Source organism: Diorhabda sublineata, chromosome 1, assembly GCF_026230105.1.
Source record: "Diorhabda sublineata isolate icDioSubl1.1 chromosome 1, icDioSubl1.1, whole genome shotgun sequence".
Classification (NCBI taxonomy): Eukaryota; Metazoa; Arthropoda; class Insecta; order Coleoptera; family Chrysomelidae; genus Diorhabda; species Diorhabda sublineata.
In genome coordinates this window covers 41,605,754-42,182,469 of record NC_079474.1, presented here as the reverse complement: position 1 = coordinate 42,182,469, position 576,716 = coordinate 41,605,754, and the positions used below count along the sequence as shown (strand labels likewise).

Genomic DNA, 576,716 nt, shown 5'->3' with positions numbered 1-576,716 from the left:
AACTACGCCTTCCATGGATATTTCTATGTGAGTAAATTATGAAGATGATAAAACAAAATCGAAATTTAGCAACTGAAATTGTAGCTATTTTCCATTATTTCGTCTTTATTCCTTTTTAAAGACAGGAGCATGGTCATGAATCAAACTGGATTGCAGATTCGTCTTGAGAAAATCAAGTTACAAACTTTTGTTAGATGGAAAATACTTAAACTTGGTAAACTCCACACAAATAATAAGCTGATTTTTTCCATTCTTTTTACTAGTTTCACGTAGTTGATGAGTCAAATCTAACTATAGCCAACTACCAAAAAAGCCCATATTTCGGATCAATACTTGCAAATTATTCTAGAATCATATTCGATGAAGTTAATTCGAATCAGACGCGCAATTGATAATTCAATACAAATTTGTTGTCAAATGAGACAGATAATCGATACAATCTTTATGAAACTTACAAAAAAACGGCAGATAAAATACTAAAATGATAAAATACTATCATTTCTCTGTTTAATTTAAGATTATCGAAAGATTAAAGCTGTCAACTATGAGTGTTCGGTTGTCGATATAGAATTAAACATAAGAGACACTCTTGACATAACTGTACACTACCGTTAAATTTCACTTTATAATACAATCTTAAGAGACATTATTTAACATAATAGTTTTCTCCAATGAAAATTTGCTCATAGGTTGTAACCTAAAACTGTGCTATGTTCCTATATATGTTTATAATGCGGGGTGTTATATACACTGCGACCCAAAAGATCTATTGTGTCTTGTTCTCTTACTGTGGCATTGGGGATGCTCAATATATATGGGGCATGCCTCTAGCTGTTAAAGGTCATTTTCTATCCAATACGCCATCAACAATTACACTATCTGGCGTTCGTTTCGATAACCAAGTTATTGTCTTCAAAGACTCAAAGGTAAACAGTTTACCTTTGATAACTTGGTTATCGAAACGCGCGTCAGACAGTGTAATTGTGAGTGTTGGTGTAGTGGTAGTGTAAACAGTATGTCCATACAATAGTGTAAGGCTTTAGAGTTTCGTGTTGTCTGTTGCATTCTCTGCTATGACAATATTCGCAGATTGTTATGCTGATACATTCAATATTCCCTTGTATACGTCCTTTTCTAATATCCTGTAGTCGATTCCACAAAGGGGTTCATTTCATATAATGAAAGAGTACATACTTCGGAAAGTATCTACTATTTCATTTCCTTGTACTCCAGTGAGTCCCGGAACCATACGATGGTAACTTTATTTATTTTGCCTAGCTGATTTAACTTGCCCAATTATTCCCAAATCAGCATGGGTCTGCTGTTTAGCTATCGGTCAAGATGATAATTTTCTTTTTGCGATAAATTCTTTCTAACCCTGTACTGTTAAGATGATTGAAATATTGCAATTAATTTCCTTGTGACATTCTGTTGAGTTTTCTTGAACGCTTCAAATGAAGTAGTTGTTCTTGAATACTATATATTTAAAAAAAGTTTAACATTGTTAACTATATTTATAATTTACTGGGTTTTTTCCAGTTATCCTTTTATGCTACTATCTTAACGTTTATCAATTGTTAATCTATGTTAACATACATTTCCATCTTAATACCATTTAAACGATATTTATTTTAGATTATGTTTGAAAAACACCCCGTGTTGGTCTATTACAACAATCAACACCTTTTTGAGAAGAAAAGAGATTATTTGTATTCACATCTTAACCAAATACAGCACGCTTTCACTAAATTCTTTCAAAGATTCTTATTTATATGGCAAAGGCCCGACCAAACCTCTTTTTCTGTCAATAGCCTTATTTAGACTGTTCATTTATATATTACTCTTTCGACTAGTTTCCTTATCTTCCTATCCATTTATATTTCTTTTCTTTACAATTTAAGTTTTATCGCTGAATGGTTGAAATCGTTAAACTTTTAAATTATTATTTTCCATATAATTTCAAAAAGAAAATGGTGAAATTGTGAAAGATCGAGCAAACGACAAGCATCAATTGCAAGTTATAAAACTTGCACATTGCACTTAGTATTTTTCAAATTATTTTGGCTAGAAATTATTACAAACGGAAACCACATCAGTCGAAAGCAAATGTAAAACGCTAAAGCCCCTTTCACACCAAACGAATCTGGTTCAATCAGGTTTGATTCGAGGTCGCACTTGTCAGATTCCTCGTCCGGTCAGTCTTGAATCAACAACCATACGAGATGGACGTGGAGTTATTAATTTTAAAAGTTAAAGAAAATAGTGCGATTTATGACGCCAGTGATAAAAATCACAGCAACAGAAATCTCATATCTTCTGTGTGGAGGAAAATTGGCGAAGAATTAAACATTTCAGGTAAGAAGGATTTTTATAGATTCAGGTTGATTCAGCTGGTGTGAAAGAGTGGAGATGACGAATCAGATTCAACTTGATTCGGAGTGATCCAGATTGATTCGGATTCGCTTGGTGTGAAAGGGGCCTAAGGCCCGCTTTGAGCTACGAGGAAAGAATAATGGGCACCTCAGCATTTACTGAAAGAGTTTTTCAGTAATTAATGCTAAGTGGCGGGAGGACAGAAATAGAGCATCAATTAATTTAATAACCAATGAGCTCCTCAATTATTTTAATTTCTGTTATAATTATGGTGAAGCGGATAAAGTTTTTAAAAAAGATTGTGAATTAGTTGTGCGAAAATCTCTAGAAAATATGTAATTCAACCAATAAATAAACCTGAATATACTTAATTTCTTGTAAAAAAGTTGGCAACCGTAAACGAAGATCATCCATCGTTTTGGCTGTTGTTTTTTGTATCCCTATTTTTGTTATATAGCACGTATAATTTTGACATTTTGGTGTCTGTCCTTGTTTATGTTGTACGGGTCTTACCGCTATTTTATATACTCTCGCTCTACTTTTTGTTATAGTGAATTTGTTTTTTCTTAGACCTATTGTCACTTTATTGGTTTGTTTTGTTACAAAGGTAATTTTCGATTAATCATGGTTGACGATCAGTATCACGTTACGGATGGCATGTGGATAATTACTTAGAAAAATTGTAGTAGATACGAGTATCATAATAATTGCTTGATATTTATTCATAATAATACATCGATTAAGCTGATCTTATCAGTCAGTCCATTGGCTGTTTGATTAATCGGTGTTAATATAAAATGTTATGAACACACTTCATTTGAACTCTGAATACTTTTAAGGTACAGTTATACAAATACGAGGTCAATACACCATCGCAAATCTTGAGCTGTGTCAATTGTCAATTAGGTGTAGGCTAAAATAATTTAACAGGTCTGGTCTAGCCATAATGTCTTACGATAGGAGTAATATGTTAATAAAAACCATTTGGGATAAAAATTCTTGACGAATCCAAATTATATAATCACTGCTTTTGACTTTCCACTGGTCTTAAAAGGTTTCATTTTTAAATACGTAATTTTCTAACTTTGTTTTCGTATATTTATTCATAGAAATCCACATAAATGTCTCAGCCATTGTATTTTTCAATGCGTCTGGCGGTTGCTAATAACTAAAAAATGTGCTTACTATTTTTATTTTGTTTAATAAAATCAGGAATTTTTGTTGGGCAATCGTTATAGATGTCAAATGAAGCAAAACGTCTTAAAACTAATAATATTCTAGATAATAAGTATTAGAGTAAGATGTTTTTTATTTAATTAGAAAACATTTCAAGTACAGAAAATTTAAATGTTTTTGCCTGTTAAACATAATATAATGTCCTATATTGGAACTGCAGCACATCAGTATCAACATCTTTCAACTCAAACACAAGCTTTTTATGCGATGTCGATATCTGCCCTTGCCGATATTTATTTTCTCCACCCTTTAAAATGACTGAAATTTTTCCGCAAAAAAAAACAAAAGTATCCGCGCATGGCGTTAGCCTTAGTTTAATTCTAAATAAAAAACTTTTCACATTATTTTTTTTGTGTTGATTTGTTGTTGGTTTGTAAGTGAACCCTTTATCTTGCGACACAATTTCGATTCATATTTTGGGTATTTAGTTCCTTTCAAACTTAAAAAACTTACTTTAAGTCGATGCACTTTTTTCCAAATATTGCATTTCGATTAAAAAAGCTCATTTTAGCTGCAGTAATTAAATATAATTAGGACTATCATTGATATTAACTTGATATTAAGCCTTTCACTATTATCATATGTTAAGGATTACTTTCACTTTGATGCTAATTTAATTTATTTAACTGACGTATCGAAAGTTGGAAAAACTCATTTTATTTGGTGAGCTAGATATTTTCCAGAAACTTGGCTAATCTGAACACTAACTGGTTTACGCAAATAAACGATAACAAATATTTTTACAAAAATTTAGCGTTTTATATTTAATATTAACTTTGGTAACTTTATTTTCAATCTCTTGTCTATAGAAAGACCCCCTTATCCTGACCTCTCGGACGAGAAATATTAAAAATTATGTTCACTATAACATTTCAATATTCGTTGTATGGTTCATCCTGTAATGGTTTTCCTGGGGTCACGATTTTTATTATTGTTATTTTCAAATTAATATAATTACGTCGAATACTATATTCGATGATTATAAAATATATCGATAGAGAAAAAGCCAAAAACCATTCATCAAAATCCTAAAACCATTATTAGATAGTCTTCAAATTTATTTGAATGTTGATGAATCTGAGAAGATAAAATGAAAAATAAATTTGATGTCTATTCTCTCCATACTGTTCTAATGTTCTTAAGCAAGAAGTAACTGTAAAATATTCACAGTTAACTACTAGTTTTATCATATTATGGATTCCAAAAATTTCTTAGTTTCGTCACAAATATTCGATGTTTAATGAACAATATGTTAATTGAGTGATTTTAGTTGAAATATTTCGTGTAATGTGTGACCAAAAAGACGGAAACACATTTTTATGAAAACATATAACATTCTGTTTATCAAAAAAAAAGTTGGAGTCACTTATTTCATATCAGAAAACGTAGCTAAGTACTAAAGGAACCCATATGGTTAAGATTTCTTGATAACGAGTGATTTTTTTGCTGGTCTCTTTTTGGCAACACTGTTTTAGACAGATCACGCGTGAATCGTGACTATTGGTGCCTAGAATATCCAAAACTACTAAAAAATACAGTGATTATGGAGCGATATTTTTTTTGAAACTTATTTTCTAACAATCAAACATTGTTTCCGGATATTTTGTTTCAACATCAACCTTCATCGATCGATTACAGAATGATGGCCTCTTCAAGATGAGTCAAATTTGACTAATTAACTCTCTTATTTCAATAATCCGTTTATCTTTTTTGCGTAGTTGAAAATTCAAATTTAACGAAGGAAATTGATAAAAAATTTAAGATTAAGGTATTGTATATTCATGTTTGGCTTCATGATTAAATTTTAACTAAAAATAGCACAGCATCGTTAAAGTTAATTAATATCAAAATAATCCCAATGAAAAATATCCTCAACCAGACATTTGAAACTGTAGAATATATTCATACAAAAGTGAACAAAAGTTTAATTCTTTTGTGAGACAGTCTCATACATCGATCTGTAGAGCTGCTGAATGGGCTGAACGTTATAAAATGCAAGGAAAAGCTGCGATGATTCTAAATAGGAAATGAAGTAGTCGATGGAAATGACAAATTTGTTTGGTATAATTTATTATTACTACTCAAAAATTAAATATTTTAGATATTATTTCAAGTTGTTTTTCATAAAATAGCTACGTAACCAGATATTAAAGTAAAATTTATGGATAATAATCGGTCTTTTCCAAATAACTGGACACCGTTCCATTAAAGCAACGTAGAACGGTCAATTCTGAATAGTACACCAGCATTTGTTTGCCAGCTTTGTTCGAAAAATCGAAGAAGACGAATCATTCTTCACTACGAGAATACGTATATATTATATTATACATCAGTTCAAATAAAAACGTTTTTAAACAGTCAAAACATTGAACGGAAGGGTCATCCAGCAGATCAAAAATAAATTTCGAGATAAACGTTTTTCTACACATTAAGAAGCAGTTGATGCTTTCAAATTACATGTTTTGAAGGTACTTCAATCGGAATGGAAAAAATACTTCCACAATTGAGTCAAATGCATACAAAAGTGTATTGATCTTAATGGACAATATTTTGAAAAACAATACAGTTATATCCAAATACAAATATTTGTTTTTATTTCTATCTATATGATAAAATTTAAGTAGCAACCAACTAGCTGAAACAGAAATGGGCTAAACGCATCCGTCAGTTTAGTTTCAGGACCTGTTTTGTTGTTAGCTGTAGCTAAGTTACAGGAGCCATAGAATGCTTTCACTGAAATATGATATAATGTTATCAAGGTCAATATAAAGAGATTACAACAGGTGACCACTTCTGAATCCAATACAAAATTCGTTTACTTGAAGAACACAAAAATGGTCCTTTGAAGTTTTGTTTGTAGAATTTTGTAGCCACATTTCTTGAATTTGAAACAGTTCTGATAGTGAACTTTAATAGATTAATGTATATTTTCCTATGAACATATATGATGAATTGAATACGATTTGTATATTTAAATTAAACATTAGATGAATAAAATGAGGGGGTGATTTATATTGAAAAGTTCTAGCCTTCTTCACATACATTCCCTATTCTTATAAGCCCAATAAAAAAAAATTGCACAAAAATATTAAATATAATCTCACTTCACCTGCCGGTTGGTTTTTAAAGTCATCGATGAAACTGAGGGACCAATCCTAGTAACTTAACATGTTTTGATCCACGTTTAGTATTTTATTTAATATCTGACGGGATATGAGCAATTCTAACTACCAATACTCAAAAGAGATTCTCATCTAAGTCCCATCTAAGTCAATTGATGTAAACCATGTTTCCAGAAAAATGAAGATTTTCGTTTAAAAAATATGCAAACCCAAAAATAATATAAAACCAAGCGATGATAAAACGAAAGGCGTGAAATTCACGAATAAGTTTCCATTTTGCGTAACATTGAAGGCAAATATTTATAAAAACAGGTGTAGAGAACACAAATTGATAGAAAATAAATTTCGTGGGGTTTCGCTAAGTTTCTTCGTTCGTTAAATGATATACTATTTCCTTTCATTAGATCTAGATAATTAGAACTTGGATTCAAAACTCATTTTCACCTATATAATCTATGGGTAGTTTTCTTTCGAGGATTTTTTCCATTTTATCTAATGATTTTAAACATAACATTTATAATCATTCAGATGTTTTAATAGGTCCGTACAAAAAATGATAATGAATCAACTTCTCTATTAAATGAAATCGTTGGTTTCAAATACGCCAGTGACGTAATTCAAAGAATGGTACATTATACCAATACATTTACTAGGACCTTTTAATTACTTAATGAATATGAAAGTTTTTTAGTTCAATCAATTATCTAAAGTACATTTCTCTGTTATTTAGAAGGTGTCACTGACAAGGCATAATGTATTGAGTATATATTTGAATTATATAAACGGGGTGTTCCGCATAAGACACTCGACAAAGTAGAGGCTTTTATGAGAGCCAAAAATATGACGATTTGGGATAGTTTACCTTTATACCAAGTTGCATCCTTGAGTAGATATTGGGCCTCAAAGTTCAGCCAAAAAAATTTGAAAATAAACATTTTCTAATATTGGAAGAAGGGCTCGTCAAATAGGAAAGTTTTTCAGTGTTAATCGAGAATATTCTTTATAAAGGATGAAGAAAACTTATTTTGTTTGTATCATTCACAAAGTGATCATCTGTACAGCGAACTATTAGACCTAATTCATTCCATCCATATCATTCCCTAAAAGTGCAAGAGGAGTTACCTTTAGCGAGTGAAATTCTGTCGACTTATTTTATGTCGGAATGTTCACTTTCGAAAAAAAACTCAACTAAAAACTGGATAACTGGCGAAGCTTATTTGGAGCACAACCTCATTTTACTGTCAATGTAAGAAACGAAATTTCAATTAAAGGAGATCTAATATTCAGATGATTTATCAACAAAACTATATATATTTACAGTACTGTAGGTCTATGAGATCCATAACTTATTATCCTTTCTTTATCGATGTTCAATTGTTTTTACAATTTTCCTCTGCAGTTTACGATTACGGACTAGCTCGTGTCAACGTATCAATTATCTTACAACTCTACATCCAACCATTTTTTTGGCCTCCCTCTTCTTGTTCTAAGCAATTTTTGTTCTCCTTTTTCGTTTTTGGCAATTATATTTTCCAGCATCTCTTTCCTTTTCTCTCTATTCTGTTTACGAAAGCTAAATAATCTGTAAATACTTACAATTATCAAAAGAACGAAATGGGTCTAAACGTCATTTTTTACCTATTTCTTGGAACTTATTTTCTATCAGAAGAGACTCAAAATCAAGACGATTTATCATGAAAACATACAAAGAAGTGAAAAGTTGAAGATTAATTATGGCGATAAGAAAGCCCGTTATTTGTATCTTGCTATCTTGTACAATTTTTTACAACACTAGATTTCAAGCCGTTAATATTTTCTTTTTGTTTTAATTCTTAAGATATTCTATAAAATATACGTTTTATTTTTTTTATTGTGTCATAAGCCTGTTTAACATCTATAAATATGTAATTTTACATTTTGCTTAGGGCTTTTATCCATTATCGTCTTAATGGTAAATATCTGATCCGTTGTTGCTTTTTCCTGCCTGTTATTCTCTGACTATTTTTTATCGGTAATAGTTCAATCTGTTTTTCACACATTTGGCTAAAAGATGGTTCACCACACCCCTCCATGGTTGAACTTGTCCAGTTAATAAATACTAATAATAATAATTTGAACTGAATAACAATATAGTATAATAGAGGTTGTGTGATGTTTGTTTTTAATTTAATAAACACCAAGAGATATTGTAAATCATCAGCAACCCAAGGTTCTCTTCCGTCGAATCCTTGATAAAAACATTCTTTGGGCTTAGGAGCAAAAACTTGTCGCACTCAATTTTCATAATTCAAATTTCCCCCACATAAGAATTCGGCACTGGATTTGAATAAATAGCGATCCAGACTAAATGCTGTAATTTTCACAATATATGGTTTACATCAATCTGGATATTTTTCTTATTAAACCTTATACGAGGATATATTGAAAAATTCTTATCCTACTATAGAACCAAACAAATTTTCAATGTCAAAATACTTTATCACTCAACATATTCTCCTTTTAATTGGATACATTTATTACAGCGAACCTGCAACGTCTCTAGACCTTTCAAAAAAAAATGTTTCTTCTTGCTCTGCAAACCAGACCTCACAGCTTTTATTACCTCCTCGTTGAAAGAAAAGTTACGACTTTTTAAACTTTTTTTCAGTTGAGGAAAGAGATGGTAGTCGGAGGGAGCCAGATCTGGTGAATAAGGGGGGTGTTCTAGTAATTCAAACACTAAATCAAGAATTTTTTGCATGGCAACATGAGATTTGTGTGCAGGGGCATTGTCCTGCAAAAACACACCTTTGGATAGCTTCCCGCGTTTTTTCTCTTTAATAGAGTGGTCAGTCATGTCGAATAGTAATCTCTAGTTATTGTTCTAGCCTTATCCAAAAAATCAATAATGATTACTCCATCGCAATCCAAAAAAAACTGAAGCAAAAACTTTTCCAGCAGACTTTTGGACACGAAACTTGGGAGTGTCGCAATTCCATCGATTGTTGCTTTGTTTCTGGATCGTAGAAATGTACCCAAGTCTCATCCATATTAACAATTCGGTTTAAGAGGTCTACCTCGTTTTCAAATCGAGCATAGATCGAACGCGATACTTCTACCCTTGCACGCTTCTGGTCAACATTCAAACATTTGGGGATCCGTTTCGCATTTTCTCGTGTCCAAATTGACGTGAACAATATGATGAACGCGTTCGTATGAAATATTCAGTGCTTCAGACATTCGATTTAGCCCAATTCGACAGTCTGATAAAATCATGTCATGAACTGCATCGGGGACAACACAGAAACTGGCCTTTCCGATCGGTCATCATCTTCATCTTTTTTCTTTTAATTTATTGCGAAACTCTGGTTTACTTTTTTGACGTCAAACTTTACACTGACACTTCTACTAAGTTATTGTTCGTTGCGATGGTAACGCAATATTTTGTTTATTCATGGAACTGGTCTAGGCTAACTAGATATCAATACATCCTCGTATAATCGCGACAGCTGTCCATTATATACTCCGGTATTGATAGCTCGACTATCTGGAATGATTTCGAAGTACAATAAGCCTTCATAATTCCATCAGACACACAACAAGACTTTCCGCTAGATTTGACATCTCTGTGACGGGTTCTGGTAATTTTTCATCGTCTAACCACTGATTTTACATATTTGGGTTGTTCAGATAAATCCATTTTCCATAGCAAATAATAATGCGTCTAATAAAACGATCATCTTTCGACAGGACAAGAAGCTGTTTACACAGCTCCAATCGACGTTTTACTTGAATTATTCATATGGCACTAGTCGAGTACTTGAATAGATCTTACTTAATAATTTTCAATAACGATGTATGGTATCTTTAGAAGGTTCCAGAGGATCCGATAATCGGCGAGTGTTGGGACTAGGATGGTTTTCTGGTGCTGCCCTTCTAATCTCAATATCTCACGCAGATGGACAACCTGATCGCAAACGATCCTCAAGCATCAAATTTTCATAATTAAACTAAAACTGTGCCGTTATCTCATTAACTGTGTCTTCCCCTTCAATTTTACAAAACTTAACAATACACGAAGTTCATATTTATAGTACTACATACTATTTATTATAAACCGTACTGCGTCGTCAATAAACAAAAAGAGAATGATGAGAAAGAACTAAAATACTCTTCATAGAATTGGAGACTAGTCTTAACAAGGTACGAGATATTTAAATTAAGGCGTAGGAATTTTCACATATGAAAACCGACATTACTTATGAGTCATCCTCGGTAGTAAAATATAGTGAAGACCTCGATAAAGATGTAGAGTAGTGCTCCGTGATTTATATTTTTTTTGTATGGAAACCGTTTTCACAATCCATCTCATTTCAGCACGTAAGTCTATAAATTCAAGAAAAATTTGACACAAGATGACAAAACTTCAACAACAAACGTATTTTTTTTGGAAACTTTGTAGAATACTTAAAATTTATTACCACGAGTCGCTACTGCCCTTAGTTCATTTTTTAAAAGCTCACCTTTGCACATTACCTATTATCATTTTAACATAAATAAACGTTTTCTAAATTTAGTTTTTTATCATCTGTTGAATCAAAAAATATGAGAAAAAAAGTGCTTCTACTAGAAACTGTTCTTGGCACTTGTACATATGCAAATTAATAATAAGTTTCGTTTCTTAAAATTTTATATTGCTTTAAAAAGAAAATTTATTGAAATAAAAAAAAAGTGATTAAAATTTGAATGAAATATAACTGGTAGTTTATTTCTTCTGTTACATTAAATAGTAATTATCGGTAAATTTTGCAAATTTCTCATTAAAACTTTCCTTCTGAACATTGCCATACCCAATACCCGCGTCAACACAAGGTAATTGTATATTGGCTTGAGAGATTTCGAACTTTCGCTAAGAGAAATTGTAGAAACTCAAAATCACAACTTTATTTACATTTTGGTTCAAATGGTCAGATGAAAGGGTTCAACCACGTTGCTTTGAATATGGACATTCCCGGAGTACTATAGAAAAATTCCAACATTTTTAATGCAACGCAGTACAATCCTCACACAAGATGTAATAATTAAGGTTTTTTACAACTTGCTAAGCTGGACCGTTCTTGGAACGGTTTCTGTAAGCGTGTAAATGATATTTTCTGCGCAATTTCCGGCTATGCATGATTCTGGTAACACTACTTGCTATTGAATAAGTATCGAGAAGACCGTTCGGAGACGCTTCACAAACGAGAAGTCGGTTGGAACAACAAAACAGAATCGTTCGTATAACGGTAACACTTTCTATTGCGCAGAATCGTCGCCGTACCAAGAATGGTTTTTTGATGGGTTTGAGCAAAGCTGTTGTATCAATTGACGGTAACCTAAAGTATCTGTTCTTTAAGTTGATATTTCAACTTCAAGATATCTGTAATATCACTCCCGATAAGTAATTGGGTAGAACGGTATAAGATATATCGTAGCAGAGAAATATAAATGTTCTGGAAATGTTAACGTAGGGAAAATTAGAACTAATTATTATGTTTGTGGGAAGTGAGGAGGTGATAATGACTTCTTCTCAGGGAGAAACAAGGTTTTATTGTATAGAATTCTCTAGCAATACAGATTTCCACATAAACTTTAAAATAGGGAGTTATTTGTTAACTAGACGATTCATTAAATAAGATATCAATAGTATTTAGTTGTTTTAAGCTTAACGACTAACACAAAAATGTATTATTCAAAACTTTGTACGAGACTAAGCACCTAGAAAAGTTGCTAAAAAATGTGTCATAAAACAAATTATTTGACAAGAAAAATTGAATTCATAATAATCATCTCTACATCCGATACGGAAAATCCAGAGTTGAAGCCAGCCATAGTACGTCCAAGCGGTCGATCCAAAGCACGCTGGGAACAATGCAGGATATTGCACCGGTGGGGGTGAGGTACTGGAGACAAGTCGTGGAGGATAGGGAGAAGTGAAAAAGGATAGTGAAGGGAACGAGCAAGAAGCTATAACAGGTTGGAGAAACAAGAAAACTCTAAACGGAGTGATTCACTGCAAAAGATGAATCCCCTGAGCCCAAAACGGCAGCTACCATCCGCAATGTATGTAGACCACTAAATTTATAATAATCTTTACATATTTCGAACGTTCTTTATTTTTTATTTGGATGCGATTCTCACAACCATTTAAGCTATTTTTAAAAAAGGTTCTCAATTACTAAAAGTAACCCGGATTCAATCTCTGAACTTTCAGTCTACTTAGTTTTAGAACTGAACTCAATGATATTACAATTTCCAATAAAAATGTCATTTTTAATTACTATTAACAAGGTCAGGCATACAACGTTGCAGGCTCAAACGTAAGCGTTATGCGCCTTCTCCATAAAAAGCACTTTCGCGCGTCCCCTCCAAACAGTTCGTGCAATGAAAAGTTACCTACAAGCGTCTTCATGATAAAATTCAAAAAAATCATTTTTCCCTCTTCTTTTTTATAAAGTACAGCAAAAGCTGTATACCAATACCAATCTACGATCATTACCTACTCCATGTTTTATATCTTAAAGCATGATACCTAAAAGCGACGGTAGCTAATTAGTCTTTGAGAAAACTGAATAATGAAATATAATATAAATTATTGAATTATATAGTTTAGATAGTCACATAATTCACCACAGTTTTGGATCTTCTATTCTCTACCTACTCAGAAAATGACAAGGTTCTAATTTTCACTACCATATGTATTTGTTCAAAAATTCTATAATTCTAACAAATGCGATATTTCTTTTCCTTATTTTTATATATCTAAAGCCTCTCTTAATGTGGCAGGACTTTTTTTAAGTTCTATAAACCTCCAATATGATGACGTAGATATTTTTCAAGTAGCAACAGCATTCTAGTGGAAAAAAATGAGTAAAAAACTAGAAAAAAGTTGCCGTCAGTGTTGGAAACTCGTTGGAAAAAAGGATAATTTCAATGAATTTAACAACCTAATAATTTTATTACAGAAGTTTTTACGACTTACCTAAAAGAAATTTTTAATACGCTCAATTATTTTAATGCAATTTATTGAAGAAAATTAAGGTTTTTATTGCTACTGACTTGATTAATTCTAATATATTCGAATGAAATAAATTTAATTAAGCAACTCACCATCAATTCATCGTCCATTCTATAAAAAAAAGTCTAAAAATAACACAAAAAAAAATTGAAATTAACACCGAAATATAAAGAATTAAGTATATCACCGCATTAAAATTTCATTGAGCCACCGAACAGTGAAAAAAGTGGGGAAGAAACTCGGTAACAAGACACTTTAACGCACCGCAATCGGATGTCGCTGGTGAACTGAAAATATCATCGGTGGCATTGCAAAGACGAAACGTACACGAAATGAATCGAGAGTCGACGCTAGTGGCAATGAGTGGGGAAGAGGGCGAAAATGACGGGCAACGTCCAAACGATAATCGCTTTCAGAATTTCGGAATCATAGGCTGGTAAAACGACAAGAAAAGTAACGGACTTGAATGATTTATCAGTTTAGTACACATATTTTACATATAGTAGAGTACGAACAATTTGCATCATGTGATTTGGAATTATTACAGCAATAAAAGTGGTAGACGGTACCATGAAATCTGTTTTATTTTTTCGACATTGACAAGTTCATTGCAGCACAATGAACCGCCTGTTTTGAAAAGTATTTAATACTCAATTCGAAGTAGAATATGGCTCACATTAACTTGAAGAACAGACGGATTTTAGTGCATAAAAGAGAATCTTCTTTGAGCGGCGAACGCCGAGGTTCTTGCAACTGCTGCTGTTGTTGTCTGGCTGGTGCGTTGTCCTCTGCAGGGAAGTCCATCGACTGTGGTTGGTTATCGCCAGGTTGCTTTTGAGCTGCTACTGGTACTTGTTGACTTCTTAGGTGGATAGTCACGCCAATGTCGTTTCTTTGGAGAGATGTATACCTGTAACAAGTATTTTCATATATAAGGACACATGGTGTGGTCGCCTCACAAAATAACACAACTCATTAAGAAATCCCAGCAGCTCCTTCAATAAACTGTTGTTCTATAAAGCCCGATTCAGACTTTCGCGAGGCGCTCCCTAGAGGCTTTCGACACGTGTCCTGGTGAGCGGAGGCGTCAGAAGTGCTGGCCAATGGCCATACACATTCTCGATTTATGCTATATTCACGTCATCACGCTTTTCGACGTGCACCTGAATAATAGACACAGAATGGAAAGACATGTAGGCGAAGGGAGAAAAAAAGAGAAAAAAGAGGAGGCACCCGCACCGTGCACACTCTAGTTTTCATGTTCTCTCGTTTAGTCTCGTAGGGAGTGTGGATCTGGCATCATTTCCGCTCTAGATTCTTGCGAGGCGCCTCCTTATTCGCCTCGATTCCCTACTACTCCACTGCGAGTAGGTTTTTAGGTTCCAAGCCAAAGGATGTGAAGATTTGTATGTAGAATAAATTGAGAGCCGCTAGTAAGAGCTTCTCGAGTGTCTGGATCGGGCACTAGAGGCTGTCGGCAAGAGACGACATCTGGAGGCTAGCCATCCACACTTTCGATTTATTCACTTTTCCACTACGTTTTCTACAAAATGACCGTGATACAAGTGAGACTGCTCTAGCTATTTTGTGTGTCTATCAAAATTATAATGACTTGCATTTATAACAGCAAACTAAAAAAGAAGTTGAAGAAAAATCATTGTAGTTGAACCTACCTATAAGTAATTTTCTCCGTATTTGATCCCAGGCGTCATTCACTTTGTTCTTATCCTTGGTGAGTAGTGAACAAATCGTTACTCCACACCATCATGATCAGAAATTGAATGCGTGTCTACTAGACAGCAGTGAACAAAAAAGTGAGCAAAAATATAGTTGATTGTCTCCATTCGCCCCTTTGCACCCTTTGAGCGGACCGTCCTCACTCTCGCACTCGCGTTTCTTCATGGAGCGAGCATAAATAACTATTTTTTTATTTCTCATGCTTTTTTGTGTTCTTGAAGCAACGAGTTTCACAGTATGTATTTGGCTTTTCGCAATCAAAGTATCGCACCTATAGTTAATAGAGAATCAAAACAGATTTTTGGCCTGAGAACCACAAGATATGAATATAATTGCAATGAAAAAGCGGTACGTGTGCTCCATATGACAAAGGGCTAATGTGTGGCATTAAAGAGGTTCAACTTTCAGGGCGATTTTCAAAGTAGGACTTATACCACCCATTCGTACGAAAAAAAATAGTGGATTTAACTAGTTCATGTATTCTTAGTAACCCCGATAAGAGTCGCCAAAAAAATATGCGTTCAGATCCCAAAATAGTCTGCTTAATCTGCATTAAATAGAATATTTCGTTTGTTTTGATTGTTGATAGTGGTGCTTAGCTTTGCATTACCAAGTGAATGTGCTTTATATTGTTGATTATTTCTTTTTGTTCATGCGCTCAAAAGCCTTGGTGTTGGTCTCTTTAGAATACGGCGATAAACCCATATCTCAAACGCTTTAAAAGTTTGAGCAGATTTTCTGTGTTTTTTTTTCAATTTGACTAGAAACTTGCCATTGATAAGTTGCTTCTGTTTTTTGTCACACATGGTTTTCGGCACGAGATAAAATAGGTTTCAAATTGCTATTGCACAAATACTATAATAGTGACTGAAAGTTGTTTTGGGACGTGCATAGATAAGAATCTAGATACCCAACGCACCACTCGTTTTAAACCCCACCCGACAAGGGGCCCTGTAACTTTCATACAATGGTGATCTTCCATGTACAACCTGTAACTGAACACTTTTCCGGTTAATAATTATTTCATATGAGGCATATCTGAGGTTAAGTTCGAAAAATTTTTGACATTTTGGCAGTCGATTTAATAGCAGAATTATATCTTAATACATATTAATTAATTTCACTGTATTATAATTTCAAATTTGTTATGTAGTCATAACCAAAACCTTTCTTGACCTTAAGGCATCTTTAAACTCTAGTTATTTTGGACGATATTTCCATATTTTAACTGATTATAATGGTTATAATGATTCCATAAACAATGATAAGGCAGTTCAGAAGTCATTCCAATTTTATTGAATCGTTTCAAAAATAGAACCTTATCTATCTCAAAGGCAATAAACATGTTATTAATAATTGATAACTTTGTTAAAAGTTAAGAAATTTTACAATTAATATAAACATATAGGGATCGGGAATAAAATAACCTTTAAATTATGTTAAAAGCATTTTTTCAACAGTTTTATAGTTAAGGAGATATCTAGAAAATTTTAAAGAATAAACACATTTGAAAAAATATTTTTTGCTAGAGCATTAAAAATCTAAATGGAAGAAAAGCCATTTATACCTGCATATCAATAATGGAATAGCAATAGCACCGATATTGTTTTATATTTAAGGAATATAAAACAAGTTCATGATGGGACGAGATAAAATGAATGACAATCAGCTGGTGATACCAGTTTCTTCTTCTTTCTTCCATAATAGATCTATCGCATGTTCTTTCACCGATATCTTTTCACATCCCGGCTATAGGTAGTCACTCTACCTTTTTCGTGGTCGACCTCAATTCCGTGTTCCAGTTGGAGACTTATCCCCTGCTATTTTCACCAGTCTATCCTCCGTCATTCGACTTATATATTGTGCTGTGATACCCTATCATTAATGTTATCTATGACACATTATCGTCTGTTGTTTTTTTTTCTTTTTCGGTGTTGTTCTCAAGATTCGCCTGAGAATTTTTATTTCTATGATTCTTTCTGGCTTTGTTTATCTCATATAGGTCATTATAAGTGTTATTGTTTCTCTGTAAATTCGTGTCTTAGCTGTTTGTTTCGTCAAATTATGTTTTGAAGACATCCCGTAGCCTTATTCACTCTGGCTACTTATCCTCTTACCTCGTCTTCTACGTCTCTGTAACTCTCCAATTTTAAGTTACTTGAATTTCATTCTCTGTTGTATTACTTGACTTCCTAGTTTTAATTTGCATCTAATGGGCTGGCTCCTTTTATGTTGTCATGCATATGATTCTTCTTAGCTGAGATAGTCATATCATAGTGTTCTCTGGTGTGATTGAAGTTATTTAATAATCGTTGAAGTCATCGTCTTACACAGGATTTTGATTTTTCGTTACTCATTCCGTAATCGTTGCTTAGCCGTGCTTTTTTTTATAATGTTATCCATTATTATGAATAACATGGAACTAAGCAAGTCTACTTGTCTAATACCGCTGTTGACTGGTATGGGTTTTGTTTGTTCAGCATTAACACGTTGAGCTCCGGTGAGGTCCATAGGCCTGCAACTGCACTTTTCCCACAGCCTAGAGCGATCCTATGAACCGCACGACGTATTTTATTTCGAACCTCCTCCGCGGCCCAAGAGACCATATTTAAATGTGTTTCACAGTTTGGTTGAAACATCCTGGGTCCTTGAAACTTTATCTTACACATGGTGTATTTGTTTTTTTGGTTTTTTTCTCACCTTGTTACTTGACACCTTCTTTCTTTACTAGGCAATGGATTTTTTGGTTTTGGCGTCTCTTAATCAGCAACATTCATAATTTCTTTCAAAAGTAACTTCTTTGCTACATTGATTTGAGGATCAGTAATTGCTATATTCTTTTTTGTTATTCTTTTATAAAAAATATGGGTGTTTACCATTTTTGTACCAAATAGCAATAGCTCAATAGCAATTTTCCTGTATCACTTCAACGTCCTTACCGTTTAACTCCAAACACACAACAAACATAATTTTTAGCACTTTTTATTCGAAATAACTATTTTTACTATTTTTCCTTCCATATCCCATATATAAAAACACTAACAAAATTTTTGGGTCCTGGGTTAACGTTTTAATGCGAGTGTAAATTGGCTAAGTATATGTTTTCGATTATCCGAATTATACTGATAGGTGTGTCACTATGTAAAGTGCTTTTGTGAGATGATTGAAGCATAAGAATGATAGTAATACCAGTTTCAATTGATATAATTGTTTAAAGTTTCGATATTGAGAGCTTATTGGAATAAAGTTGGTTGTGGACAACCCCATTTTTATTTTGCACAGTAGAATCTGGTTCAAGATATTTCTGAGTTTTTGTAATTCCATATTTTTGGGGAAAACTTTATAAAGACAAAAATGATCAGAAATCATAGTGATCTGATACTTTTTTGGCAGTGTGTGTATATACACATTAACTACAAAACCACAAAATTCGTGTTGACTTCTGTAACCAATTATCACAAAAATGTCTCGTGATTTATTTTTGTACATATATCCTTTTATTTGTGGGTCTTTTGACAGTAAAGACTTTTGATATCTTGATTTTCCGATACTACTGCTATTTATTACAAATTCTTGGGAACAGATCTAATGAAGAAGTTCATGGTATTTCTATTTGTAACCGATATAAACGACAATTTTAAACAATAATACATCGTCATCAGAATTTCTAATAAATTGTTATTGTTTGAAGTAAAAGGCAAGAAATTTGAATTTATACTCCTATGGAAACAACGTAACATTCGCATGTTTTAAATTTAATTAAAATTGAAAAGCCCATAAATACAATGGACAAAAGTTCATTAGAATTCTTTAAAAACGAATGAATATTTGAAAGCATTTAACCCACGACCCGAATAAGCAAACTTTTCAAAATTAATGAATAATAATTCTATTGTAATTTTCGGGACTTATTGGATTGTTGGTAGGATCGTGAACATTTAAAATGTTACTTGAAATCGTTAAAATTTTCACTGCAGAATCCATTTTGTTTTTTATTGAGTCGTCTAAGTAACCCTCCGCAGCTGTGTTGGATTTCCACCCACCGTAATTCTTTAGTTGAATTATATCACCACCGGAATCCACTAATAGATACGCCGAAGAGCGTCGAAATGTATGTCGTGTATTTTTTTGGATTAAGTAAATATGTTGCGATAAGCGAGGGAATTCTTGAAAAGGTATTGATGTACCTACAGCTTGGGTTTTGTATTTTCCATATACCATATACTGCACAAAGAAATGATCTTTGACATTTGTGGGTCGTTGGTTTTAATATTTTTTATAAATGTTGACCAAGTTTAATCTATCAGATATTTCACCAATAACAGTAAATCGACGTCGAATATGAGTTTTCGTATCAGGTACTGTGATAATTGAAACATTTCCGGTATTATTAAAATCTTTACACTTTATTTTATATAATTCCTCCCTAAGCAGAACTCCTGCGGTTCCGAATATTAAAGCAACCATAAGATAATGATTGTCTGGAGCTTGCAACACAAACTTATTAATTTCTTCACGGCAAATGTTTTAGATTTTTTGGGTCTATAGCCAACTGATTTATTTTTCCAATATGCAATGAGTTACGAGTATTTACTGATGTCTACGTCCTTATCAACCATTAGGGTGCCTTTCAGTTTTGAATAAGTCGACCAAAGTGTTGAAGACTTCTACAGATTCAGTTTCAAAGTAAAACTCTTTTTGTAAAGCTGTTTATGCCTTTTTAGTACGCCACTCCATAAAAGAATCATATTCCTTTAAATAATAATGTCCCTGGATTTCTCAGGGAGAAGATTCATTGTCGCCGCAGTTGCCGATTCAAGAATATCTTCTGGTGTGTAGTTTAAACTTGAGAGCGTGACAAATGAACCGCTACGGTACTTTTTTTCACACTTTTTGACCGATTCAGAAATTACATTCTTTATGAATGCAAATGAATATTATAAAGGATGTAGAAAAATGAAATGAAATTGATAAGAAATTAAATCTCCAGTGTTTTGCATATGAACATAACGTGATTTTAATAACAAAGAAAAAAAGAAATAAAACGGTTATAAAAAACAACAAAAAGATGGTAAAATGTTCCTAAGAGTTGATATATGAACTTCATAACCTACAAGACAACGAAAGAATAGAAATATTCGAATAGGACAAAGTGAATTTTCAATAGAGAACTTCACTTTTTCCTCGGATGCCAAGAAGTGTTCCATTTTTCTTATCACTTCCATACGTTTGAAACGAAATAGAAAATGTATCACGTAATGAGAAATATCCGCCATTATAATGAAAAATAATTTCTTAGTGTTATTATGATACATACATTTGTGATTAGGTTATATATACAGATAAGGCAACGGTCTTCAGCCAATGGATTCTCAAAAGTTATAGACGCAATAAATGGAACACATATTAAATACAAAAATCACAGATATTGTATTTTGGTAGTTTTTGGGTTCTTTGTGTTGACAGATGATTAATCCGCTCCCAAAAACACGAACAAAATGCTGTTTTGCGACCTGCAATCCCAACAAAACTGGAATTATCTTCTCGTTCCCTTGCTATCGGAACTGGTTACCTCTATTTACAAAGTGTCTGAACTATCAATGAGCAAATTTAATTCTGTAAGTAAGTTTTGGATGAAATATCTGAAGGATCAAATCTAGGTTTAGTAAAATAGAAACTGTTGCTGTAAAACTATTTTAATCATACATGGAAATATCATGAATAACTTAAATAATTTAAAATCGAATAAAAAAACAAAACGGGAAAAAATAATTGAGATTGTGGAGAATGATAAATAATTAAAAAAAGAAAATTGCCTATTACAAGGCGGCTTAAGGGGTCGAGTGTATCGTCTCAGTAAAGTAATCGATAAGGGTAATTGGGCCTACACATTTATAATTTCTTTAAATCATTCTAGAACTGCTCACCATAACTTATTATTTATTCTTAAGGTTATTTTTTCAGACAAAAATATAATTAAGTACGTTTCATATTGCCGTCTCTCCCAAAAATTTCTATTTCTTAGTTATTATGTGTTGAATAAGCATTGTTTGTTACATTACATTAACAGGAGTAATGACATTAAATGATAGCTTTGAGCTTTGTCTTTAAAAATATTTTCTTAAATGTTTTGCAGGAAAATCAATTATCATTAAATGGTATTTAATGTTGCCATACAATCACCGAAGATTCTCAACGAAGAGAACATCCAAATCCGAAATCATTTCAATAATCAAGTTAATGAGATAGTAAATATCATGATAATTCCATATTGAGGAGTTTATATAAATGTTTGAGCACAAAAAAGCGTTTATTTGTAACCATGGATCTGGATTCAACACTACAAACTTAGATCAAAACGGCAGTCATCTGTTTGGACTGAACCATGCGAAGCCAGCTAAAGCCTTCAAGGCCACGGCATAGTATTTTGGGATATACAAGCCAAGGTATACAATGATTATTATTATACATTATTAGACTGGTTGAAGGAGGGAACCACTAAACTCTCTTTCGCCAAGACAATGCATTAATTATTTTTAAAGATTGAAATGAAACTATATAAAATAATAATATTTTATGCAAGGTGCTTCGTACTAAAAAAAATACATCGGTATTAGTAGTCTAGCAGTATAAAAGAGAAAAAAGTTGTATGAATAGTATCATTAACCTTGGATAAATTCAAATTTATTTTTACGACTGTTGATTAGAATTCTTATTAAATAAACGTAGGACTTTTAAAATTTCAAGACTATACTAGTTTGGTTGTATTCATAAATCTTAAACAGGAAATAGAAATGTTCAGTAATTAGATACTTTAGGAAATTTATTTAAATAAGTTTTATACATATTATTTCGAATTTTAAGAAATTTTCTAGATGTGAATTGTCGCAATACCTCATTGAGGTAGGTGCGTGCAAATGTGAAGGGGGCAGCTGAATTAATGAATGATCTGTATTCCTTGAAAAAAATAGAAATATAAAAATAGATTTTTGAGCCAGAGAAGCATTGGAAACGATGTTCGATTCTTCGAGTCATCAAAAACATCAACGGGAATTAGAAATAATGCTTAATTGTGTAATATGCAGTATAGTTTGAACGTTCTTTTCATTTAGCAAGTCTATTACCTACAGAGTTTTTTTCAAATTTGAGCTTCTCGTCCATATGGTTATCATTTGAAAGTTTTGGTGATTCATAAAGACCTTAATCTGAATTCTATTCATTCGTAATATATTTTTTAAGACAAATTTAGAAAGAAATGTAAATAACGGTTTCCCCTTGATATAGTAACTGCAAATTTGTTCGAAAACTTATTTATATCTGTTGGAAACAATGGAATTGAATAAATTTAAATACATAGTAGTTTTGTAAGCGTCAAATAAGTGTTTTAACAATTATTTGACGTACTGCTAATTTACATACGAGGTCTGGCTATTCAATAACGAAACTGGTTACGAAAAATTATTCAATATACTCCCCTCCCCCACACCTTTCCAGACGTTTTTTCCATTGATCGAAGTAGTGCTGTGAAGTCTCTTTTGGTGAGAGCCTTTAGCAGCTTTTTAGGGTCCCTTTCACAGCAGATCTTTTTCTAACGTTTCAAGGCAATCTGAGCAAACCCGTTGACGCAAGAGCTTTTGTTCAGGAGCCAGATTTTTGGGCACAACTTCGCACAGACTTTTGTCATGCGTAATTCCTCTTGTAAAATGGTTTCTTTATCGGCGTTTACAACCTCGGCAATCATCCGGATGCTCTTTCGACGATCTGCACGCACAACTTGGTTGATTTTGGTCACTGTTTCCGGTGATAAAACAGTGACAGCACGATCTGGGCGTTGGTCATCTTCAGTGCTCTCTCGGCGCTGACTAAAGCGCTAACACCACTCAAAAACAAGCGCACGAGATAGAGAATTGTCCCCATAGGTCTCTTGCAACAATTTATAGCACTCAGTCCGAGTTTTTTTCAATTTAACGAGATATTTGAGATTGATACGTTACTCCTGTTTTTATTCACACATGGTTTTCGACACGAGAAAAAAACACGTTCGTTTCAAACCGCTACTGCACAAATACTATAATAGTGGCGGAAACGTGTTTTGGGATATGCATAAACAAGATATCTAGATACACAACGCACTACTCGTTTTTTACCCCACCCGTCACGTTGTTTTATAGACAGACCTCGTAATTATTAAATATATAACTAACCAACATAATTCATTGATCAAATTAGTACTTATTAGTAAATTGTATCTTATCAGACAAACTCTTTATAGTTTCAAGTTTTGTATTTATGTACAGTGTGAATAAATTATTATAATTACAAATGACATTATTATCTTTGTACCTCATTTTTTATACTAGACAATGTACTAGTTTTTACTAAACCACTTTACATAGAAGATAACGATAAAGCTCGAGGCTTTATTCCTTTACTTGAACGTTTTGAATAATATTTACGAGTTTCCGAACTAAAAAGGAAATAAGACATTTTTTTTCATAATCGTTTTTATTTTTCAGCATAGTTTATTTTCAATCTTGACACTACATCCAGATCTGGCGAAGTGCAGAAGACTGCGTTGTCCTAATGCCCTCTATTTTTCTTTAAATACGATCTCTTTTTTGCATTTCCTCCCTTTACCATATCAAGCAATGATGCGTAATACTCCTAATACTTTACACAAGGCCATCGCTATACATCACGTCAGTTACTGGAGAATGTACGGTGCGCGTTCTTTAAACATTTTCAACTTCAAATGTGTGCACATCCGAAGAAAAATTCGTGAATGAATGGCCTCGTCTAAACAACAGGGTCCAGCCAACACTGGCTTGTCTGTTTTGTTGTTTCATCTTTTTGAAGACAATCGATGAACACAATCTTTTTATGGTCTCAAAAAACCGTCGTCATTACTTTTCTGACCTTTGGCTTATTTGGAAAAGTTTGCACAAAATAATATCGACTGTTTTTTCCGTTTCCGAGGTGTAGGAGTGGATCCAGGTTTCATTAGTCATGAATTCATGCAAATAATTCGAATCATTTGCTTACAAAACGTCATTAAGGAAAATATTTATTCGAATACTATGTTGGTACAAAGTAAGCTAATGTGGTCCTGAACACTAAAATAGCTTACACATGTATAATTGTCAATCAGGACATTGAAAATACATTCTTTTGATATGCTGATACCTTCCTCTATTCGTCTATTTTCATTTTGGGAACTTTTTCTTTGATAATGCTGGTTGTCGTAATTTTTAACCGTTAGTCAAGCTGGACAATTCAAATTCAACTGCCCGAAATTTTTCGATCGTAAATGATGGTGCTAGCATCAAAAAATGAAGGATGACAAGAAAAGAAATAGAAGACTCTAAAGCAAATCAAAAACTGTTCTACAAAACATACAATAATGAGTCAGAACATACAGGAAAAAATGTACAAATACGGGAAAAATGTACAAATACCGGAAAAAATGTACAAATTGATATAACGGAAGAATCAGTAATAAAAATTAGTCACGAAGAGATAGAACATACTATAACAGAATTTCAGTTATGATGAAAAATATGGGACAAAAAGGAAAAGAGTTTCATATTTTCACTCTCAAGAGACTGGCAGAAGGTATAATAATACCAATTTTCGAAATAAGTGTAATAAAAGACTGCAACAACTACTAAGAATAACATTAATATGTGCGGCGATGAAAATGATGGACAAAATATTAGAGAATTGGATCAACAGTAGAGGACACACTTAAAGAATCTCAAAATGGATTTAGAATGGCAGGACGAAAACAAGATCATGTATTTTTTAGTATGAAACAGATGACAGAAAAAGCAATGTAAGAAAAGAAGAAATCGTTCGTGGCCTTCTTAGACTTAGAGAAAGCTTGTGGTAGAGTACCAAGAGAGAAAATATGGAGGATATTGGAGTTAAGAGGAGAAAGAGGGATTAACCTAAAAATTATGAAGATAACACAGAATACTTATGAAAACAATGAGATTGTAGTCATAAGAAATAAGCAAATATCAAAATGCTACACTACAAATATGGGATTAAGACAAGGGGAAAGCTTAAATCCATCAATATTCATCATATTCATGGACTAGATCATCAAGAGATGCACTGTTTTAAAAATAATTAACATCAGTGAAGTAGCATCTGCAGACGATGTTATACTAATAGGAAAGAAGAAAAAAGAGTTACAAGAAAACATTGTGGTGTAGAAGTACGCAGTTATAAGTAGATATGAGTATGAGAATAAAGAAAAACAAGATAAAAGTAATGGTGAGGTAAATATAAGAATCGATACAGAAACACTGAAACAAGTTAAACACTACTAATAACTAGGAAAAATAATAGATGAAAACGGAATACAAGATGCAGATGTAAATAACAGAATTGCAAAAACAAATAAAGTATATTACGCCATGAACACTAAATTCATAAGTAAAAAAGAAGTTTCTAGAGACACCAAACTCAAAGCAATACATAGAAGACCAATTCTAACATTCGGATGTGTAGTATTGACAGAACGTCAAAAAAGTAAAATTTAGACGATAAAGAAGAAATGTTTAAGAAGAGTACAAGGATTGATAAAAAATGGTTAAAATAAAAAACATGAAAAGAACCTAAATATACAACCTACAGTAGACTGTAGAAAAAAGAAAATTACAATGCTGGGGACACTCACAACAGATGAATGAAGGACGACCTATTGAAAGAATAAGTTTTGAATATTGAATGAACGAGGAATGATAATACATATATAATAAGGTACTTTGTAATGGTTGTGTCGCTGTCTAGATAGGGCAGACATCACAATATTTAGAAAACAGACTAAAAGTTCATCGATACTATAAGAAAAATAAACTAATCACGAAATATCAAAAAAACTGCAGATCGAAACTTCATCTACATCCCTTGTAAGTAATTATCGTTTTTGTCAACTAAATCTAAGATATATGAACAATAAGAGAATATTAAATAGTTAATAATAAGTGTAAACAGCGGAATATAGCTCTCAACTTTTTTCTTAAGGCAAAAACCAGTTTTCTTGTTTCCACTTTGTAACGTTTTCTTCACCAATACTTCTATTTGATTATAAGCACACATTAATCACGAATATAAATTAGCAATCCTCTTGAAACGATAATTAAGTTTGTATGACAGTTTTCCTACATGGCGAGAGTGACATTGTTATGGAATATACATTAATGAATCATATTTTTTGATCTTCGATTAAAGCATGTATATGAAAAAGGCGACCAATCCATACATGGACTAGTATAGAATAAAAGCACCAGCTATTTAAAACGTTTAAGCTATAACTAAGAATGGGAACTATTTGACTCACAAAATTATATAAAATTTTATAGTATATAGAAATTTTAGCTTTCTTCTAGTTTTCTCTAGGAAGAAATTGCTTTTAATAATTTGCTCATATCTAAAAGCACGTAAACGCGAGTCACTCTCAAAAATGCTATAGCAATTTACTATCCCGTGTAAATATTTCATATCGTTCTTGATTCCGCTTAATTTTGTTTTTTGTGAAGACTTAAGCTGGAGATACAAAATAATTGAAATCAGAATAGAGCTTGTTGTTTATTATCGTCGATTTTAATATATTATATCAACAGTTAAAATAACAAAATAAACACGGCAATAAACACTCCTGACAACAAAATAGGGATGACTAATACATCTGGGCACGAGATTTTATGTAGTATAACTTAGCACGCAAGTCGTGACTTTATTATTTTCATAGAAAAATTAAATGGAATACTACAATAACAGTAATAAGTTAAAAGCATTCAATGAAGATATTCATTGTCTTTTGAAGAATGTTTTAATTTGTTCTTAATATTGTTACTCATCACCGCGTTTGAACCGGTCCTACTTGGGTAGAATAAAATTCTAAAATTCGGCGAAAGCGCCACCTTTAATGAAATATCCGGAATTCATTTTTATATTGTTTTCTTTTTAATAATTTCTAACAAGGTCTATTCATTTATTCTTCATTTTTCCAGAGCTTTTGATAATTATTTTTGGATATATAAGGAGTTTATGTAGCGCAGCTTATAATAAATAGTGGTAGTGAACAGAACGAATTAGCAAAGTAATCGAAGAATTATTTCAGTTAGTTAAGTGATAGTGATAAGTGAAATATATTATAAATTAATGTAGTGCATAGTGTTTAAATAAATTAAGAACGTAAGAGACAGTTCCTCAATTCTCCCCAAGAAAGAAATCGCATATATAAATTAGAAAAACATTACAATATTAATAAGTTTTTACTAAAAAATACTGATCTTATATAAATACGTATTCATCACGCAGCATAGTTATCTAAACTATCTAAACTGTTGATTTATCTAACGTTTGTCGCAATAGCTTTGGCACAAAATTTAGGAGTTTAAGAAATCATATATTATCAAAATGGCTTTATAAACAAACAATTGTTTCTGTTCTTGATATTAGTTAGATAAGTCCTCTTTTATGTCAGTTGTATTCAAAATTTTTCATAAGATGAAAATACGGAAAGGTATATATAATTTGCTTGGGAAGATCCGTAAGCCTGACATAGTTCGCATTTTTCGAAATCAAAATATTTTACTCAGAAGCATTCACCGTGCTACAGCCGAATGAGGAGTATGAATACAATGTCTGACCCTCTCAAAAAGTGGAAAATCAAGAATTTTAACTAATAAAAAGTAGAAAGACAGGTAAAAAAGCAAAAGATAGAGTAGCGCATGATTACCATACTTTAAAGAGTACTAGTAAACGGTAACTAGTAAATGTCAAAAAAAAAATTCTTTACAGTTGCCAATTCAGATATCAAAGGAAACGATGGTTTTCATTCAGACAATATTAAAGATAGAAGAATGCCCTAACAGTGTAATATATATGGAAAGAGCAAAATTCGCTGATAAAGTTCGGGACTGACGTACGATTTCGACAACAGAGACATCCAGGATACAATATGTGGGTTGAGTAAAGGAAGAATGTAGATTCTGCAAAATATATTAATAGCTGTTTCACTTAATTAACTGATTTAGTACGTTAATATCACGTTGTAGACGATATAATGTTTTGGCCGGACTTGCAACGGCGACTCAAAATTGGATACATCAAAATAACATACCTTTTGTACCACAACAAGATATCCCGTACCCGTCTAATTGAAGATTTTTGGACACTTTTATCTCGCGTATGATGTGTATGATAGAAGGTGGCTAGCCGAAAATTTTTCCAAAAACATGCGAAATAGATGTTGAAGTCTTCCAAGATCTAATGAGAGATGCACAAAATTAGGCCTGAGTGAGAAGTAAGGGCCACTTAATATTGTATTGGGACATGCGTTATTCAAAAATCAAGCAACGAAATATAATCTACATCTGAGAGAGCCACTAAAATTCCAATTTTATATATATATACGCCGTGGATCAATTCCTTCGTCATAGAAGTCTGCCGGCTGTGATCTCAGCCTATAAGTGACTCACACTCACAGAACCTCGTCGTCGTTTAAACGTTGTATTGCTACTAGCTCTCTATTCTTGGAAACAAGTGAAAATATTTGTAGGGAAAACTATTTGTGCGACGTTTGCTTGATGATTAAAAATTTTGGACGTTAACTTTTTGACCTGTTCATGTAAGGATGCTTTATTGTCAAAACAATATTTAAAATTGGTAAACAAGAGCTAGTAAATAACTCCAAAGCAAACAAACAAATAACTAAATGAATACACGAATAAAATAAAATCTAAATATGAAGTAAACACACACGAAAAATACATTAAATCACGATATCAAGTTTTTAAAAGTACATTTTCAAAAATTTTATATATAATATTCATTAAAACAAATTCAAAGATGTGATTACAGCAGATAATAAAATTAAATATACGGCGATCCAAAAATATGCAAAAATTTTATTAAAAATCAATATTAATATTTAACCATTGTAGAGAATGTTCAGAATTGATTATTAGAATATATGTCATTTACGTGAATATAATTCTTGGAATTGCAAGAAACGATGTTATAGATTTGATTTCAATAGGCAAGTGATTGTGCATTTTTTGCATTGTAAAATATTGAGCCCTTAATTAATTCTGTAGGCAAGCGGATTTAAATTTGAATAAGGAAGGAAGAGTCAATATTTATAATCTTTTAAAGAAGTTCCAGCAGTGAGATCTATAGTTTAATCTAAGTAAATATCTATTGTAGTTTGAAGATTAACAACGCCTGAATTTGCTCTGCTTTACTAGATATAGATATAGATAAAAACCATTTTGAAGTAAGCCTTCCAGAATTGTTTCTAATCAACATTGGGATAAATGCATAACTAGCCGAAAGCTGTAATTTGAAGAAGATTAATCCAAATTTTTTTTATTATCTTTTTACTTTTTTCAGAAGTTGCACTCTGTTAGAATGACAACATAAACTGTACTGTTCCCTATTTTAAAAATATCTTGTAGATTATTAACGTTAAATTGATATTAATAAATCATATTAATTATATTAACCTAGTTAATAGATAGCAGAAATCTAAAAACATTCTTTTTGGGATGAAATAAATTCAATATGATACCTTGAGAATATTTACTCTACCTACTGCTTACACTCTCTATAAGTCAAAATGTCCAATGCTCTCACAATTTATTCAGTATTGACAAATGTATATTAAATATCTCCAAGACATCTTACAAAGTCTAATCACTTAACTAGACTGTCATTCACTTTTAACATACTTTTTGATTTATTAAATAATCCAAGTAATTACCGGTATGTCTGGATTTAGAGAACTTTCTAGTTATATGAAAGTACATCAGTGAAGCCGTCGAGGATAATTTTCTGAAGGAAATATCCAACGACTATAACAATTAACAAAATATAAAATATATTCTTATATTCCCACTGAAAACCACGTAGACTTTATCTTATATGATGATTTACAGAACCAATGATGTGGAACAAATATTTTTTTATTCTTGTTTATCTTCTAAAAATTATTTTGGGTGAAGATTCACTGGTTCACTCATTTAACCCAGCCTGCACATCCAATTGTATATTGCTTACATTGTCAATTACCTCAATGCATTTAGATGCATTTAGATAAATCACGGGAATAGTTTGGTTAAACTTCAGTCACCAACTTATTCACAGTAGATAGGATTTCGGTTATTATAGATACTTGTTGATGATCTAATATATCATACAAATAATAGTTTATTGAAACGTCATATTTCTTATAATGATCATCATAGCGATTATTCGGCATGAAATAACTCAACTATATTAGAAAAATAAACAGGGAGAATTCTTTGTTAATAACAAAGTTTATGCTAGGCGCTTTTCCAATGCTATCAGTAGTTTAAGTAGGAAAGGAGCTCAGTGTCGAATGAATCAGTTTTATTTCCTTCATTAACTGAATAATTGTCCGTGGACAAGGGAATCGAACCTCATCATCAAAATGGAAAGCGATGAGCAAAATAGAATGACTCCAAGAGGTACATTATAACAGTATCAACTTCTATGGAAGAGACCAGATACCAGTTGGATTAATCGCAACACCAGACACTGGCAGTGGCCCACTTGGCTGCTGGAGTGATGTCGAAAGAGTCAAGCGATGACATAGCCGATCAAATAGGCAAAGTTGGACCAAGAAAGAAGAGACGAAGCTTCTCGGTGAAATACAATCCGACGATGGCAGAGGAACGAAAAGAAAAGAGTTAACGCCAGCTCATATGATCCGAAGGATCTACAGAAGCGTTTTCAGTTTTTTGTAGAATAACGAAAAAGATCCTAGAAGACCTTACCGAAAGAGAATGGAAACAGGAAAACAGCTGCCAACGACGAAAAAACCAAATCGACTTAGAAGGTAGAAAGCTAAAGAGGTCTACGCGGTTATTGTAAACAATTCAGGAAAGTCTAGCCAACTAAATTTTGCAGAAAATTCCGGTAAAAGACTCCGGTGAAAAGATCCAGTGAACAGGAGGAAAGAACCGCGAAAGAGGCTAAGCTTTCTGGTCAGAGCTTGATTGATCTGATCCGGATCGTAAGATGATAATGGAGAGGCGAAAAGAAAGGTCCAGCTAGCTATTGCCAGTTAAAAAGGTAACTACTTCAGCGACAATATAGTCTTTGACGGAATTCGCTAGGAGAGAGGATTCAATGTCTTTGGATGCTCCAACAGGAGATCTATGGGACGTAACCGGAAAGTAGCCAGATACTGCATCGAAGTTTATTATATTTCCAAAAAACCTAAAGAATTAACAAATCATAAGATTCCGAAATCTTCGTAACATAAATATATAAAAATCATGTGTACGGTTCATGAGATAATGTAGGCGTTCCATACTAAAAGCTCACTATGTATATAGTGTGTGGTATTACTCTTGATAAAGAAAATGTAAAAGAACCAATCTAATATTTTATTTCTATTCCGTATGTTCATTCTACTCACTACAACATTGTTAAATATGGATATGAATGGTTCAAACTATTTTTCATAATACACTTAAAATCAATGTAAATACATAACCTTTTTAGGTTTCAATGTCAATAATAATGAATGAGGGAAACCACAAGATTGACATTTAAATACAGTTGGGTACCACTTCGGTTTAAGTTGTTTGTTAACTTCTTTGACGCAAGTTAACAATCTAATTAAGTCTGCTGACTATACTGACGGAAGCGAATATTAAATTTGAATCTATATATACATACAAAATAGTATTGTAAGGCATTTATTTAATTTTTTTTATTCATATTTCTAAAGACATTGTAGCTGTTCATAAATGAACTATTTAATTATGTAATGGATCGTAGTAGCTTTCTTAATTGTCTCTCTCCCCTATTCTTTGGTCTTCGGCTATTCGCTATGTTATTATGTATTTAATATTCTCTAAATTGTTTTGATCTTAGTTGTTTCGACTAATTCAAAATATGATATTCTTTTATTTATGTTTACAATTTGATTCTTTGATACGGCAGTAATGCAATTACCTACATATCGGAAAAAGAATCGAATGCTTATATCAAGTTTTCTTAGGACAGATTCCTCAAGATCTTCCATTACCAATTGAAATGGAAGCTCCCATATAAGCACAACCATCAATTTGTTTGTATATTTCATTTTCATATTTGAAATATGTTGTTGTTAGTGTGAGTTCTATAGCTTTAATAAATTTGTTTTGACGTATTTCTGTATATTCTTTAATTTTCTCCCATTTTTTTCTTTGAAATTCCATGTGTTTTTGATAAATAATGGGGTAAGAAGAGTTTGAACACGGTCGAAGGGTAATGTCAGGCTTGTGGAGCTTTGGTAAACCATATATTTTAGGGGGTAAAGCATTGTGAATTTTCAATTTTTTTGTATCTGATGGCGAAATAAAAAGTTGTTCTTTCCGAGATCGAATTAGATCATTATTTTGAATGTTGATATGAATTCGTAGGGTCTTTTTTATTTTTTTTTAAGCTGTCTTATCATTTAATAATTTCATCATTTTATTATTATTATATTCTAATTTCATAATAATAGTTTTATTACATTTATCTCCTTTCAAAATTTTGATATTTCTGTTTTGATTGATAAATTCTTTGGTTTTAGTTATATTTTGAGGTTTGACATTTTGATAATAGTTGTGGCGCAAACAATAGATCATAAAATTTTGTGAAGCCATATATACGAGGTCTGGTTATTAAATAACGAGAATGCGTACCTAGAGGGTGCCCTAGACGGGTGGAGTGAATAACGAGTAGTTCTTTGGGTATCTAGATATCTTGTCTATGCACGTCCCAAAACACGTTTCCGTCTCTATTATAGTATTTGTGCAGTAGCTGAGAGAGCACTGAAGATGACCAGTGCCCAGGTCGCTCTGTTAGTGTTTCAACTTCGGAAACAGTGATCAAAATCATCAACCAAATTGTGCGTACAGATAGTCGAATGAGCATCCGTATGATTACCGAGGCTGTAAACGCCGATAAAGAAACGATTAGAAAAATTTTACACGACTAATTACACATGAAAAAACTCTGTGCGAAGTTGGTGCCAAAAAATCTGACTCCTGACCAAAAGCTTTTGCGTCAACGAATCTGCTCAGATTTCCTTGAAAGATTAGAAAGATTAGAAAAAGATCTGCTTTGAAAAGGACCCGATTTGAGTATATATGCAAGCGGTAAAACATAAAACGGCAGAGCTCCTAAAGGCACTCACCAAAGAAGACTTCCAGAACTGCTTCGGTCATTGGAAAAAACGTATGGAAAGATCTGTGGCGTATGTGGAGGAAAGTATATTGAAGGGGAGCATTCGAATGTAGAATAATTTTTATAATAAAACCTCGTAATGTTATTTTCATTATATATAATAACTGCTATTTTTTCCTTATACCCACCGGTCGCTAAACTAACAAAGCAGTCATAGATAACAGTAAAACAGTAAAATTAATTGGTAATCAGTCTTGTCTTATTATTTACATACCAACAGTTATTTCTGGAGGTTGTGAATTACAAATAGTCACAAGTAAACACTAACAAAGTCTACCGTAGTTGTACTTCAATTTATTATTTGTATTTTAATTTTCTAATTTAATCGTTGAATCACCAATTAACTAATTAACGTCTTTATACTCTTCATTCAATTTTCAAAAATGTCCTCAGCAACTTATTTGAAATTTGAAACTTCCAGTAACTCAACCGTGTTAATGGATTGCTCACTAAACTAATGTATGCTTCGGAACACCTCTAGAGTTGCATCTAATTAATCGAAAAAAAAAAAACGTCAAAGCTAAAGAAACATTATGTCCACAGAGAGCCAATGCAAATTCAATAGATTTAATAATTTTTAACAATATATACCTATTCTTCGTCACAATGTCATTATGCCTCTTTATATACATGTAGTATATACATTAATCCCCGCAGAGGAGCAATTCCTATATCAGGACCTAACCAAACCTTCCTCCTATGAAATAAAAATTTTCCAATTTTCTTTTCTATATATACATTAAGAATATGAGTAAGCCATTATAATAATACAATTATGAAGATGATTTTTGGAGTTTTCGTGTCCTTCGTGTCCTTCGTGTCTAAACTTAAGTGCTCTGGATTGCTCACCCCTATTACTGCTATCACAAGTAAGCAGGGAAAACCATAAATTCAATAATTCAAACAAGTTTTTCTATAATAATATTTAGTGAAAGTATTTAGTTTTTAATTCTATCTTTTCCCCCAAAATGTCTTGGTATTTATTACTTACTATAAAAAATATCACAAACTCTATCATAGTATATTGCTATTCAAAAAAAGTATTTTCTGTGTATCTAAGCCCCCATGCAACCAACATCTCCAGATAAATCACTCCAAAATTATAACTATTGCAACAAAGTGAATCAAGGTACTGTAAGGTCACATTTAAATATTTCTTTTGGAAAAGTAATGAGAAAAAAAATATAACAATAGCACAATTTTTAAGACACACAAGGCAAAATCCAATTTAATATCATAAGTTAGGAGAATTTCTGGAACTTTTTTGCATTTAAATTTGGTATATAAGTTTATTTACTAATTTAATTTCGTTTTCCACTTCACTGAGGCAGTGATTGGTCAATACCTCAAGATTTGCACATTCACATTTACATATATGTCATATATCTATATGGACAGCTTCTATTGAAAGCTTTTCCTAAGGAAGACAGAATGGCAACGATTTCTCTATCCTTCAAGGCTCCAGCTCGGTTCTGCGCATTCTTAAGCATGCGCAATATAGATAAAGTGTCTCGAACGAGAGAGAAAATGAATACTGTCGACACCGTAACGTTGGGACGTTTTTTCCAATATCAACTGTCCATTTAGAAGTATTACATAATATGTATATTTATTATATTTTATATATGTTTTTAAGGTTGATCATACTAACATCTCGTGAATATTGAGATAATAGAATATCAATGCACACATAAGTGAAGTCTAACTCTGAGTTTGGGTTGACTACACAATAGCATAGAACCATACGTTTAAAGCTATAATAAAAGCTATAATAAACAGATTTATTCTCTCTCTATCGTCAAAATAAATGTCATGACCCAACGAATATGTTTAAAATTCTTTGCTGGTTCAAATAAACTAATTGTTGATGTGTGGACTGTATTATTTATTAATAATATTAAAACATGTGTTAGTTGGGTTTTAATGGCGATATATCAACAACACATTTCTAATTAATACAAAAAAATAGAAAAAACTTTATGTTGGGCGGCGTTGCCACGTTTTCGACTTATTTTAACATAATAAAAAATTATTTTAAAGATTAATTTTAGCAGAATATTTTTTAATTCTTTTTTATTTTATGATCTCATTGGTGTTTTATCTGTCGACTGTGATAACGTGCCTTGTCCAACAACATTTCCTGTATGTTTAGAAGCATATTGATAAATATTTTCTATAATACATTTCACATTGGAAGATTCAAATATTATTTCTAATTCAACATTATTGAACTTTCTACCTAAAATTATTGCAGGTAAGTACTGGATGCAAAGAAATATCTTGAAACGTATTTTCAGGGTGCGAAACGATAACTATATATGAGGGTTGCATAAAATTATGCTTAATAGTTTTGAGATATGTGAAATCGAGTTAATTATACCGTCCTTCTGACATTCTTACACTCAAAAAAGTATTAGACAAATAAGACATCAAGATTATTAGAAATCTTTATTAGAAACAAGAAACAACGGTTAGATATGGACAAACGACATCAGAACCGGTGTGTATAGAAAAGGGAATACTACAAGGTTGTGTTTTGTTGCCAGTACTGTTTAATATGTACTCTGAGCACATATTTAACCAAGCAATAGGCGATGACGAGGATGGACTAAAAATTATCGGCAGGAAATTAAACAGCATACGTTATACCGACGATACGGTTATCATTACAAACAATTCAGTAGCCCTTCAACGTCTAATCAACAAAGTTGTAGAAGCGGAAGATCAACTGGGCATGAAACTTAATGTAACAAAAACAAAATTAATGGCCATAAGAAAACTTCAAAACCCACAAGTCGAAGTAAGATCACGTATAGAACAAGCTAGAGCCATATTTCTAAAGGTGAAAAACCTTATATGACGGTTAACCAGTGAAATATAAGCAAATTAATGCATGGCATCAGCTATAATAAAAATTTCTAAAATAGTTTATTATTAAGACAATTATCTGAAATAAAATAAAAAATTCAATAATAATTGGAATGTCACTCGTTACTACCTATTCAAATTTATGACACGATTCTACAGGCAAGTGAAAGATTTTTCAACATTTCAATTTGACATCCAAGACTACAATAATTTTGAATATTACAGATCGACAACGATCGTTGTATTGAAAAATTACTGTTTACAATTAGATCTAAACATGCTGCTTCGGAAACTCAAATAGTGTAAAAGATTTTGGTTAATCGTGTTGAGATTATGGATTAGGTAACGGTGTATTCATGAAAAAAAATTTAAATACATTCTCAATTGGAAGATTATTTTATTTTAATGTTGAGGATCGGAGAGAACTGACTACCTTCTACTTAAACTCAATATATTTTTGGTTTGTATTATTGATTTTATATTTAAAGTTACCTGGTTTGATGAACTTGAAAAACTTTTTTTCTTTATTTTAGGAAATACCGAAATATATATTTTTAACAAGATTAATAATGTGTAACCTAACCTAACCATTCGTTGATTTTTAATTTAATTAACTTCATTACATTTATGTAAATATGCAAACATTTTGTATATTCACAAATAATACTATCCTGCTACGATTCTGGAATATATCACAGGCCTTTGACAACCTCTTACATAACGATTTCCTTATCGTACAATCCAATTCACAAGATCGACATTTCCAAGTAGATTTCCTAAACTAAAACCTTGCATCCAATAACCTCAGGTTTGCCACCTAAAATCAATTCTGTATCTACTGTATTCAGATGATCTTCCCACTAATAACCAGAACAAGTTGCAGCATTTCGAGCACTGCACTTTGATGCCATTTCCATCCAGTTTAAGCAATGTTGCATCGAAGTAAATGAAGAAAAATCCGTCTTCATTACTTTCATACAGATAAAAGGCACATGCCAAACTATCACGTTTAATTGTTATTACAAAAAAAGCACGTCAAATACTTAGTGATGTGGTGTATAAAGCGATTCTGGAACCAATATGGTTTTATGGGATACAACTCTGGTGCGCAGCGTCAAAATACAACATCGAAATTCTAGAAAAGTTTCAGTCCAAAGTACTTCGTACTTTTGTAAACGCTCCTAATAATGTAAATAAGTAATGATTCAATTGTCCCCTTTAAATATTCCGTTTTATGCCAAATTGGCAGCAAGCGGATTGTCTAGATAGAAACAGATTTTAAATCTGTTGAGAGTTTTTGTATAGTTCGGTGTGTTCCAATAATTTCATAATAACGATATAAACAGTTGAGATAGTAAACATGATATAGATAATGGAAGCATTATTTCTGTGTCGAGTTACTAAGTACATACTTCAGGTTATTTTTACCCCTAATTCTATTCAGCGAATCCATTATGTAACAATATCTTAATTCCACTCTCAAGCATATTGATAAATTTATGAAGTATAAAATATCTTTATTCTATTTATCCTTCTACTTTACTTCTTAGACCTTTTTGCGTGATAAATCATTTTGATTTTTTAAGTCTATTTTGATATATAAATAATATTAATTGATGTCCCATCAAAAAACTGGAAAAATAGTTAAAAAAATCCAACTTAACAAGTTTTTTTACAATACTAAACTTTATAATTTTATTTAGTGTAAAATTCCTATTTAGTTAAAAGTTTGTATTTTATTTTTTAAGCTTTAAAATAGAGAAAACTACAATGACTTAGCTATGATTCTTGAGAAAATCAAAGAAGAACATCAATGCATGGTTTGTGGTGGTTTTGAAATAATAACAATGGTGTTGAGTCAACATTCAGGTAATGCAAAATTTTCTTGTTTTCTATGTTTGTGATTTAGTTGAGCCAGAGAGCATTGGAATATTATGAATTTTTAATTGATGATTACGTATGTCCTTGTAGTGTGTTTGACAGAATGAATGATTCTATACTACTATCTGAAAGCCCGGGACGGCTCATGTCCTATGTTTAACAATCCGTAACTTTTACAGATACATCCTGTACAATCTAAAGATATCCAAAATGAATTTTTCAATCGATTTTTTAACATAAAGGTATTGGTTATGCTAGTCCTTGCAGTGGAAAAACTACAATAAACTAATAAAAAATAAAACGCTGGCTGTTTTTGACAACTCAAAGACGTCAACTCTATATTTTTTATGTTAATTGTCAAAATTATCATAAAATGACTCGTGAACTTTTCACGATGATTCGATGAAAAATATTTAGGTATGATAAGGGAAAATTTTTATAGGAGGAATGTTTGTTGGAGTTGGCCCTGATATAGGATCTGCTCCTCTGCAGGACTGGGGTTGTGAAGATTACGTGGGGTTGTATTTGGAGAGAGTTGGAGAGGAGGAAAAGTGAACGACCATCGACCAGAAGATAACGAAAATAGAGCTCTAGTAAGTAAAAACGGTTCTTCTCGGTTTGGGAATTTTTAAGTGAGATATTTTTGTTTGTTTTTTGAAAATTTAATGTTTTTTTATTTTTTTTTAAATTTAAATGGTGGTGGGCGCCTGCTGCTACGGCTGCATTATTCCCTATCGTTGGCCATTTGGCTGGTGCACCAGTTCACCAGGTTACAGGGAAATCGCAGAAAACCTGCAACACCGACGACCTACGAAGTGATGAGAAAGGGTTTTACCTTATGGATATGGAAGAGTTGTCAAGAAAGTTGAGGTAGATTAGATATCAACCAGATGGGCGGATAGGGAAGTTTCCTCTTGTGCTTTGAGGCGAGGGACCGTCTATCCGTGAACCAGGGGGTAAGAAGGGCTTCTTTGGTAGCGCAGAATACACCAACACTCACAATTACACGGTCTAACTCGCGTTTCGATAAACAAATTATCGTATTCAGAGACTGAAGGTAAACTGTTTACTTTAGTTATCTGAGCGCATGTCAGACAGTGTAATTGTGAGTGTTGGTGTAAACAGTGTATTCAGTATGAGCATAGCCAACGGTTCCAGGAACTTAGCGCAAATGTCACGAAAAATACTTTTCATTGAAATTTTCACCTTTAAAGGGCATCTCTGAAAATTGTGAATAATTCGATTGCTCTTAAAAAAAAGACAAAAAGACAATGGCATACCGAAAGCCATCGATTTCTTTCAAGAAGACTTAATTCGCCGCTATCTTTATGGAATGTATGCGGAATAAAAAGTGCCAACATTACTGTCACTCTCAAGGAGACTGTTCCAGGAAACTGATGGTGAGATTAATTGTTTCACTACAACTTTGTGTGTCTGATTACGGCATCTATTATCATTTTACAGTATACCGAGCTCGATGCTTTCTCTTTCTATGAAATAGTGCCTAAGTAATTCATTTTCTTTTGTTCTGAAAACTTCCCTAAAATTGTGGATATTATCAAAAGCTATACTATTATCGTGGTTAGCAACATAAGATGTTGTATATTCTATTTTGATAATATTAGTAAAAATCTTGTAGATAGGTATTAATAGACTTACTGATTATAATGATAATGTTATTAACAACAGAAAAACAAATTATAAAAGTGAAGATAAAAGGAGACAAAGAGTCATTAATAAGTGCATAGCTATATGAATTCTGTACCTCGAACAATGTTATATGAGTGAACACGTATAGTAAAAGTAAGTACATCATTGTAAATTTATTCATAAATCAGCGAAACTGTTGTAGGAGGACTACATTTACACGATTTGATCGTCGATTGGCCTATCGAAATTAGAATTGCAAATTATTACACGTACCAAGTAATAAGTAATTTTTATTAATTATATTATCCAGTGCATAAAAACTATTAATCATTATTTCTTAAGAGATTACGTAATTGTAATTTAATTAGGTGCACTAGTTAATTAAGTTTTGCTCCCTGGGGTATTAGACAACGATGTTATTGCTTATTACAATGTCAATTTCGCAAAAATCATTTGCATTCGTTATGCTGTTTGACATAATAAATAGAAAGAAAAATAATTTTATTACTACAGCAAATTTCTTTAAGTGATCAATGAAATTTGTAATATGCCATTAAAATTCAGGGCAACGATAATCTTTAATAATAGACTGTGAGTGAAATGGAAGTTTAGAGGATATATTGATATCTACATAGTCTAGACCAGTTCCATGAATAAACAAAATATTACGTTACCATAGTAACGAACAATAACTTATTAGAAGTGTCAGTGTAAAGTTTGACGTCAAAAAAGTAAACGAGAGTTACGCAATAAATTAAAAGAAATAAGATGTCCACCGAAATTGTGAAAATCGAAAAATTGGAGTAACGAACCATCATCTAGTACCTGTATTTAAAATGGTTACGAGATAAGTAGATTTACGAAGATATGCTTAATACCGTTGGTGATCAATGTCCTTCGTATGCGACCGTGAAAAATTGGACTGCAATCTTGAAAAGAGGTAAATTCCTGTTTCAATCCCCGAAAATATCGATGAAGTTTATGACATGATTTTATCAGACCGTCGAATTGGGCTAAATCGAATGTCTGAAGCACTGAATATTTCGTACGAATGCGATCATTATATAGTTCACGTCAATTTGGACATGAGAAAAAATGCTGCAAAATGGATCCCCAAATGTTTGATTGATGACCAGAAGCGTGCAAGGGTAGAAGCATCGCGTTCAATCTGTGCTGGATTTGAAAATGATGTAGATTTGTTAAAGCGAATTGTTACTATGGATGAGACTTGGGTACACTTCTACGATCCAGAAACATAGCCACACTCGATGGAATGGCGACACTCTAGTTCTCCAAAACCTAAGAAGTTTCGTGTCCAAAAATCTGCTGGAAAAGTTCTTTCTTCAATTTTTTGGGATTGCCAAGTATTAATGATTGATTTTTTGGCTAAGAAATTAAAGAGAAAACACGCGGAAAGCTGTCCAAAAGTGTTTCGTTTTTGCAGGACAATGCCCCTGCACATAAATCTCATGTTGCGATTCAAAAAATTCTTTGGTAGAATGACAAAGCTGGTAGTTCACGGAAAAATACAAAAAAATATTTGGGGAGACATCTATCCATCAATCCGGTGATTTATTGATCGATAATATGGATAAAGTGTGACCCTTGACTCAAGATTCTTCAAAATAATTTCAGAAGAAGATGATCTCCAGTTGTTTCATTTTCGGTAGAATCTTTGATGTAGTTGATCATCATGAGTGGAGATATTTAAAATTAAGTAACTTGATATTTGGTTAGTCTTTGAAACATGTTGAGCTTGATTGCCTATTGTATCAAGATGTTCACTTAGTTACGTTATTCTTCTTCTTTTTTAAGTCAATCTTTATTTTTATGATTAAACAATACTCTGGAAATGTTTTTTTACTGTTCTGATGGTGTTTGAAAATAACACAAAAATATTCGATAGATTTGGATTGGTTAATAAGGAGGAAGGAAATTTACAGAGAAGATATAGAAAAGTATCAAGATTTGAAAAAAAATTGAAAATTGTAAAACAAACTTTTTATTAGAGAAAATATTCAAATAAACATCTTTTTGGAAGCAAAAATATAATTTCTTGGCTCGTTGCTTTCAATGCGTTTATTCAAATTTCATAAAATCTGTTAAAAGAAATGACTACGTAAAGACAGTGAATAAATCAAGTGTGATTTATGTAGCAGAAACTTATGACCTAAATGCTATTAATTTTCAGTTTTTTTGACATATCCACAATCTCCTTCTAAACGCTGTTACGGCATTTATAAATATTTACCATTCCGATATTGGTAACAATTTACGCGGTTCAATTGTCAGCACTGCTTTTTTTTAAAACTGGCTAATGCAGTATCGGTATCCTTATTTTCTTGAAACATATCACATATTTACGGAGAGCGTAAAATTAATGAAGTGCTTTTACGCGATGACGGGTTCCCGACCCTAATAATAAAAGGCAAGGCCTAAATTACTGTTTTTTATTGTAGGTTAATTTTGAAAAACTCAGTAATAAAAGTTAAAAACTACTCTAGTTCTATTAGAGACAGTTGGTACTTAACAATTAACCGTATTAAGAGTTGGTAATGTTGTCTGTAAGGCATTGTCAAACAGTTGTTTATAATTATGACACTGAGCTCAATTCTCCACATATTAAGACTTAAAAATTATTTTATAGGCGACAAAAAGAGCAAAAATATTCTTAATACTTCGTTTCAATGCAATATTCCACAAAGACATGGAAAAACTACAAGTTTCCCAAAATTTTATACGATTGGTGGAAATGATTATGCAAAATTCTAGAGCAAGGATTATAACAAAAAACGGACCATCTAAGGAATTTAAAATAAATGTTGGGGTAAGGCAAGGTGAAGGACTTTCAACGGTATTGCAGTTAAAGGCATAATAAGGGAATGTAATATCGATGGAAGTAACATTAATAAATCATTACAAATAATAGCATACAAGGATAATTTAACTTTAATAGGAAGTAACCGAAAAAGTCTTGAAAACACATTAGAAAACATTGTAAGAGAGGTAGGTAAAAGATAAAATAAATGGAAATTGAAATAAATAAGTACTCGGGAACAAGGAAAAGCAACAAAAATGACAAAAAGACAAAGACAAATTATAATGAACAGCAAAAGAATAAACAGAGCAACCAAATTTAGAGTCTACAAGACTGCGATAAAACCAGTAAACTAAATATGGTCAAAGAACCACTAAGGATATATGAGAGGAAAACAATTAAGAAAACTTATGGACCAGGAAATAATGAGTATAGAGGACTTATGAACTACAATTAAAGCAATACATTAAAGGAATGGAAAAAGCAGGGTACAAGTATAATTGCAGAATGGAGAACAAAAGAGAAAATATTGCTAGGTAAACCAAAAAATGTGATAAGCTGTAATTAAGTACTGATAAAATGTGATCACTCACAAAAATATGGAGTCAAAAGAGCTCAATCTGAGCGTTTACATTACATTTACTCGATCTTCATACTACTTTACAGCACTAGTAACGTTGTTCAAATGTGACCTCATATCTACGTTATGAAATGGGCAATTGCTTAACGTGTAAGACCTAGAAATGTGGATGAATCTATCAATTTTATTTTATTTATAAACGTCGCCCTCACAACAAATTACAAAGAGGAGTTACAGCTGCCAAAACTGAATTTATAGATATCTTACGTCGTAAGTTTTGACTGAAGTTGAGTTGTATAGTTTTTCAGCTGTTCAGTCGTCGTCAATTGTCTTATTCTGGATGTTTCGTCATCACAAGGGGTTTGCTGCGATCAGTTTGACTGCTAGTTACTTAGCAATCAAACTTCTGGTGGCCAATTTTGTTGGCGAAACGTCAGACAACCAGCTGAACAGCCGTATTTGGTTTGGAAAGTCCTTCATGAGCAACGGTATTTAGCTAGTAAAGCGAATTTAAAAGAGGACGTATATTGCATGTTCTTCGGTTACCGCTGGAAACATTGAGTGATATTATTTGAAGATTCAAAAACTTGTTAGATAAAATGTATCAACCTAAAAAAGAAATCAATTCACGGGACACCCTGTACTTATTTATTGAAACAATGGTTAACAAAATTTGCCTACCAGCCTGTTTGTTCTAAGCCTTCTGTGAATTATATATTTCCTTTACGAATAGAAGTTTAAGGTAAAAATGTTTCTTCGATGGCATACAACTTTCACAAAATGAATTTCTAGATTGAGATATTTGATCGTCAGTTATTTTTCAACTTGACACTTTGACGATGCTAATCGCCGCCATATTCTATATTTAGATATTTCAAGTAGGAAGGTCGAAGAATTCTCAGCAGGCCGATTTTAACCACGTTTACACGACATATAGGGAGGATATTAGTCATGGGACAACGTATATTGCATCATCCAACAAGTTAAATATAAAGTGAGAGTCACTGTTCTAGCATATGAATCTTTTCATTGACATGAAAGAGTTATTAATAACAACTAATATTACATACATTTTAATACATTCATTCACTTTTGTGTCTTTGTACATTTCACTTTTATAATTGAATGTTTTATCATATTACGGCACGTTTATTGTAATCGAAAAACGTCGCGAAACATTCCAATGAACTTAATTGTTCCACTGCATTCACATTCCACTTATTAGAATTAGATTCAATATGCCCTTTACAAAAAAAGAACATTTAATCCCCTTTTTTAGATCAAAATGATGGTCTTGCATATGTGGTTCTGGTCTTGCAGTGTTCAGTCTTGGTCTTGGCCTTGGTTTCATTAATGCTTTTCCAATAAATCAGGAGAACAATTTGAAAGAGGAAGTCGAAAAACAATGGCTTGTCAAACATGTACCAACTAGGTGGTCGTCATTAGATCTAACCCTTGAGAAGATTGTAAGCTTTTATCCTGCTCTTCTTTCGTATTTTCTCGCTTTTGCGCCCAAATTCCTTGAAGCAACTGATGGACTTAGAAGATTTGGAATAAGATCAACCAAAAGCATTTGATCACTCGAAACTGCTATATTTCTTCGTTGCTAATATATGCACCAGCATAGAAAAACCAAATATAAAACTGGAACAAGCGCTACTGAAATCTTTGTAACTATAAAACGTTTAAAAGAACAAATTATTGTTAGGAAAGAATAATTTTTTGGTTCCCATCTGAGAATGGAAAATTCAAGCAGATGTGGATGTTTTTCAAAATGCAACGACAATAACCCTTGAAAGAAAATATCTTATATATCCATGACAGAGGATATCTCTTTTAAAAGCATTTTAGAAGCTACCACTACACTGAGCATTGAGAAAAAAATATCCCTAGATTATCTGTTCCATAAAGGCCACTTGATATAATGCAATACAACGTGCAAGAAATTATAATAACGAATAATAACGAAGCTACGAAGCTAAGTATTACTAAAGTCAGCTGATCTATTAAGCCAAAAGTAACTAGATTGCAACTTGCATGCAATAAAAATGGCACAAAACCGATAATGTGAAGATCTTGCATGAAATAATCAGATGAACTTCATCTGCGCATGCTTTTGATCAAGAAATATTGCGTCTTGCATTCCATTGCATTGCGGCATTAACAATTCTATCGTAAAACCAGTTTTTCCTGAAGTTAGTAAGCGTTCAACTCTGGCAAAGTAAATTTGGATGTGCTAAAAACCGTATGCGTACTTAGTATCCTTGCTTCTAGCTCCGCTGAAACGTGGTTTTAATTAGAGCCGAATTTTGCTTAACTTCAAATTTAGATCTAGAGATTTTTGTATTCTGAGCCAAATAAGGGCTTGATAAATGCCATACCTAACCAAAAAAAAATATCAGTGGAAAAATTAGTGATTGATGAAGACTGAGGAAGATACTTTAGTGTCCCGGATTTCTGTCGCTCGCTCCTGACATCTCTGTGTTTAGCTTAAAGAAGAAGGATCTTAGTGGATCGTACAAGTGTAGTACAGCACAGCTCCATACTCCTCAGTTCATGTAAGATTTATTTTACAAACTGAAATGTTCGATGAGTTCTTGTTTCAACATTCATAAAACGTAATATTTAATTATTTCAAGATTCAAATACAGTAACAACTTAATTATTTCCTTACCAGATGTAGGTGGTAATCATTTCAAGATTACACGTTGTGGTTACCATATCAAACAATAAATCTTTTATTGTATCGTAAATATTTTAAATTCAATATTCGAAAAGAAAAATATCAACTTGTCTCTAATTTTTTACGTGTATAAAACTATATATAAACAGCTTTGTGATTATATTACATTATAATTACCGAAGCTCAATAAATATTAATCGTTCTTATAGTAATTGCAGTAAATCGTGAAAGTGATTTAATAAGCTGGGCATGGCGCCTTTTATAAATAACAACACAGTAATTGCACTGGACTAACAGTTTATCATTGACGGCCAAAGAGGGTTTTTGTTAATAATTGATCAATAACTATGACAGGAATTAATTGATTGAGAATAGTTAATGCATATTACGGAGGACAAGGACAATACCTTGAAAAAACTATCAAATAAAAAAAAGTGTCATTAGACTTGTGACACACACATCGTATTTTATCAAGAACGTACCGTATCCACTGTCATACGAATAAGCTGATATCACGTAAATACAGGGCAGGACATAAATGTTTACACTTTTGTAACCGATATAGCGTAGGAACCGAGCGGAGAAGACGTTGCGGCTGCGCTCGCGCAGTTCCTGGTTTAAAGACTTCGAAGCATCTCAAGAGTGTATAGCCAACAGGCTAACTCTTAACAAAAAGATAAGACCCAGAATCTCCCATAGAACCCACGCGAGAAACGAAAAAAGACAGGGGGTTGGTGGAATGTCCTTCTTCGCACCCATCCGGGTTTATCCGGGGTTGGATGCTTAGAGGGACAAGTTTGCTCACTGGCCACGGAACATGAGAAACGAAGAGACTGTGGCGCAAATAAACGAGAATGTGTGTGACGATCCAAGGTTGAATACGCGTTCAGATGCTTTGACGATACCCTGAAAAACTATACTGAATATATATACGAATACTGAAGTTGGACTTGAAAGACAACCTTTTAAGATATAATAAGTACAATTCGATAAGATGAAACGAAACATGGATGTGGTAAGATAGCTAAATCTGTCACACATCCAATAAGAGTTTATCCGTAGTAGAAGAAATGTTCCTAAACAAATTTTTAACCAGAACAATACGTTTAAAGCCCTATGTGTCGAAGAATTTCCGAAAATTAAAGGTCAGGCTTAAGAAATTCCAAAAGTGAAATTTCTGTTGGCACTTGTTCACAGGCCAGCCACTTTTGATCTTTTTTTTCTTCGTGTAATTTACAATCAAACACTGGTCAGGATACGCATGAAATTCATTTTAATAAGATCACCGGACAATGTTATAATTCTGTTTAAGCAACACAGATTATTCACCGAAGTAAACAGTACTGAACTACATGTGTATATCCTCGAATAAGGCAGTCCAAGTTTCTTGTCATGTTTTGTAATAAAAACCATCTCAGGTTTGTCAAAAAGGCTTTAGTAGCATCATTTAATTAACTGATGGTTTGTGGTGACATTTAGAAACTTCATTTGTAGTCACGTCCCACGTCACGCCTGGAGAATGTGAAGGATAAGTCAGTGAATTTTGTAGTAAATCTATTTAGAAAATGAATGAATTGGTCTTTATAAACTAATTCTGCACTATGTAATTGAACTTCAAGAGGTATGACAAAGGTCAGAAAACGATTTGAGCGACGACATTAATTTTTCACAAAGTTAGAATTTTCATACTGTAAAGCGAGAATTCTGGTAGAATATTCATTTTAGTGCCATAGTATCGAGGATGTAATTGTTGATATATCTAAATCACATACGAAAGTCCATCCAGCTTCTTCAAAATTCTTTTGTTCATTAACCTTTGAAATTACTTTATTATTTGGAGAAGGTTTATTAACACTTTTTTCACTAATTATCCGCTAATAATTAATTATTTGAGCTTTATTGTACAGTTCTAGACTAGTTAACTTGAGTAAGACATAGAGCATATAGAGACACCGGAAACTGTTTAATTTAATTTAACTTCTATATTACCGTATCAAGCCATGGATTAAATTCAAAATGTTCAAAACAAGGAAAATTTTAATATGAAACCGTTGATAGAATGTAAAAAGAATTTGGAATGGGATACTAAAAAATGGTAGTAATAATCACAATGTATTTATAGATAAATATTCACTATGGTGGAGATGAAGACTCTTGAAACGATTCTTCTAATCAAGTTTTTAAACATCAATTATTTGATATATTTGTGAAATACAGAAATTAACAATTACTTAGAAAATTTAACGAGGTTAATGAGCATGACTGTAAAAAGAATAAATTGCAAATTGTTTTATTCGAGGATGTCGCGTCTATTTTCTCGATAGAAGTCACTCAAAGTCAATGCTGAATAGCGGCTATCAATCAATCAATGTTTCACTGCCATTTGAGAGAAATAGTGAAGAAAGTCCATGATTTTTATTTTTAGTCTGAGAATCTCTTATATTTTTTTTTCAATCAATAAATCAAATCGATTTCGTACTTCATGATGCGTGAAAAATTTTGATCTCTAGAAATATTATATACTAGAAATACTCAACCAAACTATTCAATTTGTTGGATGAAACATCTACATTATGTAAAAGAGAATTTTAATTGTCTCAAATAACATTTTTACATCATTTGTAGACAAGAATAAAAATTAATGAAACCTTTTACGTCCCCTTGCTTGGTTTATTGCTCCACATTTTAATTGCAGCTTGATCTATTCAAATTTTGGTTAGTCTGAATAACAACTAATCTAGACCTTCAGATGGATAGTGTTCAACAAGCTGACTCAAATTGTTCCATAACCGTTCAATCGGTCCTAGCCTCCTAGCTACTTGTAGACATACATTATCATGCTATAATAGCTTATATTTTCTTTTAAATCTAACATATGGAATTATATGAGGTTCTAAAATGTCTGTTATACAACGGTTGGTAGTTATACGACCGCTATCGTTCACAGATTAATGTCACCACGAGACCCACCACCAAAGCTGACATAATCTGCATAAGATCATGAGTAAACAGATATAATCGTAAATAGTAACTTCAATTTTGATGTCCTCGTACAAACAGATGTTGTCTGCGATGGTTTAGATTAAAATAGTATCAGTTGTTGCTCTAAATTAAGTGATACTGCTTTCTTCACAATACTGTATCTCAACTTATGCAGTAATATATCGATAAACATATTATTGCTGTATTTGTAGTACCAACATTCTCAGTTAAAGTCTTCTTTAATTCGTGTCAGTCACTTCATAACTTGCTAATGCTGTGGAGATCGTAGATTGGGTCACGCTATAACGAACTTGTGGGATTCCCATTTACACACGTGCTTTTTCTACAGTTTATTCTTCATGTAAAAGATTTCTCATTTCACGTTGGATCACTCTTAATAATGTGAGAAATCAACATCAGTACCAATAAACAATAATACTACCTTACGGAATACACTGTTTAAAGCTACCACTATACCAATACTCAGACTTATTGTCTTCGAGAGCCAAGGGGGAAGAATTTATCTTGTCGCGGGTCAGATAGTTTAATTGTGATTGTTGTTGTAATGGTAGTATAAAAAGTGTGTTCAGTATGAATATCACCAAATGGTTCTAGAAGTTTCAACTTAAAAATTTAACATGTCAGTGAATTTGTGTTCACAACATACTTTCATCACTTTATTCAGAAGCTGTTTGATTTCAGTTAACATTCAAAAAGTTGTACAGTTACAAACCATTATTTCAAGTGATTGAAATTGAATATTTTTGTTCATTTTTCGGTACGGAGTAGTTATGAGTATATAAGGAGAGAGGAAATATTGAAAAAGGATTGAAATACAAAACAATAACCCGCTTTACATCTTAAGTTTTGTATATAATCAGGTACTACTGGCACAATCAACCTAAATAATAACAATTTACGAATACTAACAGGAGTTCTTTCGGCGCACTGTCTCCTCAACAAATACCTGAAAACACTAGACTAGCAGATAATTCGGTGTGCAGATTTTGTTGCGCAGAAGATAAAACCTCTATCCACATTTTCTCAAAGTGTGAAACACTCCAGAGCACTATACCTGGGAGCGTATCAAATATAAAGCGAAAATCTCTGGCAGCAGCAACCATACCACATTCTAGACTTTTTAAAAGGAGTGGAATTGATGGATTAGCTATAAATACAGGGTTTTCCAGTATCGCAGCAAGAAATAAGGACACAATAGATCCTTTGGGTCGCAGTTCTCAAATCCACACATACATACATACAATACTGGCACAAAATCTTGACTCTAGAACATAAGTCCAGAAAGATAATCAAAGGAAAAGGATTAAGGGTTAATATATTAAAAATAAAAGGACCTGAGCACAGTATGTCACTGAAAAACGTCAAATGCTGTAAAAAATACGAATATTTTACTATTAAGGACATAAATATACAGAACAAAAACATTTGAATGCTAACCACCATTTTATAGAACAGCTACCAACAGCAGCACCTAATACACAATAAAATCATGGAGGTGGAGCTGAGGAAAATATAGTGACATATTCTTGACGAAGCGACGCAGGCTGGTCAAGATTAGAAAGGATAACTGATAACCGCATATACTTTATAAGAATAAAGTAATTAAAATGGTAGGATGAAGTCCAACTAATTCTTCATTAAGATTCAGTGGAAAGACTAAAAATGGGAAGACCATGTTATAGAGAAGATAAGAGGATCTTTGGCGGAATATAAACATAAATATGAAATAAAACACTTGTCCCAACAATCCCTCAAAGAATATCTATCCTTTGACAATAACTATAATAATTCATATTTCTTACCAATATGTTTTAGTATATTATAATAACTCAGTTGTTTTTTCTCACTTGTATGACGATCCATTTTGTTTTTAATCTTGCTAGTTATATTGTAGAGTGATCTGCTAAAATGTGAAATAAAATTATAATTTCGGAAGGAGAAAATGTTTTGCAAAAATTACGAAACTCATAGATTTCATTCTTTTTGGTAGAATATTTATGTTTAGGTCTACAAGAAAGTTTCAGTAAACTCTTTTCGAATTGATTGATATGAAACTGTTATAATGCATATATGGAGGTATGAATTTTGGCACATGGAATACATTTAGGGAGTATATTTGGATTATATTTTAAACTGAATATTATTAACAATATCATCAAATATGTTGCAGTAATTTGACTAATGTCGTGTCTGATTATATTTATCTTGTCAAGTTATTAGTCTTTTCAGATACCTCCCATTTTATATAAAAAAAAGTTTGAAGGTGGCAAATCTGGCAACTTTGCTGACTGCTCTATATAACCTCGTTTACAGATATACCTTCTCGAAAAGCAACATTTAGCTTTGTTTGAAAGTAAAGGTACCTCAGTTCTTATTCCAAAAATAAATACCCTCCCATTTTTTGAAGAAAAGAGGTCAATGATTCTATCATTAATTATCCCTGACCAAATATTCAGTTTCTTTGCGTGTGTTCATTATCTAATATGAATTTTATCAACTAGTAATTTTGACTATTCATCTACTTCAATAGATTAATAAACCTCGGATCTTAGAAACAAGAATGTTGCAGACTTTCCCAAAATTGCATTCGGCGATAGGGATCATCCGCATTTGGTTCTTGATGTAGTTGAATTTAATGGGAATGTGTTTTATTATTAATGAAATGCGTTAATAAAATCTAGACTAATTAGTGCTGGCTTACTTTGATGAATATCCCACATATTTAATAAAATATCAAGTTTCACGTGGTCGGCAATTTTAGGACGGCCTACCAAGGATAAAAATTTCACCTAGATTGTCTTTAATTTACTATTAAAAAAGTTATTTCAGGGAACCAGGGATTATTTCGTTCAATGAACTCTAGCTTTCAATAGTGACATAGTGACTTTATTATAAAATTTACGACTGTCGTTTTTTATCCTTTTTATTATAACTAACATATGACAAAAAACTTGTTTGTGTACTGTTTTCGACGACACACATTTCCGTAAGTTATTCTTTTCGCTTATATTTTGAGTAAAATTACTTTAGAAATTCATGTAAATGTTTCACAATTATCTAGAATTTTTTAGGATTCAAATGAAATAATATAATTAATCAAATCGCTGAATAGATAATTAAAATCTTTCTCAAATATTATTTCACATGAATTTCATATTTCACACCAGCACCAATTACGTGTCTTAAGTAAATGTGAATTAGAACATGGGTGTTGTATAAAAATTCATCGGGTTCTAGTTTATTAAATAATTTAGCAGTTCACTGTATATTAATTCAAATAAATATTAGTTCAGTGATAGTTTGAAAGAAACTACTGATTTTTAACTTCTTAATGAATTCGACACTCAAACGTCGTCTCCATAAATTTAAGTGATTTACTATATGAAAGGGACAGAAAATAACATTTTCCACAATTATAAATGATTGAGGATCGTTTAAATTCACAGTTTGATAACACATTTGCATGACGTTGCATGTCTAGATGTAGATATAATAGTCAGATGGGAATTACACTCCATTAATTAGTGTTTCTAACGCCAATTATTTAGAGAAGCTAAATATTTAATATCTAAAAAACAACTCTAGTTATTTAGCGTTTTAATTAATAATTCGATTTTATTTATAAGACCACTTGATTTCTTGTAATTCTCTAGGACGTGAATATGGAATGAGCTAATGAGGAAATAACGAAATTTACAAATTATTTTCAAAATATCGAAAATTGTTTCAGTTCGGGAAGTGAATTTTTGTCGTCTTTTGAAACGTTAATGGATGAATCTATATTAAATCCTTGAATACCGTATTTAATTTTTCTCGTCATTTGATGTATTCATTGACCTCATTGCAGTACGTTTCTCTTAGACTTCTTCACTCTTTTTATATATCTACTTCTTTGATTAACTTTTTTTCGGTAGATCTTTTTCTGGTAGTTTTGTATATCGTCTGAAGTAGAGATCGACTATTTTCATGCTGCAATATGCCTGAAATATTTTCTGACACAATCACTACTTCAAATTTTTAAGTAATGTCTCTTGAAGTTGTGTATTTGAAGTAGGAACAAACATAACATTTTTCAGCTATTTCTGAACATCACGTTGTTGAAATTTGACATCTTCAGTAATGATTAACTGACGTGTTTCATAAAAAGTTGCATATTTCAGCTTATTATCTTTTTCATGTTCTTTTTTCTTTTAGTTTTCTTATTGGTATGTTATTGTCTCCAATTTCTCGACTAATTTCTTAGTAATACCTTTGATTTGTTTTATTCTTCAATTTTGCAAGGATATTAATTTATTTTCCGGTGATTGCTGAATAATCTCATTCCTTTTTACAACATCTACTGTTATTATTAGTTTGAGGTGTCTTATTTTCGGTAACAGTTTCCAGGAGACACTAGTACATATATAACATTTCTCAATTTCAATCATTTTTTTAGAAAAGTTTGTAACTAACTCTCGTCTTGAATGTTATGTTAATTAGTTTCATATATCAGAGGCTTTTCTAAAAATAGGCCGTTTATTTCTTCTGGAAATAAATCTTCGAATTCTTTCGTACATTTTGTATTTACCGTATCCACAATACCTTCTTCAATATCGTTTCCATTCATATCTTCATTAGTTACTATAGATTGATTCTGCCATGGAAATAACTGTCATAAATAAAAAGAAAGAAGAAGACCTTAAGATAATCGAAAGAAAAATACTGAGAACTATACTCATACCACATATTACAGGTGATTGAGAGAGTAGATTGAAAAAAAAAATAAAGAAATAGAAGAAGAACTGGGAGAAGGAAATGTAGTAAGATATGTAAAAGAACAAAGACTAAATTGGGCAGGACATGAAAAGGAAACCTGCAGAAATGATGAGGAGAATAACACAATGGATATCCGGTATAAACAAGAGGCAGGGGTAGACCAAGAAATGCCTAGAGAAACCAAATTGAAGAAGATATCAGAATCCCAGAAATAGTAGACTGGAAAGCTGACAAATGAAGCTAGAAACAACAAAAAAACAAGGGGAGTAATCCACCTAACCCCTATAAAGGGATATGTAGGCGCCCCAAGCGCTAGCTATAATCTAAGAGATTAAACGGCATGATGATGATGATAGATTGATTCAAAGTAACACACAATGGGAGATTGAGATATGGGGCTTCACTTTTCTATCTAGTATCCCAGTAGCGTGTAGTAATATAAGTGAGGCCCCTTTCCTTTCATTGACCCACCTAATAAATCTCATCAAACATTTTTGAAAACATAAATGCACGGCGAAGAAAGAGTGAGAGGCTGCCATGTCTTTATTAAGCATAAAACGGGAAGTTATGTCTGGTATTATCTGTTTCAGATGCAAGAAAAGTGGTATTCTCTTTTTTTAGTTTTGCCATTATACCAATATCAATAAAAATTTAATAATCCTTGGAAAGCATACACAAAAAACCAGCCTTCTGGTTCTATCTTCTACAGGATCATTCAATCACAAAACCGAATCCCAAATAAACAAAATAATTTTCAAAACTATGAAAAATATTTTAAATTTCTATCAAACTGCAGATTAAATGTGCGAAAAAGCTGATTTATTGATGATTGAAATTTCCATGGATAGTCATGGTTTCTGAGTGGCATTGCTTGTTCCGAAACAATAAAATGTGGAATTCAAAACCAGAATCGATTAATAAAAGATTTTGTATTAGGAAATTTATCTATTTGCAGAAGCAAAAGAGAAAAACTTTAATGGCAAGAACCTTGTGTAATGAACAAATGTACAAGCAGGCAATTTCTTGCAGTTTTTCTGGCTCTAGACTAAGCACAAAGATACCAATTTTAAAAATAAAACATTTAGCAAATACTCTTTTCTGTACTCTCTCTACAATATATTTTAAAAAATATCATAGAAAATCTGAAGACTACAATTTTTTTAAAATTTAATAATTGCTCCACACATCAAATATAAATATTGGTAAATACAATGTAATAAAAGAAAATACTAAAAGATAACATAGATACTGCTAGAAAATATCACTTGTTCCACGAATGTCAAATACATGTGAGTCAACCAACGACTAATATTCAAGGACCATGCCGATTACCTAATGGACAAGAGGACTATTGAGGGATTCATCGGAAGACGATTTAAACTGGAACTAAAGACCATGCTCCACTCCATCAGGATCATCCTTATTTTCATCATGTTGTACGCATCTACACCATGGGTATAGGTTCGCTATCCAGAACCATGGAAATAAGCTCCAAGCTCAGCAAAACATTAGCGTCATGCAAGCAATAAAGACCTCTTCGTAAGAAGAAATGGAGAGATAAACGAAGATGGAGACTACTAGGAAAACGTATATATAAGATTAATGAGTGTGGTTTCGATCAGAATTATTGTTCATTTTCTTACATAATATACATATTTTACATCTATTCAATATTTCAAATAAGAATAGCGATAGAAAAAGCAGGCAAGCGGAAACGTTTAACAATGAAGTATATGATAGGCGTTCCTGTAGTTCATTTTATTTGTTATACGATTTATTTGTATAATTGGTTATGCACTATTTCCTATTTTATTTATCGCATAGGAATGTGACAGATAAAAATCTTGCCATTTTAGTAACTGGCGTTTAGGCGAAAGCAAAATCAAAACAAATTACGTGTTGAAACGAGAAAAAAGTGACAGGTATAGATAAAGTCCCTCTAACATATTATTTAGTTATTATGAATAACTATGGGATTGTTTTGAATGCAGTGGCGGCTTGTATAATTGAAATAGACCCTAGTTTTGAGTTGATATGACGGTTGCAGCTTTTGAAGCAGTTGCTTCAAAAAGATAGTTTAAGTTGCATTCACCAAATACAATATTTTAATTTCGCATATAGGTAGAAGTAGAATTATAACTTGTCAGTGCTTTCTTTGTATAATCAAATAATCAAATTCATGTACTCGTAGAGACGACAGTCCCCCAATTAATATCAATAAACTCACTAACCGGCCCACTAATAATATTCAAGGCAAGATTGAAAAAACAATGATTCAAAGAATAATATAGTAATTAACCTAGACGCAATCTTTTCAGAAATACTTAAACTTCTTGGTAAAAGGGGCTTAATAGCACTACAATATATATGAGACAAAGCAAAAAAGCGAAGATCGCAGATTTATTAGCCTGATGAGTCATACACTACATATATATCCCTTTCAATGTGGAAGGGATATGAGAGACTCACAGTTTGGGTCTAAAAGGGATAAGGTACACGAGATATCTATGCTTCATTGACTACGAGAAGGCATTAGATAGTGTACGACACCGCAAACTAATGTAGTTCCTCAAAAAACTAGATATAGATCAGAAAAATTTTCGATATATTGGAAACTTATATTGGAACCACAAGTAAAAATAGACAAGGATATGTTCTGTCTCTACTCCTGTTTAATTTATATTCGAAGGCTCTGGAGGACCTGGAGATGAGAATAGGCTTGTTTCCACTAAGAATAAATAGGAAGGCTTTGAGTTTCTAATGATTAACCATGATAATTAGTAAATAAAAAAACAACTTTTCTACAGAAATAATAAAAGATCAATAATATTTTTGGAAAATAAAATCGACAAAATGAGGCGTTTAATCACGTGACATTAAACACCAATCAGAAAAGCGTGACGTCACACCTTTAATTATTGTTAAATTAATAAAGTTCGTTTTTAGTTTAATCTTGAAAGACAGGTATAATTTGCCATGGAATCAGGATTTAACAAAGTAAACTGCGGTAATTTGCCCAAAATTGACGACTTTATGCTTGACAAATTTTTTGTAATGAACACCTACTTTTGTTCATCGGAAGTGCGCAGTGCTAAAATTTATATGTAAGTATTATAGAATTTCAATAGCTTTAACTTAATTAAGTCATAAGATTTTCTATGTTATGTGTGGTATATTATGGTAGATTTTGCAAAATTCAAATTTGATACTTACATCAAAATGATCTTCATAGAAACAATTTGTGGAATTAGTTGATAAAGTAACGTATATGAATCATTTGTCTAACGTTTTTATCGTTGTTCTTTCACATTGGGGCACTATACAGTATTTAAAATTCGTGGAATTCATTATTTATTAAAAAACACAATTGACTGTGATTAGCAAACACAGCTGTTTCGCGAGGTGTGACGTCATTCTAAAAACTCAAAATACTGACGTAAAAAACCTATTTTTCTTAAAATAATATATTTTTGGGCTGAAAGTTTTAAACTAATTTCCAAATTCAATCAACTAGCCTATTATCATCATCATATTATCAGATATGCTGATGGCACGGTCTTCATCGCTGATAACTTGTCGAACCTACAAAAATTGATCAATAAAGTAGGAGAACAAAGCAAATCAATGATATAAATATAAACAAAATAAAAACAAAATATCTGGAAACCTCTATGTTTACGAAAATTCCAACATAATATTTAACGCGAGGCCCATTGAAAGAGTAAGTAAATTTAAGTAATTTAGCTTCAGAAGACTGGATATCCGACAAAGAAATAAAATTCCACATCAAACATGCCCGACAGGCATTTTTGAATCTTCGAAAAGTGTTTACCCGTTACGAATTTGACATTTTTTCTACGACTGAGATTCAATAAAATGCTACGTGTGGTCGGTGCTTGTTTACGGTATGGAAAGATGGATATTAAAGGATGGAATTTATAAATTAGAGGCTTTTGAAATGTGGATAAATCGCAGAATCCTTAAAGTACTCCATACAGCTAGACTAACAAATGAAGATGTGTTAACATACGAGAAATCTATAAAATTATTAAAAAGGGAAACTGGCACACTTATAGTATATGATTCTAAATACGAAATATCAATTCCTGCAACTGTTAATTGAGGGCAAGATTGAAGGCTGAAGAGGGATCGGAAGAAGAAAATGTCTTAACTGCGTAATGTCAGACAAAGGACAAGCCTACACTATACGCAATCACCAATGTACGCCGTAAGGAATAGAAAAATATCCATTACTGCGTTTGGAGGTGAGTTAGACTTCATAATTCAATGCCTTTACGTAATACGAGGGCACTGATAAAATTATTCATCATTGTTGAAAACCTATACTTTGCTCCTCCAAAAACTTGTTCACAAATACGCTTTCTTTTTAACTTTTGTCCACTATGATAAATAATTTCAAGATCCTTCTGTCGAAAAGCTTAGGAATGCAACAATAACAGCTATCACCTTTCAAAATGCGATACGGACAGAAAGAAACTATGAAATATCACTGTAAGCTAAGCTAATATCTGTAGGACTAAAAGATGCGAAGATCAATACGGCAAATGTGAACAAAATCGCAAGAGCTGTTGAATTATTCAAGGAGCTGAAAATTCAAACCAATTCAGAAGTTAGGTATCTTCCGATCTACACTAAAACTTGCTTTGGTATGCTCGGTTAGGACTCAAGGTAAATGACAAGAAGACACCCTCTATTTGGGTTATACATCGGGGAAGAAGTTAAAGTACTACTCAAATTATATGGTTTTATCTGAGGAAGCGAAATCAAAAACCAAATTCTACAACAAATAAAGTCCTCTCGGAGTAGTAGGGGACGTGCCTCTGTGTGCATGTTTTAATTTAAATTATGAAAAAATACCAGATATTACTTAATTTATGATTATTTGCCCATCTACCTCTTTCCAGTTCATTTAACTGAAGATTGAGTATCTACTTGAAATTAATTATAAACCAAAAGAAAACCAAGTGAATTGATTGAAACCTTATAACAAGAACAAAATGAAATCATCATTGACCACGTTACAGTTCGTTGTTTACCGTTTATACATCGAATAATTTCTCTGTAGTTTGTGCAATAAATGTAAGTCAACATGTTATTATGGTATTCTCTGTACTTACACCAAGAACAAGTGTTGCAAAATCGAAAAAATATTAAAAGTTTAGATTGAGAATATGAAATAGAGAACTAATAATCATACCTTCTGGTTCACATTTACAAGGGTAAACACTATATTTCATCTTCGCGAAATATAATTTTAGTTTTGTTGAGGTAGGTATAATGAGTGATTTTCAAAATGGATGATTGGAACATAATCGCTATGGGAAACACTATTCAACTTAACATTAGAATACAAAATGAGGAAAATTCATCAAGATAATTTAAGGTAGAGTGGTAGAAAAATAATCGCTTACGCTGATGATAAATCCCCGTAACCAAAAGAAAATCTAAAATGAAGACAACGTTAAACGAGAAAGTTACAGAGAAAAGCGGATTCGTTAAGAAATCAATGGAAACAAAACAAAAATAATGAGATTTGGAAAGCAATATCTTGGGGAAAAGGTTAAAGTTGGCGAATATGAATTTATGGAAGTAGAAAAGTTTAAGTACCTCGACATTATGAGCAATAATAGAGAAGAAGGGTTACTGAGATTGGAAAAAAATAATTATTAAAAATAGAGCTTTCAATGTTAACAGGAAACTATTGGAAAGTAAAAATACTGACAATACAAACGAAGATCAATATATATAAAACGATGATTAGACCAAACTTGTGATCGGTCTTCTGATAGTGGCACATAAAAAACCCCAAAAACGTAACCTTCTTTCGGGGAATCTATTTATTTTCAAAACAGAACAATAAGATGTAGAATCTTGTTCAAAATATCATCTTCTACGTATATATAGGTGCACAGTGGCTGTAAAGTCAAAACAATCCACATACCGAGTGTTAAGTTTCGAAAATATTTCCAAATCCCACAAGCGATATTTTGGTTATGGCCGAAGCGATCTGATTTCACGTCAATAGACTTGGGTGACACAGTAAAAGAATCTCCTATAAAATAGAAAAATCACTCTAACAAGAAATTATGAAGAAAAATTGAGAAGAATGAAAGAAACGATTATCAGAACTAGTCAAAATTAGTGAAAGGGAATGTAGGTTAAGAACGAACTAAAATATAACTGACGAACTCAACGAAGAAGATGTAAAAAAATCAAAGCTTAATGAGTTAAGTGCTTCGGGCATATATGGAGAGAAGAAAGAAAATATATAGCATAGATTATGATGCAATGAGGTTCCGGTGGCAGAAAAAGACGCGCAGGCCTACAAAAAATTACTAATAGAGGTGGAACATGACCTAAGCAGAGTAAGACTTAGAAACTGGCAGGAAAATATATGAAATATGAATTATGGGGACTGATTCAACCCTTACAAGTACATTATTGATGCGAAACCCCATCAAAAATGCTGAACCATTATTATTATAACTATAAAACAATTAACAATTGTGAATCTTCCTTAAACCAAGTACAAATCGTGAAATATCACAGAAATAATATTAAAGATAGAGATAGCAAGATATAGGAATTTGTTTAAGTGAGCTCTAACGGTTGATAGACAGGGAAAGAACGTCGATATACCACTCTGTATTTCTCTCTTCTCAATTTTGGTTGGATCTTAGAATTAACTCTATGCATAATATACGAGGATATATTGAAAAATACATTAATATCAGCGCACCTACAACGTCTCTGGACCTTTAAAAAAAATGTTTCTTCTTGCTCTGCAAACCAGATCTTCACAGCTTGTGCTCGTTACCTCCTCGTTGGAAAAAAATTTACGACCTTTTAAACTTATTTCAGTTGAGGACAAAGATGATAGTCGGACGGAGGCAAATCTGGTGAATAAGGGGGGTGTTTTAGCAATTCAAAACCTAAATCACGAATTTTTTCCATGGCAACATAAGATTTGTGTGCAGGGACGTTGTCCTGCAAAAACAAAACATCTTTGGATAGCTTTCCGCGTCGTTTTTCTTTAATTTTTTCCCGTAGAATGGTCAGTAATGTCGAATAGTAATCTCCAGTTTTTATTCTACCCTTATCCAAAAAATCAATCATGATTACTCCACGGCAATCCCAAAAAACTGAAGCATGAACTTTTCCAGCAGATTATTGAACACGAAACTTCTCAGGTCTTGGAGAACCAAAGAGTCGCTATTCCATCGATTGTTGCTATGTTTCTGGATCGGAGAAATGTACCCAAGTCTCATCCATAGTAACAATTCGGTTTAAGAAGTCTACATCGTTTTCAAATCGAGCACAGATCGAACGCGATGCTTCTACCCTTGCACGCTTCTGGTCAACATTCAAACATTTGGGGATCCATTTCGCAGCAACTTTTCTCATTATCAAATATTCAGTGCTTCAGATATCCGTTTTCGCCCAATTCGACGATCTGATAAAATGTCATGAACTGCATCGATATAATAATATAATAATAACGCAGAAACTGGCCTTCCCGATTTGTCATCATCTTCAATGGAAAATTTACCTCTCTTGAAACTTGCAGCCCAATTTTTCACGGTCGCATACGAAGAACATTGATCACCAAGGGTATTGAGCATATCTTCGTAAATCTGCTTACCTCTTAACCCTTTTAAATACAGGTACTTGATGATGACTCGATACTCCATCTTTTTTCTTTTGATTTATTGCGTAACTCTGGTTTACTTTTTTGACGTCAAACTTTACACTGACACTTCTAATAAGTTATTGTTCGTTGCTATGGTAACGCAATATTTTGTTTATTCATGGAACTGGTCTAGACTATGTAGATATCAATACATCCTCGTAACAATTAGAAACGACTAGGGGGAGATAGAGAAATGGTCTTTTTTCTCTTCCAATAGAACTCCACTTACTCGCTGCATCTTGTGGTAATATTTTATTTTCTCTATTCCTAGTTTATTGATGATGGTTTTATTAATATTCGGAATCTCCAATCAGAATAACTATTCTCTCATTAAGAAGAAGTATAGAATAAGAAATTTGCATAATTATTTGAGTATCAATTTGGAATTCAATTTAAAATTCCAATTTCGAATTTATTATTCTATTTCAATACAAACAGAAAATAATCATACAGTATTTGCTTTTATAATGTGTGCATTTGATATTTTATTTTCAAATATACATTTTATTTCTTATTCTTAGATTTTTGTTTGAGTATACATATATCAAATTTTATATAATATAAATATAAATGCTTATAAAGTCTTACATCAATCCGTTGGCAAACTGTTTTAAATCGCTTTCGAGTTATAAGTAAAAAAGAAAGGTAACGACTCAGAGGCGTTACATATATTCAATGATGAGTTATTCATATTATTTTCCAACATTTCCATTTCGAAGTCGATCTGCTGTTTTGTCAAAAATTTTTTCTCTCGTTGACTAATTTAAATTTTCATTCATTTGATTTGATTAATTAAGAAGAGATTCGAACTATAGAGAATCTGAAAATACTCAGTTTTATTTTGAAAGGTGACTAACAAAGATAAAGTTAATTATCTTTTTCCTTTGAAAAACACGGGCTTTATATTGACACTTAGTAGACTCTTACATTGCTTGTTTCATGATTTAAATTCTAGAACTTCAGTATCTATGGATTTGAATATTGTAATTGATTTTATAGGGATCTTTGCACCAAGCACCACTTTACGTCTTTATTGAAGTCTTTACTATAGTTTAAACTTTTGTCTTTAAAGAAAATTCGTAATACTTCAATTCTCAAAAATGTGCTGAACAACTTAGAGATTCAATACTTCTAGTAACTCCTTGTTGAAAGATTGTTGTCTAAACTAAGCTCCGGGACTCACTTACAGTTACATCTAATTCGTCATGTCCGCGAAGAACCACTTCAAAAGATCAATATAAATAAATACCAATACAATAAATACCAATTCTGAGTTTATTGTCTTCTTAGAGATTCTTCTTAGAATCCGTCGTCAAGGGCAATTGATACATTTTTAGTAATTGTTTCTTACGTCATTGGAAACAGTGCAAAAATGTGTTATTTGCAATATAGGGAGGAAAAAAATTATTAATAATGCGTTGTTTATATTCATGCAGTTAACAGATGAATCGTACACAATAAAAATAGAAGAAGATCTCTTTACGCCATAAGTGACACTATAACTCACTGCAATTTTCAAGTAATGAATTAATGCATTGTCACAATTCATTTTCGAACAAAACTTATTGTTAAAACATTGTTAATATTCATATTTCACGAACGTGCTCAAACTTATTGATTCAACTCTCGAGGATATTAGTTGAAATAGTTGCAGCGTAACTTCTGCTATACATATTTTTTATTACATCTCTTGTATTATTCTCCTACATAAATGAATACGATAGATGTAATGAGGATTAAGATTCTTATGAGTTTATAAATAGTGTCAGCACAAAAAATATATATAGGGGTTTAACCACATGAACCAAATAGCGACGCTCTCAAGTCCTAACGAGAGTTTGTTATACCGCTCTGATTAGACGTAATAACGTCGAAACTAGTTACAACCTCTCCTTGCAATTGCGAGCCATTGGGGATGTTAATATCGATAAAAAGGTCGATTGACATGACGCTCTTCAGAGGAGTTGTAATTCAATATCGTCGAGGCATTAGCCAGGAAAGTAGTTGTTTTCTCCTTTGAAGAACGGCAAAATACATTTCCGAAATATTGAAATTCGAAATTATTTCAGAGGTGAATAGAAGTAATATTTTATTTGATTTGTACCGTTAATCAGTATGAAACCACTGAGCTTTACTAATACTCCTGGCAGATTTAGCTTTTAGTAGTCTACCGTGACAGTTAATTTTGGTTCTCTGATTAATCTGATTACAGAAAACATTTCGAGGGAAAAAAAGAATGAACGAAACGATCAAAAAAAAAATAAAATGTTTTGCTTACATACCGATCGGTTCTGAGAAAATTAATAACTATCTATACAATTATGCGCCTTTATAAATACAAATGTACGCTTATGCAAATTAAAACTTCTGTGGTACCGTCTCGGACTACCACAAGCCACGTTACTAAGCTCCAGGGAGTGACTTCTAAGTAAATGATTCTGCTCAACGACGATGACGCCGAAAAGACTGTGGTAGGAAGAAATTGTTAATCAACGAATCGTTGATGAATCTCTCTACCAAAGGCGAAATTCACCAGGTGCGCTAATTGTATAGATTGGTTTATGGCGTGTTTGATATATTTGAAATAATTCCGCAAGGAATTTTCTTCTTCATGTATGTATAAGAAGATGATATGAGTTTTGGATGAAAGGTAAGTTAATTAGCACTAAAAACAAAACTTTGTTCCATTTGTTCCAGTAATTTAATGTAACTTTATCTACAACTATTACATAATCTATCTGACAATAATCTAACTGACAATTTTACGAAATTATTAAATAATAAATTTCACATCATCTATCTTTCCGATATCTTTCCTCATCCGAGCTCTAAGTTGTCACTCCATCTCTTTCGTGGTTGACCTCTACTTCTACTACATCTACACAGGATCTTTCCGATTTGAATTTCTGTAACAAGTTTCATTGTTCCATCCAGCAGATGTATTCTCCTGTAATTAACCGGTTCTTGTTTATCTCCTTTCTTCTCCTTATCGAGTGAATCCTGTACGGGAGATTTTCTATTTTCTAAAGTCTTTAGGGCTTGGTCGACTTCTTGAATGGCAATTGAATTCCGAAAATATTTACAACGACATGAGTAAGTCGATTACTATAGGCAAAAAAAGAAAATGTTTCTAAGACTGAACTTTAAACGGGTAATAATAATTTCTTTGGACATCTGCAACAATTTATTTAAGCGGGGTTGATCACATCAAAGCAGTGGAAAAACCAACCGCAGTTGCTGCATGTTACATCGATGATAACATAAATAACAAGTTAAAACGAGGAAAAAATTGTGAAATAATTAACAAGAATAACTGTATCATACATGTACAAGTACAACTCCCACAGGAACTACTACTTATAATATAACGGGTAAAGAAAACCCACCTATAATTTTTAATAACTATGTGGTTTGATAGTTCATCTATTGAGTAACCATTGAACTATTATTTTCAATGTTTCTGGAAGAAGAAGCTCATCTATTGAGTAACCATTGAACTATTATTTTCAATGTTTCTGGAAGAAGAAGCTGTTTGTAACTAGACTCAGAAGTTTCTATATTCTAAAAACATCTCAAAACATATAAAGCAGCCCACGGTAAGGTTAGTGAGTTGAATATTGAAGATACTTGGCAAACGATAGAAGGCAATCAAGTGGAAAAAAGTGATAGTTACGTAATTGTTGATTGTGTTGTAATTGATTGTGGTGTAATAAAGTATTTCTTGTCAAATTAAATTGTATAATTTTATGGACGAACTTTCACCTGGGAAACATGTATTCTAATCGCTAGTAATGTCTATTTTTCGTTCATTGCATATTATGCTATTAATTCATACCTAAGTTTCAAACCAAAACTGTGTGACTGCAGTAGTTGTATTTAAACATAATGACATAAAATATGACATGAAACGATTATATATAATTCGCCTATGAAAATCCACGTTTGGTAACTAAAAAGACTTATATACTCACAAAAGTATCTATTTGCATTAAACGAAAACTATATTTTGTATTGTAATGTTGATTTTGCGGATTAACACATTTTTGTAATATTTGTCGGGGAAAAAAAATTTCTAGGAGGATTATTTCCAGAAATAGTAATAGCGAATAACAACTGTGCAAATTTTCTCGTTGTAAGAATGCCGTTTTTTTTTCAACCACCGATAGGCTATAAATAAAAAACAAGTTCATATAAAACAATAATTTTAGTACCAAAAGATTGGTACACTTACGGTTATTTTTCGACATAATCACCGAAGAGATTGAGACATTTGGTCATATCTGTGGACAAGCTTTTCAACACCATCTTCAAAGAAAGTTGCCACCAATAAATTCAAATAGCCTTTGACTTTGGTTTGAAGGACCTCATTGGTTTGAAAGCCACGTCTTCAGTTCAGGAAAAAGATGAAAGCAGTAATGATGAATTTGCGGTTTTCTTTAACCATTCTATCAACTCGTTGAACCAGGTCATCTGAAACGACAGATTTGGGTCCTTGGCACCCTTCATCATTATGGCCATCAGTAGTTAATAGAATGAGAGTTCTAGAGCAGACGGACAGTAGCCATCGAGTTTTTGGTCTCATCCCTTTGAGGAAGTGGTAGAGCTTCTGGAGACTATTACTTTCCACCCAATCCAGAACATTTATCCGCCCTTACTCTAACAAATTTGTTCATGATTCTATGCGGTTGTTATATGAACTTTACGTCAAGACAAAATATTTTTATTCGTTGAATGAAAATTGCTGCACAATCGGAGATAAAAAAGGATTCTCGTTGCACTACTGGCTTTAAATACCAGTTCGTGCAGTAAAGAATCACTTTATATGCAAGTCGCCCTAAACGCTGAATAGTCTCGTAAATAACTGAAAGTTATGACGCAATTGGAATTGCGAAATAAAACAAAAACTTCAAATAAATATGTACCGTAAAGTAAATTCTGTAAATAATGATACTACGTTTAATTCACCTGTGCATTTTTGTTATATCTAGTTCAGTCAGCAATAATTAATCAACATAAACTGTAAAAGTAGATAATAAAGCTTCTTCAATAAACAAGCGTTACCCTGAAAGTTCCAACATAATGAAAATGCGGAGGTGTAATTATTGCTATTGAAGTTGGTTTGTAAACAGCATTAACATAAATAATATGTAAATGACAGAGATCTACAAAACAGCATACAACATGGCACGTTGTTCAACTACATAACACAACGCCTCAATAGCATAGGCCAGACAAGAAAGAAATATCAGAGTATATAATTTGATCCAAGATCTTAAACAAGTAAACTAAATGTAACAAACGAACAAAAAGAAATTACGTCCTTCTTTATTGTAAAATAATAGTAAAGTTTTTCGAGTGTAGTGGCATTATCTATTTGTTGGTACCTCTACTTTGAAGTTAAAATACTGATATTAAGATTACTATAATTAGAATTCCACATGATAATGTATGGATATAATTTTAAAAAAACTTGTCAATCAATGTTCATCTTTGGTATTGAGCAACTTTTCTGGCAAAAGGTTGCCCCGGCTTAATCCGAAGCCAGTCTCTGCGTTCATGTGCCCACCGAAGACGAGCGGCTATATGTTTGGGTACTCTTAATAATCTCCTTGATCGCAAATTTATTCCAGCAGTTTTGCGCCGTATTTTGATACTAGCAATGAATAACACTTTCTTCTAAAATGAATTCGTGCAGCTAAAATTATTATGATTCGATTCCGACGAACATAACACGTTAGATTGCGATCTTTTCTTGCATTAGTTATTATTCAATGCTGTTATGGTGGATCCACACGATACAGAATTTTGTTCGTACAGATATCTGTACAGACTATGAAGTCGGAGTAAAAAATTTTACACAAACATTTGGGTAGAATGTCTGTACAGACTTTTCATTATTTCAGACTTTCATTTTTCCCAAGTTACAGTCTTCTAAAAATTTAAAATTCTTAGCTACGATAAATACGCAGACTTACATGCATACTTCGACTTTTGGATCGCACCGACAATTGTCTGTACTGTCTAGTTAGCACAGACAAAATTCTATAGAATTTTATGGAAGTCTGTATCGTGTGTACGTACCATTAGTTTTCTGGTACGAACGATTGTTATTTTTAAATGGGGGTTTCTACAAATTTTGTTAACGACCCTTATGATCGTCAAAGTTATATCTCTGTTATTGTTTCCAAGGCTTCTCATAATTTGCCCAGTGGTTCGTTAAGCTTTTTTAAATCTACAAACAATAGTTGAACTAATTTAAGGATGCAATTTTTACAGAAATAGAAAGTCCACTGTTGTTTTGCCTGTTTCGAGTTTGTTTTGTGTGGTGAGTTTACTGTGTTTACAAATGAGAGGGTAAAGTCTGCCCGTTCCAGCTTGTTTTTCAGCTTAGTTTTCAATTTCTCTTGTATTCTGATTTTGAGTACTTTGTAGTATAATCTGCTTATCGGTGTCATTAGTGCAATACCTCTATAATTTCTACAATCTTCTTTGCTACCTTCTTATGAATAGGGGTAAGGTAGTCTCTTCCGAATTCCTAGAGAATTGCGTTAATTTTAGTGCATGTTACCTAGTCCGGGCAATTTCTTGTTCTTTAAATCACTGTATATTTACCTGAGATTTAATGTGAAAAAATACGATGTATTTGATCTGCTTGGATTGAATCCAATGTGCCTGGTCTATAGCAAACGCCCACGTGAATCGTTCCCCAATGAAAGTATAGCTATTTTTGTAACAAGTGACATACTTAAACCTGATAAATTTCAATTCAGAGACACCATAAAACGCAAATTTATAAAAGTGGACATTAAAAAAAATTTATCTTCTAACGCCAAGAAAAAAATACTTTTCTATATTTCTATATTCACCAGTATTTTGTGTTTACTCGCTCTGAAAATACATACAAGGGAAACTTCTAATGTACTCTCAACAGTACAAAATATAAAGTTATCCCAAATTCGACATACAAAAACGAATGAAATGAAAAATTTGCAAATATTGGTGATTTGATGAAAATTACGATGAAAATTACCATTTACGATTCATACAAACATAATGCTGATAGTCTACTAGTGTGCGAGATGGTGTGGAAACTCCTTAAAACGGAAGTGTTAAAAAACAATATCGCCGGTGTCGATCTTGTAAATTTAATTAGAAAAATTGACAATGAAAGTTCCTAAAAGTATTCTACAGTGGTAGAATAAATAATTACAGTAAGCGAAAATAACGAAATTTGAGATTTTTTGCTTGTTGATAGTGAAGATGAAATGTAAATTTCTTTGAAGTGCCTTGCAATTTTTGGTATTGAATAGTAGTCGACATCTAATTTATTGCATGGTCAAAAAGCCACAAAATAAATGATCATTATTTACGGTAAGTTGTTTAACAGGAGCCAAATAGCCGTATAATAAGACGGTTGCTATACAAAATAATGTACTACTTTTATAATAATAGCTTAGATAAATCATAATAAAAATAAAATTTTACGATAACAATATTCAACGGCACTCCAATACGTATCCAAATCGTAAATACACAATAGCAATTTATTTGGAAAGTGATTGTTAAGATTAATTTTTGAAGATATCGTAAATCAACAAGATGATTGTCAAGAATTATTATTCTTTAGAAAGGTTATAATATGGTAAATATAATATCGAAAATCGTTGCGTTCAACTTTAAATGCATTTTTAACGGTGTAAAACTTTCATTTCCTCGAGGAGGTATTGGGAATTTGTCATTTAAAAAGCAACAATACATCATTTCACATTGGTTCAATAAGAAAGTAAAAAGAAGCAAGAGCGTCGTGGAAACACGCTCTACTTTTTTTCCATTCAAGAAAACGCACAATTAACACCTTTCCACGCATAAATGGAGGATCTACAACCAATATTTGAAAATTTTTTGAAATTCCTTGTCGTTTTCATGATAAACGTTAAAAAAACGAAAAGTTACGATTTTTCCAAAAAAATTACTATTTGCCAATCCGACATTACAGCTATTGGGATCAAGATAAATCAAGAGCAAAATCTGTTACTTAGTTTGTTTATAAGTTCTCTGTTTTCTATAGTCATCTCAATGTTTATACTATTCTCAGCAAGATTATGACTCAAATTTTGCATTTCAAATAAAATTTGTTATTGGAATCTCTGGAAATATTACATAAGAATATTATATCCACGTTCTTAAAAACACGTACTTATGCATTCATAAACAATCATTTTTTTTTAGAATAAATAAAAAAGAAATGAAGAGGTGAATAATTATGTAAAATGAATGCCAACAATTTGAAATTGTAATATGTGAAATAAGAAAAAACTGGTCAAAGGGACAGAAGAATGCAACTACTTTTTCTAGTTTTCAACATTTTTATGTTAAACTAACGTAAAGAAAAATTGTATGGCGCTATAAAAAAATAATAATTCTGTCTTCTCAGTAATTTGTACGCCTCTGTACACGAATTCACGATATCAGACGATATTTTGTAAAATATTTCCATCCTATTTCTATATAACGATAAATCTATTTGTAAAGTGATAAGAGACTAAAACAAATATAAACATTTCTGATAGCAGAGGAACTTTCAACTTTTGTCCATTAACTTAATATTCAAATACAAGAAGGAATACGTTTAGAACAAAAAAAGATAAGTTTTATCAAGGGTAAAAGTCAGAAGTCTAAGACCTCATATACATCTTATCAGACTCTTTCGTCAATTTTGTTGGATGTAACATTAAAATGTTCACATTATGTAAGAATATATGTGGAGTATCACAAAAAAATTTATGTCTGACACCAAGATTCAATAATCTTTATCATTAATTACACGGTAAATTTCTTATCCAAACAAAAAGAAATATTATCATTTTGGATTTTTTTTGAGTATGTGTTTTTCTGTAATGAAATTCCACATATCCAAAACTTGATAATTAAATGATTTTGATCGTTGTCACACAAAAATACGGTATTCTTTTATCTGTAATTTGCGATTTTAATGTTTTTTTTTCACAAAAAAATCACCTTCTTGAGTACTTTGGGGTAATTTGTACAAATAATTATCAAATACATTTGATATTACTGAACTTCATGTCTATTTATTTTGTTAAATTTTGAAGAGAAAATTATGTTTTACTCTTTCACTCTTCTTTTATTTGCTTCAGTCCGTTCTTCATTTTTATGTGTTGCTTCAAGGTATTCGAATTCACAATCTTTCTACCAATCACATTCTGTCTCAGCACCATATACTTTGTTTTGTTTTGATTTATTCTTAGTCCATAATGCTCTTTCCATTATGTTTGGTTATAAAAGCTAAATTGTTTGCATATTAATTTATTTGCTGATTATAATAATAAATAAACGCCGTTGTTTATATCTTGCTACCTCTAAAATTTTTTCGTACACCAGATTAGAAACCACTGTCGATATTGGATTTCCCTTTTCAACCCTAAATTTCTTTGAAACAATGTCTTATTATTTAGTCGACTGTGTGAGGTATTTAATGTCATATTGACTAAATTCACAATTTTTTTCAGGATTCCTGGTAGGCAACATACATTTAATTTCCATCTACTATGTTTCTACTGTTTCAATCTACTACTCTATAATTTGTCACTTCTGTCTTCTCAAATATTTAACGTATTGTTCCATTTGTAAAAGGGCCCTTGTTTAAAATTGTTGGAGAAATCTGGGCCTATCGTCCACCTCGATGAATAAATTCCAACTAGTAGTTTTCAAGATTAGTACCTAACGTTTACCCAAATAAACAATTTTGTGATGTATCATTTTTTTACTTGGCTCTTAGTAATAATAGTTTTTACTAATTGATGTTTAAATATTTAATTTTGTAAATAATACGTTAAGATATCTTCCGTGTATATACTCACTATTAAAGAACTCAATTTTTTGTTCTTACCAACGTGAATGAAACGTAGCATGATGCGTTTTGTTGAAAATCATATGTAATTTACCCACCTCGCTATGCATTCCACATATTAATTAATACACATGAAATTGGATGAATTAGAGACTATAAAATGGCTATAAAACGTTTAAAACTTTACCGCTATACTGATAGATATAATATATTATTGTAGTACGAGGATTGCCCCAGAAGTACCTGGCCTAACAAAGAAAACACAAACATTTTGGAAAAAAATATATTTATTTTTCAATGTAATCTCCTTTTAGACCCATACAGCTTTCCCAGCGATGTTCAATAAGTTCGATACCCTTTTTATTTTTTTCAGTCTCGGAACGGAAAATAATCCGAGGGGGCTAAATCTGGCGAATGAGGTTACAATTCAAACTTTAATTCATTAATTTTGCCCATTACAAAAACGCATGTGTATGCTGGCGCATTGTCTTGCCGAAACAACACTTTCTTCTTAGCCCAATGTGGCCGTTTTTGCTTGATTTCTTCGCTCAAACGTTGCAATAAGTTCGCATAATAGTCGCCGTCGATAGTTTTATTTCTGTTGGCAAACACTCAATGGAAACATCTTCACGACGCTGTTTCTGTTCCATTGTGAGCAAACGCGGCACCCATCTTGCGCATAGCTTTCTCATGTCCAAATGTCTGCTAGCTCGCACACTTTCAGTTGACATATAGTATCGCTTTGTGGATGGTCCCACAAGTACCTGGCCTGATCTAGAGATAGCGGTAGTTGCTTGAAAAAAGCCCATTGTATTAGGAATCTTCTATACAGCATATAAGTTTAAAGACGCCACGTTGTTCGGTATTTGTTTAGCAGCCATTAATAATGAACTTGAAGACCTTAGCCCAACCAATATAAAAGCTGAACTAGATTCTACTCTTGGTGAGACTCCTCCTTCATTATAAACAGTAAAATATTAGGTAGCAGACTTTAAACGACTTGTGAAGACCAGCATCGCAGTAATTGACCAAATGAGGGGTCGACTCCAGAAATGTTGAAGAAAATCCACAAAACTGTACTGAACGATCGTCGACTGAAAGTGCACAAGCTAGCAGACGTAGTAGGTATTCAAAAAGTTCAATACACCGCATATTAACTGAAAATTTGGATATAAGAAAATTGTGCGCAAGATGGGTACTGCGTTTGGCGTCGTTTTTTTGAATGCGTGTGAGATAATTTTCTTGAAACAGGAAAAACTATCAACGGCAAGTATTATGCGAGCTTATTGTAATGTTTGAGCGAAAAAATCAACATCAACATCAACATAAACATGAACAAAAACATAGGGTTTTATGATTTTAGAAATATCAATGAACTTTCAAAAACGTAAAAGTTAGGCTTATTACTGACTCCTTTTTCCTTTTCTTTTGCAAGATTATGGTTGAATGAAACGTTTGTTTAATACTTTCAGCATTTGTAGTAGTACTGATTTGTAGATTTCGTTTTTGTAAGTTTTATTGCCTCTTGTTTCTTAAAGAATATTCTGTACAGGGTTGCATACGTAGATATTGTCTTATTTAACCCATTGGCAACCTCTCCAAACTCATCTCAAGACTTTGTCCCTCGATTTTTGGATATTTCATAATCCTCATTCTTTTTATTATTGCTGAGATATCTTTTTTTATCCATTTTTATTTCTTAATACTAATACGAAGACAATTATTTTAATTGATTTTCTGTGGACATATTAACACGGAATATGCTGAATACCTTGACAATTCCAATAATGATTAATCAAATTCGTACCAAAAGGAGATTACGTTGAAAAATAAATATATTTTTTGCAAAATTTTTGTGTTTTCTTTGTTGGGACAGGTACTTCTGGGACCATTCCTTTATGTATTTTTAAATACGAGTACACATGGTGGGGTCGCCACAAATTCAAATACAGGCAACAGTTAAGACTGAAAATATTCATATGAATCATAATAATAGTTGCAATGATCAGAAATTACAGTGATGGGATATTGTGTATTGTTGATTATTTTTCATTTTGTAATTCGGTTTACTAACAAAACGTCTTTTAATTTTTTTTATAACTATTATTTATTTTTATAATCACCTAAAGAAACAAATGTTTGTTCTTAGAACCTTCAATTGTGATTATCTTTTACAGAAGCACTGATATCATAAAAAACCTGAACGTGGTTAAACTTAAGTAGCCACAACCATAAAAATCATATATCATTATTTTGTGTGACGTACGAGTATATTTATGGACATAAATAATTTTTTTCTACGTCCGTTATAATATTCACGTTTTTTTTCATTCATTTGCATACATAAAGAATGTAATTTCTGAATCGGTCAAAAAGCAAGAAAAAAGTAGCGGTTCATTTTGTCACGCTTTTGCTTTTAAAAAAGTGCCTCAACGTGTCTTTTTTCAACGCAATTATAAAATTGTTTTATCAAAATAGTGGGGTGTGAACGTTTCTCATGTCAATTCGTTTCTCCGATAAACTGTCCCACTTTTATTTCTTGATATTCGTTTCGGAAAATCCGTTTCGGGTCTAATTAAAAGGAGTGTAGTATTATTATTTGTGATGGAGAATAATAGTGAAGAAAGTTTAAACTGCACACCAGAAGATGTTGGTTCAATAGGCAAAACTGCACGGACTATGAATCTTCTCCCTGAGAAATCCAGGGAACAGTATTTGAATGAATATAATTTTTTTATGGAGTGGCGTGGTAAAAAAAGAGTTTGACTAGTTTACTTTGAAACTAAATCCAAAATGTGGAAGTCTTCAAGACTTTGGTCGACTTATTCAAAAATGAAAGGCACCTAAATGGTAAATAACGACGTAAACATCAATAAATACTCGAAACTCATTGCATATTTGAAAAATAAATCAGTTGTCTATAGATACAAAAACTCATGTTCAACGTCGATTTACTGTTATTGGTGAAATATCTGACAATAGATTAAACTTGGTAAACATTTATAAAGAATATAAAAACCAATGACCCACAAATATCAAAACAGTTTATTCCTTTTTGCAGTATAGAAATGGAAAATGCAAAACCCAAGTTGTACATATCAATAACTTTTCAAAAATTCCCTCGCTTATCGCAACATATTTGAATTTACCAAATCCAAAAAACTACACTAGGCATATATTTCGACGCTCTTCAACTTCTCTATTAGTGGATTCGATGGTGATATAATTGAACTAAAGAATTACGGTGGGTGGAAATCCAACACAGCTGCGGAGGGTTAGTTTTGTCGAATTTTTTCAAGTCTACTAAATATTGTATAAAACTTGTGAGTAAAGTAACTTTTTTTCACTCGTAGGTCAAACCGTCCTACTCGTGAAAAAAATATATTGCTTTACTCACTTGTTTCATAATAACTATTTTTAAACTTGGAATTGTTGTCTCCTTTGACATGAAGATGGTAATATTTGAATCAATTACACGTTATATGAAATTTTAATTTATAAACGTGTAAATTTTTTAAAGATTATAAATCAAAATTATACTAGGTATAATAAATTGAAAATACCAAGAATTTTATGAATGTTTTAAATGATGATGAGATGTAGTTTATTTATCGACACGTACTAGATTTAATCAATGCTACTTGCATTATTATGTATCGTTAAATTAATTCGACACGTAATAAATTTTTTTTGATTACAGTCCTCATGATTCAGGCAAAGGAAAGTAATGCATATAGATTGAAGTGGCAACTAGAAATGAGAGATAACTTGATTTATAACTACGTAACAAAGTTGAAATTAGTGAAGTACCTACGTATGAAGCATAATAAGATTTTGTTAGAATCTCGAGAGATAGTGAATGACTGAAATGTAAGAGTTGTCGATAGGTCCGCAACTACTTAAGAAAGGCGAGACAAGACTCCAAAGTAGTCGGTTTCGGAAAATTTTGAACCTTTTGAATTAAAAAGTCGGTTCAAAAAAATTAAGCTTCAATCTTGATATAAAGGGTAATTCAAAAGAAGATGATACAAAACTGAAAAATATTTGGGGTTTACTCAGTGAACAATTTTTTGTCGCGTAAATGAGACCCCATTAAAAAAATTTGGACTGAGGACTTCCATTTCTTGTAAGGTTTCACAAAAATCCAGTCTCATCGGTACACAGTTAATTAGCACTGGTTAAATCGTTGTAATAGTGGATATTTGACGCTTGAAGATCGCTGAGTATAGGACTGCCTTGGACCTTCTAAAGATGCCTTAAATTATTAGGTATGATCTATAAATGTTTAAAGAGTTCCTTGCCGGAAGATAATTGTTTCATTGTTGAATGGACAATCCGAACATGAAAAATCAGTGGTTATACGAAGAATGATTATCAGAACCCGTCGAACAAAAAACTCGATTCGTGTGGAAAGTCTTTTGTATCTAGTGGAATAATGAAGGTTCATTGCAATTCTAGATGGTCGAACTATCAATATCGAGATATATAATATAGAACTGATGCAATTATCATATAAGCGGAATAAGGTCGAAAAACTTATTGTTGACGTATTGAGCTCGTAGTACATCCATCATCTAGTCCGGATCTTTCATTGTCTGATTACTATTCATTCAGATCCATGGCAAAATTTTTGCGTGGGAATAAATTTGAATCCAAAGGAGATACACGGTAACAATTTTGTGCATCTAAGCCCTATTTATTGTGAGTATTTGAAGCAAAAGGTACCAACCAAAGATATTTTGTATCTCACATCTTCTTACAGAAAATAGAGACCCAGACGATGAATTATCGTCAACCTTCGCTGCAGGAAATTTAGCTATCCGCGTACCTTTTCGAATGAATATGTGAATATAATCAAATAATAATCAAATAAGACAATAAAATTTTTTTTCGGCCAAATGACTGCGCAGGCCATAATGTGTGCTTTGTGCAATCACGGGCATGAAGTAATCCATTGTGTAGATTGGATATTAGGAATAAAAACAATAATTTACTAGTATGACATATAAAATGATGTGAAATTTTCAACTTGTTTTGAAATCAAAGTTTTTTTCAATTAATATATTGAACAGTTATATACTCATATAAACATTTGATTTAGAAAAGTTTTTTATAAATATAAAAAAATTATCATTTTCTTAACATTTTTATATAAAACATGATATCTGTTCATTGAAGTATACAGTGAGATTAAAAACTTTTAAATAAATTAGAGACAAACATGACAACTTGAAGATTGTTCGTTCTATTTGTTTAAATGGTTCAAAAAATTTGAATCAAAAATACTAGGGCAACGATTTGAAAAACGTTTTAACCTTAATTGATTGGCATTATTGAAAAATTGTTTATTATAAATGGGTAAAGGGGGAGTAAAAAATCGAATCTAAATAATGCTAAAAAATTGATAATTGATACTTGTGGATAATTAAGAACCCTACAAAAACAATTTGTTTTACATTGACGTCTCCGTTTCGAGACTGGTTGTGTACCCCGTCGAGCGAAGCCCTCGGAGCACATCTTCCTCTCTTTTGTGCACTTGGAGATTACAAATTAAGTCCCTGAAACACCTGCTCGTTATTTTCTTGCGTGATTACCAGTTTATTATACAAAACTTGAATTAAAATTAATATGCAGAATAATTAAATATCACATTTAAATTATGAGGTATAAATAGAAACAGAACGTTATCCAAGAGTTTAAATTATACAAATCGTTGGTTCTATATAAAATCTTATAGTATTTCTCCAACTTATAGACATGAACTACCGACTGTTCGTAGAAGATGTATGAGATAAAAAATTAATAATGTTGAAATGAATTGGCTTTTAGATAGAACTCAAACTGAGCCCAAGCCTTTCGCTTTAATAAGTGGGACATTCACAGAATAGATGTTCTGCTGGGTCTTTATCTTGGTCTCCAGTAATACTCCATGTGACATCTTATGAGACACAGTAAATCTCTTGTCTAAAATATGGAGTCGTTGCCCCTTTTTAGCTGTAATATTGTTTGCTTCCGCATTGCCTTGTGCTTTTTTATTCAGACCCATGCATTCTTTAACCTTTAGGACTTTAAAGGCCACTTGGTTCTATACAAAACCAAATTCACATTTAAATTATAGGGCATAAATCGAAATTTGCCGAAGGCTTTGGATTATAAAAATCATTCTGCATAAAATCTCATAGTATATATTCATCCGGAACTACCAAATTTTAAAAGAAGTTAGTAGGGATCAAAAAATTATTAGATATAAAAACCATGCGACGCGGAAGCCTTTTTTCGAAGTAGAAGCTTACGTTTTTATTTGTTTCTTCCACTTGAATATTTTCAAAGACATTCCAATTGCATCATGTATATAACGCCCTAAATATTAATGTTATGTTTCTTGTTTCCAACATTTTCCTTCAAACCTTATCAATTTAGGTTAAAATAAGGGAAAAGGAAAAAGTGCGTGCAAACAGTTATTTTGTGATACAATGAGATTATGGCCTCTACGCAAATATATCAGGGTCCAGAAGGGTGTTGTTGTCGTTTATATTGTAAGGGTTGTAACTACCACACCCTGTTCATCGATCGGGAAACGCCTTGTTCGGTAAGGGAGCGGCTTCACCTGCTAGGTACATCAAAAGCTCACTTTTTTTAATTAATTTTTCTCCTTCGTCAAGTATGAAGATTGAGTGTCTCATATTTCATTGGGTGGATGAATTACACTTAGGGTCGGATATAAATAAAAAGAAACAACGAAATTGTATTATAAACAGTCCAACAATTACTAAAGGAATATATTAAACGAAAAAAATTAGAATTGAAAGTACTTTCAAATATTTGCTCCGTGTAGTTTTCTTTTTGATGTATTGAAGTCTTTTTTTAAGCATATATAGTTTGTCCAGCTATGCTCTAATCTTTTTAACCCTTCCAATAGTTGGAAGGGTTAGTAGGAAAACAGCACAAGAGGACTAAATAGTGGACAAAAGAAATACAGGAAGTAATAAAGAAAAAAATACGAGAATGGAGAAAATATACACAATTCAAAGAAGATCAACACAGAGAAGAGTAGAAGGTAAAGAAAAAAAGTAAGTGAAACAGAAAGAAGAATTGTGAGAATAGCTGAACTGATATTGATAAAAAATTGATATATGATAGATATTGGAAGAATTGATAATTATGGCATAGCATAAAAGCATTGGGAGGGAGATAAAAGGAATTAAATATATAGAGAACAAACTTAGAACATGGAAATATAAAAACATTTACTCGAAGGAATTCAAGGAAGAAGCAGATCAAACATACATCATGGCTGAAGGAAGAAAGAAGGAAAATACAAAAGTGGAATAAATCAGCTATGAAGACGTCAAAGAGACAATCCGGAAAATCAAAATTAACAAAGCGAGAGAAACATATAAGATAGTTCTGGAAATGGTCAAATATCTGGGAGAAGAAGGCCAGACAGGAAGGTCAGAATTGACACCACAAGAATGGGAGGAGAATTTGCTAGTTCCAATCCACAAGAAAGAAGAACAAACAAATTGCAAAAACGTTACAAAAAAAATACTGCACTTAATGTTCATAGACCTGAGAGCAGAATCTGACTCAATCCAAAGAAACAACATGTGGAAGATATTAAATAAATTAGAAAACACAATCACAAGAAGTGAATATAAAAGAGTAAAAGGGAAAGTATGAATGGACAAAGATCAGAGGATTATGGAAAAATGGATAAAACCATGGGACAGAATGAATGAAATACATTTAGAAGGCTACTATATGCAGACGACATCTTAATAATAAAAGAAAATCACAGATAGATGATAGCAATAACACAAATTTTGATAGAAGAGGTAAAGAAACTGCTAATGGAAATTAACCTAGACAAATGCAAAACAATGATAAACAACAAAAAAAATGGCAACGCGTCACAGCAATATTTTGGAACAGTAAAAACAGATGACAGCAAAATAGGAACGGAGGTTACAAAAAGAATAAATAAAAGCAACAAATATATACTATGCATTGAATAAAACCATGTTGAATATACAATACAATAACAATTCCAACACTCACATATGGAAGTCAAACGTGACTAAATAACGATAAAATAGATAGTAAAGTAACCACAATAGAAATGAAGAAGAATCGAAAATGGAAAGAATGAGAAATGAGATTATAAGAAACAACTTACAACAAGAAACAATCAAAGAAAGAATAAAAAAGATAATTTAAACTGGATTAAGCATTAAACAAGACAAATTAAATAACAAATATTGAAAGCAAGAGCTATAAGAAGAAGGAGGAGGCACATACCAAGAGAAACATAATAAATAAGAAGAAATAACATTTGCCGTCTTTCTCCTCAAAATACGTGTTTACTTAAGCCATAAAGACCTCATCTGATTAAAATGTGAATGAAACTTTGAGGTTAAGAAACAGGAAAAAATCGCTGGAAGCCAGATCTAGTGAAAACAGTGGGAAATCAATCAATTTGATGTGCAATTCGTGAATTTAAGCACTTTTTCTTCTCTGTCTCTCTTTGAAGATAATCGCTGAACTCAGTCCCATAACTTTTCCGACCAGCTTTCCTGTTTTTTCGGAGCAGATTCGCCCTCTACAATCCACTGTTTCGGCAGTTTTTTCGGTACAGGAGTGTAGTGGGATTGTTTACACTGCGTCACAAGACTAGGCAAAGTTAATTCGAAATAGCTGTTGATTCAAAGTGAGCAAACGCTACACCCAACGCGCGAATAATTTACGCATGCATGATTCTTCGGTCAGTATATGGCAAAAAATTTGTTTTGACTTGCCTATAGCCTCTTCCAACTCTTTAACCCTAATCTGACGCTCGACCAGAACTATTTGGTGACCATTTTCGATAGTATCGCAGTTTTTGGCCTGAATGCTCGTCGTCAGTCAATCTGATACGGTCACATTTTAAGTCAGCCATCCAAAAATTTCACGGTCGTAAATGATCATGCAGAGTGTTCATACATTCAATTTAATCCAATTTCTCAGAACTAAGCGTCCAAAATGGCTGAAATTCTATTAATAATCTCTCAACTTACGCACAAATATATCCCTCAAATTATACCGTGACATCTTCAGGTTGAGGTGGGACTACGCTCGTATTTACTATAAAAAAATTGCATTGGTGAAATCAAACCTACAAGCGATGTATGAAACAAAACAATACATTGAATTTTATGGAATATTATAAATAATTGAGTTCCCTCTGCCACTGCGTTTACTAACGGTTGTATGTTCCGATAATGTTCATAAAAAATTTTGTGCAAACTCTCTAGATCCGTCCCTAGCTATCTGTAAATATGAACTATATAAATAGTACAAAATTCATTTACTGCCTTCACATTGTCTTGTTTTATTGCAACTCTCTAGTCATTTCACCTCTATTACACATTTATTTTCGGGATAACATTATTTTGTTACAAACCGTTTGACGAGGACATCTAACAAATATAAAGCGTACTAATACCATAACTGAGCTTTAATTGCACCAGCCTATATTATGAGGTAGTTGTCATACAGGAGCGGCGATCACTTAGTTAATATGCAGAATTGGGAATCGTGTGTCTGCTGTTAAGGTCAGTGACTGCGATGGAAGGTCGCGGAAGGTCAGAGGCGGACTGCCGTCGGTAATGTGCCTCGTGGACGGCATCGGCACGCCCATACACCAAAGTGACGATAACCATCGTTTCCACCAGGTCTACTTTCATGTCGCGTGGCGAAAATTATTGAATTTTTGTCAAGTGAATCAAATAAATGTGCAATTTCACTCATATACATGCTAATTTTTACAAATAAATGTGATTACGCAAGGAAATATCCGATTGTATAGGTTTAGATAAAAATGGAAATATTTTTAAGCAATTGACATTAATAACAAAGACGAATATAAATTAGCGCTTCCAATAAATCATAAAGTGAATGGACAATAAAGTGAAAAAAATAAATGATATAAGAATGAGATGAATGGCCCTGTAGGTAGACAAATATAAATTCTTTATGAGTAAATAACTGTGGATATTTTAGATATAAAATTTGTGTACCTGTCAGAATAAAATAAAATAAAAAAACATGAGAAATATGTGCATACTGAGTGTTCACAAGACGTTAGAATATAAAATACGACACATGCTTACCATTACTCACTTGTTTTTGCTAACTAGGGTAGTTTAATTTCAAGCTCTATGTATAAAAAAAACAACGCGTTGGTTTTCAACATATGTTGCACATTCTAACGTATTTAATTATACGTTGGAGGATAATGTACAATAGCGGAGTTTTGATATGGAAAGCAGGAACATTTAAATATAATTGAAGAGACTCAAATTTCAGAAACCCGAAAAAAAAACGCGATTTATCGCAAAATTACATGACAAAAAACCGTTGATTTGTTAATAAATATTACAAACGAAAAGATTCGTAAAATTATTATGTTTAAATTAGTACGGGATGAATTGAAACACATAGATTTTAATTTTAATAATACTGCAAAATTCCAGTGACGGTGGTTGTATTTAACTTGATCTTCATACCTAAGAATACCAATGCAAAAAAGAGCGTAGCCTTAAAAATTACCAAAGAATTTACAAAAATGCGAAAGAGATATTGAGCCACTCACAATTTGGGCTTAGACCAGGACACGAAGAGCAGTAGTCGCCAGGCAACTATTAGTTCTGAATTGCCATGAGCGCACAAAATTAATCAAATACGAGAAGGTAGTGTACGACACCACAAACTAATGCAGCTTCTCAAAAGACTAGACATAGATCAGAAGGACAATCGATGCATTGGAAACCTATATTTGAACCAAACAGTACATGAATAAATAGATATTAATCCGTCCCTGTTTAGTTTATTTTGGAGGCGATTTTTATAGTCTCTGGAGGACCTGGACATGGGAATTAAGGTTAATGGAGTGTGGATCAACGGTCTTAATCGCTGATAAGATTTGATCAATAAATAGGAGAACAAATCAAAACAATGGGTTTAAATATAAATAAAAAAAAAGAAAAAAATTTATGATCAAATCTAGAAACCACTATATAAACGAAAATTCCAACATTTAACGTGAGGCTCATAGAAATAGGAAATAAATTGAAGTATTTTTTTTTTATTTGGCAAGCATGTCGTTTCTACCATTGTGGTAATTAGCCACAGATATTATAAATATGTTATATTTGTGTTAATATGTTAATGTCGTTCAAATATTAAAAAGATTACTAGAACACCCCCCTTATTCACCAGATTTGGCTCCGTCCGACTATCATCTCTTTCCTCAACTGAAAAAAAGGTTGAAAGGTCGTAAATTTTCTTCCAACAAGGAGATAATAAAAGCTGTGGAGGTCTGGTTTGCAGAGCAAGAAGAAAGTCTAGAGACGTTGCAGGTTCGCTGTAATAAATGTATCTAATTAAGAGGAGAATATGTTGAGTAATAAAAATTATTGACATTGAACTTTTGTTTGGTTCCGTAGTAGGCTAAGAATTTTTTAATATATCCCCGTAATGCAGGGCAGAGTAGAGGGAAAGAAAGGCATCAGCATGAAAAAGAAATCCTGGCTCCGTAACATAAGAGAATGGACAAAATTCAGCGTCGGAAAATTGTTTCATGTTGCGAGGCACAGAGACGCATTTAAAAACCTAGTCGCCAACCTTCAATGAGAAGATGGAATGAGAAGAAAAAGAAAGTGTAATAATATTTATTAATATTAAAAAAAGTAACTTATTTTCATATTATGTTACAATAATGTCCCTTCATCTGGAGAAAAGGTGGTGAGGACTGTTAAAAATTTCAACTTTGTAATTCAATGGCAAAAATTTTTATAGCAAAATTCCGGTTCATATTTGAACTACCCTCGTATAATTACCTGTAGGATTTAATTATAATTTTGACAGATGACATCAGATCATGACGGAAATTAAAAAGTTAACTTTAGCGAAAGCTTGCTAACCACGTATTTAAAAACCACTGGAAAGATATTTTAATAATGAACTCACCGTTTGCTAATTATTATTTTTTTGTTCAGTTGCAGTCTGCAGTTCTAGGTACGAATCTTAAATCAGTAACATTTAGTTTATTTATGTGCGTATTTTTTGATAAAAATGAATCACGGTATAATCCAAGTATATAAAAAAAATTGAAGCGAAAAGTCGTTATATTCGAACTACAGCGAATAACAAAATTTCCGAAAATGTTAATTACTAATCTATGTAAATTGTCCGTGAGTACGAAATTAAAAAAATCATAAAATACAACCATAATAAAAAAATATATATATCCATAAAAGCTACGAAACTAATAAGAAGATTCTATAATGAGGCAGTGTGACTTTTTTAATTATAAAACCAAGTCAGACAGGTTCTCTCGAAATGAGCACTTTGCTGAAAAACCAGAAATATTATGTAGTTACTTCAAAGCAGAGATGGTCTCGCTATTTTTATATATTTTCATAGATAATGAGCTCGGATTTTCATTTGTAACAATAATTTTAATACTTATTTCACTCTCCTTTATTTCGAGTCGAATTTATATGATCAAACAAATTTTTTTCTCGCATTTTTTGTATAACAATCAAGCTCCTTTTTGGGTCTTGCTTGGTTTAATTTTCATATTCAAAATTGATATTTTTTAAGATTATTTGATCTTAGGGCTGCTACTAATGTTTTGAGAAAGTCAAATAAAACAAATATTTATAATTGGTTATGGCTTTATTGTTTTTCAAATTATTCTCCATTAAGATCAATACACTTTCGAACCAATTGTCGAAGCATTTTTCTTTCCGATTAAAAATATGTGATTTGAATGCTTTAACCGCTTCTTCACGTGTAGAAAAACGTTGTCTTCGCAGTTTATTTTTGATCTGCGAGAATAAGTGTGCCAAACAAGGGGACTGTACGGCGGATGACCCATCAATTCGATGTTTTAACTGTCCAAAAACATTTTTGTGGTGGAGAATGATTCTTATTCTGCGAACAACTTTTGTTGGATTTGTCTCGTCTTGAAAGACCCATACAGTCGATTGTTGTTTATTTTCGGGTTCATATGCATAGATCCATGATTCCTCCCCTGCTACGATCACATCAACATTTCTTTGAACCAATAGACACGAGTTTTTTTTAGGTGAGTAAATTATGCGGTATCCAACGCGAACAAATCGTTTTGACAACCAAATATTCATGCAATCTTGAAAGTATGCAAGTGGAACTAATGCCCAAGTGTGCCTCAAACTCGTGGTATGTCACATGACGATCTTGCAATATCAATTTATGCTCATCATCGATATATTACTGACACAACAGCCTATTTTGGACTATCTTCACGAAATGTTGGTTTAATCCCCGTCATAGAAAATCATCACACGAAAATGTTTGCGATTCAATTCAATTTTTTGAACAACTCAAATAGCATTGTAGCATCTTAACTGTTGTAGATTATTCCAACGATTTTTTGTGCCTATCTGTGTTTTCTGTGTCCTGTAGCCACAGAAGGGTTCAATTTTGGTAATTCTGTTTGCTATTAAAGTCCTCATGACAGATTATCTACCTTCCTCCAAACTTCAACTCATCATCATAATTTCTTTACAGAATCAACAAAATATATCTCAACGTATTATCTTATCAGTATACTAAGCATTATACGAGATGTGGCAATGAAGTTCAAATGAGATATAAGCAATAAAATGTTATTATGGTCCATTCAACTCTACTTAAAGATTCCCAAATTGTTCCTACGATTCAAATCATCCCAGTTAATTGCCTAAAGTTAAATCGTTTAGAATAACGGTCACAACTTCTTCTAATCCACCATGATGATTCTTATAGGGGGCAATATCAGGGTTATAGAGTGAGTATGTGATGGTCGGATTCCTTTTTTTGTCAAATATTTTTGCACAATCAATTAAAAACTTATTTTTTTCTAATTACGACAAAATCGTCCATCATTTTTCATATCAATGAGAATTTACCAGATTTTAACGAAATATTGAACGATAACACAGTGGTTTTGCAAGAACTGACGCACAGTCTCGAAGCAGAACAGCAGGTGAATCATCAGGACTATTTATTAAATTTTGAAGTTATTTAAAACTACTGATTTAGTAAAATAGGAAGTAATTAATTGCAAGCGAATCATATTTGAATTAGTATTGTCAAAATGAGAAGACGATGAGGTAATAGTTATCATTGTTTTTCATTATTTTTTACCTTTCGAATAAAATTTAATTATGAATTCTATAAATCTACACTAATATCAACTTATATTGGAAAATGCAGACTTGCCTTTTGGATAGCAGTTTAAATCAGTTTATCCGACTATTTGGAACTATTAAATGTAGAATTATACGCTAAATTTATGGACATACTGTTTATATTATTGAAAATAAAGTAGTTATATATCTATTTAAACACCACAGATATTTCTAGCAATTACTCAAGGACTTTTTCTTGGAATTTGATTAACCTGACTCTAAAAACTGTTTGTTAATATTGCAGATCCGCCCCTGATTAAAAATGTAGGTATAATTTTTTAAAGAGGTGTGTCATTCTAGTAACTGAAAGTAGCCGCCTTTGAATTCATATTGGTTTATATTTTATGTAACAACTTATGGTTTTCAAAACTTCAGTATATACGAACATACACAAAATTATTTGTGGGTGAATATACGTTATTTGAATTCCATTGGTCTATAGACAAATTTTATGTAAAATTTACCATATTATTGTTTTTCTATGCTATCTGGCCCACATAGTCTATTCACGGTATTGTGGTTTAATATATTTATAAATGTAAATACTTTAAATTCGAATGCATTTGTTTTTTTAATATATCATACCATTTTATAAACATCGAAGCATATTTCATCAAAATAAAGTGTAAAAATATTTATTAATATTAAAAAAGTAACTTATTTTCTTGTTATGTTACAATAATGTCACTTAATCTGGCGAAAATCAAAAAAGTAAACTTTTAATTAAAATCGTATGGTACGGTATGCTTTTGACCTTGAGCTAAAATGTCACCTAACGTTAACAGGAAGCTTTTTAGCTCTGTTCTAAGGCGATTTTAGCTAATATCACTAACTTCATCGTCTGTCTGCGGCGTTCGTCATTCACACGCGGCTTTTTATTTGCGGTATATTATAGTGCCTCTGATTTGGACTAATAACAATACTGCGCCGCGTTTCTCCCAGGATGTTCACGTGCTAATCACGCACTGTTCATCGTTTTGGTTTACTTCTTCGATAAATAGACTTTTTGAATTTCTATTAGAATATCTGAAATATCCATTGAGATAAAGTCATCAACAGTCTTGTCCTCAGGTTCTTGCATATATAAATATTCACAATCTTCTGCAAGTACCCTATTGAGATAATTATGTCTTATATGTTCAAATTGATTTGAAAAATTGGAAAAGTAGGGAAATGAATAAAACAAACAATACGATACATAAACTATTTATTATATATATGTGTGTGTATATATGTATATAAATAAATATTGTTTTAATTTTTGCAGTCGTACAAATAAAACATATTTAAAATTAGAATAGTGGTTAATCTAAAGTTTCGTAACCTCTATAGTCTTTTAAGCTATTTGGAAAACCATACAATCCATACACTGTAAAACCTGTAAATAATATTAAGACACGTACACAACATATTGTAATATCAACAAAAAAAGTTAATTTTAAATGAGTATAACATAATCTCGAGTTGTATTTAACATGCAACAAACAATTAAAATACAATGTATTTCCAAAGTAATCGACCATATAAGTAAGCGTGATAAATTTTATCATTATTCAGGTTTTTTAACTCTCTTCACTTATCAAGAAATATCAACAAGAAGTCGTTGTAATTTTTTCCTAATGATAATAATTACTTTGGAAAATCACTGTATAAATATTTTACACCGGTACATCAAATTAAAATATATAATACAAATATATTTGACACATTGTTAAATATATTTTTTGTATATTGTATAGTTCATCAATCGCCGATGTGGTATTTGAAACGTTTTAAAATATTTAGCGAACTTTTTGCCTTATGACACAAATATTTGGAGTAAACCATGTAAAATTGAATCCCGAATTATGTTTTACTTAATTAGAATCAATACTCAATACAAGGCGTCGTTTTTATCAAAATCTCCCCATACTACATTAGTCACTAGAGGCACTAGGGTAGTTTAGACACTGTTTAGGGTTCAAGGTTGAAATATTTTCTGAAAATTCGCGAATGTCTTAAAGGGATGGATAGTTGTTCCTTCGAATCGCTAACTCGCTGGTGGCACCATTGGTGAGCATAAAAACTGAAGATACATATGAAACTGGAACTGGAGGAGAACATTGTACTTATTTTTATAAATAATTTCAAAGAACCATTGAGAGAAAGCGACCTTATTAATGCTAGAAATGTTCAATAGAGTACGGAAGACGTTTGGAAAATGAGTTTGATACTACCAAAATTGGAGAGAACAAAAAATGCAATAATTATAGATCAATTTCCCTGTGATGTACACCGCTAAAATTTTTTTGAACAAAATTATATTTCAAAGAACATGGGAGAGAAAGCGAACTTATTACTGCCAAAGTAGGATGAAAACTGCAATAATTATAGATTAATATCCCTGTTATGTACACCGCTAAAGCTTATTGATCAAATAATCGAGAAGAGACTAAGAGCTAGAATACAACCAACTTTGAAAGAGACGCAAAGTGGATTTCGGCAGGACCACACAAGATCAATTGTTCACTATAAAATAAATCCTTTACAGAAAAAAGGCAAGATCCAAACATCGCATTCCAAGACGAGGAAAAAAATTTTAAATGAAGTTCCACGAAAGAGAAAGAAAATATGGAAGAACTTGCAAGAAATATTAGCAGCAAATTAACGAAATCCCTAAATGCCTGTAAGGAGTACGACAAGGAGGAGGATAATCATCTGATTCAACCATTTCACCAACACTAACAATTACACCAGTTCATATTGGATTCCGCATTTATATATTGGAATGCGCCTTAGCAGATGATGTAATGATCATGGCATAAAATATAAAAGATATACAAGAAAATTTAAGCAACTGGAACCAAATAGTACACTGAACACCACCACACAAACACTCACAATTACTCTATCTGACTCGTCAGACATTGTAATTGTGAGTGTAGGTGTATAGTAGTGTGAATAGTGTGTTCAGTATGAATATCACCAACGGTTCCAGAAATTCCAACATAGTTGGAACCAAATATTGACAGAAAACGAAATGAAAATGAACAAAAAAAGACATAGTTATGGTAGTGGCAAATGTATAAGAAAAAAATAGGATTAAAGAGGAACTTATAGAATAAGTTCGTAGCTCCCAATACCTAGGAATTATGTTGGAAGAAACAAGAAGAGAGGATTTAGAATTAAACATAGAATAGAGAAGCCGAACAATGTTTAGAATGCATTAAGCAAGGGGCTCATGAACAAAAAAAATAATCGTAAGAAACAAAGAATTGTGAATTTCAGGTATTGGCAGACAAGAGTAAGAGATGAAATACCTAGAGGTGTAAAAGGAGTAACAAGAAATGATAAGACTCGAGAGACTCTCATAAAAGAGAAGGGAGAAGATTTACAAGTTGAACTCATACAAGAATACATAGAAAGGACACAACTAGGATGGTGGGGCTAACTAAAAAGGATAGATAACACAGCGCCAGTTAAGAAAATTTGAGAAAGTGAAATACCAGGAAAAAGGAACAAAGGAAGATCACGAGCAACATGGGACAATATTTTAGGAGAAATCTGAAAAAAGAGGGGAAATTCATGGGTCGAAACGAAATTAAACATCTTGGAAAGTTCTTTTAAGTAATTAGTTAAATAAGAAAATTTACACCCCAATAGTAAAATGGAAACAGATTAGCTCTAGTCAAGTGGTGATAGTGATAGTGTTAGATGGTGTTTTCGATGATAAACATTATATTTTATTTCTATTACAATTAACTATTGAAGTGGTGATTTGTTGTGTGAAGTAGGCAGATTGAAACCACGGAATCGGATCACTTCTTGACAATGAACGAATAAATACCCTATCCCCATCCAAGTGGTAGCCGAAACGCGAGAATTCTCAAAATTCCAACGCGATCCAACCTAGATCTTTAGTTCATATATTAATTATATTTTAATTTCATTCATGTGGTGTCAAATATGTTCGTATCACTTACAAACGACTTCGAAATAAATATAATTGAATATGAAGAATTATGTACAGTACCAAAGCAAATACCATGAGCAAAAGTCAGGTATAAAGCAGACAGGAAACAATAAGATACCATTTTTAAAAGTTGGTCAAAAGGCAGTTTAAGCAAAAACAGATCCAGTATCTTTCAATACTGCTATTCTTGTATTTAAAATTTATCAAAACTTGATTGGATTGAAAGGATTCGTGCCTAGGTTATTCAAATATTCGTAAAAAGGAGAATACTCATAATAGGAAATTGTGTTTAATGAAAAACATTGCATTATAGTACTAGAAAAGATAAAAGCAACTAAAATTAAACGTAAATTTCCGTATATATTCAAAATTGACTGTATTGTAAATAAAAATTGGGTTAGACAAGATTTTTTTAAATAGTAACATATTTTTTTGCTTTCATAATACGTCCAAGAAGAAAATATAAAGTACATGTTGGACTTCCATATAACAATATATCTGAAATTTATTTTATAGGCTACATTTAATTAATAGTATTTCCAAAATATTTCGAGTAGTCAATACTATATGGGGTATCCAGAAACTATCATATAAAACTCAAATTACAGATACAAGGTTTAATTATATGTTCATTAGGGGGATGCGGAAGCAAAATATTAATCTACAAATAGAAAAAAAATTCTCACCAATTTGAGCACTTAATACTAACAATTTAAATATAAAGTTTCACCATTTAAAATGCATGTAAAAAATTTATTTTTGAAATTTCTAATAATTAGTCACTATCTACAATAATGCAAATCAGTTTGATGGACCTTGAGCAGAATTTTATGCTCTTCGAAATGGTTTTAGAGTTTTTTTGTAAACTCACACTAGTTCACCAATAGGAGTCGTTATAGCACAGTTTTTTAACAAAAAATTTAAATTTATAGTTTTGCCATTTAAAGTGCATGTAAAAAATTATTTTTTTCAAATTTCTAATACTTAGTCACTTTTTACAATAATGCAAATGGGTTTGATGGACCTTGTGGGGAATTTTGTGCTCTTCAAATTAGCTTTAAAGTTTAAAAACTGTGTTTTAACGACTCCTATTGATGAACCAGTGCGAGTTACAAAAAAAACTCGTAAAAACTTGAAAAAACCCATTTTTTTATATGCATTTTAAAATGGTGAAACGTTATATTTAAATAGTAATTATTTAAAATTGATATTAAGAGCTCAAACTTGGTGAAATTTTTTTTTTCTATATTTTACCTAAGCACCGAAAAAAATTTTCGGAAATTAATCACCCTAATGTCCATCTAACCTAATTTATTTTTATCAAAAAGTTCCGCCTAAAAGAGACAACGCCCTTTGAAGATGACGCTATATCTTGAAAAAAACTGTTACCCCCACAAATTTCAAACTTATCAACAATGAGATGGAGCTTCTTTAAGGGGGACTATTGAAAATAAATTCATTTAGATTTTGAGGAAACATAGGAAACACTGTCATTTAAATTATATGTTAAATTTAAATCAACTACCTGTTCTGTTTAACCCCGAGCGCCCTCCGACATTCGACCCTTTTCGGACCTTTTGTGTACCTTTTTAGTAATGTTACAGTGAAAAACAATTTTTTTTATCAACAATTTCAAATTATTATAACAATAAATAATGAATACTGATTACAAAAAAACAAGATAATAAGTTTTTGAATTACGAAAATTCGAGCACTTTGAGAATATTACTCATTTGATTATATTATTTTTTTACGATTATGCCTAGTAATACTCTACTCCGATTTTCGTCATTCAAAAACGTATTTTCTTGTTTTTTTAATCAACACTTATTATTTTACTGTAATAATTTAAAATTTTTAATCTAAATCTAAATCTTACGGTATCATCGCATCTAGTATCTATAATTTGTGCTTGACAAGTTTCTGGACACCCTGTATAATAAACTGACATAAAACGCTGACTCAAATTTTATCAAAAATGGTATATTATTGTAAGAAAAGCTAGACAATACTAGAAGCGTGAAGCATATGGGAAAATAGGCAAACATTTTTCAATGTTCCAATAGCCAGATGATGATGCCAAAAACCGGTTTTTTCAAAACTATAAAACCGTTATTAAATCCTACATAATTTCCCTCTTTCTTCTTGAAAATAATATCGGTAATATTTTCTACATTTTTTTTTTGATCAGATCATTTTTGGTATTTGAATCTTTTCGGTTTTGAGAACAACAAATTATACTTTAGATTGCTGTTTCGTACTTTCTTTGCGTCGTAAATTAATAGTATCGAAAATTTCACTCATTGCTTGCCTATGTTTCGCATGATCATCGATTTTATGATCCAAAGATTTAACTATTCTCGTTGGGCTATTCAATTCCTTGGGCGTATCCATCATTTTCATACTTCTAAAAACATTTTTCATTCTGTTCTGATGGGCCAAGTAAGCATCGTCCACTGTTTCTACAACAGGTACTATTTCATCAGTTTGTACTACCTCATTTGACGTAGGCCTAGAAATGGGCAATGGTATATCAGTTATCTCCTCCGACTTGTTATTACTAGAAATATTATTAGAAGAATTGACTAGCCTAGCGTTGATGTATAAACCCAATTTTTCTCGAGCGCTCTCCCTACTTATACTCTCTTCTATAACGTTTTCGTTTTTTCTTGGCTCAATCGGCGTCGCCGTGATGATTATGGGAGGAAGCGGTGCGTGATACTTCAAAAACGGAATATGATTCGGAAAATTTGTAGAAAGTTTATTGTTTAGCTGTTCCTTAAAACTTTTAGCTTTCTCTGATCTTAGTTTGAGATTTTCGTCGTCTGGTACATATTCGTTTTTTGTTTTATCGTTTTGCTTGCGCCAAGATTTCAGCGTTACACCTTTGATGGCACTTGAAGTAACTCTCTGCACTGGAGATTGAGGTTTTATAATGTCATTTGAAGTAGTTTCGTTCAATTGTCCTGGTACAAATAATGGGAAAGGTGGAGGAGGTGGAGTGACAGAAACTTTAACATTTTCTTCTTCGATTTTATCAACTGGTAGAGGCGATTGTGATGAAGAAGATGGAGGTACGAAAATGTTTTCCTCACTTTCATTGATAGTTTTAACAAGTAGAGGTGATTGTGGTGGGGTTAATTTTGGTGAAAGCGGGATAGGAGTATCAAAAACTTCTTCGACTTTGTTAATAAATAGAGGGGATTCCGGTGGGGTAGGTTGAGATGAAATAGAAGCAGAACTGTCATTAATTTCGCTTTCGGATTCTGCTGTTACTGATTTATATGATACAGGTGTGTCTGGAGGAGCTGGTGAGTCGATTGAACCTGATCTCTTCTTTTTCTTCTGTATCTCAACAGGCGGGGCTTCCTTTTGTACTTCTAAAGGCTCCAAGTGTTCATTTATATCATTTTGATAGTTTAAAATTGTAGGATCTTCAACGGATGTTGTTGTTGGGAAAGGAATTGCTGGGGTAGTGACGTTATTACAATGAACATCAGCAACAACACTTTCTTCGCGAGACATAGACACATTTACACTACAAACAGATGATTTACGAGTAGTTTCTAAATTATTAGAAACTTCGTCCAACATTTCATCGAGTTTTTGTAATTCATAATGTATTTCATTGACTTCCGTTTTGTCTTCGTTAATTTGTGGTGGAAGTGGTGCTGTCTTCTTTTTCGGATAGTTAAAAGTGTCATCAACAAACGCGACGTTGTTATAATAATTTACTTTTCCGTTTTGGTTTCGATCGTTGCCTGTTTCTATTGGTTTATGTTCGTCGATTGCCGATGCTTTTGGTTTTTGTTCATCGATTGGTTTTAGAGAAATATAGTAAATAGGAAGGCCTAAAGGAAATATCATCGAAAGTGTTTTCATGCATTTATTTACAGCATACGCGTTATTCAATTGCATTGTTCTTCATGCAAATGAACTGAATGAAGTGGACTAGCAAGAATTTAAAATGGCAAAGCTTGATCTACGCTATTAATGTTTTTTTCTAATTCAAAGATAAATACTACAAATTATCTTTTAATAAAAACAACGTATTTTCAGTACTATATTAGTAGTTATAAATACAAGGTAATTAGTTATTAAATATAAAAGGAGGATGTGATTAAAATACCATTCGGCTTGTTACGTTTTTTTTGTCAAACATTTTGAATATTTCTTTGTTCACGTATTGTGGTACAGTAGCCACTTCTGATTTATTTATTCTAACAATTGAGTTTTTGATAAAATTAATTGATCGACCTCTTCAAAAACTCAATTGTTAGAATAAATAAATAAATAAAGTGGCTACTGTACCAGAATACGTGAACAAAGAAATATTCAAAATGTTTGAAAAAAAAAACGTAACAAGCCGAATGGCATGTTACAAGCTAATAAGAAGTTTTTGTTGTTTTGAAAAGTCCTTCAATTCAGAATGTTCATTCATGTTAAGTCTATTTATCGAAGAAAAATAGTAAACCAAAACATATTCACACATAGAGCACATGATCAGTATTTAAAACGCCAAAGCCGAGCTTATAACAGGACCGCACTCTGAACTTGAGAAATAATTTGCTTAAAAGTTTGGAATAGATAAAAAGTGAACGGCCAAAATATGGAATACACTCAATTAAAAATAAGGTATTGATAATATCCGAATTTTCACTTTTTCTAATGATTATAGCATCTAAAACCGAGAATGCTTGCCTTGAAAATTGTATAGAAGAGTCCACCAGAACCAGGTAGTAAATTTTCCTATTTTCCTCACGAAATTTTTCAATTTTTTTAAGGTATTAGCCTTTTAACCTTTTAAAATCCGGTAATCCTTATCTTCATTAACTACTCTCAGAACTTTATCCACTGTAGGTAACTCATTTTGTAAGCATTCTTCTGATGGTGCTCCTGTCGAAATAATCAATCGGATTGTTAATTTTTTTCTTGATGGATTCTTTTTTGGGTCGGCCACCGAATGATTAGCTCTGTACTGTACTCACAAACGATTCGGTAGACACTTGGAAGAAGATACTCCAGAAATATTTACCCTTTTAGAAATAACGTCATCAACAGTCTTGTCATCATTTTCATGTAATTCATTTTTATAAATCTTCACCGTCATTTATTTTTCGTTAGCGTTAACTTGAAGCTCTGTTCTAAAGCTGTAGCTGTAGCTGATGTCAACAACTTCATCGTCTGTCTTCGTTACAGACATGTTATATTCATGCAACAGACAAATGTAAACAATCTGACTGCAGTACGATGCCGTCCCTGTACTACATCTGATTTAACAGCTTCTTCAGCGATGTTGCGCTCGCTCCTCCCACGCGGCTTTCTATTTGTGGTATATTACGATGCCTCTGATTTGTAATATAAATAAAGATACTGCACCGCGTTTTTTGACTGAGATATTCACGTGCTAATCACGCACTGATCATTTTTTTGATTTACTATTTTTCTTCGATTAATAGACTCCAATATAATTTTTTGAATCTTTATGAAAATATTTGAAATATCCATTAAATTAAAAGTAAATGAAGTATAACTGCTATCTATATATTCAATAATTCAATGGAAATATCATTTATAACAACTAACTTAGAAGAGTTCAAAATTATCCTTTTCGATTCCACTACGTGTTCACTTATTTAGTTCACTTCACAGTTTCAGTACGTTTCTTTTTATTTTGTTAGTTTTTTTGTATTGTACACATTTTTTTATATTTCTAAAAATTGTAAAGCCCACATTGTAGTTGAGTGCTCCTTTGAAATATTTTGCCCAATAAATATTATTTTTAACTGGTGCTTGTAAATAATTAATTTCAACTAACTTATTTAAACTGAGGTTAAAAACACCAGGTATTTGCAGCTTCTTTTCAAGCCAAAGAATTGTTGTTATCACAAAAAATATATTTTTAACAAAAAAATGCTGCTGCTTTGTATTCGTTAAGGAGGTATTCTGGTGTGGAAATTTGAAAATTTTTTTCATATTTGCAAAGCTTAGACACTTAAGAATATGTCCTTGGAAGACTTTTTAAAAATTCGACTTTGTTGAAAGGTTTGCATCCTATAAGCTTGTTACCAGTACTTTCAAGTCCTCGAAAGAGCAGTGCACAACCAGATGAGCTCGTTTTTACACGAAAATAATTTTCCCGTGCATAAGTCAGGGTTTCGTAGGGGGCACAGCAACTGCAATGTTAAATATATCACAGCATTGGATAAAGAGAAGGCTGTCATTTCCATCTACTTGGATTACTCCAAAGCATTTGATGTGTTGGATCATGATCTTTATACAAAACTGAAATATCTGGGATTTGAAGAAATATCTTGTAAATTTTTTGAATCTTCTTAACAGGAAGATGATAGAGAGTACGCACGAATCAGAATTCATTTGAGGATAGCGAAATAGTATTGGCTCACTTTTGTTCCTCGTATATGTCTTTGATATATGTGACAGTGTCTCACACTGTCACATTCATTCATATGCTGATGACACTCAGTTCCTACACTAATTTGATCCTGCAGACCCAGATGCAGCAGCTACATACCTAAATAGTATAAAATTTAATTTGGAGTATTTTTAAAAAAGGGTCAAAGAAATTGATATTTCATGTTTTTTTTAGCTAAGGTCAATGCGATAGCTATATCTTTACAGAAAAGAATTTTTCAAATGTTGTTGTTCCAAATCACTACAAGGGCTGGAACCATATCAACCAGAGAGTACCTTTTTTTTGTAGCCTCCACTTTACCGGCCTGTATAGAAATCAGAAGTCAATAAATACAATTTAAAGAAATAGATGTAAAATTGTTTTTCATTTTTTTCTTTAGTTTCAAAAATACCTTCTATACCAGAATACCCCCTGAACTCAAACAAAAATCGACAAAATGCTTGTACTTCAGAGGTAAATTAATAGTAGTGACAAGAATTTTTATTATTTCGCATTCAAATATTAAAATTGTACATACCGACTGCCATCCATACACCAAAACGAATCCATGTCAAGTAATCCAACATCAGCATTAAATATATATTAGCTAAAATACTGAGAGCAGGTATAAGAGGAACCACAGGAACCTAGAATAAAATTAGCTAAAGTTATATACAGTTGTGTCCTGCTAATTCGAACTAAATGGGACCGAATACTTGTTCGGTTTAGTCTAAATAATTAAAATAATCAGAAAGTATGCGATTTAACGTGTCCGTAGTATTATAATATTAACCACTAATACAAGAAAACCAGTTTTAATAGTCTATTTGCTAATACTAAAATAATATTACATGCACCAAGCATTACAAACAGCAAATTAGCTCACTGCGTCATTATTTATAGTTTTGTGACATGAGCGGTAAGACTACGCTTAATGCATATGTGACCAAGCTGGGCACGGACTGTACACATAACCGAGACCGAGGCAATATTTTCAACCACTATTATAGGAAATTAAGTTAATTTAAAAAATACATAAATACACAGATAAAAGTTACAATGACAATGCTTCGAGTCTCATTTCTATTATCATTCACCATATCAGTGTAACCTTCTTTATTAAGGCCATAATAAGCATACCGCTCTTCTCTATATTAGGACACGTCGACCATTTCAAAATAGAAAGAATCTGAAATGGTTATATTCGACTACAAATGATTACAAGTACAAATTACCTCCAGTAAACTGTAATAATATTCTTCGATGTGCCAGGGTTAACAGAAGACCAGCTACAGACACTCTGGGCCTTAAATCAAACCCTTAAGTCGACACTTTATAGTATTTGCTATTTATTGTTGATAGCGCTAAATAAAATCTTGGTGAAGAGAAGGAAACTTAAAAAATCTTTGCTTTGCATTTGATGTTACAATATTTGGTCCTTTACTTGTCTATAGCTCTGGACAATCATGCAACATCACGATTGTTATTGTCATTTAAAAAATTTATATATAGGTTGAGTTATATTAGTTATTAATTATACGATTCTATAAATTTTTAATATTTACTTTACGGTAAAATTTTCACTTACTTTAAAGCTCAAATCTCGATTTGATGTAGGTTGAATAGCTACGGAGATTATTAGAATGGTAGCTAATAAGATGACTATCGAGACTAATACTATTGCCCATGTTTTACCTTCAGCTATAGGATCTTTAAGATAAATTGCACATAGTCCCACAGCAACACAAGCAATGCCTGAAAAGTGAACGATTTTAATAAAGGGTGTCTAAAAACTCTACTACAAAAGACAAACTACAGATACTAAATGCATCTAATTCCACAGATTTCTTCCTAGATACGTTTCATTGTATCACAGTATTGAATTTTACAGTGTTATGTTAAAATTTTTGGATAAAGTTGAATTAGGTTAGATGAACATAAAATGATGCCTAAGACACCTTTGTTGTTAGTTGAAGTTACCAGACACCTGGTTTTTATTGATATAACTTAATATTTACCATCAACAAATTCGAGGAGACAAAGAATATTAAATATATTAAATTTTATTTATCAAGTGTTGTATTAACATTGGTGCTCAGATATTTAGTTTTAGTACCAAAAGTTTTAAGACTTGACAAGTAGTCGAGGTTGAAGTTTCCTTCATTTAAAATCGATTGCTCTGTCTGGATAGGTCAGTGCTACAGTTAAAAGTAACAATTATAATGTCATAGAAAATTTTATGAAGCTACATGGACAAGTGTAATATCTAAAAATAATTCTCTTACTTTTTAGTTTAGTTCTAGTTTACAAGAACTGTCTCAATCTAGAAAAACGTCAACTCCGCCATAGACGTTTTTAATTTCGTATAGATTTATTACTATCAATAAATTAGTAGTAAGAAAAGTTCTAAAACTGACGTTCGTTGATATTAGTGACAAATTACTGAAAGTTAATAATTTAAGATGTTAAAATACTAATGCTTATTATGATAATAGTATTATACTAAAAGATAAATGTCTAATTCATGATTATATAACGTTTAGAGCAATTCATTGAAACATACTTCAACTCTGAATGAGTATGAGTTTATTATTATACAACAAACCAAACAATCCAGACCAGTAAAAGATAACTGAGATGGTTCCTCCAGATACAATAAATGACGATAGAAATGGAAACGAGTATCTGAAACTAGTGCAATTAAGAAGTACACAAGACCAAAAATAGCATTGATGTGAAGGTAGCAACAAATAAGAGGAAGAGCCGGAAAAGAATACCAATATACTCAATTCCTATAAACAAACCAGTAAGTAAGTACAAAGAAAACAAACCTACTTGGAATTATGTAATTATTGTGATTTGCGCTAATATGTTTAACTTACAGTATAATGCGATATTAAATGCCACAATGTTCTGCGAAACTTTCGTCGGGTTTGAATGTCGTCCACAGTTAAAAATTTGTGCAATCACACTTGAATTACTTTTGTTTTCTTCAACAAGATAACTGTCATCATTATTTGTATTGTTAAAACTATTTTCAGTGTACCTAAAAAAACACTAACAATAACAAGATAATACTAAAAAGATGTCTGACAAACTCATAAGGCATTGGCCATAAAGGTATAATACGTATACAGTATGTTATAACTTAATGTTTCATCTGAAATGTATTTATAAGGCAATAGTATTACTATCATAAAACTTATTTTTCAATACTATATTAACTTATTGAGAAACGCATGTCTCTGTTTTACAGGCATTATACACAAAAATGGAGTTAACCATCACTCTCTGAAGATGATAACTTGGTCACGAAACTTGTGTCGAATTGTGAGTGTTGGTGCATTGGTAGTGTCAACAGTGCGTTTAGTATAAAGCATGCACTATCTATTGGACAAGGTGAAGGTATTTTCTAAAATACTAATATGTTTATACATTTTTCATCTATTTTTTTATCCATGTATGTCATTATTACATTGCCAATATCATTCAAACGGTCACGTTTTGTTTCAGATACACTAGTGTTCAGCTAGAAAAATGAAAATTAATGTGAAGATAAAATATGTGGAGATCCTGTAGTGCACCATCCTTCTGGAGCCTGATTTCAGAAACTATTCGATATTTTAGTACTTCTAATATAATAATATGGACCAATCCTTGCTTCCTTTAACATCTGAATAAATTTTATACGTTTTCTATGTCCTACATGTGGGCTGCAATAGAGTATTATAAAGTTTTGGATACATAGATATAATTTTTGTACACACATGTACATAAATTATAAAACCGTTAAGACTGCTTTAAACATAATGGTTCTGTAATAAAATATACATCATATTATTTTGTAGTCAGAATGTTTTTATATATAAGTGGTCATAGCAATGAAAATAACAAATTTTTAAATATTCTCCATAACCTTTCTTGTTACCTTTTAGTAAGTTCGAGGTGCGGTGAATTTGTTTTCAGTTTCTTCAAAGAAATTTTAAAAATTGGAGTAAAATTTAAAAAAACCGCTAGTGGAACAACATAAGCAATATACAAAACAGAAGTAACACAATATTTACTACTAGCAACATGCATATAATCATGCAAAAGTTTTAATGTTAAAATGAAAGCATTTGTCAAAATGTATATAAAAAAGAGAATTTTAGAGACCCATCTAACTAAAAAAATTATGAAAAAATGAAATACTCATCACAGTGATACGAAAAATTGAAGCTATTACATATCAACAAGTTTGAGAACATATTACTGGTGGTGTCGAAATTTGTAATAAGTGAAATAACATACTGATGACAAAAAAAGAATCTACTAAAAGCAAAGGTGTGTTACAGTTATTTTTATAGATGAAAGAAGTAGGAATGATATAAAACTTCCATGTCATTGGTTCAAACCAACACTGTAATGCTGAAAAAATCTTGATTAGATAATCAAGAATAATAAGGTAGAGTTTCTGGCTATACAGAAATGAGAGGAAATCGGAAAGCCAATACCCTCGCCAGTATAGAAGTAAAAATGTCGTTTACTGACCCGGAGCACTACTACAGTATAGGAACATGTTTCCCACTTCAAGTTCCTTTGCAACTTTGATATCGCTAGATACAATGTATTTGGAAGTAAAACCAAGCTACATCGCAATTAAAAGCATATATTGAAAATGATTCAAACAATCTGCAGGAGTGAAGGTCTAACTTCCTTGAAGCCATCCCATGTAGTAGAGTTTAATAGATCTCTTGAAATAGAATGCAAGCTGCAAATGTTCAATAAACAGTTAAGGTTACAGTGCAATGTAATTCCTAATATACATCTATTACTACAAAGCTACAAGCATATCAAAAAGGAGAGTGTATTGGAAGCATTTATTATGTAATGTGATGACCCATAAAAATGAAAGTGGTTATAGAAGAAAGTAAATCACATTCAATTTATAACAAACATAGAACATTAGTACAACTCGATCAGCAGTTGAACTTTAACTTAATTTTTGATATTTGATACTAATTAAATATATTCCTTGGAGTAATCAGGAATGTAATCAACAGTACATTCTTAGTATGAAATTAAATAAATTTCCTCTAGAGTGATAGGAGCAATTCAAAAGTTGTATGTGTGTATGTATGGATTTTGGAGTATCATATACACTGTGACCCAAAGGATCTATTCTGTCTCCCTTTCTTGCTGCAATATTGAAAACTCATTGTTTACAGCTGATCCGTTAAACCCACTGCTTTTAAAAAGTCTAGAATGTGGTATGGCTTTAACTACTAGAGATTTTCAGCTTCTATATCAAGCACTCTCAGGTGTAGTGCTCTGAAGTTCCTTAGTGTCTAACACTTTGAAATAATGTGGATAGAGATTTCGCGCGACAGTGTCTCCATAGGACTTCTGTTATAATTCAAAAATTACCTTTTCACTGGAGATGAAATTTAGTAACATTTAGTTTAGTAACATTGTGGAATATTCTTTAAAATAAATAAAAAGAAAAAACAACAAAAGTTCCTGAATGATTCTTCAGTGGAACCTTAGTTTGAACATAGATATATGAGAGTTTTGAGAAGAAGGGATAGTACGCGCAGAAAAGAGAAGAAACGAATGTGAAAAAATTTTTTCCCATAATGCAAAGTATGTTTAGTTAGTTAAAGGTTTTAAGAAACTTGTACTACTGATCGAGTTTATAAACAAAATGTTAATCAAGAAATACCACATATATGACAAACAACATACACTTACGGCGGCTCATTGTCGTCAGAATCTGTATTTACCCTTAAGGGTGTATATGCTGGTGTATTGTCCACTGAATATCTAATTAAAAATACATCAAATTTAAGCGATATTTCAAACACTACATAGAAAAATAAATCGAAAGGAATTGTTATACTCTACCTTAAAAGTAAAACACTAGCAGCTACTACAGTGTATGCCATCAATGTACCTATCGACATCATGTTAACTAACTGGCTCAATTCAAATAAGGCACCCATTGAACCTAAATAAACGGTAAGTTGAATAATTTAAAAAATTTAAATACAATATTTTTATACAACCACCCAATAGAATAAAACCACTCCTATCAAAAACAAAATAAAACCAAAAGCACAAGTAACTAACCCCATGTTTTTTTGGAATTTAAGTTCAAGTCACGTTAATTTTAATCATTTCCATATTTAGTGAATTTAAAATATTTAGTTTCAATATTTGTTTAAAAATCAGTGATAAACTACTCTCCAGTCACAATTAAATCTATAATCAATGAGTAATTGTTAGTTAATTTATTGAAAATATGTAGGACAAAACAACTAAGATATTTATGACAATCAAATCTCATTGATGTCTATTTTTTATTGTAAATTCAATGTCTTGAGTTATGAATACTAAATAGATTTTTTGTTTGTGATTTTTTCATAAATAATAACACAATGAATAACCGAATATGATGATTACCTGTTAATACTCCCGCCAGTATAGTACCAATCACAGGTGTATGGAATCTGCTGCTTACTGATCCGAGAAATCTAAATATCAAACCATCAGATGCCATTGCGTAAATGATCCTTGGAAGAGGAAACATAGCACCAAACAAACTACAAAAAAATAATAAAATATTAATTAGAACCAATGAAAAGGTATTAGTATTTTGCATTGATTCTTCTCAGACTAATGCTAACATATTGCAAATGTATTAGATATTTATCTTTGGTATTTGATTCAAATGTACGAGTTTTTTCTCTAATTCTTTGTTAAATTTACTTCAATTTTCGGTTATATTTATTTTTCCAGTTGATTACTTCAATATTTTCTAATCATGATTATCATTATATTAAAAAAATATTGATAATATACTTTGAACCAAAACCTTTCAGAATGTCTAATTTATTGATTATTAAGTCACTCTGTTGCTTTCCAATGTTATTTCCTAGCACTCGACATAAACTTATCAATAAATTTATAAAGTACCTTGAAAACAAGCCACAAATTCCTCCTATTGCAACAACCCATTTAGCCCAGTGCCAGCCAACATAATCAAAAGCGTAAGGGAGTGGAGCATTTTCATCCTAGAATAAATTTTGAATTTTTTTTTAAACAATCAGTAATAATAAATAAATCAACAAGGATGAAAGATGTTGAGCAATCATAAGGTTGTATAACTTCAGCTTGCCTTCCAATTATAGAATTCTAATGATCCCCTATGTCTTTACTGCCTTTAAGAAAATTAGATCTTCTACGGCTTTCGGTCCAAATCATTTTTTTATATATATCTAGTGATTCGTTTTAAACATAAATTCTAGACCAGCTAGACTAATCTCACCAAAGAAAGACTTCTGACATTTGTGTATGTTTCCTGTGATTCTTGTCTGACCATAACTCAGGATAGAGGATACTTTTTTTGTCGATTCATTGAGTACTGTTTTGAAAATAGATTTACTCTTCTTGAATTAAATAACAACAGTATCATAGTAAAAAAAGTGATTTGTAATTTGTCTAAATAATCTTTTGAAGAAAAAATCATATGATAGAGTCCTATAAATACTCTTGAATACTAAGTAATCTCTAAAAATCTGGTACTATTAAATTAAACCTACCTGAAGATAGTAAGGTACCATGAGGGTGAGTACTGTAGATATTCCAAAATATGCTAAAAATATGATTGCCAAAGAAAGTATGATGGAAATAGGAATTGCCTTCTTGGGATTTCTAACTTCCTCTCCTGTAGTGGCAATACAATCGAATCCGACAAAACCGTAAAAGCAAGTTGCTGCTCCTTTTATAGTACCATCTAAACCAAAAGGGAAAAAGCCTCCCGTTCCTACTATTGTGGAGTTTGTAGTATTGTCGGGGTGAAAGTGCCAATTTGCAACATTTGCTATAAAGAGTTCAAAAAATGTAAATTACAATTGAAACTTATGATATATGGCTTACCTTTAATTGATCCTAGTATAACAACAAATAATACTATGCCAATATTTAATGATGTCACTATATTGTTCACTAAGCTGCTCTCCTTTAATCCAAATGACATTGCAACTATAAAAAGAAAATATCATTAAAAGAGAAAGAATATGATCAATTTTTCTATAACAAAAAACACTTTCGACTGAACCAAAGTTGTCATTGATTTCTGAGAACTAAGTAATACTGACACGTTAACTGGTTAGGGTGCTTAGGCTGTAGCAACACCACCAGGAGGTAGGCATATTCTAGACGATGTATAACTTTTATTTTATTTCACTTCCTAATTCACTATTATTGATGATTTTATTTGCTATTACCTTAATATTATTCATTTATAAGTGAAAAAAATTATAAATTAATAAAAATAAAAAGAATTAATTTAACATTTGCAAAGAAGGCAATCTTTGTGTATTATTTTTGAATGTTTCCCACACATATGCTAAATACTTTCCACACGATTTTGTAGTGATGTGTTTTTTCTATTTGCACTGTTTACACGACCTTTTAGCCGCTTTTTATTTTTCTTCTTTGTGTATGAAACTATTGTCAAGTCTTTTTGGATGTCGAACTGGGAACTTCCTACAGCCTTTGAATTATTTGGCAAAAGTTCTGGAGGGATAACCGATTTATTTTTCCTCAAGGTGTCCAGGAATTGCGTTCAGCTAAGTCACTTGAATACCAATTTTCAGTACTACAAACAGCAGTTGACAACTTTCACATCAACGTTCACTGTTCATTGAACGACTGAGCTTTACTTTTACCCTTTTGTTGTAGAGGATGAACAGCAGTTAGAATAACTAGAACACAAAAACTCAGCAGGAATTTCCATTTCCTAATAATAACGAAAACACCTATCTGCCATTTCCCGGACAACATAGCACCTGGCAAAAGATTAAATCAAGAGGTTGGTGTTCCTTCAAATGGTGTACCACTATTTATTTTAGAGTTTCAGCTAAAATATAATTTCTTGGTTTAACACTGAGTGTCATAGACACAATGAGCCTTATTCATCACATCAATTTGGGTTAGATATACCTAATTTTTTTTTGGATTTCAAAAAGGTTGTGAGGGTAGTTATATTGATTAAAAGGAAGCCTGTTAAGGGACACAATGTGTGCAATTATCAGTTTGAATTTAATAACTTACTTGCCAAGATAATGGAGAGTCCAAATGCGAGAAAATCAAAATATTCAGACATAAAAGAAAGATGAATAGGTGCAATATCTTTAAAAGTTGTTTCCAATGTATTATTAAGTAGAGTGTCCAAATATAAGCTGATCCCTCTCGCTACACTGGCAGAACCTAAAAAAAATTGTAAATACCACAACAAATAATTATTATAAGAAAAATAAATTATTTTTTGAAATACAGCTAAAAGGATAACAGAAAATTGATTTTTTGTTCTAAAATAACTAAAGTCGTTGGAACAGTCGATCTCATAGAAGGAAAAGTTCTAGAACCATACCAATTTTTGAAAAAAGAATTAAGTCCATTAAACTGGAAATACATTAAAACTTTTGTGTTTCATAGAACATATGAGACTATTTATTTTCATGTTGAATATTAAGTAATACTAAGCAATCACATTTACTTGCAGCACCAAATTTGAAATTTTTGCATAATTTTATAAAAATTGAAAACCAAAACTGCAATAAATTTCAAAAAATTGAAATATCAATTGTTTTTAATGAATTTAAATAAATTATTTTTCAAGTTTTCATTTAAAATCTTCCATGCGAAACATAGGATATAAAGATGCAGTCAGGAATTGAAACTAAGTTCATAGAATAATTATATCATTATTTCTTCTATGAGATTGTTTTGCCCAGAAATTAACATGGTAATGAAACTATAAATAAACTGTTATTTAATACTGAACAGTTTATTTGAACAGAAAAAAAATTATTCAGGATTTGTTTATTCAAGTTGATATAATGATGCTGATTATGGCAACAGATAGCCAAGAAATATAACATTGGATAATAAAATCGAAGTGGAGTATCAAAGTAAAAATTTATATATAGTATATAAAATGTTGAGAATTTGCATTTTATTTTTTTCCAATTGATTTTGAAATTTGTAATATCTAGTATTTTAGTCAATTTTTATTAAACTAATCTCACAAATTTAAAAATAAAAGTGGTTTTTGTATAAATAAAAATGTGAAGATCCTCTCTCACAAAGAAATTCGAATATTTTTGAGTAACTATGTATATTATCATCTTTAAAAAATCTTGGAATATTTGATTACCAAACCTATTAAAAATACAAAAAAATAATTTAAATCCAAATCTTTGCTTGTAAAAGATAAGATAAATCAATTATATTGTTTTTCTTAAGATTTTTTTAAATGTATGTATCTATATTTACAATACAAAAATAAAAAATGATAAAAAATGCATGAATAGTATCAAAATGCTGAGATCATGGGAATTCCATTTACCTTGATGAACATGTATCTAGTAAGGTTAATGTTTATAACTTGATGATTATTAAACCAATCCATATCTTACTTCTAAATTAATAAGAAGACGAATAGATTGTATTGGATTGATGAGAGTAAATAGAAAGGAAGCTCCAACTGAAATAAAATCTAAAAAATTACAAAAAGGAAACCCCATTGCAATGTACAGAAGGAACCAAGTGATAATGAATATCTAGAAAATCTCAATGGTACATTAATTTTGTCCAGGAGTTTATTTCCTCAAGAAAAATTGTATGCAAGCTTGCCAATATTTCAGTAAATTCAACTATAATCAGTTTAACACTTCTTGTTCTGTAAATTATTATAAATTACATTAAAAATGTTATTACAAAAAATTAATATAATATATAATATATAATATTGTTAGAATTTTTCATAAACATATTGCTTTATGTGTAACATGAATATTACTTATATCACAAAATTAATAGAGATAAAAAATGTTCCTTATCTATTGTATGCTTTTCAATTCAACCACCAAATGCAATACGATATGGTTATCAAGTTTTATTATTTTATGTATATATGTTATGGAACATAGAATGTATGCTTATCAATTATCCCGTAACACTCACATACTGAAATTAGCAATGGAAAAATTGTGTAAAATAAAATGAAGTTGTCCAATTCTATACTTTTATCAACCATCAAAACCATAAAAATATATTGTTTGAATATATAAATCCAAATGAAACTAGCAAAAAAATTTAATAAATAAAGAAATTACTGAGGAACAAAAATCAGAACCAATAACTACCAATAAATGAAAAGAACCTAACCTAACCTAACCATTGGTAACTTTGAATTTACAAATAAATACATATACCTACAATCTAATACAGATTTTAGCCATATCAATATATTTCTGGTAGAACAAACTGAAATAAGTCTTATTTACTTTTTCCCTTCACCTAAAACCTCATAAACACTTAATAATCTTCATTAAACTTACCTATAATGTATTCCAGAATAAGATTCCATCCTATCACAAATGCTGCAAATTCTCCAATACAAACATAACTGTAAATATATGCAGATCCAGCTTTGGGCACCCTAGCTCCGAATTCTGCATAGCACAATCCTAAATATGAAAAAAACACAAAATATTGCTCATAATGTCATAAATAAAAATTTTAAATAATTTAATAATGTTTATTTTCTATTGTTGATAGTATATCAACTTCCTATAACTTTACTATATTTGTTAAAATTGAATAGATATTAATTTTAGAATACACACTAATTAATCATCTGATGTATATGAGATGATTCATTAATCAAATGATTAAATTCTCAAGATATCTTACCTGCAAAAACGGAAACTACTGCTGCTATAAAAAAAGATAATATAACTGAAGGACCAGCTGTATCTTTGGCTACTTTTCCTGCTAATACATAAACTCCTACACCCAAAGTACTGCCCACACCTAGCGCGGTTAAGTCAAAAGTGCCCAAAATTCTAGACAATCTAGTTTCTTCTATAGATACTGGATTTAGCGTTTTTTTTCTTGTTAATACTCCCCAAATTTTAGACATGTCAAATGTAAATGATGAAGCTTTTTTCACTATATCTCGCTTTCTACACTCACATCTCTATTTCAACTAAAATACAAACAATGAAATTATATAGATAAAAATTATTAATGAGATAACTCACTATGTAATTACTTTACGTGACAAATTCGCTTTGAATGAAATTCTGAATTACCTATAGGAATATGCGGTTTCTCTTCTATTCTTGATATATTTTAATTTTAAATATATTTGTACATTTACCTAATTTGAAAATTTCATTGCAGATTACTGCAAATACAATAAAACTACATTAACACGTAATAATCAATTTATCTTGATTAAACAAAGTAATGTCATTTCACTTATCTAAAATCTGACAATAACCATAACAATCAGCTGTGTAACTTCAATCCAATAGACTACTTTTCGACAACTATCAGATAGATCACATATTAGCATCACCTAAAGCGGGATTTACATTTACGAGTACTCGGATCCGAGTTATATTTGCGAGTTGAGTTCAATCGTTTACATTACGTCCGAGTAAATTCAAATCCTTTTGTGTTTAAAAATGGCTCCTTCAAGAAAAAAACGTGCCGCTGTAACTTTAGTATTGTTTATGGTGTTTAAAAAGAGGAAAGAATATGACAAAGTTAAACGAAATAGAACTAATTGGGTTAAACAACATTTACAAGAGCGCCACAGACTTGGAAATGAAGAAAAACTGCTAAAAGATTTGTTAACCCAAGACGGGAAAGATTTTAAGAATTTCATGCGGATGGACTACGAAACATTTTGTATGTTACATATAAAGGTAAGAGAATGATTGGGTATACATGACCTAGCAATTATTATTTATTTAATTTTAGGTTTCCCCCTATATAAAAAAACAGAATACATATTTACGAAGTGCTATAAGTTCTGAATTACGCCTTGCAATAACATTAAGATTTCTTGCAACTGAAGATTTCTTTTGTTAATGTCTCGGTATTCTTTACACTTCACATCCCATAAACAATCAAAAGATCGATAAATATCAATAAATTGTTCCATCTGTTCCGCCGAAAATTTAGTTTCCGCCATTTTAACTCTCAATAACCACGTTTACTTGGAGACAGGACTCGGTTTGCGCTCTACTTGATACTAACTCGTATCCAAGTGGGAACACTGTACAAGTAAACATTTACATTTCAGAGTTTGTCTCCAAGTAGGGTAACTCGGATCCGAGTACTCGTAAATGTAAATCCCGCTTAATTCAGAACAAGATTTTTATCATTTGATTCCGAACGATGCGTTCTTTTTTCGGTATAAATTTCAAATAAAAAATCAACTACAATTTTTTTTTATTTGTTTCACTTTAGTTTTGTGCTTAAATGTTTCTATAGATTTCCATATTTACATCTTATTATATCTCTTTTTTATAGACCTTTCTCAGTGGTGTAAAATTTAGAGGAACCTGTCAGCTAATCGCATTTGACCCACTGATATAATTATGTAAAAAAGATTTTATTATGATTGTGACCCGTTCCCCTTCTTTAATTTTCAAATGCAGGTGAACGAGATTCAGATTACCTTCCGAAAATTCATATCATGATCGATAGCCTCGATCATTGTTTCCGAAAAGCACCAGAATCGCGTAGTTCAAGTCGGTTTTTTTGTATTCAAAATTTATGCAAAAAAGTTTATTTTTCATTCGAATCCGTGAATGAAGATATAAACTTTTAGAAATTTCAAACATCTGCATATATAAACTGTTTAATCTAGTCATATAAGCTCCAAATTTTTAAACACATGATCTCGTATCTTGCGTCCTAAACGTAAAGTACTGTGCGCGATCAAATAAACGGATTTTCTAACCCAACTTTCACCTAATTTGACATTTTTAGTACACGTCAAAGAAAACTAAAAACACGTACTTGAATATTATTATTAAAGTTAAATTAACACATAAAAATTAAACCTGGCATCGTTTAAGATGAGACGAGCCCATGCTGGTAATTATTATGAACCTTTACCACAAAATTCAAATGAAATCGAAGACGAAAATGATCGTGTTACGAGTGAATTACAAGAAAAAATAGGTGTGTTAAAATCGCTGTCTATAGATATTGGAAATGAAGTTAAATACCAAGATAAACTACTTAGGGATATTGACGATGATATGGACAGAACTGGTGGATTCTTAGGAACGACGATGTCCAAAGTTTTAAAATTATCAAAAGGTTCTCATAACTATTATATACTGTATTTATTTGTATTCTCTATCGTAGTGTTTTTTATATTGTACCTCGTGTTAAAATTTAGGTAGGCAATATTAAATAATATTGTAATGAATGTATCATGTTGCATTAGAAGCAACATTTTTGAGATATAATTTAAGAACTATATAGGAGATTGGGCTGGGATTGAGATTTTTATATAAAAAATGTTATTCTAATGTATAATTAGTAAAAGTGAATTCTTATGTGAACAGTATCATCTTGTACTAACCAAGTTTAATATTTAAATGATTATTTTATATCAATTATGATGAATTTTTTAAAGTACAACATTTTTGTATTCTTTCTAAAAGATCTGAGTACTTTCAAGCGTTAATTAAAATTTGTACATATATGAAATTATGGAAAATGAATGTTTTATTTTATGATTAACCAAAATAGTTTATCTATTCACCTAAATATTATTACATCTTGTGCATTCTCTTTCTATATTGGCTAATGTTCATGTACATTTTGTTTATATAATAAAAAATGTCTTCAAATTCTTGGGAATCACAAAATTTGTAAATTACTGCACCATAGTGACCTTTATAGCATTTATAAAGTTTGAAATAATTTACTAGTTGATAATTAATTTTTTTAAAGATAATAAATATTTTTGTTGTTTTCTTTCTCTTTATATACTTCAGAATACTTTATGTTCACAAAAATTTACTAAATATATCAATTTTGTTTTAGTATATATTAGATTTATTTCTAATTAACTACGTAATTATTTATAAGATATCAGTCTTAACACCTTTTTAGTGAGTTATCTATCTAGAAAGTAAGTATTTACTAACAAAGCATTGAAGTCAAAATTATTGTTTGCGCAAAATATTATTATGACATTTTAGGGTTTGTAGTAAAAAGAACCCTTGAAATAATGATTAATATAGAAAGATTTCAATCACATTGAATGAAAAGTATATGAATATAGATGTGTCGTGTATATATCAGGATTAAATCATCAACCTTTCCATCCTTTGGATTATGGATATTGCTTTTAGCATTTTAAAATCCTTTTAGGTGGATTACTCTTTGTTTTCTTAATAGTTTATCGTTTATATGATTTTAGTTTGTGATTTCATTACAAATGTAATGAGTTACATATTTTGACCAGAACATTCAATGTTTAGTTAAAAAATATCAATGTAAGTGTGAAACTTTCATAGTGAAATATCTTCTATCCACTTTTAAAAAATGAGAAAATACTCCTTCTAAGTTATTGTATTTGAATATATTACCTGTTTAGATTACCAAAAAAACCAAGCAAGTAATCAAAAACAAATTCTAATAACACTAAATAATTAGATATATTTATAAGTTTAATTTAACATTATTGAACCCTCTATCACCATAATCAGACGGTTTGGTTCTATCAGATACACGAGGATAACCAGGATCTCCTTCATGGACAGCTACACTAGACTTTAATATTCTCATACCATTTTTACGAGTCCAATCATTTGTATTGTATTTTACATAGTAAGTCAAAGCATAAACACCTGCTAATCCCAATAAAATCTTGCCAGTGAAGTATCTAATTCTCCCTGCACGTTGTTCGCCGAGAACGGGTGCTAATGCTTTACCTAAAAGGAAATATACAATGTATTAAAAAATAAACCTCGACAAGATCAAAACAATGCATTTGTACCTAATTGATCTAAAGGCCATCTATAAAATCTTCTGATTGGGTTATGAGTAGCCGTATATATTTCAGGAACAACTCTTGGCTCCGAAGGAGCTAATATTTGATCTTTTAACCATTGTCTACGAAAGGCTCTTTCAGCATCTGTCATTCCAATTAAACGTTCTCTTTCATTAGTAAATCGTCCTGTTATGGACATGGGTTTAACACCCCCCGTAAAAGAGGATTTCCCCATATTTTTCTAGCTAGAAACAATGTATTCTATTAAAGTAAAATAATACTAATTACGTAATTTTTCTTATTTTTGATGGAAATGCAAGAGGTTATGTACAATATTATACCATTGACATTGACTGATGTCAAACTGTCTACTATCGAGTGCGTTTTTAAATAGTGGATTAATTTAGACATTATTTGAAATCTGTTTATTAAGAACTAGAAAAAATGTAGTTTATATTCACAAGATCCAGTTATATTGAATAAGGGCTTTTCGAAAACTATGAGTGGGTTAACCCGTTCATGATCTGAATGTACGGAAGCTAACCCGGATCACGTTCATTGTTGTTTGGAAACTAATCGAGTTAATTAGGTCGTCATGTGGTCGACCGGTGGGTAAATACGATCAGCTGACGAGTTGTTCTATTTGTTTATGGTTTTTTGAACTTTGAAAATTGTTTATTCCCCTTAAATGCTAGTCACTCGGGCAGCGACGAGGCGCACTCGCTCACCAGATTGGAACAAGCAAATCCACTAATGGGACTACAACCCTTTATTGGTGTTGCTCAATATCTCAATAATATGCTTGCAAGGATTTGCGGAGATGAATAGGAACACTTAGTATGAGACAAGCTAAGACACAGATAGAAGGGTCTACTGCTTTTCTTATACCGCTGATGCATGCAGGAGCCAAAAACAGAGTCCGCTTCATCCCCAGTACTCACACGTACAAGATTTAAACACTTGGGCAAACCTCTCAGTTTGCCTTGTGACGTATAAAAGACTCAAGCTAAAATGCCTGATTCGTTTTTCAAAAGACATCGGCCTTTAGTAATAAAAAGTATAGATACCTCTGATTAACAAATTTTGTTAACCAAAAACCAATATATGACTCTTAATTTCATATGTGAAAAAGGAGGTTTGAGTGACGATGTAGTCCATCACGAAATTGGATTTCGCTTTAGATGTGAATAAAACAATTTGTTTACTTTTTTATAACGACGCAACTTCCAAATAAAAAATCTCAATTCAACGAATTACTTGATATCTTGGACGAATATTCGTTCAAGCTTGATATTACGAATATTTACTTGTTTCCTTCCAGTTTGCTTTTTCGAGGTTGCATTGTATATTCTTGTTCAGCGTAATTTTCTCTATAGCATACAAAAATTTTAACGAAATCGGAGGGGTGCAACCTAATCTTTCCAAAAATATTAGTTATCAATGAAAAAATAGAACTAAATAAGTAATAACTGAATTTAAATTATAATAAAGGATTGCTGTTACAATATTCTAATAATTCATGATCATAGTACATTTTACATAGCATAGCAATTGTTAATATGTATAGATTTAGTATATTGTATATGTATTTCAATTTTTATTGCTACTTTCATTTCTGTAAAAATTTCAAAACTCACCTCCATGTAAAAAATATTTTAATTTTGTTAATCCAAATAGAAAATTTTTCAACGAAATATGCCACCGCTTCAAATCTGCTGGTTAATCCACTAGTGACTATAAGTCCTGATCCTTCTTAAGAATCAATGGGGGGCCCTTGATATAGTCCAGCCTCTGTTCCATGCCCCACCCAAGCCCTACAAAAATTCTTATTATTCCCCCTATGAAACATATACATAATTTCTAATATTAAAGAATTGAATTGTTCAGTTGATAAACTTGAACAAAACGAAACCATTTTAATAAAGATTTATATTAGAAGCAGAATTTTCCTTTACCCCTTGAACTTTAAAAGAAATGATAACATTAATTTATAAAATAGCCTAAATTAATTCGAATTATACGACTAATACACGCGTAGGTGAAAAGAAAAGCTCAAACTCAGTCGGCGTTGGTCACCTGACCCATGCCATTACCGCGCCAATTGTTTGATTCAATTGCTTTGAGGCTCCCCCACAAATTGAAGTACTTTGAAATGCCAACTGCATTGTGTAGAGATTTAAAAGCATCCGGGGGTGCCTGCCGTTAACTTGATGACCCCAAAAACCCTATTAATATTTTGGTCTAGTCAAACAAATTTTTATTTATTGGCCGCAATCATTTAATTTTTTACATTTTTCTTCCAACTGGAAACCAAAATCTAGAATTGCTTTTTCAAATTGCCTTCCCTTACTATCAAATTGCCCCCTGTAGGGCGTGCACCCCACATTGGGAATACGAATGTATCCACTTCAGTTAAAATAAGCAGAGGACAGATATGTAAATAAAATAACCGAAAACATTATTCACATTTTATTCTCAAAATAAAAAGTGTATAATTATAAAATTAAATCTATAGCCTAGAACCTCAATTTTTGGAAGAACCATTTGTTCTTTCCTTGTTTGTACCTTTCCTCAAATTTTACACGGGTTTGGAATCTAACTTTCTTCCTCTTCATGGGATCTTTGAGGTCCTTAGGTCCTACTTTTAAATCTGATGCCAAATCTACTGAGTACCTTGTAGGCATAAGGTGATTGTAATTCAAAACCTACAAAATATATAAGTATGCAATATATTTGATAAATACACATAAATATTTTTAATACCACACAAATTAACTTCAACTTTTCATTGTGCATGTTGTGGTGTTTGACACTTTGAAATCAAGACTTTAAAATCATCAAAAGGGGAATAGTACTCCATGGTCTGAATATTTAAATTGAAACAATTTAACGAAACTGTGTTCTACTTTTAAGGTAAGTAAATAATTTGTGTAGTCTGTATAGTAGAGAAAACAAGAATGGATCCAACATATAAATTATAAATAGTATGATACCAGTTGACATAGAGAAGTGATGACTTTGAAGAAATTATGTTGAAGACAAAACTGGCAACAATATGCAATGATGCATCACAGTAACCATGTCAAAATTTAAAGTATAATACATGATTACTTATGAACACAAAACTATTTTTTAATCAAAAATATCCAAAACAATTATTCTATTTTAAAAATTTGCAGTGTACCAATAATTTTTGTTTACTCTATAAAATTGGATCAAATTAAAAAAAATTGTTTAGTCTTACATGTTGCAAGATAAACTGTACTAAATGCAACAAAACCCTATGCAAAAAGAGTGCAATGAATAGTGTACTTTTAAACACTATAGACTATATGTTTATATTTAATCCTAACAAGACAAACTCTAAAAATTACCTTGATAAAGGGCTTGATTTTGGACCTCTTGTGCATTTTACCTTTGCCCATACGTTTGTGAATTTTTCTTGGGTATCTATCAATACCTGCAACTAGAGCATGTCCATACTGTTTATCAGAAGTACCATCGTCATATGTTTTTATAATTACGGCTTTTCTGCCTGCGTATCGGCCTCCAAGGACCAATACGACTTTACCAGATTTCATTATTTTACCCATTTTGGCCTAAAAATAATAAGAAAACTGTTTTAATATAACATAACCTCTAAAATACTTTTCAATTATTTGAACTGAAATTATCCCATTTTTTATAAAATAAGTAATAAGGAATATATAAGACATTTTTTATTAGCTTACTCAATACGAAAAACCAGTAAAAGTAGTGTATTTACATCAGATGCATGAAGATTTAAGAAAATATACTTACAGTGCTATGACAACTGCTGAAAAAGAATTTGGAAGATGTTTTGTTGCAATATTTTCTATTTTACCGACTGAAGTTAACTACTAGATCCTAATATACGTATAGTGCTGCTACTACTCAATAGATGTCCTATTATTTTCAGGCACATACTTTTTAAGAAAATTGAATTAAATTCGCTACGTTACAGCAGATGTCGCTAATTTTATTACTAATTATACTTATAAAGTTTTTAGAAATCTATATAGTTTCGTTTAAACTTTTATGTCTTCATTTTTTCTTTTTCTTTGTTGTAAAATAAAAGGGTTTATACTTAATACGAATTAAAAATTAAACCCTCTTTTATAAGTTTTCATTGATGCCGTATGTAGAAATTTTCTGAAACGAGTAATATTGTCCAAATTTGAGTAATATGTGGGCTACATTTTTTCGAATATATCTTAGATGGGCTCGGGATTCTTATAGTTGGAGGGCTTCCTATCTTTGAAACTGCCGATACTACAATAGCTATGCTTCTGCGTTTTGTTTGAATTAGATTTATTTATCAATTTATTTTTGGTTTAAGACATGATATTATATCTTGAGTTGTATTGGTTCGATTATTATTAATTAAACATTGGATACTCTAAGTATATTCTTCAATTAAGTCTAATTAAAAGAAAATATTAAATCAACAGGTAACTCTTTCAGTTATTTTTCAGAGGTAAAAATGATAGGGAAAGGTCACAATCGAATAAGGATCGGTCAAAAAAGGCCTATTCGTGCCACGAAAAAAGAAAGAAAAATAGAAATATGATGGTAAATGTACCGGACCTAACCTAACCTAACTTAACCGAATCGATAGCATCGACGTATTTCTCTATCCCGAAAGAGCAATAAAAACAATAGAAATAATGAAAAGCAATTTTATTCCACAAAAATTTAGTCACTTTCCTCATCCTCTTCCATTGGAGGTCGATCATTCTTTCCAGGATACAAAAATTTTATATCTAAAATGATTGCATCGATATTCTTCTTCTCGTGTGCCTCTAGTTGGATTCAATATTTTGGGTGTAGGCCCCTGTTTCATGTATGGAGGGTAGAGGTAAGGAGAATTATCTCTGTGACACAGAAAGTGTCCTTCAAATCCTTTACGTTAGGGAGGCGCTACTATAGCATGAGTTTAAAGAAAAATAATGACTTCGGCGTACTACTTGTGTTACTTTTTATTTTAGGTCCTCTCGGACAACTTTTCACCGAGAAAATTTCTCCCATTATGTGTCCATTATCTATTAAAGTTTTGTGATACTTGACACTTTATAATTACTTGCAAAAATTCTTACAAATTGACAATAATTAATTAACATTCAGCATCTCACAATAGCTTTTCTATGTTATGTTACAAAATTATTTTTTACTACGTGAATAGTTTAGATTTTGTATACCAATATTTAATTAACGACTCTAGTCATTTGAGTTATTAAATTTTCTAACACTGCATACTTCACTCTATCTAAAATAACTCATATGATATCTCGTCGGACAAGAGCGCAATTCTGGTCAAATTTTGAATTATAATTTACCCTCTACAAGCGGACAGTTTTTAAGCTAAGCTCCCATATGAGGTGGTCCTCATTACCTCTATCCTCCAAAGTTTTAGGGTCAACAAAGTGCTCTTGGTGGTTGGATATTTCTGCTCCTACTCACCTGCGCACGAGATGACCGCGATTTTCGACCTTGCGAGGTGGCAGGAATTTCAAAAATATCGACGTCACTTGTAAAATTTCATTGGCGTTTTCCTGGAAGTTCAGCCGAAATTTTTGCCACAACTAGCAATAGTAAATAAATGATATTATCTAATTATGTGAAAATGTGAAAAATTTCTAACCTAGAAATTTGTTTATTGCCCATATTTTTCCAGTTGAAGGATTAGAAATCACAACTTTATTTACTGAACTATATTAATTTATAAAAGAATGAATAAATTAATAATATTTGAACGACAAATGTACAAAGGTAGGTGGGGAGTACGAGAAATTTTAGCTAACTAAATGGTGGGTATTTTACAGTAAGAGCAGTACCGCAGTCCTATTGAGTGAAATTAACGGTAACTAATAACGACGCGAGTGATTGATGTTTTGCCTATTTTGGATTATAAAAAATTTGATAATTTTATGTTGTAGTCAGGCTCGAGGTAAGATAAAATAAAGGCAAATATTGCTTAATTATTTCGAAAAAAAAAGCTAATCCTTGGCATTGGGGTTTGTAAATAATTTACGCTCACATTATTGGGAGATTACTGTTGACTTTCTGTGAAAAACTGAAAAATGTTAAATTTGATTCTTTCACCGGCTTCAAGAAGTATTCATTCAAGATCCTATAGATCCACCTTTAAAAATTTTATCTACGTCAACAAATATTAAGTTAATAGAAGTAATTGATAATTGCTAAAAGTTTTTTCGATGTTTTTCGAGAAAATTTTCACTGATAATTTCTGGAACAAGTTTGCGGATACACTAAAACCAATAAACCACATAGGAGAGTTACAAACAATCTCACAAACAAACAAAGGAACCTGCATACAGGTAAAGCTTGTTAAAAAGTGAAATTATTATGATTAATAGTATTTTGCTGTGAAGTTGTAGACATGCTTATTCAAGCTGAGGACTCTCTTGAGCTTAACTATTAGTTACTGTTATATAACTCTTTCTTTTAAAAAATCTTATGTTTGATTTTTTATCAACACTCTGTATGCTTTGCAATAATTTCAAAAGTTAGTAAGTAGATACTTATATACATAAAAATTTCATACTTTTCATCGTTATCAGCAAAATCTTTAACATACCCAGACGCAGTGGTGGCACGCAGTAAAAAGTTTAGATTTTCGGCAATGTTGGTTATAGCTACAAATAAAATAATTTCTGGTATAAGCATCTTGAGTAAATTATGTAGCTTTTTCACCTAATTACATCAGTTTTTTTACAATAATATTTGGTAATAGCCCACCTTTCATTTTTAATTCTTTTCTTCGTATGAAATCTCTTGGTATTGATTAAGTTAAAAACAACTTCCATACTGCACAAAATCACACTCCACAAACATTATTTTATATTGTTATTTATTACAAATCGATCTACAGAGCTAGATAATTTGGTAAATTTACTTGAGACCCAACCCACTGTGTATTACACGTTGCGCTGGCCTGAATGCTTGTGAACCTTTAGGGTTAAACCACAATACAGTGTCTTAGACTGCCAAATACCTACGCATCTACGCGTCTAGTTTCTTTTCGTTAAATAATAGAAAAATTTCAAAAAATATAGAATGATAGCTGAGAGCAGTGACTGAATTTGAAGCTATTATTTTTCGATTCTAAATAGGTTTACGATTCAATATTAAGAACACCTATAACCAGCTCTAGCAAAGCCTTGAATACCTAAGATATTGATACGATTGGTGAAAATGACACTAAACAAAGCTGAAAACATAGTAGCCACAGAAGGAAGCTTATCCTAAAAAATTTCCTTAGGTTATTTTCATGGATAGTGGATTACGATCCCAAAAGGCAAGTGCAAGGCATATGCCTACGTGTCAACGAAGATACGACCAATTTTATGGAAATGGGTAACGACTTTTTAAGTGACAACCAATTAAAAATAACAACGGAGCGAAACGAATAGTTTTGATAGGGTACAAGAGTTTGAATACCCGGGAGCGACGGTAACAAGGGACGAAATTAAAGAATTCCACAAGAGATTGGGAAGAGGAAATAAAACAGTTTGAGTTTTAGGAAATCTATTAAGGTCCAAAGATATATCAAGAGTAGCGAAGCTAAGAATTTACAGGACAGTTGTACGACCTACGGTGTTATATGTTAGTGAATGTTGGGTCATGAATAAGAAAGAGGAAAACTGGCTAAATGCATGGGAGAAAGAAGTATTGAGAAAAAAATTAGAAGGATACGAGTGAGGCAACAACGAATGCAGAGATTAAAAGGATGTACGGTCAGGGAGAGATCTGCTGTGTAGTAAAAGCCAAAAGACTGCATTGGTTGGGGCATAGAGGCTTAACAAGTGGGGAAGGTGCATAAAGAAGAAGAGGACGTCCACTTAGAAAATGGCTGGATGCATATAAGGGAGACAGAAGCTAGGGATAGTGAATTAGCGCAATGCAGCCTTTAACAAAAGGAGTTGAGCTAAGCAGCAGAGAGACTTCAAGCCATGAGCCTATAAGGCCTGCTGTGCTGTTGTAGATTATTATTATTATTATATTTATGTATTTATATTTTCGAGCATAAGTTTTGAATGGTTTCGCACAGTGTCTGGCTCATCTGCTTTTGAAAACTGATCAATCTTTATGTTACCATAAAAATCTATAAAGGGATATACCTCCATCTTCATTATTATCGAGTTTATGATGTGGCAATAAATAATATCACAAATATAAATCATTAAGTCATAATCTAATGTCATATTTACAAGATCTAACAACACGAATTTAGAGAATTGAAGTGTATGATTCAGTAAAATGAATGTAATTTATTTTATCTGTTGTTATGTATCAGAAGTTTAGATCAGTAGTCAACTAAAGATTATTTAAAAACAGATAAGATATTTATTATTTTTTATTTAGATTTACTAAGCAACAGAATTTTATTTGTTATGTTAATAGATAGCCAAAATAAAAAAAAACTTAGTATCTTTGTTAGTAATTCAAAAAAGGTATTTAGGACCACCTGCTCTCTTGTAATATACTTATTTTTTATAAAACTACTTCCACTACTACTAAATTATTTAACTATCACACACACACACACACACACACACTTGCTTCCAGTAAAGTCACATTCAAGGAACGATCTTTTGGCTTTCTGTTACCAAAAATTAAAAAAAAAGGAATCTTGAATTAATTCTCTTTCATACGAGTTTTATGGTTGAATATCGTTTTGAAATAAAAAAACAGTGAACATTTTTTAGTAATTTTATTTTCTCATGAAAATTTGTACTTTATTTTCTTACTTTTCTGTATAAATTACACCAATATTAAGGTGTTTATCAAGTCCCATTTGCATTCAATTCGGCCATCAAACAATTATGCTACCTCTCTTGACTAGAGGCTCCCGAGACGAGTCTTTGCGAGCAGAGGCAACAAGAGCTCTAGCCATCCACACTCTTAATTTATTAAGTTACTGGATTTTTTCCTCAGATGCACTTTAAAAGTCGTTGTAAAGGATTTTTTTACTTATAGTAGTTGTAGTTGTTCCTACATATATTTAATTCTCTACTTGTTGGATCCCACGAGATATTCACTTAATTTTCATTCTCACAGCCTTAAAGCCTATAAATTCGCGTGGAAGTCATTGGGTACGGTAATTTTAGATTCTTTAATTTGAAAAGGATCACGCTGCGAAATCAAAGAGAGTTTGGAAGCTGTGTATGGTAACTCTTCTTCGATGGCGACCGTCAAAATTGCTTTAATTAATTTAAATGTGGTGGCACGTTCGTTTTTGATTAGTCATCTTCAGATGTCCCGAAGACGGCTACCGTGGAGGAAAACGTGACAAAAATCTACGATCTCGTATATGTAAATCACTCCTGACAACAAGCGCCATAACAACACATAAGAGTAGTATTTGAAGCTGTTTAAATGCAATCCTGAGGAGGCAATGAAACATGGATTCACTAATATGTACTTACGAGAGACCAAGAAATCGTCGAATCAGTGGACTTCCCCCACGATCCAAAGAAGGCGAAGACTGGTCTCTAGACCGGAAAATTGATCACATTTTATACAAAGATTTAGTGTAGCATCCTTACAAAATTCAGTTTGCGTCAGAATTGAATCCTCAAGATACTGGTCACACACAAACATCACATTTGCCTAAAGTGACCGAATGGGTTGCGATGTTAACGCGAGGAATTATAGGTACTTACTTTATCGAAGATGAAAGGGGACGCATAGTTACAGTGAATTCAGAGCGTTATGTGCAGATGTTAGACGATTTCTCCGTGTCTGGACTACAAAACTTTAATGGTTATAACCGACAAACATGGTTCTAGCAGGGCGGGGCAACTTCGCAAACATCCACGAGCTCGTAAAAATTTACCTGGCACACTGATCTTCCCTGGCCCAATTAAAAGGAAATATCACGAAATGGGAGCTATTTTCAAGAAATAAACTTCTTATTTTTGTTGTGTTTTTCAAACAGTCCCGATAATATGATATAATTTTGTTATTCTGACGTTTTTTTTGTAATTTTGTTACCCTCCCACACATTTAGGTTACGCTCAGACCGTCATATTAGGGAAATTGAGACTGTAATGAATCCCCCTTATCTTCATCGGACACGTTCGAGTATTTCAGAAGATCGATTTTTTCTACTAACCCAGAGTGTGCACCCACTAGATTAAGGACTCATACATATCAAATCTGTAATGTACCTTACCTATTATTAATCTGACGCGCTCGAGTAAATCCCAAAATCCCCTCTTGGGCCTCCCTACTAGGAGTACAATCACTTCGTTTTTCAATGACAATGACGGTAGAGTACCCACCGACCGACGGTTTGAATACTTAGCCTAGGTCAATAGTTTGAATTACTTATAATACAATCATGTCTAATAACATTAATTACAAGATTGAAACTTTGTGATTATGTTTTATATTGTAAACATACGAAGTGAAAGAGAAACAACCTGCAGTCATAATAGCTACCTCAATGCGGAACAAAAATGTTTGACCTTTAGCGTAAGAGACGTAATACGTGCGTCACAGATCGCCTAAAATATGTCTTCACTGGTTTGCAGTGTTGCCTGATTGTTAGAATAGTCGAGGAAAAAAGGCAATTTTGTAAATGTAAGGTTAGGTCATTTTGTGTTGCAAAATATTAACAACATGCAACGGGATTTGTGAAAAATAATCGTATATGAGATTCTATAGACCTCGAAACGAAGTCTATTAATGATAATTTTATTTGTGTATTACTAAATTGTATAAATTATTGTTTATTCATTCATTCATCATGTTTCAACTATAGCGTAATAAGTGATTTACTTTTTATATAATTACCTGTATTGTAATTGTAATGTGAAGTAGATATCCTTGATTGTACGAGGTGCTTCGTAAAATCATCTAATATATAAAATTTTCGTGTCGAGGTGTTTGTAATTGAAATCCTCAGAAACTGCTTGACCGATTCTCATGAAATTTTGTGTACGTATCGGGTAGGTATGAGAATCGAACATCTATTTTTCGTCCCCTAAATGTCAAGGGTAGTTCACCCCTATTTTTTTATTTTTTACATAAAATTTTTCAAAATTTCAACTCTACGATCAATCCCTATTTTTTATTTGTATAAGTATTAAAAAAAATCATATTACTCTCAATTTTTTACCCTTCTACGTTCAACCCTTATTTTTCCATCGATATTTTTACTTTTATTTTATCCACAGATCCGCAATAGGATTGCAAGATGGCAATCGAATATAATAATTATAGTACGATAAATTCTTATATATAATTTCAATGTCTTTTTTGTATCGATCATAGCAGTGACTGTTGTGCGTATCATTTTGATTTTTCTGTGCAGCTCTCATGTTAATTTTACTCTCATTCCAATTACATTCCAATTACATTCCAATGTAATAATTATTTATCAATAACTGAAAAATCAGTGTTTACTCACATGTAAATGTTTGAGTTTGAGCTTCCGCTGACAACGGCCATTATCGTACCTGTACATATTGTACTTAACATTTTTTGAAAATAGTTTTAAATCAAAACAAAAACGTGTACGTTTTTTATTATTGTAAAAGGTAAGTCAAATAATGAGCAAACGAATACAATATTAAATCAGTGTTTTTTGCAAATAAGTATATTAACTTGATTTATTTATAGGTTACATATACAGTCAGCAATGCCAGCAACACCTGCAAGATATAGAATCACAAGATGCACGAGATGAACAAAATCAACAGACAATTAGAACGAAGAGAAACGCGCAGATTCATAGTAAACATACGTAGAGGAATTGACAAATAATGCCAAGAAGTTCTTTGAACATTCACATCAGATTTATATCTTCGACTAGAATTCCAGTATGAGTCTGATGTAGATTATTAAGCTAATTTCAAAGTGGTTATTGGGCAACTATATGTAGCATAATCTCGCCCAATTGGTAGTTAAAATATGATTATTTTTGACATTTAGACAGCTTTCAAGTTTTGAAATATACTAGTTACTTTAATAAAGAATACTTTATTAACCTAAATAAAGCATACATAGTAAGATAGTAATTTTTATTGAACTAGAAAAATATTTCGTAGATATAATTTATATGTCAGAACAACGTTTGCCGGGTCAGCTAGTTATAAAGAATAAAATTTTAAAGCTTCTAATACCTTTAATCCCATACAGAAAATATATTTGCATTCGTCAGTGGCCATTATTTCATTTGGTTAGCGTCCTTTTAATGTGAGTGACCCTACTCGAAACGGGATATTATGAAATCAAAAACTTGTTTACAAACTCGACTTTCTTTTCGATTAATTTGATGCAATTAAACGTTTTTCGTAACGTTTTAATAACTTAATGTTTTTGGTATTTTTCCAATATATCAGTTGGAACAAGTTTTATGGTAGTACAAAGTGATTAACATATACTGGTTTGGGTTTTATTTGTATATACGAGCAATCTCTCAGTTAATCCAACTATGGATGTTTTTTGGTAATTGTATCGTTTAACCCTCACAGCTCCGATGACTTGAGATTTTTTAAGAGGTATAAGATTTAATTTTGGAAAAAACCACAAAAAATTCGAAAAAATTGATGAAATCGATAGAACGATCACTCTCTCCAACATATCGGCCGGTATTTCACGAATAAATGCTTCAATATTGGGTTCCAGTGCATTATTCTTTGCTGGTTTATCCCTGTAGACATTAGCCTTAGCAGGACCCCACAAGAAATAGTCCAAAGGTGTTAAATTACACGACTTAGGCGGCCAATTGACTAGCCCCAAACGTGAGATGAAGGCCGCTCTCAATTTGGCTATTGTTTCGCGTTTCCTGTGGTATGTAGCACCGTCTTGTTGAAACCACATGTCAGGCATGTCCAATTCTTCCATTTTGGGTGAAAAAATCGTCAATCATCACACGTTAGCGCTCGCCATTCAAAGTAACGTTGCGGCCATCGTCACTTTTGAAGAAGTATGGCCCGATGATGCCACCGGCCCATAATCCACACCAACCAGTGACTCTTTAGGGATGGATTGGTAGTTCTTGGCTGGTTTTCACTCGAGATGCGGCAATTTTGCTTGTTGACGTATCTATTTAACCAAAAATAAAAAAGTGGATCTCCCTCCAACTTTGCCAACGCCCATTCACTAAATGTTAGACGTTGTTGTGGGAGATCGTGTGGCTTCAATTCTTCCACCAGCCGTATTTTATGGGATTTTAACCCCAAATCCTTTCGCAAAATTTTCCACGTAGTATTAGTTATAACTAGTATATCAATTTTGCTTAATAATTCTATTTACGTTTTACGTTACGTTGATTTTGGAATAATGCAGATGACAATTCATGGTTTTTAAACCATTTATCCCTTTGTTTTGTATAATTTAATACCAAATGGTATATTTGGATTTATTACCACCAGCGACTTGGGAAGCATTTTCACCCGATAAATGCAAATATTATCATTTGTTTTACAAAGCCTACCTTAACTTTATCGAAGCAAACAAACAAACCAATCAACTTAAGTTGTCTTCTACCTCTATTTTTGATAAACATTAACCAGTTTGTAAATAAGATTAATTCAAAATAAAAAATTCTAAAAATAACCTCGTCCATTAAGTCATTTGTCAATAAATAAATAAAGAAACCAAAAATATTAAATGTATTACAAATGAAATTTTAATGTGCTACGAAACAAACTCACAAATATCATGTTTAAGAGAATCGGTTCGAGTTAATTTTTCTATTAGGAATTGCTCATTAGTAACTGGAGCAATTTTAACACAAAATGATAAGATTTAACCTAAAATAATTAATAAAATATTTTCCCTTGCTGAGATATAGAATGTGTTATTACAAATATTTTCTCACTCACTTTTTAGAAATATTGAGTGTACTAGTATATGGTGATGTATATGTTACCATTAAATATATAATACTAGTTATAACTAGTTATTTGTTATAACAAGGATTACTAAAATGACACTTGGAATTACAAAGGACATAATTTCTAAAATAAAAACATTTTTTGTTGATACACTGGGTTTTACACGTTTTTTGATTGCCTGATCAGTACCTAAACTTTGAGCTGTAACAACCACCCGGAGCGATATTTCTACATCCGGTACTTCTTCGATTTTAATTAATTTTTGTTCACAGACACTGAACCGAAATCGGGAATATAATTGTTTTATGCGGCCCTTTCTTGTACCCAATTGGAAAAATCATTCTTTTGGCTTCACTTTTTCCTCTGTCGACACTGCGATAAACCCCACAGAGGCTTCAGAATGAGTTTTATCCGATATTAATTTCATCTTTTTCGCTTGAATTTCTAAATATTTTTTAGATTTTTCTCTTTTTCTTTGGACATTAAGTACATTAAAACACAATTTGCCGATTTTCCGCTCAACTTGATCTTCAGAAACATAATCTTCCGAACATGATATACGGATAGACTCCATACATTTGAAGCAAACTATATCTTCACTGCATTCTCTTAAACAGACAACACATACTTTCGTAATGAGATTATTTAATACTGTTTGTTCAATTACTTTTACATTATCAGGTTGAAAGAAACATCCATTGCATTCAAAGTATTTTGAAATTGATTTACGTCGACCAACGAATTAAGTGCTTCCTTCGGAATGGCAGTTGTGGGCAGTCCAACTCTAGCTGGGCAACTAAACATAGCTTCGTATGAATAAATTTCAACCGGCTACTCCACGAAGTTGACTGGGTGTCTTGCATAATTCGTTAATATATTTTTTTCATACTGTACTGTGAAGTCGACTTTACAGTACTAATTTGAGTCCGAAAAATGGCACTTCACACCATTCAGTTACAGTATTGTTAAATTCTTCCAATCCCGTTTGAAATAATTAGAAATAAGAAATCAAATAACATCAGTAAACTAAACTTTAATTTTAATTTTTGAATGTTAACAGTAATGGTGCAACTTTTGTTACCAGAAACATTTATTGTAGGAATTACTTATTTATTTTCAATAATGTTGGAAGATGTGTGGTTGTGGTTTAACACTTGTACAAAAGTTTCACCCCCTTGTATCATTTGTGCAATTTTCTTTTTGCTCTCGACGGATTATTTCACATATTTTCCAGCCACTGATGAACTCTTCCATCCAAGGATAAGCAAGGATAATCGAAAAAAAATTAACATTTAAAATAAAATTTTGCACTGTAAACATGCTAAACCACTCTTTCGATATCTACAAGCAGCTCTACACCCTTTTTTACAATTACAAAATAACATTTGCAGTAGATTATCCGGTGCTGGTAATTGGTTCATCGTTATTAGAATAAACATGTTATTGAGATACTTCCACCCCCAATCACCAATATTTATGTCGTTTCCTAACCATATTTGGGATTGCAGGTACACTCTTTTCAGGTGTTCAAATGCCGCATCAGTTCTAGGTGGTAATGATAATAAAATAACACTTGTATTTTTAATTGTAGCTTTAATGAAGAAAACATTGTATCTCAATTTATTTAAGTCATTAATTTTTGCCGGAGCCCCATATAAAGTCAAAATACATGCTACATCTGCTTGAAATATATTATTGGAGTTTTCATTCACGTTTTTAAATATTGATGACAACTTACATGGGCATAAACGAATTTATTTTGCAGGTGAGGTAATAATCCATCCTGTTGTTCGCTCGAAGCAGCTCTCAAAGTGGTTACTCCCCTGTTTATTTTTGTAAGTTCCATGCATAAACAAAATATTGCGTTACCCTAGCAACGAACAATAACTTATTAGAAGTGTCAGTGTAAGGTTTGACGTCAAAAAAGTAAACCAGAGTTACGCAATAAATTAAAAGAAAAAATTTGTCCATCGAAATTGAGAAAGTCGAAAAATTGGAGTATCGAGCCATCATCAAGTACCTGCATTTAAAAGGGTTAAAAGGTAATCAGATTTACGAAGATGTGCTTAATATCCTTAGTAATCAATATCCATCGCATACGACCGTAAAAAATTCGACTGCAAGCTGCAAAAGATGTAAATTTTCCATTGAAGATGATGATCGATCGGAAAGGCCAGCTTCTATGTTAGTCCCCGATGCAGTTCATGACATGATTTTATCAGACTGTCGAATTGGGCTAAAACGAATGTCTGAAGCACTGAATATTTTATTCAAACGCGTTCATCATATAGTTCACGTCAATTTGGACATGAGAAAAGTTGCTGTGAAATGGATCCCCAAATGTTTGAATGTTGATCAAAAGCCTACAAGGGTAGAAGCATCGCCTTCGGTCTGTGCTCCATTTGAAAACGATGTAGACTTCTCAAACCGAATTGTTACTATGAATGAGACTTGGGCACATTTCTACGATCAAGAAACAAAGCAACAATCGATGAAATTGTGACACTCTGGTTCTCTAAGAGCTAAGAAGTTTCGTGTCCAAAAATCTGCTGGAAAAGTTCTTGCTTCATTTTTTTGGGATTGCCATGGAGTAATCATGATTGATTTTTTGGATAAGGGTAGAACAATAACTACTATTCGACATTACTGACCACTCTATGGGAAAAATTAAAGAGAAAAGACACGGAAAGCTATCCAAAGGTGTTTTGTTTTTTCAGGACAACGCCCCTGCCCATAAATCTCATGTTGCCATGCAAAAAACTCGTGATTTAGGGTTTGAATTACTAGAACACCCCCTTATTCGCCAGATTTTGCTCCGTCCCACTATAATCTCTTTCCTCAACTGAAAAAAGTTTGAAAGGTCATAAATTTCCTTCCAACGAAGAGGTAATAAAAGCTGTGGAGGTCTGGATTGTGTAGCAAGAAGAAACATTTTTTTGAAAGGTCTAATAAAATATTTTGACATTGAAATTTTGTTTAGTTCTATAGTAAGCTAAGAATTTTTCAATATATCCTCGTATACTTATCAGCCATGATACTGTTACATGGTTCATCCGTTTTTTGAAACGTATAATACAAAATTTAATGAGTTTCATTCATTTTTATAATTTTTTATTCTACTTGAATTGACCTTACAACATCTACCTATTATTCAATTCTTTAATATTAATTACTGTTTTTAATTCAATTACCTTATTACCACACGAGGAAATAAAAAGTCTTGAACAGAAATTTAACAGTAAAAGTTCGTCTCCAATAAAACAACATATACAGGACACGTGTCATTTATAAGTAAGCTATCCAGAAAATGTCCGTTTAGTTGCACGTTGCAGCTGCCGTCCTTTCAACCTACCCTCTCTCCTTCCCGTTCACGTTCTACTAGCTGTTCAAGGTCTCACGACCCTTCATAAACGCAAGTTGTATCTCCAAAAGATGATTTTCTATACCTACTAGAGTCAAATTCAACGTATATTTGAAAAAAATGCTGTTTGAAGTTAAATTATATGCTGAAATATTAATTCTTAATCTTTTTATTATTCAATAAAGAAAAAATTAAGAACACAAAAAGAATTTTGGTAAGCTTTGCACGTTATAGCACAAAAAAGAAAATGCCACCTCAACCAAAAAAAAAATCATTTTCATTGTATTGTTTTCAAGTACAATAAACGAGCAGAGAAACGGTAGCCCCCAAAAGTGACATAAGCAATAAAATGAGATTAGATATCGCATTAAGACAAAATGATACTATTTACGTTGAAAGTAACGAAGAATCAAGAGAATATTCTGAAAGGATTATCAGGACAATGGAGTACATTCTACTGCGATTATCTATGTGTGTGTGTGTGTGTCTTCTCACGTACTTACAAGAAAAGATAAAATTATAAGATATTATCAAGATATAATAGCGTAAACCATTCATCTTCTAATAATGCTTACTTATTACTGCTAGTGATACGTTCTAGTAAACGACATGAAAACATTGATTAATAATTGTTATTTATTTTAAAAAATGTGTAATTTGGTACATAATTCCGGAAATATCAATGCATTCAAACGTGGAAGTGAAGTTATATATTGGCTGTTTTGAAAAACAATAAATTTTTAATTGAAATCTAACTAATTATCTGCTCGTATGTTTAATATAAGATATAACAACAAGGTAAGTTATAAATTAAAACTCATTTTGAACGAAAAAAAAATACTTTGACCGAACCAAATTTAACTTTGTAGTAAAGTAATTTATATTACAAAATGATAATAATTTGGTTCTTAATTACATTACGCTAATATGGATTCTTACAGATAGAGCCCTTTTTAAAATAATGATAAGATAAGATAGAACTAAGCCAGGTCGTAAAGGCCTTGAATCTACCTCACTTTGACTATTGAACTATTGTGTACCCCAGACTGTTTACCAATCAGCTACCAATGACTGTCTGAGGACTATGCGGCTTACCTCTTCAGGCTACAAAAAGCTTGCATGTAAGTACCGTAATCTTTGTCTATGGATTACCTCTCACTCACAAAGGTGGTGTTCGGCGGTTTTTCTTGGCTCCTTACAGGATAAAAGCTGTGCTCTTCAGATTCTAGTTTATCAGACAATGTTTTGTGAGCATACCAGTAAAACTCTCCTTAGTTCATCTTTATTCAATGTTCAAGTGCCTTTTGAAACCAGTTGGTGGAATAGAAAGAAATTATTTTCGATTCTGGGATCTTATTCCATGTTTTTTATTTCTTCTATATGCAATGATTACTGCTTGAAGGTGTTGTCTCCATGTCATTCACTGATCGAAGGTCACCCCGAGATATAATATCTGACTTTAGGGTTAGTTCGATGTTGTTGATTATGAGGGTTTTTGGAAAGTATTTGTTCTTCCTAGTGAATGGAACTAGGGTTTTCTTTGACGGGTTTATGCTAAGATCTTCATTAACACACATCTCTGAAAGATTGTTAGGGCATATTATATTTGAACTCATACTACTTCATGCTTACCCGTTTATCGTCATATTATTATGGACTACTAATCATCATAATAGTGGCGATAGGCAGCCGCCTTGTGAGCATCCGTCTCCTTGGTTCGACTCCTCGTCTTACCAATGCATAATGGATGAAATGTCTTGGCTTATTGGAGAAGGCACTTTCAATAGCGCTATCTCTTTATACTCTATAGTTTTTTTCAGTTTTCTAATTAGAGTATGCAGGGCAAAGACAGTAGACTTACAGTTTTGGTATTATACAAATTGATTTCTATGTAGAGGATCATTTGTGAGTAGAATTAATAATTTTTTCCATCAATTTCAAAAGGAATGAAGAGAGGCTGATGAAACACGTCTGCCTGTCGAGTAAGTCTTGCACAAACTGTTCCAGGCAGAATATGTTGGACAGTTCGAAAGAGTATTTGCCATGGTAGTATCGGTAAGTAAGTTTTAAACCAACTCTGGATCACTTATAAGTTGAATTACTCTCTTCTGTATTGATTCGAGCATCCTCAAGGTATGCATGAGAGTCGAGCTCCAAATGTGCGAATCTTGGCCTTGTAGAGGACTCGAAGCTGCGGAGTATATAGCTTTTTGGTCTTGGAATAAAGTTTTTGTGAAGCTGCCTTTGCTAAATCCGCCACGTGAATATGCCAAGACATATTGCTTCCAACTTGAGCACACATCAAGCGAATTTACGGTGATGGTGATATTTTATGTCCTCATAGGATTAAGCCGCAGTGTCAGAGTTCTTTGTAAAGAAGCCTGGGTATTTACTGCATTAAACTCAATCACATTATTTCCACCCTACTCCAGAATGTTTTCAAGATCGGTATTGATGTTGGTAGTCTGTTGTTGCCTACGGATTTGGGTGTTTGCCAAGTTTATTGGGGCAGTTCATTTGATCGATAACACCAGTGTGCTATAGTCCGCGAAGCTATAGGTCGAGTTTGCAATTCTGTCGATGATACAATCAAACATTCATACAGCAACTGTGTAGCAAAACATGACGTTAACTGAAGCAAGCAATTTGAAAACACACAAATAAATAAAACCAATTTGTTCCATGTTTATTTTAATTGTTTCTATTTCAAAATCCGTCCTATTTTACTTAATTGGAATAATACAATTTATTTTTTCAAGTAGATTTGTCAAGTAATTAAAAAAAGTGTTTTAAAAAAAGTTATTTCCTCTAAAACAAGCTGTCAATTTTTTAATATACAATTTGTTTCGAAATATTACCTACTTATGAAAATGTAACTTTTTATATCCGCTTATCTGTCAATATTTATATTGATAGATGGTTATGCGTAACAAATTAATTATACCTTGATGATTCCATAAATATTTTAATTATTTTCAGTAGTTTTTAGAAATAAACGTGACTTAATTTCTCAAGTTTTATACTATGGTCTATTACTTCTTTTAGTAGACAGTTAAAATATTTTTAATACCTCTGGTATTTTCGTCGGAAATAACATTTGTATAAATATAACGAATATCGTCAATTTGGAATGTAATGTAATCCACAAATCAAATTTTAGTTTGTTTTTCATTTATTTATCTTGTCAAATTTTCAATAATTACCACCCATAAATCAGAATTTCCAAAATTATGTGGCATCTTACTACCTTTGACCACGAAATTATTTGGTAATTATTTGGATATTTTTTTTTTCATAATCTCATCTGTAAAAGCAGCATTCATTTGTGATTATCTAATTTTCACCTCACCACAATTATTACTACTTAAAAAACTAATAATATTTTGTGAATTTTTATTTAAAATAGAAACAAAAATGATTTTAAAATGTTTATTTATTTATTTATAAAAATATTACAATTATTATCTTCATCAATTTCGTCTTCTGTCTTTTGTAGAAGTCGTTGTAGGCGGATGCAATGGTGCCTTTTTTACTTAGTTCCAATAAATCTTGTAGTTTTTGATGTTCATCTTGGATATGCATTTGTAGTGGTAGAGGTACATTATCAATAGATTAATTCCGAAACCGTCGTCGCAATGTATTCAGTGATTGAAAGTTAGTCACTGAGCTTTTGCTGTTATACTGGAATCGTCCAAATTTTTGCCACTTTTTCCTTCCCTTATTTCCAGACGGACAATATTTACTACTGACATGTTTAAAATTCAAAAAATCTGTATGTACCACTTCAATTACCTTGCGATGCGGTTTCTGGATCTCAGGTGATCGGGCTTCCATGTATGATACGGCTACGTAATCTTATTACACATGGCTCTTGGCCTAGGAGACAAACCTCTTTCTATTTTCTATAAAGCTCTGGTTATAAAAGACCAATAAAAGGCCGAAAACTTGTGTAAGCTCAGGTAGATTTATGAAAAATTTATGTAATATTAAGATTATTCTATAATAATATTTAAAATGACCGTACTAAGTTCTTGGATTGAACACGCCAAAGCCCAAAAAGAATTTTAGCATCGTCGAAGAAGTTTAAAAAGACTATCGTCAGTAGTTAAGGTTCACAAGTTCAAAGCCGCCTTGATTGAACAGCAAGATTATCATTCATATTATTTTAAGTTAAGCTGTTAAATAATGTGTGATCGGTAAGATGAACGACCAGCTTAAAGGATGAAATCCCCTATTAACACGCCACGCCACCCCACGCCTCGTGTCGAATATGTGTGCATATGTTTTTCTATTTGATTCAATTGTCTGCGTACACACTCAGCCCACCACACGCCACCCCACGCCACGCCATCCCATGTGGGACGATTAAAAATTCTCAGATGTAACCGACGCATGTTAAGACGTGCGAAAGACCGTTTCTTGCCTTTGTATGCTATTCTATGGGAAAGTTTTATCGCTTTGGGTTTGTATTAAAGATTTACTGGAAAAGCACCATGATCCAAAATCTTTTTCTCTAGCTGTGCGAAACCACAATCAAAGCAACACGTTCTTCTAAAAACTCTAGGCCACTAGACGAACTACTAGTGCGCTCAATAACGTACTGAAAGCTATTGGAAATTGAAATTATATAATTAAATGAGCGTGTCGTTACAAATGTGTACACAACTATCCCTTCGATGTTTTCAAAAAACTGACAAAATACTGTCAACTCCCAACACGAGCGCCAACGTCTTTCAACGTACTTGTAAACATTTTCTCCAATGACGAAGGAGAATTTCTTGTGACAATATTATTTGAAATATTCGAATGTAGTAATTTTTAGTATGTATATTTATTAATTATTATCGTTACATTATTTGAATACAACTTGTTTGTCTTGTATAGCTTTTTAAAAATCTAGTTTTTCATCTGTTTCGTTATGCTACAGTACCAGGCACTTAATTTGCATTTAAAAATATTGATTTTTAAGAATTTATTACGTGCATACCCAATTTAATGGACATATTCAAATTTTAATGTTCCAGATAAATATATTTATCGACTATGAATTTTACATTTTATTTCGTGTCGAAATTGTTTTAAAATTATGAAATTGCTAAATATTGAGGCTATAAATGTTTCAGTTGTATTGTTTTGCATGCAATATTTCTTACAAAGATTTAGGTTGAGGTAAAACTACTTTTACACAGTATCTACCAAAACATCTTAATATCAACAATGTAGGTTTGTATGACAATCAAACGAAATCATCAATGATAAGCATGGAGTTTAACAATCAAAAATTGAAGTTGAATATTCCATTTTATTTTTTCATTGATTTCTACAAAGAACTTAAGAAGGATAACATTGGAACAAAGAAGAAAAAAAAAAGTTTGAAAGGATATATTACGTCAAACAAGTCCAAAATTGGTGATAGAAATTGTCATTCAAAGGAGGTTTAAAATTAGTTCATTATCTGACATTAACGTTATAATATTAATTAAATTAAAAGATGAGATTGTGTGATTAGAGGCTTCTTGATACTATCCCAGTAGAGAAAATAAATACCTTATACTGATGCTTATCATTCACCTACCATACGTGACAAATGATTACTCTTGATTACCAATATTTCGATTATAACATGTATTCGAACTCTTCTCTCAACAATTACAAACGATATTTGTGGAATTGTTAACGTACAAAATCAAATTTATTTTCTAAACCATTTTCCAAATCCATTTGTTAAAATTAATTGACGTTTAGATTTCGCGTTGTTTGTTTGAATGTAACGACAGTAATCATAAAATCAGCCAAATATTTGCTGAGCAAAGAGCATTATACCTCGCAGCAGCTTCTGATCCAAATTCGTTCATCTTTTGAGTATTGCTGACCTAGAGCTTGGCTCTTAAGCAAAGGTACCCGGAAAATGCTTGACTTAATGCAGTAAAGAATAATTCGACTTGTAAGTGAACCAGAGTTAACAAGAAGCTTGGACATAGAAAAAAGGTCGATGATCTGAATCGGGCTTACCGGATCGATTACTCGATTTTGTTTTACTGCTCATCTGAGCTGTACAAAATAATCCCACCTAGAACGGTATTGGCAAAATCTACTCCACAGGCAAACGTGTCCCATGAACAACGAGTTCGCCTGAAGATGCTCAGAACGTCAATTTATTCTTTTGGAAAAGTACAACAGAAAAGTTAGTTTTTCGCCGTAATATTTTAGTTTTTATTGCGTTTTAATTGAATAGGTTTCTAAGCCGCGCTCATGAACCATTGAGCTATCAAAGCTATTTTACATTTGTAACCGGACTGAGCGAAAAGCTCATAATTGATTACAAAAAGTCGTGTTGAATTCTGGAAAAGAAGTTAATGTAATTAAGAATACTATTATAAAATGAGAAATGTACAGAATAGATCATTTTATGCAAAAAAGCATAAGAGGTTAAAACCTATTACATTCGAGTAGCTCGAGTTGAGCCTGGAGATACCTGAGAATATTGATTTTGAAATTCTTTACGTTGTAGTGTTCGGGAAAGCCGTGTCTCGGTAGCTGATTCTATAGACTTCTTCTTTTTCGCGTGACGTGACTGTTATAGATCGTTAGCTCCCATGTTGACTATCATATTTTCTACTATATGGAATTGCTACGCTGTTGATTTCCAGGTCCATTGACGAATATTTTTTAACCACGATGTTATTCGCGGAACTATGCAACTCCTACTCAGGACTTTGCCATGCATTACTAAGTGAATATCTCACCTTATTAGGGCATGCATTACATGACAAGTATAGTAATTTACAGGGCTTTAGAGTGTTGTTTATTTCTAAAGTTTTGTTTTTGTTCTCAAGAGTCTTGGGACTTGTAATTCTGCGATCCAACTTATATACCGCGATAAACTAACTTTTCTGCCAGGCTTGCACTTTTTCAAAAGAATAAATTGACGTTCTGGACGAACTCGTTGTTCATGGGACACGTTTGCCTGTGGAGTAGATCTTACAAATACCGTTCTAGGTGGGATTATGTTGTAGAACTCATACATCGACTTTTTTTTATATCCAAGTTTCTTGTTAACTCAGGTTCACTTGAAGTCGAATTATTCTTTACTGTATTAAGTCGAGCATGCTCCGGGTACCTATATTTAAGAGCCGTGCTCTAGGTGAGCAAGATTCAAAGGATGAATTTGGGTCTTGTAGAGGATCAGAGCTGCTGCGAGGTATACAGCTTTTTGTTCGTTGTTCTTTGCTCCAAATTTTTGTAAATCTAACTTAGTTATTTCAGCCACACGACTTTGCCAGGACATATTGCTCTGTAGCTTAGCACCAAACAGGAGTATTTGAATGATGGGGATATTTTATGTCTGAATAGGACAGGTTTCATATGGAATTGATAAATTTGACTGATATTATCAAACATTTTACCAATTTTACAATTAAAAACGAGAAAATATGTGACGTTTCAAATCAATAGGTAGATTAAAAGTTAGTGAACATTTCATCTAGGCAGATAAACTAACAGAATATTATTTCTGGTATTCTATTTTGATGATTTCATGATTGCTATCGTTATAAAAACAAACAACGCGAAATCTAAACGTCAATTTTTAATTATTGATCTATGAAAAGCGGAATATTGGAATATTGAATGAAATACAAATACTGCAAAAATCTTATTTAAATCATCAACAATCTAATCAAAATTTTCAGAATTAGTGTTTATTGTTTGAAATGTTAATACTGCAATTTTTTAAATGATGTTTAAATTAAAAATGTGCGAAATATTTTTCTTTTATTCAACGTAACCAGTTGCCACAGTTACCGTTTCCATCCCACTTGTTGGATTTGATCCATTGTCATACCACTGTTTGACATAATAGTACGTCGAAACGTACATCTGCTACAAAAGTATTATACGAGTACTACCCACTTGATTTGTGTACTTACCCTTATCATACCTTAAGAAAACTCGATCTGTACTGACATTTCGTGGGCGCAATGATTAAACTTCACCAAATGCACATACATAACTAATCTCATCACTATTGGCAACTATAAGACGTCGAGCTTCCAGTGTCTTAGTCGAAAAGTAATAAGTAATATGTTTTCTTCTTCCTTAATATCTTGTAAGCATAATTCACATCTTCTGCAAGAACCTAAAATACCGCAAATGGATATCATCTTCAAAAATGAATACATAGGCCTCATTGGGCTACGTCATTCGTGCTAATTGCTCTATTTTGAGCACCATTGTACTCGAAAAATCGCGCGTGTTTCAAATATTTTAATATCCACTTATACTTTCATATACTATTTTCTTTCTTGATTACTTTACATAATTATCTTATCTGATTGCGCTATAATTGATTTAATTGTTTTAATTTTTTTTGTTGTTTTTTGTTTTTACACTAAATCGATTATTCCAAAAGTTTCCCACCGATCATGAAAATTGCAGAAATTCCCCATTTTTCTTACTCAGTTATGGTTTAAAGTTCATTTGAGTAAGTTGTTGTCAGTACCGAGCTGCCTTTTAATATTTGTATTTGAAAGACAATACTCCGCGGAGATCAAATATGGATTGAACAGTGTATTTATAGAACCTCCGAAACCTACGATCGTGAAATTTAGTATAGCACAATGGTACTTGATGAATTAAGATTAAAGTTTGACATAAAATCACTGCACAATTTGGTTGTTTTATTATATATGTAGATGAAACTTTGATTCACCACTACGCTTCGGTAATTTATGAAAAATGAAACATTACTTTTGAAAAGTTTCTACCAAACAAATGTGCAGATAAAATTGTTTTACGAATCACCATATTCTCCATATTTGAGGCCTAGCGTTTATTTGGTTTGAAATTCCGATTATTGAATAAGTTACACGTCTATTTTGTAGAGTAATACGAAAACTCTTATTTTGACGGGTTTTAAAAAGGTATACAAATATCTTGATTTAAAAGCGTGCACTGCTATTTAATAATTAGGTCGAAAACTTATAGAACAATCCTGGTACATGTCGTCATTTAGCAGACGGATATTTGAAGAGCCTGCAAGTGAATATCGACTTTCTTGTCCAAGTACCCTGTATATTTGGGATTATTTTAATCAATCACAATATTCCAGTAAACCATATAAACTTTTATTATCTAATCTAACGATGGATTAAACTATATTGTGTTGACTATAGGCGGAATCGTCGAATTCATACAAATACGACATTGGCCTACTTTTTATATTGTAACTGAATGAAACAAATACAACAAAGCAAATACATAATAACAGATATAGTGAACATTGAATTTCATATGAAGATTATCTTAAAAAATAAACAATAAGAGTAAAACTAATACTGAAAATATCCACACGCAATAAATAATATACTTTACATGGTATTTAGATGTTGTAAACAAAACTTCTTCAAAATTACTTGATTATTTTATTAAGCTTCGTTTTTCAACACAATAAATTAATAGTGTTAACTCTTCAAAATTCGAGGCGGACCACATACGATAGAATTAATATTTCCACAAGTTACAAGAAGGAAGTCACATACATCCTTAATGGAACTAAATTAATACTTTTCAATGAAGCAAAATATCTAGCAGTCATCCTGGATAAAACACTTAGCTGGAACTAGTAATGAAAATTTCAAAAAAAAATTTAATTTCCAAAGATATAACTGTCTGTGTTGACCCAGTTCCAAAAAGAGGTCCTTGCGGTGACAATCATAAGTCCTAAGATTCATTCAAACAAAAATTCTTCGATCAGGCCCGAGTTTATTATGTATTCTAAAAGCTGTATAAATTTCATTAAAATCTACTGAGCGGTTTTCGAGTTGTCACCAGTTCAAAAAACATAGTTTTGAGAAAAACGCGTTTAAAGTTTCACACTGGATTTACGTACAGAAATACGAATTATTAAATTACTTACACCGAGTCATCTATTCCTTAGCCATATAATAGTTCGTCTGCCATTGTGGAAGTTTCCAAAACATCAATTTGCTGTTGCCTACGAAGCATTCTGCCTTCCCGAGTGTTGTCGTTGGCGCGCTGATCTGCCACTTTCACACGTGCAGCATCCATTTTTTCAGCTACCTGCTCTCGAGCGCTTTGAAGTGCCCGAGCTCTCTTTGTTATTTGTCGAATAACTCAAAAACTAATTATCGGATCAACTTGAAATTTTCAGGGAATATTTTTAAGATATTACACTTAACGAAAATGCAAAAAAATTTGATTTTTTGAAAATTCGGACTATCCCTAACCCCATAATGGATATACCAGTCATCAAACCCATAATTACATGTGCTTATTTGTTGGTCGAAAACTGAGTAAACAACAGCTCCAAAAAAAAAAATAAACAAGATTCCAAGGCTAATCTGTCTATGTATTACAAAGGCAATGTCAACTTACCCCACTACAGCCTTAGAGGCGCTACTGAACCTGCCTCTTCTTCACCTCATAGTGAAGAAAGAGCCCACAAGCTAATCCAGACAGTAAAACTAAAGCCAAGAAATCTGATAGGATTCTAGATCTAATAAAGTTAGAAAGCCGTGACAATCCAATGGACCAAATGCATAGCATGTTGCACAAAGATACCCCATTCGAAGTTGTAATTAATGACCGTTATTTATGAATCAACAGAAATCTTTCGAAATCACTAAATGTATCTCTCTGGTACACAAACGGTTCGAAGCTAGCACAAAAACGTGGATTAGGAATTTATGGACCAGAATGCAAGTTATTCATACCTCTAGGAATATCACTCACCGTTTTTCAGGTAGAGCTGCTAGCAATAAACAAATGTGCTCAGGAGTGTTTGAATAAAAACCTCTCTAAAAAGCTCATACACATTCTCTCAAATATCCAAGCGACCTTTGAGGTTTTGAAAGCTAAACTAGTGTGGGAGTGTAAACAAACTTTATCGTCGTCATCGAACGATCCTTGACGATTCGGTTATTGCCAGCCGTTAATTCAGTTTGTTGTGTTTAGAACCTCATGCTGACAAAACTTGACTCAATGTTTCTAAGCCGGTATAATTGTATTCTGGATAATCTGCTACCTTTTGCTGTATTACTTCTAATGTTACAGCCCTGTTCTCGTTATATAAACTGTCCAACGTATAAAATCTTGAGTAGCTTAGTTTCAATTTACATGTTTTTCGATTCTGTGATTGATCCACAGAAACCCCTTTCGTGACTACTCGATAAATGGAAATTTTATTTACTCTAGTTACTTCATCAATTCTTATTATGATTGCTGAATATTGGAATGTATTTAAAATAACTTGCTGTGTTTGTCAGCCACGCCAATGCTTATCGCAGACTCTCTAGCAAGAATATTTCGAAGAAATTGTATACATACGGCTTCGGCCAGTAGAAATGCATTTACGTTTACGATTCGATGTTTTCATTGGAATATAATGGTAACGAGGAGTCCACAGGGACTGACGGTTTGTTATATGTTTACCGAATTTTATACGGGAAGTAAACATTATTTTTCATTTCTAAATTTGGTGTGACTGCCGTGCGTATTTGGAAATATTGATTGTTCATCGCATAAATGTCTTCTGTAATTGATATTGAAAGAACTATACCAGACAATATAATTCTTCATCTAAAACATATAATTCTGATTCAGTTGGCGTGCTTCACGTTTTTTTAACTGAAATTGAATTTTTGCAGTATTCCTTTGAAAGCAATGAAAAATAAATAATATTTTTGATCACTGTCTTTTATCAATATGAGAATTATATTATGTTTGTTCAGTATGTACCAATTAATCACAATTACCATTGTAAAATAATTTCTCTCTGATTTATTTCATTTTTATTGCACTTTACATACAAAGTTCCGATAAAATCTTCTTATCTTAACGATAGGATTTTGTTTCTTAATTCAATCGTAATTTAAACCTCTCGTCATTTTTTCTTGATTACCCGTGTGACTGAATACTCGAATACAGATATACTGAGAGGTAAGATTAAATTTGTATTGTTTTTAAGTTTTTCCAAGGCTTTTCTATGAAAAGTGCAACGTTAAATAGATTAAATTACTGTTATTTCGTCATTTTATCAAACATGATTGATAACAGAACTAGTGGAAATTATATCTAGTAGCATTAAATTAATATTCGTCAAAATAAAAATAAAAAAAAGTTTACAAACAACTAAGAAAATGTTTGTTCTTAGTTAAACAAAAAGTGAATAAGGATAAAATAACTGACCATAATTAATTTCACTGTCAATATTTATCTTTATTTTTTACTAGTTTTAAACTAAAATTGTCCTACAAAGCATCCTAATCCTTTAGAGTTGTTACAATAATTCTTTTCTTAAAGTGTTTTCTAGTTTTTTTTTAATACAATCATTTCATGTACGCTGTAAATGTATCTCGGCCAAGTACTCGGGCGATCTACTTCGATGCGACGAATACATATTAACATTTCTCTGTAAAATAATAAGATAAACATAAATAACTAAAGATCATTTATAAGGATGGAAGTGCAGCAGTCGAATTAAGGCAATATCTAACACTGTGCTGCAACCTGCAATGTTAATAAAAGTGGAATTACACTTTACTTTATGTTTCCTTCTAGCCTGAGCCAGATTCTACAATTTTCTCCTTCTATGGGAGATATAGTTATAGGTCGATCGAAAATCAAACAAAACAAATTGGAATGAAATAACTCGCCTGTCAGTCGACCGAGTACTCTGATTATGGCCCAATTACACCTACCGAAAGCTCGGCCGAGTAAGGAAGGATCCCCAGCACCAGTCGAACTCTCTTATGAGTATGAATGAGTGAATGTATTGGAATATCCCTGAAATTCGAGAGAATGTTGAGCTAGTTGCTGTATAGGTATTTTCTATGAAATTAAAGAGAGGTTTCGTGCTGTGTATCATATGTGATACCCAACGAGATGTGGGCAAGTCCAGATGTCAAAAATCAATGGAATAGTGGAAGCATTTGAAATGTTATGTTTTAATTTACTAGTAGATTCTGTCAGATAGCAGTATACGTGTATACGAATCTTCCTACTGTAAAAAGTTACCACATGGTTTTTAAAGTTCATCAGTGAATAACTATTGCGACGAAAACAAAAAACTTAGAATCTAATGCTTGATGGGAATACAATAAAAGAGTGTAGCAATGATTAAAGTCCCTTATTAACAAAAAATTAGAACGATTTCATTCGATTAGCCACCTGGGGCCCACACAAGCAAGTATCTCACAGAGCACCAAACGGTAACATCACGCCGAATAACCACATAAACTTGATTGGCCAATTTCGGGTTAAATTGCTATACATTCCACTTTTCTTGTGAATGAATACTTAATACTTAATACTTAATTATATAGGAATCACCAGAAGCATCAAATAATAAGTAAAAAGTAAAAAGTAAAAAGAAATTGATTCTAGGTAATTATAAATGTATATTCACTAGGTATATTGCTATTATGTTATTTTTTTTATTTCCATCGGTCAATTGTTCAATCAGTCATTTTGGTTTTTCTTTTTGAAAATGTCATCATAATTAAACAAACGAATAAAAAACACGATTATCTTAAATTTACGGTCCAGGACTATTTAAATTGTCCTTGATACAGGATAAACAAGGTTCAAGTGATATCATCAATAATAGTTTACTTAAATGTACTGAATAGACTATTTATCATCCACCACCACTACACCAACACTACACTACACTGTCTGACGCGTGTTTCGATAACCAAATTATCGTCTTCAGAGACCGAAGGTAAAGTAAAACCTAATGACTTGACTTACCTATTTTATACTAAAATTTTCCCACCATATCTTTGTCAAGGAATAAATGTAAAGATTCCTGCCAAGGAGGTTTTCCCGCTGGAATTAATTTCCGCGGAAGAAGATTTATTGGTGGGAAAATTTAGTATAAAACAGGTAAGTCAATAAGGTTTCACTTTACCTTAATTCCCTGAAGACGATAACTTGGTTATCGAAACGCGCGTCGGACATTGTAATTGTGAGTGTTGGTATACAGAGTGTGTTTAGTATGAATATCACTAACGGTTCCAGAAATTCCAACTTAGTTACTTGAATGTAGGACTTCTATTTTTTTAAGACGCTTTTAGTTATTAGCTTTGTCTATATCTATTGAAAATAATTTCTAAAAAGTCGATTTCGAGTTTTCAAAACATCAGATTCATCTACAGCCACGCAAAAATGTCAAAGATGGATCCCAAATAATCTTAATAAATACCTTTGATAAATAAGTCGGAAAAAAGCGACTGTGGGATCAATTTTCCCATTTGGATGAGATTCAGATACTAGGGACTGGTTTAGTACAGTTATTTTCAGATCGAAACATAATATCTACGTAATTTTTTGTATATAAGTAGAACTTCCAGAGTTCCCCTAGCTTCTGTTCTTGCTTTCAAAATATGTCGTCAACAAGTTCTCTTTGAGGTGATGACACAACATGTACATGGATTTTCGGGAGCAGCAAAATACTAATTAATCTAAAACTTTCTTGAGTTCGAGATAGTTTGAGTGTGAGATAAGATTAAAAATATGTTAGGAACCACAAATAGATGAGGATTTCAATTCAATATTTAACTATACAAGCACATACAATTTCGGAGTATACTCAGTTACCATATAAAATCTAAGCACGCGCTTAGCTAATGTCAACAACTTGTAGTATTCCAGTTTCATAATGTTTATTGATCTGTTGTTAGCAAATTTTTGTACACTGTCCTTTCTGGAGATGACGCATTCTCCATCAATGCAATGTAACATAGTTTCTAACTTTCTATTCAGATTGAAATACATATTTATTCAATTCACAATCGAGGAACAATTTTAATTTATGTTATCTATACCAGAAGGTAACTTTTCAGCGCTGTTTTGAATGAAAAACATTTTTTTTTTCGTTTACCAAGCACGTGAAAAATGCGTTGTTATTAACATTTTTTGTTAGCTATTAATTTAATTGTACGTCTGGCATTTATGACCAGTCATGAACTAAAATCCTTACGAAAATATGTACGAGTGTAATCCTTGATTTCAACAACCGTTTGTGAAGATAATTTTAATGTTAAACAATTGTTTATAAAATATTATGTCACTATTTACGTCGCAGTCGCAGTTCGGTGAAATTTGACTACTTGTAAAATATTTTAAGCCACATAAATTTTGAAATACGGTGTAAATAGAAAAAATAGTTACTGAAAAGAATATAGTATGAAGGACAAAGACGTTAAATATACGAGGATGGTCCCAGAAGTACCGGTAGCTGCTTGAAAAATTGTAACCATTGTATTAAAAAATATACAATCTATACATCATATGTTTAGTATTTGTTTGGCAGCCATCAATAGTGAACGTTAATTTGTAAACTTGAAAATAATTGGTTATTCATAACTTTTATTTGAAAGGCATTAGTCCAACCAATATAAAAGCTGAACTGGATTCTACTTTGGGTGAGACTGCTCCCTTCGTAAAATTCCCAGTAAAATATTGGGTATCAGAGTTTAAACGAGGCCGTACGACCAGCGAAGACCAGCATCGCAGTGATCGATAAAATGAAGTGACGACTCCAGAAATGTTGAAGAAAATATTCAAAGCGGTACTGGATGATCGTAGAAAATTTGGACATGAAAAAGCTGTGCTTAAGATGGGTGCCTCGTTTTCTCACAATGGAACACAAACAGTATCGTGAAAATGTTTCCATTGAATGTTTGGCAGTGGCAGAATTAAAACCGAATTTTTGCGCCGTTTTATAACCATGGATGGAACATGGGTCCATCACTTAAAACACAATGGATTGAAGAGGGAAAACTAGCTCCCAAGAAGGCAAAGATCGTTCGATTTTTTGGGATGCGAGTGGGATAATTTTTATACCATCAACGGCGAGTATTAGGGCCCTTTCACACCAAACGAATCCGAATCAATCAGAATCACTTCGAATCAAGTTGAATCTGATTGACCAAGATTCGGCTTCGAGCGCTCCGTTTAAATGTGAAGGGACTCTTTTCCCGTCTTCAGACCGGACGAATCTGGTTCAATCAGGCCGTTGCCTCCTACGAAACACTATTGCATTTAAAACAACTTTGTCTATGATGATAGCTCAAAAGCAACTAAAAGAAGGAAAACAAAAAGAAGATGAAAGTATTTTTATAGATTCAGGTTGATTCAGCTGATGTGAAAGAGTGGAGATGACGAATTAGATTCAACTTGATTCGGAGTGATCCAGATTGGTTCGGATTCGTTTGGTGTGAAGGGGCCTTATGCGAACTTATTGCAACGTTTGAGCGTAGTAATCAAGCAAAAATGGCCGCAAATTTGAAAAAATGGCTCGGTGGTTCAACAATAAAGAGGTGATGTCGGCTGTTAAGGCTATTTTGAGGAGTTTAACGATTCTTATTATAAAAAGGGTATTCGAACTCATTGAACATTGCTGGAAAAATAAAATAAATAAATATATATATATACATATTTATAACCTCTGTTGTTATATATGTACTGCATGCCCAAATGTTATCGAAAGATAGGCTTTGTTAAGATAAAGTGTCAAAGATATTTATAATATATTCAAAGTAATTATATATTTAAATTTTTGCTGGTATTACATAAAGATAACGTATATTAAAGGAAATATACACTATTTTTTCTACTTCCATGGAAAAGTATTTTCCAATTAATAATTATTATATTTATTCTACAAAACAACAAAAATGAAGGTCGTTTTAACATATGAACTCCTAAGCATATCAATTCATCAGTCCATTTTGTTTAAGCGAAAACTTTTGTTTGTATAATTTGTAGTTTATTTAGGAGGTGAATCTCACTCGGGTGAATGTTTCATATCTATATTCAATTGAAGTAAAACATTAGATATATTTATTTTATTTGGTAATTTTTTTTAATGTAACCATCTCAAGGAAATGGGTCCTCAGGTACTAATTCGGGTATAGTTTCGAATTCAGGAAAACCTCCAATCTTGCTGTGATTTTTTGTTTTGCCAAAGCTTATCCTTGATTAGAGAAGATACTCCCTATAAGAATTTTTACCGAAAAGCTTTTTTTGCACCAAGCCACTTTTAAAACTATCATATTTCACTTGATACTTCCAAAAATATTTTTTGATGAAAATCCGGAATTTTCTTCTGTAATGAAGTACAAACTTCGGTAAAATTTTCAGCAAAATCATCTTTTCGGGATTATATCTGTTGAAGTTTCTTAATTTTCAATATTATTTACTTTGAAGTGCCTGACATAGAATTTTTCGGAATCATTTCCCGGGTTTGGATGAAAAAAATTGAAAAAAGTGTTTTTTCAGTATTTTGAGAACAGAATAAGTTAGAAGTTAGAGAAAAACTTGGAATGAAAGCTACAGTTTTTCGAGATTATTAATATTTACAAAGAAATGGTGATGTTAATTACATTACAGAGTTAATAAGTCATTGAAAAAGTACCATTATTAAAAAAAAACACTTGGGGTGAAATTACATTGTTTGACTCGCGTTTCGATAACAAGGTTATCATCTTCAGACACAGAAACTCTACCTTCTGTCGTATCTATTTTCAATTCAAAATGTATTTAAGATTCTACCATTTGTTAACCCATTGGTGGAGGTGGTCAAGTGGTGACCACTTTTTTTACCTTACATTGGGCACCGTAATGTTTATTGATTAAAGTTATTATTGCTATTCAAACAGCTGACCAATCTTGCAACAGAGTTCACCATAAGACTTTTCAGAAACTATGAATGAAACTGAATATTCGGAAACTAACTCGAATCACGTTCATTTTTGTTCGGAGTTAATTAATTGAGTCGTAATCATATAATATGATCCTTTCTACCCTCATAGACCAATGGGTAAATGCTATCTGTTGATGGTTTGTTTTCTGAACTTATTTATTCTCTTCAAATGGTTGTCTACTATTGATTTTCGTGACTAACGTCATAGCTAGGTTAACGAGGTTTGCGGTTTTTATACATTTCACCATTTCAGCATAAAAATAGTTCATTGCTGTTAATCTTTAGTGCAAAATCAGTTTGAGGGGGTAAATCGTTGATAAATGCTCAATAACAATTATTGACGATCTAAAATCTGGAAACTATGATCAGAATCTAGTTCTGGCTTAGGATCCACAATCAGCTGATACAAAGAGCCCTTATGCTTCATGGATAGCTTCAGAAGTGAATAATTTTCTAGATTGTTCAATTCATTCTTCGTTCACATACAATTTTAATTGGTCACTTGCAATAAGAACAAACATTTCCGCGACAATCATGATTTATAAAGAGAATCGTTTTTTTTACCTAATCATACTTTTCTGTCTTTCTAGCTTTTTGAAGTGAGTGTCTAATAAATAGCAACCAATTTGATAGTAAAGATAGTGAAGATCATTGTTATTATTATTACTGACTTATTTCTTTTATGTTTGTTCTCATATTTTCAATTCCTGTTTTTAATTTTTTCAGATGAAGATCAAACAGGTGACAAATTTCTTCTCCGCACTCGGTCGTAAAAAAAGAAACGATGGGGAAGGAAGCAGTCCTTTAGCTAGAGTTTTAACACTTGTGGATTTGACTGCGTTAGGCGTTGGGTCTACTTTAGGGTTAGGAGTCTACGTTCTCGCCGGATCTGTTGCAAAAACTGTAGCTGGTCCTGCCGTTTGTATTTCGTTTCTAGTGGCAGCTGTAGCGTCTGCAGTTGCAGGTAAAAAATTTAAAAAGTACCTGAATAGTAGGTATTTCAGTTCAATAACAAAATTGTTTATATAATTGCAATGCGGTATTTCAACCTCCACATTCCATGGGAAAATAAGTTGTTGTTTTTATACATGGTTAATTTCTAGTGATATCTTGGATAAAAATATAGCACCATGATGCAATCGATTTCAGCAAAGACAATTTAATTGATTTGACATTACACAACAACCTTGTATGTAAGCTCCATAAAAACTTATGAGCCAGTATCAGTTTCGATTCAGAATATTGATTAGATTCAGTCACAACTTATGTTGTATAATAAATAACACGCGATATTCGAAGCAAATTATGTATACAGTGTATTTACGTGAAAAAGGTATTCTTTATAAACAGTTCGGCATGGTCCAAAACCCAAAATAGAATAAATCACATATCAAAATTAGTAGTCGTATAAGAGATTTGTAGAAAATTTGACTTCTGCTTAAAAGGAAGTAACTTTACTTAATAATGTAATTTATTTAAATAAAAAAGTTCAAAAATATAAATAACTTCCAAATACCTTGTTTTTTATTATTGAAAAAACGTTTTTTTCGAAATTTTATTCATAAAAACCAATTAAATAATTATAAATTTAAATGTTATAATACACCTTATAGACCAAGGTCAAAGCATTCAAAAATTATAAAAACTGAACAAAAATAATAGTAGGATAAAAAAAGGAGAATATGATAAAGAATAAAAGAAAAATAAATTATGGGCGATCGGTGTTCGGAAAGTGGGAAGGGATTTTTAGGGTGAAAAATGGTTTATTTCCATATACAGCAAAACTACAATTCCTAAGGAAAAAATCGAATAGCAAAGTAGTAGGTAATACAAAGATCTACAACTTTTGTATTTACAATTTTTTCACATAACCTGAAAATTTATGTGAAAAATACAAATAACCAAGTTTTTGGTTTGTTACTTTTCTTTTTTAAAAAAAAAAATTTTTTCTACGAATTCTGGGGAAAACTCACCATTCTACGTCCCAAATACACTGTAATTTATTTGATTTAAAATATTGATATTAGCTTTTTTCAAAAAGTCGGTGTGCTTTGAGTTACTTATTAAAATTTATACTTTAATTAATCAAAAAACGTAAGATTACATGTTACGTTGATCTACGAAAAAATTGCAAATTGAAATATACTACCCCGAAATTTAAAAATCAGTTACTAAAAGAGAAGTGGTAGAAAAACCTCAGACAATATTCTAGAGTTCGTATCAAAGCCATACAAATATGCCATGTTTGCAGAAAAATTTTCATATATAGAAAAAACCAACGACAAAATAATAAAAATTTCAAGGAAAATATTACAGTCTCAAGGGTTTTCTTGTAAACAAGTAGAAGATGATGGTGACACCATAATTAAAACCTCGATAGAAATTGCCAGAGATACTCATAAAACTGTCATTGTTGTTTTTCTAGATTTTTTGCATTTTCTGAGCACATTTACTATCAAAATGTACATTTTTTAAATCATCAGAAATTAGAGCACACCGACTTTTTGAAAAAAGCTGATATTTTGACGCGAATTTTCGATTGAAAGCTAAGTTGCTTTTTTGATATTAAGTTAAGGTAAAAAAATAAATATTTTAACTCAAATAATAAATTACAGAGTATTCTGAAAAAGATAAAAATAAAAAAACTTGGTTAATTGAAAGTTTCTCTTAAATTTTCATGTTATGTCAAAAATTGAAAATACAAAAGTTGTATTACTTAAAACTTTGCTAATTTTTACCCTTAAAAACTCACCTCCGATAAGTTTCATCCTATCCGTTATTATTTTTGGTTCCAAATATTATCGACCCTGGTCTATTAATTGTTCAATAATTTACAACAACGTATTTGAATTGATAACCAATTGTATTTATGATCAAAAATACTGCTATCTTGTTTTAAACGTGATATGTAGATTCGGAAAAATAATCGTTCTCAACCAAAATGGGTTATCACTTATTATTTCGGCAGGTTTGTGTTATGCAGAATTTGCCGCGAGAGTACCGAAAGCCGGATCAGCTTACGTTTATAGTTATGTTAGTGTTGGAGAATTTGTAGCATTCGTTATTGGCTGGAACCTTATTTTAGAATATGTGATCGGTAAGTTGACAATGTAATACTTTATATAAGCTGACCAATTAGCGTGTGCTCCACGATCACGCATAGGTGGATTTTTTTCATTTCATTTTATTTCTCAATGAAAAGCTTTGAGCATTATTAAAAAAATTTGTAACGCTGACCAATTAATAAAACTAACTAACCTTTCATGACAATTCCTGACCTTTCAGATGGTATAATTGGTCAATCGAAATTCCTCACAAGGGGTGCTAAGATCGCGAGGTTAAAATTTTGAATCTCTGTAGATTCATCACACGCGGTAATATAATTATTACAGAATCATCACTATTCAAATAATCGGAAATAAATGAAAATTAATGAATTCTGAATATGGTCTTAAATTTTTCTATTGAAAAGTCGTCTTGTTATTAAGTTTATTTTAATTAAAAATTGATTTTTAAAACCAATTTCGGTTTTTATCCTTTATTTGATACATACCAAAATAGGTTAGTCACAATAGGATTTAGAGAAATCTACGCGGGATTATTGAAATGTATTTTTTTATTTATTCTTTCCATACAAATCTAGCCCGATATTTGTTTTGTAAACTTAGTAAACCAGCTTCTTCGGAGGTGATTAAAATATTCTTTTAAGTTGATGATTATTATGTAAGTTTGTAATTCAAATTCTTATTCTAATTTCTTCAACTGATTAAGAACATAATATCAATGATTTTGTACAAATAATAGTGGAAAATAAATTATTTATTAGATTTATAGAGACAGATACTAAATTTGAGTTATTTAAATCTAAACTACGTTATATTTCACGCCTTGTTTCACTTGTTTAATACTCAGTTTAAAAACTAGCAATTCTAATCAAACCATTTTTCATTCGAAATAGTGCCGAGGTTAATTTTCTGTCAACTAGTTACAAAATACTGATTCTTTTAATTGTTCTAACATCAATGCAGAATGTTTTTATTAATTATCTGAAAATCTTAGTTAGGTGTCGTTAATCGGACATAAAATTCCCCATATATAGATATTGTCAATTGTCAAAATGTATGGTATCAAATCTTAACTCTAGCTAGCTTATTTATAGAGTGAATTATTTCATTCAAAATAATAGTTACGTGTCAGCTGTTGAATCCAAAAGTGTCCAAAAACTTACGAATTAATAAAGGCGTTTTGTGGCATTGCGTGTGGTCATGATTTTTTTTGATTTTAAGAAAACCTTGTGGGATTTCCTAACATTGAAATCTGATTATCAGCGGGATCGATAAATAGTTTCATTCTATAAAAAGTTACCATAAATGTCCCGAACCTAAGGGTTTTACTCAGTAGAAACTCCTTGAATTGTATTACAATTAACACTACACAATATGTAATTTCGCAGTTTGGTAAACTTTTACACTAATTACTTAAGATAACTAACGCTTCATTCTCTCCAGTCTTCTATCTAGATTGATGTTATTGAGTATAACCGAATTGCTTCGATGTTCACGTTCACGCCGCAACAGAGTGCATCAACAATACTCCTCAGCGTTTTATTTTGTGGTATCTGGATTATTTTTGTGTTGATTTCGCTGAAACATCCCCATAGTTGAATTCCGTAACTTCATCAGAGTTCATTTATATATTACTAATTTATTATATTGACATAGTGGATTTTCTTCCCAGCAATCAAAACATATTCTTGTATGTAGTGCCTATTTCTTTATCGCTTCTTTTCTATGTGAAGTTTCCAGCGTAATTTCCCATCTAGTGTTAGTTCCAGATACATTGCTGTATTACCATACATATGGTATCCTCTTGTTTAAGCTAACTTTCCATTTCTTGGTTCAATAATTAATTTTATCGATTGGCGTCTGTATGTTGATTGTTGCTTCTTCGTTTTTGTCGCCTTCAGCCAGGTTAGCTGTGTCGTCAGCAAATGTCTTCTGAGTACTGTTTCTTGTACTTTATTGACTCCTCTTCTAAATATCACTTGCAAGTAGTCTTCAAAAACTTAATATTATTAATATGTGCGTCCAAAATATATATTATACGAAAAATTGAAGATCTCATTGAAACAGCAATAGTAACAGACCGAGAAACCGGAATAATTTCAAACTTATTTTCGTGCACTCGCAAACGACTAACTACGAATATTTTTTCAATATTCTTTTTACATTCTACGGGAGTGAAATTAGCAGAAGTTTTATGAAATAAACAAATAGCTGCAGAGAAAAAAAAATAAACACTGCAATTTATAATTTTTTAATAAATTGAATGGACAACAGTAAAGATGTAAAATGTAGTACGATTCATTATAAATGAGAAATAACCACCTCAAGCCAAAATACATGAAGGTAGCCTACGTGTCATGAGTTGCTGTACACGTTCAAAGATGTGTATTTCTTATAGTGTCACACGCTGTTTGAATACGATTATTCGAATCGTTGATATCAACTAACGGTGTCATCTAGCCTAATGATTTAAGGTCACCTCATAAACAGAAATCACAAGGATTTAACTTTGGAGATCCAGAAGGCCAACGTTGGGGCCAAACTCGATCAATCCAACGGTTGAGATATGCTGCATCTAAATATTGCTTAGTAGTCTGTTGAGAGAATCATTTTCGAGAAAACTTGTATAAGAAATTTCATTCAATGGCTGAGGCAGAAAATGTTGTTATACCCTACAATATCAATCCATACATCAAAAAATATTTTGAAAATGGTGCTCTATAATTATATGGGAATTCTCGTCTGACTATATCCGCAAGATACTCTTGAAAACAATACATTATATAAAAATTTGAGGGCTGTGTCGGATTTCGTGTGTTAACCATTCACAAAATCTAACTCGTTGAGGAAAATCTCCATATAAATGAGCTTGAACCCATTGGATATAATTGCTGCTCTTTCATATCTCACCACATAGATGAAAGGCTGATATTTAGGGTGTTGGTAATTGTTCTAGTCCTTGTTTCCAATTGTACACAATCTTCATCTGAAATTGCTGTTTATACCATTAAATTCCAGTTTCAGATAGGCGGTTGTGTCTAACTGCAAATATGGAATGATGAGGCGTCAATCGTTGCCGATATTTTTCAGCATAAAGACGTCTAGCTTGCAATATCATACACAAAATTCATGTCGGACTTTTCAGCGTTTCTATACATGTTACAATACACAGATAACGCATAATATCCTACAGACCTCGATTGGTAACTATCAACAATAGTGCTAGACATCATTCTACTATAATTTTAAAAAACATTAGGTAAACACGGTAAATGAATAGTCGAATTTTATGAAACTTCATCTTGAAAAAAATTTTGATATGAAATATGAAATATGAAAAGTAAGGGTTGCTAATTGCACCCCCGTAATATGTAACAGGAATATTGAAAAAATAGCCGTAGTAAGTCTTCTACGAGTGCACGAAAATTACAGAATTTCAAGTTTCTAGTTTTACAGAGAATTCTAGAAAAACAAATAAAATCTAAATTTTAGTCATTTTCTTTTAAGGGTGATATCTCGGAAAAGGGTGAGCTGAGGAAGAAAAAAAAACATCTTAATTTCATACGAGCAATTACCTCCTGAATTTTGTCTCATAAATTTATAAATATCCTGTATGTGTAGTAATTTAATTTGGGCTGCTAGTACACTAACTAACTCAAAATTGCACTGTCGAAGGCACGTGTCGAAAACCACGTTATCGGCTTCTAACTGCTAGTTTACCTATTCATTTTCAATGAATTCTAACTTTCCTTTCTTCTGAAAGAAAAAGGAAATTAAAAACATTTAGGTGTTCAAATTTACTAATCATTTTCTCAAGTCTAATAAAATGAAAATTTTAATATTACCTTGCAGGTACGGCAAGTGTGGCACGTGGAATGAGTAGTTATTTAGACGCACTGGTAGACAAAAAAATCAAAAATCAACTAACAGAATGGATGCCTATAGATATTTCGTTTTTATCTCCCTACCCAGACTTTTTATCGTTTATTTTTGTTATGGTATTAACAGGTAAGATAAAATTCACTTATAGTTGAATCTGTAATCGTTCAATCAATACTATGGTCACAAGTAGATTATTTAATCCACTCACAGGTTTTTTCCATCTCATTTGTAATATTCCTATATCGATAGCCGGGATATGCAGAAATTTATTTTTCCTACGACAACTTATGAAAATGATAGATTGCACACTTATTTTTACCTAAAAAGTAGTTTATTTCACGCATGTACTAAAAAATAACAAAACATACATGTTTTGAAATGCTTCTTTTTCTTATGTTATATATGGTCTCGAACGATAGAGGAAATACGCGAATACAATATGAAACTGGCTGGGTACCGAGAGGTAAAAGGCTAAGTTTAAGAATACTGAAGAAGTAGACAATATGAAATTTATTGTTCTATTGTTTGTTTTTTCTGTTCTTTAATTATAAAATATTTCATAATCATTCTTTTCGTTTTTGTTATCTCTACTATTACAAAATAAAAAATATTTTGTAGGATTTTTTAACTTTTCATCACACGTGTTTAACTACTTTTCATCTCTTGTGGGATATTGTTTACTTGACTTTCTTATTTGAAAAATAGTGTACACAACTCATTGGAAAGTGTATTTCGCACTCGTTACGTTACGTATCACTTTCCAAACTCGTTATGTACTCGTAATATACTAATACCGTCTTGATTAATCCTAAGTTATGAAAGAGAGACTTCAATTGGCAATTATTCTCACGATATCAAAGTACTTGAGAACAACGGTTTAAATATGTAGAATTTGTTAGTAGTTTCATTAGATTGAGACAACGAAAAAACCTCCTTCGTCGGTATTTTTGTTTCTGGGGTATGAGGGTGTTTCCAAGTTTCATCTACATATCGACGGAAAAATTCACTTCAATTATATTCCACGGTATCCACAGATTTGTTTCAATTCTTGAAGACAGCGAGCTTTTGATCAGCATTAATTTATTGCGGCCCCCCATCTCACAGATATGTATATGGTTGAAATATTCACTATCTTACATACATGAGGATGGCTGTGTAAAAATACGCCGTGTTTACAGAACCAGTTTTAAAAGCATCAAATCATTCCATGAGACGCAGCACTATTAAGATTAACCAGAAATGTGGAATATATTGGATAAAACTTAATACTCTGGTAGTTTCGTTTTTTCAAAGTAATCACGTCAAAAGATGTTTCACTTGCAGCTTGTGCCCTACTAAACATGTTCCGATGTGTTTGTTGATGATTTTGTTTAGTTTACGATATGGACATGTGACTGCAGCATTTTGAAACAAAATATACATATATAAAAAACAAGAGGCTTCAGTAATGACACTTCTAGCTTGTCCCAATTCTGAAATAAACTTAACTAGAATAAAGATTGACCTTCATGTTTATTCATACGTTTTTTCACTTGTATCAGATAATTAGTGAATGTGTATATATATATATATATATATATATATATATATATATATATATTTTCTGGTGATACATTCGAGCTCAATGAGGAATATATGCAACAAGAAATTGTCAATATAAACAATAAAATAATAATACCCCTTCATTTTTATGATATTTATTCTGTAATTGAAATGTGACATGCAAGGATTTTTCAAGTAAAATATCGTAAGCAATTTGCATTTTAAAACAGAACACCTTATTGCTAAATTATATATCTGACACAATTCCAAATCGAATATCTAATTAAGAAAATGTTATATAACTATATAAAATGCGGAAATCGGAATAATTACAAGAGCCTTGAAGGAATATACGAGGATGGCTTGGCCTGACCAAGAGATGGCGGTAGTTGCTTGAAAATTGGTCATCGTTATGTTATACAAAACGTTTGTTTGAAAGGCATTAGTGCAATCAATATGAAAGTTGAACTAGATTCTACTCTGGTTGAGACTGTTCCTTCATTATCAACAGTAAACTATTGCGTAGCAGAGTTTTAACGAGACCGTACGACCTGCAAAGACCAGCATCGCAGTGTCGATCAAATGAGGTCATGAGGTGCCGCGTTTGCTCAGAATGGAACAAAAATAGCGTCGTGAAGTTGTTTCCTTCGAGTGCTTGGCAATGAGAAATAAAGCTGAATTTTAGGGTCATAACATAATGGCAAGTATTATGCGAATTTATTGCAACTTTTGAGCGAAAAAATTAAGCAAAACGGCCGCATTTGTCTAAGAAAAAAGTATAGTCTCATTAAGACAATGCACCAGTTCACACATCCGTTATTGCAACGGCCAAATTGAATGAATTAAAGTTTGAATTGCTACCTCATATATCCTATTCGCCAGATTTAGCTCACTCGGATGATTTTCTCTTCCCAGACTTGAACAAATGCCTCGGTGGTCAATGATTTTCCCACAATGAAGAGGAGATGGTGGCAGTTCATGGCTATTATAAAGGGAGTTGGGACTCATTGAACATCGCTGGAAAAAGTATACATATAAAGCTAAAAGAATATTACGTTGGAAAATAAATATATATTTTCCAGAATTGTCTTTTCTTTATTGGGCCAGGTATTTCTCGGACTATCCTCGTAGTACTTACCGGATGTAACCAAATATATTTATAAAATGCAGAGTGGACCCAGTGGCGTAGACTTTGGGAGAGAAGATTCTGGAATACTTAATAACTTCGTTCAAAATTTAAAAAAAAAATAGTTACCTTTCTGCTCTCTACACACGAGACAAACAGAAACACGAAATGAAAACATAATGGTTTTTGATTTTGGAAAAATCATTGACCCTCAAAAACGGAAAAGTTAGTTTGAAAATTAACACATTTTGAGCAAGATTGTTGTTGCATTAAACGTTTATTTAATACTTTGTTTCAACATTTGTAGTGGTACTGATTCATAGATTCATAGAATTTTTGTACCTTTTGTTTCTTTTTTCTTGAAGAATACTCTGTACATTCTTTTTATTATTGCTGAAATATCTTCCGCGTTAAAAATTTCAATGCATTTTCGGATATTTCAAAGTGTTATCCAAGTGAATTTTTTTATGGATGTGTCACAATGGTGTACCCATTACGCCATAGACATTTTGGAAACAGAAAAATGTGAGTCTTTCATAAAATATCTTCTAGGCATAGGTGTAGAGAGGATGAAAAGTCGAAACAAGTCTTCAAACCAACTACATTGTCTCTGAAACAAAAGTACAACGGAAACAATGAACTCTATCAGAAATTTCCAAGAAAGCAAGAACCGTTTTTATAACCTTTAAATAACAGCTGTAGTATTTTAGCATTTCAAAGGTGTAATCCTTATTAATCATTTACAAAAGGAGAAAATGTTAATATTATGATGATTTACTGGAACCGCATGTGTGGGAGGAAAGAGTTTGTCGTTTATTACATTCGGGACTTTTTGAAGCCGTAATCCATGAGAAAATGTTCATTTTCTTCTCAACAATGGTCAGAAAAAAAAATAATCAAACATGTTTCTTCAACATATACATTGAGAAAAGAATAATATCTATGAAAGTAAACAAGTTTTTTCTAACAAAGTAACAGTATTAAAGAAATGTTATGAATAATATTCCAAATCTGCCTTAACTATTTAGTACTCTCCTAATTTATGACATTTATTCTCTAAATATTTTAATAAATTTTGAATTAAAAGGTATAATTTGACCAGAATCTTTCAGCAGCTTGTATGTTTTAGGTCTTCTTGCTTTCGGAGTGAAGGAATCTTCAAGTTTCAATAATTTTTTCACGATAATAAACTTGGTTACGATATGTATAGCTATAGTGGCAGGATCAATAAATGGTAAGAGACATCACAAAAAAATTGTTGGAAAATAACTTATATAATTTTTCTTTAAGCTGATGTAAAAAATTGGCAGATTGATACGAATACTCTATCACCAGCAGATAAAGAAGTTGCCGGGGCAGGAGGCTTTATACCATTCGGAGTTGCGGGTATAATGGCCGGAGCAGCCAAATGTTTTTATGGTTTTGTTGGTTTTGACGCCGTCGCTACAACCGGAGAAGAAGCTAAGAATCCTCAAAGAGATATTCCTTTAGCAATTGTGATATCATTATCAATTATATTTGGCGCGTATTTTGCTATTTCCACAGTTTTAACAATGACTTGGCCGTATTATCTACAGGTTAGCTTACAATGATTAACACCCAAACGCACCGTTTTGAAATGACAATCCTAGTTAATTAACTCCGCTAAATTTTCGATGTACCGTGAAAGGATCAGTCTAGTTCAAGTTGAAGTAGTTACGATTGGCAACATCGTAAAAATTAGAAAGATTTTAATGGACTTATTTTCTGTATATTATTGAAATATCGATGAAGATCCGGAAGTTAAAGACTACGTACTGTATACACGGAATTATACAACTTTATTTCAAAAGAAATGAACGACAATTCAAATTACTGTCTATATAAATACACAAGTAGGGTCAGAATAAATTTCTAAGGTCGCAGTGTATATTACACCTTAAATTGGAATGTAGTTTTTGCCAACTAGTTTATTTATATCAAATTTTGAATATTGTATTTTGATTCGCTAGAATTAAATAATTTATACAAACTTTGATAACACCACAATTCTCTATTGATTAATTCCCCCATGTTGAATACATAAGTATTCAAATACTAGGAAAAAGAATACACTTTGATGTTTGATTGCCACAATCCCACAACTAAAGAGTTTACACCTAAAATATGAATACACATTGGTATATATGGACTTTAGAAATGGACTGAAATGTGTAAGGGTAGTCAAATAAAAGTGAAAAGCTCTGTATTTTGATAACTATTAGTCTCAAAGACGTAAATTTTGGACTTACGTGAACAAAAGAGATCGGGAAAAATATTTTCGAGATGATATCATAACCACCTTAAACTTGTGATTGTTCACTGGAATCACCAACTAAGTTTTAAGCATCAAAACTAGTTATGTCTAATTCTTGGTGCTACAGCGCTTTTTGATTTAATGACAAGAAATTGAAGAAAAAAACTCAAAAAATTAAATTAAATGCTATAATTTACTGTTTATTGTAAAAATGTAGTGAACACAATATGGATTTAATGGATCAATTATTTCACAACCAGCTTTTTCAAAATTTTCTATATACAGTTGAGAAAATTGGTTTCTCCGAACAAAAAATGGCATTGTGTTATGTATTCGTTGATAAACTGGTTTTTTCAGGAAGTTACCATGTCTAAACCTAGTTATTTTCGATGGACAGAGTATCTTCGATATCTTTTTTATTTTTGCTTTAGACGATACCAAGAAGCCACAATAAGGTTAACAAGTGTTTCTAGTTTTTCATCCCCTTCATCTAAGCAATCTATTTAAAGATTTAAAAGTGTTAAGCGGTATTTTACCAAACATAATTTATAAGAATTTTATTTTAATTGTTGGATGTAAGTAGATGTAAGCAAATAGTTTGTGTACTAGATATCGATAGTGAAGGCTCTCCTCGGTATTTTATGAAATGCTCGTAACTTTCAGTGCAGGGACAATAAATAGTGTGATCACAGTGATCTAAACCTGCCAGTGTCAACATTATTATTATATTCATCCATTTCAGGATGCTGAAGCTCCTTTTCCTTATGTGTTCGATCAAATAGGATGGACTTCAATTAAATGGATCGTAACGATTGGTGCCATTTTTGCTTTATGTACTAGTATGTTAGGAGCAATGTTTCCCTTACCAAGAGTTATATATGCAATGGCTAACGATGGTGTTATCTACAAAGTTTTATCGAAAGTAGATTCTCGAACGCAAACACCAATTATTGCTACGGTTTTATCGGGACTTTTTTCAGGTAAGATTCTCTGTTAAATCCCATTATTATTTATATGAAACTTGAAGGATTTTCTACTAAATCTATTTTCCGGAACAATTCTGATAAGGCGCTAAGTAACAAAACCTGTTGTTAGTTTTAAGAACAAATTTATTATCTCAATAAACTACGTAGGTTTTTTCGATGACTAAGTAATGATGATCTGTCTCAATAAGCTCCTTTCAGTCAGTCTAAAATAACTTCATTCTCTATCGTTCATAGAATATATAAATTCATTAATCTCTTACTTCATCATTCTTTAAACGTTTTTTAGGGATAATGGCAATTTTATTTGATCTAGATCAGTTGATTGATATGATGTCAATAGGAACACTTATGGCATACACCATAGTAGCTGTGTCTGTATTGTTATTAAGGTAATTTTTATGTTGAGCACATTGTTCAAGCTACCACTATACTAACATTAACAATTATACTGTCCAACTCGCGTTTCGATAAACAAGTTATCATCTTCAGAGACCAAAGGTAATCTTCCATATAAGTATCAGCAACGGTTACAGAAATTCCAACTTAATTTTGTTCTTGTGAATGTCTTTTATGGAGCCATTATTTTTTAGACTAGAAGAATTATTTGTTCACTTAACAAATAATAAATAATTGATTGATGACATAAACTAAAAATAGCAATAATTTACTAAAAATATTACGTAGATATAACCTACTACCAACTAGAATTGAGTGTGAATTATCGTTGATTAGTTGGCAAACTCATATTATCACATAAGCTCATTCGTAACTATTAATTCATAATACCGTGTGTTTCATTAATATGGGTTTAAAGCCTAATTACTTATACATGATACATCAAACCAAATAATAGTTCAAATAGTTTTATACTCTGCGATTTCCATCTACAAAGTTGGTTAATGTCTCTCGAGTAATTGCTGCTTGAATACTATTCCACGATTCGAAAGGTCAGCTAGTAGTGAACTCAAAAGATTGAAATAATACGGCATCAGATCGAGTGACTGTGGATACCTTGCATTAGGTAACCGTGTAGTTACGTGGACTGCTTCTTTGGCCGATAAAGTGGCAAAAAATCCAAAAGGACTAACGACAAAACGATCTTGCTCAACTATGCATGTTTTAAAATAGTCAGTAGTTTACGACTCTTAGACACAAATTATAAACAATTTTACTTGTTTGAGAAGAATCAGCAATTCTAATTGTTTCATGGAATCAAGATCAATTATAATTCCTAAAAAAAAGAATCAGAAAGTAATGTTTCTATTCTATCTAAATTGTTGAAAAATTCAATTACCGTTTTTAAGAAAGCGAAGTAAAAATTCCCACTGGTTGTCCTAGCGAGAGTAGCAGTTCATGTAAGTGTATAGCCTCATGCTTGCTCCAGGCTCTCGCGAGGTGCATCTTAAAGAGTCTTGGTACATGTCTTTGCTAGTTGAGGCGGTAGTGCTAGCACTCACACCCTCAATTTATACAGTTGTCCACTATGTTAGTACAAAATGTACCTGATCCAATTGACTACTTTAGTTTCATTATGCGCGCTAGGTAAGGCTGAGTGATACGAGCGCATATCCTCATTGGCGCACTTTCTATCTTCTTTGTAACCTCGTGAAGAGTCTGTAGCGGATTTCATTATCTTTTAACTGAGCGATAGTATCAAAATAAGAAGTACCAGTTCCTGTTAAGTATATGAGTGTCTACTACGGATCGATTCATAACTGAAGATGATATGATCTAGAAAATCTTAATCGTCATCGGACAACGTTATGCTAGCGAGATTAGTGCCTATAGTAAAAGGAAGCGATAAGAACGTTCTTGTAGGAGCCTCTTTCTCAGATAGTCTTCTTAGTAGATGTTAATTCGAAGTTTTTGCGATACGTGTGAAAGACTCTTCCTTCCACTCAATGTTCTCTTTACTAACTTTTGATCGTTTCGTACTTTTTGTTTTACAAACAATGTTTATATTATCTGGAGGATCACAACAGAATTTGGTACAAAAGGCACGCTGCAAAGTAACTAAAAATTCCGTTTATGCAAACGATAAAATACAAAAAAAGCTTTCCAGTCCCTACTCATCAACTATGCTACTAACTGATACTGAGAAAACATTGTGTGCGCATTCTCACTGGTGCCAAAGAAACAAAATTTTCTGTGTTGCTCTATCGTTTCATGTATCATTTGTAATTGTAAATTTGACGTGATAAACACGTTATGGACAGTGACTATAAATTTTTGGCATTATAATATTGAATCTTAGGTATCAACCAATTGAGAAAAGCAAGTATCCCGGTTTGGAAACGAATGAAAAAATTGAAAGTATCGAAAATTACATGATGAAGAACTTGAAAAATCTGTTTAATCTACATAACATAAAGTATCCCACAAAGGAATCATCAATTATAGTAAATTGGAGTATAGCTTTATTCAGTAAGTATCAGAAGAGATCCATCAGCAATCTGAAGTCTCTTCCATATTATTTATGGCACCATTTTCCGTTATTTATTTGATTATATAAATTCTATTATTTGGACTCCTCTAGACAAAGAAGAACCATTTTGATTTTTATATGATTATTTTTATTTTTATATTTATTATGGTATTTTGTTTTTTTTTTCTAGGCATATTTACTGCTTTATTTTGTGCTACAGTAGCAAATGGAAGAAAACTTGTTTTTACAGAGCCTCTTTATATTCTGGCTTTTATTATTACTATTATTGGGATGGCAGTATTAATGGTGATTATGATTAGACAACCTGTAGCTGATGAAAAGCTATCATTTAAAGTGAGTAAATATCTTAATTTTTTTACATTCTCTTACTCTACTGATACATTGTATCTGTACAAAAAAGAAATTATCATGTTGTTTTTTAATTGATAATATAAGAACCAAGTGTTTTAACCTGACACTAAAACCAATAGAAATGATTTTTAGTACACGAGTAGTTTGTGTCAAGAACAATAAAGCTGTTCTGCTCGCGAGCGGTTATGAAAATTGGAAAAAACTCGCGGAAAACCTCAGAAAATTGGTTTTTTGTGTATAACGTGGAAGGAGAAATTTCAATACATTGTATATGAACAAACTTGTAGAACATGAAAACCTGCACAAAAAAGATCTCTACGTATTTTCTCGAAAAATGCTTTCTTGCCGAGACGCTCTACTAAATCTCAGTTTTTTTTGGGTGAAAAGTCCCAAAGTAAACAGGATTTTGAAGGAATATCCTTCAGTAATTGATATATACAGCTGGCAATGTGACGTTGAAAGTTTTTATTTATTATCCAAATATGAAATAATTTTTTTACTAAATAAACAATGTAATTTTACTAATTTTTGATATTTTTTTAATGGATAATTTCGATAAGTAGTTCCAATATTCAGTAGGTCAAATTTGAACAAATAGAATATAGTATTCATTCCAACCTTGTTTTGGGTCAGATTCAATAACATTTTTCTAAGCACGTTGTTCGTTAGTTTGTTCATTTTTTCTGATCGATATCTTTGCGATTGACGTAAAAATATCAAAGTTCAGATTCCTGAAAAAGGCCACTTGTCATTCGAGTCCCAATACCTTGCTTGTTCAGAATATGCGTCTAAAAACGTGCGATAAGAAAGTTCTCATTCATCTTCTTTACACTTTCCAGAAATTTTCCAAAAACACATGGAAATTTTTCTGATAAGGTTAGTAAGTCTATCTTATTGACTATAGCTTCATCAATGTGAGAATCCGTATTTCAGAACCTGCTATTTCTGGCAGTAGCCTTCAATCTTTTCTTGGTAATCTCAGGATAGTTTCATTTTGATATTAATAATAAAGATGATGTATTTCGGGTTATTACTTACCATAATTTAATAGATTAGTGAATTAACATATTTTCAGACATTTTGGTTTGTATTAGAAATTTTTTTCTTTCTTTTCCACTTATTTCATTACGAGAATTCTAATTTCTACCCGTTCTATACGATTTCATTCTTTGAAATTTATTTCAATAATAAAAGATTATGCAATTTTTTTAAATACTGTTGAAGCTGTTTTCAGAATTGGGGAGCGAACTAACAAATATCAATTGTGTATAACCGACAAATCAACTTTATAACAATTATTATAAGAATCTGATTTCAGTCTACTAAAATCACAAATCCACACAGTTACAGCTCAATTAACCTGAGCATGCGCCACGTATCTCCAAAATGCACTATTTTTCAAAAAAACATGTAGATACCTTTTTTATGAGAATTTTCACGGTCTAAATACATGTTTCTATACATTTTATTGAAATTTTTAATCCCTTTCAAGATATTGACGAAATACAATTTTTTTCCGGTGAATTTCCTCATTTTTCATGGCCGCTCGCGCACAGAACATTTTTTTTCTTAAAGTTTTGGCTACATCGCCTGGACTATGAATAATTACGTAAATGACATCCGGCTCTTTGTTTGAATCTCGACAAGGTTTTATTTCTCGATATTTTTAGATAAATAAATAATGTGATTAAATTTGACCAGGACAGACCGAAAATACAACATTTTTATCTATTTCAATACAAGTTTGGCAACGCTATTTTCAATTTCCATAAACTTGTTGAAAACTTTGGCTAAGATGACCTTCAGTACATTAAGTGATTTACTTTTTATGTCTTTCCCGTGTATTTTTGAATTTTGTCCAAGAAATTTATTACAATCTTGAAGGATTATGATATGTCGTTATCGTGGTAAAAAATCAAAATTTGCTTTACGTAGAACAACTTCACAAGAGTCGAAGGACACGCGGGTTTCGACGTAATATTTATAAACACACGTCTCGTCACCAGTGGTGTTTCTAGTGTCGGTAACTACGTTGTTAACTATCTCTTCACAACCTATACGCGACGTTGTTTTTTAGAAAGATTTAGGTATTTTGGAACGAATCTATTGTTGACATACTTCATATCCGAAACATTAACAAAATATGATGAGTTGATTCATAACGGATTTTGAAAGCTTCTCCTACCTCTCGGATGTCGAATCTAATACTTTCGTTCGCGATAAAATACACTACCCAAAACATTACCTGCAATTCCAATGAAAATATAAAATTTCAAGAAAATTCCTTGCTCAACTTTTTTCCATAGTCAATATCGCCAGACAATCGCCAGATATGGCACACAAAGTTGTACCAATTTAGATAAAAATATGTTGCGCAGTTTAAATGAACTATCCGGGGCTAAATTTGATCATATGATGTATTTCTAAAGTACGTTTTCATTTGCAGGTTCCTTTAGTTCCATATGTTCCTTGTCTAAGCGTAGTCTTTAATTTATATTTGATGTTCGAACTTGATTTAAACACATGGATACGATTTTTAGCGTGGCTAGCGATCGGTGAGTTTTTAATTTATTTAAATTATGCGGGGTAGACAACATAGCATTCAAAGCGTGCTCATAAATTAGGAGGAGTAATCCGAAATTAAGTTGGCAACACTGCAGATTTCTGATCAGACTTTTGACATATGATCCAAGTATTGTGTAAATTGCATTGTTATTTATGAGACCCCATCTATATTGAAATAAGCGAATATTTTTTATCTGGACTAGTTTGAAAATGAACTCGATCCTATTTCAAGTATTTACCAGACGTCCATACTGTACAAAAGTCTATTACAACATATAGTTATTCAATTCAATTTGTCCCAAAGAATAAGACAGATAAAAAGCTATTTACTCAGAATCTGACTGCAGCAAACATTAATGCTGCTTGACATGATGCAATACAACTTGCAAAATTCTTTAATAAAAAGTATGCGCAGATGAAGCTCAGCTCATTGTTTCATGCAAGATTTCGCACCTACAACATCATTAGTTTGGTACCATTTTTATCTAAATCTAGTTACTTTAGGCTTAACAACCAACCCGTCTATCAGGCTTCACTTCCAAGGCAGCAGCAGATATAATTATTGACAGTGATCCACTGATCACTTCGTTACTTTCTTACTTAGTTTTGTTATCATTATTTTTAAACCAGTCACAAAATATTGAATCAAATTTTAGGTTAAATATTTGTTTAATTCACTTATGGAATTTTTGTTAGTGGCAACCATGATGCAAGGCAAAAGACTTGGATAATTTCAATATTCATCTAAACAATAATTTGATCTTGCAACAAATTGCATGCAATTTCTTGCACCATATCAAGCGGCCTTTAAATCATGCTACAATGTTTCTGACCCCCGAAAATATAGCATAGACCATCGAAAGAGCGCGCTGAGTACTATAGTTTGTAAACAATAGAAAATGTTATATTAGTTTAAACGATTATTGTTGAAATCATGTAATTATAATTTTATCTGTTCTTTTTTTTGAGAAATCTTCAGCGCTGCAGCTTTTATGAATGAATATGTTGCCTTATTGCCACAATAAAAATAAAATTCGTAATAAAACTGCCGATAACGTTTTTTAGTAATTATTCAAATAATTTTCTATAAACTAAAGATTCTTCTCCATTCATTTTATTTAACTATCAATTTTTTTATGTAATAGGTCGACAAACATCACGAAAATTAATCACAAGCGGTGTTAGTATTGATAAGTTACCTATTAATTCATATATCAAAATTATCAATTTTAAATAACATATCTACATCAAGATAAATTGTTTTTTTATCGCCATTGATTGTTCCTTAGAATAGGCTGCAAGATTGTATAGAATTTTTCGAGTAAAATTAACTATAAATTAAAGTATCTTCAATTCAACAAAGATCGTTAAATTTTTTTTACCCACGCCACGTCTCACTGCTCTTAAGAACGCACTTGGAAATTTTTAGTATCCGAAAATAAGCAAATCAGTTCTATAATCTGTAGTAAATATAGATATTTATCATCAGAGCAGAAGATAATATGATTAACTTTCATTTTCAGGTTTCGTAATATACTTTACCTATGGTATACAACATAGTGAGGAAGGTCGATTTATCAAAGAAAAACGAGAAGGGAAAGGAGCACAAGAAAAGGAAGTAACGACCTTTTAAGGAAAACAAACGGTTAAAGCGGTGTACAAAGTCAAACTAAAAGAATATTTGACTATAACTATAGAAAATCTAACGTTTATAATAATACAATGAAAACGAGGGGAGATTTACTTTTGTATTCTCTTTAAATCTTTTGGGATGATTTCCGGATGATAAAAACCTGTGTACTAAAGTAATATCCAAATTATCTTCATCCACTACAATTATCAATAGAAAATAGAAAGTTCAATTATTTATATGATATATATTGAGAGATATTTAGGCAGTGAGGATAGTATTTGAATTAGACGACGTAAAAACTTTAAAATTTCACTGCAAAATACGTAAGACGAAAATATATTCATACCTGCCAGCAGCCTATCTAGGTTTACTAACCCCTGTACTTGATTTAGTTCCACGGCAAACCCGCTTTAGCTAGTTTCGCGATTCAGCATTGAGAAAGATGATAATGGTTAGCGAGTTGTTTTACTACCATACAAAACAAAATTAGGTGAATTAGCAACGAAAATGTACAAAAGTTGAAAGGAAATTGGCCCACTTTTTATAAATCGGAACATTTTTTTAAATTTAAATATTTCTTTTTGGTAATTTTATACTTTAGCTTTCTTTAGATTTCTTGAGATAATTAAAAACATCGATTTTTTTGCCTAATCCTACTTACGAACGTGGAGCATGATCTTTATTTACCTACTCCACATTTAGAGTTAATTAAAGGCTCAATACTGTACAATGAGGAAAAAATGCACAACCATTTGCCAATTCAAATCAAATCTATAACATCTTTTTCCATATTTCGTAAGAATTTAAGGGCATATATGCTGGAAAGTGCTTTCTACTCTGTAAAGACTAGTATTCTAACACAAATATTTAATTGTGAGCATTCAAACAAATTAATCGTTATAGATAAACCGTACTTTAACGCTTGGATTAAGCTGCACAAAATTTTGCGGCTTTACATGAAGGTACACAGTCTCCGTATGCAGTGTCTGTTCCTGTTTCATTCGCGTAAAGATATTACATATCAAAAACAAATATTTAATGACAGATCTATACTCAATTTTTTCCATTTTCAAAAAAATTACCATCTCTTCTTTGCATTGCTGTATCTATGTGTTCACAATATATTTTTTCCAGTTTATCATTATTACCATCTATTACATAAATCATTCTTAAAAACCAGTTTTTATTATTAAACGGATCTTTTTGATTTGGTACCTCCAGAAATGTGTGTTTTATAAACAGAGAATAACTTGAATTATGTGGATCTGTTGATGATTGTGTTATTTGACCATGCTAACTGAAAACCTTCCGGATTAGCTTGAAAGTTGAATAGCAGTTAGTGCTGAAAAAAAAATGTCGATAGCTATGTATATATGTGACCTCTATGAAGAGTAAGGAGTAGGTGATTATGAAAAACAGAAAAGATAATTAAATCATTTTAAAAATGATTTTGTTCTTTTTTCCAATAAAAAATATATTTAAGCAAATGCTGTATTCGTAAATATCAAATAAGTTATTTGAATTTCATTTACTGGGCTATGACAAATTTTAATTAGTTAGTTTGTCACTAGAACATTATTTTGTGATAGCACCTATTTCTATATTACAATTTTAGGAGATCTGTGATTTAATTTTATTATGATATTTCAAATCAGCAATTATAATCTTTAGTAAGCTATAAATAGGAAATTTAGGTACACAAAATAATAACTGTTATTATAACATTTTAGTATTCCATAGATTTTCATAAATTTTGGTATTTAAATAATTTTTGTTACAAAATAGACCAAGTAACATTAATGGAACAATGTCTTTTCCAGTAACACGATTTTTATAATAAAAAAAAATAAAAACTTTTTAAGAATTGTTTTTTTTTTATTACATTCAAAACCTTGTAATAAAATTATATAGAATCTATTCTTTGATTTTTATTTATTCCTTCCAATAATAAAACTTCCAACATAAGTAAATGTAATAGAAACAATAGAAGAAGTAGCATAGTGAAGTGAAGTAGTTGAACATATTGGGTAACTGTTAAACGTTCGAAATGTTTCTGAAAGAAATTGGATACAACTAGACCCTTTGAAAGACTCTACAATGCCCTGGAACAAGATAAATGTGTATATAAAGCAGGATCATACAGATGAGAGAGGGAATAATGCAGCCGCAGCTATAACCGTCTATCTGGCTATTCACTTACGTAAATAAACTAAAAAAACAAAAAAATATTGCCAATATTTGAAAATATTTTGTATCGAATATTTCTTTGTTTGTTTCCTTAACTCCTCGTTTTAATAGTTCGCTTTTTTTATTCAGTACACATCACATTACCATCTACTACAACATCAGAGGACTAATTCCTATACCATAGCCAAACCCAATAAATCCCTTCCTCAACATGGAAAATTTCCTCAAAACACCAAAAAAACCAATGAACAATTTTCTCTCTATCTTGCAAAAGATCGGGTAGTTCAAATTGGAACATTCTTGGAGAGAAGAGATGAAGTTGGTAGTATTGTAATTATAATCTGTTGCTTATTGTCTGACAGCACGCGAAAAGGTCACAGATGCTAGTCAGGTAGTAAACCATAAGCGTTACCGTTCATCTAAGGAATTTATTTACTATTCATACATTTGTAGAGTACATGCAGTTAAAACTATAAATTATTTTTGAAATAATCTTGTAACTAACTTGCAACAATTCATTTTCCGGATAATCACTTTCTGATTTTCCAAATGTAGATAATAACATTTTCAAGAAACAATACTAGGGATTGTCCTAATGACTACTTAGAAATTTTGCAGGTATATACGGTGAAACTTGGTCTCGCCCAAATTTGTATGATTTGTTTTGCCTAGAGTCGCTTACGTTCCATAAGTGTTAACTGTGTTGTAAAAAATGTTTTACCCCAGTAAAGTGTAAGAGCGTCCCCCTTAGCTTACAAACGAAGACTGTAGTGTTAAATGTGCATGATGCTGTTGTACATCAAATGCCGGCTGCTACTGTTAGAAATAAAGTTTCGACATGTTCCAATATGACAGGAGTTAGTGAATCTACTATTTACAGGCTTCTAAGAGAGAGGAAAAATGGAAATATATCTCCACCTAAAAAAACAACTGGAAGAAAACCACTTGACCTTGATGAACATATGCAAAATTGAATAAGGCGAAAAATAGATGAATTATATTTTAAAAAAGAGATCCCAACCCTTGACATTATTCTAAGAATGGAGAAGGAGGACGAGAATTTGCTGACATAGGGCGAAAATATTACACAAATTCAATTTTACTTGGCCGCAAATCAGTGCTAATCTACAACGAAGAAATAATATGTTGGAGACGCCAGTATTTACGAGATATCCGAAAATACAGAGAGGAGGGAAGACAAATCTATTATCTAGATGAGACATGGCTCAATGAAGGACAGGTTTATCTACTGGACTGAAAACTCGTATCGGTAAAGGTCGCCGACTAATAATAACGCATATTGGATGCAATCAAGGGTTTGTTGAAGGTGGTTTACTGGAGTTTCAGTCAACATCAACTAAAGACTATGATGAAGAAATGACTGCAGATGTTTTTGAATAGTATTTTACACAAATGGTCGAATTAATTCCAAATAATGCTGTAATCGTCATGGACAATGCCACTTATCTATCATTCGCGATTAACAGAAAATCTTCCATCTACCTCTTGGAGAAAAGCTGATGTTAGAAACTGGTTAATCGTAAAAGATATACCATTTGAAGATGATATCTAATGTCGTAATCTCCGCCACTGCCGCAATGTTTATCGTTTAGCTGGCATTGTTCAGTTTTATTACCATATTGTATTTTGAGCTGAAACAGGGTTGTACAGATAACCAATACAGACACCTACTTGTTTTGCATTAGAATTTTAGTACTTACTTGTAAAATTCTTAGGATTACTCTGTAAGAGATAATTTTCTATTTGTATATTTAATGAGGCCACTGTGCTGTCAGATTAAGAAATAAACTATACTTGATAATTACCAAGTTATCATATTCAGCTACTGAAGGTAAACGCGCGTCACACAGTGTTAGTATTGGTAAACAGTGTGCTTGCTTGCTCAGTACGAATATCATCAACGGTTCCAAACATTCCAACTTGGTAAAGGTTTGAATTGTTAAATTAACCTGTACCGTACCATTTTATAGATGGATCTTCGCTATTTTCGCTTCCGAAATACAAATTGTGGTTTATATATTAAGAATTCTTAATTTTCTTATTTATTTATAATGTGTTTTCTACTTTTTCTTATTTTGTTGACCTATAAATTACTTTCGTCAAAAAACTGTAGGTACCAATTCGTCCCATTCCAATATCTCTATACCAGAGCTGATCCATTTTGTCTATGCTGTATCCTATTATATATGTATATACTCACACTAGAAATTGTCAAGCTTCTTATCTATTGAAGCGTGCTTACTGTTGGACTCGAGATCTAGATATTCGCATATTAATATCAAAATAGATCGTATGGTGATTGAAGATTTTGATTTGAATGAAATCACCCCAACGCATCTTCACAATGATCTGTTTCAATGTAATGTACGACAATCATGCAGCTGAAGTAGCCATAATCGCTATCACAAACGAAAAGTTAGTTTAGTATTACTATAGCTATACTAAAACAAACTTGGTGGGGTCAAGCGTCGATTCAAGCTTTTCGAAACTAATGAAAGTTTTATGGGTCAAAATATATAAACGAAGATATTTTGAGTGACAGATTTTTGATATATCAGGAAAGTGGATTTTGCGACTTCGAATAGAATCGCTCCGCGGTTCCAAGCGAAGTCATCTTAGGGATCTACGGAAAACATTTTCATGACTTTCAATTGTTTCTCCCCGCAGCCTAAGGAAATTGAGAGGATATTTCGGTGGAATTCAGGGTCTCGAATAGTAGTGCAAAGTGTCTTTTCCGACGAAACGCGAGTGGATAGTGCACAGAAAAAAATTTCATGCAAATCGAAATTTACTATTGATAAGTTAGGCTGATGAATTATTTTTACCGGTTCCTTAATTTCTTAGACTTAGGATAGAGTGTGGCATTCTGACAAATTAGTGTATTGCAGTGAAATACATTTTTATAGAATTTTAAAAACATTACGATCAAAATGAAACATACTGCACCTAGGAGAGTGTAACAACCCCTAACGATTCCTTGATCGATCGGGCCGACAGTCCACTCTTCATTTTGACAGTGGTGACAGCAGTTGCTACTCAGAAAGGAATTGATTTTTTTAGAATAGCCATTTATTCAGCATCAGATTTAGGGCGGGTCTAGCGGGGGCTGAAGCCACAGACCCCTAGCACGTAAAGGCGCCGCAAAGTTACTAATTTGATCTTCTAGTTTAGAAGCAATATTGGATATATAGCAAAATTTGCATTTTTTACAAAAATTTTGTTGGTAACTCAAATGAAACGAATAAATTAGTTTACTTTAAATACTTTTCCGAATGCTTATATAGCCTTTCGATTGCGGTAATAAATAAGCGATAATTGTCATTAAAAGACCTGCACAAAAAGAGTTGTTACAGAATATGAATTTTGATGAGATTTGAAAATTAGAGAAAGAAGTTTATTAAATAAAGTCTTGAATAGTTTAAGAAATAAGATTTAAATTTACTTTACTTATAATTTATATTTAATTAATAATTAACTACTATATTACATTTAAAAGAGTTCGATGTGATTTTGGTTTCCTTAAATGAGCACCGGATCGATTTTAGCCTCACTACTTCCTAATCCGACGCTGCATTTATTACACTAGAAAATTTTCTGGCAAAATTACTAACAACGAATGAGTCATAGATCCATCACAAAATCAAAGATTTGCAATTGTTAAAAAATCTTTCTTTTCATACATATTAGAAATGGTGTAACATCAATGAGAAAAATGTCACTATATTAAAAAATAAAAATATCAGCCCTCGTATTTAATTATATCAAATACCACTTCCAGCTAGGTCGTAAAGTTATAGATTAGAGCCCAACGAGGAGCAGATATAATGTCTATAATAATTGATCTGTCTATAATTTTTCCAAATCAACTGTATCGAAATTTATTGGAACCTTTGAGTTAGCCTTACGTAACTAGCAACTTTAGTTAAAGTTTAATTCAACTTTAATCTGATTAGACGATAAATAAGAAATTAAATGCTCAGACCCACATATTGGTATTCACGTGTAGATAGAAATGTATGTTATAATTGCCTTAGTGACTAGATTACTAGATTATTGCGAAATGGAAGCATTTGCTTTTTCAATCGCGACCAATATTTTGCTTTATGTTAGGAGATAAAGATAAGAAGAGATAATTCAAGTTAGTTATCTTATTACTAAGTATATATATGAACGACAAAAATGATTTATTACTCTATAATTTTTCTAAAATTGGTTTTTATCAAAATCTATTGATCCTTCTAGTTACTTTAGTAGTCGTCATATGATTGCATATAATAAATTTAAGAGTTCAATTAAAGATATAAAAATAATGAGTCACACTTAACCACTTACCTAATAATTAAAATGAATATGAGTTATTTTTTCCAAATGAAGATGAAAGCATAGATATGTGGCCGCAAATTGTTCATGATAACGGAATTTAAAGGTGATATTTTTAATAGAAAGAAATCATTTTTATCACACTTTATCTAATGTTAACTTGTGTATTTGTCTTGGAATTTTTTGATAACTTCTAATCAACCTATTGATTAGAAATTTCGCATAATTTCTTCGTTTTGATAACAATGCATACTTAATTTGAAAAAAAATGCTGAACTTTCTAATAACATCGCGATTTGTATGAAACAGAATGTTCTAATTTACATTTAATTTAAGTTCATTGTATAATTAGTAGATATTTTGAACTAATCTGATTTCACAAAATTCATAACGATGTTTTATAAAATAAATCATCCTGGTCTAACCAAATGTAAAATAGTATCGAAAGCTCAAAGGTTCGTGAATGCGCTTTACAAACTTATGCTCGTAGATCGAATCTAATTAGAGACGTGTATAAGAAAGTTAATTTATTTATTTTAAATATGGAATTTTTAATCTAAAACTATCTTATGGAAACGGCTTGAAAAGTTTCCGACATAACAAAGTCCTTCTAAGTAGATGAACATAATCCCATGACTCTCCTAAAAAACTGTCTTAGCCTTTTTCTGGGTAGGTTGTCCTTCTGCAAATCCACTGTCTATACTCTTTTATATTACAGTAATGTAGTGGTGGATCCAGGTTTCATCTACATTTATAAATCGACGCAAAAACTCGACTCATTTTCCTTAAACCGCATCAATAATGCCTGGGAAATGTTCAGCGACACCCAATGCACGAGTAGGTTACCCATGTATAATTATAATGCAGTCAGAATATAGCAAAATATATCATTGATATTAGCAGTTTATGGCTGTTCCTAAATGTACGGTCTATTAATCTAAATCATAGTGCAATTCCAATCTTCTGTCGTGTCTTAACGTTTCTAAGACTGAAGTTTTGTCATATTATAAATACGTCGTAGCCTTTTGTAACAAATAACACCATTGACGTCGTTGAAGCTCTAAAATTCTAAGTGCCTATTGTAGACAATTCTCTGAAACTGCAGTTACATATCGTCACTTTAACTTAAAAATTAAGGTTTAGGCTAAGGAACTAAAATTATCAACCTCTATAACAGTTTATGATGCCGTTTTTGTGTCACACCTCCAATATGCCCTTCTCTTCTGTGGTTGTGTGACTCAATTTGAGTGAATCTTCAAACTACATAAGAGAACTGATATTTATTGAAACTAAACAGTGGGATATATGATTCAAAACATCGATTCTTGCTTACTTATTTATATTTGAATACGATCTTTATTTACCTACTCCACGTTCAGAGTTAGTTAAAGGCCCAATACTGTACGACGCGAAAAATGCACAATCATTTGCCAATTCAAATCAAATCTATAACATCTTTTCCCGCATTTCGTAGCAATTTAATGGCCAGTAAACGACTAGTATTCTAATACTAATATTTCATTGTGAGCATTCTACACTTGTGTTTAAACAAATTAATCGTTATAGATAAACCGTACTTTAACGTTTACATTTAGCTACACAAAATTTCGCGGCCGTAAATGATGGTGCAGAGTCTGTGTATGCAGTATCTAATTTCTCTTTCATTTGCGTAAACATAGTACTCTTCGAAAACAAATATTTAATGACAGATCTATACTCAATTAGTAGCTTTAAAAAATCTACATTTTTTAGCCAGAAATTTCCAAAACTGTGAATACCAACAGGATGAATCGAACATTTTCTTTTTTTATAATTATAAATGTATAAAATCAAATGTTCTTGCCAATTACAACAAATATTGTTTCAATGTGTGTTTTCGAATCTGGTATCCGTATGAGTATCATGTCTTCCTTGTCGTCTATATGTTTCAATTATCATCTTTGTTAGATCTTCCTGTCTACGCGCATCTATCCATCTATACAAAGCAACGTTGGTTGTCAGATGACGATTTTAATAGACGTGAAGAGTTTGTTGACCTAATGATGGAAAATGTTACAATCAAAACTATTCAAATTGTTTAAGTAATGTTATGTTTTGCCATAATGCCACTTTTTGTATTAATGGAAACGTAAATCGTCATAGTTGTAGATACTGGTCACGTAACAATCCTCGTTGGATGCGTGAATCCCACACCAATTATCCCGAAAAACTGAATGTATGGGCTGGAATAATAGGCGACAAAATAGTTGGTTCCTTTTTCATTGAGGGTAACTTAAATGGTCCATAGCATTTAGATTTATTGGAAAATAGTATTATAGCTGAATTGGCTTGAATATTTCGAAATCCAAGTAAGTTATTTTAATTACATTTAAAAAAATTTCATTATTAGAAATTTCCAGACAATAACAATTTTCTAAACGACCCCACCCCACTCTGCATGTGTGATGAGGCAATACCTAAATAATGTGTTTCTATGAAAATGGATTTGAAGGCTTGGTTTTATCGAATGGCTCTCGCGACCACCCGACATGAATCCTTTAGATTATTTCCTGTGAGGTCACTTGAAAAACATAAAACAAAACCTGCCAATATTCAGGAATTAAAAGATTACCACAGAGATAAAAAGAATTGAGCAGTCAGGGATGTTGCAAAATGTATTGCAAAGTTTTCAAAATCGCGTGGATTGTTGTATAGAATTAAATGTAATGCTGTAATCGCCTAAAATTCGTAATTTTTCTACTTCACAAATGTGGATCTACTTCTAACATAACACAAACATTTAAAGATTTGTCTTCTGTTGTTGTAGGTTTTCTGCGCAATGATTTGGATAAATAAACTTTTTACTAACTTATTAACACTAGACCTTGGTACGAAACTTGTATTAGCACATAAATTACTAAGGAATATTCAAATTAAACGAGTTTATTCAATCGTAGCCATCTAAATGTACAATATTTCTGGTAACTTTGGTGGAGAAATTATGGCATTTAGGTATAGAGAATCTTATATGAAAAATAATCAGTTATTTCTTAAGGATATCCAAAAACACAAAATATATAGGGTGATCCATTTGAAATAACAAATTTAATTATTTTTCCGGAAAAAGGAGAGATCTGACAACAGTGTTAGATACCACCACAATACCGGTTATCTCACAAGATCCTTGTACACAAAAATTTATAAAAATCGTACAAGCCGTTTTCGAGATAATTGAGGCGTTCCGTACATAAAACTCACTCTGTATACATACATACAAAGTTTGCCAAATATGGATTTGCAGGACAAAGTGAAACGACTGTTAAACACAATTATTTTTTTTGAAAACTCAAAAATTCTACGGGTTCTACTCTGTAGCTACAGAGTAGAAAACAAAAGGTGCACAAAACGGAAGTAGGAACGTACGAAAAGTGGGATTAAATGGCGTGCAAACAAACCTCAGTCGGTCAAAGCTCGTCCGTAAAGGCTAAGGTTCTTCGATCTCCCAGTAAATCACCGAATACCCTTAAGAAGCAGTTTTCTCACCATCTGTACATTAGGTTGATTGATGGCCATAACACCACCAGTACTAAGACATGAAAAATTCAACCCGTTTAGTGGCATTTTCGCTACTGAAGCGTGAATAGTTTTGCAGGAGAAACATAAAATTACATTAAAATCAGTAATATCGTTGCTTTTATTTTTCGGAAAAAGTTAACTTCATTTCACAAATCTATACAGGGTCATTCACGACGAGCTGCATCGATATTTATATAGGAAAGTACTGCGACTAGTGTTCTGACAATTTGCTTGCATGGGTTTTCCGAAATGTTCGTTTCAGCTAAAATAATTTCAGTGTTCTGGAACTTCCGGTTATACCGAAAGTGGATCCAAACTTCGTTATTTTAAGCGGAATGTTATGGTTTTTATTGAATTTTTGGAATCTACTCGAAATTTCAATATAACTTTATAGAATGCATAGTATGCCTAAAGTCCACCATTTTTTAACTATTTCACATTTTCGAAATTTTTGGACATGCAGTTCTCCACTAAAAAAATTATATTTCTAAGTTTAAGTAAGTCAAGTCTAATATTTTTGGGATTTGGACAAAATGAAAACAGCTTGACGTCTAAGCGTTGCAAAAGTGTTCATCATGTCCCGTTTAGGATTCATTAATGAAGATTATTTCAATTTGCTGGTAATATACGGGGAATGTGATAGTGTTATCATCCTAAACGGGACATGATGAATACTTTTGCAACGCTTTAACGTCAAGCTGTTTTCATTGTTTGACAACCAACAATTAAAAACCATAAAGATTTCAGTTTTTTTAAGTTTCTACAAAAACCGTTAATTTCAAATATATGAATTTACTAACTAAGTCCCCTTAAATTAAAGCGTACAATCCAATGGTAAAGAGAAATATGGGGATTGCCATTTGAAAAAATTAAGTTTTCGAAGTTTTTAGATAGCGAAATTCAGCACCATTTTCTGAACACTCTGTATAAATTTTTGCCAAGGTTTCCACAGATTTTGAAAGCTGTAAGTGTTATTTGTCCAAATCCCAAAAATATTAGACCTGACTCACTTAAACTTTTAGTGGAGGGCTGCATGTGTCGAAAACTTTCGAAAATGTGAAATAATTAAAAAATGGTGTAATTTAGGCATACGATGCCTCATATAAAGTTATATTGAAATTTCGCATAGATTCCAAAAATTTAATAAAAATATTCTTGCTGAAAGGAGCATTCCGGAAAACCCATGCAAGCAAATTTTCAGAACACCAGTCGCAGTACTTTCCCATATACTTACATATCGATTCAGCTCGTCGTGAAGGACCCTGTACATTCATTTGAGGGTTACCTTGTAGGGGGGTACATATAAAAGTTTTTTATGAACAACTAAAGGTGTAAATCACATAGCGTCATATCGGGTGCTTACCTACCCTGTCTGAGAATCAAGAATTGTAATTTATATCTCTGTTTGTTGATTTTATGAAAAAATACATATTGAAGTTTCATCTGTAAAAGGCAGACAGAAGAAATAGATCAAAGGCGATAGTAAATTTGACTTACTTAATAGTACCTAGTTTCAATGAAAATATAATTTCAGCTTCCTCGATCCACGTATTTTTCAAAAATTTTCTAATAAAATTAGAAGTATAATTCCAAATCCGTTTTGCTATCAATATATTCTGTTTAATATACGTGATTAAGATAAATAAAAAGGTTGCTAATTATTTTATTCGCAATATCCAACAAGTATCGTAAAGATATTATCTATATATTTCCTCATTTTCAGTTCAAGTGGAAAGATAACCATCCTAAATTTGATTGGCTTAACGAAATCTCCCCCCGAGCCATATATATATATATATATATATATATATATATATATATTAAATAAATATACCTATTGATTTTTATTAACAGTAGTCATCAATACAAAAGTTTAACGCAACTAAAGTTTCAGAAAAAATACAAAATGAAATTTTTGGCAATTATCTTAATTTTTTCCTTGGTGGCAGCTATCTACTGTGATGACGATACTACAAGTGGTAAGAGAACTATTTTCAATTAATTTAATTTCATATGTTATAATTATTGATGAGGGTGTGGTCTATGCGGTTCCCTATTATCACACTTATATTAAGTTTTTGTCTGTTGAGATGAACTTGAAATTCCGCATACTTTCTGACTTTTGATGACAATATATAATATAACAAAAATTTTTTGAAATATTTAATAATATCACGGGAATAAACTTATTTTCATACGAAAAATTTTGCATATTTGACAATCTATATTGGTACTTTCAATTAATTTTACCAACCTAATTACGACTTTTTGTAGAATAAATCATTTATTTTAGCGTTTGCCAAATGAGGTTTTAAATGTAACATAGCTTCAATAGGTTGTGAATACGGCCGGCTTACAATCATATGGTTAACAATTTGAGCTCTAGTGCGGTCCATAGGCCAGCAACTGAACTTTCTCCACCACCCAAAGTGCTCCTTCACAGCCATATTTAAATATATTTTTCAGTTTGGTTGGACTGTTCTGAATCCTTGGATCATTACCCTACACTTGGTTCATTTGATTTTATTTTAGTTCATACTTTTTGTGTTTTCTTCGACATAATTCAAATAATATTTGTTCAAATTTTTTAACTTGTGCTAGCTTCATATTACCTGTACCTGTTTTTGTTAATATTGTTTTTAAGGGTATAAAAAACATGACAAACAACATATTACAATATAAATACAACAATAAAAAATTGTTATTACAATCTGAATTATTTATGTTTTCCACAAAACACTGATTACAATGTGGTTTTCCAAAGCAAACACAGCAATAATTAATCACACTTTCTACTTTGGATTTTACAATATTTTTTTTTCATTATGCCCTCTCACCTTTTGACTTAGGCCTTCTTTCTTCACTAGGTAATGGTTTTTTTTGTTTTGGCGTCTCTTAACCAGCAACATTCATAGTTTCTTTCATAAGTAACTTCTTTGTTACACTGATTTGAGAATTAGTAATTGCTACATTCTTTTTTGTTATTCTTTTATAAAAAATATGGGTGTTTACCATTGCTGTGCCAAATAGCAATAGCTCAATAGCAATTTTCCTATACCACATCAACGTCCCCCTGAGAAAAGTGTTGTAACTTGCCATTTGGTCAGATAGAAGTATAGAAGATTTGCCTTTGTTATAGTTGACCACGGTTTGAGGCTTCACAACCACTACTGATCGTGTATCAATCCTTACTGTATCATCTGCATGCTTTGTAGAAAGCACCTCACGCTCTGGGCCCTGGGGAAAGTTTGAGCGAGTAATTTTACTTCATCATCAAAATCATACATTTATAGAGTATTTTTTGAGGTGTCAAGTTTTTTGTCCACTGCCAAGGGACACAAAGAATTACGTCTTTTGTATAGATCCAAACTATGCATAAACACAACACATAATTATTGATAACATTACTGTTTGGGAAGATTTATTGATCCTCATTTCTTTCGCGGGAATTCAGCAGCTGAGCAATATTTAAATAATCTTCATATGGCAGTGCTTCCGGACCTAATTGCGGCATTTCCGGATCCAAATAATAAAGAAAACTTGAATCCCAGTATTTGGTTCATTGTGTACCACCACATTATTGTCCTAATGTTCGTAGGTTTCTGTATAACCAACCTGAAGAAAGGTGGATTGAAAGACGTGAATCAATGGAGTGGTCACCTGATCTAAACTCCTTATTATTTTTCAGTGGGGTTCCACTTTCAGATTTTTAGTAGTTTTCTCATTTTTCTCTTATTTGACTTCTAATTTTTTTATGATGCAGAGAAATAAGCTGAATCAATTAATGCTACAAAAACCTATATTCCTTCTGAAAAATATTTATGACCTCATAACTTATATTTCTTGGCTTACATCTTAAGAACGTTGGCGACGAAGTAATTTCGGTTTTGTAGTATAAAATACTTCAACAAAGAATAGTTTTTAATCAATTATATATTTCCAATTTTGCTCAATGATCTTTGGCCATCTCTCTTTCAGCTTTCTGATTCCGCGCTCAAAAAATTTCTGGCAACTGAACCAGGTGCAATTGAAGGTCATCGTCATTTGTGATAGTTTGACTATTCAAAGATTTCTGCAAACTTCGAAATAAATGGTAATCAGATGGTGCCAGATCAGGGTTATATAGGAGATATGACATCACTCCTCAGCCAAGCTCCAATAGTTTCCCACGAGTTGCCAAAGATGTGTGATGCTCTGCATTATCATGGTGGAACACTAAAACTTTCGGATTTGACAATTCTGATCGTTTTTCTTTGATTGTTTCATTCAGTTTCATAATTTGTTTTGATATCAAACATCAGAATTGATCGTTTGGTATCTGGGAAGCAGCTCAAAAAACACAACACCTTTGTATTCCCACCAAATTGACAGAATGGGCTTTTTTGTTGTTATTCAACTTCATCCAACTTATTCGATGTGGTTTGCTCTAATTTTCGAATTATGTTACTGTACAGGATCCATTTTTCATTACCAATGATGATTGTTTTCAAGAATAGATCGGTTTGATTTCGTTTAAAATGCATATAGCAAATGTTGATTCTTTGTGTTGAATAATTTTTTTTTCAATTCGTGAAATAGGCAAATATCAAGATTCTTAACTAGCTCAAAATATAAAGTGTTTTTCAATTATTGTGTGCGATTCATGTAGCCTATTCGCAACCTCTCGAACAGTTATATCACAATTCTCTTCGGTTATGACACGTGACGTGCGCTCTGTTAAGTAATCAGCACCATAAAATATACCGATGGTGATGTTTGTTATCAATTATAGTAACTATTCTTTATTTCACAGCCTCATCCTCGTCTTCAAATTCAGCGTCGTCTTCAACTTCAGCAACACCCACACAATCGTCTGTAGAAACAACCACCAATGGCGCAGTTGCAAATATGGTTTCATCGTTCGCTGTACTTGTAGGCACAGCGCTTTGGTGTCTTAGTTGAAGTAATTAGCAAACAAAGTATATTTCTACACACGTTCAATGTTAATCGTCGAACAATTAAACTAAGAGTCGCGGCCTGCCAGACATACGTTCGATACGAAATCATTTTAATAATAGCAATTTCCCTCTGTAGCCATGTAACAGCTTTTAAATTTAAATTTCAATTCATTATTTTTTCTTCATTCACAGCTTATCGTTCCAGCGCTCACTGCTCTAAACTATAACGTATGGCTGGTATGTCGCAGCTCGCCCTCTAAATATTTAATATTAAAATATTTTCTTTGTCTTAGCACCTAAAATGTCATTTATTGTGATAAATGTAGATAGTTTATGCAATATTTTACATGCTCATAATATTCGATTCTTCTAATAAATAATTTTACTAATTACTTAAATAATTTTCTCTCAGTTGGCTTGTACCCAAGTGAATCATAAATAGCTAATTCTTAAACGACTTGATAGTACATTAACTAAGCTATGAAACACACACATTAATAAAAATAAGGGAAAGGAAAGCCACTCCTACATTTTTAACAATAAGACATAAAATTATGAGTATGTAATTTTGTTTCGTAATATTTTTTTATTTGTAAACTTTGGTTTTGATCATTGCAGTTCATGTATTAGGTATCTACTTTTTTATATTAATTATTACAGGAATAAACTAAATTATTACTTATTCTAGTTGTGATTCCTATTTATTTAAATCCTTCCTTTGATCCTAATTAATTCATAGAGAAAAACATCATTAATAGTAAATTTTTACCACTTTCCAAATAGCTTTAACTGGTGTCTTACTTATCATTATATCCATGAATCTAAAACATTTCAGTATGTTATTTTCTATCGTTACAGCTATTGACTTAACATCTAATTATATCATGAGGTCATCTGCAAAGACACATTCCGATAATTACTGGTGGGCTTAACTTATAATCTTCCATTGTAGATTAATTTTTTTCTGCTTTATTCATATCATCCATAACTATTATAAGCAGTTCAGTAGCCCTGCCTGGCACAGTCAATCTCATCCATAAATTTCGTCACACGAATTTTATAATTTTCCCCGTCTTAGTCACAACTGATCACATTTGTGATACCCCCATTTCTACTGTGAAACCACATATTTTACAAATTTACATTAAGAAATTATGGAATGAAAACAGCGGTTCCGAAATCAGTTTTATTTCTATTTAAACTATTTGAATTATTTGTTAACAAAACAAAAAAAGTTCAATCATATCAATGCTGCCGCAGCAGTTCAACGATCGATAATAATATGCGCCGAGTACGTTATAGAAACAAAGGTAAGTTCAAAAATGCGGCAGCAGCTAAATACTTTTATGGCTCTCTCGACCGCTCGATAGGGAGGAACTTGAACGTTCCACAAGCTTTGATTGGCTAAACCTTATTGTTAATTTGCGATTAATCTATACGTTATATCCTTTCGACCACAGGGTCCTGTTCACTGCTTCGCCAAGGCCTTTTTTTTTGGTAATCAAAGTATTTAATACCTGTTCCTTTGGTATTTCCTTCAGGGTTTTTGCTTGTAGTGACGGCATTTTAACCTCATAATAGACCCAGTAAATACGTACAGTGGTCAAGAAACATTCTGATTCCAGCGTGACGTCATGCGCGAGGCGTGTCAAATTTGAGCCGATATGTCAGCATACCAGTATATGTGTATCCTGATTTTCACCATGGTAATTCGTTGTTATTGTATACGAGGTCTGACAAATACGGAATGAAACATATGCTGTGGAAAAATTATTTTCTCCATCCGATAGTATCGGTACCTACCACAGTTGTTCCGGTGTCGCCAATCGATTTAAAATGCGCTCTTTTCATATAGTTTTAGCTTTTGGATGAGAGAAATAAGTCGCTGAGTGATAAATCTGGTACTTAAGGGGTAAAACTTCCTAAAATCTGTAAGCTATATCACAACTAAACCGCAATGTCAGGATGCATTGACTTACCTCACTGTACGTTAAAATTTTTGTTCTTCCAGAGTTACCACGAGCTCGGAAAAACATTACATTAATTATCTAACCTTTTATCTACTCTGTATAGAAGGTATAACATGGGTCCAAACACGCTATCTTGGGGAATTCCCTAATAGATAGGATATTCACCACCCAGCTTCTCAAGTGATATGAGAAGAGTTTATTTAACAAAAATTTCACAATAAATTAAATATTCAGAGAGTAGTGTGTATTCCTGAACACCTATAATGAATGTGTTCTATGTAACTTTATATATCTTTCATCAATCATTACTGTTTTGACAGTTTTCAATATACTTAATATATATATCAGATTAATACCCCAATACTTTTTTGTTTACCATGTTATACTTAAATTAGAGAATTGAAAGTCTGTTTTTAAGGTATGTATAACTTTTTCCGAGAAAAGATTTAATGGATGGTGTTCTAAATATATTTTTTTATAAATAAATTCTACACTAAATAAAAGGTCACAGCGAAGTTACTGGTAATAGGACCGATCTTGCTCGATCGCCATCGAATATTCGAGACGCCAGGCACACCTATAAGGAAGTTTTGTCATAGTGTGGGTGAAATATGGCCTCCCAGAAAGAGAAATATCGAACGAATATCCATAATAATAAACTTCAATGCTTTGTTTGAATGTAATTTCAAAAAATAAAAGACATGAGTTTAAAAATATAATGGAAACCGAGGAAACGTTACGTAAATACTATGCTAAAAGTACTCGGTCCAAAAGAATAATTTGTAAATGGTTCTCTGTTTTTAAAAGTGGTCATCTGAATACAGACAGTGCTATAATTCGGGCACCTCATTTACTACTTCAAAAAAGGTTAATAAAATCCGTATACTTGTATGTATTTAGCGATGAATATCGTGAGCTTATAGTTCGGTCAAATTAGACCAAAAAAGAGTGAGTTACATAAATTCCCATCAAGCTGAAAATCAATGAAATTGTTTAAAATATAATTAAAATAAAATTCTAAAGTTCCCCATCCAAGTTGCCTTGTGTGGAAAAAATGTGATTCATGGTCAAAGGTGAAGGAATTTTTTTTTACAAAAACCGTATAAATACTTTTTTTCCTATGAGTTATCGTTTCTGAGATATATAACTATTTTCTTCTTAAAACCAGGAAAAGCTCAACATCAATCGGAAATCTATTCATCAAAAAATTTATCTACTTTTGGAAAGTGACAAAATAACTGGATGTGACTCGACATCTGCATTTTACAGAAAGGGTAAAATAACAATTTTCAAAATGTTTGAAAAACAAGATTTAGTTTTTAAAAACAATAATTCAACTCGACAAGAAGTTATTACCAACGGCATTCGCTTTCTTCTTTCTATGTACGGAGCTCCTAAAAAACTACCTACTTAGATAAATATCGATATGCATGTTTAGTTAAAAATACTAAAAGTAAAAAAACAAGTTCAATCGGCTTGTCTTCTTCCAACCTTAGCTGCTGTTCATCAATATATTTCTCGGGTATATTGACAAGCTCAAGTGTTGCTTGGTTATCAGCTAGACCCAACAGACTGGTGTTGGAGTTGGTTAACAATACGTTAGAATCCGTTTATACTTTACTCCCACCACATACAATTTTTTGCAACTGCATTAGGAATGTAGTGCTAAAGGTGGTTGCAAAAAATCTGACTGTTTTGTTCTCTGGCATGTACACCTTGTCAAGGTTCTAATATTGAATCACCAACAGTGGAGGATCCGTTTGATTACAACGAGGCGATAAGAAGAAGAACAATTTGAAAGTTACGACTCGGATTAAATTTCACAACTTTTTTTTAATTTAAATCGCTTTTATCTTTTCAATCTCTGCTAATTTCTATTATTTTACATTAATTTAAAATTAAACATGACCGCAACAGACCCGTGGAATAGACCTTTTGAGGAAACCACGCTTATTATGATGTTTACAGCTTTTACGACTTTTTGAATCATTATATCTCAAAAACTCGTAGAAAAAAAAGTATTGATGCATTTTTTGTAGATAATTTTATGATCTACAATTTTTGTTTGAGGTATTTTTATTATAATTTTTTTTCACACAAGGGAATGATGGGAAGCTTTAAAATTTTATTTTTAATTAGATTTTAAACAATTTTACTGATTTTCAACTTGATGGGAATTTATGTAACTTCGAATGTCTAAATTGACCAGACTATTATGAAACGAATATTGGTAGGGAGCGGAGTGTATAGTGCGAACAACTGAATTGAGCACATGGCTCTATGTGGTCAAATCATGCTCTTAATAATAAATAAACAAGTGAAAAATTTGAGGACAATATCTCGTAATAGTATCATGTAAACATTCGTTACAAACTAATTTTAATAAATATCAAGAACATAATATTCAAAATTTAGAAAATCGTGGCGATTTATTCGATATTTTTAAACTCTTTGGGTTTGCAAATTATTGATAGTGTTGACTTGCACCAAAAATTTGCATTATGAAATAACTAATGATTCAATTTTTCAGTTGTCGGTGATATGAAGAAGAAAGAATCAAAATTTTAAGGATTTTTCTACCCGACAACTGATTAAGTTAAGGAGCCATCGCTTACTCAAAAATAAATAAAGAAATTACAGTTAAACATCCAGTTACGTAAAATTGTATGTATATTTGAGTTAAGTAACGATTGCTTTGTTTCAATCTAATTTCACTAAATGCAACACTTGTTGTCATGTATCATCTTTTTAATGCATATAGTTTTTAAATTATTTAGACGTATTTACATATGGCAAACTATTGCCAAGCATCATATGTTATTTTTGACGCACATCTCACAAATACAACATTGTGCATGAAAAACTTTATATTGAAAAGCTGTTTGCAAGGCAGGTGTCGGTATTGCTGCTAAATGAGATCGTTATCGTAGTCAAGCAAATGATAATTCATCTCATACTAACTGGAAAACTTCTTTGCACAAACAGAACAACGAAATATGACGTTACGGGTTGATTCTCAGATTTTTAAAAATGTTTCCGACAAAGTGATTAACGTACTCAACACTGATGATAAATTACAATTGAGCAATAACCATCAAATCGTTCCGAAACTTTTTGTGGAAGTTCCAAAAAAATTCGAAAATGCAAAACAATACAATTTACAGAATTCCATATTGGTGACACGTTATGCAAAAAGAATTTGGTTTCGAATACATACCTTCTATAGTAAAGAATGTTATTTCTAAATTAGTTTAAAATTTAAAATATCCTTCTGGCAATGTCTTTGGAATCAGATATAGAACAGAAGTAACCACTATCAAAATCTTTAATTAATGAAATAGAAAAAATGCATTACGAAAGGCGAAACAGGTCGATTGGCATTAAAAATTCAAACTGTTTGGATATCTTTAATTGAATTTATCTGTTGATAAAAAGATGTAAACCTTTATACCATCGAAACAAACATGCAGTTTAAACAATGAACATCATTCCGCCAGTGAAGTCATGGATAGTGTTTTGACAATCCAAAGCTTCACTGATTATTTAGAAGAAGATTTTTTAGCCGAAATGATAAAAAAGGCTAAATTTGAAGAGTTGAAGAGTTCTGGATAATGCACGTATGTATTCGTCCAGTATGGTTGCATTGAAATTAGCCGAGCTGCGTTAGGATTTCTTTCCTCAGCGACCATATTTACCTGCTCTGGCTGACTTGGTGATAAGAGATTTTAGAGTTTACAAGAGGTGGCGCTTATTTTGCTAAACTGTCCATTATTTGTTATTCGATTTGAAAAAAGATAGATAGTGTAGAGATACTTTTTGTTATCCTCCGTTTAACCGCAACCGTATAATCAAACTTTTGAGTTTTTATTGCTTGCTATCAATTTTTGTTTTTTTTCCGATACCTAAAAAGATACAAGTAGAAAAGAAGAAAAAGATCTCAAATTTTATTTAAATTGTTGAGAAAGATCAACTAAGTTCTTTTAATCACAAAGGTTCACCTATAGGGTTCACCTATGTATGATTTTTGACGAATGTAAACATTTAAAATGCTGTTTATAATTTTGTTATTAATTTTGATAATATTGACCTTGCAGATAATAAACAAATCGCGTGTTTTGCTATATATTTGTGTCAATAACGGAAATTCCAAGCTGAAGATAGTAGACCTAATTACTAATTAGATTAAATATTAACAATATCAATTTATGATAGCTATAATGTAATTTATACTAAGTATTAGAAGAAAAGTATCATTGAATACTCTATTATTGATTAAAGCAAAGATCTTTAACTGCCACTGTTCCAAATTGTAGTAAGTGATAAAGCAATTACCAAAAAAATAACAATGGACAAATAGCCATTTGACACTTGACTCCTTATTATAGTACAACATATACAAAAGAATATGAAACCAGTATACCTGAAAATAAATCAGCATAGATGGACTATCTGGAATATAATTATTCTGATATCATTACACATTTGACGTATATTTTGTATTATAATTGCTAAATTAATATTGCACCTCGTCCCCGCAGATAATACAGGACAATATCTTTTCAAAGATAAGAACGCAGGGGATATCCTCTATCTCCAAGTATACTCATTTCGCTTCAAATCTCATTTGTTATAAAAATGTGTTTATCGTGACTGGATTCTTGCCATCTTGCCAATAATACTTAGAATTTTAAGCTTAGAATCACACATGACTTATGTGTTGATTAAAAAAAAGATTTTCTGCTTTTAAACAGCTCAGCATGATTTCCTCCTAGGAATTAGGAGGAACTTGAACTGGACTATATATATATATAAGTATATAATTTAGTGTTCCCGATACTCTGAGAAACCGAGTAATTTCTTAAAATTTCTCAATAGTTTTTATTTTATCTACTAACATAGATAGTAAAAGGAAAGTTTATCAATCTTTCTTGTTAAGAGTATAAAGTGTGACACAGTTGAGTTGTTAACTCTATGAAAGTCGCCAATATAGAAATTAGGTGTAACCAGAAATCTCACATTTCAATAATTTATTTATTTCTAAAATTTCTAAAAAAATATAGCACAAAAGCACATCGATAGTACAGTTTAGTATGTATTTATTTGGAGCAATCCACCGATTTATTTCGTTTTGTAAACTTTGTTCTATTTCTTGAAAAATAAACTGAGTGGTGGATTTTTGGAAGCGGAACCTTTCGTAGAATTTGTCATCGAAGGCATTCGTAGTAAATATGTAATTATTTGTATAATAAATAGTCTGAAAAATGACCTAATCAAATATTGGTATAATTAATACCCAGATCACTGTTGTGGCAAATAATATTTGGCAAATAATTCGAATTATTTAATTTATTTATAAATGATAAAGTTGAATATAAGAATTATTGTGTGAACCAGCTCAAATTTTGTTGAAATATTAAAGAAATAAGGATAATTCGTAGATCAAAAAGAAAATTGCAAAAGTACCACAAAAACATATACTAGGACATAAATCTGTTAAAAATAGATTAAAAAGTGGGAAAGTAACATTAAAAAAATTTCATTTTCAAAGAAAAACTTGACAAAATTTGCAACATTCTCGCTACAATCAAAGATTTCATTATGAACCATCAAAATATTGCAAAAAATTACATTTATAACCATGAGCATTGTTACAGTTAGGCATAAAAATAATTAAATCCAATTTGGCAAATTGCTAATACAAGTGCTAGCTCAATCCCAGTAATACCGTTTATTTATGACCGATTGGGAGGGTAGTTTCTTTGTCAGTCCCCGAAAATATCGATGACATGATTTTATCCGATCGTCGAATTGGGCTGAAAGGTGTATCTGAAGCACTGAATATTTCATACGAATGCGTTCATCATATAGTTCACGGCAATTTGGACATGAGAAAAATTGCTGCAAAATGGATCCATCCCCAAATGTTTGAATGTTGAACAAAAGCGTGCAAGGGTAGAAACATCGCGTTGATCTGTGCTCGATTTGAAAACTATGTAGACTTCTTAAACCAAATTGTTACCATGGATGAGACTTGGGTACATTTCTACGATCCAGAAACAAAGCAACAATCGATGGTTCTCCAAGATCTAAGAAGTTTCGTGTCCACAAATCTGCTGAAAATGTTTTTGTGATTGCCTTGGAGCAATCATGATTGATTTTTAGATAAGGATAGAAGAATAACTAGAGATTACTACACTACGGAAAAAAATTTAAGAAAAAAGACGAGGAATGCTATCCAAAAGTGCCATGCAAAAAATTCGTGATTTAAGGTTCGAATTACAAAAACATCCCCCTTATTCACCAGATTTGGCTCCGTCCGACTATCATCTCTTTCCTCAACTGAAAAAAAGTTTGAAAGGTCGTAAATTTTCTTAAGAGGAGAATATGTTGAGTAATAAAATTCTATATAATTCTATAGTAGGCCAAGAATTTTTCAATATATTCTCTTGACATCATACCCATCTCAAGTCGTCTAAATGACTTACAAGCCTGATACGTGATTCATACCATCGAAGCAAACAATGCTTTTGCCAAAGCATCCTTCTTAGCACTTGGATCGCAACTAGACGGCTCGGTTCCTCAAAGTCCAAGAAGAAACTACCCTATTCCTCCCTCGGTGACAAGAGACGTCCTACAAAAACCTACCTGAAATATACTTTATCTTTCTGGATAATTCCCTCGTCGCCTTTAGGTGAAACCCTCTATTTCCTACCTCTTTGATCGTCGGTTTTGTAGGAATTACGTAGTTTTCATGTAACCTGATGAACCAGTTCTCCATCCAAATGGCCGGCGAAAGGGAATAATACGCAGCTGTACCCTTTTGCCTGAATAAATAAAAAAAAAATATTACAAACTACGAAGAACCGTTTGTTTTTCGAGCCTTTATTTACTTCATCTTCTTCTTTTTTCGTTATTTTTATTCCATTTCAGTTCACACCACTTTATTTCCCTAAATTCCAGCTCTGCAGAGAAAAATTTTTCTATATTAAGTCCATACCAAAATATCCCTACCCCACTAGAATTACATATATCCTTATCCAATTGCCAAACAACCAAACTTACTGTATCTCGCTCTATTTGGCAAAGATTGATGAAAAATATAATCAATTATCTGAATTCTTTATTATTTGCTCAGTTAGTATTCTTTACATCACAATTTTTGTTGAGCAGGTAAAAAGGATGTATTTAGTTCCCAGCTTGATTTCCCTGCGGGGATTTTATAAGAAAACCAACAACCAATTGTAGTATTTGGATTCTCATCATCAACCAACTGATTATTTCATATTATTTTCCTCTTTATTTATACGCTTGCAAACCATTTTTCTTCGTCACTTCACTTCTTCGTCACACGTTGCACGCTTCATTCATTCACGCAAAATTCAACTTCACAGTAAACCAATCTTTATTAAAAAAATATACAACACTTCAAAAATAGAATAGATGAAAAGAACATAATTATGGTGTGCAGAAAACAGAAAAAACTAACATATAAGTCGAATGATACTGGTCAAAACAACAAGTGATAAATCTCCATTTGGAGTACGGAGTAGAGGTCGACTACGAAAGAGGTGGAGTGAAAGCTTAGAGCCAGGATAAGGAAAAATATCCAAGAAGAAAAAGGCATTAGGCTTATTATGGAAGAAAGAAGAATAAGAAGGAAAGAGTACGAACATTAACTCATGATATTTTATCCCTTTCAAATAAGAATATTTCTCCTCAAAATAGGCGTTTATGTTTGCGATAATTTCCTCATCTGATTAGGACCTAGGAAATTCATTGATGGGCAAATCTTGTGAGGACGGTAAGTATACAACAAATTCGAAGTGCAATTGAAGAATTTTAGCTATGTCGATCAATGAAGTGTAACTGCGTTGTCCTGAAGGTAAAGCATTTTATTTTTCTTCAAATGCGGTCGCTCTAATGCAATGTCTACCTTTACCTTATCAGCAAAGATGCCTCGTCCACCTCTCTAACCTTATTTCGATGGTCGTCCAATTTTTGGCCATCCCGAACACTCGCCATGAATCAAGTTGATACGGTCGCTTTTAAATTCAGCTGTCCCAAAAATTTTACGCTTGTGATGGTGCAGAGTCTACACAGACAGTATATAACTCCTCTTTTATTTGTGTATTGCCTTTCAAAAACAAATATTTAATAACAACTCGATACTAAATTTTTTCAATTCTCAAAAAAATCTTCACAAGGACTCAATTACACGGTTCTGAAGTAGAAACTAAAGGTCCAAAATGGTTGAAATTGCAGTGGCATCTTCAGGTTAAGGTTGGAAACTTTACAGAATACCTTCATATATCGGAAAGAAATTAAAAATTAGACTATAGGAAGAGAACATATGCTTCCAAAAAATAGAACAAATTCATCGACTTGTTATTCTGGTCTTACAAAAAATAATCTTGGTATTGCTACATATTTGTATCATACCAATTGAAAATAAGCACACTGTATAAATACATGATTTCTTCAGCTTGGTTGGAAGCAGATAGAAGACTAGACCAAAGAAGGCTAAAACATCAGTCTAACAAACGCAGAAGTACCAAAATGAAAATATTGATTATTAAATACATTTACTTTGATTGCGTTATTGTTGTTGATAATAATTGGGATATTATCTTTAATTATATCCATATCAACAAAAACAGTGGTGTAGTAAGGAATAAATAACATACAATTGCCCTGTTTATCAATCTACGTATTATATCAATCAAGTATGTTGTAACAAGATATTATTATGAGTTTGTTTTATATTTTTGAATTAAAAATTTATAGTTTCAATGGCATTCAAACGGATAGCCATGCATTTGCATACTGTCAATACTCTCCATTTTTGCAGTGTACAGCACTGACCAATAAATATAACATAATCAAAACTTGTTCCGTAGAACGGTATATCAGCGGGCATTACACAGAACGTGAGGTTGGTTGGTGCTCGGTACTTGTTAGTTTATTATTGAGAGAATGGTGATTTGTTAAGCAAATTATAACATTAAGCAAGGTACGTCATCTTAGTTTGCAATTCATTTATTATAATTATATTATTGTTCTATATTTTAATAAACATTTATTCTATTTGTTAATTTGAGTCAGTAAGAAAAAAAATATTCAAACTAGAAAAACATACTATCGAATATGATAATCTCGTTTATAATAAAATTAATTAACTAAACACGAAAATATGTATTTAAGTGATTAATAATTATTGACACAAATTTTGTGATCTCAATATTTATTTTACATATGGTACTCTGCGTTAATGTTTGTTATTGGCTTTTTTGGACTGAATCTGGTTCACCATTATTATATACTAAATTTGCAATAACTCAAAAACTAGCTCTTCGATTGAATCAACAAAAAGACATAACGATCGGGAATAAAATAATCTAAATTATGTTTCTAAAAAAGTTTTACCAGTTTTATAGTTTAGGAGATATTTAGAAAGTTTTACTACTTTTTCAGAAAAATTTTGATATATTTTTTCTAAAACCATTCATTAAAAATCGAAAAAATACAAAAAGTTTTCCTAAAAGATAGCACAGCGTTTTACAGTAATTGTAAAATATATAAGTTCATATTTGTGTACGAGGATGGTCCCAGAACGACCTAGAGATGACGGTAGTTGCTTTGCAAGTACCACTGTATTAAAAAGTGCACAATCTATACATCATATGTTTCAAGTTTGAAAACGCCACGTAATTTAGTATTTGTTTGGCAGACATCAATAGTAAACGTTTTCAGTGAATCAAATGAGTTGGCAACTCCAAAAATGTTGAAAAAAAGTGGTACTTGATGAACGTCGACTGAAATTGCGCGAGGTATCAGACATAGCAGGCATTTTAAAAAGTGCGGTACAACTAAAAATTTGAACCTCAGATAGCTGTACGCAAGATGGAAGTCGCGTTTTCTCACAATGGGACAAAAACAACGTTTCCTGGAGTATTTGGCATTGTTTCACAGAAATAAAGCCGAATTTTTGGCGGCCCGTTAGATGAAACGTGGGTCCATCATTCACACCCGAAACAAAATAACAATCAAAATAGTGGACTGAAAAAGGAGAACCGGTTCGTAAGAATGCAAAGACCGATCTATCTACTGGCAAGTTCATGGTGTCGATTTTTTTGAATGCGAATGAGATAGCTCACACATCCGTTATTGTAATTGCCTAAAGTAATGAATTAAACTTTGATTTGCTACCTCATGCACCCTATTCGCCAGATTTACCTACCTTGGATTATTATCTGCTAGAAGACTTGCAAAACATGGCTCGATGGTCAAAGATTTTTCAACAATGAAGTGGTGATGTAGACAGTTAATGGCTATTTTGAGGAGCTTGACGATTCTTATTATAAAAAGAGTATCGAATTTATTATACAGCTAAAAGGAGATTACGTTGAAAAATAAATATATTTTTCCAAATTTTTTGTGTTTTCTTTGTTGGAGCAGGTACTTCTGAGACCATCCTCGTATAGAGATAATTGAATTGCGTTTTTATCAAACACTCTTTAATAACTAATAGATATAAATTGGTTTCGACTCCAATTTACCACTCAAAGAGAGTTGTATTATTTAATTGAAGATTATTTAATACGGAATTTGGTTTTATTTGGAATAGTCTTAATATATAAATATTTTCGGAGGTATGAATGAAAAATGTCTCGCTGAAAATTTAGTTAAATGAGATTAAGTAAAGCAGAAGGGCTGAATTATTTCCTATAGTCGACTATTAGACTAATAAACAAATTGTCAGGTTACAGTGATATCGCAGAAAAGCTGAGTGGTTAAGTGGGGTTTGGGATTGGGATTATACTTTAAAGCCTTAAACCTTTTGAAACGAAATAGCCAATTGACAAAAAGTTCCAGTTTTTAAAGAACGATTAAACATTTTATATTATTTCCCTTTTTCTATTTGATTCAAAACAAACGGTTACAAATAAGATTAAATAGTTTTTCATATAAAAATAAATCAATGGAGCATTGGCTTCGCATGTCTTGAAAATTTAATTAAATCTGGATAACGACTTTTAAGTTTCCAATCACGACTCTAGATTTGTATTTGTTAGTTGAATTCTGGTTTTACTTTTTATAATATTCATGCAGGAGAAGGTCCAAAGATCCTTAGCACGCTATATATCAATTTATTCACCTTACTGTAGCATTCCAAACGCCGAATACGAGGGCCTCAATAAATTTCTGAACTTTCAACTTGCTCTTGAGGCCATTTCACAATTCTTTGGTTTTCAGACTTAGCAATGTCATTTGTAGAAATCCGACATAAATTTTAAATGGCTTGATCTTGACGAGAGAGTAGAATTTAACGACCGCGCCTTCCAAGAATGACTGACTGAAAATAGGATTTTGATAATATTTTATTAATTTTTTCGTATGTAGCTAAAGAGCTGGAATTTAGCACCAAAAGAGCCGGAAGTTGTCGCTCCTGTGATAGGGAAATCGTCAAAGTTTACGAAAAGTAGATGCTAGTAGCTTAAAAAGTGGATGGAGTCTAATAGTCTAGGGTATAAGAAGGATGTTTTTCACTGCTAAAAGTGTAGCTCTTACATATTTGAGTAGACTATTCCCAAGATAAGCTCAGCAGAAATGGATAGAAGCACTAGATAGAAGATACGACTGATAACTGGACTTCTAGCTGAACATGGTCTTATAAGACGTAATTTGTCACACGTGCGAGATTCAAGCACTTAAATTTTGCCTAGTGACAGGAAAAGGTTCAAGCTAAAGTACCTAATTAACTTTGGAAAAACATCGGTCATTGGTAATTTTAAGTGGACCACGACGGGCGTATCAGAAGACGCAATGGTCTCTGTGTCCATAACCATCCTTACCAACTTTAAGTAACGAAACAAAAAACTGCTTAAATCATGCTGCTTCTTTTTGGTTTATACTTAAAAGGTTCGGTCCTAGCCGAGTCTCTAGGCTTAGCGCGGGCGGTTCTTGTCGGACTCACATATGACCCGCTCCCTACTTCTACCATGACAGAAAGGTTGCAAGAACGAAAACAATCATAATTGTAAGAAAAATATTATTTTTCTTAATATTTTTTCATATCCGGTGTTGAATACAGGACCAAGACTATGCACCCATCTTTATCTAGGTATATTGAGTTTTTTTTAAGTGTGATGCTTCAATATTGAGAGCTATTATTATCCATTATTAGATTCAGTAAACTTATTCATAGGGAATCTGATGACCCTAAACTTTAACTCAATGATAGTGATAACAATTTAACTAATAATAATGATTGTACATCATCGAGGAGCCGAGAACTAGGACTGCGCCCACGGCCTCTAGCGGCAGGGGCCCTGGTACTGTGAATGATAATTAGATTTCGACAAAATTTTCGTGTGGAATCTGACAACAAAATCAGACAAGTAAAAAATTAATAATTAACTGTTGAGATTTTTTGATAATCATTGAATTTCATATTTTTATTAAAATATGTAGGACAGAATTTCTCAAAATAAGAAATAAAGATCGACATATGATATGTTGAAGATCAGTAGCAAAAAATAGAAACTTTCTCATTAGAAAGAGTGAAATTGTATACAATGCGTTATCTACCCTGTTTATATTTCATTTCGTCAAATTATTATTAAAAAATTAGTTGATTTCGGGCAACTATAAAAAATTTATTAAATATTTTTGTAACAAAATAAGCGTTTAATATGAATAGCCCGGTACTTTTTATAAATAATCCAAGAAGCATTAATGAATATTGCAAATAATCTCGTTACTTCAGCATTTTTCATTTCATTATCTTTATTTTCATATATTTTGAATATCTATAATAGACAAAACTGATATCTGTTAGGCATTTGATACGATATTCTAAGTGGTATTTGGCTTTGGTTCATATTTAATGCACTTCAAATCAAAGTCTAAAAGGTCAAAGGAAATTGAAAATATTCAATATATGATCACTATGATGAATAAACAATGAAAATACATCTTCCCAAAAGTATTAAGGAAACGACAGATTTGCAATATGAATGAACGCCAGTCGGGTAATATATATGATAGAAAATTCTCAGGAATACATGGGTTCTCATTCAACTATAAATGTCCAGATGAACCTTAACCTTTCGAATAAAAAACAACCCAGATTAAATAATGTAATTACTTTGCTTTGTAATCTCGTTGTGACATAACGTCATCCATGCTTGCCTTATCTTGGTCCCCCCTCTTTTCTAGAACTATACCCGCAAAAACTAAAACATAACTACTACAACCTTCCAAAAATGAATCCAGTCATCCAATCCGTCCCTATTTACGAAATCATGAAGATCTCTTCGCGCAGATGTTGAGGATTTTAATACAACTTCTCCACCGGTTTCCTAGCCGGGTAACCGATATCACAAGGCATCAATACTGTATCCTTCGAACTAGCAGTACCTAATTTATGATAAAGTACCACTAGATCAATTGAATTATTTTAACCCTTCTGAGGAACGAAGAAGCTCAGCTCTCCACTCCATCATGTATCAACTTTCAACGATCAGAAGTTAGTGAAAGGGTGATTATTCTACAAATGAGTACCAAAAATGTTTCGAACAATAAAAGTACCAGTGGAACAAATGTATTTGTTGTATTGAAGAATTTTTTGGAGAAGATAAAGTTGTTTTAGGAAAAATTTGAATTAAATCTTTTTTCAAAAATAATATTGGTTATTTTCGATCCTCCCTCGTATTCTATCGAATTGAAACAACTAATTTTAACGTGTTTAACAGTATATCGTATTATAGTACCCATCAAAATTTATATTTATAAATTTCTTGTTCAATTTTTTGTAACAATTGCTTTAAAAAATTACTCTTTTTATAAATTTAACGAGTTCATTGAAATTTACTTTATAAATAATACCAGGTACAAAATTCTTGGAAGTGAGACAGAAACAATTTCCAATTAAGCCAATTTATTTAAAAAATTTAAACTAAAGCCGCTTACACACGGATGAATGATGAATTTGTATTTGAATGGGGGGAAACTACACACCTGTAGCCAACCAATCGGCAACGTGTTGGCAACCTGTTTAAAGAAACTCGACTTATTGATTCGCTGGCAACTTGAATCACCCTCTCCACAAAGGTTTCAATGGACGAAGGTTTTTTGTTTTCAAACTGATCACGACAACACGAGTTTCTTGGAACTATATTTGTTATTTTTTTATATAAAAAAGCGATCGTCGGTGTTGCAGGTTTTTTGCGGTTTCCCTGCAACATGGTGAACCGGTTCTCCAAATGGCCGACGATGGGGAATAATACAGCCGCAGCTTCACCGTAATAAAACCCCTCAAAAATACAAGCTTCACTTCATTTTCATTCGGCCAAAATATCCCATTAGGAATAGTTAGGCAAACATAACCTAACGAAATCATCACAACCCCAGCCCTGCAGAGGAGCTATTCCTATATCAGGGCCTACTCAAACAAACCACATTCCTTACAAACATGCTCCTTATCCTACCAAACTTAGACCAACGAATCTCTCTCTCTCTCTCTCTCTCTCTCTCTCTCTCTCTCTCTCTCTCTCTCTCTCTCTCTCTCTCTCTCTCTCTCTCTTATGTAAAAATGCAAGCACAAGGGATTAAACTTTTTTATACTCGAATAATTCGAATGGTGCCTGCCTGTGGATATTGATATTCAACTTGGTTGTAGTGTTCGGTAAAGATGTGCCTTGGTGGCTGATTCCACAGGCTTGTACTCCTCCAAAGGAAGGAGTCTCCATAAATTGCACTTCGCACTTCTCCAAAAGAATAAATTGACATTCTGGGTCACGGCAGGTGAAATTGGTGTTGATGAGCCACGTCTGTCTATCAAGTAGGTCTTGCAAATACTGCTCTTGGTGGGATTATGTTGAACAGATGCGAAGAGCATCTACCGTGGTGGTATCGGTAAAGCAGGTCAGGTCTTCTTTGCTCTAAGCTTTCCAAGTTTCTGGTCAACTCTATAAGTCGAATTGCTCTCTTCTGTATTGAGTGAGATGAACAAATAGTTTGTACATTTGCGGAAGAAGTTTGGACTGGATTGTTTGGTCCGACGTAAGGTAATTTTTATCTACAGTTAATATTGAAAAGGGGATGTAGATTAGCTCCTGTAACTTTGTTCAAATGAACTGTATGCTGTGTGTGCAGAGACATGTCACTAATCTGTTGGCAACTAATTAATGACTTCAGTTTCTCCGTGTGTATTTAACCTAAATCAACCAGTTTTTATCTTGTTCAGAGACCTAAGTTTATCTTAACTATCAAAATTTGTGAGTATTGGTGTAATGATAGCTTGAACAATTCATTGTGAAGAACCTATTAACGGTTCCAGAAATTCTTGCTTATGTGCATCTATGATCCTAATTTTGGTATTTCCTTATCTAAACTAATTATTACCTATCGTCTCTTTTTTTAGATGGTTTCAAAGTTGTTGACAGCAATAACTCGAAAGAAAAAACTAGACGCGGAAGAACCAAAAACAAATCTAGCAAGAGTGCTTTATTTACTTGATCTTGTATTGTTAGGAGCTGGATCTACGTTGGGTTTAGGAGTCTACATTCTTGCAGGATCAGTAGCGAAACTTTATGCAGGTCCTGCAGTATCCATTTCATTTTTAATAGCAGCTATTATATCATTATTTGGAGGTTAGTGATTTTATAAATATCGATTAATTCATTTAAACTTTCAGGAATTTATTTTGAATAAACCTTGTGGGAGACAAAAAATTATCGCCTTGAATAGATTTACTTTTATCACGAACGAGGCATGAAATTGTTTAGTTCAATAGTTTTACGCCGATAAGGGAATTTCTCTTATTGTACATAATAAAAATGGTATTTGTTTATAAAATTGTTTGAATAGATATCGAAATCGGTGATAACAGAAATTTAATATTTTGACAAAGAACTCTTTTATAAATTAATTAAACCCATCTAAATGTAACAGACAAATTTGTTCTTGGCGTTCATATCATTTTTATAAATCTATACTTTCCGCCAACAAAAACAAATTTACCAGCTCTAAATTCTCTATAAAGAGTATTTCAAAATATCCATCCCTTCCGAATATGAATAAGTAGACTGAAATTATTTCTTAAGAATAAAAATTTTGTGTTTTATCCTCTTTTGAATGAACTTAATTCAAGATAAATCAAAGTAATGAAGCTTCAGAGAAATCTGAAAGATCTCAATTCAGCTTAACGGATATTTCAACACCCTCAATCGATCTATAAACGGTTGAATTACAAATATTTTCAGGTTTATGCTATGCTGAGTTTGCTGCAAGAGTTCCTCGGACAGGTTATGCATATGCCTATTGTTACGCCGGAGTTGGTGAATTGGTAGCATTTATTGTAGGATGGAATCTACTCTTAGGAGCAGTATTAGGTAAAATCTCTGAATATATTACCTGTAATGAATATACGTATATAACAGTAGTTTTTTCTAACCCGATAGAACTTTAAATTATAAAATATTCCAAAAATTGGTTTTATTCCAAAAATGAAAACATAAAACTGACATTTGTAAGAGATTTTAAGTCTAGTTGACAGGTCCATTTTTCAAAATCAATTTATCGCCAAATTGTAATAACAATAAGTTTATTTACTTTGTCCAGCAATGTTATGACCCTTTTAACCCTTTCAAATAATAATTGCGATCTTCCTCTTTGAAACGTATGCGGTTACGTTCACTTCTGATGGAAATTTCTCCTGCAAGTGAAACTTTAAGGTTAGAAAACAGGAAAAACTAGCTGGGGTCCGATCTGGTGAATGCGGTGGGTGGTCAACCAATTCGAAATGCAATTCGTGAATAATACCCCTGGTAATGACCATGTAAGTAGGTACGTTGTCCTGAGGACGAAGACTATTTGAATTACTCTCTTATAAATGCAAAATACAACGCATTACGAATAACGCAGACAATTACAAAAGTTTTCATTTTCTGATAAACTGTGTGGTACTATAATTATAGTGAACCTTTCATCACCGTTAATGAGGTACAAACAAATTCGTGTGTAATAGGTACTTACAACTCTTATTATTTCAGATTTAAATATCATATATATTTTTTTAGGTGCTTCTAGTGTGGCAAGTGGAATGAGCAGTTATTTAGATACTTTGGTAGATAGAAAAATATCAACAACTTTAAGATATTGGTTTCCAATGGATCTTCCATATTTGGTCTCTTCACCCGATTTTTTGGCGCTTGGAATAATCATGTTACTCACAGGTAGGTGAATATTATTGTCATTATTATTAGTAGAATAAGTAATAAATCAAAAACTTCATGATCAATTATAATTTATGACGTAAAATTTCGGGATTGTAGTTTAAGTTAACTACACAACTACTCAAAAAATCATTACTAGTAATGTTTCCAAAAAATCTTTAGAATTAGTTTTTTATATTAATGCCTTCAAACTTAATTCGCTAACGATTGCGCAGTCACCACAAACTCATAAGTTCCTTCCACTTACCTTCGACGTGTAGTTTATACTGTGGCGATTTTTACACTATTTTCCTGATTTCAAATATATATCTTCTTTCTTCTTTTAATGCTTATCCATTAATGGATTTTCGCGACCACATTTTTCATGGCTTCTCTATCTCTAGCGGTATGGATCAATGTCTGAATATCTTATATACCCGTCCACTGCCTCACGTTCCGCAACCATGACATCATCTTCCGTCCCAATCCTCTCTTACCTTCAATCTTGCCCTCGACCATCAGATGAAGGAATTGATATTTATGGCCTCGCATTGTATGGCCAAGATATGCAATCTTTCGTTTCTTCACGATGTTAAAGAGTTCACGGTCTTTATTGATACGCCTGAGAATATCCTCATTCCTCACTTTGGCAGTCCATGGTATCTTCAGGATTCTACGATATACCCACATTTCGAATGCCTCTAATTTGTTGATGTGTTTTACCTTAAGGGTCCAACCCTCCATCCCGTAAAGAAGCACTGACCAAACGTAGCACCGCACAAGTCTCAGTCTAAGATCAAGATCAAAGTCGGTACATGTAAATACATTTTTGAATTTTATGAATGTACTTCGAGCTTGTTCAATTCGGCATTTTATTTCACCGTCCGACGACCATTCTTCATAGAGCCATGTTCCTAGATATTTAAATTTTTCTACCCGTTCTATAGGTTTTCCATTATATGTTACTCTAGATTTTCTAAACGTATTCGCTTCCCTAGTGATAATCATGAATTTAGTTTTTTTGATGTTGATGTTTAATCCCATGTTTTGGCTATGTCCGCCTACTATATTAATTAGTTGTTGTAGGTCATCTATATTATCTGTAATCAGTACTGTGTCATCGGCGTAACGTATGTTGTTGACCCAGACTCCATTGACTTTGATCCCAATGTTTTTATCTTCAAGTAACTCTCCAAAGGTGGCTTCAGAGTATATATTAAACAGGAGCGGCGACAATATACAACCTTGACGTACTCCTCTTCGAATTCGAATTTGCTCAGTTAGACCATGATTTACTGACTTGCGCTTTTTGGTGCCAGTATAGATTTTCGATACAACGAATGTCCTTTTCGTCCAAATCCAATTTTTTAAGGAGCTGCATAAGTTTGTGATGTTGAACTTTATCGAAAGCTTTTTCGTAGTCTATGAAGCATAGAGAAACATTTTTTCTTTGGTCATAGCAGTTCTGTACAAGGACCTGTGTTGCGACTATTGCCTCTCTTGTACCTAACCCCTGTCTAAATCCAAATTGCGAGTCGCTTATATTATTATCACATTTTCTATATAATCTCTGATGTATTATCTAACACCCAAAATATCGCCATATGTATTCACTTGTCACTGACCATCTAATAGTACAAAACATACTAGGCTCTCTAATCTTGTTTCCATCGTACAATAACTGGAAACGAAACTGCAGATCTCTACGCTCTAACAATCCTCCAGAAGTCCTAGTCCAACTGGGTCTCAAACTAGGCGTAATCTACGGAGCCTCAGTACTACACTCCGAGGACGATACCAGAAGTACCTGCCCTGACCTAGAAATGGCGGAAGTTGCTTGAAAAATACCACTGTATTAAAATTCGTAAACATGGAAAAAATTGGTCAATACAATACTTTTATTTGAAAGGCATTAACCCAACCAATGTAAAAACTGAACGAAATTCGCTTCATGGTAACACCGCTCCTTAGTTATCAATAGAAAAATATTGGGTAGATTAAAGTAGGCATTAAAAAGTGCGGCATAACTAAAAATTTGGACATGAGGAAGCTGTGCGCAAAATGGATGTCGCGTTTTCTCACAACGGAACAATCAAAACAATGAGCTGAAAAGCGAGAACCGGCTCCAAAGAAGGCAAAGACCATTCCATCTGCAGGCAAGGTCATGGCGTCGGTTTTTTGGTATGAGCATGGGATAATTTTAATTGACTATTCCGAAAAAGGAAAAACTATCAACGTATGGCAACATTTGAGCGAAAAAACGCACCAGCTCACTCATCCGTTATTGCAATGGCCAAAATAATGAATTTTAGTTTAAATTACTATCTCCGCACCCTATTCGTCAGATTTGGCCCCCTCGGACTATTTTCTGTTACCAGACTTGAAAAAATGGCTCGATGGTCGAAGATTTCCCAACAATGAAGAAGAATGTCGTCAGTTAATGGCTATTTTAAGGAGCTTTACGATTCTTATTATAAAAAGGTATCATCTTTCGTACACTTCTTACCTTTAACGGAATTCTTTGAATAGGAGCTGTGACAATATTTTTAGCATACCAAACTTACTCACGATTATTTGATGTCTCAAGAGAGTCGTCTTGTTTGACAAAAGTGTGTGTTCGTCGAGCACATCCTCACCATCACCAATTACAGATAATAATTTTACCACAAAAATCTTATAACCAATCCAGTCTCGCGGGGCGCCTCCCATATATTCGCGACACAAGTCTTGGCGAGCGAAGCCGGCAGGAGTGCTTGCCATTCACACTCTCGATTTATTCTTTAATCAATCCTCTATATCCCACGCTTGATTCACTTTGACTCTCGTCCGAAAAGCGGACTAGCGGAGCGGCAGAGAGGAAAAGCGAGAAGACATTAACGGACTGTCTACACTCTCGCACTCGCCTTCCCTCGTGGAGAATCACTAATGAGCTTAACTTTAAGCCTTAGAGTTAAGTTGGATTCCCTTAAAGTTTAAGGCTACCAACCTTTATCACAAAATATAATTTATTTATTACGACAGTTTTGTAATAGTCTTCTATGTGATTTATTACGTAATTTTCATATTTTCTGTGCCAATACCTAGCGGTGTAGAGGTGCGTTGGCGATTTTCAAATTTTAATATTAATTGAACGAGCACATTTCATTAAGCAAATAAAAATAAATAAATATACAAAAGTATCAGTGAACAAATTATACACACAAGGTCACGTATTCATAAATGATTACTTTTTCAGTACTTTTATCCGTTGGAATGAAAGAATCGTCAATATTCAATAATGTTTGTACCGCTTTAAACTTGTTCACCATCTTGACAGTCATAGTGGCATGCACAATCAAAGGTAAGCAAACTATATTATTATATGATTTGAAAATAGTTTCAAAGAATGATTATTTTAACTTCAGCGGATATCAAAAATTGGAAAATTGCAGTCGACCAAATAGCACCAAAGTATAAAGAAAAAGCAGGTAGTGGTGGTTTCTTTCCTTATGGTATAAGTGGTGTAATAGCTGGAACTCCGAATTGTTTCTATGGTTTCACTGGCTTCGACGCTTCTGCGGGATGCAGCGAGGAAGCTAAAAATCCAAAAAGGGATATACCACTCGCTATTCTGATCACTTTATTTTTAGTATTTGTGGTTTACTTCACCATCTCAACAGTTCTAACATTGGCCTGGCCATATTATCTACAGGTTAGGTAAATATATTTATTATAAAAAAAAAGTTTTGTTTCAAAAAATTAAATTCATATCCGACTTTCCGCAGTTAATGTAATTTCTACGAGGGATGTAACCTTCAGACATAGACATTACTATGCCATGATTCTGATAACATCTCCTTTCATTACATAAATCTAAGAGATTGATTAGTGTCAATACTCATACTCAATACTCATGAAAAGCAGTTAGGAAAACCGAAGAAAAGCTACATAAATATTACATAGCAAGTGCTAGATTCCATGGAAAGATTTATAAGTGATTTTCTCTAGGTTTTTCCGTTTTAACTTCTGTCGTATTTAGAATACAATTCACAATTATTAAAATGACGTTTTCCGTAAGAAATTTAATTGATTTGATTTTTTTAGCAGTCGATTTCGAAATATTGTACAGATTTTAATCAACTTTGAATAATATAAATTAGACGTAAAATACAATTTCAAATATATTGAAAGTATCCTGCGAGGATCGCCTTTCAAGTTTTTACAATCGAACAATAAGTGGCGTGTCATCACTGTGTTTGTTAACATTGACGTTTGTTATTGCGAAACTAGAGGCCATTGAGAAATTGACTAAAATGTTAATAGAAGACGAAAGTTTGTGCAAAAATGGAAATCACCCGTGAAGGCTTACGTTAGATGATTTTTCATGATTTCAAAAAAGGATTCATTCAACAACAATGCATATAATCGCTTTGTGTGCAACTTTTGGTAATGAAGCACTATCAGAAAAGACTGTTTACAATCGGTTTGCAGTGATGAATGTCAAGAAGATCGGCTATAATCAATTGTCATTCCGAGAAACATCGATGCTGGACCAAACTGGATTAAAGAACATTAGCATATGACTTACAGACAGTCTCTTGGGATATTGCAATACAACGATTTCACATAACCATTTAGGTATGGGAAAGATGTATTCCCAATACCAGTTCTCATAAACAACTGGATATTTGTTTGAGAAAAACATCGAATTAATGTCTCATTGCTCGTATTCATTCGATTTATCGTCTAATCAGTTTTTCTTGTTCCCCACTGTCACACATTAACTGATAGTAATATGCGGTATTATTTTACATTATTGTTACATATAAGAATATTTTGATTTTTCAAAGAGCGTCAGTTTCCCAAAACTGCTGAGTTTCTCAGAAGCATACAAAAAATTATTAAAAATTTCCAGAAAAACACAAAACTAACAACCAACATATTCTACATTCAAAATAGCTTCTATGGTTGCCACATTAAAGTGAGCTTTACGATATGAACCAGTACGATTCTGTCTAGTTTTGTTAACCGAAATATCCTTGCAGGTTTCTTCGCAGATTCTTCAATATGTTGTTACAGCAAGGTGTGTTAACTCTATTATTTAAATACAAATATATTACCGTCCCTCCGCAGTTAAATTCTATTACGGGAGAAAAAAAATAACGTATTCGCCAAAATATAAAATGTCTATTAAACAGAGACGCCTACACATTTATAATATACATAACAAATTGTTGTAATATTATATTTGTGTTCAATGCCGTCACTGTTTGTGAGTACTGTTCTAAGAATAATTTAATAAAGGTTATCAATCGAACTTTAAAATCGCATTCATGAAAACTTTAAATATGATAGTAATATTATATCTATGTTAGAAGGTACAATAGAACGAGAATTTATAGATCACAACTTTTAAATCATTTGTGTTAATTATGTACCTTTAGAGTGAAGAAGCACCCTTTACTTATGTCTTTGATCAATTTGGTTGGGTAGAAGTGAAATGGATTGTAACCGCAGGAGCAGTTTTTGCGTTGTCTTCCAGTGTTTTTGGTTCTATGTATTTTGTTCCAAGAATATTCTACGCTATGGCTGAAGATGGATTGATTTTTAAATTCTTAGCCAAAGTTCATCCCACTACCAAAACTCCTCTGGTATCCACGGTTTTATCAGGGAGTATCGCAGGTAAGTTATAAAACGCAGTTTATTATTTTAGCGTCATTGCCAAGAGAAGCCTTACGAGTTTCAAACGAGAATTATCGATTTTTAATATAAATGAAAGACAAAGACGTCAAATCAAGGTTATAGTGAAACATTGTTGCCAATATAAAACATCATGCGTTTCATAACAGATCGCTCTTTTTTAAATTTATGAATGAATCTATTTTAGTTGGATTTCTTTCATATTTGAAACCTCCTTTTTGTATACTTCTTCATTAATGTGCACCTAAACTATGCTTTAGCCAAATGACTAGATAAAATTCTTCTATTTTATCGAATCAGGTGATTATTGATGCTATATACTATACATATATACATTTTTTCATAAAACAGGTATACTTGCTGCATTCTTAAAACTAGAAGCATTAATGGATCTTATGACGATTGGAGCATTTTTTTCTTATATTGTAGTAGCTGCCTCCGTCATAGTCTTAAGGTATGTACTTTATGGGTTTTAAACGCCATATAACATTTACGATATGTATATTATTAAATATATTGAAGTTAAATACATTTTTTAAATATTTCAGATATGAAAATAAGCAAACTGTAATAGAAGTGGCATCAGGGCAAGATTTTTACATACACAGTAAGCAGCATTATCTGGAAAGCCTATTTAATATTAGTAAAAGTAAAGTTCCTACAAAAACCACATCGATTGTTGTAAATATAAGTGCGATGTTCTTTAGTAAGTAATTATTTTATATTATGGATATTTTAGGGTAATATGGCTAATCATCATACGGCCTTTTAAATTAAATTTATGCAGTGTTTATACTCAATACACTGTTAACACCAGGTAAACTTACCTTTAGTCTCTGAAGACGATAACTTGGTTATCGAAACGCGCGTCAGACGGTGTATAGTGGTGGTATATTGTATACGCTGTTTAGCTACCTCTACACCAGCATAATTACAATGTCTGAGCTGTGTTTCGATAACCAATTTATCGTCATCAGGGATTGACAGTTTACCTTCAGTCTCTGAAGACGATAATTTGGTTATCGAAACGCGCGTCAGACGGTGTAATTGTGAGTGTTGGTGTAGTGGTGGTGTAAATAGTATATTCAGAATGAAAATCACCAACGTTTCCAGAAATTTCAACTTAGTGTTTATATAATAAGAACATAACTTTTGGAACCATCAATTAGGAAAAGTCACTTTCCATTCACAATGTTACGGATCATTACCCATTACCATTATCTTATTTATTAAAAAAAGTCAAAGACTTATTGGTCTTCAACTGATTTTGCAATTCTTCTTCTTTGCGATCCTGTACTTGCACTCCAATTCGGTTCTAACCTAACCTAAACTTCGTACTCATTGAGATTTTATGTATCTTGTTTTTGATGGGTATCTATAACCATTCATTTCGTAGTTAGTTCTTCTTCTTTTCCTGCAAATTTTTGTACGATGTTTTTTGAATTAATGAAAGTTATGAGAAAAGACTGCTGGTGAAAAATCGATTCTTAGCATCTAATATTGATATTCTAGTTTACAAAAAATGATTTCACAACAACACAAATCATATATATTGAACCGGTATTTCTAGTGGCACCTTTTTTTAAAGGTTAGACAGTTGCCCATTTTATTTCCTGCAAATATATTAATAGTAAAAAATTGAAAATTTAATCAAAATATACATTTGGCAACTTCGCTTTTAATCGCAGAAATAACAAATTTCTCTAACCTTATGGATAAAATTTTATGTGCCAAATAAGCGTGTGCATGGACTTTTGTGCTTTTTAAATAAATTTTGCATTTTATTACCATACAAGGAAGAAGTAAACACGTCTTAGCAGCTTCCACAACCTCTAATTTAATCGATGGTTCTGCCAATCTCGACATTTTCATCAGTAATAGCGCTGTCAATAAAAAATCACGATACTTTACTATTTAATCTTCCAAACTCCAAGTTTCGATAACTTTGTCCTTAATTTTCTTCAACTACTTTAATTGGATAAAAATACATTATACTTATTTTTATATGTATTGGTATGAATTGAAAGATAAGAAATAAAATTTAATTTTTAAACACGACATTGTTTAAATGACGGCCATCAAGTTGACTGCACTTCTCAAACCGTTTGCGTTCATTTACAAAAACTTTTTAAAGAAGTGGTCCAGGAATACTCCTGATCTTTTTTTCAATATTGTTTCTTAAATCTGTAAAATTTCGTGATTTTATTCTCGTAGACCACGCTCTTAAGATAACCCCACAAATAAAAATCCGATGGGGTTAAGTCGGGGTTCCGAGGTGGGCATTAAATATCACCTCTTCGTGATATCACATTTTCTGGGAATAACTCGTGCAATGCAGCTAAAGAGTTGTTAGTGGTACGCGATGTGGCCCCATTCTGTTGGAACCATGTCAGCCAGTTATAAAGCTCACATTGTTGCAGTTGAGGCCCGAAAAAATTGCGTGTCATGTCGACATAGCGTGCAGAAGTTACAATCACTGAATGTCCTCTGTTATGTTCATAAATGTAGGTCCCAATAATGCATTTCCAGACATAGCGACCCACACGGTGACTTTTAGGCAATGCAACGTTTTTCTAAGGTCTGTGGATTCTTTTATCGCCAAAAACAACAATTTTGGTGATTTACGTATCCATAAAAATGTGCCTCATAGCTGAAGAAAATGTTGTTAACATTGTTAAATTTCTCTGACATTACATTCACAAAATTCAAACTTATAACGTAATCATTTTCATGTAGAGCTTCGACAATCTGAATTTTATAGACATTTAGGTGTAAATCAGATCGCATTATGCGGTGAATTGTTACTCTTGATAATCCCAGTTGAGACTCAGGCTGTCGGCTTATAGAATCTGCTACTGAATGAATGTTTAGCTGTCCTTGGACGGCCGTGATGAATTTCGCCAATACCGATTCCAGTAGTATTGAATGTCTGGAAACAAGCTGAAATTGTTGGATTGCTTGGAGTTTTCGTAATGTTGCGCAGTCGATAATGTAACCGATACAACCGTCGAACTCGAATAAGTGATCGATTATTTTCGAAATACGCGTGCACGCAAAACTAGCGTTGCTCTTCCGTATACGACATGATGGCAAATAAAAATTTAAGGAACGCTTCTCACTTACTTTTGAAATAAATGCATCGTTTTGGGACACCTTGTATATATTGAAGGAGTTTATTGGAACATTGGTATCTACAAAATTCACAGAAACAAACAATCATTGTGAAAATTATGTCATACAGACAGAAATATAACGTGAAAAATGTACAGTTTCATAAGGTCGTAAAGAGAGTAGATTTAGTATATATAAAGTCAATGTGAAAACTTTAAAAAGCAAGTAAAAAGTTTTATATTTATAAATAGTAAATGGACGCTTTTGGCCGGCAATTACGTCAATAGTATTAAAAATGTCTCTTTACATTGACTTTACAAAGACTATACTTATGTGAGTATTTTCTGTGATTTTTTTTTAATAAAATATTTTTTTAGCTATTATAAGTGCGGTATTCTGCATAATAATAATCAATGATTCGTTCTTCTCTTCTAAAAACATGCAGTACATAACTTGTTCAGCGGCTCTATTACTAATGATTATAATAATGTTGGTAATATATAGGCAACCAGAATCCGAAGCAAAGATATCGTTCAAGGTAAGCTTTGTTTGTTTTTATTATATTTCAAAGAGTTACTTTTATTTCAAACTTGTAACAAATGAAAATAAAAGATATCCTATGATTAGCAACTAGACCTGAAACCAAAATTATCAATGACATTATGAATCAAATATTTAATCGTCTTAATACTAATTATTTTCGAAAGAATACAAAAAAATAAAGAACTATAAATAGTAGTGTAAAATGAAAAACTTTGAACATACGAGTATCACGAGAGGAAAAGTAATTAATACAACAAATATTTTTCAAAAATGTGAAAACATTATTAGGTACTAAAGTTTAATACTTGAGCAATGTTTAAGAATCTAATTTTACATGTGATGAATCCCACAATTCTGGGAGTAATAATTTTACCTTTAGACTATTTAACACAAAAAGATATAACTTTTTACAATGACAATCGTAGAAATTGGTGGTTGCCAAATGGAGCGGGCGCGTACGCTGCACATATATTAAGAATGACGCCGGATTGTCATTGGTCAAAAAAAAATTGTCAAAAACGAAAAGGAAATAGTCATGACAATACCTCTCGTCGTACTTCGTTAATGTATGGATTTTCCGGTACTTATTCATATTTTGTCATCTGTCATTAGTGTAGCTTTGACTGAAGTTAAAAATTACTTTATCTATTATTATTAAGAAATGTCTTTATTTTCTGTTCTAATTCCTAGTTACATTTCATCTAATAGATTAACATATAAATACGTTGGCCAATATGCTGGCAATCCATAGATATCATGTGTATGTCTGGATGCAATGTTGTGGTTCCTTGCAACGGGACATTATCCAAAAGTTTGATGTAGATACAATAACTCTGTCCCTGGAATGTAGCTGTGACACCCAGAATATTTCGGCTGAAATATCCCTGAAAAGACGCTGAAAAGTACGGTGTCAGAAATCGATCGTGTTTTCAGTTTTCGAGAAGGTAACATGGCTGACGTTGATTATAATTCGTATTTGTTTGTGAGAGTTGCAATTTACGATGGTTTGTACCCTAGGTATTTTAGGGTACTGCTTGGCAGGATATTTTGTCCGTTAATATCTAGCTGCGATTGCAATGAGCTGCTTTTCCTAGCTATACGTCTAAATAACAAATACTCTGTTTTTGAGGCGTTTATAGATAATTTATTGTTCTGAAAATATGGTGAAATTTTGTTGCTTAAATGTGTTTGGATGATTTTGAGTGCGTGATCGGGATGTTTCTCCGATGCTACAAAACAAGTGTCGTCAGCGTACAAGGCTGTTAGGATTTGTTGGGAAGTGGGTAGGTTTTTGACATTTGTGTGCATTTTTTCAAAAACTCTTAAGGGGTGTTTATATTTGAAATTTTGATTCAAATAATGGTCACCAGTACAAATTTTGTAATAAAACAACTATTAGAAGTCCGTTATAGTAATAACAATAATAATAAATGTATTTCTGCATCATCCACATGAAACTAATACATTTTTCAAGGGTTATAATTGTAACATTCAAATTTAAAACTATTGTACTATTATAAATATATTTTTATCATTTTTTTAGGTTCCATTAGTACCCTTAATACCATGCCTTAGCATATTATTTAACTTATATTTGATGATGCAGTTAAGTTTGTTTACGTGGATGGGATTTCTGGGCTGGATTGGAATAGGTAAGTGTTTTAGAAAATAATTTTAAAAAATGGTGTGGTTAACGACAGATAATAAAACTTTGCATTTGTAATTGTTACGAATTTTAATTTATGAACTCTTTCGCTCGCTCCGGCCCTGTCACAGAGCGCAGATTTAACGGCGTCGGCGTGTTAGAGTGGAAAGGAATAAGACTTGAATAATTCCAAGTGGTATACAAGGAAATGATTTATTATATTATGTATAACTATTATTTGTAATTATTTGTCGGTTTCATAACACATTTAATTTAAAGTTACGATTAAATTAAATCGGGCGTTTCATAATTGCCATTTGAACTTTAAGATAAAGTCGGAAATGTTTCACTTTAGCAGATTAAAGTCTCCTTTAGCGTCAAACGTCAAATGCAAACTTAGGTTATGTTTTTTTTTTAATTCTAATTGGACCCTGGCGTCTTTATAATAAATTTGCAAAAATAAAAGTTTTATGGCTCAATTGATAGATATCATGCTACATTACGTTTGAGTTCAAACGAATAATTTTTGAAAGATAAAATTTGACGTTTTGATTTTTTTTTAAGTCTTTATCAAAATATTTTGATAACCAAAAATTACTAAAAAAACTAATTTTAAAACAGAAGAGACCTAAAATCGAAAACATTTAGATGCATTATGTAATATTTATCAGGGGCTATATAAGTCTCGTGTTGAATTTAATGCGATAAAATCTTCCTCTGAACGAAATATTAAACGCCATATGTTCTATAAAGCGAATCTCAAACTAACGTTTGGTTGTGACTTTAAGTATCGATATCTCGAAAACCAAACGAGATATCAAATAATTGTATTCCTCATTTTCTTTTTATTTTGACCTAATTGACATATATGTAATACTTCTATATGGACAGTGGAAGCTGTTGCGACTAAGGAAGACATATTGGCAACGATTTCTCTATCCTCTCAGGTTTCAGCTCGGTTCTGCGCATTCTCAAGCATGCGCAGAATAGATAAAGTGTCTCGAACGAGAGAGAAAATGAATATTGTCGGCACAGTAACTTAGGGATGTTTTTTCACGTACCAACTGTCCATATAGGAGTAACAAATATATGCTAATTAAGCAAAATTAATTTTCAGATCGCGACAGGAAGTGACAGAATCATTGCAAAAATTTTCTTTTGTAGAAGTTTCACATATTTTTCATTAAATTCCTATCAATCCAAAAGGAGTATATTTATCTCATCCAATCTTTAGTTTTTTGAAAATATTGAGTCCGTACAGGTTTACTTTCTTGAGATCAATATCTTACGGTGGACAGATAATATCGAAAATGTTTTCTTTATGATTTTCCATCATAATTTCACAAAATTCCGTCCGATTTATTTCGTTGTCGTAAAATATTTTCTTTGTTGTTTGTACTAATTTGTTACATAGGTATTAACAAGTTCTAACAAGTTACGGAGGGCAGAGGTAAGGAAAACCATCTCGGTGTATCGAAAAGTGTCTGTTGAAAGGAAGCAAATTAAGGGGGCGTTATAGTAGCAAGTGGAAGAATTTTGAAAAGAGCGCCGCAAACTATTAAAGTAGAAAATTAAATTAAATTCTTTTTTGAAAGTCATAATTATTTCAAAGAAACTATTAATATACAATACAATTTTTCAACTAATCCCCTGTACAAGACGGTTCTCCTTCCTCTCTATATAACAAGTCAAAAAATGGAGCGGGAAACCAATTAAACAGTTTACATCCCATATTCCATAATTTTTTTTCTCATTACCGTATATAAACGTAGTTTATGTAATAGAATGTTAAGAATATTACACAATCCCAAATAAAATGGGTTACTCTTGTCATATTTGTTTTAGGTTGCGTCGTCTACTTCTTTTATGGAATTAAACACAGCGTATTAAATAAAGAAGAAGGAAGTAGAGAAGAAGTCAAAATTTAATTAACGAATGATTTGTATTTACATTATATGCGTTATTCTAGTCAAAAGTAATAGTCATCGAAAAATGATAAAAGGATTGAAATTAGATCAACGTTTACTAGTCGGAGTTAACTGTACACGAGACAGTTTTCTTTTTTTACCAAACATATTGTTTCACAATAAATATATAGTTTTTAGCTAATACGTTTAACTTAAATTATCTGACTGAAAGCAATAACAATAAGTCGTCACACACTCTTCTATAATAGATGTTTACTAACACATATCCGTTTATACAGAAATCGGTATAATACAACAAATATGCATTTTAAGAGAGAAAAATGCAGCTTCAAAATGAATTTATTAAAAGAAATTACAAAAGGGATTCGAAAAAGGATTACTGTAAATGTTCAAATTGATACCCATTTACGGCAACGTTTCTCAACGGCGAGGCATGCTAAGAGGTTCAAATTCTTCTTTAATTGCAGTTCGGAAGTCGGTAAGGGCGGGTGGTCCCTTCGCAAAATCGCGGTCCTTGAGAAGGCACTACAGAGAGAAAAACAGGGTGTCAGGTCACATGACCGTGCAAGCCACTCAACGAATCCTCGTCTGTTTATCCATTATCCAAAATGAACATCCCGCACACATAACGCGTAGTGCGACGAAGCTCCATCCTGCATGAAATGATGGATGTTGACGAGTGTTGGATCGCTGTCCAATTATCCACGTAAATCTTCGAGCATTTCCAGATAACTTTGGCCCTACACGTGACCCCCAAAAAAGTACAAATCCACGAGACCTTCAGCATGGATACCTGCCGATTTTTTTTCGAGAACGTTACCTGACTTATGCCGACCTCTGTAGTATAGTATTATAGTATGCCAACTTCACCTTTTATCTTCAGCAAACTGTAACTATAAGGGTAAATAAACAATAAAAAAGAAAATTCGATTTACAATGTATTAATATAAATTTTAAGCTCGGTTTTTCGTCAAAAAAAACTGAAGTAAATGGTGTTCAAAAATCACTAAAGATATATGTGCGGTCTATTGTTGTTCTGATAAAAATCTATTGACCGTAAACCGCTAAACATTCTAGTTATTTTTTCCATATATTTATAAATGAGGTGCGAACCTTGAAATATATATTTTGTTGTAAAATTTTTAAGTGGATCAGGTGAAGTAAATAATAAACTCGTGAAAACTGAATACTTTAATTAAAACTGGTAACTCCAACGTTTACAAGAAAAGTAAATAACCGACTGACTCTAGTAAAAATACGATACACTTTTTAGACCTCTTTAAACAAGGACAAAGCGTCATTCTTGTCGTTAGCAAAACATACACATAAACGAAAAACTAAACAGTACATATAAAAACGGTCAACAAACGTATCGATTACAAAAAACTCGTATTTCAGCCTAAATGCTGACACGGCTAGTCAGTGATGCTTTTAAACACGTCAATATATTTAAGATAGAAATAATGCATAGTTTATTGATGAAAATGATGTTTAAAAATTTGAATTATATCGTAGTAGTAAAAGTAAAATGTTTACAAACAACCCTTGTAATATGAAAATTATCTAAATTCATATTAATTGCAATAAATAGCATTATCATGTAGAAGAAGTTAAATAAAAAAAACTAGAACCAGGTTGGCATCGTTGCATATATTACAGCTCGTTTGACAACGTTGTAAATAAATTCTGTATTTGCTGACATAAAATAGTAAAAACAATTTCTGAATCATTTGATGATAATAATTTACATAAAAAATTTAAAACGTGCATATTTGAAAGTTATTCATTTAAAATTCAATTTGAAGGTAATCCAAAGGTAACGTTATTATTTGGACCACTTTGAATTGCTGACCACATATTTCTTCTGATTTGTATACTTGTTGGATTTGCATTTATTTTCACAAGAATCTATCCCAAGCTATTAACCATTATTACACAGTTAGTCTTTTGATAAAGTTGAAAACTAAAATAAATTAAAAAAAAATAAACAAATAAAGATGGACACGTGCAATTACATTAGGAAAAGAACATCGTGGAATTAATCCTATGCTGAATATCTGGGGGAAAGAGAGGCAATAATCAAATGAACAACATGATAGTGATTCCTACAAATATATCAATATGATATTGCATTAATCTTATAAACACTTTTTGATATGGAGTACTGTCCGACCCTTTACTGTGGGGCAAACAAGGTTGTTGTCTATTGTTGAAATGTTTGAAAATTTAGTTCCATTTAAGCAAGAACAGACATAGATTGGAAGGATTGGCTCTTATGACTGTTCACAAGAATATTACAGTGTCAAGAAGATCATGAGTGGGAAGAACACTCATCGAATTTATCGTTTAATTCAAAATTAATATCACTCAAAAATACTGTTATTTTTTATTTTATGTTTTTGTTAATATAATTAATAATGATTTCAGAACTTTTCATTTTATTCAAAGAAATGTGATATAATATTTTATTAATTTTAATATTCCTTAATATATGAAAATGTGGTGCACTCTTAGGGAAGATACTATTAATCTTTCCATCCCACCAGTGGGACCTCTCAAGGCACTTTTAGTAAACCGCAGAAGGGTCAGTTAACTCTTCCTAGAAAAAGTTGATCTATTTATTCTCAATCAACTTGAACTACAATGCAATCCGTCCGTGGCAGTTGGAACAAATTCGAACAAAATGATGATTTCATTATGATATTTTTGTATTCTATTAATATTAATTTAATAAAGAACTGTTTTTAGTTGTTTCCGTTTATTTCTTTACCTACCAATCCATATCGTTTGAAGGTCATTAGATAGTAACATCAATTTCTAAACATTCTTTTCTTTTAAATTTATGAAATTCGCCTTTCAACTTGTTAGAAAATATATTGATGATTCTGTAATATTTAACAAAATAATTCTGGTCATCGTACAAACAGAATTACTGTTTGTACAAGGAATTCATCTCCTACCAGGTAATACGTATGCAATTACATACAACTTAATTGCGCATTTTATATATAAATTATCAGTCCACATCGAAAGGTTCATTAACTTCAGTTTGTCGTACAAGCACGGAAGGAAGATTATTGTTTACTAGAAACTAAATTTAAGTTTCATAACCAACCGAGAATATTTTTTTTAATGACAAAATAAAATGAAGGACTAGTTAATAATTTATGATGTATCAACAAACTAACTGTATAAGCCTCTTCCTAAATAAATAATTTAACTCATTCTACAAATTGGTTGGTAAAGAAACGTCATCTGATACGATATAGGACTTCTCGGAAACTGCAAGTTCGGGTACATTATCTATCAGCTGATTAAGGTATTAATCATATAAGTTTTATTCCACCGATGGTTAACATAAGTTCGGTATTATAACATATTTGCAACCATTATTTTCCGGGAGGATTTGCAAAGGAAAAAAAAGAAATCAGATATCAGATAAATCATCATTACTACTATATTTCCAAAGTAGCCTGTTTCGTGAAATTTCGGGGGAAGATGATGACAACATCGTTCAAATGGTTCAGTTAATTCAAAATAATATATAAGTTGAGTTCATCAAAGGCAAGCCAAAGTAAACAAAAATTAAGATTAGAAAGTACCTTTCAACTCTCGGTTAACACTTCAAACTGAACTTTCGTTACGGTTGAGCCAACCTGGCTAACGTTTAAAATACGTAAATTCGGCTTCAACCAACAGTTCAATCTCAACCTACGGTCAAACGGACTTTGTAATACCGACCCTAAGGATCCTAACCCTAAAAATATTCCGAACGTCACGTTAAATTTTCGGTGGAAATTTCAAATTCAAAACATGATATACTTATAAGAACTTGATTGATATTTATCACTTTTTGTGCGCTAATTCTTCGGTAGTTTTCTTGATTCCGTCAAAATCAAATGGTCTGAATGCAGAGAAACAAGTTGAGAATAAGTGTCAGCATGCGCAAACTGTACATCACAGTACACAACACATGACACAGTACATCAAGAAAACTTTTTAACAACACCAAATAGGCTGTAACAGCAGCGTTACCAGTTGATGCATAATCACCATTTCAACATAAAATTATAAATATTAAATATTGGTATTATTTATTTTACCAATACTTTATGACAACAACTAATTTTTAGAACTCAATACATATTCTCTCAATTACACCTGCGTTGCCTAGTCAAACTTTATTTCTTGCCGAGTCTAACACTGTTTCGTTTATGGTTGTATATTAATATACTCTCAATAACAGGATGACAACCCAACTGTACAGATATACATACATCTGTCTCCATAGTTTGAACTTGAAATGCTATGCGCATGTCCGAGAATAGCACATGTTCACAAGCACAATTGTATATATAGATGTTTAATATTGAATGTAACAATCAAACATTTTGAAAATATAACTACAATCCTTAGTTATTTAAAATAATTTTATATATACATACATATGAATAATTCATAATAACAAATGAAAAAAAATTGACCGTGCGTGATTCGAAATCATGACTCAGAAATGGTTTGAAAAACTTTGTTATAGGCCTGGGGTGGAGCTTCTCTTACTACAGTCGCAACGCTTGCGCACAAAGAGTCTGAATAGGTGAGATAGAAGAGCGCAGCTGCTATCTGATATGACGAATAAGTCACGTGACTTTTTTGCCACAAATTGTAATAGCGATGTGCGTTAGGGCGACAAACAGTAGCACGTAGTACGATAAAAATATCAATATCGAGAAAACGATATGAATACTATTTGATATTCTTCATTCCTAGCCTCTCTGATAAACAATAATCAATCCTCATCTATAAACGAAAGTAAAGTAATTATAATACGCCAAAAAGATGTGTTAAAAACAACATAAAAAGTAATTGAATGCACTAGTTATTTACTAACTAATAAATAAAAATTTTGGCACTTATAGAATGAAGCAATAAATGATATAACCTCACTTATTGTCTATATTATTGACATGACGATATATTTGTATCGATTATCATTTATCGATTGGGGAATAGAATTTATTCGATTTTTTACTTTCACTTGCCATAAAGCTTAACATTTTTAACTTTGTTGGTACAATTTCATAACTAAAGATAATAAGAAAATTTTAATTGGTCAAATTCGTCGCTCAGAATGAACTACAGGCGATTGCATAAGGCTATACTATAATATAGATTTTTTCTCGGATTCCTACGCTTCGAAATGTGTTCTACACAAATCAGGTTATGTTGTAGGCGGCAGAAAAAAAAGCCGCTGTCTTTTGTTTTAGAAAGCCAGCGGCAAGAAATGAAATTGTGGATGAGGCATAAGCTACACCACAGAAAAAATCATTCACGATACTGACTACGGTCAAGTTGTAATTCATTCTACGTTAATTCATTGGGTCAACAAGACACTGTCATTGTTTAAGATAAACTGTTTTAATCTCAAATTAGGTAAAGAATATATGAAAAGAAAAATCTTTAGTAAACTTTAAACATATTTAAATATACCCTGTTGCTGCTAGATAATATATAAAATGAAGATAAAAGTAACCACTATGACTGATTTTACATTTGATTTGGACGTGTCTGAAGATTTAGAATTGGAAAATTTTAAAGCGCTCTGCGAGATTGAATCTGGTTTTCCGGCTTCTGAAATTGCAATAGCCTTGAAAGGTAGACCTTTGATGGAAAATGCCAAATCACTAAAAGAACTTGGAATTAAGGATGGAGATAGTGTCACTCTTCAACATATACTATCTGGTATGAATGTAATAAATACCACGTTTTAGTCCGTATTTTCATATATAAATTCAAAACAAATCAATGTGTGTTTCATTATGATTATAATTTTTCTTTATCATTATTATTTTTAGAACATATTTTTGTCCTAGACAATTTATTACATAGATAACAGTTTAAGATATTATAATAAACAAATTAGTCGTACAACTTGGAAAACCAAAAAAAATGTACTTTTGGTTATCTAGAATTTGTAGATTGGAATAATTTGTAACATTAATATTTAACACAAATATTTCAGTAAATTTTGACGCCAGTAGTATAGAAATTTCCAATAGTAGAAGTAGACGAGTTGAAGATGATCCTGTACTTATTAGAGAAATGTTTCTTGCAAATCCTGAACAGCTTGCTCTTTTAAAACAGAATAATCCTAGATTAGCAGATGCTCTTCTTAGTGGTAACATAAGTAAGAATTGAACATATTGAATTGACTATCTGTTACTTTTATTTTACTTTTAAGATACATTTGCAATAGTTCTGCAAGAACAAAATAGAGCAAGAAAAGAACTTGAAGAACAGAGACTGAGAATGATGAAAGCTGATCCTTTTGATGTAGAGGCACAGCGTCTCATTGCTGAGGAAATACGACAAAAAAATATTGAAGCAAATATGGAAGCAGCTATGGAACATAATCCTGAATCTTTTGGTACTGTAGTTATGCTTTATATTAATTGTAAAGTAAATGGACACCCAGTTACAGCGTTTATTGATTCGGGTGAGTCAATACTTTTGTTTAAATATTGATTGATTAATAGTTTTCTAATAATCATTTTCTACAGGGGCACAGACAACAATAATGTCTAGCCATTGTGCAGAACGTTGCCATCTGATGCGTCTAGTTGATACTCGATGGGCAGGTATAGCTAAAGGAGTAGGTGTACAAAAGATAATAGGAAGAATCCACATGGTACAAATCCAAATAGAGGATGTTTTTCTTACAACTAGTTTTTCTGTATTAGAAGATCAACCAATGGATATGCTGCTTGGATTGGATATGCTAAAAAGGCATCAATGTTGCATTGATCTCAAAGAGAACGTACTGAGAATTGGTACCACTGGTACAGAAACAAAATTTTTACCTGAAAGTGAACTGCCAGATTGTGCAAGACTGAGTAGTTTATCAGAAGAAGATATTATTCTGAGGTCCAGAAAGGAGGAGGAGACTACTATGAAAAATACCGACCAAGGTTTCTTGTATACTGCATCTATTTTACAATATTTTAGACACACTGTATATTCCACAAACCTTCAATGTTCATAATCAATTTATAATTATATAGGCTATTTTGTTAACTTGAAGGTTACAATGAAAAAAGAACCTCACATATGTCCTGATGAGATTCCAATGAGAAATCTCCTCAACACCTCATTTTAGGTAATCTCTTCCTAACATCAATGAAGGGAGTAGGGGATTAACATTTAATTCCAGCCTTTGGAAACGCATTAGGCTTCTCTATTATGTTGTTTCTTGTACTTTTGCAATTAGAAGGTCTTCGTGTATAATCTGGTTTGAAACATACAAGGGAGCATTGACAAGTGCTCGCAGAATCTTAGCTGGTACAGTCCCTTAGCTCTATGTTGTTGTTAAGTCCAGATTGGAATGCTGACAGTCCTGTACAATAAGATTTTATTTTCTAAAGACAATTTTTATTTTCTGCTTAGTAACCAATACATTCTCTCATTTTAAGGCCTATTTGTATGAGTTTCTTTTTAATGTGTTCTCTCCAGTTTAATTTGGTATCTAAATGCATTCCTAGATATTGGAAATTCTATGTTGTTGATGTATATTGGAAGACTTTTTCTTTTCTTAGTATGAAAGTTATGTGTTACGATTTGCTTTCGTTACTGTTTATTCTCCACTTTTTGAGACATTCTTCTACTTTGAATATATGTTCTTGTAGATTAGAGGATGTTACTAGGGGATCTTTGTTGGTCGAGAGAATAACAGTGCCTGTTATGGTATTAATTAGAGACTGAGAGTTCGGCCGTGAATATTATTTATAGTATTGTCCCTAGGACCCTGCCTTATGCAACTCCAGATTTAAAAGATTCAAATTGTGAAGTTTTGTCTTTTATTTTTTATCTAAAGAGTCTGTCTGATTCCAGTAAGTTGAAAAAAAGAGTCTGATTTTAAATGTCTTATGTCTCAAAATACTCCTGAACAATACTTTTTTTCTTCTAGGGCTACCTATGTTTATTTCATGCGCAATTCGTTGGCACTTTTGAATTGTTGAGTATTTTTGCCAAAAACCAAATTGATGTTGTGGATTAATTTGTTACATTAACAATTTCTCAATAAGTTTCGAAATGGTGGGTAACAAGCTTATTGGTTTGTACAAACATGCATTGATTAGGTCTTTTCCTGGTTTAGGAATAATTATTATTACAGATTTTTTAAATATTTTTGGCCAGTTTTGCAGTCTCAAAATCACGTTAAATACGCAGGTTAGCATCATCTAAATATATTTGAAGAGCCTTGCGGCAAGTCTTTTTCTTGGCTGGTATCTTCAGTCTAATTGGAATTACAAAATCTTAGGATATTTAATGATGTACTTCAAGACATTTCCTCCTATTTTTTCCACTATTTTACAAATAACAACTCACATTTGCGTTTTAGATCCCAGAGAAATTGTTATTTGTAACCCCATAATTAACATCCCTTTTTCAGAGAGAAAAAGATTCCGAGAAAACCAATCCCTCCCTACAACTTCATCCAGTACTAAAAGAAACAAGAAATAAACCCCTTCAAACACTCTTCAATAATTTTCAAATAAATGTTATTGCAGCAAATAGCTTCACAAAATAGTTCAATATATGTTTATTATACATTTTCAAATTCTTTGTTTCTCTATTTTAGAAATGTATTCATTTCGAACAATATCTACTATACTTTAGAATACTTCAATAACATATTTAATGGAAATCGTACTGTTTATTTCATTTTGCATACACTGTTTTACATAAATTAATTTTTATAATGTACCAAAAGTTACTTAATAGTAGTACTTTTTGTAAACACAATAAAGAGACTAAGAGACTAAGGGTCGGTATTATAAAATCCGGTTAATCAAAGCTTGAAATTCAACTGTTAGTTCTAGCTGAATTTACATATTATATACGTTAACCAGGGGTCAAACAGGTCGGTTGGTTCAACCGAATCGTACTATCTAACCTCAAAATTATGGTTTACTTTGGCTTGCATTTGATGAACTCAACTTATATATTATTTTAAATTAATTAAACCATTTGAACGATGTCGTCATCATCTTCTCCCAAAATTTCACGAAACAGACTACTTTGGAAAGATATTAGTAATGCTGATTCATCTGATTACTCTTTTTTCTTTGCAATTCATGTTTTTAAATTTATATATTATTGAAACTACACGTGGAAAATTCAAACAAAACTATACTTCGACGTCTGACTGACTCTACCTGGCAAATGTCAGTTCAGTCGGATTTCATTGGTTAAAATTGAACTCTCAGTGCAGCCAACGCAAATTTTTCAACAGAAAGCTCCGGTTGGCCAACGGATGGTTCCGTCTCTTTCTAATCAGTAACTTGAAGTCGTCACTATTACGACCAGCTTAACTTATATCAATAAGTGTAAATAAACCGTCAGCATCGCAGGCCGCCAGTAGTTTTATAGAACGATACGCCATAGCCAAATAAGACTCTGTTAAAAATCAAACATCGTTATAACTTCATCTTCGCTACTGGAGGACATGTTGCTTTCACTGTTAAAGCAGTACTAAATATTTTATTAAATTAGGGTACTTGCATGGTATGAGAAAAAAATTATTTTGGATAGTTTATATACAACTTCTATTTCAAGTTTTTTTCAATTGTTTGATCAATATTTATAGAGAAGAAATTATTGAAATTTTCAAAAATTTTTTAATGGTATCAGTTTTGACCGAAATATTTGCTGTTCCTGTAGCTAAACTATAATTTCTAAACAATATCTCACACGATTTAGGTTATTGAGGCAATTGATTATAAAATAACAATACATAGTATTCACTGAATATATTTGGATATTCGGAAATGTACATTGATAAGTTTTGTCAAACTTCTAATTGAAAACTAATACTACCGTTCCTCCCAGAGAGCCAAAAACAAAATTGTATGTCTCTATTTACACATATACAATAATTATTCGGCTAACTCTAAATTTAATTACACATTGCCTTATTTAGGCTGCATTCCACTAATCACTTACGACAATCACGACCGCGATATTTCCCGTTCTAATTAGTCCTGATCGGTATAATCGAAAACCCAAGTGGATTGGATTACGAGGCGTTTAGTGTGTTCGAGAAAAATATTAATAAATGGAATCACAGAAAAAATAAAGCAAAAGCTTTAAGAGGTTATGTTACAATTTGTAAGTCAATGAATTTTTTAGCGGAACTAATTTACATTGAAGTAATCAAAATATTTTCTGCGGAGTAAAAACAGTAAAATATTTGGTAGAGCGTCATAAGAATGCTTTAATAGTACTCATAATATCCCATACCGCATCAAATAATGAGATAGATTCTCATGGTTGCAATCTGCATTGATTGAGCTTTGAAAATTCCCCTAATTATTTGAACGACTCACCTCATGAGAAGGGTCGTCGTTAACGTTCATCATGACAACGTGAATAACGATCTGGCTGCGACCACGAGGATCGTGCGCCGTGAACGCTTAATGGAAAGCAGCAATAGTGATATACCATTTTTAAAATATTCTTATTTTCAAAATATTTCCTTTATATTTACTGCTTTTTATAACCTTTCATAATTAATAGGAGCATTCAACAAAGCTACAAAGCTTGTTCAATTATATCAATATGCTTATGGTCAATGCTGCAGCTTCAAACATTTGACCGCCATTGGAATTTATGCTTTAGTCGTTATGCTCGATTCTGTCGTAAATTTTAAAGCTTTGAGGTTTCATTGAAAATAGAGTCATTTAAATTTCTTTCCAACTAAAAGTTCCTCTGTTAACACTTGATATGCTTCGTTCAAAAAATTCCTCTATGTTAAATGTACAAATTGATAGCTGCTTTCCATTTAAATTAAAGTGAGCTGAGACACTCAGTTATCTTATACTCAAATAATCACGTCACTGCTCATTGAATAAAAGGAACACCGTCCTGTGAGTTAATATTCTCAATATATCAATGAATGTTTCCAATAATTCGGTAATCTGTACTTATTTAAATGACAAGATCTGACAACGTGATATCCTCAACCTCACTTTCAATCTGAGTTCAAACCACTAAAGCTCACAGTCTCAAGCTTGTGCAGATTGTGGATAAAAACTCAGTTAGGTTTCACCTGTGAAATTGAAAAGGAAGGTGCATTGGACTGAATTATTACAAGTGAGATTATCTGAGTTTTGATTTAAATGGAAAACAGCAAATATACGCAATTTTTTCTTCATCCAGTGTTAGGTATGTATCTTTTTAGCTCCTTCCATTGTTTTCCATATACGGTGATAATATCATATCATCTATCCATAATTCTTCCTATGCTTATTTTAATGACAATATCTGATAACGTGATGTCCACAACCCCACTTCCAATCGGAGTTTACAAAAACCATTGAAGCTCACGGTCTCAAGCTTGTGCAGATTGTGGATAAAAACTCAGTTAGTTCTCACTTGTGAAACTGAAAAGGAACGTGCTTTGAACTGAGTCATGACAAGTGAGAATAATCTGAGTTTTGATTTAAATGGAAAGCAGCCGATGTGAGAGCAAGAGCAATATAAAGTTGATCCACTTCTGAACAAATCAGCTGGAAATTAAATTTGCAAGACAGTAAAGTCTTAAAATCTATGAACATTATAAAAAATGATCTATCACACATCCATAAGAAATTGTATTAAAATCACTTAACCTAAGCAATTTTTTTTGTTAACTAATTATTAATCACATTTCTCGATTAGATTTGAATATACAGCATAATGAAAATTCCTTGGCAACCTGCCTTTTAACTTTTTTTTTTTTTAATTTCCAACTATCCGTACAAACCTAATTTTACTATATACAGGTACTTATTTTTATATACATGTTATCAAAATAGTAAGACATTCAAAAGTGTCAAATAAAGATTTATACAAATACCAAATTTTAAACACTTATTTATTACTAAATTATATAAACTATACTTGAGACGATTTTAATGAAGAAATTTGAAAAGTTGATTTCATACTTTATAATCCAAAATGAATTTGAAATAAAATATTTTCTACTGCTTCGATGACAAATATTGCAATTAGCGTCTTATTTAGGAAGTCATTAGAACTCCGCCAGAGTGGATAGTCAACATTACTTTAATTATTTACACAAATAGGTCTGAATTTCACTTCCGGAAAAGTCAAAAATAATATCCTCAGTTAAACTCATACCTAACATGAAAAATTTTCAATTTTCAATGGCTTTCGAAGTAGGCCGGTATAAGTACGAAAATGTATACCTGGGAACACTAGTGATCAAAAATAATGACAACTCAATGGAAATAAGAGAACGTGTGAAAGCGACCGCGCAAATGATGGCTAGATGATGTCGAAGAGGATCTTCGAGAGCTAGGTGTTAGTGAATGGACACGCCGAGCGTTGGACCGTTATGACATGAGGAATGTGGTGGACGAGACCAAGGCTCTTTGAGGGCCGTAGTCGCACTTAAAAATATTCTTCAGAAATTTTCGCTGAAAGCATTGTGTAAAAGAAAAAAGAAATGGAAACAATAAATTATTTAATAATAAACATGAGCCATATTTCTACACGATATAATATTGACCCAATAATAAAATGTTTTCTTAGGAATTTAATTCAACTGTTAATTAGTATGGAAAATTAATATTGTTATTGATTGAATAAGATGATATTGTAACGATAAATTCTATATTATTGTTATTGAATTTCTGTATTTTGTTAAAGCTTTTTTTATTGTAAATCACCAAACAATATGAAATAAAACAATGTATTTAGTAAGAATCACTATAAAAATTGGCATATTAACACCAAATTTGGGTGTAAAACCTACCATAAAATGGATGTGGAAACTACTACAATAACTTGCTGTTGCAACATTTAAACAAAGTATTAAAGGAAGAAGATTATGGAAATACATTGCAATCGATCGATGTAACGATGAAAGTATTGAATTTTTTATTTGTTGTACTACTCACTTCAAGTGAGTTAATTAATAAAAGAAATTGTTATAGTATATTTTAGTAATACCTGTACCCATAAGCTTTTGTAATCACAAGTAAAATGGCACAGTAATGTTCACGCCTATTTGTGGAGCTGCATACAAGTCGAAATGAAATGTTGTTATAAGACTAAAAAAAGACACCAATCTCAATATTTTCCATTCACATTTGTTTCAATATGAAACATAAATCGGTGAACTTTCAAAGTGAAACAATCTAAAATTTGCTTACAATAACCAAATTCTTGATGATATTTGTGTTTAAAGTGATAACTTTACAAAATATGTTGCAACTAATGGAAGAGATTAGACTATCAGGTCTCATTTAGGCACATGCAAGTCAATACATAATAATTGATATTGTTGATATAGTAAGAGATTATTTTCAATATGGAGTAAGTTAGAATTCAGAAGAAACCATATCCAATATGTATGTTTGTGGTTTATATCGAGCAGCTTTATTTTACACAAATTTTTACCTAGTAAATCATACTCTACCACATGTTCGAAAGGTTAAGAATATTATTATACAATATTTAAGAAAATAAATGTTTTCTATTAGTTTTACTAACAAAAATTAATCCGAATATAAATGGAAACGAAAATATATGACTCGGTAGCAATTCCAACAGAAAATTAGAACAGGACAAAAATAAACGCAATGAAATAACAAAAAACAGAAAAAAAATCAAGTGGGACAATATAAAGAGATAAGATCAATGATATAGAAAGAGAAAAAAAATTATTTTTATCAAGAAATCCCAAATATTCTCTTATTGAGCAAAAATTGAAAGAGAAAAGCGAAGAAAGAATAAACGCAATGGAAATGAAACATCTAAGAATAAAGGAAAAATCCCAAGTGGAACAACATGGAGAAATGAAGTCAATAGTAGATAGAGTAACTAGAAGAATTTCTTCAAGAGAAGCTGCATATTAATTTGTTTATAATTTTGAGTGTTATAGTAATATGAAAAAAAAATAATGCAAGATTCTTTTGTTAATACTATTTTTACGCAACAAAAATTTTTTTAAATGGTATTTTTAATAAACACTATTGGAATAACAACAGTCCCAAATCCTCAACCCTTCCAAATAGAATGTAACTAGTTTCAATAAGATTTTTATAAACCAGTTCAAAATTATCTGAATGCATTTTACAAAATACTTTGATATAGCCAAACAAAAGGTGAAGGACATTTTGAATATTTAGTTAATGAAATATTAGTTAACACAATTATCAAAACAATATTCTACATTCATTTTTTAATCTGTTTTATGTTCTCATTATTTTTAAACTATTAAAGAACGTAATATGTTCAGAAACAGAAAAGAAGCAATTACAATACTTTGTAAACGTACTGTATATAAGACTATATAGATCAATAAAAACCACCATTACAATATTTGAATTTTTTATATTTAAAAAATTACGTCAGTTGCTTTCTGAAGCAGTAGTATAGTGTTTAAACACAAAAAAATGCCTATAATAGACATAATACATGATCAAATATAATGAAAGCGTAGACAATGTATCACAAGAAATTATTAAGTTGACGACTCAAGTTAAATAATAGAATGTTTTTCATTATAAATATATACAGTAAGACCCCCCCTTAACGCTTTTTCGGTTTAGCGCTCTTTTATTTCAACTCTGGAATTCCCCGAAATTGTGTACAGCGCTAGGTTTCCAAATATCACATCAACAGTGTATGTAGTTGTGTTGTTTAGGTACGGTGCTGTAAGGACGCATTTTTATTAATTGAAACATTTGTTGACATTATTGTAAGTGTATAAATTTATATAATACTATAACGATTAATACATTGAAATATAAAAAGAAAGCAACCAAAAAAAGCATTTGACTGGACACTAAAATGCAAGTGATTAGAAGATTAGATTCCGGTGAAGGTCAATCTAAAATTAGTGCTGCACTGAATTTGGTAACTTCAACAATAAGTTCAATTCTTAAGATTGAAGAAAAAATACTTAGTTATCGGCAACTGCAACTAAGTTAAACTAGAATTAACCGTTTTATAAATAACATTATAGAGAAAATGGAAAAATGATTGTCTATAAGCCAATCTATCACAATGGAAAAAACTGGAAGAATTTTTAATTACATTCAGGCTGAGGCAAGTGATCTAAGTGAAACTTTCGTTGCTAGTCGAGGATAGATTAATGATTTAAACATAGAAATAATCTTCACAACATAAAGATTACAGCGACATTAAAAACAATAATTCAACAAGGAAACTATACTCCAAAATTGGTTTTTATTTTTGATGAAACAGACCTGTATTGGAAAAGAATACCAAAATCAAGATTTCTATCTCATGAAGAGAAACGAGTATGAGGATTTGAAGCTGCAAAAGATCACTCAACACTTCTACTGGGTGGTAATGTAAGCGGAGATTTCAAATTAAACTTACTTAAATAAAACTACTACTAGTTTATCACTCCAAAAATCCAAGAGCGATGAAAGGCATATCTAAATTAATTTTACCTGTAAGTTGGGAGTCTAATAAAACATCATGGATATTAATGAAAATTTTCTGCTCGTCAGTTAAATGTTGCGAAATTAAAAAACTTGAACAAAGAGCAATAATATTAATTGATAATGCTCCAAACCACCCAACAAATTTATCAGACTTGACAACATGCATTCCACTCGAAGTGGTCAAGTTCTTGCCGCCTAACATAACTGCCTTAATCCAACCAATGGAACAAAGTGTTATATCCAATTTTAAGGCTTATTAAGTGCGGCGAATATTTAAGCAGATGTTTCAAAATCAGACGGAGAAGAGAAGCAATCAATAAGAGAATTTTGGAAAAACTACAATATCATGAATGCTGTAGAAAACATGAACCTTTCTTGGAATGAGAGGAGTATGGAAGAGTATTTGGTCAGATTTAAGTAGAGCGATGACATTGGACATTCTGTTTTTATGGATGAAATGGTTGAATTAGAAAAACAAACCAGTTGAGATGAGGTAAATGTGGAAGACGTTGAAGAAATAATTTAAGAAACAGCAACTAGTCTCTCTAATGATGAGATCATGAATTAACTGGGCAAGAAATGAACAAAAATATTGATAGTAGTAATTTCGAAGACAAACAAAAAGAACTTTCAATGGTGTTTGTAAAAAGAAAATTGACTACTATAACTGAAATTATAGGCCAATTGGTTGAAAATGATCCAAATTTTGCAAGACGGGTATTATAGTGCTTTATTCACTTATCAACAATTTCTGACAGAATGCGAAAGGAAAATGGAAGCTACTTTAGATGCCTTCTTGACAAAAGGCAGAAAATTAGAAACACAGAATAGACTCGTTTAGCACTGTTTCTCAGTACGCTCTACTTTGATGGAACGTATTCACCGCGTTAAGTGGAGTCTTACTATATATATATATATAAAAAAGTTGAAAGTCTGATACATTTGAGATAGATAAATTAATAATATACTTATCTCGATATTTCTTGTGAAGAAATGATTAAAAGTTTTTACTTTCAAGGGAAAATGTAGATTTGTAATTTTAATCTTTTCCACCCACATACAGTGCCAACTTTATTTGTTAATCGAAATTTTATTTTTTTGTTATAAATATTTTTTTTTTTATTTTTAATAATTTCCATTTCAATCTTAGAACATTATATAATATATATAATTATGAAAAATACCATTACCTTCAACCAGATTATATACGATGAATTAGATCATTTTAAAATTTGTTAACTGATAATCTAGTATCGTTTCCTTGGAAAGAAGCCTCTAGATGACAGAATTCCTCAATACCTAAGTCACAAAAAATTATTTGTCAAAACTATAATACTATAATAAAGACTTCCTAACCAGTATAATAAATAACTTTTTTTAAACTAATAATGTAAATATTATGTTTTATATTCATTGTCAATAAATAGACTATATGCCATATAAAGTATAAGAACTCAACGTTAATAATGTACTAGAAACAATTTTTTTTATATAATTGTGAACCTATGAAAATATAGGTTCAATTTTTATTAATACAATTTCAAAAACTAAAAATATATATAGTACTACAAATTACTCTCTCAGATATAATCATTGTAAATTTATTTTAACAAAATATTAGGTAACTTGAGTCGCCTATACAAATTATCTAAGAGCTTCATGGGAAAATAATAATTCAAATTCAATGAACCAAACGTAAAAACTACAAGTTCTTTACCACTCACTTAGTCTTAAAACATTTATCAATCACATAATTCAATTCAAAACAGTTTTTAATTTAATTGTTTTTCATATGTTGCTGCATTATCTCTCTTCTTGTTTTCTTTTTTCGACAGTCGGGGCAGAACCACTGTCCTTTAGGCGGTACCATAATTCCAACGCATTCGAAATGGAACCATTCTATTTCACAATCGGTAGCGTCGCATCCAATCATCTCCGAAACCTTGAAAATAATAATGATAAAAGACCTTTTATTAAGAAAAAGAGGTAAAACATAAAAAAGTATATAAGAAAGTAGTGGAAAGTTTCCGATATATATTTTGTCAAGGTATTGAGTAAATGGTTAGGAATATGACAATAATCATTGTAAATATAAGATACTTCATGCAAAATCTCGCAATTGCAACATTATAGATTTGGTGCCATTTTTATTTCGTGCAAGTAGCAATTCTAGGGAGAAGTCTAGTTACCTTTCCCGTAACAACTAACCTGTTCATCAGGTTCCAAAAGCAATGCAGCAGCAATTCGAAACATCATTTTTTATGAATCATTCAAAAGTTATTAAAAAAAACTAATTTTAAAACAGAAGAGACCTCAAAATCAAGAACATTTAGAAGCATTAATAAATATTATTATTATATTATAAAGTAAATCTTTTTAAATTTATAAATAAACTAGTTTAAAAGCATGTCTTACCTTTAATGAAATAAAAAAATAATTATATATTAATTTTTAGTTTATTATCTATTATTTTCCTTAAATATCGCTAGTCACCAATATTGAGTAAGTATTAATTAGTATTTAATTTAAAATTTTCAAAAAAGTGTCATTTTACTTGGCTTTTTGCCTATCTCGAACATCTTTTTCTAATGTTGACATCCTGTAAAAAGATAGATAGAGCGAGTCCATAACCTTTATTAGGTCCATGACTAATCCCCATTCATTTGAATGCGTTAGTTACCTAAGTATTTCATGCACATTGTAGTAACCTTTATGTTAAATAATTTTAGTGAATATATTAAAAAATAACGCGCACGAAAATAAATTCAAACGCGTTTATTACATCCATGGAGACTCGTTTAACTTCTAAATAAAATATGTTTATACAATATACACGTTATCAGGCAAAAACTAGAAATGTTTTATAACTTTTTACTTCTTAGACCTTTTTATATGCTTTTCATAATAATTTGTTTTGATTTTAGGTCTCTACGTTTCTACCTACTTCGGTCTTTATGAAAATATTTTGGCGTCAATTTCTACACGTTATTTTAAACTGATTTTCATAGAAAAGAGACCTAAAATCAAAACAAATTATCACGAAAAACATAAAAATGTCTAAGAAGTAAAAAGTTGAGTAAAAAAGTGACCTTATGACCTACTTTGGTCTTTATCAAAATATTTTGATATGTCGAAACGTATTTCTGCACGTTATTTTATTTTAAACTGATTTTCATTAAAAATAAGCTTAAAACAAAACAAATTATCACACAAAAGAAATATTTGAATAAAATAAACTGTAACCCATAAATCTGGCTCTAAAGGAGTGATTTCCTCACCAGCATATTTGATGCCATACCAAGAAGAAAATTAACTAACCTCATCATATGGACACCTGCAGTAACAATACAATTGTGGCTGAGCAGGTTTTGGTGTAACAGTTGTTTGCTCATCCGAGCTAGAATCATTGGAATCGCTCTCGCTATCTCCGTCACCTAATCCGCGACTGCTCAACAGTCTTATAGGTGGAATGCTAGGCTTCGGTCTGGGACGTTGCACTCTAAAATCACTAAGATGTGTTCCAGTTCGGATGGAAATAGGTTCAATAGGTGGTTGAGGTGGAGTAGGCGTTGGAGTTTTTATTGTTATAGGAGGAACTACCATAGGTGAACGTGGGGTTTGAGATGACTGCAAATAAAAGAGTATATAAACATGTATTATGTCCAATTCACCTTATTTGTATTTTAATTCAAAAATTCTTGGATTTAACTCAAGAAAATATAATGTTGTATCAAAATAACTACAAAATGCCAAGAAATTTCGATAGAACATAATATATTGAGCGTGTACAACTAACCTCGGTCTTACGCTGTTTAGATACAGGTTTATCGACTTCTTCTTCGCTAGAATATCCGTAAAATTTATTAGGTACTCTTCGACGTTTCGACGCTCTCAAGTTCTTTTCTACTGAATCTTGTTTACTAAAAGTAGGTTCGGTTTGTACTTTAGAATAAGGTGCTAGAGATACTGGGGTAGATACAGATGGCAATGGACTGGATACTGGGGAATTTCTTGATATTGTTAAAGTAATGGGCGCTACAGATGGCGTTTGAGGTTGCAGTTGTTGCTATAAAAATTAAATACAATAAATATATAGGCACTCAATTTTTTGCATTGTAAATACAAAATCTTTAAAAAAAATTTGAGTTGTAACAGATATGACACCTACTGTTCTAGTTATTTATGCATAATTTGTTTTCTATTGATATCAAATTTGCTGACTGAATATTAGTTTTTTGGAACACCCAATTTGATTATCATTTCAATTAATAATTTTAGAAATACTATAAAAATATGGTTGCAAAATTATCTATGTATAAGATGAAAAAACACAAATATTACCTTACAATGTTATTAAATTGTAGAACTACAGTAGTAGAAATAAAAATAAGAAAAACATCGATCAATTTAATCACAAACTTCTATAATTCTATATTAATAAATTCGCAAAAGCTTCCCCTCATATTTTGATCCACAGTTTTTAATAAGCATAAATCAATAATAATAATACAATAATAACAAATACCTGTTGATGAAACTGTTGATAATATGGAGGAATAGGAATATCTGGTGATATAATATTATTAACAATGGGTTCACTATATTCTGCCAGTTTCTTCTCGCTCTTTCTCTTTTTCTTTTTTTTAGATTTCGATTTTTTCTTCTTCTTCTCTTCCGGTTCTATAACTTCTGATGGTGGAGTAGGAGGTCGACTTATACTTTCTATGAATGAACCATTCGGAATATTATTTGGTCCCATTAATTCGAGAAGTTGTTGGCGTTTTTCTTCGAGAATTTTTTTTGCTAGTTTTTGGGGTGCTTCATCATAAAATTCTTCGTCAGTTTCACTTTCAGTAGTTTCTAAATCGGATTCCCTTATCGGAGTTTCAATAACAATAGGAACAGCATCTGATACTATGTCCACTTTATTGGCTAAAATAATTACAAAACTGTCAAGACAATTGCTAAAGCTTTCAAAACAAATTGAATTTAAAAATGTTGAGATATTACCTTTTTCTTGTTCTTCCTTCAGTTTCTTTGCCCTCTCCTTTCTTTTCTCCTTCTTCAACAACTGCCTTTTTCGTCCTTCTTCTGATGAACTATCTGAACTAGAGCTGTCAGATGATGAACACGAGCTGCCTGAACTAGAACTACAACTGCAATTTGATCCGCAAGAACAACTTGATGAATCTGAATCACTACTACTACTTGACGAGCTATTTTTTGTTGTTTTTGTTGCTTCCTTTTTATCGTCCTTTACGGCAGTGATTGGCTGTTCAACAGTTGGTTCTTCTTCCTTTCCAGAACCTTAAACACACCATTTTATAATTATTATGAATTATTTAACCTACACAACAAAAAAAAAACACATACCTTCAGGTTTGGAAAAGCAATAATCATGATCAACACTTTCAGTGAGAGCAAGTTTAACTTCAACCAATGTGGTATCTTTAGTAATCTCATCAGGGGAAGCGCAATAATTATGCTCACTTAAAACTAGATATTTATCAGGTTTCTCGCTTTCCACAACAGATATTTCAGAATTATCAGTTTTTTCCTGATCATTAAACATAATATCCAATTTATGCTGTTTCTCTTGATAATTTTTGAAATTGTCCCATATGCCCTGCATAACAATGCTGGTGTTTTCTTCTGGAGTTTCAATAGCTGATTTATGCTCTTGGAGAATATCCAAAGGAGGCAATTCTCCTGGAGGTTCCAGTTCAGTTTCTGGATTTAAAGTCTCTTGTTTTGGTTCTACAGAGTCCTGTTTTTTAATTGGAGGATTAGCCTCAGTTTCCGATTCACTGCTACTGTCACTTTCAGAAAGATTCAGTGCTGGCAAATCTTCAAGAACGTCAATTTTCGGTTTTGGTTTCTCTCCATTCTTTTCATCTTCCTTCAACAGTTCCTGATCATTCCGGTCTACCTAAAATGAGATAAATTTTGTTTGAAACAATATAAAACATGTTTGTTTGTGTTAATATTTTTTAAATCATATGACACTTTGACAGGGTATATATATATTGATATTCAGTATATTTTTTAATATAATACAAATGTATATATTTTAAAGATATGGAGAAATTGTGTTGAATTTTGAAAATTTTTGCAGTTATGCAGATATCAAACAATTACTCTAATTATTAATTATTGATAATAATAGTTTAAAGCATACCTCTTCTTTTACTTCATCTTTATTGGGTTCAACTTCTTCTGTTTTAGGTTCTTCGGAAGGTTCAAAGTGCTTCCTTTCGTGCGTCGCCAACAATTTTTTAGATATAAACTTTTCCTCGCACCCTTCAAATGTACACGCATGTTTATATTCATTTGTATGTAATCGTTTATGAACTTTAAGGTAAACTGCTCTAGAAAAAGTTAATCCACACTCATCACACCCAAAGCTCGAGGGAGGAATACAAAAATGGTAGACATGGGGCCACTTTTTCTGTAAGCATTTCTTACAAAGAACGCTTTCTGTACCATGTTTCCAGAATAAATGCCTGGTAATGTCTGGTTTGTTTCTATATGCTATACCACACCTATTACCAAAAACAATATGTAAGACAACATTTTTTGTAATCAATACAAACAATTTAAATAAAACCTAAAACTACATAATAATAAAAAAAATTGTTTATACTCAACCTCCCTTGCATTTAAAGCTAACAATGAAGAATGTCACTTAAGCAAATATGCGTGATAGCTACTGAACTAAAAGTTGATCAAAGAATTATCACAAGAGTTAATCTTTGATGACAGATAAACCCAAGAGATATATTGAATATAACTATTTTGGTAAGTTGACTTCTATATTGTATGGGCACGACGGGCCTATGTGTCAACAGACTCTTGGCCACCAACAAATGTCTATATTGTATTTTGCTTGTGTAAAGAAAATGGTAATATATTGTGAGATAATACTTTTACATTTTTTAAAATATTAAGATTGTAAATTATTAACGAAAAGCAGGTATAAGTACGTTCTCACGGAAGAAGCAAAGAGCATTATATATGTTTCTTGTTATTTGTTTCGAAAAATGTTGGATGAAGTTATTAAATTTTACTTTGGTTTTGAAAAACAAATGTGGTTGTTGTAGTTTCCAAGTTGATCAATAAGCTGCAAAGAAAATTTGACAACATGATGGAACAAATACCAAGTCATTATCTGATGATGTCTCAATGGAAACGAATAAGAAACTAGAGACAGATTATTGCGAAAACTGTAGTGGGAGTTTTTTTCTGTGAATATCAATTAGGTATATCATGTGTACACAAATGATATTATTGGATTAATCTATAATATTAAATAATATTTCTGGGATGCAAAATACACAGGGGATAAATGCAGAAATTCCAAAAATGATGTTTGGACCATTTTACCCAATAAAACAAATTACACATTAGTGTAATTATATAGAGATCGAGATATCGTAAGAAGTTATAATTTTCAACCCATCCATTATAAAAAAAATAGTGATAATTATCAATTTTGATTGCTTCTGTGGATAAATAAAGTTTTGAAAGTTCATATTTATGGCGACAAGAAAAACATATCAAATACCAACAAAAGTGGCTCTATATTATTCTATTGGATACATATATATACTTGTTAAAAAACTGGATTGCCTATTTAATATCCATATCACTTTCAAAAGAAATTATGTGATTTTTAAAATATTAAACTGAAATCTTTTTGAATAATTCCTACCTAGCCTAGTAGTATTTGTAAACAATTTGGTATTGAATATTAAAATTTTTATGTAATTTTATATATAATATGGAACAATTTTATGGTATTAACTAGACTAATATTAGACATATAACATACCTGTAACAAAAATGATGTAACTTATGCTTCCAAACATGATTTGATAACCGATGTTGGGTATGACAACTGTCCAAACAAACATCACAAACATTATGTTTTGTCCTTAGATGAACCATCAACCGAAATGAACTGGGCAAATCATCATGAACACACATGCAACATTTAAATGTTAATTCATAATCTAACACGTATAAACCGGGACATAAATGACATATGAGTTCACTGTAACTGTAAAAGTTTGATTTGCACATAATACACAACAGCATATTTTTTGAATGATATTTCCGATTGTGTAGGTACAACTCCTTGTGAACTGTTGTGCTAAAATGGCACTGAAAACATTCAAACAGATGTGAAAAGGTTATTGCTTCATTACTGAAACTGGATTCCAAGTTGAAGAAGACTGATGATAATTCATCTAAGCATTCCGATATCCTGAAACAAACATAATGAATCAAATATTTATGAAAATATTTCAATTATGAGGTTTGATTATTCAATTCAAGAATATACTACATTGTTAGCAATGATAATAAGTTTATTATATATTAAGTACTTCCTTATATTTAATAAATAATTTAGATTTGTGCAAAAATTATTAAATTGTATTATTGCTCTTAAAAATGATAAGGATATTTTTTATATGTAGATCTATTAACTACTAATTATTTAAATGTATAACTCAGGACTGCTGGTATATATTTCATTATTTTCACTTTTTACTTACCTATTAACAAAGTTTTGTGGTATCAACTCTTCAGCAGTTATACTATTTACTATTGCAGAAAATCTATGTTCTGCAATACAATGCAATCCTAGTTGTTTACCATTTACTGCTATTTTTCTTGCATGATTACAATAAATACAAGTGGGAACTGTCATTTTTAAGCACTTTTGCAGTAAAATTCTAGGATCAAATTTATCCAAAGGTTGTTCTAACTGTAACTCAATCACAGGAATATCAGGTCCTGCAACTTGAAGGTGATTTTCTTGTTTTTTAGAAGATTGCATTTCATTTTCTTGTGATTCTGCCTTAATCTCTTCTGTACTTTGTTCTTCGTTATTGGTTTTTGTTTCCAACTCATTCTCATTTTCATTGTCATCACTTTCCACCTGGTCTACTTCCATAGTAAGTTTTTCACTGTCATCACTATCCTCAGGCTCTGGTTCATAAGAATCTAGTTTAGGCAGTTTAAGTGACAATTTTGGCACTTTTCTGGTTTCTTCAGATTCGTCCAAAACTTCTTGATCATCTTTTCTCATGGAATTGTTATAATCAGCTTGATGTTCATTAATGTTATTTTGATAATCAGATTTGTTATTTGAGATATCACAGTTATCTGTTGATGTTTCAGTATTTTCTTGTTTAATGGAATCCTCAAAACTTTGATTTTCTTCAAAATCTTCTTTATTATCATCCATATTTTCGGATAGAGGGCAAATTGATTCTTTAGGTGATTGAGACTCGGTGTTATTAGCTCCATTAGAAAGGCTACTTTCTTCCTTTTCTATACTCATTTCTGTTTCATCATTATTGGACTCTGTTAAATGTTTACCATTTATTATGCTTGGTTCTGCATTTTCTACAACTAAAAACAACATATCAATAATCCCTTTTGATATTTATTATAAATATATTTTAAAAATCAATAATCTTATAAAGATATCAAATATTTTACATACTCTGTTCTTTTACTGTTTTCATAAATTGAAGCAATTTTGCTTAATCAGTAATATGCTTTGTATATGTATGTTTACATTTTACTACTAAATTTCCAAGAAATATGATTTTCACAAATAATGTGTTTTTCATTTTCATTCTTAAGATTAAAAAATGTAAACAATAATACTAATTAGTTATACCTTTATTGTTACCAACTATTCACACAATCAATATAATACATTAAAAACATATCTTCTGTATGACTCCCATGTACTTGATAAACACATTTGCTGACTAATGTATGATGGAGATAATACAAAACCATGATTTACAGGCTTATACTTAGTGTCAGCCTATAAATTAATTATTATTTGTATCTTTATTTTCTCCTCTTTTCGCAATGATAACTTTGAAACAAATATTCAACGCAAAATATTTGTCAAATCAAAGACAGGCATTCAGTTCGTTTTGGCATTTTGGAAATACCACGGGCAAGGGCATTAACTATCCTCTATACTCACATGTAGTATCATTAAATACCTATTACATATTAAGTTTTTTAAACTTGTATTGTGAAAAAATTGATATCTCTTTTTCGCACATAAAAATTTCTCTCATTGGCACTTTTTCTTAAATCCTACAATTTATTAACTAGATTTCATCAGAATTTTTTGGTAATAAAAAAAATTCTAAATCTAGAAGGATTTGGTAATTTGGAAATAACATTCCAATAGGATGGTGCTCTTCCACACAATTGGTACTTTGAATTTATTTATATGGGGATATCGCCACTGAAATTGACAATATTGACATTAAAACAATGTATTTTGGTAGAATGTGGGGCTATTCCCGCAGACACTTTTGAAAATGTATGAGAAGTAAATGAAGCTTACTTTGAGCAATTATCACAGTAGATTCCTCAATCTGTAATTAATATTAAACATTATCTATTATCACTAGTTGAGAACTTCGCAATCCTTAATAATCAGTTTTCAAATTTCACTGGTTTATGTATAAATGTTCCAAATATAAGAGGAAGAGTAACTTTTGAATAGCATTTTTAACATTGCACAGGTAATTCCAAGATTTACTTTGTACTTATATATAGGTATTTATATACTTACTAATAACTTTTCATTGCTTCACATAATAATTTATCACACCAATGCCATTGAATGAACCTTGTAACATCAGCGTAGTTTTAGAGAGAGAGTGTGAGTTAAAAAGTGATTAAAGGAATAGAAATTGAGTTCCACTGTCTTTTTGACATGATACAAGATTTTTAAGTGTGCCTTAATATACAGCTATAATGTCAATAGGAAATAATAGAATTGGAAACAGCAACTAACAAAAGTAATAGCTAGATAAAAAATGGAGGCGATATAAAATCATATCATAATTTATATCAAAGTACCACAAATATTTGGATAAGACATTTGATTTAATTTCTATAAGCGAACGAAAGAAATGAATTTAGAAAACTGTATTGGATACTTTGATAATAAATTTCTACTTTCGGGCTAACCAACATAGTCCCATCTAGTTTTTGCAAGACCTACTTGACAGGCGGACGTGGTTCATGAACACAGAGTTCGCCTGCAGATGTCCAGATGTCAATTTATTGGTTCTCCTTTTTTTTGGAGAAGTGCAAGCCTGTGGAATCAGCAAGTCATTTCAGAACACTACAACCTACAGAAGTTAAAAATAAATATCCAAAGACATATCCACAAGGCAGGCACCACTCAAATTACTGGAGTGTAGAAGGGTTTACCCTGTTGTGCTTGCTTTTCTCATTAAAAAAATTCCTCCTTGATAAGCTATAAAGGATTTCTGTATAAAAAAATATAGAAGACTATTTGCACTTAAAAATTAAAAGGAAGAATCCAGTTATTTCCAACAAACTACTAAGGAGTCAAGAAGAAACACTCATTCCATAGCTCTTTGTACAAATCTAAATATAAGACAAAAATACTAAACCAGAGAATAATACTGGTGTATTGGATGATAAGGTCATTCCATATGAAATAGACACATTTTTTTCAAATATCTTAAACATTTTTAGAATTATGGCTATGTGAAGTTTCCCAAAATCCAAAATCTCAATCGCTTTTCTCCTATGTTGGAGATATAGGAGTAATGTCATATTACTCAATTTCAAATGCTCTTTATTTTGATATGCAACTCAACGTACTTTATTATAAAAAGTGTTTGTGAAACTTCACATTAAAAATTTGGATTTTCTCAAATTGTATTTTTTAAATTTTCAAAAAATTCCAATAAATGGAATTTCAGAGTGGGAGGCTAAAAAGGATATTTTATGAAACTATTAGTCAGCTTAGCTACTACAGATTCTTTTACTACTTATATAACATTTAATCATGAACTTAAAATTAAATTTTTAACATTACATCTTAGGTAAAAGTTATTCATAACTTGATGATTTGTGAAGTTTTTATATAATTCCTTCCTGTAGGAGTGGTGGCATCAACTTTACAACATCTGTCGGTAGGATCTACAATATGTCCGGTTTTCTGGGATATGAAATTGATGACTAAGGACCAGCAAGATGCAGGAAAGTCACTTTTAGTTAATCTTCATTCTTATCCAACACATATGCCAGCCACAATGTTTGGTCATATATAGCGGTTATATATCCATTTGTAGCTTTTCAGGGCATTTTTGGATTGTTACTGTTTCCTATGTTGTATCTTCAGAGAATATTTTTAAACATATATTTGATACACTTAAATTTGCAGGCATATAAGCATGATATTGCTACGTTCCCTTTTACTTCTTGGCTGAAATGGGTATTCAAAAATTTCTTGTGTGGAGAAGGTCAATAAATGCTGTGAGTTTTTTCACTTTGGAAAAAGAACTTTAGATGGTGTTTGTAAAAATAAAAAAAGGAAGGAAAAAACTCCTATATCCCTAGCTCAATTACAAGAAAGCTTTTGAGAAACTTCACATAGCCGTGATTTTTAAACCATTTGAGATATTTGGAAAAAATTTATTTCTTAATCTCTATATGGACAACTTTTATAGGAAATTTAATTATTTTCTGAGGGGATCAGGTTCATACCCCTTGTTGATTTGCTATAGATAAATTGAATAGTTATTAGAAATTAATTGAGGCAATAATCAAGAATCTTTTGAAAACAAAAATTCAGTTGAATGAATAACTTACCCTGAGTAACACCGGAATCCATAATGTCTGTTATCTGTTCCTTGGTTACTTCTGGTTCTACCTTCTCTATATTAGTTTCAGATTCTCCTGTTACGTGATTTTCAGGGGTAATTTGTTGTTTAACTGGGAGTTTCTTAGGTTTATTTTTGCCAACACAATTATGATAAAAAAAATTGTCTTGCTCACTAAATAATTTATCACACTCACAACACGCTATATAGCAGGGTTCATTATAAACACTAAAAAACTCATCAAGAGTATTTTTATATCCTGGTTGAAGATTGTGTTTAGATTGAATATGTTGACAAAGATCTTCTAACAATGAAAACATTCCTAAACAGTATAAACATATATATCGTTTATGGAACTCAAGCATATGTATATACAAGTTCCAATTTTCATAGTATGTACCGCATGCTGAGCAAAGAAAAACTTTACGAGTTAACTTAAATCCAGAGCTAGAACGATTTTGTATTATATCTTGTACATTTTCTTCATTACACTGAGCTACATGTTCTTGTAATATTGGTAGAGTATCAAAACCTGTCCTACTACACTTGGGACACTTGAACTGAACTGATGGTTGAAGTCCTAAATACTGAGCATATTCTGTTATTTGATGTTTTGGCTTCAATTTCTTTTTATATTTTTTTATATTCTTCTCAAACTTGTTTCCTGAACTACTAATTGCATCTTCCTGGTTATTTTGATGAAGTTGTGTTAACTCAAAAAGGGATTCATTAAAAAACGGATTTGAATGAGTCACTGTTTCACTACAATTATTTGAAATTTCTTCTGGGTTAAATGTCAATTTTTGATCAGGTTTTTTATTATTTTTTTGTATCTTATTAACACTCTCATCAATTACTAAGGCGTCACTTTCAGAACTTAATGAATTTTCTTCGTTAATCACAAAATTAATGTCATCACCATTAATGTTCGCAGCTTTAGAATGTTCTGTCGTATTTTCTTGATTAATAGGAATATTCCAATCAGGGAATTTTGCCATTACGGTGCTAACTGCTCCATTCTTTGTGTGCTCAGACACCTGGACTTCAAATAGAGGGTCCTTTGGACCATTTTCCATAACGACTCCGCTTACTTCTTGGCTATCTGTGAATAGTAAACAATTCTTCAACTCCTTACAAATACAAACTGTCAAATTTATATAGAAATTAAAACAATCAACTATTATAATTAAATATAATGTAATTCTAAAAATATTTACCGTTTCATAATGAATATGCCACAATGCAAAGCCACTAAATGAGGAAAAAGGGCTTACGGTGTAGATCAATCTATTGTAATATATATTTATGTACAAAACAATTCCACATACCTTTACGACAACCACTGACTTTTTGGACCGAAATTTGTATCATTTATGTAGGCAGACATACTTAATAACAAATTCACATATCCCCGCCTTAAGGTTAAGAAAATGGCGCTCCTTTGCGTGGAGCAAGCACTCTCGTGATTGAACACTTGCAATATGAAAAAATTTGAGTGATTATGAGAATTTATGAAATTTTCAATAATTTTGTGTTGAAAATTGTAATTGAACATGGAGGTATTGTAGATTTATGGTATTATAAAGATTTTGCATAAAAAATGAGATAAAAAGCTCCTATCCTCTTGGAATGTAAATTTAATTAAGCGCATGCGTGGACACGTCAATTTCCAAATTATTTCATATTTTCTAAAATTTAATTTGGAGAAAGGATTCCTAAAATTAAATAATTTCGTACCTCCAAGCATTTTGTTCAATTCAGGGAGTATAAAAACCAAATTCGACATAAATATTTTAAATATCGATACTTCAAAATCGATCATCATATTACACCACCAAATAAATCGAACGTCTCAAGTCATAATTTAGTTACTGTTATTTTCAAGTACTTAACGAAAGAATTTCTTACAATTACGTAATTCTGAATACTGATTCACATACATTAACATATATTGACAATAATTAAAATCAAAAGATCAAAGTTAATAGCTGAAGACTTTCGAATTCATTTGAAAACTTCCAATAATCGACACAAATTGGATAATCGATTAAATTATAGATTATTCTAAAGTTTTGTTTGTAGTTTGATTTAATAGCAATTGTTGATTCATGATGACCTATAAGAAATTGCTTTGACAGAAAGCAACTACTAACATAGATGAACCATGATACAAACATGTGTATGGCTTTTATGGGCCTGTAGTTCGAGTAAATAACTATTATTTTGAAAACATAAACATCTATTATCTAACTTTTTGTATATTTAATTTGGCATTTAAATGAAGTAGATTCAAATAATTATTTCGTTTCTATTATATAAAATCTAATCTAAAAATTAAGTGATTTTACGACTTTCATGATAACAATCATAATTAACTTAGAAAACTTGTATGGCGAGGATAATTTTGTGAAGTATGAAATTACGCGAAATTTTTGGCAAGTAATCAATCAACGTCTATATTCAATTTTTGTTCTATAATGACTTGTATATCAACTTACATAGTTAATTAGTTTGTCTTATTTTCATACAGTATCGGAGTTGTAAAAATTTGAGCCCAATTATATCGTTTAGTGTCTTTGCTATATCAACAAGTATAGGATTTTGGATGTACGTCTCTCTCTTAATATATATACTTTAACATTCGAACTTATAAATACCACGTGAGGAATTTTTGAGTTGCATACTATATACGTACATAGTAACAATTTAATATAATAAATAATAAGTATCGTTATATCTGGCTTTAAAAAAGAAGTTTCAATGACTAACAAACTTAAGCGCGACACAAGTACCTATGTGTGAATTATGTGCATTCTAATATATTCAACAATACATATAGCTATGTTGACAGTTAGTTCTATCATTCTCTCTTAGTTTTAATTAATATCAGAGTCGAATAAAATAGATAAAAAATAAATTGTGTGAAATATATAATTCAAAAATAATAATTACATAGTGTACTTTAAATTAGTTATCAATATCAATGATATGTCACACACATGGTTCGAAGAATTTTTTTAAAACAGCCCTGTATACTATAAAACAGTTAATAAACAACTGAAAGATGGGAAAAGATGATTTGACAGTTGGTGATAAATTCATCCCCTCTATTTTGTTGACGGAAATACTCAATGTTGGGAAAAAAGAGGGAAACACATATTCAAACTACAAAATATTTTTTGATAAATAAAATAGCGAATAATAGCAGTATTTTATTCATATAAAAAAGTACCATAATTGTTTCCTTAATAAAGCAAAAATAAATTTCTTTTGAAATGTCTTGAAATTTCTTCTTTGTTATGTTTATTACGCATTCGCCATAGCTTCCTTCTACGCCATGTTGTTTTTGACTGTTTATTGTTTGCGGCGCCCCGCTACCGTTGTTATATTAAACTATGATATTTAAAAAGTTAAAACATTAGTGCTATTAATAAACCTTATAAAACATATTAATGTATATTGAAGAGTGTTTAGTGTTACTTATTCACATTATAACTGTATAAATTCTGTAAATTTGTTCAAAAACCTATGAACAGTTTTACAATGGCTACCTCCGCGTCCCCCCTAATAACTAAAATTGACAGTGAAAATGTTCACGTGATATTTAAAAACTAATAAAACTATTAACAATGTTTATTTGTATTAAATAAAGTTAATTCTTAATTTTTTAATTACTACAGCTATGAATTCTGATAATCAGAATGTTTTACCAACAGTGCACGGAACTTCAGAGGTAAGTGAAATAAACAATTCAAATTGTGTTACATGACATTGAATGTTTGTATTTAGATGCGTCTATTATTATTCCACTATCACTATATCTTCAAGTTTTTTGCCGAATTATAATTAGTAACAAATCGTATATGTGAAATAAACTAAAAAACCATAAATTCGAAAATGAGATGAAATTGAATGCAGAAGTTTTTGTATATTTACATTAAATATGAAAAATATCTTATAAAAAAATATTTGATAATTTTAATTGTTTACTTTCTTTTCTCAATTATTTGGTTTTTTTTAAATAAGCTGATATCTAAGTATTGAATTTTTAGGGAGCTTCCCATAGAAGTCCTGCCACTACTTCTGTACCTACAGATTTGAGAGTAAATACTACAGCTTTAAATGCTGTTGCTTTGAGTAATGTAGCTAAATATTGGGTGTTAACAAACTTGCTTCCTGGACCAATACCACAAGTATCAGTTTATGGATTGCCAGGTGCTACTAGGGAGAGCCAAGGAAAAATTTCTCAAGTGAGTGTTACTTCTGAACAAAAACACTAATATAACTACAATTTCTTGTTGGGAGAACTTGGCAAACTTACAACCAAACATTGTGGTGACATTATAAGACATGTTTATATTTTTTTAGGATACTGTTCTCAGCCAGCATAGTTTTCTACAAACTGATCCACTGCTCATTCAACAGCATACTCAAATTCCAGTTAGTATTGCAACATCACAAGGTAATATTGGACTGCCAACAAATGCTGTGCATCTTGAAAATGCCCTTAATGTATCTAGTCACCACTCCAATGAAAATATATCATCACAGAATATGAATCAGTTATCTAGGGACATGAGAGTAAGTTATTGTTTTATTTAATAATTAATTTTACATGCATTCGATATATGTGACATTGTACTAAATTTTTATTTATAAGAAACTTATTTTTCTGTTCAAAATATAGAATTTAAAGGTAACTATTTCATCAGTTTTTTCAAAATGATCTTTTTGTGGGCTTAAGTTATAGTTTGATGATTTTACTTCTGTCCATGATTTCCTCTTATTGTCTCAGCAACACATTCATGAATCTAAACAGAAACTTGAAGAAGTTTAAATTTTAATAATATTGTTGAAATTTATTTATTAGTGAATATGTATAAAGAAGAGTAAAATTGAAAATTTTTTATTACCAAAAATATATGAATAAACGGATGTGGATAAATTTACCCAAATTGCGATCTGGGTATATTGCCAAGTCTACAACACCTTGTGAATATAATTTCCCTTATATTTCCTATGTGCCAATTGAGTACAACATATCAATTGCAGAGTTATAAGGTAACTGATAAGTTCTTTGAACTTTGGATATATTTGAAATAATGTGATTATAATTTTATACATCTTCTTTATTTCCTAAATATTGCTGCTTAACAAATCTTGTACATCAATAACTGATGTTTCAGATAACCCATACTCAACATCAAAATCAGCAATCTCAACAGCATCACCAGCAGCAGCAACAACAACAACACCAGCAACAACAACAACAGCACCAACAACAAAATTCTCAAAATTTAGTTCAAGTACAAGTCCAGGATAATTTGGTATCAGTGATCGAGGATACCAAGGATCAAAAAGATATATCGGCCCAACTACAAGCAGCCCAATTACAACTTTCAGAAAACAATATAGCTCAGCAGTCCTTGACTGTTCAACAGCTACAACACATGCAGGTTCAACAAGTTTTGGAAAACGTGGTATTTATAAATTTTGAACAAATGTTAATCATATCAATTTTCTGTTATAATTCTAATTTATTCATTACTTTTTCTCTTGGATACATACATGGATATGTTCTAGGTGCGACTGGAGAACTCTGTAGAAAACAACCAGAACCAATCAAATAACAATCATCAGGATTCTCTTACAGAGTCGATACAAATAGTAAAAGATGAAAAATCATTTCCTAGTTGTAAATTAGTATCGGGCTCACAATTCGGTTTGCAGGATCTCAAGAGTAACATGATGGACGTCAGAACTGCTGATGGTAGCATCGTTAAAATACAGACTAATATGCAAGAACAGGAATTGGTAAAAACATTGGGGCTGGATATTGTAAACAACATGTATAAAGTTAATGTGGATGATTTGAATCAGTTGTTGGCTTATCATGAGATTTTTGGAAAATTGCAGGGCAACCAAGGTAAGATCTAATTTTTTCATCTAAATATTGAATATTGAATGATATATAGTACACATCATATATGACACTTCCCCAAGCAAGCTAATAAAGTAGAATTGAATTTGAAAACAGATTTACTTTGCACAATTCACTAACTTAGATACCTTTTGATATCAATATTTCACTGTTTCATTTTAATTATATTTTGTTATATTTTTGTTATCTATTTTACTAGAGTGTATACTTTGATATAGTGTCTGGTTTCCATTATATGATATTTCCAATATAATACTTGTAATTTGCTAACATATAGACAATTTTTGAGATTATCTAGCAATAACATTGAGGTTCAAAATATCATATACAGTTCATTCAATCACTGGAGTTCTAGAAACGTAATAGTACATGTATTAGAAAATGTTTCAGTTGCGACTGACTTAGAAATGTGTGTTATCTAACTGGGGTAAACAGGAAGGCAAAAAAAAAGGAGGATTACACCATCTATTTCAGTTTTTAAGAATAGGAAATACTGGATTGGGATATTCTCAACAATTTAATATGGAATACATTGAAAAATATCAAAATGTAACACTCAGAGAAAGAGATTTTGTGTTACAAGTGTTAAAAAATATACTCAGTCCATCCAGGAATCATTAAGCCTCACTGTTATATTGTTATTAAAGTTATATCAAACTATTTATGAACAGTATTTATGAATTTTTTGAGCTAATCTCTTTACTCCCGAAAACACCTCGCTCAATTCTTATGGAAATTGGGTTTTGGTTTTTCTGAAACCTGGTACCATTACAGTTTGAATAAAGTTTCCATGGGCACAAAATCCTAAAATCTCCCTAACCACCTCAAGACCACTTGTTAAATATTAAAGGTTATTCTGGAAGAGACAAGTTTCAAAAAAACTGGCCGAAACTCCCCCTCTCCTTGGACTCTACAATGGTAGTTTTGGCGAGGTTAGGGGCTTTTTGGGTTTTGTGTTCATCAATGATATTTTTTACAACTTGCTTGAAACTATAATTGTGTAAATTTTCAGAACAATTGGTCAAAACCAATTCCCTTCCTCCCAGGGTACCTTTGGACCCTTCAGTGGTAGTTTTGAAGGAGTTGGGCGGGGTTTGAGTTTCGTGATCATTGAGACTTTTAGTCAACTTGCTTCAAATTATCAATGTGCCAAATTTTAGAAAAATTGGCTAAAACCTAATTTCTGTATGGATTGAAGGGGTCTTTTTGACAAATTTGTCTCTCAATACATATAGTTGTTAAAAGCGTTTGTTAATTGTTTCAGGTACAGATTTGTCTAACAATAACCAAAATGTAACACAAAATTCAAATCACTTGAATATTTCAAATTCTAATATAATTATCACCAAAGACGAACAAGAACCGTCCACGAGCAACGTTTCCAACGAAAACCTACCAACGGTAGTTCCAACACACGCATGCGACTTGTGCGGTAAAATGTTTCAATATCGTTACCAATTAATCGTACACAGACGTTACCATACAGAACGTAAACCATTCACTTGTCAAGTATGTGGCAAAGCTTTTACTAATGCACAAGAACTTACTCGCCACGGAAAATGTCATTTAGGAGGAAGTATGTTTACATGTTCAGTTTGTTTTCATGTATTCGCAAATGATGCTTCATTAGAGAGACACATGAAAAGACATTCTACAGATAAACCATATGCTTGTAGTATTTGTTCAAAAACTTTTGCAAGGAAAGAGCATTTGGATAACCATACAAGATGCCATACAGGGGAAACACCTTATAGGTTAGTATAAATATAATTATTTAAAACAACCCCAATTTTCCTCTTTAAATTCAGTGAAATAATCAGATTTTTCAATTACTTTTGGCACAGTGATGAATGTCTTTTTCATTTGTCAGGTTTTGTAGATCAAGTTAGTTTTTCAAGTAGTATTTTTTTTTGTATATTTTTTGTGTATAGTTACAATTTTTTAAATTTAGTTTTATATTCCAGGTGCCAATATTGTACAAAAACGTTTACGAGGAAGGAACATATGGTAAATCACGTTAGAAAACATACAGGAGAAACGCCTCACAGGTGTGAAATATGTAAGAAATCATTTACAAGAAAGGAACATTTTATGAATCACGTTATGTGGCATACGGGAGAAACTCCACATCATTGTACATTTTGTGGAAAAAAGTATACTAGGAAAGAACATTTGGCAAACCATATGAGAAGCCATACTCATGATACACCTTTTAGGTTAGTATGATATTATATATATATATATATATATATATATATATATATATATATATATATAATATTATTAATAATATTCTACATTAGATTGATTTTTTGTGGTGTGAAAATTGACAGAAACAGAATTTTACTGAATTGTTAAATTTAATAATGAATACACAGTTTAATGTTCAATTATAGTTAAATTTGAAGCATTAAGGCCTTTGGTCACTGTAGAGGAGGAGGAAGGTCCACGGCTGGACTAACGGTTCCTGTAAATTTTTAATCATGAGCCAATGAATTTTTTTGGTTATCTATAAAAACTGCTATAGAAGTATGTACTATTTTTGCGATATATTGATTTTTGGTCAAATGGCACACTTTTAAAGAGGAAAGTGAAAAACTTGTCTAAAAAGTCAGATAATTGTTAATAATAAATGAACTATGCAATATAAAGAAAGAATCCTATGTATTTTCAAAAATTTTCCAAGATATATTCAAAATTTCAAGTCAATAGGTTGAAAATTGTCGGAGCTATGAGTCCAGCCAACTGTAAACATTCAGAATTCAGTTAAATGTTTTGAGTAATAGTATACTTTAGAGTAAAAAGGAATTGAAAAAATGACAAACACGCATGTTATAATTTTTCAATAAAAAGAGCCAATTGAAAACATGAAAAAAGTCAGTTTTTAAGCTACCCTAAACAAATTTTGTTAATTATACTACAATACTTATTTCAGTGCATATAAAATCTGCCTATTTTTTTTGTTATATATAACATTTTTTGTCCTCAAATATCTTCTGTAAAACATTATTAACAATATTCCTAATGTGTTTTTTCCAGATGTGAAATTTGCGGCAAATCATTTACAAGAAAAGAACATTTTACGAATCATATAATGTGGCACACTGGTGAAACACCTCATCGTTGTGATTTTTGTTCTAAAACTTTTACTAGGAAAGAACATCTCTTGAATCACGTGAGGCAGCATACAGGGGAATCCCCACATCGGTGTGGATTTTGTGCAAAATCGTTCACCAGGAAGGAACATTTGATTAATCATGTTCGGCAGCATACAGGTACAAAAGCTAGAGAAAAAAATACTGATTCAGTATAATTACTATTAATATTTCCAGGTGAAACACCATTTAGATGCAACTTTTGTCCCAAAGCTTTTACAAGAAAAGATCACCTCGTGAATCACGTTCGTCAACATACTGGTGAATCTCCTCACAAATGTACCTTCTGTACTAAATCTTTTACCAGGAAAGAACACTTGAATAATCATGTTAGACAACATACAGGGGAATCTCCTCATAGGTGCCATTTTTGCTCCAAGTCTTTTACAAGAAAAGAACATCTTACAAACCACGTCAGAATACATACAGGTTAGCCTTTATTGAGTATTGTTTTTTCGTTTGTTTTAAAAATAGTTAGGCAATATACGTTAAAACGTCATTTTCATTATCATAAACAAAATTTTATTGGAGAAAAAAATAATATTTATAGATTGTTATTTAAATAATATCTCAACTCAAATTTTAAACTCGTTTAATTTATATTCAATTAATCATCATTAATATTTTCTAATTATATTTCATTTGACTTAATGAATACATATTAAAATACATTTTATAGAATAAGAATCGAGACAATACTTTATGTGTAAAACTCAATAATAGAGGAACATGTATAAGTGAGGATAATTGTAAATCATTCTTCTGGTTTATGAAAATTGTTTTTTTTTTAATTAAAAATTCAAAGATGAATCTTGATATATTAATATTATTGATAAAATATATTTATAATATATGACTTTTGGAATGCGTTTTACATGTATGAATTATGCACAAACAATAATTTTCAAAATTTTATATAATTTCCATGATAACATCTCATAATAGTTATTAATTGGGTTTTAATTTTTTCTCAAACCTGTTTTCTATAAAATTTTAAGTTCAGAGAAAAAAAAAACGTACAAATTTTTTTAATTTATAGTTTATAGATAATATATTGAGTGTAGATTCATGGTATTTTGCCAAAGACCCTTCTTTGTGTGAAGCTAATAAAAATACATCTTCTAATTTCACTACATCATAGTTCACTAGGAATTACTATTATTTTAGTTTCATATTCTTATTACTATTGTAATAAATTTTTATAACATTGACATTTAACCATCAACTTAATAATCGTATACTTTTTAACTTATTTATGCTGCATTAAGTGAAAATCTTCGCAAAAGTGTAAATTCTACCCAATTTTAATAGTTTGCAAAAAAATGTCAATTCGGAAGAAATTATAAAATTACTGATTTAAATATTCAATAATAATAATTCATCTATTGCTTGCTTTTATAATTAGGTAAAATCCTGAGGTAAGCCCATTTGTAATTTTTTCAATATCTCATTGTTACAAAAGCGTTTAAGTGACGTACAGATTTGGTGTTGATAATTGTGTCAACACAAAATTTGTTTTTGACTCCAATGTATAAAATTTCGATAATTTAAGTCGTAATTACACGAAAAAAAATGATATAACATAGAATAGTTTGCTTTTGTATTTAGAAGACCGACTAAATGATATTTTTGAAAATTTGTGGTTTTAATGTTTATTTGAAGATAGAACCGTACAAATAAATATGTTTATAATTTTTATCAAGTTTCACTATTAAAATAGATTACAAAAAAATGAAAAACACTTTGAAAGTATCCACTTTTACTTTTTCTTCTATGTTCATAAATACTTTCTCTCAATAAATCCCAGATATAGTCTCCCATCAAGTTTTCATTGTATTGGACTTAATAACACTGTCCAAAGTTCATGATGTCCTGATGAAAACGTTCTCCTTGCTCTTCTGAATAGGCTCCCATATTGCTTTTAAATTTATTTTTATGTGCATGGAGTATATAAACTTTCAATGACATCCTGCAGCCCATGGCATTAAAATTTTCAACTAACTTTTCCTTGTTTTCAGCTTTGTTGTTTCCTAGAAATCCAGAAACTACTGCTTCAATACTGTTCCAACTTGTTTTTTGAGTACGATTCAGTAACTTTGGAAATTCTTCATTGGTGAAAATTGTTCTAACCAACCAACAAAAACCCCATCTTCAACCTTTGCTTCTGATAACTTAGGAAAATTTTTTTTCATATCTAAAACCTTCTAAGGTTTGAGCCAGTTTTTTAACAAATTGTTTCATTAACCCTAGCTAAAGGCAAAAGCCGCATTAATGCTTCAACAATCGAATCATATTTTACGTTTTGTTTTCCGACACGTTGGGAACGTTTAATGCCTAGTTCGCTGATCTGTGATCGGCAATTAAATTCCACTGTTTTAAACAAGAGCCTAAAAGTTCTGCTTTATTTTTCTGCAAATTCACATCTCTTATCAATTCGTTAAAATCTTCTGTAGTTGTAAGATGGTGTTTTGGTGGTTCTGGTGTAGATAAAAACTCCATATCAGAATTACTACTATTAGAACTAAGAGATGAGCTCATTTTGAGATAATTTTTTCGGTGGCTCAGGTGCTGGTCGTGTAAGGTCATATGCAATTGGAGCAGACGAATATTCAAGGTTGGGATATTCGATAGACTTTGCATTTTTTCCCTCTATCTCTTTTACTCATATTTACAATGGAAAAGTAGCAGTCATGGATGTGGTCTTTCGGTTGTCACCAGATTCTTGGTATTGCAAATGACATAGACCTTCTCTTACCTAATCTAACTAACCTGAAGTAAAGAAATAAATATTATTGTCTAGTGTTAAGATTTGATTTAATGATGAATTGAAAATTCCAAACATCTTTTACAATAACTACAAGCAACATGCGGAGCCCATAAAAAAATCAATTGAATCTGATAATACTTGTAATAAGTGTGAAAGGAACAGCAAGTATTGATATTATATTTTTCTCTAATTAACAATTTCCAAGTATTTCAGCTTTATTTTCTTTAAAATCATTATGTTTTGTAGATAAATTTTTATCAGGAAATGTTTATTATCAGCCTTACCACCTTATATTCATGATAACATTTATTTTGAGCTATTAACCCTTATAATATCTTCTGATATAGCATTATAGTTGTAAAAATTGTTGTAAATACTATGTAGCTGAATTTTCACTATACAATTTAAATTCAATGTGCATCTTTGACTTTACCTGCCTCATTTTCAATCCAATTTCTTTGTTAACTTATACATCATATAGTCCCTTAGTTATTTTGACCTAGTAATATTCAATTAAGAGCTCCAACTGTCATATATGATTGTATGTTAGGGGATCATGTACACTACAATCCAAAATATTTATTATATCCCACTTTCATGTTGTTATACTGGGGATACTCAGTGTTCTCAGGTGATCTATTAATCCCACTCTTATTAGAAAGTTCAGAATGTAGGAAGATTCCAGCTGCAAGAGATCTTCGCCTTCTAAATTAATGTACTCCCAGGTGTAGCGCTCTGGAGCTCCCTAGTGTCTTACACTTCGAGACAATGTTGTTAGACGTTCCATCTTCTGCACAGCAAAATCTGCATACTATATTCTTTCCTAATTTTAGCGACTTGATGTGTCCACGACCTCTGTTAGTAGGTTTTTCTTACCTAGGCCGATACATTAGCAGATCTTCTCTGGTTGTAGCTTCCCAGGTATGTTTTTGCCTGACTCAATCCCTGTAGATTGCTCTAGTAACTGGTTCTACCCCTATCTAGCTTATTTTCAAATTTTTTCTATATTGTTCTGTTGCTGACACCACCAAAGGGTTTAGGTCATATGAAGGGTTTGTCTGCTTCTACTTCAGTGAGTCTGTCCGCCATTTTGTTTCCCTCTTATCCAGTGTGTTCCAGAATGCATTACTTTCTTTACCTAGCTCGTTTAATCGGTCCAGGCATTCCCAAACCAATTCGGATATCACTAATTGGAGCTCAAAGCTCTAATCGCTGCTTGGATAATGGATGATCTCTTGTTTGCGATAGTTTGCATTTGATGACATTTTAGTTCATTTCTCTTTTGTTTTGATCTCAATTGTTTCTACAGCTTGGTATTAAGGTAAATTTTTTCTCGAAGCTAAACTTTTTTGGTATTTTGTCATGAGGCATGTTCCAAATTTGGTTCTTTTTGGGGATGGTTTTTAAGTGTTAATATTTCTTTTCTGAATATTCTAAGTGACGATTTTTCCGCTAAACTTTCCAGTACTGTGCGGAAAGGTGGGAGATTGGGTTATAGACCCAATTTCTCCCTGTGAAATTTCTGTACACCATCAGGGCTTTCGTGGCTTTGTTGGTTATATTCTTTTCATGTTTATTCCAGATGATCTAATGGCCATATTTATAATGGTGAATAAAAAAATGCAAACTTTGTTTTTGGCAATTGCTTATTTCAAAAGACAATTTTGATGGTACAATGTGTAATGTAACAAATGCGTAGTTTTTATCTACACATTTATGAAAAATTTGGTTACTTTTCGGTCAGATTTAGTCACCTTTACCATTGTTTTGGTTTCTTTTTTAGAATCAAATGATAAATGTCTATCAGATTAGTCCCAAAATTATGGCATTTTTTATAAAATCGGTAAATAAAATTTTTTCACGTATTATTAAATTAGTATTTGTTGTCATTTGTTACAAAAAATATTTACTTGGAAACCTATTTTATCAATTAATTATATTTGTGAAGTTTTATATAAATTTTTATACTGACATCTCATTTTCGTTTTTTAACTTTTCTTATAAAATGTAATAGTTATATTTAAATAATATTTTTCTACAGCCTTTGGGATTTTACCTAACAAGTTGGTAGATTTCTAACAAGGTTATTATTATTCCAGGTGAATCCCCACATCGATGTCAGTATTGTCAAAAAACTTTCACCCGCAAAGCACACCTCACCAATCACCTACATCAACATACAGGTGAAGACTATTTTGTTAAATTGTTTATAACCTTAAACTAATAAGCAAAAAAATTAACCTAAGCTTTGCACTAAATTGTTTAAAAGACGATACGTGTCTCATTTAGTTGATATTCTAGATAGATTTGTACTGATCTGAATCCAAAAGTGATAAGCTTTGGCATCTCTTCGGCCATATCACTAATTTGCTTCACTCTTCTTGACCTGCATATCTTATTTTCACATAATTAGGTCTATAATATATGTACAATAAAAATTATCCGAATCTGGAAACAATTGGTGCACCATGTCACTAATTTTACATATTTGATATGTAATTAAAAAAGTTTTTTGGTTACTCTTGAGATTATATACTGAAGTTTCTTTGAGTACAGAATTTTATACTAATCTTTAGTTCAAGAGTGGGGAGTTATAATACTGTAACCGTTATCAGTTGAGTATTTTCTATGGTGCTTCGAACATTTCAAATATTTTCATGAATTGTACTAAAGTGTTAGAAAGGTGTTCTCAACATAGCAAAAAAATCAAGAACTTATGGATATACAAATGTTCTGTTGGCAGAAAAATTTCAATCAATGCATTTTTTTATATAGGTAGATTACATGAGTTCCATACAATTAGCAGCTGTTTAGAACCGTCTTCTAATTTTTCTTGGTAGCAATGCTAATATACTAATTATTAAATAATCATAAAAAAATCTGAGTATTTGTAAGAACATATACAAGCTTCTGCATGATAACAATTTCCAATTATTTGGTTTGAAAATTCACAAATAAAATATTTTTTTATATATTTTTCATGTCATGTTACACTTGCATGTTGAGAAAATGATATAAATTGGTTACAATATAACTTGTGAGGCATGCGTGGACAAATTGAGTAATACACTAAAGTCCATATGTATGAATGTTTACCAAGTAGTTTGTTGGAGCCAACCTCGATTCTTATTTGTTTTGTATAAGTTTTAGCGATATTGCCAAGCTTATTTTTTCATAACCCTATGTATTATTGCAATTACAATTGTGCTAAATTATTTCAGGCGAATCACCGCATCGTTGTGAATTTTGTCAAAAAACCTTCACTAGAAAGGAACACCTCACTAATCACTTGCGGCAGCACACAGGAGAAACTCCACATTGCTGTAATATTTGTTCTAAACCTTTCACCAGAAAAGAGCATCTTGTAAATCACATGCGATCACATACTGGAGAAAGACCTTTCGCTTGTAATGACTGTGGAAAGTCCTTCCCACTTAAAGGAAATCTTTTATTCCACCAAAGATCTCATAATAAGGGGGCTAATGCAGAACGACCGTTTAGGTATGTACATACATATGCGAATAATTCAATAATTACCAATAATTGAATGTAGCATGTTAATGAATAAATAAACCAAATTTCAAGAGATTTTTTAACATTACTAGTCCTATATGTATATGGTCTAACACATTACTCAATAAGTCGTGTGACTAACTAAGATAAACATATTTTTTTGCAAAAATTGATTTTAGTCATCAATGTAATCTTCTTCAAGAGCAATACAATAATTCCTACGCTTCTCTAACTTCTCGATGTCGTGCTTGTAGAAGGATTTGTCTTTTGCCTCAAAATAGGCTTCAGTTTTCTTACTGGCGAGCATTTTGTTGAAAACAGTAGTCACTGGGACCAGATCTGAACTGTATGGTGGATGAGGAAGCAATTCAAAGCGTAATTAATTCAATTTAGTCATCATTGTCATCGACTTGTGAATCGGTGCTTTGCCTTGGTGAAACAGTGGTTTTTTTTCTTTTTATGAGACTGTTTTTTCTTGATTTTTGTATTCAAACTATCCAACAACTTTATGTAGTATTCGCTATTGATTGTCTTTTCCTATTTCTATAACCAATTTGTGGGCTTTCTTGATGTTTTCTGGAGTAACCACCTCAATTGGGCGAACAGAACGTTCACCATCATCGATTTAAATTTGGCAACCCAATAACAAATTGCTCTTTTCGATAGAGCAGATAACATTTTTGAAACCCTTGTGGGGTTTGTACAGAATTTTTCATTAAAAAGCAATAATTTAACAATAATTTTTTCCGACTAATCGAAATCTCATGAAATTTTATATATAATTTTTTGAAAGTTGGTACTTTATAAACGTCATTTGGATCCGACAATAGCAGTGCCTGTGCCCGTTACACCTTTGGATTTCTTATTATCAGTATTTTGGTTTTTTTGTGGTGATTTTCATGCTACCTTTCTCCACAATAGGTTTCTATATGCTTATTTTTCTATCCTTTCTATAATTATTATAACATACAAAAATTACGTATCAAGATTTGGTTGTTGGTTCTTCCTTCAAAAAATTCAATAATTGTGCCAAAACAATATTTTAAATGAAAATGACATCGCAAATGTTTTAAATTGATATTTTGTCATATCACCAATGTTGATATACTCGAAATATTTAATAAATATATTATATATAATGTGATGTGCAGTTTGTTGTATAAACAAGTTCTCATTAGAATTTCTGTATTTGTATAGTGACTTCAAATTCATCTATAACTTTTATGGAAATTTTGTTTTATATATATATATATTTGAACATCTCTTGCCGTCCTTACCATATCTTAATTCTAGAGACAGTATCAAACACTTTCTCAAGATCTATTATAGTTTTATTGTGAATATATCATCATCTTGAGGACTTCTCTCTTATATCAATCCATTTTGTGTCTCTTGACAGTTGGTTCTCTAGACCAGTTTCAATTCCATAATTTAGTAATGTCGTTCCCATGTAATTTTTATACTGTTTTTGGGCTCCTTTACTATGTATACGGGTTATTAATGTATAAAATAATGAAAAAAAAAACAACATTGAGTGCAACATGAGATTTTGCTGTTTCTGTGAAATTAATTGTATATTAATCTCAACTATTGTACATAATCATGTAATAATCTCAATATAGGAATATACGAATATAATAGTATATTTAAGTATACTATTTAATATATTTAATTTACTAAAAATTTGTAGTTTAGGTATTTTGCATATTTTCAAAAACAAATGAAACATGTAGTGAATTGTGTTTACTACCACTACACTGATTAACTAATATCCATAAATTCCAACTTAATACATACAGGTTTGCAAGAAGAATATAAATAATGTTAAATAAAATTTGAATAAATCCAGACAAGTTTAGGACTTACAAATTGTATTTCCTACTTGAAAATTTTTTTGAATTATTTGTTTTTAAACTCAGTGTTTTTATTTTAGGTGTGACCTTTGCGAAAAAGATTTCATGTGCAAAGGACATTTAGTATCACATCGTCGATCACATATGAGCGAACGACCACATGTTTGTCCTGATTGTGGCAAAGCGTTTGTAGAAAAAGGAAATCTATTACGACATCTTAAAAAACACACAGCAGATCAAGCCCAAGCACAGTCCAACAACCAAATACAGAACCAAGGTAAGTTGATTGACATTAAACACTAGGTTTTGACTGATTTTAATGAACAAAATATTTAATGAAAGTAAAAAAAGTAGCAGAACTCTTGAAACTTATAAAACAAAACAATTACATTGGGGCAAAAATACACAGGAGAAAAATTGGCTTGTTAGATAAGTGTAGAGGATAAATTGTATCACTCAGTATACATTTGTCTACATCTTCTTCATTAATTAATAATTTTATATTTGCATATCTGGACTAGGTTATCCCACTTGTTATTAGAATTTTTTATGATTACGCAGCACCCTTGTTAATTGGTAATGAGATGCCTAATATTCAATTATTCAATAAAGATCATTCAAATGTTACACTTGGTTAATTCGATATTACATGGCGATTCTGCCAGGATATATTTTTCTCCTATCTATGGGTATAGGAAAATTTAAATCGACTATGTGAAATTCCTGACTTCTATTTAAAAAAAAATTAACTATTCCATTTGTTACATCCTTAATTTAACTAGTATTAGAGCAGTCTAAAATTTGATTTAAAAATATATTTGTTCAATTAAAGACTGATATATCTGCACCTGTATTTATTAAAAGTGATGCTTTAGTGCCGGTCAAGGGTCAAAATCACGAAGTTGAATAGGTTTAGATCAGATATATAAATGTTTCCATGACCCCAACGTTATTTGATCCTTTTCGGGGGTCATAGGGTTTCCTGATTCATCATTATTCTCCATGTATCGTATAGATATTATTATTATTGTTAAAGTTATATCTATGCTTACAATTATTATTTCCGTGATAATTCTTTCTACCTTAAAATTTACTTAGTACCTCTTGAACAGAGGAAAATGATCTAACCTCAACTATCAATTTTGATCTAGACTATATAATTTTCGGCTACTTCAAGTGGTACTCCTTCTGAAACTGATTTTTTCAATTTTTCAGGCAACGCTTTAATATTTTGCCTAAGATTTAATAATTTGGTTGATGAAAGGCTAAATTTTTCTCCCTTAATACCTTGTTGAAGTTTAGTTATTATGTCATTAATATTTTTCTCGTTGGTAATAACATCTCTTGCTTTTTCCGTCAATCGAGTGCGAACAAAGCGTTGTTCTCACTAGAAGAACATCGCAGAAGAATTTTATAAATCAGCCACCAAATGAATTTGGAACTAGTTTACTTGTTAAGTTCAAAAAACTCAATTGCACTGACAGCCATTGTATCTACTTTAATATCATTAGAATTCAATAGAAAGTACAGACAAAACCTGGATGAATAATACAGTTAATTATTTTTAACATAAATCCAATATTTGTGAACTTCTCTATCTTTTGTTGAATAGATCAATTTGAATACAAGGCTTTATACAGATAGTTATATTATTTTCAGGTAATAACGCATCACAAAATACTCAACCCGCAGTAACTACATCAAATATTCAAATACCGCAAGTTCACGTTAGCCAAGCTCAGCAACTGCAACAAAACACCAATGCTAACTTAGGCCAATCTTCACATATGCAAATGCCACCTCCTAGTAGCCATACTGTTATACCAACAGCAAATAATAATGTACTGACCTATTAGGCTCTTTAACCTGAGTTTATTTTTGGCGCAGAAGACAGATATTAAAGTAGAAATATATTGAAATTGAGTGAAAAAATACAAATTATTACTCAAATATTTATCTACAGACTGATTCTAGAATTAATGAATTTTACCTAATATCCTTTGCAAGGTAGGTGTAGATGCATTACGCAACTTTTCTTCATGAAAAGACATATCTGAAATGTCTACAGTTCTTCTTCTTTGAGCATATTAAAATATCCAAAAAATATTACCAAATTTTTATTACCAAATAAATTATTTAGGAGAGAACATTGTTTATAAGCAAGTACCAAGTAAACTATGGTGAGAATGCTCGACTTCGTCTTCCGGGGAAGACTTGTTGACAATGAACAGACAGTAGCCTAATAATATGGTCATCCATGTTAGAAAGAAGAAGACTTGAAAAATTAAAATCATTATCATCATTAAATGCTCCCATCTGTCTTTTGATGCCTACATTAAATGAGCTCAGGTGTATACTGCAAACATATTTGTTGTGTGATAAATAATTTTAATTGTTAACGAAGTAGTGTTTATTTCTGAACAGTATTTTATTTAAATTTTATTAAAGGAATTGTAACTGCCGAAATAATCGGTGATATTTGTTTGAATCTCCATATTGTGAGGAGTGTTTATATCCTTGTAAATCGATGGTACTATTAAAATATTGTAATATTAACATAGAGGTATTAGTACACGATTGTGCGCGTCTAAATTGATAGTTAATAAATAAATATCCGGGATTTGCAGTATTAAATTATTGTTTTCTAGAAATTTTTGTTTGAGGTTATAGAAGGTATACTACCATTATCCCTTTGTTCTTTCCGAATATGAGTCCAGATTAAAAGTTTTGCGTTATTTCTTCGGCAATTGCGTGATTGATAAAAAACAGATATCTAAAAGTCGAATTTTTATGCAAAGATTTTCACGATTTATTTATAAATCACGAACCCTTTCAAGAATGATCCATATAGAAATATATACTGATTATACAAACCTCCAAAATGTTCAAAGTAAACTATTTAAAAAAATTCTCCTAGAATGTAGATCTGGTGATTTGGGAGGTTGTAAGCAGGATCAAGTGGGAATTTTGATCCAACATTTGCACGTTTTATTTATAAATCACTAATCCTTTCAAGCATGTTCTGTATATAAATATATAGCTTTAATACAAACCATAAACAGGTTCAAAGTAAACTATTTAAAAAATTTCCAGAAGAAAAAAATCTTGAAGGATTTTGATCTGGTGATCTAGGAGGGTGTAAAAAGAATAAAGTAGATTAGGTAGGATGTGTGGTTTAATTAAATTATCATTTAATAACCTTGCTCAAAATTTTTATTGATTTTATCAGTGTTGATTTGTTAACAATAGCAAATCAAATGCTGTTTGTGGAATTCTATACAAAAATTACTTATTTTATTGTTGACATGAATACAACTTTCAAATTTTATTGCGAGCATTTTCATCAATTATTGTTTATAATTGATTATGCTGGTCATCCTGAACACTTCTAATTATGTTCCTGATTTCAAATCGTCATATATTTACAAAGAAATGAGTTTTTTCGCTGGCATAAATTTATCCCTCTTGTTGTCCTGGAATAGAAAATAAATAATTATAAACAATTACTAGTATTTTTCAAAATTTGAGAGTTTGAAATAAAAGGAAAAACTTCTTTTTCATAAATAATTTATCTACAACAGTGTAATAATGTTCATGAAAATGAGTCTCTTCCAGATACGTCCATAATTTTGAAAATTTGACATTGATTTTTTAGATATATCAAATTTGAATAATATTAACGACGATAAAAAAGTGTAAAACACTACATAACTAAATTTTGGGATTCATATTTGGATTTTTCAATTAATCAAAAGGAAATTTACAACAACTAATTACCAATACAGTAAATTTCGGAATTATGAATGCCTATGTGCTCACTAATTTTAATTTATTTGATTTTTTATTGCCTCCAAGGTTTGTGCAATATGACTCATATATTATCATATATTTTTTATATATTTTTTTATATCTTCGGTCTTATTTTTTTATCATATATAATCATGGGAACAAATTTCTTCTAGTTCAAGATGATCTAACAAAAACGAAACATAACTTGACTTATTTTTTTATGTACTCTATATTATTTAAAAAATTGAAAAACACATAGGTAATAAAAATAGATTATACAGAAAAATTTTATTTTATAACAAGAAAATAGTACAAGTATTAAAAGTGTCCAAATGAACATTCAAAAGTCATAACTAATATAGTGGAAATATTTAAAAAAGTTAAATGGGCAATTTAACAAATTTGGGAAGCAAAACAGTCAAAATAAGGAAGATTAAAAAATTTTTAGAGTAACTGAAACAAGTGGAGTACTTTTGTTAATAAATAATATATATTAAAAGAATAAGTTAAAATCTCAAATTTTAACAACATCCAAAATAACTTCCGTCCTAGGTATCATGAAGTGAAATAAGAAAATTTGTATTTATTATTATGACTTATGAATTTTATATTGTGTAAAAGATTATAATTATTTTTGTTAGTTACTCAAGGTAGCTAACAAGAATAACAAAGAATAGTAAGATGCCACTATTCATTGTTTTCTTGTATCAGGCACTGGATCGACTTCCAACAATTAACGTCTTATATTTACACAAAACTTTAACAAATTAAATAACTAAATCTTCGTCAAGAATCACTATATTCATGAAAACTGTATGAAAATATGTTCCATATACATATAGACAGATGTGGAGGAGGATTTTACGTGTACATTTACTTTTAATAATTTGAACAATTCACATCGTAACGAAGATATTCGAATTTGGATTTTCATTTTTGTTAGCTCATCTTTGTTGTATTTATAAGTTGTTAATTCATATCATGTGGATATTAGATAATTGTTGTACAGAATGTTTCTAAATTTGTAACAAATTTTATTCCAATATTCTGATTACCAAAGATTCATAGGCAACATTGAAGATTATTGTATATATTCAACATAATCATTAACTGATCATTTTCTGAATTTATGCTTTTCAAAAATTACAGTATTTGCTATTTACAAGCTTCAGTATGAATTTCAGAAATTAAATTTGGAAGTATTCTGTATATATATACTTTGTATTTAACAATTTAGCTTTATAATAAACGAATTATTGTAAAAATCTTTAGACACAGCTACTAATTAATTAGAAAAAATATTTTTAGCTTAGACAGCTGAAGAAATATTTTGTAATTGAAATAAGCTGCATATTTTCAGGTTATAATTTATATAATATAGATGATGTACAAAACAATGCATTGAAAATAAATACTTTTTTCATTTATTTATTTTTTATTTCAATTTTATAATTTAGTAAAGAATTCAATTACACATTTACAGGATAAGATGTTACTATCGACCTTTGAAAAAAATACCAATCAGGAATTGTTATCAGTCCTTAAGAATATGTACTTTATTCGCATTTTGGTAATGTTTTAAAAAACATTGAACGTTTTGTATTTGTAGTTGTTATCGGTCAAAAATTTTGGATATTTGTGGGACAGAGATATAATACCTACTTGTCTGTTAGACTAGATTTACGTTGCCATTTTCATTTCCCATATTAATGCTAGTTATAAAGAAATAATTTTATGGTTAGCTATAATGTATCAATTAATTAATGTTGAGTTTGTTTTAGTTGTTTTAGTTAGCTTTTGGCTTCGGCCAACAAGTTATTGACATTATATCTGTATCCGGAAGCTAAACTGTATTAACTCACAAAAATTAAATTTTACAATAGAACAATTTTTATAGGTAATTAATTAATATAATTTTCAAAGCCTCTCATTCTTTGTATTTAATACTTTTTTAGAATGTGAAAATGGGCAATAAAATACTGTGAATTTATTCTGCAATTAATTTTAATGTCTGCATTGTCAAAAAAACTAAATACTGCTGATTATTAAATATCATCCGTTGCCTTATCAGAATGAGCTACATATTCATAAAAACCGTCAAAAATGCTTGAAATTCAAGGCAATAAAGACTGTGGTTATATTTCTTGGACAAAATTTCATTTGTCTGTTCCCGAATTTGAGATAAAAGCTAAGGACAAACAACATACTTGCCATTTCGTTTAAGATGGACACATTATTCAAACGTGGTTACCTTGAAATGTGTTTTAAAGTAAAATACATTAAAAGGTTTATTCTTAAAACTGGAGTTTGTTATTGAGAGAAAGAGAGAAATGCTTTATTGTCAAAAATTGCTACAATTTGTAGACAAAAGCTTGTAAAAACTATAAAACAAACATACAAATAACTAAATATCTTTGTATTGTACAATTGTATCTTACAAATGAAATAAAATTTCAATATACAGAAGAAAACCACAATGAGTAACAAAATTATAGGTAATAGTAATAGGTAATAATTAGTATATAAGTCCAGAGCAAAAATTAAACCAGTATGCAGTATGTCCGGAATTAAATATTATTATTAGAATAGAAATCGTTTACATAGTAGTAGGCACTTCCCAGTAAACATGCCCTCAAATTATTGAGAAATGCGGGAAAAGATGAAATCGATTTGATTTCAATTCTCAATCTAACGCTGGGAACAAAGCAAACTAATAAAAAAACTATACTTTTTCTAATAAGTTAAGATTTAAAAACATATGTATAATGGTTCTTAGTTTTCTTTTAGAAGTTATGTAATAAACTTTTTCCAGTTTAATAATATTGGAATTGTATGTTAAATTATCGCCAATCTCTCTAATTGGCTTTACTTTTCAAAAAAAGTGAATCACTTACAACCTATAAGTGAAAACAATTAAAAAAACTAATTTAAATAATATTTTTTTAAATTTAAGTATTACTACAATAAAAATATTGAGTATATTTATTTTACTGTGTAAATATTTTTATTTTAAATCCATTAATAAAAAAACCTCCAGTTTAAAAAATTTCAAGCTATTTATGCCAAAACTTTCCAGATTATACTTACCATTTTTATTCACTTACCCCTTCAATTATTGAATGATTACCATCGACCTCCATATGTGAATAGCCACGTAACCGAAATTTGTGATCAATCTTTTTTATATTTAGATTTTCACAATAAAAGTTTTCATTTCGAAGTGAATGTTCTATTTCTATAACTTGACAAAATAATCCTTGTAAATCTTCATGATAATATTATTGGAAAAGTTCGGAAACTCGTGTTATCAACAATTCCAATAATGGCTTCAATCTAGTTTTCTTGTGACATACACAACTGTTAGGTAAACAAATTGTTTTTAGTCTTCAAGGATTTGTTTTGAATTTAAATTAATCACAAACTTGTTACATAACTCACTCTTTTTATCTTTAACATTGACTCTATGGAAACTAAACTAAATTCTGAAATGTTTTTGAAAATTGAAATTTTAATCCCCTGAATATGTATTTTTACTCATTATTTTAGAAAACTTTTTATAGCAAAATGGATAAAAAATACAGTGTGTTCCGGAAGTAAACTGCTTCTAGTGATTAGATGTTTAATTTCAAGTCGATAATTGTGTGATATCTCGTGAGGTTATTGATTTGAATAGTCTTTAACAAACAAATTTGATTGGAAAAACGTTTGTTCCTGCAGTATGCTCTAATTATATTTCGAACTTTGGTGCATTTCGTATGGCTATAATCCGTTACGAACATGTATCCAACAATTGCTGCTGTAACACCACTTTTAGTATAATTAGAGAAAAGAAGAAAATCATTTTTCTTTTTACACCGGGTGTTCGGCAGATCGTTGAACATAGGATCGATATCTTCTTCCTAACCGGAGTTGTAATTTTTTTTACGTAATTGGACCATTTCGACGAAATTCGACTTGAGACATGAGAAGTTACAGATTTTTTCTAAAATCAATGCAAGGATTAAAATAATGAAACAAACGTATCAAAACTTGAATTATTTATTTTAAAATCTTCATTCAATTTAAATTTTGTTCGAACTGACGCTCCTCATTGGTTATGCAAGCCCTGCATCCGCTGGGTATTTCCACTGTAGTAGCCCGCATCTCTTGTTTCATTGTTTCAAATGCAGCGTCAATTCGATGAATCATTTCTTCACGGCTTGTGACAACTGTGATGTGTACTAAATCTTTGGCCCTTCCCCAGACATAAAAATCGATAGGGGTAAGGTCGGGCGTTCGCGGGGCCAAGGAATTGGACCACCCCTACCAATCCACGAGATGAGGAAGGCGTTGTTTAAGAATTCCCTCACATTCAAGCTCCAATGAGCCGGGCAGCCGTCATGTTGAAATATAATTCGCGCATCATCCTGAAATACTTCTTTCACTAACTCAGGTAGGTCATTCATCAGAAATTCTAAGTAATTCTGTCCATTCCAATTGTCGGGTAAATAGTACGGCCATGTTAACCGGTTTCCGATCACACCTGGCCAAATATTTACGCTAAATCTTCTTTGGAAAGCCCTATGTCTCTTGACGCGTAGGTTTGCGAATTTTGTTGCCCAGTAGTGTAAATTGGACTCGTGGAACTTACTCCAAAAGTGAAAAAGAAAAAAGATATGATAATAACCGTGCTATTACCAGTTTAAGCATTCCACAGAAAGTAAAAGAGAGGGAAGATAGCTATTATGGTTGATCGAGAATGTAAAAAAAATCTACCTGCTCAGTAACCATCCCAAAAAAGCCGTTACATTGTTTTCACCTTTGTATTGATAAATTTCGCAAAACATGTAACTTTGAACATTAAGTAGAATTTCGTCGAAATAGTCCAACTACGTAAAAAAATTACAACTCCGGTTAGGAAAAAGATATCGAAACAAATACCTTTAGAAAGCCTACACTCTAGCAATTTTTAAAAAAAATCAGAAGCTTCCTATCACCTTTACTTTTTTTAAACACAACGCAAAGTTGAAGTTTAAAATTTTTTTAACTTTTCTTTGGAGTTCGGCGGTTCACAAGTTAATTTCTAGCAATAATTTGGGACCAATATTAATTTTTATTGGACATGTCATTCTCCAAGTTTCTAATAAAGAAAAAAACTTTGGGCCTAGTTATAAAAATGAAAAAGTTACAGGGGGGCAGAGGTACGAAAGTGACAAAATTTCTAAAAAACAAAAAAAATTCTATAAAAAGTTTTTGTTAAGACCTGGATTTTTTTATTGTCTGAATAGATAGAAAATGACCACGCCTATGTTCAACGATCTGCCGAACACCCTGTATAGTATATATACGTATAGTATACTCGTATAACTAAATTCTCTATCTCCATCTTAAAAAATATCTTACAACCTGATAAAGCACGATACACAATCTAAAATATGTATTGAATTGATTGGCTGACTCGGCAGACTTTGTACTGCTCAATCGATAAGTAAAAGACTTAAACTTTTGTATAAAATAAACTTAAAACAAACAAAAGGAATCTCTTTTTTAATAAAAACAGTTAAAAAATGCTCGTTATGAATGAAGTTACATTATTATTTTTGATTAATTGCACATGACGATGCTTACTTACAAAACAGAGTTTTTCCGAAATATTGGCTATTTATAAGGTTTCAATTTAATATTGACAGACACACACAGTTGTAACACAGTCTGTTAATCAATTTAATGCTTTCAGATAAACTATATTTTTTGTTTTGTTTTGTGGAGTGTAAATAAACAAAGATGGTTTTGAAACGCGCCAACACGCGACGTATAATTGTCCATGCGCGAAACAGAAACTCCAAGTTGATTCCGCAAACTTCCAACGACTAGCCTTGCGATTTATTTATGGTCATTGCAAAGGCCAGACGTACTGGGATTAAGACATCCTCTCCTTTGTATTTTCCCTTTATGATTATTGCCTTAATGACTTATTCATCATATTTTTCACAGCCAGGCTTGTTCCATTGCACAGTCGAAGTTGATTGATATTACGCAGCATGATGACAACCGATCCTACTTTTAACTGAAAATTGTAAGGTGGTAATCCAGGCAATTCCAGTGAATTTAAAAACTCCGTGGGATTGTTGACTGCGGCGTCCTGGTTCATACCGGTGTCGGCTGATTTGAAGGAAATCCTAAAGAAAATTCTGAATGGTCTGAGATCCTCGACATCTTTATTTTTATTGCTCGTTCACCCAGCCAATTATGGTTATTGAATTGTTGCAAAAATACTCGCATATTAGCTGTAAAGTGTCACTATTACAAAAGAATAATAAAAAAAGAGCACATAACTTGAAATGTCACTATCACAAAGATCACCGAAGTGAAAAAAGTTGCGTTCACAAATTTAATTTGTGACAAAACTTACGATTTATCAATCTTGTTACCTGTCATTTGGAGATTCCCGTACAATCAGTGCAAAATATGAAAGAGCATTAACCCCATACGACTTTTTATTACGAGGTACATCTAGTTTTTTGTTTTACCGGTAGGAAGGACTAAATAATTGTCAATAATGTTAATGCATACATTTACGTTTGTTGGAATCTTGTTGTACTTGAGGGATGTGTATTTACATAAACTCAAATGTGTTTATTATGAAAACGTACAATGCCGAGTCTTGAGACATTGCCTCAGTTTGTGTACATAAATCATTAGGTAGAAAATATTGAATGTGACACGGATACTTTTCCATTTGGGATACTTCAACTAGTTTTTCTAATAACATTCACTAGTTGATCAAGTCTCCTGGGACCTTTTCTGCGGTTTTGTCAATAATTTGAAGAATGTAGTCCTCCAATTGTCGAATTTTAGCATATTAATTCAATAATATTGCACAAGTTTAAACGTTTGAAAGTTGTAAACATTTTACTAAGTCGTTATAAGAATAATGTTGGGTATTACCATTCACTTATCCGTACCATTGTATAAAGAATTCTTTATACAATGTCCGTACAAAAAGTGTATACTAATTGTATTGACGTACTAGTATTGGGAAATGCAGTAAACTTTACAAAAGCAGAGTCGGTGTTTTACAGAAATCAGCATGATGAATATTCCAAAGACCTGATGCACACGTTCCGAATATCTAAATGATTTACTCGTATCGGTAAATCTGAGAGTGTCTGCCAGTGGTCTCAGACCAAACTCTATATGCGTAGCGTGTAGACGAGCAGAATAATTTGGATTAAATTCTTTTTATTAAGGTAAGAGTGTAGGTATGCACGTGTGTGTGAATCACTCTAGCACCAGGCTGCTCAACCCTAGGCCCGGAATTTTAAGTGGCCCGTGCAAGTGTGGTTTAAAATTACGCACCAAATTAAAAAATCTCGCGGCGCACATTATGGATCCAGTAGTAGGCTACATACGATCAAAAATCTAAACAGACGTCAATTCAGGCTATTATTTGAAGAAGAAATCAGAGAATATGGAGGGTTACAATTGTATTGGGCTGTGCAATGGCTTTCAAGGGGCAGCATGTTGAAACATTTCTTCAACTTGCGAGAACAGGTGTCGCAATTTTTAGAGCAGAAAGGAGCTTTACCATTCGAAGTTGATTTACTGAAGAATACATCCTGGTTGAGTGATCTTGCATTTCTTGTTGACCTTACTGAAGAATACATCCTGGTTGAGTGATCTTGCATTTCTTGTTGACCTTACGAATTACCTCAATATTTTGAATCTCAAATTACAGGGTAAAGAGTGTTCACTTCCGACTATGTTTAATTTGATAAGCGGATTCAAAGCAAAATTGAATCTCTTTTCAATTAGCTCTCTTCCCCACACTTAAACATTTGAAAGAGGAGCTCAATATTGTTTCTGCTAATTACTCTAAAAACCAATCTAAAATTAAATACTTATCACAGTCATTTCAGAGAAGATTTCAAGATTTCGAGAGTAAAAAACAAAATGTACAAATTTTTATTAATCCTTTCGTAATAAGTTTGGCTGAAATAGTTACTTATCCTACCAATATTCAATTAGAACTTGTTGAACTGCAAAATCATGATACGTTGAAAAACCTTTTTGCTAACAAATTGTTTTCGAAAGCACAAAATTCTTCAGAAGATTTTGCAGATTTTTGGAAATTGGTACCAAAAGGAGAATTTCCAGCAATAACTAACCTGGCGTTACGGTTTTTAAGTAGTTTTGGATCAACATATTTATGTGAAAAGGTTTTTTCAGATATTAATTATGTAAAAAATGAATACCGCACGTCCTTAACTGAGCAACATATTTGTGACTTGTTGTTACTGTCAACGTCGGATTTGTCGCCAAACATAAGTAAATTATTAAAAGACAAACGATGGCAGAAATCACATTGATTGTATAAACAAATTACCCTAGATTTAAGTTCAATTTTGTTTCTTTATTTAGATTTTAGAATAAGATACAATTTGTTCCTAATAAACAATAATCAATTTTTTATTTTGCTTGTCCTGAGAGTAACTGAAACAGTAAATGTAAGTGGCCCGTCGTTAACGACTGAATCCACTGTTTGGCCCGACTATTCAAAAGGTTGAGCAAGCTTGCTCTAGCACGTTGTTAGAACTTTTTGGATAGTTTTGGCTTATTCCTTGAGTAATGAGCGTCGACGCTCCTTTAGTCGTCTTGGTACTAATGTTTTTGGTAAACTTTTTTGTATAACTTGTTTTATCATTATATTCTGTTGCGCCTGTAATTTTTTTTCTTTCTGATTAATATCTTGAGTTATGTATTCGACAAGTATCTTGATTTGTTGTTCACTATTTTGTTGTCTTCTAACTTTGTCTTCAGAAATCTTCCATATACATCAGGACAAACAGGACATACAGGACAAATGAACTTTAAACACGTGCTGTTGATATATCCCAATAACATCACTCTACATCAAATTGGGACTCATGAAGAATTTTGTGAAGGCGCTTGACAAAAACAGTGATGCTTTCCGGTATTTACAAAAATTCTTTTAGCATTACAGAGGGAAAACTGACAGAGGGTATATTTGTTGTCCCATAAATCCGTAAAATTGTGAAATACGAGTATTTTTAGTTTTTTTATCTGTTAATAAGAAGGCATTCAAAATGATTGTGGAAAATTTTTTGGGAACTAATAAAGGTGAAAATTACCAAGAAATTATTAGATTTATTGGAAAATTTTTACGGGAATGATTACTTAAGAAGTATGAGTGACGAACAAGGGAAACATTTTCACCCAGATTTAAATGACATCAAGGATTTTGGGATAAAAACATGTTAGGGTATTACTGTTGGTCTATTAAAATAGAAATTGATTCAAATAGCTATAAAAAGAAAGCAAGGTAATAAATATTTTTCGAACTAGACGTGACAGAATTTTTTTATTATTTTTTCTGGATAATTCTACCTAAATGAAAACTGTGTGCTGGGATACGAAAACCGAGTAAACTAGTGTAATTAAATATTTATTATCTTTGTATTTTAAAAACTCCTATGGGAATATAATACCGCTGACCTTTGAATAAAAATGATACGCATCAGACGCAGGAAATAAAATATTTTCGAGAAAGGTTGCTCAGGATACACGTAGAAAAATAGAATGTCAATCTGAATTGGTAATTTCTTAAACGATAAAATCCCCCAGAGATATTTGTAAGATTATGGCCCTTTGTTATCAAAATATTCTTTTTTCATTTTTACAATTTCTATTGCGAATATTCCAAATATTTTATATTCCTTAATATTTGAAATGAGATCAACGATTTTGTTTTCGTTTATGCTAGAAAGGTTGTTGTATGTTATTGGCGAAAAAAGGTGGTAACTAGGAAACTATAGAAAACCAATTCTTATTTTATTTTCTTATTTATTTGGTTCCTTTGTTTATTTGTTTGTGAGTGAACCCGCAATCTCCCGTGACACAATGTTAATTTAAATTTGAATATTTAAACAGTTTTTTTTTTCAAACTCAAAATATTGACTTAAAATAGATGTATTTTTTGTTCCTAATATTCTATTTCGATTAAAATAAAACTCACGTTAGCCAGTGATTAGATAAAATAAGCACTATCATTTTCACATGAAAATGAATGCACAAATTACAACGTTTTGACGTTATATATCTTGATACTTAATCATATATTCAGAATTAATTTCCTTCTACAGAAATTTATTGAGTTGGCGTATTGAGAAATAAGAAAAGTTCATTTTTCTACAGTTGCCCTTACCATGACAAATTGCTACATTCAAATGAAACTGTAAAGTTGACAAATTCCGAGAATTCTTACTTTACGCTTTTGAGCAAAAAAGGGAATCTTTGACCTTGACAAGGAAAAACAACAACTGAACGTCAAGTTATTAGATAATATTACAGCATATACTTTATTAATCATTACAATCGGAAAAACCCAAAAAGATAATTGCAAACTTTTTTTACATCGTTTGTGAATTTCATTATAGTAAATGACCAACCTTTTAGCATTCCTCGTGATATTTCTGAATTAGTCCAAGCTGCAACTTTAATTACTTCCAGAAAAGTCTGAAAACACATATAAAAAACAATACCGCTTATTTGAAACTTGGTGCTATTAGAAAGCTGCAATATTTCCTGAAAATATATTGCTAGCTTATTTGATAGAAACAGCAAAGGTAAATAAGTCACCTACACTTTAACCTATTTACTCAATGTGGAAAAAGACAATATACATCAATGATTATTTCGATACCAAACAATTTAAAATCACCTCTAAACTTAAAGTACCGAACGTACGGAATTTATTCCCACTACGAAAACGCTCATAAACTAGCTTGCAAAGACTTCGTTGCTATTCAAATTTGTTATTTCTTATACCTTCTTATATACTTTTTCTTATACGAGTATACTTTTGTTGATAAATTATCTTGATTTCAAGTCTTCTTCAGATTCCGAAGGGTCATGTTTTTATCTGTTATTAAATGAAGTTGCCGCTGTCTTCCTGTTCTCAATCGTATTCCCAATCTATCTCTGTACTTCCAGTCACCGTCTTCTAGTTCTCTCTATCTGCTTTATCGACATTATCTCGCCAAGATTTTTTGAGTCTTCCTCTTTTCCTTCCATCATCTAGTATTCTCTGATCTTCTTAAGATCTATACCAATAATCCACTTTTTAGTTGTTTAATGCATCTTCGTGTCTCTCTTAATCTATTTTTGATTTTTTTTAACGTTGTTGCCTCCTTTTTGACGATAAATCCTATATATTTGAGTTTATCTAACTTTTTAATTTCCAAATTTTCATCTACTTCCAGATTATTTACTCTTACATCCGTCATTGCTAGATATTTTGTTTTTCAAAATTTATTTCCAGCGCTACTTTTTTATATTCCTCCTTTAACTCCCTCACCATATAACTCAGATCCTCCTCATCCTGTGTTATGACTACTTAGTCGTCCGCAGAATTTACTGGGTATAGATGTTCATTTTTGATTGGAATTCCCAATATCTTGCACTTCTTTTTCCAATGTTTTAGTGTATTCCATGAAAGTTCTGAACAGATTAGGTGATGTGGATCATCCTTGTATGAGTCCTTTAGGGGTGTGTGAGTCCAGTTTTTATAGCGATTGCTTGTATATTCTATTATATTCTGAGAAGTGCTATTTTGTTCCATAGCCCTTTATATTCCTTTTCTTAGCATTCTATCATAAACCTTCTTTAGGTCTATAAAGGCTAGGTGCATATTTTTCTTTTTGGCCTTTTTCTTTTCTAGAAGCAATCGAATTGTGTACGTGATCTGTTATCAACCTTCCTGCTGTGAAAATCCTTTTTTCTTTTATTTGTTCTTCAATCTTGTTTCTAAGTATTCTTCCGTTTATTCATATAAAGATATGACACATACTCCAGGATAGTTTTCACATAGTCAGCGATCCCTTTTTTCGAAGTTTTTTGTAAATTTATTAAATATTTTAATTCATTTTGATACTCTGTTTCTTGCATTTTTTGTTAAACTTTGTCCACAAAGGGATCGACGCATGTTGTTTTATTATTATTTTGTATAATCTCTTGAACCCTTTTATAAAACAAAAAACAGCATCCTCAATATCCATCCATCTTCACAGTAAACCCGTTTGAATTTCTTTTCTGTCGAACAAAGGACGTGTATCGTCTCGAGTATCTATATTAGAACAAATAAACGCTTTCATACAAAAGGAGGTATTTGAATAATAAATTAAAAGAAAATGTCCAGGGGTTCTATGAAAGACAACATCTCAAAACTTTGAAGCTCGGCAAACATTTTAATGCGGATATTGAAAGTGTTGCTATTTCGCTTACAGTACAGAATGTTAAGTATCGTATACAAATGTTTTAAAAATAATATTTGTCTATAATTTATCGTTAAACGGGAACACTATCTTCATCTTCACTAGGTATTTTAAATTATCTAACATTTATTTTATAAGTGAAAACTTCTGAATAATAACAATACTCCAAGTTTTTATTGCTTACTAATTTATTTTCCAGAAGATGGATTTGATTGCGTGGTTTTTCCTCAATCACTTGATACAACTTCATTTCCTATGGAACTAATTAATAAAACATAGTTGTATGAACCGACAATATTCGGGAAATAATTTGCATTATCTCGGAGATAAGAACAGTTGTGCAAACAGTGATAAAGCAAAAGGATTTGGAGAATTTCAAAAATTGCTTAAGTGATAGAGGTTTATTGGATTGTTTGTGAATGGAATAGAGTTATTGTTTATGTGAGGTAAGGGATATTTTAGGTTTGGCCCAGATATAGGAAAATTTTTCCTCTACAGGGCTCGAATAGAGATAGATTTGGAGGGTAGTGTGGTATGGAAACAACGGTACAGCTGAAGCTGTATTAGTCCCCTTTTTCATCCAGTTGGCTGGTGAACGGGTTTACAAGCTGCTTTGGTTTTTTATCAATTTATTAATATTCCTTAAATGGGTTCATTCTGCTTTTTCACTTTTCCCAAAAGTGTCCGAATATATTGAAACCACATATTTTTTCGACGCGAAGTCGATGCTCTAAACTTTATTGGCTCTAAACTTTATTCTCACACACTCCTCCACACCTTATCATCTCTATGTTTGAAAAATTATTGTCGCCAAGTACCTAGGCTGATTCATTTGTCCGCTCATGACATTTATAAATCTAATCAATTATTTATCATCACGTCAAATACCAACCTATTATACGTAGATCCATGCTAGGAGCAGACAAGTCTGAATCTGCTAGAGTGAGCCTTAATATTAAAATGAATCGTGTCAAGCAACGCACAGTAATTAAATACTTGCGTTTGGAAGAGTTAACTCCAATGCGAATTCACAAAGATCTGTAGGATACGGGGCATGGAAAAATTTATTGTCTGTACAAACATAAACAAATGCTCACAAGCGAATTCAAAAAGACATTTGCAGGTGAAATAACAGACACGGTCTTCATCGCGTTCTGATAATTGGAAAAATAGCTGAAAATCCAAATGTGGACAAGTGTATATTAGAAGATTAACTCCAATTCCAATTCCAATAACTCTGCTGCTGATCTCTATCTTGGACATAGCCAGTTTCACGTTAAGTTCCAGGATATAGTTCCGGAGGCAACGTAGTGCTACCCTCATATTTCAATAAATGGTTCGATATTAATATTTGTTCTTAGTTTTCAGATCTCGAATACATATTGTCATTGTTTTGTTACGATTACTTAATCAAATATTCCATTATCTCCATATTTACTCATAAATTCCTCGAAAACAGAATCTTTTCGGATATGTTTCACTATTTCCTCTTCGTCTTGTTTTCTTCGAATGAGGCTTGTTGGTTTTGATAGATTACTATCGGTGTCTTGATCATGATATTTTGTATCCTGACCTAATACTTCCACGGCAGTAATATTTATTTGATTTAAGATTGAACCAACAATGAAATAATACATTTCAACGAGAATCCACACCATTTTCTATTGTCGGTGAAGACTTAACGATATCTAAAGCAATTCTTCCGTAATGGTTTCTAACATTATTGTTAATTAATAAAATCTTCCACGGCACTGCTGCTTAGTATCCTCGATGGTCTTTAATGAATAAACTACTCGTTCTGTTAATACAACTAGTTGTTTTTACTTCTTTTGTTTGTACATTCGACATGTTTTTTTAGACAGTGGTCAGTAGGACTGTACCGGTATGTGATTTTTTTGTATTAAATTTAATACTTAAAGCTTCTTTATGGTAGAAAAATCTTAATATGAAAATTATAATAATGAGTTTCAGTTGTGTTTCTTGTAATCATTTTATTTTCTTATAACTGCTTCATCAAAATCATTTTTTCGAATTGGTAAGTTTTCCATACATCAGGAAGTATGTTCAAAGCAATTGAGGGATCTTCACGATAAAAAGTTTTGTCGTAAATCTTAACCGCTGGTATTCTATTCATTGCGAGTTAGCATGCTATTAAAATTTAATGTTGAAATGACTGTACTAAGATTAGTTGACGTAATACGACGCTGTCGAAATTAATGAAGTCTAACTTTGGGAACAATAAATATACCTTTTTCTTGTTAAGAAGTAACAAATTTGGTTACAATTCTCAAAACGTTTCTTGCATTTACTTGATTAGAAATACTCCTTCAACTTTTCCTCATCTAAATTCTCAGTATAGGGTGAATTTTTTATGAAAAGACACTTTTTGTTCTACATTTTCATATAAGTGAGAGCAAATTACATTAATTGATATTACATACAGAGAGGGTAATTCCTTCGGCAATAATTAAATGATTGATAACATTAATATATTTTTCTGAAAAAATTCGTTCACAGGACCGATCCTAGCAGGTATACACATTGCACGCGGATGGTCAAAGCAATGGGCGACGCAGACAGCATCTGATTTTATCAATCAAACTAAATTTAAGTTTAAGATATACAGAGTATAATTGAAAATATAGTCGCATATCAATTGCAGAAGACAGTTGTGCGAGGAACAATCAATATTTCATAAATACGCACGGCACTCATACCAAATTAAGAAATAAAAATAATGTTTACTCCCCGTATAAAATATAACAAACCGTCAGTCCCTGTGGACTCATCGTTTCCATTGTTCACCAATGAAAACATCGAATCGTAAATGTAAATGCATTTCTATTGACCGAAGCTGTGTGAAGGCGTATGTACACAATTCCTTCGAAATATTCCAGACAGTCTGCAATAAGCATTGGCTTCGTTTGATGAGATTTATTTCTTTAAATAAATATGACGTACTTTACACTATGGGCGAAAACATGTAAAGAAAAATTGATATCAGTTGACAAAGCTACTCAATATTTCATACGCAGAACAATTTATAGTTTATATAAAGAGAACAGGGCTGCGACATGATCCAGAATACAATTATACCAGTGTAGAAACATTGCGTCAACTTTTGGCAGCAGGTGGTTTTAAACAATAAAAACCTAATAAACGGATGGCAATAATCGAATCGTCAAGGATAGTTCGATGGCGACAAGATTATTTGCAAGACTACGGAAGATCTAATAGACAAATGTGGTTCAGTTCACGTCTGGTACCCTGTTTAAACCAAACTCCCTTACATTTTACTCGTTTCTTTATGTTTTAAAAATTAATATTCAGTTGTAGCGAGTTAAGGAGGTATAATTTTTTTCTAAGTGTAAGTTCTAAGTTTTCCAAGTAGGGCTATAAGTAAGTGCATCTGTCTAAATAACGACGTATAATACCGTCCAATTTATGATAATTTGATTGCATTCTAACGAATACTTTCTCGCACAAGATATAAATATTTCTAAAAGTATTTATAAAAATAATAAGTTTATAAAATGAGGTATCTACGCCTATGGTACATCAAACAAAATTGTCGGCAAGGGTTTTTATAATCTGCAATTCAGATTGGAAGAACTATAGCAATATTTAAAGGCGTTTTTGCTTATCAGGGATATTGGCGTCGGCTTATTCGTGGGGTTACGCGACTCCTGTGTAGATTTAGAGCTAAATAATTATTTCGGCAAAATTAAAAGGATGCGGCATTGGTATTTTTTCTCCAACTTCACCAGTATATAAAAAGAAAAATAAAAGAAACCATTCCCATTTTAACATATTTATTTAGTTCTGATTCAACTTACAATAATACTGATAATAACATAATGAAAGCAAGGAAAAAAAGTTATTAAAAATGTGTTTTAATCGATTTTTCCTTTACATAAAAGCTGTTTTTTGTATTATTTGTGGAAAGTATATAACTTCATTCGTTGTTCGCCTTTAAATTTTTGAAAAAAGGAAAATGTTTTGTATAAAAGCTCACAATGAAATTTATTTATGAATGAAGTGTTACTTATGATGTTGCCTATTTAGGTATTAGGGAATATTTGGCAATTGCGTAAAATTGAGTATTTCTTACATTTTTTCTAAGCAAAAATAATAGCGCGTGTTTATGCATATGAACTAACAATCTTATATAGGGTGTCCAGAGTTGGAAGTTTCCTTTGTATAATAAAAAACATAAGACGTTGCTTAGGATCATGGTTGTAGAAATACGAATGTCAGTTAAAAACATATTCACGTTTAAAAAATCACTGATGATGAAGAAAAGACTAAAATTGAATATTTCTTACACGTTTTCTAAGCAACAGAATATATGATTCTTCAACAACGCTAGAGGTAACCTTTTCCAAGAAAGTTCAAAACGACCCCTCATGCATTTTATGGGTTTGTGGATGATTTCTGTTAAATTTTAGTATGCTGTAGATTTTAACCTTCCTACAAAAAGTTATCAATTACCCAATTTAATCATATGACTACTTTTAGAGATACAAGGTGTTGAAAAAAATATTCCGTCTGAACTAATAAAGTAATAAAGTAAAAATTTATTTTTAGTTAAAAATTATGATAATTAGTATTCAGGCAAAATAAATGAAAAACGATAAAGTGTGTTTATAGTGTCCAGAGTCTATAGTTTCCTTTTTATACCTAATACAAAACATGGGACGTTGTTTAGGGTCATGGTTGTGGAAATTTGGATTAAGGTTTAAAAAATAACTGATGACGAAGAAAGGATTTTATATGAGATAAAAAAATCAGGACTTCCAAATTGTTCAAATCTTCGTGAAAAATATACCAATCTGACTAAATTAACGGAAATATTGAGCTCAAATTTTAAAGGGTTTTTGTATATTGTGAAAAGACGTTACTTGGGCTCATGTCTCTAAAAGTACAAGGTTTTAAAGTTGTTCAAATAGTGAAGAACATGAGATCGTTTATAGATTAATTCAGGCTGGACAAATAGAAATCTTGTGCTCAACTTTTGTAACAATGTTTTCCAAAGGGGTCCATGTATGAGAAGAAAAATGAATATCTCGCTTAGGGTTACGGTTCTGGTAATACAAAGTAAAAAATATGAGGTCATTTAAAGAATAAATCAGGCTAAAATAACGGGAATTTTGAGTTCACATTATGAAGCTGTAAAAAAATAGAACGTTGCTTTTAGTCACGTTTTTAAAAATAAAGGCCTCAAAGCTGCTCAAATATTAGTGAAAAATATATGTACATTAAAAGGATAAAGGCTGAAAAAATAGAAACACCAATCTTAACTTTTGAAGCACTGTTTTCAAAAGGATCTTTGGGAGAGGAAAGCAATCAAAATATGGTTGAGGTTGTGGTTGTGGAAATACGAGGTTTCAAAATTAATCAAATATTAGTGAAAAAGATACGCACGTTAGAAGAATAAATCTGGCTAAAATAACAGAATATTCTCGGCTGAAATCCCGAAGCTATATTTCCAAAGGATTTGTGTGTGTTGTAAAAAATCAGGACGTTAATTGGGGTTATGATTCTGGAAAAACAAGGTTTCAAAGTTGTTCAAATATTTGTAAAAAATATACACACCTTAGAAGAATAAATCTGACTGAAATAACAAAATATTCAGCTGAAATCCCGAAGCTATATTCCCAAAGGGTTTCTGTGTGTTGTAAAAAATCAGGAGATAACTTGGGCTTATGTTTCTGGAGGTTTCAAAGCTGTTCAAATATCAGTAAAGAGCATATGCACGTTTAAAAAATAAGTCAGGCTGCAAAATTAGAAATATTGAGCTCAAATCTTAAGGCAATGTTTGCAAAAGGGTTATGGATGAGAAAAAAAATCAATGTGAGGTTTCAAAATTATTAAAATATTAGTAAAAAATATGACCTTGTTTAAAGAATTACTTAGTTCCTTTTTTATATTACGAATACTTAGGCAGTTCGTTAGGTGTAGGTGTATTTGTAGAAGAATTGATTTATATACTTTTTATTTCGTGAAATTCATGTTTAAGTTTTTATAAGATTCTATTTTCTGAATGAATACCGTTATTTTGTATTTCTAATTATAGAATATCTATTTCTATTTAGAAGGTTGTACTTTTTTCAGTACCTTGGTATTTTTTCACTATTACAACCTGTCTGGCTAAAAACTAAGCTTATAGCTTTCAAAATTTATTTGTATTTCCAATAATACCTTACTTTTTGCTCTTAAACACAAGGTACATAAGTTTATGTTATGTTAAGTAGTAGAAAAATTTAGAACAATCTTTGTATTCACTAATTAAAACTACTTTTGTAAAAATCTATGCAAGAAGATAATTATTTAACTTTGTTTTAATAATTTGACTACCGTACTCGACGGATTCCAAAACTATTAAGTTAACAAACCGCTTTAAATACCAAGATTCTATTGTAGACAAAAGCTACAAATAATTATATTTATGGTTGTTCGAGTCACATCAATATAAAATAAAAGTAATTTGATACGTTAATGTAGCTTCGAGTGTCAGTTCTCATTAGGAGCGGACAGTTTACAATAAATCCTTATGAATACAATAATAAGCTGAAGTTAGGTAAATTTATGATTCTTCACAGTCACATTAATCCGATACATTAATGGAGGGTAAAATAAAGGACACTTTGTATCATTTAACTAGATGATTGACAGGTCTGTGTTACATTAGTGCAATGCTGCCTATTTTTATTATTTCAGCACAGCCGACACCCTAAGATCGGCCCTGCTTTTCTACAAAATCGTAATAGTCACATAGAACACTTAATCCATCCGTTTGTTTTCGGATTCTGCACATAAAAATTAACTAGGAACAATTGGAAAATGTCTGTTAGACTGTTTCAATTCAATGCGAGATTATCTAATTTCCTCCATTATTTTGTCAATTGCTTGTTGGCACTGTGTAAAAAATATAAAAATCTCATTACTAGCAGGCACGAGTTGTATTATTGTACGCCCTTCCACTATTGTAGATTCTTTTTAGTAGGTTGGTTCAAAGCGTGCATCACTGCAATACGTACGTTAGCAAAAGTTTCTGTTTCAGTTATGGTTCAACTTTCGTGAGGTGGAAGTGTGATTCTCCGCTGGGTTAGTTGTGTGCGCACGCGATCGCCAGGACGAAAAAGCACGTGAACAATTAACTAAGGGGGACTTGCTAATTGAATTAGTGTCGTTTTGGTTAAAAATGAAAGTCGTCAATTTATGGATCTGTTTCTGGTATTTAATTATTTTTTTGTTCAATTTTTTTGAATGCTTCTATTCTAAAAAAATTAGTAGTACTAGTACATAGATGTATTCTTATTTAACGAACCATGACAACTGAGGTAATTTACAAGTTTTAATTGAAATTTACTTATTCTAAAGAAATTCAACTTAACCTTCAATTATATAAATGGGATGAATCTCGTTATTACTAAATATTCCCAATGTTTAAAAGTGGACTACTATATTCGAAGTATTAAATAGTTTTTTGAAAGATTTGTTCACATATATCTTCTTATCTCCATCTTTTTATAGAAATTTAATTTCTTCCCATCGCTCCTTTTACCATCTTTGTGGTGTTGTCTTCACAATTTGTTTAGGTATAATAATAATAATTATAAATAATATATAATAAACTTCAATGTGAACATTAGATTAAATTTTATTAAAATAAGGATTTTAGGAGCTTATCCCATCCATGCTGTAGTTTCCAAGAGATCTCTACTATCATCCTTGTTGCACCATCTTTTCATCCTCGATCTATAAACCTATCCTGGGGTTTTAATGACATAATGACTTACAGAAGACACTAAATTTTTAAGAAAACATAATTATAGATGGGCTAATCTATTAGACCTATTCCCATAGCCTCAGAATACAAGAAAACTTCTATTCTTCGCAGTTAATATAAAACGTAGCAATTAAACACTTTTGCTATCAAAACTACCAAAAACTAACTAGTATCAAATACTACGAGTGTTGTTATTTAAGTTTTCAGATAGACAAATAAAAACAAACATTTATAATTGGATAAGGCTTTGTTGTTTTCATAATATTCTTCATTAAGAACAATACACTTTTACATGTGTATTGAACCTATTGTTGAGGCATTTTTTCCATTCCGATTGCGGTTACCTCGAAAAAATAGGCGACTATTTGCTTTCAAATGCTTCGTGCGCGAACAACTTGTACAGGATTTGGTTCGACTTGAAAAACCCCAATGATAGAATAAGTAATTTGAAGTCATTTGGAGAGAAACTAAAAATGGTCGCAATGCAATTAAAACGTCATGATTTGAAGTATTATCAAAACCTGGCTGATAAGGCTAAAAATAAAAAAAAGGTTTTATAACAAATATGTTGATATTATTACATTGGTTCTCAAATAATTTGATACATTTTTGGCATTAAGTAAGGATCATGATTTTTCCAGTTTTTGTCTTGTTCATTGAACATTGATATTGAAAGTTTAGCTCAAAATATAAACAACTTTCTGCAAATTTAGCATAGTTCCAAAAAAAATAATACATATAAATGTGAAATAAATCTTAAGTCACTGGTTGTAATTCCTGAAAAGATAAATGTCTAGATATTTGTATAAGTTGGCACGATGCAATACCTTTTTTGGTTTTTGGATTAACATATTGAGAATTGTCTCAAGTTCATATCATATGAATTTTAGAAACACTTGCTACACTGTTCGCTCGTAAACTATATCTTTAGATTAAGTCGTCTCTAAAATACAAAAGTTTTCTAACACCTGTATATAAAGTAACGGTGCATTCATACTTTCATACTTTTATTAGAAAAACCTTTTTGTCATCATGTGTTTTTGTACACTTAACAAAAAACGAAATATTAGCAATTACGTTACTTAACGAAAACATTGTATAATTACCGATTGAGATTTTAATAGGCAATAATAAATACGAGGGTGTTAAAGTTGTAAAAACTTGAATCCCTCAACTTAACACAAACAATAGGTAGCGTTAATGAGTCGTTGCACCACTGAATTTGTGAACATTGACGTTTGTTGTTGCGAAGCTAGTGGTAATTTAGAGAGAAGTTATTGATAGTGAAAGTTTATGCACAAATTGAAATTACCTGTGAAGGCTTACGTTGTATTATTTCAAAAAAGACCTTACTTCACAACAATGCTTAGAATCGCTACGTGTAACTTTTGGTAATAAGCAGAGAAGACTGATTAAAACTGGTTTGTAGAATTTCGTCATGTCAGTGGGGAATGTCGAGAAGGTTGGTCAAAATCGGATGTTATTCCGAGAAACATGGATGCTGTGCACAACATGATCAAATAAGATCGGCAATACAATTGATTTTAGATAAACATTTACGTGTGTGAAAGATAGATTCTGCATGCCAACTTCCATAAAGCATAGCAAACAATTGAATATTTGAGTAAAAGATTGAATTTATGTCTTATTACCATATCACTCAATTTATTGCCTAATGACTTTTTCTTTTTACCCACTGTCGAACAAAATATGCGCGGACATCGAATTTCATCATCTCAAGAAGTTGTTGAAGACTTTCAAAACCAAGTTTTTACGATATCAGTTTCAGTGGAAAAAATGGTTTGAGAGTATACAAAAATGTATCTTGAGAGCTAATATTTCGAAAACTAATAAAAAACTTTGTTTGGAATTTATATGGTTTTTTTTCACTTTTGAAAGACAACCCTCGTATTGTTTTAATTTGTATTAACTTTGGAACAAGTATACTCATCCACCATGTATAATTTGGGACAAAAACCTCGGATTTATTTTTAGCAATAAAATTTTGAAATGCGTGTTGATGATTTAAAAATAACACACTTGTTAGTTGATCCAAGTTATTTTGGGTTATCCATAAACATTGTTTCGAAATGTTAATTTCCTTTTTTATAGACAGTTTCTAAAGGTACGTTATTGAAAATGCTAATTACAGTTTTAATTTATTCCCAAAATATTGTGATGTAAAAGTCATAAATACAATAAAAAAACATTAACTAACTACAAAATATAGAAAAATCATGCAAAATTGGGGGTTCAAGTATGAAGATTAGTCTCCTTTCAAAAATTTTATGTGGTGTTTAAATTCTGAAGAAATTTGGTTTTGGGACTTTTGTGAGGGGCAAGTTTTCTTTGCAAACTTATATTATAATCTAATAATTCAAGCTGCACACCCTTATCTATAATTCTAAAATTAATTTGATAAAAATACATTTCATTAGTTTGAATCGTACATTGTAGTTTTACCAAATTCCATATTGGTATTAATATGAAAAGTAATTACAATCACATATCGAAGCGAAAATGCATGCAGGTACATAAATACCTCGAATCAACTAAACATTTGAAACAATAATGAGGTACAATTTAAAAATGTCCATTAGATTGAATAATATAATTTTGGTAATTGCTTCCGTTATACGGTATTTATTTTGTTCTAATCATTTATCATTGGATATTTATATAATCGTTTCAGAGTGAACATGATAATTCTTACTTATAGTCTAAGTTGTATATATACAGGGTGTCCTGGCATAAGAACCGACGCAGAGCAGAGGTGCATTAGGGTGCACAAAATATGACGATTGGGGCAATTTACCTCTATCCCAAATTGTATACCTGAGGACTTATACGACGTGAAAGAAGGGCCCAAAATCTCCAAAAATTTCTTTGCAACCTTTTAACTTAAAATTATCCAATTTGGTACAGTGTATGAGGCTATTAAGGGCATTAAGTAATGGTAAGGCGATCGAACCATTCTGGGGGGTAATAATCTGTAATTTTATTTTTATAACATGGATAATTTAATTCTTAAACGTATTATTCTTGTAATTTTTCCATCCCGTCCGAAAAGCACCACCTTGTGATCAAAAAGCAACAAGTTATGCTTTCTTAAGGCTGCAATATACTATATGACACTCTACTACCACCAGGAGATGATGAGGCATGGATGAGGATGTTCCTGAATAGTTTCGTCGGTAGATTCAGGGCTAATATGACAAGATTGGGCTGTGGAGAAAATCCCACTGTCAACATTATCCAATTCAGCTACCTGCACAATAGAGGATCTATATGAAGCCTCAGATAATTCATTACAAGTAGCTAAACTTTAATGTTAAACAATTTGTGATTTTTCGTGAAGATGTAAAATTGGTTATCGAAACGCGCCACAAACAGTTTAATTGTGAGTCGTAACAATAAATAGTGTGTTCAGTATTTGTAACTGTGTAAATATGTTTGTTTCCTTCATTTCTCAGAATAAGAATTACAATTTCTTGATTTTAGGTCTAATTTAATCGTGTTTTTCATAGAAATTTACAATTTGCCCCCGGAAGGGTTGAACGATCCTTCTAAGAGATGAAAAATTCTGGAGGCGTTTTATCTATCCGGGGACACAGTATATTTTTGACTATTCAATATAATTTGACTTCACTGAGTTTATCACTCAGATCAAAATGTTTTCAATCGTTGAAATTTGATTTTGATGTTTTTATATAAGTGGTTATATTTTGATATTCAGGTAGAAAGTAATAAAATTTATGTTTCAATTTATCAATGTCAAATAATATTGTGATGAAACTTAAATTGTGCTGGAGCATACATATTTCATCATCTGATTCAAGTGAATAGTAAAGTTGATCGAAAATGTGAAAAATAAACGTTCCACTGAAAGAATAGATGTTTTTATAAATAGAAAATTGAGTGTAGGTATACATTAATATGTTTAATTTTTAAAATAGAATACTGCATTCTAGTGAACGCTTGAGAAAAGTTATATTGATATTTTCATAGGACTAAATTAAAACAAGGAATAGTCCAGTCCGTGTCATTACTTGTATTGGTGAAAAATAAAAGTTTTGAATTAATTATCTAACTCATAAGGTTGTTTTATTCAATTATTTTCATTGTATTATCGTTTTTAATAACAAAAATAGTCTTTTTGTTTTTTTTTTAATATGTATTAACACGTTGAGTCCCGGTGGGGTTCATAGGGCCGCAACTGAACTCTCCCCTCAGCCCAGACCGGTTCTAAGGACGTATTTTATTCCAAACCTACTCCACGGCCCAAAAGACCGTATTTAAATGTTTTTCATAGTTTGATTGGACGTCCTGGGTCCTGGAAACATCATACACTTGCTCCATTTGATTTTTTTCATGATCTCAGAAAACCTTTTTTCATATTTTTTTTGTTTTTTTCAACACAATTCAAGTAACAGTTGATTAAAATTTTTGATTTGTGCTACCTTGACCTTAAATAATATTTTTCAAAACATTTTTCTATACTTCACATAAAAGTATGAACATCGTTCAAAGGATAAAAAAGCAAGTAGGGTGTACTTGCAAAAAAATATATTTCGATTAAAAAGTGCAAAAATGTTTTCCGTCTGCAGGCCCTGGAGGAAGTTTTAGCACTATACTTTAACTTTTACTTTTTCTTTCAACTAAACTTTTCCACTATTTTTCCTTAGATCCACATCCCATATGGAGTGTAAAAACACAAACACATTTTTGGGCCCCGGAGAAAGTTTACCAATACCAATGGTCGGGGCCCGCCGTCTTAATAATTTGTTTTGATTTCTTCTTATAGGTAATAATATACAATAGTTTCAGATATTACTAGAGTTGTTTCATTTTATGATGGGTATTCACTTGTAACAAAACACTCCGAACGAACCAAACGCGCCGCGCGCGCTCTATCAAAGTCGTCTAATTACTACGTTTCATTGAACAGAACAAAAAGCGCAAAACATTTTCGGAGGTTTGTCGGTAAACGGGACTTGTTCAAAGATAATTTATTCGTTCGTCTGTATCCAGTGGAAACGGCAGTTTTGAATGTTCGTTGCGTTTGCGGTGTTTTAACTGAGCGTAGCTATGGAAAAGTGTTTAGAGTTTGAAAGGACAGTCTACTTGGGATCCAAAAAATGTTTAAAATAAAAGAAATTTGATGAAAAAGACCTTTATTTTATCATTAAGTTCTTGTATAAGTGCGATGTAGGTTTTAATAATTATAAATATTGTAGACTACTGTAAGAGTTTTCAGTCGCTAAAAAAACGCAGTTGTACAGGAATTGCCTTTCGAAATATGGTATATTTCTTGGTTATTCTTGTACCTACTTAACATATTAGATTCTCGAAATTTTCTGCAGCCTCCATTGTGAAATTTTTATGTATATAATCTAGATTACACATCACACAGTAACGCCATATTGTGACCGTGCATCTTGTTCACATTTTTCGTTCATTTTTTATTACCCGCTAATGCCTCTTTAATTTAAAAAGTACCAGCGGCTAGGGTAATATCAGATGTATCCATGTCGTCAAACACACAAACAAACTGGTGGGAACGCTGCAAATTGTTTTGTTGCAAGTGAATACGCACATTTAGAATTCTTCTAACAAGTTTCGGCCCATAAAATAGTTCAAACAATTGATATTTAAGGGTATAGCCGTTCTATTCCTTCCTGAAGAGGCAAATAATACAGTTGAAGTACAAAATAATAAACGATTCAGCCATATTCAGCGGCGTCCCTATATTGAAATAATTAAGTATATAGTTATACTAGTTAATAGTGTTATACTGAAATTTTTATATTGGAATTCTATGTAGTCTTTTTAAAAATCACTTTGTAAATTTAAAAAAACAATTTGCCCATGATTGGGTTATAAAGAGATGAAATGATTTATGGTTTTTATGGCATAACTGGCTCGAATTTTAGTTCAACTGATTTTTTAACATCAACAACTGTTGTTAGATAAATATTTGAGATTGGAAACTTATGATAGAACATTTACTACACAGGGTATTTCATAAGTAATGTTCAATGTTTGCATTATAATGCATTTGTAGTGAAATATATTTTTTAATCAATTATTATATAATTATATATATGATATAATTTGAATGGTGAGATCAATGTTTAATTTTGATAAGTTGGGCAACTTTTTCTATCCCAGTCTTTAATTTGTACGAAATATTTTTTGTATCCTCTTTAGTTCCAAAATGGAGAAGTTTGCAAACTATATTAAAGAACCCGATATAATCGATTTTATTTTAGTAATACTAGACCGACCACCAAATTTCAATTTGTAATACTAAGCTAATTATGATTTTTAAAATGTAAAATTGTAGTGAAATGGTGAAAGAACTCCTCTACTTAACTTCAAAATAATACATTTCGATCAGTTTGATTCACTGCATATCATTTAAATAGTATAAAGGGTGTCCCACGACGACTGAAACTATCTGTTTATGGCAAAATACTTATAGTAAAATCATGAAAATTTCTACGTTTTGATTTTCGGATTGAAATCTACGTAAAATTTTAGTATCCTTTTGCCTGGAAACTTTTTTCGAGAAATGCGTACTTATTGAGTTATTAATTTTTTTGTAAAAAATTTGACCATTGCCGACTCTTATAAATTTTTTTTACGAGGATACCCTAAAAGAAATGAAAATTGTTTCATTTCGTTTGCTTTTAGCAAGGCCAGACGTACTTGATTCTATGTTGAAAATTTTTTCATTTTATGTAGGGTATGTATAGAAAGTTGTCAAAGTTTAAGTTTGTAAATATAAAATTTCTTTATTTATTGAATAGAACCACCATACCGTTATCCAGATATTAAATGTTTTCTCAATGTAAATTTTTGAAAATATTTTAGTTAAAAAGGTCGTATCCGAAAACTCAAACGTAGAATTTTTTTTTCTCAAATACAGATAGTTTTAACTCGTCGGGAGACACTTCACGACAATGATATTATTTCTTTTTAGAAAATTGCAGGTTCTAATTATGGAAAAATAAATGAAACAATATAAGAGGAAAACAAAAGTAATATCTTATTATTCTTGAATATTCAGTAGCTTTTTTAATTGCATGATTAATAAAATCAAAGCAGAGATAATTATTGAGGAAAAGTTGCATTCACTGTAAATAATTTTCCCAGCTAGTTGCTGAGAACAATTCTCAGCCAACAATATGATTTCATTCTCATACATTTCATAATTTAAATTCATCTAGTACTGGAACCAGGGGCGGTTTTGTTACAGAAACTTTGCTACAAATTCATTATACAGGATGTCTACATTCATATAAAACGATGAAGTTCATACCCAAATGTTGAAGTTATCGTGATCCCCACGGATATAGGAATATAAACCATTAATATTTCTAAAACTGAAGAAATTTTGAGAAATTTGAATGCAGAAAGGAAGCATGTTAAGAAGGGTTATAAGTTTCCGCAATTATGCAGTTTTATGGAAATTTTACCAGTAGTATGATGCATCAACATACATCTTAATTTTCAGATTATTATTGTGATATCTTCCGATTCATTCAGATATACTTTCTATTATAAAAAATGAAGTTTAGAACATTTTAGGAAAAAGCGGGGCTAGATGAAAAGCAGCATCAAATGTTTACTATTTTTAGAACATGAAGTTAATATCTGTTACGATACCAATTCTACTTTGAAATGAGAAGATTAGAGATAAAAATATTATGTATAACCAAAAGAGACTACACTTCACGATTGAATACGAAACAATGATACGTTAAAATCTAACAAAAGACATCCAGATTGTAGGCTACCAAAACTCAGGTACAACAACCTTTTAAAAAGCCTGTAAAATAAATAATTTCCAAAACACAGAAGATCATATTGAATTTATTCTAAAATATCTCAAAATACTTGAAAATGATTCATACGCGACAACAACAAATTAAGCTCTGACAACACAAATCAGACAAGGCGACAACATGAGCCCAATTCTGTTCGAAATGAAAGTTATAATGTGTAAATATTCTAGAAGATGCAAACTTGCAATCTATGATCAGAGTTTGAAACAAGTGATGTTACTAAGAATCTAAAAGAAGAAGTAAAAATTCAAGTTACAAAGGATACTTGTAAGATGAGTTATGGAGAAGCTCAATAGGTTTGGTTGTTTTGATTTGGGATATAGAAAACGAGAAGCTGGTACATCTGCGGCTGTATTATCCCCTATCATTAGTTATTTGGAACGAGCTCACCAACTCAAGAGGCAGTGATCAAGTAAATGCAAGTATTTATCTGCTACATTCCAAGGCACGTCTTCAACGTACAGTTCAAGTTCAGACTACGCACTTGTTGTTTCAGATTCAATGTACCTAAATTTTTGTTTTCGGAAGGTATTGAGCATGTATCGTCCTATTTAATTGAAATTAAAATGCTCTAACGAAACCGTTATAGTATACAATGTGTTAATTGAAAGAAAAACTGATTAAAATCCATATTACAAACGAGAGTTAGTTTGTTGGATATAATGCGGAAAAGTTGCATTGTGGATACATTTAATGGATCTCATTCTATATTATACGGGTATAAGCGATGTTTTAATAATTCAGAAGCAAGATAACGAATATATATGTTAGTATGTAACACATTTTAAATGTTTGACATACACCGACTATTATAGTGGTACTACTTCGAAATTTCAATTTTTTTTATCTAAACTAATTTATATAGAGAACAATCCGTTATAAAAACCAAAGAAATTGGAATTCATCCCGATATTATAAAAGCACCACGGATTGATTGTTGATACTTTCGTACCCTGAAACTAATACTGGTACTGGTGAGTCCTAATTGCGTGGATAGCCCTTTGGAGGCTCTCTAGAGACTAGATAATCCCTCAAGTGTCGCTAGCTTTGAAACTATGCTCTTCCAATAGGTTATATCCTTCTTTCCCGTGTGTTAATAAGAGCTTGATAGTTGCAGAGGATTGCATCGTGGTTTCATGTCAATTAGTATATCACTTAATTCACTTGAAGAAAACAAAACTTGAGATTCGGGAGAAGACTACGCAAATCGGTTAACGAAAATTGCTAAAGAGAAACGAGCAATCACTTGTACTACCAAACCACCATTTATAAGATTGTAAAAAAGTTGGACTTCACCATTTTAACTGTACCTAGGTAACCCTTGAAGAAACATAGTTTTAACTTATGAGGAAGACTCTGAGTCACTCGTCTTTTAATTTGTTCATTTAAGCCCAGAGTTTATACACTCGCTAAAAAATCGACTCAAGTTGCAAGCTCGCGAAGTCTCTAGAAAAAAATATAAAGCTTCCATACTTTCTCTGATTTTAGCATCTCAATGCCATTAGTTTCAAATTTATTATGCGTTGTCTATGTTAATATTGAGCTATTTTTTGTGGTAAAAAAATCTTAAGCAATGAAAAGGTTATATTCCAATCGAATAAGTTTCTACTCTTCATATTTTTCGATGCTATCCCATTCTTCAGTGAGCGCAGTTTATAGGTCCGATTTCGTGGCTGATGTATGATTTCTATCCCGAACTTTTCTCCTAAGTTCATCCAATAAATGCTCGATAGGATTTGAGTCAGGCTACGTGCTTACCAATCCAGAGTGGCAATTTTCATATTTTGTAAATACTGTCGTACGGAACCTGCAGTATGTGAATGGGTATTGTCCTGTATTAATATGAATTTTTTGCTGACGAAACTGGAGTTGGGAACGACGGGAACCTTTAAAATTTCTTCTATGTATCGGTTTGCCGTAATCCCCTTGCTTTACCGCCAATTTCAATGAAAAACAACTCGGTTTTTGCTTCTATTGAAATGCACGCCCAAAGCATCCGGGAACCTCCTCCAAAAACCACGTTTTCTTTTATGCAACATTAGACTCCTCTTCATGCGCTGCCGTGCAGGCAGACTCTGCTTTCTCCTGAGAAGATAACCGAACACCACTGTTCGTCCGTCTAATTAAAGTGCTCCCTGACAAATCGTACACGGATTACTCGGTGAGTTGGGGTTAATTTGGGACCATCTTTTCTGACTATCCTGCCATTCCTCGTATTTCTCCGAGCTCTGGTTGGACTTGGCCCGATTTGTCAGCGATGTAACGGTCATATATCTTGGATGTGCACCATTTTCTTCCGGAACCGCGTCTTCGATGAAAGTTATCAGTCTCTTGGTAAGACGATAAACTCTGGAAACATCGAGGTGGCCATTTCTCGCTGTCTCTGGCCTTGTCGCAGTAGGGTGACTGCTTGAGCAGCTTTATCACTTGTTGTGTCCATTTTCAGGTAGAATGCTTGTTTGTTATTAACACAGATGTGTATCGGTTGGCGTTTTATAGTTACCCCTTATTAACACTATTGTAAACAAGCATAAAAAAGGTGGTTACCGATCATAACATATTGTTGGGCTGTGAGAACAAGAAACATAACAAGTGCCTTGCGATTGCAGGAATGTCGCCTGAGTCGATTTCTCTGCCGACGAGCGTATATTAATGATTCAACTGCTTTTGAGTAATTAATTGGTTGATGATCAATTACTGTAGCTGACGGATACGTTGATGATACGGAAAGGAATAAGAAAGATACTGCAATTAGAAAATACAACTTAAATGAATAAACAAAATGAAAAAGAATTATATACTATTATTGAAGCTAGAAACTTTTTAAAAGCATATTGTTATGTAGAATAATTGATAAAGATCTCAAATTTTTCATTAATTTTATAAGTAGTATAAAAGAAACCGTGAACCTCAACACTTTTCTTTCGCATGCTTGCTCATCGAGTTAGCTTTAATGAGATCTGTCATGCGTTCCAGTTTTTGTTTCAATCCGCACGGCTCTATATTTATGGTATAATATAGTCATTTCGAAAGCCGCTCTGTAACGACAATGCCGTTCGAGAATACAACACCAAGAATTTTAAATCAAGTAAAGAATATTTCAAACATGCCTTCGGCTATCCTGTTCTAATTAAAAATTACCAACTCACTGTGTCCCCATCAAAACTGCTCAACTACGTGAATTTTGTTTTGGAGAAGAATTAAATAAATGGAAGTGCTTGTGATGAAATGGTAATTTTACTTATTGTATACTTTTGATTGAAATTTTATACTGTAAAGCAAGTTTTTTGTTGATTTTCTGTCGAGAGTTGACTTTACATTATTAATATTTTGGAATATTGATTTAATTATTATGATTTTTCGTTTTAGTTCTTATTTATCGTATCTCACTTATTTTATGTATCCTCTTTTTTATATTGGAATAAATTAATAGTACGAGGTTTGGTCAAGAAGCTCATAATATTTAAAATTAGTCAAACTCTTAAATGATAAAGCAGCAAAACTCTCTCTATCTTGAGCTAGTCGAAATAACTGTCCTGTTTCTCTTATCCCAGTTCATTCTCCGATATTCTTCAACCAAGAGGCTCTTAAAATTTCAACCAACTATTTCATTTAGTTTATATTCGACAGCCATTGATAGTAGATTATCTCGTCTGACCAATCAACATTATCACTCAAATCAAAGTTGAGGTTAATGAATATCGTCGATTTTATTGGTTTACTAAATTTTTTTTGACCATTCAAACTGACCTGTTGGGAAGCAATAGAGTTTGAAATTTTAAATTATCATATACCTCGAACGCGAATATATGACAATTTCGCAGAGTACAACTTCACAATGTTCTAATTTTTGCTCGATTTGGTAATGGTGGACGAAACTTGGATCCACCATAGCATACCATAGAGCGAACAACATAAATCAGATGGTTTAATGGTAAAGATATAGTCAAACATTCATTTGCTTATGATTTAATTTTCTACAACTATGGAATACGTATTAGAACATAAATAAATTCATACTCTCATGTGTTGAGGTAGCTGTGAAGTTTGAATCCGTTCCGGCTCGTCAGCTTTTGTGAGTTAAGTTTAAAAAAGTTCTAAATCAATGTTTAAGTATGTCTATAATGATGATGTAGGAAAAAATAAAAGAATAGTAAAACCGAGGCGAATTCTAAAGAAGCGCCTATAAGACTTTTTCCCAATTAATAATTATAAAAATAATTAATTATGAAAAGTGCATTTTAGTGTTATTAACTATTTGAGTCATTGAGCTTTTTGGCTTTGGTACCTATGTCAGTCGAGGGAGATAAATATTTACATGTTGAATATCAAAGAGTGATTTCTAATATGTTTCAGTACCTTAGACAAGAAACTAATACATAATAAGTGATGTTTAATAAACTCTCGTGGAGTGGATTCGAAATAATAAAAAATACAGTTATTCTATCAAAATTAAATAGTTTCATATATTTATTATCGAAGCGTGGGTATATAACAATTTGGATTAGTACCAACATCTGATTTCGATCAAACTAATGTGATGTGTTGGGGGTGGAGGCAATGCTAAAGAGACTGCTGATTTGTTCTCATCTCTCCTCCAGTGGAGAAGAATTCCACGTTTCTGGATTGGTTTCGTATTTGGGAAAAGGGGTTTCTGGGCCACGACCTCAAGGGTAGTTTTAAATGAAGAGAGTAGACACGACATCTATACGCAAAGAGTGAATCCAGGGAACTTAACTGAACTAACTATTTTTTTGCCCTATGAGGTGGATTGGAAGCTCATGCCAAAATTGCACGGGGCCTGAGCACTGCCGTGCATTAAATATTTTCTTACAAAACTCTTCGGCTTTTATCATTTTTGCTATTATATTTTCAGTTGTTGGCAGTTCTCCTATTTCCTCTTCTATTTTCTTTCTTCCTCCCAACGGGCACATTTGTATACAACATACTCCGTATCATCCAGGCATTTACATACTCCGTATTTTTCTTAATGAACGGGCGAAAGGAGCTAATTCACGTTAAATATTGCGTGAAATAGTATAATGTGTGCTTGTGTTTGCATTGCACCCATTGTTTTATATTTGGGATTAATCTCTCTGTTCACTTCGCCTTTGTAGTTTCTTTATCCCATCTCTCCTGTCACTTCTTAGTTTCCTCTACGTGCCACCTTCATTTCTCTCTCTGTTTAACTTCCAGTTTTATATAGGAAGCACCTCTCTGCAACCATTAGATCTATTGGTGGGGTTCACGCAATTATTAGCATTGCTTCTGCTGACACCGTCCAATATGCTGACACCATTCTTTAAGAGTCATTTCATTTGGGTTGCTATTAATTTGTCTATGTGTTTTTCGCTTTTTAACTCCTCTTTCCAGATAGGCACTGCATAGAATACTGTTTATTACCTCGTTAAGTATTTATTTTTTGAAGTATGCAGGTTAACCGATATTTGGCATGATCCTCGCTCAACCTAACCTGTCATAATCAAACTTTGCCTAACCTAATCTAAACAAACCTACCCTAACTTTGTTTGTAAGGAGCTCTTCTCGATGAAATCATATAAAGGTGAGGGATTGAAACATCCTTAAAGTTTTCTAAGTGGTTACCTATCCTCTACTTTTTACGATGATCACGGGACGGAAATAGAAGCTTCGCGTGACTATCAAGGCATGTTCTGGGTAGTTTCTTGTTACCATTCCCTGTGAGCTTTGATTGCACAGAATGTGTCATTGAGGATGTTAACACCTCTCTTTTTGCATCAACTTTTTGATAATCTCTTACGGTCTCACAATGGAACTATGATCGGTTAACAATGGTTTATCCAGTTCTATCTGGTTTTTATCGGTAAGTGCTCGCGCTTTCTAGTTCCCACATCAGTGAGGGAGCTCGGCTCGGATTCCAGAGTTCTGAGGGCTTCTAGGATGAACACAAAAACTCCATATTTTAATTGAGACACGGTCTCCGCAAGCGTTTCCTGTAAAAAGGGGGGCATTCCCAAGAGAATCAGATGTTGGTACTAATCCGAATGAATGAATGAAACGAAATTCTACGATTCTACATAATTGTCTGTTGAGATAATAAAGTTAATTTAATCCTGGGACACCGCTGAAGACGGAAGAATTCTTTGGTTATTTTCTTTAACTACATCAAACTAAATCAATTGGAGACTGGGATCCTCAATAACAGACGAGAATGTGTTAAAAGTGAACTTACTCGTTCGTTCAAACAAGTGATTGTAGTACTCTGACGTGTACGAAACGCGTAGGAAGAAAAATATTGGAAAAATGTACGGTTTTCTTCTTCATGATGCTCCATGCTGCAATTTGAAAATGCCATGGAAGAGCAGATGAAAACTTTTTCGAATTTTACCTTTTAACATTTTTTATGATAGAACATTGTATTTGAAATATAAATTAGTAATTTCATATTCCTTCGTGTCAGTTCTAAACGTTATTTCTAGATTTCGTATTCATTATTTATTATAAAAATTTCGTTTAAAGAATTTGCAATCGTTACTAGTTGAGTAGGTAAATCGTTTATATTCTAGTCCCGCCTCCGCCGTCGCCCAGACATCGTATGGTATTACATTTTATACGGTTTCGTGATACTTTTCGAAAAGCTACTTTATTTTTTAAGGATAAGTATGTTTCCAAATAGACGATACTTGAATAGACAATATCACCAAATATCCTTAAACATTGAATCAAGAGCATATTTTATAGGTCAATAACATTCTTTATCAATTTACAGTAACATATTCTACCCAAAGTAACTGTAGTCAATGTAAAGAGTGTCCTAGACTATATCAAATGATAGAACAGATATTTAGTTTCTAACATAAAATTGTCAATCACATTTCTTAACAATTTAATATGGCGTGAAGATACATACTATTTCAGATATAATTATTTTTTTGCACAAATTTTCATTAATCTGCACCGATATTTACTTTTTCTCGTTGCTTAAACTATAAACTGAATGTTTATGGACGATAGTTAACTTAGCTGACTTTATTTTCTGTTTAAACATAATTAATTAATCTGTTGGAAAAAATTTTCGACCTTTTGATTGTCGTTCACTACAAATTAGATTTACTTTCAATAACGCCCCAAGAATATACTAATATAAACAATATAGAAAAGCTATGAGCACAAAATAGAATTACATCTTCTTTTTATTGACGTCCGCAAGCCTTTCAATAGCATTTAAAGGCAAATTCAACAGCGGAAATTAAAACATATAAAGAGGAGCCAGAGAATAGGACGGATTATCTTTAATTTGACACAAGAAGCAGTCATACGAAACACAGGTATTATCAAAACAATCGTACAAAGTGGATATGCGGAAGACCTAGAGCTAGTGGCAAGAGAAGATACTGGTAATACCAGCTATTACTAAAATACAGAAATCTCATATAAAACACTAGAATAGAAGCACTGAAAGATGAAGGAAAACTAAGAATGAAAGAAAGAAAAATACTGAGAAGTAGCCTAGGATCGAAAAAACTACTGTATGGAAGAAGAACACATCGTAAAGTGCGTCAAACTACAGACACTAAGATATTTGGAACTATACAAAGAAAAGATGACTTATCCATTTAAAAAAATCATAAAAAGGAGACCAAAAGAATATAGACCAAGGGAAAGACCTGATATTACTGGTTGGTTGGAAGAAAATGGCAAGGGACAGGAAATAAGAGTGAAAAACCACACCACAATGAGAAAAAAACGGCGAAAAGCGGATCAGAAGGGCTCTCCAATAGCGGTACTTTAGAAGAGTTGAAAGCCATATGTTTCTAAAAAAGATTTTTACTGTAGAAAGGTGATATATGATGAAATTTTTTGGTGAAGACAATTCTGTTAGTAATTGTTTCTGTTAAAAGTTCTAAACATTCAAAAATATTTCCGCTACGTGATGCTTTTTCACTTAAAAAAGTTATAACTCATCAAAAATATGCAGAGAAATTTGTGCTATTTATGGTGGAGTTATGTCATTGAGCGTATCGCGTGGTTTCAACGTTTCCGAGTTGGAAATTTTATTTCGAAATATTTGACTCGCTCTGGTAGATACCTACATGGAATTTTGGTACCAGGAGATATATCGGCGTCCAAGGTATTAAGATCTCGCTGTTGCACCTATCGAACAGTTTGGATCCATTTCAAAAATTTAGTATGTCAGAGCCGCATGTTCAATGCAGGAAATTGAATGAAAGGTATCGAAATTCAAAGTTTAAAAGGAACGTCCGTAGCTGGTCGATAGAACTGGAATTTTGATCCATTACAATAACTCCAAGACTCACAAATGAAGATGGAGGAAACGAACACGAAATGAGTAGTACTTGAGGAGAATACTCCAAAAAATGAAAAAGGTTTACAGACGTATCTGAAGGGTCTAAAACAAATCTATGGATTCTTCTAAAACTGGTATCACCACTAGATAATAGGGGACAGATGAAGTGTTGTAGGTGTGTGGGAATTGTATCATCAGAATAACTTCAGGAAGCGCTTTCCTCTTTTCATTTGGTAGGACTCGAATGCGCCATCGGTAAGTGTTAATATGTATATATTTGATATATTGGATATATCACAATAGTGATCAATAAATATGATATTCGTCTATTGATTCAATTTAATAGAAATATTGAGTATTTTAAAGCGATAAAAACCGAATTTTCATCTGTATAATTTGGGGAAGCGATATGGAAGCGAGAATTTGAAGTTAAAATTCTTGGATTCGATTTATATGGATCGATAAGAAGTTATTTAGTGTGAACAAGATTTTCAGTGATTATGTTGTCTACACACATCTTCTGAGACTCGCCAAAAATTGGTTGGAATGTCTTAATGCATCTATTGTATAGCTAGGATGTGGGATTTTTTGCCATTATACCACAAAAGTTGTATGTGGCTGAAATTATTAGACTACTCGAAAAGGTCAAGGAAGGAAGTAATACTTTTTAGGTGACTATATATATTGTAGAAATGATAATTAGTTATGATAAGTATTATTAACAAATGCGTGGTTCTGAGTCCTTGCCAAAAGTTTTATACATCGATATCACATATCGAGTATATGGAGGACTTATTGAATATAATGAAATGAATAATCAGTTTGTTCTACAACAGATTCCTGCATTTGAGATGTATGCGATCTTTGGTAAACGTTAAGTATTGTTTAGATTGTGGGAATTTCTAAATATTAGCAAGTATTTCGAGATTGCAGAAAAAACTTTTAATGACTCATTGTGAAATGAAACAATAACAAATTCGTTTTTGATGCATAATTGACTGATGATGTAAGGATTTTATATACTCATAGGGAAGGACATTATGTAAAAATCGGCTGGAAATAATTATCTAAATATAATTAAAACCCAGTTTGTAGTAGTCAAAAATATCAGAATAATAGGAAAAAATTAATGTCTTTCTAAATTCAATGAAAGATAACTTGCTTCGTGTCCAAATAACCGAGTTGAGACTTCAATTCAATGAGATTCAGCTTTCAATTTCTATGTGCCTCTTAACATGTTGCAATATAACGTAATTTTGAAAGGTTAGTTAGTGACCGCCACTAACCAATAACCATTTTTGCTTTCATGTGTTTAATAACCTCCAAAATTAGAAGTGAAGTGAATATATGCTAGCAACAAAAATCAATAATTAACAAGTCTAGATTTATCATAGAAGACGTTAAAATTAGTGCATCAATTGATCACGTATATTAAGCCGCATTGGTCATTTTGGAGGGCATGCTTCGGACCTGGCTCATAATTTGTTGCTATTGTGTTACTTAGTAATTGATTTTGTTGTTCCAGACGCTCCCGAGAAATGTTTGGTAATATTAACTTAGGGTAGACAAGTGCAAGAGAGCTAGCGATACGAGTCTGATGGCATTTTTGTTGCTACTTTGGTTCTTTCAAATAGTAGGATCCATTGCAGTATCAAATTAGTGCGATATCTCAAAAGCGTGTTGAGCTGGCGACACGAATCAGGCGCCATAATTTGTTGATGTATTGTTGGGATGGTATAATTAAAATTTCCAACAAAATCCTCTATCCGTCAAACCTATCCTTTACTCCTGTGGTATAAAACTACGGTAGTCACTATGCGAGGTAGAGGAGGCAAAAATAGTGCTTGATAAATTGTTCTTCAGTGGCTAAAGTCTTGCCCTCAAGCCCATTACATACAAATATAGAAAAACGACTTTCGTAACTTAAACTCACATACGGTTAATATCGAAGTAGCTTTGACTGGTACTGAATTTTTTGGAATATTCCATATATGACCGTCTTGAAGCAACAAATTATTAAGCAAAATATGCCGTCAAGTCTGCCTAGTTAACTATTTCCGCAGAAGTAAGGGGTGGGTTTGGCGAATAAAATATTTTTTTAAGGTTTCTGATCATACTAACCTAAAGCAACAAAATATCCAGACTGGTAATTATCAAGTTAAACGATCGGGAGTTATTTCCGTGAAAAATTCATCACTGAAGTAACAAATTGGCAACAAAATATGCCTCCAAGCTCGTATCACTAGCTCTCAAGGTCTTGCACTTGGCTACCCTAAGATAATATTGTGGTACGGTACCGCTCATTTGTCGGGAGCGACTGTAGCAAAAAAATCTATTATCAAATATCAAACTAGTAAAAAATAAGTCGAGACCGGGAAGTACCCTCCAAATGGCCCCATCAGCTTAATATAAGTCAATTGATAAGCTGATCTGATTGACATTTGGTTGTTTGTTAAGCCAGAACTACTTAGATTCCTTTCTTAGCACTAATAACATTTGTTCTTGTTGAAATTGGTTTACTTTAGTGCCTATGTACTACGATAAGTTTATTGAATACACTGTTTACACCACCAACACTCTTTTTGATATCGTCTTCAGAGGCTGAAGATGATAACTTGCTTATCGAAACGCGAGTCAGACAGGTAACTGTGAGTGTTGGTGTAGTGGTAGTGTAAACAGTCTATTCAGTATGAATATCACCAAGAGTTCCAGAAATTCCAAATTAATAAGTTTATTATTCATTGTAAAAATTTTAATGCAGCATTGAAAGACAGATAACTCTCAAACTTCGCATTAATATAGCGAGCAAACGCAAAAAGTGGTTCAAAAAATTAACATGGAAGATACGGTTATCAAAAATTTGGATGTTCGAATATTGAAATAATACTTAACAAACCATAATCATCTATTGTTTTATATATATATTTACAAAGCATAAACACTGTTTACCTATTTGTGGTAGCAAACGATCGAAAATGGGTCTCTCGTGTGTTTGATTCAAACATACACTTCCTGTTTCTTCTATACATTGTGGTTAATAGGATGTTTTATGAATTGCAGGACTATACCATACCCTTCGGGTTCCATTTATCCACTTTGATTACTCGATTGTTAACCACTGCTTAGGGACGGATTTGAATTTACAACAATTACAGATATTGTTATTAATGGCCTCGCTGACTCTCGCTTTATTTAATTAGTACAAATAAACTAAAAAATTACTTAAATGAACTTATTGAATTCATATGAGCGCAAATAGAAGGCGAAATAAAATATCGTTTTTATTCAATAACGTAAATTGGCACACTTCATTTTCCAAAAGTGAAACAATTATACAGTGGGCCACAAATTTTTTAACTTTTGCAATTTCCAAGAAAAAAGGGAACAAGTATTTATTGAAAATAAAGAACTATTATTTTAAAAAAATAATATAGTCCAAATAGCCGACATCTCGCTGTTGGAATCCCCGATTCCCCTGACTTGATTTTCTAAAAATTCGATGTATAACACAGGGTATTATCCATTTCTTGATGAATACTCTTCTTTTGTTTTGTTCTTGGTTCATTCACGTAGACTCTATTTTTAATAAAACGCCATAAAATGAATCAGCTGAAAATAAGAGTCAATCCAAATTGATGACAAAATGTCCTTATTTGCTCTATACATAATAAAAGAGACATATTCGATCGTGAAAGTAGTTTGATTTCAAGGATTATAGCGGATTACAACCCTATGTTAAAAAGAGAAAGGTCGACTATCAGTACAGTTTCAGAATTAGCACGACTAATTAGTTTTTTTGTATAAGTTTCTTGGAAAAGTTTTTTAAACCAAATAACAAACAATATCAAGTTTTTCTAGATAAAGAACTTGCTCTATAACCTCCATTTTATCAGTCTCGATCTGGGATGTCGATGTCTATGATTCGGTCCATTTTTTCGGAGGTCTGTCTGCTGATCTTCTGGTGGTAAGCTTCTACTTGAATCCTTGTTTCTCCAGCCAATCCTCTCCCATTCTGTCGATGCGTACCTTCCACTCTCGCCATCTCTTTCATAACCATCTGACTTCAACTTTTATCTGATTGCAGAACTGCCTAATGTCGGATCTATCCTAGAGGGCTACTCCTGCTGTTGATCTAAGGATTTCCATCAATATTGTAAGGAAAAGTTGTTTTTCCTGCTTGTATCCACTCTCGTTTCAGCTGCCTAGGTTTATATGGAACGTACAGCTGTTCTGTATATACGCACTTTGCTTGGATGGCGGCATTGATGGCTTGTATACGTACAGTTCCTAGATAGTTTATAACTTGTTCTATTATTTTATCGTCTATCTCTGATTTGTAGCAAACTGGGTCTTCACTAATTCTCTCAAACATTATCTTGTTAACCGATCTAATAAAATTTTTGCAACGCTAATAAATTGGATTTGAAGGCAACAGCAGAAAAGTGCTTAATTTAAATCTAAAGGATTTAAAAGAAGATGCAAAGATAGTGAGACATCATTGCTAACAGAAATGAAGTTCGGAGATAAGAGCTGCTTTGGTTACTGGGAGTCGTTGGGCTATTTTTCAATGAGTAAGGTGCCTCATTGTTTGGTACCAGAAAGTCGAAACTAAAATTATTTTAAACAATATTTCTTTAATTTCTTATTTTCTAGACCTTTTAATATCTTAATGCTTCTAAATCTTCTTGATTTTAGGTTTCAAAATTAGTTTTTTTTAATAATTTTGAAACAGAACAGACCTAAAGTCAAGAACATTTAGAAGCATTAAACAGTATATACCTGAACTACCACTCAGAATGCTTATCATTTTTGAAAAAAAATATAAATATTTGGACCAACAAAGGATAGAATTATTTGAAGAATTAGAAGTAATTTAGAGTAAAGTTTTACAGTCGCACGGACATCTGCAAGCTTTGAATGAAGAAAGAGCAAAAAGATAATCTATAGAAAATGAGAAGAAGAAGAGAGATTGTACGCCACAAAAAAATTGGTTAGATAAGATAGAATGAAATCTAAACACAATAAGAGTTAAATTTTGGAAAACGAGGTTAGATACAAGCGAAATTTAATTGTGTGATAAAGGAAGCCAAGGTCGTCCATGGACTGTAAAACCGAGAAACAAGTAACTAAGAAAATGGAATTATAGACTTCACCCCTGAGGGTGAATAGATCTTCTTCTCTCAAATTTAACCCTAATTAGAAGTCTTGACCGTGCAAGGAAGCAAGCTAATCATGTTGAATATGAACATGGAGTTGTATAATAAATTATTACGAAACAAAGTATAATCCACGATAACAAATTTTGTTCTAAGAACTGTTGCTATATAAACAATTGTGATGGAAATGGTTTAAACAAAATAGTAACGTATTTGCAGTAAGCAACGAGAGAGAGAAATAGAAATATATAAATTATTCCCTTTCTCTATTTATTCACACGACACTTCTATAAGCATGCCCACTCTATCTGTAATATCTCTATGAAACGTACGCGTAAATGAAGGTTTTTTTCATTATAACAAGTTTTTATAAACAATCAGAATATTTTTTACATTTTATGGGTTAATTTGCTCACGAGTGTTAGATAATCTAACATCTATAATGTCTTGGCGAGGCTTACATCCTGTGGTGCAACCTCATATCTCATATTAGGTCTATTGGCCAACTCTAGTAGTGGATTTGGGTGGGTTTTTATAGTTTTGTAGTATTTGATGATCCTCTCTTGGATAACTTCTTGTACAGTAGGCACTACCAGGTCCACGTGAATGGTATGATTTGTTACATACCATGGAGCATCTTCTAGTTGATGGAGTATTTTAGATTGGAATCTCTGAATAATATTTGTATTAGATTTGGAAGCGTATCCCCACAGTTCTATCCCATATAGGCTTGATGACAGATTCATTTTCAAGTGACAAGTTGTTTTTTTTGTGATGTGTTATTTCCAGTTATGTTTTTTGTCTAGGTCGATTTCTAAGTATATAGCACTATTTGCTTGTGGTATTTTCGTATTGTTTATTGATCAAGATGAGTCTGGACACTTTTTGCTGTTGTTTGATCAGTAGAGAGGATGATTGTGTCAGCAAAAGTTCCTGTTGTCGTATACTGTGTCTGTGGTATATGGTAATGTATACAGTATGTAAAATAGCGGGCCCAGTACGCTACCATGTGGCACCCCTGCTGCTACAGTAAAATTTGCTTCATTAACTTCTGTTTGGAAGGTGAAGTAAAATCTATTACATCCTAAGTATGAAATCAATCTAATATTTTTCCATGTAGATTATATCTTGTTTACGTGATTTTTTTTCAAACAATTTTAATGGAACTTTAAAAACTCGGTCTATACATTGACCCGAGATTCTTGTTTTATGCTCTACTTTTGTCAGGGAAAATACGCATGCAGGTAATTAATATAGTAATTGGAAATAATCGCTGCTTACTCTATTTCTGTTGTTAACCGAACCGTGAACAACGGTTATTTTCTACATTGACTTATTCTTTTGCATTGATAATTGAAGAATGAACGTAGCAAATCGGTTTATTGGGTGAAGAAGAACGTCAATGCGTATAAATTTCTAAAGTTTTTAACATAAGTACGTGAGAAGAAGAACAAACTTATTTATTTAGTTTATTTATTAAATATATTTAGTTTAATTTATTTAATGAACATTTTAGTACGTCTTATCGTTTTCAATTCATTAAAATTCCACTTACTGTTTATAATAGTGTGTGAGATAAACACAAAACACACGGTATATTTTCATATAACTAATTTGTTCATACGCTTCACTTAAGCTATATAATTGCGAGCTTCATGTTTTGAATAAATTCATTTATATTAATCTTGCGCGCTTTGAGCTCTCGTTCATTATTGTTTTACTGACTTTTAGTGAGCCTTATCGAGAATGTCCCTTTTACAGAAGAACCCGCGTATTCTGCAGAATTTTGAAGTTCGACTTGATCTGTTATACACGGCAGGCTTGAACCCGTGTGAAGTTTTCCATGGAATTCTTCCACGAAGTAAAATAAACTTGCGAAAAAATGTTAATAGAGGAGACATAATTTTAGTATCAAAATTTGAAGATTAATAGGACAAAAAATGCTGTCTTTATAATTTTATCTTTATAATTGAATTTATATTTCTTTGATATTTCATGGTTCGTTAATGCAGTTTTATTTTTTATATCGTAATTCTAAATACTGAGATGTCTACCCTATGTAGACAGCGTCACAATTAGTACAAGGCACTTGATATATAATATTACCTCTTTTGTTTTTTGGAAGACCTAAATAATTTAAGTAAAATGTATAGCTCTATTTTGTAAATTCTAATAAAACTACAAATAATATATTTCAGCTCAAAGTTCTAGTTTGATTTTATCCTTATTTCGATGTTCATAATGTAGGTGATCTATTGGTCAATATAAATACGCAAATTGTCAGTGTAAAGAACATATTTTGATAAAGACTTAAAGAAAAACCGAAACGTCAAATTTTATCCACCTTTTAAAAATCATCAGAGACAAAAAATCAAGACATTTAGAAACATAAACATATCAAAAGGTCTAAGAAAAAAGAAATTAAAGGAATATGTATATTTCAAAAAAGCCACACTGTAAATTATTATTATACAGTATGATGCAAACGAAAGGAATAAATTCGTTATTTTGTAAACTTGCGGCTTTAAGGAAAAATCTTGCAACTCATCGATTTTTCTTTTTAATTTGTAAAGATACCTTTTTATTTTGACGAAATCGCTAAAATTTTTAAATAGAAATATGGGTGATTTAGTATGTTATTTTGGAAGGTCTTTTTTATACTTATTCAGCCATATCATTATGTCAGAAATACAACGAAACCAAAATTGAGGGCTCAAATTGATAATCTTCAGCTGAACTCGAACCTTCTCTTTAACTTCCGGAATTATTTGCGTTACCTAAATATGTATCCTTTCTCCGAGTTTAATGATATATTTTGGTCTATATTGGTATACTTTCAAATATCTCCAAAAAGGAATCCTATTGTTTTTTTTTATCTATCTACTGATTTCGAAAGACTTTGTTAAAGTAGTTGCACTATAAATCATTTCTGTTTGGAAAAACTGTTTCAATTCGGAGATCAAGAAGTTGTGAAATGCTAAATATCGAGGACTTGTTAAGATTTCTTCGAAAAAGTATTGTCATATTATCACAGCCAATCACCGATAAGTTAAAGAAAGTGATAAGTTAAAGAAAACATACGTATTGAGGTAATATGAATAACTATGGAAGTTATAGAAAATGTTCACGGTACGTCTTTCTCATTAAATTGCAGCTGAATATTAATAATTTAACCACTTAATTTGGGTTTTGTGGTATTACATACATACACTTTATTGTAATAAATATAGTTTATTGATAGGATTATACAAATATAAACATTAATTACTCAGATATATTGATACGGCTGAATTGGTTTAGAAAGAACTTTCAGATAATGTATTAAGACACTGACATCGATGGGCTTCAGGATTTTTCCTTAAAGTCGTTGGTTAACCAAATAACGAATTCCCGATGTCCCAAAATCTATTTAATTCTTGGCCATTAACAACAATGTTAACGAAACTACAATTAGATTCAATTCGAATCTTAAATTCGAAACATCGTATATGTTAATCATTAAACTTTACCAGTAAATTATATATATATTGAAGAAATAAACGATATTTGTTCTGTTTGAAGTTAGGTTATTGACAACATTCAAAATCTACTTTTTAAGGAATTAATGCAGCAGTAGATTATTGATTTCTTTCATGTTCTCAGTTTTTATGTACGCGGCATTTGCTTTAGTTTAGAAATAAAATCCCTCAAATTCATTTTAATCTGTACTCTAGCATATTGCATCTGTGCAAAATATTAGAGCAGTTTCATTAATTCCGATTAATGGATAAAATATTTACGTATTTCAAAACAGAAAACTAAGTAATTAAAATTGATTAAACCGTGAACAATCACTACATACGGTTTTAATTTATAAAAATTGGATTGTTTCAGACTACAAGCGACAATCGGGGTCTACCAGATTATATTTATTCCTATATGTTCTAAATTAAAAAGTTTTCTCGTTATGGCAGAGATTATTTGTTTTCGTAGTTCTATTGAGTTATTACGGTGACATAAGGAGTTATATTTACAAGTTTTTTACCTAGAATTATAATAGAAATTCGTTTTACGGAAAAAAAACTATAACTAGGTACCAGAACGAGATATGGCCAGTGGGGGGACTACTGGCTGCTATATATCCAAGTTCGAGCCAGAGAAAATGGAAACAAAAAAAATTTAATTACAAAATTGATAAAGATAAGCCCTGATATAGATCTTCGCACTTCTTGTTTTGTTAATAAATCCTTTATATTTTAGGTCTTCTTTGATTGATCACAAATTAACTTTTGAAACAGGTAAAAATATTGACCTATTCGGTCCCTACCAAAATATTAGTTTTCAATCAAAAGAGACCTTAAATCATGTTATGAACAACAACTAATTAATTATTGTTATTATTAATTAAAAGTAAAAAAACTCTTCTTAAAAAAAGCTTTTATTATTTGTTGATAAAATGAACTAAAATGTTAAATATACTTTATAAGTTCATAATTATATATTTTTAACATTACAATTTTACACCTTAATTTTGATTGTGAATGTAAGAGGAAAAAGAAGGTGCTAAATCTTCTTAATTATACCATCAAAATGTAACAACCTTTTATTTATAAAATTGGGACTATGATAAAAACGAGAAGAATCAATAATTAAGGTGTAAAGTTTCATATCATATAACAATAGCTCGTTTTTAAAATAGGTTTTTTTCTTTAATTTTATTTTCAACAATTTTTAATTCGAGATTTACTATTTCATCTAATCGTTGGCGCAATCTTCTCCTGCCGTTTCAATTTCGCCTTCTCTAAACGTCGTTTTCTTTGTGTAGTAGTTTATTTTGTGCTCATGTTGTTCCCACGGTCCATCCCTCCAAATTGTAGACGGATAAGGGCTTCAGTATCACAGAGGTATCACCCTGGGACCCTGAGACGCAACGATAGCGATATGGAATGTTTATCCATCGAATCAATACTACATAATCCACATTTATAATGGAATGAACTTTTTTCCAAATTTAGTCGAGTTAGAGAAATACTCGAATCAAAGAAGCCAAACTTCGATGGGGTTGCGTGGTTGTATCAATTACGGAGTTCCTATGGCCATATTAGCCATTGCTTATCATCTAGTAACAAAGTTCTCGTCATTACGAATCAAACGAGCCCAAACTTCAATGGGGTTGCGTCGTTTATTTAATTACGGAGTTCTTGTGGCCATATTCCTCATCATCAGACCTTGCCTACAACACAATAGTATGCATTGTCATCCGATTTATACATGGATGTCAAATTTCAGCTGAATCAAAGACCGTGGTTCAAATTTAACTTACAAGATTTGTTTATACACAGCGGGACAGGTGAAACTAAATAAAAGATTGTGAAAATTAGTCCATTCGGTGGCACTATGATTGACTGCAACATTAATTTATCACATAATTGTTTTCCTCTTTCTTCGAACAAATAATTTCTTATGCCAAATATTGTTCCAGTGGTTGTTATATTAAAGCCGAGGACTCATGGTCCAGGAGAACTTCCAGTTCAGATTTTACTGCGGGAAAAAATTGTAGTACTATCCCACGACCCAGGTAGACTCCTAGATTGTGCTAGGCTCTAATTAAACATCAATAGTTCTAAAGAATTTTTGTAAATATGGAATTGTTGGAACGTAAAAATCTAGCTATCCTGTATTTACTTAGCTATCGAAGGAAAAAACTCCGCAGAAGTTTTTGGGTTCATTATATTTGAGAAAGAAGATAATTTTATGGAACTTTCTATTCATCATTGTCATTTGATGGACTTATAGTGAAGATAAATGTACACATTCAAGGGCAATTTACCAATATGAGAAACTATTTTGAAGATAATTCTCCAACTGTTCCTCATTTTGTTTTTATACTTATAAATATCTGTGTTCTGTTCCAAACTTTAGCTTTCTTGTACAAGGCTCAATAATAAATCACACAAATGAACATATCTGTTTTCGTAGACGTCATGATTAAGCATCCGAACGGCACCAAATAATATTTGTTATTTCGAAGACTATTTTGTAAGGATTGGAGTGTTCAATAGGCGCCGGGTGATCGTCCACTACTTGTCTTCCGAGAAAAGCTCAGTCTGGGCAAGTAGAGAATACCCAGGCACTTTTGTACCCGCCCTGGGCGATTGCCCTAACTCATGCCTCTCAATATACTTCTCCTTTTCCCCGTTGTATCTCAAATGGAGTAATGAGGCGGTTATCGCATAATTATATATTAAAATTTCATCGGTCTTGGACGCTTTAATTTAGGCTTGGAGTTTTGTGCTTCAACATTTTAACTGTACTATCGTCATCAAAATACAAAATAGGCTTTTTTTGAACCGATACAAGGATGCCAACGTTTAATATAAATTTCCATACACGATGCAAACCTCGGTTGGAATAGCCTTCATTATCTAAAGCGGCTTCTAGATTCAGCGCGTTTCTCGAAGCGAATTTCTAAGTTTCGAAAAGAGAAAAAAGTAACAGGAAGGCAAATATGGCGAATATGGCGAAACAAAGCAATGAATATCGTATTGTGTTAAGCACAAAATTTACAATAATACTGAAATGTGGATGCGAAGCACTGTAGTGAAAATTGTCTATCGTTTACGCTTTTAGATACCTCAAAACTAAGCTAAGTACTTCTCAATGACAGTTTGACCCTTTGGAGGAAATTTATGGTGAACCACACTACGTTAATCGAAGAAGAACATCATCATGATTTTCGACCGACTTTGACGTTATTTTTTGATTTCGGTTTATTTTTGGAGCGTTTTCCTTTACATTTTTCGGCACGCTTTTCACCTAAAATATTAACCAAAATACATTGAGTCCACTCATAACAGATGCTATAATATTTGTAAAGATTCCGTAACCGTAATTTCATTGGAAACACAAAATATCAAACAAACTTGTTAAAATTGTTGAAAAACACATAGTAATTAAGATATGGCTTTGAAACTTCGTACAAATATCAAAGAAAGGTTTTACAAATTTATGCAAAATAATGTTACCGATTCGATTTACGCGAGGTCAAAATCGCCCGTCCGGGTCTTATGTATATCTGGGATTAAAAAATATTTTTGAGCTACTATTCTTACAGGAGTACTGATATGGTGCCACATTTATATAATATTAATTCAATTTATCTGAGAGCATGTCAATCAAATATGTTATAAGGGTAGCACTGTTTTCATTTTTTTTTTGTTTCGGCATAATACGAATTGCTATGTAATTTGTTCACTTGTTTACGTAATCAATAATTTTTCGAGTGACAACTACATTGTGAATAAAATATAAATGTGTACATCTGTTCATACTGTCATTACAATATCGGCATTCAATTCAGAATAGTACTACAATTAGGTATGTATTAATCGATATAAGTGCTAGTCATCATATTGATAGACATGTCAAACAAATTTCGCTGATTAAGAGTAGACTCGGCGTAACCATTAAATAAACACTTTTTGAATTTGGAGCGATTACTGAATTGAATATTAAAATGCCATATTTCATATTAAAATACTCATGGGAATAAAATAAAAAATATTCGAAGATATTTCAGAAGCATCAAGAAGGTTCCTAATGAAAATTTAGACATTCTGATCAACAGCTTAGTCAAAAAACATGTTATTATTGTTTCAGTATAGCGTATGTTTCTGAGGAAACCGGCTATAGAATTTCCCCCATGTTACCATTTAAATTCCTTGTTAACTGTGGGTCAGATCCTTATTGCTCCGGGGGGAGGGGGTTGACAAACCTTTTCGGGTCAGTCTTTCTACCTTAATTTTATTGTTGATACATTAAATAACTTTTAAATAATTTTTTTTTACATTTATTTTGATTTTTGAATAAAAAAATCGAACAAATTTAACAAATGACAGGTCTGATTAATAGCTTGAAACTTGACTGAATTTTCATTTTGTTAATTTTTTATATTATTTAGCTTTATCTAGTTATTTTATAACAACAATTTATTTTAATATTCGATCAGAGAGATAAGTAGTATTTTTATTTTAAGGGATTGTAAATGAACAAATTTACTACTAGTATGTTATGACAAAATTTTTATTAAATACTAAATGAAGAACATTAAAATAAATAGTAATTTTCAAATCAAAGCTTTTCGATAACAATTTTAAACATAATTTTTGGTTAAGAGGACCAGAAGGTGCAGAATGGAAAGACCTGGTTAATGAGCGGAAATAGTGGAAATTTGACGCTAGAAGTTCATTCGCGCACAGCTCGTCAACCTGCTTGAGATATTGAGGTTATAAGAGAAGCAGTAGAAAACCCACCTAGTACCAGCACACGCCGATTATGGACTTCCTTGGACCCTACCATACATCGCCATTCAAAATTGTTATATAAGGTTTATAAAAGTTGTCGAATATGAATTAATCGATATTCAAGTAGAGGTGTGAAAACATCTACTTGTACTGCCGAAAGAAGGTTGTTTTATTGGACGTGCTATTACGTCATGGGAAATCAGGAGTTAGACAAAGGACAATTAGCAGTAACCGTCGATTCGAACGGCAAGTCTTGTTGTGTATTGTGGGGGCATTATGGTTGTGGTGGTTGGTTCTCTTACGACAAGACAATGCTATACTACATACCGCAAAATTTAGGTTAGGTTAGGTTGGAGATGTGTAGGAAGGTTTCCTTTTTGTATTTTTATTTAATAAACAAAGCTAATATTGAGAACCAGGATTATTTCTGAGACGCCCTCTATATAACTATAACAACTTATAAATATTGAAAAGTGAGCATATTTATTAAAAAAAGATAATTTACAACAAATGAATTATATGTAAACTGCTAGATTTGGATCATCTTTTTAAAGATAAAAATGTTTCTACAATAATTTTTCATAGTGCATGAAGAGACCTTGAAATATGCCAACAAAAGTAAATAACGTTTCGAATAACCAATCGTTGTTGCTGTTTCACGGTTTATGGGTTTCCATCACGTTATATGTCTTTTTAGATATGTGGTGGTCTCTGTAATGGCCTGCATGATTTATATACCTTCCGGTAATTTGTATTATGCCAGATGTCATGCCGGCAACTCCGCCGTTTTTCAGATACATACTGCAAAATACTACCATGTAGTGAAGTCGTTACATGTAAATTTGGGGTGGACTAACTGAAATAATGTGTTAAAAAAAATATGCAAATATGATTTTGGAATCAACTTTTCATATACTTGACCAATTTATTCACATTATTCTATACTATTGAATTATACAGAGCTGGACTTATTTGTTGTCAATAAAATTTTTCCTTTTAAGAAAACTCCTAACATTGTCATCTGATTATCAACGTGTATGTAACAGTTTTAATCTATTCTACATTAGTATAAATGTCTTGCTCTGCCTTTACACTGAACACTTAGAAAACTAATTCAAAAGTCTTCATCCTCTTCAGTCTTCTCCGTAGATTATCGAGGGGCTTGATTGCTTTGATGTTCACTTGTTTTGAGAGTCGCTGTAGTGGATATCTGAATTACTGTTTCTATCTCCAGGTCCCGATGAAGATTGCTATTTCGAAAGTACCAGGGTGTATCAACGCTGCTCCTTGGCTTTCTATTTTGGAATTTCTTGATTATTTGCATGTTTCTTTCGCTAGTACATCCCCATAGCTTAATCCCGTAGGCTCAAATCGGTTTCAGGATTTGTTTATATATAAGTGATTCATTATATATGAATTTCTTGATTATTTGCATGTTTCTTTCGCTAGTACATCCCCATAACTTAATCCCGTAGGCTCAAATCGGTTTCAGGATTTGTTTATATATAAGTGATTCATTATATATGAATTTCTTGATTATTTGGATGTTTATTTCGCTAGTACATCCCCATAGCAAATCGGTTTCAGGATTTGTTTATATATAAGTGATTCATTATATATGAATTTCTTGATTATTTGGATGTTTCTTTCGCTAATACATCCCCATAACTTAATCCCGTAGGCTCAAATCGGTTTCAGGATTTGTTTATATATAGGTGAATCATTATATATGAATTTCTTGATTATTTGGATGTTTCTTTCGCTAGTACATCCCATAGCTTAATCCCGTAGGCTCAAATCGGTTTCGGGATTTGTTTATATATAAGTGATTCATTATATATGAATTTCTTGATTATTTGGATGTTTATTTCGCTAGTACATCCCCATAACTTAATCCCGTAGGCTCAAATCGGTTTCAGGATTTGTTTATATATAAGTGATTCATTATATATGAATTTCTTGATTATTTCGATGTTTCTTTCGCTAGTACATCTCCATAGCTTAATCCCGTAGGCTCAAATCGGTTTCAGGATTTGTTTATATATAAGTGATTCATTATATATGAATTTCTTGATTATTTGGATGTTTCTTTCGCTAGCACATCCCCATAGCTTAATCCCGTAGGCTCAAATCGGTTTCGGGATTTGTTTATATATAAGTGATTCATTATATATGAATTTCTTGATTATTTGGATGTTTCTTTCGCTAGTACATCCCCATAACTTAATCCCGTAGGCTCAAACCGGTTTCGGGATTTGTTTATATATAAGTGATTCATTATATATGAATTTCTTGATTATTTGGATGTTTCTTTCGCTAGTACATCCCCATAACTTAATCCCGTAGGCTCAAATCGGTTTCAGGATTTGTTTATATATAAGTGATTCATTATATATGAATTTCTTGATTATTTGGATGTTTCTTTCGCTAGTACATCCCCATAGCTTAATCCCGTAGGCTCAAATCGGTTTCAGGATTTGTTTATATATAAGTGATTCATTATATATGAATTTCTTGATTATTTCGATGTTTCTTTCGCTAGTACATCCCCATAACTTAATCCCGTAGGCTCAAACCGGTTTCAGGATTTGTTTATATATAAGTGATTCATTATATATGAATTTCTTGATTATTTGGATGTTTCTTTCGCTAGTACATCCCCATAGCAAATCGGTTTCAGGATTTGTTTATATATAAGTGATTCATTATATATGAATTTCTTGATTATTTGGATGTTTCTTTCGCTAATACATCTCCATAACTTAATCCCGTAGGCTCAAATCGGTTTCAGGATTTGTTTATATATAGGTGAATCATTATATATGAATTTCTTGATTATTTGGATGTTTCTTTCGCTAGTACATCCCATAGCTTAATCCCGTAGGCTCAAATCGGTTTCGGGATTTGTTTATATATAAGTGATTCATTATATATGAATTTCTTGATTATTTGGATGTTTATTTCGCTAGTACATCCCCATAGCTTAATCCCGTAGGCTCAAATCGGTTTCAGGATTTGTTTATATATAAGTGATTCATTATATATGAATTTCTTGATTATTTCGATGTTTCTTTCGCTAGTACATCTCCATAGCTTAATCCCGTAGGCTCAAATCGGTTTCAGGATTTGTTTATATACAAGTGATTCATTATATATGAATTTCTTGATTATTTGGATGTTTCTTTCGCTAGTACATCCCCATAACTTAATCCCGTAGGCTCAAATCGGTTTCAGGATTTGTTTATATTTAAGTGATTCATTATATATGAATTTCTTGATTATTTGGATGTTTCTTTCGCTAGTACATCCCCATAACTTAATCCCGTAGGCTCAAATCGGTTTCAGGATTTGTTTATATATAAGTGATTCATTATATATGAATTTCTTGATTATTTGGATGTTTCTTTCGCTAGTACATCCCCATAGCTTAATCCCGTAGGCTCAAATCGGTTTCAGGATTTGTTTATATATAAATGATTCATTATATATGAATTTCTTGATTATTTCGATGTTTCTTTCGCTAGTACATCCCCATAACTTAATCCCGTAGGCTCAAACCGGTTTCAGGATTTGTTTATATATAAGTGATTCATTATATATGAATTTCTTGATTATTTGGATGTTTCTTTCGCTAGTACATCCCCATAGCAAATCGGTTTCAGGATTTGTTTATATATAAGTGATTCATTATATATGAATTTCTTGATTATTTGGATGTTTCTTTCGCTAATACATCCCCATAACTTAATCCCGTAGGCTCAAATCGGTTTCAGGATTTGTTTATATATAAGTGATTCATTATATATGAATTTCTTGATTATTTGGATGTTTCTTTCGCTAGCACATCCCCATAGCTTAATCCCGTAGGCTCAAATCGGTTTCAGGATTTGTTTATATATAAGTGATTCATTATATATGAATTTCTTGATTATTTGGATGTTTCTTTCGCTAGCACATCCCCATAGCTTAATCCCGTAGGCTCAAATCGGTTTCGGGATTTGTTTATATATAAGTGATTCATTATATATGAATTTCTTGATTATTTGGATGTTTCTTTCGCTAGTATATCCCCATAACTTAATCCCGTAGGCTCAAACCGGTTTCAGGATTTGTTTATATATAAGTGATTCATTATATATGAATTTCTTGATTATTTGGATGTTTCTTTCGCTAGTACATCCCCATAGCAAATCGGTTTCAGGATTTGTTTATATATAAGTGATTCATTATATATGAATTTCTTGATTATTTGGATGTTTCTTTCGCTAATACATCCCCATAACTTAATCCCGTAGGCTCAAATCGGTTTCAGGATTTGTTTATATATAAGTGATTCATTATATATGAATTTCTTGATTATTTGGATGTTTCTTTCGCTAGCACATCCCCATAGCTTAATCCCGTAGGCTCAAATCGGTTTCAGGATTTGTTTATATATAAGTGATTCATTATATATGAATTTCTTGATTATTTGGATGTTTCTTTCGCTAGCACATCCCCATAGCTTAATCCCGTAGGCTCAAATCGGTTTCGGGATTTGTTTATATATAAGTGATTCATTATATATGAATTTCTTGATTATTTGGATGTTTCTTTCGCTAGTATATCCCCATAACTTAATCCCGTAGGCTCAAACCGGTTTCGGGATTTTCTTCCCAACAACCAACATATATTCTGTATATCGGTATCGTTAGCAATTTTTTGTTTTATTCTTGTGAAAGTGCCTATAACTTATTTTATATTATTAATAATACAGTAGATTTTTGATAACTTGATTCTCGATAACGTAATAACCTTTATAAATTCATAAAATGTTGTGTTCCCTTCCCCTCTGAGTCCAAAATCTCTTTCACTCAAAGTACGAACTGTCTATAAATTACGAATAATTCGCGCTTCGCACCTGAGTAACTTAAAGTGGTAACGACGACAACCTTCAATCATCTATCAATTAGTGATTTTGAACGAATGTACAAACAAGAAAGGCTATTGTCCATTGCTTAACAAATGCAGTGAAAAACTGATTTAAAGCATGTAGTTTTTCTGTACCTACGCAAGAAAGTATTAAAGTGGAGGGAGAAGATGGAATAAGTGTATGTAAAAATACTTTCGAAGAATTTGTCACATGCGATGATGAAGTAGCCATAGCAGCAACGTTAACATAAGAAAAAATAATTAATACCGTTATTAATGGTACTGAGGGCGATGATATAGACGAAGATTTAAATGTCGAGCCGTAAGATCCACCGACTACATCTATTAGCGACGCAAGGAAAGCAATAAACACTTTACGATCTTTTGTAGAGCAATGCAGTAATACAGAGGATGACATTTTCTCTTTCACTTTATTTGAGATTAAAAATACAATTGATCTAGAAAGTGTGAATAGTTTGAAACAAAAAAAACTACCTTTAACAAATGTAAAATAAAGTATTTCATTTTCATTTAACCTCGTCTATCTTTGTAAGTCCTAAAGAAAGCTCTTATTCGAACCTCTGTAAGTAAAAATATAAACCAATAAAAACTCTTTAACTTAAACCCTTAACGTCTCCCTAGGTCTTTATTTTATCGAGGTTCTAATGTATTGGATTTTTAAGTAGTTTTAAAAACATGATAGCAAAATTAATACTAAAAAGTTACGAAAAGAGTAGCTCTGATATTTAAGTCCAGTTTTCTAAATTCGAATATATTATCGATTGTCGGATATACCTTTGAAATATAATATTTCTTGGCGACAGTGACAGAACCCTGGAAATATGGAAAGAGCAAAACTGTAGTTGAGGGTACAAAGAATCAGTTTTACGAATATTTTTGATGGTATTCATGAAATACTGAACAAAGAAGAATATAATAGAAGTCCATAGTAAAATGAAAATTCTTGAGTAGAAGAATGAAGATAAATTGAATTCTGTAATAATGAAAAATTCATTAAATTCAAATGAAGAATTCCTAGTGAAGTAGAAATTGCTGATGAATATACTTCGTACCATATCATAATATTAATGATAGAGAAATTGAGTTAACGAAACCTGGTAAAACCCAAAAATAGTAACAGTTACGTAGATATTACAAAAAGTAGAAATAAATGGCCGAATATAGAACTTGAAAAATTTTGAGGAGATTTGGAAAACTAGGATTTTGGAGACATTTTATTGAAATTCATGGGGATACACAATTAGATGTAGGTGAATTTCAATATTTGATACAAGCAACTGTACCCAAAAGTAGAGCTGGACAGTTAGTAGAAATAAAATTACCCAAATGTTATCGAGACTTTGAAATAAATGAAAATAAGTATGTTTTATGGTCAAGCAAAGCAACAGATACGAGCTTTAGAAGCTTTAGGTTGACATCAGGAACCTGCGCTACGATGCTTTATTCTATGGTTGAATCTTGATAGAAGATTTACTCCTAGTTTGGCAAAGAAGGTCGATTGGACAAAAATTTTATGCATAATGACTAGTACAAAAATAAAGAAAGAGTCTCATTATCAATATCTAGATTTGACAAAATAAATTAAAAAGAAAACCAAACGACACTTAGAAGAAATCGATTCTAAGAGTATCGAGATTGAATAATAAAAAGTTCCAAAAGGAAAGCTCCAGCATTTTATTTCCAGTTTTCCAAATTCGAATATATTATCAATTGTCGAGTAGACCTTTGAAATTCTGAAAGCTCGTTCTCTTTTATACGACTCTAACAGATTTACATATTGTTTAGGCAAGAGTTTGTAAAATTCAAATTTATTGTACTTTAAACTGTCATAGCCACAAGCCTATTTAATTTTCATTAAGACTTTCATATTTTCACAATTTAGAATATATTGTAGCTCATTTCATTTATAAAGAAATATTTTCATAAATTCAGGGATTGAATACTGTTTGTATAAAATTTTTTTATTATATTTTTATTGCACAATGTACCAACGAGTAGAAATTAAGTAAATATTTTTATTTAATACTTATATTTCCTGTTTCCTCAAGTTATATCTTCATTTTTCCATTTTTCCAATTAAGAAATATGAACTCAATATCTCTCTTACGACTTTCTATTATGACAGTGGGCAGCCATGCACCCATAGGTCTTATGTCCTTGGAAAAGTTAATCTGGTATCTTGGCTAGAACCTTTTAACGTCACTTGTCAAACTGTGAGGCAGCGACAATCCGGTTCGTTCATGGTGCTTATAGATCTTAGATTATCGTGTCCGGTTAAAGGCCGTCTGCTAAGAGGAGCAATGGATTCGTGAGAGAAGCAGAAAGCTCAACTATGTGTGCCTTAACATATTCCATGCCAGACTTTCAGCTACATTTTTTGCTTTGATCTCAGTATGGCGAGCGAATAAGCCTCGTCATTGATCTCATTTATCAAGCCGCTCCTTGTACAGCAGTTCAAGTTTTTTCTACTCCAGAATAAGTCTAAAATACACCAGTTTAGTTTTTACGAGATTTTTAGCTGTTCTGCTTTGACTATCCAGCATAACAAGTTTGAAGTCTCCCATATATTGTTGTCTGTCAGTAATGCGTATCTTCCAGCGCCGTGTGGACACAACTTTCAAAATATATGAACCATTTATCGATATATAACAACTATTTAACTTATTAAATTTTATAGATTAACACATATTGTTGAATATGTATTATTTTAATCATAAAATATCATTTGGTAATGATCTGAAACAGTGAAAATCAATTCACTATATTCACAATTAAGTAATAAAAGAAATAATTTCACTGCAATAACTTGTAATTAGTAATTAGGTGATAAAACAACCATTATTGTGTAGCTCTTATATATATATATATATATATATATATATATATATATATATATATATATATATATAATATGGGTTTTTCCATGTTTATTGATCAATTGTATTAGTTAAGACGAAATAAGTTGAAACATAATTTAATATTAATTGCAAATATTTTGTTTTATTTCTATCAACCCGCACGTATGACATCTTTGTAGTAAGCACGTTCGTTTATTATCCACACTCCACAATGAAACACATTTCATGGTTATACTTATACTTGCCAATTAGTAGCTTTAATACCATTCGTTGTACTGTAGCTTGTTTGTTTTTGTCGAAGTATTTTCTGGTGGAAGAAATTCAAACAATGAAAAGTCAGTTAACGACAATCAAAATCCGTCTATATATTAAACCTTATCAGAAACAAAAGGAAACGGCGTTAATTCCTTATCATTCGTTGCTTTACTCTTATCTTTCACACTGGATGCTTCTGACACCAACACTATCTTTCCTTTATTTTTTCCTCAAATACTAGAATGGAAAACTACATCAATTCATTCTATTACTTTCTAATCGGTGACAGAGTCGTAACAAACGCATTTTAAATTGCTATTTGCAAAAATGAAATGGAAATATTTATATTAAAACTGAAATTGTTTGGTTAAAGTCATGTTCACAAGAATTCCGATGAAAGTACTATCCAAAATACGTTTAGCACGCACTAGTTTAAAATTCAAATCTAGTTTTGGTTGTTAAATATTACTTTTTAAAAACATTGAGATTACAAAAAGCAGGAAAGATCAATCAATCTCTGGTAGTTCTCAAAGCATATGAAAAAGCGATCAAAAGTGCCTCAAGGATTGGGAAGAGCTTTGAAACAGAAGTCTTAAAATGAAAAAGTTTACTTGGAAAAAAGTTATACCCTTTCTATATTCATTACTAAATTATTGTAATGTTTTTCTTATTCATTTAAACTGAATTTGATGGTGGGGTGAATTTCTACACACGGTATTTTTGCTTACTTTCTCAATATATTCATACAGTCACATATAAACTGTCATAACTTACTGTATATAAATTATTAAATTAAAAAAATGAACCCGCCGGATCCGCCAAACGTTAGATGCTATCAATATAATAGAATGGAACCGGCTTCATGATCTACGTCAGTAGACGAGTATGTAACATTTTATATCCTAAAAACAGAATTATAAAATGATAACAGTGGTTTTTACAAGTTTTGACTTTTATTGTACACCACGTAACAATATAAATCAACTACCCAACTTGTTTACAATAACCCAACCCATTGAATTTAAAGTAAACAATAAACAATAAACAAACAAACAATAAACAAAAATTTGGTGGACCAGGATGGTTGTTGCATATGACAGTCGGCAATTTCCCTTTTAACATATATGGGGTATATCAAAATTAGTTTATATCGAATAAAAATTAAGAATAAAATTACAAAATAACTATATAAAAAATTAACAAAATTTAGAAATAAAAATTTTGTTGTCCTTTAAGTGTGTAATTTTGTTAATGTATTCCTAATACAATCTGAACCAATCATATTTTTACAAATAAAACGAGATTATTATTTTATAATGGATTAATGCCATATTATATTATAGTTGGGAAAATTTGTTTGTTTTAAAATCGATTATTTACTTTTATTTTTATCATGTAACGTTCTATTCACTCTCTTTCTATTCTTGGGGTGAATTATGAATTAATAAACGATGCCTCCTACGTTCTAAATTTATTTACACATTATACAATTCACTTAACTATTCTAAATAGAATTCTACAAACTTCTAGAACAAAGAACAAACAACAAATAAATAAAAGACTTTCCTAGAAATACCCTAAATAAACCGCCTGCTATAATAAAAAGTTCTAAAAGGAAACATCCAAGACGTGTCCGCCATTTATTTATAGAGAGCAGATGGAAGGTGCTGCGCGATTCGCCGAATTTTAAAATTCCATTATAGCTGGACAGGGCCGGCGTAAGGACCCGTTTCGCGATCTGGTTCATACTTACGTACTCTCGAAATGGCCGGTCCTGTCTTCATAGAAGAGGTCGAGTACTTCATTAAGTGAATAGAGAAGAGACCAGCTCGGATCTCAAGTCAAGGAATATTTGAATGGGCGGACCAGTTAGCAAAATGATCTCAATCAAACTCGTTTCATTCATTCTGTAAAAGCTGAAACATATTTCATGGTAATTCTTCATATTCGCATGTAAAGTATGGGATTTCCCATTTACTAATCTTTTGCTGACAATAGGATGAACAGAGCATCTTCGTTTTTTGTCCTCTTCATATTCTCCAAATGAAGGAGAGCACTGGACAGAGCTCTTAGATTAATTATTGATTGTCTGTGTCTACACAACTTAAGTAGAGGTGAAATTGTTGATGACCATCGATTTTGCCTCAATAGTTGAGTCGATGGAAAGTTGTATGTATGTGCATAGCCTCAATTAAACTGGCTAGTAGAAAGTGCAAATAAAGCGTAATGTTTTTACTTTACTTCCTGTTCAAAGTACTCTTCATTATTTTGGATTTCCTATTGCGAATTAAAATAAAAAATGAGTAGCACATGTATTTTGTGAAAGCTGTGAAATTGTTTTATTAAAATGGTCAGCTGGAGATAACTTCACCAATGTTACGGAGAACCGAAAATAGATACAAAATTTAAGGCAATTATTAGATATGTTCCTTTCTCAACCCATTCTACATTCAAAACATCTTCCATATCCAATATTATGCCGCTAATTATAGTCACAATATATTAGAAGACTACAATGGAAGTCATGTTGAAGTTCAATCGATTTCTGGTGATTTGGGCGATTCATTTTCTAGAAAATGCTCCACATTTAATTAACGAAGCCGAATTAAATGATCTGAGATTTACAATTATCAAGATCTAAAGCAAAACTTTTTCGATATTGCTTACAACAGTGAACTTTGTTAACACCAGAAACAGAACAGAAGAAAAGAGGATAATTGTTATTGGGATAAACCGAGAACTTTTAAAGCAATTAATAAAAACTATAATAACACAGAATGGCACTTATTCATTGATTTCTCAAAATACAGCCTAAAAGTTGTTTTATTGCACAATTGGAATAAGAAACTGGCTATGCCAATAAGACACGAGCAAATTGTAAAGAGGGCTATGAATCAATGTGTATGTTGATAAAATTGATAAAGTATGAAAAGCATCAATAGAAAAAGTCTAGCGACCTCAAAGTTATCGATTTATTGTTGGGTTCACCATAACAGGTCCAGCAGATATCATCTTTATGTAAAAAAAGAATGACCTATTCGAAACGACTATACTTTGGCCAAAATAAACATCGAACATAAGTCGAAACATTGTTATACTTTGCAAACAGTGCTTCCAAATATTACAAAAGGAAAACTAAAAGAGTGAATATTTCTCCATAGATCGCTAAAGTTATAAAATCAGTTTCAAAGTCTTTCATCTGTTGATGAAAAAGCTGCTTGGATCTAATTCAGAAAGGTTGTTGATAAGTTTTTGGGAAAACAATGAAAATTTCAATAGAAAGGAGTGAACACGTCCTTGAAGATTCATTTCCTGCATTTAGATTTGAATTACTTTATAAACAAGGGTTTTCATTTCAATTTTTGGGATGAAAATACCGAGAAGGTATACTACTTTGTTTTGCCGCCATTTTGGTAAACATTAGTGTTGAAAGTTTATATTTGGCAGTCGTGAAGTAGAGACGTGGTAAATTTATTATTGAAAATTATTCGGTAGACCAACGTGTTTTAATCGTTAGAACATTTTATCAAAATCAATCATCGATTACTGTGACGATGAGAAAGTTACGTGAAATTTTTGGGAGAAACACCGTGCCAACAATGCTTATGCTAATAGGATGTTACAGCTCGCCCATGAAAAAATCATAATGAGTGATGAGGCACATTTTCATTTTAATGGATATGTGAATAAACATAATAGTCGTTCCTGGACAATAGAAAATCCTCAAATTATTCATCAGTCACCTTTGCATCCATTAAAAGTTACAGTCTGGTGTACAATTTTTGCAGGAGGAATCATAGGACCTTACTTTTTTTAAAACTGAAAACGGCGATATCGTGATATGATTGAAAAATTTTTAACGCCACGACTGCATGCATGGACTTGATTAACATGTGGTATCAACAAGATCGCATTGCATACAGCCAGGATTACAATGGAATTACTGCGAAACCTCTTTCCACAAGTTACTTCAAGAAATTGTGATGTTGATTGGCCTCCACAGTTGCCTGATTTTACTGCTCCCGACTTATCTTTGTGGAATATCTGAAAAGCGAGGTTTATGCAAACAAACCATAAACGCCGGAGCAACTCCAAATATTAAGTTACTATGTATACTATACTAAATTAACCAAGTTGTATAAGTAATAAAGTATTTCTTAAATCTTAAATGTTACAAAATATTACTGTTATTATTCTTTCCGGCTAATTATTACATGAATAAATGAAAAATGATAACTTTCAGTTGGATTTTAGAAATCGTTTAAATTAATGTAATATTTTCACCAGAATAAAACGCATTTGGCACCGTAGCTGATATTTGTTTCATTTGAGACACTGCACTAGCTTATTTTTCTTTTTACAATAATTGTTAATCTAATTTCTCATTAGATTACAAATATGATTGTATTATGAAAATAAACATCTGGTTGTGAAGCAGTTGCAGATTAATTTAACACTTCATTATGCATTTTTAACTCTCTGGTGTACGTTATATTAAATAACAGGTTTATATATGTATTCCAAACAGTACATTTCCGCGAATGTTGTTTCCTTTTACTTCTTCATTCTCTAAGTAATGCGTGCAAACGATGCTGTACTTAACGTTTGGCAGTGGCAAACAAACCTTGATGCTATTTTTATACCATTGTTTTAAATAATTAAATAATTGTTTTCATTGTTGATGGTTCAGTAACAGTTTAAACGGTCGAGGCTTTGATGTTTTAGATTAAATGGGGTTCATCTATTATTAAGATTACATACAGAGTATTCCAAATAGAATGTAACAAAAAAAAAGATTATATTAATACAGTTGTGAGCAAAACAAACTGGTAAAAGAAACTGAACAAACAGTAGCTTCAAAATGATTGTAATGTTTCTTGGTATCACAGTCTAACAATTTATTATGATCGGTAACTATCTTTTTTATATTTATTCATTATTATGATAATTAGGCGTAATTGACCCTCATAAAAGGTTATCTTCCTTACGCACCCCACTAGCAACAAGAACACTACTTGAAAATGGACACTGCATGTGAAAAAGGCCAGAGTCAGCGGAGAAGTGGCCAGGGCGCTAAAAATGAGTAAGTTTGCTGTTTCCAGCGTTCACCGTCGTTTCCGAGAGAGATGATCAAGTAATTGTCAGCATATCGTTAAGAAATTGGGCCTTTACTGTTGTTCATGTCTAACAAGAGCTCAGAGAAACTCGAGAAGTGGCTTTGAGTGGCTGGATAGTCAGAAGAAAACTTAAAGCAGCTGACCTTGAGCACAAAGGCCAGCTATTGGCATCAAATCAATCACAAACCACCGACAGTCCATCTACGTTTTTCCTCAGAAAATAGAGTGTGCCTGCATGGAAGCGATACAAGAGGTTGAGTTTACAAAATACCGTAGAAATATTCGCGCACTGTTGTATGAAAGAAAACGTGACTTTTAGAGGAAGCTCCTGGATGGTGTGAGTGTGCATTTCCATGGAAGCAAAACCAAGTTGGTCTTTATTGTAACATAGAAGAAATTTTAGGAAACTACTGGAGGTTCCGTACTAAAGTAGTTACAGTTTGTCAAAATTGCCGCTATGGATTGGCTGTCGCGTAGCCTGGATTTAAAGCGTATCGAGCATGTTTGAGATGAACGAGAAAAGTTCGAACTAGAAATTCTGCACCAGCTACGAAATCGGACCTCTAAACGGCGCTCACTGAAGAATGGGATAGCGTCGAACAAGATGGAGTAAAGAAACAACTTATTCGATCCATGGAAAAGCGATTGAAAGCTGTTATAAGGACCAGGGGAGAGAACACATTTTTTCTTTGCCAGAAAAGCTAAGACAAACGACTTGAAGATACTGAAATCAAAAAAAGATTGGAAACTACAGATATTTGCTAGAGACTTTTAATCGACCGCTTGGAAAATAATTTTGAACATCTCGAGACGTTCCAGAAATTTCTGAATCTTAACAATTCAGTGTTGTCTTCTTGAAAAATACTACAAATTTTTTTATCAATGTTTCATACTGTATTGCTTAATCGTGATACATTTAATAAGAGAATGTCTGATTTTTTTTGAACGGAGCTGTAAAATGAAAAATTATAAGTAATAAGAAAGATATGGGTTCAAATCTTACTACTCGTGTTAAAGAAGTTGGATCTTTGCTTCTACAGGTTTTTGTCCAAAAAATTCCTTGTGTATGTTTACTATGGTAAATTTTATAGAACTAGTTGAATTGGAATTTTTCCTCCTCTCCACAGAATCTATGCTCGTCAGTTTCTGTTAAAACTAATCTCAGTGGGAAGGTATAGTTTATCTTTATTCAAATACAAATAATTTTCTGGATATAGCAGTATCAAATCTCGAAGGTAATATAATATAATATATTGATAAGAATAAAAATTATAATTATAAAGATATCTTCAAAGCAAAACCCAGTAATCCAAAAATATATGGATATGACTACCTGAAAAGTATATTGTGCCTCTTGGAACGTACAGTATCAGATTATTATTTGGAACAAGAAGGTTATTTCTGTTTCATATCTTCTCTACAAACTCTGCAGTCACCGTGCTTTCCAATTTAATTATCTCAAGCTATTCATTTAAGTAACAGTTTCCCTTTAGGATCTCTATGAGTATTTGTGGGTTATTCCCAGCTCGATACATTTATTGAGATTTTCTGTCCTCGTTTAAGTAAGAAACAGAACGGTACTGGTTTGGGAAAACCATTTTAGACCCACTTCTTTCCAAACTCTTCACCTTCTCGGTTTCCCGTAAGAGCCTGTATGCTGGAATCCAAAAGAGAAGGACTTTTTTGCCTTGTTCAACTGATCAACTTTGACTTGATTGTCTGTAGGTTGATCATTCTGTTCGACTGCCTAATAGTTACTGTCCAAATTTATGTCTACAAATTTTTCAATGGCTACGCCTAGAAGAAGATAGGATGGGTTCTTGGAATGGGATCTTGCTCCATACATACCCTTTTCAATTGCGTTTTTCGAATTATCAATACCTGATTCAGCGAAGTATGTTTTATCAGCTCTCTTTGTAAATCAGCGGCACTGAAAAATTCTTCACGAAATTTTCTGTTTTAGGTAAATCATCTAACGGATCTGCATAAAAAACTTATGGTCTATCATATAAAATATTTATTGCTGCTGTTGGACGAGTCTTCATGGTATGGTAATAGAGATGCTAGCTGGTCTTTGCACTTTGTTGAGGGATCGCCTTATCGCTTGGGTTTTCTTTGCCAGATGCTTGCTCCATGGGTTGTTATCGGTCTATCACCCATTGTAGTTTACAAAGACGACATTTTCACTTTGGCCACTCTCTTGCACTCCATGATGGCTGTTGTAGGATTTTTGGAGATATTTTTGATATGATTCTTCCACTGAAGTTTACTATCCAAGGTAATTCCAAAATACTTCATCCCCATTTCACAATATTTTTCCTGCTTCTTTTATCATATTCTTCAGTATCCTTTTCTTCGTAAATGGAACCACTTTTAAACTGAACTTTTACGAAAACTTATTGAACAATAGGATTCCAATATCAGATGGAACATGTGTGGGTTCGCATAATCATAATGTAAAAGTAAAAATTTCATGAAATAATAACTATTATAATAACTGTAAAGTTTAATTATAAATAGTAATTTCAAAATTTTATTTCTCTGCTAGTTCATTATTGTTATTAATTTCAATTTCATATCCCTGTAAAATGTGAAGCATGAGCGAAATAATTATAACTTCCAGATGAGAAATGTTAAATAGAAACGTATCTCACGGTTGTTAGCTAAGGATTATAATTGAATTATATAGAATTAGTCCAATACGAATAATATAAGTTATATACATGGTATTCCAACGAAAGTACCTAAATAAATGCGGTGATAACTTTCTAAATCATGATGAAATGTAACAACCTTGATTTAAAAATGGAGACGACTTAGCTAATACTTATATATGTAAACTCATTTCTCTACCCTACACAACAATCAACCCCTTGAAAAATTAGAACTAGAAGGGGGTGAGTGAATTTATTTCTCTTTACAATCATCTACAAATTTCAATAAAATTTTTCGAACGGATTTGAAAAATACCTGTACCTAACCTAACATTAAACATTCATCCTATTAGCTTGATTTGGTCATAGCTTCACCAAAGTTGTGAAATAACGATGTTGCTAGAGTATTTTTACCTGTAGTTTACCTTATAATAACTAACATAGATACTTCTTAAATTACTAACGAGACTGCGCGCCTAGAGGACGCCCTAGACGGGGGGGGGGGGAAGGTAAAAAATGAGTAGTGCATTGGGTATATACTTATTTTATCTATGAACGTCCCAAAACACGTTTCCGTCACTATTATAGTTTTTGTGCAATAGCGGTTAGAAACGAACGTTTTTTTTTTCGTGCCGAAAACCATGTGTGTTGAAAAACTCGTTACTGAGTGCCATAAATTCAAGGCGATGTTGATCGTTTTTATCGACATTAACGGTATCGTGGTGAATGAATGGGTTCCCGAGGTTCGGACTGTTAACCAGACTTACTATTTGTCAGTTTTCGCAACACTGCAAGAACGAGTTCGTTAAAAACGGCCCGAGTTGTGGAAGAAATACTCGTGGATTTTGCACTAGGACAACGCATCTGCCCATAACGCGCTATCTACAAAGCAATATTTGGCCAGTAAGTGCATTCCAGTGCTCGCATACCCGCCGTACTCATCAGATTTGGCACCGTGCGACTTTTTTTGCTTTGCTTTGCTTCCGAAGATAAAATCTGCTTTGAAAGGGACCCGATTTGAGTCGATGGAAGCGGTAAAGCAAAAAACGGCATAGCTCCTAAAGGCATTCACCAAAGAAGACTTCCAGCACTGCTTCGATCAATGGAAAAACCGCATGGAAAGGCGTGTGTCGAGGGGAGGGGAATATATTGAAGGAGAGCATTCGAAAGTAGAATAAGTTTTATAATAAAACCCTTTTTGGTAACCAGTCTCGTTATTTAATAGCCAGACCTCGTATGTCAGTTGTGTGATTTAAGTTTGAGCTTTGTGATATTTCATCATCATGGCACAAAAAAACTATGGTCAAGAATTCAATAAATAGCATAATATTTTCGCAAATATGTGATTGAGATAGCTTGTGCAGTAGTAGCCAAAAATTTTTCGCATCATATAAAATAATTTAAGCAGTACTGCGTGCAAGGTAAAAGGATGCATCAACCATTTCCTTTTGGACTACCTTTTATTTAGTAAGTACCAGTCATCATATGATGACATTGTTCGCTAAATTGACTGTTTGTGTCATGTTGAAAACGTGTCGCTGTTATATTTCTTTGAAGGAACAAGGGCCTAAATAGAGGAAGCTCAAGTTATAAGTGAGTATTGATGTATTCGTGGAAAATAAATATATATAAGAAAGATGCTGAAAAGTGTTTGGTCTTTCTTGGAAATCCTATGTTTCTGAAGAAGCAACCGAAATTAGATTAGATTAGATAGTAGAATATGGGTTTTAAATCCTTGCTTCTAATAATTTATAATTTCATATGATGTTTATTATCATTAAGATAAAAGAATGTATCTAACCATTCTAATTTCCAATATGATTACGAAATAAAAATTAATATTCATGATGACTCATTTTATCTAAAGTTCATCGTTCTCATATCAAGGAATTGTTTTCCGTATTCTAGTGCCGTTCGTCAACAATACAGACACTCCATTAAGAGAGCTTAAAATTGGAAGGAGATATGTCGTAACAGCCGGCAAAATGAAAGGGTCAGTAAAAATATAACTTGATTTCAAAAAATTAAGTAAACAATGAAATTTCAGGACGAGTTTTTATTTTATTATATGGGTGTTCGATGGTTTATTGGATCGAAAGAAAAAATAAGAAAGGTGAAGTTTAACTTACTAATTTACTGATGATTCTGTTTAGAGGGTGTCTTATGAATTATGTCAGTTTGTTTATTTAATAATCATACAAAAAAAATCTTAATATTTGAATTATAACCCATTGTTTCAACATGACGTTTAAGATATTTGTAAAATCATTATTTCGCGTTAGGTGCAATAATTGCATAATTTCTCGAAAAATTATTAAACGATTGGAAACTCGGAAAAATTGCTCAAAATTCGTTTCCCGAGGGGTTTTCGGACATGCTGAGACCAATTCTGTCATTAAAATTTGCCGGAGGTGGTACTACTGGGGTGCTCGGGGGGTGAATTTTGGAAAAATTGCATGGGTCAAACAAATTAGCCGAAAATCGTTTTTCGGCATGTTGAGATCAATTTTGCCAATGAAATTCATCGGGGATGCTCGGAGGATCCATTTCGGAAAAATTATACGGGTCAAAAAATTCGCCAAAAATCGTTTCTCGGGGGGTTTTCGGGCATACTGAAAATGGACACGAGGGCGCTTGGGGATGTCTGTAAGGGAAAGGTGATGGGGAAAATGAAAAATGACAAATTACAATAATATATTTTTGTATTCTTACTCAATTATTTATGATAATTCTATGTATTTTCATTTATGATATATTTATTTAATCATCTATAACATCCTCCAACTCTTCTTCTTTCTCCTCCTCCTTCTCTTCTTCGTCCTCTTCCTCCTCTTCCTCATCTTCCTCTTCATCCTCTTCTTCTTCGTCAGATTTCTGTTGCCGACGTTGCAGATCCTTTTTGTCGCCTTCTTATATAAGCTATAAGCTATTTCATGTAATAAGCTATTTTTCTCAACAAAAATAATTTTTATATCTATAATATGACTAAAATCTATAATTAGATTGAATTTGCATTAATATAATTTATAATATTCATAATAAAATTTAATATTGAACTTACATTTTTATCCCTTATACCAACGTAATGATTTTTAACCCTCGAGCACCTCCTAGAACCACCCCCGAGCACTCCCGGTGAATTTTAATTACAAAATAATCCTCAGCATGCACGAAAACCCCCGAGAGAAGATTTTTGATAAATTTTTTCGGGTTTCCAATCGTTTGATAAGCAAAGAATGCAATTTTCGAAAAAAAAAAAACCGCATCTCGATATCTACTGCTCACCATATTAGTTTTCCATCTTCCCTGTACTACGAGCCAGCATAAGCATTTTAGTGCCGAATTAAATGACTGCCGTGTACGCAACGGTTTACATTTGACATATGCTATTACAAGAAATAAATTTCCAAGTATTTTAATATGTATTTTTTTCAATTAACTCACTTTTTAAAAATTGTATTTTTAATTGTAAACTCTCTTCTGAGACACCTTGTATTTATTATAAAAACGTACTCATTTAAAAACAGAAAAAGAATGATAAAGAAAGTAAAGCAATTCTTAGATTAGTCGTAATAAGTTTGATGTGTTAAAGTTAGAACGTAGGGATTTTTATAAAAGTCGATATTACTTATGAGACACCCTCTGTATTTCAAAATGCAACTTAAATCCTTCCTAGTTAGCTGAACGGATAGAGAATTAGCTAACGGTTTTAATAAATTATACAAATTATAAAGTACGTTTTGACATTCCTAAAATATCAAGTGAATATTTATACAGGGTGTTGGAAACACGATGTTAGACACTCTGCAATTCAATTATAAATATTTCTTCAGAATGTCTCTTTACGACGAATGGTTTCCTGACAAGTACAACGATCTAAAAATCTACTTATCTTCTAAACCATAAATTTTAGAGTACCTTTTTGTTAAAAAATCAATTAAAAATTCTGGCTCCTGGCCTTTAGCTAATAGTGTAGAATTATTTATTTCGTCAAATACACTATTTGAACACACATAATCATCCATTATAAATTCATAAGAAACGAGGGGTCGTATGAGAAATTTCTTTTATATCACGTCATCTTCTCACACCGAATTTTTCGTATTACATCCCATAACACCCTGTAGAAATAAAAAATATGATCAGACTAAAGTCGAAGCACAGTGGGTTCTCATTTTCTTGTCAATAAATATCATATCATAACCGAAAACTTCGGAGATCAATTATCAAGGAAGTCATTAAGACAAGTAGAACAATTTCCTTCAATATTTCAATTGTGTAGAAGCAGCAGGTTGATTCGATTCTCGATTTTCAAATCAATGCAAGAATTTCTTGCGGGAAAATACCAGTAAATCTTCTAATCGATTTATTTGATAAATATATTTAGAATATTTTTACTTGTATGTTTTTCTATATTTATTAGATTATCTGGTATAACTTTAGTAATGATGAGAGCTTTTGAACTATTATTAGATCTATAGTCAATTTCATTGAAAACAGGAAATTGTCGGCCGGTTAATCAGATTTATATAATCACATTGAAATTACCTAGTTATCGCTAATGGTTATAGCAAAGGGAAGTGGTACATCAAATACAACACTATTATTGCTCAAAATCGAAAACAACGCTTTCATTTATCAATGCAAAATGTCTAAATTGGAAAATCAGTTACAATTTATTCTAATTAAAATTATTATGTAATTAATTAAAATTGTTATGTATTTAGACCTGTTTCCTCTAGACTGACAACGTTTAAAACAAACTAGGACCTTTCTAGGCTCTAACTAGTAGAGCACCTGCAAACAAATATCAGATTAAAAGAAAGAGAAGATGTGGACAAAGCTGTTAAATATATTACAACAATAATTCAAGAAGCAACGTGGAAAAGCACATCATTACAAATTATAAATGCAGAAAGAAACTATAATATACTTTTATACATAAAAGATTTAATAACAGTCGTACAAGTTGTAAATGGCACAGAACCAGGCAACTTAACCATACAAAATTCAATTTTCGAAACATATATAACAAAATTGAGTGAAGGAGACAATTGGAATTGGAAAGTAACTAAAAAATCATCAGTTTACCATTCTCTATTTCTAGTCATTCACTTTGAAATCAGAATGAGATTGAGAGTATATAGTTTTATGATAAAAACCTCCCAAATGGGATTCTAAGCCACGTTGATAAACCATTAAGATTTCGAGGCCATTTTACATTTGAAATCGAATTTGACAATAGTTCATATGAATGATAAATCTTACAAAAAGTACTATTGAAGTGTGAGAAAAATGCAAAATTCCCTATTTACCTGTCAGACTTGAACCAGCGACAATTTGACTCCAAAACTACCTAGCACACGACCGATGACACAGTTGATTAAAAAAAAAATACTAGTCGTGCTAATGAATGCTGTAAATATATGAATGTTTTCCATCTTTTGGTGAAATTATGAATCTTCTTCGTTTCTTATAGCGCCATCTAACAGGGCAACTTCAAAGTTTGTTTGAAAAATTGTATAATATTCTGTTTAATATGAATATTTAACTCCCGCAAAATTACACACATCTCCAAAAGTCTTAGCCCCTCTTGTAAAGTTTGTATATGTATAGAGCCCATTTTTTGTTTTTAAATTTCGTAGCACCTTATCATAAAAATGAAAACAATATCGTAACAAAAAATTATTTTCGTCCGTGAATATATGAATTTTTGTAAAAGGAATAAGATTTAAAGATTTAACTTGACAGTGAGTTCAATAACATTTTGTTGAATATGCCGGGTAAAATGATTTCTGAGTTTGATCGAGAAAGAATAGTCTGACTATGTCGCGGACTTCGGTGATGCGGAAAGTTGCCCTTTTCCACTTTTTGCTAACATACCGAAAGGCAGTTTCGAAAAGTACCATCAGGAGGAGATTACATTAATTGAATCTAAGAGCAAGAAGACCTTTAAGGATGCCTAGACTTTCACGACGACACATAGCTGCCCATCTCCTATGTGCTCAAGAGCACAGGGATTGGGTTTTACAACAATGGCGTAAGGTTCTTTTTTCCGACGAGTCTCGATTTGGTTTCCACAGTGTTGGTCGGCGGGAAAGGATCTGGAGAGGTCCAGGTAGACAGAATTGATGGAGCAAATTTAATTTTTCAAGATGATAATGCCAGACTGCATCGCACAGAAATGATACAAAACATCCTAGAGGAAGGAGATATCCAAAGAATGAATGGGCCAGCAAATTCACCAGACATGAATTCCTTTGAACAGAAAACCCACCTGTAACCCTTCAAGACCGGACTGCTGCTGTTCAAGAAGAGTGGGACAATATTGCCGACCATGTTATCGATAACTGGATTAGCGGGATGCCGAGACGCGTTGACCAATTGATTGCAAGAAGAGGTGATCATACTAAATATTAATTTATTTTATATTATATTATATCTTTTTCTCAAAATAAAAATCATCACACTTCAGTATTTTGCACATTTTTGGTTTACTGTACGTAAATTTAATTTTTTTTGCTTCACATATATTGTTATTACACTAAAGTATAAGATTGAGCATATTTTATAAATTTGAAAATATTTTTTTATTAAATAACCAGGGGGGGTGGCAAAAATTTTGGAAATGTGAGTATAAAATATCCCACCAATTATTTATTGAATCATATTTCTCATCAAAAGCGACAAAGTATCCAAACGATTTTTGTGAAAATTTTATTATAAAACTCCATGTAAACATGCCATTCACAACTTATTAACATTTTCGGTGATACACTGTATAATATTTTGCTTGTAGAGGGGCATATTCAATGATAAATAATACATCAAGTACTTTTTAAATAAATAATAATCGAAACTAATGCAATAAAACGTAACATCACAAAACAAGCAAATGAGCACATGCACAAAAACAAATATTATTTATCATTATCTAAAATCAAATATTTGAATATATTTTTTATATCAGAACACACGAAATATAGTATTACAGTGATACTCATTAATTGATTTGTGTAAGATGTCTTTTTTTGTTTGTAATGACACTTTGTAAGTGATGCAATCACTTCCTTGCTTGACTACTAAATTGTTTTCGAATTTTATTTATAGTACGTAGCCTTGAAAAGTTATAATATGATTGAGGTTACACAATGTAAACATAGCCCAAATATATGGATAATATATTGATGTTTTTAAATCGTGACTACTTGTTAGTTTAGAGAATAGCAAATTTTTTAATAGATAGAATTAAATAACTCAATTCACCAACTTGCTTTTTTTAAAACAATTTATTTAGCAAACTGAGAATTTCATAATTTAAAGTTACAAATAGTTACACTAATCTGACTAACGTACTAGACGAATATCAGTTGAATGAACAAAATATTATTTTCACAGGCTTCTTTATATATTAGTTCTTATCTTATACCATAATAATTACAAAATTAGATAAATATATTTATGGTTCATTATTGTCATATTAATAATAATTAACTGAAGATGATACTTCAATGGGGATGAATTGGAAACTATAAAACTTACAGACAGACTAAACATAGACACATTTATAGCAACGATAAGTTAAAGAGGTTAGAGTTCATAATAATAAATAAGTAATTGATGATGATGCGCCGCTGTGAAGAGGGTTGTTTTGGATAATTTAACTAGAGTTTCATTTGTATAGCGGATAATTTTTATTTCATTTTATACTGCCATTTGTCATAGTTTTCAGAAATGTTAATTATTTTTGTTGAACTAAATTCATTTGTTTTCATCGACGAATTTTTCTGTCGTTAAACATTAAGTTTTGTTATTTTATTATTTTTTTAATTATCTAACTGCTTGTTTTGTAATCTATTTACATCTTCCTTTGCATTGGTACCAAAGTTTTGTTATCAGTTCATCATTTTGAACCAAAATCAATTTTATGTAACTTTTGCAAATTTCCAATCACTACCGATTCTTTTGGAGGTGCCTTTTTAGGCTGGATATATTCGTCAGAATTTTGCTACCATTAGTATTTAGATATCAGTAGAACTAGCTACAACTACTCGCTAGCTTCCTAATAGGGTGCAATCATCCCAGGAAATACCTGACGAGAGGGATTCTAGTAGAAACTGAAAAAATTCTCCACACCATCTAGTTCTAGTCTCGCTATTACAAGAACTTGAGAGGGATGTTCTAGCCAACAAACTTTTATGAGCCAAAATCTAATCTATAGGGATTAATATCTGACTTGTACTAACGAAGAAGTTTTTAGATCACGGTAAAGCAATTATTAATTCTTTGTGTACTTTAAGGTAGTTTAACGATATTTTATGGTTGGAATATATTTTACAACAATTTACGAATATGATTTTTTTAGAATAAATAAATAAAAATTAACGTAAGGAAAGTTTGTTTATAGGAATATTGAAGCAAGCAATCATTGTCACATGTTGTGCATTACAAAAACACTTAGAAGCTATAGACGAAGAAGAACTTATTAATAATTTTGAGAAGTATGTATTAAACGGTCCAAAACTATTTTTAGACTGTTTATTATACAGAAGTCGATTCTCTGCTATTATCCACGATGATGTTTAAATTTAACGTGGAATTAATGGATAAGTTTATGATTTTTTTTCGTGTTACGGCATGAAGAAGTGTCGTTTTCAAACTTGGTTTTGTCAAAAAATTAATTTTCTGGATTTAACTCTAATAGAAAACGGGTTTTCCTATTTTAATATGGAGTTATTTGAACAAAATATGGATTGTTCGATTATAATTTGAACGAAAAATGGTTTCTTAAACTCTAATCTACTCAAAAATTGTTGATTTGAATATAGTTTGGACAAAAATTGCATTTCCAAATTTAGTTTTTAATTTTTTTTTATTAACCGCTTTTTCAATTTTAATTTGAACAAAAATGACTTCACTAAAATGCAGAAATGTAAAAAAGTGACTCACCAGATTTCACTTGGACAAAAATTGCTTTTCCAAACGAAATTGTTTTTCTATTGAAATTTTGTAAAAAAATACATTATAATTTAATTTTGAATGAAAAATGACTTTTTCATACTTAATTTCATCAAAAACTGGCTTTTACAGATTTTACTTGGAAAGACATGGCTCGTCCAAACAAACCTAAGCTAAAGGGAGTACAGACACTAGAAGGCGATTTCTAGATATTCAAAATAGTTCTAATAGGGAGTACAATAAACCTTGAGGTTACAGTGCAAATCCTCCCAATAGAAACCTACTATTTCTTTTTATTAATATCCAAATAAAATTGTAAGGTTCACCTGCAGTCTTTTCATATATAATTTATCGTATTTTTTCTAACCTCTAATCTCTAATAAATACTTCCTCTCATTTTGTACATTTCAAGAAATCAAACAAAATTTATTAATCGCAGTACCTCGTGTATTGTAACATCGTCATATTCCAATTATTCAGCTTAAGAATGTATGACAATTATGAATGCATAGTTGGAAATGCACTTAACAGTCGAGAGGACTTGCCGTATGTCATCATTTTTTAAAATGAATTTTAACAAGAAACAAACTCTTTGTTACTATCATTTTTCAACTAAGTGTTTTCCATTTGGCACTGACTCTGTATTCCATTATTTAGATCATTAAAAGGTGAGAGTTTTTAATGAACCTGTCAAATCAACTTCATCATTATGGATTTCCGCATTGCCCGTTAACGTATCAGAAAATAAAAGAATAGAGTGAGACTCATGAATTCAATATCCAAAATTGTTTTCATCGCATTTTGAGCGGTACATTAAAATTTGTTTATACAATACATAAGAGAGGGTGTAATTTGTTTGATTTATGGAACAAACGAAAAAATAAAAGTTATATCAGGTTGTGATGAAAAGACTTCTCATTATTACTTAAACTGTGGTTATATTTAGTCTAAAGTTGCCCTTATTTGTTATAGAGACAACAGTGTTGTACAAGACACTTTGTCATCAATCAACTCTTGTTTGTGAGTTATGAAGAATTTTAGCACAAAATAAATCTTCGCCGTGTTTTACAGGCGGGATTACACATGGATCTAACATTCGTGCTTCATCTGAACTACTCTCAAACACTCTTAGACCCAAAAACCTCAAACATTGACTTATCACTCCACAAAACTCTCTCACGCGTAGTACTAAAATGCAGGTCCTTAGATTCATTGATCTAAATGATATTTCTGAGCCCGGGAGTCGTTATCACTTTTACTGATCAATACAATACGTTTATATCCAGCGATTGTGGTTATTCGAGGCCGCCAAAGCTCCTGATAGATCAAGCTTACAAGTCCGAATTTGCGAGAACGATAAAAATTCGTATACGAACTTAACGAAAAATGTCTTGGTCCAAAAAGTATAAATCACAGCACGATCTAGAGTCTAACAGGACTATTTTGGACTAAACTACAAATAATGGTAAACAAATGACAACATGATGTTTCTTATCGAAGTTTTGATTTAAGATAACAATAAATATATAAACAAATCAGTGAAAAAGCTTTTATAAACCATATAATGAACTGGAGAATAAATGAATAATAGTTTGAAAAACTAAAAAAACACGCTTTAACAGTTAACAAAATTAAAAATTGGAGAAATAATTTTTCCTTATTTGGGTATTAGGACGTTATTCTCGCACGCATTTTCGTGTTAGAATGGATTTTACTTTTAAACGATTTTTGGTACTTTTCTGTAGTGGGTTGGTGCCCCTGAATGACAGCTTCATTTTGACAGATGACTGGACGATGCATTATTGGTTCATGCGGGAGAGCGGTGTGAAGTTAATTCAAATTTAAGACACTGTTTTCAATAAATTATAATGAGTTTTTAGACACATTGAATATTGTCGTGAAATATGAATAAAACATACAAATCTACAGGGAAGAAAGTTTTGGAAAGACCTAGCCTCAAAAGGAATTACTTAAGCAAACTTTTAAATTCAAATAATATTTCCAAAGTCAACTGTCAAACATGAATCAGTGCTACCTACATTACGAACTAATTTTCTCAATATAAATTATTCTATAAATAAATAATGTGAATACAAGTCGAAACAGAGAAAATAGTATAAAACACTCTTAACAGAAGGCATTCGTTCCTTGTGTCCGCTACGCGCGTGTGTCCGAACTTGGAACTCTTGCTAGAATAAAAAACCTTCCGATACTTGTATTTCAATATACTGGTCTAATACTTCAAATAAGGGTGGAATGATTAATAAAATATATCATTCGTGGGGTGCTCGATGTCCATTCATGTTAATATTTCATGTAGATATATACAGATAAATATAGTTACTATAAAATTATATAAGAAAGCGAAGTGCTGCCTAACGGTGGTCTCGCGGGGGTAACAGAGGCCAGAGATAGAAGAGGTTGTTCAGTCACTATGAGAAATATTACGAGTCCGATATACTAGGCAGGATACCAAGCCCTGAAAATATATAATACTACTTTTATCCAAATAAAACATTTACATACATACATACTTACCAAGTTAAAATAAGCACTTTAAACATTAAATTTTTGATCTTTGAGAACCAGTTACATAATGTACGTTGATGATAACAAAGTTGAGAAAGTATGTTAACATATAAGTACAGAAATGTAAAGGAAAGTCATCGAGAAACTATTGTATTAGAATAATTATTTCACCAATCCGCTATTTTCAAGTTGTCATGGATACTAACATATAATGTGATAAAGTTAAAATTATTTTGTGGTTGTAATGCGTGAAATAGTTATTTTCCTAACAAGTGCGGAAAGTGATACTTTCCCGCACGCAACTGCAGTTGTCCCGAACGACGCGGAGCGGAGTTCTGGCAAGCGGTCAAGTGCGGGAAAAACACTTTACGCATGAGTTAGGAACATTATTTTTTCTACGACCGTATATACAAAAAACTATACGAAACCATTTTTCTAAAATTATTTTATTCCAACAAACATAATAATATACAAAACTTTAACTAAAAACTACTAATTATTATAAGTTTTAATATTGAAAGCACAATTTGTTGTATTCTGTAGACTAGTAAGAATTGCCGGTCCAGTGGAGTTATTTGGTTTCAACTGGAAGTTAGATGACGTTGATGAGGATGGCATCGGTTGCAGGTCGCATAAAGATGACGGTGACGGCAACGGTTTTAAGTCAGTTGGCAGGTAACAGCTCGGAATTATTTTCATTTGCAGCCTTCAAAATGGCTTCGGGAAGTTCTTCCTCGGTTGATGATGAATTAATATTATTCTATCGGATTCGGTTTAATGTGGTTTAATTTAGAAGAAGATTACACTTATTCGGTCACTTCCAAGACGTTTTGAACAACTTTGACGTTTTAGTAACAATTACATGGTTATATAAAAAATATCTGTATTATTTTATATTTTCAAAAAATTAAAAATTCTACAAAAAGCTAGAAAAGGCTTAAATTTTATTTGATGGACTATTTCGTAAATATTTATTTACCCGTAATAACAATAGTTATAATCTCAGAAGTAAAAAACTATCTAATAAGGTTAAAATTTAAATAATTCTACTTTCCCGCACTAGTTCGGGAAAGTGACACTTTCGTAACTAAAATGCGTGCGGGAAGGTGGGTTAAAACGCACGGTCGTAGAAAAAAATAGTTTCAATACTACAGATGAATCACTGCTTTGATTTCTTTCACAATGCCATTGTGACCGCGAACATTTAAATCTTTAAATTTGTATCTTTCTCATAATTTCGTTTCTACATCTTACTGAGACATCTGTAGTATTTAATCTGGGGTATTACCATAAACTTCAGGACTTTCAAATTTTAACATACTGCCCCCGAACTCACTGTATGCATCGCGCACACTTCATACATCACAACCAATTTTCAATAATTTTAACTTTAACCTTTGAGCACATAGGTCTTACGATAGGTCCACCATACCTAACTTAAAATTACCAAAGAATGATTTTATTTGAAAAGGCAATCAAGTATATTGGTTTGAATCTTTTGACGTCACTAGGGAAATTATGAGGCATGTCCAAGTGTGGATGCTGGGCATTCACCGATGACGTGGTCTGCAGTTTCTTCCTCCTGTAGACACCAGCGACATTTCGAATCTTCTGTGATTATTGCGAGTATATTGTGGAAATGGGGCCGGTTTATGGTTGAAAGATCCGTCGTTAGTTGAATTTCGCGCCTGTTTAAGTGTACCAGCTGTATTATAAGAGAAGCAGAAGGCTCTTCTTTAGCTTTTCTCATGATAGGTATTCGCATTAATCTCCGTAGAGCTTGCCTTACGAGCAGACTACTTAAAGCATCAGTTTTGGCTACATCAAGAATGTGTTCAGGGCTCATCGGTGGATTTGCTAAACCAAATTTGTCATTACTCTTGTTGTATGAGCACTCAAACGAGCTGACCATTACTATCGAGTCAATTGAGTATCGTCCACATTTCAATAACTTGAATACTTCGGCTTGAAGGCAGTAGCATGTTCCCCAAGCGAGAAAATTTGCTTATTTTGAGGTGTCTTTCATTGAAGCCTGCTCCGGCCAAGCTATTGGCCCTGAAGCCATATGTTAATCAGTCAGTTACATTATTATTATAAAATAATAATACGTTCCTCTAAATTTCTGTACCTATTTATTCGATTTTGACATTATCAGCATGAATTATTTAAATAATCCTTAAAGATCAATTGTATCGAAATTTACATCAATTATGCATACCTCAGAAAAAGAAATAAAAAAATCTAACGGTGTTAAATCACACGATTTAGAGGGTCAATTCTGATCAACGAGACGAGAAGGTACAAGAACTGAAAATGTCTCAAACACTAATTGAAATGTTTCGTAGGCTGTATGGTACGTGGCACCATCTTGTTAAAACCACGTATTTTCCACATCACTATCATCCAATTTCGGCAAAAAGAACTGTATTATCATGCCGTGATATCGGGCACCAGTAACAGTCACTGCTTTACTCGCAATGATCCATTTATGCCTCCAGCTTAAAATGCACTCCAAACAGTGACACGTTGTGGATGCATTTATTTTTGAACCATAAAATGTGGGTTGCTGGAAACCCAAAAGCGGCATGTTTGGCGATTAATAAACCCATCAATGTGAAAATGTGCTTTGTGCATTTTTTGAAGCTCAATAATCCATCAAACAAACTCTCTACGCTGTGTGTTGAATTTTGTAAGCATGGACTTCGATCTTGACGTTTAAACAACTTGTTTTTGGACGACTAGTGTTTGTTCGGCATCTCCAACGAATCCTGTCTCCCCGATTTTTTTAATCAATCCTTTCCAATTGACGAAGTTAAAACACAATTCCGATCAAATTTTAGAGATGCGGCCGCCAAGCTTTCACTATTTTTGTAATATTCTTCAATAATGAAGACATTTTATTCTAGTCAAGTAACCTTTCAGCTGTCGATTTGATTTTTTTAGAGTTGTCAACTCTTAACTGCTTAAATGGTGGCAAATTTATATCTCGTGTTAATTTTGTAATACCATTTATATTTTACGAAAATACTCGACCTTTACTTTTACTGATAAATGTATTAACAAGGAAATTAATTGTATAGAGACTGGGGGACGCTAGAAAAATACAAAAAAATGTTTTATGTTAATAATTAATTATTAGAATTCATCTTAATAATTAATAATAAAAAAATAACACGTGTGCGTTCGACCATGAAACTTGGAAGCAAAGCTACATAAACTAAAATTACTACTATATGTATACACTGAAATTACAAAATGGATGCTAATAGATATGTAATGTACCAGGTTTTTATCATAAATTACCCACATCCAATAATCTATTATTATTGCATATGAGAAAAAATTAAGTAGAAGTTTCGTAGTTATAATTGGATTTTGTTCATATGTTATTAAAAATAGCGTGTGAGATACAGGAAATTCAAAAAAATAATATTTTTTTTTCATTGGAATAATCTGTATATTGAAAAAAATAGAAAGATTATTCAGTTAGGTAGTTTATTCTTATTTACTTGAGATAGTAATGTGATTTTCTGTGTCGTAACCTGTCTTTTGCCTTAAAACGATTAGGCAGTGATTGAAATTTCTGTTATTCTATAAACGTCTGAAGTACATACGAGAATATTCGAAACAATCGAATTGTCGAAGACCTGTTGATATTATTATGATTAGTAAAATGGCGCGTTTGGAAAATGTATCCTTTAATTTCATTGTTTTCTGTTAGTCCTTCTCAATACCGTTTTCAAGTTCTTGAATATTTAATTCCTTAAATAATTAGACACTATAAATATGAAAAAGATTATGTTTATGATTAAGGCGGAAACATACGCTATCCTTACATGTGTTGTAAAGATAGCAGAGCTATAGCAGAGAATTTGGTTCTTGTAAAATTAAGTAAAATCGTCGAATCTTTGACGCAATGGAAGCAAACAATAAAGTTACTATTACATCTGGACACATCGGAGTAGACGGCAATGAATAACATATTATCTGGCGAAAATGGCAGGACAATTCCATAAGACCACAACCGTTCATAGGTTTCCCAAGAAGTCGTTAAGTCATGGTCATAAAAAGTAGGAAAACTAGAAAAAATGAGAGACCTGAATATTTATTTTTGAGACTATTTTTAAGTTTATAGAAAATATGAAACAAAACTTGGCCAGCCACAAGTATTAACAATAGTGGTTACAGCAATTTAACAAGCCTTTTTGTTTGTTGTTTATTTTTCCCATGCAATTGAAAAGAGGCAATTATTGTGTGTATACGTCGGTAGGATAATGTAGTTTGCCAATATAGATTGGATCGATTTTCATTGCACTTTCAATTCATTTTAGAAATATAGTTTTACAGTTTGGAAATATAAGTGGTACTTTATATAATCGAGAGGAAGTCCAACCTATGAATAATTCAATACTTTTGTATTATTGTCATTTAAGTGACAACTACAAGGTGTGTAAATGTATTTTCATAGCAGTCGTTATTTACGCTTGCTGCTTTGATCCTGTTTAAGGTTGTTATTCAGCTTCTATAATTGCTTCATGAAAATCGTCGATCTTGAACAACGAATTAATAATCAGTTTTATTATAATTAATTAGTGGGTAATAAAAAAAATAAATAAATAAAACAGTATAAAGACGGACACTGGAAAATGGCATTAAAATAACGGAGATACTATACGTAGATGACATAGTAATAATAGCAGAAGATGAGAAAACCTTGAAATAAAACTTAAAAATATACAATGACGGTCTACAGATAATAATTATGAAAATAAACGAACCCAAAACTAAGACTATGATATTAAGCCGAAAGTAAGATAATAATCAAAAATAGAGCAGGCCTAAAGCTTTAAATACCTCGTTATGACACTGATATAAAATGGAAGATTGGAACAAAAGATAAACATAAAAACTGGAACAGCTGGTGAATTAGGGAAAGTGATTAAGACACAGTTTCTTGCCAAAATGGAAATACCAATACAAATGAAAAGAGTCACACAGAATCAAAATATACGACAAAATCAGGAATAACATTATAAGATAAAATTATAATGAAGATATATGAATCCCAAACTTACAAAAAAAAAGGAAGAACTGGTCAGAAGAAATTGAGATGACAGAGAAAAATCGAGTTGAAATAATACAAATTAAAAAAAAGACACAAGAAGAATGGAAACAGTTGTCGGAAATGGACTCCTCGTAATAACTCCAGCAAGCACTACACTAGAAAGGCATTCGAATTAAATGAATAAGTAGAATATCAGTAGTTGGATGAAAATTCTATTGAAGCTCTCGAAATATTGAAATTTATCTATGATGATAAACTCAAATGACTTTACAAGTGGCATGAGCGATATTAAAGTGGAACTGAGTAAGTTAAGGAGAAAGAACCGTCGGGACTTCTTCGACCTTACAAAAAGATGAAAATGAGCAGAAAGTTGTTGATTCAAATATGTAATATGTGAATTCAGCGGCCTGATCAATCGGCCTATGGCTTTCCACTTTAGCACGACAACCATCCGTGCCATAAGTTGGTTTTGACTGACCAGATTCCGTGCTTTGTTTCTTCTATTTCAACTCCATTTTTAATATGGCAGCAGATTGAAATTATTTTCAAAGGAGCCTTCCAGAAATATTTCTGTACGTGAATTGAATATGGAGATAAGTTACTGGCTAGTCAAGGGTAGATCTTGAAGGATAATAATTCAGATCTACTGTTACATTACATTAAGATTCTACAGTTAATTTGAACGCGGTGACGATGACCAATTGTATGGAGCACTTGGAGTCAGCAACTTCCATTTATGCCTCCATAGAAAGGCTGTTTAAACAACTACTAGTGGCTTATTTAGTAATTATTCAGTTTCCAATTTTAAATATCGACTTTTGATATCTAAAATCTTATCTGCTTCGTCTCTTACATAACTTTTGCGTATTGAGAATATAAGATTTATAAAACGAAGTTTCGATATATCTTATTCAAACTTGAAAGTTTTCGGAATTGTAGATACGCTTTCATACTTCATCTGTAAAGCTTGTGATCCCTAAATATACCAAGTGATTGAAAATACTGAAAACTGAAGAACGTATACGAGCCAATACGTGGTTAGTAGATTTCTAAAAATACTTCAAAAATGTTCTCATGAATGTATTATTTATTGGTGTATGTATAATATTGCACTGTAAAGTTTGTTATATTTCGGTTATGTCCTCAGAGGAAATCATTATTTATATAACTTCTAATGATGTCCAAAATAGAGAAGAAGAAGGATGAGTTTGAATGACTTGGGAATTTTTTTTTGTCTTACTTGTTTGCGTTATCATTGACGTAATTTTTTGGTGATAATTCGTTTTTGTCTCGTTTTAGTAAGCATACATAATTTTCCAAAGCAACATGAGTATGTTCACTGTTAATGAAACTTACACTCTTGTTATTACAAAACTATGCTATGTAAAGCCTCGTTCACTTTTAAAAGAACATTTCTACCCAAAACGAATTTCTATATTTACCTTACATTTATCCTAAAGGGTAGGATACATTCTAGTACACCACAAATTTTCTTTTTCTTCGCTAAATTACCTAACTGATATGTCTTTGTAATTTTACACTTTCTGCGATTCAAGTTTTCGATTTTATGTTCTAAATAGAGGTATTTGGTGTTCATACAGACACAGGATACATGTTAACGACTCAGCTATCTTACCAGCACCTTACATTCGAAAAACGATGTCTAGGAGGGTAAGGTAAAGATCGATGTCGAATTTTGTTCTAGTTCTCAGTTAAATATTTTAAATTTCTATTGTGATATAGGGTAAGTAATTAAGTTAGTTCAAGACTTCACGGTTTGAATCACGTTGGAATTTCGAAAATTCTCGACGTTTCGGCTTCCACTTTGTAGCCGTTATCAAGAAAATGGTGGTTATTCGTTCACTGGTGAAAAGTGATCCGATTCCGTGGTCTCAATTTGCCTACTCCACGCAACGAATCACCCCTTTTTTGGTTGCTTCCAAGGCCTCAATCTGCCTACTCCTTGGAATTCTACCTAGGAAATGGAAAGCATCAAGAATACTGTTGACGGGACGTGCAGATACTTTCATAGTCAAAAACCTTAAGAAAATAAAACACTTCTAATTCCGTGAAGACTATTCAGCCATTGTGAATTTTTATACTGCAGTTTATCTGTAAGGTTCTTTTCTGAGAAAACTATCTCAATCCCCAAAAATTTGAACAGTCGACATGTTCTATTAGAAAACTCAATTATAAGTTTTAATATATTTCAATCACTCAATGTATAAACAAGTAAAAATTGTAATAAGATATAAATAAAAATATTTTGTCTCACTGAATATGTTTTTTACAATTATACTTTATTTGATTTTTAAGTATGAAATAAATTATGGATTCCAACCATACAAAAATGGTGGTTTCGACCTATGTGGTACATTTCCATTGTGTTAATTTCCACTTTCATACGTATTTGCGTTCTATTATCCGGCACAGAAATATTTATATTCCTCCCAACTTTCTCCAATTCAATGTAATGGAATTTCAATATTTAATATTTCATCATTTTTCCGTTACAACCTATTTATTCGGTAGTGCAGTCTAAATATTTTATAAATGCAAAACGCGTACAAAGCACTATTTGCATTGTAAAGTGATTGTACTGATTCCATGAATTAAATGATCAATGCTTGAAAGAAGATCAAGAAATCGTAAACCAAAATAGATACTTATGTTAATAAAATATGAAAATGAAAATAATGAATAATTGAACATAATTGGAAAGAATAATAAAATTTTTATATAGCTACGTTTACAGTATAAAAAATATATAAACGGCTTGATACTTTCTAGTACCACCCATGGCTCCTCTTGATGCTGGCGCTCTGTTTGGAAGTGTCATTATTGATAGTGTTGAGGTACGAAGATGGTCCCAGAAGTACTTGGCTTGACCTACAGATGGCGGTAGTTGCTTGAAAGATACCACTATATTTTCAGCGAATTTCGTTATGTATTACAATACTTTTATTTGAAAGACATAAGCCTAACCAATATAAAAGCTGAACTAGATTCTACTCTGGGTGAGACTGCACCTATTTATCAACAGCAAATCATTAAGGAGTTTAAATGAGGTTGTACGACCAAATGAGGTGACGACTTCAGAAATATTGAAGGAAATTCACAAAGCGGTACTGGATGATCGTCCAGTCCGATCGTCCGAAATAAGAAAGCTGTGCGCAAGATGGGTGCCGCGTTTGTTCTCAATGGAACAAGAAGAGGGTCGTGAAGATGTTTCCATCGAGTGTTTCGCAATGTTTCACAGATATAAATTCATCACTCCATATCCGAAACAAAAGTACAATCAAAACAAAGGATTGAAAAGGGAGAATCTGCTCCACAGAAGGCAGAGATAGTTCCATCTGCAGGCAAGGTCATGGTGTCGGTTTTAAGGAATGTGCGTGGGATAATTTTCATTGACTGCTTTGAATAAGGAATAACTATCAACGACGGGTATTATAGTAACTTATTGTTGTAACGTTTGAGCCAAGAAATCGAGAGAAAACGGCCGCAGTTGGCTAGGAAGAAAGTGTTGTTTCATCAAGACAATGCACCAGCTCAAACATACGTTATTACAATGGCCAAAATTAATGAATTAGAGTTTGAATTGGAACCTCATGCACTCTATTCGTCGGATTTAGCCCCTGGGATTATTTTCTGTTCTCAGACTTGGTTCGGGTATCCAAAATTTTCTAACAATGAAGATGTTATGTCGGCAGTTAATGGTTTTTTTCAGGAGCTCGACAATTCTTATTATAAAAAGGTTATCGAAATTATTGAACATCGCTGAGAAAAGGGTATGGAGCTAAAAGGAGATAACGTTGAAAAATGAATCAAAATTTTTGTGTTTTCTTTGTTAGGCAAGGTACTTCTGGGACCTTTCTCGTTTTGCTTCCCAAATTACTTCCAACTCAACCAGTTGTAAAGATTGATGAGGTTATAGAAGTCGGTTCAACTGCCTGGAAATTAAAGCTCAAACGTGTTCAATGCAAATTATATCCGGTGAATATGGTGGCCACTTCAGTCTTGTTAGCCTTTGATATGTATATATATATATATATATATATATATATATATATATATATATATATATATATATATATTCATCAATAAAAATAAATCTGTCATCTATTGTGTCAGCAAATTGCACAAAAATAGTTGTTGAGGTATTTAAATATTTACCATATCGAAGTCTTATTTTTCTTTATACCAATATTCGTCCATCAGACGTTTTAGACGAAATCTTGATTCGTCGGAATAGGAGTAATGCCTCCATTCTCAAAAATTTCTTTGACTGGTTTCAATTGCCTTTTTACTCTCAAAACGATCTTGACCATGGGTCACATAGCGACTTGAAATAACCTTTTATATGTCCAACGTACTAATTGCCCTTGATAACAACATAAAAAAGGGAAAACATTGCTGTAAATGCACGTAACCACCGCCATTCTTTTACAAATCAAGAATAAAAAATATCTAATTCGTTTGTTGCGCAATGTATTTGGTAACATTGAATTTTTTTCTGAAATATTGTTGGATGTATCTTAAAAAATATTATTTCATTGTATTTTGATGACGCCAAACTAGGGGTAATATGAGGGAAATGAGCCTTGTGGTTATTATATTTAAAGAAAGATATAATATGTGTTATCAATATCAATATTTATCGTTTGCTTATAAACGTTCAATATATTCATCTTTATTTGGGTACGTTTTATTATTATTATCGATTTGGCTTACCTTTTTTCATTATCTATTGTTCTAATCAGAATAAAACGAGAAATTTTGGCCAAACGTTGTTTCTATTGGCTTACAACTTTTATAGTAATTTTTGTTTATTTTTTCACTAATTTTCTGTAGTTTGATGTTAGATTCAATCATGGTTGAATATACTTCAGGTCAAAATTAAGTATTTTCTGCTGCGTATTAATTGATAATAGCAAAAATTATCTAACACGTTTTTTTTTCTTTTGCAGAAAATTATTATTTAGACTCGAAGAATCTGGATCGACCACTTCACAGCAGGCTGCAATGTGCAATTTCTGCAGCCCCTCAAAATACATTCCAACAGAACGCTTCAACGTTTCTGTCAAGAAAACACCATCAGGAAACGTCTACAAATGGCGTCACTTCACGTTTAATAAGAAAACACACACCTCAAAACTCTGTGATTCTAGCGAAACGATACGGCTTAGGTTCAAGCAACGAAGAACTTCTTCAAGATCCAGACTACATTCACGATCACTATAGTCCAAAGATAATAAAAAAAACTTTAAGAAAAACGAAGTCAGAGGACTGTTCACATGCACCTAAGTTGAAAGAAAATAATAAAAAAATATTATTTAATGATGTATTCAGAAAAATTAATAATAAAATCAAGACAACAGCTGTGAAGGCGAAAGAAATAAAACTGAACAGTAATAATAAAGTTTCTGTATCTCGAGATAGCTTATCACAATGTTATCATGTAGCTGATAACTCGAAACAAATCGTATACATAAACACGAATCAATCCAATGAATTAATATTAAGACGACTCGGAGATGTAGTAGAGAAGCAGAAATATTCTCGAGAAAATCAAACCAAAGAATTTACCAAAGAAGAGTTAACATTAAGCGATAGTAGTCGGGTCAAAACGAAATATTCGCCACCTCCCGAGGATTGTGCACACACGAATTTAGTTGACAATTTCACAATACACCGTGTGTCGTCAACAAAAACTGATACTGCTGAACTTGCTTCGGATACCTCGGACATTTCGTCGCGTAATAGTGTTGAAACTGTTTCGGACAATCGGACGAGTATTCCTACTAAAAACATAATGTCGCGCACTTTTAAAAGTGCCATCGGAAAAATGTTGCGTTCGGGGTTGAAATGGAAAGAACGCATCATTATCGGATTGTGTATAATTGTAGTGTTGTTTACGTTGTTGTTAGTGGTGGACATTCAAATGGACTTCGGGATATCCGGAAACCAATTAGTGGCGTCTCACGGTAGGGTGAAATACGTTGTAGATGAGGGACCCGAGAGTGTTTATAATAGGTTTAGGAATAGGCTGTTACAAAAAACACATAGGTAAGCACAATAGTTTATTAGTAGAAGACATACGAAATAATAATATACAGTTTTTGTTATTATATTTTGAATTTTCACTTATTCGCACAGGAGTTTTAGAGATAATTAAATGTTTTTGAAATTTATATTTGTAATGTTGACACACATTGCCAATTTTTTAAATCCCGCAAGGAATATCGAAATAATTTATAACAAAAATATTGTTCATAATATTATTCTAGCCCCATATACAGATTTTTATGATAAAATTCATATTTTATTTTGATTTATAAACGAAATTTTTCCAAATTCTTCGGTTTGATAATCATCATTTTGCTTTGAACATTAGAAATTTAACACAATGTCAAATTATTAGTATCATGTTTTTGAAAATTTATGTAAAACATACGAAGGAATGGAATCTCTCCTAATTCCTTTTATTCTGTTTAGCTTCTCGCCTAAGCTTAGGATGAGGATTATAATGTATCACTATCTATAGCTTTGAGACAATATTGCAGCCAAATCTTCCATAAAATAATTATTGCCCAGCAATATTCTTATTTGTAGCTCAATAAAATAATAGGAGAAAGACTTGCCTTAAGTATTTTTATCATTCACCCTCTTCACTTTAATATGAGTCGAAGGTACATACTCAGGTTTTTAAGATTTCGATTGAAACTCGGAAGCTTACCATCAAATTTTCCTCATATAATGATCATATACACGGCTCGCTCTCCAAAAGAATACACCAATATTTGGCACGAGTACGTTTTTCATGTCATTTTGTAAATCGACCCAAAAAAGTTCAAAATTGAAATATTTGGTTATCTCACTTCGTTTTAGAGTTCATTTATAGTTCAATTATTTTATTAATTTTTTATAAGTGGCTTAGTTCCCCCACCACCCCTAGCCTAACCTAAGTCAACTTTCAACTCAAATGGAATTAATGCACCTGGAACATTTTCTAAGCTAGTTGTGAAAACTAGAATCACCCGGCTTTTTAATTGTAGGAATCGGAACATATTACTAGCTTGATAAGATCGAAACAGCATACTCGTATTTCTACATTTAATTATCGATAAAATCATCAAATCATTCCTAAATATTTTCTTATTTTATAAACTTTAAACGCCTACAACTCAGAAGCGAGAGGCCGTATGAAAAAATTTTTTTATGTCTCCAGCATTATTTTCAAGTCATCTACTCACTCACGAATTTTTTGCATCAAGTCCCAGAAGTATATGAAAGAAGATAACTTGTTTGTAAATTACAGTCTATAAACAAACAAACTATAATCAAATTCCCCAAAACTTTATTTAATATAAAAGAAATTTCAATAAGCCGATGTCCAATGTTCTCAAGGTTATTAAATTGGTGTGGGAGGTTCTTTAAACATCCATCAAGAATATCCTAAATATATTCAAAACAGTTCAGATCTGAGCTAGTGCTGGCAACTCCAAGTAGTGATTTTAATATTCTGTAGGTAGGTAATTTTGTACCGCTCGAGCTGTTTGCGGACGTTCCATTGAAAACAAATTTTCTCGATGAAACGGAAACCTAACACTTATTTCTACAGAATATCCATAATATATCAATTTATCCTCAGACTATTACTATGTTGCATGACCGTTGCGTGAGAACGCGGTTCCAATCAACTTCTAATAAATGAACGTTGCTTCTTATAAAACTTAGTCACGGTCAAGATCAAAAGTGGTTCTCGTATTTGAATACGTCACACTATATTAACATCCAGGAGACGTTGATGGAATATTTCGGCACAAATTTGAATTTCATCTCATCTCCAAGACTGTGGTTCTGCATGCCAAGAATTATCTTCTGACAGTGGGTAACTGCCTTACCATTTTCTAATATCTTTGTATTAATCGAGATACTTTGTGGAATTTTTGCACTAACTTTCTTTGAGTGATACCACTGCTTGAGCACATTTACCCCAAGTAAAAATTAATTTACGCTGCATGATTATCCAAGAATAACAAAAAAGATCAAAAGTTGTTAGGTCACTTGCTCAATAAATGAAACCCGTTGCTAAAATCAATTTTGTAAGTTAACTAATTTCCTTATCAGTCATTTTTTGTTTGTAACTCATAACAATCAGTTCCATATCAGAACCTTTCATAAATGGATAAGAATGTTTAACGATATTTAATCTATTTATAGAAATTACAAGTAATCCCAATGAAAATTTTGGAAATTACTGCGTGATGCATTAATATCTGAAAGTAGTAGGGATCACTAAAGCATTGACTCTAACCTTGGCAAAAAGTTTGAGTTTACACTAAGGGAATCGATTATTCAAAATAATTTTCGAAGTGTTAAATATATTTATTAATGAAAATTGATAAATCACTTGCTCATGGCCAGCTTTTAATCAACATCAGAATTAGTTTGTAAATTGGTTTGAGGAGATTATGGTTTTTCAGCCATTCTGCATCTATATCTATATAAGATATTTTGTACAAGACTTCACATCTTATGTTTAATTTTCCAAAATACGCAGACTCCTTCCACTGGAGGCTATTTTTCTGGGAATCACTTCCCAAGATGTTACAGATACTTCTTCAATGAATTTGAGCCTTTTAATCGGACCATAAGTTTGAAAATTTTTCCCCTTTCTCTTCTTCAAAAATCATTTTTAATAAACAGAATTTATTATAGGATAGAAATTTTTTTTATAAATATATATGGTTTCAGTAAGCGGACATTAATGCATTAGATTTCAATTACGAAAATCATTAATATTTAACTAAATCCTGATTCAAGCTAATGATTTTATCCAAAGTTAAATACATTCATGCATTTTCGAAATAATCTTAAATGCAGGATGTTTCAATATTATACAAGTTTATAGAACATTCAAAGATAAAATTAAATAAATAATTTATATCATTTAAAAAATAATCTTTAGATTTATACACGAAGATGTGGCAAGTGTCTAGTGTATAGTGTCTATATTTTACCTGACATGTCTACATGTCAGGTAAAATATATCACGGTAATTACCTTTGTTGATTTTCTTGCTGAAAGAAAACGAGAAAAAATATGGAAAATTGTGAGAAGTAATCAATTAATTCCAAAAATGGACAAAATGTTATAAATAATAATAGACAAAAAATATCAAAAAGAAAATGGCACAATTGATGTCCAATTACAATTATTTATTTTGATCGAATAGATCAATAATCTCACTTAAGCTATCATTCACTATATATATTTTACGTCTTGTCTGTCTATCTACACCTCCAAGCTTTCATTTAATTCGTTCATGCAACATTTCTTACATCTGCCCCATTTTCTTCTTCCACTGGTTTCGTTGACATGATTCGACAGTCTGCAGGCCCTCCAATCTACATTTCCGATATCTTTCACTATGCTATAATCGGCTTCTATGATATCTCTGACTTTCTCTCCGTTCTAAATTTTTCTGTGGGTCTTCGCTCTCCACTTCCGTAGTCTCCAATATCTTCTTTGTCTTTAATTTCAACTACCATACCTTGTTTGTCTCTCCTAAGCACTTTTCTTGCTTCCTTCACGATCAATTGTTTGATAGGTCTTTTTGTTTGTTTCAATACAACAAGTTTTATGGAGATTACCTTCCAAGCTCCATTCATATTTTTCATTAAATTCCAGGTTATACAGTTTTCAATCGTTGGCTATAGTAGCTAGTTATCCACTCTTGATCTTCCGAGTCGAAACCTCGCCTGTTCTTCGACTGCCGTATTTTGATATTCTTCATTTCATGTACTCAACGATTACAATAGAATATTTAATCACAATTTTTTGTCGATCGAACTAATTCTTAGGTATATGATTACAATACGACGGTTAAGAAATCAGTTGACACTTATTCTATCATTCTAAATGTATGTCGGCAAATAATAAGTCTATTCAGCAAATTACACAATCTTATATCTTACTTTAATCATTCAAGGTTACATATTAGAAACATTATTCGTTTAGAATGATAACAAGAATCTTGCTAAGGTAGGCATATCGCAAAAGAAGTTTAACTATTATAAAACTTGGGATATTAACAAGAGCTGAAAATATTTACTGATAATAATTTATATAACTTGGTCTTATTTATATTCACATACCGAGGATATTTGCGATACTTGTAATAAGAGCTAAAAGCTTTACAAGCAATGACTTGTACAGTATGATTCATATCTCAAAACGGTTGGATTTGGTACAATATCATCGTCTCAAAACACGTGTTTCGCCGGAAATTTTATTAAAGATAAGGGATGAAGTAATTAATCTGCATGATTGTTATAATGAATAAATGATACAATTATGGTATATAAATTAATTTCCTGATCTGCGGTTTCACAAAGGTAAATTCACTGGTAATTTCGGTCAAAAAGTGTCACAGGTATTTGAGTACAAGAGACAATTGGATTTTTTTTATTAGACGAATTGGAAGTAATACGCATAGCAGGAAGATAAAAATAAGATTCGTGAAAAATGTAGAATTAATCGCAAAGTCCAGTTTTCAGTAACCATTTCCAATTATTGAACAATTAATTGTGTGAATTTATGTCCTTAGCCAGCAAACGTTTAACATATTGCGGTATTCTGGCCACCTCAGAAGTCATTTGTCATTTAAATTTATTTTTCGAAATTTGTATAGTGTACATTATTAATTAATTGGACAGATAATTGAAGTAATATAAATATTTGGTAATGGTTCTTTGCTTGTAAAAGTGGTCACATGAACACAGATTATGCTGAACATCCTGGACCTTCAATCAGTGTAACTCCTTCAGAAATCAGCGCCTTTATGATCGTCGAATAAAAGTAAGTGACAGAGCTTATGAATGAAATATTTCAACTGAGGTATGAAATATGCAAAAGGAAACGTTGGTTCCGCGATTGTTTAATGCTCAAGAAAGCTCACACGCATTTATAATTCAAACTAATATTCAAACGATAACCTAAAAATAAAAAAACCGCGTGATGATTTCCACGGATTTCTACCACAATTTTTTTTATAATATAAACTGAACTTTTGAACAAATGTCAATAGAGGAGACATAATAATAGGTTACATAATTTTACTACCAAAAATTGAAGATTAAGTGGACAAAAAAATCTTGGTTTTTGTACATATTTCACGATTTTAAACAGAAGATAAAAAAAGTAGAGAAACATTATTTAACTATTACAAAGTTTACCTAATCAATAAACTATTGATCGAAAATTGTGATGTAAGTATTTTTTATTACGCTAAAAAATTCAAAAAGTTTACGTTTGAGTGTTGACGCGTATTGTTCGTTTTGATATCGAAGCCCCAAAATTTTTCCAAATTTTCTTCAACTATTGCAAAGCACACTTAATAAGGAACCTACTAACAAAAAATTGTTGCACATTTAAAATCAAAACATGTGTAAAATAAAGTTTTTTGCTATTGTGCAGTAGTGTATAGCATAAAGAAATTTTTCAATATTCAATAGGGGTTCCTTGAATACACGGTATTTTAAATCTTTATTTTGTATCACGCACTCAGTTTTATTATCACTTAATGTTCCTATTTCTGCAGGAAATTTGGTACTTACTGATTTGTCCTTTGCAATAGTTGAAGAAAATTTGGTACAATTTTGGGGCTTCGATATCAAAACGAACGATGCGTGTCAGCGCTCAAACGTAAACTTTATGATTTTTTTTAGCGTAATTCTTACATCATAATTTTTGATCAATGGTTTATAAATTAGGAAAGAAAAACAACCGCATTTGTTTCATGACAATGCACCCGCCCGATCTTCCGCTACTTTTGTGAAAAAGATTATCGAACTTTTTTTACTTTCTATTCTCGAACTTAAAAAATGACTAGGTGGAAAGCAAATTAGGAAAAATAGGAAAGGTAATGAAAGGGACAAATCCGTGTTTTGCGAAATTTCATATCTTTTGGTATATTTTGGAAAAAATTGAAACTCACTGAAAAGTCACTCTTTCGTCGATCCGTTCTCTTAAAGAAAATCAATTTAGTAAGTGTTAGTTTACTTTCCGATTCTAAAGACAATAACGATCTTAGTTTTTATAATCTTGTAATTATTTAATAGTGGAAACAGTAAACTGAAACTTAAAATACAAAATTTTGGGCTGTTCAACTTTTATTAATATATAATATTGAATTTGTAAACCTGACTTTTCAATTTGTTTTGAACGCATTTGAGCTATTCTGAGATATTCTCACGATTTCACAACAATTCCGGAAGGATTTTGGCGGATATATTTCACGAGAACATCGACTTCTTTTTGTTTCCGACCTTCCGTATATTTTTGTAATCTTCTTTGTTTTTTTCACCATTATTTAACGCGAAATATCCAACTTTTACTAACATATAAATCAGTAGTCCTTTCATTTAATATCCAGATTTCTCATTATCTATAGCTTATTGTTTTATATTGAACTGTCTTTTTTGTATTAATTTGTATTAATGTATGGTATATCGTTTTCAATAGGAAAATAATTTTCTTGTTATTTAATATATATTTCCAAATTGTTATATTACAGACAGATATCAATTTCGTATGTTGAGGAATAAAATTTTTGGTCTTATTATGAGAAAAAACAGACTTGAGGAAAAGAGCCCTTTAATTTTTTTTTAAATTTTTTAATTACTATTTTTTGACCAATAGAATGCAGTTAATATTTGACACGTTTAAGTATATTCCATATTATTATTATATCATAAATTGATTATTACGATTACAGTATTTAAAGTCTTATATATCTAATTATTTTGTTTGTGATGGTTAGAAAGCTTTTGAATGTGATGAACATGAAAGTTTTTTGGTAATTGTGGTACTCCTATGGAATGGTTCCTCGAAAGTAGAAGACAACTTATCAGTATACTAATGAGGGATTTTTGGTAAAATTCTTTTTGATTTTCATGGTACTATATATTTAAAAACTAGTGAAAAAAAGTGTCTATGACACATAATCAATGATTTTTTATTATTAAAACCTGGTCATATTTCAATAGACTTTGTGTTAACAAGATAGAAGTTATTTGTTATAGAAGTATCAATACTTGTTCTCAATAACAACTCAATTTGCCACATCCGTTTTGATAAAAAAGACAGAAGAAATAATAACATTCTTATATTACCTTAAAAATTTTACAATAACGTTAATGCAATATTGGCCATATTACAAAACCTTTAATAATTTCTTATTTTGTAATGTTTTTTAAAATGTTTTGACACATTTAACAGACAATTTCTCAACTCTGGTTACTTAGGAACATGTGATGTGCAACAATTGTTATTAATGGAAACTTTTAGAAAAATTAATTGCAGGTTGAAATGAAACTATTGAAAGAATAAATATTGATTTAAATGTGTAGGTATTAAATTTATCAAATCCAGCACCTTATCATTTAACTAAAGTACAGTAAACATAAAATAGAACAAAACATCATAAAGTTGTCAATAGGTGTACCAAAATAAAAGAAATGATATAAAATTTGATGTCACAAATGCGAAAAGTATAAACAAATCCATTATTCTGGACCTTACGAACAGAAGTCAGTTTCTAAGGGTCGATACAACGATGTCATCTTGCAAGCCAATAGAATGTGGAGTGCCCCAAGGCTTAGTGATATTCTTAGGGCTTGTTGTAGACAAAAAATTAAGTCCTCCTGTTTTGCGCTGAGTTTCCAAGGACCTGAACTTATCCACCTCCTCAACAGTCTACGATATGCCCTTCCCTTCTGGGGTACGTGTGATGCGACTCAATTTGAGCGAATCTTCAAACTACAAAAGAGAGCTGTTGGATATTTACTCTAAACAACAGGGCTCACTGTAGGGACTTCTTCAAAAGATTAAAAATTCTGACTCTTCCTTCCTTATTCATCTTTGAATCCGTTTGCCTAATTCGTAAGCAAGCTTCTCCAATTCCAGAAGTAACGCGGAGCATGACCTCTACCTACCTACTCCACGTTCAGAATTAGTTAACGGCTCAATATTTTACAATGCAAAAAATGCACAATCACTTGCCAATTGAAATCAAATCGATATCATTTTTTCCCGCATTCCGCAATAATTTCCGTATATTTACTGGAAAGTGCCTTGTACTCTGTAAATGACTATTCTAATAATAATATTTGATTCCGGGCATGGTTCATACTGGTTTAATTTTGCTATGAACTTATGTACTAATTATTATCTATTACTATTACCTATAATTTTGTTTTTCATTGTGGCTTTCATCTGTATATTGAAATTTTATTTCACTTTAATTTTTATTTAGTTATTTTTATGTTTATTTTTTAGTTTTTACAAGCTTTTGTCTACAAATTGTAACAATTCTTTGACAATAAAGCATTTCTCTCTTAACTCCTTTCATAGGATCATACCTTTTAGGTTTCCTAAAAAGCCATCCAATGATTGTCACAAAAAAGTGACAAAACAAGAAGCAATCAGAAACAAAGAGTAAGACCTCAAGTCTAAAGACATATAAAAGATATGTTTCTTATATTACCAACGTGTCCTAAAAGGCACATTCATTAAGCAAAGCTGGACAAAAAAGAGTTAATGGTATGTTCACTGGACATTCCGGTAAATTACCATCTGAAGAACATCGGAGAATCTCCCAACTGCTCTTATCGTTGCTGGAGAACCAAAGAAAAGGTAAACCGCATAGACCCCACAGAGGTGGCAAAGATGGTAAAGCTATTGCTACCTGACTGGTAAACAGTCCAGGTTATACAATATGTCAAATTGTTAGCGATGTAGAATCACGACCTAGCTAATTTAATCTAGTTTGTACTTATCAAACCACAAGATTGTACTTCACTATTTGTCGCCAGTTAAAGGAAAATTATAATTACTTCAAAACCTCTTTTTACTTTTTTATTTATGTAAAATAAGAATAAAAGAGCCTGAAACAGTGAATCAAGTACTTATTAAAATCAAAAATTTCATTTACTTCTATGAAAGTAAATCTTAACCTAGACTTAACTAACTTATATAATAATTAACTTATCACTACTAATATAATTAACTTACTACTCTCCAAATAAACGAATAAAAAGGCCTTCTTAGAAATTATATAAAAAAAAAACAATCTAAACAAATCGCCGCTGTGAAAAAAAGAAACTTCAAACGAATCCCGCTTTTCGCTAAATTTTATACTTATAGCGAACAGCACCGTCTTCACGTCCATGTCGTGAACGAGATGGTTACTCTACTTTATCTGAAAGTTAAATAAATTACTGATATACACGAAGTTATAATGGTACTAGTAAGTTTTCTTTCAGCAATTGGCTCATGAGGTGAATATTTCGAAATGATGAACTATTATTTTATAGACAAAAGTTACATAAATGTGTCAGATAAAGCAATCTACGAATAATTAAGTTGTTTTGATTGCATTCAGTTCTATAATAACAAAACCACTGAATTTTGATAAGCAAATATTGATATGGTTTTTAGTGATGTGTTAATTACTAAACGCAAGTATACTAAGCAGCCGAAAGGTCATTTATTTAATCTAATAAATATTTATAGCGGAGATTACTCCATGAATTTGAATTACTTTTATCGATTAACAAAACCACAGTATGTTTAGAATGTAGTGACCAAAAAAAATTGAATTAGTTCAATTTTCTTTTTTGGAGAGTGCAAGTAAATATTTGTTTAAATGAGATAGAATTATAGTTGAACTACGAGGTTTAAGGTCAATAAATGATTTTTCAATAAATAATATATTAATGAAAAATAATATGAAACAAAGCCAAGAAAGAAATTAAAGAAGCAAAATTGAAAACATGGGAACAATTCAGAGAAGAATTGTCAAATAACTATAAAAACAATAACAGATCTTTTCTAATAAATCAAGGTAATTATCTAAAAATTATCTTCCACCCCCTATCGACTTGGGGTTGTGGAGGTATTAAAGGGAGGTAATTACAATATAAGGAAGGTGGAAGTAGCCGTCGGTGATCGTTTTTAAGTTAGGTTAGGCTAGGTTAGGTTAGGCTAGATAAGGTTAAGTTAGGTTAGATTAGGTTAGGTTAGGTTCTGCTCAAGAACACTATTTATACAACATCTTTCCATCTTTTAACACCCCCCGTCACACCCCTTAATCAGTTTTTAACACCATTTTACCATAAAAAATAGTTACGTCAATTAACAATTATAATTGTTCATAATTTCACTGAATTAATTTCATATATTTTTCACATATTATTTTCACTATTTAGCTGTATTTTTTGCTTATATATTTTCAAATAAAATTTTGTTAACACACGTAATTCCGAAAATTTCAAATTTTTATTCCCTAACCCTCTCTATTCATTTAACAAGGGATATTTTTTTTTGTGTTCAGTACACTTTTTTTTATTACCCTCCGCAATCCCAAGTCGATAGGAATGATTTTTAGATAAGTACCAAAATCAGAGCAATGGGAGGACGAAAAAGAAAGGAAATAATAAGAATAAGAGATAAAAAACAATATAAAACACAGTAAACACAGAAGAGGAAAAAGAAGACAAGAAATCTCGGAATAGGAAGTGGAAGAAGCGATAGGGAAAATCAAAACAGGGGAAGCGTGTGGAGGAGACAACATAGCAGCGGATTATTCAAGACAAACAATAAAGGAATGGATATTAAAACTATTCAATATAGCATGAAACACAGATTAAGTATCCAGAGACATGGAAGATAATCAATCGATACCACAACGTATAAAATGTGCGAAAACTAAAGAGCAGTTGGCTTGCAAACATTTACGAGAATCATCGAGACAAAGATAAAACAAATTAACATGAAGAAGATTTAATAATGAAAGGATAAAGAATAGATACTAGTGACCACTTTTAAATAACTGGAAGTCATTTTCACACAAGACTGAGAAATAGATATGTAGATATCAAACAGACATTTTGTTAGTTTTATACAACCATCACTTAACTATTTTGTCCTGTCAATGAATAATTAATTTTAGATCCTTTATATTGGCTTTCTAATTTTGAAGATTCTAGGGTTTTTGATTGCATCGTAAACGATTTTACTAAATATATATATTGTGAGTTATAATTCTTTAATTAAATGAAGTAACTAAAGGTATTAAAGTTGATTGCATCTTTATGAGTTACCGGCAGTTTCGCTATATTTTCTACTTAGAATGGAATATAATGAAAAGCAATAAAATTTCTCTATTGGACAGATTTATTCAATTTTTTAAACAATATCCTGTCTTTGATCATCAAAACATCTTGAAACCACGCTGGGTAAAGAGAAACTGTTTATAAGAGAAGTGTAAAGCTGTAAGCATTTTCAAATCATTAGATAAACGTAAAATACAAATATAACGTATACGTTTTAGACTAATATATCAATTTTCACGTATAGGTGGGGTAAGTAAGGAAAACCAAATCAATTGAAACATGATAAAAGTTTCCAAAAATTCTACCCTGATTTTTAGTTTTCTTGGTTTACTCTCCATCCTGTTACAGATTCTGGCTTGCTTCTCTTACTATCCTGTTCCACTTCTCTCTATCCTCTACGACTTGTCTCCAGTTCCTCACATCCACTGCTGCAATATCCTGCATGACTCGTTGTTCCTAGTGTCCTTTGTGTCGTCCGCTTGGCCGTTATATGACTTCCTTTCACTATGTTACATTCCGTATCAGGCCTTTTGGATCTCGGATTTTTATCACTGTCATCGGTAAAGATCGCAATAGACGGTAAACCAGGTACACGACGACCATTAGGAAGACCTCCAAAAATATGGATGGATTCATTGACATCAACATCTCAAGGATGACAAGTTGGAAATTACAAGCCTAAGACCTACAATACGTTGAAGAAGAAAAGGATCTTTATCACTGTCATCGGTCTTGACAGGTCCCAGTATTTTCCTTAAAATTTTTCTCTTCTTTATTCGAAAATTCTGCTCGAATTTCTCGACGGATACATGGTTTCCATATGCAAAGACGGGTTTAATTCCTATTCTGTATTCGTATTTTGTATTCATGGTCTACTCTTAACTCTTTAGAAACCTCACATACCTTTAATGTGCTCTCTAATTCTCTCCACTACTTTATGCTTTTATTGTTTCATCTTATATTCTTTGGAATTGAGATCCTTCTAGAATAATTTCCATCTCTTTATTTGTCCTTCTCTTAGTAACCATTATGCACTTTGCTGTTTGATAATTCACCTCCAACCCCAATTCACTGGCTCCATTAACTGCAATTTCTTCTAGGCTATTTGCATTCTTTGCTATAACTGCCAGATTATCAGCATATCCTACTATCTGCGTAATGTTTTGGGATAAAGTCTCTCCCATATCTATCTCATCTATTACTCCATCTATTGTGAAGTTGAGTCGTTGGGAAACAACTTTTTGTACTGGAATCACCTTTCTTTGCCCGTCCTCTATCAACATTTTGGCTTTGGAGCTGTTCATCATCATACTTACCAATTCAATAAGCTTTGGGGACATCCATTTTTTTCTCATCACCTGTTCTAATCGTTTTCTGTTGACACTATCAGAAGTTTTTCCAATGTTCACAATCATTACATGCAGGTCCATTCGTTGAATTTTTCTACTGTTTGTGACATCTCACGCACTGCATCTATTATTGATTTGCCGGTTCTGAAGCCCAATATCAACACATTTTTTAGAATTTATTGTATAACATATTTGTTTAATCTTTGAAGGGCGTTGTCCTGCAAAAACAAAACACCTTTGGATAGCTTTTCGCGTCTTTTCTCTTCAGTTTTTTTCCCGTAGAGTGGTCAGTAATGTCGAATAGTAATCTCAAATTATTGTTCTACCCTCATCCAAAAATGAATCCTGATTAGTCTTTGGCAATCCCAAAAAACTGAAGCAAGAACTTTTCCAGCAGATTTTTGGAAACTTCTCAGGTTTTGGAGAACCAGAGTGTCGCCATTCCATCGATTGTTGCTTTGTTTCTGGATCGTAGAAATGTACCAAAATCTCATGGATAGTAACAATTCGGTTTAAGAAGTCTACATCGCTTTCAAATCGAGCACAGATCGAATGCGATGCTTCTATTCTTGCACGCTTTTGGTCAACATCAAACATTTGGTGATCCATTATGCAGCAATTTTTCTCATGTCCAAATTGATTTGATTTGAACTACATGATGAACGCGTTCGTATGAAATATTCATTGCTTCAAATATCCTTTTTAGCCCAATTTGACGGTCTGATAAAATCATGTCATGAACTGCATCGATATTTTTGGGGACTGACACAGAAATTGGCCTTCCCGATCGGTCATCATCTTCAATGGAAAATTTACCTCTTTTGAAGCTTACACTCCAATTGTTCACGGTCGCATACGATCACCAAGGATATTAAGCATAGCTTTGTAAATCTGCTTACCTCTTAACCCTTTTAAACACAGGTACTTGATGATGGCTCGATACTCCAATTTTTCGATTTTCACAATTTCGGTCCAAATCCTTTTTCTTTGAATTTATTGCGTAACTCTGGTTTACTTTTTTGACCTCAAACTTTACACTGACACTTCTCTCTCCATTGCCCTCTGTGTTGTTCTTAATCGAGTTTTTCTGTGAATGTCATTGTTTCCAAGCCCTATGCTGCTATAGGAAGTATACATGACAGATACCTTCCTTTTCAGGTTACTAATAATGGTTCTTTCCTTGAACCAAATTCTTATGCTCATTTCAGGGGTGAAATTATTCATTATGTTTGTTTTGGTCACGTTTATAATTTATCCAACGTTCTTGACTACCCTGTTAAATACTTCAAACATGTCCGTAAGTTCAACAATATCACTATCGTCTGCAAAGCGTAGATTGTTTAGGTAGGATCTGTCAATTCTTTTCCTTTTTGGTTTCATGATAGTTCATTGAATACATCTTCCAATGTGAGGGTAAATAACTTTGGAGATATCGGGTCTGTAGAACTAACTTATTTTCGCAATTTAAATGTTTAAATATTGACTTGATAAAATAGTGCTCAGTCATAGCAGAATGTATTTATTTTGATTTGTGAGGAATTAGATATATTAATAAGCAAACTATTTTCTGAGAATCAATGAGTGATTATTCATTTTTAAAGTTATTAAATTAACATTGCTGTTAATATTTCTAGAAAAAATATTTTTTTTTCAATATAATAATAATATAACTCGGTTCTACTATTTAATTTTGAAATAAAATAAAAAATTCAGTATTGTCCAGTCTAGAATATTATTATTCACTACAATTTTGTTGTTTCAGTGCGGCCATGACCGGCGCAAATTTTTCCAAAGAAACTCTTCCGAACGATATATCTGTCCTTAATGGACGCATCAAAGATATCGCTACTGCTTCCAATGACGCTTTTCTACCAGATGACAAGCAAAAAGACGGTAGAAAACTTCCCGTCCAGCATCGTCACGATGATTTTAGCGACATTGTCGATTACATCATGTTGGACGAATATGACAGGCAAAACTTCCGAAACGAGATAGATAGAATACACGCGGTCGTTTCCAAGCAGAAAAATAAATCGACAAAGAAAAGGAGGACCATCGGAGAGATGAAACGACTATATATAGAGTAAGTACTACATTTTTTTAAATATATCATTTGTACCTCATTATTTGGTATTATGGTTTAGTTAGAAGTCCGATAGCTTTAAAATCACAATTTATTTATAGTCATTATATTTATTATAATGTTAGTTTAATCATATCAGAGTGATATTTTTAATGAAAAGTTATTTAAAAGTTTGGGATATTGATTAAATGCGATTTTAAATATTAAACCAAAAATATTAAATGCTATTTCTCAAAAAGATTAAATGGTGAATCCCAATACCATATTATAAAATCTTCTTTAACTTATAGTGGAAATTCAAAAAATTGTCAATATAAAATAATGAAACAAAAGAATTTCTAAGCAACAGTTAATATTATTATTATTACATTATTATGTTACGCTTCAAAGGCTTTTACATGTGTTTAAATGCTCAGCTAAATCTTTCAATACGATTATATCTGCGTCCAAAAACAAAGTATGACCACATCCAAAACTCCGATAAGATGTAAGCTAGTCGTAGAATACCAGATAATTCACCAAGTAATGAAATTCAAATACCTAGGAATCGAGGTTTCAGGATGTGGATACGCAGAGAACAAAATAAGAGAGGAATCAAATAAAGCCTTAAGAATAGCAGCATGTTTGAACGAAACCATATGGCGAAATAAACATATCGGAATAGAAGCCAAATCGAGAATATATAATGCCACGGTAAGACCCATAATGACCTAAATCGCAGAGACACGGCCAGAAACGGCGAAAGCCAAAAGAATATTGAAAACAGCAGAGATGAAAGTGCTAGCCGGAAAAACCCTACTGGACAGGGAAATGAGAGAGAGAGCATCAGAAGATTGTGCAAAATAGATGACGTCAACGAATAGCTAGTCGTAGAATACCAGATAATTCACCAAGTGATGAAATTCAAATACCTAGGAATCGAGGTTTCAGGATGTGGATACCTAGGGAACGAAATAAGAGAGGAAACAAATAAAGCCTTAAGAATAGCAGCATGTTTGAACGAAACCATATGGCGAAATAAACATATCGGAATAGAAGCCAAATCGAGAATATATAATGCCACGGTAAGACCCATAATGACCTAAATGGCAGAGACACGGCCTGAAACGGCGAAAGCCAAAAGAATGTTGGAAACAGCAGATATGAAAGTGCTACGCAGGATAGCCGGAAAAACCCTACTGGACAGGGAAATGAGAGAGAGCATCAGAAGATTGTGGGTTCTGTCAAGAAAGAAAGGAACAAGCACATAAGTCGTATGGATAACAACAGACTGGTTAAGATAGCGCGCGATAAATGCCCATTGAGCCGAAGGAGTACCTGCCGACCCAGAAAAAGGTGGAGCGACAACCTTGAAGCAGGATAGAAGGCAAGGATGTCGAAGATGAAACAGGCGACTATGCCTAATACACGTAAGAAAAATAAGAAGCTAATATTCTTCGTGACCCTCATTTCACAGCACCATTACTTATTGTATGTTTTCCGGTCCCGGATTGTGGTTGTCAATGGCGTTTTATAAATGCATGCTCCCTGTGACTCAGATTAGGTGACCTGGGTGGAAGTGGTAGATGAAGCAAACGGATTGAAGAAAAAGAACGAAATAAGCTGCAGGGAAAAACTGAAAAATCTTCAGTTTTCTATATTAAATGGTACAGTTAGTGAATTGGTTAAAAAGGAGGTCTTTTTATGTATCATTTAATGTTAATTTCTATTACATGCTCTAAATTTTCTTTGTACATTGATTTGATTGATGTGACTAACTATTAATTTATTTACTACGCACCTAAGAGATTAATAGTAATAATAGTTTATGATAATGTGAATTTGTAGTCAGAGTATGACAAAAATAGATAATTGAATTATCACCAAACACTGTCGATTAAACAAACTCATCAATAAATACATTGTGGTTAAATTATTTCGCTTCGTTCATTAAATTTGTTAGCATTGTTTGATTAGCATTCAACAACTGACTTGTTATTTTTATCAGTAAAGTTCGGTTTTGTCAATGGACAATTATTATTTACGAGGATATATTGAAAAATTCTTGGCCTTTTATAGAACCAAACAAAATTTCAATGTCAAAATATTTTATTACTCAACATATTATCCTCTTAATTGGATACATTTATTACAGCGAACCTGCAACGTCTCTAGACCTTTCAAATAAAATGTTTCTTCTTGCTCTGAAAATCAGACCTCCACAGCTTTTATTATCTCTTCGTTGTAAGAAAATTTACGACCTTTTAAACTTTTTTTCAGTTGAAGAAAGAAATGATAGTCCGACGGAGCTAAATCTGGTGAATAAGTGGGGTGTTGTAGTAATTCAAACCCTAAATCACGAAACACCTTTGGATAGCTTTCCACATCTTTTTTCTCCAATTTTCTCCCGTAGAGTGGTCAGTAATATCGAATAGTAATCTTCAGTTATTGTTCTACCCTTATCCAAAAAATCAATCATGATTTCTCCATGGCATTCCCAAAAATCTGAAGCACGATACTTCTTAGGTGTTGGAGAACCAGAGTGTCGCCATTCCATAGATTATTGCTTTGTTTCTGGATCGTAGAAATGTACCCAAGTCTCATCATCGAGCACAGATCGATGCTTCTACCATTGCACGTTTGCACCTTGCACCAAGATTCGGGGATCCATTTTGCAGCAATTTTTCTCATGTTCAAATTGACGTGAACTATATGATGAACGCATTCGTATGAAATATTCAGTGCTTCAGATATCCGGTTTAGCCCAATTCAACGGTCTGATAAAATCAGATAAATGTCATGAATCTACCTCGTTAACACTTTAACTTATTGAGATATTGGACTATTTACGTCAGGTAGCATTTCAAAGTGGGCTAGGAGGCTTACTTATCCGATCTTTAGAAAGATTGAATGTAAGTACCGCAGGAATGGTTTATGGACAACTTCGCACTAACACAAGAGGTGCTTGTTGGTTTTCTTTCATTCCTTGCAGAAACGCCAAGAGCTGTAGGGAGTTTCTAAGATGTTCCTAGGATAGTAATTCACCAGGCAGTGTCCAGTAAGCACACCAGTACACATTTCTGCCTAAGAACGGGCCTCTTTGGACCAGTCAAAGTTTCTGATTTATTCTCATAATTAATATGATATAATTTTAAATGGTTCTTCTGCCATGATTTATATTTTTTAATAAACCAATTTGGATCTTAACTTATAACATAACATATAATTCACTGGAATCGTATTCTTTTTCTAAAATATATTTATTTTTCATCGATAAGTAGTTTTATACTGTAATACTTTGAAATTATACGTATTTCTTTGAAAATGTATAACTTTTCAATACACTTGTTTGCAGCTTTCTGTTATAAATTTGATAATTCAACAGAAATGTGTTGATTCTGCACTCGATACATTTCTAATGGAGCATTTAATTGTATCAGTAAAATCTTTTTCTTTGGTACGTTATGGTGGATATATCCGTATGTTATGACTGATAATTACTCGGTTCGCTATTTATATTTGTGCTGAAAATCACTCTAAGAGTACCTAGAAACACACCTTGAAGTTTTTCAGAATCACTTTCACATTCATATCAATAGATTTTTTAATTATTTTTCCAGATAATTCTTCGTGTAACAAAACTATTTTATAACTAAGGAGATCCGCTGTTAATGAAAGTGTCTGTTGTTTTGGGATAATATCCAGAGATAACTAAATTATCTCACGAACAGCCTCGATTTCATCATAATCGTCATAAGTTTCGACAGTTTATCGTTTTCCGTTGGGGTCGTTTCTCCCCACCCGTCGACTATCGATATAATGCTGCAGGTGGCGGGTCCTTTATTAACTTTTGGATTCTCTCCCTTGCTTGTGTACCGAAAATGTGTCGACGGGGAGTAGATCCCGCCGGGGCCATGAAGGGATTTACAAGTTTCGAACCATTACAAGGTCATTTACAACGTCACTTAACTTAACAAACTCGTTAGAGGGTATTGACTCCGTCCGAATATTGGCCCGGCACCCAGTCGTCAAAATATCGAAGGAAATGGAAAAAAGTAGTCTAGTTATGGAAAATTATATAAAGTGCTATTGTGCTATTTTCTTTTCGTATCTGTATAACATCAACTTTTTGCTTGCGTTATAATTTCCAATCAGTTTGTTTTTGATTCTTTCCTTTCTTCTAATTGTTGCTTTTTCAAATTGAGTTATCAATTAATTGAATAATGTGACCATCTAGTTTTCACTGGTTTCCTTGATCGTGTTTGTGGTTTCTATTCGATAAAATTATTCGTGTTCTCTATCCCACTCTCTCATAATCTTTCCATTACATCCAAGTCTTCGTATCTCTGTACAAACAAATATTTATGATGCATCTAATTCATCTAGTATATCTCACACCTCTATGTCTTGAGACAAGCAGTTAAATGCTGCAATGCGTTCTGGCCTGTTATTTTGCTATAGTAAAGCCGATTTAGTAAGAAGTTTTGTTTTAAAATAAAAAAGTGCCTTCGGAATGTTAAAACCTAATGTGGCAACTTAGAAGATAAGTTCCAAATATTATAAGCAACTTAGAGATGAAAATGCGTTAATTAATGGTGAGGAACGATTAGAACGTTCTTTGATCTACAAAATAAATGAAAATGTGGACATTCCGTTCTATCCACGTGCCTTAGTTCTTCCTATTCAGACAACAATCATGATATTGACAAAGTCAGGCATTTCACTTATTTTTAAAGTTAGTATTTTCTGAAACTAAGCATTTTGTTAGTAGTAACTAAGATTCAAGTAAATGAAAATATAAGTAAATATCGCATGTAATTTGAATAACAAAACTGCTAGTAATTACTTATGTTTGGCGTATTAAAAATGACTGATAGTTATAAATATGTAAATACTAAAATTTATTCAATTTTGTGTCTGGGTTATACTAGGTTTTAGTTCATTAAGGACGATGGCGATGTTTATATCTGTTTGTAACACAAAATCACATTAGTCGCCGGCATATTAACACTTATAACGATTTGAACATGAAAGTATTGACTTTGAATGCTTTAAGTTTTGCCAGAACATAATGAACTAGGGATGGAACTATTTCGTTAAGGCATAAAATGGAAATATTGTTAGGGTATGTTTGATCCAAGGAGTTTGAAAATTTCCAGAAAATGTCGATGTCTGCAATAACCGAAATAATATGAAGTACAATTGTGTATAGAGACGCTACATTTTCTTGCAACCATTGCTGACGTTTATCCTCCTACCACGGGAAACTTGTTTTCCATAAAATGACATTTTTATAGAGCTAAATAATCGAAAAACAACAACTGCTCTCTCAAATTTTCATTACGTCGTTTAAGTTCTAACATCGCGGAAGTTAAAATATATCTTTTTTTATTTTGGTTATGTCATTCGATGTAGATTAGAAAGATGCACCTCTAGACAAATGATACAAAAGTCTTGAAATCGATCGCCCACCAAGCAATGTTTCTATGTATGGGAACAGAGAATAATCCGAGGGAGCTAAATCTGGTGAATATGGTGCATGAGGTAGCAATTTTAATTCATTAATTTTGGCCATGGCAATAACAGATATGCGAGCTGATGCATTGTCTTGATGGAACAACGTTTTCTTCGTAGCCAAATGCGGCAGTTTTTGCGCCCAAATGTTTGCATAATACTCGCCGTAAAAATTCGTCTTTATTTCTGTGAAACACTCGATGATGTTTTTGTTTCATTGTAAGCAAACGTGGCGCCTATCTTACTCACAGTTTTCTCATGCCCTAATTTTCAATTAATAGTGATGTATCGCACTTTTTTAAATGCATTCTATGTCTGCTAAATCGCGCACATTCAGTCGACGATCATCCAGTACCGATTTGTGGATTTCTAGAGTGGTCACCTCATTTGGTCGACGACTGCGACGCTGGACTTCTCAAGTCGTACGACCTCGTTCTCACCCAGAATAGAATCTAGTTCAGCTTCAATATTGGTTGGCCTTCCAAATAAAAGTATTGTTTCACATTTTTTCTATGTTTACAAATTCACTGAAAACGTTCACTATTGAAATAGTGCTGCTAAAGAAATACTAAGCAACGTGGCGTCTACAAATTTGAAACATATGCTGTATAGATACAGAGGTATTTTTCCTCTATTTTATTAATTACAATTAGAATTAGAATTAACTTAGGATGAGGCTACTTTCTACCCAGTGTTTACTAAAGAGTACCAAGATATGGCTTAGTTTTCACTAACTAGTTGTAGTAAATTCTAATTCACCTTTTGTTAACTTAATGCTTGTTGTATTTAGTACAAATTATAAGTTGCCCAATTTATTTAATTGCCCTTCTCATGTGTTGTGTGTCTGCTCTTATTTTAGTTACGATTCTTATTAATTCAAAATATAAATTATGCAAACTATGGAAAATTTTAAAAATGCATTGCTTTAACAAATTCACAAATCCGATTGTTTGCTCATTCTATTATTTGTCTTGACAAAAGTACTGATTATAAAAATAAACCGTTTGAAGTGCTTATTATAAAACGTTACGTGATATTAATTAATATCGGCTATTGTTGCTTCTGTGAATACTAATCATTTTACTATATCCTATTTGGATCGTTGTTTCGTAATTCTGTTATTATCATATATAAAAAGTGTAACAATGAATTTTTAAATATTCCACATTACGTTAATAGGGGACTAGATTTTTTATTTTTATCTTCTTTGAAACGTATCACAAACGAATGAAGCATAAATAGATTCAAGGAAATCCATAAAAAGTTTAGAATATTCATAATACAAAATCCACCATACCATGACGCAGTGCACTACATGCTAAAATAACCGAATGACATTAGATTTACCCAAAGAAAAAGAAATTTAGAAAATCAACGATTGAACTTGATATCCTAAATTTTGAGTTACTTTAGTGATAATAAAAAGCAGAGCAATGAGCGGTAGTGCACGCTTATTATATAACCTTAAGTTAATTTTTGTACTAAGTAAGATAAAACTTTTAACTAGATTTTAGCACTCCAAAGATGTGTAAGATAAAAAAACCTACTAGCGTTTGATTTGGAATTCTCAGAAACGATAATTGTAGGTCTTTATTTTGTGCTTCTACTTCAACAGTCTTCCACGGGGTCTTACGAAAACCATGAAATGAGATTTTCCATTTTCCACTAAATGTTCTTGACAATAAACCCTCGCTTATATCTCTTGTCCTGTTATCTCAACAATCTTAGCGTCTATGTTCAAATTATCGTAGTAATATGCAATTGAATTAGTTATTATTGAAGATTTTGTTCAAGTTAGAGAAAACTCTTCAGCGCCATAATGCCTCAGTTCTTGTACATGATATAGAAGGGAAAATGCTATTGCTATCGCTGTTAACTCATGCAGTTACATCTTCTATAATTACCACATTCTATGTTCATTCTTTAGACATATTGTTCTACAAATAAGTGAATGGGCACCCACCGAACAACAAAAAGACATAATACAAAAAGAAAGAGGAGAGCTGGAAATAGAATTCACAATGACAACAGACAAACTACATATGACTAGAAAAATAACCTAACCATGGTTTTAACTCCATAGAAATTAGAATCTTCTGGAGTGCCCAGGGCTCAGTATTTTATTTTTAAAATTTATGAATAACATTGTCATTCCATTGATTGAACATTGATGTCTGCCACTTACTTCAATCCGATATAGATACAATTTGTGATTGGTGGTTTAAAAATGCACTTCCTCTCAACATTTCAAAGTATTATACCTTATCTTTCACTAGAAAACTGTCCAGAACTACTAAGTGTTTTAAGAATACACACTCCTCGAGTTGTCCACTTTTTATTCCACTTTCCAGTTGCTAGAACTCAATTTTTTTTCGTTTATATCAATATTTGAATCATTATCACTGTCAAATGCAGAACTCTCTGGATATTTGTTGGAGCACTATTTCTAGCATAAGAAAGAAAATTTTTACCGTTCTTTAACTTTCTCATTATTCGTATTTGGCAAAGTTATCATCAAATTATATAACTGCTTACTTTTTTCGTATTTTTGTGTGTTCACACTTCATCTAAATATACCATTGTTTATTTATAATTTACAACTTTAATTGTTAACTCTTTGTATGTTTTACTTTCAATTGGCCCTCGGGCTGTAGGGCTGTAGGGCTGTAGGGTGGTGTGAATAAAATAAGGAAGGAGACCAAAGAAAAATGGTTTGATATAGTATCACAAATACTAAACACAAAAAATAAAACATGTAAAAAATATGGCACAAAACAAGAAACAATTGACAAAATACAAGAAATAAAACCTCAAACTTTTGAAAATTTTAGAGTATATAAGGTGAAACCACGTCTTCCGCCCCATGGTCAGATGATATGAAACGCATCCCACAATTTTGATAAGTATGTATAACATATAATGAGTATAACACACGTAATAACGTCGAAACTAGTCAGTAGTTACAACCTCTCCTTGCAATTGCGAGCCATTGGAGATGTTAATATCGATAAAAAGGTCGATTGACATGACGCTCTTCAGAGGAGATGTAATTCAATAATCGTCGAGGCATTAGCTAGAAAAGTAGTTGTTTTCTCCTTTGAAGAACTGCAGAATACATTTTCGAAATCTTGAATTTCGAAATTATTTCAGAGGTGAATAGAAGAATTGTTTAATATTGATTGGGAGCATTTTCAAAAGAATAATTAATATATGATGATTAAAATATTTGTAGAATAGATAAAGACATCTTGGTAGATATCTTAAAAACATTATTAAAAATAGAACCATATTATACCAGGTAGAATGAAATAAACTAATTAATCAATTTATGGAAAATTTGGCTGACGTTTTTTATATCTTGTCCATCATTCATTGCAAATTTATCTTGTTTTATGTATATCATTTCTTTTATTAATAGTTTTTGATAGTTCGTGACTAGAGCTAAGATTTTTGTTTTTTAACATATCTAACATAAAAATGTAATATTTCATCGAAGTTTGATTATTTCATCCGCAACCTACGAGCAGCCCAAGAAATTAGAGAAAAAAAAATCAATTTATATATATATATATATATATATATATATATATATATATATATATATATATATATATATATATATATATATTATCAATATTTTAGTTTGATAAAGACTTAAAATTAGTCGAAACGTCAGTTTCTGTAGCGCAGTTTAGTTCAGTTTATAATAAATAGTCGTAGTGAACAGAATGAATCAGCAAAGTAATCGCAGAATTTAAATAAATTATTTTAGTTAGATAAGTGATAGTGATAAGTGAATTGTGAATTATTATAAGTTATTGTAGTGTTAAGTATTTAAATAAATTAAAAACGTAAGAAACAGTGTTTATTAATTCACCCCACAAATAGAAATCGTATAAATGAAAAAAAAAACATAACCATGATTTATTTTACTATGAGTATATTCCTCCCATGGGATATTTAACATGCTATTCTACTCCTTCTTTTGAGTAATGGACAAGCTCACATCCTTTATTTTTTAAGCTTCTTCCTAGGTTGTTTTCATTATTATTTCTACTTTTCTTATAATGGAAATCAGAAAAATTTGTTGGTTGTGTGTGGCTGTTGATTACACGTGAAATAAAACTGATATGAAACAAGGTATTAACTCTTGTATCTCCGTTTTTTTGGTATACGTTCTTCCGAACAACAAAGTATTGCGTTTTATTGTCAGCGAGAAAACGATTAATTTCCCAGATAGACTAATTGAGTATTTATCAGGAACAAAAAACGGTTCGTTAAAAATAATAGAATAATAAATTGAATTAGAAAATGGAGGCGAGAACAATGACCGAAGGTTGGTACACACAGCGTCACCTACATTCTCATTCAATAGACTGTTCATTATTCTCGTAATCTGACTTTTGCCGCAGTTGATTAACTTTCGTCGAGAGTAGAATTTTGATAACAATAAACCTAGAAGTTCATTCTTACGACAGATGTCAACAGCAGCACATTTCTTCTAGATTCTCGGATTTCACCTAGGCGGACAATGTTAGTAATTTGTAGGTTTATCAGATTTCTCACTCAGAATAAGGATTTTTATAAATATGTCGTTTATCTGATGTAGTTTCCATATCAACATAATATTGTCACATCGTAAATTTACAATAAAGTCTCTACGAAAATTAAACTCGTTCGTGAACAAAATCATATTAGTACAATTCTAATCAAATTCAGGGATTTTTGATATGAATGTTGAAAACAAAAAACTAAATGTCACTTGAGAAAGTGAATAAGTGATTTTACAATATTTCAAAATAATTATCATAACAGCATTTATGAATTTAGAAACAACTTCCAGTATTTACAGGATTTACAGGACATGTACCTTAAAATATTCAAAGTTAAGACCTAATTTGACTTTAAAAAATTTAAAGTCTATTAAGTACTTTTTACGAGAACTTTGTTGTGAACAATCTACATAAAAAGTCTATTTATTTCCAATATGGACACTACGAAAGTTCAGCTCAAGATCAGCCTTTGAATATGATTCAGTTTTTCGTGAGCTGTGAGCTTTCCATACAAGCAACGCGTATTTGATCCTGGATTTCATGCCCGTTTGGTAGGTATACGAATATCGATATTTTGATAAAGACTAAAAGAAGTCAAAACGTCAAATTTCCATCTGTCTTTAAAAAATTATAGAAGAATCCAATTTTAAATCAGAAGAGACCCAAAATCAAGAATATTTAGAAGCATAAACATATGAAAAGGTCTACGAAATGAGAAATTGAAGAATATTTATATATTGATAAAGGCTGAAAGTAGTCGAAACGTTTTATTTGTCTTTCAAAAATTATAAAAAAACATAATAGAAAGAAAATGAAGGTAATGACAATAGATAACTGAGGTTACAACATAAGAGGCGAAGAAATAAAACAAGTAAATGTAGTGCAATATCTGAAAGGTGTACTAGAAACAGATTGGAATCTAGAGACAGAAATAAATAGAATTAAAAATGCCAACAATGTATACAGGGTGTCCCACGACGAGTTAAAACTATCTACATATGGCAAAATACTTATAGTAAAATCATGAAAATTTCTACGTTTCGGATACGGTCTTTTTAACTAATATTAATAAATTTTTGAAATTTTTGAAATTTTTGTCTAAAAACTTTTTTCGAAAAAAAGTTATTATTTTTTTTGTAACAAAATTTGACCGTTGCAGACCCTTATAAATTTTTTTTTACGAGGATATTCTTAAAGATATGAAAATGGTTTTTATTCGGTTGCTTTTAGCAAGGTCAGATGTATTTGAATCTATGCTTAAAAATTTTTCATTTTATACAGGGTGTGTATGAAAAGTTTAACTTCATAAATATCAAATTTCTTTATTTTTTCAAATAGAACCACCCGGTTTTTCCTATTTTAATGCATTCAGAGATAAAGAATAAAGCAAATTCATGTACATATAGTTTTCTATACCTAAACCTCACCATTATCTAGATATTAAATGTTTTCTGTAAATTTACGGGTGTTGTCTAAATTTTATATTGACTCGTTGATACAAGCACTAAGAAATAAAAAAGTATTTTCCTTTATGTTATCAAGGTCTGTAAAAAATCAAATCAAATTGTATTTACTAACTTTCAGTTGTTTCCGAGATATTTGAGGTTTTAAATTATTATTGTATTTTTTAACAAGTTTTAATTTTTTTTGTATACTTTTAGTAGGCTTTGTAATAAACGACACTTATTTAACTGTCATTAGTCAATTGTTGATACTTTCGAAAATCGTTAAAATGGCTCGTTCTCAATTTAATAATGAATAAATAAAATTGAGACCACACCTGCATCTCTAAAAATTTACGGAAAACATTTAATATTTGGATAACGGTACAGTTTAGGTGTAGGAAAGTACTCTTGAATTTGGTTTATTTTTTACCCCTGAATGCATTAAAATAGGAAAAACCGGGTGATTATATTTAAAAAAATAAAGAAATTTGATATTTGTGAAGTTAAACTTTGAACACTTTTATACAAGCCCTGTATAAAATTAAAAATTTTTCAACATAAATTCAAATACATCTGACCGTGATAACAGCAACCGAACAGATAGACAGACCTTTCATATCTTTAAGGGTATCCTCGTAGAAAAATAATTTATAATAGTCTGTAACGCTAAAATTTTTTTCAAAAAAATTAAAGACTCAAAAAGTATGCATTTTTCAAAAAAAGTTCTTAGGGAAAAGTATACTAAATTTTATGTAGATTTTAAAAATGTATTAATATACAGAGTGTTCTATTTAAAATAACAAAGTTAGAATCGACTTTCGTATCCGAAAACCGAAACTTTTCATGATTTTACTATAAGTATTATACCATATACACATAGTTTTAACTATGGATTTTATATATGGATTTATATATGGATACATATGGATTTATATATGGATATATATGGATTTTAATGGATTCATTAATAAAAGAGAGAAATTTCGAACTATATCTAGGCCTATACTAAGATATGGCTAAAGAGATTGAGTATTTGAGAAGAATAAAAAGAGTGACACGAAAGGGCGGTATTAGAAATGATAGTATTAGAGAATAGCTGAAAGTAATACCAGTCACAGAATTCATTGAAAGACGACAGTTGAGCTGGTGGGGACGTATATAGAGAATGTGTAATTAAAGACAAGTAAAAAAAGTTTGGCAAGCTAAAGAATAACAAACAAGAAATAAAGGAAGACCAAAAGAAATATGGACGATGTCATAAGAAAAGTTTTGAACAAGAAACAGCTGACATGGAACGAAGCAAAAAAGTTTGCTATGAATAAGAAGAAAAAAACGAAAATTCTATACAATTGAGTTATTGAATATTGTAAACATTTTTGTAGCTCTACATCATAAAGGATAGAAGTGAATTTTATTATATATTTATAAATTTGCTAAACATCTTCATTGGAACACAAACTAAAAATTCCGAAATTAACTGCGTATTACGAGAAAAATTTTCTACACAACGTTTGCAAAGCACAATGAAACTGTAATGTTACTCAACTTCCCATTAGCCTGCGGCCACTGAACAAATTTCTTTATGGAAATAAAAACGTTTAGTACACGTATGTAAGCATTCGGAAAAAAGTCCATTACCGTAAAATCGTTTCATGATCGTATATCAGATAATTAAGGTATCCTATAAATGGAATTCAAATATCCTCCATAGCACTATATCAAATTCTTGATAATTACGGAGGGACCAAACGGACGCGGTGTTCGCTTTTTATCGATATGAATTATGCAGATACGGTTGGTATCAGTAAGACAGTGTGGTAATATTAGGAATATATATTTGCGTATTATTAGCTATTCGTATGCACAACCCTGTGTCTCTTTCTAGTTAGTGTTTCATTCGATCCTCTAGTATTCTCAGTAGAATATGTCATAACAATAATTTGATTAAAACTCTTTTCTTCTATAAAATACTAGTGTTTTTTGTGAATACATTTCACTTATAAGATCTAGGACTTCTTTTCGAAAAGTAAAAATACCAGCTTCTAGTACAGGTAATGAATAAACTAAATTGTTAATAACGAGTTGAATCAAATATTTATAGAATAATGAAGAGTTTAAAAATAATTATAGTAAGAATAAGGAGAAGGAGAATAATAGTCAAGGATTGGACCGTTTTTTACAGTATTCCCCTTTATTTACCGGTAATGACTGAGAAGAAATCAAGATTAGCTTACAGAAAAACTAAAAAAGGTTCAGTAGAGAATTTCGCTTTTCATAATCATAATTTCGTACTTGGAGGCTCGTATAATTATATAATTGTATAATTATAACTATTGGAGCCCAGTTTGAGTGCTTTCATCTTTTCCTTATCCCAACAAAAAAAAAACTAAAATGAATCTCTAATGCAAATAGTATTGATTATTGAAGTTCCATCTACCCAAGCTTTTTATTGCTACCAAATCTTCCATTGTAAAGTATCAGGCCTGCCTATCAAGTCCCTATAGCCTAAAGAATCGATAATATAAGGTGGTTCATACCCTATTGGTTGGGTTAGATAAATATGATTTCAAGTTAAATATAGCAATATGACAAAACTCTTAAAAAAACTTAATTCCGGATTCCTATATTTTTAAAATCTCATCCGTTTTTTGTAACTGAATGTTTAATTGAAAAAGAATCAATCTTTAGATCAATATTTCACTAATAAATGTAATGATAATGATAATGTTGAAAGAAGTTAACACTGGGATTTGTTATGATTCTGCAAAAAGCAAAACCAATACTACTACTCTGGAACAAACACGAAAAGAAGATAGTGTGTAGAAACTTGTCAGGGGGAATCAGTGTTGTAGCCCAAACATCCTGCTGTGGATTTATACAGTGATAGTGAGACCAATCATCACGTATAAGGAGCAGTTGAACCGGTCTGAATACCGCAAGAATCAATATCTAGAAAGTACAAAGACTTGCCTGCATATGTAGAACCGTGGCCATGAGAACATCCCAAAGATTGCAGTGTTTCTAAATCTTCCACCTCTTCATATATTATTGGAAAGTAGAGAAAATAACCTCAATTAGAATGTTCAGAGAAGGAATCACCAGGGATAAATCAAAAACTTCCTCACAGGATGACATACCGATAATATCTAGCTTTAAAAAAATGTACTTCATCACTAAGCTGAAAAATAGGATCAAACTACAATACTAGATATGAACATAATGTCATTAAATGATACACAGGTGAGCTCAGAAATAGCAGACAGAACTGTGATAGCTTATACACTGCACCAAGTATTTTTCAGGCAGAAATATATGAATATGAAAAATTTGTTCAGCTCAACTCAAAATTAGGGGTGGATCAAGTCTTTGTGAGACCTGAACCCTTCTGCGGAATCGGCTAAAATACAATAGAGAAAAAACTAGAAAAGGAAGTAGATAGGAAAAACATCAGTTACTGAAATAATCTACAGAGGTTGAGATAGGCATAGATACTTGCGGGAACCTATAACTAAAGATGATGTATTGAATGTATCAACAAGTACAATGTATAATACTGATAGTAGCTTTGTCAGGGCATTGCGGCCCCAATTAACACCTAACGATTGCTAGGTTTAGCAATGCAACATTAAAATTTTGCTACGTGAAGGACGCAACCTTCATTCACATTCTGTCGTAGTGCTAGAGATTATGTAACTTCAGGGCATTGAAAGTCTTATGAAATAGAGGAAGGAGATCTCTGGCGCCAGCTTGTGCTATTCTCCGTAACTGAACTTTCTAGTAGAAATGGGACTTACAGATCTGCTGTACCCATCCCCAGTACCGCAGTCAGAAAAGAGGACACAAACAGATCCTTTGGGTTACATTGTATATGCGATCATGTATTAAACATATACAAAATCAAGACTAAGAACAGTCGAAGGTTGGCAATACCAAGATGTAAATGCAAAACTAACTCAAATTTTTTAAAGTATTTAAATTATAAATACATTTGAAGATGTGTGTTTTGAAGTTCCGTGATTTTTAAGGTACAATATTGAAGTGAATATATATAAATCTAGTCAATACGGCCCAAAGTAATTAAATTAAAATATATGATCAAGTGTTGCCGAAGTTTGTTATCATATTTCTGGAGATGATGTTATTGAAAAATGTATATTCAAATTAGCGGGATTCAAAAAAAGAGGTTAACTATGAAAGATCAAGACTCTATATATTATTAGAGGCAAAGACCTGCGCTTTGGGTAATTAGTTTTACGAGATATTTTTGCCACTATTCGTTAAGTGATTGACCAGTGGTTTGGAAAAGAAGATAAATCTATTGCAAAACATATACTAGCTGGCTGCATTCCAACCTTAGGCCTCTTTTCAAACCGTCCATGATTACTGCTTATCTTGATTGAGACCATTTTTGTCAACGTTTGATCCAGTACAAAAAAATGCAACCCTTATAGCCATAATCACATAATATCATAATCGGTGACGAATCACAGTTCTGTTTAGCTGCTAGGACTAATGCTTGTCGTAGTTGACCACCACTTGTACTTTTTTCGAGGCACTTTCACAGAGAAACGTTATGTTGATGATGCTCTACATATCATTTTATCGCAGCAATAAAAGTATTTTTTAGCACGTTTTTTTATTGCATATCTTGGACTTAATATGAGAATTTAAAGTTGCTTGGAATGGAGTATCACTGGATTGTATCTAGTACCGATTTTTGTGATTTCCAAGGTATTCAGCTGTATATTTATCTTTTTTCTAAGTAAATGTTAATTGACTTTTCACTAATTATTTTCGATGTAAAATCTAGAATCGAATGGATAAATTATTCTTTATGTGTAAACACTTCTACGACACCGATTATAAAAAAGTTGTTTCATTAAATAGTGTCCAAAATGATTTGCTCTGTCTCAAATCGATTTTAAAAATGTTACGAACTAGCCCACTGATATAGAACGTGAAGTCGGACCTGTTCTATTATGTCAATCGATGCTAAAGTTTGTCGGATGTGACGTGTACTTTTCATGTGGCAGCTTATTCTTCGTATTTCTTTGTGAGCTATTCAGTAGTCAATAAAAGTGTATAATATCCTAATTCTGAGTCACTCATCGTAAATGTCTTTGAGAACCGTGAACATTTGTATCAACCTCTCGGCGTAAAAACGAATTACATTAGGTATATAATATAAAATATGAACTGTAAAAGTAAAATGTGTTACTTCATTGTTAACTTGACATCTAATGTAAGGAAAGAGATAACTCCCCTAGCGTCATTTCAGCTTTCTCTCGACCTATTCAACCGAGGACGGTATCCCAAATGATTAAAAAGTGAAAAAACAACATGCCACAAACAAACCTCAAGAGATTAATTGCTTTGATCCGTTACTTGCGCGCATTATGGGAAGAAAATAATATGAAATATGACAAAAATTCAGTTTTTGTACTATACTGTTCTCTTATTTCTGATTCATTTACTGTTTATCCTGATGTGTGTGATAAATTTATGCATTGTTTTATATATTTTTATTTCTAATTCATCTCACACTTCACTTAACCTACAAACTATTCATTAATTAATATTGACCGCGCGCGTTTCGAGCTCTTTACCCTCACCACTATTCTTGATATTAAGGACCTTGTCATACTAGAGGATTGCGAGCGTCTTCAAATTGGAGCAGGCGCGCAATGATCAAACCTCTCACGCGCAGCGTGGACGCCAACCCATATATGTAATACTTCTATATGGACACTTTCTATAAATGAAAGCTGTTCCGACTAAGCAAAACAAAATGGCAACGATTTCTCTATCCTACAAGGCTCCAGCTCGGTTCTGTACATTCTCAAGCATGCGCAGCATAGATAAAGTGTCTCACACGAGAGAGAAAATGAGTATTGTCGGCACCGTAACGTAGGTACGTTTTTTTCCCATACCAACTGTCTATATAGGAGCCTGTAACGGGACACGAGTGTGAGAGGACGTAGGTGCTCGTATCATCATTGCATCATTGGGAGATTCGTATATTGATGGTACGTAATATGGGAACAAAAAAGCATAGAATTTTGTGTTCGTAATTTAAAAAAAAGGCATGGTAAGAGATTTGCAATTTGTTTTCGTCGATGCTTTAGCCCCGAAGCCGCACTGAAACTCTAATGAACAATAGTAATAAAAACCGGCGCGGCCGCCACAATTCTAAATTTGCTTTTTGTGGGGACGGTTATACCTACAGTATATGACTTCGTAATATTACAATATACGACCTCTAAACTTGAAATAGTTCATAGTTCAGAGGATGTGAAAACAATTAAAATTCTCTGTAAGATAAAATTGTTGTGGTAAATTTTGGTACAATTGGTCTTTAAGAATGATTTACATAATAGCTATGTGGTTGACAAAACTATAAACTATATTCAGAAATGTAAAAGAAAGTCGGTCATATTATAATTCTAATAACTAAAAAATCCGCCAACGTACAATGAGGAAAATTGAAAATTATTAGTTGTTACTTCAACCCCATCTCTCCAATTTTCTTAACTCAGTTCCTTCTACCATCAGAGCATTGGCAGTTGCAGCTCAGCAGTTACGAAAACAACATGAAAGCGTTTTCGCTTTTGTCGAAAAGAAACGAAATTGACAAAGCTCACCAGATATAAAAGATGCGGTTAATATCTTTGCCTACAACATTGTCTTTTGTTTTCCTCCAGTTGATTGGAACGTTGGTGATGATGATTTTGAAGAAGTTTGAAAAAGCCAGTGAGCTCTTTATTGTTCAAGTACCAAACACTTATTTAAATTCTAGTTTTACTTGTCTACTTGAATTTTTATCACTCTTTCTTGTATCTTATTTAATATTACTAGTATAAATTTCAACTAATGTGTTAATGAAATCACGCATTGAGCTAATTTTATACAATAATATTTGGTTTCAAATGATTTGGTTATTGTCATTCTAAAGAAAATGATAAATTTCCAAATTGAGTTAATAACGAATAGTTTTAAGGAGGGTTGATTTTAGAGAAATTTCCTTCTATTTTCAACAAATATGATTGTTTTTTTGAGCTGTTCAAACATTTTTCTTCTAAAAAATCTTAAAGTATGAACATTTTGAATTTTCTCCCACTCCTCCCGAACTAAGACATCTACTTTAGGGTATTACTGTGTTCATTTAGTCTTCAACTATTTATTTTACAGTTCGCAACCATTTTTAAATAATTTTCACTTTATCATATTGTATGTTAGTATTTATGAGAATGAATTTTAACTCTATTCAATAGAGGATTAGATTCTGATGATTAGAAAGAAATAGTACCTACATGAACAACTATATATACTTTTCTAGTTTTATGAGAATGAAAACAGTTTTATAATGGAAAAAAATGAACTTTGATTCAACCATTGAGCTACCGAAGCTTTACCACATGATACATCATTTGACAAAAACTGAAATTATTTATTTTACAATAAATGGTTATAAATACTAGTTTAAAATTCAAAATTTCTCATTCACTATCTAACAAACCTGTTATAAATCATTACAAAAATCACATATGAAATCAAAGTTAGTTCAATTGATAATATTTAACAGACAATAAACATTCAAATCGAGCCATTGCTATTGCTATTTTTTATCGTTTTCAGTTTATTTCAACAAATTTACTTCGAAACTGGTATTGCCATCTTTAGGTATAAATATCTTTTGTTGCTCATAGCGCCAACTATTAGTGAACAGGTACAGTTTGATTTAAAAGTACTGTAACGTTCTGTATCATAAAAAAACTAAGTTAATAAATTCACACGATATTTTTTTTATCAAAAGCGAGAATATATTTCTTATATGGTGTTTTATATGATTCGGATTGAAGTCTGAGATATTTTGATAGAATGGTAGAAATAGTTTTTTTAAATTATTGATCTAAAACAAGAACTTTTCTTGTAGTTCCAAAATTTAACAGTTTACTAACCAAATTTAACACTTTAACACACATCTTTTGATCAATTATAATTTTCTAATATTCAATTTTCCCCACAAAAGTCCGAAAAGTACGTACACAATTTTTTAAGATGAAACCAAATAAACTCATTTCAAGTCTTCGTGGAGTTTCTCGCTAGTCAATCAACCTCCAGAGGTATAATTTATATACAACATTTACCTGATCTCCAGGATGTTTCTTGATGCGTAGCTACCCATGATGGCCGGTCGTATTTTACAAGCGTTTCGCGACAGCGGTATTCAGTAACGAAAACGTCAACTACGGCCCTAAAGGGAAACTCACGAGTGTGTCACTGTCGTCCCTTGTTTCTACTAAATTACCAAGAACTGTACTGGGTGGCTAAATAAGAATACAAAGCGCCAGAACTTCGAATTTGTTACAGTGAAAAGTTTTATTACCAAAGTAGAAGAAGAATTTTGTGTTTTTTAATACTGAACAGATTCTTACAAACTTTAGGATAAACGTTAAACCTTCAAACCTATTGAATTAGTGCGAATTCCGATATAATAACAGAAAATCGAATGCAATATCATGATTGCTTCTATAAAAATTATATTTGAATAGTTTTGTGAGACCCGTATTTCGAGATCTTAATTCTAGCTAAGATTCTAAACAAAACAATTCATCATCGAAGCTGCTATTGAATCGGATTATTTTATATATTTCTCTACTCTCTAAATTTTTTAACCAACAAAAGCTGAACCAATGTATTCTCGTTAATTGTTTTTTAATATAATAAAAAATCTACCTCACAGACATTAGCTATCATGATGCCAAGAATGATTGGTAGAATTTCGATCAGGTATCAAATATTTTATGACTTTTTCTCATCCGAGTAACAACTTATCGATTACTTTAAAAAAATCATCACTATCGAATTCAATTTAGAACATCCAAATGCGTTAAAACACTTTTCTCTTTTCCAACAGATTTTCTAAATGGGTTTGCCGTGAATTTTCGAGGATTCCTTGAAAAGCTACGATATTGCCAAAAATTTTATTCATATTTTAAAGATTTGATCGAGTCGTAAATAATTTTTTAATAATTTTCACGTTTTGTAAAATAGAATTAAGCGTTTTTAGGTTATAGATTTTCTCACATCGTGCTTTCACGTCATATACTAGGGTTGTCTGGAAAGTTTCTGACTTCACAAATAATCCTCATAATCATTTTTATTATTCATGATAACCTTCCACTTTTAATTCTATACACTTATTCCAACGAAGCACTAAACTCTTTAAATTTTCCAAAATATAGTTGCCGTCTCCTCAAAAAGCATTTACGGATGCGATATCGTTCTCGTCTGATAAAAATCTCTTTTCAGCGAGTTAAACTTCTATGTAAAGTAACAGGAGAAAGTTGCTGGTAGTCAGATCTGGTGAATGTGATAGGTGGTCAACCCTTTCGAGATGCAGTTCGTGAATTTTATCCATGATGATAGGGAAGGTATGTTCTCTTGATGGAAAAGCACTTTTTTTCAAATGCTATCAATTTTTTGCAATTTTTTATTCTACTTTTACGGTTATGCAGCAAAATTACTTGTTTAATTTTGAAGCCGTCTTTTAAGGTATCACTAAAAGTGTCCGTATTTCTAATGAGCAAAAATTAGAATTTCCAGTTTTTACTTTCCAGTTTACCGCCGAAAGCACCAAATCATTTTTTATGAAAAAAAATGAAGAATACCAAGAAGTGACCATTTTAAAAAGGGAAGACCTCATATTTAAATATATACAGCAAGCGAGATTTGCAGAAAACAAATTGCGAAATTTACGATCATGACTTCCATATAGACCTACCATTTATTATCCTTTTTATTTTGGATTGATTTCTATGGATACATGATGTTGAAATTTTGGAATAAGTCTCTGTTTAGAAAAATGAACAATATGTTTGGTTGGTTGATTTCCTATTATTTCTTCTATTTATTCTGTTATTCCTTTTCGATAGTCGATGAACACAATGCGATGAATATCCCAAAAACGGTTGTGTCATTACTTTTCCCGTTGATGAAATCGTCTTTGCCTTTATTGGAGTAGGCTCGCCAATTGCAATCCATTGTCTTGTTTGATTTTGCGTTTCAGGAGTGTTATGGCGGATCCAGGTTACCACTACAGATGCAAAAATCCGACTCATTTGACTTAAACTAGGACTAGGAAATGTTCATTCGAATGCGCTTTTGGTATAAAATGAGCAAACGTGACACTCAACGCGCGGATAGTTTACGAATGCTTAATCATCTAGTCAGTATATGCAAATGCATTCTTTCAATATGCCGTTTCTTCTTTCTCTTCAGGATCGTTAAATACTATTTCGTGAGCTGATACAGCCACGTTTACCCAAAATTTTAGAGTCGTAAATGATTAAGCAGAATTTCCGTATACAGTGTCTAACTCTTCTTTATTTGCGTAGCTGTATTGCCTTTCAAATACAAATATTCAATGACTTGAACCATTATCAAATAATAAAGAACTGTCCAAAATGGCTTCTAGTGAAAATCTCTTAACGAATTCACAAATAGAAACTTCAAGACAACCATTGTAATCCAGATTTGCTTTTGTTTATAACCGGTATGAAGACCCATGCAATGATATAGTTATAATATTGTCTTCATCATTTTATCCACTGACATCTTCGACCAGATGTTTTAGAAAAAAGTGTTGAAAATTTTTGAAAAGAAGATAACGTAAACATTGTTGATATATTGCGAAGGATTTTTTGTCTTGTGATGTGAGGATCAGTAAGAGTGGGGTTTGTTGGAGTTGGCACTGATATAGCAGTTGCTCTTCTGCAGGGATGATGATCGGTATAAAGCAACGTCTTATATAAAGATCTTGAAACTAGGATATTGAGCTAGGTTTATTATCGTTTAATTATCTCACTATGTGGCTGCCATGCTGTCGTTATGATCGAAAGGTGGATAATAACACGCTCAATGCAGTTTAAATGTGCCAAATAAAGCTAGAATTTCCGAAACCGTTGATTCTTATCTTCAGTTTCTGAAGACGATAACTTGCAGTATGTGCCAAATTGTGTTAACCTGATAATAATAAATATTATTATTTCTATATATAAGTGATGAAATCTTAAAACCAGATGTGTCAATTCCCCTATACTCTTAAAATAACAAAAAAGTGGTCTCATTCGATTTCGCTACTTTTATTAGTAGTATAGCTATTTCAGTATTGCTACGTTTAAAAATAATTATTAAATATCTATCGTTCCAAAAGTAATTAAATAATCTATACAAAGAAAATGGCAATAGCTGTAAAAAGTAGATAACAACAAAACAAACCGGAAATAGAACCTTCAAATCAGACGCTTGTAGGATTAATAGTATACAAGAATTATATATCACTTCGTTTTGATTGCCTTCTGTGCTCTGTTCTCATTAAAAATTTTCAAGAGTTGAGAAAATTAATCAGATTCCTTCCCTGGGAAAATAAAGAAATACGCTATGAGATAATCTTTGCTCTCTCTTAGGTTTAAATTAACTCTTAATTGTGATGTATATCAAATTAAGACATTTCCCTAATTGCCCCAAAATCTGGAAATTGCTGATAGTTTAGTTCTCGCTGTAATTTCTATGCAAACTTCCACTAATAATGCTCTATAATAGCCTAACTTAGTGTCATAATAAACTCTAGGTGATTACTAAGAAGAAAACTTCTTATTGATTCAATTACGAATGGACCACATAGTGGTTAAAAGAGTTGGTAAGCTGCTGTAGCTCGGTAACGTTTCGTTTATATTAAACTTTGTGATATAAATTAAAAATAAGTTATAGAAACGAGTCTGTTGGTAGTATCGTAATATTTTTCTAAATCATTGTACATTCGGCATGAGCCAACCAACTTTTATGAAGAGAAATAGTTCGGGCTCTTCCAACATTTTGAGACAATACTTATTATTTTCAGAAAAATGTCCAGTTAGTATAGTATGTATAAGATTATTTCACATACTTTTTCGAGGTTAAAAATTTAGATAGATTATCGTCAGTATTTTAAAATACATTATTCATATTCAAATAGAATTGAAGCATTTATTCTAGGAATGTCACGAATGTATCCAATAGAAATAATGATTATTTGCACGTGTAAATAAATGATTATTGTTAGAAATTGATTTGTGTCATTACATTACATTACATAAAACAAATTATATTTAATGTTGGTGAGGATTGGGGGCGGGGAGAAGGGTTGTAAAAAAATTTTTTAAATTTTCAACTAATCCCTCCAAAATATGTGAAGGAATGAAGGAATATATATATATATATATATATATATATATATATATATATATATATATATTTTCTTTTTCGGCAATAAAAACTGTATAACATACTAAACTTTCAAGGAAATCGGGCGTATGCAACCTAAACTAAATAATTACCACTAATTTTATTAACACTAACACAAATAAGGGTAGAGTAATCAATAAAAGATATTGTTTTTTATTTAATATTATTTATTGAAGTGTGAAAAATATATTCCAAATTCTAATTTGTTTTGCTATTTAAGCATGTTTTCAAAATATCATTTATTGTTGTTAAACTACCTTCCTTTAATAAGTGGTTCTTAAGCTCCTTTTCTGAAAAACCTCGTTTTCTTCGATCCTGGTAGTTCAAAGCACTAGCAGAAATTGGATATAAAAAATCGCTAATTGTGATTATCCTATTCAGGATCGTAGGACGAATTTAAAAAATTATTGTATTTTCGTCTGTCCTTAATACGAGCGCTGTTACTTAGTTTCGAGATATGGCAACATTGATGTTAATTTGTCAAGTTTCACCTAAGAACGTGTTATTATACGAGTGCTATTAGAGTTGTTTACAGATACTTGAAACATTAATTTTTGTCAAAAAATGAAATTAAATCGCCAACTTTTCCGTGCGAAGATGTTCTTTAAATTTCGACATGTATTGAATCAACAGCAGCGTGGTGCCGATCAACTTGATTCGACTTTTGGTGATTTCGCTAGTTTTCTGAATCCAATCGTAGTCACACTTCGCTACATAATGAATTTTAATGGAGGTTTCCAAAATCCTGTAATAATGCTTTGTTAATTCGGTTCACAATCAAATCTGGATTCATTTACTCCTCTATGATTTTGGCGCAAGAATAATGAGACTCTCAGAATTAATGTACTCTATTAACTCTATATAAACTTCTTATCATCCTGTGTCAAGTTTCCAAAAGCTGTGCAAATCCCAAAATCCAAAAACTACTTTGCCACTTTTCTTTTGTATAATTATCTTCAAATGTTTGTTACATCAAACGTATTCATGTAAATGGATTTACAAATAACCGCAATATTAACCTCTCCGTCCGGACGAGTGTAGTGGATGGTAGATTATCGATCATTGTTGTTGAAACTGTCTTCATATTTGTCACGTCAGTCAACTGTATTAAGCCCATGATATATATTCTACGAACGTCAGATCTGCACTCGTAGTATTTTTCAAAAAGAGTCCGTCTATAAGCTTAATCCGTTCGAATTTAAATTTACATGTAACCTGTAAGAAAAAAAAAACGTTTGTACAGCAAATAAGTCTTATATACCATACGAGCAAAAGACGCTGAACGCTTGGTCAATAAAAAACAAATGTGCTATTAAGAGGAATAGTTATAAACATATTTGTCACTAAAGACAACTAGGGCTTATCATTCAATACAATTTTTTTGATGAGTCGTCTGTAGATATTAGAAACCAGAACCAAAAATATATTTATACGTTAGTCGTGGTATTGTTTATGCACGATTAAATATATCAAAAACAATAACTTGCTTCTAGGTTAGGTTTTATTTATTCACCTACAGAATATCTATTTCTCTGTTCATATAACTATTCTGCATTGTTCTGTTGTCTTTGTTGATCACGCATTCTTCCTAAGTCTTGTTCGCTTCTTCTTCTTGTATGGTAGGTTTGAAACCTGTTACTTCTTCAGTTTCAGCATCCTGGATCCAGATTGTCACACAATCTCTTTCTCGGTCGACCAATACTTCTTCTATTGGTCGATTTATCCCTTGCGATACTCACTAGTATTTCGCTTGTCATTCTGCTAATGTGACTATTCCATTCTTGTTTTCGTTTTAGTACCCAGTCAATTACATTTTCTATCTTGCACGTATTTCCTATGTTTTCACTTCTTTCTCTGTCTAAAAGTGTTTTCCCTGCTATTTTCCTGAGTACTTTCATTTCCGTTGTCTCTAGTAGTCTTTTTGTCTTAGTTTCCTTGTTTGCGATGTTACTAAATCTGTTTTACAGCCATAAAACGATATATTTGGATGATGCACGAAATGCGTGAAGTCACGCACTACACAGCAATGCGCGCTACGTTCTATGGCACTTATTTATAAGTTTAAATAGTACAATAATATACACTTTGGCAAATACAGGAATGAATATGAAATAGCCACGCCCGTCAATGCGCGTTACTAGATGATGGTAGTAGGGATTAGTACGGTCCCTCAAGTAGATATATTTGACTTCTATTGTCAGTTCTATTGTGTCTGTTAGATATTGAAGAGCACTGCGTGTGTACCTACTTTCATTGTTTTTACTGGATATCGAGATAGAAAATAAATTTTATTCTGGGTTACAGAATTTAGTACTTTGGTTATTTATCATACTAATTCACTATTTTAACTTCGTGCCTCACGTACGTTTCTCGACATTCACTTCTGTATTTGCCAAACTGTATCTTATAGTGCTTTTCTGAGATAAAAACAACCAAATATTCATAAGAACGTGGTAATAGTATTCTAGTGGCCAATAAAACTCTTGGGCACCTTTTTGATAGTTTCGTGTAGATATTAAAGTCTCTTCCTCCCGTACTCAAATGAACAAATGCATTTCCAATCTTTAAGTACACCATTTAGATTAATTGTGATCTCATGTGGCTGGGAAGTTAGATGTGACGTCTGTAGACACAAACTTTAATGATTTTTGTTCCTCCTAGGCCCCATAATATTATATGTCCCGCTTTAAAACCGTTTCACATTCTTTTAGTTATTTGTTCTGATTTCAATATATTGTATGATGTTAGAAAGGGTTTACTTCAATTTTCGTCATTTTTAGTCCGATTCTTAAACACAACTTTTTGTTTCAACTACTCAAACTCGTTTAGGAAATAACGAAATTGAAAAAAAATCAAAAAAATACTACCAAAATCACTAAAAACACATCAAAAACCAAACAGCATCAAACATCCGAGGGCCATCTAGTGACACGGGATTTTTGCCAATAGAATATAGTTGGTGGTACAAAGAACCTCTATCTACAAATATCTCATTTTGGAGAAAATCGGCCTTTTCCTTTTGATTCCTCAATTGAATAATAATATTTAAATTGCCATATTATATGAAATTCTTCGTAACAAACTATGAATACAGTTAACTATTAGCCAAAATACGTCGCATTTTGATTACCCATAGTTGTGATTACTGATAATGAATGCTCCTGATTTATTTTATTTGTATTCAGAGTTAAAACTAATGATTGATTATGAATAATTATGTCCAACAACCATCCGTAACCCATCATGAAAGTAAGTATTTTAATTTCTCCAATCCACACAATTTGAAAACTCCTTCAAGGTAAATTATATTGCTTTCTGATATATACTACTAAATATAGATTAGACTTGGCAATCAACGGTAATCACCTCAAGAAAATCCGGTAATACCGGAGCCGGATTGTCTTGTCATGGTTTATGCAAACACAATGCCGTTATTAATCATAAAATGTCGATAAAAGCATCTTCAACGTCACTGAAGTTGAGTTTATGCCAAGCTCGATTTTCATTGATGTCTCCAACAGACATCAAAGACGGTGTAAAAATGTAAATGCCTAAAGATTTACCTTTCATAGCATACGGGTTAATTAGAATTTTTAATAAAAACTCAATTAAAAAAAAACCAGACGATATATCGCGATGCCTATGCACACTTTTTCACACATAAAATTACGTATGTTCATAAAATAATTAACTGGCTAATATTTCGGTTTTTGTCAGACTTACACAAAAATGTTGGTTGGAATTTTTATCAAGTAATTGAATTCGCAAACGATTTGGTATTACTATCGAAGAAGAGGATTTACAATATAATGAATAAACAGAATATAAAATCAAATACAAATAAAACTAAGAGCAATATAATAGCAAGAAAAGATAAAGTATAAAATTTAGGGGAAACAAAATGAATAAGTGAGAAGATCTAGGTGCAATAATAGAAACTAAAGGCAGACTAGAACAGGAAACGAAAGAAAAACTAAAATTATTCACTAAATAAAAGCATTCTTCGAGAAAAAAAGTACCAAACAATATAAAAATTTCAAGGACATTAATTCCAAATAAAATAGTATCAATGGAAATGAAATTTATTAGAAAAATAGAGAATATAAAAGAACATAGAATAAGAAATGAAACATATAAAGAAATACTAAAGATAAAACCATAAGATATATGAAGTAAAAAAAATATGGATTGAAAATGTGAAAGAAGCACCTGAGAAGAAAAAATGAAATGAGAAGGAATGGAATAATAATTATATAATAATAATAACTAATTAATGTATTTATTGAATAAAATGCAATGTATATATTTTCAGATTTATTAAAATTTTGGATGTAATTGGAAATTTGTCGATAAATCCGAAAAGATAACGAGAAATAGATAACAGTGGTAATCTTACGACAAAAACATTTGCTTATATAGTAACGTGGTAAATAAGCCATCTGCAAAAGTGGAGTATTATTTACTTTTGAAATATCAAAATGTAATTAAGAAATAAATTAATAATGAACATATCAATGACTCGAATAAATAATCATATTGATAACCGATAATGCGAATGAAAAAAAAAATATTGTGCCCTGCTAGAACATTTTGACAATGCTATACAGTGTCTAGTGTTTATAGTAGATAATATTGCAATATTTTAAAGTAATTTTGTCCTATTTTTTTATGTCCGCTTTTAATAATAGTCCATGATCCGTTAACACTGAAAGTCCTGTTATAGCAGAATCAAAAATTTTTATTTGAATAAATAGAACATAATAATTATAGGAATAAATTAAGTTCGGTATGCATGGATTCCTATTGCCGAAACAATGTAAAAAAACTTTTTATTCGACAGTAGAAGTAGAAGAATTTCTTCAACTTTTGAAGGTACTGCTGTGCATTTATACCACAATGGTTTCCAACTTATTTTCTTGATTCAGTTGTCATCCATATTCAGTTGGTTCGAATAAAATAAAAATTGGCTCAGTGGTATTTTGCCCCATTGCATTTATAAATATGGTGCGTAAAACTTTTTGTGACAGAGTTTTCCAACAAGGGAATTTCTAGAATTGAAATTTATTAGACCTTTGTAAAACTCTTCTTTGTCACTGGGGTTTGCTAAAAATTTCAAGAATAATTCAAATCTTGCACTATCAACATTATTTTTGTCTATATTATACATTTCGTTGAAAAATCTTTGCATAAGATCTGTTTTCTCTTGGTCATTGATATCTTCCGGATCCGTCAAATGTTCAAACATATTTTGGTATTATTCATTCTGTATTAAAATGTTGATTGGTTTGATTTTTCCTTTGCGAACAAAAGAGCTCAACAAAATGGAGGACCTAATTCTCGTGTAAGATCAGCAATTTAACTCTATAATTAATTTTGTTACCTCATTTATTTGTTATCCATATTTTTTGGTTTTCGAATTTGTGAATATTTCCGAGACAAATGATTAACACATTAACATTTTATCAAGTGGAAGAAAATTATCGTATCAGCCTCTTCGAGTTAACATGTATAATCCTGGTTTAATGTCCGCGAGGCAGCTCTATACATATTAGTGTATTGATCTTCAACAGACAAAAATTTTTTTGTCATTGAGAATGGAGCTGAATGAATCCTCTGTCCAATGCTTATGTAAAAATTGTACTATCGATTCTTTAAATTTAGGGTTACTTAAACTTTTATTGAAATCAGTTGGTCTACTCTGTAGAGGTCCTGCGATTACAAATGGTATGTTATTTTCATTTTGTGTTAATAATATGAATAAATGCAACACTTTTTTTCCAAAATAGAAAACGAAATGACAAAACATTCGACACTTGAAGGTGAAACAGACTGAAGGGACATAATAGCTTCTACCTTCTAAAATGCCCAAAGACAACCTTATCTGAACTATTTCAGTTCTTGCGATTTACCTCTAAAACAGTACTCTGTTCTAAACTATGTAAAAAAACATTGATCAACAAGAAACATAATTATTATTGATGTAATATCAGATAAGATATCAGATCATAATAATTATGTAACAACGGTAATTCGACCAAAGGAATTTACTCCAAAATAAATGTATTGAACAACGTACATTTTAGAGTAGATGCACATCAAGATGGTATGCGGGATTTTTTCGGCAGTTTTAGAGCGCGCATATCGCGATATTTTTAAAAATTACAAAAAAATAATCCACTCATACCGAGCTTAATTTATTCCCATACTTTATTTAAATAAAAAAATTTTTGGTTCCGCTAGGACGGGACTTTCAGTGTTACCGACTCACTATTTCAATACAAAAAGAGATATAAAATATATATTTTAGCACAATAGGGAAAATAACCCAAGCGATAACAAAATTCACATGCTTTTTAAAGCGTTTCATTTCATTCATCAACAAAATATGTATCGCTCTTTTCGCATTAGCTCTACTAAATATTACTCTCTTGAGTAAATATATTCGTGAAAGAATATCTAATATATTTTCATAGCGGTGGTGACCCATCAAATTACGTGGAAATGGCTGAAGATAAACGACAAGCTGTGAACCGTCATGATATGCTTGTAAGAAAATCCTTTTTGAGATTACCATATAAACTGCAGATATCCTGCCGATCTATCGCACCATGTCACCGAATTATGGCTGTATTACAGGAACACGTCGTCTACATAGAAATTATTCATGGGTCTCTGTAAAAAGATAAGGATATGTTCGGTATAGAAATATTTCTACCGGTCGGTTTAAAAGTGGAAATATTACATAAATATTAACGGGATACAATCACGTATTCATGTATTCGTTAATAAATAAATGAGGACGTGTTTGGAAAATGCTTGAACACATCTATTTATATTTTTAAATTCTAGCTTAAAAATTATACACTAGCCAATACGAACTTTCTCATTTCAAATTTAACCTTGTGTATATTATTCATTTTTTAGATTCCTCAGAACATTCTAGACATAATTGATGAAGAATGTTCTATACCTCTCATAAACTGTTTCGGAAATAATAAGTGTTTTAAGATTTATAACCATTACCATTACAAAAATTAAATTCACATATTTGCTACATTACACTTAATAAAATAAAAATTAAATGCATCTCATAGAATTATACCAACTCGGAGGTCATGACAGAAGATTTTAATAAAAGAACGTATTTTTTTAACAAATAATAGCAATGTCAGATAACAATTCTAAGATAGATCAAAGAATAAGAATCTTCACTGGATGAGTAACACAATATCCTGAAAAAATTAATGTTTCGGCAGGAATTGTTAGAAATCATATCGTGGGCCCTTTTAACATTGATAGCAAAATTCGCTAATCTACTTCTCTAAATAATGTCGTGCTAACTTTGACAAGCTTGTATCCTGATCTATCAAACCCCTAAGTTGCGGCGAATATAATATGATTTCAATAAGGTGGAGTACGGCACTATTACCAAATAAATGTCCTGAACCAAATTTTCCCAAGTGCGTTGTTAGGCAGGTGCGTATCGATAGATTGGCCTGCACGTTATTCTGATCTGACGCCATTAGACTTCTTTTTGTAGGGATAAGTCAAAAGTATTGTATAAAAACTGAACCCCGCAACTAAGAAGACATTTCTATACTAGCAGACATTTTGAACATTATTTAGAAATAATAAGTATTATTTTTTTTCTTCATGATATACAGATAGATCTCAAAGTCTACGGTGTGTTAAGCAATATTGGAATCATACAAAAATTCTATAACAAGGTATTGAGGGGTATAGTTAACGGTCATCGATTTATAAGACGTAGCGACCACCACAGGGACCTAGAATTGGAGAGATCAACAAACGAAACAAGATATTTTGCAAAAAAGCATGAATAAGGATTCGCAATCACGAAAAAGTCGAAGGAAAGTAACTATTGTAAGAATGTGGAACAGTAAGAAGAATCAAAAAAGTTTTTTTGGCTTTTATAGTAGTGGAAAAGCAGAGGACAGTGCTTGATTTGTAGTATAATAGTAAAGACAGAATGAAACTGATGAAACTCTAGTAGGTCAAATTCGGTGGAACAGCTCAGTATTTAAGATTGTAATAGAAAAAAAGAGGCTAAAGAAAAATGGTTAAGAGAAAAATCTCAAGAGATGGAAGAGGTGGAAGAGAAACATGACAGACAGCTTTAACATACATAAAAGAGTCAAAGAATTTACCTATATTAGGATGAAGAAGCAACAGGATGCGATGAAATACTAGTTGAATTTTTGTTATCAATGAGAACAATATGAAAATCGTTTTAAACCTGTTTAATAAGATCTACGATACTGGTCCAAATCCATCCGACTGGTTGATATCTACGTTTATAACTCCTCAAAAAAGCAAACTCCAAAAAGTGCAACGAATATTGCCTGATAAGCTTAATGAGCCACACCCTGAAGGTATTCTTAAGCATTATTCATGCCAGAATAAGAACAAAATTAAAAGAGCGTATAGGTCATACGCTCATTAGATTTATATTTGGCTATGGGACACGGGAGCCCCTCTTTGCGATGTAGCTCTTGATTCAAAAATGTCATGATCAACTTTATCGATTATGAGAAAACATTTGACACTATCAACCAAGACAAACTTATAGAACTATTATATCGTTTAGGGCTCGACACCAAGGATATTCAGATTATAAAAAATCTGTATTGGAATCAAACTGCACATAGCTGATATGGAGACATGAAAATTCAGGACATAGGTATTGCTAGGGGAGTTAGGCAGGGTTGCATTCTATCGCCATTGCTGTTCAACTTGTACTCAAAGTAAATATTTATAGAGGCACTGAAGAATGTGGTAAGGGCATCAAAATTAACGGTGTACCAATCAACAATCTCCTCTATACGGATGATACTGTCTTATTGGCAGATAACGTCGAAGATCTACGGATGATTCTCAACAGAGTAACTACAATAGGCGACAAATCTGATCTTAACAGAAAGAAAACAAAATTTATGGTTATTAGTAAGAGAAAAATACAAAATGTAGATCTGTATATAGAAACGGATCCCATTGAGAGAAAACATAGCCTCAAATACTTGGGATATACAATAAATTATGAATGGAACCCTGATTTAGAGATTAAGATTAGAATTGAAATGGCTAGATCCACATTCATAAAAATGAGAAAGCTCTTGAGCAACCCCAACTTGAGCATTGGTACCCGAAGGCGACCCACGAAATGTTACGTACTCTCCACTCTGCTTTACGGTGTGGAAGTAGCAACAATGCAAAAATTGAAAGACAGAAAATTAGAAATTTTCAAATGTAACTGTATAGACGCATTTTAAGAATACCCAGGACTGATAGAATAATCACTATGGAGGTACCGAGAAGAATGGCCAAATATTTAGAATTGCTTGTAACTATTAAGAAAAGAAAAGCGTCCTACCTAGGCCATATATTTTGAAATGAAAAATACGGCTCGCTACAACTTATCGTGGAAAGCAAGATAGCAGGTAGCTTACCCCAAATACCAGATGCTTCGAATATAATTCATGCGGCACAAAATAGAGTCTATCAAATGATGGCCGCCAACCTTCGGTAGAAGTCGGCAGTGAAAGAAAAATAGAAAAATATTGTTTTGTAATTTTTTATCTAGATTAGTTGTAGTAAAAAATATGCTTATGGATTTATGTCGATTCCTGAACTTCTTTGTCTGATTATATGATTCTAATGATCATTTCTATTTTTTTTATCGTGTATCTTCACTGGTAGCTTTTGTAAATCTATGGATATCTTTCTTTCTATTACAGATCGGCAAAACGGTCCTAAAGTATATAATCTTTATTTTTGTTGTAGGAAAAATTCAACAACATTAGAAAAATTCCATGCTCAAATATCGGAAGACGAATTATATTCTGAGGATAGTCCTTATGTAGATAAACTTCTTCGCGAAATGGCTAGTGAAACCATAACACATGTTGGTAAGCTAATTTTTGTTATCGTTTATAGTTATTCTGCAATTGTTTAGAATCAGTTTTTATAATTCTATAACAAATATTGTATAAAAATAAAACTTGTCGCCAAGATTTTATATTAGTAGGGGAAATAACAAAAGGCTTAAAATACGATACATTAGAAAGAGAATTAGAATTATAAACCTCATTTGTTTTCATATAAAATTTGAGTTAATCAATTGACGCGATATTATTTAATATTACACAATTTTTTACTGAGCCATTACTTAATGTAAAAACGGCAATAACTTTTTAAGTTTAAGAATTTATTATAAACAAAATAATAAACTTTTTTAAACTGTTATTACGTGATCTTCTTAAGTACATGTATAAGAAAGAATCCACGAAGAAAAAAATGTATAGGTTAATTATTTAAAGTTTTAGACCGTCATTTATGTAAATGGAGAAAGCAAAAAAATGTGAAAGTTAACAATTGCATAACCTTTTGAAAAATGACGATAAAAGTATAATTCCAACGGGACCTTATTGTTTGAAATGTTTTGAAGACATTATAATTTCTTCAGAATTTTAAATGTATATTTAACGCATAAAACAATTATTTATTGCGGTGTGCTCTCTCCATGCCGTAACGGACGCGCGGAGCCCTATTTTCAGCGTTAGATTAAAATTATTGATAATGGAGGTTCTGGGAACAAAAAATTTTTTATTGGAAACTTCCTCCTATTTACGAATAATTTTTTTAAATTGCTTAACTCTTAATATTTCTCGAGTTATAAACAAAAAACAAAATGCCTTTTTTTTCGTCTTAATTTGTTAATAACAATTGGAATTTTTTGCGTGCTGTAGAATCCTCAAAATACCTTTTTCTAGTTGTCAGTCTGGATCGAATGAGCTATCGCTCATATTTTTAGGAGCTTTATCACTATTACGTTTTTGAAGATATTGATTAGACAGCCAAACGACATACAAACTAACATAGTAAGAGGACTGAAGAAATATATATGTTATATGGTTAAATTCTTTTGATTACTCCATATTTGAAGCACAAATGATGTGTCACGCGTGGTATATTCCTCTTAAAAACGAAGATATAGAAGTGTAAGAATTGACAAATGTGTATCGTGTATTTCAGAATTTATTTATAATCTACTGACAAGCGACAGATATCGAATTGAACTGTTTTCATAGACTGATTCTGTATACCGAATGTTTAATTCAATTTGTAAACGTAAGCCGCTCGTTTTTTCAGTGAAATATTTACGAGTATGCATTTTCGACAACCTGCTCCGTCTCGTCAGTGTTTGAATTACCGGACATTAAAAGTTTCGCAATGCCTGGTTTGTCTCTTTTATCGATGTAGAAGATTTATATTTTACCGTAAAATTGCGTTAACCTTTTAATGTATATTAACAAGGTATTCTGCAGATTATCAAGGTGAGTTAAAGTGAAAAAGATTGATTGAATTCTTACATCAACTAGATAATCTGCAGAATACTTTCGTAATCTGTAGACCCAAGATCATGCATAGGGTAAATTCTAAACAGGTTCTTGTTTGAATAAAACATTTTAATTACTTGGAGGTAATTTAGGTTATAGAGACTTATAAACTAAGGAATGATAGAATGTTACAAATCAAATCAATTAGAGAAAAATCAATATAAACAATCTGAAGTTGACAGGCAATAGAACTTCAAAATTCCACCACATTACTTATTAGTCCGATATAAATATTGGTGACATTTTGAATTACACGAAGAATATTTTTACGACAAAGCATCATGTCATGTTTCCTGAAACCATGATCATGACTTATTGACTGTTTTGTCGTGGTTTGACGTAAAGAAATTTTGACATCAGGAACATCATATTTTCTTAATAAACTCCAAATTGAGTATTTTTATTCTGCCTGTAATTCCTTCTTCGACAGATTTCGTGTTCTTGGCATTTTTTGCGAACCTTCCTTGATCTTCTCATGTTGTGTTCTAACGCCGCGTAAGTCCAAAAAATGCCTTTTTGATTTTTAATGTCATTTGATAGAGAATCAAAAAATGCATTTCTAGATAACTGATAGAAAAACTTGAAACCCATCTATGTTTATAAATTAAAAAAATTTTTACATGATTGTCAAACCCTTCTTCTTCACCACAAATTGCATGAACAAACATTATAATCAATGCAGGTATGAATACCTACTTACTCTTTGGAGCGAACAACACACAGAACTAATTCGATGACCTGTATTATGTATTCGAGTTATATAAGAATTAATATACTATTCAGTTAGTTTTTGATTTTTTGAAGGTAATGGATCTTGAAGAACAGTAACATTATTATTGCCTTTAGTAAGTTCAATTATGTGTGGCTATTTTGAGTTTGTAAGAGTTTCAGTGATTTCGTCTTGATCATCCTGTACTGATACCACAGTCCTCAATAGTTCGAATTAATGATGACTGCAAAGGTGTATTATTGGACACATCTAGATCCGTGTTGTCTATTTTTTTCAGATCCTTTTCTTAATGTAGCGAGTTAAATTTACCTGTGGTTTATTAGATGAAGCTAATCCAACCTATTGGGTGAACATTTTCACACGATACTCTGCAACGCACGATCAACCGACGGAGAAACGTTACCGAAACTGATGATTGACGATTTTTTTTGCCCAAAATGAAAGAATTGGATATGCCTTACTTGTGGTTTCAACAAGACCGTGCCACATGCCACACGGCACTCGAAACAATGGCCAAATTGAGAGCCGTCTTCATCTCACGTTTGGGCCCCGTCAATTGGCCGCCTAGATCGTGTGATTTAACGCTTTTGAACTATTTCTTGTGGGTCCATGTTAAGGCTAATGTCTACAGGGATAAACCAGCAACGATTGACGCACTGGAAGCCAATATTGAAGCATTTATTCGTGAAATACCGACCGATTTGTGTGCCAAAATTGAACCTTGCGCATGGGCTATTTAAAGCGGAGCCGCGGCCAATATTTGCGTGAAATCATCTTCAAACTTTAAATTATACTGATCGTTCTAACCATTTCAATAAATGTTTCATCAATTTTTTCAAATTTTCTGTGGTTTTTTTCAAACTCAAATCCTATACCTTTTAAAAAATCACTGATTATATATGTAGTTAAATAAAGAAACAAAATTTTATCCTCAAATAGACTAAATCGTAGGAATAAGAACTTTGAGTTTGGTCGGATCATCTATTTAGAAGCATTCTATGAAAGCAATGAAAAAGTTAATGAGACTATTATATTTGTTAAAAAAGGTATTTGTCTGGGCTAATGATTGGAAATATATTGTACATGATCTTGGTGGTGTCTTCTTTAATATATCAATATTTTATCTTAAATATCACGATCCCACAAATAGCCAAACAGCATATTTTGATAAAAACTTGGTATTAAATTTATGTAAGTGATCAACTTGGAAAACTAATAGAATACTAATGGCAACAGAAGCATTATAAATCCATTAGCAATGAAGGTTTTGCTGTTACAAGTGTTATCTCCTAGTTGACCATGCTTTTTGGATATCTCCAATAGTGTATAACGTATTTTATGTAGAATTCATTTAATGGAGAAATAGCAGAAACTCAAGCAAGTCGATTAATAAACATTAATTGAATAATCAGTGAAACAAACGATTACAGAGTAATTCTTCATTAAAATTAGTATGGAAATGATATTACAAAAATTGTTTTTAAGGGTGTTCTAAAAATAGTATACATATGAAAAACTTTTTTATAATAGATTCTAAGAGATAACGTATTTAATAAAAATCTCTGCTTGACCTAAAACTCAAAATGTAATTGTCAGATATTAATTTTTAAATCGCATATAAGTCAAAACAAAATGAATTCTGCTTGAGAGCGAAGTTATCTCAAGGACTTTTCGGAAACTACGATTGGATTTAGCTAATCATGATCTCAATGTTGGGAAAGTAATCACGTTCATTGTTGCTCGGACAGTGGTCATGGTCATATGTTATGATCCTTTCTACCCTGGTAGACCGGTGGGTAAATACGATCAGCTGAAGGGTTGTTTGATTTGTCTATTGTTTTTTAAATGGCTGTCCATTAATGATTCTCATGAAAAGCGTCATTGATAGGTTACTGATATTTGCGGTTTTTATACTTTTGGCATTCCAGCATAAAAATAGCATATCATTTTCAAAAATTTTTTGGTATATTTGATAAATGCTGAATAAAAAATATAAAACATCTAGAATCACTTATACAACTGAAATAATATCATGGAAGAATTAACGCACAAAAAAGTGATAAAAATCAAAATTTCTTGTAATCACGTTATCTAAATCTCGTTCTGGGCTAGGATCCTTAATCAGCTGATAAGTGAACTATCTGAACTTGGGTTATAATTTCTACGAATAAATTGATTTCAAATGTCTCTTTAAAACTTTCATAGAAACTACACTGGACTTAGTTTTATTAGGTGAAGCTTACCATAGATTGAAATTGTTTTGTTTATACCACCATGAATATTGCAAAGTGAATTCTCTATTAACGATTATAATATGGAAAGAGAGAGAGACAGAAAGTATTTTTAGGTAATATAAGGGAAATTTTTTATAGGAGGAAGGTTTATTGGAGTTTTCCCTGATATAGGAGTTGCTCCTCTGCAGGACTGGAGTGGTGGTGGTTAGGTAAGGCTGATAAGAGGAAAACTAAGACCCCTGGCCTGAAGAAAACAAAAAGAGATCTCTATCAAATAAAAAGGGTTCTTTTCGGTTTGGTTTTTTTGTAAGTTTTTGAAAATTTTAGATTGGTGGCGGGCGGGTACAGCTGCGGCTGCATTGTTCTCTATCGTAGCCGCAGCTGCACCCGCCCGCACTCATATAAATGTTACAAAAAACATAAAATCTTCAAAAAAAACTCACAAAAACTTGAGAAGCTTAATATATGTGTACCTCAAGAATTGAAAGAAATTCATTTAACACAAAGAATCAATATTGGCGATATGCACCTTAAACGAAATGGAACCGACCCTTTCTTGAAACTAATCATCACTGGTGAATCAGTGGTGATAACAAATGGAGCCTGTACAGTAACGCAGTTCGAAAACTATGATTGAGCAAACACGATGAACCAACACAAACCATATCGAAAGTTGAGAAAAAAACAAAAAAATCTCATGTAGTCAGTTTGGTGAGATTACAAAGCTTTTGTGCTTTTTGAGCTACTTCTAAAGAACTAAACGATCAATTACGATGTATACTGTCAACAATCAATGGAACTGGATCCAGCAACTAATGAAAAACGGTCAAAATTGTCGAATCGGAAAGGTTTAAAGTTCCACCATGATAATGCAAGGCCTCACACATTTTTGGCAACTCGTGGGAAACTATTGGAACTTGACTGGGAAGTGATGCCACATCCTTCATACTTCCCTGATCTGTCACCACCTGAATACCATTTATTTCGAAGTTTCTAGATTCTTTGAGTGATAAAACTTTTACAAATGACTGTGATCTTAAATCGCACCTAGTCCAGTTTTTTGCTGATGAGGATTTTATGAGCGCCATATAAAAAATATATAATTAATTAAAAACAGAATTTTTGCCAGAAATCAAAAATCATGACAAAGTTGTAATTGCATTCCTACTATTTATTTCAAAAATATCTTATTTTCAAAGTCGTATGTAATGCAATTGTTAATTTTGTGACATATTTTCAGATTTATTGTACTATTTAACGTCATTAGAATATAAATATTACAGAAAACAGAGTGATGGCTACTATAGAAGCTGAAATTTGCAAACTCAGTTCCCGGCATAAATCATAAACCTAAATATATAGGTATATAATCCTCTTATATATCTCTTTAACACTGTCCCTTGTACATAAATTACTTATCTTGTGGCAACGCCTGTCGTCTACATCCTTTCTAGGATTTAATAATGGGAATCGACAATTAGTTTTAGAGTTTCAGAAACTACACCTGAGACTTACCACACTGATTGTAAATATCGAGATTCGTGGAAGCATCCTGTATACAGCATATTTTATAAATTAGGTTTGATAGTGAACTTTAGAATGATTTATTTATGGGGTTATCAATAGCTGGACGTTCAATATAAATACGAAAATGTGGTACTTTCAAACTAACGTACTAAATAGTAATGTGAGTACCAAAGACGAAATGTTGTCTTTTACAGTTTATCGAGTCGAAATATTAGACGTTTCTCGCCTAAGTGTCAGTCGGCGTTGTGCTACAGCCACGTAAACAATTCCGCCATTATTGATGCTTCCGCCAAGTGTGATTCATTTACTACAGGCTGAACGTCATAGTGCTGCAGAAATCCATCGAATAATGAGTCGTGTGTATGGGGGGAACTTCATGAGTGATAATGTTGTGCGTGATGAAGGGGACCAAGGACGCAAATCTGTCGTTTCAGATAACCTGGTTCAACGAGTTGACAGAATGGTTAAAGAAAACCGCAGATTCACCATTACTGCTTTGTCTACATTGGCGGCAACTTTTTTTGAAGAGGGTATTGAAGAGCTTGTCCGCAGATATGGCAAATGTCTCAATCTCTTCGGTTATTATGTCGAAAAGTAACCGTAAGTGTATAAAAGTTTCGGTAATAAAATTATTGTTTTATATGAACTAGTCTTTTATTTATAGCCTATCGGAGGTTGATAAAAAAACGGCCCTCGTAGTTATCGGTAATGAAGAGTGTTTTATTTAAGAATCCTTTTATCCATATTGTATATAAGTAAAAATGACCTAAACCTAAGATGTTTTGTTATATTTTAATATCACAGTCAGGGATGCACGAATATTTTGGCATGAAATATTTACATTTTCCAAGAAACATATTAGAAAAATCGACATGCGTGAAATAAGAATAATACACTATTTATGAGATGAAAAGTTAGTTTTCGTCAGCATTTCCAAAGGAAAAAATTCTTACGATTGAATTAGTATTTCAATATTTAACTAAAATTATGAACTAACTTAAACACGTTTGTTCAGTATGAACTGTGAAGAAATACCTCTTTGTAATAGGGTTATGAAGAAACAACTGATTGGAGAATTTGAAAAATAAAAATGTATAACAAGTTGTAATATAAAAATAATTTTTATTTTTTGAGATATGGCACATAGTGTTCTTCAACTAAACTCAACTTACGAACCAATGCGGTTCGTGCGAATGTACGCAGCAAAACTTGCAGAGCATTTATTCTAGTACAGACAGAGTCGTATTCTAGATATTTTGAGATAACATATGAAACAGTGCAGAAATATAATTCGAAAGATGGTTGAGGGTAACAGTGTGCTTTGGAAGAAATCAAAAATTGAATTTGCTCGATTTCCCACACGGAGATCCGAGGTTCGAATCCTCTGTCGAACGAAATTTTTTATAGATAAACCACTTGTTCTATGTCCAAAGGAGAGTTAGAAACAAACAAAGGAACCCACATACAGGTGATATAAGGCTAATATAAGCGTGTTAATAGATAATATTATATGAGTTTCCTCCCAATAAATATGTTTTTTTTTCTTGTAGAACAGACATTTATATATTTAGAAAATAGATTAAGTCATCAATGGAATAAAACTATAGTAAGAATATAAATATAATATGAAAAACACGAGGCATTAGGGCATTAGTGATAGCAATTATTTTTGTTCTTGTAGATATGTTAACGGATCACAAACTTTATGTGTCGCATGGAAGTTCGGCAAGCATAGTGTGTATGTAGAACAACAGATCTATGACAGCTGGTAGTAGTACAGCGAGGGTTGTGGAATTAGTCAGTTGATGAGTGTCGTTCTTCAATGGAGGAATGCATTGGAATTTCAATGTGATTCAGTGAACCCCTTGAGGATAATGTTAATTCGCATTAACTAAGTAATGAGTAGCAATCGGGAAGACTGGTCAGTGAGCGGGGCGACGTAGCACGTACCATCATCTAACAGCTCATGAATGAAGACACAGATGGAGCTACTGGAGTTAGAAAAAGAAAATGGCATCGAGAAACGCAGTTTAGTGACTGGTTTCACTGCCCTCTCTGCGCCACTAATAGCGATAATTTGCGAAATAAATAAGAAAAGAGAAATCTATTAATAAAAAAGACGTTAAGCAACATCATGTAACCATAAATAATTTGAATTGGTGGTTGCTCAAATTTCGATATATTAAAATATGAAATATTATAAATGAGGATAGAAAATCTTCATATAGTTTGAACATATTTTATTTTAATATTTATGTGTTGATTCATCTAATCATCACAATACTATCAACGTGACTGTGTATCATCACACCCGTTTATGATCAGACTATTATTGCTTATTTTTGCCTAAAAATGTTTGTACAACTATATTGATAACATCTTAACACGTTGATGTTGATAAATTTGTTTTCGGAAATTTAAATGTCTGGCTTAAGGAAAACACATGCTAAATTTACATAAATTAGATTATTAACCTATAAATCAAAGAGTTACAATAGAAAAGCCGTCAGTTGTTCATGAAAAATGAACTCAACAAATAGTTATTAGAAAAGCTAATCAAACAGTAGTGATTGAAAATGAAATTTCTGACAAAACCATGAATTAATCATCATGAGTATAGACCAGTTAAGCACGTATAATTTTCGATAAATTTCATACAGTTGGAAAAAGACAAAAGACAAATGGAAAAAATTCATTATTGCAGTTACGGTTACTGTACTTATAATTAAATTAATAAGTTAATAAATAATTGAGTGTTAATGAAGTAGATGCTCATAATGCTTGGTAATATATCGAATCTTGATATATTATCTAATACCTCAGTTTACGCGACCACACTTTGCACGATTTCTCTATTATGTGGTTTTTAAAATTCGCGCTAAGTGACCTCACTCTCATTGGTTTTCAGTTGTGACATCATAGGTTTAATAAAAACATTGAGTAGTTGCCAGCTTGATGATCATGCGGTTATCGTTGCCGGTCATGTAGCTTGTGCTGTTATATTATTGTTTTCAAGTATTACTTACGTATAAATAAAGAAATTTTTCTAAATAGATATGATAATAAAGTGAATAAACCTTTTATAGATTAAGTTGTTACATTATTACATAATCACGTTAAAAATTAAAAGCATAATAAACTAATTACTATAAAATATTAAAATATTGAAATAAGTTAAATTACTTACATTAAAATGATCCTGACTACAATAATAATTACATCTTGTAGGATCATCAAAATGACAAATCATTTTTTTCTTGCGGTTTATTCGAAATTATAAAGAAAACTTTATCAGGTGCTTAAGTGATATTTTCACATTCGTTGGAAAATTTTTAGGTATAATGGTATAAAACACAATTTAAATACCATTTTTCAGATTAATCAAAGCTTAATAATATTTTAGAATAACCGAGAAAATAACTGTCGTATTTACTTTGTATCATATGTTCATTATTTATTTTATAACTATGACGTCACGCAATATGGCGGCCTTATTGAAATGTTTAAACTACCTACAAAATTTTTGAATTTTCAATAATATTTCTCTCTATAAATATTTATTAAAGAATTATAATAAGTGCTGTATATAAACTATCCAAAACTATTTTTTTTCCAACTATGTAAGTGCCCTATTTATTGGTAATTACTGAATAAGATTGCTGGTTCACTTGTAGAACAGTGAATCAAAACATAATAATCAATTCACATAAATTTATTATTAAAAAAAATTTCTACCCCGGCTAGTTAAAAAAAAAACGTAGAAGTTTAAGTTTGGAAATGAGAATAAAAATTTTAAAAATATGGAGAACAAAGGCAAGACAATAAAGGTTGAACGACAGTTTGGTCTCTCAGAGTTTACTGTACGTACGATTGTGAAAAATAATTATAGAATAAAATTTTCTACTGAATATGGGCGAAAAATTTTTATGAAACCTGCTATCTTAGAAAAAAATGCTTGCTGTTGATGAAGATATGAATAAGCTAAAGCGTTTTCTTTATATGTCAAACTTGGACAGTAAGAAGGTCATCCACCGATATTTGAGTCACCGCGGGGTTTGGAAGTAAAGATGATGTTTTTGCCACCAAATATCATCTCAATTTTACAGCTTATGGACTAAGGAGGCAAGCTTCAAGGCGGAATATCACCGCCGCACATTTGGTCAGATGATTCGAGAAACAGATGAAAAAGGACAACAACCTAATTGTGGAAGTCCTATAACGTTATTAATGCTGTATAAAACATTGCTGCTGCTTCGAATACAGTGAAGCTGAGCTATATGAACGGAGTTTGGAGAAACCTTTGGCCTGATGTGGTAGAGACACTAGCAGAGAAGATATCGCTGTTATGATGGAGGGGTATGAGCTTGGAAGTATTGCAGTCGAGGAGCTCGAAGAATTCGTAGCAACCGATAGCGCGCCTTTGGACGATGAAGAATTGATAGCGATCCATTAGAACTCAGAGCGAAAGACTGAAGATCTAAGCTGGTTTGAGAATACCTGGTGACAATGGAGTGGAGATAAATGAAGTAACAGATACAGTTGTAAAAGTAGAGGTGGATAAACCCTTCGTAAGGCCCGAACCTTTCTGTGGAATGGGCTACAGGACAATAGAGAAAATACTAGAAAAGGAGGAAGATAAGAAAAATCAGTTATTGGAACAATCTTATGAGGCTGAGACAGGCAAAGACTCTCTTGGGAACCTATAACCAAAAAATTGGCACAATAAATTTTTTGGTTTGTGTATGTGACACCTTTAATTTATAGAAAAATCATTGAATAAAGTTAAGACTGGAGAAGTCTTCAATATTTCTTTGAATGTAAAGTATTTTTATTACGACTTATGAAGTAACTGGTATAAGTAAATTTGAAGCTTGAACAAATTTTTGATGCGATCAACCGGTCTAATAGAAAGTTTATTTTGGAATTCGAAACAAAGACCGTCAGCCTTTTTGAAACCAAACCAATTATTGTTGAACAAAAACAAATCAATTCGTGTAAGTATTTTAATTTTCGGGAACAATGCATAAATTTCTAAAAAACACTTTATTAGTTTCCCGTCAACATAAATGCATCAAATGATTTACTTCAAAAATGTTACCGACTACTAAAATGAAAAATGATTCTACATCCTGTTTTCAACTTTGATGTTGGAGCAGTTTTCTTTGCATTTCAAAACTAGGTGAAATACTTGAAATTAAATACCTCACTAAGTATGTGACATTAAATTGGAAAAACGAGTGGCAAAACGGAACGTGCATATTTAAAAATATATTAAAAAATTCTACGAAAGTCATAGTTAAAATAGATCAAAGAATTGTAAAGTAATATCTGAAGTTTATTTTTTTAAAATATCACCATAATCTAAATAATGATTCTCTGCATAAAGTCACATCTATAACCGTGAAAGGAAATTATTGAAAAATTATTGAAAACCTTCTTCAGTAATGCTAATGTAATTGCGGCCAATTCACCACCAATAATCACCTTGAGCTGATCGCTGTTTTTCATATTATTACTGTAAACTTTTGTTTGAGGTACCCCTACAAAAAAGTGAAGAAATGTCAAATCTGTATTACGAGGGGGCCATTTAATATCACTTCTTTTCGATATCAGTCAGGAAATATCTGTTTTACAACCACCATGGGGTGATTTGGTGTGGGACTAGTAGCTCCGTCTTGTTGAAACCAAGTTCTATTGGAGGCCAAAAAAACTTTTAACATTGCAACATAACATACGGTTGAAACTTTAAGACTATTAAGTCATTTCTAGACTATGAGTTTGGGATTCTAACTATTCCATCAACGACTATTCAAACCCATTAATTAACGACAAAACAAACCCATTGATAAGGAAATGGACCCCATCAGAGGAGGATGTTGCCAAAATTGGAATATCGATCATGTATTTCCTTAAAAAATGCGAGTCTTTTCATGAAATTCTTTCAATTTCTATGTTGATTGCAGCTTGTATGGATCCACTCCTGTAACTTCTCCTTACATATTGCATAACAATCTCAATCTTGTCTTCGGTCCTATACGTTCTAGGACGACCTATATTCCAATTAAATTAGGACTTATAACTAATTCGCCGTTGTCAATAATCAGAGCGGTATAATCGCCAGGTAACAATTTATGAGCAACAGTTCTCGTAAAATGTGCGTAAAATGACGTCCACGAACGTGCCTACCCAACGGAAGTAAGCTCCAAGTCTGTGCGTCCTATTACGCCATTTCGTATTTTCAGCTCTTACATATGTTTTTTTGGGGTATCAAACCACGTTGCTCAATTAATTGCCTAATTTTCCAGCTAAACGGATTATGATGATTTTTTTGTTTTTTTTTGTATTGTTCTGTGTTTTTGGATCCCTATGTATTATATATAAGAAATACAATGAAATCTTCATGCTATGGTACCCGCCATAATGAATTATTTTCACATGACAACTACATATTTTCCAAAAACTCTTCCGCTCTGAATAAAAAAATGGATAACCAAACAAAAAACTGCATGATTACTACAATTTTGGTCTGAATGAATCTTTTTATCTTTTTGTATGAAAGTGGGATGTAATTCTGAAGCCAAAGTTGAATTTTATAGTATCTGAACAACAATGATAATTCTCACTGAGTTGTTATTTTTTAATTATCGCGGCTTCGATCGCATAGCTGTGTATATGGAAAAGAAAGATTAATTTTACAATAAGATTCACTGATATCATTACACAACGTCTTCCACTCAGCTACCCAATTGTTTCTTAAATATATTTTCCACTCAGGAATAACGTCGTTTCTTCGCAAATATTTATTTCCATTTCCTGACAAAACTGTCTCCTCGATTTCTAAGTGTTCTTCCGCCTAGATAAAGGCAATAAATTATGTTAATTAAGTTTGTATACTTTCTGCACAATATTAACAACAATGGGGGCAAATGTAATTCCGATAAATGCGGCATTTTTATGTCACTGTATTTATAACAAATATATGAGATATGACGTCATAATATTTTTTTATATTTTATAATACACTAGAGGACCTGGCAGACGTTGAATTGTATGATATTTCAAGCGATTAGAATATTAAAAAAAGTATGAAATGGAAGACAAATTCTTCATTATGAAATAAAATCAGTGTTTGTTAAATTTTATCTTAATGCGAATTGAAAATATTTTTATGCAATCCCTGAGTAATATAAATGGAAAAACTTGAAGATTCTCCAACGAATGAAAACGCCACCTATAATCGGCCATGTGACAAGATTGTTCAGAAAAATTAAACTGTCATAATAACGAAACAAATTTAATATAATACACTCAAATTAATAAATTAAAAAATAAACGAAATATGTACATTCAATATACACAAAACGTAGTAATGCCATCGATCTATATATCCAATACAACAGTAGTCAACATCAACAGCATTTAGTGGTACTAGTATAGATAAATACTCCTAAAACCGATCCACTCTTATGCACACAAAAATGCAACGCCACCTACCGTGCTGATTTGAGAATGTAAGGTTTTCCAGGTCCCCATTTTAATGCATACACAAAAATTCATTAAAACCGATCTAGCCGTTTAGTTAAATTATAGATAAATAACATTGATACCGATTATAGCGCCATCTGCAATATGATTTGTCATCTATTATCACAAAAATTTATTCAAATCGGTCCAGCCGTTTAAGAGGAGTTAGGTGATTTATACACGTACAGTAGAATTATATATATATTATATATACATAAAGTCGAACATTTTAGAAGATACACAGCAAATTATAGTTGTAATCAAAATAATACAGTCTCTAATGGTTATTTTATAGTATTTCGGGCTATCATCTGAGGAATTTTCCTAAAAAGTTATGAATGAATTTTATATCCTTCAAAACATCTAAAAATGAATTCTAACAGATAACAGATTATCGGTGCTATTGTTTGATTAAAAACGTTGTATACTAAACTTTGCTCGAAAAATAAAAACTTGGGCTACTATCTGATCCATCCTTTATACATAGTAATGTCGGGTTGATAAGAAAACATCTTCAGATTGGACATTTACCATCCTGAGATTCCAGATCTGGCTATTATTAAAGGATTATTAACTGACTGCTGCGAAAAAATATATTTTAAAAACATTAGACTATAGGGGATTCTCAAATTGGCCAGGCGTACCGCTAGGGGTCCACGGGAAGCTCTACAACATGAGTGTACTTGAACTTCCATAACTTATTTTTTGTTGCTGATATGGTATAATATATATATATATATATATATATATATATATATATATATATATATATATATATATATATATATATATATATATATATATATATATATATATATATATATATATATATATATATATATATATATATATATATATATAATGTTATATGGTTTTGAATGTCATTTTCGAGCAAACAAGTTTGGGTATTTCTGGACTAGATGAAAGACTCAAGAGAAAGGAACCCTTCGCGCTGGTTCAGGAATAAATAGAGTAGCGCAGTACGAAAATACACGACATACAGCTAAACATGGTTTCCAACCTCAATGCAGCTTGGATTATAATTTTTTTTTGGGAATAGAGACCAAATATTTCCAGTAGTAAAAAGTTTTTTGGGGAAAAATCGAATATTGCCGTTCCAACAACAGCTTGATCTCCAAAGAAACGTTTAAAGAACTTCTGCATCCATTTCTAAAAAATTTGGATGAATAGAGTCACACTCAATATGCTTTTAAAATCTTGGTATCGTTGCTAAAATGGTTACCTGAGTCTTGAAGAAATGAGGACAATTTTATTTGTGATCGATCTTCTTCATACTAGGAAAGTGCTTCACACCGGATAACATTCTTTATCCTCAGTTCAAGCTTTCTGGAAACTGTTGTTACGTCTAAAATCATTGTATCAATTATCTTTGTCTGGAAGCTGCAACCTCAAATTTTCATTGCATCAGCTTTTTAAATTCCACTGTGAACGTTCTTAAAATGACGCTCAACATTTTCTTTCTTTCCAATTGAGATACATAATAAAGCAAATATACGCATTAATGTTTCATTTGTGTAAAAAAGTAATCGGTTCCCAACTTTTGGTTTGAATTAAGCATACTGAAAACAAACCAAGAAAGAACTTGAACATGAAAGCGTGAATTAAATACACACGGCTTAGAATTAACCTCACTTAAGCTAGACGACTGACGACTGACAACTGACTATATACTGCGTGGCTGTGATGGTTTGCAAGGATCAATACAATCATGACTCATTGGCTACAGCCAGACCTTAACCAGCTCAGAGTTGTAGCACGAGCGAGGCCGTGAGATACCCAAAATTACACTGAGAGTTATCGGTTGTTTATGACTGTTTAGCGACCACTGATAAATACATTTTCCAAATAGCGGTGAATAAAAGTTATAAGTTTAAATAATTTTCATGTATATACGTAAATTCTAGGGGTATTTTACGTAATCTATGTACAAGCACCATTACAATTTATACCTTTAATTTTATGTTTTATTTTCAGCCTTGACTGAATCCAGATTCCAAACTTTTTTGAGGGATATATTTGATGGTATGTAAGCATGTTCTGGGTCGAAATTATGACATGGGTATTACTAACCCTCAATTAATTACTAAAAATTTAATAATATAGGGTATTTCATTAGTAATTATTATATTTTGATTATGTTTAAAATATTTTCGAATTGTTTTGTGATTGAAAGATTATGACTCTAGCTCATCAGGTTGCATTTGACCGAGGGCATGAATTATATCGGCTTCGAGAGCCCCTAGAGCTTATGACTTATTCACATAAACTTATGGCTCAAGAAAATCCTACAAGAAAAAGTATGATGGAATATAATAGTTTACATCATATCGTAAGATGACTACACCCTTAAAACGGATTGTCTTGTATGAGCTACTTCTTTTTGGTACCTACATAATTCAAAAGAAGTCCAAAGCCTCTCCAGCATAGACAAGTCATTTTTTATAGTCGTGTACCTTCAACTCCTGAATCAGTTTTATTTTGTATGGGTGCACGCTGATGTCAAGACAGAGAGTGTAAAGTTGTGATTTGCAAAAGTTCAAGTTTTGTTAGCGGTGCAAAATCAAGTGCTCAAGGACAGTGAAGATATATCCAGCACATATTTCATTTCTTTAAGAATTACCTGTTATTGTTCACCGAATATGTGTATTCAACTTCATATACCACACTATCCTTGCAGTTAGATGATTATGTAAGAGGTAAAATGAGCTAAGCGTGCCCGAAGAGAACGCCCAATTTGATAAAACAAATAATTTACTTATTGCAAGTTATATCAATCCATGGTGATTTTGCAGATTAAATGAATGACAGAGATAGGCTGAACAGCACTGTTAAATAGTAGAAGTCTTCTATTGGAAGACACCATAAAAACATAATTGAGTAAAAATTTAAGGTACTTTGTAATACGTGTTCACACCTCATATTCAAAGGGCTTGTAAGCATGAAGCTGTAGGAATATAAAAAGGTATTAACGGGAATGCCTGTAGTATAAATCTTTTTTTACTTTATGGCATTTTCAATGAATGACACATTTTAAAAATTGGTCCATAGAGGACAAAGTATTTGCAAGAATATGCAGAGTAACGATTTTGAACCTAACTCACACAGGCTTTTTATATATTTCAAATATGTCCTCAATTCTCGCAAAAAAATAAAGAATATCTTTAGTTATATGGTTGATACAGCTGCTCGTGATTTGACTTTATTGAGTTTTGGTCTATTCTTATGAATAATTTTATAATAATATATTTTAACATTTTGACACAACTTCGGCTGGAGATTACTTGAAAAGTATTCTACATAAAAATAAATAATTCAACAAAGATTTTTCAAAAAAAAAAAACAAAATCAGTGGTATATTTTCAACGATATATTTAGATAACAGTTATTGAAGGAAAAATGTAACCGAATTCAATAACTTACAAAACTATTTTAAGAAAAAATCGAGAACGTTGGAAAACATCAAAATCTAAATCTAAAACATCAATCAAAAATAAATCAATTCCAATTATAAATATTAATTTTACCCTCAAGATTAAATTAAAGAATATTTTTTCAACATCACTCCACATAACATCAACATAAAACAGAATTGTATAAAAAAACCAGATTGTTCCTCAAGAACATATCACCCTAGCGCCCCAAAAAATCAGTAATTTTAAGCATCGCTGATAGAGCTAACAAATCCTCAATTTAGAAAGGCTGAAATTGAGCCGAAACGCCAAAAATATTTCCATAAAAAACACATTACTCATGAAAATCCAGAAGGGCTCTAATGAAATGAACTTTTTGTGAGAAATAAAAATTTGAACCTCCTCATAATATTTTGATTTGTTTCAGATTATCAAAAACCATAAATTGTATGATTTCTATCTCAAAACCGTTTTTTTACACTTCTGTACTATTTTTTAATACATTCTCTTTCTTTGATATTTCAACAATTTTTGTTCTCAAAACTATTCAGTTATAGCTGAATCATAGCATGAGAAAATAATTGGATACAATGCTTCTTTGAACTTGGGAGATCATTTTGAAACGTTTTGATTTATAATCAAATATTTATGTAGCTATCTATTTTTAATTACACATTATTACAATTTTTCAACAATTTAGGTAAAATACAACTTACTGAACAGCTTTTTACTTGTTTCAGCTCAAAAGACGGGCGGAACACAACTTAAGCTTGTCATAGACTTCGCTAATAACATGCAAGCACTTTTTAAACCAATGAGGTAAGTAAATAATTTAATTAACATTTAATAATTATATTATTTATCTGTAAATATTCTTCTTTGTTCCACTTCTCAAGTTGTTGCAATACTCATTGGAGACCTTTTAGCCTTTTGCTAGAATGAGCAGACATTCACAGAGTAGATCTTTGCCATCTCTATGATTTGCTCGCAAAATTTACAGTTGTCTTGGGCTATCACCCTCTTCTCAAGGTGGTAGTTGATGGAGCAGTGTCCTGCTAGAGAATTTACCATCATCTAAATATCGTTTCGTTTCTGGATATCTCAAGAAGCTCCTCATATTTCTTAGCTGATATGCTATTTGTGGTTCTGGTCCAAAATATATAGTTTGGGCAATCTGTCTATTTCAACATTGCCTAGGTTATTCTTGTGACCTGGTAGCCACATTAAGGTTACTTTGTTTCTTTTAACTAGTGCTTGTGAAGTTTGTTCACTTTTTCACGCTAGCTTGAAGGTGGACTCAATAGCCTTCAGTGCCTTCAAGGCTATTTGGCTAATGGAGATAATGTAAATGTGCTTTCTACAGAGGTTTATATCCAAACATTTTTGATCACTTATATTTGTGGCCAGCAACTCTACCTAATAAACAGTGTAAGTGATTTTGCTCGTGGTTTGGACAGTTTGCATTTTGGCCCAAAAATGCCAAATCCAGCTGATTGATCATTGATTACCACTTCGAATAGAATAGCTGTATCCATCATGCTATTTATTTCGACTATTTCCTTATGACTGCTTTATAGCTTTATGATTGTGATTGGTTTGTTGCTTCAATGTAGTGAGACATAAAAAATAACTAGAAATATGAACACTAATGTTTGATAAAATTGATTAAAGAACCCGACTAACAGTGCTCAAAAACCGTCGCGGTCTAATTCCACATTTATTTTGATATTTGATAAACTTGGACATTGACAAACAGACTTATAAGACATGATGAGAACATTTCGAGTACAGCGTTTCAGATTACTTGCATGTTGGGTGAAAACACTGAACAAACGCCTGAGGATTATTAAGTGGGGTAATCGATTGACTGAAGAAGAATAGTTAAGAACTACTTATTTATTATAGTACTGTAATCTGGGGTTGAAATATATACAATGCATTGAAGAAATCGAAGAAATGCTGCATGTGTATTATTTTAACAGTGCTTAGTCGGATGAAATAATTTATAAATGGTTCTCTGCTTTTAAAAGTTTTGTAGTGGGATTGTTGCAAAATTTAACCTCAAAGTGTATTATCTCTAATATATTTCCGAGCTTTCGAATATTTATATATTCATCATCTGGTAGTTAATTAGTTTCAACTTTCGTTATTTGTTCTAAAAGACATTAAATTCATCGATTTCAAAAATAAATATTCGTGCTGATCCTTGATAGGAATTTAGTCAATAACCTTGATATTTCTATAATATACAAATAAGAAAAAATAGCAGAAAGCAGTTTTGGAAAATCTTAGAGAGGTAGAACCGACTTGTTATAGAATGAGCTATGCAACTTGAAGACATGCAGTTTTGTAGATATATATTTAATGAAATGCACGAAAACGTTAATTTCTTAGATGGATCATAAATAAGGAAGTAACATGTTGTGTCCAAAAAAAAATTATTTGATTTGAGAATAATAGTTAGGAACTGATGATCATCCTCTATAAGAGAATAATCAGAAGTTTTCTTGCTTAAATTTTTGTTAGATATAGTTAAATTGGCAAAAATACTCGATTCTGATTGAAATTCGAGTAGAAAATGTCGATACGAACTGTAAATTCATATTCGCGATATCGTTGGATAAAAATTCATAGCATCTCAACAAATTAAGTAATGATTATTCAAATGCTTTCCCATCAGTAAAACTGAATTTAAGTTTCATTCCGCAGCGTTGATATGAAGTACCTAGTAATTAAAACTCCATATATTTGAATTTCAAATTCATTTTCTAGACCTCTACTACGGCTGATAACAGGATTGGTATTCAGGCTATACTTTTTTAATCTTATATTCATCTAGCGTCAAGAAAATATCCCGTGAAAAAATAATTATTATTATTCATACGATATTTCTTTGAGAATTTTCTTTGTCATCCTTCCATCCCAGCAATCTATATTTTTATCTTTTATAATAGCAAAGCATCTTTCTCAATTACTAATACGAGTATGGTTTGACAAAAGTAATTTTTCAGAGGTTAACAACACTACTAGACTTCTTGTTTTTATGTAACAGAGCAATCCGACAAGCACTCAGCTTCACAACCTCGTAGAGTGCTACTGAAGGAGTCCGATGAGACTCGTAATTTTGTTTTGACCACGTGTGGAAGCGGGTATATCCGCAAATTTTAGAAAAAGGGAAAAAGAGCTTTATCTGTCGGTTTTTGGAAAGAGAATTATCCAGCGGCATCCAAAGCGTTTGGATAGTATTTATAGTGAATTTTCACCATCATGACGACTCTCAAATTGGTTTTACGAGTTTTTACGTGGTCTTGTGTAGGTTTTTGATGAGTCAAGTCCAGGTATCCTGAAAACAGCTACTACAGAGCGTAAAAAATCGGCCGTCCGCCCATTGAAGATGCGCGGGATAGGCATAAGGATCCACTAATATTCAACGGAAATAAATTTGAGTCCAAAGAGGAGATCATCGCAACCACGGAGACCTACTTTTCAGGCCTCGAAAAAACTTTTAAACCGGCTACAAACGTCGTAATATCTCTGGGTCCCGTGTATCGGCCTATTTTGAGAAATATTTCAAAATTTTTATTTTTATTTTGGATCACTCTGACATATAATATCTGCTAAATGATTGGTAGCAATAAATATATGGATTGGTATATATAGCTCTGAGATTTGGTTAATCGTTGGTGCCACATTGATCAAACATTTACGCCATTTACGGGGATGGAAATTAATCTGAGCTATCATCATTACATTCTTAGTTTCATCCATGTTTTTGTTTACTATCTGTAGAAATTTTACCTAAAAGATAGAAGATAGAGTAGTTTCAATCATCTTATAAAAAAATGTTTTAGTTATTGATTAAATACAAAAAAAAATGTGTGTGAGTGTTAATTCAACATTATTTTTCAAGAGAAATCATAATTAGAGAAACCAAGGAAAAGATACTTAAATATTATCTTAAAATGGTTCATATGTGGTCATATGCTGAATGGTTTGTAGAATACTAAATATTTCAACCAAAAATGATAAGATATTTTCATGGAAAATTGCATATGAATAAGCCAGTAGCAAGGTATAGATATCTGTGGTGAAGTTTTAGGCGATATGTCACAGCAAATGAAACTTGGACTTCATCCTAGGAATTGTCATGGCACTAGCTTTCTGGGAAGATGGTGAGAAAAAATTCCCTGGACTAAGTTGAAGGGAGATTTTGAAAAATAAATTAACTATTTTTCACAACTTTCTCGAACTTCTATTTTAAAATTTACTTCATCATAATTACTATTTAGCAATTCACTAGTATAAATTAGTATATGATATTTTCTTTCTTAAAAACAGCTTTTTCGATGGAAATCTAGAAATTACTATAATGAAAATGATGAGAAATATGAAATTCTGCGTTCCTTCTCCATAGAGATCAATTTATCTATATTTCCCTGGGGTTCTAAACAGATATTGCTATAATTTTCAAGCTCTCAGTAGTATATCAATAATAATGTGATAAATAATTGTGGTGTAAGTATCATATGTTTTACCTATTTACATCAGAAAATAAAATTATTGATGCATATACCCGTTTCAGATAATATTTATATTTGAGCAAGTTATGTACAATGGTTATTTATTATTTCATACTTGTTCATCTACTTAATATAATTTGATATTATTTATGGAAATCAAAGATACATTTGAGCGTTTTTTTCGATTTCTCGATTTATTCATTATCAATAGCCCTAAGTAAGTACATTTATATATACATATATGAATCAAAGTCGTTTCTATATCAAGAATATTGTCCAAATTTTGGCAAGGGAGTTCCAATAAAAATTAATTCAGTGTTTAAATACTCAACGCTCGAAGAGAAAGTAGTTTAAAGTAATAAATTGGATAAACGAGAACTCGAATCGCGAGTTGTGCATATTAATTAATTGTGTATAGTGAATAGTATATTTAATAATAAGAGTCTAAGTGAATTGGAACTGACGAAGATCGGAGTTGGGAAATTCACGATATGGTAACGTCAGAAAAGATATACTAGTGTGGAAAGTGATAGTGCCGTTGACGTCCAGAAAATCATTTCTAAAATCGGATATTGAGAATGAAATGGAAAATCCGATAGACGAGAAAAATAGGAGTTAAGCAAAAAGAGTGAACAAATAAAACATCACAAAGCAGAAACACCCCGAAGATAGAATAGATTTGTTAATTAGCCCGATTCAACGTTGTGAACCAATTTAGTGAAACAATTTGAAGCAGACACGAATAAATCATCGTTAAGGAAAATGCTGTAAACTTCGCGTTTCGGTGAGATGCCTTAGATGTCCCTCAAACTATGCCCGTTGAAGAAACATTGCAACGTATCGAATTAAAATCTCTCAAGAATTTCAACGAATTATTTATTACTTATTTTTATACTTTTGTTTGTTTTGTTTTTGTTTAATTGGGGCCAATACAAGAAAAGTTATCCACATTTTCTAGTAGTAAAGATCATTATTATTTCTCAAAAACTTTTAATTGAATATTATATTAAAAAATTAAGATTGAACTGGACATACTTTCTTAAGAAATAGGGAAGTTTATTTAATCTAATAAGACAGTCTTCATATTTGTTGAATAAAATTCAGAAATATCGGATTTGGTTATAAATATGAGGATGGTACCAAAAGTATATGGCCCAACAGAGAAAACACTAGCTACATACACTTTTCCCAGCGATGTTCAATAAGTTCGATACCGTTTTTATAATACGAATTGGCAAACTCCTCAAAATAGCCGTTAATTCCCGATGTAACCTCTTTATTGTTGGAAAATAGTTGACCCTCGAGACTGGAAACAGAAAATAATCCAAAAGGGCCAAATCTTTAATTCATTAATTTTGGCCAATATAGGATGTGTGTGCTGGTGCATTGTCTTGATAAAGCAACATTTTGTTTTTAGCCGAATGCGGTCGTTTTGCTTGATTTCTTAGCTCAGACGTTGCGAAAGTTCTCATAAAACTCGCCGTTGATAGTTTTTCCTTTTTTAGATAGTCGATAAAAATTATTATATTAATAACACGAGTATCCCAAAAAACCAACGCCATGACCTTGTCGGCAGATGGAACGGTCTTTGCCTTTCTTGGAGCCGGTCCTCCCTTTCGGTCCTCCCTTTTCAGTCCATTGTTTTGATTGTTCTTTTGTTTCGTGTATGAATTGATGAAGCCAAGTTCGATCAATGGTTATGAAACAATGCAAAAATTCGTCTTTATTTCTGTGAAACCTTGCCGAATATTCGATGATAACATCTTTAACACTCTGTTTTTATTCCATTGTGAGGAAACACAGCTCTCATGTTCAAATTTTCTGTTAATATGCGATGTAACACACTTTTTGATATGCCTACTATGTCTTCTAGCTCGCGCACGTTCCGCCGACGATTATCCAGTACCGTTTTTTCCACCATTTCAGGAATCGACACCTCATTTGGTTGACCCTTCCGATGATAAGCTTAGCAGGTTGTACGGCCTCATTTAAACCCTGCTTACCAATATTTTACTCTTGATAACCAAGGAGCAGTCTCACTAAGAGTAGAATCAGCTTTTATATTGGTTGAGCTGAGGCCTTTCAAATAAAAGTATTGTTTCACATAACTAAGGTCAATATTTTCCATTTTTACAAATTTACTGAAAACGTCCACTACTGATGTCTACCAAACAAATACTAAACAACGTAGCGTCTTCAAACCTGCAACATATGCCGTATAGATTGTATACTTTCTAATACAGTCATATTTTTCAAGCCACTACCGCCATCTCTAGGTCAGGCCAGGTATTTCTGGGACCATCATCATAAGTTTTAAAAATGTGAACAAAAAATAGAAAGATCCCTTAGGTAATTTAAAGCACTGTATTTTTTCAACTAAATGCGCTAATCTTATTAACTACTGAAAAATTCTTGAATAGACTATTAATTGAGGAAAGCTATAGGCTGAATTATATCACTCTATGACCAATAAAAGCAATGCATCAATGGAAAATGTTATAAAAACATGGAAATTTATTTTTTACCATAGTTTTCAATACACTTGTCAAAGTCAAACTATTTGTGTGATAATTTATCGTATATATACTCTTCAAATGATTAACAAGCAGTGTAATGTAGGTCATAACTCACTGGAGAAGTTGAATCCTACATTTTTTTACGACCATAAAAATAAATACCAAGATACATCTGAAAGAAAGAAAAAGTTATGCACAAATTTGGTTGTTCCCTTTATCAATGCTTTAAAAATTTTTGTTGTAATCACCCATTCTATTTACTAAGAAAATGAAATGCAAACTTATTGGTTTTTTGCATATATTTGTTGATATAATAAATGAGTATATATAGTGAATATTTCATGTGAGGTATCTGACTTATTCTTGTTAGAATCATCATCGTGTCCCTCAGCCTCAGGAGTTGATCGCCATTCGCCATGGCGTTTCAATGCGCTTATATCTCCCACTGTATCTGCTGACAAAGTTGCCGACGAGGGTAGAAAACAAAGCACTATGAATAAATTATAATCTGGTAGTATATTTTCCTATTGCTCCAAATTTATTAATGCCAATTCTTTGTGAGTGATATTTTCCATTTTCAAATTTGAAGTTTTTGTCTGATAAAAAATAGATCCGTGATCTCTTGAATCTTTAATTTGCATAGAGTGTAATTATGTTGTGCCCTTAATGCTCATTATTATTGTAACCTAAAGTCATTTTTTGCCTCTATAGATAGATGTTTCTCTAAAAGATGATTTTTCTTACTTTCTAGTCTAGTCTCTTTATTATTATTTTCCACTTTGGAATTCTTAACTCGGCACCCTATTTGGAATGAAAATTATTTAAAAGAGGAGAAATGTTATGTACAAAAGGAACAACAAACATTTTTCCCAGTATACCAATCGGATATTTTTGTTCAATGATTTAAAAGATGAAATAATAGATTAGAGTATAGATTAGTCTATGAATAGTTGAATTCATTTGAAATTTTCACATTTGTATAAATAAACTATTACAGACAGTGCTGTTGATATGAATTTTAGAAATATCTTCAAGAAAGTTGTTAGGAAAAATATTATTAATAAATCTATATTTCGAAATAAGAAGTTGCTCAAATAAAGACAAAGAAGCAGTATCTCTTTTCATACCTTATTAAAAGAAAAGTAAATTTTTTTGAATGGAATCGATTTACCTGCTTGATTTGTTAGATTGCATAATTTTCTGTTCAATCATATCCTCTCTACCCATGCCATTGTAGTAATTGCCAAGGAGAAAGATAAAAAATCGTTTTAAGAGAACGTGACTGAGTTTTCAACAAAACTTTAGCATTTCATTCGATTGTGTCCTCTGACTAAAAAATTATTTCCAGTGAATTTTTCGACAGAAAAGTTCGAAACTACGGATTTCTCCATTTACCTATACAAACTCAAAGTAACTGGATTATAAGAATAAAAGAATGCATGAATAATTATGATTTAATCGCTTGTATTTGAATTTTGAAATTCGGTGAATTCGCGCAGAGCCTTTAATCTGTTTTGTATAAATGGCGGACGTGCCTTTGATGAACCATCATGAAGGACGATATTTAGGCTATGAAGATTGATATTACGGCTAAGATCGACGAGAAGGCTTCGACCATGAAGAGTTACATTTTTGCTGAAATTTTATCATTGAAAACCGATATTGCCGTTGACGTCTAAATAAAACGTCGTCTCTAAAATCGCATATCGGGAACAAAATGACAACGATGGATGAGAAAATCAAGAAAGATCGCGAATTCGAAGGCAGAAGGTATTCTAGTAGAAGAAAGGAAGATCATACAGAGCCATACAACATACAAGCACCACTGAAAATGGAAGAGTTCGGCAGTTCTACTCGAGTCAAGGCCCCAGCGTTCGAAGGCAAGACGTCTTCGACCAATTACGTTAACCAGTTTGAGGCAGTCTCTACAATGAATAATTGGTCCGATAAAGAAAAAGTAGTGAACTTGACCATTGTACTGTGAGGAGTCGCCTTAAATGTACTCCAGACGATACCTCTTGAAGAAACTGACGAGTTCAAACAGTTGGAGAAGAGGTTGGACATGCGATATGGTCACGATCATCTAGAACACCTATACCAATCGCAACTGAAGAAGGCAGTAGCGTGACGAAACTCTTCAAGAGTTCGATGTCTAACGTCTAATGTCTAATACTAGAGTTTATATAAAGATATCTTCAAAATGTTCAATCCGCTGGAAACAACTATCGATCCTATTGGGTATGGAATATTACATATTTTAAATGTTCACAAAGGCATCCGAAATCTCCAATTTTTCAATACTCGCTGAATTAGACCGATGGCCGGTTTTGTGTTGGTATTGAGAACCGCTGGTATTCTTGGTATATTCGCCCTATCTACCCTATAACGAGATCTAATTTTAAGATCTCGGTGGTTAGATTACTATGACCACGAATCACTGATTCTAAAGTTCAATGCCGCTTTCAAAGAAATATTCCATATCAAACAGTGACTTTTCCCAAATACCTAAACAGCACGCTCTTGGATCTCATGCTCGAGATTTTTGTTTACCGACATAGCAATTCTTCCAGTAATGGACATCATCATTGAACATATTTTTGTGTTTAAAACCATGCTCAAATTCTAACTACTTCTACTCGGAAGCCCAGTCAACGAACATACGTCTTTGTCTATGGTGGATCACCTTGAAATCCTGAGTCTTTAAAATTTTTACGGATAAGGCAAAATTCATTTGTGGTCTTTAAAAGATCAAGTTCTTGTGAGAGACGCGAAATCGACTGTATATCATTTACACTCTCATGGACAGTGGCGATATATTCGATAAGGTACAGGTTTTGATTGATCATTTACTTATCTTTTATTTATTATGTCGACCATAAAATGAACAAAGTGCTTGGAATATTGCCAGAACAGATAACAAATTTTGATAAAATAATTTATTCATTTGTACGTATGATTGGAATTTATCATCCATAGAAATTAGACAAAAAAACCTGAATAAATGATAACCAATTTGACAAACATAGCTTCAAAAGCATAGTCGCTACCTATTGGCCAAGCTAAGCCCCCATTGGAAAGCTTTCCATTGAGATATTGATTACTGTACCTAAGTAATTAATTCATCAACATTAAATTTTAAGATATGGCAACATTGATGTGCATATGTCAAATCTGACATTGCCATCATAAAGTTTGACATTTTTAATAGTGAACGTACTCAGAACGTGTTGTCATACGAGTGCTATTTAAGTTGTTTACAGATACTGGAAACATTTATCTTGGTCAAAAAATAGCATTTAATCGACAACATTCTGATGATTTTTTATGACTTTCGACGAACTAAACCAACAGCAGTGTACCGATCAACTTAGTTCCACTTGCATAATTTTACAATCGCTCAAAAAAAGTTAGTGTCGATTGGTGCGATGAAATTCTGAAAAAATCAATCACGGTGGTTCAAAAGACGTCTGTAAGATCGTGACAGATGACGAATTATGAATTTATTCATATGAACTCGAAACTGAACAACAATCGACTGTATGGGTCTATTAAGACGAACGAAAAAGTTGGATATGTCGCTACTGTTCCATAAGAGCAACGTAGAACGGTCAATTCTGAATGGGACAGCTAGAAATGGTCGGAAAAATCATTCTCCATCACGACAATGAAAGCTCTTACAAATCAGTTCAAACAAAAACATTTTTGAACAGTCAAAACATGAAATTGATAGGTCATCTGCCGTACCGTTCTTGTTTGACACCCAATGATTTCTTATATTTAAACAGATTAAAAATAAATTGTGATTTCTACACCTGAAGAAGCGTTCAAATCACATCCACAATCGGAATGACATGTTTACTGATATTAAAGAAAAATATTTTGAATAACAATAAAGCAATATCCATCCTATCTCAATACTTAAGTAGCAACCCTCATATAACATGTGATAATATTTTCAGTTTCACTGTTTCTATAATTTCAGAGCATAATTTTTATAATTTACGGAAATTCGTATTGCCATCTAAGTATATTTTTATCATTCCATCACTGCTTTAGTTTTAGTAATAAACTCATGAAGTAGTTTTCAAGACTATTAACGAGACTCTCACATATCTAGTGTGGCAGTGAATTCTTCTGTAATAATAGGCACCCTATTTTGTTTCAGATTTCCACGAGAACAACAGACTCTTCCTAATCACTTCTATTTTACGGATTACGAAAGACACAATGCCGAGATTGCTGCATTCCATTTAGATAGGTATGTATAGATTTTCCAAGGGTAGTTTTCTAAAATATACACCTCAAATCACATATTTTGAAGATCCTTATTTGTTCCACAAACAAATTCTCACATTGTATGGAAATTGAGAACTAATTAAATCAAACTAACAGTATGATTGTATTAATTTCAAATTTTTCTGATCTGAACCGATTTTATATTGGAAAATAATTTACAGAAAAAGGGCACCAAATAGGAAAGTTTTTCCTTTGGGATACATGCCACTCCCTGTTGATATAAGATATAACCGTAAAATCTTTGGTATATTTATCCGTTGTTCATTGCTCTACGAAATTACAATTCTATATTTCGTACTTGTGAATCCTAATTTTGATAAAACAAGCATTCTTTTCGGTAAAAGATGATTGAAATCGAATACTCATGATTTTGTATCAGTCAGATTTAATATCAGTCAGAGTTGATTGAACTTGACTTTTTGCTTAAAAACGATCTTCTATCTAGTAAAATAGTGGAACTGAAAAATATATTTATAATTTTTAATTTTGAAAATACTGTCCTTTACAGTGGCATAATATGGTTTTTCAATCACTTACAATTAATTCTGAGGGTTGAGATAAATTTAAACACACGATATATCTTACTACTCAGCTTCGCTTAACGCACTAATTTATATTTTAAATACACCATTCACTGCACACCCGTTTGTTGCACTAATTTGAACTTTGCCTTAACCTGTATCAGTTTTGTAAAACCACTGAATTCAATAATACGAAAGTTGCTACTTAAATTTTGAGATATGGCAACACTGAACGTACTCAGATCTTGTTGTCATACGAGTACTATTTGAGTTGTCTACAGATACTTGAAGTATTCATCGATCAACTCGCTTCGAATTTTGGTGATGAAGCATCATCTCGAACACAGTGTTTCGCTGGTTTTCCGAATTCAATCGTGGTCGCCCTTAGCTACAGAATAAATTTCGTGAAGGTCGTCCACAATCAGCTGTTGTGCCAGAAAACATCGATGCTCTGCATGAACTGAGATGAACAAGATAGTCTTGTAACATACAGTGAGATTGACAGGCAACAAATCATGGATCTACGCATATGAATCCGAAACTAAACAACAATCGACTGTATGGATCTTTTTAGATGATCCAAATCCAACAAAAGTTGTTCGTGCACAAAGCACTACAAACCAAAGTTTCTGAATAACTGGATATGTCGCCCGCGTTCCATTAGAGCAACATATAACGGTCAATTCTGAATGATATAGTATTTGTTTGCCAGAAGTGTATGAAAATATCAGGAAAACTAATCATGCTCCACCACGGCATTACGAGCCCTGACACATCAGTTCAAACAAAAACCTTTTTGAACATTTAAAATTTTTGATTGTGGGTTCACCTGCCGTACAGTTCTTGTTTGGCACCCAATGATTTCTTTTTATTCCCGCAGATCAAAGATAAATTACGAGGTTAACGTTTTTCTACACCTGAAGATGCGGAGGTACCTCAATCGGAATAGAAAATTCTTGGATAAATGGCGTAAAAGTGTATTGATCGGATCTACGAGTATCTTATCGCCACTTTTTTTTTCTTCACGTGTTCAAAATTATCTAAACGCATAAATCTTATAATAAATTTGAATCGACCTCGAGTTATTACTGCTGGGATTATTTGCGACTATACGTGGGATCACCAAGCCACAGCATTTTTGTAGGTTCCTCACTGTATTTTTCTACTAGAATGTCCAATATATCTGGACATAAAAACAATAAAAAGGTATATTTTATACGTGACTTGACAGCCCCGGAGCCTTTCTTCCTATATCTTGTTGACTTCTGTTTACCACACCCTCGAACGATACCTTTGACCAACAAATTCCGTCTTTAGATACATAGTAGGTATGACCTGGTGAAAAAATACCCGACTGAACCCCATCTTCAAACTTTTCTTCCACTTCATCGTTCTCAGTAATCATATCATCCTCTATATATGGTCTATAGACTCTACAACACTCGCTCTCTTGGATTTAAAAATTCCTCATACTCCAGGATATCAATCTCCAAGAAAACATTAGTTCTTCATCTTAGTTAGGTTTGTGTTGTCCCAAATTCGTTTAGTAGCACTCATTATAAACACTAACGATACAAAGCATAAACAAACTTTCTGTTACAGCAACTTGAAAGCAACTGACTCTATAGTAAGGAATCTAACACTCTTATAAAATAATACGGAGATTCATAGATAACTACCGAGGCTATGCTCCCATACACAAAGGGTATTTTTCCAAAATTTCAGGGCATTTGTTTATAAAATTTAATACATAAAAAAACTTAAATGGCTGTGTACCCCAAACAGAATTTTTGTTATAAATAATGTAATAGACTGAGCTACACATTACCGATATTTTTTTGCAAAAAAATACCTCAAAATGTTCACTGGGGTATGTTTGTACCCCTCTTAACGTTATGAGGGGCATTATACATTTTACGATACCTAAATATAAGTATTCCAAGCGATAATGTATACTCCTTAACGAAATTCAATTTTCTTATTTTATCTGAATGAAATTATATCGAAACTAGCAACTCCTTTCAATACATTTTCTTTACTTTAAACTTCATATCAGTATTCAAAAGAGAAACAACATTCTCTTCAAAGTAACGTCAAGATAAATATAAAGACATGCTTATATACCAGTTGTGCAACACTATGTTGACAATGTCTAAAATTACAACCGTCATACAAAGTTGAGAATAGCAATTTCATACGAACTTGATAAGTTTGTTAAAACCAACTGAAACATAGGACGAGCTTGTGTTACTATATAGACGTTCGAACGTCTTTCTTGATTTAGCATTACGATCTCATACACAAACTTTTCCAAATTGAAGCGAGTTTTATATTGATACATTTATTTCAAGCAGAAAAAAGCGATTGGATAAGTAATTAAAGGAAAAACTAACCAGAGCTTTTTATAATCCCCATTAGAACATAATATAATACGTATTAGTGAAATTTAGTATTATTTTTGTATCGAATGCAAAACATTGATTGATTGATAATTCAAAAAATACTTATTGTGTTTATCTAGGGTCACAGATAATTCCACAGGTTTGCAAGTGAGAAACTGCTTAGATTTTTTATATTTTTTCTTATAGATTTTGATGTCTTATAACCGAAAAAAATATTTTAAAAATTCCATCTCTTCAGTTTATTTTATAATACTTAATTTTATATTTTTATTTTGTATAAAATTTTTTTTTAGTTGAAATAATGTATTTTATTTTTAGTTGAAATTAAGATTTCTAATTTCAATAGTATATGTAATCAAAGAAAAAAAATAATGGACGTAAATAATTATGTCCATTCTTTTTCTCTATTCCCAAACAAACATAGAACAAACATAGTTATAATTTTAATAACGGGGGGATAAAGAATTTTTTGTGGTAGCCACACGTTTGCATTTATTGTCGTGTCTAAACAAGTTAAGCTAGTATACAGTACGAGTGAACATGCTTCAGCGCGTTGCCGTTGGAGTAATCATGTTCCAATAGGCTAAGTTGATTATCTAACTAACCGTTTCTTGTCGCACTCAGTTGGCATCCAGCATTAAAAACCTACTGCGTTCTTGTTTATAAATGGCTCATAGAGGTTTTGTAATTGCTCTAGACAGCTTCTGTTATATTTGTGGTGAATATGCTGTCCACAAATGAATATGAGTGATATTATGAAGAAGGTTTATTTTGCTCACTTCAAATTAATACTTGGTGATTAAAACCAAGCATCGGCTCTTCATAAGGTATGCAAAAGATATGAGAAAGAACTACGCTTCTGGTTTAAGGGTAAGAAAACTGCATTTCGTTTTGGCATATGGCGTAAACAGAAAAATCATACAACCCAATGCTATTTCTGTTCAGTAGACGTAAAATTAATGAAAAATAAGAAGAAAATATTTTGCCCGTACTTTGATTCAGCTATTCGACCAGTGTCCCATAGCTCTGAAATGTTAGCTCCGCCTCCACCTCCTAATTTAAATGACATTCTGAGTGATGCGGAGGACTCAGAAACGTTTGTTGGACAGAACCCCAACTTTCCACAAGTTTTTATTTAGTTTCATTTGTTCCTCTGTGTGTAATCAAATCTTGCTTGTTAAATTTGAAACATGGTCTCCGATTGAGCTTTAATTATGCATGCATATTTGAATCGGATGATAATGTAAAGTTATTGTGACATTAAGTTGATCTGATGACGGAGAAGATAACCATAGGTACTACCCCATGCCTAAGGCTGGATTTTTTCAAAAATGTGGTGCAGAAGTTTTTGGGCAATACCATAGATCCCCAACATAAAACTATTGAGCAGCGGATACTGACGGCATATAAAGCTCAAGGGTGCAAGATAAGCATTAAAATTAGGTGTTTGAATCTCGCACGTGGAAGTACTGGGCACTCATCGATGATGTGGTCTACAATCACTTCCTCCTCTATCTATCATTAGCATTCCAAATGGTCAGTGATGTCTACAGAAGGATGTCAGATTTTCCGAGTTTTTTATCTGCGATGATAGGATATCATATACTGGCCTGCACCAAGTTCTTCGTAAAGAGTTAACACATACTGGGATGTATAATATTTGTATTTTTTATTCACTTTTTTGAAGAATAGTTATATTCATCTAGCGCAATTTCAGTTGAGATGCATATGACATTTTCTGTTCGTCAAAATACATCAAAAATGAACTGACAAAATAAATTAAATGATAGAACAAAATTTTTCTATTTGATTTACGATTTTTGTGAAATTTAATATTTTAATTCCGTCATTCAGATTTAATTTGTGAATAAACTCAAGATTTCTATCCAATTATACATTTCCATGCATTTGATACATCACTACTCTTTTCCACAGTTGTTTAAATTGCTAAAAATTAATAGTTCTAGTTTCTTCAGGTCGATATTAAGGTGTTATATTAAGAAAAAAGGGTGATAGAATATATAAAAATTTCTAATAATCTGTAGCATTTGTAGCGGGAGTAGAATTTAAATTTATAACATTACATCGTAATAATCACTCTTTTGTTTCAGACTATTGGGCTTTCATCGCGCAATGCCTGTAACCGGCAGATTAGTGAATATGACCTCAGAACTTTACCAAAAATGTGAAGGGGATCTACTGAATACATTCTTCGTATCACCTAGCGATAATCTCTGTTTTCATGGGAAATGCTCCTATTATTGCGATACGTCGCACGCTATTTGTGGTAATCCCGATATGCTGGAAGGAAGTTTTGCTGCATTTTTGCCATCGCCAAAGCTGGCTCCAACGAGGGTAATGCTTGTTATTATTTCATTTTCACTGAATTACGTGGAAAATCACTTCTCGCCATATTACCATCATATCATGACAAGCTTTACTTACTAATTGTATGGGATCGACGTTTTCACATAGTTGTTCAATCCATGTGACCATAAGTCAGTCAGAGTATTGTCATAATAAAATGAGGACGTCTTTATTTTCGTAGAAAACAGAAAATTTTTTCTTGGTGCACCTTTATTTTGTGAAATTGAAAGTCCATAACTCAACATAAGTTAAATATTAAATTTGTCCACTCCAAATCAAGTAAGCACTGTAATTGTACAATATTGGGTATTACACCACTTCTTGGACTGATTTAACGTTGAATGCACTTGATAGTTGCATGACCGGCATTATTACCCTAAGAAGATTATTATTTATGGAACTTATTTGTGGATGAAAAACGTTAAAGATGTCTATATAAATTGAAATTGTATCCTTAACTGGAACTGGAAAAATTTCTGGAATGGTGCCGAAACAATACCAATACCTAATAGTTTTTCGGGAAAATCCGGTATGGTACGAAATCCTGCGAATTAAGTGGATGTGGGCGGAGAAGAAGACTTTTAAACACCAAAAAACTCTTCACTAAGCTCTTGATTATTCAATCGCCTGTTTAAACAATGGCCATTGTTTGTCCTTGATTGATTAATCTCCACTTTTTAATCGCTTATACTATTTGTTAATAGTTTTCATAGTTACTATATTATTACCAAAGACTGATTGTGAAATTTCGTGTGCTTCTTTAGCAATTTTTTCAATCAAAATACATGTTTCAAAACAGACATTACCAGTAGCATATTGACAAGCTACAACGGGTTGAATCTTTTTTGAACAAATGAGAGTAAATGGAATTTAAAACAGTGTGACCATTCTTTCTGACCATTTCGTCTACAATATATTCTTTGGAAATGATTTTTATTTCTAAAACCTCTATAAGTCGCTTCCTTATATAATACTTCTCGAAATATGAATAGTTCAAGTAGAAACTTCTAAATGCTTTGGAAAAATATTTAGCTGGAATTTTATGGATTTGTCTTGAATAATACGAGGCATTATCTCATACAATTACACTGTTTGCATGTAGTGCTGGTAGTCTTTGAACCTACACTCGAAAAAATTCCCTTCAATATCCTGGTGGTAATCTAAAGAGGTATCCTTAACTTGCTTCGAACTTAATAATAATGCATCAAAATATTTCGAATTATGTGTAATACCCTTTTTATGTTTATTATTTTTCCATTATTATTCGATTTAGTAAACGATTTTATTCAGGAATTCCAAAGGATTAATTCTTTGGGTATTGTTGTTTTTTATCTATACTTTTAAATGATTCACTGATTCTGAAAATCGAATATTGTAATACGGACCTGGACAAGTTGTTTACTATTCAGTTCGCAATTGGATAAGGAAGAAGTTCTCGCTATATGTTCACCGGCATCACAAAAGTCGCCAATTTCAGATTAAATTATAAATAATGAATGTGTGTGAATATGTATAATTTTCCTGTGTCTGACACGAGACTAATAAAAGTCGAACTTTACAAACAAATTGAGTTAATTAAACTCCTACAGGTCTGGAGGCATCCATGGAGAAGGTCGTATCATAAACGACGTAAAGCTCAGTGGGAAACTGATCCGAACTATTGTCAACTTGTGAGAGAAATTCCACCCTACGATAAAGGTAGACGACTATTCGACTTAATGGACATGTCAATTTTTGATTTTCTCATGGGAAATATGGATAGACATCACTACGAAACGTTCAAGTAAGTAATATGTTGGTTAAGGAAAACACAATATAATAGTTAAATATAAATCCTCGTAAGCTTTCGTTTTATGAGAAATATGGAATGCCGCTAATTTTGTTTTTTGTATTCAGTCGCTATGCGGAGTTTTCATGACGACCGGCCATTATACACACTTTTCAAAATTGAAATAAATGGTTTAACAAACTAAAAATGGAATTGGTCAACTACCTCATATGTACAGAAACCTTCGTTTATAATCATGTGTGTTATAAATTGCGAAAGATGGGTACTACTTTGTTAACGGTATTTTGATACTTCATTTGTATTGTTTTTAGTAAAAAAGGTGAAGTTTAAATTAAACATCACAGACATGAGGATAATATTTTTTGCTAAGAAGAAAAAAGAGGTAAATACTATTATCAACAAACGTGTTTGTAATTGGATTCACAGTGGCTATGTAATAAATATAGCACTCCGGCCAGAACCAACAGTGCCAATAGCAATACGTTGAAATGTAGTCGGAAACAGCTAGATTCTCAATACAAACAGATAGTATGCGAAGTTTTTAAATAATACATCATTTTCATTAGAGAAATTCCGACCAGGAAACTAGATATTTTCTGCAATCTAATACAGGCACTAACAGGCAAAGAACAGTGAGTGATAGTATAGTTATAGATGGAAATGACAGTGGGTGTTTTCAAAAAGTAGCATGATTTTGTATTGAAAAAACTCTCAACTATCATCGGGAAATGAACACAGATTGCTTCGAACTGCGGTTTGAGACATATAACCTATTGAAGATCAGCTTATTTCTATTATATAAAGGAGTCCCGTACAACAGTCGACGCAAAGCAGAGGCGTCTAGGAGGATCCAAATTATGACAATCAAGGGCATTAAATGCGACTGTTAAGTCATTCATTAGAACGCGATAGAACCGTTCTGTGGGATTGATTAGAGCTGACATAACCTTAAAGTTTTTGACCTATCAGTTTATTTAAAAAATATAATTTTAATACCGTGGATAATATAATTGTAGAACTTTTTCTCTTTTGTGATTTTTCGAACAACCAAAGACATGTTTTCAACAATGTTATTTAAGAAGAATCAACATTTACGTTATGAATTTGTACACCAAATTTGACAAATCACAATGCAGTTCTTCCAGTTATTAAATTTTTATAATTTTTTTCAAATTAATGTATGACATAATATGGATGGAGTAAATTATGTCATTATCGATAAGTCTTATACTCGTAAAACTTTTTTGTTTATTGAGTCTGTCTTTTAACATTAGAAAATGTTTCTCTGTGAGGAAACACGCGATTCGATAACCTCCTACGATCTTCTTCCAATCTTCTAGTACAGTTTCATACACAATTAATGTATCCACTTGTTTCCACTCCACTAATTTATAGAAGTTATAGCAACTTAATTAATATAAGAACGGAATTGCAAATTGTCATGTTTGAGGTATAATTTCATAGTCAACTTTTGACTTTTTTGTAACGTTAAGACAAACAGTGAAAAAGTTTAAATACAATAATGACTATTTGAAGAAATAATCTGGTATGATGAACTTCAATCAAGCAGATTTAATGATAGCTACCAAACTACATCGGTCAATTCAGGTTCGGAAAACTGCTTGTGGGAATTATATTTTTTAGTATATACGGTTATTGGATCAATCGTTATTCATGTTGAGACTGATAATATTAGTAACGACAGTGACAGTTCGATATATTTTCAAAAATCTCATCTTGATTCGCAAGGAAAATTTAAAGTATCATCTCAAAAGCAAGTTGAGACTCTCGCCAACGAAAGTGGGCATTACTAGATAAGCCCCATATTCTTATTTCATATTTTTTTACATCTTTAGTTTCCATTATATTATTTTGAAGTGAAACTAAGTTAATTACGCACATAAACAGCACTACGCACTATAATTACACACTTCTCAATAAACTTATAATGTTATTTTCAACTTTCTTTACAGAATGTTTGGAAATGAAACGTTCACACTACATTTGGATCACGGTCGAGGCTTCGGCAAACCCTACTACGATGATCTTACCATTTTAGCACCTTTACTCCAGTGTTGTCTCATACGTCAATCCACTTTGGAGACATTAATTAGGTAACAGAATTTATTCAATAATTTTAAATATATTAACCCCCAATTTTTTAGTTATTATTTATATATTTTTTTCTTATTATTATAATGTTTTTCTTATTCTAATTTATTTAAACTGCTTTTAATGTTGGGGTAGATTTATACACTTTTTTTACTCACTATCTCAATTTATTTAAATACTTAAAGAATATACTACGCACTAAACACTACACTAATTGTAATAATTATACCACAAATATAAAATTACTTTTCATAATTTCGATCTATTCACTATGACATTCAATTATTTACTGACAAAACAAGTTAGTATTCATACCAAAAAGAATTTTTCGAATAATTGTAGTTTATAAAGTGAACAAACAAATAAATAAAAAATCAATATAAACAAATCACGACTTCGACTAAAACATGTAATACCAAATTTTGAACTTTACCATCAGAACTGAACAGGACCGGCTTCATGGTCCGTGTCGTGGACGAGTTCGTAACAATATCATACAAATTACTCCACAGTAATTCAGAGAAAATAATTAACTAATAGTTCATTAAGTCAATGATTTCTTCGTTATGTTATGTGGAAAAGTCTTTCTGCAGTAGAATTTATTCAAAATAAACGACTGCACAACTTCTTTAACTTCCTTTTCAATTTTAAATAATATAGTTAACTATGGTGAATTTCGCCTAAAATGTAGGAGCGAAATTCTTTGTCAGTCGGGAACATTACGGGAACATTAAAGAGTCTAGATAGGAGAGTTGCAAAGTTATCTTCATCCATTCATTATGTACTACACCTTCGTTGATGTTGAGAGTAAACCCTTGTGATATTTTCGTCATTTTTCTTTGTTATAATTTTAACAAAACATAAAATATAACAATAGAAGAAGAGAAGATTTTTGAGTTCAGTTTATGAGCGTAGAAGGGCTTAATTAAATAAACTTATTTTCTCAATATTTGTAAAAAATCTGTGGAATACCGCTTGAATTAATCGGTAGTTAAGGGAGAAAAATTTATAAAACTTTGAATTTGAATTTACTTGAAAAATATATAACTGGGGGTGATATAACTATGAGTGATGTTTTCCAATAAAGGATACACTTGTACTGGATTTTTTTCTGAGGAATTTCATAAAAAATCTGCCCCAAATTGGCACAATATTGCAATATGATCGATGAAGTACCAAAATATTAAAAAGCTAATTGACATGATTCATTATTTTATTCAGAAACCCTTATAGCATTACCTCTCTCTCTCTCCAATATTCAACTTCAAAATATTTTCTTTCGACAACCACATACCTTTTATCGAAAAATACCCAATTTACCAGTTTTTTTTTTCTTTTTGGGTCAAGATGTATTCTGCATGTATGTTGTTATTCATTATGCATTATGCATTTATAATGCATATAATACATTGGACTGTCTAATAAGTCACTCACCAATCGGATAATCTCTCACAAAAGCGATAGCAAATTATGTCGTCCCGATAGGTGTTCTTCAGTCTCACATGTTTCGATTTATAACGACCTAGCCTAATATAACCTATAAAAATTCAATGTCATTCATAATTCACGCAAATTTGTATAGCGATTAAAATCAATAGTTTAGTAATTATATCACGATCCAATTCGAATATTGATATTTGAAACTTATGAATTTAATACTGGACAACAATCCTAAACTGATTGTAAGTAACTTTTATTATTGTTATAATTTGATAAATTATATTTTCATATCGACTATAATTTGATGATGAATACATAGGGGTTTCGGAAGGTCGGAAATATTTTAGAAATAGTACACTAATTTGTCTAGTTTTGCCACATTCCCACTGATACTAGTTAGCAAAGACTTCATTTACTATGAGTTATACTTTGATAAATACTGAAAGTAGTCAAAAATTATAAAAAAACTGATTGTATAACAGAATAGACCTAAAAACAAGACGATTGAGAAACATAAACATACATAAAAGGTCTAATAGATTTGAAATTAAAGAATATTAGTTATTGTTTTCATTTTACTGCTATATTTTCATCATTTTATCTAGTTATTAAATATAAAAATTAATGAATCTCATGTGGTTTTCAGTAATTTATAACTGTATTTCAAACTCATTGATTTTTCTCTTTACTGGTAACAAGTAAAAGTGAAGTGTGTTCGGACCACTTGTACTTTTCTGGAATCGAGTGTTTTCCTGGATCGTCAAACTTCACGCTACGTTGTTTACTCGCCGAAACTCAATAATGAACTCAGAAAATACCAGGTGAAAACTGTCCACTTGACAATCTCATAGTATTCAAAACAAATTTACATAGTTTACTTTTCGGTAGAGTTTCATCCCAAAAATGTTTCTCAAATAAAAAAATATTTAAATTCCGTTTCATGTAAGCGACGAATTTTTTTTTCATAAATCAATATTTAACTCTATATAAAGAATAAAATATAAAACATCAATATCGCGGTGCTGAAATTTTGCCAACCTTAAAAAAATACTTGATACCTGCCACTGAGGGTTGTATATAAATGATTTCGTTCTCCTCTTTTTTATGACTTCTACAAATAATCTAGTTTTTGTTCATTAAAAATGATATATAATGAGAATGTTCAATGAACGGTAATTTCGAAGAGATTAAATTGTTCAAATCATTGAATATGTAGGAAAACTATTGAATATATTATGTATTTCCACTGTTCTCATTAACTGTTTTCGCATAAATCATCTATATGTATACAGATATAACATATTAAGATATGAATTTAATTTCCGTTCTGCCTACCAAATCTGAGGGTTATCACGTTTTGTTGGTTTTTGTTCATATAGAGTGAACTTAATATACATTTTATGGAATATCCGTAGAGGAAAACTCGAAAAATCTAATAAATAAAACAATACTGTTACCCATGTCGAAAAGCTTTTAGCATACGTGAGATATAACGACTATAGATAATATTTCCCACTTCTGCCTGATGATTAATTATTAAAATAACAACGAAGGTGAAATAATGCTCCAAATGTGGAAAATTATGATTTTTTTTTTCACCTAAAAAAAGACATTTTCACACAATATCACATTGACGTATTGTATCGAACATATTTATAAATATTAAGGATATACGATGTTGTTTGTTTGAATACTGAGAACTCTTAATTTCAAGCAATTCTAAAATTAAATTTTCTTGCACTAGATTTCTTATGTCTGCTTAACAGTGACACCTCCTACATAAAAAAATTTCATTAGAACCTATATATATATATATATATATATATATATATATATATATATATATATATATATATATATATATTGTTATGGTATGAATATATTCAAAATAAATTATTAAATAATAAAAAGATATAAATAAAGCAATAAGTTCAGTTCTGTTATTCGGTTATTTAGAGCAGTTTATCACAATAAAATAAATAACATTCTTTATATTAAGTTTTGGCCAAAACACTATATTCTAAATTATTATTTAATTTTGACAAATCCTGTATAATCAAAGAATTTAATCCATAAATTGACAGATAAAAACAGGAGCACCAACTTCAAAAATTTGTGTGACATACCAACATAAATTTTAAATGATAAAATATAAAAATTTTGACAACTGCAATGATAAAATTAATAACATAGGAATGAAATAAATACAACAAAGAAATTATAGAATAATATTATTTGAATAAAGTCACAATAATTTAAAAATTTAGAAATGACAATTTAGTAACTAACTTTTAAAATAAATATCATTGGTTAAAAAAAAAAAAGTTTGTTTAAAAAAAAAGGAATAAAAAAAAATCAACGAGAAAAAATTTTTTTTGGCAAGAGAAAAAAGAGTAAAATAATTTTAATTGAAATTTAAAAAAATTTAAATCTTGATAAAAAAGGCATAAAATATTCAAAGGATTGATAATTAATAATTGTATAAGTGTAGTAATAAGAAATTAGTGAAAACAATTAAATAAAGTGAAATAAGTGAGAATACTCACAAAGGGACAATTTCCAAGATAAAGAAGTTGTGAAAAGGAAAAGAACAGGAGTGGAACTACAGCGGAGTATCTGTTTATTCTGCAAGGCCGTAACAATTTCCAATTAAAAAAAAAAAATTAAAAAATACAACATAACAAACACTTAAGGTACTGTTCTATTAAGTTTAAGTATTTCTTTTAGTATATAATATTTGAGTTCACATTTCCATATAATTTAGTTTTATGAATGTAATTATGAGTATGAATGAATGAATGAATGTTTGTAAAATAAAATAATTGTAATAGCTAGTTAAAAAATTGTATATTTTGAATATTTTATTCATTATAAAGAACAGACCGGGTCTTAAAACTATTATAATCTGACCTTATAACCATAACAATTTATCGCAATAAAATTTTTTAATTTGACCTCACAATATAATACCCTGAGAATAAAAAAAAATAATAATAACATAATAAAATAAAGAAATTCAAATAATTATTAATGGCGCCCAAATTAAAATCTGATTTTATTTAAAATAAAATGTATAAAAATAAACATTACACACTATTCATACCATAACAATATATTATAAATTTCTTTGGTTATTTATACCTTAGACCTTTTGATATATTAATGCTTCTAAATGTTCTTGATATTAGGTCTCTCCTGTTTTAAAATTAGTTTTTTTATAATTTTTGAAAGATTAATAAAGAATTGAAGTTTCGACTTAACTTCAATCTTTATCAAAATATGATATTGACTCTGACAATTTGCTTATTTATATTAACCAATAGATCATCTACATCATATACATCAAAATAAGAATAAAATCCAAATTTGTTCTAATAAGAAAAATTAATTTTTCCTCAGTCCTTACATCCCAAATATGTAGCAGTACTTAATCAATCAAATTAATTGTAGTTTTACTCACTTTTACTTGAATTATTAAAGTCTTTTTTATGATTATAGTTTTTTCGTTCTTATGAATGTGAACCATTTTTAAAAATTCTCGTTTTCGTGTATTAGATACCGTTCCAAGAATTTTTGAATCTTTATAATTGAATTTATGTTTTTTTGATATATCATGGTTTCGTTAATGCAGTTTCATTTTTTTTATCTTATTGATGACATTTTAGTCTATTTTCTAAATTATGAGATGTATGCCCTATGTAGACAGCGTCACAATTATTACAAGACACTTGATATATAATATTACTTCTTTTGTTTTTTGGTATTTTAGATTTAAATTTAGTGAAATATTTAGATAACGTATTATGTCCTTTATGACTTGAACTAATATCATATTTTTTGAAATAATTTGATAGATGTTGGGAAAGTCCTTGTACATATGGTAAGGAAAAATGTTTTATGTTTTGATGTTTCGTTTCTGTTTTGTTTTTAAATTGATTGTAGTATCTGTTTATCCTTTTCTTGAATATGTTGTTATCAATTTTTCCGGATAATTATTTTCTTTCCCAACAACTATCAAATTATTTCAATAAATGTGATATTAGTGTAAGGAATAAAGGACATAATACGTTATCCAAATATCCTGAAATAAAGAAGTATTAATATATTATAAATCTGACTATTTTGCATTCAAAACGGGCACAACTATTTACTGCCGATAAATATAAGGTGAACATCAACGTGTCATAGTTTTTTACTTAAAATATGGCTTGAGGACAAGATAGATGTTAACCATCCATTACTTGAACGCATCTTAGTTTTGGTGCGAAAAAAGTACACCACTTAAAATATTAGTGCCGTTGTATCTTACTGTTTCTACATCTGACAAGAATTCAAATCGATTTATTTCCTTATAAATGGCTTGCTTGTTTTAGTTGGTATTATTTGTTGGATCTTATTTAATCATACTCTCAATGTTCCAAGCAGAAACTCTTGTAAATTATCTATACCAACAAAACACAGTTTCTTGTGAAGGACTTTCATAACCAAATGCGTGCTGCAACCGCTCAAAACTCTCTTGTTCACTTAAACCGACCTTGAAATAGTGGTAGATACTCCAGCGACTCAACAGTTTACTGATGGTGGTATTTTTAAAAATGAAGTGTTGGTGAGTACACCTACATTTTGTAAAATGGATTTAGATCAGCATGAGGCTTTGAATATGATACAAATTTCATACCATCTTGCGTGTAGAAATGCAATTCGACAGTTCACAATATGGAATTTCATTTTTTCACGTGATATTTATTTATTTGTACAACGTTACTTCTGATATGATAATCAAAACATTATGTGACTACCAGCGGATCTTTCTCCAACTTCTCACAGGAAATAAATCGATTTACATACATTTTAAGCATACTTAACACTTTGTATACATACATCAATCAATGGTGTATTCTTGTTTTTAATGTCTGTAATAAAATTTATGTCATGCCTATGAAAAAGAAAGATATTTTTTTGTTCAAACGATATCAGCATTACTGTGATATAGCGAGTTGATTTGAAAGGATTTATTTTCATTCTTCTATAAATACATATAGAACTTTCTGTAAAGTGAACAATATTGACTAAACTGTCCTCATTAGTTCCTTCCTCGACACGATACTATTCCAAGATATATTGCAGGAAAGAAATTAAGCAGAAATTTCGTAGTTGTGAGAGTATTTTGTAGTTGTGTATGAACGCTATACTTAAAATCGTCAATGCTGTTCTTTGACTGCTTCAGCTATTTTAAAATTAAATAACAGTAATTGTGAAGATGCTATATAATTGGATTTGTGAACATTCAGTGTAACGATTTTATTCTTTTCAAAAAATAGAGTACAATTTGTCAGCATAACTATTAATACCACTTGCATAACAAATTACTCAATTTAACATTATTAGTCACGTTAAAAATTAAAAAAACCGAGGAGAAATAATGTTCGTATCCATCCCATAAAATGATTTTTAAGTGATTACTTGCTTTCAAAAGTGACCATTTGACCACGGATTATTCTGAACGTCGGGAACCAATATTAACTGCAATTATTCCAAAAATGGTTAATATATTCTAAAATCCATGACCTTGTAATTAGCAAATTTCCAATTAAAATACGTGAAATAATATTAAAGTCAATAGTAACATCAAAACAATATTTTACATGAAAATAGCTAGGTGGATACCTCGTTTACTTAGTCCTACTGAAAAGCTCGCTCATATTAAAAACTTGGGTGAATGTTTGGAGAAAAACACAGTCAAGTTGAATAATTGAAATTGTGCTGGAAAATAAAATCTTTTCAATGAAGAAAAATTCACTTTTTCGTCCAACCTTCCTCTTAACTAGGGTGTCTTGTTTTCGTTTTCTATATTGAGCGGAAAACTCTAGACAAATCTATTTTTACTTTATTTTCAAAGATGGAATTCGCATTAACCGACTAGATATGCTACAAGAATATTCAAATCACTTAAAGCTAACAGAAAAAAAGTTGTTCGGAGCGAGCATAACATCAATTTAATAAACTTTTCTAATTAAAAACCTAAAAGAAACCTTTTTGGTAACAGATTTATCGACCTATGTACTCCACTCGGGTTACATTTGGAGTTTCCAACATCAAACCGTAACAAATTAAAGACCAAATGAAATTTTTATTCCTATACGTCCCTTTTAAACTCAAAAATAATGTTAGAGAATATATATACCTATTACTGCTTCAATCATTCAGTAGAATTTTAGGAACTTGGGAATTTAGTTGATCTGTATCGCATTTGAGACCTCAGCACTCGAACAAATTTACTATTTAAAAATAAATGAGAACAAATACAAACGCCAAATACTTACCCAGGAGATTCAAATTGTGGATAATGAATAGAATAGAATTCTTGAATTGAACTCAATTTGAATACAAAAACACGAACATTTGATTTTTGACTAAATTATTGAACTTAAGAAGCAAATGTCAATATAAAAGGGTCTTTTCCGAGATATTCAAATCCGAATCACAGATCGAAAAACTATTCTTCCATAATCTGGTAATACTTTTTAAATGAACTATGACTAAACCATCAGGAACTTTATGTGTCTGTACCAAATAATTGATACAAATTTTCAATAGTTATGACTTTGTATTTCCCGGGCTTTATATAATGCGATGATGAAAAAATTGTAGAAAGTCCATCCTCCTGTTTTATGGGAGACTACAAGAAGATATTCTTTACATCATGGTCATGGTCATCATAGCTATGTTATGAACTTGCAAAATTTCATGATCTTAGAGTTCGTTTGTGAGATTGGAGTGCTGTATACAGTCGAAATCCTATTTAAAGTCTAGAAATATCGTATTCAGATAAATATCGTACTTGTCATAACAAAAATTTGACCTGCAGTACCTCTAATCTTGTTATTGACTATTTCCTTTATTTATAACGTTTGTTAGAACTACGTGCCAAAATTATGAAGAATCTGTACGTATTTAAACCTCTCACATATTAGATATTAAAAATGGCATAGGACTGGATGTTTCGAACAAATGAAATCATGTAATATAAGAAATGACAATGACATTGTCAGTGTTTTGATAATTTATTGTCTTCAGAAACCAAAGCTAAACTAAAACTTAATTAATTGATCCTATCGTGTCAATTAACTTTCGTTTGCAGGAAAAAGTTCTTACGGAAAAACCTATTTTTGCAAGAAATTTTATATCTAATTATCTTATAAACTATGAAGCGGGTTGTGAGTATCAGTCTCAGTCTCTAATTAAACTATTATATGTAAAAGTTACTGAAATGGTACTCCGTGTATATTTTAAATGAGCTAGGTGCTCCATAAATCAGATATGTAATATATTGCCTAGTCTGCCCAACATATTTTGCGTTTTTTTATCCATATATACTTTAAAGGCGTTAGATGCTCCCTTGATAAGATATATAACACATCGCCTCGTCTATCCAACATATTTTCCAGCTACTTTCATAAATACGATTATTTTCCAAATTGTTATCTAATATATAAAAAAGTATTATTGGATTTTTAAACTTGAAACAATTACTTTCCGAACCTCTATTGAAAAATACTAGATAATATTCTCCTGTATTCAAGTGCTGTATTTAGAAAAGCAATATTCACGAGATTGGCAGTAATTATTATGATGTGAAGTATATTGGGCAAACTAGGAGATCTGTTGGTGCACGGTTTAAGGAGCACCTAGTTAACAAAATGGATACATATGAATAGTACCTGGACTATGATATGATATGAAATATTTCCAACAATACCAAATGTACTCACAATCATTTGAAAAGCAATTTTTTGCAATAATAATTTATTATGTATAATTTGGTCCTCCAACGGTTTTTCAAGTTAACCTCTAATGTTATATTCAACTCTCTTCTTATATTTATCACTCTCTCCTGTATGTAGCATAAGTTTCTTTTCATAAGTTTCCGTAACATAATTTTCATCTTATTCCAACTCGCTTGTGTTTATTGCATCTATTTCATTGTTCTCGGAGAAGAAAAAACGGTAGAAAACAAACAACCGCATCGTATAATATATGAATCAGTCACTTCAAATTCTTTATGTTTAAACATATAGCAAAAGAAATACGATCTGTGAACAGATTTTTCTTCTCTCTACTTAAAGCTCCGATTTCGTCTCTACCTTTTTTGCATCACTTTCAAATACTATTACCCATCAATTTTCCTTTATGGCATACTGGGGATTACTACTTTCCTTATAAGGCGAAGGGAAAGAATAAAAAGTAATTTTTCTACTTTATATAAACATATTATATGCTCGAACTCAATTTATTCCCTATCTAATCTTGTATTTGTGAAAATTGAATATAAATTTGATTACACTCCATGGTTTCATTAATTTAATATTGATTTCTACTCCACATTGCTACAGCTCAATCGATAAAAATCTCGCGAAGAATATGAGAATCAAAAGATTTAGTATCTCCAATACTAATCTGTAATAATAAAAAGTACGTACAGAAATACGTAAGAATTAATTTTGTTAAATATAAATTTATCTAATAAGATACTGGTTAAATTTTTAACCTTTACTGAACTCAACTTATATAAACAAATCAAGGAGTTAGTTAATCACATAGCGAGAGCGTATCAAACACTTTACTTTAGTCAGCGCCGCATTCGGGATCACTGGGAATGAAAGTTAAAACACTCAGATTTAAAGCTCATCATCTTGACAGTTGAGAAGCGAGACATAAAGATTCACTTAGGCCAGGGATCGACTACGACTCTTTAGTTCCATACGCAAATAATGATTTTATCAAAAAAGAAATATATTTAGAAATCATTCTGAATCTATTAATGAGGATTAGGCATCGATTCCATCACTCCGTGACACACGTCAAGGATTACTTCAAACGTGCATCTGAAGAACTGTTTCGTGGTTTCAAAAATAAACCAAACGTCTTTAAAAGTAATAGTATAGTGAAAGATGGAAAATATTAAACTTTTTTCTGCTTTATCACTTACGACATAAAAGATACGGCACAAGCTACTCTTTTTGACAGATATATGTCTTACCAATGTCCAAAAGAAGAACTTTATAAGATTGCTACCGCTGTCGGGATAAACTAGAGGAAAAGACAATGGGATCAATTTAAATAAAATCGTTTTAATGGCAACTGATGGAGTCAGAAGTATGACAGGAACAAAATAAAGGGGTAACAACGATTCTTCGGAGCTAAATAAACCAAGAAATTCTTAAGTTTCACTGCATAATACACCAAGAAGCGCTTTGTGCCCAAACATTTCCGGCCAATATGGTAGAGGTCATGAATTTGGTAATTAAATCTTATTAATTAAATTAATAGCATTTGTCAAAATCATTTTACCATCGCTATCCATTATTACTATTTCTCATTATGTGATATAATTTTAAACATCATTCAAAACTTTCAATAAAGAGCGTGAACTGTAGATAAACAATATTATTTGTTGCTTACTAAAGTGATCTAACAGTCAGTTCACATTAAATGCTAGTAATGAAAGTTAAAACGTCAAAAAATAATCGACTGATCTCAAAATTTGATTCCACTGAAATACTTTCATTTATTTCATTATCGAAATAGGACAGTTATATACAAAATTTTATATGATATTTGTGTTAAAGGTAATTTTCGCGATTTTTCATTCACAAAATGAAAACTTAACTTCTAATATTTATGCGAAAAATAGCTATTTCCCATATTATCTCTCACACCCGAACAAATTCAAAGCAAATTGTTTTCGTAAAAGCTTTCCTCTCAATCCATGCTAACAATAAATATTGACAGTTGTTTATAGAACGGTGTTTTTGAAATATTCGCCTTCAAGCTTTCCTTAGGGCATAAAATCTTAATATCCACTTTTGTTGCGTCCTTGCTTGAAGGCTATTTAAATTATTCAGAATTCGGCTTATTTTTAATGACTGCAAAGAACGAGGAAACGTTGATTCTAATTGGAAAGATACGATCACTGAAGACAAATGAAAATATTAAAAGTTAAAAGTGTTTGTAATGTAATAGCGTGCTACTTCCATCAAAGCAAATTCGTTGGAATTTTAAAAATTCATTCTTTTGGTTCATACAAGTGGAAGATCATTATTTTCGAGTATTTTCTTACTAATTAGGAAATAGGTCAGGAGATTTGTGCTTAAAAGTCACATTAAAGTGAGACAGCTGTTCTAAAGGGTAAGAAATCAACATATCTTTTAAAACAACCACGAAAAACACGATGCGTAAATATTTACTGGAAATATAACTTGCATTTTCTTACAACTAACATAATAAAATGCAAAGTTTGAGTTGTTTCAATTATTAGATAACGATCGCCCGCAAAATGTGGTTCAGTTGTTTTTTGTGTCGAATTAGAATTATTTTTCAAGTACAAGTATGAATTTTTCATGGGGCTATTTCGAAATTTCATCCCACATACCTATTTATGAACACGTCCACAACATGAGCAGTGAAGCTGGTCCTATTCGATTATTTCCATATTATCGAAAATCTAGTGGACGCTCCGGGTGCGGATTGCATGAAAGTGAGGCGGAAACGGTTTGATATTGTTTTTCTACATGTTTCTATCAAAGCGGCGATTTGTTATTTCAATCAATTTTTAGGAAGATCTTTCTATTTATGTGTTTGTTTGTGTACTTTCTATAATTCTAGAAATTCTATTCTGGTGTAAATTCGAGCTTGTTTAGCAGCGAGAGTCAGTAAATAATCTGATGTCATCACAAACACATCGGTTTAGACTAGTGAACGATGTATTTGAATAAATTAATAAGTTAAGTGTTTAGAAATAACTCTTAGTATAGTTTAGTGAATAGTGACGAGTTTAGTATGTTTAGTGCTAGGTTTATAAATAAATTAAATAAGTAAGTGAACAAAATTTTACTCTTTTAGCTAAATATGAATGAAATAAAGTTTCAGTTGCCTTGAGGTTTGTGAGGCTATAGTATGTAATTCGTTGGCTCTAATTTCAAACTAACAAGATTAGGCAAGTAAAGATTGTTGAGAAATTATAGAAATTAAAGCCAAGTAATGTCACTAATGACTATTTGATTACAAATTATAATGAATTATTGAAATTTTAGTTCACACTGATGAGCTATGGTGAAAATATGTGGAAAAACAATTTAAATAAACGAGAAAAATTTACGTCAATATTATCCCAAAATTGCTGCGTCCAATGGAATGATTCCTTAGTGATTCTTTTAAAAGTGATTATATCAATGCGGAATGACATTTACAATAACAACTACAAAAATAGTTCATAAAATCCATGATCAAGTTGCTCCCTGAAAAGCAAAATCGTTTTATAAAAACAATAACTAGCAAATATCATGCTCATTCGGCGACACATCTTGATGCGGAAATTTAGAAAAAAACTTTCCGTTCCCATGGTTGAAAAAATGCCTTAGTCGAAAGTAATTCCAAATAAATCGAGTAGTGATTACATAGACGCATTTTTCTCTGTATTTCAAGAAATTATTTCTATTAGGAAGATGAAACATCGTATTAAAAAAAGTCTTAAGGTATTAAAATTGAAATTCGTCTAATGAAACTGATTGTAAAATCTTCTAATTTCATAATTAGTTTATACAATTCTGATTACCCGCAAATTATAAAATCTATTATTCATTCAAAACTATAGTACAACATGAGTTTACTAGATTCTGGTGTTCATTTTTCACTTAAATTAGAGAAATGTTTAAGAATTAATGTGGTGCTTTAGTTAAAATCACCGATTTGCTACTTTAATATGCACTGGCCATAAATATTTATATCTATATTCATGCAGAATAGAAAGAACGCACGAGGGATGGAGCCTCTATAAACCATGCTTCCTTTCCCACTTGCATGCAGAGGTAATGATGTGGTAAACAACTTTCTCGATATCGACGGCTTCTCGTCCAAAAAAAATTGTCAGGTCAGAAATCTTCGTCAATTGGTTTTATGTCTGGATACATGAAATGAAATCCAACTATAAGAATTGTAAATTATCGGAAATTTATTTTTATATTGACTATTTATACAACGAAGAACAATGAAAATTTTAAGAGAGGAAAATCAATTAAATAGAACAGGAATAAACACAAAAAAACCAAAACAATATAAGAACAAATTTTGAGAATAAATTAATAAATAAACTTCTTATTTCATAATCCATTTATTTGTACTGTTTTCCTGTTGTTCCACTGTGGGGTGAATTTACACAGAATGTTACTAAACTTATGTATGCACTTACACTAAATACACTAAACTAGTAACTATTTACTGAACTATGCACTAAGCCTTATTACTAAACACTTATCTAATTATTAACATAGTAATTTATTTTTTAGACAACGTCATCTAAAGTTGTTCGACCTCTATTCATTTACATACCGAAAGTGAAAGTTCCATACTACAAAACATTTTCGGGTCGCTCTGTAGTAAACAACTTTAACTTCCTTAAATGTGGCTCTAGCCACTTCAATGTTGACAGTTGACAGATTCACTTCCATGATTTTGCATAACCTTAAATTTTCAATTTTCTGAAATTATTTGTTTTATCCGAGGTTTTGTCTAAATTAATAAATAACAATGAATGATGATGAAAAAGAAAATATCAGCGATGAAGAGTTACTTGAATCCACGCCACCTGATCTCCCCGAAGAAAGCAATGCGGCCGTTCTTAATTTGTTGTCGCATAAATAAAGTGGTGTAACCAGAAAAGGCGAAAAACCCAACGGAAAACGTAGTGTTTTTCAGAAAAATCGTTGTTGGACTCGTCCAACAAAGTAGCACTTTCAGTCCTTGGCATACAAATAACTATAAACACATCGTTTATTTCTATATCCCGATGTGTTCACGTTGACAACTGATTATTTACTGACTTCCTCGCTAATGAACAAGCGTCTATTTATACAACACGGATTTTTCAATAATTCAGTTCTAAAATGTAAACTAACAAAAAGGCTTTCCCAAACATTGAATCTATATAAACGGCAACAATGTTTTTAAATGTTTCAAAACAAAATCTCAGAATACACCGATTAGTTGTGAAATAAAATATTTTTGAGTAATTGAAATCTCCATTCACCCCATTCATTTTCTATTTTCTTGCTAAGTACAGAGCTTACTACAACTACACATTCACAATTACATAGTGTCTATAACCAAGTTATCGCCTTTGAAAACCGAAGATAAACTCTTTGACTTTGAAGACGATAACTTGGTTATAGATCTCACTCCCAAAAAATTTGGGAGTGAGCAGATGGCGAGAAAATAACGCTGTGACATAAAGATAAAGTTTCTCATACGACTCTTGTTTCTGAGTTGGGGGCTTCAAAGTTGCGAAGACAAAACTTTTATTTAAGTATATTTTCTAAATTATACATTCGAACAGGTGCGGCTCATGCCTAATGGTTAACAATCCGTAACTTTTACAGGGACAACCGGTACAATCTAAAGATAGCAAAAATGAATTTTTCTATCGATTTCTTAACAAAAAGGTACTCTTTCCTCGCAGAATTATACCCGACTGTGGAATTTTTGTTAGGGTTGATCGCAGCTTACGGGAAACAGGTTTGTCTACATAAATTAAGTAAACTCGTTTACATTATTTTTTATTAAATGATATTTTATTAAGGTGGCGGAGGTGAGCAACGAACTATATGAACACAAGCTATACAACAAAATGCAATTTAACGTATCAACGACAACTATACATAGAAGCAACTTCTTTTTCTACCCCTTTTACATCTAGAAAGGGCATACCATGGAAGTAGAGGATTATCCAGCAAGACTAGCCTACCCTCGTTGGTTTCTAGATAAACAACGAGTTAAAAATACATTTGTTGAAAATATACTATTCACGGATGATGCTGGTTTCACTCTAGACCGTTTTATTAATTGCCATAACTTACATTTATAGGCCGATGAAAATCCTCACTATACATTTTAAACAAAGAATCAAAATCGATTTTGTGTTAATGTGTGGATAGTAGATCCATATTTTTTTTATAATAAACTGAATGGTCAGCGATACTTAGAATTTCTCTAAAATAATTTCTCACCCATGTTATTTGATATTCCTCTAAACATTCGCAGACATGTGGTTCATGCACGATGAAGCTTCTCTCCACTTCCTCCTAAATGATGCGAAAAATCATCTTAGTAACATTTTATCTAATAGGTGGATTGGTCGGGGAGGTCTATTTGCATGGCCACCACATTCCTATGAATTAAATACAAATCAAAGAAATATCCTTCGTAGATTCCAGAAGTGTGTAGAAGTGCAAGATACCACTTCGAACTTTTCTTATAGTTTCCGATTTTTTCCGATAATGTGAAACACGATGTTGGACTGTAAAAATTTTTCAATTTTCAATAAATAAGTACAATTTATGATAATTTTCTTCAGAAAGTTTCCTTGGCATAAATTTAATCGAGTTAAACAAAGAGTTAAGCATTTTTGCTTACATTAGACTGTACTGTTCCTGTAAAAGTATAGGTTAGAAAATATACTTAAATATAAGTTTGATTTCAAAACTTTGAAGACCTATGAATAACGTGACGTTATCTACTCACTCTCAATTTTTTGCATCAACTCCTTGAACACTTTGAGCAAATATCACCAACGATACGGAACCAAATTAGTTGTATTTTCTCAACAATTGCTATCAATAAATAAGATATTAATAATTATAAACTGAATATTGATAATTTATTTAAGCTTTTTCTTATAATAATAATAATAATTGTTTGACAAAAACTATTCTGTCAGAAATATTTGCTTGAAACAAACATTTTTATATAAAAATTTCGATACAGCCTCATTTAAAACATAATTTTGTTCTTGTTTAATATAAACAAAAAATGCATAAAAAATTTGCCCAGATGCTTTGCCGTTGCGGTTGTTCTATCTCTTAGAAATTAATGACCAACAGTGCCTTTTAGCCAAAAAGGCCTGTTAGGAAATGACTGATTTAAGGTGAAAAGAGCTGAGAGATTATTTTGAAAGTAGTAAACTCTGTGATTAAAATGATGAATCCCAAAAACATTAACTAGATTTGAATTTATTTGAATATAAGATGTGTATTTTTATATTTAGGAAAGGTAGTAAGTTTTAAATGACTATACATAACGGATTATTATTTTCGTTTAAAAATAATTAAGTGGAATTCGATCCTGCGTTTAATTAGGTTTTCATATCGTGGTTTTATTTGCTTACTATTTAAGTATTTGTCAGCTAGTTGATTATATACTGCCCTATTTTTTATCCCTTTTTCTATTCTTTGATACTTAAACTGTGTCTTAAATTCCTCCCTTTAAATAAAATAATATCCGGGCGAAAAATATTAATCTTCTAGTGAAATCAATATTTCCTACTAAATTAACAATCGAAACTAATAAAATGTGAATAAGAACACAGAAAATTTGAAGAAATTTATGTCACCATGAATGAATCGCTTCATAACATCACGTTGTATTTGAAAATATCTGGAAAACTACTAAAATTGAAAATTATAGTTTTCGTCTAAAATGAAAAGTGAATTTATGATCTATGTTAATGAATTCCAAATGATTTCATGATACAAATTGAGAATTTATGAAGTTAATCATCAAAAATATTCGATGATTGCTTATGCAAATCGTTAAAATTAGATTATGGATGTAAAGATAGAAGCAGAAGAAATATTAATTTAGGAAGAAATTAATCTAAAATGATTTAGAGAAATTTTTATAAGATCAATTAATCAAACTAATGATTCTTACAGTTTCCTACGTTATATACTATAGAAATAAGAATGAGTGGGTTCATTGTTATTCGCTCTAAATTTTAATAGAAATTCCTCGATTGTATAATTTAGTACTCGATGGAAAGAAATGTGAATGCTAAAAATCCGGAAATACGAAGATTCTCACTCAAAAAACACTTAGAAGCTTTATTAACTTTTTACTTTTCCATAAAAATGCCGATATTCGAAAGAAAACGTTAAGATATCTTAGACAGCTCGAAGATAAAATAATTGCGGGAATGGAAAGCTAAATATTCAATTTGGATGGTTTATTTTCTTGTATTGTGAGGTATAAGAAACGAAGCTGTTTTTTATGTTGATTCTGGGTTTTGAATGAATGAATATAAAAGATCATCGATTACTTTACTTTTTTATTAAAATTCTATATTCGTGGTTATGAACATCGTATCAATCTAACTTAAACGTCACACACCCGTTGAGTCAAGCTATATTTGATTGTCCATAGTTTTGGTATGTGATTCCAGGTTATTGAAGCAGTGAGAACTTATTTAGAAGACACAGAACTTTTGATATCCTGATATGAAATATTTTTGAGAAAATACTATTAATTTTTGCTTTATATCAAATTCTTTAAGCACGGAGAAATTATCGAGGGGTAATTGCATCAAAATTATTCATAATTTTTGAATGAAATGTTTTTTTCTATAATTGTCCTGACATTTTTTCAATCAAAAGAATATGTTCCGATAAAGCGGCTGCGATTCTCAAAATTTGTTTTTTAGTGAGACCTGACTTTTACGCTTGTCTAGTACTCTTTCAACAATTCCATCCGAACTTTTTTATCATTTTTCTGATTACCCTGACGGATTGACGTATAAATTCCTTATAGAGTCAGATAAGCCAGATGTCACTTTATTCCTGAACAAACATTACCAAGCTGCAAAGAGCTTTTCTTTTTCTTGGGTATTCTGCGTTAATAACAGATTTTATTTTTTTTATCCGTCTTCTGACCCGCGTGATCCACTTTTTCTTTAAAATAATTTCTCAAACACCTTGGCCTTCTCCTCCGCGCCAAATCAGCTCATAGAATTGCCATTTTTGGCATCAGAGATGATTTTAACGAGATTCTTGAAAATAATAAAATCAAAATTCGTCGACAACTTGAAGATAACACTACATTTCGTGCAAAAGGTTAGGTTAAGTTAGGTTAGGTTAGGTTAGGTTCGGTTCGGTTCGGTTCGGTTCGGTTCGGTTCGGTTCGGTTCGGTTCGGTTCGGTTCGGTTAGGTTAGGTTAGGTTAAGTTAGGTTAGGTTAGATTGACGCAATATTTTTTGGAGTGGAGCTTTTGTTACTTGCTTTTCTATTTCATTCTATTCATCAAAAAGAGCTATTCATGTGTTTCTAATGGCACTATATTTTTTATATAAAATACGAGTGTTGCTACTTGAATTTTGGGCTAGGGCTACAACGACGTTAATATATCAAATCTGAAATGACCATCATAAAGTGTGACATTTTTTATGGTGAACGTACTCAGAACGTGTTGTCAAACAAGTCAAAGAGTGGAATTAAATCGTGTTTTTTCGTGCGATCATTTCTATGAACTTCGACGTGGATTAAACTAACAGCAATGCGGTGATCAACTCGCTTCGACTTTTGGTAATGAAGCACCATCTAGAGAACCGTGTTCCGCTGTTTTTACAATTTCAACTGTTGTTGCACTTCGCTACAGGATGAAGGATGAGCACTGTAAAGCAAATGATCACCTTTTTTTCAGAATAAGTGGACATGTCGCTACCGTTCCATTAAAAAAACGTAGAACGGTCAGTATACCTGCATTTGTTTGTCAGATGTGGTTGAAAAAATCAGAGATACCAATTGCAGAACATAAATCATGTTCCACCATGAACAAGGCGAGTTCATACACATCAGTTCAAACAAAAACGTTTTTGAACAGTGAAAACATGGAGTTGATGGGTCATCTACCGTACAGCCAAGCTTCGACAATTAGTTCAAACGCAAGCAAAAGTGTATTGATCGTAATGTTATTTTGAACAATAATAAACTCATACCCAATTATAAATAATTGTTTTTATTTGATTATCTCAAAAATTAAATAGCAACACTCGTATGTCGTAGACGTTTAGTTTAGCGATAATTTGTAAAGAACTACACAACCATGGAATGAAACTACATAAAACTCAAAAAATAGATTATTATCTAATTAGGGATAGTCATATTAATTTGCTACTTCAATTAGAAAATATAAAAAATTAAAAATTTTACTTCATAATCCTTGGACATATCAGGCTTGCAAATTAGTAATCTGGATTAAGGAATAAAATCACATAACGTCATCGGTACTAAATGGAATCCCAGTTCTCCTCAAACATTAATCTCATTCTGATTGTACTTCCCCAAACATCATTTGAACTAAAGTAAATTAACCATCACTGTATGTGGTGATTTGATACCTTCTTGATGTAAAGCTAATATAATCAATAACATTGTAATTCCTCGACGTTTCATACAAAAATTTTTGTTAAACATTTATTGAATTCAACTCCAAACAACTTTTATTTATAATTTTTGATATTATGTTTATGACTAACAAAAAATAGCCGTTCTATATAAATTTGAGACTATTATAATGCAATAAGTCCAGAAAGTATTTTTTGTTACGCAAACCAATTATTTCCAATGTTTTTTTCGCTTAAACCATATAAGCTGAGCCGGAAGAACTTTTCAAATTAACACAGAAAATACTTTTTTCTCTTTTGATTCGAACCAACATCGAATCGGTCAATCGGAAATCCAAATGTACAAAAGCAATATAAACCCACGTAACTCTCGTAAAAACGATGAGTAAAATAATGAAAGACCATTTGCTCCTTCATATAAATAGAATATTTCAACCAGTGGCGTATTCTTTGTATAGTAATTGCAGTAAAATAGTGGAATGATCTGAAAAGTAAAGAAAAGAATATGAAATAGGAGAATTCGGAGAAAATATAACCGCAGTTCAATTTTTCTGAAAATGAGGTTTCTTCTATAATATGATTGAGAGCTTGAAATAACAATATACTTTATTACTAGAAAAAAATATCAATCAACACTATCTTTCTTGGTCATAATTTTATTAAATAGCCATAATTTATTCCGCATTCGCTGATAATTCTTCTGAATGAACAAAGTATTTGTTAATATTTCCTCAATTTCTTATTATAGATATGAACAAAGACGTATACCTTTGTTTTATCGATTTCTTCAAGGCTTTTGATAACGTTAAATACGAAAAACTTTGGAGGTTCTTAGAAACAGGTATTAACAAAAGAGATAAAAAGATATTTATTATCAAAAATGCAAAATAAAAGTAGGTAATTCGCTCAGCGGAGAAATTGCTGTCAAGAGAGACGTGCGACAGGGTTGCATTCTATCACCCTTCCTATTCAACATTTACTCAGAAAAAATATTTAAAAGAGCACTGGCAAACTATCAGACGGCATCGAAATGAACGGAGAAGCAATCAACCTTAGATATGCCGACGACACAGTAATTATAGCAAATAACAATGAAGAACTACAAAATGGTATGCAAATAAGAAGTCAGTGAAGAAAATGGACATCCTCCAATGCGTTTAACGATAAACGGTATAGATCGAATAGTAACGTACATATCTCGAAGCCACAGTAAACGCGAAATGGGACCAGACTTCAGGAATATGATCACGGATAGAAAAAGCTTGAGCTGCGATAAACAACATGAAGAAAGTAGCACTAGCAGTAAAGATATTTCGTTACAACTAAAACTAAGACTAGTCAGGTGCTACATATTTTCTGTTTTGTTCTATGGTGAAGAAGCTTGGACCTCAACCTAGGCTACTTTAAAAATACTGTAATCTTCAAAATACCCTGGAAAAAGCACATCACCAATATGAAAGTTACACAAATTCTACGGAAAGAAAAGGAAGTTGTGTTCTGCAGCTGGTTGTCCAAGGCAGTATCATAATTTGCAGTTCGATATCGTGATATAAACGATTTTAGAGCAGAAATGAAAAATGTTCATGTACGAGCGAAGCTTTATGAACTTTAACAAACCAAATAAAACTTTATATAGTACACAATTGAAAAGGTTAGATCGAGCTTTAGGAGGAGGAGATTAATCGTCAAAACTTAATTCTTTAAAGGTATACGGACTTCCGTACTCAAACCACAATGTACATATTCTTCAGATATTGTTCTATCCTGTTATCATTTCATTAATTATTTCCTTCTTTGCAAAATATTTCCATAATCAAAAGTATTTACCAAATTTTTCGAATAACAAGGATTTTAGAATACACAGATTAATATGATAATTATTATAGCATTGGACAGAAGTAGTTGGAAAAAAAACTCTGACTATATCCTTTGAGTAATTTTTTTTTATTTTAATCGAATAAATCACCTCAAAAATCGATGGTAAAACGACAAATTATCACTAGAATAATCATAAAAAACTAGTAGTTGAGAATACTTTCAATATCTTTAAAAATACTCAAATACAATACAGTAAAAGAGAATTAAATGATCATTAAAATGATGCGCTACTTGATTTCTTTCGTTCTAACGATAATATTCAGGAGATTGAACCCCGATACCTCAAATATTCATTTAAAAAGGTTTACTTGACAATGAAATTGACCTACGTTTCATATTCCTTATATAAAAATGTATTGAGGGTTGGAAGTTTTCCAAATTGATCCCGCTTATAAGTTGGAAGACTTGTATACAAAAATGAATTTATTATAGCTACTACGCTACTGATTGAATCTGAGAGTATCCCACGAAGATTGGACTGTTAATAGAAAACCGTAGTTTGCAATTCGCGTGTAATTATAGTCAGGCAGGCTAATTGTATTCGGAAGAACGAACATCCAAGAGTATTACACAGATAAAAGAAAATATGTCATCTTATGGAGGACTACGTATCAAAAGTGCTCGGAAAACATTTTCGACGTTGAGGAATTAGGAGAGTGATTTGAAGTTATAACACACAGGTTTTCTACAGAGTGAAAAAATTGTTACACAAAAAGTCCTACATTTTCTGCAGAATTTTCATAATGGATATGTAGGGCACTTCGGTCAACTTATGTAACATCAAATATAGAAATATTTCTGTAGTTATCAAGAAATATATTAGTTAAAGTTATATTATAAATAATAATTCACCAAATAATTGCATTCAAACTGAAAATTTGAAAATCCTAATAATATTATGATTGTGAATTTTGTTTGTTACGGTTTCACGCGAAAACTAATTAACCGATCATCATGAAACTTTGTATACATATTCTTGGAGGTATTAGAATATATGACACTTTTTATGAAAAATAAAAAAATAGTTTGTCAAAATATCCTAAAATCTAGCTTCTTCAACGCCATCTAGCATTCCAGTAATGAAGATCCAATTCAGAGTACTGTATTACCGTTCACTATGTATACTAATCCAATTGACTATAGTTTCAGCTGTTTTATTGTTATTTTTACTGTCATTGTATAGCTCTATATCTATAAAAGAGAATGTCCTGACTGACTGACTGATTCATTCACTTATCAACGCCCAGCCTAGCTAGAGACATGAAATTCTATAGATTCTAGGTTACAAGTTGATAATGCTGTGCAATACCCATCAACACGCTCAATCCTCCAGGTTTTCCGGCACATAGACTTATTCTAAAGATTGGAACAGCGATAATGTTGTTACGAAATCTCAATCCTCCTAAACTGTGCAACGGTACGAGACTACGTGTGAACGCTCTTCAGAAAAACGTAATCGCGACTACAATTATAACCGGATGTGACAGGGAGGAATTAGTCTTTATACCACGCATACCCCTTATACCTTCAGACTACCCTTTTCAATTTAAAAGAATGCAATTCCCTATTAGAGTCTGTTTTGCTACGACAATCAATAAATCACAAGGTTAATCTTTGAAAGTGGCAGAAATCGATTTGATCTTTTCTTTATAACACTTCCAAATTTAATTAATGCATAGAATACATAAGTCATTTCTGATTGAATTATCCCTATATTATGCGAAGTTCAATAAACCGCGGGCGAAGCCACGACGAGTATTGCTAGTTCACTATAAAACTATTTGAGGTTTGGTGTCATTTTTGTGGTTAGGGTGCTATTCACTATTTTAGATCTTATTCTTTGGTTTTAATTGTGTCGGTAAGAGAGACATTCTAATTATTTCTACAGGTAGCCGAAGTGCATTTAGAAAAGCCATGCTTATAACTTATAAAATAGCTTACAAAAATATCCTAGATTGATAATCTACATTTATATCTTTTTAAATTGTTCAATTCAAAATTATTTATTTTTGTTACAGTGAAATATATTTCAACGTTTGTTGTTGTATTCCAATTTTAAGTTTATTAAACTTCATTGTATGTAGTAATTTTTAAAAATGATAACCCCAGCCAAGCATTAAAATCTAGTTATCATATTGATTCATTTTGATTTTAATGATCTCTGATACTTAATTAATGGCTTCAATGCCTGCGAAACCGAAGATAAAAGATAGTATTTTAAAATAAGAATCAAATAAAGATAAAATTAATATCTCCGTTTTAAAAGCGTGATGTCCTTAAAATTAATCGTTACAGTTTTTGCGCACAATTAGGAGCGTAAAAATAAAACAATCTCAAAAGTTAAATGGAATTGAGATCCGGACTGCGAGGAGGCCAAACCATGTTTATTGACACTCCTTGTGCCTCCTCCTCTTCCAAATATCCTCTGTATAATTTGGAACTATGCTTGTCCTGAAGGAAAATGAATCCATCACCAATTACTTCCAAACCTGAGGAAACGTTTGGAAGGTTCTAAAAAATTTTGACACTGTTCCTGTTTCATAATTTCGTCAATTTTGTTCAAATCACCAGTTCCATGGCTAGAAAAACAACCCCAGATCATAATTGAGCTACCACCGTATTTGATTGTTGGAACTCCTTAACAAAACAAAACTGTTTGTAATGATCCAGTTTATGGCTATTGTAGAAAACAATCGTTGCTCCTGACATACATGGGAAAGGTAACAATAATTAGTCTTGTAGTATCAGCTTATCATCAAAAAGCAATTATTAACTATGATTATGTAAATGTACAATCCAAAGATATTTGGAATATAAAAAAACCCAAGACCAACTTTCTCCTTCACCTACTTCCAGGTACTGATATACTTTCCATTATCTTAATCTACGTAGATGGTCTGGCTAAACTTGTATATGCGTTTCGTTTTAGAACGCGAGATACGAGGATACGAAATCAATTAAAGTTTGCGAATTCAATGTAAATCCAAACCCGGTCGGATTTTTAGCAAAAAAATTTAAACTCGGTTAGATTTTGCGCTTATCTAACCAAGCGTTTGGTTATTTTCACATGAAAGCGGCAAAATTGTTTCCTCATATCTGTCTAACCGGAATGTGATGAAAAATTGAGACCAAAAATCCAATTCCAATAACAAAATTTTGTTCATTGAACGACGTGGGAGAGAAATTAATAGATAAATGTGATACATTGTAAAACTTGTATCTGTATAATTGTCCAATTAGTGATTGAAGTATATTTTATTATTTTTCTGAGAAACATAATAAGATCTTCTGAACAAATCTCTTACTTTTCTGAAGTTTTCAATGAAGTATAAACAAATGTTTTGATCGTATTTTCTTTCCTTGGATATCAAGTTGTAATGGTAATCAAGTATTTACGATTTAATACGATGAAAAAATTATTCCGGTTTGTGGTTTTCCCTAACTTTTTAAGTAAGATCATGACTTTGCCACTGTAGAATTTACAAGGTTCAAGGGAAAAAACTGTACCAAGTGATTTCTACAAGTCTTGATTAAAAAAACCTTTATACCCGTAAGAACATTTCGCAAAGGCGAACAAATGATCCTACGGAATAATGTCAAGGGTGTACGGTGGATATTTTAAAACTTCTTTAACAAACTCTATCAATTTTTCAACAATTCACTAAACATATATGCGGTATGATGTTATTTGATGAAAGTCGACACCGCTCCTATTGATCAATTTTGACCGTACTCTTTTGCGATTGTCTAGTTCAATCGCGTTTTTGGCAGTAGATAGTTAAATCAATAGCTTGGCCGGGTTTGACCAGAAATACCCTTCAAATTCAACCAAATCGTAAGCATCTCTTCCACAACTTATTGCCATACGTAATCCATTTCTCATCGCCAGAACCAATTATTTCATAAATAACTTGTTTTATTTTAGCAAGAATTCAAGAAAAAACTCGGTCTATTAAATCGAGCTTCTTTTGATACCGATTTCTTAGCTACTTTTTTGCCGATCAGGGTAAATAAAAGAGCAACAACTGACTTTTTACATTGTGAAAGCAAAGTAATTTTTATATAATTGTTCGTGGCTGCCGCACGCCAGTCCTCTATTCTTATTATTTCTAGATCTCCTCTATATGCTTTTATCATTTTTCCGTAGACCCCCTCTTTTCCTTTCAGCTCCTTCTTCCCTCAATATTGATCTTTCCACCCAACTATCTTCGTCCACTCTATATACCACATCATCTGCTTAGGCAAAGTTCGGATACACTCTTCTTATGATAATTTCTAGTACAAGGTTGAAGAGCACTGTTGGTAGTGGGTCTTCTTGCTTTAGACCTCTTTTTGTTTCAAAATTTTCCAATGGGCTTCCTTCAGTGTCCTTCCCACAAAGAGAAGTTCCAGGTTTATTTCTTGGTCATAGCTATTGCTTAGGAGTGTCTTCAGAATGAAAATTTGATGACTATTTGACTTCCCGTTTTTGAAACCTCACTGGTACTCACCCACTTGTTCATCCAAGTATTTGCCTAATCTATATCTTATGATTCTAGCTAGAACTTTGTATACGACATCCACCAACTGATACCTCTATCATTCACGCAGTCTATCATATCTCCCTTCTTATGCACCGGGTGAATAATTACCTTATCCCATTGGTTGGGCATCTGCTTTTGATTCCACCCCCTCAAGGGTTTGCCAGCATACTTCAATGGAATCCCATTCCTACTGGCATTTATGCTATTCTTCATACTATTTATTACTTCCTTTACCTTTTCAATGGTGTTTCTTATATCGAGACTGATTTATTTACTCTTCTTCTTCGAACTTGTCTTCCTCGTTCTTTTTTATTTCATCATTTAGCAGTTTATTGAAATATTCCCTCCCAGGAAAAGGAATCGAATTCCAGAATAGTGTGAAGAAAAGTATGGGTCAGAATATTAACACATATTGTTTTGCATAATAAATAAACGAAAACGTTTGACTGTGTGAACAAGTCTAGCTACTTATAGCGAAAGGTTTGGACTAAATATTAGTATAAATTCAATTTTACATACTTTATGGTAATAAATTAACTATAATTTTAATATGATAAGGAAGAATCAAACACGTGGTCACCCATAGCATATTTTACAATAATGCAATAAATTTAGAACTTTTAATTTTTAGTTCATACATTTCGAGGCAATTTTGAAAAATCTATTTTTTGGTTTGCCCTCAAATTCATTAATAAAAATTATTGATATATCATTAAGCATTTATTACGTATAATAAAAAAAACATATCTGAATAGTATTCCACGTAGTGATATTGTTGACAAGTTATACGTCGTTTAAGATAAAAGTTCGTGCTATATGCCTATTATTTCAAAAACTCGTCGCAAAGTCCCTTAAGGCCATAGAATAATATATATACAACGGCTAAACAACCAAAATTAGAAACTGTTCACTCTATACGCAGTAGCGTAGTTTTTGAAATTAGATTCTTAATTAAATCATAAGAAATTTCTTGCCTTAATAAAACACAAGCAAGAACAAATAGAATGATAAGCAGAGAGAACAATTAAAAAATTAAATAGTTACAAAACTGAAAACTGTTAAACGAACAGAAATAACAAAAAAATATATTTCGAAAAAATTTCAAACTTAACAAAAAATTAAAATTACGTACATTATTGCGGATTTTTTGTCAGTTACGCTAATGTGTTCGCAGAAATTTCACCGTGAATAGAAGGAGTTAAAGATTGCCGTCGCGTGTATCACGCATTTTAACTCATTGTGCAGAGAATCTTCATTTGTAATATTAGATTAAAAAATGAAACTCGAAATATTATCTATTTTCCTTCGTTTTGTAAACTAATTATTTCTATAGTTCTACACAAATTTACCACACAATAAATTCTATATAAATTTTTCGCATTAGAGTTCATATTTAAATACAAAGCTAAAGATTTTATTACCAGAATGTTAAAAAATATATAAACGATTATTTTTTACGATTTTCGATTTTTATATTGACTATGAATATCATAACATCATAACTATGATGATAAACATTTTTTTGGATATTCCAACACATTATTGCTCAAAGTTTCTCAATATAATAAGTATATATGATATAATTAGTATGTTTGTCAATTATATCTAATTTATTGTCTCTTTTAATTTCTTGCTACATCGACTCGAGTTATTGATTTATGCTAAATAGTTTTTTGTTAATATAGTTCTTTGATGGTGTAATTTACTATGATATATAAAAGGTTGTACATATTAAACCTTCAACTATCGCAAACTTTTCTAGTATTCTCTGTAAAGTTCGACACCTCATATATTTTCTAATCTAATACTATTGTCTTTAGCTTAGCTTAATCATGATTGGTTTCAACTCTTTCAGGTGTAGGCTTGTTGCTGAATTATTTATTGTGCTCCTCTTTCCATAGTTGTATCGATTCTTTTCTATCCTGTGACTTTTGCTTTATTTTCAGCCATCTTATTGTTATCCCCCTGCTATTTCTAGTCACCTGTCTAGTCATGTTTCGGATAGTTGTTCTTTTTCGATTTTGTTCTGAATTGTTTTTAAGTGGAATTTTATCGTTATACCTTATTTTGTCATATCTCTATTTACCTCTTTTTACTTAGAAATGTACTTTTGTGTTTCTGTAATTGTCCATGTTTCTGCTCCAAATGTCAATATGGATATTTTTGAGAGACATAAAAACTCATCGAAATCTGTTTTAACAGAAAAATTCTATTTTTCCCTAGTTTTCACATATAAAAAATATATAGCAGCCATGAATTAAATTATTTCTAGTTTTATTTAAAATCATAAAATAGAGCAATAAATTCTAGTTTAGGTTTTTTTTATCATTTATAGTTTTTTCATTTCTAAAAATCTCTTTTTCGTGTATTAGACTCCGTTAATGCAGTTTTATTTTTTTATCATATTGATGACCCTTAAGTCTATTTTCTAAATAATGAGATTACTCTTTAACAAACCAAGAGATATCAAAAAAACATGAATTCAATTATAAAGATTAAAAAATTCTTGAAACGGAATCTAATACACGAAAAAGGGAATTTTTAGAAATGGTTCACATACATAAGGACGAAATAGCTATAAATAATAAAAAAGTTTTTTAAAAACTACGTATAGAGCTTAAGGTCCATTCTTAATACAAGACATAGTGTTTAAATGTGCTTCAAACATCAAACTATGAACCTAGAATCATAGAACTGGTCAGTATTAGCAAGTCTATCAAACTACAACCAAATGAAGTTGGATAAAGTTCCTAAAAAACAGGCCTGAAAGCCCTGACAGAGGTTTTCCTCCTAACCTAAAGAAGAAGAATTAAAATAAATAAATAAATAAAAAAAAAATAGAAATGAAGCTTTCGCCCAATGAACATGAAAGTACAGATGTACAAAATGACCTCAATTAAATTATGGATTGCTCAATAGTATAATAATTGATATATAACTAACAGGAATAGATAAAATATTTTATGAAGTGGAAATTGAGTTAAATATAAATCAAGTAACACTTTTAAACTTTTCAATTTTCATGTTGTCATTTAACGGCAATATTAATTTTCATGTTGTCATTTAACGGTAATATTAATGGAATTTCCCCTTGCGACAGATACGAATTTTTCTGATACTATATGTTACATAAAATAGCACGAATTTTAAATAATTCAAGAACAAATTCTTGACGTAACTTTCCCGTGAATAATTTGGAACGTTAAAAGAGTTTTAAGAAATTCATTCTTTCTTTGGAGTATCAATAAAATAAAAGCCTCTGGGAAAAGCGTGATTCCACAAAACACCTTTGTTTTGAAAGTAACTTATACCAACAACAAAGGATCGGCATGTCGACATATTTTGACTTGAGGGCTCCAATAAGGTATATTCATAATTTAGGAATCAAAACACCCTAATTTGTTTTGTACATTTTTAAACATAAATCTTACAAAAAGGATTGTATACCTGGAAGTGAATGTAGTCAGAAATATTAAGGATACTGAAAGTAGATTTTAGCTGTTTCATACGAGGGCGTTACTTTGTCGTATTCTCATTACGCCTTATTTTTGCGTGAAGAAACTAGCACTGAGATCAAAGTCAAGCTTCATAGATAAATAAATCAGTTTTTTTTAAATAAATGTGATGTAGCTGCGTATATTATAAAAACTTATGAAGAGGTCGAAATATGAATGGGGTACGTTTTCAAGTTAACAAAAAAATAAAAAATGACTAAGTAATATTGGGATCGGTAAATTATCAAGAAATTAATTAACTGAAAATGAAACCAGAGATGTAGTGGAAGATATAACAAAAATGATAAACTGTAGATATACTGTGAATATGAAAAGTAACAACAGAAAAGCTACAATAAAAAAATTAACGAACCATATATACAAGAATAATAGAAAACAGACTTAGAGACGAACTACGAAAAAACCATAGAAGATTCACAACAAGGATTTAGAACAATCAGAGGAATAACGATCTAAAAATTTCATTTTGCTATCTTTAGATTGTTCAAGTTGCCCTTTAAAAGTTACGTATTGTTAACCATTGGGCATGAGCTGCCCCTGGCCTTCGGATAGTAGTGCAGAATTATTTATTCCGTCAAACATACTACATGGACATACGTAATCATCCTAGAAATTCGTAGTTTTCGAATGTATAATTTAGAAAATATACTTAACTAAATATTCTAATTTCGCATCTTTAAATGCTTATAACTTAGAAACGCGGAGTCTTATGAGAAAATTCATTTATATCACAGCATTATTTTCATGTCGTCTACTCTCGAATTTTTTGGAGTCCCGGAACACCCTGTATACATACACGCTAAGTACCTGCTACATTTTAATCCCACCTAGGAGAGATTTACATTATTACCTAATAACAGAAAAGCACATACATAGAATATATTTTGCCATTTGAAATATTGTATCTTGTATCTTGTTTTACTTTCATTCTGTCATAAATATTGTATTTTCGTATTATAGTAAGCAAGTTCAACCATTTAACCAAAACACTCGTCTATCAGACGGATTAAGTTTATAGATTTAGTACTAGACCTCACTAGGAGGCTAGTGAAAGGTAGGTTTTCGCACCTGCTTCAGTTTAACTCTACTTTTCATTATTACTGGATGTTTGCAGCCTTTCTCCGGACCCTGAATAGATTTTCTTGTATTTCACTGATTGTAATTAAGTGATTAGTCATGTTACCTCTTCCTTTAAACTACTTCTTTGTGAGATTTGACATTATTTTCTTATAGTTTTTACTTTCGAATGGTGATAATGTTAACAAAATTTTTGATATTTCTCTTTCTACTAGGAACTTCTCCGTGACATTTGGCATCTTTTTTGTATTATAATCTTTTGTGTTTGACTGTAAAAAAAATAAGTTGTCTGTCATTGATAGATTGTTTACCTAAGAAATATCTTGTGTGCTAATTAATACAAGAAAGTGAAGTGAGGTGAATAGATGTCTTAAAATATTCAGTGAGTTCACAAAAAAGCAGAATTCCAATATCCGTATGTGAGACGGATGTTTCTCATATCGCAATAAAAATCATGGTAAAAGTCATTAGTGAACAGTCCGACAAATTCATAAAAGACAAAATTTTAAAGAGCACCGAAATTACTAGAGATGTGCTGTACGTTCTTAGATGGCAAAGATTATTACGGTTGGAACAAAAAATCTAATTTCTCCTTGTGAATTGTAACATAAATAGATTAAAGAATCTAGCCGACAAATTTTAAGTAACAGAGTAAAACGAAAGGCTACAGAAGCTACATCAAAAGGGCCATCTAAAATAATACATTCTGTTTTTAGAAAACATTGCAAATATATGAATACAGTAAATAAATAAATGTGAAAGGGAAATCATTTACCAAAAACTGCCGAAAGAATTATGAATATGCTGAAATTAATATTAGAACAATTGGAGAAGGTGATTTTTTATTAATTTGTGGCTAACATATTGTGGTACGTATCTAACCTTTTGTATTCGTTCAGCAAAGAAAAAATATACATGAACTGGACATTCAGTTTTTTTGCACATTTTTTCTAGATATTTACTATTCATCCTTTGTAAAGTGGATAATACATCCCCTTTACATTTTGTGTACTTCCCGATAAATAGCAAGAAACTATTGTTCTGTTTAAAATGTAAAACTTTAAACGATGTTAATGTTGAATTTTTTTTTGTGAAGCTTACAATACTAAATAGCAAAACTTGGAGAAATGTATAGGTTTGTTCAAAGTTTCACTACTAATCTTATGATACGACAAGAGGGCGAATGAGTGTCAAATTTTGTAGCAGAGATTAGCAGCGTCTACTTTATATTATCCCTCACAGGAAAACAAAACACTTTGCGGATTAACTTCCACCATAGCGTCCAATTTATGAATGCGCATACATGAAGCAAAGATCGATTATTCAAAAAGTACGATTGACAATATTCTTTCTATCACAACTATCCTCTACTCACATAAAGTTTGTGGGTCTTTATTTTTTTTTGTTCATCTCGGGTCTTTCCGATTTTCACAATGGATAAGAAGATAAAAGAACGAAGTTGCGTGAGCGGAAACATTGAAAGTCCTACATTAGCTAAGGGTTAATGGAGTTTATCAAAAACACATGCGTATTATATAAGTATTGTTCATTTGAACGCTGGAAGTTTTACATCGTTCTCGTAGCTTATCTCTATAAATTCATTAGTTGAAGTGGAAGAAAATTGATATCAAATCTATAATAGCCGCTGTACTTTCTGTCTCTAACAAATTATTTCATAACATATTTTAATAATTTTAGTGTATAATATTTGTTTTCATTTATTTCTTAATATATTAATGGTAAGTCGGGATTGGATGATCTGTTTGTTTGGTTCAATATTTGAAACACCTACCAGTCGATTATGATTTCTCATATTTACTGTAAATTTTTTTCGGTGTGTCACATTGGAATTTCACAAAACTATTCCAATTAGTTTTGCAAACGAACAAAGATATGGAATTAAAAAGTAGTCGAAGCAAAAATCGGGAAATTAATCAAAAATTGTTGGTAATTAAGTGAAGGGAATTGGAAGTTGAGAAACTTATATTATGAAAGAATAAGCAGATTTCTTCAAATTACCCAAATCATCAGTATCAACAAAATTCTTATTAATTATATTGATAAGTTTAAAGCAATAAGGAAGTGATTCATATGCAATTAGTGGTATTTAGGCGGCAAAAGCCGACAAAACGAAAAGGAACAAGGAAAGTACCTTAGGAAGCAGCTTTGCAAAGAGAGTAAATAGGTCACAAAATGCAAAGAAAATGATAAAATTAATAATAAAAACGTAAACAATGTTTTAATGACGATTTTTTTTTTTAATTTACAGATACTTTCAATTCTTTGTACTAATACAATTCAATTGCAAATATGACTTTTACTATTAAAGATACATCTATACTAAAAATTTGGTGCCAAAATTCCTCAGAATATGAATTACGTTGTAGAACATCTTCGAGTGGATATCTTCTTCTTCTTCTTCTTCGTACGTTAGGAATTGCATCAATGGTTGCCTTGCTGCAGCTGGGATGATGAAGACCAGCTTTCATACCTTCTTATAGATGGTCGACCTGGTGGTCGGGATGTATTCGGTTTTCCTTCATTTGCTATCTTTTCCAACCTGTCATCTTGCATTCTGTCGCCTCTGTTGTTTAAGCTTTAGCTTCATTCTTTAGATTTATATTACTTGTTATGTTCGCTCCTAGAATTTGAATGACATCCCTTGTTCTACATTAACATCGTATATTGCGAATTTACATCTTCTCGGTTCTCTGGATACTGTAAAAGATCTGATTTTCTTCAGGGATATTTGCATGTTAAAAGCTTTCGCTTTTTATTCAAACCTATACAGTAGCCTTTGTAAGTTATCGCCGTTTTCTGAGATTATCACTGCATCATCAACATAACATACTATTTTTATTTCTTTGTTTCCCGGTATCCAGATTGCTTTACCTCGTTTATAATCTCATCCATTATGATGCTGAACAAGATCGTGCTGAGGCTGTTTCATTGTCTGATACCGGCCGTCACAGGTATTTTATTGCTTAGATAATTTTCCGTTCTAATATATGTGTTGGGGTGAATCTTCCTTCTCTTCAGTGGAGTTGTTAGCTATCCCTATCAAATGCTTGCGTGAGTTCGATGAAGCACATATAGGCTGTCTTATTGAACTCTATAGCCTTTTCCGTAATTTGGTGGATCACAAAAATAGCAAACTTGTTTTTTCTGAAACCCTGCAGTTCCTCATAGATACCAGATGACATCACTGCTTCCGCTAAAAGTTTAGCCAGAACAACCTTTTTAGAAGGCCGTCAATCCGATTTCAATTTCTATCCAGAGACTAAAGCTCCAAATGAAATATTCACGTTACAAAGTTTTGGATCCAATAAAAATTTTCAAGGTATCAGTGATGGTATTTATAAATATGTAATAAACCGCTCAATAAATTAGGGTCTAGAAATACTTCCATTACTTTTGAGCAAAATTCGTATTTTATATGTACCTCTTTGCCGTCGGTTTTATTTATTTAAAATAATAATCGGTGGATCAAGATCAAGCTTATTTATAAAGCGCTGCCACCAAAATTTTAAAGATTTTTAAAGAGAGTGGGAATCCACCCAAAATTCGAATTATTCGGTCGCCACAATTTCTAATTATATTTATACATATAATATATAAGCCTTTCTGCAATCAATCCCATGTGCCTGGTGGACTTCATATCCAGATCCAGTAACAAGCCCTATTTCTGTCTCAACCTGGCGACTATTTAGACCGTAAAAGTCTGTGAACGAAAATTTTTGAACTCACGAGCATTGCAGAAGCAATATTTATCATCGGGAACTTTTTCCATATTTCGTCAATGATAACTCAAGGAAAAATGTCCGGTAAGTGTATCTATCACAAAGATTACCTATGCAGTTGCCAGTTTTGAATCACGGTAAGGGCCTACCGGGTCGCATTACATTTTTAGAATAATTCTAGTGCAAGCGGTCGAGTAAAATCTGTACAGCGACGAGCGAAATGCTGTTATAACCAGAGGTGCGGTTCGATGCAATTTATAGGTTTTTTATCCCTTTGGTGCATATTCCCAAATATTTCCGATCATCCTTTGAAATACAAAAAGAGCTATTTGGTTCTCACCGTTCTATCACTCGAATCAATTCTCAAAATTGCATTGAAAAATGTATTCAATTCGTGGCAATGGATTAAAATGATTAAGATAACTGCTCCTTCTGTTGATACTAAGGTACTACTAGGGTATTCATTCGACTTTACTATCAAATGAAGTCCTTTATAGCCGTATTTTTAATATTATTATTAAATTATATCCAAACCAATCTACATTTGTTTATGTGATTTCAGAATTCCGTCATCCAATATATAAAGGTCAGTCCCCATTACCTAGTATATCGTTTGATGAATTTTCTTTGAAATACACATAAATTAAGGATTTTACTGTACTTGACGGTTATTGCAAGAAAATTGTAGATGAGTTGATCAATCTTCATAGGTTTATGAAATTTCTTTGTGAAATCGAAAAGGAAAACAGAAATAATTTGTTCAGGTACCTATCAATCCGGTTTATATGAAAATAAAAGTTTATAGAACACATCTAACAAACCATTATAACAATTATTGGGAAATCCGAACGATAAAGTACTAGATTTAGACCATTGACTAGAAGTATGTTGGACAAACTAAGAGGTCTGTTAATATCCGGTTTAAAGAGCACTCAGCCCATTTAAAATATTAATGGACAGCAAAATCGGGCATACTGCCAGCTGTAATCATAGAGTAAATATAAATAATGTAAAATTGTTAAAAACTGTATCGAAAAAAAAAATAATCGTACTTCATATAGAGTAATTTTGAATGTTGGTGTAGTGGTATCGTGAATAGTGTATACGTCTCTTATATTCATTGAATTATTCTATTAACTATGACCGTACACTAGCGCTGTAAAATATGTGAAAGGATTCATAAAAATTTAGAGATTAAATTTATAAGATTCATGTACATGCCAAATACACTTCTACTTTCATAATTCACGACAGCACTAATGTATTAAATTGCAAAACTCGCGTAGACGTAATTATCTGACAGCTATGATCCACAACAGGCGAACTCGCCTCGGTAATAAAGCTTGGAGACGTTTTATGAACATCTCTTAATGCTTTATTATGTACCTTACTGCGACGACATATGTGACTTTATATTCTCCATATATAAACAGATAAATCACTATTAATTCATCCTAAACAAATATTATTACGAGAATTTTATATTAACGAAACAGATATTTTTTAGGAGAACGAATGTTCTGTAGCCTTGTAAGTAATTGTTATCAGGTTTCATCAATACATTACAAAATGATAAACTCAACAGTTTTGTCTTTTCAACATTATAGTGATTCCATCTGTTTTTTTGTTATTTCTTAATATCCAAAATACGTGGGTCGTTTCTTCTTAAACCTGCGAATGGCCAAAAAAAAAGACTAAGAAAGCTAACATAAAACAATAAATTTATTTAAAAAATTCTGTTATACTCAAGTTCACTTTTCAATATAATTATTGTGTCCCTGGACAAGTTTTACAATGTCTGTTGTTTCGGAAATCTTCATTAGTTTGGAAGCGTTTGTTTCGGGTCTGTCGTATTGAATCCACGTTCCATCTACTGTTCTCTCTCCTCTCCTGTTTTGGTGCCGTCCGTAATAATTTCTGGGACCCAGCGAGTCCAAAATTTTCTGATGATAGAGTATGAGAGAAACTTCTATAGACAAGGCAATTATGGTAAAGCTATGTCATCTCGTTTCAACAAGATCGTGTGTAACGAGACACTTACGTTCTTGGTTACTTTCTATTCTATATATCGTGCACTATTTCGGCCATATGAAAAATTTCGGTATATCAGTCATGCAGTTTTTTTATAAACATTGCTTAGTCGCCGTAAATTTCGGATGCACCAATCCTTTGACGTTTTGTTTCCGGCCTATCCTATTGAATCCACGTTCCGTCTCCTATTGTCCTTCATCGCCATAACAGTCAAGTAATTTTGAAAACTGATAGCAAGTTTTGGTGCCGTCCGTAATAATTTTTGGGGCCCATCGAGTTCAAACCTTTTTTGATGATAGAGTATGTGAAAATTCTATAGACCAGGCAAATATGGTAAACCTATGACATCTCGTTTTAACAAGGTCGTGTGTAACGACACATTTTCTTTCTTAGTTACTTTCTAATCAATTTATCGTGCACTATTTCGGCTATTTCTAAAATTTCGATATATCAGTCATGCAGTTTTAGTTATAAACATTGTTTAGTCGCCTATAAATTTCCGATGCACTATTCCTTTCAGCTTCCAGGAAACGAATCATGCTTTGTCATTCACATTTTGGGAAAGAAACATTAACGGCAGTAACGTTTAAGTAGCGGTAACCCAACGCAGATTGATGACGTTTTGCAATGATGGAATGTGTGGTCACGTCGTGACTTATGCTCCATATCCGATATCAAACAATGATATCAAAAATAGAAGAAATTTGTTAAATATTAGAGAAAGAAAGAGAAATTCCATCTACCATGTCCCACATTTCATTTTCAAAACTTGTTATATGCTTTATGCACGTTCCCAATCATCTGCAGATTTTTCTTGTAAGGCATTGAAAAAATAAAATTTTTGTTATCTAGCTTGAGAGTCCTATCTTCATGAGCAGCTTCCCGCTCCGTTTAAATTAATTGCAGATTGGATTAAGTTTTCTGTTTTCTTATACACCACATAGTAATAATCCATCAGCCAAAAATCCCTAGATATATCAGTCATAAGCAGTGAACATAATGAAACCTACAGACCATCCTTCAATGTAAGCCTGACGGATAGTTTGGTTATTCCTATTCTTCTATATTTTGCTCATAGTATGCCTTTGATTTCCTGTAGGTAGAAAGTTTTTCCTTAATTAAAAAAAGAACTCCAATTGAGTGTTTAAAATTTGTTGCAATTCTCTATCTCGAGCGTGTGTTTTTGAGTGGTGTAAGCGCTTTAGTGAGGGCCGAGAGAGCACTAAACAGTGACCAAAATCAACCAAATTGTGCGTGCAGATAATGAAAAGGTTAGAAAAATTTTATACGAGGAATTACACATGACAAAAATCTGTGCGAAGTTGATGCCAAAAAATCTGACTCCTGACCAAAAGCTCTTGCGTCAACGGATCTGCTCAGATTTCCTTGAAAGGTTGGTTAGAAAAAGATTTGTTTTGAAAGGAACCCGATTTGATTCGATGGAAGCGATAAAGCAAATAAAGGCACATATTATTTTTCACTTACAACAATGTATCGGTAGTACATACTAACGATTATAAACCGAAATTTTGCTAAAGAAAATGTTATTATTAAGTTACAGACCTGACATTTTCTACAATTTTTCTAGATAGGTTTTCCTTTTATTTCATCTACAAAAAACTATGTGATGTGAATGTAAAGTAATATCAATATTTAAAGTGTGATGAATTTTTGCAGCAAATGATTCAACGAATAATAAGTAGGTACAAGATTCTAACGTTATAGTCCCAATAACTAGCGAATATTATATTTCACCGAATTATCTGTGATATACCATAAATGCACGTTTGACAAAACTAATTTGACATAAATAATTGAAAGATTATAGATGCAATCTTATTACTATACAAATTATTGGAAAATAATTTATTTTAAAATTATTATCTATTAGTTTCTCCATTCGGAAATCTTCTAATTAAATTTAATTTGTTCCAGATTCCACAACGGACCTATAAAATTGAGTGCGGCGATGCGGATAAGCATGAGCTCAGATCCTATCAGTCCAATACTGTGGGAGCCCCATTTGGAGGCACTTGACCGTCGAGTAGAATTGATCCTTAAAGGTATAAGAGACTGTTTACAAAAGGGTGAAAACCCAGTGTCTGAACATGAAACGTAGAATTTAATATTATTTCCAAGACTTTACAACTTATTTCAAAATTAAGTTTTATGATAAATGGTCACAGGTTCATAGAAACACGAAAATAATTACTATAAACAAGGTTTTATTTGCTTGACAAAACAATTTCCAGATTAAAATGGGTATGATTTATATTTATCGTTATTTTACTACGGGAAAATTAAAATTAATCGTACCCTATGATGTCCAATTAGATATCATTAGTTTCCAGCAGATCATTTTACTCATAATTTTTGTTTAAAAATATCAGTATATGAACGTTATTTTTGGTTAATTCAATACAATTTAAGTGGTAATCCATAACTAGGAATAAACTTTTAACATCGGAAATCAAATGATAAATACTCGTATACTATCAATAATTATCTGTACCCAAGATCAGGAAGTTTGTGCAGAAATAGAAGAGGAAATTGGTGTGAAAATGTATATTTTATTGTAGTCAAGATGTATTGAATAAATTCAATTTTAGCGTTATTATGTACTATGTGAAAAAAGCGTGCACACACACGGAATTCTAAGCATCCCCTCGAAAATTTTAAATAAGAAACTCCTCTGCTCAGCAATACAAAGTTTTTTTTTAAAATTTGGTGCAATCAAAACTGAGAAAATTAATTTTTAAGATGTAAAATTTAGATAATGTCTCTATCAGAAAACCTTACGTATAATGAAGATAATAATGTCGCATATTATTTAGAATTCATTTTTCAATATATTCAAAATAACCACCATTCACTTCTTGACAATAACCGACGCGATTTTTTGAATTGTCATACAACATTTTGGCCTCAGGGGTTATATAGTTAATTGCTTCCGTTATCCTAATTTCTAAATCAGGTAAATCAGGTAATAGAACAAGAGCTCAAAAGGAGGTTGTGAAATTTTTAATAATAAATACCCTGGTCATCACGTTTCACAGTATGTAGAAAATATTGAAAAACCAGATAGAAACGTTCAATTTACTGATGGAAAAAGTTAGATATACTTCTAGAGATTGAGGAGTATCCGCATAAGACAACTCGAGAACTTGTCACCGACAATGATGTGAGTAAATCATCTATTTTGAGAGTTTTGCATAAAGAAAAATACCACCCTTACAAAGTTCAGTTGGTCCAAGAGTTAAATGAAGTTGATTCTGATAGAAGGCAACAATTCTGTGAATTGATGATGGACAGAATAAACGCAGGTTTGTATTTTATAAAAAAATAGTTTTTCCTGATGAAGCGATGTATATATTGGAGCAGAGAAAAACCTCACTGGATGTGTGACGCATTCACATTCAATATTCTAAAAAAGTGAACATTTGGTCTGGTATTATAACAATAATTCTTGGCTCTTATTTTTGTGAACACACAGTTAATGGTGAGGTTTATCTAATTTTTTTTATTAACTACTTAATGCCTACACTACAAATACTTTTTCCTGATGTTAATCATCCAAATGAGATAGATCGATCTATTTACTACCAACAAGACGGAACTTCACCGCTTTTTGTCACGTCTAGCTAGAATAACGATAAAATTGAATTTATTCCATACAAATCAAAACAGTAGTCGCTAGTTCGATATTTGTTCTCCACATCTCACAGTAATCCTTGTATAATATTAACAAAAATTTCTATTCAAAATATAGTTAAATATTAATGGAAACAACTTCAGTGCGGGGAAACTTCAATTACAGCAAACTTGAGAATTACGTGTGAAGAGTTCATTTAAAAAAAAATCTCGCTTTAGATTAGCGCTCATCACAAAATACGTGACAGCATAAATTTTGGTTCTACGATCAAAAAACTCTGGTAAAGAATAAGATAGCCAAGACACCGTAAACCTTTATACCTTCTTTAAGTTTTATACACTATGCGTCGGTTTGGTTAGATAGTCATTTGAGGAAATAATCAAAGTTTAAAGAATAAAAAGCAGGAATTTGATGACATATTTTATTTCGTAAACGATAAACCAAGATAAAAATCGCACTTATGGATAGAATCATGAGTTTTCAATTGCTTGAATAAAATGTTTCAATTATGTACCTTGAGTTGCACTATAAAATTAAAGACAAAATACCCTTAGTAGTGCATAGTTTTTGCGATTTTGACGGGTAGAAATTCATAAGTTGTATGATGAAAATTAAAATACTTCACGAAATTGATGGTATGAACGAAATTGATGAAATAAACAAAATTGAAACTGTTCATAACTCATTAAGAGACATGGGAGGAAGTACCTCAAATGATGTAGGTGCTATGTACATGGCTCAAAAATAATAACAAATAGGACTTTGACGGAAGTACAGGTATAAGTACGAGCTATCGCAAGAAAATAATTTATTTCACGCTTAAAAAGCAACGATAGATATTGAATATGAGGGGAATAAAAAGGCTTACAGCTATTAAGACAAAACAAAAGGAAGTTGAGCAATACATAAATGAATGCTAATTTCTTCCATGATAATTCGATTGTTCTTTTACGATGAATGAGGCAGTTAGTTCAAGGCAAGCATTCAACTCAAAAATTATACGAACAATGACGATAGTAAGGGAAATAAATAACAATCATCTTGATACACATACTTATAAAGAGATAAATGGACTTCCAATGAATTTACCCCAAATAACGTTTTTTTATTTTCTTTGAATTATATCTTCCATTATTAACATAATCTATTTCCTTATATTTACATATTCCTTACAAATAACAATCAAATGAATGAATTATGCTTGTTTTCTTCGAACTTTGCATTTGATATATCTCTCTGTCAATCCAAATGACCTTAATATAAGTAATCAAACTGTAATTTCTCAATTACAACTTGTACTATAGCGCTCATTTTTTTGTTGCTGATTAACATTTGATTTGTCGTTTATTCCACTTTCATTTCACTTACAGAAATATTAAAGGCTGATAACTGTAATGATTATATACTCGTTAGAAAAAAGGTAATTTTAAATTGAACAAAGTTGTCTGCTCGAGCAGTAGAACGAATGCATCAATATATTCACTGAAAATGGCTTTTATGGTTTTTGTTTGAAAACACTATGCTAGTTATACATGTGATTAGCCATATTACGTTCTTTTTCTGTTTCTTTGTTGATCATGATTTTATTTAACATAGTAAACTTTTCCCGAAATTACCGATTTCACAATTATTCTCTACATGTTGCGATTCTGTACTTTTGCCCTCTAATTCTGCTCTATTCCTCTAATAACCTTCAAAATGACACCATTTTTTCGATGGTCTTCCCCTCCATTTTGTACTCCATTCCCCTTCTTCAATGAGCTTTTTGACAAATCTATTTCCCAGAAACCTTTCAGTAAACTCCAACCATCTTACTCTTTACGCTTTCATGTATCTTGTTATGGGTATTTATACAAATCCATCACTTCTTTTTATGACGTCAAAAAGTTTTCTAAGCACCTTCCCTTCTCATATAGCCAGTTTTGTTTCTTTAGCATTTGTTAAAACCCATGTCTCCTCCTTATTCCCCCTCATTTTTATTTGACAGTGATGCTCCCAGGAATTTAAATTAATATTTTTTATCCTTTCCCGCTTTAATCTCAATGTATTCATTTCTACGAATCACATTTTGTCTTAACACTATATACTTTGTTTCCTCTTGGTTAATCCATAACTTTTTGCAGCCTCTTCTAGTCTATAGAATGCAATTATTTACTATTTATGGTGTAAATTTTTTCCAACGCCAGATTAAAAGCCACTGTCGAAATTAAATCTCCTTGTTTTAATCACTTTTCAATCCTTAGTTAGTCTGATACAATTCCATAACCCGCTACTCTACTGTGTGAGTTATCAGATGTCATTTTGACTAGCTTCACAATTTTGATGGGATTGGTACAATAGAACCATAAATTCCCAATTGCTTAATTTTCCAACTGAAATACTGAAGATCCTTTGTCAAAATGAGTATAGGTATATAAAAACGGGACGACAACTGCATGTTTAAAGATAAAAAAATCATCAATCAAAGTATCTACTTTCTTAAACAATTCGTCAAATTTTTCTTCATTTTTTTGCCTGCATCTAAATTATCAAAATTTGTTTGTGAGTTTACTTTGCTGTTAGAATCAAATCTCTTTCCATTATTTTTCATTTTTATATAGAAAATAGCCACTAAATCTGGAGAATAGAGTGAAAGGGTCACCAACTGATAACATATTTCATAGACATGTACTGTAAAAACTGCACATGTGTATACCTTTGCATTATCCTGGAACCTTACATTTTAACTTAGATAATCCGAATTAATACATTTGATTCCTTATTAATAGTATTTCAACATTATCACTTATCAGTGTGAGTATCTTCTTCATCGTACGTGTGTTTGCATCAATAGTTTCCTAGCTGCAGCTGGGATGATGAAGACCAGCTTTAATACCATCTTGTAGGTGGTTCTCACTCTGATCGTATATTGCGAGTTTACATCTTCTCAGTTCTCTGGATACTGTAAAAGATCTGATTTTCTTCAGGGATATTTGCATGTTAAGAGCTTTCGCTATTTGTTAAACCTATACAGTAGCCCTAGTAAGTTATCTTCGTCTTCTGAGATTATCACTGCATCATCAGCATAACATACTATTTTTATTTCTTTGTTTCCCATCTGGTATCCTTTTCCAGCTTACTTTACCTCATTTATAATCTCATCCATTACGATGTTGAACGAGATCGCACTAAGGCCGTCTCCTTGTCCGATACCGTCCGTTACAGGTATTCTACTGCTCAGTTTATTATTACAAACGTGTAATTAAGGTGTTCCGATTCACAACTTCTTCATAACTACACAACTTACCGATACAAACATTTATTGCCAATCTGGCGCTTTGTCTGTATAACATTTTCACTTTTATGATAATTTATACGCTTCCTATTATACCCGATACATTAAAATCTTCTTCTCATGAAGATACCTGTTTTACCCATTAGCTGAAGTTTGACGTCAGCTTTATTCTGCCAACAAACTCCACTGTAATTTGAGACAACTAGGATTTTTTGTTAATTTTATCTTCAATAACAAATATGTCTAAATATGTCAGGGCCACTATATCTCATTAGTGAAGTATTAATGAAAAATTTTACATTTTTTGGTTGCAGTAATAAACTTTTTACTGCTTATAATAATACATTCAAACTTTTTTATTGAATTAACATATCAATATTGATAAATTTCATCGAAGGGAATATATAAATTATTATTTTTAGCAATATCTTTAGCGTCATTATTTGGAGAATTGGTATATTTACAGTTTTCTATCCAATTTTATTATACTTTTTGTAGTTGTGTATACTTAACTTGCTAACTATTAAGCACTTACGCGAAAGAGTTGTAAATTGATTCAATTAGACCATAAAAGCTTATTATTGATAGACCATCATTATTCTCAAGTAAGTTTCTGCAGGGTACTCCACAAAAAAATTATCGTTATATTTATAATATGGACTTCAAGTACTTGGAAGATTAGTCTTTGAGATAAAATCTTGATAATTTTACTCTGCTTACGTGTTTCAACCAGGTGGTTACCGTTATACGAACGATTCTGTTTTGCGTTTCAACCGACTTATGTATCGTTTGTGAACCATTTCCGGGACGGTCTTTTCGATACTTGGTTGATAGCAAATACTCTTACAAGAACCGTGCATTGCCGGAGATTGCGCAGAAAATATCTATAAACGCTTCCAATAACCGATCCAAGAACGATCCCGACTAGCAGGTTGGAACAAATCTTATGTTAACGAACTTTTGTTCCATTCAACATAAAGCAACTGACATGTTTCTGAAATAAATGTTGTATACAAGTACTGAAAAGAACTTCTAATGTATTTTTCTTGATATAAATGTCAAGGATTGCAAATAGTAAGTTACTATCGAACTGCATATTAGAGGATTTTGTAATATTGTAAAATATGTACAAAGAGTGTGAATTAAGTTCCTATGTTACCATTTTTATATATAAACAAATATACTGTAAGAGATTTAATCAATCGTTTCTGTTATTGGCACTTTCCACGAAAATTTCCGTGGCTTTTAGAGATACGAAAATCTCCACTTTCCACAGAAAAATCCGTGGCCATCATTTTAACCTTAGAGATCCGGAAATTTTTATAGAAACGGATCAGAATGAAGCTTTTTTCCGTGTCTCTAAATCTTACCATATGATCCAAAATCACCACCCTCCACGGAAAAAACTGTGGTCTAATTTTAATCTTAGAAACACGGAAATTTTAAATGAATGACAGAAATATATTGGGATTAGAAATCACATATGTCAGATTTCATCTGTGGGTGGTATTTATCCGTGGACAATATTCATCCGTGAGTTAAAGCTTATTATTGTAACATTCACTGCTGAAATTAGAGACACGGATAAAGCTTCATTTGGCTCATTTCTTTAAAAATGTCCGTCTCTCTATGGTTGAAATTAGAGCCACGGATTTTTCCGTGAAGGGTGCCAATAGACACTTCGTTAATCAATATCAAATTATAAAAGGTGTTCCATACATGTCGTAATTTGGAAAATAGAAAGTTTTTGTTTTCACGGATTCTCGGCCGTTTCTCCATGTTTTCCTATGGGAACTTGTGACCTCTTTGAAATCCCTGATATTTATTGTCTCCAATATATTACCTTTTTTCGGATAGAAATCTTTTTCATCCATTTTCAATAAATTGTTGTTAAACACTTCGTTCTTTTTTGACCTTTCATGAATTTAATATCTACTACTTAATGATTTGTTGAGAAGACTTTAATATCTTCTTTAATCCACTTCTTTACCAAGCTCGGTTAGAAGACAACTCAGAAAACCTATTTAACTGAAAAACAGCTTCAGTTTCAAGGCAACTTAGAAACAACAGGTCTGAACAAATTAAAGTGGCACTTTAATTTTATTTTTTCAAATTTATTCCATGAATTACATGTGTGGTACACCTTGTTTCATAATTTGTTATAAAATTATAAATGTTACAGCTAATTATATTTAAAAAGGGAACTTCTTCATAAACAAAATTTGTGTTCCCTATTTGGAATTCACTATCAGCTTTATATAAGTGTACACCTTGTACATGTAGAACCATGAAATGATTTATAGTGTATGATAGTGATTGCATGAAAATTTAAGTATAGTAGAATCATTTTCGTTAACTTCAATGAGACCATTTTATGTTATCAAAAAGTAATGCAATATAACAATTTTAGGAAAATACTGTAGATCAGAAGTCCCAAACTTTTTTATCGTAAACTACTTTCAAAATACTTAGTTACAAATTACTAGTTTTAGTTGCAACATTACTCCATAACTCGTTAAAAAATTAAATCTAACTATGGAAATTCAAGTACAGTCCTGTTGTAAAGCTTCCCGTGCACCTGATCCACCATGGAAATCACTGATGTAGACAATACTCACCTATATTTTAATTTTATGATTTTAGTATTGACTGATAATGGACCTGTGTAGTTATTCTGGTTCTATTTGATTCAAACTATAAATGACTCTTCCAGTTAGGATGACTTAGATACTCGAAAACAGGTTTAATTAGGATGAAAGAGAACTGCAAATGTATATCTACTATTTTTCAAAAGCATTGTTTATATAAAATATATTATGTCAGAAATTAACAACTACATGATCCCTAATTTTTCTATTATAAAAAATACATCTTGTACTATTTATCCATGAATAAAAAATATGCTTACAGAAAAATAGAAGTTAAAGACTTCATTTATCAATTGACATATTTATAGTTTTTGGTTAAACGAATTTGTTGTCTCTGAAACTGTTCAGCTCAATCCAATTCTGACTGTATTCGAAAGAATCCTTTGAAAACAAAACTATTAACCTTCGGTTCACGTTTCTGAAATCACAGAGAATATAAAAAAAAAATAAAAATGTTTAAAATGTCTGCTCTTCGATTTTTTCTTCCAATTCAGGGGACGCAGATCTCCGTTGTGCGATAAGGAGATTCCAGAAATAATATTTTAAGGAAAAATGAAATCTAATGATTACAAAAAAGTATACCTAAGTTATAATTTATTCAATATAATGTAATGATAATTGAATGCAATTGAAAAAAAAAATAAAATACCGAATAACGCAAATACAACTCCACTATGATTCTAATTTCGAACCAAAAGCAGCTGTTAAGAATTTAAAAGTAAAAGATGGTGATATGAGTTTTGATGTCCAATGAGACCGACAATGATTAATTATTCAATTGTAACTAGGCAACTCAAAATGCTATACACCGTAAAGTGTCTTGCAGAACTATTAGTAAAAGTTTCTGAGTTAAAATCAATGTAAATGACAATGTTTACTATTCCCTGGAAAAAAAATATAAAGGGTGGTAGGGTCCTGATATGTCACATATATGTAATACTCCTATATTATGGACAATTTCTATAAGTTGTTCCGATTAAGGAAGACAGAATAGCAACGATTTCGATATCCTCCGAAGTTCCAGCTCGGTTCTGCACATTCTCAAGCATGCGTAGTATAGATAAAGTGTGTTGAACGAGAAAAAATGAATATTATCGACACCGGGACGTTTTTTCCATACCAACTGTCCATATAGTTGTATTACATATATGGTTATTCGTATATATTCGTCTCTATCAAAATATTCATATGTCACTGTTTTTATTTTCAATTTTTTGGCAAATATTTTAGTTCCATTCAAACGTTTTGTATATTTATTATATATAAGTCGCCCTATAATCCGAAGTAAATCCATCTATTTAAAACTGATATTTGCTACTAGAGAAAACATGAACGAGATTTATTTAAGTGCCGGTTTTTGGGTTTTCTAAAATTGATTATGTGAAATGTGATAAGCAGTAGCGTAGAAACCCTTGTAATAACTAAAGAATCCAGGAAGATTTTTTAATGTTAGGTTAGGTGTTTAACAAGGAGAAGAATCCATAATGCCAATTTAAGATCCAGTCGAGACATTTACACTTGCACACGTGCAACAAGCTTGAGTATTAGGCATTACCAACAATGGTATTATAAAAAATAGAAAACCACGATCTTACAGATAAGTCTCGTTATAGATTGTTTTTAGATAATTGACTAAAACGAATATGGATAAACCCATCAACGCCTTGGCATCAAATGTCAATTCAAGACATTCAACCCATTCGTAAAGTAACAATTATATACAGTATATGTACAATAAATAGAAAACCAAGGTTTTCCATATTTGGAACCAGTTACAAGAAGCAGTGGATGACCATACGTCACCAGAAGCCATTCAAGAGCTAAGAAATCTTCTCCGCAACTTTGGGCAAACAAAATTTAGTGGACAAATTAGTTGAAAGTATGTTAATGTTGCTGTGATAAGGGCAAAGGTGGGTCACACACAATAGCTGTTGTTTAAATATTATTTTTTATTGAATTCCTTGGTATTGTTTTTTTCATTATTCTATATTAACACTTTGTTCAATTTTTATAATATAATGATATAAGAAAAAAAATTCAATCAATATCTTTAGGAATTTAGCATTCAAATTCTGTAGAGTTATGTATTTCTAGAATTTCAGTTGATTCAATCAGTATTTTTAAATATAAAAAAAAATATTATTTCTTCCACTTCGACTTATTTTCATTATCTACAAATACAGTGGCTGCGGTTAGTAGTGCAAAATACTTCTCGAAAACAATATATTGAAACATTGAAAAATGATGACTTATGATGCTTAAACAATAATGGTATAATATTACGTTATTTATGAAACAATCGGATTCATTGCATCTTAAGCCAAAACATAAAACTGATAATTTTATTCAAAATAAATGAAATATTTCTTTCAAGTCTTATTATGAAAATTAGTAACGATCAATATCAATCAAGCATATTCCACACATTTAGAAATGTAGGTACTCACTAAATTTAGAATAAGTACACAAGTAGTTTTATTGAATGGATGGTGAATGGAATACACAGTTTCTAATAAATTAGTAAAACTATTAATAACAATCTACTAACAAAAATAATGTACCTTGGTCATAATTTTAATTCAAATATAGACTCATAAATATCGTATTTTTACGTTAAACTAAAACTTTTGCCTTGACTATTTGCAGGAATGTCTGTAACTCTCTTTAGATATTTGGTTTGCTGTATTTTTATTGAATGACCTAATTAGAGGAGTACAGAATAAAGCGAGATGTCATTTTTCATTTAGAACTCTGGATCTCAAACAATGAAATCCTTGACATTGTCTATTATATTGGAGCGCTAAGCGGAGTATCAAATTTATGTCAAATTACAAAAACTTACAGTATACTGTATAAATGTATACTCAGCTATATTAAAATTAATGTAATGTTCTCCTTATTTATTTATACGATTTCTATTCATGGGGTGAATAAATAAACACTGTCTCTTACGTTCTCAATTTATTTAATACTATACACACACTTATCTAAGTTATAATAATTCACTTATCACTAACACTTAACAAACTTAAATAACTTCTTTGAATTCTTCGATTACTTTCACCCCGACTATTTATTATAATCTAACTAAACTGTGTTACATAAACTCCATATATATTCTAAATAAATTTTTAAAACTACCAGAAAATAAAGAAACAAAAAAAAATAAATAAATAACCCTCCTAGAAATTATTCAAAAGAAACAAGGTGAATGAACCGACTGCTAAAAACTCAATATAAAACAAACATCAAACGGATTCCGGGTATTTCCAACGTACATCAAAGGGGCCGCGCTGCCGCTGTATTTTAGAACTCCATTACATCTAGGCAGAACCGGATCTAGGGCGGAGAAGCATTCATAACATTAAGTTTAAAAGATAATATACAGTTAATTGTTGTTTTTAAACATATTCTCAAAATATTATTTAACTACCGTCATTAGTCTTTGCTCTCCATCAGCTTCTTTGCTAACTCTAACGTTTCATGACTTATATCTAAACCTAAAAGTCTCATTACGTATTTATGTACGTGCTCAAATTAATGGTACTAAAAATCAATTCAATAAATCTTTCACAATTGATGTGTGTTTTTCTTCGCTAATATTTTTTATTTCGCATCAAATCTGCTCTCACAAGTTGAGCTTCCTAAATGGTTCCTCTTCCCTTAGGAATTCATTTTGTGTTGCAGTAAACGTGTGGATTCTGTTACTGTACAAAAATCCACCTACTGCATTGTGTTTAGTGCTCTAAATCGTTTGCCTAATTATACGTTCGATTTTTTACTTTTGTTAACATTACCTTTATTATATATTATAATTATACTTGCAGACATTACTTTGTAATCATTTTATATAAATATTTTCTCTTTTCATAACTTAAATAAAATGAACCGTAATTATTAAACATGAAATTTGTTGCTGATAGGTTATATTGATATGATAAACTGGTTGCTGATTTTATTACTCACATCTGGTGATTATGTTTAAATATACTCGTTCAAAATAAAACAAACTTCATTTACAGTTTAATTTCTAGAGACAAAAAGATGTTTCATGGTTTCGAAAGCATATTTAAGTGTAAAAAATTGGTTTATTATCTTTCTAAATAGACTTATGATTATAAATATAAAATGTATCAAAATAATTGTATTGAAGTTATTTTAAGCACTGGCAGTGCCGGATTTAGCGTATTTGCGGCTGAACTGAAATGTACGTTATTTCAATCAGTAGTTGATATATCTTAAATAATGAAAGTATAAAGTACATTTCGTATTAATACATAACGATTATCTCAATATCACTTTTCATAAAACGCTGCGACCCCCTTCTGCTTGCGGCCCGGTCGCGGCATAGTGGTAAATTCGGCACTTACTTAAGGTATCATTCTATAATATAATTACTCAATAGTTACCTAAAAATTTTCATAGACCAAGAGCCAGGTAATCATTTCAAAAGTCACGAAACTTTCCAGGATAAATCTCTATCCTTACTGAAAATGAAAAGACACTGCTTGTAGTCCTCTGCGTCCAAGCAAAAATTTTAAGGAGGGTAAGAATTAAGACTTATTTTATTGGAGTATCATGCCTGAAATTCTAGGAAATTACTTGTGACATTAATTTGACTACATGCAATTTTTGCCAGAACGTTTACATTTCTCCAAATTATTAACAGAACGTCATAAATATTTAAACAAAATCATCTTTGTCATTTCATTCATTTTGAAATTTTGACAAAAAATTTACAAAATATAAACAATTAATAATTTACAATGCCAGAACGAAATTTCATCACCAACAATCAACCACAGCGAAAAATGTCTCTGAGCGAATGCAAGTAAGATAGAAATATGAAAACTTGTGGGTTAGAAAGATTGAGAGTAAAATAAAAGTTGGTCAGAAGAAATACAGAAGGTGGATAGGAGAGTATATAAAATTCAAGATTAATTTTATTGTATTAATTGAAAAATACAAAAGTGCTGTATCATATTGGTCGCCGTCATCAATGCTCAAAGCTTAATGAATACAGAATAATTAGAATCTTCAATTAACTCAATTCGAAACTCTAATATCTCATTATATCATTTTTTTAATGATTTTTGAAAGATCGATTAGGAATTGACGTTTCGACTAATTTTGGGTCTTTGCCAAAATATCATATTTTGATAAAAACTTAAAATTAGTCGAAACGTCAATTTTTTATCAATATTTTAGAAACTATTAAAAAAACTAATTTTAAAACAGAATAGACCTAAAATCAAGAACATTTAGAAGCATAATTAAAATTTTATGACTTCATACATACGTAAATAATATGTAAGCAATTTATAGAAAAAAATCATTTACCATCAGTATTGACATAATCTGCTTCTATATCAATGTTGTCGTTAGCGGTAGTATCACTTACTGTAGGTGGTAGCTGATCTTCATCCAGATGTGCATTTCTCCAAATGCAGACGATATATTTCATTTTTAATACGTGTTGATACACTTCAGCTAGACATGGAAGCGAATGACATGCATCAAATTTAATAACTTTATTTTCAAATCTCTCTGAAGTAATGTTTCCACAATATTAAAAGCAAGGTTCCATATTTCTATCTTACTTACACTAGACCGGAGACCTTTTTCACTCTGGTAGATTGTTGGTGATGGAATTTCGTTCTGGCATTGTAAATGAGGGCTGCCAGAAGTGCCTATTCATTTTCAATATTTATTGTGGAAAGTTTCATGACTTTTGAAATAATTGATCCCAAAAATTGATCACTGGCTCTTTCTCTATCGGATAGATAAAATATTAATCTCAGCCTTGTATATTTTTAATTAAAATTAATCTATTTTGAACTCAGACACTGGTACCAACTTCAAACTAAATCGCTATGTCTTTGTATATTATTTATTACTAGAAGAAGAGTTGAATCGTTTTCAATTGTATAAACATATATTATAAATATATATTTTTTTGTATTGTAACTATTTTCACGTGATACTTATAATGTGTGATATATTTAAGTTACGTAAATGTTTGTAAACAAATTATATAATAAGATACAACTGATAATCTATGTATGATATAATCAAGCTAACAACAAAAATGAGAAACATTTATATATTATTAAATAATATAATTTCAGGAATCAATTAAGTAGATATGCATGTATATATTATATAATTTATAATATATATTTGAATGAGAATAGTGTTAAAATATTAATACTACCTATATGTGGAAACTAGGCCTTATTGAAGCTAACATCATTAATTAAAAAACAAAAAGACCATGGCACTTGTTTTTAACTAGGTATATTTTAGTCATTACAAAAAATCCTTTGAGATATATATGTGTGTAAAGATGATATACAATTATTGTATATCTTTGATCAATGTTTAGAAGTAACTGAAGTGTATTAACAACATGTAGCAAGTTGTTTGTAATGAAATTAATCCATTAATATTCTACAAATAAGAATCTGAATCCCTCGAAAATCATATGATTTATTTATTTAAGCATTTAACATCATTCAAAAATACATGCGAATAGAAGTTAAATTCAAAAAGAGCAATTCAGCATTGGTTGATTCCCGAAATTTATATTACCCAATCTCAATTATAAAAAAATGCACTTTTATATATTTATAAGTAATAATTTGACTAATGTGAATATCCTGTCTTTATTTGATTAGTCAGATTTTTACTATTTATGCAGATAATATAATATGTAACCAAAGAATGGTGGGAACTTGAGAACTGATATAATTGATATATCCCAAAGAATTTGCACAATGTGAGAAAATTAAGATTATTTAGCAATTAACAAGTTTTATGGATTATTTTGAAATCATTTATATGAAATTATATAATATGATAATTATATTTTTTCAATATGAGTACAACTTTTATTCAACACTGACATTCTTTGTTAAATTGGGTAATCTTCTATAAAAAACCATGAGATTCACATTTTCAAATATATTAAGGGAAACTGACCACTCAACAATCCAATCTAGAAATATATTTTAAATTTTTTCACGTGAGGGATTAACGAACTGTTTGTACAAAAAATGGACAAAATCTAGCATTAATACTTATCAAAGAGACAAATGCAAAGACTAAAGATCTGAAAATGAAAGCTCAACAAACATTGTACTTATATAAAATTTGAATCAGTGTTAGTGGTAAGCAAAGAGCCTGGTAGGTCAGTAATTATATTTTGAAAGTTTGTTATGGAATGGAAAGTATATTATATTACATTTAAAAGGAGGCAATGCTATATATTTTGTCAATTTTAATTTTTAAGTTGTACAGACATATTTTTAATCAAGATATTAAGTACAATACAATAAATACAATACAGTATTTTTTGTATATTATATGTATAAGGAACTATCTACTGTAATTTAATAAAAGGATGAGAAATATTTTGTAAAAATCGATAAAAATGTGGGCGTTTACTTCCCTCCATGTCATTTGTGTTCAAAAATATTACTTAACGTATAATGGAGCCTGTCTGAGACAAAAATAGAAAAAAAAAATAATGTTTACGATAATACTTTGATACTAAATGGATGGTTCATCCTGTATTGGCTTTGCAACGGTCATGAAGAATATTACTCTGTGTCATTTATGGATATAGTATGAGTGTTTGTACTTACTAAAGTACAGATAGCTCACCTATTATCTATAGTCAGCATACCTGCTTTAACAGTTGTTGTGTCCAAAAATATTACTCAATGTATATTACTTCGGAGTTTCTTTTTTCTCACATGGTGTCTGATTACATAAGCATATTGTATATAAAACCACTTGGACAGTTTATTTATTGATTAGAATGATGTTTTAATCATAAAGATTATTAAATTGGTAAATTGTCGCTCAATATTGTAAAAATAAAAATTATTTTATTTATTGTTGTCATTTATTTTTCTCTACCTGGATCCTATATCATTATATTATTGATGACTCTAAATAAAGTCGAGATAATAATTGCAACACAACACAACATGCCTTATGCAAATATTGCTTGTTTCCGAGATACGGGGTGTTGTCATGAAAGGGGTTATGAAAGCGGATCATGAAATGTATTGAAGTAAATGGTGGGCATTTTGAGCATTTGCTTTGAAGTTTTTTATTTTTGCTTACAAATTTGTTATTGTTACATATTTAAGGAATAATAAAATTCTTAATGAACCACCCTGTATAGTATTTTTCATACCAATATTTATACAAAAACTTTAAGTAAACATTTCATTTTATTACTGTTTTAGAAATATTCATTTATCCGGCAAAAATGTGTACTTGGCATATCTGCACTATAATTTACTCCATGCATCGCTGATCTTGTTTCTCCATCAGGTGACTTTCATTCTTCTTAAATCAACAATCACTTAGTCCAACCACGAGATACTTGGTATTGATCTTCTCCCGATAGCATATATTTTGGGTTTTCGACGGTCCCTCTAAAATTTTTCTCTGAAAGTGTCCAAACTACAAAAGTATTCGTGATTTTATATCTCCAATGACACTGGATATGCCAGCTTCTTCATCAGATCTAATTTCTTCATAAATCATTTTTCGTGATTGTGTTTTTGTACCTTCTGATCCTCTCCTGATCATATTTAGTGAGTAATGAACACACTGCTTACTACCACTACACTAACACTGATAGATAGATACTATCTGATGCGCGAAATATGTAATTGATAAAGGAGAAGTCCTTTTTCAAAAAATATATTTAATGAGTCAAACTACAAATTAACTCTGTTTGTTCGGTACAATTGCGTTACAGTTACAACTTAGACTGACTTTTATAACATAAAAACATTTTCGGTCTCTTCATTACTATTGTAGGTATCAGGTTCTTGAGAGACTTTTTTCAATTTAATTGTCCTAAAACTAATATACACAATAAATATTAATTAAAGCATATAAACTATAGTTCTTGTAACGATAGGGTTGTCAACGGTAGCTGTCTCTAAATTTGGCTGGTTAGGTTAGGTCTTCTTTTTTTGATTTATGTTTGTAATTTTATTTAAATTTGGAGTTTGAATTGATAGGAAGTGAACCAACCTTAAATTTACTAAAATCAGTTTAAATTTCTTTTATAAGATTGTCTGAACTCATATATTGTACTTACAAAATAAATAGTGCTACTTTGATCATGCTATACTATCATAGATGCTTCCTGTACTACAATGTAGTACAGGTCTTCAATAGACTGTCGATCGATTCCAAAAAGATTGATTTTCCATTGTACACGGGCATATTTTTTTTATAATTATTGTTTCGCTAAATCGTTAAAACGAATATCGGACATGATGTCATAATTCACGTATGTACAATCAAAGTAAACCGAGTTTACCTTTGATCTCTGAAGATGATAATGGTTGTCGAAACACTCTTCAGTTGAAGTTGTTGGTATAGTGGTGGTATGAATATCAATAGTTCCAGGAATATCAGCTGTGATATTGTAGGCAACTTTTCATTTCCCTGTATTGTTAATCCACAACTCTGAGCCATTCCATAATTATCAAATTAAACAACAGTTTAAAAAAATATTTATTTTGTTTTATCATAACTAATACAGATCTAGTTCAACATTGGATTGAACTGGTTCTAAAGTATACATGAAATTAAGATATTTTTTTATTACAATGGTAAATAAAAGTGAAAAAGAATTTTTAAAAGACAAAATAACATCAAGACTTTCAATTTTTTGTTTAACATAAAACATACCATGATTTATTGGTGAATATGTGGTAGAATAAGGCTTTATTTCCAACAAAGATAATTTTCAAGGAGTGATAGTTTACATGTATAAATCTATTAAATAAATCAAATCGTCAATACTTATACTTTGATTTAACAAAATAAGAAAAGTCATACATAAATTGTAATTTTTGAACTCTAGGACTACCTTTAAATTGCATACAGTTCAAAAAATATGAAACTATGTAATAACTAAAGGTCTTTTAAACAATACCGATGAATAACTGTCCCCCATAAACTAATGTCAGCATTATATCATTATATAATTCTAAACCTGTGTGAGTTTAAATCTCGGATACTCAAATAATTCTGTAATCCCTTCTATAACACGGTAGATTGGTTCCGCGTTGTAGGAGTATTCCCATATAAAGCGTTCTTACGACCCCTCGTATAATGTTACTTTAAAATCTGGCATTCTTTGTATGTGAACCAGCCATTCTATTCGTTTGGATCTCATTATTTTCTTTAGTAATGCTTCCCAACCAAATTTCATTATTTATTTGTGGTCTTCTTTTTTACCTCCTAGTATCCTTCTGAGTATTTTTCTTTCCCATATATCCCACATTTCTTCCTCTGCTTTATTAAGAATCTACGATTCGCCTCAGTAGCTCACTGTTGCTCTATTATTTTGTATAGATATAGCTTCGCCTTCCTGGAAATTATTTAGGATTTTATGTGCTCCCAACTGTTCATTCTCCCTCGTCATCCTCCCTTCCAGATTTTCTCCCTCGTCATCGTCGTCCTTGATATTCACCACAAGATATACATGACTTTGAACTTGTTCTAAGCTCATTGCCTTTCTTTCGTTCAATTCTATTGACAAACTTCCCATTGCTCTTTTCCTTTCTGGTGTTGTAATTATCATGACCTTCGACTTATCTTCGTTAACTTGAAAATTCACTGTCTGCCGTTTCTATGCAGGCTCTGAAAATTTCCTTCGTCAAATAATTTTATTTAATTAACAACACAATTTACACACTTGTAAAATTAATTATGAACTGTATAAATCATTATAAATTTCACAGTATGTACAAGAATATAATGTTGATCATTCCCGCGTTATATTGGAGGATTCCCTTGTTATAAGGAGGATTATTGTACTACATAGTTATTGTAAACAACAAGGTTTCCACAGTGCAACCAAACCGTTTGAATACTGCAGCTGTTAGTTGAAAGAAAGAATGTTTATAATGCTTACCTAAATATTGGTGTATATCTGATTAATCATTCATATTACTCATAGTGAATAATAGGAAATAAAATGAATAGTACTAAAACCGATGAGGTACTCGTTATACACGAATTATTGCATTTAAAAAAACTTTAAATTTCCTGTAATTGTAGTCTTGTGTTTTAAATACGATTCTGATGCTATTAAATCTAAACATATTAAAAATACATGTATAATGACTCGAGATTTTAATAAATAACATAAATGTATATTACACAAAAATAAACACAAATAAAATAACATTGAAATGAAAATTATTACAGATGTATTCATCTATTCAGTTTTAAAAATTATGTTCTTGGATGTCTTTTTGTATAGGTTATAGGTATATCAAGTGAAATAGAACTAAAATTACGACTGATAAAAATGTCTAGAACGAAAAATACTCACGCTTGATATAAAATTTCCATGTTTTTCATGGTTAAATTCAACATTTATCAATTAGATTAATCTATTTTATATTAATTAGAGATACCCAAACACGAATTTGTACTTTAATAAAAGATTTTGTAAATATTTTATTTAATAAAACGAGTATTGAATTGTTGCCTCAAATAATATAAACATTGAATCATATTAGTTAGAGAAGAGTTCAAAAGGAAATAAACGAATAGAAGGAACATAATAATTGTTTCTAAACGGAAGCGACATTTAAATACACCATAAATTACCTTAAACCTAAATCATAGATCAATAAAGAATTGAGAGAATTTTATTTTTGCTTCAAAATATAGAAAGTGGACTACGTAAGTAATTTATGGTAGTTCCAAAAGGGGGCCTTAATGTCATCATTTGAATGAAAATAAAAACAAAATGATCATCAGCCAATGATAGTAGTGATGGTTTGCGGTTAAAAGGTGGACATCCCAATGGAGTTTACATAAAATTTTCATAATTTGAAATATATTTCAATTTAATGACAATACAATCGAATATGAGTCGCTTCGTTTTATTTTACCTTGCCTATCCCCAAATTGGAACGGAATATTTGATCAGTAAATGACAACAAAGCTTCCATCTTAATTAATTTAATTTTTAATATTTCCAGAGAGTAACATAGAAATTGATTAATACTGATTAGAATATCATTCCACTTAATTTGTTGTTGATACATTTTGACAGGAAAACCAGTCGTTTAAAATATCATGAAGATGAGAAAATTGGCTGATACTTTTCTACAAGGTATTTTCTATTAAACTAAAATTTTAATATTAGTATAGGAGTTATGTTGATACTAACTATAGGTGGTTCCATTAACATCAAAACGCTTCTAATTAGATGATTATATGAGTCTTTTCAATGGCACCGACTAATATTCTATTAGAAATAACTACTCACCATAGTATTTGCATCGTCTGCATTATTAGTTCTTATTTGTTCTCATAATACATCATTTTATTCTAAATCTGCCCCAGCATTAATCTGTGCCAATTAAATTATTTTCTTAAAAAAACTAGAAATACAAAAAATTTTGTTTATGCTTAGAAAGTATTTACCTTTTATTTATAATGGTTAGAGTAAGTCGAGAGAATCAGTTCAAAAGGCTTGCCTGACAAGTATTTCTATAATTATCATTGTGATGGTGTCAGTGAAAAGACCTACAACAACTCCAAAATCCTATGAAATATTGATGATGGATTATGCAATTCAAAAATAATTATGCCATTATTGTTCAATGACTAACGGTAATGTCCTATATAGTGTGTATCAACTAAAATCCCATTTCGGTGACATATTCTAAATTTATTAGCAATAAAAGCTAAATATTCGATGGGTCATTTAATTAATAGAATGTGAACACGAAGTTTTTAGAAAAACTTTGTGAAGTAAATGACTCACCAGATATAACTAGATATTTCCTTTGGCACAAGTAATAATTAACGATTCTTAATTAATGAGTAAATAATGTAACGGTCTAATAATAACACAAATTCGGTTTCTGGCAAACTTTTTATGTAAATATATTTTAGATATGAGCAAAAGAGAGATTAGTATCACAGTTTTCATACCATCTATGGTAACTTACTCTTTTATACAGTAAATCCCAGTATTTTTTGATATTTTTAAAAAGCAAATTACACTTTCAATTGATACCATTCAGTCAATCAAGACTGTGAGAGAGAGATTTATAAAAAATTGTTGACCTTAAATCTCTCGGGACACAACTTCTAGTTTTGTTGAACCAAAAAGTTATTCATACAAGTAGATGGCGAAGTTTTGCTTGAAATTTCTTAGTTTATTGATATGTTGTTTACGTTTTCATCGAAGATAGATTTGAATCAACATAACAGAGAATGAAACATTACACTTTTAATTGTAGAATTTTTCGGAAATACAATCGCACCTCATTTGGGTGCAAGTATATCAGGAATATTAGACATGGAAGGTTACCATATGGAGACAACCTTAAATTATTTTTGGTACAACATCAAAGAAGATAATCTGTTGGCACTTGGCACTAGATAATTGATGGAAAGTAGGGCAAACTTCTCAAAACATTACTTATTAGTCCAAACAACTAGTTGAATATAGATTATCTAACTTGAAAGGAGATAAGGTGAGAAATTTAGAAAAAAGAAGTGACTAATTTTTTTAAAATCCTATGGATAAAATATAAAAGTCTCATAGAAATATTAGAGCTTATTGATGATATGGAAAAAAATTTAAAATTAAGAAATAAATATGTATACATTGTAAACAAAAAAAAATCATGATAGTACCAATGATCAAACTAATTTAGCTTGGGTTAATATTTGTAATTTCTTCTCAATAACTTGACTATAACAAATCAAACACTCATAAAAGATTTGTTATGATTATTTATGCTTACTATATAATACAATATTTTAAAATATATTGCCAAAACCGAATTTATGGCATGACTAGTGACATGTAAATTCCAAACTGCTTTTTTGCTGCAGTTTTATTTCAACTAGGAGTCGAGAATAGCTGAAGCTGCTAATTCAACATTCCAATTAGTGTGCTGTAGAGCTGTTTCACATCGAGAACTGTCTGCTAGTCCTAACCTATAAGATAAAATCAAATTAATTATGTTATTCAATGCTAATTGTTAATAGAGTTGGCACAACTGCAATGCAAACATTAATTAGTGTAATTTCGAAAATTTCACAATAATCAACGTTGCAAAATAAGAAAATAAAAAGTTAAAATTGAATAAAAGCGAACGTAAGGCTTACATAAAATGCGCTTGCCTCTACAACAGGAAATGTTACATTTATTACTTGTAGATATAATGTGTCACTTTTATTTAAAATACCTCCTCTAACTAGTCTAGCATCTCCATCTTTATAAACAATGAGCAGCTGTTAGGACAAACGTTTCATTGATATGTGAGCCACCACAATCCCAACCAATGCCTCCAGTTCCATAAGCAATTTGGATCAATTTGGAAATTCATGTTTTCCAGCCTTGGTAACCACCAACAATTAGTTTTTGTTTTTGGAACAGACATTCGAGAACCTTTGTAGTCACTGATAAAGTTGGATTTTATATTTTTTCGTACGCTTTATTTCGAACTTTAGTACCTCTACTATATATTTTTGTTGTGGTGGTAGTAGTTGTTGATTATGTGCTAGCAACACAACCAGCTATAATGTCCAACAACCAACCTTCGTAATCGCAAATATCTGTTGGATAAATTCTTTTCATAATATTTTCTCTAGCAGTATGACTGCTACACCTTCATATTGTCCTCTCATTTCGAGGTAAACACATAGAATCAAAACTATGATTATATATTTATACGATCTGATCGTTATCGAGGTCAAATAAAATATACAATATTGTAATTAATTTAGACACCAAAAATACATACTTAACCAATTTATTTATCTTTAACGTCTTTACTGCAAAAGCAACATCCCAACCACTGGCTTGTAACACTGACAGACACTCATCTATATCTACATCTGGTATACAATCCCGTACTTGACTTATTTTATTACTCCTATACTCTGGAGTCATCAGTCGTTCTGCATCAGCTGACAACTGTAAAATAGTAAGATTAGTAATGTTATTCTATAAAGAGTTTACTGTTTTTTTTTGGTTTTGTTGTAAAAAACAATACAGAGTGAGTCGGGAAGAGCGCACCAAACTCTAGGAGTGTATTATACACGTGAAAATAATGTAAAAACTCATATGTTTTTATTGATTTTCATTTGTTTTCAAGTTATAGCATATTAACAAATAAACAAATTATCACAAAAAATTTTCTTAATCATAGCGTTCTTTCAATAAATGTTCAAAAATACCTCCAATACTCCATAACTTGAAAACAAATGGAATTCGGGTAAGAACATATGAGTTTTTTTACATTATTTTCACGTGTATAATACACTCCTAGAATTTGGTGCGCTCCTCCCGACTCACCCTGTATATAAATATTACCTGTCCTTGCTGAATCTTCCTCTGGATCTGTTGCATACTCAGAGGTTGTAGAGCACCAGGTTTTGTTGGAGCTGGTCTATGAGGTTTCAGTATATCATCATTTTCAACATCATTGTACACATTCTCAGGTATTTCATGATACAAACTCTCTTGTGGCACTTCACTGTATTGTCTACCTATTTCACTATGCTGCCTACCAACTTCACTGTACTGTCTACTACAAATACTACTTGCTACAGTGCTATAACCATACCTCGATGATTGGCTGTTGTATTCATTGCTTGCTGAATATGGATCATTGATATTAGCCAGTGATTTATAACTATTTGTATTGTTGTAGAGAGTATTACTATTAGAAAGGAGTGATGGAGTAAAGTTGTTATAGATTGTCTGAACTGGTGGGTTATAGATATTCTGAACTGAACCTAAAACAATGTTCATAGAACATTTACAAAAATACTTTGTGATGTAATTTCCTCTGAATTTTTCGAATTTAAAACATAACAATTAGTGATACTTTAAAATCATAATTGAGCTGTATGAAATATTTTAATCATAACACAAGATAAATTGGTGTGGTTTCATTTGAACTAATCAATACCCTAACATTTATAAAAAACACACACCTGCTACATCAGGAGTTAAGTCATAATAACTATTTCCAGGAACAATGGAATTAGTCGAAGAATACACAGGATCATATCTTCGGATCGAACTGTATGGATCAAATTCTGCATTGACTGTGATATTTTCTTTTTTCTTTTGTGCATCTACGTTTTTATTATTCTGTTTTAAATTACCGTTACACGTGGATTCAAACCATATTTTATTTATAATGGAAGTTGTGTCGTTTTTCTGGAAGTTGTCGAGTGTTTTGGCATAGAAATCTCCCAAGTTAGAATACGTTTCTATAAAAAAAAAAAATAAAAATTGAAGATACCAACGGGTAATCTAAGAACTGAAACGTCTCTACTTACGGTTTTGTACTTTCGGAAAAGCGCCAGCAATTTCATTGCTCTTTTTTTCCATTCTATCTGGCACTGGTGGATCTAATACAGGAACTTCATTTTCTTTATCTAAAAGACATTTTTCTAATTCGGCTATAAATTTCTTTGGGTCGTCTTTTTGGTCCGGAGAAAGTTTTAGTAAAGAAATACCGTTTGCTAAATTATCTTCAGGCTTATTAATGAATGTACCCAAGTTTTTCTGAACAGTAGAAACTTGTTTTGATACAATTGGATCCCTTTCTAAAATAGATGTTTGTTTATTTCTAAATGTTGATACAGAAGAGTTCAGATATAAATATACTCACCAGTTTTGAAAAAATTCAAACTTCTATTAGATATATCTCCCTGAACATAACTTTTGTTATGATTACGATTTCTAATAGGACTAGACTCGAAGAGATTCTGAACTACTTTGCTATTAGAAGTTGAGCTTTGGCTAAAATTTTTACTTGGACTTGTCTCAAACAAATTTTGAGTTACTTTATTGATAAATGTACTTGTAGGCGTTGATGACACTGGGGAGAGAGCTTTTTGGACCGATTGAAACACCGTGGAAGTGTCAAAAGGGTCAGTTGTAGTATAGGTATTTGATTGAACAGAGGTAAAAGCAGATGTGTTATAGTAAGATGGCGGAGAGTTGTATGGAGGTGGATACAAATCTTGATTTTGAGTTTCCGTTGACCACACTTCGTTATCTATAAAATAATAAACATCAAGTGATTATTTTTTCAATATTTATATAATTTCGATTATTTAATCTCACCTTCTTGAGGTACGTCTATGGGTTCATCTAAGAGTGATACAGCTCTAGATTCCGGTCTACTATTAATTGTGTCTTTTACTCTTAATACAGGTCTGTCTTCTGGAGAAATATCAACAAGTACTCCTTCCCTGCTAGTGTCTATTTTTGGATCTGGTGGTCTTTGTGGTTTAAGCTTAAAACTATCCTGATTTGTTAATCTCTTATAATTAAATTGTTTTTCTGAAGGTTTACGTAGAGAGCCATTAACTGAAAAAGTTATTATATTTACTGCACAAAATAATTGATAAGGACTGTTATCTACCAAAACGTTATATTTTCATTTAGATAATCTTGAAGAGCTACCAATAACTTATACTTCTCAATGTAAATTACATGTTGCATCAAGTTGTTAATTGCATTTAGTTAGTGCCCTAATGGCGGTTGTTATAGCAAAATTCGCTGTAAAACTTTACTGATAATCTGTAGCATGGATAATTAGAAAATTGAGTATACACTTCCTGGCTAAGAACTAAACGATTCAATTTGGTATGGAAAATAAATGGTTATACTTTTTATTGAAAGTTATATACTTATAGTTTATATACTTACTACTTTTTGTTACTTTTTTCCGATCCGTTAGCTCCGGTAATGGTTTCGATTCCCTTTGTAAGCCCATTACATCTGGAGGATCCATGGGATTATTCAGATACATTTCATCAATGTAAGAAGGGCTACCCCAGGATTCACCAAAGGCTGAACCATGACCAGTATGGATGAAGGAATGTTGAAGTGGTTTGCTGAGAATTCATTTTATTATACATTATATTTGAAACAAACCAACATAAATGAAGTTTCTCTTGAAAATGCCATTTAATTTTCTACACATCATGAATTATCACTATAAATGACTTATTTGTGTTTAATGTTACTGAGAGATTGTAAATCCAAAAATGTAGTTGAATATTCGAGCAGAATGGTGCTAATATCAGGCAGGATATAATATAAATATAGCAATATACTCGTTATTTGACAATGTTGAGTCTTCTTAATAAAAGAAAATTTATCAAAGAAGGCCCCTTTCAAATGTTTATTACATCTAGAAGAGCATTTATGAAGACAAAATTTTTAGAAACATGAAAGATATATTGAGTTATTAGTGAATGGTGATTATGTTATTTCTTTACAATTTTCCAGTTCTATTGATTTTAAATGATTTTTTTTGTACAAACCATTTTTTATACTAAAAAATGAAGGTGGAACAAATTTGATTTGTAATGATTGAATTTCAAGTTTCAACAGTAATACACAATTTATCCAATAGATTCTAACTTATACACTCTTGAATCTGCTTCACCAGCTTTTGTTCATCTAGCACTGGATATATGTCTCTTTTAGATTATACTTTTAGTCCACATATTTCCCCATATAAGAGTATGTAGTAAATACCTGATATCACCAGATTGCTTGGGCCTCATAGGATCAACTAAACATCTCGGCACCAGTCCGATTTCGAAAGTTTGCTGATGCTGACCTTTCCACCAATAGAGTTCAGCACTTCCATCGATAATAGCAATTTCATCACCTTCTTCGACTTTTAGTTTTCCTGGTTCATCTTGCCTTCCAACGGCTTTCATCACTGGTGTCATATTTTTCCGGAAAAAGTCCTTAAGTGATGCGAAAGTAGGGCGGTCGTGAGGATTCTTTGACCAACATTTGAGTAGAGTTGAATAGATAGCAGGAGGACATGCGTCTGGCTGAGGTAGACGTTCGTTTTCTTTTTCTATCTTTCGAAGAATTTCGGAGCCTAACAAAAAGAAATAAAATAAAATGTTATTAATATTTCAGCAAGCACTAACACAAATAGATTTATATTTTTCAAATAAATTTTTGTGAATGTTTGTTTACCTATCAGACCCATCCAAGGATCTTCCCCGAAAGTAAACATTTCCCAAACTGTTACTCCAAACATCCATGTATCTGAAGCATGGCTAAATTGTCTAAATCTCAATGATTCCGGAGCACACCATGGAAATGGAACTTTTTTGTGCTCTGTCATTACATAACAATCTTCTTCTTGTGGAAGAGCGCGCATTAAACCAAAATCTCCTATTTTAATCTTAAAAATATCATCATGAAATATGGTGCAAACATTTCTATTAGGTATCAATTATTATTAATACAAATTATTAACATAACAAATTAGTTAGTATAAAACAGTTTTCCCCATCCTGATACATGTATTATAATTAAGAAATAAATGGATGTAATTTATATCCATTCAATTGAAACTTTTAAATATTATGTTGACTTACTTTATCTACAGTTGAAAGTAACACATTTCTGCAGGCCAAATCCCTGTGTAAAAATCGTTTACTTTCTAGATACGCCATACCATTAGCAACTTGAGTTGAATATTCACACAGCATAGGAAGAGGAGTATGTTGGCACTGCTTTCTAAGGAAATCCAGTAGAGATCCCAATGGAGCCAATTCAGTTACCATCATCATAGGCTGAGAAAGCACCACTCCATACAGCCTAAAAAATATATGTTCTAACGGAAGAGTCAGGATACATTTTAACACAAAATAATATGAATGATTCATTATTTTGTGGTACTCATTTTTACAGAATCAGATGAATGATGCATTCGAAATTTCATTTCATTCATTATACATATATCCAAATACAACAATATGAATACACACCTTCACACAAAATTTGTTGTTATTGCTGATATAAGTAATCTTGTTTAATTAATGTTTTTTGAAACTTCTTGATAATATTAATGGATATAAAAAAAACTAAAATATTTCATGAGTAAAGTTAACATAAAAGTCACACCTACGTACCTTATTAGATTTGCATGACTTAGTACATGCATTGCTTGAACTTCTTTTATAAAATCCTCAAATACCCCAGGCTGACTTAATGCATCAGCTTTTAAAATTTTCACAGCTACAGGTAGTGCTTTGCCTGTTGGGCTTATCCATTCACCTAAAATGGATACTTTGAAATTTTGAGATATTCAGATATACTACAAAAACGTTATCTATTTTACTATAATTGAAAATTGACATAATAACTGCCTCTTACCTTCCAAATCTACTCTGGAGGCATGGGATTAGAAAAATGGTGTTGGAAAATAATTTAACCTAATATCTTATAATCATTTATTTAAACATGAACTTCTCAACAATATCAGATTCAAGTTATTCACCCTATAAAGCGTCATACCTCCATTACTGTTCAGATTTGGAAGAGAAATATATAACAAAGTATCCTTATTTTTAAAAGTACTAGCAGCTCTAAAAATTTATGTATATAATTCTGATACGCATGTCATGCGAGTCATCAAATCCCTAAATAATATGGGAAAAAATTTTATTTTAAAAAAATTAGAAATTGTTACAATATGAAATGTTTTCGGAAGATAGGGGGATCCTATAGCTTGTTTTGCAAATAAAGTTTATACTTTTTTGTTAGTTGGCAACTAACAGATACTTTTAAGCTGTTGAGTGTTAGAATTTTTCTCTATTTTTTAATAGTGGTAATTTATTGATATATTTGTACCAAACTTGAACCTTTATGAAATTTTGATATCTGTGATTTGTGTTCTAGTTGGATTGATATTTATTATTGATTTGTTGTTTCTTGTGTGAAATCAAAAACTTTTTAATATGGAATTTTCTATGTCAAATTGTAGACTATTATAAGATTTATATTTTAATTTACCTTTCCAGAGAAAGTTATGAAAGTTACTTCAAACAATTTAACCTTGTTTTTCCATTTACAATGACAAATGTTTGAATATTTGTCATAAAATGAAGTTGTTCATGTATCATTACATTAGTATTCATCAATAGTAATCATTACAAATATTTATGTTCATAAGTGAAGAATTGTTTTTATGCAGTGATACATTAATTAACATATCAAACCTATCTACTTAGATAGTTCTAATTCTGAATAATAATTAATTTATGAATTATGTAGCATCTAATCTAATGTTGGGAATATCAATTCACAAGTTTTATTATACTTAGTCAAACAGTGTCATTTTTGTACAAAAAGTTATCAACACATACACTACCAGTCAAAAGGTTTTTCCCATCTTATAGTTTGCGTGATACACAACAAATAAAAACAATACAATCGATTTTAATATATATATTTTAAAGAACATATGTAGATAACAATGTAGTGATAATAAAGCTACAGTCTGTAATAGTTACATATTTAAATTTTTGAGTTATCAAAGTAACCCCCTTTTGCTTTTAATTTGGGTGCACATTGTTGACATGCTCTGTAAGAATTTCGACAATAATCTTCGTCTATTTGGTTCCATTAGTTTTTCAGGATATTCCAAAGATGCACTTAAATTGCCCCACAATTCAATTGAGTTGAGGTTGGGTGCCTGTGATGACCAAATCACTAATTTCAGTTTATTCTTCTCTCTTCTTTGCACAGCCTTGAAAAATGCTTGGGGTTGTTGTCATCCTGGAAGATAAATTATCTTTTGATCAGGCGCTGGCCAGAAAGTACTACATCTTCCTTAATTATTTTTCATTCCCTTCTTCCTTCAAAATCCCTTCAATTGTTAACAGGTCTCCAATCACCCTTCATTCAAAAACATCCCCAAATAATTACCAAGCCTCTGCAGTCTTTCACATCTGTTCCTCCTTTGACCTGTGTACAAACACTCTTCTTAGACCCAAAAATTTCAAACTTTGACTCATCACTCTATAAAACTCTCTCCCATTCTTCATCTATCCAATTTTAATGATCTTTGGACCACTGCAACCTCTTAATTTTATAACCTCTAAAAACGTTAGCTTCTTTCAATGTCCTTTTCACTGTAGAAAAGCCTAGACTATGAAGACTTGCAATTAATACACGAGTTTCAGCAGATAGTCCCCTGGTTTTACCCATTTTCAAACTTACGAGTCTGAATTTGGGAAAACAACAACAATTCATATACAAACTTCACAAAAAGATCTTTTGATCCAAAATGTATAAATCACTGTAAGTTCTTGCATCTCGGAGGGTTAACTAGGACTAAACTTCAACTATAAGCACTGAAGAAATAATTAACAGTTCAAAAATAATAAACAAACATACTTGCAAGTTTTAACTTGTTCCAGTCAGTAATAAAATATAAACATGGATTTTTATAAAATAAACAAATAAGGGACTCTATTATTTTTGGTTAGATATCATTTTGATTTTAGCCTGAAAATATAAAAGAGAAATTTGTTAAAAAGTATTATTTTGAAATATAATGAATGGATTATTGGGTGCGCAAAAGCTTTTGACCCATAGTGTACCTGGGAATAGATAAAAAAACATTTTTGCATTGTCCAGATATCAGTAATGATAAGCATCAATTTTAATGAGTGGTTTATTAACACAAAAAAAGTTTTAGAGTAATTTTGCAGTTATGAATAAAAAACAATATTTAGTAATAAAAAAATAATTTACATTATAAGATGACTGATTGAGCGAAACAATAATTTACCTCTTCTCACAACTCCAAAGCTACCATCTCCAAGTTTAACTGAGAGTGTAATATGACTTTCTTGTATTAGGCAAGAAGTAAAATCAGTAATTACCATTTCATCATGTTTCTTATTCGTATGATTTTTATTAGAGGCTGGAATAAATTTGTTTATCAAATTTCTCTTTTTTTGTTGAGTACGTTTCTTTTTTACAGCTTCTAATAATCTTCTAGCACCTAAAATCAATTATATTCAATTATCTGCTTAGTTAGTTATAAAACTACAATTGATTTTCAAGAAATAATGAGTAAAAATATAAACTTAGTTATTCTAATTCCATTTCATTATTATATTTTAATTCAAACTAGTTTACCTGGTTTGCTGAGACCAATATTTTCCAAGTCTTCAGGTGTAGCAAAATCAAAATGTTCCAACCTTGATATTTGTAAATCATCTCTTATTGGTACTAAAAACTGGCTCAATTGAACTTCAGATAAAATATTCCCTAACCAATCAAGTCCTTCTTCGGACATTTTCCACTGAATCTATTAAAATAATGAATAATTTTGTGATATAAACAAAGTACACATTACAATTTAACTTAATTACATCACATGGGAGTGAAAGTTATTTAAATTCTATATGAAATAATACCTCAATGTTCCAATAAGTGAGAAAACTTTGTTAAGTTTATGTTTTATAAAATATTCATTTTCGACAAAAGTCTAAGTGCTATTGCTCGAGAAACAGGATACCCATAGGAAATGCAGATGAATTCAATTGTTTTATTATTTTTCTTCAAGGTGAAGCAATAAAATCACTATTTGGATCTTTTGTGTGTAATAGGTTTTCCTCTTGAAATCAAAAGTAACTTTTCACGTAATGTCACACAAAATTCAAGCTATTAAAGTTTGAATAATAGTGAAAATTAAGTTTTATTTTTCAAGACAAACATAACAAAAATTACTGACATTGACAGTGGCAAAACTAAAAGGTGGAAGTGGCAATTTTTAAAGCCGTGATTTTGTAACTGGTCGTATAATTGATGAACCACATTCTAGGTCACATTCAGAAATTTCATTTCACAAAATTTATTTTATCTTTTCAAGATAGAAAAATATATCTTGGACGTTATATAGAAAACTATTTCAATAACTGGAAGTTAAGTATAACGTATTTGGTCAAAAGTTTATAATAATGAAAAGCTGTAGATATAAAAATTTCAGTAATAAGGAGTTGAAACTTCTATAAATGTATGCAAGATCAATTTTAGTACCGTAGCATCAATTTTTGTAAAAAATAAAGCTTTTATTATTCATAAATTTTATGGAAAAGTACCCCTCAAACGTAGTCAACCAGCATTACATCGCAAAAGTTTCGAGGATGATGTCACAAGATTACAACATGCCACATTGTATATTTTTTCTCAAGTGTAAAAATCTCTGTATCCGACTACTGTTGTTTTCATTACGTAATCTAACTTTTGATTTATTTTTTATCTAAACCATTAGGTAAATAATAACAGAATATTGATCTACAAAGATGGAAACAATGTTGAAATCTAAAAGATTTTAAACAAGCGAAGTTATTTCTGAGAAATTATAAATAAATCTATATAATAAATGGGTTAAGTACAAATATTCTCAGAATATTAACAGGTGTCATTACCGAACTTTGTCAATTGAGGATGATACATACTATTCACATACTTTCAAATGTGTTATTCTAGGGGTGAAATAACTGAAATAAAAAAACTACTAGCCTGTTTTATAAACCAATTCCACATTCTTAATTTCTTGAAGAAGACAGGAGAAGCTACTATAGTTATAGGAGTACAACTAAGAATAATACATCTTTTGATATGCAGTATTTATACTAATGTACATGCATAAAATACAAGACTTGACTTTCTGATAATATTTTTGAAAATAAAACTCAACCTATTCTGGTACATTATAACTCAAATGTTAATGAAGATAAACAAGTAAATAAAAGATTGTGAAATTAGAAGTAAAACATTAATTAGATAGTGTAATAATATAAATATCTATCATGTATATATAAATGAATGACATGCTGTATCTAAGACAAATTATATAACATAAACAAATAAGAACATTGTTGTATAAAACAGATGAACAATGAAAAAGTCATTTAAATAAATCAATATACACAAAAATCTCCAAGGATGGTTAGGATTCAAAGTTAAGTAGTCGGCCTGATATTGAAGGTTTGGAAAATCAATTTGTTAATAATTTACCATTCTATCACCTAATTACTACTGTGTCCAATAAAGGGATAGCACCATCTAATTCTTGCTCATTGATGAAGATCAAATAAAAGATCGAAGCTTTAACATTTTAAGAAACTCTTGGACAGTTTTATTTTGTGTCTTCAACCTGTAACACCAATCGAAATTGTTTTGAATTTTTTAATTTTGTACTTTCTTCAATTTTTCTTACTTACTTTAAACTACTAGCTTCCCGATTATTAATACTTTGAATATTGCACTTCATTTTAAAACTCGTTATAATGAATTATTGACAGTTCTACAGCATGTGTTTTGGTATCCTAGCGTTTTCATGCACCTAATTTTCAAAAAGAATCCAGAGGAGGGGAGCAGGGGCGTTCCCAGAGGTTACAGGTCTTTGCCGAGGGCCCCGAATTGTTCCAGTCCTGAGCTATTCTTGTAATAAGTCATTTTTTTAAGCGTAATCCAAGAAGCGGATTCCACCAGGAGAGCTGATGGATATATGAGACTCTACCATCTTCTGTTATCTCCGTCCAACCAGGTTCTATTGTAATATTACTTCTGGTTGGTGGGTCTGTCCGTGTATGATGTTCCATTTGTTACGTTTCTATGAGAGCGTCATAACAGGCAGCCGTCTACATCTTTTGCCATACTAGTTGCCAACATTCTACCTTGTGAAGCATCACCTGGACGATATTATCAGGATTTATGCTACCGACAGTCTCCTCTCTCAAACCTTTTCGGTGGATACACACGAAGAACGTTTGTTCGGCATTATCTCGTTGTCGTTTCCACAATACGTACACTCAGGTGTTTGTACTTTATTTTGTGGAGATACCGTCGGAAGTAGCCGTCTAACGTCAAAAGCTGGGTAATGTAGAAGTTCACCTCTCCTTTCGATCTTTTATTAATCATCACGTCCATTCAGCTGATTTTTCTTCTGTCCATCGTTGTTGACACATTATAATAAGTCATTATATTTTCTGTTCCGTTTTGACTGAATTATACTACCACCATATTAAATTCTGCCGTATAATTTTATAGTGAGTTTGGTATTTGGATTAATGGATAGCTATTTGTTATGTTGTACAATTTACTCAATTTTGTGGTCTATTATTGTTTAAATACAATAATTAAAGCTGAATGATTCATTCTAATATACAAATTCCTCAATCGAACCTACACCAATGGCAGTGGCCATTGTTATCTCTTCTTCTGACCCGTTGCACTATCGTAACTACAATTGCAGTTCTCATTAGACACTTCTCTTCTTCAGTATTAACTACCCACCCCAATCACCTACTTGCCTCGTTTACTCATCTAATCGTCTGCCCACATAAAATGTAGGCCATATGCTTGAAAACATTCATTTCGAACAAAAGGTCTTCTTTTCAAGTGTTTTAACTAAAAAAAATATAAAACTTCAAGTCTGTATTGGTCATAGTACACCTAAATGAAATATACCATATTATATATAATATCATTTATTCATAAAAAACGTTCAAATATCATACTTTAGAATAATAAGCTAGTCACAACAAAAATTTGCAACATCATATAAATTTAGGTGTAAACACATACAAAAATACATTAACAATTTATGTAATTGGTATATAAAAGTTTTAAAAATAATGTTTCCACACTGTTTGTACATCTAACGGCCGGTTTCATAATCCCACCCTAATTGACACTTTACCTAAATGTAACTTTAGATTAAAGGGTACTTTAACTTAGTTTTTAAAGTAAGTAATTCACATTGTTTATCACCAATCGTGTCATTCGCCATCCGCTCCGTTCAGAATTCCTCGAGAGAATATTTTGTCTAATATCGTAAGGGCGGAGTTTGTATTATTATGAACAAGTTCGCAAAATGGTTCCCTAGGCCGGCCCTGTCCAGTTACTATGAAATTTTAAGAATTCGGCGAATTTGCGCGGCGTGTTTAACGTTTTTGATAGATGGCGGAACTATTTTGATGTTTATATGTATATATATATATATATATATATATATATATATATATATATATATATATATATATATATATATATATTTCTATTTTTTTTATTTTGAGTAGCAGGCGGTTTATTTACAGTATTTCTTCTAAATAATTTCTAGTCTAATTATTTATTTATTTCGTCTCTTTTTGTTCTAGAGCTTTGTAAAATTTTATTAAGGTATATAAATGATTGTGCATACGCAGTTAGTTAATTTTAAATAAATAGTATGTGAATAAATTAAGAACGTAACATACCGTGTTTATCAATTCCCCCATGAATAAAGAGTGTAAATAAATACGAAAAATGTTCCAGTATGAACGTGTCTGAACGGATAATATGATTTAGCAGATCAGTTGCACTCAGTTATGAAACATGTAATTAAACAATTATGGCTACAAATGGATTCCGAAAAATTAATATATTTAGTGCGTGAGCAGGAAATTTTATATAATCTGAATCATGTCTGTATCATAATACTAATGATAAGGAAAAAAATAGGAGGGCAATTGCAGACAAATTGAAACAAGATGGTAAGTAACAATTTATTCACTTTTGAATTTATTAGAAATTCATTAATTTGACAGGATATTACATATAGCCATTCAAGTCTACCCGGAGACAATTGAAAAAATGTTTTAAAGCAGTTCCCTACATTGAATGTTCCTAATGATTTATTACCGTCATGTCTAGACAGATGGATATGGGGCATGTAAAAAACGAATCACACTTCGCAATTCATACTTGGCGGGAGCATCGATAATGGCGGACTTATTTACGTGGCTGTAGCACAACGCCGACTGACGCCTAAATGTCAACAATGGCGGAGTGTGTAGTGGGAGAGATTCGCAGTCGCCTACAGCCCATGCCCGCGTAGCGTCTGCACAGAGCGATCGGAGATCGAAAAAATAAACGGCCCTCGTATTATGAAACCGGCCGTTGTAGTGCAAATTTACTTATTTCATAAACCTGTCCACGTTAATAATTTATTAAACCAGCCAGAAAGATTTCAAATTGCCCACATTAACTACATTGGTTCACAAACCTTATTGGGTTATTTTCTTCTTGGTGGCTAGTTAGATTTTTTTAAAATTTAATTCTAATCATTATAAAAATATATTTTTAGAACAGCATATAAATTTGAAATTTTTATATTAACTAGTATAATAACTAATAGCAGCACTTTCATTTCAGCGTTTCAGAGTTCCTACATACAGCAAGCATGATGATCCAAAGAGTTGTAATTGATGTTTATTTTGAAATATTGTCATAAGAAGGAGGAACTGAAAGTACAAAAAATATATTTAGTGAAATGGTATCAGGTCTTTATCAAAATATTTACCATATTTGTAATAGATTATGAGGATTTTTTCATGAATAATAAAATAAATTCCAAAGATTTAATAGCAATTCAAAGAAAAACACTTTAATCAAACATCCTCAGTTTGTCTTGAAGACATTTTTTTAAGAATATATAACCAACTTCCGATTAATGTATTGACTTGAAATTTACTCAATTCCAATTATCAAATAAGAGAAATTGAATAACATGCTGTGTTCCGATATAATAATTTCCTACTTAAAATTTGCACGAATGTAACCCAGATAGAAATATAATATCTTATGTTGGGAGCCATTAGGATCGTTATAGGTTTAAGAAATCTCTATTTGAAACCACTTTTTTTCCAAACTCAAAATGGAAAACAATAAAAATTTGCTCTGATACCTTTCAATTCTGTTTATACAAAAGGATTGGGAGAAATATTTAACAGAGCGGGTTTTAAATTGGTTTCTAAAAACAACAATACATTGAAACAATGGTTGGGCAATCCTAAGGATAAAATACAAAATTTGGAATAGAGTGGTGATTGTGACGGGAAGTATATTGGGCAGACTAAGAGATCCATTATTGTCAGATTTAAAAAGCACATGGCTGAAAACTAAGTACTCCTATCTTTATAATAAGGTCACCCGTTGCCACTGGTCCTTAAGTTCCTCCACATCTTAATACTACAGTTCAGACAGGTCACAACCACATTCCTGAACTTTCTTCTGATACCGCTCACGGTTAATTTTCTCACTATATCCTCTCAAAAAAGCCATACTTCATCAAACAATAATCACTAGCAATGTCCTCTCTCATCGAAACGCATCAATCATGACAACATGGCCGACACCTTTTTGTCATGATTGATCAATAGATGGGGCTCGCTGCCTCGTGCACCCCAAGGATACTAAACAGTAAACATTTTATTATTTTCTGGACAAATACCCAAATAATCACTCTTAATGAATACCAATAATAATTATAAGATCAATATATAATTATCTAAAATATTCATTCAAGATATTTCACTTACATTGTTCTCCCATAGGTGGTGCTGGTGCTGAAGGATATATACCTGCTTCTTGAGCTTTTGAGGAATATCCTAAAAAATGTTGATATGAATTTAAATTTATTACCTAAATGAATAAAACCATTTTTTGTTATTTTCGTAATTTGCTAAGATTGAATTTGATTGTAAATGACAATTTGTGATATCTCACCTAAGATTATTATTAAACTTTGCAAAAATTTGACATAAAGTCTTTTACCTGGTCCAGAGATCATTGGAGGATATCCTTGTGGAGGATATACACCAGGTGGTTGAGGAAAAGGTTGAGTTGGAACTGGTGAATATGCTCCTTGTGGAGGATATTGAGGAAATCCTGCACCAGGTGGTGGATATGTTCCCGGATATAATGGGATACCAGCAGAATTACTATTAGGACCTTCACCATAGCCATTTATAGGAGCTTGCTGACCTATTTCTATGTGTCCCAATTCAGGGTACATATCAATTACTAGAGCAGAATGAACTCCTGGTAGATGTGCGATAACCTGAAGAATGATGAGTTGTTTTCTGATTTTATTATATAGTTTAGACACAATTCATTTATTTTCAAAATAAATTACACATTTTCATTAATCAAAATTTAAGAAATAAAGCTCATAGATAAGGTAAAACCTCGCAATTTTTTGTCCTGCATCGATTTGAACAAAAATTTGGGATCAAGCTCGTTTCACCCTCCAGGTCATTTCTTATATTGTGCCGTTCTACGCCTTTTGTTTTCTAAGTATGTTAACTATTTTGCAAGTTTATTATATTTTTAAAGTCGAAGGACAGTTACTAGTCTTTAACATACGTTAAAATCGTTCATACTATATTGAATAATGAATAAAAATAATGACTGACCACCAATAGATGACCTTTAAAAAATATTTCAAACGCTATAACAAGCCATTGATTTTTTTGACTAAATTTTCACGATTTTCACATAAACCCTTACCCTGTAGGTGTAATTGACTTTAAATAGTTTGCAGTCAGTAAAGTTTGGCACAACAAAATTATTCGGCAATTGGACAGCCAATGTAAATGTATGTTCTCCATGCGCTCCAACACCAACTTCATGTAAATTTATTGGAGTATTTTCAATTGATTTGTCTTCGACAGATGTTGTAGATTTACATTCAATTTTCTAAAAAAATAAATAAATCGTAACAAGGCGATACTCCCTTAACAACAATATAGATATTACCTGTATCAATTTTAGTTCTAGAGATTCGATATTTGTGTTAGACATGTTACTGATTCTGACCGGAATATTCACAACTTCTCCAGGTATCAGTGTTCTTTTGGGAAGTGTTACATCCATAGTAATTGGTCCTTGAGCACAACAAAGGCAACATACTGTTTTATCATCCGAATATGAAGTAGATTGCTATAAATAAATTGACAATTTTGAAATTAACATTATTATATATAACTATTTTTTGTTCTTTAACTATAATATGAGTAACAGAATCATTAAAGTTCATTATCTATTTTTTCAATGAAAAAATACATGACACATGGCTGATGAAAGAAAACTTACTATGAACATGAAGGATTGTTTGACTGATTTTTGCTGGGTGGGTGATAGTACAGTACCATTTTAGATCAAGTAAATATATATTTTTGCTTTTTACCTTTTTAATTCTGATCTGTGCACAGTAATTAAGTTTCCTCTGCAGAATTGTGGCGTTACAATCAGTTATTTTAAATGATAACTAATACATCACTCAGTAAGTCGTGTGACTGGCACACAGATGGCGCTGCCACTGTCAAATCCATATGACATTTATGAAGTAACAACTTTCAAAAGACTATGTGTGAATTTTCATCAGATTTCGATTACTCAGAAAAAAGTGACAGCCATTTAAGTGAAACTACTATGGATTCAAAACAATTTCGTGAGTTAATTTATCATTATCATAACGTTTTGGACTTCCAATTGAGGTGGTTATTCCAGAAAACATTAATTACAATTATCCATGAAATTTGACTTTTATCGAAGTGGGTGCAGCGTTTACTCACAGACAATCAAAAACAACAACATGTTGATGATTCAGAGCAGTGTTTACACGTAATAAATCAGATTTTTTGCGTCGATATATGACAATGGATGAAATATGCATCACTTTACTCTGTAATCAAAACAACCATCATCAGAGTGGACTGCAGCCTGTGAACCATGTCCGAGGCGTCCAAAGGCACAACAGTCGACTGGGAAGGTTATGGCTTCAGTATTTTGGGACGCACATGGAATATTGTTCAACGACTATCTCCAAAAGGGAGAGACAATCAGTAGTCATATGATATTGTTCAATATTAAAAACATTTTCTATAAAATTCTCATATACAACACAAAATAACTTACCAAAAGTTGTGGATTATGTAGATGGTTCAAATCTATCAATGAATCAACAATAAAAATAAACTGATCTTCATAATCAACTGCCATTGGTCTATCAACTATGGCTATTATTTTATATGTGATGGAACCAAATTCACAATTGAAAGAGGAAGGTATGTTTGTTGGTAACATAACACTGAAAGGATACATGTGTTGACCAGGAGGTAAAGTTGCTGTAGCAGAACCTGTAAAGATTAGTAGTTTGTTTGAAAATCATAAAGTTTTCACACTCACAAGCAAGTGATTTGTTTTTGATGCAATACTCAGACGGAGTCCAGATTGTTTAGATCACAGTAAATATTGTACCTTATAGAATATTCATAAATTTGAAAAACGATAAGTACCTGAAGATTTTTGAATTAATTTTTGACTACAAAGTAAATGCTGTTAAAACGTACACATATGTGAAATAAGATTTTTCTAGAAGAAAATAGTGTTTCCAATAAAAATGCCAAGTTTCCGTGATCATTTCTTTTAACCCCTTTTTACTTTAAATAAATTCAGTTAACAATGATGGTCAGCTGGTGAATCTGTACCAATTTTATTTTGAATGTATTAAACCTATATTTGTGAAAAACACAAAAAACATGCAAGATGAAGTTAGGGAAAATTCAGTTTCATATAACTTTTCTTTGTTACAAGTATTGGCTATAGCAAACATTGAGATTTAGAAAATAATTCGTTAAAACCAATGCTAGAATATTTTAGTTATATCAATTTTTGGTAATAACCACTATATTTTCAAAAGGTATAATACTTACTTCCTCCAAATAAAATAATTTCAGTAGAAACTACATTGTTATCAGAATATATATTAACATCTCTTGTTTTGGATTCATTGCTTCCAGGTTCAGTGTAGCTTTCTGTAGTTCTCCACTCTGTGTGTTCATTGCATATGAGACGAATTTTGATATCTGCAAATCACATAAAAATACAAAATTCCTTATTAGTGATCACATTTTACTTCACAAAATAATAAAGGAAGTAATTTGATCATACCAGAACATCAAACTTTTTACCAAATCAAAAAAAAAATTGAAATTTTGAACGGGTTTCAATAAATTTATTAACATTTCAAAAGATTTGAAATTTTCTTCTGAAAGTCGTTGTTTACACAGAGTAATATTTTAAATCATTTTAGCAAATTTTTCCGATACTTATTTATTATTTAAACCAAGGCAAATTTAAATTGAGTCCATTGAATTTAGAAAATATGTCACAACAATAAATAAACTACTTCAATTAACTACTCGAAATCCTAGAATCTATCCTTAAATGGAAAAATAACATCTTATTAGAAGTTCGATGTTCATTAAGAAATAGTAAAGCTTTATCTTTTAGCACAAACAGACATTTTAGGATGTTTCCTTTTAAAAGTCATCATGAATTTCAATACAAAAAGAGGTGTTTATGATCATTCCCTATTTTCTTTTTTGAATACTTCAATTATAAATCTGCTATTTAACAGATGTATTTGAAAAAGTTTCGAACAACATTGAATTTAGAAAAAAATGTTACGGACTTTACAATTTTTGCCAAGAGTCAGGTAAATGTTTCTATAATCAAGTGTCAGGTCGTACCACACCTTGGGAAACACTTCACTAGAGCATTAATTAAGACTTCAGTTATAAATATCACCAAATTCTTGACTTTGAAAGTTCAAATCCTACCCAGAATGCTATATTTCTGTCCCATATTATGGGATAATACTTCAAATTTGGGTCTGGATTGTATCAATGAAATTGTTAATATTTCAAAGAACTTGTATTATGAATCAAGCAAGTTATACAAATATTTCAGAATCTTAAACCAAATAAAAGTGCTAAGAGTAATTATATAATGTATACATAGAATTATGTAGATGTTAGTTATTTCAATTTACAAATTTGCTTATTCCAATACTTTCACTGTAAAGGAATTTACGTTATTGTTAAGAACGTAAATGATTCCATTAAATTCTCATGTAATATATTTATAAATGCTTACTTCTGAATTTTGTATCACTATTGAAGTTTAATATTACTTTTCCCTCGATTTGGCTTCCAGGATAATACTTTCCTGTGTGATAATTATCTAACCATACCTTACAGTGAACCATTTTCACTCAGAATTATGGGCTAAAATACAAAAGTAAGAAACGTTGATTAGTTTTATTAAATAACACACCCACCTTTTCCAAAACAAGTTAAATGACCTTGATAATTAAATAAGTACACTTCATTAACTAATAGTTAATATAAGTATAAAAAATTTGTGTATGTGCAGACAATGAAATAGCTTAATAGTTTTGCAATTTGCTTCCACAGTTTCTTTGTATTTATTTGAAGTAGACCAGTAATTATACACATAACCTATAGTAGAATCGATTCCGGCATATTGATATTCTTTCGAGAATCAGGATTCGAAATATAATGTGAAAGAATTTTTCGAATATCTCAGAGACGTTTTATTATGTTTACAGAATAAAATTTTGATTGATAATTTTCTCATAGTGTATTAATGAATTGGTATAAAAAGCTAGCAATTATAAAAATATAAGTAATGTATTTAAAAATGTGCGTAGGTTATCTTTGTATAACAAAAATATCTACTTAAAATACTGATTATTTATGTATTTCTCGGTCTATAATATCAATAGAGATATTTATAGAAATTTATTACACAATAATTTTGTTTTCTTCGAAACACCGTGAGCCCTTCTCTGTAAATTAGTTATCGGGAGGAAAGCGCTTTTCTATTTTTACCCCGATACAATCCTCACTATTCTTAATTAAGAGTTTTGCCGAGTAGTTAAGCTCGACATTGGTTTTGTTTCCTTATTTCTAACAAATTCAAATTTATGTTGCGGGAAGGATCATGTTTCTTTCCACTGCTTTCTTAACTAAAATAAATTAAATGTCTTGCAACGTGGATGAAGTTTAAAGAAAACTCATGCTACATCGTGTAATCTAAACTTGTTTTAAACAAACTGATATATTTTTCGTATACAATGTAAATAAAAAAATACCAATAATTTTATCTATCGCTAAATGTTGATACAACATTTTTATTTTTTGTTTTATTCTGTACATACTTAGATTAATATCAACCTTCTCGTCTACAGTATTTTTTGTGTCATTCTATACATTTTTATCTCTGGTCCGATATTTCCTTTTAACATCTTCATTTCATATTCTTCCTTAATCCCGCTTAGTATTTAAAAACTTTTTTCTAAATCTTATATTGTTATTTTCGATTTCATTCTTTTAGGCATATTTGGATATGAATAAGCGACTATATGTTGTCGAAAAAATGTCCACTTCGTATTTTTGGGTTTTCGGTTCTTCATAAGACATATCATGCATTTCCTTGAAACGCAACTGTTAAGTTCACTGCCTTTTCCTGTTCCAATCAATCATTCATTCTAGCTGTGGACTCGAATTGTTTTACGTAACTGGTTCATAATGACTTTCCGTCCAATCTCAACACCTTCACTTGGGTGAGACTGCTAATTCCCTCTATCTTAGAATGTAGTTACAGCTTAGAGGGCTTGATTTGTTCAATTTTTCTCTCTTATACTGGCGTGTCCGGTTTTTTTCTAATTGCTTTGCTTTTCTTGTCCATATCCGATTTTAGAAACTAAATTTTCGACGCAAGTAGTTGTTGAGACACTAACATAAGTGTTTATTATTATCATAGATCAGACTAGTTCGCTTCAGGAATGTCAGATGGTAAGAAACTAAAATCATGAAATCTGTAACGATTATTTATAGAATAAATCAAACAAATTAGCCTTTATCGCACTGATGTTTCGATTAAAATATAGCTTCTATAGCTCAATGATTCGTAAATGCGGCTTAAAATCCTATGGTTGCTGGAAATAATTTTATTGAAAATGCGAATAGAAAAGTTAATTTTATAGATAAGCGGCTTCGAGGCCTTCATTAATAAGTATTTTTGTAACACTAACAAGCCTATATTTAGTGATATGTTTTTTGAAATATAGCTAGTTCCAAGATATTTCAAACCTTCAAACTACGAGTTTATCGACAGCAATAAATATTACGAGATTGAACAAACTCCATACAGTTCCAAGATCCTCTTCTAATAATTTCTCACAATAGTGTTCTTAATGCTAGAATATGGCTCTGATAACTGTATCCTTATCCAAAACCAGTTTGTAAGCATATTAATTGATATTGTAAAATGCCAATAGCATTAGATGTTTTTTTTAAATATTTAGAATATTCGTTAGTTCATGTATTGTGGCATAGTAGTCACTTCTGATTTATTTATGTTAACGTTCTAGTTTTTTTAATAAATTTATTTGTTATCGACATCCCACTCAATTTGAAGAATAGATCGATAGATTCCTGTACGGTTCTATTTAAAAAAAATATAAATTCAACTTTTATATGTTAGAGCATAAGTTCCTTTTAATTCAAATCTGTTCTACCTACTCATTCCTTCTTTAGTAATTTTCTTCAGTGTGCGTTTCTTTTTTTATTTTTTTTTCGTAGTTCTCTAGCTGCCAGACTGGAGAAGGATTCAATCGGTGCACCACACCAACATCTTTTGGAATTCAGTTGAGGGCTGTAATAATTTCATAGATAAATCGCAGCTATTATCTTTAATAAATAGGAATCATAGTTGATTTCAATTTTATAATGCAATTTGATTACTTTTGAATAAATTTAATTGATGTAGAAATTTTTTGATTTTTTACAGCAATAGAAATTAATTTGGAGAATCGTATTCGGGAATAGTTTGCTTAGCTCTTATTATTTAATTTATAAGGTGTTTTCAGTTTTTTTACCTTTTTTTTATCCACTTTTAAAGTCGTCTGCTAGAAAGCGGGGTCCAATTTAATATTAATTGTTTACCCCATTCAAGTAACTTTAATTATATACTTTAACTGAGGCCAAATACTGCTTGCTGAGGAAGTCTCCAACCGAGAAAGTAAAATTCCAATGTCCTCTCTTACCAAATCGATCATCTAATGTTCAATCACATACTAAAGTGTTAAGTGTTAACTTAGTTATAATCGAAATGACTAATAAACAACAGATCTTAAGTAAAAAGATCTTTTCAATCACGACTTTTTGTTTATTATGTGCTATTTCAAAGAACCATGACTGGAAATCTAAGGGTGGATTTGAGATGGGATTTCGTTAAAAGGTAAGAATTAAAAAGAAGTCCACAGAAAAGACGTTTTTGATCGAAGTAGAGCACTTTTGTTCGACGTCTCTGCACTTTGTCGATAAGCGAAAACGTTCTAGACAGATTACGATACATTTGCACCGCGAAAAGACCGGATTATTTCAAGAATTCATCGATTGAAATGCATATTTTGTATTAAATAAAAAGAGGTTTGTATCATATACTGTGTATTTAAGAATCATTACTATAAAAATCCCAAAGTTTCTGTATATATGACTGTTTATCTAAAAAATAGCATGAGTGAAATGCCATTTTTTAACTGTTCTTTATTCCACGTTGCCAGAGTCAGTCCGTTAATTAGCACACATTCATTTAAAATTATAGGGAACCTTAAAGTTAGTTTTTTATATGTTAGAGCATAAGCTCCTTTTTATTCTAATCTTTTCTACCTACTCGTTCTCTCTTTAGTAATTTTCATCTGTGTTTCCATTTCTATTCTCATTTTTTTCGTAGTTCTCCAGCTGCAAGGTTGTAGTTTGACGGTTTCTATCAAATTAAAACTAGTGCATCAAATAGAAAAGAAAATAAATATTTATTGGATTTGTGACCAAAAACTAATTTCCAAGACTAGTGATCAAAACAAGATTTGTAGACGTAGTAGTGGTGTTGCGTCTTCATCTTGGCCGCCGTTTGTGAAAAGGAAACTGTTATGAAGACAACTGTGGAATAAAATGACAGTCGATGGAATTTTAGCACACCTAAGAAAACGAAGTAGCTTCTAAATATACTCCCAGCTCGAAAAATTTTTGTTATATTATTTTAGGATGCTTGATGAGTAGTTTCTCTTGATTTTCAATAACGTGACAGAACAAACAGGCATCTATAAAAGAGCTCTTTAATAGTTTTCACTGACTAATACCTGTTCTCAGCGTTGAAGACTAAGCAGCTCTTTGACACTGACGTTAAACTTGCAGGTGCCAAAATTCTACAGAAACATTGAGAAGCTTGCATCATCATCTTGATGTAAGTGTCTTCCTAAAAAATTGCTTGTATGATTCGATTCCTCGTATAAATTTCATACTCATATGGAAATCGGAAAATTTTCATCACCTATCTATTATTGAGGCCCAAATATAGAGCCTCGATATAAACAATGAATGGAAATACATTGAGGAAACCATAAAGAAAGTGGCAGATGAAATAATAACAAAGAGAGTAAAGAAAAAAAGAAGGATTGGTTCGACAAATAATGTAAGAAAGAAATGAAGAACAGAAAACATATTGAACAAAAAATGCTGCAAATGGGTGCTGTTGAAGATAAGAGACAGTACGATAAACAAAGAATAACGAAAAAGATATGCAGAAAAAATTAGAAAGGAAATGGAAGACATGATAAAATTGAAGACAGATTTGTAAATAGAGAAATGAATAACTTCTGTCAATAATTTAAAAAGAATAGAGAAATGTAGCATCAAAAACAATTCTCATAAAAAGCAAAGCAAACAAGGCAACATAATAACAGATAACGAAACTTTGGAAAGGTGGAAAAAGTACTTTAAAGATATATTGGATATGAACAATAATAAGGAAGAAGCATATGAAATGGCAGCTCTAACGCCGCAAAACAAAGAAAAAATAACAGCACCAACTAAGGAAGAAGTAGCCGAAATAATACAAAACACCAAGGTAAAAAAGACAACTGCGTTTTTGGAACACTGTGCTCAAATAATACCAAAGATAAAAAAATTATAGAAAAACTCTGCTGGTAGAATACAAGTGCCGATTTCGAACTGGAAGATCGGTAACATACCATATATTCACTTTTAAGCAGACACAAGGGTACGAATACAACTTGCCGTTATTTGCAATTTTCATAGACTTTCAAAAGGCATATGAGACTGTTACAAGGCAACAGCTTTATAAAATAATGAAAGACCTGAAAGTATCAATAAAATTGATAAAGGTTACGAAAATGACACTAGAGAATATTCAAACAAAAATTAGAATTAAACAGAAATCATCAGAAAGCTTTATAACAAATATAGGACTAGAATAGGGGTTCCTCTATCTACTACTTTGTTCCACATAATACTGGAATGAATAGTACTAAGAAGCAGAATCAACACCACGGGAACACAGTTGCTAGTATATGCAAATGATGTGAAAAAGAATTGAGAAGTACGCACAGGGCTTTCATAGGAATGATATAATTAGCAAACCTTTAAAAGTAAACGAAGAGGAATCCAGATTCCCGAAAATGACGCATTCCAAAAAACATGAAAATAAGAGAAATATTGGAGTGAAATTACACACACAAAAGATAATTAAATTCGATCAAGTCAACGGTCAAATATATCTTGAAACACTTATCAAAGACATTGGTGATAAAACATAGCAGCAAGGTTAACTCGAGGAAGCAACCAGATAGGAACAATAAACAAGATACTGATCTCCAAGAATATGTCTTAAAAGAAAACAAAGCTACATCTATATCAGACAGTTATCAGACTGACGTGGATATTGAATAAAATGGAGTAGAACAAGTAGATATATAGGAGAGGAAAATACTCAGGAGGATTTTATTAGGAAAAAAGGAGGGAGACATATGAAGAAGGGCAAACCAAGAAATACGGAACCTGTATGTTGAAGAAGAAATTAGTGAAATCATATCTTACAAAATACTAGGATAGCTGGGATACTTAAAGAGAATGTGGGAATCAAGAGTGGCGAAGAAAATGACCGATATAAATATGGCAGGAACACCAGGAACACGAAAATAAGGAAGACCCAAAAAGAGATGGTGTGGAATAAAAGAAAATGATTACCACTCTATGGGCCTTGATGGCCTGTATATATATAAGAAATATGTATAAAAATAATAAAATTTCTACTTACAATAATTACTTAAGATTTTCTTGAAACGCATTCTTGTAAAATTCATAGATTTTAATATTCAAATTGACGTAGATAGAAATATTGATTCTGGTTACTATAGGAATTTTTATTTGGGTAGATTATGAATGACGTTGAATGAATTTTATTCTAACCTTTAAACAGAATCAATACTTCAATTAATCAATATTTCTATCAACGTCAATTTGAATATTAAAATATATGAATTTTAAATTTTTTACAAGAATACGATTCAAGAAAATCTTAATTAATTATTGTAAGTAGAAATTTTATTATTTTTATACATATTTCTTATATTGTATATTGTATTTGACCATAATTTCAATCCCAGACGATATAAATACATAAGTATTCGAAAGCTCGGGAAATATATTAAAGTTAGTCCACTTTGGTGTTTCATTGGCACGTTCCCAATAAGAAACCTCATATATATATATATATATATATATATATATATATATATATGAGAAGTTTCATTAAATTTTGTCACATCCTCGTAACTTAATTTCAATCCTTTTTCGTTTAACGATGAATGGAATCTTCTTCAAATCGCCGTTTCTGTTGAAGGACAACGAACAAGGACATTGCGATGTCAAGCACACATGTCGATATTCTGAATACGCTATCAACCAACATGCAAGCTTTCTAAAGCGTCAAGTAGAATTGAAATTGGATATTTTTGAATGAAGTGCCCAAATGTCCTTCCTATATTTCCTTCTTGAATAAAATAAAACTTGCGATATTTATTTTCTCCTGACAGCTCTATGCAGTGGATGTCACCGGATTACTTCGAATCGAATCGATAGAAAGCAAATGAAGTTAATAACATTTTTCTTTTTCTAAAGACATTCATTTCTAAAGAAAAAAAAGTTTTTCGATAGAAAACGACTGATACCAAGATTAAAAATGTCTGGTTTGAATAAACTGACGTAAATACCAATGGTCAATAACCATTTGGGGTGGATTATTGAATAATGATGTAATAGGTACAATAAAAAATGTGAGGAATATAGAAAACGATAAAAGATAATGTGGAAAAATTGCAGGAAAGTTATAAGGAGAAAATAAGAAAATAAATATAAATACGAATGCTTGTTACGATAGAATAGATGAACAAGACATGTAAAGTTTAAAGTAAAAATATGAGGAAAAACTGGCGAGGATTCATTAACAGATTCAGTTAATACATAACGAAGAAGAGCACGAAGAAAATATAAGAGAAACGATGAAAAACGAAGTAATAGAAGTAATAATAAATAACTAGGACATTGATAAAGCTTGGAGAAGTGAAGCTTTAAGTCCTCATCGGTTAATAAAAGAAATATGGAGAGAATGTCTGTACATAAAGTCGCTAAACTAGAAGAGTCAATGACTATCATGTCATTGACTTTTTAATGTCAATGTTGATTCACACAATAAAAGTATTATCAAGTTGATAATGGAAAGCTCATGAGTAGAGAATCCTAATATGATTTATAGACTTGCAACCAACAACAACAGTCAAAAGAGAAAGAAGAGGGCATAAAAACTAAGTTAAGAGTATTAATTACATCGAATATGAATCATAAAAAATAAATATAAGTACGGGGAACCACGTGCCTCTTGATAATACTGTTCAATTTATGAGAAATGTAACAGGATTTTAAGAACGAGCGTGGGCCTAATAGTCGCATATGCAGATGAAATAGTGATGAAAGGCTCTGAAACAAATTCATCTGAAAACAATAAAAGGTCAAAATATGCAACTAAAAATATACAAAATCACAAAAATCTTAATGGTGTATGAAGCAGAGTTGATGACAATAACAAAAAGAGATGATGTGGAATTGAAAATAGTGAAATGAAAAATTATGAGAACTACGAGTATTATAGGACAAACAAAAAGTGAACTGTGAAGATATAGTGTAGTATATACTATGAAGAAAAAAGAATGAAATAGCTTGATCACGTATGGAGAATAGAAGAGCGCCAGGAAGTAGGAGACAAGAAAAATTCTAACATAAATGGCTGAAAGAATTGAAGGAGGATATAAGGATAATAGGAATCGTTACAGGGAAAGAAGACATCAAGTAAATGAAATATTGAATCTACGGGAATGAATCCATCTATTTAGAAAGCATAGGAACTGTATAGCCATTGTATAAATAATTCAATCGGCTGAAATATTCGATCTAACCGACTAAATATAATTTAGAATCAAAATTTTTGTAGCTAATAAGTTACCAGTGCCATTTCTCAAACAATGCATTAGTTACTATATTGAATTGTTGGTTGCTGCATGCCAATTTGGATTGGAAGAGATGAGCTCTTAAATCACCAGATATAACTCCTTTAGAGTTTTTCTTCATCCAAAATATTTACTTCGAATTTGTTAAGGGATGGGAAAATGTAGAAGTTCGTATTCCGTTTATACGTTTGAATAACTTTTTTATATTATTAAAATTATCAGTTTTTGATAAAGTTTGAAGATTTAGATTTCAATTATTTAAGACAAAATTTTTATTTTTACTATTACAGCATCAACATTCTTATCTCAGAAAACGGTAACAGATTTTATACACACTATGAGCTTTGCACAAGCGTACATTTTTCTGCGATAATTTACCGTACCATACGCATTTGATGTCAAAACAAAACAGTTTATCACACCTGATAGGGAACATCAAGAATATGAAAAAGTAAAATTCAACTTGCCAGGTATGTACGTACCGTAGAGAAAACAAAATTTGCGAACAAAACATGAAAACATATATATATCGTGTCGAGAAACTCAGTTTAATATTTCTAACTGAATTAAATTTCGTCCAAAATATACATTTATTGAAAACTGTCAATTTCCACTATTTACATCTACCGTAAATTCTCTTATAATTTGATTTAAAGTAGCATCTTTGGTTGCACTCAGTTGATGGATGCTCTAATATGAAACGTGGATGTTCATAAATCTCGTAATTCTAGGTGAAAATAATATTTCAAGTAAATTTCTATGTATTTTCATGTCATTTTCACAGAGGAATATATCTCTGCATTCTAATATTAATTTGTTTTCAATCTACGGATTGTTCACCAGTCTTTCAAACTTTCGTACACAGATGCGGCTTTAGTATTTTAGACGATAATATGAGTGAATTTTTTGGAGAACATTGATTGGAAAGTGGAATTTTAACAACTTTATCTTTTCCATAACATTCTGTAGGAGCAATTGTACGACATGTTCCTATTTTTGAACCTGTTTCTATAACTAATTCTCATTATCAAGTGTTATCGAATCCGTTCCTGAATGTTATTCCTGCTCCTACTCGAAACGATCTGACAGGAAAGTCAAATTATCTGTCAAGGGTGGCAGTATCACAAAATTGAGGGGTTTAACAAAAAGTGGCCACAGATATGTTTGTCAGCACAATATTGGAAAGAGGAAGGTAGTGTTATTATGGACGCTAGTCTTATGGTCAAGGATGGTGAACAGGTAGCACAATAATCAAAGTTCGATACCAAACAAAACAACATACACAAAAATATATACGAAACGTAAAATGAAAGTCTCGCGTGCCGAATCTCTAGGAGCGTAGCTCCGCTGAGTTCTAGGTATCCAAGATTTGCTCGCTTTGCTGTCCCATTAAAGAGTGAACTGAGTAAGAAAAAGAAGGAGTTGCCATGAAATAATGTAGAAACTAGAGTGATGTAGTTATGATGATTTGTCCTAAAACGTGTAAGAGGTATATCGGGGAGGATTAAGTTAATTGCATGGTATATTAAGATTGTTATAAAAGAAATGTAGCTTGGAATTCCCAAAAATTCAAATATGGATTTCCAGGGGTCGAAGAATTATTATCTTATTGAGGAGGATTGAGAAGTTCTTTGGGGAAAAGGTTATAGGATAAAAAATATCTTGAATAACATGGCGTAGTCAAATTATTATCAATAAAAAATGTACCATTAATATTGAATAATAAAACAAACAATTCGTAGTTGACTTGGTCGAAGATCTTGACGTGGGGTCCTTCTTTTAATAAGTCCTGTACTTCTACCTACTCATGAACGGCCCCGTTTATTCTATAATCGACAACGATCCACTACAATATTTACACTTCGACACATCTTCTTGGCTATTCATGTAAGGACCAACCGGTTCACTATTCGCCTCCTACCAAACGAGCGATAATATGGTTTCAGTGCAGTAATATCTTCTTCTGCAATTACAATCTGGTGTTTTTTGAACAAAGTTATCTCATTCCCCAATTTTATTTATGCCAATTGTTGGTATAAATATTTTCCATAACATTGAATTTACTGTCTAATTTTGTTTTTTGGTATACTGGCCACAAAACTAGATTCAAGATCTTCTGAATCTGTAATTGGTATAAAGCGTAATTCTGCAACAAACACCAATAATGCAGATTATTTATATAATCTCAAATAAATTATGTAATTTACTAGATGATGGAAATGATTGAATTCTTGAGGGATCTACTACGTTTTTCGCCTGATATTTTTCATGAGGAACTGTTTATGAAATCATCAAGTTGTTCTGGTATAAAGTTTTTTCTTTTTTAGCTATATGTTCATATGACTGACGTTTAAGAAACGCCCTTTTTTTTAAATAATTCTCCAAATTGCTTCCATTATATAAGTAGAGTGTTCTTTTTAGCCTGGAGTCGAAAGTTGGAGCCTGGAGAGACGATGCTTTATCTTTAGTGTTAAATCCGTTGAATACTCCAATATTGAGAATTTTTTTTATCTACCTTTATATTTTTTATTTCGGGCTATATATTCTTTATGGTAACATTAACTACTTGTCTTATTTCTGAAGGTATATATAATAATTCATCTTCTTTATCCGAGTTCATCTCTTTCAGCATACAATTTGCAAAAATTAATGTGACGTGAAAATTATTCAAATGTTTGATTATATTCTTCTATGGTGCTAGAGCCTGCTGCGGATTTCTTTCCTAGTTATTCCTCTCGAAAGCTGCCTTCTTCCAGTTGCATATCTTATAACGACCGATAGGGTCGTTCTGCGATTTCTTGCTGCTACCTCGCCCAGAGTCTTCCAATTAGTCTACGCCCTTCAAAATTGGATTCAAGTACTTCGCTGCTTTCGCTGGTCATCCATTCGCATTTTATGGCTTGTCCATCGCAATCTCTGTACTCTGAGAAATTCTAAGTTGTATTTTTGCTTTAACTCCATGCTCTATTCTCACATTTCGGGTTATCTATTTTCCTTAATATTCTCCTCTCAATGGTATTTATGTCATTTGCCATTTTTTGTGTTAAGGTGCACATTTCACAACCGTACGATATCATAGATTTTATCATGCTTTTGTATTCTCTAACTTTATTGTTATATGAGCGTCTCTAGTTATAAATTTGTACAGTGACAAGTGTCAAAAAGCTTTACACAAGGTTTAAACTTGCTGTTCCTGTCCACACAGCTCCGCTTTCCAATTCTACTGTACAGGAATGTGAAGGAATGTGCAGGAATGTACAGGAATGTGAAGGAGATTGGACACCATATATCCCCGATCTGGTCCCGGTCGACTGTTTTTTTTATAGCAAAGCTGAAGGCCGAGTTAAAACATTTTGCCTCTAAAGTTGCGTCACTTTCTTATAGTGGCATAGAAACTTAAGTCAGACGTTCCTAAAAGTGTGTGGTAATAAATGGAGAAAAATAATCACATTTAGTTTTATTTATGAACTTTTTTTCTATGTTAGGCTAAGAACTTATAGACCACACTATGTATTTATGTAGGTCTCTAGATCTAGTTATGTGCAAGAGGGCATTATGCCTGGTTGATTCTTCTTGATTGGTACATTTAAGGTTACTTTCCGAATTAATCACTGAAAAGATTGAGACATTTGTCATATCTGTGGACAAGGTTTTCAATACCCTCTGCAAAGATAGTTGCCGCCAATGTAGCCTAACCGTTCTGTAACATAGACTATAAAACAGAGCTTGAAATTTTTGGAAATTCCGTAGACAAAGCAGTAATGGTGAGATTAACCATTCTGTCAACTGGTTGAACCAAGTCATCTGGAACGACAGATTTGCATCCTTGACTCTCTTCATCATGTACATCATTACGGCCATCTTTAAACTTTCCACACCATTCACGCACAACATATGGATTTCTGAAGCACTATGGCCTTATGCCTGTAGAAAACGAATCACACTTCGCAATTAACTCTTGGCAGGAGCATCAATAATGGCGGAAATGTTTACGTGGCTGTAGCACAACGCCGACTGATTTCTGAATGTCAACAATGGCGGAGTGTGTAGTCGCGGTCGCCTACAGCGCACGCCCGCTTTCATCTGCCCGCGTAGCGTCTGCACGGAGCGATTGGAGGTTTAAAAAAATGGCCCTCGTAGATAAATTAATTGTGGATAAACAAATTAACGCAGCTATTGTATGTTTTTTATATCTCTTAGTATGTTATAAATTTTATTGGAACTGAACTTAACGATCGATTATCAGGTCAAGGACTTCAGTGTTCAATGTCATAGAATAAGATGTAAAATAATACGACAATTCGAATCTATCTCTCAAACTCGCTTCCCGTTAGATTTTATCAGACAATTTCCATTTTAAAGACAGTTTTCCGGTCCAAATATTCAGTGCCCAATTTAATTATTTTGCGACAAGTTGAAATTACAACAACTCCCAGGGCAGAAAATCAAATTATTTTCTAATTACAACTTTGGAAAGATTCGAGCTCTGCAAATTTATGCTCATCATATCATAACATCATCTTCATCATAACGTACACCAAGAAAACTTTTTGGCAATGGTATTATAACTTAACACCGACAGAAATATTTTTCAATAACAATTATTTCAGTATCACAAGAGGTTTTATATGAAAAGTGATTTTCACTTCTTCTTTTTTTTATGTCTTCTTGTTATCAATATGATAACAGTAGTATTTTATCTTTCATAAAAGTAAATTATAAGCCCAATAAAATTTTACTAAGTAACAATATAAATATTTTAGTTATTTATTATAAATCACTTCGAAAAGTTAATGCAAAAGAAATGAAGTGTGGTGTTCATAATTTATATTGGAAAGAGGCTTGAAATATTATCCATTTGTTATAAATCCAGACATCGTATTCATAAAACATTCCTTTTCCGTTCAGTATATAACTTCGACAAACTATAAATAGTCCCTTTTAACTCCATATCAAAAATTTCAAACTAAATCTTCAAGCATAGTTTAACTTATTGCTTCAAAAAGGAAAAAAACACTTTAACCCTCTTCTAAAACATAACTTCGATTTATCAGAACAAAAAAGGCGAAAACCTGACAATGAATCGTTGAGAGAAATGATTCTATTTAAAATAACAAAAAAATTGAGTGTGGAACTTCGATCCGGATGCAGAGTGTGAAAACATTCTATATTTCACAAGAATTGATTCATTTGTTTTCAAGTAGGGGCAACCTAGTGCGAGCATCCCAAATAGAATTAGAATGAGGTTTATTCACACTGGGAAACATTTTTTTTGCAAATTTTAAAAATATTAAATATTTTTTCAATAATGTTTCGTTTAATACATTCTCATCAATATTATTATTACTATTTATAAATAGTCTTTATAAGCAAAAAAATAAGGTAAAGGTGGGAGTAATAAATAATAATCAGTTCCATTTTGTGATTCTTAATTATAAAATTTTCTACTAATACTAACATTAACCCAACATTTACCATTCCCTTGCTAATCTAAACATAAACCAAATACATAAACTTATCCGAAGCTTGACCTCTATCACTTTCGAATACGCTAGCATTGTTGAAAGTAAACTGTTTACCTTCATTCTCTGAAGAAGTTAAGTTATCAAAACGCACGTCAAACAGTGTAATTGTGAGTGTCATTGTAGTGGTAGTGTAAATAGTGATTGTCACCAACGATTCCAAAAATTCCAACTCAATGAGAACATTTAATTACCTTCATTATATTAGATTAATAATAGTGTATAACGACGTTCTCTTGCCATGACTGTATAGTATACAACCAATGCAATGTCTTTATTCCATTCCACTAAATATATATCGATGTAATTTACCCGATCACCTACATCAGCTTCTCTAAATGATGTCCTAGAATATGCAACATAATATACCGAAACGACAGCTGCTATCTATTCGATGATAGAATCCCAGGCGACCACATGCCGTTAGCTAACGTGTTGCCCACGTTTTTCTTGTCGTATATAGACACGTTTATCTACGAACGTTTCATGTAGTGTTAATCACGTGAAAATAATGGTATGGGAAATACGTGTTCATTTTCAAATGCATTTATGATACGAGTATAGATTCACGTGGCTTGTATTTTGTTAGTTACCAGTGTTGATATCTATTGCTCAACTAGCTGACCTGGTAGACTTCGTACTGCCTCAATAGATAAATAAAAGACCTAAACTTTTGTATGAAATAAACTTGAAACAAACAAAAGGAATCTTTTGTTTATAACAAATAAAAAATGTTCGGTATGAATGAAGTTTAATTACTCTGGATTAATTACACATGATGTTGCTTACTTACAAAACAGAGTTTTCTTGAAATACTGGCTATTTATGAGGTTTCAATTTGATATTGACAGACATACACTGTTATGATACAGTCTCTTATTCAATTTAAAGCTCTTTGATAAACTATATTTCTTGTTTTGTTTTGTGGTGCGTAAATAAACAAAGATGACGGTTTTCCGACGTGCAAACACGCGACCTATAAGTATCCATGGTTAAAACAGATAAACTCGATTCCGCAAGCTTCCAACGACTGACCTTGCGATTTATTTATGGTCATTGCAAAGGCCAGACGTACCGAAAATTGTAAACGTTTAAAATCGAATGGTAAATCCGTTGGAATCATCGGTATACAAGGGATCTAAACATTCTATTCTTTGTATTTTCCCTTTATGGTTGTTGCCTCAATAAAGTTATTCATCACCTTTTTCACAGCCAGTTTGTTCCATTGCACATTCGAGGTGGATTATTGTTACGCAGAATGATGATAACTGATCCTGCTTTTAACTGCCAAATTGTGAGGTGGTAATCCAGGCAAATCCAGTGATTTTCAAAACTACGAGGGATAGTTGACTACGTCATCTTGGTTCATGACGGTGTTGACTGATTTGAAGGAAACCAATTGTCCCGGAAGAAAATTCTGGATGGTAGCATTGAAATCCTTGATTGACTGCGAGGACATGAGTCAGGTCGTCTTCTCCTCTGCATCGTAAATTGTAATTAATCAAAGTGAGAAAAGCTCTCGCGCACATAGCAGTAAAGTGTCACAATCACAAAAGATCAACAAAAAAGAGCACATAACTTAAAATGTCACTATCACAAAGCATCACCAAAGTAAAGATAGTTCTCACGCACGAAGCGGTAATCTTCACTCACTCACTCAAAGATTGAAGGATGCACTCTTTGTCTGAAGTTTAGATCGACATAGAAGACGGATCATATTAGTTGTTTGTCAAATGTTAAATATTGTGGTTGCATTCAGAAATTTAATTTGAGACAAAACTTAAGATTTATCAATCTATATAAAAATAATTTGATAGATAGTTAACAACTGTAGTTAATCTACCAACAGTGGTTGAGTCAAATTAAATCAATTTTTAATGAATATGTAGTTAGAAAGATATAAAGATTTTAATTAGTTATTCATTTTAAACTATTCTTTCAATTCGATTTCTGAACGACAGTTAACACATCAAAGGAAAAATAAAATTCAATTTATTCAATTTTAATATTTATTTATTCAATTTTCATATTTATTTATTCAATTTTCATATTTATTCAACTTTTGAACCTTCTCTGAACACTAATAATTCAAGAGCAAAATTAGCCAAATCGGTCTAGCCGTTCTCGAGTTTTAGCGAGACTAACGAACATCAGTTCATTACGATAAGTATTTGAAAAGATATTGGATTATGAAAATGAGATACTTGATGATTATTTTTTCATTCGATCTATTCTTATATAAATATTCCAATTTTAATTGTAGATACATGGAGCGCGGCTAAATTATGGAACAAATTCAGTATTTTGCAAATTATTTCAAGCAAGCATATGATTCAATTTGTTCCAGGCGCTAGCAGCACTCGGAATACATAAGAAAATTCTTCATTTGGGAAAAATGATATTTAATAATACCAATAATGAATAATTGTCGAAGGAAGCCTATCGAAATATTTTTAACCAAAAAGAGTTTTGAAGTAAGCAGACCCATTATCAACAGGACTGTTTAACTTTGTTTACGCAGATGCTGTTGTACTTATAAGTAGAACGACAAAGAATGTAGAGAAAATGTTTTTACTCTTTGAAAAGAAAGCAATGTGACGATCAACTCGTGAAACTAATATTGCAGAATCGTCAATATAGATTGAACACTTCGCTGTCAAAAAGATTTGTTCGCGTTGAATACTGCTTGATTTGGCAGGCGTTTAAAAAAGCTCGTGCTTCAAAAGTCCTCTATGAGATTGTGGCAGACGAGTCTGGATCTATGCCCATGGAACCGAAACTAAACTGTGTGAGTCTCTGAAGACGAGCCAAATTCAACAGTTGTTAATTGCTCATTTCGAAGTAAATGGTCGTCTGCTTTTTCGGAATAGCTAGACATATCGCCACAGTTCCATCAATTCTGAATGGTACATTCACATTTGTTTACCAGAAGTGTTCGAAAAAACCAGGCAAACCAATCGCAGAAGACTTCACCACGACAATATGAGCTCTCACACATCAGTTCAATAAAAAAATTTTGAATAGTCGAAACATAGAATTCGAATTATTACTCCAGTAGATCAGAAGTTGAGAATTGGTTCAAACGTATGCAAAAATTTATTGATCTTGTTGGAGAATATTTATAAATATTGTTTTTTTAGTTATTTATCTCAAAACTTGAGTAGCAGCCCTCGTAATTAATAAAACAAATATTTATTCATATTTTTTCAAATAAAATTTTATATGGGAACGTTTGAAACGTACAGAAGTTATGCTGGTCCTTTCCAATATGTTTCCGAACGCCAATGCTCTTAGCTCACCAGATGATAATATCCATCATTTTAGAATAAGATGGGGCACTCCCGGAGTATGCATATTATAAACTAGTGTTTTCCTGGGTTGGTAGACGAAGATCTCCACATTTCACACCTCTAGATTTTTTTCTGTGGGGTTTATGTAGATGATCATGAAATTTAGCGAAGTTTCGGAATTATTATGAGTATTACATCAATTCTTATGTATTAATAGATTACATTGTTGCCTAATAGTTATTTATGTAACATGTATGTAAAGTAGCCTTTTTTCGACGAAAGTGAATAGCATATTAGTCGACAGATTTACACACGAATTGTATACAATATTTTTTCCACTAGAGTAAATAGTGAACAAACTAACACCGACGAATTTGAGCTATTAACTTTTTCAACTCTTCTTTTCGGCATAAATGCCACCTAAAAATAATTATTACTACATAAGTAGAAAAATAAAAAATGGCATCAGCTCGACTTTCGCATATGAGCCTTGTACTCTAGCTACTATACTTCGGAGACTTTAATTAATAATTTTCTTTGCACACTACTGCATAAACTATGTTACTTTACACACTAATGCGTAAAGGGAAGTTTTACTAACTCGAAAGTATGTCAAAAGTAGGTACATTACGCACGGGAGTACAAAAAATTGTTTCTAATTTTGGTGATATAGCTATATAATCAATTTTTCTTCGTAAATATTTGAATACAGAATGCACCATAATTTTATGTCACAAGATCAAGTTTATTATCATTCTAAAACGATCAGGGGAAATATTTGAAGTCACTTTTACATATAACTTGGATATTTTCTTTTCAGTACTTATTTTCACAATAAATACCCTCATTCAATTGTATGTCTTTAAGTTACAGAATTGTTTACCCGATTCTTGGTAAGTCACCTACCAAATCTGTGATCTGAATAACAATTTTGGAACCTTAAATATTTGTTATATTTTACAGCAGAATTAGACAAGAAGGAAACGGCGAGCGTTGAATGATTCGACTGTTTACATCGGCTCCCTTTGAAAGTTTGTTTACAAATTGTAGGAATTTGCAGCTGTGCAATGAATTCGAATGCGGGTAGGAATAATAAGGGGTTGATTTCAACTACATGTTTCGTTTCACTTATACAATATTCGATTTTTCATCATCAACAACAAAGCTAATCTAAGTATATACCATGTAATAATAAAAACTCAAAATATCTAATAAAAAAATTCATTCCTAATTATTATCAAATCATAAATTGCTGAATAAAAATAGCAATACCATCTAGAATTCCGATTCCGATTCCGATATATAAGTATTAGAATGATGTAATAAGTTAGTGTTGGTCAGTTTTCGGGTTCAGAGCAAATCAATTTTGATAATAAGTATACAAAAATTACATAGCCCAGTCATATTGGGTAATAAAAGGGGTCAACCTCGGAATGAAAGATAATGAGCTGAAAGTTGGTATAAACCTTTGTTTTGTTGTTCTAAATATTGACTAAAAAGTCAGCATTGCTATCGTATCCGTGTCTTCAGATATTGAAGGTCAAAGGTTATGAAAATCGATGTTTTTGTGGTTCCTATTGCTAAAATGAGATTTATATTTGTGATAAAACTTTTTTTCCATACAATAAACCATTTTTGGGGTAGAGCGCGAAAAGTGCACAGCGTGGGCTTATGCAAGGTCAAGCGTGAGTTAGGTTTATCAGTACGTTGTACGAAGTCAATTACTTACTCCAAAATCTAAGGAGAACATTGATCATTTCCGCTACACGCAATTAATCAAATTAGTGAAACTAAATAAACCTGTACAATTGTCAATACTTTCACCAACAAGTGTAGCAGCTCATCAACATATCAAACGTGTCTACTACCAAATTCAAACGTAGTTAAAAAAGAGCTTAGAACCTCAAGAATGGAGTTGGATACTTGGAAAATGAAATCCTGGAGCCCATAAGAACGTTATTACCTCCAGCACAAGCCGAACTACTTAACATAATACTTGGAATTGCAAAAATGGTTAGGTAATCTCGATGAAGTAAGCACTTACGATCCTGAAATTCTGGAAGGTTTGGAGATGAATATGACTTTATACAACGTACTGATAACCATTCTTCTACCCCAAAAATGGTTGGTTGTATGGAAAAAAGCTCAAACAAACAAAAGTCTACAACTTTTATCATAAATACAAATCTCATTTGAGTAATAGGAACCGAGATTTTCGCAAAAAAACGATTTTGATCACCTTTGACCTTCAATATCTTAAGATGAGGACACGATGGTAATGGTGACTTTTGAGACAATATTGAGAACGACAGAACAAAGGTTTATACCAATTTTCAGCTTATTATATTCCATTTCAAGGTGAAACTCCTAATATGACTGGGCTAAGATCAATATATTGTTAATTCAAGAAGTAGAGAAATACTTATTATAGAATGGTACCAAATGGACCCCACAAACATTTATAATAAGATTGAAGTATCAAATCTTTACATATCATTTTGGAAGATAATCTGATTCTACTTAAAAATTATGTAATATCAAAAGATACATTCGGCTCTAATCAAATGTGAACGAATTTTGTTTTGCTTGGAAATAGGACCTTTAAAAAAATTCTGAAATAAAAAGCAGTATTACCATCCTATAGTCGACTATGCGATCACTTCTCTTCTGTCAAGAATCAGGAGGAAGAAAAAGTAGTCAATTCAAGATAGTTAGTTCACTAGAAAATTCCAAATTTCTTTCAGTATTGAAGATTTAAACTTGATACAGACGTTTATTTTGCCTTCCTATTATAATCAATTGAATTATATTGTTATTAACTTCACTAACGAAGCTAGAGCTTCAGAGAAAAATTTACGGTTCAGGAAACAAGTAATCATATTCTCATAAAGTCATTTTCAGAATCTAAATTGGAGCAAATGTCTTCTGATTTTTTAAATAATATGTCTTGAGGTTCAGATTTTTATTCATCCAAGTAAACTATTTCCTTATTTTCTCTGGGGTTTCACTTTTTTTTTCATAACAGCTTTGATTATTTTATAAAATTGCTTTGTTCGCAGTAGATAATTTGATCACATTCCGAATGTATACTGATTATCTCCTGAACGTCTCAAATGCGCATGCTTTGTTCAGAATATGTTCTGAATTTACATTCTTCCATGAACGATTTATGAACATCTAAAATTTGGATTCAAAACTACCTAGGAGAATAAAATGTGTATAATATTCACATTACTATATAATTAACTAGACGAAGATTCATTCTTGTAAGTATAAATTGAATTACTACACCTAGATTATAGGTTATTTCGTGGTAAATATAACAAAAATGCCAAGTATGAATGTACATGCGTCGGATTTAAATACATTGGACGTATTCAGGACTAGAATTCGGGATTAGAAATTTGTGCTCCGCGAACACGGGATTTTTAATCCTTAACATGTTTTATTAGGACCGCGAATGCCCAATTTCAAATTGCGCACATATCAGAGCAGGTTCGGGATATCTTTCGCGATCAAAGCTGATAACGCTGATTTCCCTACGCTTGATGTAATTATTTTGACCTTGACGTATAAACAGAGCCAAATATATTTTCTAGCCTTCCTAGATCAATTATTAAACTAGATTATATATATATTTTTTTGAATTTACTACTGAACTATGATTCGGAAACTAAATTGACAGTAACATCATCACCAGTATGTACTTAACGGTAACAGAGCACATAGAAGCCTGGTCATGAGCCCTGATGGCTAATTCGCAGCAATCTGTACAACATATTTGATAGCATGGGATGAATTTTAAGAAGAGCTATATTTTGTTGTTATTACGGATTTTCCAGAATTTACATGGGAATGCCTTAAATAAGGATTTCAACTCTTGTGTAAGCTGGATCATAGTCGCATTGGTAACGAGGAAGGCAACTTCTTAAGGTTGGTCTGCAGCTTCACTGTCATTCCGATGTGTGACAGAAACCAAATGAGTAAGAGGAGACTAGCACCTATTGTTGCAAAAATAATTTATTTTCTAGTTAAATGCTTGAAGAAATTTTCCCTTTTTTGGTTCAGCTGTTTACTGTTATCATGCTTAACCATTTTTTCTTTCAATTCAGATGTACAAGAAGTTAGTTTTAAGAGAATGGGAAATTTGTTTTTTTTTATCAATAAAAGTTGGCGTTTTAACAAATCCGAGCATCCTAGGCGGAAGATAAGTACTTAACATGTATCGCTGTTTTATACCTGGTGAATATTGGCCTTTTTTGTTTGAGTATCTAATACATTCTTGCTTTTTCTCACAGTGCACTGATGGAACTTTTCATATAATGTAACTTTATAGAATAGTTGATGCAACAAGCAACATTGTCACTCAGGAATGAAAACGAAATATTAATCCGGAGGAAGCATTTTTACGGTTATGTTTACTTTGAGGACTTTTTTTAATTTTTCGGAAGCGTTGAAAAATCTGTTTAACTAAGCTAGCTAATTATTTGATTTGAAATACAGAACTTAATACACAAATTACCTTACTAACAATAAACATTCATGAATCATTAAAACAATAACCACTAATTTACGTTCAAAAGGACAATTTTTGAAATTTGTTTCGTGAAATTTGGTTGAAATTTCTTCCCCCAATATGTTGTGATGTTTTAATGTCTTTTAATTCATCTAAACAGTATTTTTAAACGTTGGAGTGAATTTATACACACGGTGTATCTTACTAACGGAATTTATCTATATATTCACACAAAGATACTAAACAATTTACTATTCACTAAAGTATCCACTAAGACACTAATTTATTTGAAGATACCATTTACTACTAATCCAATGTGTTTGCAGTGACATCAAATTATTTACTGACTTTGGCTGCTACACAACAAGATGTAAATAGCACATAAAAATTATATAAAGGAATGCCGCTCTATAACCGCGCATTCACCAAAACTTAATATCGTTTAACATAAACGAAGAGGACCGGATCCACGATCCACTTTTTGCATTTATTTAGTAAAGTAATAGCAAGTAGATTTAAATCATTTCTTGAATATTATTGAAAAATGGAAGGTTCATATCATAAAAGAATTTAATAATTTTTATTGCTATCCTACAAACAAATTTTTTTCATATTATTCTGTAAAATATTTCTTTATAATTTCAAATAGCCAACATAAATATACGTTTATAATAAAATATTATTAAAGAGCTTAGACATAGTGGAAAATAATTATGTTAAAAATGTGTTTTATGTATGATATAGTATTAGCGATTTCGCGCAAGCATTTTTCACCGATAAGGAAGAGTGCTACCATATCCCATGCTTTATGTAACCACTGGGACTATTTGGGATATTTTATGAATGTTTTGTTGAAGTGGCTCCGAGGGAATATACTGGCGATCAGCAGGGGAACTGAACTCTGTGAATTTCATATTTTGTCTAAAATAAAATATGGTATCTGCTTCCAATGAAAAAACTGAAAATTGTTGTTGTGCTTTAAAATATATTGTTTTCGATTTACCTCTTTGAATTATAGTTTGTTTCTATTTTGACATCAAATATCACGTGAATAATGCTTTTAGCCTATATGTTCGGAATTTCTATCATGGGAAAAGAACGTAATTCCATGTGCTAATCGATACATTTCCACAATGTATTATTTATACAAATTGAAAGTGTAAATTTCATATTTAAATTTCTACATATGCATAGAATTTTATGTAGGATATATGATATTTTTTTAAAGATTTGCAAGAACCACAAATAATACCAAACCAAGGAAAATATGTTATACAGATAAATCCAATTGATAGATTGGGTTTCAATTTAACGATTCAAAAGAAGATTGGATAATTCGTTTGAGTGAAATATTAAAAAATTATAAACTATTGGCAAAAAATTCATAAAAGAAATCTTCAACAAACAGGTCACTTATACAATAGAGAAAAATAGCTAAACGAAAATTGTAGATAAGTGAAAAAATATGAAATATTGATACTAAATAAAAATCTTTATTTTTATTAAAATAATCCATGGAAATTATTATAATTATGAGTGGAATAGGAATAGATGATGATGGAAATAATCAGAATTCAATAAATAGTTTGGAGGGCTACTGTTTCACGAAATCTTCGAGATAAACAGGCGTGATAATGATGACGACCTGAAGTAATATCGACTGACCTTTACATAATAATTCATTTGTTCATTTTGTGGATATTACAACATGACTACAAATTTTTGAAACTCAATACTGGAGAGCAAATCACGTCGTTGATTTACTGTTTAGTTCCTAATGCTCTTTAATGACAAACGTTCCCTCTACAATATAAATTTATCGGTCTGTCCACCCCTTAGTTCTTTTCAGGATAACCCTTCGTAATCTTTGAGGTGACCATAAGGACGCCTCAAGGCGCCGTGACGCGTCTTATCTGTGATTAGCCGTTGCCATGACCAACTATCTTACCCTTCTCTTAATGAAATTCTCCACGAAGAAGAAGAAGGAACGTTTCAACTTTAACTTAATTGATTGGTGGTGCCTGAATTGGTTTTTTTCTCTCTAAGAAGTTTGAATGAATGGATTAATCCCGCTACAAATTTTCCTTTTACAGGGTGATGGTTGTTATCTTTTAGAAAAGTATCAAATAAATATTCGTTCAACTTAAAAAAATAGTATTGATAATTTCAATATATTTGTGAAACGAAATAATCAACAAACTGATAAAGTTTTTTCATCTGAATACATAGATAAGTAACTGAATACCATTTAAACGCAATGAATATTCATTTATTTAACTGAAAACGTGAGATCAGAAACTGGCAAAGATTCTGGGGGATATATACTTTTTCCCGTTGTAGTCCATGGTACGTCGAGGTATTTTTAATTCAGCGGCAATGGTACGGTTACTTTTGCCTAGACTATGAAGACTTGTGAATAATGCACGAATTTCAAATGATCATTTCTTGGTTTTACCCATTTTGAAACTTACCAGTCTGAATTTGCGAGAATAAAAACAATTCGTATACGAATTTTCCAAAAAGATGTCTTGGTCCAAAAAGTATAAATTTCAGCACTTATTTGTGTCTCACAGGACTAACTCAGACTAAACTATAATCATAAACACCAAAAAAGTAATAAACAATGAGCCTGTATTTCCAAGTTTCAGCTTATCGCACTCACCGACAAAATATAAAAATGCGGTTCTATGAAGTAAACAATTAACACGTTGACTGCCAACTACGAGCTTTCTTTTCTAGGATTTTTGTACAGCTACGATTAAGCTCGGAAAATATAAGTGCTAATATCGATAGATGGCTTCTGGGAAAAGAGCAAAAAATCAATGCTGGCTTGCATGGACAGAAAATTTATTAAAAAACGAATAAAAAATATAATTATAAAAATTAGTTTAAATTTACGAAATAAAATAATACTTTATTGTTTGTGGAACTTTTCTTTACATGCTGGACAGAAACAACGCGTTTCTCTACGTTTTTTTGCTTGGGTACATATACGACATGGCTTTGTCGGACGCTGCTTTTTTTCGGTAGGTGGTAGACTTTCTAACTAATGAAGCTCTTGCAATAATTTGTTTCGAAACTGGTTGAATCTCTTCTCCAATCAACTCGACGACAAATACTTCTCTGAACTTGATCAGTTTTATTTTAGAAGAAGTTACTTTTTGATTATATTTTGTGAGCATTGTGTATATATATCTATCTATCTAATAGTCTTTCTTAGATTTGCGTAGAACTCAATTTCATTTTGAGTCAGTGGTCTTTTCTTATCCGTATTGGATTCTTGATAAATTAATTATAATAATTATTATAAAACAAAACACTCAAGAAAGACGTAAATGTAATGTACTTGACAATATCTGAGATACTACTGACGAATATGGACGCGTATATATGATTTAGCTTTAGAGAAGCGACAGGTCGAATCGTGTCTGTGCGTGTCTGCGTACGAATTAACTCGTAGTTGGCTTCCGCGAAGAGATTGATGTTACAGAAGCCAACTAAGAGATAATTCGCAACACCTTTTTAATGCTTTTGATGATAACTATGCACTAGAATTTGAGTTTTTAATAATATAATATAATTAAATGAAATTGTCATTTTAAACGGAATTCTGAACTTGCTGTAGCAGTCAACTGACACCATTATTTTTGGATTGGACATAGTTTCGATTCTTGTTTGACAATATGAGATTTGTTAAAGTGTATTGTAATATAATGAATGGATTATGGGGTAGGCAAAAGCTTTTGACTGGTAGTGTATGTCTAACAGCTCTACAATACAATTGTAGTGACATAAACTAACTTAATAAAGTATCTCTATCAGAATTAATGACATTCATTCTTATTCATCCATATTTTTCTTATAAAAACAAAAATTACGAACAAACCAATGGGACCGGAAAGGGCTCAACTATATATATCTTCTACACTAGCAAATTAGGATATGAATGACATAATTTAACCTGTTACATATGATAAGTTTCATACTATTTTAATTCAATAGTTTCATATACAATTCACTTTATATATAGGGTGTTGAAAAAATATGATACCCTTTTTAGTATAGATAGAAAACTGAAAAATATTCACATTTTTTATGTTTTGGAAGCTGATATACTCAATGAAGTTGTTTTTATGTCTGCCTCTCATAGAGGGCACTAGTTACAAGGCTCGCACTAAAAATCCAATCTAATCAGTATAAGATCTTGTATTTCAAAGTTAAATAAGTATGGGAACTGAGCTATTGAAGGCATTAGTGTGAAACAAACAACAATTTGATGATGTTTTGGGACTCAAACTGTTGTTTGTTTCATACTAAGGCTCCCAATTGCTGAGTATAGTTATTTAACTCGGAGTTTTACATGGCAATACCATTTTATCTGAGTTTGTCATTAATTGATATATTTTTTTTTTCAACGCTCTTTAGTCTTGAATACGGATGACGTTACGAAAATTTTTTACTGAACAATTTCCAAATATTTTTCTTTCTAACCTAGAGACGGGATCACATTTTTTATAAACAGCCTGTATCCATACACAAATCGTTGGTAATAAATCGAGTTTGAACTTTGAAATATCATTAAAGGCCGGACAGATCCGTTGCGTGCACCGCTAAAAAATTATGATTTCATTGCAAAATTACATTATTGTCAAAATTACATGCGCTGTATCGAAAGCTGGAGAGGATAGGTTCAATATTGCAGATGGTCCAATCTGTACTGTCATTATGGAGTGTACTTCTATTTTACTTATTTAAATAATCCATAAAAGATGCCTTAAAATTTCCATTATATCAACAACTCGAGACACGTGAAGTCCATTTTGTATATCAACTTTTTGATAAATCATATGACATAATTATAAGAAAAAATTTAAGAGAAAAATATTTTATTGGAATTCAATATACAAATTCACAACCAAAAAGATTTAACGACCTTTTAAACTGTCCTCATGGTAATTTAATCGATTTTTGATGGTGCTAATTAAAGGATATTTTCCTCCTCCACAATTTCCAAGGAAATCATCAGTATCTAATGACCATATCATTATACCCGATAAGTTCCATAATACGGTAAAATCAACTTTCAGTTTTAAAGAATCTTCATCTTCAAATCCAACCCATTGATCTCCCCATACTCTATGCGGAACTTTTTGTTCATCGTCCCAATAGTAAGTTGAATTAATACTACAGATCTGTAAAGAATGATTCATTCGATTCAGTAAAATTCTACAGTATGGATAAAATATATTGTAATTAAATATAGCGGCAGAATACTAAAATGGAAGAACCCTTTACACAATTGTAACTCAGCAAAATTAATAGAGTGAGGAATAAAATAATAATGTCAAATAAAGATTATATATGTACATAGAATTGATAATAGAGATGAAGGAATAAACATTAAATTTTCATTTGATTGATTTTCCAATTTTCAATTTCTGTAATCTTTCAATTATATAAATAAGAGAGAAGAAATAATGACAGTGTACTCTGAGTGTTTTGCAAAAAACAAATCGTAGGAAATAACATAATTAAAAAGGTGGTTATCGTTATAAAAAACGAAACGATTCAGTTACGGAAATGATTAAAAAAATTTCGGAAATATCAGTAGTAATCTGTAAACCAAACAGTTCCTTACAAAAAAAATTAAAAAAATTCGAGTGTATGAAGTTTTGGGGAGTTTCGGAAACATACTGATTAAAGGACTTCATGCGATTAATTCAAATAATTAATTAATTCCAGAAGTGTGCAAGGACTCGAGGTTAAGGAGCCAGTACGAGGTACCAAAGCTAAATGGACTTCTGAAACATATTGGACTAAATTGTTAACGTAAATTTAAACGTTTTAATCTAATTTCACAAATTGTCGTTATCTAATGTGAACGTAAATCAATTAAATAACAGTGACAGATAGATAATGACAAATTTTAATGCTATTTTCTAACATCTGTCATCAATTACAGACCAAGAATAACGACAGCTTATAATAATTCTTCTAATATTTGATCTAGATCATTATTTCGAATCAACATAACTATTTAGGATCATAAATAAAAATTTTATTATTATTTTTTCACATTATTATGAAGACTTACGGAATGAAAGAAGAAGAAAAAACGAAATTTTTAGTAAAATGGATATTAATATTCCATTAAGTTTGTTTTTACTATACTTTGAATCGTGTACGATACTTCACGATTGACACACAACCGTTTTCTTAGGGTTACTACAAGTACATCAATAAAACCAGTTTCATTATTCAAGTCTCAGACTTTGCATTCTATTTAGAATTATGCCTGTTGTATTTGTGATTTTATAGATTATGAAGAACCGAGAAGTAAACAGAATTAACTTTTTTAAACATATGCTAATATATTCATGAATTGTTTGAGAATACTTCTACGCAACACACACACACACAAATATTATCAAGTTACGTTATTTTAGACACACTGTATCATTCACTTAACACATACTTCATTATATCCTAAGAATCCTGAAATTTCTGTATAAGGTCCCTTAGAACCGGCACCAATTATAGGCGCGTATAGTTCAGTATTTGATTTCTCTTTGAGTTTGAATGATCTTCCATATGTAACCACTCCCATGTTTATCTTTTTAGGGTCAGCATTTTTGTACAACCAATACTCTATACTAGTGGCCTAAAACGTTTGAGCAAAATTAGCTATATATTGAAGATTCTTGATAATAAGTGACCACACATATACGTGGATTGTTTGAAAAGTTTCCGACGTCAACCTGAAGAGAGATTTTAGCACTTATCAATATAAATTGGGATGTTCAGTTTCTGTTAAACAATCACTAAGTCAAATAATAAAATTAGATCATTGTGAATATTTTCTTTGAAAATGGAAAATATTGAGTGTCGAGCTGTAATTGAATACACCTACGCAGACAAAGAGATACTGCCTTCTTTCATAACTATAGATGAAGCCTGGATCCGAAACTACATTACTTATGTGTGGATTTCAAAAGGTCAACCTGCTCCCAAAAAGACCAGCCGGATAGCCATGGAATTGTGTTTATCGAATATCTTCAATAACGTATTATATATAGCTTGATATTATAAAGGGAGACATTTCAAAAGAGCCACCCTGTTTGAGGAAAAAGAAAGTGCATTTCCAAATTGGTCCACCACCTATTGTATTCACCAGATTTGACCACCAGCGATTTTTTCTTTTTTCCTCCCCTTCAAGTTTCGCTTGTAGGAAAGAGATTTGCATTATTTTGAGAAGAAAGACGGTAAATATTATGAAAGAAAAATGTGTCAGATCGAAAACTTCATCTATAGGTGGGATATGTGGCATGCTACTCTATTGTGGTCCTTTTTTCGAATTTTGTATCTTGGAAAACTTCAAATAACATAGTTTTCTTGTACGCTGCTATTTTTTTCTTATCGAATAAACTATCTCTCAAAAAATCTAAATAGTTTTGTTCGACTGCTTTTCACAATCAATGGTCCAATAATGGTGGTGTATATAATTTTCCAAAATGAGTCCCGCTGCAGAGATTCTGAGTTCATAATCATCATCATCATGTTGAAAAATGAAAATGATTATGGAAAAAAAATTTCTAGTCTAGTCTCTTTCTCAGGACGGATACTTTTTCAGACAAACCTCGTATGTAAAGAGGATCGAAATCAGCCAAAGATATCTTATCTATGTTTTGATGTTTTGATAACATGAATTATTTTAAATCATAAATCATAATTGTACTTACGACTGTATATGTTGAATTCCGTCCATGATCGTAATCTTTTGAAGAGGCATGTAAAGGTGAAACATGTCCAACAAAATTGTCAAAAGCTCCATGGTAATCAAAGCTCAAAACGTTCATCATATCCAAATTTCTGGAAGGAAATATTTTTATGAAGAAGTTAGTTAGTATAGTTACAACATATTTTAGAATATGTTGTAACTATAATATAGAGGGTTTTCGGTTGATAGAAGATGTAAAAGGAAAGTTCTGACTTCAATTCATCGATTTAAGCTGAGAAAAGAATTATGAATGATTTATTGTTGTTACCGTTTGATTTTCTGACAAACATATCTTCTATTCTAAATTCGATTCTTTTTATTTTTTAAAATAGTGGTATTCCATTCATTATTTCGTTGATAATATTTGATAGTAATTTGTGAAGTCATCTAATTAGTAACTGATAAGTTGAAAGGAAAAAGATTGAAATTTTAGGAACTAGACTTAAGAAATAAGAATAATTATTGTTAAATTTCACATTTGATAGCAATTTGTATAAATTGAAACTCACTCTGTTACTTCTTTTACGTTGTACAGTTCAATTTTATCTATAATTCCAGCTACAGCGGCTGTTACAAGTAATCCTCTAGGTTGATACATGCTTTTAAAATCCTTTAGTAACTCTACGAAATTTTTCTAAAACACACAGTCGTTAAACATTTTTTGGGGAATTTCGAAGTAAACATCTTTAGGAAATGGTCAGATAATGTTATCTGTGAGATTCTGTGAGTGTGAAACTAATCTCTGAATACATTATTATATTTAACCTGCCTCAATTCTAGATCACAATTTCTTTCTGTGTAGAACAACAAATACTATTATGCAAAATAAATTTTCATTTCAAATCTTATCAGTATAATGGAAGAGATACTAAGATATACATCCATGTCTGAACTTCTAGCATCCCAGCGGTCAATTAACCTCTTATTCATCCACAACGCCCCTCTTTTGGCTGAAACATTCGTTTTAAGAAACTGTCTGGATCGACGAAATCATGTTAATAACCCATTTGTAGATATATTATGGGAAAACAGTAAGATGAACCGATTAAACGAATCGAGTCCGAAGTTGGTCACCAAAATCGTTGCAACGATTTTGGTAAGCAACTTATACGATCTTGATATGTTATTTTTTCCCATATAAATTAGTCTCCATCAATCGATCTAAGCAGCTAACAAATATTTTGGAACATTTTGCTTACAGATATGAAAGTAGTGGATGACATTAGAGAGGGTGAAGTTGGTAGAAAGTAGATAGAAGTTTGAGTGAATTTTCAAAAGTCTTATAAGCCGTAATTTATGTAAATTCTTGATTTATTTAATAAATAATTAGAGCTTCGGTCTGTTGAAAATGGAATAAGTTAGCTTAAGAAGATCGATTTGTTATTGCATACGATTAGCTGGAATACTAGCTTACCTTGTCCTCTGATTCTGTATCATTTTCTAAATTAGCATATTCCCAATAAATATCGACTCCATCGAAATTATATACTTCAATCAGAGTAAGAGCTTCCCAACCAAGTTTTTTTCTCTTAATTGGATCTGCTGCCACTATTGAAATGTTTTTAGAACCCTCTTTCCAACTTCCCAAACTTAGAAGTACTTTCAAATTTGGATTTTCTGATTTCAGCTTTCTGAGGTTACGAAAACCTTCTGAAATATTAAATAATAATAATAATAAATAAGTACCAGTTGAGTAAATACTTCCCGAGGAAGAGTATCCTGACGGGGAAGTTAAGGTTATAACTATTTATTTCACATTTTTCGCTCTGTATATAACACTACATTTTACTACATACTTTAATGTATCGCTTGCATTTCGTACTCAATGCCAGATTTTCGATATAAGATCTGTTCGTATACTACATTAAAATCTATTGCTGGTAGCCATTCATCGCGACTTTTTAGCGCCTCCTCTATTAGCAGTAGGTAATCGTTTTATGCGCATAATTTACTTGATCCACAGTCATCTGGCTTACGGTATTCCTCTTTGGGGCAACTTTAGCAGAGTTCAGAGGGTTTTTAACCTTCAGAAGACTTCTTTGCGTATATGGAATCGGGACATGGGATCCTGTCATGGCTTTGCATGTATATATTTGAAACATTGCTGTAGGTATATTTTGGTTTTACCACCAGGGGGTAGACTCATTCTTAGCTACATCAAATACATACCATAGTGTCCGCCCTCATCAGCATCATTAGATTCCCAAGGATCTAGAATGTTCAGTGTACCATCATCAGTCGATCCTATAAAAGCAAATATAATGTGAGTACAAAGATGTGCATCTATATTCGGTACATCGAATTTTCCTTCTGATGGTCTGTAGATTGCCCAGCTCGAGAAGTAACATACTATATTGTAACTAGTCGCTGAAAAGGAAAACAAGAAAACATAAGTACAGAAAAAAGTAAGCTATTTCTATAGTTAGCTACTGTAGATATCTTATATCCAAAACTGAAAAAAGTTATGTCTATAGTTAACAAAAAAATCATATAGAATCTTACTGGAAAGTATACGAGGGTCATTTGTAAATAACAGTTTTGTAATACAACACGAGTATATTTAATTGTGAATGTAAATTGAACAAGAAACAAAAATATAAATATTCTATCACAGAGTCGACACATATCTATCCAGTACGAATCCAAAATTTTCAAATATCTATGCTATATCAATTATAGAAGCTATTTTCCTACTACTAACCTGGAACTTGTCCACCTCAATGTATCAAAAACACCAACAAACATAATAAAACAAAAATTCCCAAGAACCCAACAACTTTTATAAGGTACACAGATGCTTAAAAAACCAAGATGAAACTGGAGCCTCTTTCTACTCCGAAAACCTTTCGAAATCCTTTGTACTCCCTCCTATTACATATACACTTCACTAAACTGTTTGCTATTCTAGAAGCACTTAACATTTTTTCACGCAGTAAATACGGTGCAAAAGAATCTAACAATTCTTGAAACGTATCTATGTTGACAATGTACTAGCTTTGAGAAATGTTAACAACTGACGATTTAAATGGGAAAATCAGTTAAGAACGAGGAACGTTCAGGAAGTCCCTCGACCTCAAAGCAGTTCAAAATGTTTAGAGAGTAGACAAACTTATTTTGTTTAAAAAAGCGAAGAAACTATTCTAGATTTTAGTGGAGAACTTGCGTTTTCGTACGAGATTATGCAAAAAACCGTATCCAAGTCGCTTTTTATTACCAATAAATCTGCCTGTTTTTCTATATATTTTATTCTTAATACCTAGTGACTTTTAAAGGCTTTAGACTATTGATAGAACTTTGGCGAAAATTAAATTAGGTGTTGTATTGATTATATGAACTATTACAATTTTAGTTATTTATTCATTCATTTTATATTCAAATTCCTTATATATTTTAAATCAACTTGTGAATAAACTTACCCAAGCTCCAACTTAACAGAAACGCTGTTACCGACAGTGGTCCTAAAAACACACGCATCTTCATCTTACTCTCAGAAAAAATATATAATGTCAACTTCTATTTATCGGTAATCAAAATACCAATGAAATTAATTTGATAATTTTGGAGATAGATAACGTTTTCCATTCAAGCAGATGAGATACATAGTTTTAATTCATTAATCATCAAATCAAAAGATAGATAATAGAAAAATACAAATCACACCAAAGTGGATGTACCTAATTTTGATTGGAACATGATATCATTTTGATGTAGTGCGAGATATGAGGAAGACGTAGCTAATTCTGTACTTAATATTCAATTTAAATAAATATCGAATATATCTAAGCATTTATTACATGTATTTCTGTAGGATCGATTTCTCTGACTAGAAATCTACCGTCGAGTCAGGGCAAAGTGTTAATAGGCGATTTTAAAATCGTATTATCTGATCTAATATAAACTTTTTTTGTTAAGGAGTGTTTCTCATAAATTATGTCGGTTTTAATGTTGACTTTAGTTATTAAATAATGATGTTAATATTCGGAGTATAACCCATTGTATTCTATGGTGTTAACTCAACGGCCAGCCAGCTCTTTAAGACCTTAGTGAAATCATTCTTTGAGATTAGATGCTACAAATTGTCGCATTTCATTTTCAACATCCCCTTTGAATTCAATTTTTTTTCTTCGTAGAATTTGACGGTATTAGGACCGGACCAAATACAAGATGTGGAAAGAGTTTAATACCACCAAGTTTTTCGATTTGATTCCTCGTAACATTCGCAGTATGTGGCTTAGCATTGTTTTGTTGTAAGAGAGTCCGCTTTCGATTAACTAAACCTGTATATTTCTCCCATAGAACAACCTCATCCAATCGCATCAGCTCATAGCGGGCCCTAATTGTGCAAAAAGGTTCTTGGGTCCGTAATGAAGTGCTATAAAATATGTCAAAAACGTCGACTCTTCTCATTTTTGGTCACTTGAATGTACGCGCTAATAGGCATCAGACGTTTGTTCTAAGTTGTAAGTTGTGCCTAAGTTTGCAAATCAACAGAAAATTTTGAGTTATTTATTTTTGTTTTGGATATAATCTACTTATGGGTGAAAGTAATCTGAGTACGTATATTTATATGTGGTTATTTCACTTTACAGCTTTTCACCATTCACCATTTGGCAAGAGCTGAAGGGTGATGATAATACGGAAAAATGTCAACATGTTCAGGATGTAGTTTGCAATCATTTCATATCTGAAGAGCATAGTGAAGAAACTTTAAAATCTATGGAACGTAGCATTTATCAGCTGAGTTTTGAATTTTTGAAAAAATTGCAAATCGCTTATAGAATGGAAACAAGTATTCTGTAGTGAAATGCTTGGCTTGATGAACCGTTTTAATTATGTGTTGCCTATTTGCCTGATGAGACACCATCAACTTTTCTCATGGGACGGCCCGATGTAACTTTTTAAGTCATTAGCGAGAAAACTAAAAGAAGTAAAACCAAATTTTGCAATTCTTCCTATAGGGCATACCGAAGAAGCACAAGAATCCAGGAATAAAGATTTGAAAGCATTTCGAAGAAGCCAACTAGAAAATCGTCAGGAATCTACTAATGTAGATCTTTTTAGTTTTTTACTAGCCTGATATGATCCAGTTATTACTAATTTAAGGAAATTTCCACAGAAACAAAGGAAAGCATTATCGCCAAAAGGAAATATACATGGATCTTCTTATATTTTAGTCAAAATAATATTCAAAGTATCGTTTAAATTTGGCTTGTTTTGAAGGACGCTATTTTTCGCGAGCTTTGGATGACGTCAATTGTCACGTTCAGTGACTTCAAGTTTGACAGTTACTTCATAGGTTATGATATTATAACCTATAAAGTCATTGAAAATGTAGAAAAAGAATGAAAAATAGACACTAGATAGAATTCAGAGAGATGAGAAGCAAGATTTTATGATAATATTGGGACTATAATGTCTCTGAAAAAAATAATCAAGTGAATTTAAATTACATGCATATTCCCTATTAGTACAAGATTAGGAGATATTTCTTTGGGAAGAAAAGTATTGAATTTGGTACAAAATTCAGACTTAAGCTGTGCTGGAACTATTCAAAAATAAACAAAATCCATATTGAAGTGTATATCTTGTAAACAGCTGATTTCTTACAAAAGCTCCTATTTAGAATAAGCATCCCTTTCTCAATGTTGTTTTGTTTTATATTTTAGAATGTTTGTGATGAATGGCTTTCAAGATTTCATGAATGATGTCAATAAAATAACAATTTATCAAATTTCTGCTTCCTTATCAAGTTTAATATGGTTGTTTCTTCAATGATATACTTATAATTCCTCAAAAATTATCAAAGAGTTCAATTTGATTGAGATTATAGATAGATACTTTAAATTATGATTTTTAATTTGTATAATGTATGTCTAGAGGTATTCATGGGAATTAAAATGCTAGAGATTCTGAAACAAAGATAATTATGAATATATACCAGTTAATAGAAAAAAATTCTACTGTGAATAGTTTCATACTAAGTGGAAGTTATTTTATGTACCTTGTTGTTCTCCTTCTTCCAGTTCTTTCTTAATTTTCTCATTTCGTTTTTATTATATGCTAATACACAGTCCGATATGATTTTCACCCTTGAAAAAAAGGTAATTTCTTGTTCTGGTTTCAATTTTATTTATCTAAGGCCAGATCATTTTAATATTCAGAAATTGGACGAAATCTCTGAGAAAACTAACTTTCATATCTTTGTCCGGTTTTTGGACTCTATAAACTATTTCTTCTGCAATTCCACACTGTTGCTTACCATATGGGCACCTCCACCATTACCTTGTGGTAACCTTATCCTATGGACAGCTTCTCAATTGATAAGCAGCTGCTCAGTTACCTCATTGACTTCTTAGAAGGAGCGACAGATACGTTTCACCCTTTTTGCCAATAATATCTAACAAAACGGGTTAGTTAGGTCCACTATTGTGATGATGAAAGTTCCTTCATTAAGAATCAGTTTGCGCTTCATTCTTCTTGACAATATTCATTTTAAACAAATATTTATCGATCTTATCACCGTATATTATTTTGACCACACGACTGTAAACATCAAAACTATGGAGGTTAATAACAAAATACATATTTTAATTCAATAATTTAATCAAAACTAATTTTATTTTAACAACCAGTCTTATTTAAGAAATCTTCTTTTGTTTTTTCTTATTTTCGTGAAAAGTTAAGCGATTCTTAACAGTGTTGATTAACGGGTATTTGTTGCCGCACAATCCATTAAAATCGTCGGTATCCATTGTCCAAACCATAATACCAGCTACTCCATGGGCCATAGCGAAATCTACTTTCAATTCGATGGATTTTTCGTCGTCATAACCTATCCATTGATCACCTATTACTCTATGTGGAACTTTTTGATCATCATCCCAGTACATAACCGAATCAGAACCAGAGTAAAATTCACAAACCTGCAATTAATAATATTCATTATTCCAGTATAGGCATATAATATCGGCACTAATCATTTTCTATTACTAACAACCCTTTTGGGCTTTACGCGGTTAATTATTATGACTCTTGCCTGTTGTATGGTTACTGTTTGTTTTAACTCTTGAATATTGATTCAAATTATATTGATTGAAGTCTATATTGATAAGAGAACGAATCCAAAAGTCTGCGTCGTGATATTGCCACGTAAATATGAATGCCATTATTGTTTCACCCATCAAATGAATTGCTGTAATTTATTGGGAATCTTCACGACAAATGCGGTGAATCATTCATCGAAAAAAGAGGAATGGTGACTTCTGGTATAGTGCTCATCTATGACAGAGTTTGTCTACATAGTGATGCTATAACCAAACGGCTCCCAGAACAATTTCAATGAAGCAATTTTATGGAGACCACAACATATAAATGTCTATATCTGTTGAAAAGTAACCTCAAGTCTACAAATCTATATGTAGTCTCTTATACCCTGCGACTCAAAAGATCTATTGTGTCCTACCTTCTTGCTGCGATACTGAAGAACCCAGCGCTTATAGCTGATCCATTAAACGCACTTCTAGATTGAATTGAGCACAGTTTTCATTTGCATAAATTTCTGCTTGAAAAATGCTTGGTGCGTTGCCGAGGCTTTCAGAGTTTTGGCTTTGGGCGCGTACCCTCCTATTCCAGTTCCGTGGTCATGATTTAGGAACGGGTTCTCTTTGATGATTCCGTCTCTGACTATTTTAAGTGATGTTTTCTCTGCCACGCTTTTCAGTACTATGTGGAGAGGTGGGAGATTTAGAATCACTTCTAGTTCAGCTGTTGGGCAACATTTCATAGCCTAGTTGCACATAAGCACGCCAGTCTCTGTAACTTTGAGAGATTGTTCCTCGTAGTATTCAGACTAGCTCTAGTACCCCAAACCCACTGCCCACCCACCCACTGTTCTCAATGTGTTTCGTTTAGAAGAAGTATAGTGAGATATCCACGGATAGATATTTGCAATAATGGACTTTTTAGATGTATAAAAGCGGAATATTCCACTATGGATTAATTTGTTATATCTCAAAGTTATAGTTAAGTTACGTAAAACCTAAACAAATTACATACTTGCACGTTTTTCATGAATAATTATATTTTTAGTGGAAGTCGCTAGACAATCAGTTTAGTAGTTTTCTGGGAACAGACACCCAGAAAGGTTTTGTTTCATAATATTAGTGATTATCTGAGCAGTGCAATTAGATTCACAACTTACGCCCTAGCTCATCTAATCTAAAGCAGTCCAATTTATGCAAGTCGAAGTTTAATTCAATTTACCTTATAAAACATTGATATTGTTTACTTAGACTCATACTATTTTCCACACACTTACCTCATGATATCCCAAGCAACCTAGAAGACCTGTATACAATCCTCTCTCACCAGGTCCGGTAACGGGTGCGTATAGATCATGGTTGTTCGGATCTTCTAATGTGAAAGTTCTTGCATACGTAGGCACTCCCATATTAATTTTACTTATATCCGCGTTTTTGTAGATCCAATATTCCAAACCTGTAGACTAATTTTTTTCATTTGTAAGATACTCAACTTTCATCTATTTATACGTATTAGTTATGAATTCTTTCAATTTGTATGGACTGAATATTGTTATAAAGATTTCAATAAACGAATAGTCAAGAATAAGGAAACTAGAACTACATAATTTTTTCAATTGATGAGAGAATTTTATTGATTGGAAACGTATCAAGGAATTGATGATTTTACGAATGTCTTAAATGATTGTTACCAAGTTAGAATTAGAAGAGCACTAGGTACGTTTTTCTACATCAAAAACATATGAAAATAGCAAAATGTGGACAAATTCATTGATTTAAAGAAGTTATTGACTATTGGAGAGATGAACAATTGTCCAAAGGTTTTCGTCTTTATCATAACAACGCGGTGTCCCATTGAGAAATGTATTCTGACACAGAAAAGACCATGGCAAATAATATGAAGGGCATTCTGAAAGAAACTTTTGAGTAATACTTCTAGTCATGGATTATACGTTGAAATATATACATTGCTGATCAAAGGCAGAAGTTTGGGGAAGAATAATGTGAGTGATATGATTTTATGTTCCTAAATAGAATAATTCATCACATTCTTTTATCATACATCGAAGGAAATATGGTTGTGTTTTCTCCATCAATTCAAAGAATTCTCAACCTCAATTAGCAACTCTATTTTCTAATTTTCGAAACTAACAAAGATATTTACTCAATATGGATTAAATTTAGTTCAATGATTAAATGTTTGACTTAGCTAGCAGTTCGAAAAAATGTTTATTTCAATTCAATTGAAGTGAAATGAATGAATATGCTTGGTAACTTTTTTTAATGAAGAATATGTACGCTTCTCTGGCTACAGTCATTATTTGACAGAATCATTGATAAAAACGCCACTAGTATAGACATACTTAGTACGTCTTGAATTCGTTTTAGTTTTTCTCAAATGATATTAAACAATAATTTTTTCTTAGAATAGGACAGGCGCTCTTATCCACATAAATAATTTTTTTTCTAAACTTTTTACTTGGCGAAACTAAAGCAAAGGTACGTTCTTATTAATAAAAAATTGAGAAATATGTTTTGAAATTTAGATATGAGATTTACATATTGCTGGAATAATTGGTTGAAATAATAAAATATCCTTTTGTCCCATTCGCAGTTTCATTGTGACTCTATCAAGTCAACAATTGTGACAAATATGTGTATAGTGCGGGGCACCTCAACACAACGTGTATCATTTACATATTTAAATATGAAATTTTCAAATTTACCCACTCACAACACAAATTTTCTACGGACTTGCAGACGCATGTATCTACAGTACTTGGGACATATAGCGAGAAGATCAGGAACAATGTAACAAGTAATCATAGAAAGGAAAGTAGAAGACAAACGCCCAAGAGGCAGATTCCAACTAGATGGGTAGACCAAACAAAGCCCTTAATAAATATGAGACTGCATCATGCCGAAAAGATTGTACAGGATAGGCAAGCATGGAACCAACTGCTGAATCGAATATAAATGGTGTCACTTCATATTTTGGACGATAATGGAATGAGGAGGAGAGAGGATTTAAAGAATCATTTTTATTTTATTACTATTAAAACCATGAATATATATATCTTTATTTTAAACTTGGAGATGATTTTACTTTGGTCTAACAGTTGCTTTTAGAATAATGAATCTATTAAATTGAAGATGTTTTCATTTTGATAAATTTAACAATAAAGCTACTTTTAAACATGAAATGATAGAAGATATAAATTCGAGACAAAAATAAGTGAAGAGAAATGAACGAAAATAATATTTAATCCTAAAATCCACATTTTTAAATACTCACAACGGTATATGTAGCATTTCTTCCATGCTCATAATCCAAAGGAGAAGCATGTAATGGTGAAATATGTCCTACAAAGTTATCAAAGGCACCGTGATAATCATATGTCATAAGATTTATCATGTCCAAATACCTAAAAATCGAAATTCACAAAATAAAATCGTTTCAGTGGATGGATTCAAATTACAGAATGAAAAGCGATTCTCAGTTTCTTGAAAACCAGAATTGTTTTAGGTTCACCGCTATACAAAATGGTAAATATTATTTTATTATAAAGTTGTTTGCGAAAGAAAATTTCCTTTGAATTGTACAAGTAGTAAAGTAAAATAAAAGAATACGAACTTTTTGCTTAGAATTAAGAGTTGTTGATATATAAGAAGTATTAAATTTCATCGAGGAAAATCTAACAAAGGTCTAACTTACCAACCTCATTACTGCAAATGTAATTAAAGTTGATCTGACTCACCCAAACATATTTAATGTGAATGACATAACTGAAAATCTGGTTGCTAAAATTATCATTGACAATTACTGGCATTTCATAATCTGAAGTTCGAAGTAGAATGGAAATGCACTCTAGAAAAAATGTAGGCTGTAGGTAGAATAAATTAGAAAGCATTTGGAAGAAGCTTTTTCTAACAATAAAATTAAACTTTTTTCAACATATCGATGGTAACTGGTGGATATCTTGAAAACGAGGAAAACATAGACGTAGATACCTCTTCAATTTTTCTACGGAAAGAGCTAATGACTAATTCATCATTTGAAGTAGGTTGAATATTGACACGACAAATGCTAGGAATTAAATTTGAAAACGTCATGGATTTGTTTATTTTACTTTTGTGGTTCAATTCACTTCTGTTTTAAAATTTTCTCCAACTCCTTCATACACTATGTAAATATGATCTATTTAGAGAATAATAAAGTAAATATATACTAATTAAGTGAAAATCATACTAGAAGTGACTGATTATGACAGTAAATATAAAGAACCAGATTCCTGTTAATGATTTTTGTCACTCTTTTAAATGTTATTGTGTTTTTAGAATTACTACTACACTACTCACTGCATAATTTTTTCTACGTCGTAAGCAGATTCAATTTTATCAACGGCACCAGCTACTGCAGCAGTCAGCAGGAGTTTCTTTGGTTTCAAAACTTCACTGAAGTCTTTTAGCAGGGCGACAAAGTTATCCTGAATTAAAAAATAAAACGATTGAATATTGTAATTATGTTTTTATGGATTCAAAACATATTACAATTTCAATATTTTGTTACTTACCTTATCTTCCGGTTGCGCATAATCTCTCAACGTGGGGTATTCCCAGTCTACATCTAAACCATCGAAATTATATTTTTCAATTAGTGGTAAGATTTCATTTATCAACTTAATCCTCCGAACAGGATCTGCTGAGACTATTGAGAAATTTTTGGAGCCTTCATTCCAACCTCCTAAGCTGAGCAAAAGTTTGAGGTCTGGATTAGATTTTTTCAATTCTGCGAGACTCCTGAATTGATCTAAAATAGATTGTTTTAGTTATTAGATAAAAGCAACTACATTATTAGCTACAAGCTGCGAGAAGTTTTGAATTCTTTTTCTTATTTTTCCGGAAAACATGATAGTGGTCAACGTTTTAGACCAACTTCGTTGGGATTTCGATCAGAAAGAGGATTGCATAAGTCATAGATTGGTTTAGAATAAGCAATCTTCAAACAGAATCGATTACAAAAGACAAAAACGTTTAGTAATGAGATACTTAAAAAAATAGAACAACCCTCCAATGGCGTTCGGGATACGCTGTAATCGAAATAAATTTAATAGCAGACATTCTTGCTAAAGTGGAGATGGACAAACTCATTGTAGGATCTGAACATATGAGGAGGATTCAGTTAGGTAGAGTACAAATTAAAATGAACATCTATTCACGTTTTCTCGAAGTGGGAAAGTCCACAGAACCTGGGGGTGTAGAATGTAGAATATTAAGAGAAGTGGGATTAATAACTTAGCTGTAAGAGCTGCGAGAAAGAAGTACACAATATATCTTTTGGGTTAAAATGTATTTGAAACCCAAAACTACACATATATACATATAAATGATTCAATCTATATATAAAAAGCGTGGAAAGGTTTGATTTGTTTGATAAAATGTTTAGGATTCGAAATTATTTTAAAACCTATTAGTTTACGATATTGTTTACAGTTGTACCATTGTTCGATAGCTTTGTTCGAGGATTTTGATTGATACTAAGCTTTGCTGGAAAGCTCATATTATGGTGCTGTTTTAGTCGAAGTAGTCTACACACACATATTTCAGAAAAAAGTACTTCGAGGATGCACCTTGGTACACTCGAATCAGTAGCCTCTACAAGGATCTGGATATGAATACAGTTGATTAAATATTGGACAAATTCGACACGAGTTATGAACTACGACTTCATTAACATACCATTGTTGAGGTAATCCAGCTCGTTTATATTGCAATAGAAGTGATCAGATTCATGAGGATTACTGTGCGTATTGACGTGTATGTTAACTGTACAAAATGTACTTGACATGTTGTTGATTATTGTTCTTGAGATCAGATTATACTGTTAACACAATGTCGTGTAAGGGAATTGTAAACAAAATTTTGATATTTCTATTAGAAACTTTTTTAATTAAGAATTAAAATTTCAAATATCTAATTTTAATATAATAAAATCCCCATTTCTTCAGCATCTTATAACTTATTTTGGTACGCCTATGGAGCGCTTCTGGAAGAGGAAGGAGCTCATGATTATATTAGAAATTGAAGTTCATGTGTTTAACATCATTTTCTTAGTTATTCCATTTTTTTGTGAGAAAACCTGGAAGATCTCCCTCACATTGTCATATGATCATTATCACGATCAATGGATAATTTTTTTCTATCCCAAATTACTGTAATTATTATTTTTATACTTTATATTAACACTAAAATGTTAAATTCTGCTCTGCTTTTACACTAAACATCCAAAAGCCATTCGTTCTCTTCAGTTTCTCTCTAGGTTCGTTTTGTCGAGGAGCTGGATTGCCTCGATGTTTACATGTTTCAAGAGCCGCTGTTCGTAATTCTTTGCGAATTTAGAATGTTCACCTGCCTTACACAATCTATCTCCAGGTCCCCTTTTCGAATTATATGGGTGCTGCTTTCGCTGGCATATCCCCATGGTAGAATCCCGTAGGTCAATACCGGTTTGAAGATTTGTTCATTTTCAAGTAGTTTATTATAAATTGACAGAGTTGGATTGTCTTCTAGTGTTAGTCTCAGATAATATGCTGTATTAGCATATGGTACCTGTTCATCGTCTATTCGTACTGGTACACATTGCTCCTTTTTATTTGTGAAATTCACATGTACCGATTTTTTCTTAATACTACGTTTGGTTGTTTTCCTGGTTTGGGAATCATTATGACTTCAGCTATTTTCCACAACGTAGGTACATACTCAAGGCCCTGTGATTAAGTCAAAGTCAGGAGCTTTCTTCGGGTTGATATTTACTTTAATCATTGTGAATACTTCTTCCTTTGGAGTAGTATGTTATTTTCATTAATTAATTTATTTTCAATTAGTAATAAATTTGATGTATTTATTCACAACTTTCCATCACAATTATTCATTTTACTGTCGTTTCAAGAGGTAATAACCCACTTGCTTTTGTAGTGTGACGTCCGACAAATACCAAAATATTTTGCGAAGAATTTATGATTAAAAAGCCAGCATCAATGCTCTATTAATTTCAATTTGTTTTTCATTCAACATTTTATTATTGCTCTTTGGTGAATAAACTATAGGTTTAATATTATCTCGGGCTGTTATTATACACTAAAATAATGTAAAAAGGCAAATGTGTGTCAGCCACACAAAAATTTAATAATACATTGAGCTGAAATTGTCTAAATAGATTCCAAATTTCATTTTGTATTAAATACCAGAAGGTTTATATTGTATCACTGTATAATTTTGCTTTATCAATTTCATTTATGTATGTACGAATAATTCTTTTTCTTCGAATATTAACAATCAAGTCGATAATTCTAATAATCGAAAACAATACATATTCCTATAATTAAACTCATACAATTGCTGATAAATTGATATACAATGAACTAGTACTCACGGTAATGTCCACCATCATCTTCATCGTTAGATGCCCATGGATCCACCACGTAAAGGGATCCATCCTCATATAACTCAATGAATGCAAAACAAACATGAGTACATAGGTGAGGATCAATGTCACTGATGTCAAATTTTCCACTGAAGTTCCTGTAAATAGCCCAACTGGCGAAATAACATACTAAATTGTAACTTGTTGCTGTAATTAAAAAATGATATTTATCATCAGCTCGAAGACTGACATAACAAAATGACTTATTAAAAATATCATCACATCACGATCGTTACTCTTCAAAACCAATGTGATCTTTTTATTTAAGGTTATATGCTTTTTTGTCCAGAATTGATTTGAATACATAATCGATACGATTGAAAATATAGTAATGTAAACGAATAAGCTTTTTCGCAGACCTGAATATGAGTTCCGTCTCGCCAGCAACGCAAAGTCGGGAAATTGTATTTAGTAAATGCCAAAATTTGGTGCCAAGTTCAAAAATTAGGTGCTCTGTAATTTTAACAGCAACGGAATATTCAAAGTTGCGGTGCTAGGAAAACGTGATGCTAGCAACGCAATTAAAATAATTACAATACATTGATTATGGAGGTATTAAAATAAGGTGCCCAAATAATTGATAAACGGACGGCTTCTACTTTCAAAACATCTAACGTAACCTAACCTAACCTAACCTAACCTACTACTTTTTCGTTAATGTTATTTTCATAATACATCTTTCTTGTTGACGTTGTATCTCGGACGGCTCCAGCTTTCGTAATCCTTTTCTTCATTATTATTACTATTTTCATACAAATTTTATATGTTAAACCTCGGACGGCTTCTATTTTCATAACAACTCTTTTCAATTCAATACCTCAACAATTAATGTATTGTAATTATTTTAATTGCTATTCCATTGCTGTGAAAATTACAGAGCACCTAATTTTTGAACTTGGCACCTAATTAGGACCTAAAAAGCACCTAATTTTGGCGTTTTCTAAATGAAATTTCCCGACTATGTATTGCTGTGTATATTGTGTAGTACATCAAAGGGTTTAATGTTTGTCAACTGAACCAACCATAAAACGCGACTTTATAAGAATCAAAATTATGTCATGAAAAAGATTAACAGTACATAATAAAAAAATTGAGAATGTATTTAATCAAATTACGCATTCACTAATTAACTAAGATTTTTTACAAAACTGAAAATGTAGAAGGTGATTTTGGAGAAATTAATAAGAATTCGATGTTTTTATGTAGTAGCTAATAATGGATTAAACTACAAAAGCTGGAGAGGAGTGTCTCTATAATAATTGTAAATCCCATTAACATCTGAAAGACTTGAATATTGTGCCGGCTCAAACATGATTATCCTGAATTCATCCGTAACATCTGGTACGGTGATGAATACAATTGTTATTTGTGGGGTCATGTAAATAGGTGTAGGGGTTTTCCAAGATAACGATCTGACGACTCAGACTTTTAAATATGCAAAATACTACAGTGCATTCAACGTAATGGACGAACATGTTCGTAGCCCTAAAACTTTACTATTAATTTATTAAAGTGTTATTTCAAGTGAATGTAGTTTAGGTGTGTGAGTGATTAGACTATATTACAATTTAATTATTAGTACCCTAGTTTGGGAATCAAATAATTAATTTCAACTTTATAGGTTATTATCTTTGAAGAACTGCTAAAGTTCTAAGTTCAAATAATAAATGAAATAATTTATTGTAATGATTAAAATGAATAGAAACTTACCTGTAGAGATCAACCAACACGAAAATATTAAACAAGAAGCACACAAAAGTATTTGCAACCTCATTTTGATTTCTCTTACATGAAAAAAATATTCAATTTAATACTCTTCAATATATAGCATGTTCAATATCAGTTAACTATCTTATCTGTACATGTTGATTTGAAAGGTAAACTTATCTGTTATTTCTAGAATTTATACAAAATAAAAAAATAAATAACTCTGTTTGCTGGTAATATAAAGTGAAATTTCACCGTTTAAGTATGCTGTTCAGCTAGATCTTTGCTCCCTCTCCAAATCACTTCAAATAAATGTTAAAATTTTTAGTTTTCATTATAATATTAACATTTATCCCATCTACATTTATCAAGGGACGCCATAAAGTGCATACTCCAAACTTCATTTACCAAATGAAATTGTTCATCTCGCAATTATTCGAAATCGCTCGGAGTCAAATCTGGAAAATATAGCGTGTCCCTAATTAATTAGAAGTCTGGACGATTTAATGGTAAACTTCATTTTTACGCTTCATACTTTCCTCGGAGTATATATTTTGTCACGTTACGAAATTTTGGAACTAAATAAGAACCTGTAATTGTGGTTTCCTCTCACGTGTAATACACATAAATCATGACTTAATCAATCCTAATATTGTTAGTATGAATTTCCCTGCTCAAGGCTGCATGATGTATTATTTCGAAGATGGGAAACACTCGAAGTGTCCACTAACTACTCTATATTTTGGCGTCTACATTATAATGATGGATAGGTATATTTTTTATCCATTGCTACTCTACTAATTTTATATATCAGCCCTAAAGGGTTATTTGGTTCTCGGTTTCGAGATCTTTCACTTTTTCTATTTTTCACCTAAACATGCAAGCCGTATTATAACCACATTTTATCCTTTGTTTTCCTCTTCTTTTTCCACAACTTCTCCACTTACTCGTTTTACCAATCTAGCTCCCGTTAGTCTACAGGGTGATAAGTCTTTCCTATAACAAAATTTTCTCAACCTACCCCTTTCCGAGACCCTTACACCCTTACAAAGTTGTGACTGAAATTGAGTTTTAATTTTTTTTCTAGGATTTCAGTAATGTTAGAAACTTCAAATTCTGTAATTCTCGTGTTCTCACAAAGGAATAACTACGGGTATTTTTTCAATATTTCGGTTACGTTTTACGGGGCTGTAATTAGCAAGCCTTGATTTATTTCAAATAAAAACATTTTGGTGGGGAGTACCCAAATAATTGATATTTCAAAATATGTAAATATTATTCAGTTTCCTCTATGTATTTTGACCAGTTTTTGCTAATTCCAGCGATACAGTAATCTTCAATGTGTGGTATGCACGCAATAAATTTCTTGCAGCATCCACGACTCTGTATTTTGCTCTTTTTATTTCTCTTTCTGCTTTTCCCGAGTAAAAATTCTTGGTTTGCTACTTTTTGGAAGGTGTATCTCTCTTCACATTCAGCAATAGCATTCTGCGTGAAATATTTTGAAAAATGTGAGCTATATCAAGCTCAGGGATCTGTCCACCCAAATCAACAAATGCTTTTTCATATTCTCAACTTTCAAACATCTTAACGCCACTGGTATAAAAATACTTGTCCAATAAACGTCAAACAATTTTTTGTCTTTATAGCCATTTTTATATTGTGTTCTTAAAACCAATTTTTAAACTGAATTTTGTCTCAAAACTATTGCGACATACGTTGATGTGAAAAAATTTGTGAATTACATTCCAATTTACCAACTAATCTAAAGAAACATCGATGATTACCATGAAATTTACTGGGTTGTCACCACTTATCTTCCAGATATTATCGATGTAGAATAAACAGATTAGATTCATCCAATATTCAAAATATTTTCCACTCATCCAATCATTGCGAAATCAATATTTATATTGTAATGTTTTCATCTATCGTTTATGTCTTTGAAAAGACGAAAAGCATGTTACAGGTCTGCATGAATATTCACAGAAACATTTGTCGTTGGGATTTTCGGAAACTATGATCGGATTATCTGATCATGAACTGACTATGGGTTCCTAGTCATATGCTATGATCCTTTCTACCCTTGTAGATCGGAGGGTGAATGCGATCAGCGGTTGATTCATTTGACATAGAAATCTCGTTCTGCAATTAACTGATCGGTGATCTATCTGAACCCGGGTTATTGTTGATCATAGCTTCACAGACATTGTTTTTTTTTGGTATTTAATAAAAATATCATTTTGGTTCATCATTTTTATCATATTATTATCAAATACAAATATGCGCCAAAGCAAATAACAAATCTCAAGTGCTGCTGTACAAATCAGATTTTTTTAAAAAAGTATTTCTTGAGATACGTTATCTTAAACAATGAAATGATTATATCATCAAATTAATGTTTATAAATCGTAATTACGAAGCAATATCGTATTAAAATGTTCATTTACATATGATATCCACTTCCTACGTGCTTTATGATATTGAATCTCAGAAATGATGCTGCTCTCAGGGTCTCTTAAGCAAAAAAAAACTAGCAGTGTAATGCAAAATACAATATATCTTGATTAAGTTATGCATATATAAAGCACACACACAAATCTTACTTTAAGTTCAAGATTTAACAAATTGATTTTGTAAACATTTTCAATTTTGGTTAATCGTGATTATTGTTGCTGGCTTTTATTCGGAAGTTTTTCATTTGACTGGACTATTGGCTGGTTCAATAGTTTTTCATACCATTTTAGTTTTGTGTAATTGTTGATTATATATAGTGTGATATCTAGAAAATCAATTATAATTCACTCATGAAATGGAGTTGTTTATGATAAATATTAAAATAGTTTGTATAGCAGTTCAGAAGTTATCTAGACAACGAAAACAAAAAATTGGAATATCCATGTTAAGTTTGCACTTTTGACAGATCTTCTAATTGTGATATAACACTCCATATGGTGGATGCTCTCATAACAGAATTATCAATCTGTTTGTATAGTTTTTTTTTCAATTTTTCCCCATTTTCTCTTCAATATAGGTTTCAAAATTATGAAAACAAATATTTGTATAAAAAAAACATTTAATGTAATGAACATATTTTTTGAAAACCCATGTACCATATGAAATATTTTTGCAATAAATGGATACCTGCTAAAACTGATCAAAGTTTGCTTAGTTTAATCCACGTTATATGAAATTACAATCAAGAATTCTACCACAACTAAAGCCCTTTTAGTATGGCATCTCTGTATAAACATTATTTCCAATAAGTGCAACCCAGTTTGTGTTTAAAAGAAATAATAATTGCAAGATTGAATGTCGTATTTTATTCCTATCCAATTCTCTGGAATTAGATGCAAAAAATTGTCGCGCTCATTTTCAACATCTCCCTTGGATTCAAATTCTACCGCCATGGAATGATTAAATAATAATCTGACGGTGTAAAGTACGGACTAAATGATGTTTGTGGTAAGAGTTCAAAACCAACAAGCTCAAATTCCACCAAACTTCATAATTCAACAAACGATAAGACTTTCAGACCTCTCTTTACGACGGTTTCTGGTAATTGTTGTATAACTACGTTTTCATGCTCGAGTTGTTTGGATAAATTCTTTTTTCTTCACAATTAATAATGCGTCTAATGCGACGATCATGTTTCGGCATACACCTTTACACGAATCACACTTATGGCTAATTTACGTCCAAAACCCTCGAAATTGATGCACATTTCTAGATTTTTAGTCATTAGACTATATTATTGAACAAACTACATATCTATCTGCCCCCAAAAAATCTTTTCATATTCCTTCTCACTTGTCTAGGCCAGTTAGAAGCGACTTTCTTCAAGATAGTTAGTTACTATTGTTCTTTGTTACACAAATATTAATATCAATATAAAAAACGCGTTTCTTTTTGTATATGGTCTGCTCAGATAGACCAATAGTTTCATATTGCACCATATCACACTAAAGCATGTATCTAATGAAGTATAGGAAATTCCATGGAAGGGGGTTCTTGCAGTTTCTATAAAACTAACATTGAATTCGTAGTCAGCTACCCTAAAAACCCCAGGGTACCAGATTCCAGATCTATAACTTGAATTTTTTAGTTTTTGCCAGCTTGTTCAGATTTGGCCTCCTGTGCGACGATTCGCTCGAATCTTGGTTAATTCATGTGTACTCCTCATAGCATTAGAAATTAGTCTTGATAAGATATGATATGACAAGTAGAGACAACCTCTGTATATAGAAAAATGTTATCCCACGAATATATCATCTGCTACCTGTCCAAAGAATCACAATCGGAACACCCAAATATGCATAATACCTAAAAGCAGATTATAGATGCTGACACGGAAAGGTATGATGAGAGAGTGCAAAACAAACTTTACAACTGCTCAAATCGATCAAGGCCTTTCTGGTCTTTAACAAAAGCAGTCAGCCAAGTCAAAAATTCCACCTTTGACTAGATAAGATGGGTCAATCGCAGTGACCGCAAAAAAGAAGGCGGATTTGTTGGGTCGCATATTTGCCTCAAATTCAACTCTTAATTCGCGAGGAAAACTACCATGCAGCCTACCTGGAGTTGGTACATTTATGCCAGAAGTAGAATTTCGACACCAAGATGTCACAAAACTTCTCAAAGGCTTGAACATCAATAAAACGAGTAGCCCAGAATTGAAGAATTGCGCAGCTGAGTTAACAGGTCCACCGTGCAAAAAAAAATATACGGCTGCCAGTAACTACCGTCCGATTTCTTTAGTCTCAACCATTGCCAAGGCCATGGAGAAAGTAGTTAACCAGCAAATCTTGAGATATCTTGAGTCTGCTAACATCATTAGCGACCATCGATTCAGCTTCCGTGGACATAGATCAACCGGGGACATCTTGCAGATGTCACCAACGGATAGACTGAAGTTATAGAAAAATATGGGGAATCCAGAGCAATAGCTCTGGACATATCGAAGACTTTAACAGGGTTTGGCATGAAAACTTTCTAAGCAAATTAAGATCGTACAATTTGTCGTACTTACTTATTGACTGGCTTAGTAGCTTTCTCAGAAGTCGATCCATTCAGGTCGCTATCGATGGGCATACCTCAGAAAGGTTTGAGGTCAACGCTGGTGTTCCCCAGGGATGCATCTTGTCACCTACGCTTTTTTTCGTGTACATAAACGATTTTTTCCACAAAACTGCAAACCCGATCTATAGCTTCGCCAACTATAGCACACTGGTGTCGTCATTAAAATCAACCGCCTTAATAAACACCTAAATCCGTAGGCAGCAACAGATCACCACCATCAATATCAATCTTGAAAACTTTCGGGAGTGGGGTGATAGTAATCTGAATGCATTTAATACGGCAAAGACCCAGGCTGCTATTTTTACAAAGAAGGCTAGCACTGCAGCGCAGGATTTGGTCTTGTCTGGACATAAAATGTCACAATCACCGCAAAATCGCTTCTTGGGTGTTGACGTTGGAAGCAGTATGTCCTGGCATAGTTACGTGGCCGATTTAACCAAGGCAGCTTCATAAGAACTTGGAGCCCTCTTCAAGACCAAAAAGCTATATACTCCGCAACAGCTTCTAATCCTCTACAAGTCCCAGATTCGTCCATATTTGGAATATTTTAAACTCGGCTCCCAAGCGTACCCCGAATTTGCGCGACTCAATACAGAAGAGAACAATTCGACTTATGGGCGATCCAGAGTTGAACAGAAACGTAAACAGCTAAGACCATAGAAAAGGGACACCGACCTGACTCCGTTTTACCGATACTACCACGGCAAGTATTTTTCCAAGCTGTCCAACATATTCCCGCCTAGAGCAGTTTTTGCAAGATTTACTCGACAGGCAGACATGACTCACAAACAACCTCTTGTAGTGCTTTTTACAAAAAACTAATAATAAAATTTAAGCTTTGAATTGAACTGGCAATAGTTATTCATCAAAGATATTGACTTAAATATGGCAATATATAATCATTGACAAATTTATTCGATTTGTTTTTTTCATTCCAAACGAGCAAGTGATTTTAATATTGAAATGGTAACGTTGGGTTCAAATTGATAACCGAATAAGTTGTTGGCATAACCGTAATGGGTAAAAATAATAATCTAATATTATTTTTTACGGTCAGAGTAATTGGTAGAATGAAGGACCTGTATTATTTTACGAGACAATATGCTGGACTGAAACAGGAACTAAATCCAAAAGGGAATATGACAGACTGGCCGCAAATTAAAGTCGTGAAATATCCGTTCGATGTCCAGTTATAGAAAATATATAGAGAAAAGGATTTTAATTTGGAACCTGTCAGAACAAAATAGGTGACAGGATAGGATTTCCCATCGAAATAAAAAAAAATATCAAGTGAATTTGAGACAACTATCTCAATTATCTCAAAAACTAGTAATAGTAGTACTATACTAGTATAATGTGAATTTACATATTCGAGTATTTATTTATCTTCCACATATAAATTATGTAGACTGTATCTGTTTGCTTAGAATATGAATTGATGCGCTACGATTGGCTTTTTAAAGAAAGAAGAGATGAAAGTGAACGGGAAAATATGGTTCATTTTGGCAGAAATAGAATAAGTTTTCATTCTACTCAGCTAATCTCAATCTTAAGGATTGAGAGCAAATTTTGATAATGTGTTACTAAAGAAAAGAGGCTAGTGCAGTATACGTCTCGAATTCAGCCTATTTATATTCTTCGAAAATCCAATCAACAAGCACATTTCACAAGATACTTCTCTAAATATTTTTGTGATTCGTTTCAATTTCAAGATATTAGATGGCTATCAAATTTTCTCTATTCAAAGGGGCGTGGGATATTATGTAACGCAATTTGAAGCGTGATGGATTCTGGTAAAACGTTACAGACAGGAACAACGCATTTCGTAACATTGATTTTGTTTAAATGACAAAACTAGGAAAATAAAGTTTTCCATGTTAGCAAGCCTTTTCATTAATGTTTACGGGAAATTCCTCGATTGTGGTATTCGTCACTTTTGTTTTGTTCTACCAAGTTGCCCAACCTTTTCGTTGATGAGATGAGAAGATGAGAAGCTCTCCGTTGATCTGTCTCCTCTTCTAGAAGGGTTTAAGGTGATATCATAAAATTTCTTTTGCTGATCAATACAATCTGAACTCAAAATGAGAATTTGTGCAACCTGTGAGATCTCTTTCACCTCCCACAATAGTGTGCAAATACACAGTCGTTTCGTGCACGGCAAGACTGCACAAGATCATCGCGATGCGTATGGCCACAACGACTTGCTGTCAGAAGAACAAAAAAGCTTCTCTGCATTGTGCGCTACTGTGAAACATTTGAGAATGCAGATTGGTTAGATGAAGATGAAGTTCATGTAAATTATTTAACGATTCCGCAACACACTTTGCTTGATCTTACCCTAATACAAAAACAAGATAATTCTCTTCAAACTTTTACTTTGTACGTAAGAGTTGGACCATCTTTTATGTATCGTTTATTGACGTTAATGGGAAAAGCCTTCTTTGGGTTTTATTGACCAGTTTCCGCACCGAACTATAAATATTTCTCATAAACGTACGATTTGATATATATGCACCTGACAGGGAGATTACTGCTCTCACAACTATTTTCAATCAAGTTGGAATTTAAAGGTCAAAAAGGCAAGCTAAATAACTCGCACATATATTCCTAAATTGAAAGCATATTAATCTGTGGATCAGTAAAACTAATGCTGCAATCACCTTTTTATTGGTATCATATCGAATGATGTATTTAGTTACAGTATAAAATTTACAGTTCACTTATTTTAGATTAACGAATTTCTCTATTCTGCACTGAATCATTTTAAATACACATTGATATCATTATAAATCATGGTTTATATATACATTATTTACAGTTCAATGAAGTGAATCAGTGGATTATTTACTGAATTTTGGTAGCAAAAGTACATTGCGTCGATTATAACAAATCAATAAATCATACAGTATAAATTTGCGTATCAGTTTTTCTCTTTTCAAAGTCATGAAATCATGAAATGACCAGGAAGAGTTTGGGATATCTGAATTTACTGTTACTCAGGATTAAATTCATTCGCATGAAGTAGTTGGGAGGGTGAGTTGAAGAGATTAGGTAAGGAAACGAAAAAGTAAAATGCTCATATCTCTGGAAAAGTTTTGACTAAAATTCCTCTGATTGCTCCGAAAGTGAATGAGTACAAGTAAGAATTCAAGTGTTTAAGACTTTCAGTAAACGATGAAATATCCAATATTAGTTAAATTCTAAAGGCCGCTTGACATAATACAATATAACGTGCAAGAAATTGTAAACAATAAAAGTACCTAAACAAATTCCTAACCTCAAACTTTCACAAATATATTTGTATTATAGTTATTATTAACACGTTCACATTAACATTTATTTGTAAGAAAATTTTTACATAGCTTTAACAACAGAACTTATTATATTATCTCATTTCTTCCATTCGCTCAGTAGTCGGTTGGTCGGACAGCGTTGCCAGTTTTCATGAGTTTTGAATTAATTCTGGCGTGAACATACTCCCCGCGTTGAAAGCATAAGGATGGCTTTCAAAGGTCAACTGGAAGGGGGCAGATTTTTTGAAAGCTTCTTTTGATGATTTCTCCAGAGGGAGTTCTTATAGAAGCGACCCTAGCGATACCGTCAGGGCCTCTATGGAGCTTGCTGATTCTACCTAATAACCACTGAGTGGGCATAGTGTTCTCGCCTTTCACTAAAACGAGAGAATCTTCTACTAGATGGCCTTGGTTGGACTTCCATTTGGTGCGTCTTTGGAGCTCCGCAATGTACTCAGATTTCCATCTGTTCCAGAAGTGCTGTGCTAATTGTTGTACGAGCTGAAATCTGGAAAGTCGATTCATTTTTATGTCGGTGACATCTTGATCAGGTGCTGCAATTATTGGTCTTCCAATCAAGAAGTGAGCTGGGGTAAGAGGTCCAAAATCGTTGGGATCAGAGCTCAGTGGGCATAAAGGACGCGAATTCAAAATCGCCTCGATTTGTGCGAGAACTGTGGCAAATTCTTCAAATGATAAATGAACTTGGGTCAAAACGCGCCTTAAATGATGCTTTACGCTTTTGACAGCTGCTTCCCACAAACCTCCGAAATGAGGAGAGTAGGGTGGTATAAAACTCCACTCTATATTCTGAGAGCTACATTTCTCGATTATAGTGTTGCTGCCATGTTTTAGAAAATCCTTTAGCTCTCGCTGTGCCCCGACGAAGCTTGTTCCATTGTCGGACAATATTTTTGATGGTTTGCCTCGTCTAGAGACAAAACGATATAGCGCTTGAATAAATGATTCTGAAGAAAGGCTAGAAATCAATTCCAAATGGACTGCTTTAGTTGATAAACAAATAAATACGCCAATATAACATTTACTTAAACGACAACCTCTACCTTTCTTATCGTTAATCATAAATGGCCCCGCGTAATCAACTCCCACTATTGAAAATGCACTAGAAGGATTAGTTCTATCGCGCGGTAAGTTGGCCATAATTGGCTGTATGGTTTTAGCATTGAATTTGAAGCATTTCACACAATTCTTAACAGTCTTTCGTGCAAGATTTCTACCGGATATAACCCAGTAATTTTCTCTTATAGTGCCTAAGAGCAGCTGAGGGCCGCCATGCAATAGGCGTTCATGTTCTTGTAAAAATAGTAGCTTTGAAAAATGATGCTTTGAATTGATCAAAATTGGATGCCTTTTGTCAAAGGAGTAATTTGAATGTTTTAGTCGCCCTCCTACGCGTAGCAAACCATCGGGTTCTAGAAAGGGACTAAGACTTAATAGATTACTATGGGAGCTCAAAGGCTTGTTATTTTTCAATGTTTCAATTTCGGTAGAATACGATTGAGATTGACAAATTCGAATGAGACATTTTAGAGAATCACTTAACTCCTGTACTGTAAGAGAACCGCCTCTTCTGCGATTTCTCTGAAGACAATTATCCTTAAATCGTAAAATGTATGCCATTGTTCGTTGCATTCTTGAGAAATTTGAAAAACGTTCAAAGGGAAAACTCAGAGTAGGGGGCGCAACATTGGTCAGAAGACTGGATTTAAGTTCAGGTAAATCATGAAGCACCTCCAGCTTGTCATTGGGCCAAAAACTTGGGTCCTTAGCTAGCCAAGTAGGGCCGCGCCACCACAAATCAGAGTTTAAAATTTGACTAGGATATATTCCCCTTGAAGCAATATCTGCTGGATTATCGTGGGTGGGGATGTGCCTCCAATCGGCGTGTTTAGTGAGAGACTGAATTTCTGCCACTCTATGGGCCGTGAATGTTTTTAGCAGATTCGGGCTTGTGCGCACCCAAGCTAGAGTTATAGTTGAGTCCGACCAAAGTGTGAAAGATTTGAATTGAATTTTCAAAGCAGTTTTAGCTTTATCTGTTAGGCGGGCTAGAAGCAATGCTGCGCATAATTCCAACCGCGGGATTGGTATTGTTTTTATAGGTGCCACCTTTGCTTTGGCGCATAACAGGGATACATGAACCTTTTGATCGGAATCAATACTTCTCAAATAAACACAGGCTCCGTAAGCCTTTTCCGAAGCGTCAGCGAAACCATGCAGTTGTAATTCAACAGCATTCTTGCAAATGGCTTGTCTGTTTAACTCAAGATCGTTCAAAATAAGAAGCTCCTTCTCCAACCTTACCCAATTTTCAGATATAGCTTTTGGAATAGCGTCATCCCAAGCTAATTTATTTTCCCATAATTTTTGCATTATCATTTTTGCGATAATAGTACATGGGCTTAGTAAACCAAGGATGTCGAATATTTTTGATATAGTAGATAAAATTGTGCGTTTTGTGACCTTTGTACCTATAGGATTGGTATGAATTTTATATTGAAGCTTGTCGTTATTGCAAACCCATATCAAGCCTAATGTTTTTGTTTTGCCATCATGCGCAAATTCTAGTATATCGGATTTTAAATCATTTGAACTTATATTTTTGAGCGCGTTGGTGTCGTTAGAGCACCATTTTCGGAGTGCGAAACATCCCGATTTAAGAGTGTCACTTATCGCTTTACATATGTATTGCGCATGCTCAAGTGTAGGTGCACCTGTTAACAGGTCATCTACATAAAAGTCGTGCTTAATGATTTCGGCTATTTCCGGGTTCATTTCTTGAATATCCTCAGCGAGTTTAGCTAAACAGCGTATTGCAAGATAACTGGCAGAGGCTTGCCCGTATGTAACGGTATTTAGCTGGTAGACTTCCAGGTTATCACTCGGATTTTCGCGCCATACAATTTTTTGCAAATGCCTTTGCTCGGGCGTTATTGAAATTTGCCGGTACATTTTAACTATGTCTGCCGAAACTACATAGTTATATTTCCTAAACCTTAAGACTATTGATAGTAAATCGTCTTGTAAAACGGGTCCAATGACTTGAATATTGTTGAAGGATAGACCGTTGCTAGAGGGCGCTGATGCATCGAAAACTACCCGTAGTTTTGTGGTCAAACTCTCTTCTCTCAAAACTCCGTGATGCGGCATGAAATATTCGAAGCTTGAATCATTGCCGTTACAAATTGTCATATGGCCTAGCTCTTTATACTCGTTCATAAATTGTATATATCTGCTGTGCAGCATTGGATCTCTCCTGAATTTTCGTTCTAATGCATAGAAACGTTTTTCGGCTTGAGCTTTCGACTCACCTAAACTAGAAGGTTGTTGCTTCAAAGGTATAGTGACTGTAAAACGTCCGTTCGCGTCTCTGGTAGTAGTTTTGATGAAATTGTCCTCGCGAAATTGTTCATCTGGAGAAAGTTGTCGCGTGCTAGATATTTCCTCGATTTCCCAAAATTTGGCTATTGAATTTAATAATTCCTGGTTTATACTTAAATTACAAGAAGCCTTTTCAACGTTGTTAGTACTTATTTGCCCAGATACAACCCAACCTAGCACTGTATCAATTAATAGCGGCATATTTTTTCCTAACGAAATTTTGTTATTGCTTAAAATTGTCCAAAATAGGTCCGCGCCAATGAGCATGTCTACTGGTCCGGGAATATTGAATTGTGGATCAGCTAGCTTTAGATCACCTGGAATCGCCCAAGATTGCGTGTTGATTCGACAACACGGCATCACACTTGTAATCTCTTTTAGAATATAACAATTGCCATGCGCTTTAAAATTGGTATGTATAGATTTAAATGAAACCTTACACCTTTTACTGACCTTTGAAATATTGTTTGAAATTCCGAAAATTGAAAGATCTGTTTTATGTGTCGCAATATTCAAACGCTTTTGCAAATCCTCCGTTATAAAGGAAGTTTGAGAACCACAATCTAATAACGCTCTTGCTTTGTGAAAATTATTGAAATTGTCTGAAATGAGTAAACAGGCGGTAGATAATAGCACCTGCCCCGCCGCTGGTACCACTACGCCACTGCTTAGTGCTGCGGAACTTGAGCTCGCGTTGTCCGCTATCTCGAGTTTTTCATGCAAAATTGTATTGTGCCAAGCTTTACACACTTTGCAAGGCCCTAATTTACACTGTTTGACAGAGTGACCCGAACGCAAACAGTTATGGCAAAGATTTGATTTTTTGACAAAATCTTTTTTTTGTGTTATTGTTAATCCGAGAAACTCTGCACAACGATATATTGAATGCTCTTTCTTGCAATAGGAGCATGTATATGTACTTGAGGTCAATGACCTTACTCTACTTTGTTTATTGAATTTATTTTCCTCATTACTAAATTTTGAATCTGATTTATTTAAACTGAGACTGTTCTTTGATTCTAACATATTAAGAAAATTGGAACGTTTTTGTAAAAATTGTAGGAATTTATCTAACTTTGGCAATTCTTCCTGATCTCTATTTTCCCTTTCCCATTCAAGGTTTGAGCTAGTATCTAATTTATTAGTAATCCAAAAAATTAGTAGAGGATCCCAATTAGTTATATTTTGCCCCAATTGTTCAATAGATCCCAAATGTTTGTGAATATCGTCAGCTAAATTTTGTAGTTTTTCAGCTGTCGGTTTTTGTATATTTTCTAATGAAAAAATAGCTCTAATATGTTCATATATTAATTTTTTAGTATTGTCAAATCTTTTTGAAATTGTGGCCCATGCCACTTCATAATTGTCGGCCGTATATTTGATTTTGGAAATGGACGCCGCTGCTGTTCCTCCTAGTGCACTTCGCAAGTAATAAAATTTTTGAATATTATCTAATTTTTTACTATCATGAATAAGGCTTTTATATGTGTCCCTGAATTCTAACCAATCTTCAAAGTTTCCACTGAATTTAGGAAGTGATATATCCGGAAGCTTTATACCCTCGTTTTTACAACAAGCTTTGTCTGAAATCACGCTAAGATTTGTATCATTATCGTGATTATTGTAGCTTTGTAAAATGTTTTTAGCAACAGCGATTGCATCATAATATGAATTTTCAAATCTCTCTCGTTCGATTAATTGCTCATCTAAATTTATATCATCCTGTAACTCTATTTCTAATTGATATGATTTGAATTCGTCAAGATAATTTTCGGCATCACGTAACCTATCTTTTAATTTTGTAACTTCTGTTTGGCTTAAATTAGATATAGTTGCAAATTCATTTACCGCTTTTGTGAAAATAGTTAACTGAGCTTTAATTACACCTCTTTTCTTTATTAGTTTGCCAAGTTCTGCCATTTTATATTGTCAAATTGTTCAAGCACAAACAGAGAAGCTTTGAAATCGCAAATGGAAAGAAAAATTCGGAAATAAATAATTTGGAACAAACTCACTCTGATTTCGGTCGAACTGCCTGATTCTTGCAATTGAACTAGTCGGCCAGTTGAGTTGATGTCTGGTCGCCGTGATATTGTATCGACTACTTGTTTGGTCGATCACTTTGCACTCGTTGATAGTTGCTTGCAGCACGTGGTAAATTGTTTTTGGGTTATAGTTGTTAATAATATATTGTTTATTGCGAATTTTCACTGGTTTTGTTTATAATCCGCTCGTAAGGACCATTTTTTGTATTATAGTTATTATTAACACGTTCACATTAACATTTATTTGTAAGAAAATTTTTACATAGCTTTAACAACAGAACTTATTATATTATCTCATTTCTTCCATTCGCTCAGTAGTCGGTTGGTCGGACAGCGTTGCCAGTTTTCATGAGTTTTGAATTAATTCTGGCGTGAACAATATTGTACATAGTTCAACAATGAAAATAACGAGGCTAAGTTTTACAAAAGCTGATATGTTACGCCAAAAATAACTAGATTGCAAGTTGCATGCAATAAAAACGGCACAAAACCGATAATGTCCAGATCTTGCATGAAACAATCAGATGAACTTCATCTACACATGTTTTTGATAAAGAAATATTGCGCCTTACATTGCACGTTGTATTGCATCATGTCCAGCGGCTTTAACGA

At 31.7% G+C, this 576,716-nt stretch overlaps 15 protein-coding genes across 31 annotated transcripts; 6 read left to right on the top strand and 9 right to left on the bottom strand.

Moving 5' to 3' along the window:
- Positions 1–90,673: 90,673 nt before the first annotated feature.
- On the bottom strand, positions 90,674–108,573 carry LOC130452493 (high affinity cationic amino acid transporter 1-like). Of its 7 annotated transcripts, none has more exons than XM_056791802.1 (14): positions 108,300–108,573; positions 107,950–108,244; positions 107,595–107,723; positions 105,304–105,459; positions 104,125–104,229; positions 103,788–104,068; positions 103,162–103,259; positions 102,649–102,788; positions 102,091–102,193; positions 101,938–102,009; positions 99,090–99,253; positions 97,796–97,962; positions 96,746–96,854; positions 90,674–93,643 (listed from the first exon to the last, which is right to left on the bottom strand). In XM_056791802.1, the coding sequence occupies exons 2-14, from the start codon at positions 108,176–108,178 to the stop codon at positions 92,028–92,030; spliced, it is 3,369 nt and encodes a 1,122-aa protein (XP_056647780.1). In that variant the 5' UTR covers positions 108,179–108,244; positions 108,300–108,573; the 3' UTR covers positions 90,674–92,027. The 7 variants fall into 7 exon arrangements, with proteins under 7 accessions (XP_056647780.1, XP_056647778.1, XP_056647777.1 ...); XM_056791800.1 differs by having other exon boundaries at positions 108,311–108,559; XM_056791799.1 differs by having other exon boundaries at positions 108,351–108,559.
- A 1,414-nt stretch (positions 108,574–109,987) lies between these two features.
- LOC130452492 (BET1 homolog) lies at positions 109,988–110,599 on the top strand. Its single transcript, XM_056791798.1, has one exon. The coding sequence runs from the start codon at positions 110,133–110,135 to the stop codon at positions 110,463–110,465; it is 333 nt and encodes a 110-aa protein (XP_056647776.1). The 5' UTR covers positions 109,988–110,132; the 3' UTR covers positions 110,466–110,599.
- A 1,037-nt stretch (positions 110,600–111,636) lies between these two features.
- LOC130452491 (uncharacterized) lies at positions 111,637–113,998 on the bottom strand. Its single transcript, XM_056791797.1, has 2 exons — positions 112,073–113,998; positions 111,637–112,007 (listed from the first exon to the last, which is right to left on the bottom strand). The coding sequence occupies exons 1-2, from the start codon at positions 112,299–112,301 to the stop codon at positions 111,736–111,738; spliced, it is 501 nt and encodes a 166-aa protein (XP_056647775.1). The 5' UTR covers positions 112,302–113,998; the 3' UTR covers positions 111,637–111,735.
- Positions 113,999–114,522: 524 nt separating this feature from the next.
- Positions 114,523–115,974, bottom strand: LOC130442415 (60S ribosomal protein L27). 2 transcript variants are annotated; one of them, XM_056776509.1, is made up of 3 exons: positions 115,868–115,974; positions 115,441–115,665; positions 114,523–114,771 (listed from the first exon to the last, which is right to left on the bottom strand). In XM_056776509.1, the coding sequence occupies exons 2-3, from the start codon at positions 115,657–115,659 to the stop codon at positions 114,583–114,585; spliced, it is 408 nt and encodes a 135-aa protein (XP_056632487.1). In that variant the 5' UTR covers positions 115,660–115,665; positions 115,868–115,974; the 3' UTR covers positions 114,523–114,582. The 2 variants fall into 2 exon arrangements, with proteins under 2 accessions (XP_056632487.1, XP_056632496.1); XM_056776518.1 differs by having other exon boundaries at positions 115,798–115,879.
- A 1,911-nt stretch (positions 115,975–117,885) lies between these two features.
- LOC130445193 (cationic amino acid transporter 2-like) lies at positions 117,886–168,827 on the top strand. 3 transcript variants are annotated; one of them, XM_056780739.1, is made up of 12 exons: positions 117,886–118,425; positions 147,774–148,011; positions 150,016–150,144; positions 153,965–154,120; positions 157,792–157,896; positions 157,953–158,239; positions 159,680–159,917; positions 160,210–160,312; positions 162,178–162,347; positions 162,539–162,702; positions 165,167–165,275; positions 166,809–168,827. In XM_056780739.1, exons 1-12 carry the CDS (start codon positions 118,303–118,305, stop codon positions 166,916–166,918), a joined length of 1,932 nt encoding a protein of 643 aa, XP_056636717.1. In that variant the 5' UTR covers positions 117,886–118,302; the 3' UTR covers positions 166,919–168,827. The 3 variants fall into 3 exon arrangements, with proteins under 3 accessions (XP_056636717.1, XP_056636724.1, XP_056636730.1); XM_056780746.1 differs by having other exon boundaries at positions 117,897–118,034; XM_056780752.1 differs by lacking the exon at positions 117,886–118,425 and adding an exon at positions 141,190–141,277.
- Positions 168,828–192,613: 23,786 nt separating this feature from the next.
- LOC130450736 (high affinity cationic amino acid transporter 1-like) lies at positions 192,614–216,779 on the top strand. The gene is made up of 12 exons (XM_056789338.1): positions 192,614–192,918; positions 199,333–199,561; positions 200,174–200,302; positions 200,990–201,145; positions 204,360–204,464; positions 204,529–204,815; positions 206,548–206,785; positions 207,155–207,257; positions 207,352–207,509; positions 210,292–210,452; positions 212,001–212,109; positions 213,948–216,779. The coding sequence occupies exons 2-12, from the start codon at positions 199,333–199,335 to the stop codon at positions 214,028–214,030; spliced, it is 1,758 nt and encodes a 585-aa protein (XP_056645316.1). The 5' UTR covers positions 192,614–192,918; the 3' UTR covers positions 214,031–216,779.
- A 2,456-nt stretch (positions 216,780–219,235) lies between these two features.
- On the top strand, positions 219,236–222,072 carry LOC130443785 (protein DDI1 homolog 2-like). 2 transcript variants are annotated; one of them, XM_056778628.1, is made up of 5 exons: positions 219,276–219,463; positions 219,535–219,772; positions 220,053–220,217; positions 220,272–220,526; positions 220,591–222,072. In XM_056778628.1, exons 2-5 carry the CDS (start codon positions 219,547–219,549, stop codon positions 221,070–221,072), a joined length of 1,128 nt encoding a protein of 375 aa, XP_056634606.1. In that variant the 5' UTR covers positions 219,276–219,463; positions 219,535–219,546; the 3' UTR covers positions 221,073–222,072. The 2 variants fall into 2 exon arrangements, with proteins under 2 accessions (XP_056634596.1, XP_056634606.1); XM_056778618.1 differs by having other exon boundaries at positions 219,236–219,772.
- A 1,752-nt stretch (positions 222,073–223,824) lies between these two features.
- On the bottom strand, positions 223,825–243,862 carry LOC130443553 (uncharacterized). 2 transcript variants are annotated; one of them, XM_056778287.1, is made up of 11 exons: positions 243,530–243,862; positions 242,191–243,303; positions 238,071–238,932; positions 237,344–237,778; positions 235,691–236,054; positions 234,886–235,441; positions 234,523–234,819; positions 234,038–234,444; positions 233,309–233,578; positions 232,831–233,139; positions 223,825–231,454 (listed from the first exon to the last, which is right to left on the bottom strand). In XM_056778287.1, the coding sequence occupies exons 1-11, from the start codon at positions 243,570–243,572 to the stop codon at positions 231,290–231,292; spliced, it is 4,821 nt and encodes a 1,606-aa protein (XP_056634265.1). In that variant the 5' UTR covers positions 243,573–243,862; the 3' UTR covers positions 223,825–231,289. The 2 variants fall into 2 exon arrangements, with proteins under 2 accessions (XP_056634265.1, XP_056634272.1); XM_056778294.1 differs by lacking the exon at positions 243,530–243,862 and adding an exon at positions 243,419–243,483.
- A 1,673-nt stretch (positions 243,863–245,535) lies between these two features.
- Positions 245,536–264,646, top strand: LOC130448449 (zinc finger protein 665-like). Of its 4 annotated transcripts, XM_056785853.1 has the most exons (14): positions 245,567–245,934; positions 246,254–246,451; positions 246,570–246,782; positions 247,388–247,681; positions 247,785–247,868; positions 247,932–248,127; positions 249,407–249,896; positions 250,107–250,358; positions 251,182–251,417; positions 251,475–251,726; positions 256,164–256,247; positions 257,286–257,565; positions 259,511–259,707; positions 261,090–264,640. In XM_056785853.1, the coding sequence occupies exons 1-14, from the start codon at positions 245,884–245,886 to the stop codon at positions 261,284–261,286; spliced, it is 3,024 nt and encodes a 1,007-aa protein (XP_056641831.1). In that variant the 5' UTR covers positions 245,567–245,883; the 3' UTR covers positions 261,287–264,640. The 4 variants fall into 4 exon arrangements, with proteins under 4 accessions (XP_056641823.1, XP_056641849.1, XP_056641840.1 ...); XM_056785845.1 differs by having other exon boundaries at positions 245,536–245,934; positions 247,785–248,127; positions 261,090–264,646; XM_056785871.1 differs by lacking the exon at positions 256,164–256,247 and having other exon boundaries at positions 245,536–245,934.
- Positions 264,647–282,500: 17,854 nt separating this feature from the next.
- LOC130444484 (extracellular serine/threonine protein CG31145) lies at positions 282,501–486,518 on the top strand. 2 transcript variants are annotated; one of them, XM_056779620.1, is made up of 11 exons: positions 282,501–282,727; positions 350,197–351,295; positions 365,521–365,841; positions 399,419–399,543; positions 415,045–415,092; positions 417,221–417,299; positions 427,682–427,774; positions 432,847–433,090; positions 434,692–434,885; positions 436,865–437,005; positions 475,370–486,518. In XM_056779620.1, the coding sequence occupies exons 2-11, from the start codon at positions 351,042–351,044 to the stop codon at positions 475,551–475,553; spliced, it is 1,683 nt and encodes a 560-aa protein (XP_056635598.1). In that variant the 5' UTR covers positions 282,501–282,727; positions 350,197–351,041; the 3' UTR covers positions 475,554–486,518. The 2 variants fall into 2 exon arrangements, with proteins under 2 accessions (XP_056635598.1, XP_056635609.1); XM_056779631.1 differs by lacking the exon at positions 415,045–415,092.
- Positions 486,519–494,171: 7,653 nt separating this feature from the next.
- On the bottom strand, positions 494,172–506,648 carry LOC130444471 (activated Cdc42 kinase Ack). Of its 2 annotated transcripts, none has more exons than XM_056779599.1 (15): positions 506,304–506,648; positions 506,023–506,194; positions 505,670–505,885; positions 503,004–503,148; positions 502,467–502,689; positions 502,060–502,270; positions 501,601–501,958; positions 500,764–500,951; positions 500,176–500,421; positions 499,718–500,107; positions 499,383–499,652; positions 499,032–499,313; positions 498,406–498,830; positions 497,834–498,006; positions 494,172–497,024 (listed from the first exon to the last, which is right to left on the bottom strand). In XM_056779599.1, exons 2-15 carry the CDS (start codon positions 506,180–506,182, stop codon positions 496,931–496,933), a joined length of 3,381 nt encoding a protein of 1,126 aa, XP_056635577.1. In that variant the 5' UTR covers positions 506,183–506,194; positions 506,304–506,648; the 3' UTR covers positions 494,172–496,930. The 2 variants fall into 2 exon arrangements, with proteins under 2 accessions (XP_056635577.1, XP_056635585.1); XM_056779607.1 differs by having other exon boundaries at positions 498,406–498,689.
- A 3,308-nt stretch (positions 506,649–509,956) lies between these two features.
- On the bottom strand, positions 509,957–517,035 carry LOC130444492 (arrestin domain-containing protein 17-like). The gene is made up of 9 exons (XM_056779641.1): positions 516,842–517,035; positions 516,658–516,788; positions 515,433–515,585; positions 514,636–514,856; positions 513,475–513,657; positions 513,226–513,414; positions 512,491–512,776; positions 512,256–512,324; positions 509,957–511,178 (listed from the first exon to the last, which is right to left on the bottom strand). The coding sequence occupies exons 2-9, from the start codon at positions 516,767–516,769 to the stop codon at positions 511,147–511,149; spliced, it is 1,245 nt and encodes a 414-aa protein (XP_056635619.1). The 5' UTR covers positions 516,770–516,788; positions 516,842–517,035; the 3' UTR covers positions 509,957–511,146.
- Positions 517,036–543,147: 26,112 nt separating this feature from the next.
- LOC130444511 (acidic mammalian chitinase-like) lies at positions 543,148–549,600 on the bottom strand. Its single transcript, XM_056779662.1, has 7 exons — positions 549,472–549,600; positions 548,225–548,422; positions 547,470–547,705; positions 546,565–546,689; positions 546,018–546,147; positions 544,754–544,939; positions 543,148–543,470 (listed from the first exon to the last, which is right to left on the bottom strand). The coding sequence occupies exons 1-7, from the start codon at positions 549,533–549,535 to the stop codon at positions 543,204–543,206; spliced, it is 1,206 nt and encodes a 401-aa protein (XP_056635640.1). The 5' UTR covers positions 549,536–549,600; the 3' UTR covers positions 543,148–543,203.
- Positions 549,601–552,640: 3,040 nt separating this feature from the next.
- LOC130444502 (chitinase-3-like protein 1) lies at positions 552,641–562,438 on the bottom strand. The gene is made up of 7 exons (XM_056779651.1): positions 562,289–562,438; positions 560,528–560,725; positions 557,670–557,905; positions 557,455–557,582; positions 556,391–556,520; positions 554,373–554,558; positions 552,641–552,978 (listed from the first exon to the last, which is right to left on the bottom strand). Exons 1-7 carry the CDS (start codon positions 562,350–562,352, stop codon positions 552,694–552,696), a joined length of 1,227 nt encoding a protein of 408 aa, XP_056635629.1. The 5' UTR covers positions 562,353–562,438; the 3' UTR covers positions 552,641–552,693.
- An 8,432-nt stretch (positions 562,439–570,870) lies between these two features.
- Positions 570,871–575,979, bottom strand: LOC130444002 (uncharacterized). The gene is made up of 2 exons (XM_056778993.1): positions 575,523–575,979; positions 570,871–574,268 (listed from the first exon to the last, which is right to left on the bottom strand). The coding sequence occupies exons 1-2, from the start codon at positions 575,977–575,979 to the stop codon at positions 570,871–570,873; spliced, it is 3,855 nt and encodes a 1,284-aa protein (XP_056634971.1).
- Between the last annotated feature and the right edge of the window lie 737 nt (positions 575,980–576,716).

What these genes read in the sequence shown, in the direction of transcription:
- LOC130452493 (XM_056791802.1), bottom strand. Translation starts at nt 108,178, where the DNA reads ATGTCTAAAATTTGGGGAGTATTAACAAGAAAAAAAACGCTAAATCCA. An exon ending in TGGTACCTTACTATCTTCAG is followed by an intron (nt 103,260 to 103,787) that starts GTAGGTTTAATT and finishes AATTTATTCTAG; the next exon opens with GATGAAAATGCTCCACTCCC. An exon ending in ATTTGTGGCTTGTTTTCAAG is followed by an intron (nt 102,789 to 103,161) that starts GTACTTTATAAA and finishes ATTTTTTTGTAG; the next exon opens with TTTGTTTGGTGCTATGTTTC.
- LOC130452492 (XM_056791798.1), top strand. Translation starts at nt 110,133, where the DNA reads ATGAGACGAGCCCATGCTGGTAATTATTATGAACCTTTACCACAAAAT.
- LOC130452491 (XM_056791797.1), bottom strand. Translation starts at nt 112,301, where the DNA reads ATGGGGAAATCCTCTTTTACGGGGGGTGTTAAACCCATGTCCATAACA. An exon ending in ATGGCCTTTAGATCAATTAG is followed by an intron (nt 112,008 to 112,072) that starts GTACAAATGCAT and finishes ATTTCCTTTTAG; the next exon opens with GTAAAGCATTAGCACCCGTT.
- LOC130442415 (XM_056776509.1), bottom strand. Translation starts at nt 115,659, where the DNA reads ATGGGTAAAATAATGAAATCTGGTAAAGTCGTATTGGTCCTTGGAGGC. An exon ending in AAATCAAGCCCTTTATCAAG is followed by an intron (nt 114,772 to 115,440) that starts GTAATTTTTAGA and finishes TATATTTTGTAG; the next exon opens with GTTTTGAATTACAATCACCT.
- LOC130445193 (XM_056780739.1), top strand. Translation starts at nt 118,303, where the DNA reads ATGTTTTTCGAGAAAATTTTCACTGATAATTTCTGGAACAAGTTTGCG. An exon ending in TATTTTAGAATATGTGATCG is followed by an intron (nt 150,145 to 153,964) that starts GTAAGTTGACAA and finishes ATTACCTTGCAG; the next exon opens with GTACGGCAAGTGTGGCACGT. An exon ending in TTGGAGTATAGCTTTATTCA is followed by an intron (nt 162,348 to 162,538) that starts GTAAGTATCAGA and finishes TTTTTTTTCTAG; the next exon opens with GCATATTTACTGCTTTATTT.
- LOC130450736 (XM_056789338.1), top strand. Translation starts at nt 199,333, where the DNA reads ATGGTTTCAAAGTTGTTGACAGCAATAACTCGAAAGAAAAAACTAGAC. An exon ending in TATTATATCATTATTTGGAG is followed by an intron (nt 199,562 to 200,173) that starts GTTAGTGATTTT and finishes AAATATTTTCAG; the next exon opens with GTTTATGCTATGCTGAGTTT. An exon ending in AGTGGCATGCACAATCAAAG is followed by an intron (nt 204,465 to 204,528) that starts GTAAGCAAACTA and finishes TTTTAACTTCAG; the next exon opens with CGGATATCAAAAATTGGAAA.
- LOC130443785 (XM_056778618.1), top strand. Translation starts at nt 219,547, where the DNA reads ATGAAGATAAAAGTAACCACTATGACTGATTTTACATTTGATTTGGAC. An exon ending in TCTTCAACATATACTATCTG is followed by an intron (nt 219,773 to 220,052) that starts GTATGAATGTAA and finishes CAAATATTTCAG; the next exon opens with TAAATTTTGACGCCAGTAGT. An exon ending in TCTTCTTAGTGGTAACATAA is followed by an intron (nt 220,218 to 220,271) that starts GTAAGAATTGAA and finishes TTTACTTTTAAG; the next exon opens with ATACATTTGCAATAGTTCTG.
- LOC130443553 (XM_056778287.1), bottom strand. Translation starts at nt 243,572, where the DNA reads ATGATACAAATTTCGGTCCAAAAAGTCAGTGGTTGTCGTAAAG. An exon ending in GGATTCCGGTGTTACTCAGG is followed by an intron (nt 238,933 to 242,190) that starts GTAAGTTATTCA and finishes TGTTGTTTTTAG; the next exon opens with TTGTAGAAAATGCAGAACCA. An exon ending in AAGATGAAGTAAAAGAAGAG is followed by an intron (nt 235,442 to 235,690) that starts GTATGCTTTAAA and finishes ATCTCATTTTAG; the next exon opens with GTAGACCGGAATGATCAGGA.
- LOC130448449 (XM_056785845.1), top strand. Translation starts at nt 245,884, where the DNA reads ATGAATTCTGATAATCAGAATGTTTTACCAACAGTGCACGGAACTTCA. An exon ending in AACAAGTTTTGGAAAACGTG is followed by an intron (nt 247,682 to 247,784) that starts GTATTTATAAAT and finishes GATATGTTCTAG; the next exon opens with GTGCGACTGGAGAACTCTGT. An exon ending in ACTCATGATACACCTTTTAG is followed by an intron (nt 250,359 to 251,181) that starts GTTAGTATGATA and finishes TGTTTTTTCCAG; the next exon opens with ATGTGAAATTTGCGGCAAAT.
- LOC130444484 (XM_056779620.1), top strand. Translation starts at nt 351,042, where the DNA reads ATGTCGCGCACTTTTAAAAGTGCCATCGGAAAAATGTTGCGTTCGGGG. An exon ending in CTGTTACAAAAAACACATAG is followed by an intron (nt 351,296 to 365,520) that starts GTAAGCACAATA and finishes TTGTTGTTTCAG; the next exon opens with TGCGGCCATGACCGGCGCAA. An exon ending in TGAAACCATAACACATGTTG is followed by an intron (nt 399,544 to 415,044) that starts GTAAGCTAATTT and finishes TTTTATTTTCAG; the next exon opens with CCTTGACTGAATCCAGATTC.
- LOC130444471 (XM_056779599.1), bottom strand. Translation starts at nt 506,182, where the DNA reads ATGTCCGAAGAAGGACTTGATTGGTTAGGGAATATTTTATCTGAAGTT. An exon ending in CTTTGGAGTTGTGAGAAGAG is followed by an intron (nt 503,149 to 505,669) that starts GTAAATTATTGT and finishes TATCCATTTTAG; the next exon opens with GTGAATGGATAAGCCCAACA. An exon ending in AAGATAAATAAATTGGTTAA is followed by an intron (nt 497,025 to 497,833) that starts GTATGTATTTTT and finishes TTTATCTTATAG; the next exon opens with GTTAGGACTAGCAGACAGTT.
- LOC130444492 (XM_056779641.1), bottom strand. Translation starts at nt 516,769, where the DNA reads ATGGTTCACTGTAAGGTATGGTTAGATAATTATCACACAGGAAAGTAT. An exon ending in TAGTGATACAAAATTCAGAA is followed by an intron (nt 515,586 to 516,657) that starts GTAAGCATTTAT and finishes TGTGATTTGCAG; the next exon opens with ATATCAAAATTCGTCTCATA. An exon ending in AATTATTTTATTTGGAGGAA is followed by an intron (nt 514,857 to 515,432) that starts GTAAGTATTATA and finishes TAATCTTTACAG; the next exon opens with GTTCTGCTACAGCAACTTTA.
- LOC130444511 (XM_056779662.1), bottom strand. Translation starts at nt 549,535, where the DNA reads ATGAAGATGCGTGTGTTTTTAGGACCACTGTCGGTAACAGCGTTTCTG. An exon ending in TCTGTTAAGTTGGAGCTTGG is followed by an intron (nt 548,423 to 549,471) that starts GTAAGTTTATTC and finishes TTTCCTTTTCAG; the next exon opens with CGACTAGTTACAATATAGTA. An exon ending in AACGTAAAAGAAGTAACAGA is followed by an intron (nt 546,148 to 546,564) that starts GTGAGTTTCAAT and finishes ATTTCCTTCCAG; the next exon opens with AAATTTGGATATGATGAACG.
- LOC130444502 (XM_056779651.1), bottom strand. Translation starts at nt 562,352, where the DNA reads ATGAGGTTGCAAATACTTTTGTGTGCTTCTTGTTTAATATTTTCGTGT. An exon ending in GTGTTGGTTGATCTCTACAG is followed by an intron (nt 560,726 to 562,288) that starts GTAAGTTTCTAT and finishes TTTTAATTACAG; the next exon opens with CAACAAGTTACAATTTAGTA. An exon ending in AGATGATGGTGGACATTACC is followed by an intron (nt 557,906 to 560,527) that starts GTGAGTACTAGT and finishes AATCTATTTTAG; the next exon opens with ATCAATTCAGGAGTCTCGCA.
- LOC130444002 (XM_056778993.1), bottom strand. Translation starts at nt 575,979, where the DNA reads ATGGCAGAACTTGGCAAACTAATAAAGAAAAGAGGTGTAATTAAAGCT. An exon ending in TAAAAGCCTTATTCATGATA is followed by an intron (nt 574,269 to 575,522) that starts GTAAAAAATTAG and finishes AAATTTCGTTAG; the next exon opens with GAAAAAATATGCCGCTATTA.